Source organism: Musca domestica, unplaced genomic scaffold, assembly GCF_030504385.1.
Source record: "Musca domestica strain aabys unplaced genomic scaffold, Musca_domestica.polishedcontigs.V.1.1 33, whole genome shotgun sequence".
Lineage (NCBI taxonomy): Eukaryota > Metazoa > Arthropoda > Insecta > Diptera > Muscidae > Musca > Musca domestica.
This window is the reverse complement of record NW_026712312.1, coordinates 4,929,875-5,469,112: the sequence shown is the minus strand read 5'-3', so window position 1 is coordinate 5,469,112 and position 539,238 is coordinate 4,929,875. Positions and strand designations below refer to the sequence as shown.

General features: G+C 34.0%; 9 protein-coding genes across 43 annotated transcripts; 3 read left to right on the top strand and 6 right to left on the bottom strand.

Moving 5' to 3' along the window:
• Positions 1 to 27,962: 27,962 nt before the first annotated feature.
• On the bottom strand, positions 27,963 to 29,515 carry LOC101898364 (uncharacterized). Its single transcript, XM_005182069.4, has one exon. It carries the CDS (start codon positions 28,966 to 28,968, stop codon positions 28,726 to 28,728), a length of 243 nt encoding a protein of 80 aa, XP_005182126.1. The 5' UTR covers positions 28,969 to 29,515; the 3' UTR covers positions 27,963 to 28,725.
• A 35,049-nt stretch (positions 29,516 to 64,564) lies between these two features.
• LOC101898191 (allatostatin-A) lies at positions 64,565 to 106,070 on the top strand. The gene is made up of 3 exons (XM_005182068.4): positions 64,565 to 64,911; positions 104,162 to 104,633; positions 104,703 to 106,070. Exons 2-3 carry the CDS (start codon positions 104,210 to 104,212, stop codon positions 104,801 to 104,803), a joined length of 525 nt encoding a protein of 174 aa, XP_005182125.1. The 5' UTR covers positions 64,565 to 64,911; positions 104,162 to 104,209; the 3' UTR covers positions 104,804 to 106,070.
• Positions 106,071 to 110,868: 4,798 nt separating this feature from the next.
• On the bottom strand, positions 110,869 to 125,206 carry LOC101898017 (dorsal-ventral patterning protein tolloid). The gene is made up of 12 exons (XM_005182067.4): positions 124,698 to 125,206; positions 124,278 to 124,624; positions 120,976 to 121,134; positions 118,602 to 118,874; positions 117,897 to 118,539; positions 115,879 to 116,080; positions 113,078 to 113,339; positions 112,800 to 113,005; positions 112,364 to 112,726; positions 111,816 to 112,283; positions 111,496 to 111,749; positions 110,869 to 111,434 (listed from the first exon to the last, which is right to left on the bottom strand). The coding sequence occupies exons 1-12, from the start codon at positions 124,878 to 124,880 to the stop codon at positions 111,150 to 111,152; spliced, it is 3,645 nt and encodes a 1,214-aa protein (XP_005182124.2). The 5' UTR covers positions 124,881 to 125,206; the 3' UTR covers positions 110,869 to 111,149.
• A 12,170-nt stretch (positions 125,207 to 137,376) lies between these two features.
• Positions 137,377 to 289,836, bottom strand: LOC101897629 (protein tolkin). Of its 2 annotated transcripts, none has more exons than XM_005182064.4 (14): positions 288,498 to 289,836; positions 252,733 to 252,778; positions 218,037 to 219,846; positions 154,428 to 154,708; positions 153,840 to 154,363; positions 153,375 to 153,716; positions 151,529 to 151,765; positions 150,737 to 151,295; positions 150,167 to 150,365; positions 146,907 to 147,171; positions 145,997 to 146,846; positions 145,742 to 145,922; positions 145,401 to 145,654; positions 137,377 to 142,488 (listed from the first exon to the last, which is right to left on the bottom strand). In XM_005182064.4, exons 3-14 carry the CDS (start codon positions 219,250 to 219,252, stop codon positions 142,183 to 142,185), a joined length of 5,214 nt encoding a protein of 1,737 aa, XP_005182121.2. In that variant the 5' UTR covers positions 219,253 to 219,846; positions 252,733 to 252,778; positions 288,498 to 289,836; the 3' UTR covers positions 137,377 to 142,182. The 2 variants fall into 2 exon arrangements, with proteins under 2 accessions (XP_005182121.2, XP_005182122.2); XM_005182065.4 differs by having other exon boundaries at positions 289,221 to 289,836.
• Positions 289,837 to 295,202: 5,366 nt separating this feature from the next.
• Positions 295,203 to 297,005, top strand: LOC131803770 (methionine aminopeptidase 1-like). The gene is made up of 3 exons (XM_059125451.1): positions 295,203 to 295,524; positions 295,582 to 296,328; positions 296,704 to 297,005. The coding sequence occupies exons 1-3, from the start codon at positions 295,371 to 295,373 to the stop codon at positions 296,934 to 296,936; spliced, it is 1,134 nt and encodes a 377-aa protein (XP_058981434.1). The 5' UTR covers positions 295,203 to 295,370; the 3' UTR covers positions 296,937 to 297,005.
• Positions 297,006 to 297,009: 4 nt separating this feature from the next.
• LOC131803771 (DNA-directed RNA polymerases I, II, and III subunit RPABC5) lies at positions 297,010 to 297,474 on the bottom strand. The gene is made up of 2 exons (XM_059125452.1): positions 297,266 to 297,474; positions 297,010 to 297,208 (listed from the first exon to the last, which is right to left on the bottom strand). Exons 1-2 carry the CDS (start codon positions 297,358 to 297,360, stop codon positions 297,100 to 297,102), a joined length of 204 nt encoding a protein of 67 aa, XP_058981435.1. The 5' UTR covers positions 297,361 to 297,474; the 3' UTR covers positions 297,010 to 297,099.
• A 593-nt stretch (positions 297,475 to 298,067) lies between these two features.
• Positions 298,068 to 307,165, bottom strand: LOC131803780 (PAX-interacting protein 1-like). Its single transcript, XM_059125472.1, has 4 exons — positions 307,145 to 307,165; positions 299,699 to 300,223; positions 298,445 to 299,635; positions 298,068 to 298,369 (listed from the first exon to the last, which is right to left on the bottom strand). The coding sequence occupies exons 1-4, from the start codon at positions 307,148 to 307,150 to the stop codon at positions 298,148 to 298,150; spliced, it is 1,944 nt and encodes a 647-aa protein (XP_058981455.1). The 5' UTR covers positions 307,151 to 307,165; the 3' UTR covers positions 298,068 to 298,147.
• On the top strand, positions 300,914 to 301,884 carry LOC131803781 (uncharacterized). The gene is made up of 4 exons (XM_059125473.1): positions 300,914 to 301,105; positions 301,164 to 301,211; positions 301,295 to 301,449; positions 301,514 to 301,884. The coding sequence occupies exons 1-4, from the start codon at positions 301,024 to 301,026 to the stop codon at positions 301,673 to 301,675; spliced, it is 447 nt and encodes a 148-aa protein (XP_058981456.1). The 5' UTR covers positions 300,914 to 301,023; the 3' UTR covers positions 301,676 to 301,884.
• A 30,806-nt stretch (positions 307,166 to 337,971) lies between the features above and the next one.
• On the bottom strand, positions 337,972 to 538,405 carry LOC101896394 (calcium-activated potassium channel slowpoke). 34 transcript variants are annotated; one of them, XM_020036250.2, is made up of 26 exons: positions 537,572 to 538,405; positions 490,319 to 490,657; positions 474,686 to 474,844; positions 474,025 to 474,136; positions 473,258 to 473,409; positions 467,723 to 467,890; positions 462,082 to 462,173; positions 426,304 to 426,414; positions 419,902 to 420,007; positions 408,996 to 409,148; positions 408,089 to 408,244; positions 398,414 to 398,526; positions 394,428 to 394,586; positions 390,482 to 390,558; positions 389,800 to 389,835; positions 379,663 to 379,734; positions 364,870 to 364,944; positions 361,816 to 361,848; positions 358,688 to 358,856; positions 352,501 to 352,566; positions 346,933 to 347,110; positions 346,348 to 346,855; positions 343,882 to 344,018; positions 343,625 to 343,767; positions 339,205 to 339,424; positions 337,972 to 339,138 (listed from the first exon to the last, which is right to left on the bottom strand). In XM_020036250.2, exons 2-26 carry the CDS (start codon positions 490,652 to 490,654, stop codon positions 339,001 to 339,003), a joined length of 3,669 nt encoding a protein of 1,222 aa, XP_019891809.1. In that variant the 5' UTR covers positions 490,655 to 490,657; positions 537,572 to 538,405; the 3' UTR covers positions 337,972 to 339,000. The 34 variants fall into 34 exon arrangements, with proteins under 34 accessions (XP_019891809.1, XP_058981385.1, XP_019891807.1 ...); XM_059125402.1 differs by lacking the exons at positions 419,902 to 420,007; positions 537,572 to 538,405 and adding exons at positions 422,988 to 423,093; positions 496,889 to 497,339; XM_020036248.2 differs by lacking the exons at positions 398,414 to 398,526; positions 537,572 to 538,405 and adding exons at positions 407,602 to 407,714; positions 496,889 to 497,339.
• Positions 538,406 to 539,238: the final 833 nt, after the last annotated feature.

The following is a 539,238-nucleotide window of genomic DNA, read 5'->3' as shown; positions in this document are numbered from 1 at the left end:
TATGCAGTTCATCAAAAGGAACTATGGGTCTATCTCGTTTCCTTTTGCCTGTTTCAAACGATTGCACAAAGACATAATACCCTGATTACCTTGTGGTGTAGGGTACAAATATTACAATATTGCTATATTCTCAATATATCAAAATGGATATACACTTAGGTAGAGCATGGCAGGCAAACCTTGGTTTTTTATTCATTTTTAGAAATATTCACTGGCTACTAAAAAACCTATTAAAATCCGACGGTAAATTTAAGAGAAAAGAAGCTAAAATTGGGGCTAATGGTGGTCTCTGTAAAAATTTTGTACTACAGAAATTTTGAGGAGGTATCATTATTGCCAGCTTTTGACTGGTTGATTTTAATTTTGAAGATTTGTCATCTCGTTTGTGAAGTTTGGTAAAAATCGGTCCACAACTATTGTGAAGGATATTGTCCGAATTTTATCTAAGTCTGACTATGTGAAAATTGTGTGCCAAATAAAATAGTTCATTTGAGCGGTGTGCACGATTCCAACGAGGCAAATAGAAAAATGTCCATATATTGTTCACAAGCCCAACAGATTCACTAGAAGGCCCGTCTTATTTTTTGTACCAGATTTAAAGTAACAGAGTTGTATATTTCTTGGTTTTCACAACCAATGCTTGAACGATTTTTAATATCATTGTTTGTTTTTTTAGTACCAAATTTAAATAATTCAAATATTTTCATATTCCAAAGGTTCTGTTGGCACGAAGTAAAATATCACACACATATAAAATAATAAATTTTCAAAAACATCACACTGCGATGAGATACCCGGAATGCAATGTAATTTCACTTCTTTTTAACCGGATTAGTAATTCATTCGTTGCAAATGAAGCAAGGAACTCGTTTTAATCACCTGTCTCTGCTGATGGGCTGTATGATAACTTTGTTGCTTTTATTCTTTATCAAATTTATTATTTTTGTTGTTTTTTTTTCACACGCGGAATCCGATACACATGCGCACAACTACACTCGGGGTTGACCTCAAAATTTTCATATAAAGTCCTTTCGGACCGTGTTATTTTTCTACCACAAACTTTTTTTTTTTGGGTTGCAAGGTTATCGAATGGACGAGGCCACGAATTTTGCGTTTGTTTCATAGATCGCCGTAATGTAGACTGAATTGATTCTCGCTTCGTGATTTTCATTAGAAGTCACTGCGAAGATTTGTAGAAAGAATGTCCGTCTGTTTTTTTTCTGCCGGTCTATCCGTATGGCCGAGAGTGTAAGAGCAGCAGCACCATTACCATCTCGATCACCATAATCTCCATCATCATCATTATCACCACCAGCGTCAGCACCATCAGCGCCATCGCCATAGCCATAGCCATCACCAACAGCAAACAGCCACTTAAAAGCAACTCAACTGGGTTCGCTGGTAAAAGACTTTTTCTTGAAGTTCGTTTTCATTATTTAACATTTCTTCTTGCAGATCCATGCACAGTGGTGACAGAGTGGTAATATTCATAAATATGTATAAGAATATGTTTGCATTATGAATAAATTAATTAATTACTGAGGTGGAAGACAAATAAAAATGAATAATGGCAACAAATATGGAAAACATTGTTTGAGGTCATAAATAAATGTTATTTGTAGTCAAAGACTATGAAGAAATATTGAACAGCAGTATAATAACTTTTACAAATATTTCGAAAAAAATTATGAGAGTGTGGAACTGGTAGTGAACACTTGCTATGCAATTTTTATATGTCCCAATACCAAGCTTCGGAATTCCGGCTCCATACATTCATGCAATGCCAAGTTAAGTAATAGTTAGTACTTTTCTTGAGATGAAAAAACTGTAACCAATTTCAGACTGCTGTCATTTCCTAGCCACTCGCCCGACAGCTGTTAATAAGAAAGCAAGGTTGGCACTAAAAAATGCCAAAGTGTCGATCACCTCAAGCAAGCGGTTCGCCAGGAATGGACCAATATAACGCAGAGCAACATTCGGGCAGAGTGTGACGGTTTGATTGGCCGTTTGACCAAACTTATTCTAAAATTTGAGGCTATTTCCGACATTTTTGCTTTCATTCAAAAAAATTTGAAAAAAAAGTAAAAATTGTGGCGTTTGACTTTGTTGCAGTTTTTTATCTCACCCTCTATAGGACGAATTTTCCAAGCCACTTCTATGCCTTTACCATAGACACATACAATGGCATATAAATTAAATTTCAGGACTTCAGCTCTATGTCTTCACAAAATACCAAATTTGGTCCTTTTTAGAACTTTTCGTACGATTTGTAGTACACATTACCAACACCTCCATATCTCAATTCCAGATATAAACAGAGACCCCAAAATCAAATTTGAGGATTCCAGCCCTATCCCTTCACCCAGTACCAAATATAGTACCATTTAGTACTTTTCGAACAATTATAGTACAAATTTGCAAAACCACTATCAGATCTCAACACCAGATACCAACGGAGACCTCAGTACCGAATTTCGAGATTCCAGCTCTATATACATATTCACTCAGTACTAAATTTAGTACCATTTAGTACTTTTCGTATAAATTTAGGACTTTTTTTTCAAAATAACGTCAAATCTCAAAAAAAAGTATATATATATACAATTATATTACATTTTTCCAAAACCACCTCAATATCTCCATTCCAGATACCAAGAGTGACCACAATATCAAATTCGAGGACTGCAGCCCTATCACTTCACCCTAAATTTGGTACCTTTCGTACGAATATAGAACTTATTTCCAAAACCAACTCCATATACGAATTACAGTGACCACAATATCAAATTCGAAGACTCCAGCACTATCCCTTTCACCAAATACCAAATTTGGTACCATTTAGTACTTTTGAGGTACTTGTCGTAAATATTTTCAAAACCACGTTTTTATCACAAAACTACCACCAATAGGGACCCCAATACCAAAAATTTCAAATTACCTGATTTTTCCATTCACATTTAGTACTATTTAGTACAATTCTTACACTTTACATACAAAACCACCTCCTATTTTCAACTCCATTTCGAAGAATTGATAATTCAATTTTCAAGATTTTATCACATTTTTATTCACATAATTCCAAATGGTACCAAATTTAGTGCACTATAGTACTTTTGGAATAAATATTTGTTAGAATTTCGAAAAATCCTTAAGTTTGTCTACCATGCACCACAGCAGAGACTCTCATTCCAAATTTTAGGTTTCCAGCTTGATTTCTTCTCCAAACACCCAAAATTAATATTATTTAGTACCTTTCCTACGTTTTAGTACGTATTTATAAATCCCCGACCATGTAGCAACCAAGCCGGACAAAAGGCGATCTTAATGTCAAATTTTGGACTTCCTACTCTATCCCTTACTGAAATATCAAATTTAGTACCATTTAGTACTTTCTGGTAAGTATTTCCAAAACCACCTCCAAATCTCAACCCTACACACTAACAGCAGCCAAATTTCAGATTTCAAGCTATATCCGTTCACACAATAGCAAATTTAATACCATTTAGTACTCTTGCTCAAAGCATTTTTACACCCAACTCTTTATCTTAACTCTACCCAGCAGCAGAAACCCAATGCCAACATTTTAAATTTCCAGATCAATCCGTTTAACCAAAATCTAATTGTACCGAATTTAGTACCATTTGTTACCACTGTAAATATTTCCAAAAACACCTTCCAGATCATCACTTCTTTCCGAACTTAATTTTTATACCAAATCCCAAAATTTTATCTCTATCCGTTCACAAAATACCAAAATGTACGAAATTGTGTATGTTTTAGTACTTTTAGAAATAGGATATGTCTAGAAATCGGATAGTCCAAATTTCCAAAAATCCAACCTTACCCCCAAGCAACATTGACAGACAAGCGCAATTTACAGATTCTAGATTTAGCAGTTTCATCTGGGCCTTGAAATTGTACCAAATTAGTACCATGTAGTACACATGTGTACAAATTTCCAAAATTACCATCATATCACAAACCTACACTCCGACAATATTCTTGTTCCCATATTTTAGGACTCCAACCACATCGGTTCACCCAAACCTTAAATTGTACCAAATTTAGTGGAAATTTGTACTTATGTGTACTAACATAAGTACAAATTTCCAAAACTCCTTTTAAATTCCAATCCTACACTCCAAAAGTAATGTTAATTCCAAATTTCAGTATACAAGATCGATTGGTCACTTTGTACACTTAAGTACAAATTTTCATAACTATCTTCATCATACAGTCCAATAGAAGCCTTATTTCCTAATTTCAGGATTCCAGCTTTATACAAATTCAAATTGTACCAAATTTAGCACCATTTAATACAAATAAGTACGAATTTCCAAAACTATTCCAATTTTTTCCACGAAGTTCCCCCAAAAGTTTAAATTGTATAAAATTTAGTGCCATTTTGTACACTTAAGTACAAATTTCAAAAAATTCCCACATACCCCAACCCTAAAATGCAATAGCAATCTTAATTCCTAATGTAGGGATTCCAATTCTATCGGATCTCCCAAAATTTAAATGGTACCAAATTAAGTACTATTTTGTACAAATGTTCATAACTACCTACATCTCACACTCCAATAAAAATCTTATTTCCAAGTTTTCGGATTCCAACTTTACCGATTCTCCCATAATTTAAATTGTACCAAATTCAGTACCATTTTGTACACATAAGTACTAATTTCCAAAAATTCTTTCATACCTTCTACAATGAAATAGTAATTTTATTTTCCAATTTCAGGTTCCGCCAAAATTTGAATTGTACCAAATTAAGTACCACTTAGTACACATAAGTACGGTTTTCAAAAACTTCATTCATGCCCCAATCATATAATGCAATAGTAATCTACTTTTTGTAATTTTAGCGTTCTAGCTTGTTCTAGGTTCACCCAAATCGAAATTGTACCAAATTTAGTACCATTTAGTACTTTTCGTCCACATAAGTACAATTCTCAAAAACTACCTCCACAACCCAATCCTATTTTCTGTCAGTAATGTTAATTTCAGCTACATCCGTTCATCCTAATTCAATGTGTACTAAATTTCGTACCGTTTAGTACTTTTCGTACACACGTCCAAAACTAACTCCTTACATCCTTACACCAACCCTCTCCTCAACATTGATACTCCAAGTTTCACATGATACGAAATGGTACTAAATGTAGTACATTTTAGTACTTTTCGTACATTTTTAGTACGAATGTCTAAGAACAACTTGGTACATCCATCATACACTCCATCAGTGACCCTCTTTCCAAATTTAAGAGTTCCAGCGCTACTGGTTTCGACCGTTCTAGTTCGAATTTACAAAAACCCAGCCTTATCTGACACCTTCGGACAAAGAATGTGTCTCTCCCAAAATTTCGTTAGTCAGTCCGTTATTGAATTTCAAATTTTCCCCCTCCCAAACCACTGTGCCGTGTTAAGCCAACACAACTTGGTATTATTTATTAAGTATTTAAATTTCTGTGTGTGTTTTCTTCTTGATCGATGACCGTAGTGTCGGAGTGTTTTTATCTCTTGTTTTTTTTTTTTTTTTTTGTTTTTGGTATTTTGGCTACTATGTCCAAACCGCAGATGGGAGTTAGAAGAAGGATGGCACACTGGGAGATACCAGGGGTGAAGTTGTTAGTTAAAAGCTAATAAAGCATCACCACGTCGTCGTCGTCAACAACGATTTACTTTGTGTGCGGCAGCATTACCCCACCACCACCAGCAACAGCAGCCGGTCATAGCATTCCCAGAATCCAGTTCTGTTTTGCTTTCATTTAAATTTTCTTTTTCATTTCACTTTTTTGAAGAGGCTATTTCTTTGATTCTGGTTTTGTTGCTGCAAACATTCAATTGTGTGATTGGGAGTGTATGAGTGTGTGTGTGCGTATGTGTGTTGGCCACTTCACTTTTGTTTGATTTATTTGGGGGGATATCTGTAACAGAATGACCGGCTGACTGACTGACCGACAAACATACGGTTCGTACCAAAAACTAATTAATCTTTTTTTTTTTGATTACTGCCTTTGTATTCAAATGACATGCTCTCACTCACTCACTGACGCTCTCTCTCTCCTTCCCCCCCTCCCCCTATTCTCTGCCTGCGAATGTATCACACATATCTCATATTAAGTGACATAAAATCACCGGAGGCATTCAAAAGTTCCCATTACCGAGAAAGGCCAAAGGGAATAACAACCACAACAAACATCATTTGTTTGAAACAACAACAACAGCAACGAATCTGAAAACATAGTTGATTGTTTGGTAAACAACTCCTCCGCCATCCAGTACGATCTGTTTCAAGTTTGAATGGCTGCCTGACTGCACATAATGATGTTTGTGTTCCGGAGCTATTTGATCGACGACACAAGTCCGCCACAAACCACCACATTCATTTATTCAGCCATTTGCTTTGGAGTGGAGAAAGTTCTTTTGGAGTTTTCTCCTTCCTTTCTTCGTCTACTACACCTTCCCTCCCCTCCCCCACCTTTTCCTACTTCTGCAGTGTTATTTATTTCTAATTATGTGGCTGTGACTGTCTTCTATTGTGGGAATTTTTACATTAGACACGGCCTGAGATGCCGCCGATGAGGATGAGATCATGTTTCCGTTTTCGCGGTATTTGAGGTCTCACAAATTATCGCAATGATCATGCCTGTCGGTGGGTGGGTGAATGTCGGAGCGAATCAACGCAGAATGAATTATTTCTTAATTAAAGCGAAATTGAGTCAAACATGCTTACTCACGCGGGTTTTGATTGCTATTTTAGGGCCAGTCACTGTTGCAGAAAGTGAAATATTTCAGCTGGAAATAACATTTGGCAAAAATTCACGAAAATACTTTCAATTTTATATTTGTTTATCTTAGGGAGCATTGTGGCTATTAAAAAAAGTAATAAAACAAGACGCAAATGCTCTGGGAAATACCCATGCAAAATGAAGTCATCGTCGCATGTCTGCATAGGTTTCACTTTCGCAAAGGTCTCGGAATGACTTATCATTTTGTTTCATTTATATAATTAAACTTTATATATTATGTTAAATAATAATGTAATCCACTGATAAAAATTTAATTTTAGATAGGCTACTCGGATTATTACCCACTGGATTGTTATTATTATTTTCATACTCTCTATTAAGTAAACAGTAGTATTTCCGAGTTCTATTAGACATTTAGTACCAAATATCATTGTACTGATACCAAATTTTATGTACTTGCTTCTAGACTGAATTCGGTCGGATGTGCCGAAATTCAGGTAATTTGGACTGATATGGGCCATTTGGTGACAATTTGCATGAAATCGGTTGAAGATGTATATGGGAGCTACATCCAAATCTGAATCGATCTTGATAAAATTTGGCAGAGGTATTTCCGGGCTGTATCTGATATCTAATAGCAAACATTATTCTTGTGGGGTGAATATGAGGGACATAAGCTTCACCTGAACCGACTTTCACCAAGTTTGATGTACTTGCTTCTAAATTGAATTCGGTCTGATGAGAAATTTCATCTCAATCGGATGATAATCGTTACATTTCCAAAAGATATATTTTTGACTGGATTCTGTTGACTATTTGAAATAACCACGCCCACTTCTTTAAATCTATATATTGAACCAGTAAAGAAAATCCTAAAGTCGGGCGGGGCCTACTTTATGATACCCTATACCACTTTCTTAATTTAGTAGAGCTCCGCATAACAATTAAAAGTTTTTTATGGGAGAATTCAATCATACACGCTATGATTATAATTATAATTTAAAGGCCAAAGGACTAAATATGCCGAAGTACTTGTATCTTTTATATTGGGACTTGTATTGCCCATTTGGTGCACAATTAATTTGAAATCGGATAAAAATATATATGGGAGTTATATCCAAATCGGAACCAATCTCGATAAAATTTGGCAAAGATATTTCTGAGCTGTATTTCATATATTTCCCTGAATATCGTTGTTACGGAGTGCATATTACGGCTGTTGGTAACAAATACAACAAATCGGATGAACAATATATATGGGAGCTATAGCTATATCTTAACCGATCTTCACCAAATTTGGCATACTACCTCAATTCGGTCGCATGTGCCAAATTCCATCCCATTTGGATAAATATTAGACGTTTGGTGTACAAAGTTTGGACAAAGTTATATATGGGAGCTATATCCAAATTTAAACCGATCTCGATAAAATTTAGCAAAGGTATTTCTAAGCTGCATTTGATATATTTCCCCAAATATTGTTGTTACAGAGTGCATATTACGGCTGCGGAGGACAAAAATAACAAATCGGATGAACAATATATATGGGTGCTATAGCTATATCTGAACCGATACTTTTTGGCGACACTGATTTGGCATACTTATTTTCAGGCCTAATTTGGTCGTATGTGCAAAATTCCATACTATTCGGGCACAATAAAATGCAAATCGGACGAAAATATATATGGGAGCTATATGTAATTTTTTACCGATTATCTCCAATTTCAATAGGGTTCGTCCTTGAGCCAAACAAATGTTGTTTGGAAAAGTTCATCTCAATCGGATAATAAATGCGACCTGCATTTTGTTCACAAGAATACATGGACAGACGGACGGACGGACAGACGGACTGACATGCATAAATCAACTCAGAAAGTGATTCTACAGAGATCCTCAAAAGTAACTATGAGTCTATCTCGCTTCCTTCTCCATGTTACAAACAAATGCACAAAGACATAATACCCTTACCACTATGTGGTGTAGGGTATATTTAAGTCGACCAGGAAGCCGAAATCACCAAAGACCAAAAGTATGAACTTCCAGGCTATTATATTCTAAGGATGCTTAAAAGCATAAGACTGAGTACTACCATTACATAGAATATACTACCATTATATGGAAATGCGTACTAAGTGTAACAACTGTACTAAATGGTACTAATTTCAGTACAATTTGGTTTTTGTTGAACGGATTGATCTTGGAATTTAAAATATGGGTATTTGGGTCTCTGCTGCTGGGTAGGGTTAGGATACGGAGTTGGGTTCGGAAATGTGTTCAGAAAGCGCACAAAAGGTACTAAATAATACTAAACGTAATATAGCGTCAATTGATTAGCCTTGAAATCTAAAATTTTGCACTATTTTTATGTAGAGTTGAGAACCTGTAGTGGTTTTGGAAATACCTACTGAAAAGTATTAAATCGTACTAAATTTTGTATTTGGGTAAGGGATTGAGTTGGAAGTCTAAAATTTATCATTAGGATCACCTTTTGAGCGGTTCGGTTATACATGGCGGTAGATTTGGAAATACTTACTAAAAACTACAAAAACTACTAAATAGTACTAACTTTGGTATTTGGAGAAGGAATAGAGCTGGAAATCTAAAAATTTGAGCGGGAGTCTTTGATGTTGTGTACGATAGAAAAATTAAAGAGTTTTTTCGAAATTCTAACAATACGTGCGCCAGAAGTACTGAAATTCACTTAATGTGGTACCATTTGGAATTATGTGAACGAGCAGAGGTAGAATCTTGGAATTTGAAATTTTATGAGAATCAATTCTTGGAAATCAGGTTGATGTAATGATGTGGTTTCGGAAATGTGTACTAAGTGTAAAAACTGTACTAAATGGTACTAAGAAACCTACCGTGACCTCTTTACTAATTTTTAAAATTCCATCTCCATTCCAAGACAAAAAGACACACTTTTTGTCATTTTGCACTTTTCGTACTCATATAAAACGCAATTCCAAGACCACCTCCTTCTCAAATTTTAGGATTTCAGCTCTATCCCTTCGATCAATATCAAATTTAATAGTTTAGTTCTTTTTCAGTTATTTTCTTACAGTTAAGTACGAATTAACAAAATGTTCTCCATATGTCAGCCTAAGATACCAACAGTGACCTTAATATCAAATTTGAGGATTTCAGATCTGTAATTTCGCCATTGCCAAATTGTATACCATTTAGTACGACTATTGTACATAATAGTAAAAATATAGTACATACAAATCACCTCCACATCTCAACACCAGATACCAAGAGAGATACCCCAATAAAACATTTTGGGATTCAAGCTCTATAGATTTACTCAGTAGCAAATATAGCACCATTCACTACTTTTCGTACAATTATGGTACACATTTTTAAAACAATTGCTATATCTCAATTCCAGATACCAACAGAGGCCTCAATATCAAATTTTAGGATTCCAGCCCTATCCTTTCAAACAATACTAAATTTATTACAATTTAGTACTATTCATACAAATATAGGACGCCAACAGAGATCTTAATATCAAACTCCAGCTTCATCCGTTCCCCCCAAACCAAACTGTTCCCAATTAAGTACCATTTTGCGCAGTTCACAAACTAAGTAAATATTCCCAAAACCACCTAACCAACTAACTTTCCAACCTTGATTATCATGCTAAATTTAAAGTTTTTAGCGTTATCCTTTCAGATAATACCAAATGGTACCATTTACAAGTTTAGTCACTTTTTAGAACATTTCCTAAATTTGAATTTCGAATTTCCAATAACCCTTCTGTGTATCTATTCTGTACTCTCATTCAAAATTTAAGAATTCCAGCTCCATTGGCTCATCGCAATTCCAATTTATACAAAATGTAGTACCATTTTGTACACATAAGTACGAATTTTCAAAAACCTCCTACATTCCTTAGTCGAAGAATGCAATAGTTGTTTTATTTATATATTTCAAAAGTGCAGTTCTATCGGTTTACCCAAAACGAAATTGTACAAAAATTAGTACCATGCACATAAATTCGTGCACATAAGTGAAAATTTCGAAAACTTTCTCCATATCCCAATCCGGCAATCTATTTCGAAAACTTCTTCCATATACTAATCTTACACACTGTCAGTAATGCTAATTTTAAATTCCAGGATTCCAGCTCCATCTGTTCCTCCAAATTTCAAATTGTACTTAATTTAGTACCTTTTAGTACTTTCATATACATAAGTAAACACTTCCAAAACTACCTCTTTACTCGGCTCTACTTCTCAACCTTGATTTCTATTTCAAATTTCAAGTTTTTGGCTCTAACCGTTCACATAATACGAAATGGTACCAAATGTGGAACATTTTAATACTTTTCGTACACTTGTAGTGCAAATTTCCAAAAACCCTTTGGAACATCTGTTATATATTCCATCAATGAGCACCATTCCAAATTTAAGAGTTTAGGCCTTAAATACAAAGGATACCATATTTAGTACCTTTTCATATTTTTCGTACCGTTCTTGTACGAATTTCCAAAAACCCAGCCTTATTCGATACCTTCGGGCCAAGAGTGATCCTCATTCAAAATTTCAAGATTCCAGCTTCAGCCGTTTCATCTGGCGTTGTAAGTCAACTACTTTATTACTTATTAATATAAATATATTTCCATCCTTTTTATTAATCATAGCTCCTTATAATATCCCAAATTTTATAATTTTTATGTTTTAAATTCTTAAACTAAATAATAATGACGTCAATTTCCATCCTAATCCAAATTGAGTAGTTTTATGCATATATTGGATGCTTGTTTGTTTGACAAGCAGACACCATAAATTAGTCAACCCAACTAATTGTCGTCCAATATTCAAGCGACATTAGTCATTCCAATCGACTCGATGGCTACCAAGTTTGAGAAAAAAATGCTTGGAATGTGTCAAGTCATGTGTGATATGAATCGTAACCAAGGAATACGAGATTTTCTATGGATTTAAGTCAGCTTCTACATTAAATGGTTCGTTCTACCATATCGGGTCTGTGCATAATTAATGGAACCCAGCCATAAAAGGTAATGGCGCAAAAAAAAAAAAAAAAATAAATAAATAAATAAATATATAAAACGGCTTGCTAAAGACTTCTCACAGTCATACTGGAGACTGAACTGGTTCGAATAGTTTTTGGTGTGATATTGTAATGAAGAAAACCTACCATTATAAATATAAACGTAAGGTCATAATACAAATATTTAGGAACAATCCAAGTTTACCTATAACTCTCGAATTGTTTTGAAATTTGTTCTACAGATAGATTAGGTCTCCTAATTACGAAAAATGCATGCAATCACACCTGGCGGTCATAACCGGTTATTGGGTTTCTTATTGGGTTTCTTTTAGCCGAAAGTTCGAACCGAAAACCGAAATATAACCGATTTTTTTCTTAGAACCAATTTGGGGTATCAATTGAAATCGCCAATCCAAATATGTAGCATTTTACATTTTTATACCCTCAACCATATTATGTATGGAGGGTATATAAGGTTCGTCATTCCGTTTGTAACTCATCGAAATGATAATTTTAGACCTAACAAACTATATATATTCTTGATCAGCGTAAAATTCAAAGACGATTTAGCCCTGTCCGCCCGTCCATCTGTTGTAATCACGCGACAGTCAAAACGAATTAAGATAGGGAGCTAACATTTTGCACAGATCTGTCTTTTGCTGCTGGCCGATATCGTATAGTTCCCATATAACGGTACCTCCCGATATTCGGTATTTTGATGATTTTAGCCAGAATTTTCAACGGAATTGTCTGAAATTCTACACAAGAAGAAGGTCCACGATATCGTATAGCCCCCATTTGGTCACATTTTTAAATGGAATTGTCTAAAATTCCACACAAGGAGTTCCTTGTGAGTACTTTACCCCCTGAAAGAGAATTGTCTACATAGGTCAACGATATCGTATAACCTCATATAACGGTGTCCCGTACCATCGCTCGTTACCGTGATACTGGTAGCGTAGCCCGACGTCAAGGAAGTGGACGGAAGAAAACTGCAACATCAGCAGAAATGGTTCGAAAAGTAAAGAAGCGATTTGATCGAAACCCGCGTCGCAGTGGCCGGAAAATGGCTCGTGAGCTAAACATATCAAAATGTTCCATTCGGCAAATATTGAAAAATGAGCTCGGGGTAAAGCCATTGAAATTCCAAAAAGTGCAAGAACTTATACCGCAACAGAAAGAAAATAGACTCAAAGTAACTAAAGAGGTGTTTCGCTTGGCGGAAAGTGGTGAACTGCCGAGTTTTGTTTTTGGGTTGGGACGCCATAATAGCCGATTTTCACTCTCCGCTCGTATCAATCGACCGTGGCATCAGAATAAATGCCGAATATTATCACGACAATAATCTGGAGGGTGTCTTAAAGCCTTGGGCACGCACAGATTATGGCCGCAGATCTTGGACATTCCAACAGGACTCAGCACCATCGCACTCAGCACTCGCCACCCAAGAAAGGTTACAAAATAAGTTTCCTCGCTTTAATGGCCTCCGAAATCTCCGGGTACCAATCCGTTGGACTATTGTGTCTGGAGTATTTTAGAAAGCAAGGTTGGCACTAAAAAATACCAAAGTGTCGATCACCTCAAGCAGGCGCTTCGCCGTGAATGGGCCAAAATACCGCAGAGCAACATTTGGGGTAGCGTGTGACGGTTTCATTGGCCGTTTGAAGGGCATAATTCGTGCCAAAGATGACCAATTCGAAAAAATCTAAATTTATTCTAAAATTTTATGATATTTCCGAAATTTTTTGGTTTCATTCAATAAAACTTAAAAACAAAAATTTAAAAATTATGGCGTTTGACTTTGTTGTAGTTTTTTATATCACCCTGTATATCACATATCTCATATAAAGTGACTGAAGAAACCAATAAAGTCCAAACCTGGCACGTCGCAATATTTATATCATATTTATTTAGGTCTGATACGAAATGGACATTATTGGCCCATTCTTTTGGAACCTACTCCATAGAGGGTCAACAGTTTGAATAATCATAACAGAAATCAAAATATATTTTGAATAATCGAATATCCACTGAGGGTATACACCTATCGGCACCTGATACTCTTTAACATGTTAATTGACAAAACTGGTTGGTACGCAGCCGATTTGTTCTTAAAACTAAAATTTTCCATAAACAAACCTAGTTGCTGGCTTTGGGCCGCGATTTACACTTGTCCGATGAACGGGTGCAAATTTCCGAAACATTGACAAAATATTCTTAGCCATTTTTTAAGGTTTATGGTAACAACCGAAATCTTTATGCCAAATATATAGTAAAAATCTGTTTTCTGGATTAAACCACTACCTGTTTCAGAAGACATACCCTTGAAAAATAATGGGTCAGTAGTTTGATACGTAAGTAGTTATGAATCTCAAAAATATGAATTTACCTCAGAATAGGCAACCTGTATACTGATAAAAATGGCCTTTAATCTTTTCAAGAACCACGTTCGAATAAAACTTATCTGTGTAAACCATATTTGTAATATTTTCTCCTAATTGGCCACCTCCTGCTATACCCTCCTGCTACACCCATTTACGTATTCTTCTTATCTAAGTGACGATGATTATCTGTGTCAACAGTAACGAAATATTCTATTCTTGAGGGTGTTGTGCCTCAACCAATTGGCTTCAATTGAATATTTCAAGGCAATGTCACGATCACTCGCACGCACACACACCCACATTCAATTGTAGCAGAGCTACAGCTACAGCTCACAATAGTACACAAATGATCGATAAATGTAATTTAAATTAGACAAGACTGTCAAGAAGTAACTAGCCACCGTTGAACTAGCTCTGTTTATGGAATTTGGTGCATAGACCTGACGATATCAGAATTCAATTATTTTTTGTGGCTTTGGCCTATTTCTGTGTCTAAATGAAAAAAAAAAAAAAACAATTTCAATTTAATTGACCCAATTGACCGCTACATAAGTGTTATGAGAATTCTTATCGATTTATTTTCACTGAAGGTCTCATACACATTCTGGTCATATTTTCGGTTTGGTAATCTGCATTTAAATGGAATTTTTAGAATTCAATGCAATGTGATTTCTAAATTTGAATATTTGTTATGGATCTGAAAGTTATTCTAGGGGTAAATGCTAAGGATTTTGTAACCTGTTGGAAATTCTTATTTGCTAGCAATCACAGTAGGTGACATTCGGATATAATATTCGAATATACATTCCGGTCGCTAAAACGTAGTCTTCTAAAATTGTAGTTAAAAGTACCTTGAACCGCATATGACCTGGTCGAAAAATGTATATCCTTATCCATGAGGAAAAAAATAAAAACTAAACCACCTTGTTTTAGAAATGAGTTAGTATCCTTGTAGACATTCCTTCTTCTGATATTTTATTGGCCAACTATATGGGAGGTATCTTCAGCTCGTACAAATCAGTAGTATTTTTCTCATTTTTTTAAACCACACAGAAGGCTGAAGAAAATGGTTGGTGGATAACCTTCCTCTTTTGGACATGAAAATTCATCTCTAAACATGCATTAAAGCCTAGGTCGTAAACTTTGTCACCAACAATCCGAATATTTACCGGTTTGTTACTTGAGAGTGTGTTCGTCAGGATACATAACAGCTATGTATTCTTGGCTCACACCCGTCACTATCGTCCTTTAATGAATTTAATGTTGCTATCAGCAGTTGCTACGTTGGGCGCCACTAAAACAATTTCGTACAAATCAAGTAAAGAGACGTTAAGTCTGGCCGGAGGAACTATTAATACTCTAAAGAATGCCTTTTAAAATAAAAGTATCAGGAATCATATTTAAATCAGCTATATTTTAAATTGACAATGCCGGAGAAACCTGAAGAAATTGTCTGATCTCTACCATCTTTATAACAGATCTTGTGTTAATGGAAATATTGAGATGTACCAAGTCTGAATGGAATCGGATGTTAATTTCGCGTTTTATGAGATTCATGGATATTCAAAATGTTGACCCTTTGTAGGGGAGCTACCAGAAGACCTGGAAGATGGAAGATGAAAAACCGAGACGATTATAAAATCCCAAATAAACTCCCGGTTCTCTTTATATTTATTTTATTTCTACAAACACTACATCTGATGCGAAGATCATCTTCGCATCAGATGTAGTGTTTGTAGAAATAAAATAAATATAAAGAGAACCGGGAGTTTATATGGGATTTTATAATCGTTTTGGTTTTTCATAACTTTTACTCTATGTGTGGGAGGTATCAGAAGGAAAAGTCCGATTTCTACCATCTTTATAACAGATCTTGAATTAACAGAAATATTGGGATGTGCCACGTCCGAATGGAATCGGATAATAGTTTGGTGTTTTATGAGCTTCGTGGGTATTCAAAATTTTGACCCTTTATGGAGGAGGTACAAGACGGAGTGGACCGATACTGTCCATTTTAGCACCAGACCTAGTACTACAAATATAAGGATTTGCAAAGTTGCAGAATCGGATTACCTTTTCTCTTCCTGTGCAGAAAATATATAAATATATATTATTTTTGAAAATTTTGACCTATTGCGGAGGGAGGTACCTCCTTCTGGTACCGATATATTCCATATTCACACCAGATTTTGGGTTAATAAAACTATTGTGATGTGTGAAATTTCACGACATTCGAACTCTTACATCACATTTTATGAGAGTTGTAATTTTTCAAAATTTTAACCATTTGTTGGGGGAGGTACTTGATGGAGTGGACCGATATTGTTCATTTTCACACCTGACCTAGTACTGACGGAAATATTAGGATTTGTAAAGTTGCAGCAAAATCGGAATATCCCTTCTCTTTCTGTGGGAAAAAATATATTTTTTGCAAATTTCGACCTTTTGTGGGGGAGGTACCAGAAGGAGTTGACTGATATTGTCCATCTTAACACCAGACTTTGGGTTAACAAAAATATTTGAAAAGATTCGGAAATTTGAAGAGATTCGGACTCTTACATTGGATTTTATGAGAATTGTAATTATTGAAAATTTTGACCATTTGTGGGGGAGGTACTTGATGTAGTGGACCTATATTGCCCATTTCACACCTGACCTAGCACTGACGGAAATATTATTATTTGCAGAATTGGAGCAAAATCGGATTATCCTATCGCTTTCTGTGGAAAAAAAATATTTTTTGAAAATTTCGACCTTTTGTGGGAGATACCAGAAGGAGTGGACCGATATTGCCCATCTACGAACTTGATCTAAGTTTGACAAAAATATTACGATATACCCAGATTGGACCAAATTACATACTTCCTTCGAGAGTTATCGTGCGCACCAGCCAGCCAGATAGAAAGGCAGACGGATCGCTAGATCGACTCTAAATGTCCTGAAACGGATTTGGTCCAAACAGACCTAGGGTCTAAAACCGTTTTTTCGATTAGGCACGTTTTTACCGTATCAAATGATATATACCCTCTGTAGCCATATGGTTGAGGGTATAAAAAATATAACAAGTTAAAAGGCAGTAAGTTCGGCCGGGCCGAACTTTGAATACCCTCCACCATTTGGAACGAATTTGGAAATAAAATCCTGAAAAAACTTTGTTAAAATTTTAAAAATACCGAATATTGCCGTTATATTGGTGCCTATACGACGTGGACCCACACAGGCATTATAAACGGTGAATAATGTAGCTAAAATCATCAAAATATAGAATATAGGGAGGTATCGTTATATCGTAGCTGTGCGAAGACCTGAACCTGCGTAGACAATTATTTGTCATAGGCTGTAGCATCCATTACGAACTTCAAATACGACATTTCAAACAATTTCGGTGAGTATTGTACCTAAACTCGTCAAAATACCGAACATAGGGAGGTACTGTTATATGGGGCCTATACGAAGACCTGGACCTGCATAGACAATTTTCTGTCACAGACTGGAGTTTCCATTACGAATTCTAAATGCGTAATTTGAAAAAATTTTGGTGAATGAAGACGCCAAAATCACCAAAATACCGAATATTGGGAGGTACCGTTATATGGGGGCTATACGAAGACGTGGACCTTCACAGACAATTTTCTGTCTTAGGCTGTAGTATCCATCGTGAACTTCAAATACCAAATTTGAAACAATTCCGGTGAATAATGTCGCTAAAATCATCAAAATTCCGAATATCGGGAGGTACCGTTATATGGGGGCTATATGAAAACGTGGACCTACATGGTCCATTTACGAACTTAACCTGCCTACTGTAAAAATAAACATGTGTGCAAAATTTTAGCCTTATATCTCAATTCGTTCGAAAGATAGCGTGATTACAACAGACAGACAGACGGACGGACAGACAGAGGGACATCGCTAAATCGACTTAGAATTTTACGCTGATCAAGAATATATGTACTTTGTTGGGTCTGACATGAGTATGTCGAGGAGTTACAAACGGAATGACAAAGTTAATATACCCTCCATAGTATGGTGGAGGGTATAAAAATTATGGCGTTTGAATTTGTTGCAGTTTTTTTATCTCACCCTGTCATCATCCATATCATAATAGGATTTCTATGAATGTTTTCAATTCATTCAGAACCAATCTTAAAATCTTAAAATCGGGCCCATAGGTACCAAATTTAGGAGATGTTTTCTAGTTGCAGATAACCTAATAAGTTTTCTCCTTCATATTTATTTTTTATAATGCTATTTTTACAATCACAGCTGTTTTGACTCATTGACATGATATTCCTAAAGATTCTCATTGTTTATACGCACACTCACACACACACACACCCAAATATACCCATATAAATTGTACCGCGTAAATAGAATTTCTGCCTATCTGTGACGTAGACATTAATAAACTTTTACAATGGCGTGCGACGAAGCAATCGAATCGGTCATCAGAAGTCATCGAAGCAAGCTGATTCTCACAAGCTTGTAGAATAATAAATAAACTGAATATGTATGTATATGTGAGTATGAGAATTCACTCAGTGCTGCATTGTGTATGCATCTCGTATCCATAAGAACGCAATTATTGCCAAAGAAAGAATACCCAACACACACACACACTCATAAACGAGGAGGATGGTAAAGAACGAACGAACGTCTTCTCGCCGAACCAAACGACCTGCCGACAATATGTATTGATCATCTGGCCGAGCGAGCGAAAGAGCAAAGCAAAACACCAACAACAAAAAAAAAAAGAAGGCAGAAAATGAAAACGAGAGACTGGGTCACTGTTACTCGCTGCCGACGTCAACGTCGTCATTATCGCCGACATCATTTACATTAGCCAACGCGGGGGCTGTTAGAAGTGTTCAAGCTTTGCAACAATGTTATGGGCGGCAATGTGCGTGCTTGTGTTTGTGTGTGTTCGTGAGTATTCATTCTCTGTGTGTGTGTGTGAGTGGGGGGACTTGGTCTTGTGTAGAACGTAGCAGCCGACAAGCAACCGCTTAAATTTGTTTTATTTGTTTTCGTTTCACTCATCGTTTTGTCGCTACCCACCACCTTTTGCCCCTCCCTCCCTTCTTCCTCCTGGTGATCTCGTGCCACTTTGAAAGCTATCGTTTCGTGGAGGAGCTCCAAGTGTGATTAGTAAAAAATTCTTTTCTTTTTTTCTAAGTTCGCTTTTTTTTGTCAATCACACTGCAGCCGGGTGGAGTACAAACTCCAACGTGACGCACACCAAGACACACACTTACGCTTTTGTAGCGCAACATTCTTCGTTGTTTGTTGATCGCTTCGCGTCTACCAACCAACCATCCAACCATTGTCTGTGTTCAACTCTTTCGTTTGGACTTAAGGTTCTTTCTTTGATTTCAAGCCTTCTTCTGCATGACTTGAATCATCTCTTCGGGCGATTTGTGTGTGTGTGTGTGTACATTGTGGGCCTTGTTGTTGTAAATTGTGAAAGCAAAAGCGTTCTGATTTTTTCTCGCTGTTGTTGTTTGTCTTGTAGACTTCTTGTTTTTGTGGTTATATGCGCGGTTGTTGTCGTTGTTGTTTGTTTTTTTTTCTCTTTTTTTTTGGAATTTTTTCTTCTTGGATTCTTTTAACTTTCACACCGGAGCTTTGTTGCTTGTTTGGCTGCTTAAATTGTTTGTTGTTGTTTTATTTGTCTTCGGCGCGTAAGTGTTTCATACGGAAGTGTATTGTATTGGCATATGGGTGTTTCCATACTCGAATAATTTTGAAAATGATCAAATACTGGAAATAGGGATTTTTTAACAAATGCTTTGAACTTCATATTTGTTTCACATCTCTAGAAATATATTCCCCCTGAAAGCTTATTTTGCCAAAATTTTACACAAATTATTTGTATGATTCAATGACAAGTCGTACTGGACAAACCTGATATTTTTTGGTCCACTGAATGTGTAATATTAGCCCAAGTAAGATGGAATTCTGCACATGCAACCAAATTTAGCTTGGAAGCACATATGTCGAATTTTTGGAAAATCGGATAAGCTAGTTATAGCTCCGATTTAATGTTGAAGTCACTCATATTTGTAATAAGCACTCTATGAAAGTTATTTTTGGTACCAGATACCAGTTCAGAAATACCTCTAGCAAATTTTATCAAGATCGGTTTAGATTTGGATCTTTATCCGATTTCACGGTTATTGTGCACCAAATTGGATAGATTTTTGCACATTCAAACGAATTTGTTCTGATATATTTTTATACTCTACACCATAGTACGGAGGGTATATTAGTTTGGTCATTTCGTTTGTAACTCCCAGAAATACACATTTTAGAACCCACAAAGTTATTTGATCCGCATAACATTCCATGTCGATTTTACGATGACCGTCCGTCTCTCTTTATGACCGTACAGTACCTTCCTATATTCGGTATTTTGATGATTTTAGAAAAACATTTCACCGGAATTTCGTATTTGAAGTTCCTAATGAGTACTTCAATCTATGACAGAAAAATTGTCTTTGCAGGTCCAAGTCTTCGTATAGCTCCTAAATATCGGTACCTCCCGATATTCGGTAGGTTGATGATGTTAGCTACATTATTGATAATGGGTACTAAAGCTTGTGACTGAAAATTGCCTATGGAGACCCACATCTTCGTATGGACCCCAAATATTCGGTATTTTCAATTTTCATTCAAAAAAGTTCCCTATTTGGTATTCACATAAATTCTGAATATAAACGTTTATTTATTACAGATGAATCTCTCAATAAGCATTTTGGGGTAGAATATCTTCTATAGCTACAGCTCTTTAATAGCTAGAAGACCTTTAACAGATGATCAATAGCTAGAATACCTTTAACAGCTTTTCCATAGCTGGAATACCTTTAACAGTTCTTCTATAGCTAGAATACCTTTAACAGCTTTTCCATAGCTAGAATACCTTTAACAGTTGTTCTATAGCTAGAAGACCTTTGACTGCTTTCCTGTAGCTAGAAGACCTTTGACAGCTTTCCTGTAGCTAGAAGACCTCTAACAGCTCTCCTGGAGCTACAAGACCTTCAACAGCTCTTCTATAACTAAAAGAGACCTTCAACAGCTCGTTTATAGTGAGAAGGCGTTTCATCGGTCTCTTGCAGGTAAATTTTTTTTCAAAGCTTATCTATAGCCAGTCGGACGCGCCCGACTTGTGACCTTTCCTTATTGGTTTGTTGTGTACTTTTGGTGGGATGTTCCAATAAATTTGACTGATATTCCAGATCTTATCTAATATCTTATTTTGACAGAAATATCAATTTGAACTGGATGGTACTAAATTATTTGTCATAAAATTTTACTGTAGGCCCAGAATACCTCATAAGTCTAAATCTTTCCCAAATGCCTCCAATATATTGCATATTAAAAAAATAGTGTCATTTAGTACTTTCCGTACACATTATAGTATGAATTAATCCTCTTATCTACAGGCTTTACACTCACAGTGATCCTAACACCAATATTCATAATTCTAGTTCTATTTTAAGTTTTTCTATCAACCCTACTTCCTAAAATTGATTCTCATACCAAATTCTAATCTAACGATTGATCTATTAACTATTCAGTACTTTTGGAATTTTCAATTTCCAAAAACCCCTTTGGTTCGTCAATCCTACAAATCATCAAAGACAATCATTCAAATTTCGGATATCCAGCTCTGTCCCTACCCCAAAAAATCAAGTTTAATATAATTTAGTACTTTTCGTACCTTTTGGTACGTATTTCCAAATCTTATACCAACGCCGCCTATTACTAAATTTAAATTTCAACTCTATTCCACTCCCTCTCCTTAAATACAAAATTTAATATTGCAAAGTACTTTTTCTACTGTTTTAGTACTTATATGGTGAGATAAAAAAAAAAAACTGCAACAAAGCTAAATGCCATAATTCTTACATTTTTTTTAATTCTATTGAATGAAAGCAAAAAATGTCGGAAATAGCATCAAATTTTAGAATAAGTTTAGATTTGTTCGGATTGGTTACCTATGGGTCTATTTCTTTCTGTTGCGGTGTAAGTTCTTGCAATTTTTGGAATTTCAATGGCTTTACCCCGAGATCATTTTTCAATATTTGCCGAATGGAATATTGCGATATTCCCCCAATATCAACATTTTAACTTTCCCGCTCCATCCATTCAGCCAAGGCTAAATTGTACCACATTTAGTACCATTTTGTACAGTTCTTGGCACACAATTCCAAATAGACTTCATTATATCAACCAAACTTCACCACTTTAATACGTGTATAATACCAAAATAATACTTTTATTCAGAGCTCGTTTTCACTGCATACGAGCGGGATTGCTCGAAGAGTGGAGTTGAATCGCTCGGAATGGAGTGAGAGTTTGCTCTATGAGTGAAATCGGGTAGAGATAAAGCAAAGCATTCTTGCCCCTATTCGAGAGAAACCGAAAAATATGGTTTACTCTTTTTTTCCTATTCCCATGTGCTCCCGTTCGACTTTGAACGATATCACTCTTTACTCGATTTTGAATGAGTTTTTCGGAAGGTATGATTTTGTTCGAATTTCCAAAAAAACCTTCCCTATATCTAGCATAAAACCCATTGGCGACTTATTCCAAAGTTCAGAATTCTAACTCTACCCATTTGAAATGCAAAATTTCAAGACTATAGCTTCAGCCGTTTCGCCAGGGAGTTGATTAGAATATTTGTTTTTAAAGTGATATTCCTTAAATATGCTTACCTGAGATCTTCTTCAGAATTAACAGACCATAAATTAATCTCAAAAAAATATATTTTTTTTAAGTTTATATATTGTTTTATTTATTTATGTTATATTATCTTATTTACTATATTTTTTTGTAAAGACACTTAAATCTAACAAAAAATTACATTTAGGAGAAATTATACATTTTACTTCCTATAACTAAATAAAATCACATAAAACATGGAAAGTTGGTCTAGCGTTGTTGTTGCTGTTGTTGGCTCACAATTAGTTGGTTGCTTACAACAACAATATACATAGTTTTCGATTTGCAACGTTAAGTTAAATAGAGATAACAAGCCACAGGTTGCAAGACAGCAAAAAATGCAATGAAATGAAGAAAAATAGAAGGAAAAGTAATGCAGAAAAAAAAAAAACGAAAATGAAACTTTGAATTCAATCAATTGAATTCGATTAAAGAAAATCGACAGCAAGAAATTACATAAGAGTGTAGTAAGAAAAAATAGCAGAAACAAAAAATAAATAATTTTAAGCTATAAATTACATGAAGTCAATGAAATGTGGCGAAAATGTAGGAGAAGATAAGAATAAGGGAAGAAAACATGAGAAATAAATAGAAAAAATATATATTATTTATATCAGCAAAAATGTAGTTATCGAGTATTCTCGGTAAGACCTATTGTTATTTAACTAAAAATAATTAGAAATGAACATTTTTTTATAATAAGGGTATATGTATGTATGTGTGTAATTTTTCTTTTTTTAAAGGCATTTTCTTTCATCAGTCCAGTTTGAATTTATGGGAATATAATAAAATTGATTTTTATTTGCCAGAAGTTTTATTTTTTTTTTTCAAAATGTGTCTTATAATGCATTCGTAAAGGTTTGTATATATGTACATACATTTAAATAAATATATGAATAATTTTTATTATTATTTGTTGTAATTATTGAATTTGTGTTTTCTGTTTCTTTTAATCCAATATTGATAGACATAAATTGTTGTTGCTGTTGTTATTCTCTTCAAATTCTTTCTTTGCTCTGTGATAACAGGATGATGTAATCTTTGTTTCAATTTCAGTTTGTTAGCTTAGAAACGAAAACAATAAAAACAACAACATTAACAATTGTATCAAATGACATTGTTTACAATAACAACACAAAATGTAAGCAATTTGTATTTTTTTTTTTTTTGAATTGAGAAGAAGATTAGAGTGAAGATTTTTTTCTAAAAGATTTTTCATCTAAAAATAATTTGATAGGTATTAGACTTTAAAGAATTTTTAATTTTTCTAATAATAAAATATTATTATTATTTTTTTTTTTTGAATTTATAGTCATATAATATTGCACTTTACTAGAGAAAAAGTAATTGCTTAAATATTCTTTTTTAACTTAGAAATAAAACTTATAATAATTTTTATTTTTTTATTCGAAATTAAACTCAGAAATATATTGGAGTTTTGAAATGTGAAGATTGTTTCTGGTCTCAAGAACGGAATGTGATATGAAAATATTTTTTTTCAATAATTTTTTTTCAAAATGTAGATAAGTTTTTGTATATATATATTTTAAATTTTAAAATTTCCCTCAAAAAATTGTCTTATTTTTACTAAAATCGATATGCCTTAAGATATCAAATGTTACGACATTCGCAAGACGCTTGAAAAAATAAATAAAAAATCCACTAAGGGACCAAAGGCGTGTTTTTGAGACAAAAAAAAAATTACAGGGACGAGGTAGACCTTCCAAACTTCGCTTTTAGATGCTGGCTATGATGAGGTTCAATGATTTAAAAAAATCATTTTACTAAACATGTGTAGAATTTGAATATCAAAACTTCATAATTTTATCGAAGTTATAAAACTATAAAACTATAGGACACAAAATAAAAACTCAGGAGATATTGAATGGATATTTTTTTGCCGTTTCTGTTGGAAAGCCTGGCTAAAAGTCTGAAGTCTGGGCTTAACTTGAAGTGAAACTTAAGGTGACATTCCATTGTGTTCTCGTCTTAAAATGTGGTTGGTTCCTATGGAATACCAACAATTTTAAAGTGGGCATAATTCAAAGATGTTTGGACGCGGTCTCTGAAATCGGTTTTTTAATCGCTGCGATTTTTAGAAGAATTTTGGATTTTCTAAATTTTTAAAAAATAATTAGAAATCTCGAAAAAGAAAGGCCAACAAGAAAGGCCAAAGTCCGTAAAAATACATAAACTCGGATAACAAAGTTGTCGGTACAAAAGCTGTATTCACGCGGAATTCGAAAAAAGTTTCCAATCGGCAAATTTAAAAAAAAAAAATAATAAATGGACGCGGTCTAAATCGATTAGATTTCACAAAGTCAATACCGTTATATTTCAAAAACTCTGCTGTTTAAGGTATCTTAAATGAATTTTTCAAGGTGTAGCAACTGAATGAGAATATTAGGGGAAGGAAGGTAAAAAATATCTAAATAAAGGATATTTCCATTCCCATTTACCCGGATCTGATTAAGTTCCAGATCTCCACTCCCAGGATATAGCTCTTTACCAAACGTTTTTGTAATATAAAAAACCAATTCGAGAAATGATCTAGAGGTCTCGAACTAGGGCCACTTTGCAAGACGGCGGCATATGTCATACAGTCAGAGAAAAAATGCCTCAGTCATTTTCCAATTGTGTTATTTCGCGTTGTGGAAGCCAGAATTGGACGCCTAAATCGTGCAATTTAACACCTTTAGATATATATATTTTTTTGCTCATACAGGGCAACGTCTTCGTATAGCGCCCATAACGGTGTCTCCATATATTCTGTATTTTAATGGCTTTAGCGACATTATATTTCGAAATTGTTTTAAATTTGTTATTGTAAGTTCGTATTGGGCACTTTAGCCCATGACAGAAAATTGCATATGCAGGCCTAGGTCTTCGAATAGACTCCAATATAATGGTTACTCTATTAGATTTTAGCAATATTTTGCAACGGAATTACTTCCAAATGGTGGACAGAATTCGGCCGGACCGAACTTACTGCATAGTTTAAAATTCCATATTTAGAGTTAATAATATGTTCTACCTCTCCGGTGGCAGAACATTCCCCATTTAAGTCCCCGTTTTCCTATAGCGGCCATAAAATTGTACTTTTCCGTATTCGGTATTTTCACGATTTTAGCCACATTTTCTATATTATATCCCCTCGATATTCGGTATTTTGATAACATAAGTCAACTTTTTTACTGAATTGTTTGAAAATTTAGATTGAATGTTCCTAATGACAGAATACGTGAATTTCGGAATTTAAAGACCTATTTTTGCATTTTACTTGTTTGAATTCTATTATATATTTCTATTATTATTTTTGTATCCACTATACAAAGAAGGATGTATTAAATTTGTCACTCCGTTTGCAACACCCCGAAATATTCCTCGGAGGTCACAAAAAGAATATATATTCCTGATTAGAATAAAATTATACGGCGATTTAGCGATGTTCGTTTGTCTGTTGAAATCACGATAGAGTCCACATTAGTTAATCTAGAGCCTTGAGAATTTGACACAAAGATTTACATTTTATGCACGTTTAGTTATAGCCCCCATATAACTGAACTTCCCGATTTTCGGCATTTTAAAATTACAAACAGCATTGGCTGAAACTTAACATTTGGGGTTCCTGGTAGGTCTGCTCTCTCTCGCTGCAAAAAATATTCGCTACAGGTCCACTAATTGGCATAGCCCCCATATTACGGTACACCCTGATTTTCGGTATTTTGAAGGTTTCTGCCATGATTGCTAAAAATCAGGTGAAACTTGACAATTTGGATTCTCGGTACGTCTGTCCTCTCCTTGAATAAAAATATTCGCTAATGATCCACAAATTGGTGAGGCCCTCATATAAAAGTATCCTACGAGTTTCTGTATTTTTGAAGGTTTTTGCCACAAATTCCAATCAAATTCCTGAATCATGACCAATGGGGGTCTTGAAATATCTGTTTTCGGTAGGTGTTCTCGGTAGGTACGTTCTCTCCTTGCAAAAAAATATTCTCACAGGTCCACTAGTTGGTAGGGCCAATAGTTGATTTTCCGTTTCGGCCACAATTATCAACCAAATTAAATGCAACTTGACATTAGGAGTTCTTGGTAGATCTGTTCTCTTCATGCAAAATATATTCGCTACAGGCCCACTAATTGGTATGGCCTCCATATAACGATACATCTCCGTCTTTTTTTTTTTGTTCTTTTTAAGGTTTCTGTTATAATTTATAACCAAACTAAATACAAAAAATATGCGATTCAGAGCCATTAATTGTATGGCCACGGTAACTCCCTATTTTCGATATTTTTAAGGTTTCTGCCACAAATTTCAACCAAATTAGATAAAACATGACAACTGTGGTTCTTGGTAGGTCTCTTTTCTCTCCTAGGTTTACTAAACTTCAAATCAGCTAAAACTTGACGTTTGGGGGCTAAAGGTCTTCTAATTCATATTACCCCTATATAGCGGTGTCTCCCGATTTTTTGGGGTTTCTATCATAATTTTTTCTGCCACTATTTAGGTAATGTTTGATCTTATTTAAAACGGATTGATAATTTAGGTTATCATATTACACGACTTTCATTATTTCATTTTATTTTAATAAATATATAATGGTGCAGGGCATGAATTTTTATGAATAAAAAAAATGGCCGAAACTAAGCCCACAATATATTCGAATAGGCCTCTTATAATAAAATAAAATTGGTACCGATAAACATAGTTCTCAGGATTTGGTTATTTGAAACTGAAATTTTTTCAGTCTTTTAAATTTATTTTATTGTTCACTGTTTATTTCCCATATTTATGACTAAGAAATTAATTATTGTTTTTTCAACATAAATATAATTTTTTTGAAAATCACATTCTATTGTGTCATGGGTTCTATATGCATTTTACATTATATACTTCTTTATATTATGCTCTTTTTGCTTTAAATTAGTTGAATTTAATTTTTCAAATGTTCAGAGTAAAAATAAAAAAATAAAATTGGATATTGAAGATTTATATTTCTTTGCATTTAAATATTTTCATATCACTTTACATACCGACCAGCAACAATCTCTCAAATTTGAAATATTCTTAAATTAATTTTTTTCTTTACATTCTACTAAAGTTTTACTACCCACATACCAATTTTGATTTAATAGCTTCTTTAACGTTTACAAGAGGAAACGGAAGCCAAAAAATTCTTGTAAGCCCAAAACGAAATTAAAGGAAATTTCCAAAATAAGTTAAAATGTAAATTAAAAATTAAAAAGAGAAATGCAATTAAAACATAAAAATATACACAACAAAATAAATTACAAAATAACTTAACAAAGCAGGAAACTACATAAACGTATCTATAGGGAAAAGATTAAGGGGAAAACAAAAGAAATTCGTTTAATTAAACTAAAAAAAAAATATATGCATTTTTTTCAAATCCTCCGGCCAGACCTTTTTACAAAAAGCCCAGCGAAAGCCAAGAATTTGAAACAAAATGATAAAACGGTACTAAATAGACTCTCGTTTTTTGTTGTTGTTGGTTTGTTTGTTAGACTTAGCTTACAAAATTAACAAAAAAAAATATTTAACTCTAAATAACTAAAAAAAATATTACAAAAGAAATAATTTCCTTTTTTGTTGGGGGGAAAATTCTTTTTTTTCTCTAGATTTTCTCTAATCACAAATTTTCCGCTCGCAACTAAACAAAAGAACCCACCCAAGAATCTAATTTCTAAGCTCTACACACAGCATGACCGCCCACCATCATCCTCCTCACTTTTCAATACCTCATTACAATTTCTTTTTCCGGATTTGAATGGAGTCTCGCGTTCTCTCCTTCTGCTGCTGTTCGTTTTTTGTTTTTCTTCTAATTTCGACGATCGGCTGCACGTGCCATGGAATGACGTGATTTCTCTTTTTCTCGCAGCTCCTTGATGGCGCCCACTGTGCCAACCAAGAGTTTGGCAGTGAACTGGGTTTGGGCTCCCGACGATGATTTGGTGCTGGAATTTGCATCCCGATCCAGGCCAGTGTTGGCGTTGGCATAGGCACTGGTATAGCCCACATAGTTGTTGTTAAGATCGCGACCGCAACTGCATTGATGGGACATGATGATGCTGCTTTTGAGTTGGTTTGCCTTGTGGGTGATAGATAGGCGCAACAACAAATTGTGTTACAAATGCGGTTGAGGAAAAATTTCCGGCTTAAAAATGGAATCGCAAGATTTTTCAATTGTTTTCTCTTCTCAACGTTTGTTTTTTTTTTTGTTGTTTTTGTATTTTGCTCCAATTGTTTTTGTTGTTAATTTTAATTTCAAAGTTTATTGATTATTTATAGTTTATTTTGGAATTTCGTTGCGTGTTTTTGGCTATTTCTTCTTTTTCTTTGCGTTTCACAAAATAACACCAAACTAACAAAAATTCCACAGCAATTGAAAATTTATTGGAGATACGTTCCTCGAACAAAAATAAAATGAACAGCAAAAGAAACTGAGAGAAAAAAAAAACACAAACTGTCGTTTTTTATTTATTTATTTTTATTCTTCCACAAATATCTTCTGTCGATCCGTTGTCTTGACGAAAGCAAACCGTTTCAGTGAAATTTTTACGTAAAACTGATCGTCAAACCATCGCCAACCAAATGAACAACAAACCAGCGAACCCAAAATACAGCCACACAAACAAACGCTAGCTGGCTGGTTGGTGGTGTGCAGGCAGGCCCACAACAAACCCCCTTTGCATTCATACAGCCACTCACTCGCTCGTCATGGAATCCACGACGTGGTTACTGGTGTGTGTGGGTATGACCAATTGAATTGATCGCCAAGCAAATGCACTTACACACACACAAACCCCAAGAGAGAATATTTCACGCTCTCTCGCCAAAGCTTTTTTTGTTTACAAACATATTGGAAATAAGCACTTGTTTGCGGGGGAAAAACTTTCACATATTTACTCTCTCTCACTATCTCCCTCCCTCTCTCTCTCGGTCTGACTGACGAAAAGATCATCATAATGATGATTTAGAGAAAATTTGAAAAAAAAAGTTCTAATAAATATTTTGTTGTATTGCAGTTACAGTGTTACGATTCCGAACAAAAAACTATGAAATGTGTACCAAATGATCCAAACTCTAAAACTTGAAGATAACTGAGTAATAATTTTGCATTTTATGTAAGTTATTTGTTATATATATGAAAAATCTGAGGGTGCCTAACTGAGATGCGTGAAGTATAAAGAAAATCTGCATTGATTTCACATTTTACATGAGTTATTATTTTTCAAAATTGTAACTCTTTAGGGGAAGGAGGAAAACTTATGCGCTAATATTTTCCATGTTCGTGAGTTTGATATAAATATTGCAACAGACCATATTTGGATTATATCGGGTACCCGATTCGTTTTTTTATGGGAAAGTAAGTGCCCCTACCTCGTCATCGCAGGGTACATTAAGTTTGTCATTCCAGTTGTAACTCCTCGAAGTACTCATGTTAGACCCAAAAAAATTTATATACATATATCCTTGGTCAGCGTACGTCCGTCTGTTTGGCTGTCTGTTGTAATCACGCTATCTTTGGAACGAATTGAGATATAAGGCTAAAATATTGCATTTATATTCATAAAAGGGTCATATCCACGTTTACGTATAGTCCCCATATAATGATGCCTCCCTATATTCGGAAATGTTTCAAATTAAGAATTTGAAGTTTCTAATGGGTACTATATCCTACGACAAAAAATGCTCAAACAGGTTAACGTTTTCACATAGCCACCATATAACAGTACCTCCCTATATTCTGCATTTTGATGATTTTAGCTATTTGAATATACAGGTCCACGTCTTCAAATAAATTCCAAAAAAATTGTAACTTCCTATATTCCGGTATTTTTGGGATTTGGAATTTTTTGAAAATTTACAAATTCCATCTAAATGTTTAAGGGTATTTAAAAGTTCGGGTTTGCCGAGCTTATTGCTTTTTAACTTGTTACTACTCAAAATGCACAATTTGTTCAGTTTGACAAAATTGTTTAATCGTAACTTCATCCATTGCACTAAATTTTCCGACTTTTAAAGTTTTATATATCATTCAAGTTTTTCCTTTTTTCGGAGAGAATTATCGAAAAATAATTACTTCTTCCACCAACGTGTGATCCAAGTTTCGTACTATTTCGTATTTTTCGTACAATTATAGAACACATTTCCAAAACCACCTCCATATTTCAATTCCAGATGCTAACAAAGGCCTCAGTATCAAATTTCGGTATTCCAGCTCTATACATTTAATCAGTACCAAATTTAGTACCATTTAGTACTTTTCGCACAAACATAGGACACATTTCCAAACCACCGCCAAATCTTAAATACATCTAATCTAAATAGCAACTTTCAGAATTTTATTCCAATTCCTTTCACCTAATGGCAAATTTAGTACCATTTAGTACTTTTCGTAAATTTACTGCACGAATTTCCGAGACCACCATCATATGTCCAGGCTACATATAAATAGCGACCATAAATCCAAATTTCAGATTTCAAGCACTATTTTCACTCAATACCAAATTGTATCATATATGACACCAGCAGGGACCCCAATAAAAAGTTTTAAATTTCCAGCTTCAAATTTAGTACCAATTGTAGTACACATTTCCAAAATCGCCTTTATATATCAAACTTACTTCCCAGCCTTGATTTTCATACAATTTTAAGCTCTATCCGTTCACATAATTCCAAATGGTACCAATTTAGTACATTTTGGAACTTTTGGTACACATATTCTTTGAATTTCGAAATCTCCTTTATTTTACCTACCCTGCACAACATCAAAGGCCCTCATTCCAAATTTAAGATTTCCAGAAATTTTAAAGAAATTAATTAATTAATTAATAAAAAATTAATAGAAATTTATATACCTTCAGCCATATGGCTGGTGAGGGTATATACCATTTGATACGTGCTTCATCGAAATAACGGGTTTAGACTCTAGGTCTCTTTGGATCGAATCCGCTTTCGGACATTTGGAGTCGATCTAGCGATGTCCGTACCTCTGTTTGGATGGCTGGTGCGCACGATAACTCTCGAGGGGAGTATCCGACTTGGTCCAAACTTGGTATATCGTAATATTGTTATCAAACTTAGATCGAGTACGGAGATGGGTAATGTCGGTCCCCTCCTTCTGGTATCTCCCCCACAAAAGTTCGAAATTTTCAAGGAAAATATTTTATTGCACAGAAAAAGAAAGGATAATCCGATATTGCTCTAGCTTTGCAAATCCTAATATTTACATCAGTGCTAGGTCAGGTGTGAAAATGGACAATATCAGTCCACCCCATCAAGCACCTCCCACACAAATGGTCATAATTTTGAATAATAACAACTCTCATAAAATGTGATGTTAGAGTCCGATTGTCTTCAAATTTCACTCATCTCAATATTAATTAACCCATTATTAACCCAAGTTCTGGTGTTATGATGGAATATATCGGTCCACTACTTCTGGTGCCTCCGCCACAAATTGTCGGAATTTTCAAAAATATATATATTTTACACAGAAAGAGAAACGATAATCCGATGTTGCTCCAACTGTGCAAATCCTAACATTTGCGTCAGTGCTAGGTTTGGTGCGGAAATGGACAATATCGGTGCACTCTATCAAGTACTTCCTCCACAATGGGGCAACATTTTGAATAATTACAACTCTCATAAAGTGAAATGTAAGAGTTCCAATAAATTTATTTGCTCAAGGCCTGGTGTTTTAGATGTCAAAAAATCAAAATAATTTTGCTCTGATTTTGTAAATCCTAATTTTTGCTTCAGTTCTAGGTCAGGTGTCAAAATGGATAATATCGGTCCACTCCATCAAATGCCTCTCCCACAAAGGATCAACATTTTGAATAATTATAACTCTTAAAAAATATTTTTTAGGTCCGAAAATAGTGGCCCTATTTAAAATATTGACCGATTCTTTCAAAACCCACTCCATAGAGGGTCAAGAGTTTGAAAATTCATAACAGAAGTCAAAATATTTTAAAATAATGGCTGAGGGTGTACATCTGTCGGCAAGACCGACCGATACATTTTTACTTGTTTTGGTTAGATTTTGAAAAACAAATATGTGTGGGTCAAAATAAATTTTGTGGTGTACGACCAGAAAGTCGCACGACAATTTTCATTCTGCTCAATTTATAAGTTGGGCAATTGACTATAAGTCAGTTGCTTTCATAATCAAAAACGAAGGTTATAACAGTGCTTAAAGTAATACGACATCAAATGCATTTGAAATATCAATCCCTGAGCAAAAACAACAAACAGAATACTTTCGAGCCGATACCAATTACCTCCGTTTATTAGTTTATTTGGAGGCTAAATCTGTTCTTAAGTTGATTCAGGGAGAGACGAAGCACACCTTCACTCTGAACAAAAGTACCATAATAATATGTTTATAATTAAATTATTGATTCTAATATGTTTTCTTCAATGGTCTACAATTTTTTTAAAACCTCCACGGCCAATTTTCCCTGAGATATGGCACTATCTTTCCGCTTAAGCTTAATGCAAGAGCATTTGGTTTTTGCTACAAAAGCTTTGATGTAAATTGTATTACAACGAAATGGTTCTCCCATCCTAAACTCTCTCTCTCTTTCTCATTACTGTGTAGTCGTTTGTTTGTATTGGTTTAAACGTTGGCGTCATCACACTCAAGCTCCAACGGATTGGATTCCCTCATCTAACTGTAGATTCATTAAAATCATATCAAGCATTAATTTTTATATTTTTATTTTTAATTTCTAATGCTGCTGTCGCTGCTGCAGAAGCCAGCACATAAAAACAAATCGTTTGTTTGTGATGCTAAGAGAGAGAGAGCTAAGAGAGAGAGAGAGAGCAAGAGGGTTATCTCTGCATGTAACTTGGTGGGTAGTAGTGGTGGTATGTAAAATGATCATCATCATCAATGATGATGACAATGTTAATAATAATTATTACAATTTTAACTTTATCTATGAAAATGAAATTTTGTTTTTGTTTATGTTTCTCCGACTGTATGTCTGTCTGTCTGTCTGTCGTTCGATCCATGTTTTGTTGTTTTTTCTAAAATGTTTGTTTTGGTTTTTGTATATCGCTGGTGGATGGACGGACAGACATTTCATCTTAATTTCGTCTTAAAATAAAAATGAAATTTTTGTTTGGTTGAAGAGCTGGCTGCTTGGAAGAGAGCACTTGTTGCAATGCTTGTTTTTGAACGTGTCAGTTAAAACTTTTCCATTGTAGGTATTTATTTTTTTCTTTCAAATTTTCTTTGAAAAACGTTATGGCTAATGTATGCACAACAGGTATGTAAACTGGTAACGGTAAATTTTGGGATTTCCCCATGGAGTTAAATGACAATTATCTCAAAAATAGCAAGGAGAGGAGACTTTACCGCTACAAACGATGTGGTTAACAAACACTTAATTTTAGTTACAGCGATATTTTCTATTCTTAGAAGGAAAGCTGTATTTTAGAAAAAAAGCTTGTTTTTTAGAAAATAAAAAACTTGTGAACATATACAAAATTTGGTGACCTATATGTTCTTTGGAAATCTATGGAGGGTATATTAACTTTGTCATTCCGTTTGTAACTCCTCGAAATACTAATTTCAGAACCAACAAAGTATAAATATTCTTGATCAGCGTAAAATTCCAAGTCGATTTAGCGATGTCCATCTGTTGTAATCACCCTATCTTTAGAACGAATTGGGATAGAAGGCTACAATTTTCACCCATGTGTATATTGTCAGTAGGCAGGATGAATTCGTAAATGGGCCATGTCCGTCCAAATTTTCGTATAGCCCCCATATAACGATACCTCCCGATATTTTTGATGATGTTAGCGACATTTTTCACCGGAATTGTTTTAAGTTTCGTATTTGAAGACGGAAAATTGTCTATGCAGGTCCACGATTTCGTATAGCCAACATATAACGGTACCTCCCAAAATTCAGTATTTTTAGCGGCATTATTTACCGGAATTATTTAAAATTTCGTAGTAGAAGGTGTTAACGGGTACTTTAGCCTAAGACAAAAAAATACTTAATCAAGCCCACGTCTTCATATAGCCCCCATATAACGGTACTTCCCAATATTCGGTATATTCATGATTTTAGAAACATTATAGGCCGGAATTTTTTCAAATTGTCCATTTAAAGTTAGATATGGGTTCTAAAGCCCATGACAAAACAATTGCCTATGCAGGTCCATTACTTCGTATAGCGACATTATTCACCGGAATTTGTTTAAATTTCGCATTTGAAGTTTGGAACCGGTACTACAGGCTATGATAAAAAAAAAAATTACTTATACAAGCTCACGTCTTCGTATAGCCCCCATATAACAATACCTCCCAATATTTGGTATTTTTATGATTTTAGAGACACTATACGCCGCTATTGTTTCAAATTTTGTATTTAAAGTTCGAAATGGGTTATTAAGCCTATGAAAGAAAATTGCCTATGCAGGTCCATGACTTCGTATAGCTCACATATAACGATATCTCCCTTCTTTCGGTATTTTGATGGTATTAGCGACATTATTCGTCGGATTTTTTTTATTTTCGTATTTGAAGTTCGGAATCGGTACTACAACCAATGACAAAAAATTACTTATGCAGGTCTTCGTCTTCCAATATCTACCATATAACGGGTGTCATTCAGGCGGTATTTTTCTTTTTTTCATTTTTAATGTTCCTTCCAAATGGTGGAGGTTGTTAAAAGTTTGGCCCGGCCGAACTTAGGCGTTTTTTTAATTGTTCATACTAATTTCGGCAAATATTGACAATTTGAGATCTCCGCAACAAAAAATCCTTTAAAAAAATTATCGATATAGACCTACTTTTGGTATAACCTTAAAATTAAGTTATACCCTGATTTCAGCTATTTTCGGGCAATTTTTCAATTGGCATCTTGATTTCATAGGAGTAAAAACCCTTGTTGCATATAGGTCACTGTTACGGAGTCTCTCATATAAAGGTACCACCTGATTTTAACTATTACCAACAGTGCCCTCCATATCAAATTTCCGAATTCCATTTCTATCCATTGTGCGCTGGATATGAAGCTAGGAACCTCATTTTGTAAACATGCTGAGTCATGTTGGAATTTCCAAAGTGCGGCCAAAGTGTTTGCGTGCCGAAGGCTTTAATACACCCTCCAGAATATTTTCGCGATAATATTCGGCATTTAGCTCGGGGTAAAGCCATTGAAATTCCAAAAAGAGCAAGAACTTACACCCCAACAGAAATAAAATAGACTCAAAAGAGCTAAAGCGTCGAAAGTGGTGAACTGCCGAATTTGGTTTTCTCCGTCTCCGATGAGAAAACATTCGTTGTCCAGCAGTTTGTTAACAAACAAAATGATCGTGCTTACTTGCCAAAGAGGTCAGCTGAAATGTGCACCTTCGGTTGGCCACCAGAACACAAGCGCCGGCCATGGTGATGGTGTGGGCCACCATAACAGCCGATGGTCGCTCTCCGCTCGTATTAATCGACCGTGGAATCAGAATAAATGCCGAATATTATCGCGAAAATATTCTGGAGGTTGTATTAAAGTCTTGGGCACGCAAATATTTTGGCCGCAGACCTTGGACATTCCAACAGGACTCAGCACCATTCCAACAGGACTCAGCACGCGCCACCCAAAAATGGTTACAAAATGAGGTTCCTCGCTTCATTTCCAGCGCACAATGGCCACCAAAATCTCCGGATACCAATCCGTTGGACTATTGTGTCTGGAGTATTTTGGAAAGCAAGGTTGGCACTAAAAAATACCAAAGTGTCGATCACTTCAAGCAAACGCTTAGCCAGGAATGGGCCAAAATACCCCAGAGCAACATTCGGGCAGAGACGGTTTCATTGGTTGTTTGAAGGGCATAATTCGTGCCAAAAGTTACCATTTCAAACAAATCTAAACTTATTCTAGAATTTGATGCTATTTCCAAAATTGTTTGCTTTCATTGAATAAAATTAAAAAATGTAAAAAATAATGCGTTTGACTTTGTTGCAGTGTTTTTATCTCACGCTGTATATATTGGTAAAAAAAGACAATCTAAAAATGCGTTTACAAAAAATTTAGTGCGTTAATATTTTAGACAATCCTATTTTTTTTTTTTGATAAATTATTTTAATTTTTTATTATTTTTTTTTTTACGGAAAACTATCTTCAAGTTGTCAGTGAAAAATTAATCGTTACTCCACTCCGGCTAAAGAGAGTTAACTATTATTAATGACACTCGATTTAAATGATCTTAAGTGATTTTTTTTTTATATTTTCGCATTGGAAATTTTCCATTGTTTCCATTTCCATTGTTTTCCTAATTATAAGACCTTGATATTCTCAGATATTCACCTGCATGAAGCTAGAATTATTTTAGATACCTCTCTACATTAATTAAAACCCATGTATATAAGAGCATTCCATGAAACCCGAATTAAATTTTTCAAAATTAGGTCACAATTTCGTCCAAATGACCTCTGAAATGACGTAGATCTCTTTTAGTTTTGTCATTCTCAAGAAATTCAAACGTGAAGATTTTATCACCTTTCGTTGGGTGTTCTATCCATCGGTGTATGTATGTATGTATATCTGTGCATACGACTGTTTTGAATTTTCATTTTCAAAAAGAAAGCGAAATCCAAAGATTACATACATACATACACACATAGAACCCATAAAACCTCTCGGTGTGTGTGTGAGTAAGAGTGTGGCTAATTCTGAAACGAGTTTAACCGTTAGCAGTTGGTTGGTGATCGTCAAAAGCTCTGATGTCTTTGCCATAAATGTTCAAGTTTATTTTTTTGTTTTTGGTTTTTATTTTTATTATTTGAAAATGAAAAACCGTTCTGATTCTGATTCTTGTTCTTTTGTACAAGTGTCCGTCTCGCAGTCTGTCTGGTGGCTGGTTTGTTCTTCCATGGCTAAGATTTTACGATGTCCATACATATGAATTGTCATCACAGTGTTGCGAGAGGGCCTCAAATTCTCTTTTCAGAGAACTTAGTGAGGAGACCATTGAAGCCCAGACAATCGTTGAAAGTTCTCAAACACTGTTTATGTTTATTTAACAGATTTTTATGACGTTTGTTGTGCTCTTGCCTTTCGTAATGTTCTTCACTTTCTGTCTTAATGTGTTCTTTGTCCAAGAACCCAACAGAAACAGCAACAGCAAGTGGTGCCCACATTTCAAGAACTTCTGTTAGCACTGAGAGAGCAATAAAAAAAACAACAAGTCTTTGCCACAGCATGAAGTTCAATTTACATATTCAAATCGAAATGAATAAAGTTCGTTACACTGCGGCTGATTTATTTAGGTTCGGTTAATAGCATTATCAAAAAAAAAAAAAAAAAATAAATAAATAAATAAATATATATGTATACGAACGTATAAACTATACATATATAAACGTATAAACTATATATATATATATATATATATATATATATATATATATATATATATATATATATATATATATACATATATATATATAAATATATATATATATATATATATATATATATATATATATATATATATATATATATATATATATATATATATATATATATATATATATATATATATATATATATATATATATATATAGTTTATACGTTCGTCTGTCTGGCAGGTTGGAGCAAACGATAACCCTTGAATGAACAAGTAAAAAAGCAAAAGCAGCTAAGTTCAGCCGGCCCGAACTATTCATACCCTCCACCATTTTGAAGGAACTTAAAAAATAAAAAAAAAAACGTCGAAATATACTGTTCAATGAGAAAACCTTTACATGGGGCTATACGAAGACGTGGTCCCGCATAAGAAATTTTTGTGTCTCAGGCTGTAGTAACAATTCCGAACTTCTAATACGAAAATTTGAAAAAATCCTGTTACGTGTGTCGCTGAAATCATAAAAATACAGAGTATCTGGAGGTACCGCTATATATGGGTGCTATACTAAAAAGTTGACCTATGTAGACAATTCTCTTCCAGGGGGTAAAATATTCGGAAGAATTTTTTTGTGGATTTTCAGACAATTCCATTGAAAAATTTGGCTAGAATTATCTAAAATACTGAAGTGCTTGAAGTGATCGACACTTTGGTATTTTTTAGTGACAACCTTGCTTTCCAAAATACTCCAGGCACAATAGTCTATCGGTTTGGTATCCGGCGATTTTGGTTGCCTTTTTTGCGCTGGAAACGAAGCGAGGAGCCTCATTTTGTAACCATTCTTGGGTGGCGCGTGCTGAGTCCTGTTGGAATTTCCAAGGTCTGCGGCCAAAATGTTTGTGTGTCTAAGGCTATAGTACAACCTCCACAATATATTCGCTACTATTCGGCATTTATTCTGATGCCACGGTAGATTAATACAAGCGTGGAGCGGGCTGTTATGGCGGCTTGAGTTCTGGTGTCCAACCACGATCACTTTGTTTGCTTACAAACTGCTGGACAACGAATGTTTTCTCATCGGAGAAAACCAACTTCGGCAGTTCACCATTTTCGACCAAGCGAAGCAGCTCTTTAGCTCTTTTGAGTCTATTTTCTTTCTGTTGCTGTGTAAGTTCTTGAACGTTTTGGAATTTCAATGGCTTTACCCCGAGCTCATTTTTCAATATTGGCCGAATGGAATATTGCGATAAGTTCAGCTCACGAGCCATTTTTCGGCCACTGCGACGGGGGTTTCGATCAAGTCGCTTCTTTACTTTTCGAACCATTTCTGCTGATGTTGCTGTTTTCTTCCGCTCACTGCCTTGACGTCGTGGCTTAGAAATGACAGCAGTCTGAAGTTGGTTGTAGTTTTTTTATCTCACCCTGTAAGTCGAATTTCCGAAACTACATTCATATCTCAGTCCTAGAATGCAATAGTAATCTTATTTCTAAATTTCAGCATTGCAGCTCTATCGGTTTACCCCAAAACGGAATTGTATCAAATTTAGTACCATTTAGTACTTTCCGTGCATTAAGGTACAAATTTCGATAACTACCTTCATATCCCACTCCGCCAGTAATTTAGTTTTCAATTTTCAGGATTCCAGTTCCACACGTTCGTCCATGTTCAAATTGTGCGAAAGTTAGTACCGTTTAGTACATTTAAAATACATGAGTACACTAAACTACCTCCTTACATCGACTCTACTCCTCAACTTTGATTCTCATTCCAAATTTAAAGTTTTTTTCTCTAGCCGTTTACGTGATATGAAATGGTACGAACCCTATTGAAATTGGAGATAATCGGTCAAAATTTAGATATAGCTCCCATATATATCTTCGTCCGATTTTCCTTTTATTGTGCACCAAACGTGTAATATCAGCCCGCATAGTATGGCATGTTGCACATAAAACCAAATTAGGCCTGAAAATAAGTATGCCAAATTTGATCGAAATCGGTTCAGATATAGTTATAGCTCCAATATATATTGTTCATCCGATGTCTTATTTTTTCCTCTGCAGCCGTAATATGCACTCTGCAACAACAATATTTGGGGGAAGATATCAAATACAGCTCAGAAATATCTTTGCGAAATTTTATCGAGATCGGTTAAGATTTTACCTCTCATATATAACTTTTACCTTTTATTGTGCACCAAACGTCTAATATTTGTCTAAATAGGATGGAATTTGGCACTTACGACCGAATTAAGTCTAGAAGCTAGTGTGTCAGATTTGGTGAAGATCGGTTCAAATATAGCTATAGCTTCCATATATATTGATCATCCGATTTGTTATATTTGTTACCCACAACCGTAATATGCACTCCGTAACAACGATATTCAAGGATATATATTAAATACAGCTCAGAAATATCACATGTCCGAATTTGAAAGATACAAATGCTTCGGCATATTTAGTCCTTTGATCTTTAATTTATAATTATAATCATAACTTGTATGATTGAATTCTCCCATAAAAACTCTTAATTGTTATATGGAGCTCTACTAAATTAGCAAAGTGGTGTAGGGCCCGCCCGACTTTAAGACTTTCTTTACTGGTTTAATTAATACCACATAGGCATCTACTGTTTGTATCCGATTACAACACAATTTTCCATTTTAAAATGGATCTAATAGTCTCCGAAAATTGTCAAACTCTCTCAGCGAAACTGCGAGCATCTCAAATCGATGTATGCCGTTCGTTAAAAAAATGCGTCGCGTACCTATACAACTTTTTCTCACTATTTAAGAACTATATACAACATGTACACACATACATATCTATAATAAACAAGTAAAAAAACATTAAGTTCGGCCGGGCCAAACTTTTAATACCCTCCACCTTAGGGTAAAAGAAACATTAGAAGAAATGTGGCAAAAACCATTAAAATGCCGAATATTGGGAGGTACCGTTATATGGGGGCTACACCAAAACGTGAACCTATAATTACAATGTTTCGCCACACGAACTAGGACCCATTATAATCCACAAATACAAATTTTTAGACAAATCAGTGAAAAAATGTGGCAAAAACCATCAAAATACCGTATATCGGGAGGTACCGAAATATGGGGGCTATATCAAATCATGGGCCCATGCATGCAATGTTTCGCCACCGGAGCTGGAACCCATTATGACCAACAAATACCAATTTTCAGACAAATCCGTGAAAAAATGTGGCATTAATCATCAAATTACCGAATATCGGGAGGTACCGTTATATGGGGGCTATACCAAAACGTGGACCCATACATGCAATGTTTCGCCACCGGAGGTGGAATCCAATATGTCCCACAAATACCAATTTTTAGACAAATCCGTGAAAAAATGTGGCATTAATCATCAAATTACCGAATATCGAGAGGTACCTTTATATGGGGGCTATACCAAAACGTGGACCTATACATGCAATGTTTTGCCACACGCACAGGGACCCGTTATGACCTACAAATACCAATTTTCAAACAAATCCGTGAAAAAATGTGGCATAAATCATCAAAATACCGAATATCGGGAGGTACCGTTATATGGGGACTATACCAGAACGTGGACCGATATATCTCATTTTCAATACCAACCATCCTAGACACAATGCGAATTGCTCTGCATTTGGCGCTCTACGTCAAATACTGTGGGCTGTATCGTGATTTCAACAGACAGACGGACAGACAGACAGACAGACAGACGGACGGACAGACAGACAGACATCGTTAAATCGACTTAGAATTTGATGCTGATTATGAATATATATACTTTATGGGGTCTACGACGAATATTTAAGGATGTTACAAACGGAATGACAAAGTTAATATACCCTCCTTACCAAGGTGGAGGGTATAAAAATATTTTCATAATCAAGTCTACAAACAAACGAATAAAACATATAAACATACCTACTTGGGTAAATATTCTTTTTTTATTATTATTTTTGTATAGATATTTGCCTTGCTACTACCAAAAGTATGTCAGTGTGTCTGTCTGTCAGTCGAACAACATGACTTAGAATCACTTGAGGGCATCGTCGAAGCACATGGCTGGGTGGCTGGTCTTTTCGGCCAAGTCTGCATTGCAGTGAACCACTGATCGGTGATCATGTCCATATGTATGTGTGTGTGTGTGTGTGAGTGTGTATTCTCTATGCTTGCATTGCAGACGCTTCTTACTTGTTGTTGCTTGGACTAAACTCACAGCTGATATGCAACTTGTTTTCTGTGTTGCTGGTGTTTACCGGTTGTTGTAGTTTTTTTTTTAATTTTTTTTGGGGGGGATATTTTGTCGTGACTTCTGAAATCGAAAAAAATGCCGTTTAATTCTTTTTGTCGTTCAAGTTCTGGGCTTAAATAAAATTTTGGCCAAACCTTGGTTCTCTCCATGGCGGGTATGGTATATAAGTGTGTAGGTATGTGTGTGACTCCATGGTTCTGTAGACATCATACCGGCATTAGTTTACATCTTCTAACTGCCGACAACTGCAGCATTTGATCGATGCTGTGGAGTCATGGGCCATCGTAAAACACTTGTTGCGATCATAGCTCAACTTTGGCCGATCGTGTGAAGTTTTGGTTTTTTATTATTTTTATATTTTTTTGTATTTGATTGTTATTGGCAATTGTTTTGGTGCTGTAAACTATGGTCGATTTTAATTAAATTTTTTTTCCTCAATTTTTTTTTAAACAATTGATTTATGGACTGAAATGTGTTTTGTTTTAAAAATGCTGAAATAATGTAAGAAAATTGAAGAAAAAAATTACAATAATTGTTTTAATATCAAATTTGTGGTTAAAAATTAATTTATGAGAATACCGGGAACCAGATATCTGCAGATATTTGTGGCTTAGTTTTTGAATGTGGCACAGAAAGTTCCAAAATGTACTAAATCTTTATGTCTGTATTAATAAGAGAGTAAAATAGTTGACTGACTGATTTAACGATTCATCGACAGCTGAAGCTAGAATCTTGAAATTTTGGGTGAGGGTCACTCTTGGTCCGAAGGGATCACATAAGGCTGGGTTTTGGGAAATACGTTCTAGAACGGTATGAAAAGTATTAAAAACTACTAAATATGGTACCCTTTGCATTTAAGGAAGCAGTAGAGCTAAATCTCCTAAATTGGAACGAGGGTCGCTCATGGAGTGTATGATAGATGAACCAGAGGGCTTTAGAAAATTCGCGCTATAGGTGTACGAAAAGTACTAAAATGTACTACATTTGGTACCATTTCGTATCATGTGAACGGTTAAAGCAAAAAAAATGAAATTTTGTAATGAGAATCAAAGTTGAAAATTAGTGTCGATGTATGGAGGTAGTTTTGGAAGTGTGCACTCATATTTTTTAAATGTACTAAACGGCACTAAATTCAGTACAATTTCAATTTGGAGGAACGTGTGGAGCTAGAATCCTGAAATTTGAAATTAACATTAAGTTTTTGAAATATGTACTTTTGTGCACGAAAAGTACTAATTGGTACTAAATTTAGTATAATTTGAATATGGAGGAACGGATGTTGCTGAAATCCTGAGTATTGAAATTAACATTGCATTAACATTGATTGGTATATGGAAGAAGTTTTGGAAACTTGTACTTATGTGCTCGAATGGTACTAAATGGTACTAAATTTAATACAATTTCGATTTAGGTTAACCGATAGAGCTAGAATTCTGAAATTAAAAAATAAGATTACCATTGCATTCTATGACTGAGGAATGTAGGTAGTTTTGCAAATTCGTGCTTATGTGTACTATATCGTACTATATTTGGTACAACTTAAATTTTGGGTTCGAACCCTGAAATTTGGAAATATGATTTTTATTGCATTTTAGGACTGAGGAATGTAGGTGGTTTTGGAAATTGGAAATTCTTGAAATTTGAAAATATTGAAATATTAAATATTCTATTGAACTGTATGATGTACGTAGTTATGAAAATTTTGTACTTATGGTACTAAATTTGGTACAATTTTAATTTGGGAATAAGGGAATATGATTACTGTCAAAGTGTATGATTGTAAGCAGTTTTAGAAATTTCTATTTATATTTGGCCGAACCAACAGGGGTGGAGTCTGAAAATTTGAAATTGGGACTACGGTGGGAGTGAAGAGTTGGGGTATGTAGGAACCTTTGGAAATACGTACTTATATGCACTACATGGTACTAAATTTGGTACAAATGTGAATTGTGTAGAATCGATGGACCTGGAATTCTAAAATTTAGAATGAGAGTGACTGATAGATTGCAGGATAGATGCACCAAAGGGTTATTGGGGATTCGAACTTAAATGTAGAAAATGTTCCAAAATATTATTAACTTCTAAAATGATACCATTTTGTACATATGTTGAACGGAGAGAGCTAAATACTTGAAATTTGGTAAGAGAATCAAGGTTGGGAAGCAAGTTTGATGTGTTTTTTTTTTTTTTTTTGAAAATGTACGAATTGTTCGGATTGTACTAAATAGTAGTGAATTTAAAACAGCTTGATATAGGGTGACCGGTTAAAGCTGGAATTTTTAAAATGGTATTGGTTGTAGGTTCGGAATTAAGAGGTGGTATTAGAAATGTGTAATACAAGTGCACGAAAAGTACTAAATAGTACAATCTAGAATTGGGTGAACAAGTAGTACTTGAAATCGGAAATTTAATGATAGATGTCAGATGTATGGCCTGGACATATGGAAAAATTATAAAAAATTACTAAATGGTACTAAATTTGGTATTGGGTGAATGGATAGAGAGAAAAATTTGATGTCTGTGTTTGAGATTTGGCAGTGCCTTGGTAATGAGTCCTATGTTTTTACGAAAAGTTCTAAATAGTACTAAAATTGTACTAAAATCTCAAGTTTGACATTGAGGTCTGTCTTGGTGTCTTCAATTGAGATATTTAGGTGCTTTTGGAGAAATGTGTACTACAGTAGTACAAAAAGTTCTAAGTAATACCAAATCCTGATATTTGATATGGATATTACTGTTGGTGTCTGTGGTAAAAAAATTGAGGTATTTTTGGAAATGTGTACTATAATTGTTCGAAAAGTACTAAGTGGTACTAAATTAAGTATTTGGTAAAGAGATAACGCTGGAATCCTCAAGTTTGATACTTAAGTCTTTGTTGGCATCTGAAATTGGGATATGGAATTACTTTTAGAAATGTGTACTTTAATTGTTCAAAAAGTACCAATAGGTATTGGGTGAAGGAATACGGATGAAATCCTCAAATTTTATATTGAGGTCTCTATTGGGATATGGGAACCTTACTGGTATTAAATTAAGCATTTGGGTAATGGGATAAGGCCTCAATTATGATATTGAGGTGTCTGTTGGTATCTGGAATTGAGATATGGAGGTAGTTTTGGAAATATGTACTAAAATTGTACGAAAAATTGGCGTCTGTGGTTAAAGTATGAAGACGTGTACTGTTATAGCACGAAAAGTACTAAATGTTGTATTTGGTGAAGGGACAGGTGTGGAATCCTCACATTGGAAATTGAATTCTCTGTTGGTATCTGGGATTGAAATATGGAGGTGAATTTGGAAATGTGTCTTATAAGTGTTAGAAAAGCACTAAGTGGTGCTAAATGGGATATTGGATGGAGGGGTATCAAATTTGATATTGAGGTAATTTTTGGTATTTTCAATTGAGATAAGGGGTGGGTTTGGAAATATACAGTTTCATTGTACAAAAAGTGTGAAATTGTACTAAATTTTGGTATTTAGTGAAAGAGTATGACTGAAATCCTGAAATTTTATTGAATGGCACTGTCGGTGTGTGTGTGTGGTTAAGGTATGGTGGTGGTTTTGCAAATGTGTACAATAATTGTTACAAACGTATTAAGTGGTACTAAATTGGGTATTGGATGAAGGGAGTGAACTGGAATCCTCAAATTTGATATTGTGGTCTCTCTTGGTATCTGCAATTAAAATATGGAGGTGCTTTTGGAAATGTTTACTATACATTTTCGAAAAATACTAAGTGGTACTTAATTTGGTATTGGGTAAAGGGACAGACTGGAATCCTTAAATTTGATATTGAGGTTGATGTCTGGACATAGGAAAGTGGTTTTGGAAATGCGTACTATAATTCTACAAAAAGTACTAAATAGTACTAAATTTGGTATTGGGTGAAAGGATTTGATATAGAAAAGAAATAAATGGTTCTAATTTTGGATCACTGTTTATTTCTAGGCTTTACATATGAAAATGCTGAAATAGTTTTGGACAGAATTATTGAAAGTGGGTCCATTGTGCAATGGTTTTATTAATATCCTCCTCGGTAAACTTCAAAATTAAAGATTTTAAAGACTTTTGGTGTAAAGACGAACAGTTTCCTATTATCCTTTCCAAAAACAGGAAAAACTTGAAAAATATTTAAAACCTTGAAGACCTGAAAATTTAGTACGATGTATGAGGTCTCGATTAAAAAATGTTTGTCAAACTGAACTGAGTATTTTCGGCACTAAAAAGGCCTAACACGAACTTTTGGCGTGAATAAAACATTTTAATGGAGAACTTTTCGCTGTCGAAGTAGCTGTCGTCCGCTTGTACAATATTGCAATGTTTCCTATACTTTCTGTGAGATATATGAAAATTTGGGTTTTTACGTGAAATTTTAGGATACGGTGTGGACAACATATCAGTTCGTTTATGAAATAAATTAATAAGTTCGGTTATAAAATATATTTTTATCTTTGCACAATGCCCGCACAAATTTTCGACGCTTAGGGAGGAGAAAAAATGAACCAATTTTTGTAAATTTTTTGCAACTGTCCAAAGTATGATACAAATATAGCGATGCCCGAATTTTCAACCAAATCGGATATTCCCTTAATTTTCTGTATTAAATAAATGCCTTTTTCCCTTGGAAAAATTTTGCATTTTGTGTGGGAGGTACCGGGACCGGTCGATATTTCCTATCTTCCTGCTGGTTCTTAGTTAAATTTTCTAGAGATAATTTTATCCAAAAGACATGGGATTGAAACCCATTATTTCGAGAAGCTACATTTTGTCCGTATTGAGTGATATATAGGCTAGGTATCCATATCACTAAGGACATGCAAATTATGATTTGTAAAAAAATAAATAAATAAATTTATGATTTTCAAATCAGCCCATGTCGTACGGATATTATTAATATGTCAAATAATGTCCCCAACATTTTATTATATGCCATATAGTGTTATCACACACTTCATAACGATGACACGGCATTCGTACAATTCATATCATTTCGTTTTCTGGAGGATTATAAATGCGAAAAAAAAAAATGACAAAGTAACCGACTTACAAGCCATGTCGCAACACATCCCCCGTTATTACCCATCGTAAATGTGTCGGAGTTGATGAGATTTATGATCGATTAGGTGGAAATGCGCCACCAATGTGGCCCACACATACATACTTACATACATATTTTCATTTGCCGCTTCAAGGTGATCAGGATGAATGAAAATGGTATGAATGAGTAGACAGATGGCAAATAAACACATGCATACAAACATACATATTCGTATATATATGTAACTCTATTTGCCTTGCCTTGCGTTTCTGCTCATCGTATATCTAATTTTATCTATGAGATATCAAAATATGAAATAAAAGAACAGAGTAAAATTACTTGTTATTTAGTTGGAGAGGGGGTTGGGGGTGGCCAGTGTCGGCAGGAAGGAAAAAAACACATCATTAATTTGAATCGACAAGGAGACCTGTTGCGTTTTTATGACTCGAACTAATATTTTATGGCAGCGCGTTTCACAATCTGCATACAGAAGGTCGAACCAAGTCATTTTTAGTGAGAAATGAAATTCTGGATTTGACGTCATCTACAATAGCTGCCGCCTCGGCGCAATTGTCATTTATCGGCCATATAATTGCGAGTGAGAGTGGGTGTCCACTGGTGAACATGCGATAAGTGTCATTTGTAAATCAGCCATAAAGAGCCAATAATCGTTAAAATATCCTATTGAATTGAATTCATAAATTAGTTGAACAATGCCAATTGTGTTCTAAAAATATGTAAAACATATTTCGAATATGTGCATATATATTTATGTGGCGTATGCCAATTTTTTTTATGAAATTAAATAATATGCTTGAATACTGCCCTTTACAGTACCATCAGGGCGGTGGTATTTCCAAATGATTTATTTTTTTTCTCTTTAAGGAGGTAATCAACATCAGCTATTTCGGTGAGATAAATTTGCCGATAATGGCTTACCTTTATAGGTTATCCTTTGGAAAATATAAAGTAAACCAGTAAAAAGCTGTAAGTTCGGCCGTGCCGAAATTTTAATACCCTCCACCATTTGGTACGAATTTGACCATTTTCAAAAAAAAAAAAAAAAAAAAAAATAATAATAATAATAATAATAATAATAATAAATAAAATCCGTTAAAAATTCTGTTAAAATCTTAAATATGCATTGGCAACTTTTGTCACAAGCTATTAGAAAAAAAATCTGTTTATGATGTAGCTAAAATCATCAAAATAACGAATATAGGGAGGTACCATGTAGGTTATAAAATGTTCCCTGCACAGACAATTTTCTGGCATAGGCTGTAGTATCCATTACGAACTTCAAATACAAAATTTGAAATAATTTCGGTAAATAATGTCCCAAAAATCAAAAAATACCGAATATCGGGGGGTGCCGTTATATGGGGGCTATACAAAGACGTGGACCCGCACAGACAATTTTTTGCCATAGACCTGCACAGACAATTTTCTGTCATAGGCTGTAGTATTCATTACGAACTTCAAATACTAAATTTGAAATAGTTTCGGTAAATAATGTCGCTAAAATCATCAAAATACCGAATATCGGGGGGCACCGTTATATGGGGGCTATATGAAGACCTGAACCTGCACATACAATCTCCTTTCTTAGGCTGTAGTATCCATTACGAACTTCAAATACCAAATTTGAAATAGTTCCGGTAAATAATGTCGCTAAAATCATCAAAATACCGAATATCGTGGGGGTACCGTTATATGGGGGCTATACGAAGACGTGGACCTGCACATACAATCTCCTGTTTTAGGCTGTAGTATCCTTTACGAACTTCAAATACCAAATTTGAAACATTTCCGTTGAATTATGTCGCTAAAATCGTCAAAATACCCAATATCGGGAGGTACCGTTATATGGGGGCTATACGAAGACGTGGACCTACATGGCCCATTTTCAATACCAAAAGTCCTGCAGACATAATACACATTTGAGTAAAATTAACCTACTTCATTTCGTTCGGAAGCTAGAGTGATTTGCAAAGACGGATAGACGGACAGACGAACGGACATTGCTAAATCGACATAGAATTTTATGCTGATCAAGAATCTTTATACTTTGGGGGGTCTAAAATGTGTATTTCGAGGTGTTACAAACGGAATGACAAACTTAATATACCCTCCATACTATGGTGGAGGATATAAAAAACTCAGTCAAAATTTGTTTTGTGGGCAATATTAAAACGCTGGATCTAAGTTTGATAATACTATTACGATGTAAGTTTGGATTAAGACCAAGTTTGGACCAAATCGGATACTCCCATCGAGAGTTATCGAACGCACCATCCAGCAAATGGACAGATGGACCGACATCACTAAATCGAATCCAAGTGTGCCTAAAAGGATTTGGTCCAAAGAGACCTAGAGTCTAAAATCGTTATTTCCATGAGGCACGTTTTGGCTGTACCAAATGATATATACCCTCTCTAGCCATATGACCGAGAATATAACAACATTTTGGTTTTAACGTGTTAGACTCCATTTCTACTTTTTCCTAAGTTCAAACCCAAAATGCTCAAATATTGTGAAAAATTGATCCAGTTTCCAATTAGTACGTTCAGGCGTTGCAGACTACTCTAATGATATTGGTTAATATTTTCAAGTCATTAACATCTCAACAATGAAAACAGAACTGGTTCTTACATATAATTAAGAGATTTACCTGAAATTTTGCATAACAATGGATTTTTTTTAGAGAGACATTATGAGGTAAACTATTTCAAAGTGACAAGTTCTATTTTTGTTTATTTAGCTGAAACGCAGTCTTACGAATAGTCGTTAATATTGTTGTGTGTTATTTTAATTGAAACTAAATTAATACCTGGGTTTAATATCCAATTATCAAGTGAAGGTCCATATGAGGTGATTCTTGGAATGAAAACAAAATTTTATACAAAATTTAAATAATTTCAAATTCAGACTTTGACAAGTAAGTTACCGGAACATTGAGAAATTAAAAAAAAAACATTAAGTTGCGCCATGTCGAAATCGGTTTGAGAATGTTGTCATCCACTGTTGAACAACTTTAAAATATTTCAATAATTAGAATTATGAAAGAAGAGCAAAAAAAAAAAAAAAAAAAAATTAAGACACGTGTATCGGTGTTTTGAAAATATACATATGAATTCCCGGCATTTAGGTAAGATTCAGACCCTTGACGTCCCTTATGACATATAGTAGAAGATTTTTTATCAAATATGTTTTGGAGGATATTTTGACGTGCTACAATTCCGTTTAAATTGTGTTTTCAGCCATATTTCAAAAATAGGACCAAAAAGACTCATTTGTTGACATGCGTGAGGGTTAAAATTTGCGAACAACATATTCTTATTATTTTTTCTACAATATTGCTAAAGACACTATAATACAAAATTGCATGGATTTCGCAAAGATTTCAAAAAGAGTATAAGATGTGGGGAACTTCCTCACTCTATTTTGGTTAATTTTTGATGTAAACTTTCAAAACTTCCATACAGATGTTTTTTTTTTTATACCCTCAGCCATATGGTCTCTTTGGACCAAATCCGTTTCAGAAAATTTGAAGTAGATCTAGCGATGTCCGTCCGTCCGTCTGTCTGCCTGGTTGGTACGCACGATAACTTTCGAAGGAAGTATCCGATTTGATCCAAACTGGGTACATCGTAATATTTTTGTCAAACTTAGATTGAGTTCGGAGATGGGTAATATCGGTCCACTCCTTTTGGTACCTACCCCACAAATGGTCGAAATTTTCAAAATATATATTTTTGGCACAGAAAGAGAAAGGATAATCCGATTTTGCTCCAACTTTGCAAATCCTAATATTTGCGTCAAAAGGCATATGTGGACAATATCAGTCCACTCCATCAAGTACCTCCCCCACAAAGGGTCAAAATTTTGAATGATTACAACTCTTAAAAAATGTTATGTGAGAGTCCGATTGTCTTCAAATTTCACACATCCCAATATCTATGTTAACCCAAGGTCTGATGTTAAGATGACGGTCCACTGCTTCTGGTACCTCCACCACAAATGGTCGAAATTTGGAAAACCAAAAAAAAAAAATTTTTCTGCACAGAAAGGGAAGCAATAATCTAATTTTGCAAATCCTAATATTTGTGTCAGTTCTAGGTCTCGTGCCAAAATGGATAATATTGGTCCACTCCGTCAAGTGCCTCTCGCACAAAGGGTCAAGATTTTAAATAATTATTACTCTTATAAGAGTAATATTCTCTTGAAATTTCACATATCCTACTATTTTCATGATCCCAAAATCTGGTAGTAAAACGGAATATATCGGTCCACTCCTTTTGGTACCTCCCACCACAAACGCTAAAAATTTTGAATATCCATGAAGTTCATAAAAAGCGAAATCAATACCCGATACCATTCCAGTCATAGTACATCCCAATATTTCCATCAAGACAAGATCTGTTATAAAGATGATAGAGATCGGACATAGGGTTCAAAATTTTGAAAAACGTAACGCTCAAAGAATGCGAAATAAGCATGCACCTAAATTCAAATTTCACACATCCAAAATTTTTTGCTAACAACAGTTTTGTTGTGAAGATGATACATATCTGCCAACCCCTTCTGGTACCTCACCCGTAAAGGGTAAATATTTCCTTATATTTTATATCTGCTTTAACATTCGAAACAAATCGGTGATTCTTTACAATTTGATATATCTAAATATTTCTCTTAACAGGAAGTCTGACATAAATATGTAATTTATCGAGATTTATGTTTTCGCATAAAATTGGATATAAATGTTCGATTTACTTCAAATTTAGAATATAACAATATTTTGATCTGTATTAGATGAAATATGAAAATGGAATACTTCGGCCGATTATATTTGGAACCTCAGGCATAATTTAACATTTTTCCAAAAATTATCACATATCTCATATAAAGTGAAGGAAATAACCAACATAGTCCAAATCTGGCTCGTCGCAATATTTATATTATATGTATTGAGGTCCGATGCGAAATGGACAATATTGACCCATTCCTTTGGAACCCACTACATAGGAACAACTGTTTGAATTATTGCAACAGAAGTCAAAATATATTTAAATACTCGAACATTGGCCGAGGGTATACATCTGTCGGTCAAACAGACTGATAATTTTTAACTTGTTAAACAAAATCTTTTTGGTTTCTCGATTTTAAATATTTAGAAGATTTCGGTCGCGCTTGGTAAATATAACTTCATACGTCAGATACTTTTTGGAAAATTCCACATCTAAGAAGACAAAAATCATTTTTCTGTTAATAGTTCTGATTTCTGGTTGTCCAATAATTGCTGTGTACAGCTTTTAGCAAAAATATATGTGCTTACAGCCACATACATTTATGTATATGTTGGTGTATCTGCTGGCCATAGCTTTGCCACCCCTCGATTGATTGTGTTACAACATGTTATAGTTTATTTCTATTAATTTCCATTTAATTGCAATAATTGCCTCATAATAAAGTCACTTAGCAGTGCCAATGATGGGTCCATAAACACATTTAATGATGATTTGTTTTGTGGTTGGAATGACGTTGTGTAAGGAAGTTAGTTGGCATCATTCGGAATGTTTCCCAACAGTTTGAATACCAGTGCCACTGAAATCGAATTAGACGTTATGGTATGATAGATTCAATCCAATAGAAGTTTATGGCATAATCATTGAATATATGTCATTTATTAAAGTGTGGCAATAAATGAAGTCGTAAATGGCTCGTTGGAGGAAGAGAGAGAGAGAGAGAGCGCGCGAGAGAAAGAGAGATTTAATAAATCAATGGAGAATTAATGTCTTCGGAAATCCATAATAATAAATAAAGAAATAACTACGATTTCTTGCAGAGGCTTATATATTCTCATACTTCATCTAATACAGAGAAAACCATCTAATCCAAAAAAAAGTCCTAAAGTCGGTCGAGGCCTACTTTATGATACCCTACACCACTTTGCTAATTTAGTAAAGCTCCGCATAACAATTAAAAGTTTTTATAGGAAAATTTTTTTAATTTAATTTCGGACTTGTATTGCCTATTTGGTGCGTAATTAATTTAAAATCTTATAAAGATATATATGGGAGCTATATCCAAATCAGAACCGATCTCGATAAAATTTGGCAAAGATATTTCTGAGCTGTATTTGATATATTTCCCTGAATATCGTTGTTACGGAGTGCATATTGCGGCTGTTCAGGACATATTCAACAAATCGGATGAACAATATATATATGAGAGCTATAGCTATATCTGAACCGATCTTCACCAAATTTGACATATTAGCCTTCAGACTCAATTCGGTCGTAAGTGCCAAATTCTATCCCATTTGGACAAATATTAGACATTTGGTGTAAAGTGAAATGTAAATCGGACGAAGTTATATATGGGAGCTATATCCAAATCCTAACCGATCTTGATAAAATTCAGCAAATGTATTTCTGAGCTGTATTTCCCCAAATATTGTTGTTACAGGGTGCATATTACGGCTGCGGAGGATATGTGATATATGGGAGCTATAGCTATATCTGAACCTATCAAATTTGGCATACTTATTGTCAGGCCTAATTTGGTTGTATGTGCAAAATTCAATACTATTCTGGCTGATATTAAACGTTTGGTGCACAATAAAAGGCAAATCGGACGGAGATATATATGGGAGCTATATCTAAATTTTGACCGATTATGTCCAATTTCAATAGGGTTCGTCCTTGGGCCAAACAAATGTTGTTTGGATAATTTCATCTCAATCTCGCTTCCTTTTCCAAGTAACAAACAAATGCACAAAGACATAATACCCTTACCACTATGTGGTGTAGGGTATAAATATTGGTATAGACACAAAATCGAATATTTATATTCAACTTTATGCGAAATCATAAATTCCGATAAATTTCATTTTCATTTAATTTGATATTCAAATTTCTGGTTGAGAAAAATATTTAGATATAACAATTTGTAGAGAATCTCTGAATTGTTTCACAAGTTATAACAGACAAACTTATTTAAAATTGTGACCCTTTGTGGCTGAGGTACCAGAAGCGGTACGCAGATATCTATCGTTTTCACAAAATATCATGCGTTGGCAAAAATGTTTGGATTTGTGAAATTGGAAGAGAGTTGGATGCTTTTTTCGATTTTTAAAGCGTTTTTTCTTCTCAAAATTGTGAGCCCCTTTTGGGGAAGGTACCAGAAGGAGTTCGCCGATATATCCCATCTTCATATCTAGACATAATGGAATGAGTGAAATTTGCAGAGAATCGGATGCTTATTTCGGATCTTATGAACGTTTTGATTATTCTAAACTTTGACCCTTTGTGGGGGAGGTACCAGAAGGAATGGTCCGATCTCTAATATCTTAATATCGGATCTTGTGTTGATGGAAATATTGAGATGTACCAAGTCAGAATGGAATCGGATGTTAATTTCGTGATATATGGGCTTCATGAATATTCAAAATGTTAACCCTTTGTGGGTGAGGTACCAGAAGTAGTGAACCGATACATTGTATCTTCATACCTGACCTTAGGTTAATACAAATATTGAGATGTGTGTAATTTGAAGACAATCGGACACTTATATCACATTTTATAAGAGTTATATAATTCCAAATGTTGACCCTTTGTGAGGGAGGTACTTGATGGAGTGGATCGATATCGTCCATTTTCGCCCTAACTCTGATGCAAATATTACGATTAGCATAGTTGAATCAAAATCTGAATATCCTTTCGTTTCCCGTGCAGTAACTTATTTTCTTTGAAAATATTTAAATTTTGTGTGGGAAGTACCGGAAAGAGTGTACCGATATTGTCCATCTCCGCACTCGATCTATGTTTGACAATAATATTACGATGTAACTAGTTTGGACCAAATCGGATACTCCTTTCGAGAGTTATCGAGCACACCAACCAGCCAGACGGACGAACACCCCTAGATGGACTCCAAATGTCCTGAAACGGATTTGGTCCAAATAGACTTAGGGTCTAAAACCCTTATTTCGATGAGACACGATTTGTCCGTATCAAATGATATGTACCCTCTCTAGCCATATTTCTGAGGGTATGAAAAACACCATTCTTCGACGATAGATGCACGCATATTCCTCAGACTAAAATTTTTCATTGACTTGTCATCAACTTGAATGCATCTTCATATCTTACATGACATTGCATATTATCTCTCCCTCTCTCTCCTTCACAACAAATTGCCAAACATTTATTTGTAAATATGGTCGAGTCATATGTCCTCCGTAACGATCTCCTTCTCATCCAGTGTTACAATTAGTATTTGTCTTGTTGACAAAACTGGGGGGAAATTCATTTGCCCTTTGCTCACACCTACAAAAAGACAGTGAGCATTCAAATGTCGACCGGAAGTATGTTGGCGGAAGAAAAAAAAACACCTTAGATTGATAAGTACGAATGTGAAGGAGAAAAACTCCCACGCCATAACCCATTTAAATACGAAGCATTCTCTTGACAAAGTTAGATTTATACTGCGACTACATATATTCGAATGGAAAAAATATACCATTTGATTCGAAGAAATGAAAAACTATCGAGGCTATATTCTCAGAGTTTGTCTTTTGTGTCTGGAATGTGTTGAGCACATCCTTAGGGTGACGTTTTTGATAAATTATAAGGAATATCTTTGAAAGTTAACACTTTAATATGTGCGGAAATAGCAGAGAGGTAACAGTGGGTTTAGTATCAGAAAACTTGTTGTATTTCAAATTTACTTTTATGTAAGAGGGTGAAAATTAAACTTTGTTATGCAAATAACACATTGTAAAGCATTCCTTCTGGTACCTCCCCACAAATGATCAAGGTTGAAGGTAATAGGTTAAATAACCAAAACGATCATAAAATCAGAAATAAGCATTCGATTCTCTTCAAATTACACACATCACAATATTTTTATTAACGCAGTTTCAGATGTGAAGATAGAATATATCGGTCACCTCCTTCTGGTACACCCTCCCAGAGGGTGAAAATGTTGAATATTCATGAAGCTCATAAAACGCGAAATGAACGTCCGATTCCATGCATACTTGGAACATCTCAATATTTCTATCAACACAAACTCTGTTGCAAAGATGTTAGAGATCGAGCCATTTCTTCTACCTCCCCCGTATAGGGTATGACAAAAAAAAAAAAAAAAACGCTCATAAAAATCGAAATATGCATCCAACTTTCTTCAAATTTCACACACACAAACATTTTTGCTAACACGAGATCTGTTGTGAAGATGACACATATCTGCCAACCCCTTCTGGTACCTCACCCACAAAGGGTCACTATTTCCAAAACGTATATCTGTCATAATGAATGTGATATGAATGTGTAATTTATATATTTATAATTTATGTTTACTTCGGTCCGATATATCCACATTTAACAAAAATTTGTGTACAGGGTGAGGTAAAAAAAAACTGCAACAAAGTCAAACGCCATAATTTTTACATTTTTTTAAATTTTATTGAATGAAAGCAAAAAATGTCGGAAATAGCATCAAATTTTAGAATAAGTTCAGATTTGTTCGAATTGGTCACCTATGGCATTCAAACTTCCAATGAAAGAGACTTTGCCCGAATGTTGCTCATCGACAAAGCACTTGCTTGAAGCGATCGACACTTTGGTATTTTTTAGTGCCAACCTGCTTGCTTTCCAAAATACTCCAGACACAATAGTCCAACGGATTGGTATCCGGAGATTTTGGTGGCCATTGTGCGCTGGAAATGAAGCGAAGAACCTCATTTTTAACCATTCTTGGGTGGCGCGTGCTGAATGCAATGTTTGCGTACCCAAGGCTTTAATACAGATTATTTTCGCGATAATATTCGGCATTTATTATGATGCCACAGTCGATTAATACGAGCGGAGAGCGACTATCGGCTGTTATGGCTTCCAACACCATCACCATGGCCGGCGCTTGAGTTCTGGTGGCCAACCGAAAGTGCACATTTTCAGCTGACCTCTTTGGCAAGTAAACACGATGGTTTTCTCATCGGAGAAAACCCAATTCGGCAGTTCACTATTTTCGGCCAAGCGAAGCTCTTTAGAGTCTAGTTTCTTTCTGTTGCCTGTTGAACCGATTTTCAACCAAATTTGAAGCACTTAAATCGGCGGGTATACCAAAATGCTTTCCATTTATACTGATATTAGGCATTTGGTGCACAAAAAACCTGAAATCGGAAAAAGATATATGTGTGGGAACTATATCCTATTCTGAACCGATCATATCATATATAATGTAAAGTAATCGACTGACGTAACAATAAAGCTAGAATCTCGAAATTTTGGGTGAGGGTTACTATCGGTATTGGGGGAATATATAGTGCTTGAAATCTGAAATTTGGTTTTAGTTGCTGTTTGGAGTGTTGGAGTCTGGACTTAGGAGTAGGTTTCGGAAATGTTCACTATAATTGTATAAAAAGTACTTAATATTATTGGGTGGAGGGATGGAGCTGAAATCCTGAAATTTGAATGTCGCTGTTGGTGTCTGTGGTTAAGATATGGAGGAGAAATTGAAAATGCGTGACAAAATTGTACGGCAAGTACTAAATAGGGTGAAGGGAAAGAGCTGGAATCTCGAAATTCCATATTGAGGTCTCTGTTGGTATCTGGAAATAAGATAGGGAGGTGGTTTTGGAAATGTAATTGTACGAAAAGTACTAAATTTGTTATTGGGTGGAGGGTAAAGAATAGAGCTGGAGTTTCGAAGTTTTGGTATTGGAATTCCGGTTGGTGATGGGTGTGTGAATTAAACATGGTTTTGGAAAGGTGTACGAAAATGTCTAAATGATATTAAATTTGGTGCAATTTGATATTGAATGAACATATAGTGCTAAAAATCGTTGTTGATGTGTAGCCTGGACATATGAAGGTGGTTTCAGAAATGTGTTCTATAATTGTACGAAAAGTACTGAATGGCATTATATTTAGTATTGGGTAACGGAATCGGGCTGGAATCCTAAAATTTTTATATTGGGGTTTGTGTTGGTATCTGGACTTGAGATATTGAGGTGATTTACTATAGTTGTATGAAAAGTACTAAATGTAATATTGAATGAAGGAATAGGGCCAAAATCCAAAAATTTTATGTAGATGTTGGTATCTAGGTTTGATATATAGAACGGTTTTGCAATACTTAATTTGGAATTGGGTAAAGGGATAAGGCTTAAATTTTTTGGTGTATAAGAGAATAGTTTTCCTATTATTCTTTCCGAACTATTAACCAGTAAAGAAAGTCCTAAATTTGGGCGGGACCGATTTTATGATACCCTACATCACTATGCTAATTTAGTTGAGCTCCACTTAATAATTAAAAGTTTTTATGGGAGAATTCAATCATACATGCTATGATTATAATTATAATTTAAAGTTCAAAGGACTAAATATGCCGAAGCATTTGTATCTTTTAAATTCGGACTTGTATTGCCCATTTGGTGCGAAATTAATTTGAAATCGGATAAAAATATATATGGGAACTATATCCAAATCTGAACCGATCTCGATAAAATTTGGCAAAGATATTTCTGAGCTGTATTTTATATATTTCCCTGAATATCGTTGTTACGGAGTGCATATTACGGCTGTAGGTAACAAATACAATAAATCGGATGAACAATATATATGGGAGCTATAACTATATCTGAACCGATCTTCACCAAATTGGGCATACTACCTTCTAGACTAAATTTGGTCGTATGTGCCAAATTCCATCCCATTTGGACAAATATTAGACGTTTGGTGCACAATAAAAGGCAAATCGGACGAAGTTATATATGGGAGCTATATCCCAATCTGAACCGATCTCAATAAAATTTTGCAAAGGTATTTCTGAGCTGCATTTGATATATTTCCCCAAATATTGTTGTTACAGAGTGCATATTACGGCTGCGGAGGACAAGCTATATCTAAACCGATTTCGATAAAATTTGGCATACTTATTTTCAGGCCTAATTTGGTTGTACGTGCAAAATTCCATACTATTCGGGCTGATATTACACGTTTGGTGCCCAATAAAAGGCAACTCGGACGAAGATATATATGGGAGCTATATTTAAATTTTTACCGATTATCTCCAATTTCAATAGGGTTCGTCCTTGGGCCAAACAAATGTTGTTTGCAAAATTTCATCTAAATCGGATAATAAATGCGACCTGCATTTTGTTCACAAGAATACATGGAAAGACGGACGGACGGACGGACAGACGGACTGACATGCATAAATCAACTCAGAAAGTGATTCTATGCAGATCATCAAAAGGAAGTATGGGTCTATCTCGTTTCCTTTTGCCTGTTACAAACAAATGCACAAAGACATAATACACTGACCACCTTGTGGTGTAGGGTATAAAAACGTAAAAAATATATGAAACCTTGAAAATCTGAAAACGGTATGGGACGGTGTATAAGGTTTTAATAAAAAAAATTCTGTCAAACTGGACAAATTGATAAAAACTGGGCCTAACACGAACTGTTGGAATGTATCTAAAATGTTAATGTGGACTTTTCGCTGAAGAAGTAGCGGACACTTGCTTATTCTTTATATTTGTCATAAGTTTTGAAAAGCTGAATTTATAGCACATGTCACATAATGCAACCACTGTGCCAATCTACGTAAATACTGAAGAAAATCCGTTATCCTGTGGGCGGAATATAACGACAACATATCTTTGACTTTGAGAAATTCCTTGTGAATAAATTGTTGCAATTGAATGTCACATTCAAATGATCCTGGCAAGGTGGCCAGATTGCGACAGGCAAAATGAACGAGTTTTGAGTTGGGTACATATGTGTGTTGGTAACATTCTTTATGTTTGTAAAATATTTAACAATATTTTTTTTTTCATATGAAGAACACCTTACGCCTACATGGCCTGACTCTCTGCTAGAGACACCCACCCCTTGATAGCAATCATTAGTTCATTTCCCCTATTTAGTTCTTTACGCACGAATAGCAGTGACCCGTTTGTGAGTGTGTGAGTGAGCATTTGAAGCACACGAGTGACATATTCTATGCAAATTGGAATAGAGTTAAGAAAGAACGATTGTGACTGGAATAGGAGATGCATCTGGTTGTTGCGTGTTGCAATTTTGCAACTGAAGTTTCTAAACTTACATTAGGATATGCTAAAGAAATTAGCAAAATAGGGGTCAACAATTTGGGGGGTTGGGAAATTCCTGTTGGGGATGAAAACTTTTTGAGAGAATATAGGGAAACCAAAAGAACCGACTTGCCTAGAGTAGAAATTTAGATTAATCCTTTATATTTCCTTGCAGGGATTAATTTCATCATTTCTGAAAGGAGAGGGAGGGTATACAAATTAGGCCCGGTCGAACTTAATGTCGATTTTAGGAAACACTAAATATTTTTTTCATCCTATTTCCAAAATTCCATGTCGCGAGGATGTTATGATTAAATTTTCAAATTATTCCAAATATAATAATCTCCTTTGCTTATTTCATTTCATGAGATGTTACACTGAAGAGTTCGTGTATTTTATCTTAGCATTTCATTTAAACACTTTCCCCAACATATGTTTCCATTTGTTCATTTCCTTTGGTTAAATAGAAAATTTTAATGATTTTTATATTTCTGATTTTGTGGTTTTATTAGAGCTGATAATGAGTTTCGATAGGAAGGCGTAGGCAACTGCAACCACAACTGCTAGGAACTTTTCCTTCAACAAATAAATATGCTTTTGTCCAATTGACTCACCCCCCACTCTCCGGGGAAAAAAGTTAATAATGTCGATGAAGTATGCATTCGCATCGGCGTCGAGAATGTCAAGCATATTTTTGTTGGAAAATATATTTCCAATTCATGAATAAACGTGATGTGTGGGCGTTTTTCGAGTAGTTAACAAAGAAATGTTCTTCCTTTGGCATTTACAGTGACTGAATATACATGTGACATCCAGACTCACACAAGCAGCGAAATGCATAAATTAGCTGCATGGAATTTTATTTTAAGAAAAGCTTTAAATTTTATTGTTTTATCTATGAAAAGATCTATTTATAACTTCTAGATTTGGTTGGGAAAGTGTAAAAGGAGACGGGAGGGATGCACATATTCTTCTGATGACCCTTACCGAATCACATTCCAAGTAGTTTTTTGTATAACTTTTCGTCAATCTTTAGCCCAGACTTTCTAGAAATACTATGCCATAAAATTCAATTTTTTTTCATAATTACAGAAAAAAATCATTCCATTATGATAATAAAGTCAAAAATCGAAATTGAATTGTTTAGCGGCGATTTGAAAATTTACACCACACAGTAACCCAACTAGATGGGAAATTCCACAATTTTTTAATCTTACGAATTAAGATTCTTGGGAGTCTCTCCATTTGTGTTACACAAAGCCTTCACCAATATTACTGATACAATAAAAAATAAGAGGATAATTATGGTCAAATATTTTAACCCTCAAATGTCCCTAATGGGGTCTTTTTTCAAACTATGGTTAAAACTCCATTTAAACGAAATTATAGGAAGTTAAATTATTCTACAAAGTTATTTGTCATAAAATGCTATTACAGGTCCTGGCATTCATCAAACGCCAGGAAGTCATAAATGCACAGTTTAGGGTCAAAGCTGTACTTCATTTGAAGTTGAAAATAAAATATTCTACATGGTAATATTCATTATTCAGTGTTGTCAAAAAATTCCTAATTTTTCTTTTTGATAATTTTAAATTAACTTTTTCGAGGCTTTTTATTATATTTTTCTCAAAAAAAAAAAAAAAAAAAAAAAAAAAAAAAAAAAAAAAAAAAAATAATAAATAAATAAATAAAAAATATTTTTGAAAATATGATTAGAAATCCTTCTTGTGTACTGTTACGTTAAAACTGTTTTTAGTGTCAAAAAAATGTTGCTGTAAATATTATTAAAATATTAGTTACAGAAATGGCGCCCAACGAAAAATTAGGGTTCACAAATTTAACTTTCTTTCAACTAGTGCCTATTTTATGATTGTTATCATTTAACTCATACCTGATTCGCTCTCAGCTCGTATTAATCGACCGTGGCATCAGAATATATGCCGAATATTATTGCGAAAATATTCTGGAGGGTGTATTAAAGCCTTGGGCACGCAAACATCTTGGCCGCAGACCTTGGACATTCCAATAGGACTCAGCACAATCGCACTCAGCACGCGTCACCCAAGAATGATTACAAAATGAGGTTCCTCGCTTTATTCCAGCGCAAAATCTCCAGATACCAATCCGTTGGACTATAGTGTCTGGAGTACTTTGGAGAGCAAGTTTGGCACTAAAAAATACCAAATTGTCGATCACCTCAAGCAAGCGGTTCGCCAGGAATGGGCCAGAATACCGCAGAGCAACATTCGGGCAGCGTGTGACGGTTTCATTGGTCGTTTGAAGGCTATAGGTGCCAAAGGTGACCAATTCGAACAAATCTAAACTTATTCTAAAATTTTAATGAAATTTAAAAAAAAAATGAAAAAATTATGGCGTTTGACTTTGTTGCAGTTTTTTATTTTACCCTGTACTATAATCCTTCAAAAAGTACCAAGTGGTACTAGATTTGGTATTGGATGAAGGGATAGGTTTAAAACTTAAAAAATTTGTTATTGCCATAACTTTGGGTGTCGAGGATTGAGATATGAAGCGAATTTCCAAATGAGTTGCAAAATTATACGAAAAGTACAAAATGTCAAACTTGGTATTAGGTGTATGTAAAGGGGTTAATTTCTGATATTTGATATTAAGTTCATTGTTGGAATCTGGTTTTGGGATCTGGTGGAGGTTTTGCAAATGTGTCCTATAATTGTTCAAAAAGCAAATGGTACTAACTTAGAAGTCCATGGACTTTATCTTAAAATGGCAATGATATTCTTTTAATATATTGATTACACACATAGATGACCTCTGTAGAGGCTCAAGGGGTCTTATAGATGACCAATATATCATTCCTATACGCCTTCTCGAAGAAGGCAGCAAGTGATCAATAGGTTTTCTCATAGAAAACCAATACGTACCTTCAAATTCAAATCCGATATGTCTTCTTATAGAAGACCAAAAGCACTCCCAAATGGCCAAAAGACCTTCTCACAGAATATCAAACTTTATTCAACCTTTTCTGGAAATCTTAATTTTTATTTATTTATTTTTTTTTTTGAAAACAGAAAAATGTCTGACAAATTGTCAAACGTTAAAGTATATTCCAATATTATTTTCCTTATGGCTCTGTATTTTCAAATTGGCGCCATTTCAATCCCACCACTCGCTATTGCATATTCCCCAATCTGTTCCCATTCACTCATAAAATGAGGAAACTCAACTCTGTTTCCTGTTGTGTGGTGATATACAAACAGGCACACACTCAAAAGCAAACAATGCCATGAATCACTCACACACACACATATCTGCAAACACTTCAAATGTGTGGTGGAAAAGTGTGTGGGTGCCAAACGTGTGGTAGTGGTGATTGTGGAACTTTGCCACATCAAACAACAAGTAGTTGTAGGAATAGACTGTTCCCAGCACTTGTTGCTAAAGGAACCTCATGACGATGAGAGATAATTACGTTGTTAGTATTGGTGGTGGTGGTGGCGGTGGTAGTGATAAGAAAAAATACGGATGATGGAGGGCACAGTGAAAGCTAGATAAAGTAAAGCTATGCGTAATGATATCTATGATGCGGTGGTAGTGGTGCTGATGGTCGTCGTCGTGTGTGGTGGATGCTATTACCAAAGAACACTTCTTGGCGTAGTTGTTGTTTCTGTTGCAAATGAGGGTGGTTGTTTATATTGTTGTAGTGTAGTTAGCGTAAAAAAGCAACAGTGTTACAAGCAATGACAATCGCACGCATACACACACGTATACTGCCATACTTCACCATTAGACGAAGTCGGTGTGGCCACTGTTCGTTTAGAACAACACCAAACAGAACGGCAAATGACACAGCATCGCATCGCTTCGCACCGTCCCCATATAAGAGCCATGGATGTCAGCAAATATTCTGCAAAAGTTAACCGACATTTGACCTGTGAACAACACGACACAACAAAACACAAAAAATCCTCTAAACTCCTTCAATTGATAGCTTAACTGTGAAGTGGCAAGAAATATTCTGTCATTGGCAAGTGAAGAAAAAAATATAAAAAAAAACAAAAATTCGAGAAGGCGAATTTGAACTGGTTGCAGTTGCTCGCCCGAAATTGGTTTCAATTCAAACGAAAAGTGTTTTTGGAATCGCAGTTTTTTGCAAAGTTTACAAGTTAAATAAAAATAAAAATTTATAGTAAATTTTTGAAAAGTTAACAAACAATTTGAAGAATTAAACTCGGGTTTCAAAATTAAATAAAAGTAAGTGATTTTCTATTTTTTTTAGAATTGTTAAAATAAGGACCAGTACAAATTTCTTTTGTGAATAAAAAAATAAGAAAACTTTTATAAAATTATTGTAAAATTAGAAAATACTTAATAACATTTAAAATGTTACGAATATATTTTACAAGTGTTTCAAAATCTACGAGAAGATTTGTTATAAAAAATAAAAAAAATAATAATTAGCCCAAATATATTTGAATTTTCAACAATATTTCTTAATTTCGACATTTTAATTATTAGTAACAATTCTTTAACAAATATTGAATTTTATAATCTACCACATCCAGAAATATTGAAAGTTGGCAATTACAAAATACAATTTGGCAATAATTAAAAAAAAACTTCACCCATATTAAGAAAATATTTAAATCCCAATTTCTAGAAGTGATTGGCATCCAAACCCGTATCCAAAAACTATATTTGTAGAAGACTCCATAAATGATATATTTATTATCGGAACACAATTCTAAGTCGATAAACGGATGTCTGTCCGTCTGTTGAAATCGAGATAGAGGCCAAAACTAAAATAAATAATATTTGGCGAAAACGATAGGTTTCATATTTAAAATTGGCTATATCGATTCATAGAACTATATATGAATCGTATAGCCGAAATATAATGGTACCAAAATATACAATATTTCGGAGCTAAATATCTCCAAATTGTTTTCCAATGGTGGAGAGTATAAAAGGGCAAAATAAAAAAAAGAAACTTCGATATATATAATTGAAAAATATAAAATATATGAAAAAATATTTCCAATCGTCTACACATTTTATATGAAATTTATATATAAAATTTGCCAAATTTGAAGGGAATCGAACACTCACATCCAATTTTATGCAAAAACATAAATTCCGATAAATTACATATTCATATCAGATTTCTGGTTAAGAGAAATATTTAGATATAGCAAGTAATAAAGAATCGCCGACTTGTTTCGCAAGTTATGACAGATATAAGTATTGGAAATTGTGACCCTTTCATCTTCAGAACAGATCTTGCATTAGCGAAAATATTTGGATGTGCGAAATTAGAAGAGAGTTGGATGCTTATTTCGCTTACTTAAAAAAAGTACTGCAACAAAGTCAAACGACATAATTTTTACATTTTATTATTTAACATTTTTATTGATTTAAATATTATTTATTTTAAAGCAAAAAAATGTCGAAAATATCATCAAATTTTAGAATAAGTTTAGATTTGTTCGAATTGGTCACCTTTGGCACGAATTATGGCCTTCAAACGGCCAATGAAATCGTCACACGCTGCCCGAAAGTTGCTCTGGGGTATTTTAGCCCATTCCCGGAGAAGCGCTAGCTTGAGGTGATCGACAGTTTGGTATTTTTTAGTACCAACCTTGCTTTCCAAAATAGCCGAGACACAATAGTCCAAGCGATTGTTATCAGAGATTTTGGTGGCCATTGTGCGCTGGAAATAAATCGAGGAACCTCATTTTGTAAGCATTCTTAGGTGGCGCGTGCTGAGTGCGATGTTGCTGAGTCCTGTTGGATTGTTCAAGGTCTGCGGCCAAAATGTTTGCGTGCTCAAGGCTTTAATATACTCTCCAAAATATTTTCGCGATAATATTCGTAATTTATTCTGATGCCATAGGTCGATTAATACGACCATTGGCTGTTATGGCGGCCCACACCATCACCATGTCCCGCGCTTGAGTTCTGCTGGCCAACCGAAGGTGCACTTTTTCAGCTGACCTCTTTGGCAATTAAACACGATCATTTTATTTGTTTACAAACTGCTGGACAACGAATGTTTTCTCATCGGAAAAAAAAAACAAATTCGGCAGTTCACCACTTTCGGCCAAGCGAAACAACTCTTTAGCTCTTTTGAGTCTATTTTCTTTCCGTTGCGGTGTAAGTTCTCCGAGCTCATTTTCAATATTTGCCGAATGGAATATTGCGACAGCAACTCTTAGCTCTTTTGAGTCTATTTTCTTTCTGTTCTACGGTGTATGTTCTTGCACTTTTTGGAATTTCAATGACTTTACATCGAGCTCATTTTTTAATATTTGCCGAATGGAATATTGCAATGTGTTCACCTCACGAGCCATTTTTCGGTCACTTCGACACGGGTTTCGATCAAGTCGCTTCCTTACTTCTCGAACCGTTTCTGCTGAGGTTGTTGTTTTCTTGCGTCCTCTTCCTTCCGTCCACATTGGGCTATCCTACCAGTATCACGGTAACGAGCGATAATACAAGACACAAAAAATGTGTTCTCATTGAAATGCTGGAGTGCTCTAACGATAGCCACTTGTGGTTTTCAAGCCAAATATAAAGAAATCACACTATCACGCTTAAATTCCATCACGAATAACTTTTTTTCTGGAAAATTTGCACCAAAATGTTTTTGTACACTTGTAAACAATATAATGAGATGTCACTGGAAAAATTTTAACAGCTGTCGGACGAGTGGCTTAGAAATGACAGCAGTCTAAAGTTGCTTGCAGTTTTTTTTGATCTCACTCTGTAATTCGGAATATTAATCTGGGAAAGATTACTCCATACATCATCTGATTTTTATATTCTACAACAAGATTTTGAATTTTAACATAGGATTTCTTCCCATCTGTCGTTATAGAACTCATAATTGTTTTCAATGAACGCGAATATTTTGGCCGAAAGCTTGGCTTAAGAAATAAACCTTATTTTGAAAAACAGTCCATCTCAGTAGTAATTAGGACATTATTCATAATTTATTGTTTCGTTGACTGGTTTTATATTCGGTCAGTTTTTTTTTCTCAGTACTACTATGGTGGGGTAAAGCTACTAGATGATTTCAATATTTTTTCTAAGTGTGCCCGACTTCTGCCAATTTTGTGTACGTATTTGTAAATAAAAACAAAATATTTTCAAAATCAGTGATTGGAAGAAACTTAAATTGTGGGACGCGCATTAATGATATGCACCAGATTTGCCACGGAATTGAAAGGTGGAACACTTAGGATCATATTTTTTAAAGGGAACATCCAGGTATTTTATTCATCTTTCGCGCTATTTTATTCATTTTAGAAAGGAACAAAAAAAAAAATCAAATAAATGAAAACAACTTGTTGCCTATAATTTTAAATAATCCTGATAGGAAGCGGGCATAGCCTCTGGACTGTATTTCCGTAGTTTTATGAAGCTGTTCTACCTCCTTATTGTACCATGAGTACTACCTTTGTTATGAAAATGCGTTTTTGATTGGAATTTTTGTCACTAAAATATGTAAATATTTTCCTTATTTTATACAGGTATACAGGTATTAATTCATACTTTGAATACCGTAGATATTGAATAAAAACCAATAAATAACCATAATTCATGAGACTTTTTAGGCACTATCCCGCCACTCTAAAAATATATATTTTTCTACCAAAATTTCCTAAAAAAATATTTTCCAGATTGTACATTATCATTAAAGTAATCGTTTATAATTAAGTAATAACTTTACATAAAATAAATTATCGTGTCTGTAACGTGACATTCCATACAGGTTGTATTTACGCATATTTTTATATTGAAAAGATTTTGCATACATGCCATGAAAGTCCTCTCAAAATGCCCAAAATCCTTTGGGACCGCCAACACATTGATAATTCAAAAGATATTTGCCAGACAATATTCGAACACACACTTGCTATTCAAAACATATCAGTGAGGTGGGAATACGCTTCAAGCGGCTATCTTTTCCAATACAGCATGCCACACATACATAGGTTTGTATTCTTCTATTTTATTTTGTTTTTATGTTGGCGTTTACTTTACCTTGATTGTTTTCGCCATGGAATGTAATTGCCCAAAAACATATGCTTTGCAAAACAAACCTTGAAGTTTTTTTTTTCTATAAAAATCTCAAAGTCTTATTACGTGTATTGAGAGAGGCAGGATTTATTTTCCTATTTTTTTTTTAGTTAAAATACTGGCAAATTGCGTCATAGTTTGTGTTGAAATAAAATGAATGCAAAATCACAAAATCACTAGTGTGTGGGAAGTCGCCAATACTATTCATTTCGATGAAAGAAATTTTGCAAATATCGAAACTAATGATGGATTGCAAAATAGCGTAGGTCTTTTATGCGTATACGTAGTTTAAACTCACTATTAAGTATACGCAGGAGGGCATTTTTTAAGAATGATAAAAAAGAAGTAAATCGTATGCAGCCAATTTCGTTCAAAATTATACAGGGTGGGAAAATATGAGGTAGGCACATGAATATAATATTTCAGATGCAAAATTCCTTTTGGGAACCTTTAAAGTGGCATTTTCTGAAAATTTCATGGAAATTCGTATAACTTAATACAAAGGGAACTTTAGGTGTTATAACGGACTTACATAGGGTAAATAGGATTGAAATTTCTATATAGACGCACAAACAAAGTTTTCTCATTATTATACCGTTAGTGTATAAATCATTTGATACGGCCAAAACGAGCCTTATTGAAATAAGGGTTTTAGATCTTAGGTCTCTTTGGACCAAATTCGTTTCAGGGCATTTGGAGTCGATCTAGTGATGTCCATTCATTCGTCCATCTGGTTCGTGCGTACGATAACTCTCAAAAGGAGTTTCCCGTTCACTCCAAGCTTGGTACACCGTAATATTATTATCAAACTTAGCTCGCCCTTCTGGTACATCCTCCACAAAAGGTCGAAATTTTCAAAAAAAAAAAAAAAAAAAAAAAATATTTTGCTGCACAGAGAGAGAAACGATAATCCGTTTTTTTTTTTGCTCCAACAAAGGGTTAAAATTTTGAATAATTATAACTCTTATAAAATGTGATGTAAAAGTCCGATTGTCTTCAAATTACGGACATCAAAGTATATATATTTTTTTTTAACCCAAAGTCTGGTGTGAATATGATATATATCGGTCCACTCCTTCTGGTACCACCCCCAAAAGAGGTCAACATTTTGAATATCCAATAAGTTAATAAAACACGAAATTAACATCCGATTACATTCAGACAATATTTCCATCAACATAACATATGTTATAAAGATGGTAGAGACCAGACCATTTCTTCTTGAACCTCCCTCACATAGAATTCAAGATTTTGAAAAACAGAACGCCCAAAGAAAGAGAAATATGCATCCGGTTCTCTCCATGTTTCACACATACAAACATTTTTTTCTAATACAAGATCTGTTCTGAATATTATATATACATATCTCATATAAATTGAAGGAAGTAGTCGATATCTAGCACGTCGCATTTATATCGTATTTATTTAGGTCCAATACGAAAGGGACAATACTGGCTCATTCCTTCGGAACCAACTCCATAGAGGGTAAACAATTTGAATTATCATAACAGAAGTCAAAATATATTTTAAAATAATCGAACATTGGCTGAGGGGGTACATCTGTCGACAAAATCGACTGATACTCTTTAACTAGTAATCTCAATATTAAATTTCAGAATCTCCCTTCACCGAACATACAATTTAGTACCACATAGTACTATTTGAACAATTATAGTACACATTTCCCACACCACCTTGATATCTTAACCACAGACACCATTAGAGACCTCAATTTGAAATTTGAAAATTCCAGCCCTTTGCCTTCACCCAATACCGAATTTAATACCATTTAGTACTTTTCAAAAAATTATAGTACACATATCCAAAACCACTTCAAAATCTCAATTGTAGATACCAACAGTGACATATATATCTAATTTCAGGATATCAGCTCTATTTTATTTCATTAAGTATTAATTTAGTATCATTAAGTATTTTTCGTACAATTCTAGTACATATTTCCGAAACCACCTCCATATGTTCAAGCTACACATAAACAGCGATACCCGAATTTCAAGCACTCTCGGTCCAGCCAATACCAATTATAGTACTATTTAGTACTTTTCGTACACTAATAGCACACATTTCCCGGTTACACATGAACAGCGACCGTAATACCAAATTTCAGATTTCAATCCCTATCTGTTCACCCAATACCAAATTCTACCAAACATACTACTACTTAGTACTTTTTGTGCACTTGTATTCCAAAATCACCTCCTTATCACAAATCTACCACCAACCGGGTCCTCAATACAAATGTTCAAAATTCCAGCTTTATCAGTTCCTCCTAACCCACTCAGTACACCCAGTACACATTTCCAAAACCACCTTCATATATCAAATATATTTTCCAAGCTTGATCCCCATGCTAAGTTTTTAGCTCTACCCGTTCACATAATACCAAAAGGTACTATTCTAATACATAATGTTAATGGTACTATTTCGTACCATTTTAGAACTTTTCGTAGCCTTAAGGTTCGAATATCGAAAAACCTTTTGTACCTCTAACCTGCACTCCATGGCAGACAATACCAAACTGTACCAAATATAATATAATTTAGTACTTTTCGTGCACTTTTAGTACACATTTCCACAACCACCTCTTTATTGCAACCTAGCACCAACAGAGACCCCAACACAAAATTTCAAAATATCAGCTGCATTTGTTCATCCTAATCCAAATTGTTCCAAATTTGGTACCATTTAGTACAGCTCACACACTTAGTGGCCCATTTCCAAAACCACCTTCATATATCAAATGCATTTTCCAACCTTTACATTTTAGATATTTAGTACCAAATTTATGTAACCTTAAATTTCGAATTTCCAAAAAACACTTTGGTACATCTATTCTGCACTCGCTTAGTGCCCCTCTTTCCAAATCAGAATTATAGCTCATTCCGTTTGTCAAATACAAAGATTCAAATTGTAGTACATTTTGGTACTTTTCGTATTTTTTTAGTACGAATTTCCAAAAAACCCAACCTTATCAAATGCCTACGTATCCTTAATTTTTTAATTTCCATAAATCCTTTGGTATGCACTCCCTTAGTGCCCCTCTTTCCAAATCAGAATTCTAGCTCATTCCGTTTGTCCAATGCCAAGTATTCGATATGTAGCACATTTTAGTATTTTTCGTATTCTTTTAGTACGAATTGCCGAAAATCCAGCCGTATGACATACGTACGCACCAAGACTGACCCTCTTGCCAAATTCCAGCTTCAGCCGTTTTGTCTGGTCGTTGAGTCTCAAAAAAGGTACTAGATGGAGTGGGCGACTTTGCCCATTTCAAAGCGAACTTGACCTATGTTCGATGGAAATATTAGGATGTATCAAATTTAAAGGATATCGTATAATTTCTACTAGAGTTATTGTGCGTACAGACAGGCAGGTGGACGAATATGTCCTGATCGACTTCAAATGTCCTGAAAAGGATATAGTTCAAGGAGACCTGGGCCTAAATACGGTTTTCTGATGAAACAAAATTTGACCGTATCGCATGGTATGCCCATGGTAAAATTAAGCAAAATTTCAAATAAGCATTCCCATCTCTGCATTTTCTGTAATTTACCTTATCAAATTACACTGCATAGAAAACAGGTTCCCATCTCTGATGGATGGATTTAAATAAATATTTTGACAATGAGATATTGTCAAGTGAATAATTTTGAAAAAAAAAAAAAAAAAAAAAATGGTAAACATATGATTGCATGACTTTCCCTTCTACCATGGGTGTGTCTTATTCTACCATGGGTATGTCCCTGTTCCTAATTTTATTATCTCAACTTTTGAAGAATTTTTTTCTTGATATACCAAACAGTTCCCCATATCTTAACTCTTTTTTCGAAATAGGGTTTATATGTGGATAAAACTTTTTCCATTTTGAGGTAATTAAATGAAAACAGAACTTCGTTTCGTCATTGCCTAGGAAGTTATTTTTTCTGACTCAGTAGTTTTTCAACACCAATAAAATGTTTTCATTTTATTATTTTCCAATCAAAAATGCCGCCAACAGTTGTAGTTTTGGGCAATATTTTTGGATGAACCTTCCCTGCCTCACTAACAAATCAATTTAAACCCTTCCTCATCCTATATAACATTCATGAGAATGATACTAAAGAATATATATTTCACAAAGAAAAATCCTCACACAAAATGCGGACAAGCAAAGAAAAAAAAAAAAAGAAACAATCAAAAGCTATCCTGTCATTTTCCAAAAGAAAATAATAAACAACCGTTAATATGGAAAAATTAAAAAATAACAACATCCTCTCCCAGTGACCCCAAAACAATTCACTGTCACACATAAAGGATTTTAATAGAATTCCTTGACAATAATTGATTTCAAGTGTCCTTAAGCAATGGCAAGCAGTTTGTTTCAACCTCTCGACTTGACTCGACTCGGCGGCAGCAGCAGGAGCAAGCAAAGGAAACGTCATAACGCTAGATGATGTCCCAGCAAAAAAAAAAAGAGAAAAAACTTTAAGGTTGAGGCAAAAAAAAAAGCCAAAGAGACTACAATGAAGACTAAGAAGCTGGCAAGCAAATGAATGGGCGCTAGAATAGAAGCAAAGAAAAAAAAAAAGAAATGATTATGAAAATGAGAAAATATGCGAAAACGCGCAACATATGAAAATGCCCTCAAGTTATAAACAAAATAGAACAATAACAAAAGGGGACAACCACACCACACACTCTGTAGTGGCAGAGTACGTGTTTGTGCCGGGCATTCTGCAGAAGTGGTAATAGGGAAATGACCGGGCCAGCAGTGGTCAAATGTAATAAAAACACCAATACCACTACCATCACCACCACCACCACCGCCGTCGTCATCGTTGTATTTATATGTGTTGTAGGCAAGCCAAACAAAACCTATCACATCTTTAATAATTCCAAATTGCATGTTAGCATTTTGTGAATATCGAAATAACACCCACACAAGGAGTGGGCTATGTCATAGATCGAACATTAATAACGATGTTGAAGTGTTACTGAGATTTGAGTTTGACAAATAAAAAAAAAGTAATTTATTTCTTTTAAGGATGGTAGATTTGTTATGGAAAATAATGAAATACTCATGGTACTCGGAGCAGACAATCTTATGACTCATATCTTAGAAATATCCGAAATTTCTAAAATTCTGCCTATGAATTCAAAGGGTATATTCCTGTGCCTCGTGAAAATAAAGTGTTATTTCCCTGTGGACAAAATTCACGCCATCCCATATAGAGTCATTCTAAAAATTTTAAACTATCTTTTGAAGGATATATCCGATTATGTCCTACCTAGGAACATTAAAATAAAAGGGTGTACCAAAAAAAACTCAATTTTTAAATTTGGCCACATTCGAAGTCTAATTTTTTGGCATTTGATTAATTTTTAGTGTTTGCTTGTGGAAGGTACGAGATTATTAAAAATAGAGCACCACACAAATGAACAACACACTCCCATTGTGAAATTGTTTTATCAAAATGGCCATAAACTTCGAACTGAAGGCAGTTGAACATAGACAGCGAAGGGAGTTCGTTAATTGGGTTTGGGGAGATAATATGAAAATCCTCGAGCGATTCAAGAGAAACAAATACTTAGCATGTGGCATAGATTTTGGAATGGAGGAATCATTGAATTTTTTTTATGAAAACAAGTAAAAAAGTATCGTCGGTTTTACCGACAGATCTAGACCCTCAACCAATTTTCGATTATTTTAAAATATTTTGACTTCTGTTATGATTATTCCAAAGTTTGACCCACTATAGAGTATGTTCGAAGGAAAATGGAATGTGCCAATATTGTCCATTTCGTAGCGGACCTACATATAGAGGGTGAGATAAAAAAAACTGCAACAAAAGTCAAACGCCATAATTTTTAATTTTTTTTTCATTTTATTGAATGAAAGCAAAAAATTTCGGAAATATCATCTAAAATAAGTTTAGATTTGTTCGAATTGGTCACCTTTGGCACGAATTATGGCCTTTAAACGGCCAATGAAACCGTCACGCGCCGCCTGAATGTTGATCTGCGGTATTTTGGCACCTTCCCGGAGAAGCACTTGCTTGAGGTGATCGACACTGTGGTATTTTTTGTGCCAACCTTGCTTTCCACAATACTCCAGACACAATAGTCCAACGGATTGGTGTCCGGAGATTTTGGTGGCCATTGTGCGCTGGAAATGAAGCGAGGAACCAAATTTTGTAACCATTCTTGAGCGGCGCGTGCTAAGTGCGATGGTGCTGAATCCTTTTGGAGAGTCCAAGGTCTGCGGTCAAAATGTTTGCGTACCCAAGGCTTTAATACACTCTCCAGAATATTTTCGCGATAATATTCGGCATTTATTCCGATGCCACGGTCGATTAATAGGAGCGGAGAGCGACCATCGACTGTTATGGTGGTCCACACCATGGCCGGCGCTTGAGTTCTGGTGGCCAACCGAAGGTGCAGATTTTCAGCTGACCTCTTTGGCAAGTCATTATTTGATCATTTTGTTTGCTTACAAACTGCTGGACAACGAATGTTTTCTCATCGGAGAAAGATCGGCAGTTCACCTTTTTCGGGCAAGCGAAGCAAATCTTTAGCTCTTTTGAGTCTCTTTTCTTTCTGTTGGGGTGTAAGTTCTTGCATTTTTTGGAATTTCAATGGCTGTACCCCGATCTCATTTTTCAATATTTGCCGAATGGAATATTGCGATTTGTACAGCTCACGAGTCATTTTTCGGCCACTTCGACGCGGGTTTCCATCAAGTAGGTTCTTTGCTTTCCGAACAATTTCTCCTGATGTTGCTGGTATCTTCCGTCCACGTCCTTGACGTCGGGCTACGCTACCAGCATCACAGTAACGAGTTTTATAATAATTTAGGTTATTCAAAACTTTTACCGTTTGTAGGGGAGTTACCAGCATTAATGGTTCGATCTCTATTATCTTTACTACAGATCTTGTGTTGATGGAAATATTGAGATGTGCCATATCTGAATGGAATCGAATGTTAATTTCGCGTTTTATGAGCTTCATGAATAATTAAAATTTAGGCCCTTTGTGAGGCAGGTACCAGAAGGAGTGGACCGATATAAGATAAGACGTTGGGTTAATAAAAATATTGTGATGTGGGTAATTTGAAGACAATCGGACTCTTACATTACATTTATATAAGAGTTAAAATTATTCAAAATGTTAACCCTTTATGGAGGAAGTACTTGATGGGGTGGATAAATATTGTTCATGTTCGCACCTAACCTAGCACTGATGCAAATGTTAGGATGTGCAAAGTAGGAGCAAAATCAGAACATACTTTCTCATTCTGTGAAGCAAAATATATATTTTTTTTGAAAATTTCGACCTTTTGTGTGGGAGGTACCAGAATAAGTTGACCGATAATGTCCATCTCCGAACCGATAATAATATTCCGATGTAGTTTGCACCAAATCGGATACTCCCTTCAACAGTTGTCGTGCGCACCAGCCAGACAGACAGATGAACGGACATCGCTAGATCGACTCCAAATGTCCTGAAAACGAATTTGGTCCAAAGAGACCTAGGGTCTTAAACTGTTATAACGATATGGTACGTTTCGGATTTATCAAGTGATATATACCCTCTGTAGCCATATAGCTGAGTTTATTCTAATTTTTTGACCACTAACACAGCTCAAAGAGAGGTTCATCATAGTATGGTGTGCAATACCTCGAAATATACATTTTATATATTCTTCGTCAGCATAAAATCCTATGTCGATTTAGTGACGTCCGTCCGTCTGTCTATAGGTTCGTCTATGCAAATCAATCTAGCTTCCGAATAAAATGGAGTAGTTAGATAAATTATTATTCAGATGCGTTTGAGGCCTGCAGGACTTTTGGTATTGAAAAATGAGATATATAGTTCCTCCTTGTGGCATAGGCCCCATATAACTGTACCGATATTTAGAATTTATGAGGAAACCGCTAAATGTAAACAGCTCTCGAAAGCATTATGAATACCGAAATCAGGAGGCAATGTGGCATGGGGATTCAAGTTAGTTATTTTTTAGTTCAGTACACCCATTCTTTAACGTATGAGTGATTTCATAAATGTTATGTATTTCATATCACTCATACGCAGTTTTCATGCAAAGGGAAACCACGGATCTAGATATGGAACTTTTTCGTTCGATCAAATAGGTTGGCACAACTCTAATAGCCTGTTCACAGAACTTTTGTGTAAGGCAGACAAACAATTGCTACCCAGACAATAAAGTTTTTATTTTAGTTCATTTACTTTTTTCGTCTGGGAAAAAAGCTCTTTTTACTTATTGCCCTTCTGTCAAAAATTTGTTTATGTTTCCAAAAAGAAAATTTGTTTATATTTTTTAAAAATGATTGCCTCCGTTGGTTTTGGACTTTCCATTTTAAATAAAAGTATGAATAGGGGTGACGGAAATATCAGTCTTTTTTTTTCTTTGATAGGGGTTGATGTCGCTTGTGCTGTATTTGAATATTGGTCTGAAGTTGTGGGAGTAACAACAGCAACGATAGTTGAAGGTCTGGGTGGCGTAAGTTCCAAAACAAGAGGCTCTTTCCTATTTGTACCGAAGGTTATTCCATCAGGTGATGCCGCTTTTGATAGCTGGCATATCCTATCGATATCCCTTTCGATATCTGTCAACGAATTTTGATAGGAAGGTCCTCCGCCTGTGCCTTTCATTTGCTTTATATTTTCAGTTATTTTGGCCTTCGTTCTACATTTCATATCTGCCCATATCTAAAACCTAAGCGTTTTAAATACTGTTGTAAAACAAATGGCTGTTAGTGTACCCTTTTCCAATCAGATCCACTTCGCATTGGAGGTCCAACCGAATTTATTTTTTGTGCCACAACATCCCATTTGGATTCAATTTCGACTTTCGACTTCCCAAATATCGGGCTTGAAGTTGCTAGCGCTGGGAATTCGTCAATAGATTCCACCAAGATCCGAAACTGACCAGGAGTTGTTTTTTTAATTCTAAAAGATTGAAATTTCCTTATAAATTAATGTTTATAATGTAATAACTTGGAAATACTTACATTTTTTTAGTATAAATATCCATTTTACACCCAATATCTTCAATTTTTAAAACTTTTGTAAATAGGCGATTGGTATTTTTTGATTGCCTACTTTGACATTTCGTTTTGTTTGTGTTGGAGTTTAGTGAACCAAAAATTGCCTATTGAAAAAAGCTCTTTTTGTTTACTTACATACAAAAATTCTAATCGTCTGCCATTTGCCGAGCAATTGGAAGAAAAATAAGTTTGCTGAACAGGCTATAAGTGGTAAGAGTATTAGGTCTTTGTGCATTTGTTTGTAACATGGTGAAGAAAACGAGATAGACCCATAGTTCCTTTTGAAATCGGTGAAAATCGGTCCAAATTTAGATATAGCTCCCCTACATCCGACCGAATTCAGCCCACAAGCATGTGCTTCAAATTTGGTGAAAATCGGTTGAGATATAGCTATAGCCCCCATATATATCTTCATCGTATTTTAGGTTTCTTCTGCACCAAATGGCTAATATAAGTCCAAATGGTGTGAATTTTACTACATCTGACCGAATTCAGCCTACAAGCATGTGCTTTAAATTTGGTGAAAATCGGTTCAGATTTAGCTATAGCTCCCATATATATGTTTCATCCGATTTGGTGTTTAAGTCCCTCACATTCGTAATATGCACTCCATGAGACTGATATTTTGCACCAGCTATCAGATACAGCCAGGCAATTTATGATTCAAATTTTATCAAGATCTGTTCCGATTTGGATATAGCTCCCATATATATCTTGATCCGATTTTAGGTGTTTTTGTGCACCAAATGTCTAATATCAGTCCAAATGGTGTGAATTTTCTTCAAATTTGGTGCACGATACAAGAATAATATTAGGTACCAGATATCAGAAGCGGCCCAGAAATGGCTGTTTTCAATTTTATGAAGATCGGATAGCCTCCATATATATCATTATTCGATTTCAGGTTTATTGTGCACCAAGTGCAGCTAATATTAGCCCAAATGGAGTGAATTTTCGAAATTCAACCGAGTTTAGCATAGAAGGAAGAATTTCAAATTTGCTCCCATATATATGTTTCATCCGATTTGGTTTTTAAATCTCCAACTTTCGGAATATGCACTCTACCATAATGATATCTTGTACCAGATATGTCATAGAGCTCAGAAATTGCAATATAAACCTTTCTTTTACGAGAGTTCTGCTAAATATACATAGTGGTGTAGGGTATCATATAGTCGGCCCCGAACGACTTTTGAGCCTTCCTTACTGGTTAATACTAATCATCGAAGACAAAACAAATTGCTGAGTCGAATTTCAAAGCTGGGTTTTTAATCATTAATGTCAGACTTTCATGAAAGTCTCCTAATCGGAGGCAGATGCTAATATTGGATTATTATGATTTTGAAGGATTTCAGGATTTTTCATCTCAACTGATGGATGTTAATCACTTCCACGAGAATATTAAGTTTACAATAGTTTCTACATTTTCCTGATCTCCAAAGCTCGAAATTTAAATTCTAGGGTGGCTTTGACAGACTTGAAAATCATCTATCTTCTAATTCCAACCAATTTTTTTTAATAATAATAATACTTAATAATTTTTTTAATTATGGAACTTATCTTGGCTTCAGACAGTCTGAAATGAATATCCTTCAAACTTACAAAAAATAATTTTTTTATTTCACCTTGCCACTTAGACCTGAAAAGCGTTTTTCCCCTCATCGTCCAGAGTGTTAACATTGTGAAAATTGAAACAAAGTGGCCCACAAGAACTTAAAGTACTTTCCCATAGTTTTTACTCCACTTCTCTTCTTTCTTTCTTTTTTAAGTTTCAAACCACAACCATCAGTTTGTGTCTTTGTCCCCTCTCCTCCCCACACATTTTAATTGGTTGAAATGCCACGCTTCCTGGTCATTGTTGGCCATGTTAACACGACGAGAGGATAATTTTGTTTGTTCTTCGTCCAGAGATAGTGAAACAATTTTCTTTGCTTTACTTTACTTCCTTTTTACGCTTTGTTTTCTGTTTTTGTGTTTCCTTTCATTGGTGGTGGTTATTCTCTTGCTTCGCCTCAATTCACCTAATTTGCAACACATTTAAAATGTTTGTGGGTCTATTGAGGTTTTCCACGTTGTGCTATTCAGATTTTTTTCTATTATTATTAATTCTGGGGATTTTAGTTAAAACGAAATAGTTGGTGTAAACTACCTGGTAAGAGTAATTAAACGATTTGAAACAAATTAAAGGATAATAAAACAATGAAGAAATTTGAGGAAAAAATATCGGAAATATGTAAAAAAATAAAATTTGGTAAAATTATTTTTATACCCTACACCATACATGGTATGTAGGGTATATAAAGTTCATCATTCCGTTTGTAACTCATCGAAATAATAATTTTAGACCTTACAATGTATATATATTCTTGATCAGTCTAAAATTCTTCGACGATTTTGCCCTGTCCGTCCGTCCGTCTGTTGTAATCACGCTAGAACCAAAACGAATTTAGATAGGAAGCTAAAATTTTGTGTATATCAGTCTTTCGTCTGCAGACAGGTCAAGTTCGAAGATGGACTATTTCGGTGCTGGATATCGTACAGCCCCCATATAACAGTACTCCCGATATTCGGTATGTTGATGATGGTAGCCAAATTTTTCAATGGAAGTGTCTGAAAATTCACGCAATTAGTTTCTTCTGAGTACCTTACCCCCTGGAAGAGTATTGTGTAAATAGGTCCTCGAAATCGTATATTCCCCATATAACGGTACCTTCCTTTATTCGGTATTTTGATGATTTTAGCTACATTTTTCAATCAACATTATTAACCGGAATTGTTTCAAACGTCGTATTTAGAATTCGTAATGGGTACTACAGCCTATGACAAGAAATTGCATATGCAGTCACAAGTCTTCGTATAGCCCCCATATAACGGTACCTGCCTATATTCGGTATTTTGATGATTTTAGCGACATTATTCACGGGAATTGTTTTAAATTTCGTATTTTAAGTTCCTAGTGGATACTACAGGCTATGCAAGAAAATTGTCTATGCAGGTCCAGGTCTTCATATCGTATATCGGTACCTCCCTAAATTCGGTATTTTGACGATTTTAGAAACAATATGCACCAACATTGTTTGAAATTTCGTATTTGAAGTTTCTGATAGGTACTACAGCCTGTGACTTGCAATTGTCTATGCAGGTACATGTCTATAGCCCCCACGCCCATCGGTACCCTTTATTCAGTATCTCCAAATAAAAGTCGAAATTTTCAAAAAAAAAAAAAAAAAAAAAAAAAAAAAAACGATTTTGCTCAAACTTTGCAAATCCTAATATTTTCATCAGTGCTAGGTCAGGTGCGATCATGGACAATATCGGTTCACTACAACAAGTACCTCCCCCAAAAATGGTTAAGATTTTGAATAATTTCCTTCAAATTACACACATCACAATATTTGTACTAACCCAAGGTCTGAGGTGAAATTGGTATATGTCGGTCCACTACTTCTGGTATCTCCCCCACAAAGGGTAAAAATTCAGAATATTCATGAAGCTCATAAAACACAAAATTATTATCCGATTCCATCCAAACTTAGCACATCTCAATATTTTCATAAATAAATCTGTTATAAAGATTTTAGAGATCGGACCATTTCTTCTGGTACCTCCCCCCCCAATGGGTCAACATTTTGAATGACAAAAACGAACATAAAATCATCCGATTCTCTTCAAATTTCACACATCACAATATTTTCATTAACTCAAGGCCTGGTGTAAAGATGGGATATATCGGTCCACTTCTACTGGCACCTCAGGGTCAAATTTTTTAATAACCAAAACGTTTATAAAAACCGAAATAAGCATCAGGTTCTCTTTATATTTCACATATCCCATCATTTCCACTAACAAAAGATTGTGAAGATGGGATATATCGGTCCTCTGCTTCTGGTACCACCTCAACAAAGGCTCAAAATTTTGAATGTCCATGAAGCTAATAAAAAGCGAAATTGACATCCGATTCTATTCAAGACTTGGTACATCCCAAAAATTTCCATTAACACAACACAGTCTAAAGCTAGCAAGTCGCAATATTTATATCATATTTATTAAGGTCCGATACGAAATGGCCAATATTTGTCCATGCCTTTAGAACATACGGCATAAGGGTTTAAACATATGAATAATCATAACAGAAGTCAAAATATTTTTAAATAATCGAACATCTGTCGGAAAAACCGAACGATGCTTTTTCACTTGTTTTCTTTCTTTTTTAATAATTATAAAAAAATATTGCTCCCATTTCATTGTTAGCGGATCTTTGTCCCAATGAACTTTGTGCCATACTCTGACACGTTCTGGCAGGAGCATATTTCGCTTCATTGTTGTATCTATAAATCCTAGGCATAAAATAGCTCATAAACATAATTACGTACGAATTGGCGGCAAACGAAAGGATTGAAATACAATACAATTAGCACACACACACATATACATCCAAGAAGCAGACACACACACACACACATATACACCTAAAAGAAACCGGAACAACAGCTTCATAGACTCAACAATGACAGTAACTTAAATACCTAGAAAATACATGCTGCAGCCATTCTGCCTCCCAAGAAATTTCACACGAATACTCGACAGCACAAACAATGGGAAAATCATCGATGACGACCACGACCCGATGATGATGATGACGACGATGCTGCTGTTATTTAGTTAGTGTTTAGTTCCTGTTATAACTCGTTTTTGTTACAAAATGTCCATGCCTGGCCATTGAAGCCGCTAAGAACTACTCCCACTTAGCACCGCTTCTAAATAGTCTCAACTTGGAAGCCGTGGCAAAAAATGCTAATTTCTTGTTAGAGATTTTCTCATATCCGCTCTAACAATGACTTTCTCATTTTCTATGTTTATCTTGGCTTTGTAATGTTGTTGTTGTTGCTGCGTTGTGGTACATTAATGTCCTTTAAGATATTGATGGACTAAATTAGAATCAGGCAATTGGAGGAAAAAATTTAAAATATTCGTTTTTTCAAAATATTATAAATAGCTACTTGAGAGAGTCATGCATTGCATAAATTAAAATAGCTTGAGTAATCTGCTAATAACAATAAAATATGATTTGTTATTGTAAAGGTTTCCAATTGAAATAGGTTTGCGTTTGTGGACCCTCTAACGAAAGTTAATTATTTTGATATATGATCTGTTCCAGAACTGCAAGAATGCAAAACTTTTTACTACGATAATAGATTTTCCTTTATAATATCGTGAAAAATTACATAACTAGTAGATTCTCGCAGGTTCTGGAACCGAGCGATATTTAGTAATTCCGTTGAGCAATGTGGCTAAAATCACAAAAATATCGAATATCAAGAGATATCGTTATTTGAGGTTTATACCAAAACTTCGATTAATACCTAAAGTTCTACGCATTTTTTTCTGCATTCTGGTCACAAGGTGCCAATTTACGGCAAAGTCCGTGGAAAAGTTTGACAAAAAGTCCAAAAAACCAGAAGCAAGGCGGAACTGTTTTATGAGGGCTATCCCAAAACGTGGACCTATATGACAAAATTTCTGCGGTTTTATAAATACAAGGTGAGGTAAAAAAACTTCAACAAAGTTAAACGAAAGCAAAAAATGTCGGAAATACCAACACATTTTAGAATAAGTTTAGTTTTGTTCGAATTTGCCACCTTTGGCACGAATTATGGCCTTCAAACGGCCAATGAAACCGTCACACGCTGTCCGAATGTTGCTCTACGGTTTTCTTAGCCCATTTCCGGTGAAGCGCTTGCTTGAGGTAACCGACACTTTGGTATTTTTTAGTGCCAACCTTACTTTCCAAAATTCTCCAGACACAATAGTCCAACGGATTAGTATCCGTAGATCTTGTAACCATTTTTGGGTGGCGCGTGCTAAGTGCGATAGTGCTGAGGTGCTGTTGGAATGTCCAAGGACTGCGGCAAAAATGTTTGCGTTCCCAAGGCTTTAATACACCCTCCAGAGTATTTTCGCGATAATATTCGGCATTTATTCTGATGTCACGGTCGACTAATACGAGCGGAGAGCGATCATCGACTGTTATGGCCGCCCACACCATCACCATTTGTAATCATTTTTGGGTTTATTTATTCTGAGGCCACGGTCGATTAAAACGAGCGGAAAGGGACATCGGCTGTTATGGCAGCCCAGACCATCACCATGGCCGGCGCTTGAGTTCTGGTGGCCAACCGAAGAGGTGCACATTTTGAGCTGACCTCTTTGGCAAGTAAACACCATCATTTTTTATTTGTTTACAAACTGCTGGACAAGGGTTTCGATCAAGTCGCTTCTTTACTTTTCGAGTCATTTCTGCTGATATTGCTGTTTCCGTCCACTTCCTTGACGTCGGGCTACACTACCAGTATCACGGTAACGAGCGATGGTACGAGACACAAAATATTTATTCACATTTAAATGCTGGAGTGCTCTAACGATAGCCACTTTTGGCTTTCCAGCCATATATAAAGAAATCACATTATCACGCTTGAATTCCATCACGAATAACTTGTTTTCTGGAAAATTCTCACCAAAATGCTTTGGTACGCTTTTAAATATAATGTATCTAGAATAATTGTAACAGCTGTCGAACAAGTGGTTTAGAAATGTCAGCAGTCTGAAGTTAGTTGCAGTTTGTTTTTATCTCACCCTGTATATCAGCGAACCCGTTCTGATACCTCATCCACTATTTTCAATACTTTTATCTGTCATAACGTGTGAAACAAGTCAGCGATTCTTTAAATCTTTCTATATGTAATTATTTCTCTCAACCAGAAACTGGAGATGAATATGGAATTTACAACTCGCACATTTCAGCATTTTCTAAAAATTATCACATATCTCATATTAAGTCAAAGAAACAGTCGATGTAGTCTGAACCTTGTACGTCGCAATATTTGTATCATATTTATTTATCTTTGATAAGAAATGGACAATATAGGTCCATTACTTCGGATCCTACTCCATAGACGGTCAGCAATTTGAATAATAATAACGGAAGTCAAAATATATTTAAATATTCGAACAATCGAACATCTGTCAGCAAAACCGAATGATACTTTTTAACTAATTTTTTTGTCCCAATTTTTCTCAAAAGGTACAGAATAGAAACACTCAGAAAAATCTCAATAAGTATTTGCTGGAACACACAAGTGAATACATTTTGTATATTTTATTGGCACATGACAATTAAAATTATCTCCAGGCTTCATACAAATATGAAATTCAGTCTCAATTCATGTTTAACTCACACTCAAACCATTTGACCCGTTTTTTCACCAATCAAAGAGAAAAAATCATTTAAATGAATCTTTAACCGTAAGACATGCATTCAAATTGCTGGGCAAGTAAACACTTTTCTCCACCCCACCACCCCCACTTGCCAATGACTAGCAAAAACACCAACATTCACTGCTTCCTCTTCTTTTGTTCAGTCGGCTGGTCGTTCGTTCATTCATTCGAATCTCATGGCAAAAGAGTTATAAAATCCAGTCATGCAACAGGTCACAAATCATACAACCCCAAAGATAATGCTTTTGCTATTCGTATGACTTGCCATGTTGGCTGCTAGTTTGTTGGAGTGTTGTTCCATGGCTATCATCATAACTATCATCGGGAGAAAAAAAAACGGCAGGTGGTTGTTGGAAAATCTACTATGGGAAAATGATCACTTGCACTATGGGCAGGGAGTGACAAAAATATTATTATTTGGAAATCCGAAAAAGTAAAAAGAGAGATTGATATAGAATTACAGTAGTCTCTATTTTTTAATGGAGACCAGAGAAAAGCAACGCAATTGAAATAACACAACTCTGTGCTTTGCTAAGCTGCCAATTTCTCTTGTTTTGTTCTCTTATTTATGTCTATGCGTTATTCATTTAATTCTTTAAAAAATACTTTTTTATAAAACATTTAGACAGCATTCGTGCTTAAAATAAATTGTAAAATATAACGTAAAATAACCTTAATTTAATTTCCTCTTAAACAATCCCTTTTTGTTGTTTGACTCAGCTATGCTCTAGTGTCTCAAATCAATGAACTAAAGAGCGAGCAGTTGCTCTTGCATTCTCAATTATTTTCGTGGAAAGAGAATCAAAGAGAAGTACAATAGATCCCCTTCTTTTGTTGTTAATGGGGGAACACAGACACGCGACAGAAATCAAATCACTTATTTTATATATGAAAACACTGGCATTTTATCTTTTAGGAAAAATATTAAAAAAGCAAAAAAATCTATTTTTTGTAATTAAAAAAAATTACCCAATCAAAACGACCCCAGTTGGGACGACGGGACTCAAGTGTACTATACAAATAAATTAAACAACAGGGAGTTATTTTTGCCTTTTTTATGATTTTCTGGGGAAGTATACATATTTGACATATGTGGGTATCGAACTAAGAAGTAATTGTGTATACGAAATCAATTTCTCAAAATATTTACCGAAAATTTTAAATATTGCCCATTTCGCATCGGACCTAAATAAATATGATATAAATATTGTGAAGGGCCAGGTTTGGACTATATCAACTCTTCCTTCACTTTATATGTGGTAAATTTCAGAAAATATTAAAATGTGCGCGAGGTACCACATACAGTCGACTGAAGGATTCCATTTTCAACCTTCGTTTAAAACAGATAAAATCTTAAATTTCGATAAATTTCATCTTCAAACTTTAGATTTCAGATTTCAGAAGTTTTAAAGAGCCACTTACTTTTTTCAAGTTTTGAAAAAAATTGATAGTTAAAATTGAGACCCTTTCTGGGTGAGGTACCAGAAGGCGTTAGTGGATATCTATAATTTTCACACCATCACTTGGGTTAGCAAAAATATTGGGATATGTGAAACTTTCCAGAGAGATATAATTAGTCAACATTTTGACCATTTGTGGTGGAGGTATCAAAGGAGTGGGCCGATCTGTACCATCTTTATAATATATCTTGAGTTTGGCAAAATTTTTGGTATGTCAGAAATTTGAAGATATTTGGATGTTTATTTCACCTTTATGAGCGTTTTGTTTTTCAAAATGTTGAACCCTTTGTGGGGAGGTACCAGAAAGAATGGTCCCATATATCCCATCTTTATAAAAGACCTTTTCTTGATGGAAATATTGAGGTGTGCCAAGTCTGAATGGAATCGGATATTAATTTCCCGTGTTGTGAGCTTCAGGGATACTCAAAATTTTGACTCTTTGTGGGTGAGTTACCAGAAGGAGCGCGCCGATATATCCCATCTTCACAGCAGATCTTGTTTTTGTAGAAATAATGGGATGTGTGAATTTTAAAGAGAACCGGACGCTTATTTCGGATTTCATAATCGTTTTGGTTATTTAAATTGTTTGCCCTCTTTGGAGGAGGAGCCGGAAGAAATGGTCCGAAATATTGAGATGTCCCAAGTTTGAATAGAATCGGATGTTAATTTCGCGTTTATGAACTTCATGTTTATTCAAAATTTTGAACCCTTGGTTGGGAGGTATCAGAAAAAGTGCACCGATATATCTCATCTACACAACAGATCTTGATTTTAGGATGTGTTAAATATGAAGAGAATCGGATGCTTATTTCGGATTTTATAATCGGTTTGGTTATTCAAAACTTTGACCCTTAGTGGGGAGGTACCAGAAGCAGCGGTCCGATATTTGCCACCCTTTATAACAGACCTTGTTTAGATAGAAGTATTGAGGTGTGCCAAGTTTGAATGGAATCTGATTTTGATTTCGTGTTTAAAAAGCTTCGTTTTTATACGTGATATTGACCCTCTGTGGGAGAGGTACAAGAAGAAGTGGACCTATATTTCCCAGCATCACACCAAATCTTGCGTTGGTAAAAATATTGGGATTTATGAAGTTTGAAGAGAGTGGGATGCTTATTTCGCATTTTATAAGAGATATAATTATTCAAAATTTTTACCCATTAGGGGGAGGTAACAGAAGGGGTGTATCGATATATTCCTTCTTTACACCAGATCTTGGGTCAATAAAAATAGTGTGATGTGTGAAATTTTCCGAGAATCAAGTACTTATTTCGGATTTTATAATCATTTTGGTTGTGAGGGAGTTAGATGATGGAGTGGGCCGATATTGCCCACCTTCTTTCCTGACATATCACTAATACAAATATTGTGATTAGCAAAGTTTGCACAAAATATCTTTTTTTTTATAAATATTTTCTTATATTTTTTTTGACCTTTTGTGGGGGAGGTACCAGGCGGAGTTGACCGATGTTGCCAATCTCCGAACTCGATCCAAATTTGACAAAAATATTACCAATTTAGGACCAAATTGGATACTTCGAGAGTTATCGCGCGCACAAGCCAGACAGACTGACGAGCAACCCTAGATCGTCTCCAAATGTCCTGAAACTGATTTGGTCCAAAGAGACCTGGGTCTAAAGCCTTTATTTCGAAAAGGCACGTTATGGCCGTATCAAATGATATATACCCTCTGTAGTCATATAACTAAAGGTATAATTTGTCTTCCCTCATCGAGAGGTGTCGGGTAGAGTTTTTTTGCATAACTTATTTCTAATTTCTAATATCATTGCTCTATGTAACCTTTATTCCCATTTTGTTACTGTCTTCATCCCATTGTGCAGCACAATACATAAAGAGCAAAACAACGAACCCAATGAAAACCTTCCTGGCATACATTACCCACAGAGTCCTAATAGGAAACAAGGCAACAACGGCAGCCAGGTAACAGGTATTAAAAGCGAAACTACAAAGCTTCTTCTTCTCCTTCTCATGTGAGCTTCCAAAGTGAACCACATGTGAGCGAGTGAGTGTGTATCGGTGTGTGTGTGTCTGTGCACCCACTTGACATTATAAAATTTATTGTCGGCGACAGTTTATGCTCAACTGAAGTTTATGACTTGTAAACATTAGATAGAAATCCGCTGGCTGACAGGCATACACAAACACACACGAACACATTCATACATACACACAGATGGTGATGGGCATTGCAAATGTCAAAAATTCAGGTGCAACAGTTCACTCGGTTTTTCCCAACTTTAATTGTCATTAATAATATGCGGAAAATCGTTTTGAACAATTGCTGATAAAAATGAATATTGAAAAAATATTATTCTTTTTATTGTGACAAGTTCAAAGCATTCGTTACATGTGGTAGGTTGGTAGATAGGTAGATGTTTGTCCAGACGCCCATTGTAAATCATTTGTTGGGTATTGTGGCTGCCGTTAGGTGTGTCAGTTACACGTGACATAATTGAGTCGGAATTGTGCATGCAGATTTAGACATTTGGTATTTAATTTGCCAGGGATTTGAGTGGGCGCCCGGCAGCAAGCTGTCATTAGGTGCTTAAATATGCATAGCCAGTAAAAATGAGATTATGCTGGATGTCAGAAATTTGTCTCAAGGGTATTTTCTGTCCAGCCGAGGCAGAAATTTTTGGCTCAGTATAAAAAAGTGGAGAAGAAGAAAGAATGAAACAAAAAATGTAAAATGAAATATATATTAATTTGGAAAAAAATGAGAAGTGATGGTAATAAGGAGATTTTCCTACAAAAATAAAAAAATATCCGCCTCATTAAAGCTTGCAAATCGCAGCTCACAGTTAGCATCATAACGTCCCAGCTGTTGTCCAAGAGCTAACATCCAAATGTGGTAAAATCAGGCATATCGCACGGAATGTTGACAGGTTTGCTCAGAAGTTCAATAGGACATCTCAAATATAGCACTACGTCATCTGATATAAAATTTGAAAAAATAAAAGACCCAAAAGAGGAAAATTATTTTTCCAAAAAAAGAAAAATAGTCTTCTCAAAGAGTAATAAGTCAATATAAGTCTGCTAAGAAGACAAATAACCTGTTTTCTACAAGAAAAATATCTCCCAAAGAAGAGAACACGTCTTCTCAAAGAAAACTAATGTGTCTGCTCATAGAAGAACAATGGGTCATCTCTTGAAAGACCAACAAGTTTTCTAATAGAAGACTAATAGATCTACGCAGAAAGCGAACATGTCTACTCACGGAAGATCAAAGGACCACTTCACAAAGGGCCAATGGTCTATCCGTAGCAGACAATAAGTCTTCCGATAGAAGACCAAGGGTTTTTATAATGGAAGACCAATAAGTCTTCTCATAGAGGACCAATAGATCCTGAATTTGACTATCTGCATAGAAGACTCTCTTCCAAAAGATCAAAAAGTTATCGATAACGACATTTTCTATAGAAAAAAACTGTTGAATACATTTTTATACCCTCCACCATACTATGGAGGGTATATTAATATAACAATATTTTCTATAGAAAACATTGTTGATAACAATATTTTCTATAGAAAACATTGTCGATAACAATATTTTCTATAGAAAACATTGTCGATAACAATATTTTCTATAGAAAACATTGTCGATAACAATATTTTCTATAGAAAACATTGTCGATAACAATATTTTCTATAGAAAACATTGTCGATAACAATATTTTCTATAGAAAACATTGTCGATAACAATATTTTCTATAGAAAACATTGTCGATAACAATATTTTCTATAGAAAACATTGTCGATAACAATATTTTCTATAGAAAACATTGTCGATAACAATATTTTCTATAGAAAACATTGTCGATAACAATATTTTCTATAGAAAGCACTGTCAATTACAATATTTTCCATAGAAAACATTGTCGATAACAATATTTTCTATAGAAAACACTGTCGATGACAATATTTTCTATAGAAAACATCGACGATAACAAAATTTTGTATAGAAAACATTGTTGATAACAATATTTCCTATAGAAAACAATGTCGATAGCAATATTTTCTATAGAAAACATTCTCGATAACATTGTCGATAACAATATTTCCTATAGAAAACATTGTCGATAACAATATTTCTATAGAAAACATTGTCGATAACAATATTTTCCATAGAAAACATTGTCGATAACAATATTTTCTATAGAAAACATTGTCGATTACAATATTTTCTAAAGAAAACCTTGTCGATTACAATATTTTCTATAGAAGACCTTGTCGATAACAATATTTTCTATAAAAAAAAACATTGACGATAAGAATATTTTTTTTAAAAACATTGTCGATAACAACGCGTTTTTCAGGAAACATTGTCGATAACAAGAAAAAAGGATTATTCGATAGCCACATTTGCAGAATTGATGCCGATAAATACATTTTCTGAACAATTAATGTCGATAACAATATTTTACAATATAGACAAATAACGATAACAACATTGTCTGTAGGAAGCGTTGCATTTTGAAATAAAAAAGTGGTCGATCGAAGGAGTAATCGATAATAATATTTCCTATGGAAACATTTGTCAATAGAACATTTTTTAAAGAAAGCGTTGACTAGAACAACATATTCTCTAAAACAAGTTGTCAATAACAACATTTTGTGTAGAAAATTAATTCGATAACAACATACAACAATTTTTCCTGCAGGAAACATTGTCGATAACACCATTTCCTAAAGAGAAATGTATTGATAGCAACATTTTCCACAGAGTACCTTGTCAACAAAAACAATTAAAAAATGGCTATTCTCACAACAGGTTATCGATTACAACATTTTGTATAGAAAAAGTTATCGATAACAAAATTTTTCAACACAAAAATTAAGGATAAAATTTTTCATAGACAGAGTTACCCTTAGCAATATTCCATAACAACTTTGTCGTTACCGGTGACAGATCTGGAAATGATATTATTTGTAAGAAAATTACCGATGACAACATTTCCCATATATACTATCATCGATGGGCTAATTTTGTTCCAGGATATATAAAATTGGCAAAATAAGTTTCCTATAGAAAATACAGCTAATAAGAAAAGAACTTATGATGTATCTAAGGCCTTTGGAAGGGCTGGCGTCCCCATGGATCAATTTTTTTAGTACCACAAACACCTGCCAAAGTATAACATCTAAATCACATGCCGTGTCTAAATATTAAATCAGTTTCAAAACACAACACAAAAATCTAATAAACCAACTAACTAAGATACCCCCAACGCTGAGAACTAGAAATGCCGATGCAAGCACTTCTTAACCACAACATCGTAAACTTAATGAGCCGAGATGGTTATAAAACTTTTCCAACCAAATCAGCAAGTCTTTAATGTCAGCAGTGGTGGTGAAGAAGCCGCAGCAGCATCATGTCTTTGTCAACCTGAAACTAATTTCGTTGTTATGGTAAATAGTGAAGTGGAATCTCTCTACCTGTGCACAGATTAGCTTTAATTTAATGGCAGCTCCCATGTCTTAAATTAAAATGAAAATTCGTTGCCTGCATGTTTGGTGTTGGTTGCATTGCTTCATATGCGGGAAGTTATGGTGCATTTTTTCCTGTCAGAGACATTTTTGGCACCTGTGCCCTGGTGGAAGACTTTGCAAGTAAGGAATAACTTGTGGTAATTACCTTAGAAGAGGCTTTAACAGCTTTTGTGTATTAAAATGTTGAAATGCAGGGAAGAAAAAGAACAGAGATTCGTTTCGAACTTGGTTACATCATACAATATTAGAAAAAATTTAAATAATTCCAATAGTGCTAAAAATATATGTTATACCATTTTCGCAAAATGATTCAAAAGATATCAAACTCTTAATTTATTTTGGGATACTCCCATTATCACCTTTTTCTCATTCAAATTAATTGTAGTATTCTCTCTCTTTCTCTCTCTCTCTCTTTCTCCTTTAACAAATAGACGTATGAGTACCATTCCCCATACACATCACTCATACGCCACCTAGACTTCCACAAATTGTTATCCCAATTAAATTAACCTTTAACAATTTAATAATTAACAATTACAACATTAAATCGACCTCATTACGAGTTCATGTTTATGCTTAACTCACTCTCACACAACAACACACCCAAACACACAGCGAGTAAAACGCTACAAATTTATTGCTCTCTAACAATAACAATCAACATTGATTTGAACGTGACATTGTTTTAATCGCACAGAGGCCATTCCCTGTGATGGAGGGATAAATTCCATTGCTAATTAATTGAATGAAGACCCATTTCCGTTACCCCCTATCGTCGAGTAGAGCAATGCTTTATTTACATGGCAATGATGCGAAGATATCTTGTTTTCCTTTGTTCGTTGTCAGGAACTGATTTAAATATCATTGACCTTCAATTTAGTCCAGTTGCGAGAGGAAACAAAAATAAGAAACGAAAATAAACAAACAACAACAACAAGTAGTAAAATAAACATTAAGGTGACACTCGGTAACAACAATCAGATCCTTCTTACATATCACAATGTCTTATATTTCAATTAAGCCATGACGCGAAGCTAATTGGTGTTTATAGAGCAGTTAGTGGAAGTTAAGTTGCCTGGCCATATGGCTGTGAAAATATGGAAATAATATTTAAGGAGAAACAGATTTTATTAAAGTTGCAGAAATTTGTTTTTGTTACAAATGAAATGAAAACAGCAAAAGAATAATAGATATACTAGATATGGATATGGGAGAGTGTCAGGTAGTACATTATTTTTTTATGAATCACATTATAAACCATGCTGAAGGATACTCGGATAATAAGGATAAGGAAGTGAATTTTTATTATTACTAGTATTATTATTAATATTCCTACTTCTGTTATTATTTTTACATCATAATGAAAAAAATCCAGCAGATTTTAAAAGTAGAGCTAAATATGGAAAACTCTTGTATCAGCATTTTCAAAAGTTTACTTCGCAAATAACCGAACCAGGGGGAAAAATTCCCCCCATCAAAAATATTTTTTTTTGAAAATTTCGGATAAAGATTTCTTTGCAAACCATGCATTTTAGGTATATAATGTCTTCGGCAATTTGACTGCTATCAATACGAAAATTATTTTGGAGAACATTTTAACCCACAAAGGAGTCTTTTTATACATATATTCCACAAAAATATTTGTCATAAGATTCTACTATATGTTCCAGAAGACATCAAAAATCTTAGTCTTACCTAACCTCCAGGAATTCATATATATAAAAAACACATTTGAGGGTTAAAGCCGTACTTTGTGTGAGTATTTGCAAAAATCACCAATAAAGCATCAATTTAGGAGGATAATCTCCATCTTCTATATCTATAGAAGGTCAAATGTTTGTACGCTTGTTTGTTGATTTGTAATTTTTAGGCTCCAAAAACTAATGAAAAAATCCTGAAAATTTTCCAAATATACTACAGCATCGCCTAAAAGTAACATAGGCCATATAAATTTTTGAAATTCCATTTGGAACTGGAGACATAGCATCAAAATCGGAGGTACCCCAAAAATTTAGATTTTGTATGCACATATATATTGATCGGTTGCAGATACAGTCTTCAAATTTGAAATGTGAAAAGGAATTTGGTACAAAAATGTACTTGCCAAATTATATTGAAATCGTTTTAGATTTGGATATAGCTCCAATATATATTTTCGGTCGACTTCGTGTATTTGATGCACCAAACACGAGATGTACAGGGTGAGATAAAAAAACTGCAACAAAGTCAAACGTCATAATTTTTACTTTTTTTTTGAAAATTTTATTGAATGAAAGCAAAAAATGTCGGAAATATCATAAAATTTTAGAAAAAGTTTAGATTTGTTCGAATACGTCACCTTTGGCACGAATAATGGCCTTCAAATGACCAATGAAACCGTCACACGCTGCCCGAATGTTGGCCGGCGGTATTTTGGCCCATTCCCGGCGAAGCACTTGTTTGAGGTGATCGACACTTTGGTATTAGTGCCAACCCTGCGTTCCAAAATACTCCAGACACAATAGTCCAACGGATTGGTATCCGGAGATTTTGGTGGCCATTGTGCACTGGAAATGAAGCGAGGAACATGATTTTGTAACCCTTCTTGGGTGCTGAGTGCGATGGTACTGGGTCCTGTTGGAATGTCCAATGTTTGCGTGCCGAAGGCTTTAATACACCCTCCAGAGTATTTTCGCGATAATATTCAGCAATTATTCTGTTGCCACGGTCGATTAAAACGAGCGGCTGTTATGGCGGTCTACACCATCACCATGGCCGGCGCTTGAGTTCTGGTGACCAACCGAAGGTGCACATTTTTAGCTGACCTCTTTGTCAAGTAAACACGATCAGTTTGTTTGTTTACAAACTGCTGGATAACGAATGTTTTCTCATCGGAGAAAACCAAATTCGGCAGTTCACCACTTTCGGCCAAGTGAAACAACTCTTTAGCTCTTGAGTCTTTAGTCTATTTTATTTCTGTTGCGGGGTAAGTTCTTGCACTTTTTGGAATTTCAACGACTTTACCCCGAGCTCATTTTTCAATATTTGCCGAATGGAATATTGCGATATGTTCAGCTCACGAGCCATTTTTCGGCCACTGCGATGCGGGCCATATAACGGCACCTCCCGATATTCGGTATTTTCCTGATTTTTGCCGCATTTTTTCATGGATTTGTCTAAAAATTCGATTTAGTTGGTCATAATAGGTTCTAGATCCGTTGGCGAAACATTGTATGTATAGGTCCTCGTTTTTGTATAACCCTATATAGCGGTACCTCCCGATATTCGGTATTTTGATTATTTTTGCCACTTTTTCCCACGAATATGCCTAAACATTGGTATTTGTGGGTCATAATTGGTTCTAATGTTTCCATTACCCTAAGGTGGAGGGTATTAAAAGTTCGGCCGGGCCGAACTTAATGTTTTTTTACTTGTTTAGCATGAAGACATTATATATACTCAGAACCCTCAATATCAAGTTACACATGATTTGTATTCACAATGTGGTCAAAATATTCAAAATACGGAAAATCTGGAAGTAACTCTTTATGGGGGCCACACCTGAAAAGTTGGCCTAAATGTCCCTTTTTTAATGTCAAACATACTAGGGGTAATATAAATATCTGAGCAAAATTTCAAAGCAATAGAATGCTTCCCTGAATTAATCTCCGGGTTTGAGGATCTTACCCCACTGTGCGACATCAAAATCTCAAATAATTTCCAGCCATTTGCGTTTAAAATCCAATTAAGGTCGAAATTAGGCGGATAATTCTTGTGATATTTCTAAGGCTCAAATTTGAATATAAGCTTCAAGTTGGAAGAAAATAAATATGATTTATGAGCATTGCCAATAACCCCGGTTAAGAACTTCAAATCCTTTGTAATACCAAAAGTCATCCCCGCTAATCCTCCCCATTACATATTTTGTCATTGATAGGATAATGTTATTGGAAGTTAAAAAAAATACCAAAGATAAGTGAATTTATTAGTGTCAGTTTGACTTTGAATATTGTAAAGTTATTAGATTTCACGACCCTTACACCCCTCGCCACCCCACCTCCATCCTTTCTGCAATGTCAACGCTGTATGTCAAGTGGCCGGGATATTTGCAATAAAACCGTGGCGCAAAAAATGTATGCAATTCCGACATGTTTCAACTGGTGGCACGTAAATTAGACAAGATTAAAGGCAACATTCTCCCCCCAAAGACAAAGAAGATGGATGGAGGGTGGTAAAATATGCGAAGTTTTTTTTTGCCTTTTTGTGGATAGGATTGTTCCCTCTAATGTTTCGTTTGTTTGTTTTTTAATATATGCGGTGGAAATAACACAAATTCCAAAGTGCTTACAAATACTTTAACTTGTCAGAATGTCAGTTTAGAGAGCATTATAGCCTTTAACAATGTTGGGAGAGAGAGAGAGAGAGAGAGAGAAATGAAAAAACAACAATAGCTACAAACAAAGGCTATTTCAAAGGGAGAAAGGGTAGTTTGAAGCAACAAGATGTGATATAGGGACATTGTCGTTGTGGATAGATTGCAAAGATGCAGGATATGCTCTGTGTGTGTGGATAACCAAATATCAATGGTTGGAAATGTCACTCACACACACACACACACACTCACCCACGCAAAATAACTGTGGAGCTAAAGATATAAGCGGGCGAGACAAGCATGCCAAGAAATTTGTTATTAGTGACACTTTTTGTTACGCCAGCGTATCTGCTTTGCCACATTAAAATATGTCGCAGCTTTTCTAAGCTTCTCAGAATTCCGTTTTTCCATTTCACTTTACTTTTTCTGGAGTCTCCCCACAATTTTTTTCTCCTCAGCTTGGTAATATTAATATCCACCAATGGATATCACATCGCAACCAACAATGCGGAGTGTTGACAGCACAAAGACTAAACAAACTTAGAGATAAAATGGATAAAAAAAAAATACTTAAATAGCTAATATAGCCTTAAGCCGGGCAGGTGCACCGCATGGCTCCCCACAAAAAGAAATGTGATTTTTTCCTTTTTTTTTTTTTTGTTTTGAAAATTGGAAGCAAATTACTTCCTTCCTGTAACGAACTAAAGAACCGTAACATTTGAGAACGGTTATTTTCACAAAGCGATCAAAGGTCAGGACAGATAACATAGGTAGAGAAATTAGTTGGAAAAAACAAATAAATAAATTTTGTTATTAAATTAAAGACTTGTGCTGAAGGACTTTCCTTGAAAAAAAAGGAAATTTATATTGACTTGGTTTTCTGTTGTAAAACTTTTGGATGAATTCAATAAATTACTTAACTACAAATTAGTCAAACAATTTTTTTTTTGCTAAAGCTGTTGGATTATTAGAATTGTTATTGATAATTATTTAAAAGTTATTGTTAGCAGCTTCTTCTGAAAATCCTTCAGCTTCATAATTATCCCTGTCTACTCCACCAACAAATTCAAGCCCCTTAAGGGATTTGCTGATATTACCCAATACGATCAATCCCCAGACAATATGGGTTGGTAATGTAGACCTGTGAGGTACCGTTATATGGGAACTATACTTATATATAACTGTGTCAACGTTTTCCTGTAAGAAGATTCCTCTACCCCTAAAGTTGCCTAAATTCAAATTTTTAGCCATATCGTTAACAAAATATGGCCAAGACCCTCAAATAGGTAACATCAGGAGGTAAATTTATATGGCTGCAAAAAAAAGGTAACAAAAAATATAAATATAGGTTATTTTGGTACAGCCCTTATAAAAAGAAATCCCTTGATTTTAGGGTGAGATGAAAAAAATGCAACCAAATTCAGACTGCTATCATTTCTAAGCCACTCATCCGACAGCTCTTAAAATTATTCCAGTGACAGCTCATTATATTGTTTACAAGCGAACAAAAGCATTTTGGTGAGAATTTTCCAGAAAAAAAGTTATTCGTGATGGAATAGTGTGTTTTCTTTATATTTGACTGGAAAACCACAAGTGGCTATCGTTATAGCACTACAGCATATAAATGTGAATTTTGTATCTGGTACCATCGCTCGTTACCGTGATACTGGTAGCGTAGCTCGACGTCAAGGAAGTGAACGAAAGAAAACAGCAACATCAGCAGAAATGGTTCGAAAACTAAAGAAGCGGCTTGATCGAAACCCGAGTCGCAGTGGCCGAAAAATGGCTCGTGAGCTGAACTTATCGCAATATTCCATTCGACAAATATTGAAAAATGAGCTCGGGGTAAAGCCAAAGAAATTTCAAAAAGTGCAGCAACTTACATCGCAACAGAAAGAAAATAGACTCAAAAGAGCTAAAGAGTTGCTTCGCTTGGCCGAAAGTGAGCTGTCGAATTTGGTTTCCTCCGATGAGAAAACGTTCATTGTTCAGCAATTTATAAACAAACAAAATTATCGAGTAGCCAAAGAGGTCAGACGAAAATGTGCAGCTTCGGTTGGCCACCCAAACTCAAGCGCCTGTCATGGTGATGGTGTGGCCCGCCATAATAGCCGATGGTCGCTCTCCGCTCGTATTAATCTACCGTGGCATCAGAATAAATGCCGAATATTATCGAGAAAATATTCTGGATGGTGTATTAAAGCCTTGGGCACGCAAACATTTTGGCCGCAGACCTTGGACATTCCGACAGGACTTAGCATCATCGCACTCAGCACGGGCCACCCAAGAATGGTCTCAAAATGAGATTCCTCGCTTCATTTCTAGAGCACAATGGCCACCAAAATCTCTGGAAATCTCTGGCCACCAAAATCTCAATCCATTGGACTATTGTGCCTGGAGCAAGGTTGGTACTAAAATATACCAAAGTGTCGATCACCTTAAGCAAGCGCTTCGCCGAGAATGGGCCAAAATATCGCAGAGCAATAATTCGTGCCAAAGGTGACCAATTTGAACAAATCTAAACTTATCTAAAATGTAAAAATTATGGCGTTTGACTTCGCCGCGGTTTTTTTATTTCACCCTGTATATCATTTGATACGGTCAAAACGTGCCTAGTGAAAATAACAGTTTTAAACCCTGGGTCAATTTGGACCAAATCCGTTTCAGATCATTTTGAGTCGATCTAGTGATGTCCGTCCGTCTATCTGGATGGCAGGTGCGCACGATAACTCTCGAAGGGAGTATCCGATTTGGTCCAAACTTGGTACTAAACATGGTTTACTAACCCATTTTCTGGTGTCAAAATAGAATAAATCGGTCCACTCCTTATGGTAACTTATGGTAACATTTGGAATAACCATGAAGCTCATAAAACTCGAATTTAAAATCCAATTCCATACAGACATGGTACATCTAAATATTTCAAAAAAAAACACAAGATTTGTTATAAAGACGTTGGAGATCGGACCATTTCTTCTTGTAACTCTCCCATAAAGGGTCGAATTTTTGAATAAACCAAACGATCATAAAATCCGAAATCAGCATTCGGTTATCTTCAAATTACACACTTTAAATTTTTTTAATAACCCAAGGTCTGGTGAGAAAATTGGAAACATCGGTCCACTCTTTCTGGTACCTCCTCCGCAAAGAGTTCAAGATTTTTGAAAAACAAAACGCTAAAGAAAGCGAAATATGTATCCAACTCTCCTAAAAATTTCACACATCCAAATATTATTGTTTATGCAAGATCTGTTGTGAAGATGATATATATCTGTTAACCCCTTCTACCTACAGGGTGAGATAAAAAACTGCAACAAAGTCAAACGCCATAATCTTTGCTTTCTTTAAATTTTATTGAATGAAAGCAAAAAATGTCGGAAATAACATCAAATTTTAGAATAAGTTCAGATTTGTTAGAATTGGTCACCTTGGGCACGAAGTATGGCTTTCAAACGGCCAATGAAACCGTCACACGCTGCCCGAATGTTGCTCTGCGGTATTTTGACCCATTCCCGGCGAAGCGCTTGATTGAGGTGAACGACACTTTGGTATTTTTTGGTGCCAACCTTGCTTTCCAAAACACTCTAGAAACAATAGTCCAACGGATTGGTATCCGGAGATTTTGTGTGGTCATTGTGCGCTGGAAATGAAGCGAGGAATCTCATTTTGTAACCATTCTTGAGAGGCGCGTTCAGAGTGCGATGGCACTGAGATCCTGTTGGAAGGTACAAGGTCTGCATGCCCAAGGCTTTAATACATCCTCCAGAATATTTTCGGGATAATATTCGGCATTTATTCTAATGCCACGATCGATTAATACGAGCGGAGAGCGAACATCGGCTGTTATGGCGGTTCATGCCATCACCATGGCCGGCTCTTGAGTTCTGGTGGCCAACCGAAGGTGCATATTTTCAGCTGACCTCTTTGGCAAGTAAACACGACCATTTGGTTTGTTTACAAACTGCTGGACAACGAATGTTTTCTTGTCGGAGAAAACCAAATTCGGCAGTTCACCACTTTCGGCCAAGCGAAGCAACTCTTTAGCTCTTTTGAGTCTATTTTCTTTCTGTTGCGGTGTAAGTTCTTGCACTTTTTCGAATTTCCATGGCTTTACCCCGAGCCCATTTTTCAATTGTCGAATGGAATATTTGGATATGTTCAGCTCACGAGCCATTTTGCGGCCAATGCGACACGGGTTTCGATCAAGTCGCTTCTTTCTTTTTCGAATCATTTCTGCTGACGTTGCTGTTTTTTTCCGTCCACTTCCTTGACATCAGGCTACGCTACCAGTATCACGGTAACGAGCGATGGTACGAGACACAAAATATTTATTCACATTTAAATGCTGGAGTGCTCTAACAATAGCCACTTGTTGTTTTCCAGCCAAATATAAAGAAATCACACTATCACGCTTGAATTTCATCACGAATAAGTTTTTTTCTGGAAAATTCTCACCAAAATGCTTTTGTACGCTTGTAAACAATATAGTGAGCTGTCACTGGAATAATTTCAACACCTGTCGAACGAGAGGATTAGAAATGACAGCAGTCTGAAATTGGTTGCAGCTTTTTCATCTCACCCTGTATATCTGTTATCATACCTATATCTGTCATAACTTGCGAAAATATTTCTCCTACCCAGAAATCTGACATGAATATAATTTATCTAAATTTATGATTTGCCATAAAATTAGATATATTTGTTCGATTTTCATCAAATTTTGCACGTACCAATATTTTTATCTGTATTAGATGATGTATGTAAATATAAAGCTTCGGTCCGCTATATCTGTTAAACCACGCATGTTTCCACATTTTCCAAAAATTTGTATATTGTATAAGGTGAAGGAAGTAGTCGATATAGTCCAAATCTGGCACGTTGTAATATGTTTATCAGTCTTAGGTCCGATACGAATTGGTCAATATTGTCCATTCGCTTCGAAACCTACCCCATAAAGGGTCAACAGTTTGAATAATCATAACTCAAGGTGTACATCTTCCGGCAAACCCGACTGACTTGTTTTTATTAGTTGTTGAATTTTTTTATTTGAATTAAATTCGAAATTTTGCGAATCTTTCGTCCCACTCAAACGGTTCCTAACTCTTAATCTTATTTCTCAAAACTCTGATTTATGGCATCCCCAATGAGCTCGTAATCCACTTATTCTATGGCGTCTGGTCATTGCCAAAAACTGGGATTTTATTTGATTTTCATTTCGTGCTTTAAATTGTCAATTTATTTGTAATGAAACAAAAACAAATGACTGCTAAATGCCAAAACATAACAACTAAAGATGTAATCTATCAGCCAAAGGCCATTACAAACAAGATTACGAAGTTATTGATTGGAATTCGGACAAAGTGGATTGTGTGACCGCCTTTGAAACAAAAATATTTTGTTAAATTTTTGTGGACATGGGGAAGATAAGATGAGGGGCTGTGTTTAAGGGATCAAAACATTGATCGTTGTTGGTAAATCAATGATGGTTTATGTAATATTTGGCAATAAGTACATTATTAATTTGGCAGATTTCACAAACTAAATTGTATGTACTTAACAGTTGTAAATAAGTAGAACAGTTGTAAGTTCGGCCGGACCGAACTTTGAATACTATCCACCATTTGGAACGAATTTGGCAATTTTCAAAAACAATAAAATCCTTTAAAAATTCTGTTAAAAATTTAAAAATATCGAATGTAGCCGTATATTAGGGTCTATACGATGGCATGGATCTGCATAGGCAACTTTTGTCATAAGCCTTTACAATATTCAAGTGCGAAACTTAAAAAAAAAACCGTGAATAATGTCCCCAAATTAATTATTATACCGAATATCGGGATATACCGTTATATGGGGTCTATACGAAGACGTGGACCTTCACAGACAATTTTCTCTTTTAGGCTATAGTATCCACTTCGAACTTCGAATACCAAACTTGAAACAATTCCGGTGAACAATGCCGCTAAAATCAACAAAATACCGAATATCGGGAGGTACTGTACAGGGTTGCCCTCCATATATATATGGAGCTATAGCTATATCTGAACCGATTTCCACCAAATTTTAAGTACTTATTTTTATATTAAATTTGGCCGGGAGGGCCAAAATTCACACCATTTGAAATATATTAGCCATTTGGTGCACAAGAAACCTAAAATCGGATGAAGATAAATATGGGAGCTATATCTAAATTTGGACCGAACTTGATAAAATTTGATCTATGAATTGCTAGGCTGTATCTGATATCTGCTGCTAAATTTCAGTATTGTGGAGTGCATATAAAGAATGTAAGGGACTTAAACACCAAAACCGGATGAAACATATATATAGCTATATCTGAACCGATTTTCACAAAATTTGAAGCACAAAATTCAGTGCTGCAATGACAATGAAATTTTCTCTTTTACATTAATTGCAAATCATTGCTGAAATACGTCCTCAAAGCTTGAAAAGGTGATCAATGATCATATGTCCGGAATGACCATATGTCCGAAATTATATTTAAATGTTTAATGACAAATTGACTCATAATTCGTATGGAATGTGTGATAATCAGGCAGCTATGAGCACCCTCGAACGAAAAAGTATAAACAAAGCACACGTATACTCTCTCGATTTTCATTTGCCATTGATATGGCAGGGCGAGAGAGTCTCATACCACTACTAATGGTATGAGACTCTGTCACAATGTTACAATGGCTGTTATCTTGGCATTGATTTGTTCGTTCGTTCGAAGTGTTATCTTCTCTCTTTTATTATGTATGATAATATATAAAAATTGAAGAAGAATCCGAAACGCTCGAAATAGAGTGAGGGTTTGCTTTAAGTGTGAAATCGAGCGGGTGTGTGTAAGAGCAAACCAGTTTTAATGTTACTGTGAACTGTGCTGTGCTCGTGAAAATACACATTGAATGTATGACAAAGAGCTCTCGGAAGTTTGTTCCCACTCTAAGACGAAGAAAGCAGGCTCTCCCTTATTCAAGCGAAACCGAAGAATAGAGTTTGCTCGTTTTATTTTACTATCCTAGGGAGTGCTCCCACTTCGAGAGATTTATACACTTTATTTGAATTCGAGCGAGTTTTTTGGTGTTTTGGCAATTTTCAATGGTCTCTAAGATAATCGAAATTAATTGAAGAGACTTCTATATGTTAAGTCCTTCTTGAAACTCCCACAAATGATTAACATTTTGAAATATATTGAATCCCACCAAATGTAATGGTTTTTATCAAACTTATGTCAAGGTCTATATATAAGGGGTTTCATTTAATATAAATTTTTCTACGGATTTTTTTTTAATGTTCAAGTACCTTCAAATTGTTGGAGGATTCTTATTTTGTTTCCGCCGGGACAAATTTAAACGTATTTTTTTTTTTAATTTGTTATCTTTTAAATATTGAATTGCAACAAAATTTCTTGTTCTGCAATTACCAAACCTCAAAATGTTAATAACGTTTTCAATTTATCACATGGAATTTAATAAAACTAATGACTTGGCTATGTAATTCAGAGAAAACGAGGCAACATGCAAACACACCCTCTGCCCTTGAGACATCCCTGGAATTGGAGATTTTCCGTACGGTCATATGGTCATTTCATGTTATATCAATATTGGATATTGACAAATCCATTGTCAAATCAATGGTCATTTAGTTTTAAGTGATCGTCAAGCATCATTTAGTACAAACCCCTCCATCCCCCTGCTCGAAGATAAAGAAAACGCTTTACTAAATACCTTAAAAATTTTGTTTACTTCTAGCTACCCAGTCCAGTTTCGCTCCCAAAAAGACACACACACACTACCACAATGAAGAAGTGTTTTGTCAGTCTCTTGATGTTGGCCTGCTGTTTGAGTGTGGCCTTTGGTGAACACAACAACTACAATGAAGATGCGGGCGATAATGGCCAGGTGGCAGCCTCAGACGGTGTCAATTCTTTGTTCAACACAAATGTGGATGCCAGTAGTGCCGACTCGGATGTGGCCAAGGACAATTTGGACAAGAGAGTGGAACGTTATGCCTTCGGCCTGGGCAGACGTGCATACACCTATACAAATGGCGGTAATGGCATCAAACGTCTGCCGGTCTATAACTTTGGATTGGGCAAGAGGGCCCGCCCCTATTCCTTTGGTTTGGGCAAACGTTTCGACTATGATGATTATGAGCAAATGGCAGAAAATGCCAATCTGATGGCAGCCAGAGGTATGTTGGCAGGATTCGGAACTATGAATGGTATGTGTAGAAATGAGTAAAGCCGTAGAAATATTTTCAAATTACTTTTAATTTTGTTTTTCTGTACAGATGACAAACGCAATCGTCCCTACAGCTTTGGTTTGGGCAAACGCTCCGATGGTGGCCAAAGTTATTCCCGGCCCTATGGTTTTGGTCTGGGACGTCGTTAAGTGCCAGTGAGCAGTGTCTAGACTTCCAAGGGCTAGTTGAAGAATAGTTCAAAGGAAATTCCCCCGAATGATTTTTTTTTTTTTTTTTTTTTGATTTTCTTTTGTTTCCAGCCAAAATTTCCTTTGAAATGTGACTTCAAACGCCAAGTCATATCAAGCAACCAACCAATTAACCTGCAACACCCTCTACCATAAAAGCATAACCAAAGCAACAATTCGGGAATATTCTAATGGAGATAGTTTCATTTGAAGGGATAACAAACAACAAAAATAAAAACTGATGAATTCTAAGGCAGCCAAAAATATTAATTATTTATAATAAAAAATAAATTAATGTTAATATAAAAAAAATACTAAAGAAAATAAAAATTCCAAGAATTTATTTTTTCTTGTTTCATGAAAAAAAAATTATTAAAAGAAATATTTTTAGGTGTAGCCTCCTTATTTTTAGTTGTAAAAGATTGAGTGTCATTTGCAAAACATTATCAATAATAAACTGCATCAAATAAAATTTACAAAAAAAATCCTTAAAAAAATCGATGTCAATGTTTCAAAACAATTATTTAACAAACACACTTATGTATTTATATATATAAAATCAACAGAAAATATGTAACCACACAATTTAGAAAAATTAAATCTAAGTTCAGTTAAATTAAAAAAAAAAACACAAAAAATATTAATTTTAGCCAGTAAAAATAAAATAAAAAAACTAAATGTGTTATCGGTGTCATTCGAGCAAAACAAAAATATAAAGAAACAATAAAAAATAAATAAATTATAAAATTACTAAGTCGTTTCCGGAGGAAATCCCAAAGCAAGTAGACGAAGAATCAGAAACTGTCCTCAACGCTTGTGCATTCGCGGTTTATTGTCAACAGAGCCAACAAAAAACAAGAAAAATATAATTTAATAAAAAAAATTTCCTTCACCCCCTTTGAACCTGGAAGACAAACTAGTCGCCAACTTCCTATCATTGAAAGCCGCCCCAAAACTCCACATCCTACTTTTTTCCGCCTTTCTAAATAAAAAAAATATATCTTTAACCTTATTTGCTGTCTCTTCTAAGAAAACTGACTAACATGTCAACGAAAATCAACAACAACAACAAATAAATAAATGAGTTTTGTAAATAAAATGTCTAACATTCATGTACTATACAACAAGAAAAATATCAACAACAACAAATAAATATATACCATAAAAGAATAAAAAATGTAAACAAAAATAATATATTGAAATATCAATAAAATATATATTATCTCAATGTTGAATAAATTTATTTGAAACTGAATGGTGTTGATTGGAATGAAAGGATAAAGTTTGGAAAAAAAATAGTAAAAAAGCAGTAAGTTCGGCCGGGCCGAAATTTGAATGCCCTTCAGTATTTGGAAAAAATTAGGAAACTTTCAAAAAAAAAAAAAAAAAAAACAAGTAAAAAAGCTATAAGTTTGGCCGGACCGAACTTTGAATACCCTCCACCATTTGGTACAAATTTAATAATTTTCAAAAAAATAAAATCCTTTAAAAATTCTGTTAAAATTAAAAATACCGAATATAGCCGTTATATTTGGGTCTATACGACGACGTGGACCTGCATATAGGGAGGTACCATGGGGGTTATAAAACGTGGACCTGCACAGATAATTTTCTGGCGTAGGCTGTAGTATCCATTACGAACTTCAAATACCAAATTTGAAACAATTTCGGTGAATAATGTAGCAAAAATATCATATATATCATATCAATTAAAGGAGGTAACTTTAATTGGGGCTATACGAAGAAGTGGACCTGCACAGACAATTTTCTGCTTTAGGCTGTAGTATCCATTACGAACTTCAAATACCAAATTTGAAAGAATTTCCGGTGAATAATGTCGCTAAAATCATTCGAATACCGAATATCGAGAGGATCTTTTATGTGGGGGCTATACGAAACCTTGGACCTGCACAGACAATTTTCTGTCGTAGGCTGTAGTATTCATTACGAGCTTCAAATACCAAATTTGAAACACTTCCGGTGAATAATGCCGCCAAAATCATCAAAACACCGAATATCGGGAGGTACCGATATATGGGTTGTATACGAAGATCTGGACCTGGACCTGTCTTAGGCTATAGTATCCATTACGAACTTCAAATACCAAATTTGAAACAATTCCGATGAATAATGTCCCTAAAATCATCAAAATACCGAATATCGGCTGGTACTGTTATATGGGGGCTATACGAAGACGTGGACCTGCACAGACAATTTTTATGTCTTAGGCTGTAGTATCCATTTCGAACTTACAACGGTAAATTTGAAACAATTCCGGTGAATAATGTCGCTAAAATCATCAAAATTCCGAATATCGGGAGGAAACGTTATATGGGGGCTATACCAAAACGTGGATCTACATGGCCCATTTTCAATACCAAAACTGAAGACATAATATACATTTGAGTAAAATTTTGTTTATCTACTTCAATTCGTTCGGAAGCTAGAGTAATTTCCGCAGACGGACAAACGGACGGACACCGCTAAATTGACATAGAATTTTATGCTGATCAAGAATACATATACTTTGTGGAGTCTAAAATGAATATTTCGAGGTGTAACGACAAACTTAAGCTGTAATGACAAACTTAATATACATGGGGGAGGGTATAAAAGTAATGCATTTGTTTTTTTAGGGAGAGAGACCGAAATCTCAATTTATAGTTGATTTCTCCTTTTCCCCAGCATTCCAATTATTCGCATTACTTGACCTCTCTTTAAGGCAGGAACAATTTCAGATAGAAATAAAATAAGTAAAAGGAGATATCCTTTTCTTTTGAAAAACCCGAAATGTGAAATTATCAACGGTCGGAGATTGGGGTCAAAACCAAAAGTCCAGAAACTATAAAAAATGGTTGGCCTACATTGAAAATTATTGGGTGACCTGGTTTGTCTCTCATTTAGGAAACACATTTGCATTGTGGAGGAGAGTTTACGCTCTCTTCTGCACTTTCTCTTTAAACGCATATTCGCTCAGGCTAAATTAAAAGCCGAGTGGTGGAGGATATAAAAATCAAAGTTCGACCCTGTCCAACCTATGCCATATTACAAGTTAAAAAGGATCAGTCGCTTTTCCCAACAGATGTATACCCTCAGCCAATGTTCTATTATTTAAATATATTTTGCCTCCTGTTATGATTATCCACATTATTGATCCTCTATGGAGTAGTTTGCGAAGGAATGGACCAATATTGTCTATTTCGTGTCGGACCTAAATATATACAAGTTAAAAAATATCAGTCGGTTTTGCCGACAGATGTATACCCTCAGACTATGCCAGTTCATTAAAATAAGTTAAGACTTACAATATGATAATTAAAAATGTTGACGGTATATAGGAGATACCACGAGAGGTCAAAAATTTAACGCTTTGTGGGGGAGGTACTGGAAGGAGTGGACCGATTTATCCCATCTTCACACCAGACCTTGGGTTAAACATTTAACCCTTTGTGGGGGAGGTACCCGAACGAATGGTCCGATCTCTACCATATTTATAACAGATATTGTGTTGATGGAAATATTGAGATGTGCCAAGTTTGAATGAAATCGGATGTTAGTTTCGGGTTATTATTCAAAATTTTGACCCCTTATGGGGAAAGTACCAGAAGGAGTGAACCGATATATTCCATCTTAATACTAGACCTTTAGTTAATAAAATTATTGGGATGTGTGAAATTTGAAGACAATCGGACTCCTACATCACACTTTTATAAGAGTTGTAATTATTCAAAATTTTGTTCCTTTGTGTGGACCGATATTGTCCATTTTTGACCTAACCTAGCACTGACGCATATTAGGGTTTGCAAAGTTGGAGCAAATTCGAACTATCATTTCTCTTTGTGTGCAGAAAATATATTTTTTTTTATGAAAATTTCGACCTTTTGTGTGGGAGGTAACTGAAGGAGTGGATCGATATACTCCATCTTAACGCCAGACCTTAATTTAATAATATTTTCAAGATGAGTGAAATTTAAAGACAATGAAACTCTTATATAACATTTTATAAGAGTTGTAATTATTCAAAATTTTGTTCCTTTGTGTGGGATGTACTTGATAGATTGGACCGATATTGTCCATTTTCTCCCCTGACCTAGCATTGACGCATATATTTGGATTTGCAAAGTTGGAGCAAAATCGGACTATCGTTTCTCTTTCTGTGCAGAATATGTATATTTTTTGAAAATTTCGACCTTTGTGTGGGAGGTACCAGAAGGTGTGGACCGATATTGTCCATCTCCGAACTCGATCTAAGTTAGACAAAAATATTACGATGTACCAAATATGGACAAAAATGGAAACTCCCTTCGAGAATTATCATGCGCACCAATCTGCCAGACAGATATACAGACGGACGGACATCGCTAGATCTTCTTCAATTTTTCTTGAAACGGATTTGGTTCAAAGAGACCTAGGGTCTAAAACCGTTATTTCGATGGGCGCGTCTTGGCCGCATCAAATGATATATACCCTCTTCAGCCATATGGCTGAGGGTATAATTACTTTCATTTCATATTTTCATAAAACAAAACAGAAAAAAGATTTAAAATTTTACCATAATTACCTATAGAGTAATGCTTAAATAATTATATATAAACTATTTGGTAATATTTCCGATTATCGTTGTAGGTGACATCTAGTGGCGAATAGTTTTATTCATATATTTGTCACAATAAAGGTCATGGCGAGAGTCAATCACAATAACTAACCAAATAAGTTTGTCAAACTGTAAACAATTAGTTAAATATAGATGGCGGTAAGGTAGCTCAAGAGACGATGTCAAGACCTTTAAACGGTACAAAGGTAATCACGTAGACGGAGATGATAAACAAGCCAAAAAAGTGAACTAAATAATATAAAGATTACACGATTAATGAGAAATGTAACTCACCTTATAAACAATAATTGCGACAATATTCATAAAATATTTGTAATCTTCTGATATTCTTTCATTGATGTAACATTTGTGTGTCTTTTTCACTCTCGTCTCTCGATTTCGTTTAATTTCACTCCAAGCTTTTGTTCATCTCTTTCATTGAGGCATTGTTTCAATCAAATGGCGTAGTTGACCGATGTTTTTTAAAGCTTTTTTTTAACATTCAGACGTTTATGTATTCAAATTTTTTTAATAGAATTTTCAATAAAATTCGGCGTCAGAATTATATATGATTAAAAACAATAGTTTGAAGTCTTTGTTGAAAATTTATTGGAAATTTTTCATTTTTTTGTTTCAATTGCTAGTTTTAGTTTTTTCGTTTTTTTTTTTTTTTGATTGTCAATTATAAACGGAGATTTTTTTGAATTTATATTTAATATAAATTGTGAAAAAGCGAGAAGAAGTAGAAATGAGGTTTATTGTGAAAATTCAGTTCATAAGGATAAATGTGTATTAATGCTCCTTCTCATTAATTGTTTTCATTGCTCTTCGAATGTTCTTTAGTGACAGATGATGAATGCACAATCAAAATGGTAAGTTTTCAACATTTTCCGATTGATTACACGGTTTTTATACCCTCCGCCAAGGCCTACATAAACGGATTTGTGAATTGAATTGTCATAACCTCCTACGGCCAAAGCGTTTTTTATCGAAAAAAACGGTTTTAGACCCTAGGTCTCTTTGGACCAAATCACTTTCAGGACATTAGGATCTAGCGTCCGTCTGTCTGGCTACTGCACACGATAATTCTAGAGTGATTTGGCCAAAATCTACCTGGGATTTGGTGATGCATCTACCTGTATTCTTCTACCATGGAAGGATAACATTAAAACGTGCACATACTAAACTATTTCATTTAACTTCTAACTCTGTGACTGTTAGCGCCATCTATACATGAAATGTATGTATGCTCTCTCACCCCATCACTTAGTGCCTGTAAAACTGTAAAACCGTTAATATGCATTTCAAACCTCTTGGGGAAACTCGCCTCATTACTGTGTTTCGAAATAAAAATTGCCAAAATATTTAATATTTTACTTTTAAACTTAATTTTAATTAATTTTATATCAACATTTAGTTAGTACACAAAAAGGAAAACATAAAAATTAATTTATGAATCTGTGGACTTTATACAATTGTGTGGGTGGTTGGGTGGGTGTGTGAGTGTGTTATCTCTTAGATATCTTAGAGGGCAAATATTTACAAAGGCTTTTAATGTACAATACAATAATAATAAACAACAACTAATTTAGTAATTAAAATTAATGTGTTTTTTTTTTGTGATTAGAACAAAAACAATAGAGGAACCAACATTTTATGATTTTTATTTCACAACTGATTTTATTTTTGTTGTAAAATCGGTGAGAAATTAATTCAATTGAGACGTAGTCGTTGGCCCATTGACCGATGGGGTTTGTAGTTTCGTATACCCCGATAATCGTCTTGATCGTAATCATTACCGAAATTGGTGTCGGTGCCATAGTAGACAGACTTCATGTAGCCCGGGAATGGGGTCACAGACATATAATCATCGGACACATCATCATCTGGTGGCTCAACGGCCACAAAGGAGAGAGCAAATCCTCGCAGCGATGTGGATTCATCGGTTTGGAAGCGTATTAGTATGGTGTCGGAATAGGACACAATGACGGGGGGTTTCTGAAAATGAAAAATGTTATTAGTTTTATATATTTTTCAAAAAATGTAAGTCAAAACTTACCCTATTGCCACAATATTTGCCATGGAAGGTGTTCCTCTGAAAACTTTGCTCCTCGGAGATTTCCACCGAGTCATAATCACATCTATCCGAATATTCAATTTCAAAATGGAGGAATTTTATTTTGACACTGCTATCGGGATCGGCTTGTATGCGCCAATTGCAGTACATGTTGCGTTTGTAGTTTCGTGAACCAAACCTTGGATGAGAATAAAATATTTGACTGCGATTTGTGGCCCTTAAATAGCCACCACATTCTGTAAGGGAGAGAGCGGACAAAATTAGTAACCTATTTATTTTTAACTGAATATATTTTCACTTACCCGTTGAATAGGTTGCCATAAACCCCTTACGCTGCAACCCTGCATCCGTTTTCAAAACCATAAACATATCATTGGAGGAGGCCACCACGGCATAGGGCTCCCTGCCACCACAATATATACCCAAAATGGAACTATTCTCCGATTTGCCATCGTGGATACCCACATAGTCATAGATGCACTCCTGATGATTTTCCAATTGAAAATCATGGAATGTCAGCTGGATGCGATGACCCAAAACCGTGTGGAAATGCCAGTAGCAATAAATGTTGCGCGGATATTCCTCAGGATAATGGGGACTGGAGATGACACCATATGGATTGGTGATTTCAAATTTACAACTGGTCTCGGTACAGTTGTGGTGATTGTCATCCAGAGTAAAACCATTGCGACAACTACAAACATAGGAACCAAAGGTGTTGCGACAGAAATGCTGGCAGCCGCCATTGTTGATGCTGCACTCATCGGTATCTGCAATACAAGAGAGAAACGCACATTACAATTTCAGATTTTTACTCTCTCTCTCTCTCTCTCTCTCTTCTCTTACTTACCCGTCTCAAACTTGGCCGAAAATCCCAAATGTTGCACCGACTTATCCGAGTAGAATTCCAAACGTAATATATTCTGCTCCGAATTGATTGTGGGTGGCAGCTCATGGCCACAATAGACCCCGATTTTCTTCAAACGATTATCTCTCAACTTGGAATAGATTACCAAATAATCATAATTACATTCGGTATATTGCATTTTTGTGCCCTCCAAATCGAAATGGGTAAAATTCAGGAAGACGGCATGATGGGGTGGGGCAACTATTTCCCACACACACTCCTTGGAGATGGGATAAACATCTGGCCAACCGGGAGAATTTACCGTACCATTACCCACACTGGCATCAATGATGCCGCCACAAGCATCTAAAAAAAAAAAATAAAAAACAGAAGTCCCGTGTTATTAAATCCCATTCACGATTCCGATTTGATTGCTTACCTTCACAGCTTCGGCCATCCGCCTGCAATTCATAGCCAGCAAAACAACCACACTGATAACTGCCCAGGGTATTGATGCATTCATGTTGACAGCCATGATTGTTGAACTGGCACTCATCGACTTCCTGCATGAACTCGGCCGAAAAGCCAACTTTTTGCACCGAACCGTCGGAGACGAACTTCACATACATTTGATTGCCATTTGTTCTGCAAAAGAAAATAGAAATTTTCAATATTAGAAATCCTCAAAAATAAAAAGAAATATTTTTTTTAACTTACTTGATATTGGGCGGCAATTTATAGCCACAAAATATTCCAATTAAATCCGCATCGGAACTATTTCCATCCCTTATCTCGACATAATCGTAAATGCAGTTATCATGATTCTCCAATTCAAAGGATTGAAATTTCAATGCCACCTGATGATTATCCGGCACCGTTATACGCCAAATGCATTCCTTGTCGGGGAAATACTCCAAGGGATAGTTGGGTGAGTCAATGCGCCGATCACCGGTTAGAAAAATATCGCCACCACATACAACTGAAAAGAGAAAGTTTTTAATATTTTAATATTTTTTTTTTATAATATTTTATTAAATATTTAAACTTAATTCTAGATTATGACCAGTAAAGAAATGCCAATTTATGTGAAGCAGATCATACCAACTTTGGTTGTTATTTATGGCTTTGGAGGACTTATAATTTGAAATCGAATGAAATTAATATATGGGATGTATATTCTACTCCGAATCGATTTCTAATAAATTTGAAGGAGGCACTTATGTTAGAACTGATTTTCATCAAAAATTCATCCTATTTGCGCCGATATTACTGATATTGAACCGATATCTTGAAAGTTTAGCAGAGGTATTTCTATGACACATCGGATGCAATTTACGGGTGTAAGAGACTTAAATATAAAATCGGGTGAAACATATATATGGGACCCATAGTTATTTCTGAACTGATTTTTAAATTTGGCCCAATTTTTCCTAGGCAGAATTCGGTTATATGTACCAAATGCCATCCAATTTGGGCTTGCATTAAGCATTAAAATTCAAATCGGATAAAGGATATATATGCCAGCTATATTCAAATCTGAACCAATTTCGATAAAATTTACGGGTGTAAGGGACTTGAATACAAAATCGGGTCATTGGGACCTATAGCTATATCTATATAACATCCATTCGATTTGGGCTTACATTAAGCATTGGATAACATTTTGCAAAGGTATTTCTGAGCTCTATATTATATATTTCCTCAAATATCGCTGGTATGGAGTGCATATTATGGTTGTGGGAAACAAATTTGATAATTATATCTCTGTTCCAAATTCTGCAAGAATCTACTATTTTTGCAATTTTTCTCGATACCATAAAGGAAAAATCGGCTATCGTAGTTAAAAAATTTACATTTTTTCAGTTCTTGAACAGGCCAAATATCTGAAACGAATTTTACGATTTTGACATACAAAATTTTTGCCATACATGGCTCTAGGCTCAATTTGATCGCATCCTATTTGAACGAATATTAGACATTTGGTGCACCATAAAAGTCAATATTGGACGAAAATGCACGTGGGAGGTATATCTAAAAATTGGCCTAGAATCTCCATTTTCAATGGGGTTCGTTCTTGGGCCAAACTAAATGATTTGTGCAAAATTTCATTTCGATATATAAAAAATACATATATAGACAAATGGACGGACAGACTGTGATTCTATGCAAATCATGAAATGAAATTCTTTGTCCATCTCGTTTCCATTTCCATATTACAAACAAATAACCTGTAACAGTAAGGAGGAATGCTTTTTTTTGATTTAGCAAAATCGGCTTTTCCTAAGTCATTTTAAAATTTACGTGACCCGAAAAGCATGCAACAATCTATTTGATTTTAGATACGATTTTCTACTATCTCAATAATACCTGACAAAAAATCAGAAAGTCGATTTCAACATCCGTTGGTTAAATAAGAATATAGAACAGCTTCGTAAATACTACAGAAATACAGCCCCGAGAATATGGCAACTTCCTCTCAGAATTTTTCAAAATATAACAACAGTTCAGTTCCACGGCAAAACTGGTTAACAACTTTAATGCGCGCCTGCAATTTAATTTCTACCAAAAATTCGGAAATTCGTGTTGGAGAACGAAAATCGATCGATAAAAAGTCTAAAAATCGTCGTTTGCTCTTTACTACGTAAAAAGAAAATAAATGAAAGTAGCAATGGATTTAGCATTACTCTCTATTTCCATATCTCTCTCACTCTCCTTAGAAGTAGTCAACGACATCTACTAGACTTTATAAAATATATTTATTTATCGCAAGCTACTTTTCAACTCCTAAGGTAAAAAAAAACAAAAATTTGGACTTACCCTAAATAATAGAAAATTTGGATAAGTAGATCGCCTAATTAGAATTATATGAAAAATAGAAGGGAATTTGAGATTGGAGCGAGAGAGAGAAAATCGTTCACCGTTTCCGTTTTCTCAACACTGAAATAAAGGAGAATAATATATTTGTAAGTCCTCTTCAGTAAATTTGTGGAAATATAATTTTCAAAACTATCTGATATTTTTTTGATTTTTTAAATATTAATTCCCAAAAAAAACTTGAATTTTCCATTTTTTTCTTGAGTATTATTTCCGGATTATTACTTCCGGAGAAAATTTTCACACTTCTAAGCTCACAAAACTATTATTCATTTTTTTTTTGTCCAAACTCTGCTACTTCAATATATTTCTGAAAAATATTGTATGGATTTTAAAACTGTCATCTACTATCGGTATTTTTCGGGGAGATTGCAGTAACATATTTTAAACAAGTGACAATTTACTGCCAATTTGGCTTAAAACCATAAATCAGATAATTATGTGGGGGGTCATATGAAGATGGAAAATATCAGTCCACTCCTTCTGGTACCTACCTCACAAGGGGTCTCCTGAGTATAAATAATTGTGAAAAAAATTTTACGGAATTTTTACATCGGAAATTGTAAATTTATCTGAATGTGTTAAGAAATTCCCTAACTCAAGTTATATTCATTTTTTTTTCTTATTAAATAATTTTGACTTACCTTCAAAGTCTGCTATGAATCCGCGGTAACCTTTACTACCACCGTGACGATTTACGTAACTTATAAGCATACGACTGGAATCGCTTTTTATGGTAACAGATGTATGATTTCCACAGAGTCGTTGAATAACCGGCGATTTATGCCAATAGCCATCACGGATTTCGATATAATCCTTGGAGCAATCAGGTGATGACAATAAATTCTAAAGCAAAAAGGGAGAAATTTAGAGAAAGATAGAAAAATGTTTGATTATTTCAATTTAGTAAAAAATGGTTTATATTTTCAAAGAAATTATGAAAAATATTTAAATGAAATTTAATGAGCATCCTTTTTTTGAAAGAGAGTATTTTTAGGAAAGAAAAACTGTTGAAGATATACGATTTTATGCAACGGGGGTGTTTACTACTTCGCTTTTAAGTAAACCAATGATGTAATTTATATCACTTAAAAAAAAAAAAACACAATTAGCCCAATTAAGTAAGATTTTACCTTTTTTAAAAATTTATTTTTTCAGTCGTGGATTTTTTACAAAAAAAATTTTAGTTGTGTTTTTATTTGTAATATTTTTCGGAGAGACAATATTATTTTTCTTGGACTACAAATAGTCGGCAATTTAAAAAAATCCGAAAGACAATATTTCGTGGATATTTTTTTTTATTCTGATTTTTTTTTCTCTGATTTTATTCTCTGATTTTTTTTTTTAAATATTTTTTTGGATAAAACATTTAAATTATAATTTAATAATGTAAAAAATATCTTTCCGAGGGACTATTAGTCGTGGGTTAAGAAAATTGCATAACAACTTGGTATCGATTTTTTAAAAATTATTTTTCTGAAAGACAATTTGTCGTGGATTTTAAAACAAAATATTCTCCAAAAAGACAATTAGTTGAGGATTTTTAAAAAAGTGTTTCACCAAAAGACTATTAGTCGTGGATTTAAAAAAATACGTCACCAAAAGACAACTAGTTGTAGATTTAAAAAAAAAAATCTTTTTTCCGAAAAACTATTAGTCGTGGATTTAAAGAAAAATATTTTTTTTAAAGACCATTAGTCGTCATTTTTTAAAAGATATTTTTCCGAAATACAATTATTTGTATTATTAAAAAAATAGATTTTTAGCCAAAGACAAAAAGTGGTGGATTTAAAAAAAATATTTTGTGAAAGACAATTAGTTTTGATTCAAAAATATGTTTGCGGAAGACAATTAATTAAAAAAATCCCAAAGACAATTAGACGTGGATTTTTAAAAATATTTTTCTTGGACAACAATTAATCGTAATTTTTTTTTCCAAAAACATTTAGTTGTGGATTTTTAAAAATTATTTTTTCCGAAAGATAATTAGTTGTGGATTTTTTAAAAATTATGTTACCGAAAAAAAAAAAAAAAAATTATGTTCAGAAAAACTATTAGTCGTGGATTTTTTAAAAATTATTTTTCCGAAAGACAATCAGTCGTGGATTTTTTAAAAATTATTTTTCCGAAAGACAATCTGTCGTGGATTTTTTAAAAATTATTTTTCCGAAAGACAATCAGACGTGGATTTTTTAAAAATTATTTTTCCGAAAGACAATCAGTTGGGATTTTTTAAAAATTATTTTTCCGAAAGACAATCAGTCGTGGATTTTTTAAAAATTATTTTTCCGAAAGACAATCAGTCGTGGATTTTTTAAAAATAAGTTTTCCGAAAGACAATCAGACGTGGATTTTTTAAAAATTATTTTTCCGAAAGACAATCAGTTGGGATTTTTTAAAAATTATTTTTCCGAAAGACAATCAGTCGTGGATTTTTTAAAAATTATTTTTCCGAAAGGCAATTATTCATGGATTTTTTAACAATTATTTTTCCGAAAAACAATTATTCGTGGATTTTTTAAAAATTATTTTTTCAAAAGACAATCAGTCGTGGATTTTTTAATAATAATTTTTCCGAAAGACAATGGATGCTACCAATTTCGTTATTCCTATCCTATATCATTAAAGCAAATTATACGAATTTTCTATTGTTTCTACTTACCACTTGATGCAATTGCAGTATAATCCTTTCACCATTAGTTGCCGTTATTCTCCATTCACACGACTCCAAGGACTTATCAAAATCCGTTGACGTCTCATCGCCATCTTCATCATACACTCCACTACCGCTACCCTCAACATCCAAATCATTCTCACGATCCCGTACACTCGATCGATAATTATAATGAGGGGCAATAATTTGTCCTGCATTCTGTTGAAAAGTTCTTCCACATGTGGCACACTTATACAAGAGATTAGCCTGGGCAATATCACCACGACTAAGCCGAACTCTCTGGCCAATTTCTATTTTTTCATGTTCTCTCACACCGATCGGTTGTATTGTATCGAGATAGACACTTTTCGAAAAGGTGTTGCGGGCGTAATGCATAATTGAGTTGTAGTCATACGGTAGGCCCAAAGAATCAACATCCTCCGGAGAAAGGACATCAAAGTTGTACTCTTGACCCTTCATAATGTTCGCCTTATTGATGATAATGTGATTGTCACGATCCACTCGGGTGTGTTCATGCCAAAATCCAACAACGTGACCCAATTCATGGACAACAATGCCGAATTTTTCACAGTTGCGTCCAATCGATATGGCCTGACGTCCATTGCCACGTTTGCCCACAAATGAACAGCATCTAAGGAGAATAGTTTTGGGTTAATTTGAGATATGGGAGTTAGGGTTATGTGCATTACTTACCCGCAATTCTTGATGGTGAAATAAATATAGTTGGGATGCACATTCGGATCTCTCTCCACAAATTTAATGCATGTAAAATTCTCCCAGTGCCGCATGGCCTGTTTGAACAGCGCCTTGTGGGCCCCACTGAAAATGTGATCAATTTCATAGGGTATCACCCCATAGTCCCAGATACGTTCTTTCTTCGCCGTCACAGCTCTCCGGCTGCGATGAACATCATTTTGTTGTTGATAATGGGTCAAGAGATGTTTTTGAGCTCTAGGCAATTTAGGACTAAGAGAAAGGAAAACAAATGGGTTTTTTTATTTTTCAAAATTATAACAAGGTTTTTATTTTTATTTTTCTTTCTTAAATATCTACATTATAATATATAACTAATTGTTTTTTAAATAACATTTTCTAATAAAATATGAAATTTAATTCTAATCTTTTTTCAGTTTTGCATGTCTGAGATCATTCCTTTGTGAAGTTTTACAGCCTTTCGAATATTTATGAGTTTTTTCTTTTATTCCCTGAAAGAGAAGGGTATAGGCCAAATTTAGTACAGTTTTCTTAATGAGAAAAATATTTAAAAATTAAATTTAATTTTTTTTATGAAAAAAAAAAACTGAATAAAATTTTGGCTATAATGGCTTCTCTATGGCATTGTAAAAATGTGTTTATGTATCTAAAAATATCTACTGAAAATATTATTTCGGATTTCTTTTAGACTAGAAATGGAAATATGAAAACTTTCTAAAAGCTCAACACCCTAAATATTAGAAAAAGTGCATCTAAGCAGGTTTTGAAGGAAGAATTGACTCAGAAATTAGTCAATTAAATACTGAGAATTGGCTCGGAAATTATTCTATAAAATACACCACATATAGAAGACCCGTAGAGGTGGATAGTAAACTTTACATGGCTTCAGTTGATAGAATATCTGTAAGGGTAGGAAATTTTGTAGAGGTTTTTTAAGGATATGTAATCAATATGTGGCATAGTTCCTCTATGACTAGAAAACCGTATATAAGTTGTATGAGATTTGATCCTTTGATGTAGGACTTAAAAGTCCTCCTTCTTTCATTCATAGAAGAACTCATATAGATATTTTATGATCAAAATATCTTAGAGGCCTTTCATGGATATTTTAAGACAAAAGTCGGGTCTTCTATGGCAACGTCTTTCAAGGGTGGAACTCAGCTCTACGTGGAAGAAACACCCTAAAAAGGGATCTTCCATTAATAAAAGTCCTTCCATCTATGATGTACTTGAGGCTGTTATCAAGGCTTCAATAAAAAAAGAATCCTCTGAGAGGATTGCATGGATTGAAGCCTGCATATATTAGAATTGCAAGATAGATTTTATGAATAAAATGAAAAAAATCTCACAGAATATGAATCTAGTATGCAGAAAGTGTACTGGTTTTTGTGAGAGAAAAGAGGGAAAGAGAGCGAAACACAATTTTTGGTAGAGTGCGGTTTTTGATGACATTCTATGAACTTTCTTCATAAAACTAAAAACACTGTCTTATTGTGAGAGAAAAAAGAGAATAAGCAAAAAAAATGTTGGTAGTGAGGGCGGTTTTTGAAGACATTATTAAATTCTCTTAAATATTTTCTTTTGCGGACTGATGTGCCAAGCAATCCACAAAAACTAAAGCAGGAGAGTGTGTGAAGAGTGGTAAACTTGGGGATTTTAAGAATATAATTTTGGAATGTATTAAAAGCTTGCATATTTCCGACAAATGGTGGCTGTAATATGATATTAGGGGCTTTTAAATATTTTCTAGGAGAATATGAAAACATATTTTTTAAGGAAGTTGCTTTTCATATAGAGGACCTTAATATTTTCATTAAAAAACTCTAAACAAATGAAGCACTTTATAAAAAAAATTGCGAGATTTTATGATTAAAAATTGGGAGGTTTCAGAAGTGAAGATATGCGCTCTTCAGAAGTTTTCAAAGATGGAGTATTTATAAGAGGGTATAAGATATAAAGAACTTTATATAAGAATTTCCTGTATTTTAAATTTATCTTATGTAGTTAAGGGGCTTTGTGAGAGAAAGAGAGTATGTTCTGCAAACAGAATATTTCTCAAAATAATTGAACTTGAATGGCAGTTTAGGGATTTTATAAGAAAAGGGTTTTCAGATCATAAAAATCTCCGAAAGTCATCGAAATCTCATATAACATATCAAATACATTTCACATATATATAAAAAATCTAAAATGTTCCCATTTTTGGAATTTTGAGATCCAGCCCATTATTAATTTTTTAATGTACCAGCTCCTTATTCTTTGCTATATATCTTCATAAATATCCGAAAAATTATAAAAATCACAAACACCCCCATTCCCAACTAAATTTTATAAAATTTATATTTTAATTTACCTGATCATTTCCTTTTTCCGTTTTGTCGATTCGTCCATTTTGTGATGTGTTTGGTGTTTTTGATTGTGACGTTTTTTGTGTTTCTTAAAACGACCACCCTCTATGGCACCGCCACCACCCACTCTCACTTTTTTACCCTTCAACTGTTTAAAGAGACGCCTGAAAATAAAAGAAGAAGAAGAAAGAATTAAAAACATGCCATAAATACAACATAATATGATCTTGATATCATTTAAATAGCCAACCAACTAGCAGGTAACAAGTAAATCAATCCATCCTTCCCTCTCGTTTACAACAGCGATCATGTCGCGCAGGTAAAAGCAAATAAGAAAAACATGCTTAATTGAAAACCTCCTGGGATTTTCCAGGGAAATTTCACACAGCCATATAGTACCTACAATGACAATTCATAAGGAGCCGTAGAAATTCCTGGGTAAAACCCATAACGAATTGAATTGAAAAGACGACAGCAGGATAACATAAGTGGCCGAGGTGATGGTATTTAAGGTAAAAAGGGATCAAGGATGTTGCAAAAATATTATCATTGTTCGGTTGTTAACTAAAGTGGGTGCTTAACAAGAGCTATCATAAAACACTTGAAACCAGGTAGCAGCTCGACGATCAGAGAGACCGTGAAAAGACATGGATACTTGAGATTTGATATCTGAGTCAAATGGTATAACAATAGCACGAGTTATTTGTTGGTTTCGGAAAGAGAAAGGGAAGAGAGAGAGCGCGAGAGAATGACAAGAAGTAACGGGGAACTAATGAAGAGCAATGTGATTGTTGTTTTTTTCAATGTAAGAGAGTTAAAGAGAATAATTAAAGAATTAAAAGAGAATAATTTATTCCATTGAATGTTTTTATGTTGTGGTAGTGAGGCAAAAGGGAGCAAAATGGAAAAAGGGTGATTTTAAAAGGTGAATAAAATATAAAATTAGATATTTTGAATTATAATTATTATTATTATTATTATTATTATTATTATTATTATTATTATTATTATTATTATTATTATTATTATTATTATTATTATTATTATTACTATTATTATAATAGTTTGAGAGACAGGTATGACTGGAATTTATTCGAAAGTGAATCTCATCTGCCATTTTTGTTTTTATGACAGAGCTGTGAAATGGAAATGGAGTATAATTTTTTCGAATACAAAAATGGGGGATTGGTTCAATAAATTTTGGAGGGTTAGGCCGAAATGTAGTTCTATATGAAATTTTCGTGTCAGACTGTATTTTAAAAATTGAGAGTCCAAAAAGTGAACTTGCTTTCACTTTCATTTGAAAATCCCAAAATCATGAATTATTTCAGATCGGATCTTTGGTAAGTGAGAGTCCTTATAGTAGACATATATCTTTATCAGATGTTATTAAAGAGAAAATATCGATTTCAGATCTACATACGGTAAAATACCCTATAGGGGCTTCTGGAGAGAAAGAAAGTGAGAGAGAATGATATAGAGAAGTCTTCCATGCATAAAAGTCTTTGTAGAAATTGTCCAAAGACAGATGATTTGTAGAAGAGTTTGGTGGAAGATCCCGTAGACTAAAAATCTAATGGGGAACGTATAATTTAGTAATTTCACTTGAGGTGAGGCCTTTTGCTCATTTAGATCCCGAAATGGCATGAAACTCTCATTTCGGTCTTAAATTGTGGCCATGACCTTAAGATTCCAAAAATCAGTCTTCGAACTTTAGATAACATGAAATGGTAAGTTACAGTCATTCTGAGGTAGAAATGGAACCAGGACTTTCAAAATTCTTAAACTTTGAGGTTATATGGAGGGTATATCACAACCTGAACTTATACTGTACTTTTTCAAGAGGTTTCGTCTGACTTTTTAAACCTGAAATAATAAACTACAGTGCGAAATGCCGTACTATAGCCAACTCGTTTTGAAGTTCAAACTTGAAAAAAAATATATTTAACATCGAATGTTATCTTTATATGAGGGCTATTCCCTAACGTTCTCAATACTAGATAACCCTAGAATGTTCCGTGTAAAACTTCTGAACTTTGGCTTTAACGGATATTAATAAGAAAGGCAGAAAACCACAGTTTTATCGACTCAGAACAAGAATTATTTACATTATGGTACTGACGTAGCCAGGGGGGTACGAAGAGATCCGAGCTCATAAATGCATGGGAGAATCCCTTAGGATAAAAAATTTATGAAACAATGATAACAACATTTATAGAGAATTCCTCTTTTAAAGTCACATGTGAATATTTCCGATTTTTTTTATCAGAAACGCGGAAGATTGCAGGTTCGATGTCCGTAAAAATTCTAAGGAAATTTGCTCTTTAGGAATCGACGATAAAAATCTGGTCCCATATCCTATGTCTGTACTCCTGAATTGAGGGGTGTTTCCTGTGTCCGCAATTTTTGCGGGAATAAGTTTTTTGCTTAACACTTGCTCAGAAGGTCGCGAGTTTAATATCGCGACCAGACAAAATAGTTATTAATTTGTTTTCAAATATTTCAACTATCAAATACTTATCTATAATTTGAGTCATAATATGATCGGCTCGACCTGAAAAAGATCTTTCATTTAACTAAAAATATTATCAGGCGATATTAAAAATATGGGCCAGTTTCCCTTGCATCTCTTGGAATATTTTTCACGATTTTATTATAAATTCTAAACATTGGATTCCATATTTCACTTTTTTTCCATTTATACCTCTGTGTAGCATATGAATCCTAGGCAATATTTCTATTTTACCGCCTAAATATTATTCGATGACCATTCAAATTGGTAGGTTTCCGCCCAGCCCTAAACTCTAATCCCATACTAAGTTCCACTTCGATTGGTCTATAATTGCGACCTGTAGAGCAACTGCAAAATCATGATTTTTTTTTGGTCTCCTTTTAATTCCCCTTTGGAATTTGTCTTAAATGACAATAGAATTTTGTTCTGTTAAATAAAGCCCCACTATTTATTGTTACCAACCTTCTAAAGACCTTTATTTATCTCTAAATCTAACTCAAATAAATTATTTTTCTGGTTCAAAATTCTCCGGGTGATTTTGAAATATATCATTCCCTCCAAAAAAAAGACACCTGCTGTTTTGAAATAAATTTCCAATTTTTTAAACCCATGCTGAGATTTGATGTTGTTTAACAAACCATTTGAAGGCTATTCAAAATCCTTTTGTTTGATTCTTATTTTTTTCAAGTGGTTTCTGGAAACACCTGCTTTTCGTATTGTTCTTCGTTTTTGTTTTTTGGCAATTTCGATATTCAGTTGTTGGTGTTTTTTGTTTTAGATTTCTGGTTGCCTTACCTTTTTAGGGTCATTTGTCTCAGTTGCTCCTTGGGTATGCCCGAAGAATCATCACCCTTGTCTTTCTTCTCGTTTATCAGTTTCTCTGGCGGAACACTGGGCTGGCTAATGATGTTGCGCTCATAAAAGAAATTGTGGTGTATATCGTGTTCAATATTTTTGGCATTCGATTGTATTTTGCTGGCCTCGCCATTGTAGAGGAAGGCAGGCATGTGATTTTGTGGCTTTTTGCGTCCTTTTTTCGATGACATCATAGATTCGCGATCGGCTTCGGCCGCAGCCAGTTCCAGTAAATGCTGGACATGGGCGGGTGATTTACCGGCCGTGTTACCTTTGGTATTGGGAGCCTGTAGTTAATTTGAAATGATATTCAATTTTAATTTTCATTTTCCACAACAACAAAAACCAAACATGACTTACAATCTGTTTATCAATCGTTATAAATTGTTCGGGTCTTTCGATAATATCGAAGCGACCCTCCGGATCGATTTGTAACTGCTGTTTTGCCATCAAACTCTTTGAGGTGTAACCGAAATTTAATCCCCAAATTTGGGGTATTAAAATCAAGACCCACACATAACTTGTCGTTGACATTTTCTTCATGATGTTGTTATTTTTGTTGTTATTTCTTTGGAAATTTTCCAATTTTCTGTTATTTATTTATCACTTCACTTTGAATTTCTTGGTAATTAAATTTTTATCACCAACCACAGCATTATCTGCTTAAATTAAATTCTTGGAATCTTTTCTTTTTTTTGGTGTTATTTCGAAACAATTTCAAATACTTTTTCTCCTTGGCTTGAGATTGTTTTACTTTTTCATTCACTTGTAGCCGATTTCGTTTTCAAAACCTAGTTTTTTCTTCTTCTGTTTTTGGTGATATTGAACTTCACTCTGTGAAAACAAATCTCAAACTGATGGCATAACACACGCAGCGGCCTTAATATATTTGTATTCTGACTTCAAGAACAGCGGCGGCGGATTGAGCATGAGATGGTGATGATGATGATGTAGACGAGGACGGAAGGTACGAAGGTAGAAAAAAAGTAATGTGTGGCGTCGGCGGTGTTGGTGGCGGCTGCGCACATACATGCCACCAGCACTACCACCAACAACAAAACATCAATACACAAATAAGGCTGATCGTATTCACTAAGGCATCCATCCCATGGCTGCTACAAACGGATCAAAGGCACATTAACACACAAGCAATGAGATAGACACAAAACTCACACACACTCACTCTCGTAGTGAGCTCATAAAACTTCAACTCAATGCTGGGATAAACTGTGATGTATGTGCGCCAACAAAAACAATAACAACAACACCAACAACTGCATTAGCCTTTACCGATATGCTCTAAGGGTATCTTGTTAATATAATCTGCTCCAAAAGATCGCAAGCTCATCACCAACTACAACAACTTTAAGTATTCTCCAATACTTTGTTGTTGGGGGAGAGTTGTTCTGTATGTGTGTGGAATATTTCTTGAAAACCACACACCCTTTGTTGTTGCGTTTTTGGAGTTTAATCTTTTTGTTGCCCTCATCTGCATACCACAAAGAATTGAAGTTATTGCAACATAACCAAAATTCAATGTTTTCTTGTTCCCCTCAACATCCTTGTGGTTGGAGTTCTATTCAACATTGTTGGACATTTTTTCCAAAAAAAATAAAAAAAAAACTTAACAAAATTGTATCGAAAGTAAATTTTGTTTGGCACAGTTCACAGTGTTTGCAGAATATTGTATGTCAATTTTTGACAATATCATATTGGATCCAAAGCATTTCCACTGAAAACTTTTTGATTTTCGGGGAAATGGTCCAGCCTTTAAAATATATATTTAGAGATCTAGTTTTTGAGTGAGTTCCATTCGAAAATGTAGAAACCAGTAAAATCTATCATAAAGGCTTTAAAATACCAAATATTATTGGGGTATACCGAGGAGGTCCCATTTAAAAATAAATAATGCCAAATTACGAATTACGTATCAGATCAAAAATTGGACCTTTGAACCCACCCTCTGCCAAATGCTGATTATAGAGAAATCTATTGATAAATAGCACTACGACACCTAAAATGTTTAAAATCAAGTGCTAATATGATGTAAGTGCTAAAAAAACAATTAAAAAGTTTCCGTCGGTATGCCGACTGATGTGTACCCCTTAAGAACCAAACTTGATATTTAGAATAATCGTATAAGTATTCCAATTATGTATCCCCATACCTTGAGGTATTCTAGTCCAGAGAACATCAGATCTACAGAAACATTACCGTAAGTTATAGTGTTGAAGATTATCCCCGATCGGACCCCAATGTGTCTTTTGCTAACATGTTTTTATATCCTCCACCATAGTGTGGGGTTTAGACCCCACAGAGTATATATATTCTGGACCGACCGTCTGTCCGTTTATCCGCCTGTGGAAATCACTCTAGCTTCCGAACGAAATTAAGTAGGTTGATAAAATTTAACTCAAATGTATATTATGTCTGCAGGATTTCGGTATTGAAAATGGGCCGTGTAGGTCCACGTGATGGTATAGCCCCCATATAATGGTACCTCCCTTTTTTGGGTATTTTAGCGACTCACTGGAAATGTTTCAAATTTGGTATTTGAATTTCGTAATAAATTCTACAGCCTAAGACAGAAAATTCTCTGTGCAGGTCCACTATTTGGTATAGCCCCTATGTAATGGTAACTTCCTATATTCGGTATTTGATGATTTTAGCTATATTATTCACCGATTTTTTCATAATTCGCATTTGTATATTGTAATGGCTCATGACAAAAGATGCCTGTGCAGGTCCACGTTGTCGTATAGACCCTGATATAACGGCTACATTCGGTATTCTTGAGATTTTAACAGAATTTTTAACGGATTTTTTATACCCTTTTTTTTATACCTTTGCTAAATTTTATCGAGATCGGTTCGGATTTGGATATATCTCCCACATACAACTTCGTCCGATTTACCTTTTATTGTGCATAAAACGTCTAATATTTGCCCAAATGGGATGGAATTTGGCACATACGACCGAATTGAGTCTAGAAGGTAGTATGCCAAATTTGGGGAAGATCGGTTCAGATATAGCTATAGCTCCAATATATATTGTTCATCCGATTTGTTGTATTTGTTACCCACAGCCGTAATATGCACTTCGTAACAACGATATTCAGGGAAAAATATAAAATACAGCTCAGAAATATCTTTACCAAATTTTATCGAGATCAGTTCAGATTTGGATATAGCTCCCATATATATCTTTATCTGAATTCAAATTAATTTTGCACCAAATGGGCAATACAAGTCCGAATTTAAAAGATACAAATGCTTCGGAATATTTAGTCCTCTGAACTTTAAATTTTAATTAAAATCATAGGGTGTATGATTGAATTCTCCCATAAAAACTTTTAATTGCTATGTGGAGCTCTACTAAATTAGCAAAGTGGTGTAGGGTATCAAAAAGTCGGCCCGCCCTACTTTAGGACTTTCTTTACTGGTTAAGTTTTAATTATATACCAACAATGCTACAAATACATTCTTTGAGTTATTACCCTATCTGAATATATTTCGAATATGTATTTTTTGTACCACTGTCCTTCTCGACGATCAATTTTTTTTGCTTTAGTTAGCAGAATAAAATTTAGGGTGAAGATGCACAACAACGTGTCTCCTGTGTTTTTTTGTATCGCTTTGCTGACCATCGGTATCTCCGATAGTCGCCACAGTTAGAGGTTTTCGCTGTCTGGCCGAAGGAGTGACATAAGCTAAAATATATTCATGAATGCAGCCAGACAGACAGACAGACGGACAGCGAGACAGACAGACAGTCAGGCAGGCGCGTTGTTTGTTGTCTTCCTTTGAAAGTGGAATATTTACAACACGTAAGAAATCGTAAACAAACCGATAATAATTGTTTTCACCTTTTCCATTGTTGTTCGGTTCGGTTCGGTTCCGTTGGTCGCCATTCTATGACGGCAATGCGGCATCACTTGTCTGCTGTTTGCTATTCCATTTGCAAATACGCGCCAAATTATTCAAGGGAATTTGGGGGAGAGGAGGAGAGAGAGAGAGGTTTGGTTGGAGGATTTAAGCGCCACACAGTTTTTTCTTAGAAGAAAAAAAAGAGAAGAAGAGGAAGGTTCATTGTTAAATTTTTATTCGGGAATTCAGATGCAGTGACTCTGCAGCACTGGAAGAAAAGAGTGTACTGTTTGATCAGTTATTAAACTTGAACCCAAGACAAAAAGTTCCAATATTTAAATAATATTTAAATTAGAAATATATTTACAATAGAATATTGAAATTCAATGGAGAATTTTGAATTATTTATTTATTTTATTTATTTTTGGAAAAAATTGCTATTATTAATCATTCATATCGGTCCCAAATTTGCCCATATTTTAAATTGAGTAAGTTTCAGCAAATTTTCTAATTGATTTGGCATTTTATCATGATCAGGCGCGAAACTGGACAATACTGTCCCACTCCTTCGGTACCCCCTAATAAAGAGTTAACATTTTGAATAACCTGGCTGACTTAGCGATTCACGCCCAGACGAAACGGCTGTAGTTGGAATCTTGAAATTTTTGGTGAGATCACCCTTGGTTCAAAGGTGTTACATAAGACTGGGTTTTTAGAAATTCGTACTAGAATAGTACGAAATGAACTAAAAGGTACTAAATATGGTACCCTTTGTATTTGAGTAATAGCTTTACTAGAACTCTAAAATTTGGAATGTGGGTCACTGATGGAGTGTATGGTTGATGTACCAAAGGGTTTTTGGAAATTCGCTTAAAAGTGTACGAAAAGTACTAAAATGTACTACATTTGGTACCACTTCGTATCATGTGAACGGTTATATCAAAAAAAATTGAAATTTGGAAAGGGAATCAAGGTTAAGGAGTAGAGTCGATGTAGGTTGGTAGTTTGGAAGTATGTAATTATGTACACGAATAGTACTAAATATGGTACAATTTGAATTTGAAGGAACGGCTGGAGCTGGAATCCTGAAATTTTAAATTAACATTACTGGCGGAGAGTAAGATTGGGATATGGAGGGGGTTTTCGAAATATATAGTAAATGTTACTACATTTGGTACAATTTCGATTTGGGTGCAACGAGAGAGCTGGAATGGTGAACCATGGAAATGGAATGTCATTGTCAGCATGGGAAATTTTCTAAATTCGTACCTATGCGTACTAAATAGTACTAAATTTGTTACAATTTAAATTTTGGGTGAACCTGTAGAATTGGAATCCTAAAATTTCAAAATAAGATTTCTATTGGATTGTATTATGTAGGTGATTGTGCAAATTTGTACTTATGTGTACTAAGTGGTACTAAATTTTGGTAAAATTTAGATTTTGGTGACCAAAAGAGCTGTTATCCTAAAATATGGAAATAATATTAAACTCGAAGTGTAGAATTGAGATATAGATGTAATTTTTGAAATTTGTACTAAATTTGGTACAATTTGGAGCTAGAATCGTAAAAGTGGAAATTTGGTATTACTGTGGGTGTGTAGGATTGGGGAAAGTTGGAAGCTTAGGAAATTCGTACTTATGTGTTCTACATGGTACTATATTTGGTGTAATTTCTGTTTGGTTGTTCTCATGGTGCTGGAATGCTGACATTTGGAAATATATACTATTGCTTCATAGGATTGGGATGTGTAGGAAGTTTTGAAAATTCGTACTTATATGTACTAAATAGTACTAAATTTGTTACAATTTCAATTTTTCGAGAAACGGTAGAGTTGAAATCTTGAAACTTGGAAATAAGGTTTCTATTGGATTGTGTGATATAGTAAATTAAGGAAATTTGTACTAAATTTGGTACAATTTGGATTTGGGCTGGTATCCTGAATATTGAAATTAAGATTTCTGTTGGAGTGTAGGATCTGGATATGTAGGAAATGAAACTTGTACCTATATGTCTTAAAATGTACTAAATTTGGTACAATTTGGATTTGGGTAGACCAATAGAGCTAGGTTCCTATAGGTTGAAATTGGGATTACTGTGGAAGGGTAGGATTGTGGAAAGTAGGAAGTTTTGAAAATTCGCACTTATTTGTACTACATGGTACTAAATTTGGTACCAATTTGTATATGGAGAGATTCTTAAATTTGGAATTGGGATTACTTTCAGAGTGTAGGATTCGACTATGTTGGAAGCTTTGGTAATGCGTACATATGAGTACTAAATGGTAATTAATTTAATACAATTTGTATATGGGCGAACCGATAGGGGTGAAATTCTGAAATGTGGAATTGCCATTACTGTATTCTGTATTAGATATTCGTACTTATGAGTACTAGATGTCGTATAATTTGGATTTGGGTGAACCGATACGGCTGAAATCCAGAAATTGGGAAAAACGATTTTTTTATTGAATTGTATGACGTAGCTTGTTATGGACATTTGTACATGTGTTTGTACTAAATGGTACTAAATTTTGCATAAATTGGAATTTTGGTGAGCCAATAGAACTGGGATTCTAAAATTGAATATGAGAGTCACTGATGGCGTGCAGGATGGATGTACAAAAGGGTTTTTGGAAATTCAAACTTTAAGGTTGCGAAAAGTTCTTAAAGTGTACGATTTGGTTTGAATAGTAAATAGTAAAAGGGATAGAGGTAAAAATTTCAAACTTTGTGTACGAATCAAGGTTGGAAAGGTAGTTTTATACATGAAGGTGGAAATGTGTACTACAAGTGCACGAAAAGTACTAAACAGTACTATATTTGGTACAATTTGGAATTAGGTGAACAGGCAGTGCTTGGAATCTGAATTTTGGTATTAGCCTGTGCATGTGTAGCCTGGGTTTATGTGTACTAAAATTGTACAAAAAGTACTAAATGGTACTATATTTAGTATTTGATGAAGAAATAGATTTACAACTCTGAAATTTGATATTTAGATGACCAATGGTATCAGTGTTTGAGATTTGGCCATGATTTAGAAATGCGTCCTATATTTGTACGAAAAGTACTAAATGCTACTAAATTTGGTATTGAGTGAAGGAAAAGAGCTGAAATACTGAAATATGATATCGATGTCACTGTTAGTGTCTGTATTTTAGATACAGAGGTGGTTTTGCAAATGAGTACTACTTATGCACGAAAAGAACTAAATAGTACAATATTTGGTACAATTTGGAGTTGGGTTTACAGACAGTGCTTCAAATCGGAATTTTGTTATTAAGGTCGTTGTTTATGCGTAGCCTGGACATATGGAGGTGTTTTCGGAAATCTGTACTATAATTGTACGAAAAGTTCTAAATGGTACTATATTTGAAATGGTGGAGGGATAGAGATAAAATTCTTAAATTTGATGTTTAGATGACTGATGGTATCAGTGCCAGTATCAGTGTTTGAGATTTGGGGGTAGTTTGAAAATACGTCCTTTATATGTAGGAATAGTTCTAAATGGTACTAAATTGTAGTCAATATCAAGGGTGAAGGGTTACGGCTAGAATCCTCAAATTTGATATTGAGATCTGGAATTGAGATATGGTAGTGGTTTTGGAAATGTGTTCTATAATTGTACTAAAAGTACTAAATAGTACTAAATTAGGTATTGGGTTAAGGCCTAGAGCTGAAATCTTGAAATATGTTATAAATGTTGGTGTATGAGCTTATGATATGGAGGTGATTTTGCATATATATACCACAAGTGAAGGGTTAGTGCTGGAATCCTCATATTTATTATTGAGGTCTCCGTTGATATCTGCAATTGAGATATGGAAGTGGTTTAGGAAATATTTCTATAATTGTACTCAAACTACTAAATAGTACTAAATTTTGTATTTAGTGAAGTGATAGAGTTGAAATCCTGAAATATAATATAGATGTCACTGCTGGTGTCTGTGGTTAAGATATGGAGGTTTGTTTTTGTATATGTGTACTACAAGTGCACGAAAAGTACTAGAAAGTACTATATTTGGTACAAATTGACATTGGATAAATATGTAGAGCTTGAAATCTGAAATGTGGCATTATAGTTGCTGTTCATGTGTAGCTTGGAGAAATTAAAGTGCTTTCGGAAATGTGTACTATAATTGTACGAAAGTACTAGGTTGTACTAAATTTGATATTGGTTGAAGGAATATGGTCAAATTTAATATTGAATCTCTGTTAGTATTTCGAAATTAAGTGTTTTGAAGACTTTTTCGTGTAAACGCTAAGCATTTTTCTAATATTCGTTCCGAAAAAGAAAAGAATGTATTATAAATGAAACCTTAACAGCCTAAAAATTTAGTACGATGTCTGAAATTTTGACTAAAAACGTTTGTCAAATTGAACATATTTTTATACCCTCCACCATAGTATGGAGGGTATATTAAGTTTGTCATTCCGTTTGTAACACCTCGAAATATACATTTTAGACCCCACAAAGTATATATATTTTTGATCAGCATAAAATTCTATGTCGATTTAGCGATGTCCGTCCTTCTATCCGTCTGTCCGTCTGTGGAAATCACTCTAGCTTCCGAACGAATTGAATTTTAAGATTTTTACAGAAGTTTTAACGGATTTTATTGTTTTCGAGAATTATCAAATTCTTCCCAAATGGTGGAGGGTATTCAAAGTTCGGCCCGGCCGAATTTAGAGCTTTTTTACTTGTTCATTTTGAGTACTAACAAGAACTGTCAGATCGAATATAAAATTTTAAAGTTTTCTTTTCGGGGACGAAGTAGCGGGCACTTGCTAGGCTGAGAGAATACATATTTCGACAAAATCACCTCTCTTTGACTAAGATTCTATAAGTAAGGGCCATAACAATAATTGTCCTGATAACGTAATAATATTTTCCTAGGTTTCTCTACTAACCCAATACTATCACCTTTCCTTGAATCCTTCCAATGTAATATTTATATCCAACCCCCTTAGAAGTTTAAAAAAAACCTCCAATAGATCCTTCTCAGTGTACCACAATAACTCTGGAGGATATGTTGTTGTCTTTCAATGCGATCATAAGTTATTACGTTCGTTATTTTGTTTTTTCTCTTCTTTACCTCAACATACATATCCTATCTTGGAGCAATCGAACTAACACGTGCCTTCAGTCAGGGTAGGGTATGGCATGGCACCACCATGGAGGAGCAAACATTCGCCAATAACAACAACAGCTAAACCACAACTCCAAAAAAAGAGGCTCGTTCAAAGAAATACACATTAACAAACGAACGAAAACATCCCATCTCTTAGAATGATCAAAACACAGACTACTCGTAGTTCTGTTTGGCTGTATGGTGATTTGTTCCGCAGACACAAATGTGTGGGAGAAGTTCTGTTTGTGGCGACGGCGCCGTCGCCGTTGCATGCCACGATCAGAGCTAAGCCAGACGCCCAAACGCAGCATCCGCAACAACAGGTAGCCAAAAGAGCCAAGAACAACAGGTAGATGATAAGAGAATGAGAGAGTGTGAGGGTCGCCGCCAGCCAGACTTGTGGATGGATGGTGCGTGGCTGGCTGGCTGACTGCCCATCAGCATCATCGTCCCGTATCGCTTCGTATCTTATAGGCTCGTTAACCATAATTCTTTGGCTAATTAGGGCTTTAGAGGCACTTTAAACGACGTCCACAGGCAAGTGGTTCGGATTGATGGCTGTTGGGTGTCGCTAAGTGAGTGCCGTCGAGAGAGAGAGGGTTCGTGATGATCACATTCGGATTGAGGTGATTCTCAACTCGCCGTCATTGGTGGTGGCAATAAAATATAATTAATTTACCATTTAACAGGATGTTGTAATGTTATGACTTGTCCTCCCTCCAACGCTGTCACCGTCGTTAAGTGACACCTTCAATAAAAAATCTAATTGGAATGGACAAATGACACTTGTTAAGAATCGTTGGTGTTGGTGTGTGTGCGTGTGTGGTTTTAATGAGTGTTACGGTTAATTGAAAATAGAGTGGGTTAATAATAACGCCAGTGATTGACTTTTAATGAGTGCAGGACTATAGCTCAGCAATTTGTTGTATGGCCTCATTAAGGAGAAAAAGAGAACAGTGAGATTTTGTTTTAAATGTTTCTTAATTGGAGGAGCGGTAAGATATTAGTTTAATGACCTAAAATCTATTGCGTATTTTAATTTGAGGCTGTGCCATTGGTGAAAAAGACATTTTTGTAACGGTGATTAAAGAAAAACTCTTCCCAAGATGAAATAACAAAATAAGCAAGAGAGATTATTCAGAGTGAAATGTATATAATTTTTATGAGCAAATTATTAACCTGGAAAAATATGGCATTGGTTCGAAATTTCCTTTGGAGATGATGGGGAATTATCCATAGCCGTTACGGGTCCAAACGGTACCGCTATCAGTCATATTTATTTTCATTGAAGGAATTAGCAGACCCTAATTGATGGCCTTGAAATGTTTAAAAAAACGGCAACTCAGCAAATAGAATAAGGGTCCTGAGGGACAGATTGTGTAGGCTATTTTTTACATCAATTATTTCTATATTATATATTTATTTCTATATTATAACGAAAGATAATTCATTTCTTGAATAGAAGAATATGAATCAAAATGTTCTTCAAAATGTTTGCTCTTATGGTTCTCCCTTTCCGATAACTTTGAGATTCTTCTCATAAAAAATAAACAACAAATACAAAGTGAAATCGTTTTCGGATATGGATTGTTGGTATATATTAAAAGATTACCAACACAAATGTCAAATGTCATAATTTTTAAATTTTTTTTTCAATTTTATTGAATGAAAGTAAAAATGTCGGAAATAGCATAAAATATTAGAACGAGTTTGGATTTCTTCGAATTGGTCACCTTTGGCACGAATTATGGCCTTCAAACGGCCAATGAAACCATCACACGCTGCCCGAATGTTGCTCTGCGGTATTTTGGCCAATTCCCGGCGAAGCGCTTGCTTGAGGTGATCGACATTTTGGTATTTCTTAGTGCCAACCTTACTTTCCAAAATACTCCAGACACAATAGTCCAACGGATTGGTATCCGGAGATTTTGGTGGCCATTTTGCGCTGGAAATGAAGCGAGGAACCTCATTTTGTAACCATTCTTGGGTGGCGCATGTTGAGTGCGATGGTACTGAGTCCTGTTGGAATGTCCAAGGTCTGCGGCCAAAATGTTTGCATACCCAAGGCTTTAATACACCCTCCAGAATATTTTTGCGATAATATTCGGCATTTATTCTGATGCCACGGTCGATTAATACGAGAGGAGAGCGACCATCGGCTGTTATGGCGGCCCACACCATCACCATATCTGGCGCTTGAGTTCTGGTGGCCAACCGAAGGTGCACATTTTCAGCTGTCTTCTTTGGAAAGTAAATACGATCATTTTCTTTTTTTACAAACTGCTGCTTTAACAGCCGTCGGACGAGTGGCTTATAAATGACAGCAGTCTGAAGTTGGTTACAGTTTTTTTCATCTCTCCCTGTAATTCCGACAGGAAGAGGATATAGCTTCAGGGCTGTGTTTCAGTATTTTTACGAAGCTCTTCTAGCTCCTTAGTGTACTGTGGAATATATCACAGGGAATGGATATTGGTAATTTGACGTAAATAATACAATCTCCATATCTATAGAGATACCTTATGCAATCAATTTAGCCAAAAACAAGTTAAAAAACAGTAAGTTCGGACGGGCCGAACTTTGAATACCCTCCACCATTTGGAACGAATTTGGATATAAAATCCCTAACAAATTCTGTTAAAATTTTAAAAATGCCGAATATATCCGTTATATTGGTGTCTATACGACGTGGACCTACATAGGCATTGTTTGGCATAAGTCATTATCAAATTCAAATTCGGAATTTGAAATAAACGGTGAATAATGTAGCAAAAATCATCAAAATATCATATATAGGGAGGTACCGTTATATCGGAGGCGAAGGCCTGGACCAGCATATACAATTTTCGGTCACAGACTGTGGTTTCCATTACGAACTGTAAATGCGTAATTTGAAACAATTTCGTTGAATAATGACGCTAAAATCACTAAAATATCGAATATAGGGACGTACCGTTGTATGGGGGCTATACGAAGACGTGGACCTACATGGCTCATTTTCTGTCTTAGGCTGTAGTATCTATTTCGAACTTTAAATACTAAATTTGAAACCATTCTGGTGTATAATGTCGCTAAAGTCATCAAAATACCGAATATCGGGAGGTGCCGTTATATGGGGGCTATACGAAGACGTAGACCTACATGGCCCATTTCCAATACCAAAAGTCCTGCAGACAAAATATACATTTGAGTAAAATTTTATCAATCTACTTCAATTCGTTCGGAAGCTAGTTTGATTTCCACAGACGGACAGACGGTCGGATATTGTTAAATCGACATAGAATTTTATGCTGATCAAGAATATATACTTTGTCGGGTCTAAAATGTATATTTCGAGGTGTTACAAACGGAATGACAAACTTAATATACCCTCCATACTATGGTGGAGGGTATAAAAAAGGAAAAAATCCTAAATAATATAGAAAACCATGAAAGTCTGAAAATTTACTACGATGAAAAATTTTTTTTGAGTACTAAAAAGGTCCGACACGAACTCTTGAAACTAATTTGAATTTTAATGTGGACTTTTCGCTGACGAAGTGGAGGATACTTGCTAGTATGATTTATACATATTTGATGTAAATAGTACGATCTACATATCTAAAGAGACATCTTAAACCCATTTGTACTTACCGCTTTGCATGCCAGAATCATAAAAAAATAATAAAATATTTCGGATAGAGTTTCTTTAGATGTAGTGGAATTTTTTTTATTGTTTTCTTCTTTTTCTTAAATTGGAAAAATTGTTTCTAATTTCAATAGGAGTTCTATGGCTGATAATAGTATTATTCATCATCAGTTTATATTTATTTTTATTTAGGTCAAAACTAATATTTTTTTACCGTTGATCACCTAAAAAAAAGTGGATAAAAGTGGTATAAATATTTCGATTACTTTTTTGTCTCGTTTCGGCTATTTGAAAGTTTTGATCTAATTTCATTTTTTTTGTTTTTAGTATTTATTACATAACATTTCATTATTAAGAGATTTGATTGGAATTTCATACATTTATTTAATTGTTCTAAATGCAAAATCGTTTTCTTCGTTTTTCTTCCCCTCTTCCTCTTTCGTTTCAATTAGTTTTGTTACTTCAAAAGGGAGAAAAATAAATTCTAATTTGAAGTATTCGAAATAAAGTTATATTTTTCTTTAAATATATGTTTGTCTAATAATAAATTGCATTGAGTATATTCGAATGTATTATGTACGTATGTATTTCTTAGAATCTAATTATTGTTTTCCATTGCAATGTATGTGATGTGTATGTATACGTTTCTATGTATGTTTGTATGTTTTATTTGAAGTTGATCCATGATATATGTATGTATTTAGGTATATTTATTTTTGTCGGTTTTGTTATTGAACTCTTCGATTTAGATATAAATATGAATTTGTCTTTTTGAATATGATTTTATTTCATCTAAACTTTTTGAACTATAATAACAAATTGGTTATTTAAATATTTTATTAATGAAATTTAAGGGAAAAAAACTATTTAATATAACAAATTGCGATTATACCAAATTGAACTTGGGTTGAGTGGGCATATGAAAAAAAAAGATCTGAGAGAATAGTATCGGAAATATTCGAGAATTGCATGGTATCGGCCCTAATTTGTTTTTATTTCAAATCCATTGATAACCTAAACATCGAGGAGTACAGGAGTTAAGGTAATAATATTGATCGAATATCATAATCCTCCAGCGAGTCACCAAAGAACTATGTTTGGTCCTTTTTTATGTTTTTGTTAAAATACATTTTAAACGAAATGCTTTAAACTTTATGTCATAAAATTCTGCTATAGTTCTCAGAATATGTTAAAACTTTAAATCTTATCAAAACGCCACGAATTGCGATTGTTTTTCATTACAAATAGAAATTATTTTCAGAGAAGAATTTTTGTTTGTCATAGCGAATAAAATGTAAAAAAGCTATGTTCGGCCGGATCGAACTTTTAATACCCTCAGGAGGAATTTTCAAAAAAATCAGTCGAAAAATACGGCTCAAATGAAACCCGTTCTATTCCGGCTATAAGTAATTTTTTGTCCTAGGCAGTAGTAGCTATTCCGAATTCACATACAAAATAAGAAACAATTCCAGTGAATAATGTCGCTAATAATATAAAAATACCGAATGGCTGGCGGCATCGTTATATGGTGGCTATACGAAAAAGTGAACCGACATGGGTCCTTGACGAACCTACCTACTGGCAAAATACACATTCCGCAAATAGAGTGATTAAAACAGACGGACATCGCTAAATCGACTTTGATTTTATTTTTTGTTGGATCGAACATTAGTGTTTCGAGGAGTTATAAAATTTCCCAGCAACAATTTGCTAACTCTCAGCAACTCAAGTGTCAAAATTGTTCTCTTCACTCGCTCTCACTCTCACTGGAATTTGGGGTTACCAAAAAAACCTTTTTTTTTGTGGAAATAAAATTAACGGGCATAGGAGGAATACCTTTTTATACCTGGAACCTCCTCACTTGATTCCCAAAGTATCGGATATATAATTCGAACATCACACGTAGTAATAATTAAATTAAACATAGTTCCGGCAAAACTTGTAGTAACGGCCGACTACCTTTATATTTTGGATATCTGTAGTCGATCTTGCCATGCCAGTCCGTCTGTCTGTTTGTGGGCACAATAAATATCAAGAGGAGTATATGATTTGGTCACGATTTTAATATCGGATTGAAAATATCGCTCCATTCCTTTTTATACCGACAGCCATATGGTTATAGAGGGTAAATATCATTTGATACGTCCAAGAAAATGCCTTATCGAAATAACGGTTGTAGACCCTACGTATCTTTGGACCAAATCCATCATATTGAGTCGATCAAGGGGTGTGATTACGTCTGTACATCCGCCCGTTTGTTTGTCTGTCTGGCTGGCTGGTGCGAACAATAACTCTCGAAGGGAGTATCCGATTTGGTCCAAACTTGGTACTTGGATATTATTGTCAAAATCACATCGAGTCCAGAGATGGGCAACATAGACAGAGAAAAATTTACGATTGTTTGTAAACTTTGCAATTTTTAATATTTATGTCAGTGCTAGGTCCACTTCTTCTGCTACCTCCCCAAAACGGGTCAAAGTTGCGAATAGATAAAGCTCTCGTAAAATGGGAAATAAACATCATATTCTTTTGAAATTTCACATATCCCAATATTTCTATGACCACAAAACCAGGTAGGAAGATGGAATATGTCAGACGACTCCTTCGGGTACCTCTCCCAAAATTGGTCGAAATTTTGAATAATTATACCTCTCATAAAATGCGAAATAAGCATTCATATCTCTTCAAATTTTATGTATCGCAATATTTTTACTAACGCAAGTTCCGGTGTGAAAAGATCAATTAATTTCGATACCCTAGTAAATAAAGTACAGGTCGTATTTATTGTCCGAATGTTTGGCCCAAGGACGAACCCTATTGAAATTGGAGATAATCGGTCGAAATTTGAATATAGCTCAAATATATATCTTCGTCCAATTTGCCCTTTATTTTGCACCCAATGTGTAATAATTGACCAAATCGGATGGAATTTAGCACATACCACCCAATTGAGCCTAGAAGCAAGTATGTACAATTTAGTGAAAATCGGTCCAGGTATAGCTATAGCTCCCATATATATTGTTCATCCGATTTGTTATTTTTGTCCTTCACAGCCGTAATATGCACTCCGTAACAATGATATTCGGGGAAATGTATCAAATATAGCTCAGAAATACCTTTGTCAAATTTTATCGACTTCGAGTCATATTTGGATATAGCTACCATATGTATCTTTACTCGATTTCAAGTTTATTGCAAATATATGTCCGAATTGAATGGATTTTGTCACGGACGAACGAATTCAGCCTGGAAGAAAATGTATCAAATTTGATACAAATCGGTTCAGATGTAGCCAAAGGTCCCGTGAATATGCTTTATCCGATTTTGTACTAAAGTCCCTCATACCTGTAAAATCATTTCCACAAATACCTCAATGTAATGCTAATTGTAATAGAGATCGGTTCAGATTTGGATATAGCTCCCATATATGTCCGTATTCGATTTCAAGTTTATTGCAGACCAGATTGTTAATATACGTCGGAATTGAATGTATTTTGTCACGGACGAACGAATTTAGCCTGGACGAATGATAAAATTTGGTAAACATCGGTTTAGATGTAGCTACAGCTCCCAAATATATGTTTCATCCGATTTTGTACTAAAGTAACTCACACCTGTAAAATTCTTTCCACAACAACGATCTTTGGCCCCAGCTATCAGATAGATTCAACATAGAAATACCTCTGCTATTTTTATAGAGATCGCTTCAGATTTGGATATAGCTTCCATAATATCTTCATCTAATTTTACGCTTATTGTGTCTACAAATTGTAATATCAGCTCACATAAGGAAGATTTTCATGTATATGGGTTTAGTCCGTCATATTTTGTGGAAATCGGTTAAGAGCAGGATATTCTACCATATAATAGTTCTTTCGGCTCTAAATTATATTTATGGGTTGTTATGGGTAGCTCTACTAAATCTACAAATTGATGTAGGGTATCATAAAGTCAGCCCCGCCTGACTTTGGGCCTTTCCTTACTGTTTTTTTAAGAATTGGCTGACAATTTTCAATAGGGAACGAATTTTTTAATACCCTTCAACCAATTTATAACTAAAATATCCGAATTCAATATATATTTTTTTTTTCAAACTGCAAATTCCAGTAATTCGGTTGAAGAACGCAGTAAACGTCTTCAAAATTACATAACGTGGGCGGTACCGTGCTTTTATGGTTTTTCTACGAGTACTTCGAAGATTTCCAAAAATGAAGGGTACAGTAATGGTTTTAACAGAAAGATGCATATATTTGAATAACATTGTAGGAATAATACATTCTGGCCTAGACTCTGACAACAGGAAATTTCCCTCTTGAATATATCTTTTTATCCATAAACTTCGTTTTTTTTGTCTGATTAACTAGAAAAAGAATGTATAACACAAAAAAATAATGAAAGCGCTTTATTAAAAAAAAAAAATAGTCAAATCAGAATAAAATTTTGTAAATAAAGAAATTTATTTGTTTTTTGGTTTTAAGTAAATCGTATTATAATTATAAACTAAAAAATATTAAAAATCTTATTGTATAGTTTGTTTTTATTCATAATGTCTCTTTCAGGGTATATGTATGTATTATTTAGTGTATATGTAAATGTACGTACACATGTATAAGAAACAGATCGCTTTTAAACTTTTATTGTTTATCAGTTCAAAGTTTTTGTTTTCCATTCTCTCTTAATGTCTAATAACATTTAGCCCAAAAAACGAACTCTAAGGTCGAAAAGTTGTGTCGGTCTGTAGTGGTCATCGGTCCAGGGTTTCCTCTTCTACTAAGATGATATGCTTAATGTTAAAATATGTATGTACTTTATATGTAAGAGTATGTAAATTAATATGTTTAAATTGTCTCTTTTTTGTTTTGTTGTTGTTTTTTTTCTTTTTTCATTTATGATCTAAATTAGTTTTTGGTATTCGTTAAAAAATGCATGATAAACAATCTCAATGAAAGTCATTTATATATTGTCAAAGTGTGTGTTTTTGTTTTGTTTTTTTTAATTTTTTAAAAATATGCTCTGCTCCAGAACTGTAACGATGTAATTTTTTCTTCCTACGATAACCAATTTTTACTTTCTTATATCGAAAATATTGCAAAATCGTATCCAATATTCTTGCAGTTTCTGGAACAGAGCAATATTTTTTCTTACTTAAAATTACATTTACGATGTTATATGGCTAAGGTTGTATCCTCCATTGGATACGAATCATGTTTTGTTTTTGCTTTTTAATATCTATTTTGATATCGATTGCGTCCGTAGTATTGATTATTGATGAGCAGTTGATTTTCATTGAATTCATTGTAGTCGTCTGTCTCCTTGCTGATGTCCTCTTTGTAGATGGGTCTCAGCGCACCCGGAAAGGCGGTGGCGATTTCGGCACTGTATGAGTTGCCTTCTTCCTCGTCTTCCTCGCTATTGTCGAAGGGATTTACAGCCACATAGGAGGCGGAGAAACCTTTGTAATCAACACTGCTGTCGGTTTTGAAACGTACCAACAGAGAATCGGTTAGCGATATAATGTCTTGAGGTATCTGGAAATGGAAGGGAACAAAGAAATTTATTAATGATAAATATTCTTAAAAAAATATTGTAGATATTTTGTATTCAAAACATCTTCCACTTTTAATTTGGTCGGAAAGGGTAATATTTACCCGTTCTCTAAATGTTTAAATGTTACATAAAAATTCTTCAAAATCTTTCATTTCGAAGTTTGTCGAGTAAAACCAATATACAATGTATCCACCTTCAATTTTCCGGTCCGAAACTATTTCAACGTCTACACATGTAAATTCTAGAACCAAAAATGACCCCAACATTAAATTTCAGAATTTCAGCTCTATCCCTTTACCCAGTACCAAATTTAGTAACATTTAGTACGCATATCCAAACCAATCTAAATATCTCCATCCCAGACACATCCGAACAGTGTACAAAAATGTACCTTTCAGTACTTTTCGTACATTTACAGTACACATTTCCAAAACCGCCTCCATACCAACAGAGACCTCAATATCAAATTTGAGGATTCCAGCCCTATCCCTTTCTTCCAATATCAAATTTAGTACCATTTAGTACTTTTCCATCAATTATAGTACATGTTTCCAAAATCACCTCCATATCATTCCAGATACCTACAGAGACTGTAATATCATATTTCAGGATTTCAGCTGCATATCTGCACCCAATAGGAAATTTAGTACTATTTAGTACATTCCGTACAATTGCAGTAAATATTTCCAAACCCACCTCTAAATCGCAACACCAGACACTAACAGAGACCTCAACATCAAATTTCTGGGCTCCTGCTCTATTTCTTCACCAATACCAAAATTTAGTACCATTTGGTACTTTTCGTACAATAATAGTACTCACCTCCATACCTCAATTCCAGATACTAATGTGTCTGAAATCCTCAAAGTTGATATTGTTTTCTTTCTTTTACCCCATACTAAATTTGGTACTATTGAGTACTTTTCGTAAAATTATGGTACACATTTAAAAAATCTCCATATTTCAATTCCAGATACCAAAAGATACCTTAATATCAAATTTGTGGATTCCAGCCCTATCCTTTCATCCAATACCAAACTTAGTACTTTTCGTACAATTATAGTACACATTTGCAGAACCCATCTTCAAACATCAGTCCCAGATACCAACAGAGACTTCAATATGTAATTTTAGGATTTTAGCTCTATTCTTTCACCCAATACCAAATTTAGTACCACTTAGTACTTTTCGTACAATGATAGTACACTATCCCAAAACCACCTCCATATTTTAATTCCAGACACCAACAGAGAGACCTAAATATCAAATTTAGAGATTCCAACTCTTTTCCTTCATCTAATACCGAATTTAGTACCATTTAGTACTTTTCGTACAAATATGGGACATATTTTCAAGCCACCGCTGTATTTCAGAAACAGATACTATCAGTAATCTAAATATTAAATTTCAGAAATTTATCTCTCTATTCCTCACCCCTCATAAAATTTAGTACCATATAATACTTTTCGTACAATTATAGTACACATTTTCAAAAAATTCACCATACGACCAGGCTACACACAAACAGCGATCCTAATATTAAATTGCAGATTTCAAGCACTATCTGTTTTGCCAATACCAAATTGTACCAAATATGGTACTTTTTAGTACATGTATTACTATTTAGTAACCCTTTCAAAACCATCTCCATATCTCAATTCCTGATATCAACAGAGACCTCAATAAAAAAATTGAGGATACCAGCCTTGTCCCTTCACCCAATACAAATTCAGTACCATTCGAACAATTTTATTACACATTTCCAAACCACTGCCAAATCTCAGACACAGATACCATCAGTTATCTAAATATCAAAATTCAGAATTTTACCTCTATCCATTTACTCAATACCACATTTAGTACCATTTTGTACTTTTTGTACAATTGTGGTACTCATTTCCGAAACTACCTCTATTTATCCAGGCTTCATTTGAACAACGACCCAAATGCCAAATTTCACATTTAAAGCACAAACGGTTCAGCCAGTACCGAATTGTACCAAATTTAATACCGTCTAGCACTTTTCGTACAATTGTAGTACACATTTCCAAACTCACCTCCAAATCTCAACATCACACACCAACAGCGAAATCTATATAAAATTTTTGGATTTTGGCTCTATTCGTTTACCCAATACCCGATTTTCTACTATTTAGTACTTTTTAGTACAATTACAGTACACATTTTCAAAAAAATCACTATATGACCACACTACATATAAACAGCGATCGTAATATTAAATTTCAGATTTCAAGCACTATCTGTTTTCCCAATACCAAATTGTACCAAATATGGTACTATTTAGTAATTTTCGTACAATTATAGTACACATTTCCAAAACCATCTCCATATCTTAATGTTAGATACCAACAGATCTCAATACCAAATTTGAGGATTCTAGGCCTATCCCTTCACTCAATACCAAGTTTAGTACCATTTTGTACTTTTCATACAACTGTAGTACACATTCACACAATATCTGTTCACTCGAAATGTAATTGTACAAAATATGGTACTATTTATTATAGTATCGTTCAATTATAGCACACATCCCCAGAACCAACTCTTTATAAATAATCTATAACCCCGAGACAGATTTTCAAAATTCCAAATGTTGATACCAAATTTCAAGTTTTTAGCTCCATCCGTTCACATAATACCAAATGGTACAATTTTAGAAGTTTCGTACCATTTTCGAACCTTTCGTAACCTTAAAGTTAGATTTTCCAAAATCCTTTTGGTACAAGTATACTACACTCCATCAGTGACTCCCATTCCAAATTCCAGAATTCTAACCCATTCCCTTTGCCCAATACAAATTACGCAATTTTTTCGTACATTTTAGTACTTTTCGTACCCTTTTTGGTATATTAAATGATATAACCAAACTTACCGTATTGCCACAATATTGTCCATACATTGGTCCGCTGGTATCTTCCATGCCCGAAAACACCTGGACATAGTCATAGGTACAATTCTCGCTGCTCTCCAGATCGAATGTCAAAAATATCAAATTAACATAGCTATTGGGCGGTGCCTGGATTGTCCATTCGCAGTCCATGTTGGTCTCGTAGTTCAAATTGCCAAATCTCGAATGGGAGTAGAATTGTTGGATTTGATTTGTGGCACGTAAATAACCGCCACAAGCTAAGCAAAGGTAAAACAAACAATAATATATTATTATCATCCCTCACTCTCTCCCACCTCTCTCTCTCTCCTCTCGCAAATACTCACATGTTGAATGGACCGCCGTGAAACCACTATGCTGTTTATTCTTATCCGTTTTAAGTACCATATATAGCTGATTTGTGGACGAGGAAATGGGGTAGGGTATTTTCTCGCCACAGAAACGACCCAGCAGGGAACTGCTCTCCGAATCGCCATCATAAATTGCCACATTGTCATAGGCACATTCCTATAATTTGGTTCGAATATTCATTCATTATTGTCAGCTTCGAAAATCAACATCTCCCCCCTCCCCCCACTTACCTGATGCGATTCCACTTTGAATTCATTGAATATCAATTTAATGCGATGCCCTGGCGTTGTCGAAAAATGCCACACACAATCGGCATTGGGTGGATACAAATCCGGATAGTTGGGACTGTAGATTGTGCCAAATGGTGCCGAAATCTCATGTTTACATTCGCCCTCCTTGCAGTCATGACCATTCTCGTGCAGCGAATAGCCATTGTGACACGAACACACATACGAACCGATGGTGTTGCGACACTCGTGCTGACACCCGCCATTGTTAATCGAACACTCATCGATGTCGGTGAAGAAGACCGCCGCAAATCCCGACTTTTGTATTGATTTGTCCGAATGGAATTCGACACGCAACGCATTACCCTCCGAGGTGGCCGTGGGCGGTATTGAGCTGCCACAATAGGTGCCAATCTTTTTCAATTTATTCTCACTGAGTTTAGAATAAATGGTCACCTTGTCATAGCCACACTCGGACTGATGATGGGTGGCTCCCTCCAAATCGAAATGGGTGAAATTCAAAGAGATTTTATGTTTGGGTGGTGCAATAATCTCCCAGATGCAATCCTTCAAGAAGGGATATTTGTCGGGAAATGAGGGTGAGGTGATGGTGCCGTTCGGGTATTCAATGACACCACCACATGCATCTTCGCAATGCTTCTTGTCGCTGTGCAGCTCATAGCCAATGTGACAGGCACACTCATAGCCACCGAGCGTGTTAATGCATTCATGCTCGCAGCCATGATTTTGTGTCTCACACTCGTCCACCTCTTTCATGAAGGTGGCCGAGAAACCGGGCTTCTGGACCGAGGTGTCGGAAACGAATTTCACAAACATGGTGTCGCCGGTGGATCTGAAAAGAAGTGTGTATTAATAAAATATGAAGGTTGAAAAAAGTGTGCAATGGACCTACTTCATATTTGGTGGTGGTTTATAGCCACAGAACACCCCAATTAGAGGAGATTCCTGTGTCGGTCCATCCCTTACTTCAACAAAGTCATAGACACAGCTGTCATGATTTTCCACTTCGAATGATTGGAATTTCAAGGCCACTTGATAGCCTTTGGGTACCGTAATTTTCCAAATGCATTCCTTGTTGGGTAAATATTCCAGGGGGTAGTTGGGCGACTCCAAACGTCCTTCATTGTCATCGATGTTCAGCTCACCGCCACAGACGACTGAGGGGAATAAAAAATATTTTTTTTAAGAAATTGAAATTAACGAAAGATTTGTCAACGAGACTTAGAAAATAAGTCTTTATCAGATGACAAAATGGGCTTAGATAAAAAAAATCGGTGAAATTATGGCGATTAACATAAGTGTTATCCAACCTTGGAGTCAAATCGGTGACTCCTAGCGGTTTACATGAGATATTGAATCGATCTTGGTATTCCAAATATATATATATACGATCTTCAATTTTTGTAAAATTTATAATTTTTGGACGGAAGCGACATTTTTCAACCTGATAAATCTTTAGTAAAACTAGTGTGATATAAAAAAATGGTTTAGACCTAATTTTGAACTTACTTTGTTTGGAATATTTTACAAAGTTGGAAATAATTTCTGTTAATATTTGAATTGGCCACAGCAATATTTAAACAATTTTTAGAGAAGGGGTTGAATAATGAATTCCTTTTTCGAACTTTATCTACGTTTGCCAGAATTAATAGGATTAGGAAAGTTTTTGCCCAAACAAGGTAGTTTTTCTCTTGCAAATTTAGTTTATTTTTTCACCTTGGAAGTGCATCAATATAGGTCTTTCAAAAAAATGTCTTACTAAAGTTTTTCATCTCCACTTCAAAAAACACTGTCTTGCCTACATCCTACAGATCCACATAAGCCCGCATATCAAAACTCATAATTCAGCCTCTATTCCTACACTCCATATAAAACTTAGTACCATTTAGTACTTTCGTACGCGTACAAATACATCTCCTTCTCTAAACTCCGGCTGCTCACTGTTATTCTAATACCAAAATGCGAAATTACAGCCTTTTTCCGGCACTCTATGTCAAATTTACGTCTCTACATCCGAATATTTTTCAAAACGTGGACCCATTTTTGGATATTTGTATAAAAAATATTTCCAAATATTTTCCCAAAAAAAATTCCAAATATGTTTTTTAAATGTGGATCTATGGATAATATTTTTAAAATGTCCACAAAAATGTTATCTATTCCTTCGATTATTTCAAAAATTCGAAAAAAAAAATCAGAATATCAGTGTCTTATATTTTATTCAAGCATTTCCTCATGCGGAAAGAATAATCGGAAAATATTTACCTTTTACACCAAAAAGTTTAACGAGGAGGCTATTAATAACACTATTGAACAGTGGAACCACATCCAATTTTTTTCCGAAACTATTTTAACGTCTCCATATCGAAACCCTGGAAACCAACAGAGACCTCAATATCAAATTTATATCTCTATCCCATCACTCAATACCAATGTAGTAACATTTAGTACGCGTATCCATCCTGGACACCAACAGTTATTTAAAATTAATACCATATTCAAACTTCTTATATCATCCGTGACCTTAAAATCAAATTTAGTGATTCTATCTCTAATCCATTACCCAAACCAAATTTAACACTATTTAGTACTATTCTAAGACCTCAACATCAATTTTCTGAATTCCAGATCTATCCCTTCACCCAGTATCTAATTTGGTACCAATTAGTACAATTATAGTACAAAATTTCAAATCCACCTCCATAACTTAGCCATCGACACCAATAGTGACATCTATAAAAAATGTCAGGATTTCAGTTCCCTTCCTTCGCCATGTTCCAAATTTAGTATTATTTAATACTATTCAAATATAGGATGTAATTCCAAACAACCGTCAAAAATAAATTTCAGATACCAACAGAGACCTCAATATTAAATTTGAGTATCATTTAGTACTTTTCGTACAAATATAGAACGGATTTTCAAACCACCTACAAATATCAAACACGGAAACACCAGCAATCTAAATATGAAATTTCAGAATAATACAATTTAGTACTTTTTTACAATTATAGTACACATTTCGGGAACCACCTTCATAAGTCTAGGCAACCCTAATACCAAATTTCAGATTTCAGGCACTATCTATTCACCCAGTACCTAATTGTGCCCAATATAGTACTTTTCGTGCCCTTGTACTACACATTTCCAAACCACCTCTATAAACTTACTTTCCAACCTTGCTACCCATACCAAGTTTTTACTTCTATCCGTTCACAAAATACAAAATGGTACTATTTTAGAACCTATTTTAGAACCTTTTCTTAACCTTCAAGTTCGAATTTTCAAAACCCCTTTTGTATATCTATTCTGTACTCCTTCTGTGGTGATCAATTCAAATTTTAGAATTGAAGCTCATTCCGTTTGTCTAATATAAAGTATTAAATTATTAAACACTTTACGTAATTTTCTAATACGAATTTCTGAAAATCGGTTGGGGGTTTAACTCGCAATGTATGATATCCATCCCTTTTCCAAATATGAAAGACGTACAACAGGAGAGCACCGAAAAAAAGAAATCCTTATCTGCATATAATGGAAATATTTGTATGTATAAAATATGGAGCAATAAGGATACTTCTCCCTCTTAACATAAGACCCATGTTTTTTTCATACCTAGGTCTAAGTTTTCACAATGGCCACATTTCTTAAAAATTTAAAGAATTAGCAACCCTTGAAATGAAATCGAATGTGACCTAGACATGCTGCCTACAAACTAGCAGACTACTAGATCGGCTCCAAATGTTCGACGATTTTCTTAAAGCTTGCATAAGGTCTAAAAACGTTGAGCTGGGTAAATCTATTTTTTGAAGGAATTTGAACTGCATTCAGATTTAAATTTTCCCATCATCAGATTTCTATGTTTCCCTATATCATTATACTGTCAAGCAGAATTTAATACAAAATTCGTACATTCTCGTTTTCTCATATTCCACGATAAAGGCATAAAAATTACATAAAAAGTGAAGCCATATATATTCATCGATTTTCAACTAAACAATATAAAATACCATTAGTTTTGAATTTTATTTACAAAATCACCTCCTTTGTATTCTAATTACCTACAAATTCCCGCCATGTAATGCAAATTGCCAAACCGACATTCACACACAGACACACACCCGCCAAAACTAATTTAACTTTACCACTTACCATCAAATTCGGCCTTAAATCCGCGATAGCCCTCGGCTCGATGCGTGTTGACATAGGTCAGCAACATGCGGCTGGAAACCGTTTTTAATATTTCACTACTGACTTTGCCACAAAAACGAGCTATTAAAGGTGATTGATGCCAGTAACCATCTCGAATTTCCAAATAATCCGATTGGCAATTTTCCGATTTGAAAATATTCTATGGGTGCCAGGAAAAATACAACAACAAAAAAATACAATCAGAAGTTTTTACACACAGACAACACACGGCATTAATACTAATACGATTTTGCATCAAATGTTACAGTCATTGAGCTCTAATCCAAAGGACACTGGAGCACACACACACACACACTCTCGCTGGCTCGCTCACACTTGAATTCACACAAGCGGAAATGCATTTCACATTAACGCACTTCGACAGTGTTGTGCTTCAAATAACTGCAATGCAATTGAGTCGAAGTGAGTGAATGAATGCATGCATGTGGCTGCCTATGTGTGTGTGTGTGTCCTTACGAGCATAATATACTGCCAAAAACTACTCTCTAAAATGAAAACCAAAACACATACCAAATTCTCCAATTTCAAAACCACTCGCTCGCCATGTGTGGCCGTTATGCGCCACTCACAATGTTCCGTCTCGTTGGTCAGCGCCCCGGCCGTATGATACGAGGGACTGGCAAAGATGCCAGTGTTATCTTGAAATGTCCGACCGCATTTCGGACATTTATACAGCAAATTGGCCTGGGCAATGTCGCCCACACTCAGACGCAAACGCTGACCAATTTCCGGCCGCTTGCGTCCCTTCACCTCTATGGGCAAAATGGTGTCCAAATACGTCCCCTTGGAGAAGGTATTGCGGGCGTAGTGCATAATCGAGTCGTAGTCATAGGCCATGCCCAAGGAGTCCACTTCGTCCGGTGTTAATTTATTGAAATTGTAGTCCTGACCCTTCATGATGTTGTTGTGTTCGATGATAACATGTTTCTCGCGATCCGGTCGGGTGTGTTCATGCCAAAAGCCCACAACATGGCCGAGTTCGTGGACAACAATGCCAAATTTATCACAGTTGCGGCCAATGGAAATGGCCTGTGGTCCATTGCCACGTTTGCCAACAAAGGAGCAGCAGCTAAGGCAGGGAGAGGGGGAGGGAGAGAGAGAGTGCGAAGTGTTAAGCGAAGAAATAAATTTGAAAATAATAATGATTATTGAATGGCTGCCCATTTAAATGGAGCGTAAACTTGATAACAATAACAGTGGCCGGCGCAGCAACACCACTTTGACTTGCCCCGCTGCCAATGTTGTCAATGATTTTGTAACCTCAACAGCAACAACAATAACCACAACAGCAACAACACTTACCCACATCCTCGTATGGTAAAAACAATATAGTTTGGATGCAATTCCGGCTCCCGTTCCACAAACTTAATGCATGTCGAGTTCTCCCAGTGACGCATGGCCTGCTTGAACAGAGCCTTGTGCAGACCACTAAAGTTGCCATCGATTTCATAGGGTATCACACCATAGTCCCAGACACGTTCCTTTTTGGCTGTAACGGCGCGTGGCAGGCGACGATGTTCACGCACAAAACTAAATTCGCTGGAAGTGAAGAGAGAGAGGGAAAAAGACATTAAGATTTTGATGAAAAAGTAGATAGGGGGAAATTGCGGAGGATCTTCTATGGAGGTAGTATCAGAAAAAAAAATTATTTATGAAATTGATGAAAGAAAAAGTAAAAAATATTGTACTTATGGGAATTGAAAATTGGTATTTTTGTTTTTGAGGTACATTGGTGCGTATAACTGTTGACAATACGTATACGCACCCTATCAACATATGAAAACAAGAATAAAAAACACTAGAGGCTAGTATATATAATGCCACATGCAAAGCAATTTTTTCTACATTTATGTTAAGCTTTTTTATCGCATATTTTAAGGCGCTTCACATAATTTGTTATCTGGAAGAAAATGCTTTATAGGCGCGTTAAAAAGTCTGCTACAAAAGCGTTCATATTAAAATGTTAAAAAAATCACTTTACATTACTCTAACAGGGTTTCACACACCGGCCTTAAGTTCTGCAAGGTCGAAATTTTAAAACCCTCCATAAAAGAAAAGTAGTAGGGTAAAGAAAACATTTTTATAAAAAAGTAACTAGAATCTGAAACATGTCCCACTTTAAACCACAAATACCAATAAGACCATTGGGATAATGCAGTTAAACTTATCAAAAAACCATAAAGTGGGTTAGGCTATTATACGGGGGTCATATCAAAACGGGAACCTATATAGACAATTTTATACTACAAGGGTTGCTATCTATTGCGAGTTTCAAATACCAAGTTCGAGAGTATTTCTCGGATTATCGAAATACCGAATATCGTTTTGTACCGTTATATGTGCGCTATAGGAAAACGTGGGCCTAGATAAAAATGTGGGAAAAGTCAATCGCTATACCTCATAATACCTTCAGCAATATGACCACAGACGATATATATCATTTAATACGGCCAACGAAATAACAGTTATAGACGTTACATCCCTTTAACCAAATACGTATCGGCACATTTGGAGTCTGTCGTACGATGCGCACGATAACTCTCGAAAGGAGTATCCGATTTGGTTTATGGTCAAAATTAGGTCGATAGGTCCTTCTGGTAGCCCCCCCCCCCCCCCCCCCCCCACACTCACAAAAGGTCTAAATTTGTAAGTGCTAGATCAGGTGCGAAAATGGGTCAAAATTCGGAATACTTGTAATTCGCATAAAATATGAAATAAAAATTCGATTGTCCCTAAATTTCACATATTCAAATATTTTTATTAACACAAGGTCTGGTGTAAATAAGGGATATATCGATCCACTACTTCTGGTACCTCCCCCCATAACGGGTCAAAATTTCGGATAACCAAAACAATTATAAAATCCGAATAAGCATCCGGTTCTCTTCATATTTCACACATGCCATTATTTCTACAAACACAAGATTTGCTGTGAAAATGGAATATATATCGGTGTACTCTTCGTCGCACTTCCCCCACAAAGGGTTAAAAATTTTGAAAAACAAAAAGATCAAATAAAGCGAAATAAGCATCTAACTCAATTTTCAGATTATTAGCCTCATCTCGAAGGAGATATAAATACATAAATCATAAACATATGGTGTTCCCTTTAACAAAGCAAACCTCTAAAAACATATTTTCAACTTACTCCTCTTCCTCAGCCTCATAAGCGGGTACAATATTTGGCTTGTGCTTTCGTTCCGGTTCAGAATCCATATCCAAAAATATATCGCTCAACTTCGAATATCTCATTTCCTCGTTAAGGGATTCATTGTCGGTAAAATTATTCGATATTTTCTCAGAGTATTTTTTAATGGAATCGTGTTCTTGGCGATGATGTTTCTGTTCCGGTTTTGTGACGAGATGATGTTGATGACTGTGATGTTGGCGATGATGGGGTTTCTTCTCCTCGCCCACCGGGCGAGTTAGTTCCTCTCTCAGCTGTTGCATGCGAAGGTTGTAATCGGATCTGCTGTTGGTATTGCTGCGTCTAAAAAAATGGAATTTTTAACGTATTATATTTTCTAGTTTTTTTCCAAAATTCATTCAAACTTCGGTCCGGCCGAACATAGTGCTTTTTAATTTGTTTTTTTTTTTCTTTTTTTGTACTCACCTATTTTTCCTCCCCCTCCTATTTCTACGCTTAATAATGGTACTGCTACCCTTCAACTCTTGTATATCATCCAATTTCATGCCATTGCCGCCAGCATTGCTATAGACATTGGGCAACGTGGAACGTTGGGCCGGCACAGCTGTTGGCAAAATGACAACCTTACGTTCCGAAACGAAATTATTGCCAGTATCCAATTCGATGTCTTTGGTATTCGATTGGATTTTACGTTGATCCACATTACGATTGCCTAAACCCACCGACGATTTGTTGTATTTCTCCTCTTCGATTTGTGACTTTTCATTACCGTTGGTTAGAATATTTTCCAGTTTCTCCAGGGAAGTGTTGAAGGTTTTATCTGGTTTCTCCGTCAGCAGGTCATCTTTTCCCATTGCACTAAATTTGCTGGGTATGTTTATGGAATATTTTCGGGGCTCATGGTCCTCCGAGCTGATGACATCATTTTTGTAGTTTATATTTTCATAGCTGGGATGCGTTTTGGGTTTCAATAATTCATTGGCAAAGGACTAAAGAAAAAATCATTTTGAAATAATTAATTATTTATAAATTTTTCAATTATTCAAATACTACCTCTGAATTATCATTATTCAAATCCGGTTTATTGCTCGGCAACTTGGTTTTCCGCCGTATAATATCGGTGAGACCCTCCTCTTCCACCTGCAAACCCTCGTTGTAGACCTCTTGTTTTAATATTTCCATTTCCTTTTGGAATGTTTCGTTGTATTTACTGGGTGCATCATTGATGGGAGCATCCGCTTGCATGGGCTCCTCCCACATTTGGGTATAGGCCACCAAAGGATATCCATCATCATACTCCATGTCGGGCAAAGCAATGTCTCCCATAAAGCCACCTAAAAAATACAAATGGAATGGAGTACAAATTAAATTATTATCAAAATAAAATTAAAAAACCTAAAGCGATCTCCTGGTGGCACTTCTGTTATTAGTTAACAACAAACAATGGTCAACAATTTCCAATTAAATATTGAATTTATTGGAAAATGAAATTGTTTCAAATATGAATGGAATTTACACATGTGATACGGTTTAAAAGGGTATTGCATTTTAGGATGACAGGAAGCGGAAAGAGCAACTGTTCCACTCATTGTATGAAGAATTGAGGTTCAATATTTGTCCACGTTTATGGTTCCTGGAGAGAATCTTCTTAAAAAATCCACGTTTATGGTCCTTAGAAAAAATTTTTTATCTTCTTTAAAAATCCACGTTTATAAACCCTGGAGAGAATCTACTTTAAAAATCCACGTTTATAAACCCTGGAGAGAATCTACTTTAAAAATCCACGTTTATAAACCCTGGAGAGAATCTACTTTAAAAATCCACGTTTATGGTCCCTGGAGAGAGTCTTCTTTAAAAATCCACGTTTATGGTTAGAGAAAATTCTTCTTTAAAAATCCATGTCTATGGCTTTGATGGTTCTAGGAGATTTTTTTCTTTAAATATCCATGTCTATGGCTTTGATGGTTCTAGGAGATTTTTTTCTTTAAAAATCCATGTCTATAGCCTTGATGGTTCTAGGAGATTTTTTTCTTTAAAAATTCACATTTATGCCATTGAGGGTCCTTGAAAAAATCTTTTTTAAAAATTCACATTTATGCCTTGGAGCGTCCTTTAAACAAATATTTAAAAATCAACGTCTATGCCTTGGAGGTTCCTTGAAAAAATTATCTTTAAAAATCCACGTTTATGCCTTGGAGGTTCCTTGAAAAAATTTTCTTTAAAAATCCACGTTTATGCCTTGGAGGTTCCTTGAAAAAATTATCTTTGAAAATCCACGTTTATGCCTTGGAGGTTCCTTGAAAAAATTTTCTTTAAAAATCCACGTTTATGCCTTGGAGGTTCCTTGAAAAAATTTTCTTTAAAAATCCACGTTTATGCCTTGGAGGTTCCTTGAAAAAATTATCTTTGAAAATCCACGTTTATGCCTTGGAGGTTCCTTGAAAAAATTTTCTTTAAAAATCCACGTTTATGCCTTGGAGGTTCCTTGAAAAAATTATCTTTAAAAATCCACGTTTATGCCTTGGAGGTTCCTTGAAAAAATTTTCTTTAAAAATCCACGTTTATGCCTTGGAGGTTCCTTGAAAAAATTTTCTTTAAAAATCCACGTTTATGCCTTGGAGGTTCCTTGAAAAAATTTTCTTTAAAAATCCACGTTTATGCCTTGGAGGTTCCTTGAAAAAAATTTCTTTAAAAATCCACGTTTATGCCTTGGAGGTTCCTTGAAAAATTTTTCTTTAAAAATCCACGTTTATGCCTTGGAGGTTCCTTGAAAAAATTTTCTTTAAAAATCCACGTTTATGCCTTGGCGGTTCCTTGAAAAAATTTTCTTTAAAAATCCACGTTTATGCCTTGGAGGTTCCTTGAAAAAATTTTCTTTAAAAATCCACGTTTATGCCTTGGAGGTTCCTTGAAAAAATTTTCTTTAAAAATCCACGTTTATGCCTTGGAGGTTCCTTGAAAAAATTTTCTTTAAAAATCCACGTTTATGCCTTGGAGGTTCCTTGAAAAAATTTTCTTTAAAAATCCACGTTTATGCCTTGGAGGTTCCTTGAAAAAATTTTCTTTAAAAATCCACGTTTATGCCTTGGAGGTTCCTTGAAAAAATTTTCTTTAAAAATCCACGTTTATGCCTTGGAGGTTCCTTGAAAAAATTTTCTTTAAAAATCCACGTTTATGCCTTGGCGGTTCCTTGAAAAAATTTTCTTTAAAAATCCGCGTTTATGCCTTGGAGGTTCCTTGAAAAAATTTTCTTTAAAAATCCGCGTTTATGCCTTGGAGGTTCCTTGAAAAAATTTTCTTTAAAAATCCACGTTTATGCCTTGGAGGGTCCTTGAAAAATTTTCTTTAAAAATCCACGTTTATGCCTTGGCGGTTCCTTGAAAAAATTTTCTTTAAAAATCCACGTTTATGCCTTGGAGGTTCCTTGAAAAAATTTTCTTTAAAAATCCACGTTTATGCCTTGGAGGTTCCTTGAAAAAATTTTCTTTAAAAATCCACGTTTATGCCTTGGCGGTTCCTTGAAAAAATTTTCTTTAAAAATCCACGTTTATGCCTTGGAGGTTCCTTGAAAAAATTTTCTTTAAAAATCCACGTTTATGCCTTGGAGGTTCCTTGAAAAAATTTTCTTTAAAAATCCACGTTTATGCCTTGGCGGTTCCTTGAAAAAATTTTCTTTAAAAATCCACGTTTATGCCTTGGAGGTTCCTTGAAAAAATTTTCTTTAAAAATCCACGTTTATGCCTTGGAGGGTCCTTTAAAAAAATCTTCTTTAAAATTCACGTTAATGCCTTGGAGCGCCTTTGAAAAAAATCTTTAAAAATCTACGTTTATGCCCTGGAGGGTCCTTGAAACAGAACTTCTTTGAAAATCCACGGGTATGGTATGAATGGTCCTTGAAACAACAGAAAGAAATAAAATAGACTCGACAGAGCTAAAGAGTTGCTTCGCTTGGCCGAAAGTGGTGAGCTGCCAAATTGATTTTCTCCGATGAGAAAACATTCGTTGTCCAGCAGTTTAAAAACTAGCAAAATCATCGGGATTACTTGCCAAAGAGGTCAGCTGAAAATATGCACCTTCGGTTGGCCACTAGAACTCAAGCGCCGGCCATGGTGATGGTGTGGCCCGCCATAACAGCCGATGGTCGATATCTGCCCGTATTAATCAGATTAAATGCTGAATATTATCGCGAAAATATTCTGGAAGGTATATTAAAGCCTTGGGCACGCAAAAATTTTGGCCGCAGCCCGTGGACATTCCAACAGGACTCAGCACCATCGCACTCAGCAAGCGCCATGAACCACCAAAATATCCGGATACCAATCGGTTGGACTATTGTGTCTGGAATATTTTGGAATGTAAGGTTGGCACTAAAAAATACCAAAGTGTCGATCACCTCAAGCAAGTGCTTCGCCGGGAATGGGCCAAAATACCGCAGAGCAACATTCGGCCAGCGTGTGACGATTTCATTGGCCATTGAAGACCATAATTCGTGCCAAAGGTGACCAATTCGAACAAATCTAAACCTATTCTAAAATTTGATGCTATTTCCGACATTTTTTGCTTTCATTCAATAAAATTAAAAAAAAAAAAATAAAAATTATGGCATTTGACTTTGTTGCAGTTTATTTATCTCAACCTGTATACCTAAAAACAACGGATTCCAAGGAATCTTTATGCAAAATTTTCAAAAAATGTTTTGAGATATCATACCTCTCTTGGTCCTTCAATCAGGATTTGATACAATCATATTTTACCGTTTTAATTAACCAGGTTATTGTAAACTATTATCAACTGTGGCAAATTACGAATTCTTTCCCAGGCCCTTTAACAAATGTTTCTCTTAATTTCTTATAAATGATAACATTTATTTAATTTTGACCATTCTCTTAATGACAGGACAATGACAGGCAAATCATTGATTAATTCCCTTGGAATGAGTGAATTAATTTTTAGTATTACTAAGCACTTCATAAGATGTTTTGCTAAGAACTTATATTTAATTCAATTAGTAAGGGTCTTAAGCATGTTGTGGAAGCAAATGAATGATGTGTTTGACATACACACATACATACACATATCTTGAAGTCCTCAAAATGAATAGCACACATCACTTAGTAGCACCCTATCTTAGGAGCTGATAGTAAATTGTGAAAGAGAAAAAAAAACAGTTCCATCAAAGCCCTTATTGTTACATAAAATTAACTGATAATTATATTTATTTAACAATATAAATAAGCAAAACATGTCTGGCTGATGTACGAGGGATGTTATGACAATGAAGCCAAATTGAGAAGCTAATAAATGTTTTTTTCCTGAATTCGTAAAAATTCAAAAATTTATCTTTCCTACACCTTTTTCAGTTGCAATTCGAATAATTAATTATAGCCTTAAACTTATGACTATGGCGAAAAGGTGCCTCATCGAAATAACGGTTTTAGACCCTAGGCCTTTTTGAGCCAAATCCGTTTCAGGACATTTGGAGTCGATCTAGTGTATCTCTGTCTGTTTGGCTGGTGCGCACGACAACTCTCGATGAGAGTATCCGATTTGGTCCAAACTTGGTACACCGTAATATTATTATCGAACTTAGATTGAGATCGGAGATGGCAATATCGGCCGGTTCTCCCCCACATAAGGTCGAAATTAAAAAAAAAATTTAAAAAAAAAACCATACAAACAAAAAAAAATATATATATATTTTACTGCACAAAAATATACAGGATAATCCGATTTTGCTCCAACTTTGCAAATCCTAATATTTCCATCCTAATATTACGTCAGGTGCGAAAATGGTCAGTATAGACCACTCCATCAGATACCTCGCACCCAAAGGGTCAACATTTTTTATTTATACAATTTATAACTCATATAGAATGTGATGCAAGTGCTCGATTGCCTTCAAATTGCATATTTTACAATATTTTTATTAACCCAAGATCTGGTGCGGAAATGGAATATCGGGCAACTGATTCTGATACCTCTCCCACAAAAGGGGAAAATTAAAAAAAAATATTCCACTGCACCGAGATAATCCGATTTTGCAACCAACTTTACGAATCCTAATATTTACATCAGTGCTAGGTTAGGTGCGAAAATGGACACCAATCGTCCACTCTATCAAGTACCTCCCCCACAAAGGGTCAATATTTTGCATAATTTTATCTCTTCTAAAATGTGCTGTAAAATTTCGATTGCCTTCAAATTACGCACATCACAATATTTTTACTAAACCGAGATCTAGTGTGAAGATGGAATATATCGGTCCACACCTTCTGGTACCTCATTCCCATTATTTCTACTAACTCAATATATGCTGTGAAGATAGGATGTATCGGTCCACTCCATATGGTACCTCCCCCACAAAGGCTCAAAATTTTGAATACCCATGAAGCTCATAAAAAGGGAAATTAATATCACATTTCATTCAGACTTGGCACATCTCAATACGTCCATCAACAGAAGATCGGTTATAAATATGATAGAGATCGGGAAATTTCTTCTGGTACCTCCCCCACAAAGGGTCAAAATTTAGAATATCCCGGAAGCTTATAAAACGCGAAATTAATATCCGATTCCATTCAGAATTGGTACATCTCAATATTTCCGTTAACAGAAGATCTGTTATAAATATGGTGGAGATCGGACCATTCTTTCCGGTACCTCCCCCCAAAAAGGGCCAAAGTTTCAAAAAACCAAAACGAATATAAAATCCGAAATAAACTTCCGGTTCTTTTCATATTTCACGCATCCCATTATTTCTACTAACACAAGACCAGTTTTGAAGTCGGAATATATCGGTCAACTGCTTCTGGTACCTCCAAACGCGAAATTAATATCCGATTCCATCCATACTTGGTACTTCTCAATATTTCCGTTAACAGAAGATCTGTTATAAATATGGTGGAGATCGGACAATTTTTTCTGGTACCTCCCACATATAGGGTTCAGGATTTTTAAAAACGAAACGTTCAAAAGAATCGGAATAAGCATCCAAATCTCTTAAAACTTCACACACACAAACATTTTTGCTAACACAAGATCTGTTGTAACGATGAGATATATCGGTCCTCCCGTTCTGGTACCTCACCCACAAAGGGTCACAATTTTCAATACTTTTTTCGGTCATAAGTTGCGAAACAAGTCAGTGGTTATTTACATCCTGCTATATTTAAATATTCTCTTGTAAATTTACCAATATTTTTATCTGTATTAGATGGAGCATGGGATTGGAATACTTCTGTCGTCTATATCTGGTACCTCACGCATATTTTAGGATTTTCTGAAAATTGTCACATATCTCATATATATAGTCGACATCTGGCCTATTTATATCAGCCCTAGGTCAGATACGAAATGATGAATTTTGGCCAACTTCTTCGAAACCTCCCCCAAAAAGGTTCAACAGTTTCAATAATCATAACTTAAGGCTGGGATTATACATCTGTCGGCAAACCTGACTGATACTATTTTACTTGTTCTGACGTCGCTATTTATTTCAATTTAAATTATATCAATTAAATGTCTCTTATTTTTGAAAAAAAAAAAAACATAAATACAATATTTTTGTTTCAGATTCATAAAAAAGCCAAAAATAACTTCCTCACCTCCCCCTCGTCACTAATGAATTTTCGCACAAAAGTTGTTGATTGTTTGTTTGCTTTGCAGACATTCGGTTCGTTCACATGTGTGTCCTAGTAATCCATAAATTAATTGTTACCAGGCAATGTAGAAGGAAAATTCAATTAAAATACACACACACAAACAAACAAATGAACATTCACAGACAAATGAACACACACACACACTCTCACGTGCACACACACTCCAACACAATAACAATAAATCATTAATGAAAATAATATTAACCATCCACAGCCACCACAAATGTGTGGTTCGTTACGGTGGCAGCCACATCTGATCTGGCCAGCTGACCATCAAACTCGCTAAATAGAAAATGAAATGTCTGATGACATTTTATTGCTCAACTCATTGAAACATGATTTCGAAATATCAATTTCATTGTTTAATTGTGTTTTTGTTTTTTTTTTTTTTTCGAAACAGATCTATCAATGAAGTGGCTCCGATGCCGTAATAGATAACATGAACGTGCAATTAATTCTAGGTTTCAATTAAAAATTTGCTATTAATTTGCCAACAAATGAATGTTAAACAAGGAATTTATTAAAATTAATTATTGAATGTTAAACATAATCAAAATCTGAAAATATTTTTCTTTTTTTTTAAACAAAATAAAAATCGAAAATAGATACTTGTAGCATACCCTGGGGCGCAGAAAATACGAAATTTTGCTGCAGTATATTTGAACAACAATTTAGATTGATAAAATATTCAAAAAATGTATACATATCCCGACTTTCATTTAATTGTCTTTTAGTTTTGAAATGTCTAGAAGCTGAAGGCTAGTGTTCTTGGAATCACAAATATTTTGCGACTTCTCCATTTTCTAAGAGCTAAGTAAAAATATTAATCAGTTTTTAAGTTTATTAATTTTATTCCTCTTATATGTGCTACAATACATATACAACTTAAAAATACTAAAAATATTTAATAGTTTTACTTGGCTCTTAGAAAAATGAAAAAAAAAGGTTTTAAAAGTTCTTACAACTGGAGTTTCAAGCGGGCAGCTAAGGCGGTTGAAAATAGTGACAGGAAATGTGTTTCTACATTCAGGTGGCTCAATTATTGGGAGAACTTAACATTTTTGATATCCCCTAGGCACTCCTAATAACCTATACTTCTCATTGACATATAATTTAAAAATAATAAAATATATCACCGAATTTATAACAGTCGATCAACATTCCTTTTAAAATTATTAGTCCAATCCTACACATGCCAATATATCGATTGATCGGGCTAGGTCCCCGAAGGATATACTTGATTTTTATACCCTCAGCCATATGGCTACAGAGGGTATATACAATTTGATACGGTCAAAAGGTGCCTAGTCGAAATAACGGTTTTAGACCCTCTCTCTCTCTTTCTCTCTCTTTGGACCAAATCCGTTTCAGAACATTTGGAGTCGATCTAGCGATGTCCGTCCGTCCGTTTGTCTGTCTGGCTGGTGCGCGCGATAACTCTCGAAGGGAGTATCCGATTTGGTCCAAACTGGGTACATCGTAATATTTTTGTCAAACTTAGATCGAGTTCGGAGACGGGAAATATCGGTTCACTCCTTCTGGTACCTCCCCCACAAAAGGTCTAAATTCTCAAAAAATATATGTTTTGCACAGAAAGAGAAAGAATAATCCGATTTTGCTCTAACTTTGCAAATCCTAATATATGCGTCAGTGCTAGGTCAGGTGTGACAATGGATAATATCGGTCCACTCCATCAAGTACCTCCAACAAAAATGGTCAAAATTTAGAATAATTACAAATCTCATAAAATGTGATGTAAGAGTCCGATTGTCTTCAAATTTCACACATCCCAATGTTTATATAAACTCAAGGTCTGGTGTTGAGATGGACAATATCGGTCCACTCCTTTTGATACCTCCCCCACAAAAGGTCGAAATTTGCAAAAAAAAATATTTTCTGCACAGAAAGAGAAAGGATAATCCGGTTTTGCTCAAACTTTGCATATCCTAATATTTGCGTCAGTCAGCAAAATCGGTCCACTCCTTCTGGTACCTCACCCACAAATGGTCGAAATTTGCAAAAAAAATATTTTCTGCACAGAATGGGAAGCAATAATTTAATTTTGCTCTAATTTTTCAAATCCTAATATTTGCGTGAGTTCTAGGATAGTATTGGTCCACTCCTTGCCTTTTAATAAAACTATAATCCAGGCCATGGACTCCTGCCATACGAAAACCAGCAAGAAGAGTATATCAGCCTGAACATCACCATGTCGTGTGGTAGCATCCAAACCACTATAATCCAACGAGCAAACCAATATAATAGAAATATCTTCAAACCTGTTTCAACTTCCCAAATATCACGGTCTAGGTTCTACAGATCGAATAACTTTAAGTCAAGTACATTCGAGTAAATATTTTTCGGCCGACTTTACCTATAACTACTGCAACTCTAACAGTCTTTTACAAACAATTACACCGACCAACCATTATACCGACTACATCGATGGGTGCATCATCGAGTAAACCTCATCAGACTAAGCATTATTAAGTCGACTAGTTCTACTCGAGCTGCATTGAGAATATAATCAGTCTGAGTAATATGGAGCCGACTACATCGGTCGTGCAGTACACAAAAAAAAAAAAAAAAAAAAAATGGCGTTTAAAATTCCATTACAGGCCGAGCAGCTATATAGCAGATTCAATCTCTTCAAACCGATTCTAACAAGTCAAATACCATTGAGTCGACTTATACACTAATTGAATATCATTACCACTGCTCATTTCACCTAAATGTCATTCGAACGAATAGTGATAGAAGGCTAGAATCTTGCACACATGTATATTTCGTAAGTATGCAAATTTAGTTCGTAAATGGACATATCGATCTAAGTTTTCGTATAACCTCCATATAACGGTACCTCCAGATATTCGATATTTTTATCGACATAATAAACCGAAATGTATTCAAATTTCATATTTAAAGTTCGTAATGGTTCTAAAAATTATGACAAAAGAAGTGCGTATGCAGGTCCAGGTCTTCGTATATCTCCCATAAAACATTACCTCCCGATATTCGGTGTTTTTATGATTTTAGCGACATTATCAACCGGAATTGTTTCAAATTTCGAATTTGAAGTTCGTAATGGGTCCACGTCTTCGTATAGACCACAAAGAATGGTGTCTCCCTTTAATCGGCATTATTCAACGAAATTATTTAAAATTTCGTATTTTAAGTTCGGAATCGGGAGTCCCCAGTTTTCATTTAAGCCCTATTTTTCGCGCGATTTTTTTTTTTATAATTTTTCAATTTCCATACAAATGGTGAAGGGTATTAAAAGCCGAATATGGCTCCTTTTTAACGTGTTAGTATCCGGTTTTTTGGTCATAACCCTAAAATAGTTTTGGATTCTCAGGTCAAACTTTTTTTGTGCTCTTTATATAACAATAAATTAACCCAAGTTGACACTTAGTAAACCCAATATTTTGAACTACCTTTTGTTCAGATTAAAGAAAATTTCCTAGAGAGTTATGGATTATTTTAAGAATCTTTGGCTTATAAAGCAAATCATTTCAGTCAATTTTTAAGGGTTAATCAATATATGTATATAGCATTTTATAAAATGTGAGCTTTTTCGATGGTCTTGGCCATATTTCCGATCGAAAATATGAATATTTTTGCAGACCACCTCTCTAAAAAAGTTACTGAATATAAGCTTTTATTTCTGTATAGCCACCAAATATTAATGAGTTCCAAGTCCGCCTTCCCAACAGAAATGATGTGAATTGTGACAAATTCTAAGTGGAGATGTTAGTATTAGGTGAGAAATGCAAAATTCCAAAAGGGTTTTGAATTCCGAGAAAAAATTTCATTCTTTACATGTCTCTACCTTTTTGGTTAATTTGCTATGCAAAATTTCAAAACGCCGGAGAAGGTTTCTCTTATTTTTGGTTGTATGCAACACCAAAAAAAAAAAAATAATAAAAACATTCAGGGTAGATCTACAGATTTTTCCATTAAAATTTTTTTTTACGACTACATATTCCCTACACTGCAACAACCCGAGTACCATTGAAACTAATATCACTCGAACCCCACGGACCTGGTTACAAAATCTCTAGTAATACAATCTAGCATATGGCCGCCTCATTAAGCATACGATAGTCACCCAAGGAATCTAAGATCCGAACTATATTTATAAACATGATATCAGCCCAAAGGCCTATAATACTGAAATGTAATTTAAATTATCATTTTTTCTTATAAAACAAATCTTAAATTGTCGTCAAATTCAATTTTATATCACGTCTACAATATAACCGTGACTCTATTACATTTAAAAACCTCTCAGTCGCAGATTCCAACAAGTCGTTGAACAATTGTCTTCATTCAACCATTTTAATAATGTAAAACATGACACCATTATCCATTATTTTATTCACGATTTAAATCCCATTTCCACGCCACATTCAATATTCACATGAATCCCAAATTGAATTCATTATATTGGGTTTCCCACCCCCCGTTTTTCAACCCCATAATCCTTAATTCAGATTCATATTTTCACACCCACCACTGGAGATGTGAGACGGATGTTGGTAGTTCTGTCTCCTCCTTTTCGTACATTTCATTATAATAATATGTGTAGCAGATAACAATAACAACAATAAGGAGCAAAAATTGTCTTGCTGATAAGAAAAAATGCAAGGACAAGAAACGGGGAGTAGCGAAGGAAAAATTACAACAGCAATAATAATAACAACAAGAACGCCTTTATTGACTACCAACCAAATTTCGCCATCAAACATTCATTTTTAGTTGAGCCAAGTCAGTTAGTCAGTCAATCGATATTGTCAGGCGGTGGGTTAGTCGTCATCCATTGAATGGCTTCGACCAAAAATGAGATACACGTACCCAGCCAGCTATACAAGATGTGATACGTTTACATACGCATCATTTGGTTCGAGGGGGTTCGTTGGTTTTTTTTTTTTCCGTTTTCCTCTTTTTTTTGCTGATGTTAGCTTTCTTTGGCACGCAACTGAGTGAATTGTGCACGGTGAAATGAAATGAAATGTGACAGGAAACGGAAATATGTTGATGTTGGTGTGTTCTCTCATATGAATGTGCTATATTTCATTGCAGCGAGAGAGAGTGAGAGAGAGAGAGAGTAAAGGTAATGGTAATTTATGTTAAACTCGTTTGAAATGATTTTTTCAATATGAAAACTAAATAAACAGATTAAGGCAAAGTAATTTAAAAAAGGTTGAAAAGTATCAGTCGGTTTCACCGACAGATGTATACCTACAGCCAATGTTCGATTACTTAAATATATTTTGACTTGTGTTATGATTATTCAAATTGTTGACCCACTATGGAGTAGGTTCTAAAGGAATGGACCAATATTGTCCATTTTGTATCAGACCTAAATAAATGTGAAATAAATATTGCCACGTGCCAGTGTGGACAATATTGATAACATCCTTCAATTTATATGAGATATGAGATTAATTGGAATTTGGTAAAATGTGGTTGAGATACCGGATATAGTCGACCGAATTATTCTATAAACTGCATATCCATCTCAGGTTTCCGATTGAGAGAAATATTTGGATATAGCAACTTGTAAAGAATCGCGGACTTGTTTCGAAAGTTATGTCAGGTAAAAGTATTGAGATATACCAAGTCTGATTGGGGAAGGTACCAAAAGGAATGGACCGATATATCCCGTCTTCACAGCATATTTTGTGTTAAAAGAAATAGTAGGATGTGTGAAATATGAAGAGAACCGGATGCTTATTTTGGTTTTTAAAATAGTTTTGGTCATTCAAAACTTTGACCCCTTGTAGGGGAGGTACCAGAAGAAATGGTCTGATCTCTACTATCTTTATATCAAATCTTGTGTTGAAGGACATATTGAGACGTACCAAGTCTGAATGAAATCAGATCGCGTTTTTGAGCTTCATAGATTTTTAAAATTTTTACCCTTTTTGGGGGAGGTACTAGAAGGAATGTGCGATATATTCCGATATGAAGAAGACTCTTTATAGAGAAGACCTTCTCACGGTCTCCTATGAGAAGAACTTTTATGAGAGGACCTTCTACGAGAAGTTCTTCCCAAGGTCTTCAATGAGAAGACCTTTCCAAGGTCTTCTATGAGAAGACGTTCCCAAGGTCTTCTTAAGATCTTCTATGGAGAAGACTCTCTAAAGGTCTTCTTTGGAGAAGACCTTCCAAATATCTTTTATGAAGAAGACTTTCCCAAGGTCTTCTATGAAGAAGACCTTCCTCAGGTCTTCTATGAAGAACATCTTCAAAAAGTCTTCTATACTCAAGACCTTCGCATGGTCCTCTAAGGGGAAGACTCCTTTTAAGGAGAAGACCTTCGCAAGGTTTTCTATGGTGAATACTTTCTCAAGGTCTTTTATGGAGAAGACCTTCAAAAAGTCGTATATGGAGAAAATCTTGACAACTTCTTCTTTTGAGAAGATATGCCCAAGTTCTTCTATTAAGAAAACCTTCCTAAGATCTTCTATGGAGAAGACCTTTCAATGATCTTCAATGGCGAAGACCTTCTTAAAGTCTTCTATGGACAAGACCTCCCCAATGTCTTTTATTGACAAGACCTACTAAAGGTCTTCTATGGAGAAAACCTTCCACAGGTCTTCTATGGGGAAGACTTCCAAAGGTCTTCTATAAAGATGATCTTCCCAGGATTTCCTATGGAGATTATTCCAAGATCTTCTATGGAGAAAGCCTCCCAAAGGCCTTCTATAGAGAAGATATTCCCAACATTTTTTATGGAGAAACCTTCCCAAGGTCTTTTATGGAGAAAACCCTCCCAAGGTCTTCAATGGTGAAGTACTTTTGAAGGCCTTCTATGAAGAAGACCTTCTAAAGGTTTCTGATGAAAAAGACTTTTTAAAGGCTTTCTATGAAGATTTCAGCTCATTTACCAAATTTAGTACCATTTATTATAATTATAGTACCAGCTCCTTTTCTCAACCACAGGTACCAACGGTCGCATGTATAGCAAATTTCAGGATTTCACCTCAATTTCTTCATCCAATTCCAAATTTAGTACTTTTTGTACAATTATAGTACACGTTTTCCCACCCTCACATCTCAATTCCAGATATCAACAGAGATCTCAATATCAAATTTGAGGATTTCACCCTATCCCTTCGTCCAATATCAAATTTAGTATCATTTGGTACTTTTCGTACAAATATAGAACACATTTCCAAACTACCTCCAAATCTCAAACACCATTGTTCATTCCATCCACTCCAACCACTGTTCCGTCCAAAATATTGCGTATCCTTTTCATTCCGATTTCTGTTTGTGGAAAGTTGTGAGACCATTATGCGTGTCGTTTTGTTCGTCGCACTCTTTCTCCCGTTTTCTTTTTTTTTACTTTTTATGTTTGTCACCGACATTAACTTAACTGTGTGACAAAAAAATGGTTCGTTATTCCTGTTGTTGTTGTTGGTGGTTCCCTCTGTTATGCATCTCCAACAATTTTATTCACTTGAGTTCAGTCCGTTATGTTCGAACTGGTGTTGTTGTCGTTGTTGTAGTTTTGGCTTCGGCTGCTGCCATTATTATTATTGGAACGTTTACAAGGAAATTGAAGGCCATTATCTGTTAAATGGGGGAAAAATCTTAATGATCTCTCTCGGTCTCGTGTGGGTGTAATTGTGTGTGTGTGTGCGTGTTTTTCACTTATAATATTGGGAAAAAAGGCTGAATGTTATTTGGATGTTTTTTCTTCTTCTTCCTTTGGTCCTCATTATTATTCCTCTTATTATTACTGTTATTTTTTTTTTACTTTTTTTTTGCATAACGATGTGCGAAAATTAAAATTTTATCATATTTTCTTCGGAAAAGTTTTTGCATTGTGCTTGGTGTTGTTGCTGAGTTTTTGTACAATTTGGTTAATTAAAAAAGAATTTTCGTTTCTTTTTTGTGCAAAATTTAATAATTGCAAATGGGAACAAATGATAAGTTGGAAAAAGTTGGACTGCAAGAATGGTGATTGTGTAATAATGAGAGCTCTTTACATTGGAGATTGTACCACACTTCTTTAAATTGCTACGTTTCTTGAAAAAAAATAATTTTTATACCCTCAGCCAGACGGTACATATCATTTGATACGGCCAAAACGTGCCTCATCGAAATAAGGATTTTAGACCCTATGTCTCTTTGGACCAAATTAGTATCAGGACTTTTGGAGTCGATCTAGCGATGTCCGTCCATCCGTCAGTCTCTCTGTTTGGTGCGCACGATAACTTTCGAAGGGAGTATCCGATTTGGTCCAAACTTGGCACATCGTAATATTATTATCAAAATTAGATTGAGTTCGGAGATGGGCAATATTCACCACAAAAGGTCGAAATTTTCAAAAAAAAAATAAATAAAAAAATATTTTTCTGCATAGAGAAATGATTATTCCATTTTGGTCCAACTTCGAAAATTCTAATAGTCAGTGTGGGAAAATAGAAAGTATCGGTCAACTCATACCCCCAAAAGGTTAAAATTTTTGAATGATTATAACTCTTACAAAATGCAATATAAGAATCCGATAGTCTTCAAATTACACGCATCCGAATATTTTTATTAACCAAAGATCTGGTGTAAAAATGGACAATATCGGGCCGCTCCTTCAGGTGCCTCCCCAAAATAGAGTCAAAATTATGAATACTCATGAAGCTCATAAAACGCAAAATTACCATCCAATTCCATTCAGACTGGGCACATATCAATATTTCCTTCAACACAAGATCTATTATAAAGATGGTAGAGATCGGTCCACTCCTTCTTGTACCTCTCCCACAAAGGGTCAACATTTTGAATATCAATGAAGCTCACACAACGCGAAATTAACATCCGATTCAATTCAGGCTTTACACAGCTTAATATTTATATCAACACAAGATCTGTTATGAAGATGGTATAGATAGGACCATTTCTTCTGGTACCTCCCCCACAAAGGGTCAATGTTTTGAATAATTTAATACTATAATAAAATCCGAAATAAGCATCCGGATATCTTCATATTTTACACATCTTATTATTTCTACCAACACAAGGCCTGGTGTGAAAATGGGATATATCGGTCAACTCCTTCTGGTACCTCCCCCAAAAAGCGTCAATATTTTGAATTTCATGAAGTTGACAAAACGCGAAATTAACATCCAAATCAATTCAGACTTGGCACATCTCAATATTTTCATCAGCAAAAGATCTGTTAAAAATGGTAGAGATAGGATTATTCCTGCTGATACCTCCCCACAAAGGGTCAACGTTTTGAATGAGCAAAACGATTATAAAATCTGAAATAAAATCTCTTTAAATTTTTCACATCCCATTATTTGTGCTGTGAAGATGGAGTATATAGGTCCACTCCTTCCGGTACCTCCTCCAAAAAGGGTCAAAATTTCGAATATCCATGAAGCTCATTAAACGCGATCCGATTCCATTCAGACTGGGTACATCTCAATATTACCATCAACACAAGATATATTATAAAGATAATAGAGATCGGACCATTCCTTCTGGTTCCTCCCCCACCAAGGGTTCAAGATTTTGAAAACAAAATGATCAAAGAAAGCCGAATAAGCATTCAACTCTCTTTAAATTTCACACACACAAACATTTTTGCTAACACTAGATCTGTTGTGAAGATTTTACATATCTACGGAACCCTTCTGGTACCTCACCCACAAAGGGTCAAAGTTTTGAATAAGGAAAACCATCATAAAATCGGAAATAAGCATCCAGTTCTCTTCATATTTCACACATCCCATTATTTCCTCTAACACAAAATCTGATGGAATATATCGGTCCAATCCTTCTGGTACCTCCCCAACAAAGGGTCAAAATTTTGAATATCCATGAAGCTCATAAAATTCGAAATAAACATTCGATTCCATTCAAACTGGGTACATCTCAATATTACCATCAACACATGATATGTCGCAAAGATGGTAGAGATCGGACCATTTCTTGTGGTACCTCCCCCACAAAGAGTCAGAGTTGTAAATAACAAAAACTATTATAAAACCCAAAATCATCCGGCTCACTTCATATTTTAAAGATCCCAATATTTCTACTAACATATTGTGATCTACTGTGAAGATGGGATATATCGATCCACTCCTTCTGGTACCTCCCCCAAAGGGTCACAATTTTCAATACCTTTATCTGTCATAAACTGCGAAACAACTCAGCGATTTTTTACAGCATGCTTTATCTAAATATATGTCTCTCATCCAGAATCCTGAGATGAATATGGAATTTATGATTTCCGCATAAAATTGGATATAAATGTTTGATTTTCTGGCAATTTTGCCCATACCAATATTTTTATCTGTCTTAGATGACGTATAAAAATTGAACACTTCGGTCCACCTGGCACACCGCAATATTTATATCATATTTATTTTGGTCCGATACGAAATGGACAATATTGGCCCTTTTCTTCGGAACTTACTCCATAATGGGTCAACAATTTGAATAATCATAACAGAAATCAAAATAAATTTAAATAATCGAACATTGGCTGAGAATAAGCAACTGTCGGCAAAACGACTTATACTTTTGAACTTGTTTTTTGTAAATTATATAACAATTTTGGAGTCCTACAAAAATAACGAAAAAATTATATCCTTTAAAGTTAGAAATATTTGTATCCTGGAACATAAAGAACATTTTTTATATTCCCCTTTAACGCATCCAATCCCTTAAAAATATTAAACCATTCCATTAAAGTCACCTGCAAGGCAAAAATGTCAAAAAATAACAAAGATTTGTTTTTCATTTCCACCATAAACATGTACTTGTTAAATATGATAATTTCAAATATTTTAATACACTAAATAATTGCTTATGATGTGAAAACACTCTCTCTCTCTCTCTCTCTCTCTCTCCCGCTCTCGTTGTCACTAAATGCCAATAAATAATTGTTTGCCTTTGTATGGGCCATTTTGTAAAGTCAACAAAATATGCAAATAAATTTTCATAAATTGCATTTACAGTACTCCGAAATTATTTATAGCATTTTAAGTAGTTTGCACATTAAAATTCATATGTTGTCATTATAATTCTATGTTAAATGTGCACACACGCACATACACTCATATATATGTACATACGACAATCATGCATGCATGAAGTTATGTGTGTGCCAAGTAAGTCTATAACTATGTGCCGGACATACTTATGAGCACCATTATAATTAATACAAATATTTTTTCAATTCTCTGTGTGTGTTTTTTTTTTTCAATATTAATATTAATTAATCTTTAATATTGACTTTATGTTCAAAATCCACTTTAAAGAGCACACAGACAGAGACACACACATACACGGAGTCTCATGCATATAAATCAATGTAATTTATATATTTAACATAGTTAACTACATATAGTTATCGTGTGTCCATATGTGTGTGAGAATGTGTTGAATGGCTTATTATATAGACTAAGGATATGGCTTTTGATCATCAACTCGCATGTGGCTTTATTTGTATGGGAGTACGTGTGTGTGTGTGTGTGTTTGATGAACACACATTATTTAATCTTGTTCAAATTTAAATTCACATCGTCATAATCTGGATTTACAATTAATACGTAATAGTCGGTGGATCAAATGATGTATTACTCGGCACCATGCAACGGGGCACAGTGGCTCAAAGTGACCAGTTACCAGAAAAATAACCATTCTGTATTTTTGGTCAACAAGTAAAAAAGTATCTGTCGGTTTTACCGACAGATGTATACGCTCAGCCAATGTTGGATTATTTAAAAATATCTTGACTTATGTTATGAGTATTTAAACATTTCAACATTTCGCATCTGACCTAAATAAATATGGGAAATCATAAATTCTATATTCATTGCAGGATTTTGGATAAGAGACATATATTTAGCTTTTTATAAACTTCATGGATATTCAAAATTTTGAGCGTTTGTGGGGGAGGTACCCGAAGGAGTGGACCGATTTTGCCCATCTTAACACCAGACCTAGGGTTAATATAAATATTGGGATTTGTGAAATATGAAGACAATCGGACTCTTACATCACATCTTATGAGAGTTGAAATCATTCAAAATTTTGACCATTTGTGGAGGAGGTACTTCATGGAGTGGACCTATATTGTCCATTGTCACACCTGACCTAGCATTGACGCAAATATTTGGATTTTCAAAGTTGGAGCAAAATCGGATTATCCGTTCTCTTTCTGTGCAAAATATATATTTTTTGAAAATTTCGACCGTGGGGAGGTACCAGAAGGAGTGGACCGATATTGCCCATCTCAGAACTCGATCTAAATTTGACAAAAATATTACGATGTACCCAGTTTGAACCAAATCGGATACTCCCTTCGGGAGTTATCGTGCTCACCAAGCAGCCAGATGGACGGACGGACGGACATCGTTAGATCGACTCAAAATGTTCTGAAACAGATTTGGTCCAAAGAGACCTAGGGTCTAAAACCTAGGTCTAAACCCGTTTTTTGACTAGGCACGTTTTGACCGTATCATATTGTATATAGCCTCTGTGGCCATATGGCTGAGGGTATAAAAATCAACAACCTTTGAAATAGTAAGAGGTATTAGCAATCCATTCAGTGGTCATTAGGGCATTTAAGGCCAATCAAATACATAAAAGGGTACTGATATAAATAATTGACTGATTGATCTAAATTCATCGCCATGACAAAATCGGCTGAAGCAAAAATCTTGAATTTTTGCACGAGGGCCAGTCTTGGTGTGTAGACGTGTGACAAGGCTGAGTATTTGGAAGGGCCTGAATAGTACTAAAATGTACTCAAAATTCCGTTATAAGAGTTATAATTTAATTCAATAATTTTGAGCCGTTGTGGGGATTTGCCAGAAGGAGTGAATCGATATATTACCTTTCAAACCAGATGCGATACTATGTTAATAGAAATATTGAGATGTGCCGAGTATGAGAGTAACCGAATAATTATATCATATTTTATGAGAAATACATTTTTTTTTTCAAATTTTCGCATCATTTGTGGGCAGAGATGCCAGAAGGAGTGGTTGGATAGAAGAAAGAACTTTTTGTAACTGATTTCAACAACACACATCAAAAGGGAAGCTCATATCTTAAGTCTAACTGATTGACTGACTCAAAGTCCAGGCAAAACGGTTGAAGCAAGAATCTTGAAATTTGCCCGAGGGTCAGTCCTGATGAGTAGACGTGTGATAAGGCTGGATTTTTTGGAAATTCAGACTTAAATGGTACGAATGGTACTAAAATGTACTAAAAACAAATTAAAAAGTATCATTCGGTTTTGCCGGCAGATGTATACCCTCAGGCAATCTTCGATGATTTAAATATATTTTGATTTTTGTTATGATTATTCAAATTGTTGACCCCTTTATGAAGTAGGTTCCGAATGAAGGGGCCAATATTGTCCACTTCATATTGGATCTTAATAAATATGGTATAAATATTGGGAGGTGACAGGTTTGGACTATGTTGGTTACTTCCTTAACTTTATATGAGATACGTGATATTTTTAGAAATGTTAAAATGTGCCTGAGGTACCAGATATAGTCGACCGAAGTATTCCTTTTTTACACTTCATCCCATCATACAGATAATAATATTGGCATAGGAAAAATTACAAGAAAATCGAAAATTTCCAAATTTATTCAAAATCACAAAATCCAAATTCATCTCAAGTTGTAAAAAATCGTCGATTTGTTTCGCAAGTTATGGCAGATAGAAGTATTGAAAATTGTGACCTTTTGTAGGTAAGGTACCAGAAGTGGTTCGCAGATATACAGCCTCTTCACAACATGTCTGAAATGTCTGAAATTTGAAATTTTGTTTTTCAAAAACTTGACCGGTGCCAGAAGGAATTGTTAGATCTCTACCATCTTTATAACAGACCTTGTGTTGATAGATTTATTAAAATTTACCAAGTCTGAATGACATCAGATGTTAATTTCGCGTTTTATTCCAAATTTTGGCCCTTTGTGGGGGAGGTTCCAGGAGGTTGCGCAGATGTATCCCATCTTCACAGCACATCTTGTGTTAGTAGAAATAATGGGATGTGTGAAAAATGAAGAGAACTGGATTATTGTTTCGGATTTTATAATCGTTTTGGTTATTCAAAACACTGACTCTTTGCCGGAGAGGTGTCAGAAGGAATTGTTCGACCTCTACCATATTTATTACAGATTTTCTGCTTATAGAAATATTAAGATGTACCAAGTCTGAATGGAATTGGATGGTAATTTCGTTTTTGTTTTATGAACTTCATTTTTTAGGGGGAGGTACCAGAAGGAGTAGAACGATATGTTCCATCTTCACACCAAACCTTGTGTTAGCAAAAATGTGGGAAATTTGAAGATAATCGGATGCCTTTTTCGCATTTTATGATACATATAAGTATTCAAAATTTTGATCCGTTGTGTTGAAGTTACCCGAAGGAGCAGACTGAAATACTCCATCTGCACCCCAGATCTTAGATTTATAAAAATATTGTGATGTGTGTAATTTAAAGACAATCGAACGCTTACATCACACTTTTTATAAGGGTTATTATATATTCAAAATGTTGACCCTTTATGGGGGAGGTACTTGATGGAGTGGGTCGATATTTAACATCTTCCCATCAGATCTCTTTAATTAGTAATATTGAAATGTATGAAGTTTTAAAAGAATCGGATGCCTTTTTCGCATTTTATGCTTATTCTGGTTTTTCAAAATTTAGAAGCCTTTTTGTGGGAGGTACCAGAAGGAGTGGACCGATATACCTTCACATCATATCTTGGGTTACAAAAAATATTGGGATGCGTTAGATTTGAAGAAAATCGGACTATTATTACATATTTTATAAGAGTTATAATTATTTAAATTGTTTACCGTTTGTGGGGGAGGTATTTGATGGAGTGGGCCGATATTTTCCATTTGCGAACCTGATGCAAGTATTAGGATGTGCAAGGTTGAAGCAAAATCGAATTATCCTTTCTCTTACTACGAGGGAAATGATTTTATTTTATAACGTCTTCATTTTGTGCGGGAGGTACCCGAGTTTCTTAATAATACTACGATGTACCAAGGTTGGACCAAATCGGAAACTGCCTTCGAGAGTAATCGTGTGCACCAGCCAGACAGCTGTCCGTCCACCTCTACGTTGACTCCAAATGTCCTCAAATGGATTTTGTCCTAAGAGACCTAGGGTCTAAGACTGTTGTTTTAGTGAAACACGTTTTAACATGTCAAATGGTATATACCATTTTTAGCCTTATGGCTGAGTGTATAAGAAGAGGATCCATCCTGGCTCAACTTGCTGCAATCTAGGAATCTTCTTCTCCAAAAAATAGCCAATTAAAATTCTCCTTCGCTTTTATTAAATTACCTTTTGTGTACTTGCTAGATTATCCAATGAAATTCGAGATAACTAAATGTACAACTTCATTTCATTAATTTCATTCAAAATTTACTTCGAATTCCAAATCATAGACTCAGCTGGGATATGAATAAACCATTAATTTGGGTTATACGAGTAGTGAAACTTGGCTTGCATTCACATAGCCATACGGCTATGTGCTATGTAATTGTAGTGGTATTTGCACTGCTATTAATGCTAGGTGGGTGGTGTACTACAGACAACTCAATACAAATACTACATCATCCATCTCTTGCTCGGGCACTGCTCTGCTATTTTCACCGGAGAACGTACGCACGCACGCACAATGCAACGCTATTAAGGTTGAGTTTTTCAATAACAACTTTTACCTACAAAGTTATAGTAGCATTAGCCACAGCAACAACAGCAACACATGGTTTTTTCTAACAATTACAACAACGCAAAAAAATCTAAGCCAAACAACAATAACAACAGCAGCAGGCAAGCAACAGCAATCAGATGTAGTGGCTCGGTGGCAGTGGTAGCAGCATCGTTTTATAACAGCATCATGAACAACATCAACGACACTTTGAATGTAAGTGCAGGAATGTGTGTCTGTATGCATGCATGTGTGTGAGAAGCATGTACATGTGAATGGTATTAATGTGTGCTTTTCCTGTACTGATTGTTGCTGCAATTGCTGCTGTTGCCAGCTACATACCTACACTCATTTACACGCATTAACTCATCGCACACATACACACGCACGCACACACACATCCCTGTACAAGCTCTTTTAACTAGACTTTATATTTCGAAACTGAATGGCATTGCTGTAACCAAACGCTGATGCCAAGACGGAAGTGGGCCACATTTTACGCAACCCAACGGATATGGACCGAAGCTTAAGTCAGGATATTGCGGCAGAACATTCCTTTACAACTTTTGCCAAGCAATACAAAAACGGAAAAAAATAACAACAACATACATGTGGGACGTTCCAAAATGGAAGACACAAACAAAATGTTAAATGTTTGAAACGAACTCGAGGCAATACAAACTCGTGGACCTTTTTATACCCACAGCCACACGGCTAGAGAGGGTATATTTAAATTGTTACGGCCAAAATGTGGCTCATCGAAATTACGATTTCGGACCCTAGGTCTCTTTGGACAAAAGCCGTTTCAGGACATTTAAAATCGATCTAGCGACGTCCGTCTGTCAGTTTGGCTGTCTGGCTGTAATATTATTATCAAACTTAGATCGAGTTTGGAGATGGGCAATATTGGTCCATTCCTTCTGGTACCCCTTTAAAAAAGTCGAAGTTTTTAAAGAAAATATTTTTCTGAACAGAAAAAGGAAATATAATCCGCTTAATTATACCCTCAGCCATATGGCTACAGAGGATATATATAATTTGATACGGCCAAAACGTGCCTAATCGAAATAACAGTTTTAGACCCTAGGTATCTTTGGACAAAAGCCGTTTAAGGGCATTTAGAGTCGATCTAGTGATGTCCGTCCCTCCGTCCATCCGTCTGTCTCTCTGGCTGGCTGGTGCTCACGATTATTCTCGAAGGGAGTATTCGATTTGGTCCAAACTTGGTACATTGTAATATTATTATCAAACTTAGATCGAGTTCGGAGATGTGCTATATCGGTCCACTCCTTCTGGACCTCCCCCAAAAAGTGTCAATATTTTCAAAGAAAATATATTTTACTGCACAGAAAGAGAAACGATAATCCGATTTTGGCCCAACTTTGCAAATACTAATATTTGCGTCAGTGCCAGGTCAGGTGCGAAAATTGACAAAATCAATCCACTCTATCATGTACCTCCCCCACCGAGGGTCAACATTTTTAGTACTTACAACTCTTATAAAATGTGATGTAAGAATACGATTGTTTTCAAATTTCCCACATCCCAATCATTTTATTAACCCAAGGTCTGGTGGGAAGATGGAATTTTTTGGTCCACTCCTTCTGGTATCTTCCCCACAAAGGCTCAAAATCTTGAATATTCATGAAGTTCATAAAACGTGAAATTAACATCCGATTCTATTTAGACATGACACATCTCAATATTTGCATCAATACATGATCTGTTATAAGGCTGGTAGAGATCGGACAATTCCTTCTAGTACCTCCTCCACAGAGGGTCAACGTTTTGAATAACCAAAACGATCATAAAATCCGAAATAAACATTCGAGTCTCTTCATATTTTACACATCCCATTTTTTCTACTAACACAAGATATGCTGTGAAGATGGGATATATCGGGCCACACCTTCCGGTACCTCTCCCACAAAGGATCAAAATTTAGAATATCCGTGAACTTCATAAATCGTGAAATTAACAACCGATTCCATTTAGACAGTATTTCTCAATATTTCCATCAACACAAGATCTGTTATAAAAATGGTAGAGATCGGACAATTCCTTCTAGTACTTCCCCCACAGAGGGTCAACGTTTTGAATAACCAAAACGATCATAAAATCCGAAATAAACGTTCGAGTATCTTTATATTTCACACATACCATTATTTCTACTAACACAAGATCTGCTGTGAAGATGGGATATATTGGGCAACTACTTCTGGTACCTCCCCCACAAAGGATCAACATTTTGAAGTACGGAAATGGAATTTTACGGTAGACTATATCTAGTATCACACTTTTATTTTAACATTTTCTAGAAATTATCACATATCTCAAATAAAGTGAAGGAAGTAGTCGATATAATCCAAGTCTGGCACGTCGCACTATTTATATATCATATTTATTGAGGTCCGATACGAAATGGGCAATATTGGTCCATTCCATCGAAATCTATTTCGAAGCAGGTCAAAAATTTGAATAATCATAGCAGATGTCTAAATATATTTAAATAATCGAATATTGGCTGAGGGTATACATCTTTTGGGAAAAAAATGACTGATACTTTTTTATCTTGTTCGAATATTCTTAAGCAGCTCTTCTAAATTTTATGAATTTTACACTGAAGTATTCTAATGTGTGACACAAACCAATGATGTACACCCTTCTATAGAGACTATCTAGAGTGCGTGAATTCCAAATGGTGATATCATAATTTATGCAATGAAGACTGTTGCGGGGTGTCCATACAATACGAATGTACAGTTACTTTTGTTTTTCAAAAAGGTCTTCCACAATAATAATACTTTATCAGCATTTGTCCATATTTTTTATTGCATCGTGGCTCATCAATTTTCGATCACCACTCAAAAATATCAATATCAGGTTTAAATTTGCCTTTAATTAAATAATGACATATTTTCGATATGGAGCACCCCATATCTACCCTATAAACACTGACATAAATTCCAACTCTCTCACTCACACACACACACACAAACAGACTCACTGACATACTCACACACACACACTCACTTCCACTTGTGATAAAAATCATACAAAAATTGCAAAACACTTCACTTGAGTGTTGCACATGTGACTGAACACAGACATGCTGGTGCACAACAACAACAAAACTACGAACAACAACAACAGCGGCAACTTGAAAACGACAACTCCAACTCCAACAACAACCAAATCCCTGTATGTGCTCTTATTATCAAGCTGAGAATGGTGTATAAATTAATACCAAATTAGTTATTTGCGAAATAAATTCATTTAAGTGAATGTAAATTGGCATTTTCATAACAACAACAACAACAACTCGAAAAGCAACAATAACAACACCTGCTGGATATTTGAAATCCTAGAAAATGTATGGGTGTCAACCTTTGGCTCCACATTGTAAACTTTTTCAAGAGGTTAACTTTGAAGCAGAGAAAAGGCAATTATGACACTTGACAACCGGAAAGGTGCATAGAAAAAGACAAATGTTTAAATAAAAGGTTGAAAGAATAACTAGAGGTCTTCTCATAGAAGTCGTGGAGGTCTTCTCATAGAAGACCAGAAGGTATTCTCATAGAAGACCAGAAGGTCTTCTCATAGAAGACCAGAGTGTCTTCTTATAGAAGACCAGAAGATCTTCTCAAAAAAGACCAGAAAAAGACCTGGAGTTCTTCTCATAGAAGACCTGGAGGTCTTCTCATAGAAGACCTGGAGGTCTTCTCTATAGAAGACCTGGAGATCTTCTCTATAGAAGACCTGGAGGTCTTCTCATAGAAGACCTGGAGGTCTTCTTTATAGAAGACCTCATAGAAGACCTTCTCATAGAAGACCAGAAGGTCTTCTCGTAGAAGACCAGAAGGTCTTCTCGTAGTAGACCTATAGGTCTTCTTGTAGTAGACCTGGAGGTCTTCTCGTAGTAGACCTGGAGGTCTTGTCTTAGACCTGGAGGTCTTCTCATAGAAGATCTTGTGGTCTTCTCATAGAAGATCTTGTGGTCTTCTCATAGAAGACCCGGAGGTCTTCTCATGGAAGACCTGGAGGTCTTTTCATAGAAGACTAGAAGGTCTTCTCATAGAAGACCTGGAGGTCTTCTCATATAAGACCAGAAGGTCTTCTCATAGAAGACCTGGAGGTCTTCTCTATAGAAGACCTGGAGATCTTCTCCATAGAAGACCTGGAGGTCTTCTCATAGAAGACCAGGAGGTCTTCTCATAGAAGACCTAGAGGTCTTCTCATAGAAGATATTGAAGACCTAGAGGTCTTCTCATAGAAGATCTGGAGGTCTTCTCAGAGAAGATCTGGAGGTCTTCTCATAGAAGATCTGGAGGTCTTCTCATAGAAGATCTGGAGGTCTTCTCATAGAAGATCTGGAGGTCTTCCCATAGAAGATCTGGAGGTCTTCTCATAGAAGATCTGGGGGTCTTCCCATAGAAGACCTGGATGTCTTCTCATAGGAAAACCAGAAGCCTTGTCATACAAGACCAGAAGCTCTTTCCATAGAATAGCTTTTTTCTCTCCTTTAATCTCCTTACATCTTAGCAATAATATGCCCGATTTCTTCGTAACCCATTGAACGGATAGTAATGGATATATTGTTACAACAGTTCCCATCGCTGTGTGTGCACCTTAAGTTTGCGTTCCATGATAAAAAAGGCTATAAATAAAATTTAACGACCTAAAACTATGCAAGTGTGTGTGTGTGTGTGTGCACGCAGGAAAAACTTGCATTGCAAAAACATGCCAAATGAAAACTAACAGGCACGCATGTTTACGACGATATGCACATTCATCATCACATACACACACATGGGCACACACACACACTCAATTCAAATGAATAGAATGTTTCGTAAAAAAATACAACGAAATTCCTGTGTTTGGCTCCATAGTTATATTGAGATCAAGAGAACATTTAAAGATTCAAATACAACCACAGCAACAGACGTCCGTAATGCCCGACACCACCACTACCAATGGATACAGCTCTATATAACCCTTGAGTAGACTCGAGTCACACAAATGAACGGATGGACGGATGAACGAATGAATATGTATGAGCATGCGAGTGTGTGAGTGTACGAAGGTAAATAGAAATGCAGAATGCAAATATAGGTGAGAACAGTGGAGCTGAGGTAAATAAATCATCATCGTCATCATCATTGGCCAATTCCCACAATTGAATATTTGACTTTACTTCGGGGAATTTTTTCTTATTCGCATATTGATGAAAAAGTAATACAACGAACCGAGGCACCATGGGCAAAGTGGGTATGTAATTTTTTCACAGTGTTTTAAAATCTTGGGCATATCCTTTCTTCATAGTCCCAGTTTTCCCTAAAATATCATTGCCAGCTATCTCTGTCCCTATTAATTTTGTCCATAGCCTAATTTATGGACCAACTGACTGATATAATTTGATTTATTGTTAACGCTTGCTGTTCAAATGCTATCCATCCGAAACCCGACCTCCTTCCCCTCTCTCTCTCTCTCTCTCTCTCTCTCCATGAAATTCATTTACACCACTTGCTTACATTGCCCATAAAGTATTGAGCCACTGCATGCATGTTTTCTGCATCCATTAGGTTTTTGTTCCATCTGCAGATACATTTGTGTTTCATGTTTTTTTAATGGCTGGAATATTCACCCACATTGTGTTTGTTGTCGTTGCAGTTTGTTTGTTAATCTATCTGCACACACACACACATAGACACGGGAACACAACAACAGCTGTAATGATTGACACAGTGCCAGGTTGTTTATTCTGCACAGTATTTGGCTTTCGATGCGGAAATGCAACTGGGAGAGTGGTTATTTTAATTTGGGGAATAAAGTCGAAGGGTTTATTAGAAATTTAACAACTCCATAGTACACGTTCTGCATGCGGAAGCACATGTACCTTAATGGCAGCGTGAGTGTGATAGTTGGAAGTATCATATTGTTGAGATCTCTTCTCGATATCTTAAAAATCAGAAAATGTTGGCAGTATTAGTCGCTGTTCCGAGAAATACAGGGTGAGATAAAAAAACTGCAACAAAGTCAAAACGCCATAGTGTCTACATTTTTTCTTTTAATTTTTTGAATGAAAGCAAAAAATGTCGGAAATAGCGTAAAATTTTAGTAGGTAGAACTAGAAAGAGTAGACTGATATATCCAATATTTCATTCGATACGAAATTTAGAGAAAATCGCTAACCCATTTCGAATGTGATGAGGCATATAAGTATTAAAAATGTTGACCCTTGTAGCAAAGGTATCAGAAGGAGTAGGCCAATAAATCTCACATTAACAGCAGATATTGTTTTAGTAAAAATATTGTGCCAAGTATGAAAAGGATTTTGCATTTTATGCGGGTGATTGGTATTCAAATGTTTGACCCGTTGCGTGGGAGGTACCAGCAGGAGTTGTTTGGTCTATTCCATTTTCATACAAGACCTATAATTGGGATATGCGAAATTTAAAGACAATCGAATTCTTATTTCCTTTATTCAAAATTTTGACCTTTTTTGGGGGAGTTACCAGATGGAGTGGTCCGATCTATCCCATCTTCATACCTGACCTAGGCTCATTACATATTTTTGGATATACGAAATTTGAAGACAATTTGGCGCGAAAGGTACTAAAATCTACTAAAAATTGAATACTTTGCTTTGAACACAGATCTTTTGCTAAGAATTTGGAATGAGAGTCACTGATGCAGTGCAGGATAGATGTACCGAAATCTATCGCCAAGAGATCTCGTAATAAAGAATTTCACAGATTCAACTTGGCTGGAAAACTACAAGTGGCTATCGCTAGAGCACTCCAGCATTTAAATGTGAATAAATCTTTTGTGTCTCGTACAATCTCTCGTAACCGCGATACTGGTAGCGTAGCCCGACGTTTAGGAAGTGGACGGAAGAAATGGTTCGAAAAGTAAATAAGCGACTTGATCGAAAACCGCGCAGAGCAACATTCGGGCAGTGTGTGACGGTTTGGGTGGCCGTTTGAAGGCCATAATTCGTGGCAAAGATATTTCTGAGCTGTATTTGATATATTTCCCTGAATATCGTTGTTATGGAGTGCATATTACGGCTGTGGGTAATAACTATAACAAATCGGACGAACAATATATATAGGAGCTATAGCTATATCTGAACCGATCTTCACCAAATTTGACATACTAGCTTCTATATATGGGAGATATATCCAAATCCAAACCGATTTCCAATTTCAATAGGATTCGTCCTTGGGCCAAACAAAAATTTCATCTGGATTGGGTAATAAATGCGAACTGTAATTTGTTCACAAAAATACATGGACAGACGGACGGACGGACATGCATAAATCGACTCAGAATGTGATTCTATGCAGATCATCAAAAGGACCTATGAGTCTCACTCGTTTCCTTTTGCCTGTTACAAACAAATGCACAGACATAATACCCTGACCACCTTGTGGCGTAGAGTATAAAAAATGTAAAAATTATGGCGTTTGACTTTGTTGCAGTTTTTTTTTATCTCACCCCGCATATGTGCATAGGCAACTTTTATCATAATATTCAACTGCGAAAATCAAAAAAGATCAGTGAATAATGTAGCTAAAATCCTCAAAATACTGGATATAGGGAGGTACCGATATATGGACAATTTTCTGTCACAGGCTGTAGTATCCATTACGAACTTCAAATACCAAATTTGAAACAATTCCGTTGAATAATGTCGTTAAAATCATCAAAATACCGAATATCGGAAGGTACCGTTATATGGCGATTATACCAAAACCTAGACCGATGTATCTAATTTCCAATACCAAACATTCTAGACATAATACAAATCGTTCTGTCAAATTTTAAAGCTCTATGTCAAATAATGTGGGCTGTATCGGTATAAAAATGTCAAAATTTTTAAAAATCGCATGTTAACCTCTTTCTCCGGTTTCCTCTGAAAATGATTAAATTGTGGTGTCGGATTACGGATTTTCCTTTTCGTGCCATAATTTCGTATTTAACCAATTTTTTATATTTGGTTGCACTATTTCCACACAATTCCTCGTACTGTGCTCTCCACACATATATTTTTATGCAAATGGTGAAAATTGTATATGTTTATGCATGGGCATTTGTGTATGGGTGTGTGTGTGTGGGGAGTTTATCCGGGGTGCTTTGTTATGATGTATTATTGTGGTATTGGTTCAGGATCAACAAATTCGGTCAGTTGGAATAAAAGAACTTAATATCAGTTACCCATAAATATTTAGATACTCAGACATGCAACCGCCTCCCCCTCTCCAACTTCTACTTTTTCTGGCTCATTCATCTTCTATTTTTATTTTGATTTCACCTGTTTTTTTGTTTATTCTCTGCTGGTGGTAAACTGAATTTCAATTGGAATGCCATAGGATTTGCTTTTTTGTTGTTGTTATTTGGTTCTCTTGTTTTTATGTTATTATTTGTACATTGTTTATTTATGGGGGAGAGCGGGCAATGAGGAAGGAGGGGGGGGGGGAGGAGCTGGAAGTTGTTGCCGAGCCAAAAACATGTTGGTATCATTTTAAGCATTTACCCACAAGAGTTATGCAAAAATTGACATTTAAGATTTGGATTTGGACCAGTAACCAAGGAAGAAGCAAAGGGGAAAGAGGAGGGGGAAGAGAAGGGGAAGATGTCCTTTAATGGCATTTCAAGGCTTCATTTTTTTGTTGGGATGGAGAAGATATCAATTCATGTCTGCTTTAATATTTAAATACATTCAGAAATTTTAAAATCACTTGAAATGGGATTTTAGAAAGCACTTAAGGACAAACAACATCAAAGGGACCCGAAAAACAGTTACAGTTGCCAAATGTTTGCTTTATTTAATGGTTGAGTGGTCAATTCTGAGTAGTCACCAAAAAGAAGGGAAAGATAACTTCAATTATTTTTGAAATATGTTGGCATTTATTTTAAATAAAAAAAAACAGAACAGAGGTCATTTAGCCCTTTTCCACTCATCCCCCCCACCGCCTGCCCTCTGGGAGCAATAAACCTCACGCAATATGTCTAGCTTGGCTGACAATATTAGCACATTCTTTTTCCATTTGGCCTGCCATCAAAATTATCTTAATTACCAGATTTGACCGAAGCCTTATTTATGTGGGGATTTTGTGGTAAAAAAAATCCCTGTTAACGACTCATGGAATAAAATATACGAGTGTATGTGTGACATGTCTATGTTATATGTATTTTAATCTTTTTCTGTGAATGTGTGAGTGTGTGCGAATGTCTGTTTTTTTTTTATCAAAAACCGCAATTCTTGTTCGTTTCATTCCATTTTTTGCTGGCAACTTTACTTTTGTCTAGGACCAGCGACACTGGCCCCATGGGAACATTTTAATGGCCTAAAAAGCTATGCGTTCTGGGAGGGGATTAAAGCGACATTGTATCTTTTTACACAATAGGCTGGCAGTCAGGATGGCTAGCAGTCACCATCATCACTGGCACCGAGTGTATAAACTAAAAATAACAAATTCCATTTAATTCCTCACCAGGAACATTTAGGGGAAAAAAAACAAAACAATTAAAATAAGGCGATACCCTACAAATCCAACATCATCCTAGTGATACACTTCTCATCAGGAGGAAAGATTTGATGAGTTTAATTGAAAAACAATTTGAATTAAAATCGTAATTTTTCTGGGATCGTTTTCAACTTCTCGATTTTCTAAGCTTTATTTCATCAGTCGAATTGTGGTGTTGTCCTCTATGGTAGTCCTCAGTTTTAAAAGCAAGATTAAATCACAGAGGCTCAGGTCCAGGTTATTCGATGCCTGCGGTACGACGCATATACAGGGTGAGATGACAAAACTGCAACCAACATCAGACTGCTATCACTTCACTGCTATCGGTTACATTGGCCGTTTGAAGGCCATAATTCGTGCCAAAGGCGACCAATTCGAACAAATCTAAACTTATTCTAAAATGTGATGCTATTTCCGACATTCTTGCTTTCATTCAATAAAATTAAAAAAAAAAAATTGTAAAAACTATGTCGTTTGACTTTGCAATTTTTTTTATCTCACCCTGTATGTTAACACTAGCAAGTGTCCGAAACTTTGTCTGCGAAAAGTCAGCCTTAAAATATTAGATTCGTTCCATGCACAATTGTATATGGAGGGTATTTTAACATAGTCATTCCATTTGTAACTCCTAAAAATACTTATGTCAGAACCTAAAAAATATATAAATTCTGGATCACCATAAAATTCTGCTGTAATGTCTGTCTGTTGCAATCAAGCTATCTTCCGCACTAATTGAGATAGACGCACGTGTGTATTTTGCCAGTAGGCTGGTTAAGTTCGTAAATTGACCATGTCGGTCCAAATTTTCGTATAGCCTCCATATAACGGCAGCTCCCGATATTTGGTATTTTAACAATTTCAAAGACATTATAAACCGTAATCGTTTCCGATTTCGCATTTGAAGTTCGTAATGCGTACTACAGCCGATGACAAAAAAATCCCAAATGCAGGTCTACATCCACATATAGCCCTGCATATAACGGTACTACCCTTTCTTCGGTATTTTGATGATATTAAAGACATTATATGCCGGAATCGATTCACATTTCTTAATTGAAGCTCGTAATGGGTACCACAACCTATAACAGAAAATTGTCTATGCCGGTCCACGTCTTCGTAAAGCCCCCATGTAACGGTACTCTATTTAATCGGAATTTTTATGATATTAGCGATATTATTCATCAGAATTGTTTCAAACTTCATACTTCAAGTTGGGAATCGGTACTCTAGCCTACGAAAAAAAATACTTATGCAGGTATAGCCCCTACATAACAGTTTTCATTTGAGCGGAATTTTCAAGTTTCTTTCAAATTTGAAAACTTGAAAAATTAGAAACAAAAAATACCGCTGTAATGAAAAACGTCACATGGGGATATAAGAAGACGTGAACCTGAATAAGTATTTTTTCGTACGCTGTAGTACCGATTCCCAACTTCAAGTATGAAATTTGAAACAATTCTGAGTTGCCTTTGTTAGTTGTTGTTAATACTCAAAAAGCACAATTTGTGAAACTCTAAAAACCAACAGTTACCTCAATATCAAATTTCAGGATTCCAGCCCTATGTCTTTTCGTACAATTCCAAAATCACCTCTAGATACCCACAGAGACCTCAAAATCAAATTTCGAGATTCTTATTCCTTCACCCAATACCAAATTTAGTAACATTTAGTACTTTTTGCACAACTATAGTACACACATTTCGGAATTACAATCCAAGATACCAACAGAGACCTCAACATCATAAAGCAGAATTTTATTTCTATCCCTACACTCAATATCAAATTTAGTACTATTTAGTACTTTTCCTACAATTATAGTACACATTTACAAAACACCTCCCAGATACCAACAGAGACCTCAATATCAAATTTGAGAACTCCAGCCCTATTCCTTTACTCACAACCAAATTCAGTACCATTTAGTACTTTTCGTACAATTAGTACTTAGTACTATTTAGGACTTTTCGTGCAATTATAGCACACATTTCCAAAATCACCTCCATATTCCACACATTTCCGAAGGCATCGCCATATTTCAATTTCAGATACCAACAGTGACATCCACATCCAATTTCAGGTTTTTCAGTTCTATCCCTTCACTTTATATCAAATTTATCACCATTTTGTACTTTTCATACAATTATAGTACACACTTCCCAAAACCAATTGCATATGTCCACGCTAAACATAAAAAGCGACCCCAATACCAAATTTCAGATTTCCAGAGCTACATATTTAGTCAATATCAAATTGTACCAAATTTGGTACTATTTAGGACTTTTCGTACAATTATGGTACATAGTTCGAAAACCATCTCCATATCTCAGTCCCAGATACCAATCGGCCTCGGGACCTCAATAATAAATTTACGGATTCAAGCCAGATTTTTTCCCCAATACCAAATTTAGTACTATATAGTACTTTTCACACAGTTATAGTACACATTACCAAAACCAACTCCAAATCTCAATCCAAGGTACCAACCAAGATACCTTAATATTAAATTTGGGAATTCCAGCTCCTTCCATTCACCGAATAGCCAATTTAGTACTATTTAGTACTTTTTGTACAATTATGGTAAACATTTCCAAAAACCACCTCCATATTTTTAAATTCCAGATACCAAGAGAAGCCACAGTATCAAATTTCAAGATTTCAGCTCTATCCCTTCACTCAACACCCAATTCAGTACCTCGTAGTACTTTTCGTACTTTCGTTCAATTATAGTACAGATTTCTGAAATCACCTTCACATGTCCAGGCTACACATGAACAGCAACCCTAATACCACACTTCAGATTTGAAGCACTATTTGTTCACCCAATACCAAATTGTACCATATATAGTACTATTTAGTACTTTTCGTGCACTGGTAATACACATTTCCAAAAAAAGTCATCTTCATCACAAACCTATCAGCAGCAGGGGTTCCAATGCAAACTTTCAAAATTCCAGCTTCTTCCGTTTACCATAAACCAAAATGTTCCAAATTTAGTACCATTTAGTACAGTTCGTACACTTAGTACACAAAAGTACCTTCGTATACCGAACTTACCTTCCAAGCTTAATTATCATAAAAAATTTCAAGTTGTTAGCTGTATCCGTGCAAATAACACTAAATGGTACCTGTTTAGGAGTTTAGTACAATTTTCGAACTTAAAGTTGTAATTTTCAAAAACCCTTTGGTGTATGAATCCCTCATTCCACAGTGACCCTCAATCCAAATTTCAGAATTCTAGCTTATTCTAGTTGTCGAATACAAAGTATTGTATTTTAAGTACATTTTAGTACTTTTCGTACCCTTTTGGCACGAATTTCCAAACCCCTTATCACAAGCCAAAAAAAGCCCTACCACATGCCTACACACCAAGACTGGCCCTCGTGCAAACTTTCAAGATTCTAGCTTTAGCCGTTTCGTCTGGGCGTTAATTCTCAATCAGTCAGATTGTTTTTTCACTATTATCCTTTCCATAGCCCTCATTGTCGCATATGTCGACCTTAAGAAAATCCCAGCACATTCGACTTATTACTCCCCAAATCCTGATGTAGGGCATCAAAATAATTAAGACTAGCAAAAAACAGAACTCTTTACTTTCTCGTTATGAATAGGCCTGCTCGCTAGCTAAGTTCCCTTTAATCCCCCCCTTTACCCCTCCAGCTGGTGGCTGGATTTGTTGTCGCGAAAACATTTTACTTTTTAATTGTCACAGCCGAAACCATACTCAGCACTAATAGCATCAAAGTACAGATATTTCCCCGGAAACCCCAAAAAAAAACCAAAAAAACGAAGAGTTCATTTTATTTTGAGATTATTTGGTTCCTTTCACATGTATGTGTGTGTGTGCGGTTTTTTTAAAAAATATGCTCACACACACACATAGATGACTTTTTAGACGGAAATCCCCAAAAGTCATGTCAAAGAGTCATACCCCAACAACAACAAAAAACAAGAACATCAACCATGCCGAACATACGTAAAGTTGCAGGGAGAAAAGAATCCAACAACACCATCAGGTTTTAACGAGGTTGATGAACACATCCCGATAAACTTATTTTCTTAATAAGAAAAGCTGTGATATACCCCAACCAGAAAAAAAGTACAAAATCCAAAGGAAGAGAAGATTTTTTTCTGACAACAAAAGGCTTGTCTTGGGTTGTTGCTGGGGAGTCTAAGGGGATTTAGCTGGTTGCTGGGATTTAAGGGAGGATGAGTTGTTTTAAAAATACTTTAAAAATTATCTTTGCAGAATTTCTTGCTATTTGTGGTAAGGGACATATACAGGGTGAGATGAAAAAACTGCAACCAAATTCAGACTGCTGTCATTTCTAAGTCACTTGTCCGACAGCTGTTAAAATTATTCCAGTGATAACTCATTATATTGTTTACAAGCCTACAAAAGTATTTTGGTGAGAATTTTCCAGAAAAAAGTTATTCGTGATGGAATTGAAGTGTGATAGTGTGATTTCTTTATATTTGGCTGGAAAACCACAAATGGCTATCGTTAGAGCACTCCAGCATTTAAATGGGAATAAATCTTTTGCGTCTCGTACCATCGCTCGTTACCGTGACACTGGCAGCGTAGCCCGACGTCAAAGAAGTGGACAGAAGAAAACAGCAACATCAGCAGAAACGGTTCGAAAAGAAAAGAAGCGATTTGATCGAAATCCGCGAGGCAGTGGCCAAAAAATGGATCATGAGCTGAACATATCGCAAATATTTATAATTCGTCAAATATTGAAAAATGAGCTCGGGGTAAGCCATTGAAATTTCAAAAAGTACAAGAACTTACATCGCAACAAAAAGAAATAGACTCAAATGAGCTAAAGAGTTGCTACGCTTGGCCGAAAGTGGTGAACTGCCGAACTTGGTTTTCTCCGATGAGAAAAAATTCGTCGTTGTCCAGCAGTTTGTAAAAAAACAAAAAAATGTGCACCTTCGGTTGACCACCAAAACTCAAGCGGCGGCGATGGTGATGGTTTGGTCTGGCATAACAACCGATGATTACTCTCCACTCTTATTAATCGAGCGTGGTATCAGAATAAATGCCGAATATTATAGCGAAAATATTCTGGAGGGTGTATTAAAGCCTTGGGCACGCAAACATTTTGGCCGCAGACCTTAGACATTCTAACAGGACTTCAGCACCACCGCACTCAGCATGCGTCACCCAAGAATGGTTACAAAATGAGGTTCCTCGCTTCATTTCCAGCGCACAATGGCCACCAAAATCTCCGGATACCAATCCGTTGGACTATTGTGTCTGGAGTTTTGTGGAAAGCAAGGTTGGCACTAAAAAATAACAAAGTTTCGATCACCTCAAGCAAGCGCTTCGCCGGGAATAGGCCAAAATACCGCAGAGCAACATTGACGGAGCTACGTGTGACGATTTCATTGGCCGTTTGAAGGCCATAATTCGTGCCAAAGATGACCAATTCGAACAAATCTAAATTTATTCTAAAATTTGAAGCTATTTCCGACATTTTTTGCTTTCATTTAATAAAATTAAAAAAAAAAAATGTAAAAATTATGGCGTTTGACTTTGGTGCAGTTTTTTTTATCTCACCCAGTAAGTACTAAATTTGGTACAATTTGGGTGAACGGAAGTAGCTGGTAATTTTTTATGATTAAGAGTTGTTTGGAAATTCGTCCAGCAAGCGTACGAAACGTGCTAAGTGATACAAATATTGTTTGAAATCTGAAATTTGGCATTACGGCAAATAGAATTTAGATATTTAGATACGAAGGTGGTTTTGGATATACGTACTAAATGGTACTAAATTTGGTATATGAGGTTGATGTCAGTCAAAATTGAAAGGTATTATATGGCCACTAAGTCTAAAAATATATTTTTTGTCGTTTTTTTTTTTTTTTTTGAAAGAAAAACAATTTTTTATTTAATCCGCTGCTGGTACTGAACTCCCAATCATCTGAAAATGTTTATTGCAGTTTATTGCAGCGGCACAGTGGGAGTTCAATACTAGCAGCAGAATAAATAAAATGAAATACAAAAATCCTTTTTTATAACCTCATCCATATGACTACAGAGGGTATATAACATTTGATACGGTCAAGACGTGCCTAGTCGAAATAATAGTTTTAGACTCTAGGTCTCTTTGAACTAAATCCGTTTCAGAACATTTGGAGTCGATCTAGTGATGTCCGTCCGTCTATCTGGCTGGCTGGTGCACGATAACTCTCGATGGGAGTATCCGATTTGGTCCAAACTGAGTACATCGTAATATTTTTGTCAAACTTAGATCGAGTTTGGAGATGGGCAATATCGCTACACTCCTTCTGGTACCTCCCCCACAAAAAGGTCGAAATTTTCAAAAAACCATATTTTTAGCATGAAAAGAGAAAGAATAATCTGATTTTGCTCCAACTTTGCAAATCCTAATATTTACGTCAGTGTGAAAATGGACAATATCGGTCCACTCCATTAAGTACCTCCCCCACAAATGGTCAAAATTTTGAATAATTACAACTCTCATAAAATGTGATGTAAGAATCCGATTGTCTTCAAATTTCACACATCCCAATATATATTAACCAAAGGTCTGGGGATAAGATGGAATATATCGGTCCACTCCTTCTGGTACCTCCCCCACAAATGGTCGAGATTTTCAAAAAAAAAACATAATTTTTGCACAGAAAGAGAAAGGATATTCCGATTTTGCTTCAACTTTGCAAACCCTAATAGTTTCATCTGTGCTAGGGCAGGTGCGAAAATGGACAATATCGTTCCACTCCATCAGGTACCTCCCCCACAAAGGGTCAACATTTTGAATAATTACAACTCTTATAAAATTTGATATAACAGTCCGATTGTCCTGAAATTTCACACATCCTAATATTTTTATCAACTCAAGGTCTGGTGTGAAAATAGAATGTATCGTTCCACTCCCTATGGTACCTTCCACACAAAATGTCGAAAATTTCAAAAAATATATTTTCTGCAGAAGAAGTGAAAATACAATCCGATTATGCTCCAACTTTGCAAATCCTAATAGTTTCATCAGTGCTACGTTAGGTGCGAAAATGGTCAATATCGGTCCACTCCATCAAGTACCCCCCACTCCAAAAGATCCGTTGTGAAGATGGAATGGGATGGTCCTCTCCATCCCCCACAAAGGCTATTTGTTCTAAAAAAATAAAATGAAAAAAAACCCTTTTTCGAACAAAAAAATCTTTTCTTAAAAAAAAAACCTTTTTTTAGACATTTAGTGACCATATTATTAGCATTAGCGACAATCCATTTCACAAAAACTGAGCTTGTATTTAAGCTGCCAATTGTTCTCTTCAACTTTATTTCAAGAATTTTCAAAAATATTGTCATGTCCTAAATTCTGGACCTGTATAATCCGATTCTGAGAACGTTTTTATAACCTACACCACAAGGTGGTCAGGGTATTATGTCTTTGTGCATTTGTTTGTAGCATGTAGAAGGAAGCGAGATAGTTCCCACAGTTCCTTTTGATGCATAGAATCACCTTCTGAGTTGATTTATGCATGTCAGTCCGTCCGTCTGTCTGTCCATGTATTCTTGTGAACAAAATGCAGGTCGCATTTATTATCCGATTGAGATGAAATTTTGCACAAATCATTTGTTTGACCCAAGGACGAACCCTACTGAAATTGGAGCTAATCGGCCAAAATTTAGATATAGCTCCCATATATATCTTCGTCCGATTTGCTTTTTATTGTGCACCAAACGTCTAATATTTGTCCATATGGGATGGAATTTGGCACTTACGATCGAATTGAGTCTAGAAGCTAGTATGTCAAATTTGGTGAAGATCGGTTCTGATATAGCTATAGCTTCCATATATTATTCATCCGATTTGTTATATTTGTTACCCACAACCGTAATATGCACTCCGTAACAACGATATTCAGGGAAATATATCAAATGCAGCTCAGAAATATTTTTGCCAAATTTTATCGAGATCGGTTCCGATTTGGATATAGCTCCCATATATATCTTTATCCGATTTCAAATTAATTGTGCACCAAATGGGCAATACAATTCCGAATTTAAAAGATACAAATGCTTCGGCATATTTAGTCCTTTGAACTTTAAATTATAATTATAATCATAGCGTGTATGATTGAATTCTCCCATAAAAACTTTTAATTGTTATGTGGAGCTCTACTAGATTAGCAAAGTGGTGTAGGGTATCATACTGGTTTTCTGCAACATTAAAAACAGCATTTCCACCAAATAGCTCAAATCATGTAGCACTTCCAATGAGCATTAATAACAAAGATACCCAAAACATATTTATCCATAAAAAACAACAACATTGCAAACAAATTTCTCGGAACTTCTGCAAATGCTGAGACCGACAACAAAACGATCAATCTAATGGGGAGCACCACTGAATTTCCATGCTGCGGTTAACTAGTGCAGGCCATGTGAACACGGGGCGATAGGTGAGAGCCGATAAGATGTGGCTGCTTGTAAGCATACCTGTGTGGGTGTCGGTGTCTGTATATACACATGTATATATGGCAAGATAAAATGAAATATCATCCTTATATACAGACGTACGTACATATATATTTCCCACTTTTCACACAAAGTGAGTGAATGATGTTCACTGAACTGAACTGAGGCGAACTCGAACAAATAACCAACTCAGACATTTCCACGTACCCAGAGAGAGACACACAAACACACATGCATACATATATATTATAACCATAAAATACAGACTAGACGACTTGGACCTGGTTCGCGAGAGTTGTTGGAAAAGCGCGTAGAATAATGACAACAACAAGAAAAAAAGCCAGAATATTTTTGAAATGATTTCTGTTGGGAAATAAGACGTCTGTCTGGGCTGCCAGCTTACTTTGAGCAATGCAATTGCATTGCGATGTCATTGCATTTGTGTTAGTGTGTGTGTGCCATTGTGCACTTTGTTGTTGTATATTACGCTTCCGTGAATTTTTCTGCGTATATTTTTCGCTGAAACAAGATGATAGCTGAGCGTTGCTGATGATGACGATGTCTTCAGCTCGCAGAGGACATACACCTTGCATTTTATATTTTTCTTTAGAATTTCCCGCTGAAGAAAAATCAAAATCATCTCTCAACGTTGGAGGAGGTTCAATAAACTTTTTTTGGATGCAAAACAAAAAAAAAACGGCAAAATGAAAAACAAACGTCAACGTCATCTCTGCCCTGTGCATGATATGATGGCTAGCTATAGCTGCAAAAGAGGAAAGTGACTGAGTGAGTCAGTCAGTCAGTCAGCCACACAGGCAGTAAGTAAAATAGTCATCACATTGCGTATGTTTGTCAGGGGGTGTGTGTATGCGCTATAGCATATACAAAGTGTTTGGCCTCGGGGGCAACATCACCGATGCTCTGTGGGCATTATTCTGGCAGCTGACAGTCAATGTTCGGTCGGACACACACACACGCAGAGAGATATGTCGGATGCATGTTCAGATTGCGATTATAAGTTTAATGTTTTGTCTATTTTTTTGTGGGGCCCTTGTCTTGTTCGGATTTCAATTTTGTCAGATAAAAGTGCGCCTATGGCCTAAAATAGTATTACCCAGGAGGGGGTGGGGAGGAAATACAGCGGATGTAGAAAGTAAGTATGGGAATAGAAATTGAATTCGAACATTCGAGTTTGGAACGAAACAGATAAGTCCAGGAGAATATCCACAGTTCTTCCAGGAGAAAATCAGCAGATCTTATAGACCTCTACAAGATCTCTAGAAGATCACAGATTTTCTGTGAGAGAATCCACATATGTTCTAGGAGAAAGATATTGAGAATATCTTTAGATCTTCTAGTAGAATATCTCTAGATCATCTTAGAGAAGAGCCCAAGGTCTTGTTTGAGAAAATATCCAGATCTCATTTTAGAAGAACTTCCTGAGAAGATCTTCTTGAGAAAATATGCAGATCTTCTTGGGAAGATCTCTAGATTTTCTAAGAAAACATCTTCTATCATAAGATCACCAGATCTTTTATGGGAAGATCTCTAGATATTGTAGGAGATCTACAGATCTTCTTAAGGATATCTGGAGATTTTCTTTGAGAAAATATCCAGATCTTCTTGAGAAGATTACAACATCTTCTATTTTCTATCATAAGATCACCAGATCTTTTATGGGAAGATCTCTAGATGTTGTAGGAAAAGATCTATAGATCTTCTTGAGAAAGATCAAGGCAAAATCTACAGATCTTCTTTGAGAAGACCTCTAGATCTTCTAGTGAAGACCTCAAGATTTTATTGAGAAGATCTCCAGATTATCTAGAGAATGTCGCCAGATCTTCTTGAGAATATCGCCGGATCTTTTAGAGAAGATCTCCAGATCTTCTTGCGAAGATATGAAGATGTTCTTGAGAAAATCTCCAGATCTTCCTGAGAAGATCTCTAGTTCTACTTAGAGAAGATCCCCAGATATTCTTTGAGAAGATCACCTGTTCTTTTATGAAATCATCTACTGCTCTTTTATGAGAAGATCTCCAGATTTTCTTTGAGAAGATCATCAGAATTTCTTACAGAAGATCTGCAGAACTTCTTTGACAAAATCACCAGAATTTCCTTCTGAAGATTTCCCGATCTTTTTTGAGATGATCCCCAAATCTTCTTGAGAAAATCTCCAGATTTTCTATGGGACGATCTCCAGACCCTCTAGAGGAGATCACTAGATCTTTTAGAGGAGATCTCTAGATCTTCTGGAGGAGATTTTTAGATCTTCTAGAGGAGATTTCTAGATCTTTTAGAAAAGATCTCTAGACCTTCTAGAGAAGATCTCCAGACTTTACAGAGAAGATCTCTAGACCTTCTTAGAGAAAATCTCCAGATCATCTTAGGAAAAAATATCAAGTTCTTCTTGGGAAGATCTTCTTAGAAAAGATTGCCAGACCTTCTGGGAGAATGTCTACATATATTCTAGGAGTAGATCCACATAGATCCTAGGAGAAATTCCCAGATCTTGGGGAGAAAGTCTTAGATCTCCATATTTTCTTTGAGAAGATCACCAACTCTTCTTGAGAAGTTCCTTGCCTGAAACTTGCTTAAGTGATCTTCCTGAGAATATCTCAAGATTTTCTATGGGAAGATCTCCAGATATATTTGAGAAGATTTATAGAAAATATCCAGATCTTCTTTTAGAAGATCTTCAGAATTTCCTGAGAAAATTTAAAGAAGATCTACAGATTGTCAATGAGAAAATATACAGCTTTTCTAGGAGAAGATCTTTTTGAGAAAATCGGCAGACCTTCTTGAGAAGATCTCCATACCTTCTTGAGAAGATCTCCAGATCTTCTTGAGCTTCCTGATTTTCTAAGAGAAGATATCCCGATTTTCTATGAGATGATCCCTAGATATTCTATGAAAAGGTCCCAAAACCTTCTATGAGAAGAATTTTTAGATCTTCCATTAGAAGATCTGCAGATGTTCTACAAGGTAATTTTTATGTCTTAATTTTCACGATCTACATATCAAAATTATAAAACGTTACATATATAGAAGCATCTTCACTTCGTTCCCCATCCTAAATCTCTCCTAAAAATAAAAATTTAATTTAAAATAAACGGAGGGTCTTCATTGTGGCACCACACTTTTTGTGGTTTCCCAACATGTGGAGGACAATGCAAAAAAACTCACAAAAAAATTCAACATAAAAAGAGATATCGCAACATCATTGCATCCGTCACACAATGCCGCTTCTAAACAGTTTGACAGAAGTTGTGTTTCGTTTTTTTCTTCTTCTTTTTTTGCCAAAGTCTATTTATAAAATTCATGACATCTTTTTAACAATACACTCAGCAGCACTCCACTCAACAACGACAGACCACAGCTCAACACACACAGACCCACACATATCGACCAACAGTCCCAGTTGCTGCAGCTGAGTGGTTGGTTGGTTGTTTGGTTCGATGGTTGGTTGGCTGACAGGCAACAACTAACACTCAATATCTCGATTCATCATCTTGATGTTTTTTTTTGCGGCATTGAGGCACTTCTTTAGTTGAGTTGAACATGTCAGTCAGTACAGCCACTATCACACGCACGCACACATACTCTCTCTCTATCTCCCTCTTCAAATCCGAAAAGATATAACCATTACCCGACAAATGCAAATAATGTAGGGTCATGGATTTTCAAATTATGGTGTTTTCGAAATACCCCTCGGCAGACAAAAGAAATGGCGACAATGTCTAAATCATGGAATCTGAAGCTGTTTCTAAAAAAATGCAAAAGCTCCATTCATTCAATGGTTGACATCTCCGGAACATGTCTTCGAATCAATTTTTGAGTGACAAGACAACAGCAGCAAATATCATCTGGCCCGGTCTTTATGCGTTTCAATGTTCCGCATCCCATCATCAGTTTTTGGCAGCAAAAGCCCAATTAAAACAAAACGAAAACAATGAGCGGTTGAAACAATTGTTGGGGTTTTTTGGTTTATTTTGAGGGGTATAATGGCAAGGCAAGGGGGCTAATGAAATATTATCATCATCATTATAGGATGTAATGAGGATGCTGCAAAGACGTTGACCCAAGAAATGGAAAGTTTGTGTAGAACAATGGAAAAAATATGATTCTTACATTCAGTGATTGAAACTTTGGAAATTTTGCCTCTATGTCCTGCCCCATAATATGGAGGGTATATAAGGTTTGCCATTCTGTTTTGAAATTTTCTAGAATAAACATTTTAGATCCTAGGACATGTCTGACTGTCCATCTTTAAAAATCACTAAAGTTTCCGAACAAAGGGAAGTTGGTCCAATAAAAATTACTCAAAAGTATTGTCAGGTCAGAAAAAAATTATGCATCGAAAATGGACCATAAGCTCCAGGAATGGATATAGCCCCATATATAAAGGCAACATTGGATTCAGGTTCTCTTTTGAGTTCTAGTCAAGTTATTCAAACAAATTTGAAGTTAAACGGCTGTTTATGTTTCCAAAGGACGCCCATAGAAAAAATCTGTTCCAAAAAGTCTAATTTGTGGGACAGACCCCATACACCTGTACCATCCGATATTCGGTATTAAAAAATATTTGGGAACATTTATGAAGAGAATTTTTTCTGAGTCGGTATTTTAAATTTGCTGGGGATACCGTCTTTTTCGGCAGAAATTTGCCTATGCAGTGCCATTTTTTTATACCCTCCACCTTGGAAGGGAGGATATATTAACTTTGTCATGCCGTTTGCAACATCCCTAAATAGTCGTCGTAGACCCATTAATATATATTCATAATCAGCATGAAATTCTAAGTCGATTTAACGATGTCCGTCTGTCTGTGCGTCTGTCTGTCTGTCCGTCTGTCTGTCTGTCCGTCTGTCTGTCTGTCCGTCTGTTTAAATCACGATACAGCCCACATTATTTGACGTAGAGCGTCAAAATTTAGTAGAACAATTCGTATTGTGTCTAGGATGGTTGGTATTGAAAATGAGATGTATCGGTCCACGTTTTTGTATAGTCCCCCTATAATGGTACCTCCCGATATTCGGTATTTTGATGATTTTTGCAACATTTTTCACGGATTTGTCTGAAAATTGGTATTTGTAGGTCAAAATGGGTCCTAATTCGTGTGGCGAAATATTGTATGCTCCACGCTTGGTATAGCCCCCACATAACGGTATCTTCCGATTTTTGGTATTTTGATGAATTTTGTCACATTTTTTTCAATGATTTGTCTGAAAATTGGTATTTGTAGGCCATAATAGGTCCTAGTTCGTGTGACGAAGTATTGTATCCTCGGTTCATCCTTTGGTATAGCCCTATAATGGTACCTCTCGATATTCGGTGTTTTGATGATTTTTGCCACATTTTTTCACGGATTTGTCTAAAAATTGGTATTTGTTAGTCATAATGGGTCATAGTTCGAGTGGCAAAATATTATATGTATTAGTCCACGCTTTGGTATAGACCCCATATAAAGGTACCTCCAGATTTTTGGTATTTTGATGGTTTTTGCGACATTTTTCAAATGATTTGTCTAAAAATTGGTATTTGTTAATCGTAATGGGTTCTAGCTCCGGTGGCGAAACATGGCATGTATCGGTCCACGTTTTGGTATAGCTACCATATAACGGTACCTCCAGATATTCGGTATTTAGACGATTTTTGGTACATTTCATTTCGGATTTGTTTAAAAATTGGTATTTGGTGGTCGTAATGGGTTCTAGCTCCGGTGGCGAAACATTGTATGTATAGGTCCAAGTTTTGATATAGCTCTCATATAACGATACCTCCAGATATTCGGTATTTTGACGATTTTTGCCGCATTTCTTTTCGGATTCGTCAAAAAAATGGATTTTGTGTGTTCTTATGGGTTCTAGCTCCGCTATATCCCATCTTCACAGTAGATCTTGTGTTAGTAAAAATAATGGGATGTGTGAAATAAGATAAGAAGAACCGGATGCTTATTTCAGAATTTATAATCGTTTTGGTTTTTCAAAATTTTGACCCTTTGTGGGGGAGATAGCAGAAGGAATGGTCCGATCTCTACCATCTCTATAACAGATCTTGTCTTGATAACAATATTCAGATGTTCCAAGTCTGAATGGAATCGAATGTTAACTTCGCGTTTTATGATCTTCGAGGATATTCAAATTTTTCACCCTTTGTGGGGGAAGGTACTAGATGGAGTGAACCGATGTTGTCCATTTTCGCACCTGACCTAGCAATGATGAAAATATTAGGATTTGCTTCGGATTATTATTCCTTTTCTATATTTTGGTCACAAACCTCGACCTTTTGTGGAGAGAGGTACCACATGGAGTGGACCAGTATTGCCCATCTCCGAACTCGATCTAAGTTTGACAATAATATTACAATGTACCAAATCGGATACTTCCTTCGAGAGTTATCGTGTACACCAGCTAGACAGAAAGACGGACGGACGGACATCGCTAAATCGACTCCAAATGTCCTGAAACGGTTTTGGTCCAAGGAGACAAAGGATGAGGCCCGTTTTGCCCATATCAGATGATATATACCCCCTCTAGCCATATGGTGGGGGTATAAAAATGGGGCATGCTCTCGCTGCAAAGTAATTTAATCTTAAGTTTACCAAACGTACCGACATACCCCTCCACTGAACAAAAATGACTGATCACCAATAGTCAAATATTCTCTCAATCTCTGCAAATATTCCGCCATTTATTTGCCTCCACATCCATCATTCATGGCCATCGAACGCACCCTTTGTTATTTATTTATTTTTTTTTTTTCTTCTAACGTTAAAATCCAATGGGATTTGCAGTAAGTTTACCTCTCCTGCGACAATACAAAAGAGAGGAGCTCCACACATAATGCCTATTTGTTCGTTCGTTTGTTTGCCAGCAACAGCAATAGCGGCAGTCATCCAGTCAATCAGTTTTACTTGCGTTCTGCCGTCAAGGGAACACACACACTGTCGAAGATAAGCAGATATCGGTTTCCTAGCCGGGCATATGAACAACGCTGGCAAGCAAGCATTCATATCAGAGATCCCCCATATTCAACGGTGTGTATGAGTGTGTGTGTGTGTGTGTGTGTGCGAGCACACCTCAATATTGAGAGGAACTCTTCTTGTTCCCCTGTTACTTTGATGGCATACCAAACAATCTATCAATGCAGATGTATCGGTATCGGTATGACAGCATCAAACAACCACATGCACCTAAGGCAGCAAGGATCCCCCAGACACACCCCCATTCGAATATCGACATATGTAGGTTGGTGTGTGTGTGTGTCTTCTCGTATGTACCCAACAAATCACATTAGTTTGTCCTCCCCCCCTCTCTCTCTCACATATCTATCATCATTATTCATTCACCTGTATACGCGAACACTCAGACATGGGTGATGCTGATGTTGTTGCTGCCTCCATTGTTGTTTTTGTTGTGGGTTCTGTATTGTTGTCGTTGAACATCTATTATTTGTTCGATTGTTTGTGCGTTGCTCGCTCTTTCGTTCGTTCGTACGTTTGGTCGTGTGTCTGCCTTTGATGTTCGGTTGATGGTTTACTTTGCATTTGCAGTTGGTGTTGGTGTTGGCTTTGCCATTCATAGCCAGCAACCAAACATTCACTGGTCGAATCATTCATTCATCCATTCATGGCTCTGCTGTGGAAAATGAAAATTAATTTCACAAAAATGAAAAAAAAAATAGCAACAACATCAGCAAGAGCCCGGGATTGTTCAAAGAGATGTGCAGGTGGGTGGTTGGGCGGCGGAGTGAGTGATGGTGGCGGTTATCGACATTTTGTGTGTGTGCATTTAATATGCAATTCAATAAATCTTTCAATTTGTTTAACAAATACTTAACACGTTCTCAATGATATTTAAGGCAAACAGACACACACACACACACATGTACACAGATGGGTGGGAGATACACATGCAGATTTCCACGGCAGTTTATACACAAGCGCACATAAGCTTCAAACACAACAGACATATTTTATAATGTTCTACCATCCAAATGCATGCAGATGCGGAGCCTTAAACTAGCAGGCGAACTAGGGATGTCGATTGGGTTTTTGGTTAAAAAAAATCCGAAAATTCACAAAAATTATAATAAAAGTAGGAAAAATCGGAAATTTCGCAAACAAAATTTTAAAGAAATACCAAGGCAAGAAACTTTGGTATATCTTAAAAACAGCAGGGACCTGTTTATGGGCGCTACTCCAAAACATTAGCCAATTCTGAATATTTAGTGCGAAGAGTTTTTCTACGCCTTGAGAAAATTCGCCAAGACTGCCCATATATATAATCTTAAAAAAAAACAAGAAAAACAGCTGTAAGTTCGGCCAGGCCAAACTTTTAATACCCTCCACCATTTGGTACAAATTTGGCAATTTCCAAAAAAAAAAATAATAATAATAATAGTAATAAAATCCCTTGAAAATTCTGTTAAAATCTTAAAAATACCGAATGCCTATACCACGACCTATACCTGCATAGGCATCTTTTGTCATAAGTTATTACAATATTTAAATGCGAAACTTGAAGAAAAATCTGTTTATAATGTAGCTAAAATCATCAAAATACCGAATATAGGGGGTACCGTTATATGGGGGCTATAAGAAGACGTGGACCTACATGGCCCATTTTCTGTATTATGCTGCAGTATCTATTACGAACTTTAAATACCAAATTTGGAACGATTCCGTTAAATAATGTCGCTAAAATCATCAAAATACCCAATGTCGGAGGGTACGGTATATGGGGGCTATACGAAGACGTGGACCTACATGGCCCATTTTCTGTATTATGCTGCAGTATCTATTACGAACTTCAAAGACCAAATTTGGAACGATTCCGTTAAATAATGTCGCTAAAATCACCAAAATACCGAATATCGGGGGTACAGTTATATGGGGGCTATATGAAGACGTGGACCTACATGGCTCATTTTTTGACTTAGGATGTAGTATCCATTACGAACTTCAAATACTAAATTTGAAACGATTCCGGTAAATAATGTCGCTAAATCATCAAAATACCGAATATCGGGGGGTACCGTTATGTGGGGGCTATACGAAGACGTGGACCTGCACAGATAATTTTCTGTCTTAGGCTGTATCTATCTATTTCGAACTTCAAATGCCAAATTTGAAACAATTCCGTTGAATAATGTCACTAAAATCATCAAAATACCGAATATCGGGAGGTAGCGTTATATGGGGGCTATATGATAACTTGGACCTACATGGCCCATTTACGAACTTAACCTGCCTACTTGCAAAATATACATGTGTGCAAAATTTTAGCTTTCTATCTCAATTTTTTTCGAAAGATAGCGTGATTACAACAGACAGACAGACGGACATGGCTAAATCGTCTTAGAATTTTACGCTGATCAAGCGTCTGACATGAGTATTTTGAGGAGTTACAAACGGAATGACAAAATTAATGTACCCTCCATAGTATGGTGGAGGGTATAAAAATAAATAAATATGTAGTTCACCACTTCAAATTCAATAATTTTGAAGGAGGAGAAGGATATTATAAGATCCATTCCACAGTAGGCCCATATCCAATGTTTCTGTCCAAAAATATTGTAACAGTGAGCTCAATATCAAATTTCAGAACATCAGCTCTAATAGCTCCAATAGGAAACTTACCAATATTTAGTACGTATATCCAAAACAATTTACATCTCTCCAAAGGTGATCCAAAATTAGTAACATTTAGTACTTTTCGTTCAACATTTCCAAAATCACCTCCATATCACAATCCCAAATATCAGCAGAGACCTAAATAATAAAATTTCAAAAAAACACCACCAGATCTCAACACAAGATACCAAGAGAGACCTTAATAACAAATTTCGGGATTCCAGTTCGATGCATTTACTCAATACCAAATGTATTAATATCTAGTACTTTTCGTACAATTTTAGAATTGACCTCCAGACCTCAATCCTAGACAACAACCTCAATAACCAAATACCTCAATCCTAGACACCAAAAGTTAGCGAATTTAAAATTTATTAATATTTAGTGCTTTTCGTACAATTTTAGAATAGACCTCCAGAACTCAATCCTAGACAACAACCTCAATATACCAAATACCTCAATACTAGACATCAACACTTAGCGAGTTTAAAATTTCACGGTTTCAGCTCTATCCCTTCACCCAATATCCCTCTAGTACTCTTCGAACAAACATAGTACACTTTTCCAAAATCACCTACATGTCTCAATCCCAGATACCAACAGAGACCTTAATATCAAATTTAGGTATTCCAGATTTATTCCTTCGCTCAATATCAAATTTAGTAACATTTAGTACTTTTAATACAATTAAAGTACACATTTCCACATCCCAGATATCAACAGGCACATCAACATTAAATTTCCAAAACCACCTCCATATTTCAATACCAGATACCAACATAGCCTAAATTTCAAATTTGAGGATTATATCCCTATTCCTTCACCCAGTACCAAATTAAGTACTTTTCGTACAATTATAGTACATATTAACAAAACTATCTTCATATGTCAATTGCAGACACCAACAGAGACCTCAATATAAGTTTTGAGGATTTCAGCTCTACCCCTTCACCCAGTACCAAATTTGGTAGCACTTACTACTTTTCGTAGAACTTTAGAACTCATTCGCTAAGCCCTTCCATATTTTAACTAGACACTAACAGTTACCGCAACATAACATTTTACGGTTTCAGCTCTACCCCTTCAATCAATAACAAATTTAGTACTTTTCGTACAATCATACTAAAACCACGTCCATATCTCAATTCCAGAAACCAACAAGGACCTCACTATCCAAATTGAGGATTCCAGGCCCATCACTTCACCCAATAGAAAATTAAGTACTATTTAGTACTTTAGTACAATTATAGTACACATTTCAAAAAAGACCAAGCTACACATGGACAGCGATCCTAATACTAATTTTCAAACTTCAAGCACTATATGTTCACTCAATACCAAATTGTACCAAATATAGTACTATTTAGTACTTTTCAGGCACCTGTAGTACATATCTTAACCACAGACCCCAGTAGTGAAATCCATATCAAATTTCAGGATTTTACTCCTATTCCTTCATTCAAAATTTCAAAATTTTGTGCTATTTAGTACTTTTCTTACAACTACCGATACCACCTCCATATATCCAGGCTACACATATATAGCGACCCTAATGGTAAATTTCAAACTTCAAGCACTATGTGTTTACTCAATGCCAAATTGTATCAAATATAGTACTATTGAGTACTATTCGCACATCTGTAATACAAGTTGCTAAAACCACTTTCATACGTCTAACTTACTTTTCAGCCTTGACTGAAATTCCAAATGCTCTATCCCATTTTTATAGCGTACACCACAAGGTGGTCAGGGTGCATTTGTTTGTAACAGGCAAAGGAAACGAGATAAACCCATAGTTTCTTTTGATGATCTGCATAGAATCACATTCTGAGTCGATTTATGCATGTCCGTCTGTCCATGTATTTTTGTAAACAAAGTACAGTTCGCATTTATTGCCCTATCCAGATGAAATTTTGCACAAATCATTTGTTTGGCCCAAGGACGAACCCTATTGAAATTGGAGATAATCGATCAAAATTTAGATATAGCTCCCATATATATCTTCGTCCGATTTGCATTTTATTGTGCACCAAACGTGTAATATCAGTCCGAATAGTATGGAATTTTGCACGTACGATCAGATTGGACCTAAAAATAAGTATGCCAAATTTTATCGAGATCGGTTCAGATTTGGATATATATAACTCATATATAACTTCGTCCGATTTACCTTTTATTGTGCACCAAACATCTAATATTTGTCCAAATGGGGTAGAATTTGGCACTTACTACCAAATAGAAGCTAGTATGTCAAATTTGTTGAAGATCGGTTAAGATATAGCTATAGCTCCCATATATATTGTTCATCCGATTTGTTGTATTTGTTACCCACAGCCGTAACAACGACATTCAGGGAAATATATCAAATACAGCTCAGAAATATCTTTGCCAAATTTTATCGAGATCGGTTCAGATTTGGATATAGCTCCAATATATATCTATATCTGATTTCAAATTATTTTTGCACCAAATGGGCAATATAAGTCCGAATTTAAAAGATACAAATGCTTCGGCATATTTAGTCCTTTGAACTTTAAAATAGAATTATAATCATAGCGTGTATGATTGAATTCTCCCATAAAAACTTTTAATTGTTATGCGCAGCTCTACTAAATTAGCAAAGTGGTCTAGGGTATAATAAAGTCGGCCCCGCCCGACATTAAGACTTTCTTTACTGGTTTTTTGCTCTTTTTGAATTTACCGTAACCTTAAAGTTCAAATTTCCAAAAATCCTTTAGTAAATATATCCTGCACTCAAAAGTGACGCTGATTCCAAATTTCAAACTGATTCCGTTTAGTACTTTTCGTACCCTTTTAGTACGAATTTCCAAAAACTATGCCTTATCACATGGCTACCTACGAAGACTGACTAGTGCAAAATTTCAAGATTCTAGCCATTTCGTCTGGGCGATGATTCTAGGTCAGATTCCGGAGTTTTCTTTGAAAAACAGTTATTAATTTCCAAAGTTTATAAGGCAGGATTTTTTCAATGATTTTTCAAAATGCAACACCTATTTTTTGAATTTCCCAAATTGACACTTCATAATATGAACACACACACGTGTGTGTGTGCTCACATGATAATAGGCTCTTTTATGTTTTGCAACAATTAACAGTTATTTAAATATTCTTAAGCTTTATGTCACAAAACTCAAACACGCAAACACACAGCCATATGAATGTATGTATGTGTGCAGCCTCCCGCACTTTGTCATACAAATTGTGTACATTATCATTTCCATTGATCCATCTGTATTATTTGTAGACCTTTTTAATATTCTGAATTGTTATTTTCAGTGCAAATGTATATTTTTGTATGTTTTGTGCTTTTGGATAACTGTTCGTACCGCAAGAATCAACTTTAAAGTCTGTGTGCATCCTTAACAGTGGATAGAAACAAGTGAATGTGTGTGTGCTTGTGTGTACGTGTGTCGTCTTCTCATTAAGCAAATGAGCTTTGTTGCAATGAGAATTGTTCAGATAGAGAGAGAGAGAGAGGAAGATATAGAGAGACATACAATAAATGGAGACAATGCAAATAAATATTTTTTATGGGAAAATATGAAATTCTTTAGAAATAAAATTCTTAGTTTATGAATAATTTAAATTCGGTATAAAAATTTGGAATTGTGACGCAGATTATACATATATGACTATGAATGTAAATGTGTGCAAATCTCTATAGTTTTTAAGAGATTGCAAATATTGTTATTTTAGAAGAAACTACAAGTTAACAAGTAAAAAAGTTGTAAGTTCGGCCGGGCCGAACTTTGAATACCCTCCACCATATGGTACAAATTTGGTAATTTTCAAAAAAATAAAATCCATTAAAAATTCTGTTAAATTTTTAATACCGAATGTAGCCGTGTATTAGGTTCTATACGACGACGTGGACCTGCATAGGCAACTTTTGTCATAAGCTATTATAATATTCAAATGCTAAGCTTGAAAAAAATCTGTTTATAATGTAGCTAAAATAAATAAAATACCGAATATAGGGAGGTACCATACGTGGACCTGCACAGATTTTCTGTCTATCGCTGTAGCAGCCATTACGAACTTCAAATACAAAATTTGAAATAATTCAGGTAAATAATGTCGCTAAAATCATCCAAATGCCGAATATCGGGGGTACCGTTATATGAGGGCTATACGAAGACGTGGACCTACATAGCTCATTCTCAATACCAAAAGTCCTGCAGACATAATACACATTTGAGTAAATTTTTATCAACTTACTTCATTTCATTCGGAAGCTAGAGTGATTTCCACAGACGGGGTCTAAAATGTATACGAGGTGTTACAAACGGAATGACAAACTTAATATACCCTCCATACTATGGTGGAAGGTATAAAAAGTATCAGTCGGTTTTGCCGACAGATGTTTACCCTCAGCCAATGCTTCATTATTTAAATAAAATTTGACTTTTGTATGATTTTTTTTGAATTTGTTGACTCTTTATGGTGTTAGTTCCGAAGGAGTGGGCCTATAGTGTCCATTTCGTATCGGACCTAAATATATATGATATAAATATTGCGACGTGTCAGGTTTGGACAATGTTGATTGATCATTTTTAGAATATGGTAAAATGTGCATGAGGTACCAGATATAGTGAACCGCAGTATTCCTTTTTCACACCTAATTTAATACAGATAAAAATATTTTTATGGGCAAAATTAAAAGAAAATCCGAACATTTATATCCAATTTTATGCGACATCATAAATTTCATATTCATATTAGGTTTCGGGTTGGGAGAAATATGACAGATACAAGTATTGATAATTGTGACCCTTGCTGGGTAAGGTACCAAAAGGGGTCGGCATGTATCTGTCATCTTCACAAAAGATCTTGCGGTGGCAAAAATGTTTGTATGTGTGAAATTTGAAGAGAGTTGGATGCTTATTTCGCTTTCTTTGAGCGTTTTGTTTTTCAGAATCTTGAGCTCTATGTGGGGAAGGTACAAGTAGAAATGGTTTGATCTCTACCATTTTTATAACAGATCTTGTGTTGGTGCCAATATTAGAACGTACCAAGTCTGAATAGCTTCGCCTTTGATGAGCTTTATAAATATTCAAAATTTTGACCATTTGTGGGGAAGGTACAAGAAGGAGTGGAGCGATATATTCCATCTTCACAGCAGATCTTGTGTTAGTAGAAATAATGGGATGTGTTTAATATGAAGAGTAAAATAAGAGGGACTATTTGTGGGGGAGGTACCAGAAGGAATGATCCGATCTCTACCACTTTTATAACAGATCTTGTGTTGATGGATAAATTGAAATGTGCCAAGTCTGAATGGAATCGGATGTTACTTTCGCATCTTAGGAGCTCCATAAATATTCAAAATATTGACCCTTCGTATTGGAGGTACCAGAAGGAGTGAACCGATATATTCCATCTTCTCACCAGACCTTAAGTTAATAAAAATATTGTGAAAAATATTCATAATCGTCTTGGTTATTCAAAACTGTGGGGGAGCTACCAAAAGGAGTAAATGGAAGGAGTAGACCGATATATTCCATCTTCACAGTAGATCTTGTGTTAGTAAAAATAATGGGATGTGTGAAATAAGATAAGAACCGTACGCTTTCTTCGGATTTTATAATCGTTTTTGGTTATTCAAATTTTGAACCTTTGTGGGAGAGGAACCAGAAGGAGTAAATCGATCTTAACCATTTTTATAACAGATCTTGTGTTGATGGGGAAATTAAGATATGTCAAGTCTGAATGGAATCGGAAGTTAATTTGGCGTTTTATGAGCTTCATGGATATTCAAAATGTTGACCCTTTGTGGGGAGGTACCAGAAGGAATGGACCGATATATCCCTTCTTCATAACAGTTCTTGTGTTAGTCGAAATCATGGAATGTGTGAAGTATAAAGAGAACCTGATGCTTCTTTCAGATTTTATAAACGTTTTGCTTATTCAAAACTTTAACCCTTTGAGGGAGAGGTACCAGAAGAAATGGTTCGATCTCTACCATCTTTATAATACATGTTGTGTTGATAGAAATATTGAGATGCGCCAAGTTTTTATTAAAAAAAAAAATATACATATCCCATCTTCTTGTGAAATTTCAAGACAATCGGACTCTTACATCACATTTTATAAGAGTTGTAATTATTCAAAATTTTGACCCTTTGTGGGTGAGGTATTTGATAGAGTAGACCGATACTGTCCATTTTCGCACCTGACCTAGAACTGACGCAAATTTTCGGATTTGCAAAGTTGGAGCAACATCGGCTGATCCTTTCTCTTTCTATACAGCAAAATATTTTCTTTGAAAATTTCGACCTTTTGTGGGGGTGATACTAGAAGGTGTGGACAAATATATTTCATCTTCATACCAGACCTGTAGTTAAAGAAAATATTGTGATGTGTGAAATTAAAAGACAATCGGACTTTTATATCACATTTTATAAGTGGTATAATTATTTTAAATTTCAATCCTTTGTGGTGGAGGTACTTGATGGAGTGGACCGATATTGTCCATCTTCGAAGTCGATCTAAGCTTGATAAAAATATTACGATGTACCAAGTTTGGATCGAATCAAATATTCCCTTTGAGAGTTATCGTGCCCGGCAGCCAGGCAGACGTACGGACGGACACCTCTAGATCGACTCTAAAGGTTCTGAAACGGATTTGGTCCAAAGAGGCCTAGGGCCTAAAGCCGTTATTTTCATGAAGCACATTTTGGCCATATCAAATGATATATACCCTCTGTAGGCATATGGCTGAGGGTATGACTAGTATCAATTTTCAACTCCTTGAAATTGGATATTAAGATAAGCATCACACGTAATTATTTTTGAAAATCCTTCCTAAGACCACCTTCCCTTACTTCGCCTTTGTATCCTTGTTTCCGGTATAATTTTAACTAAATTTTTAAAAATTCCAAAATATTTGCCAAAGAAAGATTTTTCTTAACAAAAGAAGAATCCCAACCATTATTAACAAAAAATCTCTCCTACTCTCCTTCTCCGTTCCATCTTATTTCCATTCAAACCCATCGTCATCATCTGGATAAATTTGACAACAGCAACAACAAAGAAACACCAACAACTTTCTTTCGCTTTCTTAAACTCCCATTTAAATGTTTCAATGGGTAATTGTTGCAGCAAAAGTTTGGGAAAAGTTTTTTTTTTTGCTTTTTTCCCCCGAAACGTTAGACTCTTGATAGAACGGAAGCATTGGTTCAGTGCAAACATCACTTCCGGCCGTTAGAATGACGAATACTCCATTCGTTAGTTCGTTCGTTCGTTCTCTCGTTTGTTCCTCGCATCCGTTAATACATATTTGATCATCCGAGTCTGGGCATAGTTTATGCAAAAGTTATGTAATAATTATAATAACTTTTGTGTCAGTCGGTTAGTCAGTCAGTCAGTGATTCGGACGGACGGACGGACGGACGGGCAGTTATTACATGGCATGCATGCGGACGGGCAGTTATTCATTTGCTGCAGAACGAGCAGCAAATGAATAACTGCCCGTCCGCATGCATGCCATGTAATTGTATTTCATTTGCAAAGCAAACACAAAGCAAGGACTCTATCATTGCCATAGCCTTCATCCTCCCTCGCCTCCTTACCCTTCATTTTATCACTACTTGGAGTTTGATTGTTCCAAAATGATAAATATTAATTAACAAAAATGTTAGAAAGAATAGAAAAAAAACAACAACTACAACAACATAATTGTCCTCATGCCAAAGTCCTCGCAGAGTGGTGAGATGTGGTGGAGGTCTGTAACGAAATACACAAAGGAATTTGTCAGGCTCGGAGTTTGCTGCCTGGCGTTGCCATAGTCATTACTGGCATTCACATTTTTCCACGCCCCCCCCCCCCCCCTTCCTTCCTCTCTCCTCCCCTTTCCCAGCAAAGTAAAAATATATTTTGTTTTATCAAAGAGTAGAGGTTTTTGTGGTCTTCCCCCCAAATCCTTTCGTAGTTCATTGTTTCTTGTTGCCATCTTCTTCTTAGTTATGTGAAACACTTGTTGTTTCGCCGACCTCCCTCCTCTCTCCTCCCACCCGCATTACACATTTATTTCATCTACAGAATCAAATTGACCTAAATATTTTGCCAAAGTTTAAATCCAATCTGTTCCATGGCCAAAAAAAACGGAAAAACAAACAATGCAAAGCAAAGCAAAAAATCATTAACAATATGACCACACATTTGAGGATATCAGAATTAAAAGATTGTCATGGCAATACTTCAAATGGGGATTTCATCGCTTGGCACATAGGCCATGTTTTTCCAATGTTGCCTGTCCATCACTCCGTATGTCTGCCTGTGTCCATGTATTTCCTAGGGACCCATGAATTTTAATTACCACTTAGGTTTATTTTCTCTAGCCTAGCCACACAAATCAAAAAATAAAACCAAGAACTGTTTTGTGGTTCCAAGAAAATTTATTTGTTTGCATGGTAGCCATAGCCATACTTGGAGGGCCAACTAAAATTTGTTTATCTGTATTCAAAAAGTCATTTACTGCAATGTTTGGATCATAAATAATAATAAAGTTGTGTTTTTTTTTCAGATTTGTCTATAATTGTAATTATCAGGAAGACAATATTCTTGAGGAGGGGCAGAAAAGGAGAAGGAGGAGCATGGTAAAGGAGGATAGACTGATAAGTTGGAACTACAAACGTTTCGGATCATTTGATGAAACTTGCAAGTACGAAACATATATACGAACGCAAGGAGCAAAACCTTACCTGGACCAAACCTACAGCCAATTGAGTTCGTAGCTTTTTCAAAAGACATAACCTCAATCTTTAACCATTATACAGGGTTGCCCATATTCGACGGACCCATCTGGCAACGCCATAACTTTTGACAGAAATGTCACATCGCTTAATGACATACCGCGTTTGAAGCGTCAGTCCAAGCAGATTTTTACCATGAACCATTACACGCCACGCGAGCGCTCTGAAATAGTTAAAATTTACATTCAACAGAAGAAGTCATTGGTCCGTTTTCTTCCAAAACGAAAATTGCCATGCTGTTACCATCAATCAGGAGTGTTATCACGACAAGATGACCAATTTTGTGATGCCAATTATTCGTCGAAAGCGTATCAGGCAGTTCTGGTTTCAACAAGACGGCGCTCCACCGCACACAAGTCGCATAACAAAACATGGGTCCGTCAAATATAGGGAAACCCTGTATTTGACATTAGTTTAGGAGTCACTAACAACCACTTTACAGACCTACTTGGAACTTTGTTCAAATTTAATAAAAAAAAATCCGCCATTTTTTGTTATACCCTCCGCCATAGTATGGAGGATATATTAAGTTTGTCATTGCGTTTGTAACACCTCGAAATATACATTTTAGGCCCCACAAAGTATATATATTCTTGATCAGCATAAAATTCTATGTCGATTTAGCGATGTTCGTCCGTCTGTCAGTCTGTGGAAATCACTCTAGCTTCCGAACGAAATGAAGTAGGTTAATACAATTTTACTCAAATGTATATTATGTCTGCAGGACTTGTGATATTAAAAATGGGCCATGTAGGTCCACGTTTTGGTATAGCACCCATATAACGGAACCTCTCAATATTCGGTTTTTTTTTGATAATTTTTCATCGGAATTTTTTTAAATTCGGTATTTGAAGATCGCAATGTATACTACAGCCTATGACAAAAAATTGTCTGTGCAGGTCCAAGTCTTCGTTTAGCCCCCATATAACGGTTCCCCCAGACATTCGGTATTTTGATGATTTTAGCGAAATTATTCACCGTACTTGTTTCAAATTTGGTATTTAAAGTTCGTAATGGATACTAAAGTCGATGAAAATTGTATGTGCAAGTCCACGTCTTCGTATAGTTCCCATACAATGGTACCTCCCCTTTTTCGGTATTTTGGTGATTGAAGCGACATTATTCACCCGAATTGTTTCAAATTTGGCGTTTGAAGTTCGTAATGGATACTAAAGCCGATGACAGAAAATTGTCTGTGCAAGTCCACGTCTTCGTATAGTTCCCATATGAGGACACCTCCTTATTTTCGGTATTTTGGTTATTTAAGCGACATAATTCACCGGAAAATTGTCTATGCAGGTCCACGTCTTCGTATAGCCCTCATATAACGGTACCTCCCGATATTCGGTATTTTGATGATTTTAACTATATTTGAATATTGTGATAGATTATGACAAAATTTACCAATGCAGGTCCAAGTCGTCATATAGACCCTAATATAACAGCTACATTCGGTATTTTTAAGATTTTAACAGAATTTGTAACTGATTTTATTGTTGTTGAGAATTGCCAAATTCGTCCCAAATGGTGGAGGGTATTCAAAGCTCGGCCCGGCCGAACTTTTTGCCTTTTTATTTTTTTTTTTTAGTTTCGCATTAGAATATAATAATGGCTTGTGACAAAAATTGCCCATGCAGGTCCACATCGTAGTATAGACCCTAATATAACGGCTACATTCCGTCTTTTTAATATTTTAACAGAATTTTTAACGGATTCTTTTTATACCCTACACCACATAGTGGTAAGGGTATTATGTCTTTGTGCATTTGTTTGTAACATGGAAAAGGAAGCGAGATAGACCCATAGTTACTTTTGAGGATCTCCATAGAATCACTTTCTGAGTTGATTTATGCATGTCAGTCCGTCTGTCCGTCTGTCCGTCCGTCCGTCTGTCCATGTATTCTTGTGAACAAAATCCGATTTTTTATCCGATTGATATGAAATTTTTCACAAATCATTTGTTTGGCCCAAGGACGAACCCTATTGAAATTGGAGATAATCGGTCAAAATTTAGATATAGCTCCCATATATATCTTCGTCCGATTTGCCTTTTATTGTTCACCAAACGTGTAATATCAGCCCGAATAGTATGGAATTTTGCACATACAACCAAATCAGGCCTGAAAATATGTATGACAAATTTGATCGAAATCGGTTCAGATATAGCTATAGCTCCCATATATATGTTTCATCCGATTTGTTATTTTTGTCCTCCGCAGCCGTAATATGCACTCTGTAACAACGATATTTCAGGAAATATATCATATACAGCTCAGAAATATATTTGCAAAATTTTTTCGAGATCGGTTCAGATTTGGATATAGCTCCCATATATATCTTTATCTGATTTTAAATTAATTTTGCACCAAATGGGCAATACAAGTCCGAATTTAAAAGATACAAATGCTTCGGCATATTTGGTCCTTTGAACTTTAAATTATAATTATAATCATAGCGTGTATGATTGAATCCTCCCATAAAAACTTTTAAATGTTACGTGGAGCTCTACTAAATTAGCAAAGTGGTGTAGGGTATCATAAAGTCGGCCCCGCCCGACATTAGGACTTTCTTTACTGGTTTTTCTTTTTTTTTTTTTTTTTGAAAATTGCCAAATTCGTTCCAAATGGGTATTCAAAAGTTCGGCCGGCCGAACTTATAGCTTTTTTACTTGCTCTTATGCTCTTTCTACCTCCCCTAATCCGGTCTCAATAAAATTTGACATAGGAACCAAATATCATACTTGTGGGGTGTATATTACGCATGCAAAGGAATTGAAACCCCGAATCGGATGAAACATATATATGGGAGCTTTAGCTATATCCGAACCGATTTTTACCAAATTTAAAGTACTTGTTAACATTTGGTGCACAATTAACCCGAAATCGGTTAAAAAATTATATGGTAGTAATATCTAAATTTGAACCGATTCCCACCAATTGCAATAGGCTTCGTCCTTGGGCCAAACAAATATTGGTTGGAAAATGTTATCTCAATCGGCTAATAAATGCGACCTGCATTTTGTTCACAAAAATACATAAATAGACGGATGGAGGGACGGACTGACATGCATAAATCGGCTTAGAACGTGATTTTGTGAAGATCCTCAAAAGTAATTAACCTTACCACTTTGTGTGTGTAGGGTATAAAGAGTAGTAAAATAACTGACTGACTGAGAAACGGTTAGTCTTGGAGTGTAAGCATAGGATGGGTTTTTGTAAATCCGTACTAAAATAGTACGTAAATCACATAAATGTACTAAAAATTAAATACTGTGTTTTGGATAAACGGAATGAGCTAGAATTCTGAATTTCTGAATGAGCTAGAATTAGAATTTTTGGAAAATCGAAATTTAAGGTTACGAAAGGTTCTAAAATGGTACTAAACTTCTAAAATGGTAACATTTGGTATTATGCGAAAGGATGATACTAAAACTTGAAAGTTCGTATGAAAATAAAGACTGGAAAGTATGTTTGATATAAGAAAGTGGTTTTGAAATTTTCTACTACAAGTGCCTCAAAAGTACTGAATGGTACTAAATTTGAAATGGTTTAGTTTAGGTTGAATGGATGAAGCTAAAATTTTTAAATTTTGCATTGGTGTCTTGTGCGCCGAAATTTCTAAATGGTACTATATTTGGTACAATTTACAGATAGTGCTTGGATTCTAAAATTTGGTATTAAGGTCGCTGTTCATGTGTAGCCTGGACATATGGATGTACGTCTTTCTGTCTGTGGAAATCACGACACAGTCCATATTATTTGACGTAGAGGTTTAAAATTTGACACAGAAGTTTGTATTGAGTTGGTATTGAAATTGAGATATATCGTTTCACGTTTTGGGATATCCGATATGCGGTATTTTAATTGTTTTAGCTACATTGTTCCACCAATTTTTTAAAAATTGTTTTTTTTTTAACTTTGTTATGTGTGGCTCCTTTGGCGAAAGATTATATATATATAGGTCAACGTTTTCATATAGCCCCTATATAACGGTACCTCCCAATATTCGGTATTTCGATGGTTTTAGCCACATTTTTCCACCAATTTGTCCAAAAATTGGTATTTTTGTTCGTTATGGGTATTAGCTCCAGTAGCGGATCATTGTATATATAGGTCCAGGTTTTCTTGATAGTTTTACCCAATATTCTCCACGGGTTTGTATAAAAAATGGAATTTGTAGTTCATAATGGGTTCTAGCTCCGGTGGCAGAACATTGAATCTAGGTACATGGAAGTTGAGCTAAAAATAGAACACAGACGTATCGTCGCTTTGAATCCTAATACAGCAAAGTAACCTAAATAGAGTTTCCCTTCTTTTATATTTTTTGAGATGTTCGGATTAAAATCCCCTGGAATCCTTGCATTTCAGGTATATAGTGTTTTCGGAAAAGAGGAAAAAATTTCAAAATCTAAATCCATCATCTAAATGGCTTAAAAGACCCCTTTAATGATCCCATCGAGGATATTCTTGGGATTTTTGCCAGCAATACTTTCGAACAAATTATAGCCCAGACAAGCACGCCATCTTAACTTGAATGTTTTTCAAAAATTTAAAAAATAATGGTGCCCCATATTAGTTACCACCCGATATTTTGTAAAAAAACAAAAATTACTTGCCCAAGTTACCAAGAACATATCCATCAAATCCGTCATCCCAAATTTCTATGCAGCCCGAACCTTTAATTTTTTTTAAATTAGTTATTAATTAATTTTTATTTTTTTTTTAATTTTAATTCTTAATTTTCCCCCAAATTCTGCATCTGAACGCACTGTGCAGCACATAATAAACGTGCATGCGTCGGTGTGAGGGTTCCCCTCTTATTCATTGTTCATCATTATCAAATGAATGGGAATTTCGAAATGCAATTTGTGTTGCGAACGAAGGCAGACGACTTACCCGCTTTGCAAGGATCCATGTAGATGTCATTCGATATCTTCTTCTCGAATTTGGTGTGCAACAAATCCTCAATGGAAAAGCGGCTGCGGTAAGAATGGCCATTCCATGGAGCTTGATTAGAATTTCTGTCATTGCCACCAATATTCTGGGCCTCCTGATGAGGGTAATGCGGGTGGTGGTTGCGTTCCGTAATGATGGGAATTTCATCCTGTGCCAATGGCTGATTATTATGGTCAACAACACCTTCCTCTGAGAGCAGTGACGATTGTTGTTGTTGTTGCTGTTCCACAAATTCCTGTTGAGACTGATAATGGTGGTGCTGGTGCTGGTGATGATGATGATGAGGAGGCTGCTGCTGATGTAGGTTATGTTTATGTTCGGGGCTTTCATTATGATACTTCAGCTGTTCAGCTTGTGGCGGCTCTTCATGGTGATGTTGAGGACGTGGCCGACGTTGATGCTGGTGTTGATGTTGATGGTGTTTGTGGCGATACTGATGACCGGAATGTGGATGACTTTGGTGGTGGTGTTGTTGTTGTTGCCGCTGGCCTTCCTTTATGGAACTTTGAATATTTTGTAATGAAAAGTACTCATCTTCCTCTTTCCGCTGCTGCTGCTCTTCTTCCTCGGCCTCCTCTTCGTCGAGAGTTTTATCTTGTTTAGGTGTGAGCCGTAATGTGTTGGCATCATCTTCTATGGCGGCAGTATTTAAGGCATTTCGTGTGGCTGTTGCAGTGTCAAGCAATGGCAAATGCTGTGGCTGACTTTGGTACGCAGGCTGCTGCTGATGTGGATGCTGTTGCCCAGGCGATTCCTGTAATTCCAGGATTGTTAATGGTATTTGCTCTAATTCTGACAAGGACAAGGATGATGAGGACGCCGATGAGGATGATGATGGCAACGACGAGCTGGAATTTGCTGCAGGTGGTGGTGGCGGTATTGATGTTGGCATTGAGTATGTGGCCGAGTCGTCCCCATCTCTTATGGACGACGATGGCAGGTTGGGCGCCACTCCCCCCGTTGCCGACTGCAACGACAGTGTGTTGACATTTAGGTGTGCACTTTTCACACAGGCCGTAATGACAACAAATATCGTTGCAATTATGAACGCTGCATAATTCTTTAGGTTAATGTGGCGTACGAGGCGTCGTTGTGTGTGAGCTGCTCGAGTTGTGGCCCTTCGTAGGTGATATTTATGCGTTTTTAATTTTTCCATGGTATTCTAGCAACTGCCCTTTGTTCGTATGCTGTGAAAGATCCGTAGAGTGCCGTTTTGGTCTGGGGTGTTCTGCAAAGGGCTTTTGTTTTTCCGAAACTCGTTCTGGAAGGTCGGAAAAGATGTAGCAATATTTTCAAATCATTTGCTTTTGAACATTTCCGCTGGAATTGGTTTTGCCCCTTCTCTCTCTCTCTTTCTCTCCCTCTCTTTTCTGAGGGATGTTTTTATATTTCCTCTCCAACGAAAAATATTTCCCTGTGTTGGGATGTTTCTTTATGGCTTCTTTCGGGAAAACGTATGGCTGCCTGGCTGTCTTAACTTTTGCAAAATTTCAAAACAAATATTTGCTTAACTTTGCGATCCACATGAGTTTTAATTAAAAACTCAAATTGTGCAACAACAGCTGAATGTTTTCACAGTAAATTTGATTTGGCATTAATTGCGGCTAAATGGCCCTGATGGCTGACTGGCGGGCTGGCTGCCTTTTTGTGGCTCCACTAGAGCATGGAGATTATCTTCTGGGCTGTGCGTTTTGGAATTCCTTTTCTTTTTTTGGAGTGGATGAGAGGCCTTAAATGTAATCAAGACAATCTGAAAAAATAAGGAAAATAAATAAAAATTTGAAAATTACAATTTTGATTTTTGAAAAGAAGAACGGGCAGCCTAGTCTAGGCGGCAATTAAATCGAATTAAAAAAATGAAATCGAAAAATTGAAACTATTTTCCCTAAAAATCATTTCAAAGTTATTTCGAAAGCAAAAACTCTTTAATGAGAGTGTTTGTGTGTGTGTAAATGTGTGTGGTTACTGCTGCTGATGTGTTTGTGGTTTCCACAATACCACAATTATATTGAAATAATATTTATATGGCATGGCTTTTGCCAAGATGAAAATTTTTTATTGAAAATATTTTAAGAATTTTTTAAACGGTTGAAAGTTTTTAAATATTTAAATTTTTAATAAAAATAAATTAAAAATTAAAGTTTTGGATTTTTACTAGGGGTTGTTCCTCTTAAGTTAAGTTCAGAAAAAATCTTGTTTTGAAATTGTTTTTTCTAAATTACGCTCCTAACTCAAAATTAATTTCTTCAAATACAACGTTAAGTTCAGGAAAAATCTTTTTTTTTAATTTTTTTTACTTCTAAAGTTTTTTTTTCTAAATTACGATCATAATTCAAAATTCAATATTTTTTTTAAAAAAACAACGTTTAGTTCAAAAAAATCTTATTTTGAATTCTTTCTAGATTACGATTCTCATTCGAAATTCAATTTTTATAGCCCACACCACATAGGGGTAAGGGTATTATGTCTTTGTGCATTTGTTTGCAACACGTAGAAAGGATCGAGATAGACCCATAGTTACCTTTGGGGATCTCATAGAATCACTTTATGAGTTGATTTATGCATGTCAGGCCGTCTGCCAATGTATTCTTTGAACAAAATGCAGGTCGCATTTATTATCCGATTGAGATGAAATTTTCCAATCAATTTTTTTTTTACCCAAGGACGAACCTAATTGAAATTTGTAAGAATCGGTTCAAATTTAAATGTTCCATATGTATTTCGACCGATTTCGGGTTAATTGTGCACTGAATGGTCAATATGACCCAATGAGCTGATTTTTGGCACATCCGACCGAATTCAGTCTAGAAACAACTACATTAGATTTGGTGAATATCGGTTCATATATAGCTATAGCTCCCATATACAGGGTAAGATGAAAAAACTGCAACCAACTTCAGACCGCTGTCATTTCTAAACCACTCGTCCGACAGCTGTTAAAATTATTCCAGTGACAGCTCATTATATTTTCTACAAGCGTACAAAAGCATTTTGGTAAGAATTTTCCACAAAAAAAATTATTCGTATTATATTTGGTTGGAAAACCACAAGTGGCTATCGTTAGAGCACTCCAGCATTAAAATGTGAGTAAATCTTGCGTCTCGTTCCATCGCTCGTTATCGTGATACTGGTAGCGTAGCCCAACGTCATGAAAGTGGACGGAAGAAAACAGCAACATCAGCAGAAATGGTTCAAAAAGTAAAGAAGCGACTTCATCTAAACCTGCGTCGCAGTGGCCGAAAAATAGCTCGAGAACTGAACATATAGCAATATTCCATTCGGCCATTGAAATTCCAAAAAAGAGCAAGAACTTACACCGCAACAGAAAGAAAAAAGACTCAAAAGAGCTAAAGACTTGCTTCGCTTGGCAGAAAGTGCTGAACTGCCGAATTTGGTTTTCTCCGTTGAGAAAACATTCGATGTCCAGCAGTTTGTAAACAAACAAAATGATCGTGTTTACTTGCCAAAAAGGTCAGCTGAAATGTGCTTCTTTGGTTGGCCACCAGAACTTAAGAGCCGATGGTCGCTCTCCGCTCGTCTTAATCGACCGTGGCATCAGAATAAATGCCGAATATTATTGCAAAAATATTCTGGAGGGTGTATTAAAGCCTTGGGTACGCAAAAATTTTGTACGCAGACCTTGGACATTCCAATAGGATAGGAATGAGGTTTCTTGCTTCATTTCCAGCGCACAACGGCCACCAAAATCTTCGGATACCAATCCGTTGAACTATTGTGTCTTGAGAATTTTGAAAAGCAAGATTGGTACTAAAAAATACCAAAGCGTCGATCACCTCAAGCAAGCGCTTCGCCGGGAATGGGCCAAAATACCGCAGAGCAACATTCGGGCAGCGTGTGACGGTTTCATTGGCCGTAATTTGTGCCAGAGGTGACCAATTCGAACAAATCTAAACTTATTCGAAAATTTGATGATATTTCCGACATTATTGTTTTCATTCAATAAAGTTTAAAAAAAAATGTAAAAATCATGGCGTTTGTCTTTGTTTCAATTTTTATACCCTACAACACTTTGTGTTGGGGGTATTATAAGTTTGATTGGGCCAACAATTATGTAACACCTCCAAATATTGATTTCCCACATAGGAGAGAATATATGGATCTTCCTATCTCGTCGAGCTGAGTCGATCTAGCTATATATGTCCGTCCGTCCGTCTGTCCATGTTAATTTGTAATCAATCTACAAGTCGCAATTATGGCCCGATCTTCACGAAATTTAGAATGGAGGTCAGAATAGAACCCTATTTCTTTTGGAGATGATCGCACAATATATAGGGGTCGAAATGGACCAAAAACTGAAAAAAAATCCTTATTTTGCAGTTGCTCTACAGGTCGCAATTATGGACCAATCGACGCGGAAATTAGCATGGGGCTAAAGCTTCGGGCTGGGCAGAAGCCTTCCGATTTTGATGGTCATCGAGTAATATTTAGTTGATGAAAAAGACTATAATATTTGTGATAAATAAAAGTCAAATTTCCATTTTACCGCGAATATTTTTAGTCCCGGCGAAATCATAAATGGACGAACAGGTAAATTCTGACCGTTACGTAGATGTCGATAGTAAATATATCGGATATATATCCGATATCCAAACTGTTGTAGGGTATCACATGGTCGGTCCCGCACGACTATAGCCTTTGCTTACTTGTTTTTATCTCACACTGTATACTCCATTCCAGCTTATAAATTTATGTCGATTTTCAAAACCCCCAAAAAATTGCAACAAGAAAGACATGAATTTAAAGCCTTAAATGTATATGGCCTTTGGATATCCTTTTTATATTTCAATGCACTTGGATGTCTTATCATTGTTTTTTTTTTTTCTATTTGAATGCGTGGTAGTGGCCCATGAAACAATGAGCCCAGAAACACACACGCACACAATTGCCAAACAACAACAGCTCATATATACATAGGCGAAACAAAATAATAACTATGTCTAACCAACACATGTGAAAATCCTCGTCCATAGATACGATTTACAATGCATTCAATTCTCTACATCTCTATAACAAAGGCGAAAACATACATATAAACGTTCATCACAGACGGACTCGCTCACACACACACTCGGACAACTACCAAGAGTTATGTAAATTTGTTGCAGTTTTGCATTCGATTTCGAATTATCTCGGTTAAGACTGACAAAAAGGTCTGGGTCATTTTTGAACGAATGAAAAAAATATGAATTGTTTTTTTTTTCTGCATCTTTGTTGTTGTTATTATTGTTTTGGTTTTTCTGTTGTGTGTGTTTTTTTAAATACTGCTATTGTTTTTCTTTTTATTTTATTGATTGTGAAAGTGTATTTGTGTCATAAGAAACAATAAATCGAAGCCGAGATGAGAACGAAACAATAAAAAAACTCGATCAAAGGCAGAGAATACAGGGAAGGCAAAAAAATAAAATAATAAAATACCACATCTGTGAAATAGCAAAAAACCACAACAAAAACCAAATAAATAAATGGAATTTAATCTATTGTTTTTTTTTTTTTTTAAGGAAGTTAAAATTTATTTTTAGATTGAAACCCAAAAACCCTGACAGCAGTGGTCTTAGTTTAAATGCTTTATTTGAAAAAGTGTTTTTTTTTCTAATTATTGATCAAGGTATCAATCTAATCAGGATGACAGTCACGTGTCCGTATCAAAACAAACCAGTAAGGAAAGTTCAAAAGTCGGGCGGGGCCGACTATATGATACCCTACACCACTATGCATATTTAGAAGAGCTCTCGTAAAAAGGTTTATACAGGGCATTTCAGAGCTCTATGAGATATTTGGTACAAAATCAAAATCTATCTAATTCTATCGTGCATTTTACGAACTATAGCTATCTCTGAACCGGGTTTCTCCAAATTTTCTCCGTATTAGCTTCTAGACTGGTGATTTGGGCTGATATTGACCATTTAGTGCACATTTAACCCGAAGTCGGATGAAGATATATATGAGAGCTATATCCAAATCTGAACCGATTTCGATAAAATTTAAAACAGCTATTCCTGTGCTCCATCTAATACCTGGTACCAAATATCACGGTTGTAGAGTGAATATTACGAATGTATGGGACTAAAACTCTAAATCGGATGAAACATATATATGGTTGCTATATCTATATCTGAACCGATTTTCACTAAATTTGATATACTTGCTTCTAGGCTGAATTTGGTCCGATGTACTAAAATTCAGTCCATTTGGACTTATATTGGCCATTTGGTGCACAATTAACCCGAAATCGGATGAAGATATATATGGGAGCTATATCCAAATCTGAACCGATTTCGATAAAATTACAAACAGCTATTTCTGGGCTGTATCTTATATCTGGTACCAAATATCATTCTTGTGGAGTGCATATTACGAATGTGAGAGGCTTAAACACCAAATCGGATGAAAGATATATATGGGAGCTATAGCTATATCTGAACCGATTTTCACTAAATTTGATATACTTGCTTCTAGGCCGAACTCGGTTGGGTGTGCCAAAATTCAGATAATTTGGACTGATAGTGGACATTTGGTGCACATTTAACCCGAAATCGGATGAAGATATATATGGGAGCTATATCTAAATTTGATCCGATTCTCACCAATTTCAATAGGGTTCGTCCTTGGGCCAAAAATATATTGTTTGGAAAATTTCATCTCAATCGGGTAATAAATGCGACCTGCATTTTGTTCACAAGAATACATGGACAGACGGACGGACGGACGGACAGACGGACTGACATGCATAAATCGACTCAGAAAGTGATTCTATGAAGGTTCTCAAAAGTAACTATGGGTCTATCTCGTTTCCTTCTCCATGTTACAAACAAATGCACAAAGACATAATACCCTTACCACTATGTGGTGTAGGGTATAAAAATACTTTAGTTAACTGATAACAAACAGATAGGAAATTGTAGTTCCCGTAGCTGAAAATCGATTGGCTTTTATACCCTACAGCTCTATGTGTTGGGGTATTATAAGTTTGACTGGACCAAAAATTATGTAACACCTAGAAATATAGATTCCCGACATAGGAAAGTATACAGAGTGAGATTAAAAAAAACTGCAACAAAGCCAAATCCCATAATTTTTAAATTTTTTTAGTTTTATTGAATGAAAGCTAAAAAAATCGGAAATAGCATCAAATTTTAGAATATGTTTAGATTTGTTCGAATTTGTCACCTTTGGCACGAATTATGGCCTTTAAACGGCCAATGACACCGTCACACGCTGCTCGAATGTTGCTCTGCGGTATTTCGGCCCATTCTCGGCGAAGCGCTTGCTTGAGGTGATCGACACTTTTCTTGCTTTCCAAAATACTACCGATACAATAGTCCAACGGATTGGTATCCGGAGATTTTGCTGTCCATTGTGCGCTGGAAATTAAGCGAGGAACCTCATTTTGTAACCATTTTTGGGTGGCGCATGCTGAGTGCGATAATGTTGGAATTTCCAAGGTCTGCGGCCAAAATGTTTGCGTGTTCAAGGCTTTAATACACCCTCCACAATATTTTTGCGATAATATTCGGTATTTATTCTGATGCCACGGTCGATTAATACGAGCTTCCTTACTTTTCGAACCATTTCTGCTGATGTTGCTGTTTTCTTCCGTCCACTTCCATGACGTCGGGCTACGCTACCAGTATCACGATAACGAGCGATCACGTTTGAATTACATCAGGAATAACTTTTTTTTCTGAAAAATTCCCAACAAAATGCTTTTGTACGCTTGTAAACAATATAATGAGCTGCAACTGGAATAATTTTTGCAGCTGTCGGACGAGTGCCTTAGTGATGACAGCAGTCTGAAATTGGTTTCAGTTTTTTTTTTTTTATCTCACCCGCCGAGCTGAGTCGATCCGTCCGTCTATTTGTCTGTCCATGTTAATTTGTAATCACGCTTCAGGTCGCAATTAGAGGCCGATCCTCACGAAATTGAAAATGGATTAAGGGTTGGGGTCGAAATAGAAGCCTATTGTTCGCAAACTTTTAGGTGTTGAAATAGACCAAAAAAACATAACATTTTCCTGATTTTACTGCTGCCTACAGATCACAATTGTAATGCAATCGACTCGGAATTTTGCATGAATTTAGAGTTTAGGGCTGGACAGAAGTCTTCGAATTTGTACGGTCATCGGAAAATATTTAGCGGATAAAACAAACCATAACTTTTATGTCAAAAAATACGAAAACTTCCACAAAACCGCGAATATATTTCGACCCGACAAAATCACAAATACATTAAAGGGTCACTTCTGACCTCATCACTGTAATGCTGATAGCCTAGATATGGTACAATATATACATGGTGGGATGAAAAAACTACAACCAATTTCAGACTGCTGTCATTTCTAAGCCACTCGTTTGACAGCTCTTAAAATTATTCCAGTGACAGCTGTTTGCAAGCGTTTGAAAGCATTTTGGTGAGAATTTTCCAGAAAAAAGTTATTCGTGATGGAATTCAAGCGTGATATTCTGATTTCTTTATATTTGGCTGGAAAGCCACAAGTGGCTATAGTTACAGCACTCCCGCATTTTAATGAAAATAAATCTTTTGTGTCTCTTACCATCGCGCTTTACAGTGATACTGGTAACGTAGACCGACGTCAGGGTAGTGGATGGAAGAAAACAGCAACATTAGCAGAAATGGTTCGAGAAGAAGATAAGCGACTTGATCGAAACCCACGTCGCAGTGGCATCAGAATAAATGCCGAATATTATCGCGAATATCTTCTGGAGGGTGTATTAAAGCCTTGGATACGCAAACATTTTGGCCGCAGACCTTGGACATTCCAACAGGACTCAGTGCCATCGCACTCAGCACGCGCCACCCAAAAATGGTTACAAAATGAGGTTCCTCGCTTCATTTGCAGAGCACAGTGGCCACCAAAATCTTCAGATAGCAATCCGTTGGACTATTGTGTTTGAAGTATTTTGGAAAGCAAGGCTGGCACTAAAAAATACCAAAGTGCCGATTACCTCAATCAAGCGCTTCGCCGTGAAGAGCCCAAAATACCGCAGAGCAACATTCGAGCAGCATGTGATGATTTGATTGGTCTTTTGAAGGTCATAATTCATGCCAGAGGTGACCAATTCAAACAAATCTAAACATATTCTAAAATTTGAAGCTGTTTCCGACATTTTTTTCTTTCATTCAATAAAATTAAAAAAAAAGTAAAAATTATGGCTTTTAACTTTGTTGCAGTTTTTTTTTTTTTTTATCTCACCCTGTATATGTTTTTTCCTAATTATTGATCAAGGTATCATCTAATCAATACAACAGTCACGTGTCACTATCAAAACAAAAAAATCAGTTTAGTGAACTGATAACGAACAGATACGACCATGTGATAATGTAAGCAAGGTTCGAATTTCCATTTCCCTTCGCAAACAAAATAGACAGTATCATTCAGAAGCACTTGCTAAAGAGTATTGGATTTTTTATTTATAGCAACAACACAAATTTAAAGAAGATAATTTTGGAGACAATTTCAAAGATATCTGAAGCCATTTCCGTTTGAAAATATTTTTCGATATCAAAAATAAGTTATTTTTCCCTCAATGGGAAACTTGTTATATGATCTGTTCCCGAACTGCAAGAATCTAAGACGTTTTACTACGATTACCGGTTTTACCTTCACGATATCGGAAAATTGCAAAACTTGTAGATTCTGGAATAGAGTATATGGAGTAATTATTAAATAACTTACTTAATAAATCTAATAAATTTAATATTTTAAAATACGGACTTCTTGTTTTCACTACCCGTAAACGTTGCGATCACTGCGAAATACAAAATGTAACTGATTTCAATCTCAATTCTGACTTAAAGGCCTGCTGACCTACCTAGGTATTATTGATACAATTCAGGTAGTAGAATATCTAATTGGGAAAATCCTTTACCTAACACAGGTGCCGGTTTCCAATTGTCGTAAAAAATAATCATTTCGAGAGCATTCCTTAATCCATTTTTATTGCAAATAAAATCCCATATTTTCCAATTAGATTTTTTTTAAATTCTTCTTCTAAGAGGTTCTGCAAACGCTGTCTGACGCCACTCATTACTTGGTAGTGAGGAAAATAAGATGTTTTGGTTTCAGCCCATTTTTATAACTTGTTGGAAATTCAGAAGGTACTTTGTACGCCTTACCTTGCAGCTTCCTAATATGTGCTAAGCCGTAATGATAACTACATACCCTCTGAATTACCAGTAGCAGAAAAATAATGAAATAACAGCTACCCACCACAAGCTAAAAAGTAATGACTCACCTAATAATGAAGAAAAGTGTACATGTCCGACCACAAAACCTAATATCACTGGTTCAAAACTCCGCATCAATATACAAATAAATAATAACAAGTAAAAAAGCTGTAAGTTTGGCCGGGCCGAACTTTGTATACCCTCCACCATTTGGTACAGATTTGGCAATTTTCAAAAAACAAAATCCCTTAAAAATCCCTTAAAAATCCTGTTAAAATCGTAATAATACCAAATGGACCTAATAATACCAAGTGGACCTGCATAGGCAGCTTTTGTCATAAGCTATTGCAATATTCAAATGCGAAACTTAAAAAAATCTGTTTATAATGTAGCTAAACTCATCAGAATACCGAATATACGGAGGAGGGGGTTATAAAAAGTGGACCTGCCTAGACAATTTTCTGGCATAGGCTGTAGTATCCATTATGGACTTCAAATACAAAATTTGAAATAATTCCGGTAAATAATGTCACTAAAATTATCAAAATACCGAATATCGGGGGCTATACGAAGGCGTGGACCTGCATACACAATTTTCTGTCATAGGCTGTATTATCCATGTCATAGGCTGTACGAACCTCAAATGCGAAATTTGAAACACTTCCGGTAAATAATGTCGCTAAAATCATCCAAATTCCAAATATCGGGAGGTACCGTTATATGGGGGCTATACGAAGACGTGGACCTGCACAGACAATTTTCTGTCGTAGTAGCTATTTCGAACTTCAAATACCAAATTTGGTGAAAAATATCGCTAAAATCATCAAAATTCCGAATATCGGGGGTACCGTTATATGGGGGGAATTGGAAGACGTGGATCTACATGGCTCATTTCTGTCTTAGGCTGTAGTATCCATTACGAACTTCAAATACCAAATTTGAAACAATTCCGGTAAATAATGTCTCTAAAATCATCAAAATACCGAATATTGGGAGGTACCTTAATGGGGGGTAGGCAATAGGAAGACATGGACCTACATGGCCCATTTTCAATACCAAAAGTCCTGCAGACATTATACACATTTGAGTAAATTTTTATCAACTTTCTTCATTTCGTTCAGAAGTTAGAGTGATTTCCACAGACGGATAGACAGACGGACATATAATTTTATGCTGATAAAGATTATATAAACTCTGTGGGGTCTAAAATGAATATTTCGAGGTGTTACAAACGGAAACTTAATATACCCTCCATACTATGGTGGAGGGTATAAAAATGGAATAATTCGGTCGACTATATCTGGTATCACACGAGCATTTTAACATTTTCTAAAAGATTATCAGTGAAGGAAGAAACCAATATAGTCCAAACCTGGCACGTCGCAATATTTATATCATATTTATTTAGGTCCGATATGAGATGGATAATATTGGCCATTTCCATCGAAACCAACTCCATAGATCGTCAACAAGCTGAATAATCATAACAGAGATCAAAATATATTTAAATAATCGAACATTGGCTGAGGGTATACATCTGTCGGCAAAACCGACTGATACTTTTTAATTTGTTTTTTTTTCATGCTAAAATTTAACTTCCTTCCATTGTCTAATAAAATATTAAAGAACCGACATTCTTTCATACCTCCCCCTAACAATAAATTGTTAACTTTTTGTCTTCATATTTATATTTGAATAATTCAATAAGCTCCATTTAAATACAATATTTAATTTGATGAAAAACAATTCCAAATTCTAATGAGATAAAAATAAATAGAAAAGCAGACGCACACAGACAAACACTCTCACGCACGTACACATCTACAAACACACACAATAAAAACTTCTTGTGCATTTGAAAGTGGTTTTCAGTTCGTTTTGTTTGCCATGAAATGAAATAATTCGAGTTAGAAATTCATTCATTTTCGCAAAACAATAGCATAAATCACATTATTTATTTAATGCCATTTGAATTCAAATTGAATACAAAAAAAAAATACGAGAATGCATAACAATTATTTATTTCGAAATAACTCTAATTGTTTCATTAAAATTGAAACAATGCAAAGGCACATCAACTCACGCACACACAGACACACACGCAGAGAGAGTCGCTCACAAAGAGAGCAGCAAACTGGCAGAGATAATAACAAAAACAAGGCAAATGGATGAATGGATGGATGGTTGGCTGACTGGATAAAAGGCAGGCAGGCAGATGGATAACCCCTGGTATATATTTATGTATGACTGGCTGGATGAATGTGGGAGAAGGAAAAGAGTTACAACATTTGCTAAACTTAAACGTAACGAATTCAAAACTACATCAAACAAAACTCCGCAACCCCCACCCAGCAACTACAACAACAACGGCAACATTAACAGCCACAACTAGCAAAAGAGCTAAACGGAAAGAGGACGAAACCATTACCAGAATAATTTGAATACATTTTGCATTATACATTCAACGGACCAGTTCATGTGTCCCTACCCCCCTCCCCCCTCTTTTTTCCTCCTTTCATCCGTTTGTTTCGCCCATCCATTCACATATTCAAAGATGCAGGCAAACAGTCATTCACTCAGTCAGTCAGTCCTTCATTCATTCATGCTAATTCATTCACTATCCTGATTTTAAATGGTATCAAGCGACCGAAATGGCACAGCCACCAGCAACATCAACACAGCATCAGCAGCAGCAGCAACAACAGCCACATAAGCCAGTAGCAGCAACAGCTTCTGGAACACAAAACCAGCATATTTTACGGATTTTAAGCGAAATGATGTCTAGCTAGATGGTTGGCTGGCTGGCTCACTGACAGCCAGTCAGGATGAGAGCATAGCGACCATTATTATACCCTCCACCATAGTATGGAGGGTATATTAAGTTTTTCATTCCTTTTCTAATACCCCGAAACCCCACAAAGTATATATCTTCTTGATCAGCATAAAATTCAATGTCGATTTAGCGATGTCCGTCCGGCTATCCGTCTGTGGAAATCACTCTAGCTTCCGAACGAAATGAAGTAAGTTGATAAAAATTTACTCAAATGTGTACTATGTCTGCAGGACTTTTGGTATTGAAAATGGGCCATGTAGGTCCACGTCTTCGTATAGCCCCCATACAACGGTACCTCCCGATATTCGGTATTTTGATGATTTTAGCGACATTATTTAACGGAATTGTTTCAAATTTGGTATTTGAAGTTCGTAATAGATACTACAGCCTATGCCAGAAAATTGTCTATGGAGGTCCACGCCTTTGTATAACCCCCATTTAACGGTACTCCCCCCACTCCGATACTAGATATTTTGATGATTTTAGCGACATTATTTACCGGAATTGTTTCAAATTTGGTATTTGAAGTTCGAAATGGATACTAAAGCATAAGACAGAAATTGGGCCTTGTAGGTTCACGTCTTCGTATAGCCCCCATATAACGGTACCTTCCGATATTCAATATTTTGAAGATTTTAGCGACATTATTTACAGGAATTATTTCACATTTTGTATTTGAAGTTCGTAATGGATACTACAGCCTATGCCAGAAAATTGTTTGTGCAGGTCCACGTTTTATAACCCCCATGGTACCTCCCGATATTCGATATTTTGATGATCTTAGCTACATTATAAACAGATTTTTTTGTACCAAATGGTGGAGGGTATTCACAGTTCAGCCCGGCCGAACTTACAACTTTTTTACTTGTTTTACAATTCCAATCGTCTCTCTCCTAGTAGATGAGCTCCAGCAGCAGTAACACCAGTAAAGTCAGCGTAGCCCAACAAGCTAGCTGGCAAACTCGAAACATTCGCAAAACAAAGCTGAACAATGTTAAATGAAATTAAACCAGGCCCATATACCACCTGTGGCCAACAAAACGAAATAAACGCAAAAAAAGTGGCAACAGGCAAAGGAAAGCAAAAAAAACATTTAAAACTAAATGAGGTTTAACTTCAATTCCTTTTTCCCCGGATGATATGGATGATGGTGACGACGATAATGGGGGTTATTTTATGGATTTGAGAAAAAATTTGAAAGGGATTGAAAATACTTTGATTTTATGTTAAATAGAGTGATAGGACTTAATTTTATTGTAGAAATAAAAAATGCGATTGAATATTTTTTTAAGTGATTATGAGAAGGGCGATAATTCCAGAGTAATAATAGAGCTATTATATCTTCAGCCGTAGGGTTACAGAGGGTTAATATAATCATACCCTCATTTATATGGCTACAGAGGGTCTAAACTTGGAAAATCACAATTATAAAACTTATATCGAGTTCGGAGATGGACCATATAGATCCACTCCTTCTGGCAGCTCCCGTACAAAAGGTTGAAATTTTCAAAAAAAAAATATTTTACTCCACAAATAAAGAAAGGATAATCCGATTTTGCTCCAACTTTGCAAATCCTAAAATTTGCATACGTGCTAGCTCAGGTGAGAAAATGGACAATATCGGTCCACTACATCCAGTACCTCCCCCACAGATGGTCAACATTTTTAAGAATTATAACAGAACAGTGTTGGCTTGATTGTTTGGGATACCATAGTATTTTGTTGTTGCAAAATTGTCAGTTTTAATCCCTTTATTGTTGTTTTTACAAAAACAACGTTTGTTTATTAGTGGAGAACGATGGTAATGTTTACCAGGGGGGTAAGGCAGGGAATACCTAGGTTACGGAAAGAGCCACTAATCTTCATTAGTTCCCTTGTTTTTTATCTGGGATATTCTCCCCACTAGATATTTAAAAAATAATTCTATGACAAAAAACTTTTTTTACCCAAGTGTCGAGATCGCAAGCTCAATAGAAGAGGAACCAAATAATTAAATAAAACTAAAATTCTTTTGGAAAATCTTCAAACTTATATCGAGTTCGGAGATGGACAATATCGGTTCACTTCTTCTGGCATCTCACCCACAAAAGGTACATATTTTCAAAAAAAAAAAAAAAAAATACTGCACAGAAAAAAAATATTTGATCCGATTTCTAACTTTGCTAATAGCAATATTTGCGAAAATGGACAATATCGGTCCACTGCATCAAGTATCTTCCCCACAAAGTGACAACATTTTGAATAATGTCGAAAATAACATCAAATTTTAGAATAAGTTTAGATTTGTTCGAATTGGTCACCTTTGCACGAATTATGACCTTCAAAAAATGGCCAATAAAACCGTCACACGCTGTCCGAAGCGCTTGCTTGAGGTGATCGACACTTTGGTATTTTTTAGTGCCAACCTTGCATTCCACAATACTCCAGGCACAATAGTCTAACGGATTGGTATTCGGAGAACCTCATTTTGTAACCATTCTTGGGTGGCGCATGCTGAGTGCGATGGTGCTGAGTCCTGTTGGATTGTCCAAGGTCTGCAGCCAAAATGTTTGCGTGCCCAAGGATTTAATACACCATCCAGAATATTTTAGCGATAACATTCCGCATTTATTCTGATGCCACGGTGGATTAATACGAGCGGAGAGCGACTATCGGCTGTTATGGTGGCCCACACCATCACCATGGCCGGCGCTTGAGTTCTGGTGACCAACAAAAGGTGTACATTTTCAGCTGACCTCTTTGGTTTTCTCATCGGAGAAAACCAAATTTGGCAGTTAAGTCTATTTTTATTCTGTTGCGATTCTTTACAATTTCCTATATCTAAATATATGTCTCTCATCCAGAATCCTGAGATGAATATGGAATTTATGATTTCCCATAAATTAGATATAAATGTTCGATTTTCTTATATATATAATAATATTTATGTCATATTTATTTAGGTCACATACGAAATGGACCATATTGACCCATTCTTTCCAAACCCACTCCATAGAGGGACAAGAGTTTGAAAATTCATAACAGAAATTAAAATATTTTAAAATAATCGAATATTGGCTGAGGGTATACATCTGGTAAACCCGACCGATATTGTTTTACTTGTTATGTATTTTACCGACATGTTCTATCGAAAATTGAATGAAGTGACCTCAATTTCATTGCATTCCTACATATAATATATATAAAAAATTCAAATTCCTCAACTTTTTCATCCAATACCCCTATTACATTGTTAATCTTGTCGTTTTGGCAGCGATGCTGCTGATATGTCAGTTTGTTTTGTTACTTTTTTTAATCAAAAAACAACTAAAACTCGCAGCACACCACAAGCAACAAACCAGTCAGCCAGCCAACCAACCAGGCAGTCCACCATGCACACATTCACACTCTCATTCATTTATTCACACTCGCCGACACACTCACCCGACACACACACACACACACACATGTGCACGCAATTATGTGAATTGTAATTTTGAACTCTGGAATAAATGCAATACTTTGTCCGTAGGACTGTTGTTCGTTCGCTTGCTCGCCCTTTTGTTTGTAATGTAATGTGGGACAAAAGAGAGGGAGAGAGAGGAAAGAGTGGCAGCACAGGGCAAAGGACGAAGACAATGTAGTTAGCAATGGAAACAACTACCGAAACCACTATGGCCTCAAGATTGAGACCCCGTCGAGCTGGTGTTAAATACAACGATTTAACGAAACAAAAACCAAAATTAAATCTTGTACAATTTATAACAACAACAACAACGACAGCAACAACAATAACAACTGTAGTTTTTGAACAACTACAACGATGCATGAACAACTGTTAACACACAACAGCAACAACAACGAATTGGTAGTTGTAATTTGTGTTGAGTAATAAAAAAAGAGAGAGGTGGAAAAAATGGTGGTGGAGAGAAAAAAAAACGGGAGAGTAGGCCACACCAGGAGTCATTAGCAGAGCAAAAGTGTATCTCTTTTGAGAAAGTCATGATAATAATTATGAATGTATTGTTTTATTGCGGGTTTGTATGTGTAGGCATGTGTGAATATCAAAAAAACATACATATATTTGAACATTAGAGATGAAAGGAGCAACGTAATATATATTCATATGTACATGTGTATTAAGGTATAACTTTCTCTTCTCACTCTCTCGGTGTGTGTGAGTGTGGCAAATATTTATTGTTTATGCCAACATTTGTGTTTTACCGCTTTCATTTTTATTATTAAAAGCAAGCATACGCTCCATGGTACGCTCATATGTTTCGCGCCTTGTTTGGTAGAAAGGAAGGAAGCTTAACATCCAACCAAGCAGTCAGACAGCCCGCAAGCAGCCAGCTACCCAGCCTGCCTATTAGAGAACGAGCATACATACTTATGAAGGCTACAAATTTCGACACAGGTGGCAACATAACGATCGTTTTGGGGGGTTGAACAATTATTTAAATGGAGACGATTCCAGGTTGTAATTAAAATTAAAGTAAATTTACCTGTGAATTATTTCATTAAGGCTACGGAGAAGTCTAATGTGTATAATAATTGTCATTATGTATACGCCGGGATGGTGTGAAAATATGATAATAGCATTAAAGTGAGCTTGTTTTTGAAAAAAATGAAAAAATCATAAAATTTTTTAGCTCAAAATTATTAGAAAAATGGGTTTAAAAAAATTGAAATAGAATAACACAAATTTTTATAAAAAAATAGAAGATATTTGTTTTATGCCCTCCACCATACATAATATGGAGGGTATATTAAGTTCGTCATTCCGTTTGTAACACATCGAAATAATAATTTTAGACCCAACAAAGTATATATATTCTTGATCAGCGTAAAATTCTAAGACGATTTAGCCCTGTCCGTCCGTCCGATTTAGTTCTGTCCGTCCGTCAGTCAAAACGAATAAAGATATGAAGCTAAAATTTCTTGTGAGTACTATATTCCCTAGAAGAGAATTGTCTAAATAGGTCCACGATATATTATATCCCCCTTATAAGTGTACCCCCATTATTCGGTATTTTGACGATTTTATCCACATTTTTCAATGGAATTGTCTGAAATACTGATTTTTGTCTAAAATGTGATTTTTGTGAGTACTTTATCCCCTGAAAGAGAATTGTGTATATGGGTCCACGATATCGTATGTCCCCCATATAACGGTAACCCCCGATATTCGCTGTTTTGATGATTTCAGGCAAAATTTTCAATTAAAAAGTGTCTTAAAACCCTCGAGAAGGTTCCTTCTGAGTACTTCATCCCCTAGAAGAGATATGTCTATATAGATCCACATTTTAGTATAGCTCTCATATAACGGTACCCCCAGATATTCGATATTTTCACAATTTTTTTGCGACATTATTCACCGGAATTGTTTCATATTTCGTATTTAAAGTTCGGAACAGTTACTACAGCCTATGACAAAAATTACTTATGCACGACCACGCCTTCGTATAGTCCCCATATAACGGTTTTCATTTGAGCGATATTTTTTGACTGAATTTTTTTTTTTAATTCTTTCAAGTTTCTTCCAAATGGTGGAGGGTATAAAATAAAGTTCGGCTTGGCGGAACATAACTGCTTTTTTACTTGTTATTTTTTCCTTCGGAAAAATTGATATAAACATATTGATTTGAGTGATATACAGTGTAAGTACAGATTTTATTTCTATGGCGACTAATAATCAAAGTCATCCCCCTAGAATATTGTTTTATGGAATAACTCAGATGGGGTGCTACGTGTTTATTCCCTACACCACATAGTGGTAAGGCTATTATGTCTTTGTGCATTTGTTTGTAACATGCAGAAGGAAGCGAGATAGACCAATAGCTACTTTTGAGGATCTTCATAGAATCACTTTCTGAGCCGATTTATGCATGTCAGTCCATCCGACTGTCCATGTATTCTTGGGAACAAAATGCAGGTCGCATTTATTATCCGATTCAGATAAGATTTTCCAAAAAATATGTGTTTGGCCCAAGGACGAACCCTATTGAAATTAGTGATATTCGGATCAGATTTAGATGTAGCTATATCTTCAACCGATTTCGGGTTAATTGTGCACCAAATGACCAATATCAGTCCAAATAGCCTGAATTTTGGTACATCCGACCGAATTAGGTCTAGTAACAATTACATCAATATTGGTGATAATCGGTTCAGATATAGCTATAGCTCCCATATATTGTTTCATCCGATTTGGTGTTTAAGTCCCTCATAGCCGTAATATGCATTCGACAACTATAATATTTGATACCAGATTTCTGATGCAGCCCAGAAATACTTGTGTCAAATTTTTTTAAGATCGGTCCAGATTTGGATATAGCTCCCATATATATCTTCAACCGATTTCGGGTTAATTGTCCACCAAATGGCCAATGTCATTTCAGTCCCTAATTTTGTTACATCGGACCGAATTCATTCTAGAAGCAAGAAGCTCCCATCCGATTTAGTATTTAAGTCCCCCGCATTCGTAAGATATCAGATACAGCCCGGAAATACCTCTACCAAATTGTATAAAAATCTGTTCAGATTTGGATATAGCTCCCATATATATCTACAACCGATTTCGGGTTAATTCTGCACCAAATGGCCAATATCTGTCCATCCTACCGAATTCAGTCTAGAAGCAATTACATCGATTTTGGTGAAAACTGTTCAGATATAGCTATAGCTCCCACATATATGTTTCATCCGATATGTTGTTTAAGTTCCTCACATTCGTATTTGGTACCAGATATCAGAGAAAGCTCAGAAATAAGTGTAACAAATTTCGTCAAAATCGGTTCAGATTTCATATGGCTCCCATACATATATATTTATGTGATATCAGGTTTATTGTCCACCAAACGGTTAATATCAGCCCAAATGGACTAAATTTGGACACTTCCGATGGAATTCAGTCCAAAGGCAAGAACTTCAAATTTTGTTGAAAATCGTTTCAGATATTGTTATAGCTCCCATATATACGTTTCATCCGATTTAATGTTAAAGTCCCTCAAATGTGTAAATATACTCTCCTCAACAATGGTATTTAATTCCGGACATCAGATACAGCTCAAAAATACCTCATCAATATTCAAATACGAAACTTGAAAAAAAAATCCGGTAAATTATGTAGCTAAAATCATCAAAATACCGAATATAGTGAGGAACTGATATATGGGGCTTTTACGAGGACCTGAATCGGAAAAGACAATTTTCTGTCATAGACTAGTACCCATTATCAAATCTAAATACAGCAATGTTTTTTGTTCCTTGGGGGGGGGAGGGGGCAAAAGCTTCCGCCAAATTTGTTTAAATCGATTCAGAGTTGGATATAGTTCCCCAAAAAAAGCTATGAAAATTATGGAACAAGTCGGAAATTCTTTTCTAGAGTTACTGAGCCGAACATACGGATATGGCTAGATCGACCCCAAACGCGTCTTCCAAAGAGACTTGAGGCCTATATCCATATGAAGCACATTTTGGCCATAATAAAAATATATACCCAACCATAAGCCTGAAACTACCTCTCTGTAGGGGTGAATTTTTCAGATGTAATATTCTCCACATTTTTTGTCATTGTTTCACCATTAATTAAACTTTTTTTAAAAATTAATATTTCTCATTAAATAAATACACGAATAACATTTTAAATTACGGAACATTTTCAAGAAAAAGGGAGTCCATTTCATCAAAAACTAATCCCAAGCAAGGACATGTTTTTCTTGACATTCCTTTTAATTCACCACCACAAAAAAAAACTCCTTTTTCGTTTACAATTTCCCCGAAAGACAGCCCTTGTCATTCAGGAACAATTTTGAAGCAATCCAATTAAAGGGAAATTCTAATTATTTTTAAGTAACACATTTATCCTAATTAGCGGATCCGGTTTCAATCGCTAATGAAATTTGTGTGTCTTTTTTTTTTCTTCTTCAAACCTAAAACAATTTCCTTTTATTTCTAGGAAAAACGACCAGAAAAGGTTCCATCTTATTTAATGAGGATAATGATGGCGAAGATGATGATGAAAAAGAAAAATCTGCTATGTTTTGTTTTTTAAATACTTTGACATTTTGAAATAGAAAAATGTTGGAAACCCAAAAATGATACCCAAAAAGATTTCAAAAGAAGTAAAAAGGCAGTAAGTTCAGCCGGGCCGAACTTTGAATGCCCTCCACCATTTGGAACGAATTTGGAATTTTTCAAAAAAAAAAAATAAGACCTGTTAAAACCGAATGTAGCCATTACAATATTCAAACTCGAAACTTGGAAGCTTAGCTAAAATCATAAAAATACCGAATATAAGGAGGTGCCGTTATTTCGGGACCTTTACGAGGACAATTTTCTGTCAAAGGCTGTAGTACCTTTTAGGAATTTCAAACACGAAATGTCAAACAATTTCGGTGATTATTGTACCAAAAATCGTCAAATTACCGAATATAGGGACCTACATAGACAATTTTCTGTCACAGGCTGTAGTTCCCATTACGAACTCTAAATACGACATTTGAAACAACTCCGTTGAATAATGTCCCTAAATTCATTAAAATAACGAATATAGGAAGGTACTGATATATGGGACCTATACGAAGACGTTGGACCAGCATAGACAATTTTCTGTCACAGGCTGTAGTTCCAATTACGAACTCTAAATACGAAATTTGAAACAACTCCGGTGAATAATGTTTAGGGACATTCGTTAAAATACCGAATATAGGGAGGTACTGATATATGGGACCTATACGAAGACCTAGACCAGCATAGACAATTTTCTGGCACAGGCGGTACTACAGCGTAACAGGAACTTCAAATACGAAATTTCAAACAATTTCGGTGAATATTGTACCTAAAATCGTCAAAATACCGAATATAGGGAGGTACTGATATATGGGGCCTTTACGTGGACCTGCATGCGCAATTTTTTGTCGTAGGCTGTATTACCCATTGCGAATTCCTAATAAGAAATTTGAAAAAATTCTGGTGAATAATGTTGCGAAATCATCAAAATACCGATTATTCGGAGGTACTGTTATGTGGAGGCTATACGAAGATGTGGGTTTGCGAACGCAATTTTTTGTCATAGGGTCTAGCACCCATTACGAATTCTAAATAGGAAAGTTGAAACAAATCAAGTGATTTATGTCCCTAAATTCGTCAAAATATCGAATATCGGGAGGTACCCCTATATGGAGGCTATATGAAGACGTGGGTCTGTATACGCAATTTTTCTTCATAGGCTGTAGTACCCATAAGGATAGGAAATACGAAATTTCAAACAATTTAAGTGAATATTGTACCTAAAATCGTCAAAATACCAAACAGTCGGAGGTACCGTTGTATGGAGCTATACGAAGACGTTGACCTGCATACGCAATTTTTTGTCATAGGCTGTATTACCCATTACGAATTCTTAATACGAAGTTTGAAACATATCCGGTAAATAATATTGCTGAAATCATCAAAATACCGATTATTCGGAGGTACCGTTATATGGAGGCAATACGAAGACGTGGACCTGCATACGGAATTTTATGTCGTAGGCTGTATTACCCATTACGAATTCTTTATACGAAATTTGAAAAAATTCTGGTGAATAATGTTGCGAAATCATCAAAATACCGATTATTCGGAGGTACTGTTATATGGAGGCTATACGAAGATGTGGGTCTGCATACGCAATTTTAGGTCGTAGGTTGTATTACCCATTACGAATTCTTAATACGAAATTTGAAAAAATTCTGGTGAATAATGTTTCTGAGATCATCAAAATACCGATTATTCGGAGGTACTGTTATATGGAGGCTATAAGAAGATGTGGGTCTGCATACGCAATTTTTTATCATAGGCTCTAGTACCCATTACGAATTCTAAATAGGAATTTTGAAACAAATCCAGGGATTTATGTCCCTAAATTGGAAATTCGATTAAAATATTGGAAATGGGGGGGGGAGGGTACCGTTGTATGTGGGCTATACGATATCGTGGACCTATATAGACAATAGTCTTCCAGGGGGTAAAGTAATTAGAAGGAACTCCTTGTGTGGATTTTCAGACAAATTCATTGACAAATGTGGCTACAATCATTAAAAAGATCGAAAATGGGGGGTGGGGGTACTGATATATGGGGGCTATACGATAGCGTGGACCGATATAGCCCATCTTCTAACTTTACCTGCCTGCAGACAAAAAACTGATCTGTGCAAAATTTTTGGCTTCCTATCTTTATTCGTCTTGATTCCAGCGTGACAGACGGACAGACGGACAGGTCTCGATCGTCTTAGAATTTTACGCTGATCAAGTATATATATATATTTCGATGAGTTACAAACGGAATAACGAACTTAATGCACCCTCCATACTATGTATGGTGGAGGGCATAAAAAACATGCTTCCCATTGATTCTGATTATTCCTCCCTTAATCTGTTTATTGGCCATTGGTGGTAATGGCATGACCGATGAAATTGTGGCCGAAGGCGTTTATCACACGATAAGCGCAATATTCTCTCATTTATTTCATCACGCCTTGACAGACAGACAGACAGCCAGCCACACTAGAAAATATGTCCGAAGGCGGATTTCTTTAATTATTAGCTTCCCCGTGCGTTTTTCATTTGGCTTAAGTAGGCCTCAAGTGTTTGTTTTGTGTCGTTGCCTTTTTTTTGGGGCTGGAGATTTTTAATCTGGTTTTTCATTTTATTTTTCCTTTTTCCCCAATAATCCTGTGACCAACTACAATGAGTTTTCCCTTTCCCTGGACTTTTTTTGTTTGGTGGACCCAAGGCAAATTGTCTAATTAGACCTTTTTTCCAAACCTCATCACTCTAAGCTCCCCACAAGAAGATTTGGAATTTCCACAACAACAACAACAAAATAAATGTGAACATAACACAAAACAACTGTGATTTTATAGCTCTTAGCCTCCCTCCTCTCCCATACTTTTTCCTGATTCCATACAAAACAAATAAACAAAAAGGCACAGCTTCCCCCTCCCCCTCCACTCCACCCCTCCACCATCATGACATGGTGGGAAAATTAAAATATGTCTGCTTGCTGTTATTTCGAGAAGCTGTGCTGTGCGTGAATGAGTTGTCGTCTTGTGATGAGCAAATGAGGGACTCTTTATTCACATGTGTGCTGTGGGTGTGCAAATGTGTGTGTGTGTGTGAGTGCGTATGTGTGTGGGGGAATTTCTCCTTAATGTGTTGTGATTAGTTTGACTTTTACGACACATATGCACAAGGATTATTATTGCTTGTTATTGTTGTAGTTGGTGTTACTTTTGTTGTTTTTTCTTTGTAAAGTTGAATGAATAAATAAAAAAATGAATGGTTGGTTGGATGGATGGTTATGTTGCATTGGGTTGCCCACCCACCATTGTCGTAACCATTATTATTATGAAAGTGAAAAAAAGGACGAAGGCAAAAAAGAAACAAAAATATCAGACATCAGCCTGGCTTCAAGTAGACAACAGAGCAACACCAACAACAACAGCAACAACAGCAACAAAAGTAACAGTTTATTGTTGAAAATTGAAGTGTTCTTCGCCTTCTTTTTAAAGTGAAAAAAAGAAAATAAAACACTTTTATTGCACAGTGTTAAGGTGGTTGATACTAAATATTACCCTCAGTTCTGGAGCCGAAAATCGTAGGTGTGTAGACATGCCAACAAATGAGGATTTTTTAAAAAGAAAAACAAGTAGAAAAAATACCCTCCAGCTTAGGGTAATGGAAACATTAGAACCAATTATGACCCACAAATACCAATTTATAGACATATTCGTGGGAAAATGTGGCAAAAATCATCAAAATACCGAATATCGGGAGGTATCGTTATATGGGGGTTATACCAAAGCATGGACCTATACATACAATGTTTCGCCACACGAACTAGGACCCATTATGACCTACAAATACTAATTCCTAGACAAATCCGTGAATGTGACAAAAACCATCAAAATACCGAATATCGGGAGATACCATTATATGGAGCTATACCAAAGCGTGTACCTATACATACAATGTTTCGCCACACGAATCAGGACCCATTATGATCCACAAATACCAATTTTTAGACAAATCCGAGAAAAGTGTGGAAAAAATCATCAAATTACCGAAAATCGGGAGGTACCGTTATATGGGGACTATACCAAAGCATGGACTTGTACATGCAATGTTTCGCCACATGAACTAGGACCCATTATGACGTACAAATACCAATTTTCAGACAAATCCGTGAAAAAGTGTTGGAAAAAATCATAAAAATACCGAATATCGGGAGGTACCGTTATATGGGGACTATACCAAAATGTGGACCGATATATACCATTTTCAATACCAACCATCCTAGACACAATACAAATTATTCTACTAAATTTTGACGCTCTACGTTAAATAATGTGGCCTGTATCGTGATATCAACAGATAGACAGACAGACAGACGGGCATCGTTAAATCGACTTAGAATTTAATGCTGATTATGAATATATATATACATTATGGGGTCTACGACGAACATTTAGGGATTTTACAAACCGAATGACAAAGTTAATATATCCTCCTTTCCAAGGTGAAGGGTATAAAATTATAAATATCTTTTTGGTTAAAGAGTCAAATTTCGGTTGAGTTGAAGGACATGGTTTTCAAATTTTAAAACATTGCTGGTGTACTAAAATATGGTTCTCTCAGCAGTGATTCCTAAGAGCAAAGATTCAGTCAATTAATTCGGCTCTCCAAATAAATAGAATCGCGAAGACTTAGTAATAGAGGTTAAAATTGAAAACGGGCATTGTTTACAGAGAGGTTTGTTACAGGCTAAAACCTCAAGGTTTAGCTATATGTGTACGAAAATGGCACTAAAAATAATCCAAGTCCTAAGTAACATAATATTTGACTGGTATAAATTTTGGAAAGGTGAGATAAAAAAACTGCAACAAAGTCAAAGGCCTTAATTTTTACATTTTTTTTTTTTTTAATTTTATTGAAAAAATTTCGGTAATAGCATCAAATTTTTGAATAAGTTAAGATTTGTTCGAATTGTTCACCATTGGCATGAATTATGGCCTTCAAATGGCCAATGGAACGATCACACGAATATTGCCGAATATTGCTCTGCGTTATTTTGGAACATTCCCGGCGGAGCACTTGCTTTAGGTGATCGGCACTTTGGTATTTTTTAGTGCCAACCTTGCTTTCCAAAATACTCCAGACACAATAGTCCAACGGATTGGTATCTGGAGATTTTGGTGGCCATTGTGCGCTGGAAATGAAGCGAGAAACCTCATTTTGTAACCATTCTTGGGTGGCACGTGCTGAGTGTGATGCTGCTGAGTCCTGTTGGAATGTCCAAGGTCTGCGGCCAAAATGTTTTACGTGCCCAAGGCTTTAATACACCCTCCGGAATATTTTCGCGATAATATTCGGCATTTATTCTAATGCCATGGCCAACAGAAGGTGCACATTTTCAGCTGACCTCTTTGGCAATTAAACACGATATCAGGACAACGAGTGTTTTCTCATCGGAGAAAAGCAAATTCAGTAGTTCACCACTTTCTGCCCAGGTAAGCAACTCTTTAGCTCTTTGGAGTCTATTTTATTTCTGTTGAGGTGTTAGTTCTTGCACTTTTTGGAATTTTAATAGCTTTACCCCGAGCTCACTTTTCCATATTTGCCGAATGGAATATTGCGATATGTTAAGCTCACGAGCCATTTTTCGGCCTTTGCGACGCGGATTTCAATCAAGTCGCTTCTTTACTTTTCTCACCATTTCTGCTGATGTTGTTGTTTTCTTCCATCCACTTCCTTGAATTCGGGCTACGCTTCCAGTATCACGGTAACAAGCGATGGTACGAGACACAAAAGATGTATTCACATTTAAATGCTGGAGTTCTCTAACGATAGCCACTTGTGGTTCTCCAGCCGAATATAAAGAAATCACACTATCACGCTTGAATTCCATCACGAATAACTTTTTTCTGGAAAATGCTCAACAAAATGCTTTTGTACGCCTGTAAACAATATAATGAGCTGCTACTGGAATAATTTTAACAGCTGTCGGTCGAGTGGCCTAGAAATGACACCAGTCTGAAGTTGGTTGCAGTTTATTCATCACACCCTGTATATTTATTTAAACCCTCAGCCATATGGCTGCAGAGGGTATATATCATTTGATACGGCCACAGCGTGCCTCAGCGAAATAACAATTTTGGACCATAGCTCCATAGTCCGTCGGTCTGGCTGGTTGATGCGCACGATACCTTTTAAAATGAGCATCCATCCAGCAAAACATGGTATATCGTAATATTATTATCATGCTTAGATTGAATTCGGAGATGGGCAATATCGGTCCACTCCTACTGGTACATCCCCGCAAAAGGTCAAAATTTTCGAATTAAAAATATCTTTCTTCGTAGAAAGAAAAATAATCATTCGATTTTGCTCCAACTTTGCAAATTCTAATATTTTCATTGATTGTAGAACTGATGCGAAAATCGACAATATTGGCCTGCCCAATGAAGTACCTCCCCTGAAGTCCAGATGGGCTATATTGGTCCACTCTTTCTGGTACCTTCCCCACAAAGAGTCAACATTTTGTATATGTATAGTTCTAATAAAATTTTAAATAATCTTCCGATTATTTTCAAATTTGACACATCCTAATATTTTTATTAACAAAAGCGCAGTTGTGAGTATGGTAAATATCGGACCACTCCTTCCGGTACCTCCCCCACAAAGGTCTAAATTTTGAATAATTATAACTCTTATAAAATGTGAAATGAGACTTCGGTTATCTTCAAACTTCGCACATTTCAATGTTTCCATAACCACACGATTTGGTATGAATAACGGATGGAACGAACTACTCCTTCTAGATCCTCCCCCAAAACGGGTCAAAATAGTTGATGATGTTATAAAAAACTCCAAATGATGATCCAATTACCTTCAAATTTCCCACTTCTCAATTCAAAGTAAATTCAACTTAGAGCTGATTTAAAAACCATTAGTGTAATTTATAAAAGATGGACCTAAAAAATAAAACAAAAAATAAAGAACGCTCAAATATATGGCGGGTCGACCTATTTTTGAACGTTCTTTGTATTTTTTATTTTTTTATTTTTTAGGTCCATTTTTTATAAATTACACTAATGGCTTTTAAATCAACCCTAAGTTGCATTTAATTTAAAATATTTAAATAATACTAAAAATTGTTTGTAAATCCTTTACCTAACCTTTAAAGTTGTCGAGATGAAATATTTTTAAAGTGTTTTCATGACACAACACATGTCTTTATCTATTCAATAAAAAAAAAAAAACATAAAACATTTTATAAACTATTACTTTTGCGGAAACAACCTCCTTTGCGCAAAAGGTCACATTGTATCCTTGAAAAAATAGAAGGCTTTCTTGGTAGCATTGAAAACCTTTACGTCCATTATATTTCCATTCCATTCTGGCAACAGTTTTCCATTCAATCTTCTCGGTACACAAAACAGAACATAAAACACTGTAAACTGTCTTACGACAATTTCCACCGCTCACCCGTCAATTATCCCCTCCTCCTCCTCCCCACCTAACAAGTAACTCATCATTGTAAACCAAAATTGAAAATAAAAAAAAAACGGAAAATATTCTGAGGACTAAGACGACGACGAGGAGGTATTAGACCGAGAGAAAGAAAATACGACGAGCCAGTATAAAACAATTTTCATTCATTCATACAAGTGTCTGTCTATAAGCGTCAAGTTACACTTCTTCAAATACAGAGAGAGAGAGAGAGAGAGAGAGAGAAACATCAGCATCATCAGATTTCACATTTCCAAGAGTTTTCATTTTTTTGTTGTTGCTTCATTCATTTGTTTTTTTTTTCTTCTTTTTTGGAAATGTGTCTGTCGCACACAGACCAATGTTGTCGTGGGAGGTGTTCGTGAGTACGTGCGTGCGTACGTGTGTGTGTATATGTTGTGTGGCGTCTATGTATTCTGTTTTGGTTTTGTCGATTTCTCTTTAAGCTGCTTTTGTTGTTGCCTTAACTGTTTACTTTCCCATATCGTTAACCCACTAAGAATATTTAGGCATGGAATTAAATTTAAATTTGTTACGAAGAGTATCCCCACACCTCTCACTCTCTTTCTGTCCCCCTCTCTCAGTAAAAAAAGATGAATGAGTTCTTAACGAGCTGTGGGTTGTGTTACGAATTTTCATTCAAGTATTTGAATTATAATGAACCACAATTGGCAGTCATTATATTGAAGTTGTTGTTGTTATTGTTGTTAAAGGAAAAGAAAACCTGATGTCTTGTGTCATTAGACATATGGTATATTAAATGGAATTAATATTTTGCACGAAAGAATACGAAAGTAAATATTTCAATTTCTAAAAAATATGGGTTTACTAAAATGTTTAAGGGTGTCTGTCCGTCCGTCCGTCTGTCTGCCTGGCTGGTGGTCACGATAACTTTTGAAGGAAGTATCCGATTTTGCATAAACTTGGTAAATCTATATATTTTTATCAAACTTAGATTGAGCGTGGAGATGAGCGACATTGGTCCACTACTTCTGGTACCTCCCCCACAAAATGTCAAAATTTTCACAAAAAATAATTTACTTTTTAGAACAAGAAAGGATAATCCGATTTAGTGCCAACTTTACAAATCCTAAAATATTCATCAGTCCTAGGTCATGGGCAATAATGGGCAACACTAGTCCATTCCATCAAGTACCTCCCCCACAAAGAGCCGAAATTTTGAATAAATTTAACTCTTATAAAATGTGAACTATGATTCCGATTGTCTTAAAATTTGGCAAATCCTAATATTTCTATCAACAGAATATCTGTTATGAATGTGGAATATATCGGACCACTACTTCTGGTACCTCCCCCACAAAGGGATCAACATTTTTAAAAACAAAACGCCCTATAAAATGCGAAATGACTATCCGAATATTTTCAAACTTGGTACATCCATATATTTCTATCAACACAAGATAAGGTGTAAAGATGGAATATGTCGGACCACTTCTTTTAGTACCTCTACCACAATATTTGGAATAATTATAACTATAATAAAATGTGAGATAAGTATCAGATTCTCTTCAAATTTCACACATCCCAATATTTTTGATAACATGGAGGTGGAGCATATAGGTCTACTCTTTCTGGCACCTTCCCCACAAGGGGGTGAAAAGTTTGAATAACAAAACGTTTATAAAATTGCGAAATATCCAACTGATTCTCTTCAAATTTTTCCACATCCCAATATTTTTGATAACACAAAATCTGGTGTGAAAATGGAGCATATTGGTCCACTCCTGGTACCTTCGCACGCTCAAAAACTGCGAATCGGGCATCCGATTCTCTTCAAATTTCATACATCTCAATCTTTCTTTTAACACTAGAAGATGATATATATCAGTCTATCCATTGTGGTACCTCCCCCTCACAGGATCGCAATTTTCAGTACTTATATCTCCCAAAACTTGCGAAACAATTTAGAGATTATTTTTAAACTTGGCACCTGTACAGTACACCTGTACGTATGATTGATTTCATAAATTCAATATTACTCATACTCAGAGTTTTCACAAAAACGACTGGGGCAAGCGATAGTAGATAAGGAACTAGTTTGTTCGATCGATTGGCAAAACTGTATTCATGGACCCATCAACAAAAGCAGTACAGCATTTTTTACTGAGTTTCCTCCTCTCTCTCTCTCTCCCTCTCTATCTCTCTCACTTCTATCTCACACATACCGTGTGTCAGCGGTGCCATAGACAAATGAAAATATAGACAACGAAATGCTCTCACCGTTCATCTTCGAAAAAAATCGGGTCAGCAGATGTCGTATATGTCGTTTCAGGGGTTTGAGTGGGAATTTTGAAGTCACTCAATTGTAAAATGTTAAAAATAACAAAAACTGTAGGATATTTGTCAGTTGATAATTGTCTCATAATAAAAGAAATGTAAAAAGTACGTGATGACATCGAAAAATTCAGGAATAATCAAGTAAAATGCTTGAAAACCGATAAAATGTGTTTTCGAAGTCGAGTGACTTGAACGCGTAAATAAGCATGTTGACTATGCAAAACATGATGAGCGCCATCTGGATAAAATGACAAAACTAACTTTTCGTTGTCTATATCTTCATTTGTCTATGGCGGTGCTCAAGAAAAAATATCTCTTTACAGTCAAATTTCTCTTTGCTTTTTTAAATCAAGAAGAATACAGTGGTAAGTCATTATTTAAACAAATATTTTTTATCCATTTGCTTTATAAATAATTTCGGCAAACATTTATGTTTAAAAACAATTAAATGGAATCGTAAAATATAAAGAAAAACAGAAATTTAATTTTCTCTTAAATTATCTCTTTTTTCGACTCATGTTCTAGAACACGGTTTTGAGCAGTGCTGCTGTATGTGAACAAAATGAAAGAAGGGATTAACGCCTTGTCCGATCACTGTTCGAAAATAAAATGTTGCTAAAATACCGGTAATGTTTATACCCTCCACCATACATACAGAGTGAGATAAAAAAACTGCAACCAACTCCAGACTGCTGTCATTTCTAAGCCACTCGTCTGACAGCTGTTAAAATTATTCCAGTGACAGCTCATTATATTGTTTACAGGCGTACAAAAGCATTTTGGTGAGAATTTTCCAGAAAAGAAGTTATTCGTGATGGAATTGAAGCGTGATAGTGTGATTTCTTTATATTTGGCTGGAAAACCACAAATGGCTATCGTTAGAGCACTCCAGCATTTAAAGTTGAATAAATGTGTTGTGTCTCGTACCATCGCTCGTTAGCGTAGCCCGACTGTAAAGGTGGACGGAGGAAAACAGCAATATCAGCAGAAATGGTTCGAAAAGTATAGAATCGACTTGATCGAAATCCGCGTCGCAGTGGCCGAAAATGGTTCGTGAGCTGAACATATCGCAATATTCCATTCGTCAATTATTGAACAATGAGCTCGGGGTAAGGCCATTGAAATTCCAAAAAAAAATGCAAGAATTTACACCACAACAGAAAGAAAATAGACTCAAAAGAGCTCAAGAGTTGCTTCACATGGCCGAAAGTGGTGAATTGTCGAATTTGGTTTTCTCCGATGAGAAAACATTCGTTGTCCAGCAGTTTGTAAACAAACAAAGTGATCGTGTTTTCTTGCCAAAGAGGTCAGCTGAAAATCTGCACCTTCGGTTGGCCACCAGAACTCAAGCGGCGGCCATGGTGATGGTGTGGGCCGCCATCACAGCCGATGGTCGTTCTCCGTTCGTATTAATCGACCGTGCGAATAAATGCCGAATATTATTACGAAAATATTCTGGAGGGTGTATTAAAGCCTTGGGCACTCAAACATTTTGTGCCCAAACATTTTGGACATTCCAACAGGACTCGGCACTCGGCAGGACTATCACACTCAGCACGCACCACCCAAGAATGGTTACAAAATGAGGTTCCTCGTTTCATTTCCAATGCACAATGGCCACCAAAATCCCCGGATACCAATCCGTTGGACTATTGTGTCTGCAGTATTTTGACGAATGCAAGGATGGCACTAAAAAATACCAAAGTGTCGATCACCCCAAGTAAGCGCTTCGAAGTTAGTTCGAAGATGGGCTATATCGGTCCACGATATCTTATATCCCCCATATAACGGTACCTCCCTATATTCATATTTTTATGATTTTAACTACATCTTTCAATGAAATTGTTTAAAAATCCATACGAGGTTCGATCTAAGCACTTAACCCCCTGGAAGAGAAATGTCTATATAGGTCGACGATGTCTATACACCCTCGACGATGTCTATACACCCTCGACGATATCGTATAGCCCACACTTAATGGTATATGCATGAAATTGTCTATGCATGTTAACGTCTTCGTATAGCCTCCATATAACGATACCTCCCTATTTTCGTTATTTTGAAGATTTTAGCGGCATTATTCACCGGAATTGTTTCAAATTTGGTATTTGTAGTTCTTAATGGATACTACAACCTATGCCAAAAAATTATCTATGTAGGTTCATATAGCCTCCATATGAGGATACCTCCCTATATTCGTTATCTTGATGATTTTATCGACGTTATCACCATAATTGTTTCAAATTTCGTATTTGAAGTTCGGAATCGGTACCACAACCTATGACAGAAAATGATTTTAGGTACAATATTCACCGAAATTGTTCTAAATTTCGTATTTGTAGTTTCTAATAGGTATTACAGCTTGTGACAGAAAATTATCTATGCTGGTCTTCCCTATATTCGGTATTTTGATGCTTTTGCCTAGATTATTCTTATTGAATATTATAATGGATTTTTAACAAAAGATGCCTATGGAGGTCCACATCTTCGTATAGACCCCAATATAACGGCTATATTCGGTATTTTTTAGATTTTAACAGTATTTTTAACAGATTTTTTTTTTTTTGAAAATTTACAAATTCGTTCCAAATGGAGGAGCGTTTTCAATTCTGCTTTTGATACCCTACACCACAGGTCAGATATTATGTCTTTTTTTTGCATTTGTTTGTAACAACCAAAAGGAAACGATATAGACCCATAGTTCCTTTTGATGATCTGCAAAGAATCACATTCTGAGTCGATTTATGCATGTTCGTCCGTCCGTCCGTCCGTCCTCCTGTCCTTGTATTATTGTAAACCAAGTACAGATCGCATTTATTGCCCCATCCAGATGAAATTTTGCACAAGTTATTTGTTTGACCCAAGGACGAAACCTATTGAAATTGGAGATAATCGATCAAAATTTAGATATAGCTCACATATATATGTTCTTCCGATTTATATGTTCTTCCGACCGAATTAAGCCTAGAATTAAGCATGCCAAATTTGATCGAAATCGTTTCAGATATAGCTTTATCTCCCATATATGTATTGTTCATCCGATTTGATATTTTTGTCGAAAGCAGCCGTAATATGCACTCTGTAACAACAATATTTGAGGAAATATATCAAATAAAACTCAGAAATACCTTTGTCAAATATTATCGAGATCGGTTTAGATTTGGAAATAGCTCTATTTATGGGAGCTATTTCCAAATCATCCGATTTCGAGTTAATTGTCCACCAAATGGGTAATATTAGCCCAAATTGGATGGAATTTGGTTAAAATCGATTCAGATATAGCTATAGCTCCCATATATATTGTTGATCCGATTTGTTATATTGGCTCTCCACAGCCGTAAAATGCACCCCGTAGCAACGATATTCGGGGAAATATATCAAATACAGCTCAGAAATATCTTTGCCAAATTTGACGGGATTGGTTTAGATTTGGATATAACACCCTTATATATATATTTATCCGATTTCAAGTCAATTGTCCACCATATGGGTAAGCCCGAATTAAAAAGGAACAAGTGTATCGGCAAATTTAGCAGAAATCGATTCAGGGGAGGATATTCCTCTCATATATTAGTTCTTTTGGACTTCAAATTTTAACTATAATCATACGTCGTATGATTTCATTCTCAAAAATTCCCCATAACAACTTTTATTTGTTATGTGAAGCTCTGCTTAATATGTCAAGGTGTGTAGGGTATCATGAAATCGGCCCACCCGACTTTAAGACTTTCATAACTGGTTGAAATATATTTTCGTGTACTTACATTTGAAAACAATTTAAAGCAGGATTTGTCCAAATAAAGGTGTTGTCTAAAAAATAAAAAACGTTTATATATTAATTTTGTTGAAAGATTTCAGTATAGTTTGAAATTAAATTAAGAAAACTTGAGATTCAAATACAGAAGACCTTTTTTTTTAAATTTTTTGTTAATCTCCGGTAACTGTAATTCATTTTACCGTGTTGTTTTACTTTTTATGCTCATTTTTACTTTTAATAAATTATGTCTTCGAACATTAAAATACATTGAAATTCTATCAATAATTTAGTAGCCCTCTTTGGTACAACAGCGAGTTAAAAGACTCATCAATAGCTCTTAAAAGTAAAAACGTTCGTACGCAAAATAAATACCACCAGCATCATCATCACGTCCTTCATAATCAGGCAGCGAAAGAGAGAGCTTAAAGAAAACAACTAAAAAAGCTGTATGTTCGGCCGGGCCGAACTTTGAATACCATCCACAATTTGGTACAAATTTGGCAATTTTCAAAAAAATAAAATCCGTTAAAAATTCTGTTAAAATTTTAAAAATACCGAATATAGCCTCTATATTGGGATCTATACGACGTGAACCTACATTGGCTTCGTTTGTCATAAGCCATTACCATATTCAAATTCGAAGCGTGAATAAACGTGAAGCGTGAAATGTAGCTAAAATCATCAAAATACCGAATATTAGGAGGTACCGTTATATCGGAGCTATACGAAGACCTGGACCTGCATAGACAATTTTCTCTCACAGCCTGTAGCATCCATTACGAAATTCAAATAAGACATCTCAAACAATTTCGTTGAGTATTGTACCTAAAATCGTCAATATACCGAATATAGGGAGGTACTGATATATGGGGCCTATACGAAGACCTGGACCTGCACAGACAATTTTCTGTCTTCGTCTGAAATATCCATTACGAGCTTCAAACACCAAATTTGAAACAATTCCGGTGAATAATGTCGCTAAAATAATCAAAATACCGAATATCGGGAGGTACCGCTATATGGGAGCTATACGAAGACGTGGACCTGCGCAGACAATTTTCTGTCTTAGGCTGTAGTATCCATTACGAACTTCAAATACCAAATTTGAAACAATTCTGGTGAAAAATGTCCCTAAAATCATTGAAATACCGAATATCGGATATTATATTGGGGCTCTACGAAGACATGGACCTGCACAGACAATTTTCTGTCTTAGGCTGTAGTATCCATTACGAACTTCAAACACCAAATTTGAAACAATTCCGGTGAATAAATTCGCTGAACTCATCAAAATACCGAATATCGGGAGGTATCGTTATATGGGGGCTATATCAAAACGTGGACCTACATGGTCCATTTTCAATACCAAAAGGCCTGCAGACATAACATACATTTGAGTAAAATTTGATCAATTTACTTCAATTCGTTCGGAAGCTAGAGTGATTTCCACAGACGGTCAGACGGATAGATGGACGCACATCGCTAAATCGACATAGACTTTTATGCTGATCAAGAATATATATACTTTGTGGAGTCTAAAATGCATATTTCGAGTTGTTACAAACGGAATGACAATGTTAATATACCCTCTATACTATGGTGGAGGATATAAAAATGGAACGACTCATTGTGAGGAACTTTGTTGGGAAATACCATCAACATTTCGCTGGCAATTCGTGGAACAAATGATGTTGTCCGCATGTCTGTCAGTCGGTCAGTCGCCCACCCACGAACATGCCAAGCAATGTTACATGCCAAGAATATTGTCATAAGAAAACAGCACTTTCTTTCTTTCTTTACGCCTGTAACAGCTGGCTTAGCCGAAGTGGTGATGGTGGTGGATGGCAAACCATCTGATACGTTGTTTTTTTTTTTCTCTCACTCCTGCTGAGAGATCTTAATTCGCTGCATTTGTTGTTTCATTTAAGTGTGCAAGGTTTCATCAGTCGTTTTTTTTTCACTTCGCATCTTGAAGTTTAGTGCAGCAAAGGATTTACTTCTTCATTTTTTGTAGGAGTGTTTTTGTTGTAATTCTGCAGCGAGAAAAGATTTTTGTGTTACACTTTTTCATTGAAAAAAAAAAAATCTCCTTTTCAAGAAAATAATTCCTTTAAAGCCTGCAGTTGAAGGATAATAGAAATAAGTTTTCAATTCACTTAAGAAGCTCTACAACTGTAGCTAACGATGCTTAACTTAAGCTCGCATTATTGTTTGTCAATAATGAATGAATGGATGTGATTTTTTTAGGCGAAGGGGAGCGCCAACTTGGATCATTGGAAGGTGATAAAATGCTCAGAAATAATGCAAATAATCAAATCCGAATTGAAAATAGGCCATGGAAAGTAAAAGTATTCTTTGTTTGAAATGAAAAGAATTCGATTTAGAAAGGAAACGAAGTCACATTTGTCTATTGAAGTGACAAATCAGGTCGAAATAATTTCAAGTTCGGGATTTGTTGCAAATAGGATACATAGTATGGAGGGTATATCAAGTTCGTCATTCCGTTTGTAACTCATCGAAATAATAAAGTTAGACCTAACAAAGCATATATATTCTTGATCAGCGTAGAATTCTAAGGCGATTTACCCCTATCCGTCCGTCTGTCCGCCCGTCTGTTGTAATCTAGCTAGAGTCAAAACGAATTAAGCTAGGAAGCTAAAATTTTGCAGAGATCAATCGTTTGTGTGCAGGCAGGTCAAATCGAAGATGGGCTATATCGGTTCACTATATCGTATAGCTCCCATTAAACGGTACCCTCCGATATTCATAATTTGGATGATTTTAGCAACATTTTTCAATGGAATTGTCTGAAATTCTACACGAGTGGTCTTTTGTGGGTACTTTATCGCCTGAAAGAGAATTGTGTATATATTCTTTAAGACATAAAGGCCATACCGATATTCGTTATTTTGATAATTGTAGCTACATTTTTCAATGGAATTGTCTCAAAATCCACAAAAGAAGTTCCTTCTGAGTACCCTATCCCCTGGAAGAGAATTGTCTATATAGTATATCTCCCATATGACGGTACCTCTCGATATTTGATATTTTGATGATTTTAACTACATTTTTCAATGGAATTGTCTCAAAATCTACAAAAGAAGTATTTTACGATCTGGAATTGAATTGTCTAGATCCACGATTTCATATACACCCATATAACGTTACCAACCCATGTTCAATATTTTGATGATTGTAGCCAAATTGTTAAGGATTTCTTTCTGAGTTCTTTAACCCCTGAAAGAGAATTGTCTTTATGGGTCCAGGATATCGTAAATCCCCCATATAACCGTACCTCCCGATATTCGTTATTTTGATGATTTTAACTACATTTTTCAATGGAATCGTCTCAAAATCCACAAAAGAAGTTTCTTCTGAGTATTTTACCCTCTGGAAGATAATTGTCCAGGTCCACGATATCATATAGCCCCCATTAAAAGGTACCAAAGGGAGAGAATTGCCTGCATAGGTCCACAATTTTGTATTGCCCCCATAAAACGGTATCCCAAGTTTTTTTTTTATTTTAGCGACATTTTTGACCGGAATTGTTTCAAATTTCGTATTTAAAGTTTAAAGCCCGAATGACGAAAAACTGTCTATGCAGGTCCATCTGCCTGTCGGTCGGTCAGTCTTTGTATAGCCCACATGAAACGGTACCTCCCTTTATTCCATATTTGGATGATATTAGCAACATTATTCACCGGAATTGTGTCATATTTCGTATCTGAAGTTCGAAATCGGTACTAGAGTCAATGACAAAAATTACATATGCAGGCCTACGTCTTCGTATAGCCCCCATTTAATGGTTTCCATTTAAGTGATATTTTTCGACGGATTTTTTTTTTAAATTTTCAAGATGGAGGGTATTAAAAGTTCGGCCCGACCGAACTTAGCTACTTTTTTACTTTCTTTTATTTATTTATTTTTCTTATACCCTAAAACATATGGCTACAAAGGGTATATCATTTGATACGGCCAAAACGTGTCTCATCGAAATAACGGTTTTTTACCCTAGGTTTCTCTGGACCAAATCCATTTAAGGACATTTCGAGTCTATCTAGCTATGTCCGTCCGCCCGTCTGTCTGTCTGTCTGTCTGTCTGACTGGTGCACACGATAACTCTCGAAAGGAGTATCCGATTTGGTCCAAACTAGGTAGATTGTAATATTATTATCGAACTTTGATCGAGTTCGGAGATGGGCAATATCGGTCCACTCCGTCTGGTACCTCTCCACAAAATGTTAACATTTTCTAAGCAAATAATTTACTACACAGAAAGAGAAAGGATAACCCAATTTAACTTTACAAATTCTAATATTTGCATAAGTTCTACGTCAGGTGCGAATATTGACAATATCGGTACCTCCCCCACAAAGGGTTAAAAAATAATTGAGTTCGATTGTCTTCAAATTATTGTTATTAACCTAATCTTCATCACAATATTGTTATTAACCCTAGGTCTGGTGCGAAGATGGAATATATCGGTCCACCATCGGACCATTCCTTCTGGTACCTCCTCCTCAAAGGGTTAACATTATGAATAACCAAGAGGATTATAAAATCCGGAATAAGCATTCGATTATCTTCTTATTTCGCACATCCCATTATTTCTACTAACACAAAATCTGCTATGAAGATGGACTATATGGGTCCACTTTTTAAAGTACCTCCCCCCCAAAGGGTCAACATTTTGAGTACCCATAAAAGCTCATAAAACGCGAAATTAACATCCGATTCCATTCAGATTTGGCACATCTCAATATTTATATCAACACAAGGTCTGTTATAAAGATATTTAAGATCGGACCTTTTCTTCTGGTACCTACCCCACAGAGGGTCAAAGTTTTGAATCATCAAACCGATCATAAAACCCGAAATAAGCATCCGGTTCTCTTTATATTTCACACATCCCATTATTTCAACTAACACAAAATTTGCAGTGAATATGAAATATATCGGTTCATTCCTTCTGGTACCTCCCCCCACGAAGGGTCAAAATTTTGAATATTCATGCAACCCATAAAACACGAAATTAACATCCGATTCCATTCAAACTTGGCACAACCCAATATTTTCACCAACACAAGATCTGTTCTAAAGATGGTTGAGATCGGTCCATTCTTTCTGGTACCTCTCCCACAAAGAATCAACATTTTGAATACCCATGAAGCTCATAAAACGCGAAATTCACTTCCGATTCCATGCAGACTTGGCATATCTCAATATTTCCATCAACAGAAGATTTGTTATAAAGATGGTACAGATTGGAGCATTCCTTCTGGTAACTCCCCCACAAAGTGTCAATGTTTTGAATATCCAAAACGATAAAAAAAAGTCCGAAATAAGCATCCAATTCTTTTCATATTGCGCACTCCATCTCGTACCTCTCCCACAAAGGGTCAAAATTTTCAATTTTCATAAAACGCGAAATTAACATCCGATTCCAATCAGACTTGGCACATCTCAACATTTCTATCAACACAAAATATGTTATGAAAATGGTTGATATCGGACCATTCCTTCTAGTACCTCTCCACAAAGGGTTTAAGTTTCGAATAACCAAAGCTATTTTAAAATCCGAAAAAAGCATCTGGTTCCCTTCATATTTCACACATCCCATTATTTCAACTAACACAAAATCTGCACTGAAGATGAAATATATCGGTTCATTCCTTCTGGTACCTCCCCCACAAAGGCTCAAAATTTTGAATATCCATGAAGCTCCTAAAACGCGAAATTAACATCCGATTCCATTTCAGACTAGGTACATCTCAATATTTCTATCAACACAATATCTGTTGTAAAGATGGTAGAGATCGGATAATTTCTTCCGAGACCTCCCCCACGTAGGCTTCAAGATTTTGAAAAACAAAACGCTCATAAAGCGCGAAATAAACATTCAGCTCTTTTCAAATTTCACACACACAAACATATCTGCGAACCCCATTCTGGTACCTCACCCACAACAAGGGTCACAATTTTCATTACTTTTATCTGTCATATCTTGCGAAATAAGTCAGCGATTCTTTACAACTTGCTAAATATTTCTCCTAACCAGAAACCTGACATGGATATGGAATTAATGATTTCCACATAAAATTGCATATAATTGTTCGATTTTCTTGTAATTTTCCCCATATCAATATTTTCATCTGCATTAGATGAAGTATGAAAATGGAAGATCTCGATCCGCTATGTCTGGTACCTCAAGCACATTTTAATATTTTCTAAAAATTATCACATATATCATATAAAGTGAAGAAAGCAGTCGATATGGTCCAAATCTGGCATGTCCCAATATGTATATCATATTTATTTACGCTTGATACGAAATGCAGAATATTGGCCCATTCCTTTGGAAGCTATTCCATAGAAGGTCAACAATTTGAATAATCATAGAAGAAGTCAAAATATATTTAAATAAACGAACATTGGCTGAGAGTATACATCTGTCGGCAAAATCGACTAATACTTTTTAAAATTTTTTGACCCAATTCGAGTGGGGACCCCCAATATCCCCCAGCCCAATCTCAAATTTAACTTCAACTAATGAAAGGTGTAACAAAGCCTCTTAAATTTGACAAAGCGATCTCCCACGCCCATCAAATTGCAATTACAATTTTTCACTTTTCTTCTCTCGCACATATTTGAGTGCAAAAAGAAAAAACCATTTAGAAAATGAAAAATCTGACAACAATAACAAGCCAACCCCTCCAACAATAAAAACAAAACTAATTCATGCCATACATCTTAGGCACCTACATTTGGCAGACAAACAGACGTCTGCGGATTCCTTTGCTGTGCATTCCAATACTCACTCAGCCACACAGACAGACATGCATTCAACATTTTTTAACATACATAAATAATTCATTCCCACACACATATACACAGAGAGAGAGAGAGGGAGAGAGCGACATGTACGCATCCTAAGTGTCCTGATGATTCATTTTAAGTACGTGGGTCGTTTATGCAGGTCCCCCGCCCCTTTGGCGCATTTTCTTGAATACCGCAATTAAAAACAATTCAACAACAAAAATGCTTCAAACAGTAGCAGCAACAACAACAATGACGGACGCAATGACTGAATAAAAACCAAGAAAATATTTCTCTTGAAATGTTAAAAAGGGAAATGTCATGAAATAAAAATACGAATGGAGCAAAGAAACGAAATGAACACGAAAATGCCATGAGAAAAGAAATCAAGGACTCTTGACTAAAAACGGCTGCACAAATTACAATAACAGACAAGTAGGTGGACCGTCGACGGAGAACAATCCGAGTAAATTGTCCATCCAACAATGTAGCGACCGACCGACCCCCTTAAGGTTTTTGTGCTCTCGAGCACCAAACACAAAAAAGGAGACCCATTTAAGGAATGGACTTTTTGGGGCTGGTATTGTGCGATAAGAGGTAAAGGCGAAAATTGTGGGAGCTACTAAGGGAAAATTTCGGTACATGGAGATATGTTTCATAGTTTCCAGAATTACATCCTAAGCTTTATGTCTCTCCAAATTTGCTCTTCAAAATATTTATATATTGTCCCTGATGTTACCTCATGATTTTTAGTATTTTGAAGATCTCAGCCTTGATGTCAAATCTACAACCCACTCGGTTTCTGCCGAACCAGTAGAGCTAGAGCTCTTTAATTTGGAATGAGGGTCCCTGATGAAGTTTACGAGTAATGTTAAAAAGGATTTTTTGAAATTCGCACTAAAAGTGTACGAAAAATACCTAAATGTACCATTTCGTATCATGTGAACGTGTTTACCTAAAAACTTAAAATTTGGAATGTGAATCGAGGTTGAGAAGTCGAGTCGATATAAGGAGGTACTCTTAGAAGTGTGTACATATGTTCACGAAAAGTACCAAACGGTACTAAATTTAGTACAATTTGAATTTGGAGGAACGGATGGAGCTGATATCCTGAAATTTGAAACTCAAATTACTGACGGAGTGTAGAATTGGGATATGGAGAAGGTATTCGAAATGTGTACCTATGTGCATGAGAAGTACTAAATGGTACTAAAATTGGTACATTTTCGATTTGGTAGAACTGATAGAGCTGGAATTCTGAAATTTGGAAATACGATTATTATTGCAAGTAGTAGTATTAAGTAGTTTTGAAAATTTGTACTTATGTGTATTAAATGGTACTAAATTAGGTACAATTTCTATTTTGGGTGAACCGATAGAGCTGGAACTCTGAAATTTAGAAATAAGATTGCAGAACTGAGGAATATAAGTAGTTTTGGAAATTCGTGCTCTTGTGTACTAAATGGTACTAAATTTGGTAGAGCTTCGATTTGGGTGAATCGATAGAGCTGGAATTCTGAAATTTGCAAATAAGATTACTATTGCATTCTAGACTGAGGAATGTAAGTGGTTTTCGAAATTCGTACTTATGTGTACTAAATGGTACTAAATTTGGTATTGAGTGAATATATATATAACTGAAATCTGAAATTTTGATATTGGGTTTTCTGCCGGTGGGTGGGGTTAAGATAAAGAGTTGGTTTCGAAAATGTGTTCAGCAAGCGTACAAAAAAGAATGAAAAGTGCACTATAATATTGACTTTCATATTTGAGGAAAAAATAGAGCTAACAAGTAAAAAATCATTAAGATCGACTGGGCCGAACTTTAAATACCCTCCACCTTAGGCAATGGATATATCAGAACCAATTATGACCCACAAATACCAATTTTTAGACATAGTCGTGGGAAAATGTGGCAAAAATCATCAAAATATCGAATATCGGGAGGTACCGCTATATAGGGCTATACAAAAACGTGGACCTATACATACAATGTTTCGCCAACGGAGCTAGAACCTATTATGACCAACAAATTCCAATTTTTAGACAAATCCGTGAAAAAAATGTGGCAAAAATCATCAAAATATCGAATATCGGGAGGTACCGCTATATAGAGGCTATACCAAAGCGTGGACCTATACATACAATCTTTCGCCACACGAACTAGGACCCATTATGACATACAAATACCAATTTTCAGACAAATCCGTGAAAAAGTGTGAAAAAAATCATCAAAATACCGAAAATCGGGAGGTACCGTTATATGGGGACTATACCAAAACCTGAACCTAAACATGCAATATTTCGCCACCGGAGCTAGAACCCATTATGAACTACAAATAACAATTTGTATACAAATCCATGAAAAAATGTGGCAAAAATCAACAAAATACCGAATATCGGGGGTACCATTATATGGGGGCTATACCAAAGCGTGGACCTATACATACAATTTTTCGTCATATGAATTAGGACCTATTGTGACCTACAAATAACAATTTTTATACAAATCCATGAAAAAATGTGGCAAAAATTCACAAAATACCGAATATCGGGGGGTACCATTATATGGGGACTATACCAAAACGTGGACCGACACATCTCATTTTCAATACCAACCATCCTAGACACAATACAAATTATTGTACTAAATTTTGAAGCTCTATGTCAAATAATGTGGCCTGTATTGTGCTTTCAACAGACAGACAGACAGACGGACATCGTTAAATCGACTTAGAATTTAATGCTGATTATGAATATATATATACATTATGGGGTCTACGACGAACATTTAGGGATGTTACAAACGGAATGACAAAGTTAATATACCCTCCTTTCCAAGGTGGAGGGTATAAAAATGTGAAATTTGGAGTGAGAGTCTTTGATGTTGGGTAAGATATAAGAGGGGATAAGGCTGGAATCCTCAAATTTGATATTGAGGTCTTTGTTGGTATTTGAAATTGTGGTATGGAGGTGGTTTTGGAAATGTGCACTATAATTGTACAAAAAGTACTAAGTGGTACTAATTTGGGTATTGGGTGAAAAAATAGAGCTGGAATCCCAAAAAGTTGATATCGAGGTCTCTGTTGGTGTCTATGGTTAAAATATGGAGGTGGTTTTGAAAATGTGTACCATAATTGTACGAAAAGTACTGAATGGTACTACGTTTGGCATTAGGTGCTGGAATCCTCTTGGTAAGAAATCTAGTTTTGGTTTTGTAAATGCGTACTATGAATCATTGAAAAGTACTAAGTTGGACTAAATTTGGTCGTGGACGAAGGGATGGTGCTGGATTCCTTAAATATGACATTGAGGTGTCTGTGGGAATGGAGGTGGCTCTTGGAAATGTGTACTATATTTGAACAAAAAGTACTAAATGGTACTACATTTGGTCTTGGTTGAAGGTATTGAGAAATTTTATATTTGGATTGCTGATGGTATCTGTTTTTGAGATTTAGCGATGGTTTGGAGCTGCGGTCTATATTTGAACGGAATGGTACTAAATTTAGTATTGGGCGAAGAAATTAGGTATTAAGGTCTCTGTTGGTATCTGGAATTGAGATATTGAGGTGCAACCGCAAAATTAAATATTAAGGTATCTGTTGGTGGCTGGGATTAAGACAAGAGGGTGGTTTTGGAAACTAAATTGGTACTAAATTTGGTACTGGGTGAAAGGATAGGCCTGGTATACTGAAATTAGATATTGACATCACTGCTGGTATCTAGGGTTTACATGTGGAGACAAAAATTCGGCCAAAATGTTTGCGTGGCCAAGGCTTTTCATACACTCTCCAGAATATTTTCGCGATAATATTCGGCATTTATTCTGATGCCACGGTTGATTAATACTAGCGGAGAGCGACTATCGGCGGTCCACACCATCACCATGTTCGGCGCTTGAGTTCTGGTGGCCAACCGAAGGTGCACATTTTCAGCTGACCTCTTTGGCAAGAAAAACCCGATCATTTTGTTTGTTTACAAACTGCTGGAAAACGAATGTTTTCTCATCGGAGACGGAGAAAACCAAATTCGGCAATTCACTACTTTCGGCCAAGCGAAACAACTTTTTAGCTCTTTTGAGTCTATTTACTCTTTTTTGCGGTGTAAGTTGTTTGGCTTTTTTGGATTTTCAATGGCTTTACCCGTGCTCTTTTTTTTTTAATATTTGCCGAATGGAATATTGCGATATGTTGTCATCTCACGAGTCATTTTTCGGTTACTGCGAAGCGGGTTTCGATTAAGTCGCTTCTTTACTTTTCGAACCATTTCTGCTGATGTTGCTGTTTTCTTTCGTCCACTTCCCTGACGTCGGGCTAAGCTACCAGTATCACGGTAACAAGCGATGGCACGAGACACAAAAAATTTATTCACATTTAAATGCTGGAGTGCTCTAACGATAGCCACTTGTGGTTTTCCAGCCAAATATAAAGCTTGAATGCTTGAATTCCATCACGAATAACTTTTTTCTGGAAACTTCTCACCAAAATGCTTTTGTACGCTTGCAAACAATATAATGAGCTGTCACTGGAACGATTTTAACAGCTGTCGGACGAGTGCCTTAGAAACGACAGCAGTCTGAAGTTGATTGCAGTTTTTTCATTTCACCCTGTACATCATTAAGGAAATTACGTGAAAATTTGGACCTACCACAAATTTTTTGAGGTATCACCAACTGAAAAAAAAATTTTCTAATGTTGAAAGGAGGATATTTTTTATCGGAGGCCCAGAAATCCAAACTTTGTTAGAATACCATAAAATATGGAACATTTTTCAATCAAATAACAATTAGTTAAACCTCATGATTCCAGCGTCTAATATTAATTGTCATTGTTATGGAATCTCCAACCACGATTTGTGGACCACAAAATTTTAATTTGCTTCATTCATGTCAATCTAATATTTCCTTCCACGCTCTCCCAAAACTGTCACACATTCTGTGAGCGCCACAAAACATACCACATTCAACGCTGTAGTGACTGACATAATGAGATTGTGACTGTTGCTTCTTCCTTTTCTTCTCCTTCCTCTTGTGGCCACAGCAGCACTACGAGCAACACCGCCCAACCCCCCTCACCACTCCCTCTGTTATCCCTCCAAAAAAAGGATATTCCTTCATTGCTGCTCTTCTTTTAGCAACGTTCGTCCTTAGTAATTGTTAGTGGCGGTCATAGAATAGCTAGCTGCAACTGCAACTGGAAGCGTGATGAATGTGGTCACTAGTTGTGGTTGGCCAAATATGCGTTTAACGTTTTTATTGCCATAAAAGTAGCTGAAGCGTCAAGCAGCGGCAAACCCAAATCGACCACAATGAAATTGCCCCAAAAGAGAATAGAAGAAAAGAAAAGTGGGAAACAACAAAGAAAATGCATAAGGAAATCCCTTTGAAAGGGGAATAAATATTGCATAATTGTGCAAATTTAAACAAATGACTGTCCGCTTAAATAGCAATATCTCGTAAATTTGTTACGAAAGGCGTAATGGCGAACGTTTGTCGCTGTGGAAAGGGGGAGCATTTGTCGTTTTTGGTGCACAATGAAATGTAATGAAATAGGGTCAGTCAATGTCAAATAATGAAAAGTTCACATCGAAATGAAAAAGAATGCGAAAAAGGATTGGCTTGGTTGTCATTCTTGTTTGACGAGGACAATTTTCTTTATTTCAAAGGAGGTTTGAGGGATACATGAAATGTGTATTTTTCTCAGTTGTAGAAATACACGGCACCACTTACTGTTATTAGCGGACGAAGGAGTCTTTTCATAGTAGACCAAAAGATATTTCCATACAAGACAAAAGGTTCTCTTCATAGAAGCCAAAGGTTATTCTTATGGAAGCCTAAAGGGTCTTCTCCTAGGAGACCAAAGGGTATTCTTATAGAAGCCTGAAGGGTCTTCTCAAAGAAGACCAAAGGGTTTTCTCAAAGAAGACCAAAGGGTCCTTTCAAAGAAGACCAAAGGGTCTTCTTATAGGTAACCAAAGGCTGTTCTCATGGAAGACCAAAGGATATTCTTATAGAAAACCAAGGGTCTTTAAATAGAAGACCAAAGGATCTTTTCTCATCAGACCAAAGGGTTTTCTCAAACCCAATGGGTCTTTGTATAGATTACCAAAGGGTCCTCTCACCAAAAGGTGTTATCATAGAAGACCGGAAGGTCTTCTCACAAAAGAGATCTTCTAAAAAAGGCCAAAGGGTCTTCTCATAGAAGACAGTAGCGTCTTCTCATAGAAGACAGTAGGGTCTTCTCATAGAAGACCAAAGGGTATTCTTAAAGAAGACAAAAGGGTATTTTCCCAGAAGACCAAAGGGTATTTTCTCAGCAGACCCAAAGGCATTCTCATAGAAAACCAAATGGTCTTCTTATAGATGACCAAAGGGTCTTTTCTTAGCAGACCAAAGAGTTTTCTCAAAGAAGGCCGAAATGTCCTTTCATAAAATACCAAAGGGTCTTCGCAACGATTACCAAAGGATCCTCTCACAGAAGCCCAAAAGTTTTATCATAGAAGTCCAAAAGGTCTTCTCACAAAAGAGATCTTCTAAAACAAACCAAAGGGTCCCCTCATGAAAAATTGAAGGGCTTTCGCAAGGAAGACCAAAGGGTCGTCTCAGAGAAGAGCAAAGGGTCTTCCCATAGAAGACCAAAGGGTCTTCCCATAGAAGACCAAAGGGTCTTCCCATTGAAGACCAAAGGGTCTTCTCATAAAAGACCATAGGATCTTCTCATAGAAGACCATAGGGTCTTTTCATAGAACACCATAGGGTCTTCTCATAGATGACCATAGGGTCTTCTCATAGAAGACCCAAAGGTATTTTTATAGAATACCAAGAAGACCCAATGGTTTTCTCAAAGGGTCTTCTGACATAAGACCAATGGATCTTCTTTTGGAAGACCAAAGGGTCCTCTCTTGGAAGACAAAAGGGTCTGCTTATAGATGAAGACAAAGAGGTCTTCTCATAGAAGACCATAGGGTCTTCTCATAGAAGACCATAGGGTATTCTCGTAGAAGACCATTGGGTATTCTCTTAGAAGACCATAGGGTCTTCTCATAGAAGACCAAAAGATATGTTCATAGAAGACCGAAGGGCCTTCTTAAAGAAGACCTAAGGGTATTCTCAAAGGGTCTTCTGATATAAGACCAATGGGTCTTCTCTTGGAAGACCAAAGGGTCCTCTCTTGGATAACCAAATTGTCCTCTCTTGGAAGTCCAACGGCTCTTCTCTTAGAAGACCAAAGGATCTTCTCTTGGAAGACAAAAGGGTCTGCTCATAGATGAAGACAAAGAGGTCTTCTCATAGAATACCAAAGGGAAAGACCTACAGGTCTTCTCTTGGAAGTCCAAAGGGTATTTTCAAGGAATACCAAAGGGTCTTTTCACGAAAGACCTAAAGGTCTTATCTTAGAAGTCCAAAGAGTCTTTTTAAGGAATACCAAAGGGTCTTCTTCTCCCTTCAATTTGGTGTATTTAAGGAATACCTAAACCGCAAACCACCTTCCCCGTACTTTAAATAATCTCCCTACAATTGCTAACGTGCCATATCCTGCAACTACAACAACTCACCCCCACTGCCACCCCCACATCATTCATTCGCTAATCCTGCCATATAACAATACCCACAGAAAATCCCTCATTCCATTGTCGGGTAAACCACTACTCAATTTCCGCTATCATTTTCAAAGTCTTCAATGGCAGTAACAACAACACCAACAACAAACCGCCGACGACTTCACATTCACGATATAATCTCCTATCATTGCTAATTCAATTTCCAATTTATCAGTCGAATCTAAATTTATTGTTTCATGGGAACAGCATCTACTTGGGACAAATTTAAGGACGACCACAATCAGCCCCCTAAGCGCACCCTCCCCCTCACGGAGACTTCTGTAACAAGTGCCCATCATTAAAATAAACCACCATCTGGCAATGGATGGAGCGAAAACAGAATCTACAACCATTCGTCTTTGCCCTGTCTCCCCTCTGTTCCGCAGAGCACCCCGCAATAAATTTAAGATTTCAGTTTATCTTGATTTTGTTTCATTGATTATTAAATGCATCGAACAAACAATGATGTCCATTAGGGACTTCATCACGTACCAACTTCATCACAACAACTGAAACAACAATAAAAAAATCAAAAGCGACGACAACATCAGGGACAATTGAAGCATAGGGCAACAGGAGGATGAGGAGAGGCAAGAAATGGATAAAAACATTAAAAAAATACCAGAGAAATACAAACATACATCTCCCCCAAGATATGAACGACCCCAGTAGAACAGACGAACAGACAGACAGCGCACAATTTCTTCGAAGATCGAAATCCCTGGAATACAAACCAGTCAACACAAATCATTAAATATCCCATAAAAAAAATATTCTGCCCCTGCAGCCAGACGACAGACACACGCCACAAGCCAACTGAAATAAATATTTTCCAATGGAGGACAGCAAGAACAACAACAACAACAGTAATAATTGCCCGGTTCACCATATTTGATGTCAGTTTACACAATCGAAACAAACCAAATATATCAGCCAAACCCATCGACCGACCAACCAACAATTCGACCAAAGAAACCGACCAAGGGGCATAACTTTTAACCATTTATTTGTGGCCTGAAGCCATCATCATAGTTGTCGCGTGGTCTTTCTTCTGCATCCGTCAGCATCATCGTTGGCATCCTCGTCATCATTATTATCACCACACAGCCACAGTTGTCCTCCTCCTCCTACCCCTCCTCCACCATGTCATCTGTTGTGCCTTTGAGCTGTTTTCATTCAGATAAGCCAAAAGAGAAACTGGCAACACCTTCAACTTGGCTACCGTCTCAATGAATGCAACACTATTTCCCAAATTATGGAAAATCATAAAAAGTCCAAAAAGTACGCCAGGTGATTAGGGGGTATTCCTGAAGAATACCAAGACGAAAAAAAAACAAAAAAGGTATTCTCATGGAAGACCGAAGAATCTTCTCATAGGACCAAAGGGATTTCTCATAAAAGACTAAAGGATCATCTCATAAAAAACCAAAGGGTCTTCTCATAAAAGACTTAAGGGTGTTCTCGAAGAAAACTAAAGGGTCTTCTCATAAAAGACCTAAGGACTTTCTTGTAAAAGGTCAAAGAGTCTTCTAAGACAAATCAAAGGGTATTCTCATAGAAGACCAATGGGTCTTCTCATAGAAGACTAAAGTGTCTACTTATAGAAGGACTAAAGGGTCATCTAAGGATTTTCTCGTAGAAGAGCAGATATCCTTCTCGCAGACAGCCAAAAGAGTCTTTTGTCTGGAAGACCTAAGGATATTCCATGAGAAGTCTTCCCATAGAAGGCCAAAGACTAAACGGCCCTCTTGTGGAAGACCAAAGGGTCTCCTAATAGAACTCCAAAGGGTCTTCTTATAGAAGACCAATGGGCTTTCTCATAGAAAACAAAAGGGTCTTGCCATAGAAAACCAAAAGGTCTCTTTATGGAAGACGGTAAGGGTCTTCTCAGAAAATACTAAAGGCTCATCTTCAGAGAAAGCTAAAGGGTCTTCTCAGAAAAGGCTCAGGGGTCTTCTCAGAGAAGGCTAAAAGGTTTTCTCAGAAGGTCTCTTTATGGAAGACCGTAAGGGTCTTCTCAGAAAATACTAAAGGGTCTTCTTCAGAAAAGACTAAAGGGTCTTCTCAGAGAAGGCTAAATGATCTTCTCAGAGAAGGTTAAAGGGTCTTCTCAGAAAAGCCTAAAGGGTCTTCTCAGAAAAGCCTAAAGGGTCTTCTTGAGAGAAGACTAAAGGATCATCTCAGAGAAGGCTAAAGGGTCTTCTCAGAGAAGACTAAAGGGGCTTCTCAGAAAAGGCTAAAGAGTCTTCTCAGAAAAGGCTAAGTGGTCTTCTCATGGAAGTTCAAAGGGTCTTCTCAGAGAAGGCTAAAGGATCTTCTCAGAAAATCCTAAAGGGTCTTCTCAGAAAAGGCTAAATGGTCTTCTCAGAGAAGGCTAAAGGGTCTTTTTCAGAGAAGACTAAAGGATCTTCTCAGAGAAGGCTAAAGGTTCTTCTCAGAAAAGGGTAAAGGGTCTTCTTCAGAGAAGATTAAAGGATCTTCTCAGAGAAGATTAAAGGGTCTTCTTGAGAGAAGACTAAAGGATCGTCTCAGAGAAGGCTAAAGGGTCTTCTCAGAGAAGACTAAAGGGGCTTCTAAGAAAAGGCTAAAGGGTCTTCTCAGAAAAGCCTTAAGGGTCTTCTTGAGAGAAGACTAAGAGATCGTCTCAGAGAAGGCTAAAGGGTCTTCTCAGAGAAGACTAAAAGGGCTTCTCACAAAAGGCTAAAGGGTCATCTCAGAGAAGGCTAAAGGGGCTTCTCAGAGAAGGCTAAAGGGGCTTCTCAGAGAAGGCTTAAGGGTCTTCTCAGAGAAGGCTTAAGGGTCTTCTCAGGCTAAAGAGTCTTCTCAAAGAAGGGTAAAGGGTCTTCTCAGAGAAGGCCATAGAGTCTTCTCAAGAAGGGATGGGGGTTTCTCATAGAAGACCAAAGGACCATCCTATAAAAGAATAAGGGTCTTCTCATGAAGGGGTCATCTGAGAGAAGACTAAAGGCTCTTCTCAGAGAAGATAAAAGTGTCTTCTCAGAGAATATAAAAGTGTCTTTACAGAGAATATATATATATAAGGGTCTTCTCAGAGAAGACGAAAAGAGTAGATAAAAGGATCTTCTCAGAGTTGATGAAAGGTCTTCTCAGAGTAGATGAAAGGATCTTCTCAGAATAGACAAAAGGATCTTCTTAGATAAGACGAAAGGGTCTTCTCGAAGAAAAGAATAAAATCCCTGCTCATAGAAGAGACCAAAGAAGGCTTAAGAGTCTTCCCAGAGAAGACTTAAGGGTCTTCCCAGGGAGGACTTAAGGTTCTTCTGAGAGAGAAGACACTAGAAGACTAAAGGGTCTTCTCAGAAAAGGCCAAAGCGCTTTTTCGTAAAAGACTAAAGGGTCTTCTCACAAAAGACCAAAGGACCGTTTCATGGAAGAAAAAAAATTAATTTCACGGAAGACCAAAGGCTCTTCTCATAGAAGACCAAAGACCCTTCTCATAGTTGACTTAATTGTCTTCTCATAGAAGACCAAAGGTTCTTCTAAAGCTTGAGAGAATACTAAAGTGCCGTTTCATAGAGGGCCAAAGGTTGTTCTCACAGAAGACCAAATGATTTTCTCATAGAAGTGAGCAGCTCTCTGAAGAGAAATGCATCTTCTCTCTGAAGAGCGAGTGATATAAGTATTGGAGACTTAATCAATAAGATCTCTCTCTCTCTCTCTGATTATTTTGCAATGGCAACAGTGTTTTAAGAATCCACAACAAGAACAACAACAACAACAACAATGTCATTGGCAATGGCAATATCAACAATTTGTGGCATGCAATAAATAATGAGTTTACATTGAAATTCAATTCCAATTGATTTTTCACGACAGTAGCGCAGCCCCAGCATTGGTTGTGGCAGCAACAACAACAAAAGCAACATACCGAGTAGCAATGGCAGCAGCAACATTATCATCGTTGCAGCAGAGCAATCAGGAAATAATGGGATCCCTCTTACCTGTGATGACTTTGATGCCACGGGTATTGGATTGTTGAATTGAATTGGTTTGAATGGAATTGGAAAAAAGCATGGCTCTGATAAAACGGAACGCTAAGCCAAAAGCAGAAAAAAAAAACAACAACAAAATCAGTAAACCAAAGAACCTGATTGAATGCGCGATGCAGCAATCAACTTGAGTTTTTATTACACCGAAAGATGATGAGCTGTTACGGTTGATGTTTTTCGTGGTTAGAACAATTTGTTTAACTGGTAATTTTTCTTGGCTGCTGGCCTTGGCTCCTGCCTCTGACATAATGCCTCGGTGTTGCATCTAAGTGTCATCAGGAAACGTGTGATTAAAATGATATTTACGATTATTTGTAATCCAATGAAGTTGACAGTTCAACAACCCCAAACCCCTGGCCAATGGGGGTAAGAACAACCCACCCTCTCTCTCTCTATCTCTTGGCAGGATAATAATTTTCTAAACGGGACAGCAGCAGCAGCAGCAGAGCATTAAACGTGCCTTATCGACTTTTTAAAACGAACAGCAAAACAAATGTCACGCACTTTTTTATTTATTTTTTCCCCCAGATTTATTTGTTTTTGTGTCTACTCCCATTGCTTAGTTGGGGCTTTTACGAAGGGGGATTATAAACGACATCTCCGAGGTTTGTTAGTAGTCTCGGTGTATGTGTATGCTGTGGTGGGAGAGGGGAAGCTAGGGTGGTAGTTGTATTTATGAAATATTGAGATTTGTTGCTGAAATTTGTTCTAAGAGTTTTTAAAGCTCTTATAAATCTCTGGGAGTAGGGTTGCGGTGGTGTAATTGTTAAGCCGCTTCTGTTTGACTAGGATGGAATTAAATTCAATTTTTCCAAGAATTGAATGAAGTTCGTTAAATGACTTAAGATTGGAATTTTTGTTGGGGGGTATTTAAAAGAGAATAGACGAAAGGGTCTTCTCAGAGAAAAGAACAAAACGTCTGCTCATAGAAGAGACCAAAGAAGACTTAAGAGTCTTCCCAGAAAAGACTTCAGGGTCTTCCCAGAAAAGACTTAAGGTTCTTCAAAGATAGGACTAAAGTTCAGAGAATTCGAATAAATTGTAAAGTGTGTTTTCAGGGGTGTGATGGTCATCCGACCATGGCATTTTTGCTGACCGAAGCGATGAAGTTCGAAGATGGGCTGAAGTTGGAAGCATGAAATTGTGGATGAGGATCACTCTTGGAGAGGATGTGCGAGATAAGGTTTGGTTTTCAAAATTTCTTACTAGAAAGGTGCAAAAAGTACTAAAAGGTACTAAACATGGTATGAACGAATAGAGCTGGAATTCTGAAATTTTAAATGAGGTGTCAGGATTGGTACACAGGCTTTCGATGGGGTTGGGTTTTTGGAAATTCGTACTAAAATGGTACAAAAGGTTCCAAAATTTACTAAAAACTAAATACTTTGTTTTAGACAAACGGAATGAGCTAGAATTCTTAAATTTGGATTGACGGTCACTAATGGAGTTCAGGATAGTTGTACCAAAGGGTTTTTTGAAATTCGAACTTAAATGTTACGAAAAGTTCTAAAATGGTACCATTTGGAACGGAAAGGACTAAAAACTAAAAAATTTGGAATGGAAATCAAGGTTAAGGAGTAGATTTGATGTTAGAAGGTCGTTAGGAAGGGTGTAATCATGTATACGAAAAGTACCAAACGGTACTAAATTAAGTACAATTTGAATTTTGAGGAACGGATGGAGCTGGAATCCTGAAATTTGAAGTTAACATTACTAGCGGAGTACTGGATTGGGATATGGAGCAAGTTTTAAAAATTTACACTTATGTGCACGAAAAGTACCAAATCGTACTAAATTTGGTGCAATTTCGATTTGGGTGAACCGATAGAGCTGGAATTCTGAAATTTCGAAATAACTTCAAAAGTACAAATGGTACTAAATTTGGTACAATTTTCATTTGGGTGAACCGAAAGAGCTGGAATTTTGAAATTTCGAAATCGAAATGCCTTCTAGAACTGAGAAATTAAGGTAGTATTTGAAATTTGTATGTACGTGTACTAAATATGGTACAATTTTAATCTTGGGCGAACCGTTGGAGATCTAGAATTCTATTGGACTCCATGATACAGGTAGTTATGAAAATTTGTACTTAAGTGTACTAAATGGTACTAAATTTGATAGAATTTGGATTTGGATGACTCAACAGAGCTGGTATCCTGAAATGTAGAATTAAGATTACTATTACATTCTAGGGCTGTGAAATGTAGGTAGTTTTTGAAGTTCGAACTAATGTGTACTAAATGGTACTAAATTTGGTGCAATTTAAATTTTTGGGTGGACCGGTAGAGTTGGAATCTTGAAATTTGAAAATAAAGTTTCTATTGGGCGATATGAGAAGTTGTAGTTGAGTTGTAGAAATTTGTACTTATGTGTACTAAATGGTACTAAATTTCGTACAATTTCAATTTGGGTGAACCGATAGAGCTGGAATTCTGAAATTTAGAAACAAGTAGAGTTGGAATCTTGAAATTTAATAATAAGACTTTTATTGATCGGTATGATATAGGTAGTTTTAGAAATTCGTACATATGTGTACTAAACGGTACTAAATTTGGTACAATTTACATTTTTGGGTGAACCAGTGGAGTTGGAGTTCTGAAATTTGAAAATAAGATTTCTATTGGGCTGTATGATATCGGTAGATATGGAAAATTATAATTATGTACTAAATGGTGCTAAATTTGGTACATGTTGGAATTGTGCTTAACCAATAGAGCTAGAACTGTGAAATAGCAAATGAGATTTCTATAGAGCTGTACGTCTGAGATATTTAGGTAGTTTTGGAAATTTTAAGTGTAGGATTGGGGTATATCCGAAGTTTTGGAAATTCGTACTTATCTGTACTAAATATGGTACAATTGGGATATGTGTGAACGGATAGAGCTGGAATTCCAAAATTTAATATTAAGGCCACCATTGCTATCTGCGGTTAACATATGGCAATGGTTTTGGAAATGCGTCCTATATTTGTACAAAAAATACTAAATGGTACAATATTTGGTATTGGGTGAAGGGGTAAGGCTGCAGTCAACAAATTTGATATTAAGGACAACAGTGTCCTGTCTATGGAAATGAGGTGGTTTTAGAAATAGTACACATTGTATGAAAAGTACAAAATAGTACTAATTTGATATTTGGTGAAGAGATAGAGCAGAAGACCTGAAATTTGATATGGATGTCACTGTTGGTGTCTGTGATTGAGAGAAGGAGGAAATTTGGTATCGAGGTCACTTTTGGTGCCTAGGGTGGAGAGAAGGAGGTGCTTTTGGACATATGTAGTATAACTGTATGAAGGGTAATGAATTTGGGATTGGGTCTTAGGATAGAGCGGAATTCCGATATTTTATATTGAATGCACTGTTGTTATATTGTATTGAGAGAGGTAGGTGAATGTGGGAATGGGTACTATGATTGTTCGAAGTACTAAATTGTACTAAATTTGCCGTTGAGTGAATGGATAGATCTTGAATCCTGAAGTTCGATATTAAGGTCGCTGTTGGTTTCTAGGATTTAGGTATGGTAGTGGAAAATTTTTTTATGAGAGAACGTTGAAATGGTTCTGGCCACAGGGGTGAAGGAGGTGCTTTTGGACATATGTAGTATAACTGTTTGAATAGTAGGGTAATGTATTTAGGATTGGGTCTTAGGATAGAGCTGGAATCCTGATATTTTATATCGAGTCGACTATTGGTATATTGTTTTGAGAGAAGCAGGTATCACACTAGTGCAGCTGAAAAGTTAGTGTGATGTGTAATGTTTTGTTTGGAATTTTTGTCCAAGAAATAATGAATTTGTTCGAGAATTTGGTGGAACCACTCTAAAATTTTAAGGTGGAATTTTCGCTAACGAAGTAGCGGACAATTGCTAGAACACAAGGTGAAATAAAAGGAAAAAATGTCGGAAATAGCATCAAATTTTAGAATAAGTTTAGATTTGTTCGAATTGGTCACCTTTGGCACAAATTATGGCCTTCAAACAGCCAATGAAACCGCCACACGCTGCCTAAATGTTGTTCTGCGGTATTTAGGCCCATTCCCGGAGAAGCGCTTGCTTGAGGTGATCGACACTTTGGTATTTTTTAGTGCCAGCCTTGCTTTCCAAAATACTCCAGATACAATAGTCCAACGAATTGGTATCCGGAGATTTAGGTGTCCATTGTGCGCTGAAAATGAAGCGAGGAACCTCATTCTGTAACCATTCTTGGGTGGCGCGTGCTGAGTGCGATGGTGCTGAGTCCTGTTGCAATGACCAAGGTCTGCGGCCAAAATGTTTGCTTACCCAATTCTTTAATACATCCTCCAGAATATTTTCGCGATAATATTCGGCAGTTATTCTGATGCCACGGTCGATTAATACAAGCAGCACCATGTCGGCGTTTGAGTTCTGGTGGCCAACCGAAGGTGCACATTTTCAGATGACCTCTTTGGCAAGTAAACACGATCATTTTATTTGTTTACAAACTGCTGGACAACGAATGTTTTCTCATCGAAGAAAACCAAATTCGGCAGTTCACCACTTTCGGCCAAGCGAAGCAACTCTTTAGCTCTTTTGAGTCTATTTTTTTCTGTTGCGGTGTAAGTTCTTGCACTTTTTGGAATTTCAATGGCTTTACCCCGATCTCATTTTTCAAAATTGCCGAATGGAATATTGCGATATGGTCAGCTCACGAGCCATTTTTCGACTTAGAAATGACCGCGGTCTGAAATTAGTGGCAGTTTTTCTCACCCTGTATATATATTTTTATATTACAAGCAGAACCCAGGCAGATACTGGTCCTTTTCGTACTGGTTTCTAAATAGTTATGACGTCCAAATGGGACTCCCATTAAGGGGTCAATGTAATTCACGCAGTGTCTAAGACACGTGCGGAAAACGTAATTGAAAATGACCCAATTCTTCGAATTCTATTTGACAACCCGCTGTCAAAAACATCTATCTCTAGGAGATATGCAAATTTGACATGACTTCCTACTCCTCCTCCTCCCTTCCTTTACTTCTTTTCAAATTTCCACGGCAAATACCTACCATAGAGCTACAAACGCAGCGTCCAAGTAACACAAACCGGCGGATGTCACTGTCGGTTAAATTAAATTGTTCTATAATTAATATTCCAGAATGTCAAAAACACTAAAGAGACCACATACATTTCCATTAAAAATAATAAATTCTTAGATGGGAAAATGTTGATTTCGATTCCGTTTCGTTTTACACACAGAGTGACGATACAGAGACGACGATAAACAGATGAAGTCGTCTGCCAGCATCACAAAAAAAGAACACAACAAAGAATGCAAAAAAAAGAACAAATACAAAAGGAGAAGATACGTAGAAGACGACTACGACGACGACGACGACACATCATCAAGTAATGTCGTCTTTGATTATTACGTTTGTTGTTGTCGTGGCCGACAACAATGGCAGAGATAGTGTGTGGGTCCCTCAGTCCGTCCATTCGTTTACTTCTTTCAGATCGCCTACAATTTATTCCTATTATGATACATTTTGATTAAGCTGATGATGAAGTGTGTGCGTGTGTGTGTCCGCATTCAAAATATGCATGGAATTTAAAACTGTGTGTGCGGGGATACTCAATCATCCACTTCCCACAAACCAAAAGAAAGAAGCGTGAGCGAGCAAAAAAGTAGACTACGTCGTTGTCAATTTACTTCTGGCTAGATATTGCCGAGAATTCTCTGCGCATTGTTTTGATCGAAACGAACAATGAACCAACGATTCGATTCTCGGTTCTCTTCTTATCGGTGGGAACACTGTTGTCACTAGCCATACAATGCACTGTGAAAGTAATGAAATCCCACTGGACATAAGCACAAACACACACACTGGCATGCACTTTTTTCATATTGAGTGCAGCAGCATAGCAAAATTATTGAATCGCATAAAAGACGCAATACCCAGTGGGAAAGATGGATGGTATGGGGAATTGTGATCTGAAAGAAAGAAATTGGTGTACTACAAAATTTGATAACAATTTGGTCACTGGAGCTCTTGGATTCACTTTTCCGGTATTGGTCAGACAGGTCTGAAGAACATCTGTAAAATTCCGAATTGTAATAAAATTTCCGATTTTATATTAAATTCTGCCGGGTAGTGCTTCTAATTCCTAAAAGAAAATTAACAAAAAAAAATAATAACAAAAAGGAAAGAACCAATATTAAATTTCGGGATTTCATCTATCCAAATCTATCCAAAAACAAATTTAGTACCCTTTAGTACTTTTTGAACCATTATCATAAAAATTTCTAAAACCCTCATACCTCAATCCCAGATAACATCAGAGACCTCAATATCAAATTTGAGGATTACAACCCCATTCCATCACCCAGTATCGATTTTAGTACCACCTAGTGACATCTTTATCAAATTTCAGGATTTCAGCCATATCTATTCAACCAGTACCAAATCAAGTACCACTTCGTACTATTTGTACAATTATACTACACATTTTTAAAACCACCTCCATATCTCAATCCTATACAGCACCATAGAGCTCAATAGCAAATTTTAGAATTTCAGCTTATTACTTCACCTAATACCAAATTTAGTACCATTTAGTACTATTTGTACACATTTCTAAAACCACCTTAATATCTTAAACACAGATACCAACAGATGTCAATATCCCTTCACCAAGTACCAAATTCATTACAACTTAGTACTTTTCGTACAATTATAGAATATTTTCCAAAATCACCTCCAGACACCAAAATTCAGTATTTCAGCTCTTTATTTCACCCAGTACCAAAATTAGTGCCACTTAGAACTTTTTCTACCATTATAGTACACATTTCCAAAACTTACTCCATATCGCAATTCCGGATACCAACAGAGACCTCAATATCAAAGTTGGGGATTCCAGCCCTATCCATTCACCCACTGCGACATTTAGTACAACTTAGTACGTTTTGTACAATTATAGTACACATTCCTAAAAACACCTTAGGCACCAGCAGTGACTAGATATCAAATTTCTCGATTATTGCTATATTCCTTCGCCCTATACCAAATTTAGTACTTTTCGTACATTTATAGTACACATTTCCAAAATCAACTCCATACCTTAACCACAGACACCACCTCCTTATATCTATCCCAGATATCAGCAAAGGCTTCATATCAATTTTGGGGGTTTCATCCCCATTCATTCGCCCAGTACCAAATTTAGTACCATTTAGTACACATAAGTACGAACTTCCAAAAATACCCACATACCTCTGTCTTACAATGCAATAGTAATTTTATTTCTAAATTTCCGTATTCCAACTCTACCAATTCACCCAACATTTAAATTGTACCAAATTTAGTACCATTTAGTACACTTATGTGTACTAAGTACGAATTTCCAAAACTGCCTACATACCTCAGTCTTACAATGCAATAGTAATCTTATTTCTAAATTTTGGAATGAAATCTCCATCGGTTCACCCGGATCGAAATTGCACCAAATTTAGTACCATTTCGTACTTTTCGTGCACATAAGTACACATTTCGAAAACGCACTCCATATCCCAATCCTAAACTCCGCCAGTAATGTTAATTTTAAATTTCAGGATTCCAGGTTCATCCGTTCCTCCAAATTCAAATTGTACTATATTTAGTACCGATTAGTACTTTTCGTGTGTATGAACACACTTCCAAATCTAACTCCTTACTCTATTCCTCAACCTTGATTCTCATTCCAAATTTCAAGTTTTTGGCTCTAACCATTGTCATGATACGGTAGTACACTTTAGTACTATTCGTACACTTATAGCGCGATACCTCCATCACACACTCCATCAGTGACCCTCATTTCAAATTTAATAGTTCTGCCTCTACTGCTTCCTCAAAAACAAAAGGTACCATATTTGGAACCATTTTATACTTTTCGTGCCGTTGTAGTACGATTTTCCAAAAAAAACCCAGCCTTATCTGACCCCATTTGGACCCTCACCCAAAATTTCAAGATTCTAGCTTCAGTCGTTTTGTCTGGGCGTTGATGAATCCTTAAGTCAGTTAGTCTATCAGTCAGTCATGTCTATGCCGGAAAATTAGAATCCTTGACCCATTTTTGTTTAATTTTGGAAGAAACCCCAAACTTTTAACTATTCTAGCCTATGTCCTGCAGGAAAATCCAGTCTTGACTAATGTAATGTACCAAATTTTCGAAACTTCGAGATGTTCTGGTTTATTTTCTTCAGGTAGACATTTTCTGGTATCCTTTTTAGAGGTCAGTTGACTTTTTGTCAGCCATGAGTATGCCGGAAAAATAGGATCCTTGACCCATTTCCGTTTAATTTTTGAAGAAAACCCAAACTTTTAACTATTCTAGCCTATGTCCTGCAGGAAAATCCAAACTTGATTAATGTACTGTACGAAATTTCCAAAACTTCGAGGTATTCTGGCTTATTTTCTTCAGAAAAAATCGTAAGATAGACATTTTTTCGGCCATCCTTCTTAGAGGACAGTTGACTTTTCGACTTATCCTCTTCAGGAATATTGCCTATTAATTTTTGTTTTTTTCCTCCAGGAAAATCCAAACATGGACCAATTTTGAATTTTTTTTTCACAGGAAAATTGTTGACCTAATCCACTTAGTTTCAAATAAATCAATCCAAAATTTACCCACAGGGCAATAAGCACTACAATATCAGAGTAAAAAACGCATTCAATTGCGCTATGACCATGTGTGCGTGATGGATGCAACCGGCAAAACGATGCTGACAACAACAACAATAACAACTATGGCAACGACAAAACAAAGAACGACAACAAGAAATCGTCAAGAAAAACGTGTCGTTCGTTATTTATAGATGCACGTCGGTCGGTATGGCAAAGATGAATGCATGGCATCAGAAAATCGTTGAAGCTTCGGATGCTGTTGAAAGCTTCCACCGATGATTTTAGTTTGTATTTCTCATTGTTGTTGCTTGCTGCAAGTGGAATGGAATAGAATCACTCACAAGCACACACACACTCTCGCTGACAACGATGCTGCAAAAAACAAACAATTTTGGTCTGAAATCAAACCATTACTTAAAGACATGACAGCATGACTGACAATCGAACAGAACCAACCAAATCGATCGACAACCATTTGACAACATTGATAAACGTCAGAGTGGTTGTTAGTTGGTTAGCATTGGTGAGATGAGATGAAATGTGCGCAGCCTGGGAGAGGGGATGGGGAAACCACAGAACAAACCAAAGAGATAAGATAATCTCTAAAGAGGGCAACCTAATAAATAAATAAATAACTAAGTAAATAAATACCTAGTATTACGAGAAATAGCCGCTGGCAACAAATGAGTGGCGATAAATGGGATTTTGCAGCATTACAAGAAAATTACAAGGATGCTTAAGATGGGAAGAAGAAAAATAACATTAGTATCGGAACCCAAAAAAAAAAAATTATTGAGTCGAATATGAAGTTGTATGACCTGTTAAAAGTTAATATAAACAAACTATCTTCTGCATTACCAATAGGTTAAAAATATTGGATTGATGCTTAAAAATTTGCAACCAAACGACAAAACTGAAGGTTATGAGTTCGACGTCAACAAATAAAGAACAAGTAAAAAAGTTGTAAATTCGGCTGGGACGAATTTTGAATACCCTCCACCCTTTGGATCGAATTTGGCAATTTTCAAAAAAAAAAAAAATAAAATAAAATCCGTTAAATCCGTTAAAAATACCGCATGTAGCCGTTATATTAGAGTCTATACGACGACGTGGTCCTGCATAGGCAACCTTTGTCATAAGCCAGTACCATATTCAAATGCGAAACTTGAAAAAAAAAAACAAAATCGGTGAATTATGTAGCTAAAATCATAAATTACAATATATAGGGAGGTACCATTGGGGCTATACCAAAACGAGGACCTGCACAGACACTTTTCTGCTATAGACTGCAGTATCCATTACGAACTTCAAATACCAAATAAATATCAAAATACCGAATATCGGGGTTTCCGTTATATGGGGGCTATACGAAGACGTGGACCTGCATAGATAATTTTCTGTCATAGGCTGTAGTATTCATTACGAACTTCAAATACAAAATTTGAAATAGTTCCGATTAATAATGTCTCTAAAATCATCTGAATACCCAATATCGGGAGGTACCGTTATATGGGGGCTATACGAAGACGTGGACCTGCACAGACAGGTTTCTGTCTTAGGCTGTAGTATCCATTTCGAACTTCAAATACCAAATTTGAAACAAATCCGGTTAATAATGTCGCTATAATCCTCAAAATACCGAATATCGGGAGGTACCGTTATATGGGGGCTATACGAAGATCTGGACCTACATACAACAAAATCGATCAAGTCGCTTCTTTACTTGTCGAACCATTTCTGATGGTGTTGCTGTTTTCTTCTGTCCACTTCCTTGACGTCGGGCTGCACTACCAGTATCACGGAAACGAGCGAGGGTACGGGACACAAAAGATTTATTCACAGTTAAATGCTGGAGTGGAGGTCGTCTAGCTAAAGGAGGCATTGAAGGTGGGAAAGTATAAAGTACATATAAGTGTATGTATGGAAGAACTTCAGAAGTTTTTATACCCCTAGTCGTATGGCTACAGAGCGTATATGTCATTTTAAGAAGCTCTAGGGGTGTCCGGCTGTCTGGCTGGCTGACTGGTGCGTACGAAAACCCTTGTAAGGAGCATCCGATTTGGTCCAAACTTGGTTCATTGTATATTATTGTGAAGCTTAAATCGAATTCGGAGATGGGCAATATCGGTTCACTCACATTTTCAAAGAAATTACCTCACCAAGTGAGCAAGGATCATTCGATTTTCCACAAACCTTGCAAATCCGAAAATATTTGTCAGTGCTGGGTCAGGTGTGAAAATTAAAACAATATCGGTCCACTACATCATGTACCTCTCTCATTCGTATATAGGTTTGTTCTTGGTCGTATAATATGAATATACCACAGAAAATCCCAATAGAATAAATTACAAAGTCTTATTCAAGGCTTTAATCATTTTCCTAAAAAACAAGTAAAAAACATTAAGTTCGGTCGGGCCAAACTTTTAATACCCTCCACCTTAGAGTAAAGAAACATTAGTACCCATTATGACCCACAAATAAAAATTTTTAGACATATTCATGGGAAAATGTGCCAAAAATCATCGAAATGCGGAATATCGGGAAATACGGCTATACAAAAACGTGGACCTATACATACAATGTTTCGTCAAGGGAGCTAGAACCCATTAGGACCCACAAATACCAATTTTTAGACAAATCCGCGAAGAAATATGTCAAAAACCATCAAAATGCCGAATATCGGGAGGTACCGTTATATGGGGGCTATACCAAATCGGACCTATACATACAATGTTTCGCCAAAGGAGCTAGAACCCATTAGAACTCACAAATACCAATTTTCAAACAAATTCGTGAAAAAAATCTGGCAAAATCATCAAAATACCGAATATTGGGAGGTACCGTTATATCGTATCTATACATGCAATATTTCGCCACCGAAGCTAGAACCTATTATGATCTACAAATACCGATTTTCGGACAAATCCCTGAAAAAATGTAGCAAAAATCATCAAAATACCGAATATCGGGAGGTACCGTTGTATGGGGACTATACTAAAACGTGGATCGATATATCTCATTTTCAATATCAACCATCCTAGACACAATACAAATTGTTCTGCTAAATTTTGGCGCTCCACATCAAATAATGTGGCCTGTATCGCCATTTCAACAGACAGACGGCCATCGTTATATCGACTTAGAATTTTATGCTGAATATGAATATATATACGGCGTATATTTTAAGACGTTACAAACGGAATGACAAAGTTAATACACCCTCCTTTCCAAGGTGGAGGATATAAATATCACATATCACCCAAATTGAATTACTCTTCGGCATCAAGCGTTATCGATTAAAAATAGTTTTGAATAATCAAACAAATCAATCTGCACTGTTTGAATTAAAAAAAAAAAAACTAACCTTCTTCATTGTAAACTAGTAAATTTATTCCGACACTACTGCCGAACTGTAAATGAATAAAGCATTCGAACGTCCACTGCAAACGATGCTCTTTCTTTGTCCGCATGACAGACTATAAAACATTTTGTATTGTCAACAAATTTATTGATGAAATATAAGCAGAGACTTACTTTGGTTCTACGTCCATCCTACCGTTCGTCTTTGTCGTTTCGTCTCCTCTCAGTACTTTTTTTGTAATTTTCAAACAAAAAACACAGAAATTATACATTTCTACCGAGATAGCCAGTGATGATGAAGATGATGATAGCACGTTGAGGAGGACGTTGAGGAGGACGTTGATGACCACAATCTATTGCTATCGCTTATGTGTAAGTGAGTGTGTGTGCGTGTGTGTGTGTGGCATATTTGCCTTTATGGGAAAGTACACAAACAAAAAAAATATAATAACATAGATAGTAGTACTACAGTATGGATGGTCACATACTGGCCGAACTGATAAGAACCCAGAATCCCAACGAAACGAACAAAAAATGATACAAAACAATAATAATAACAACAACAAAAACAGCATTGGCAGCATCAAATAACAACAGCAACAGCAGTCGCATCAATGGCAATAGCAACCAATAAATATTCTATCATCACAATATTTTACTCTCGCTCGCTCTCTCTCTCTCTCTCTTTATCCCCATTTAATATCACTCAGACATGCCATACAGTCATGTTGAATTAAATAGCAGCGTTGTAAGGAGGATTAGTCGCTGAAATGAAACGTGATACAAAATGACCTTGGCACAAACACCACCCTGTGAATGGGACCTTATCACTCGCCATGCATTAATTGCGGGCATTAAAAAATTCTGCCGCTGCAGCGTTTTGTTTTGTCACAAATGTATTTTACGTTACTGGGTACAACAGGGGTCACAGAAATTTTAATTTATTTTTTTTACGAAGATGGTTCTTTGGATTTTTTGCGCTCTATATTTTCAATTAAAAGAGGGGGCATGTTCATCGGCAATTAGTCCATAAAGAAAACACTTATTTCTTTTATTATGCCGCTAATTACTTATGTCTTGCGATGCAATTAGCCAAAAGTATAATAAGTTTGAGGGTACTTTTGGATTCTCAAAATATCGAAGCAGATCTCATAAAGTATATCGACATATTCTTAATAGTTCCTATCACCAAAAAGTTGCCTATGCAGGTCCATGTCGTTTTATAGACCCTAATATACGGCTACATTCGATATTTTTAAGATTTTAACATAATTTTTAATGGATTTTGTTTCTTTTGAAAATTTCCAAATTCGTTCCAAATGGTATTTAAAGTTCAGCCCGGCCGAACTTATAGGGTTTTTATTATTTATTTTTGCCCATCTGGATATAACTCCAAGTTATAAACTTCGGATATTTTAGCGACGTTGTAACCAAAGTTCTTCTGGAGTGAGTGGGATGGGTTTGGCAGGGTATTTAAATGGGTCAATCGTATTGTGCGGGCCTGTACCATATGCAGGACAAACGTTTCGCACATCTTCGTCAATTCGTGTCCAATACGTATTGAGAATACTGCACCATCCTGAACGAAATTGTAAAGAATAGGGGGTGGACTCCAAGAACGGCATTCCTACTGTAATTGTCCATGGTATCTTTATCTGCAGGAGTATAAATGCCACTCTGGCCACCATATGATGGTTTAGATAGCTTGCACGATAATACCCAAAAAGGTTATAAAATAATCTTCGCTTCCTCATATGAATTTTCCCCTGGTGTTACGAGGAGGCGCACTGTCGCCATTCTCATGCCAGCATTCTGACAGGTCTTGATGTTGTTCCACTGTGTAGCACAGGTATTCGCAAACCTCTTTGGGGACGTATAGCTGACCACATCGTGACCTTGTCCGAATCCTAAGTGCTGTCGGCTAGCGCCTTGAGGACTTTTTCCTGTGGCTTGAGCGAAAGATTTGAACATACTGTCGAATGGGACATCTAGTTCGAAGTTCGTGGTGGAAATTATATTTCGCTCGACCTGCATATTCAGCAGCGGGTTCTACGATACCGGATTGACCAGAAAAATAACATCTCAGTTGCGGCCAGCGACTGCCACCTCGATGCATTCTACTCTTTTTTTTTCATCAATATGAAATTAAAAGTTCTTCTTGAAAAGTTATCGAAAATCTCAACATTTTAGGACATAGATGGATGGACATGGACACATATGTTAAAATTTAAATTAATCCAGCTAAAAATGTCGTTAGGCACTTTAAAATATGCTTACTTGGTGGGCTACTGATAAATTTCCAAATTCCAAATGTTCGGAAAACACTGGACATTTTTGTGACGACATTTTTTCTCTTCTCTACATTTTCAAAATTTTTACATTTAACACTTTTCGAAATTATAACTAATTTTGAATGTATTATAACACATTAGGTGTATTTTTGGTCAACATCTTACTACATTTGGCCGGAACTTCTATTTTAGCAGGAATTTATTATCCCACTCTTTGTCATATAAATATTTGTAATATTTGCAAGCCTTTGGTTCATTCTTTGCTATCGAAACACTACTATAATAGCCGATTATTCAGTTATTTCATTTATGAAATCGGAAAAAATCTAGTAAATTCTTGGAGGTTCTAGAACACAGCATATGCTACACATTTATACTCGCATATAAATAAAAAAAATAAAGTTTGAAATTGGAAATCCCCAATTGGTCGCAATCCTTCTGATACAATTTAAGGTATTTCGATGGTGTCAGCCACAATTGATGTACCAACATCAGTTCTCTTTAGAAACAAAAAATTCCTCAAAATATTTTCAATATAAGTCCACATTGTAAGATAAAATCGACCGATTTGAAGTGTCCTAGTTTGGATATGTTTACAATGGGTATATTTACTTATTTTTATTATTTCAATACTACTTCAAAAATAACCTGTTACAACACCTATCTCCATATAAAGGTTTTGAAATTGGTAGCCGAATATTCCAACAAAATGAACTGTAATTTTATACTATCGATCATCTAGTAAAAACTTCAAACCTTAGGGTTTTTGGGACCTACATCACATTATTCATCCGATTGCTTATGATTACGACGGGTTTAACGTTGTTATTACTTGTTTTTATAGGAATTTGTTGTCTTTTGTATTTATGTAGGCACATAATTGAGTACAAACCCCATATGAAGTGATAACAACATCCGCACATCTGTGGGTATTTCACCCAAAATAAGTAATTAGTTTCTATGATGTTATAAAATTTTCCAGACATTTCGTTTTCGGCCTTATGTACAGATGAACATAGGGTCAGATATGAAAGTGGACACGATGTTGATTAATGCTGTGAAATGAAATGTTTTGTTTTAGAGATTGTAAACAAATTGTGAGGATCAGTGTGGAATTTTCCTTTGGCAAATAGCAATTTAGTCCAAAAATATAGCAATTTAGTGGGGAATATTTGTATGGTGAGAAGATCATGGGTAGATTTGTAATTTACCTTGGTTTTTAAATTTAAAAAAAATTTAAATATATGTTTACACGAGCTTTCCTTAATTAAAAAATACATAAATAATAGATATAATCTAATTGAAAAACTTAACAAATAGGAGAAATTTTCTTTTTTTAACTTGGATGTGATTTATTTGGTAGTCTTGATTTGAGAAATACTGTCGCACAAAGCAGAATACAATGGTGGGGATGGCGAGTATTTTTTTTTACTGTACGTCGGATATTAGGTAGACCAGCAAATTGTTTTTATACAATCACAAATAAAATGTTGAACAATTCCGAAGATATTAGTCGATACACCCTCTATCTATGACGAGCACTGTATTTTATTTAAATACAGTGTTTTTTTTTTTTAATTTTCTAAGTGTTCGTAAACTAAGAAAATTTTGACCATGCATTCAGAGTGGTCCCACTTGAAATGAACGAAATACGCCAACTTTTTTAAAATGTTTTGATTAAAAATTTTGAGTAAAATGGAAGACTCGCTTTAAAAAAGTTCTAAAAACGATTTCGTCCAAATAAGTTTTAGGTAAAAATCCTTTATTTCTATAAAACACTTTTTTGACCTATAAGCCCATTTAACCATAATCCTGAGGGCATTAGTACTTAGGACAGTGTACACAGTGGAAAATATAAAACGTCTCGGAAATTCCCCAACAACTGACACTGTGGGCCACTTTAGGGGCAGAGGGAATCCCTTAGGGTTTTAAATTCGCGTGCCAATTTTTTATTTTAGGGTATAGTCCCAGATCTCCCTATTCTATTCTGATATAATACTTACATCTGATATTATCACCCACAATTGGAATTTTCCACCAACCAGAGTATATTGGTTGGGAACGTGCACTAAGGGGGTACTGTTATCTTGGACTATACCATAAAATGAAAATTTGGCATGAGAATTCAAAACCCCTTTAAGGAATTTGTTTTAGTAAGATGGTTCTCTATCCTTAAAGCAACCTAAATTTAAGATCTGGTGTGAAGATAGGATATATTGACCCACTGTTTCTGGCTTAAAAAATATCCATGAAGCTCATAAAAAGCGAAGATAACAACTGATTCCATTCAATACACTCAATATTTCCATTAACACAAGATCTGTAAAAAAGACGGTACAGATCGGACCATTCCTTCTGGTAGCTCCCCCACAAAGGGTCAAAGTTTTGAATAACCAAAATGATCATAAAATCCGAAATAAACATGCCTTTCTCTTCATATTTCACATATCTCAATTGTTTTACACAAGATCTGGAATGAAAATGAGACATATGAGTCCACTACTTCTGGTAACTCCCCCACAAGGGTCAAATTTGCGAATAGCCATGAAACTCCCAAAACACGGAAAGGACATTCGAATTATTTCGAACTCGGCACATATCAATATTTCCATCAACACATGATTCTTTGTGAAGATGGCAGATATCGGACCACTCCTTCTTCCACCACCTCTTCCACAAAGGGTCAAAATTTTGAATAATCAAAACGATCACAAAGTACGAATTGGTCGTCGAATTCTCTTAAATTTTTACATATCTCAATATTTCTACTAAAGCAAGATCTGGTGTGAATATATGAATATATAGGACCATTCCTTCTGGCACCTCCCCCACATGGGGTCAAAATTTTGAATAATTTTTTTTTTTTTTTTTTTTTGATAGCTAGAAAAATCGATTGAAACGAATTTTACTTCATGTTTAAAAGTTATTTCCTAGTAACAGACCTAAAATATCTACTTTCCCCAACACAACTGTTGCATTTTTTAAATAGTTCTTTCGTTTTTTCGCATTATTTCGAACATAGCTACATACGTACGTATCAACAAAAGAAAATAATTTAAATGATTTTACACTACTTACCTCTATTTGCAAGGCGATATAAAAAGCAGACCGGCAGATTTCAACACGACGATGCAGAAAAAAAACCTAAACAAATGCAGCGCTATTTACTATAATTTAATTTCGATGTAGGTATGTTTGGATGTTTCCGTGCGAGCAGGCAAATCAAACACTGAAGCAAGCAAGCAGTTTGCGCCTTTTGTTTGAGAATCTCCCAAAAACAAAATTGTGAGCCCTCAGATTCGTTACCAAAGAATTTCCGCGTAAAAAGAAGCAAAAATTGCAAATTGCGTTAACCCTTTGTTCCGAGCTGTTTACATGAAAATTCGTTTCACTGTTAATAAATCAAATAACGGTTATGATATTCGCAGAAAGCAAAAGAAGAAAGGAAACACAGGCACACACACGAGAAAAAAATCAAATATCGGTGAAATTGCAACTCGACAACAATAACAACAGCGTACCAACTTAACTACCAACAACACCAACACACAGTCGAAAAATTGCAATGAAGCAAAATTGATAGCTGGCGAAGAAGCACTTCCGTTTTCCGTTTGGTATTGCGTTGCAATGCTAGAATGTTTTAACCGTCAAAACACACACTCACAGACACACACATTTGCTCACTAATACATTTCCATGGATTCACTTGGTTGCGAACGAACGAACAAACTTGCAATGCAACAACAACGGGGCTATAAGAATAACAGTGATTTGTTGCTGTTGTTGTTATTAAATAGTTACCGTTATTCCACCTGAAGCATCTTCGAACAAATAATTTCGCATCAAATATTTATTTACTCCTGTTTGAGTCGTAGATTCCGATATCTCTGCGATTGTTTTCGTCGTTATCACTACTCTTCTTATTTGTTTTTCTGACTTTCTTTTTTGGGGGGCAAATTCGCGCGCGTCTTTGCTTATCTCTTGTCGAACATGGAATCGAATCGAACATCAAGAACCCACCAAATGCCTATAGGTTTCAGTGTATTTGCAGTGAAAATAAATTATTCAAGTCCCATTTGATTTACTTCTGTCGTTGTATTCAATATCAATTTTCCTGCCTTACTTCAATACGGGCTCATCATCAACATCATTATCATATAATTCTAGGTAATATTTCTTTTTTTCTTGGTTTCTTTATGTCACACAGTTTTCTTTGTTTTTATTTTCTCAGCTTTTAGTTTTTTCTTTTTCGTTTTCCGTAACCGTTACCGCAGCGTTGCTCGTCTCGTACTCAACTAAACTGGCGTTCGTAAAAGTTTACTTTCAAATGTTTGCCGACGACACAATAACAATCCAGACAAGTGTATCCCGAACGGACGACCACATCACACATCAGTCAGACATCCAACCGAATGTGGTATCAACGACAACAGCAACAACATTACAACTAAGCATCCCCCCAACATTCGCATCGAACAAAACAAAACAGCATGGATGCGACTTCAGCTACTTGTTGTTGAAATTCCCGTTAGGGATGCTCGTTGAGAATTGAGGGAGAACGTTTAAAAAAATGTGCAACACAAAAAATAATTTCGGCGTTTTGAAAATTTAAATGGAAAACTAACCAAAATAGAGGGGGCAAGTGGAAGAAACCACTTCCACAATTTTGGAAATGCTTGAGTTAATATTCCTTGGAATCTAAGCATTTTAGGTTTATAGAGCCTTTGGCAATATTGTAGATAAAAATACAAGGAATATTTTTGTTAAAGATTTTAACCCTCGAGCGAGACAAAAAAGGGGTCATTTCGGCCCTTTTTGAAAAATATGGCTAAAAACTCCCCTTAAAGGGGAGTCTTTTGGAAATTTAAGATTCCTTGGTATCCGTGCATTTTAGGTTTACAGTGTCTTTGGCAATATTGTAGATAAAAGCCCGAAGAATTTTTGGTGGGGTTTTTTAACCCTCGGGCGAACCAAAAAAGTGGTCTTTTTGGTCCATTTTTAAAATTATTATTAAAAACTCCCCCTAAACCTGATCTAGCAAGTCAAAATATTCCACAAAATTATTTGTCATAAAAATCTACTATAGGCCTCAGAAGACATCAAAACCCCTAAATCTTATTTATATATAAAGAAAACACGCTTGAGGGTTAATGCCTCACTTTATGTGAGTCTTTTGGAAATTTTCGAATTAAGAATCCTTAGAATCCATTTTAGCTATATATAGTGTCTTCGGCAATATTGCAGATAAAAGCACAAGGATTATTCTGGTAGAATTTTTTAAACCTCAAGCGAACCAAAAAAGTGGTCTTTTTGGTCCATTTTTAAAAATGTTATTAAAAACTGCCCCTAAACGGGATCCTAGCAAGTCAAAATATTCCACAAAATTATTTGCCATAAAAATCTACTATAATCGCTAGAAATTTTATATATATTGATAACACACCTTAGGGTTAAAACCTCACTTTATGTGAAATGGCTTTTGGAAATTTTCGAATTAAGCTTCCTTGGAATCCGTGCATATTAGGTTTACAGTGTCTTTGGCAATATTGTAGATAAAATCATGAGGAATATTTTAGTAGTATTTTTTAACCCACGATTTAACCAAAAAATGGGTCTTTTTGGTCCATTTTTAAAAATATTATTAAAAACTCCCTCTAAACCTGATCCTAGTAAGTCAAAATATTCTACAAAATTATTTGTCATAAAAATCTACTATAGGCCCCAGAAGACATCAAAACTTTAAATCTTACCTAAACGCCAGAAATGCATATATACTGAAAACATACTTTGGGGTTAAAGCCTCACTTAATATGAGGCTTTTGGAAATTTTCGAATTAAGATTCCTCGGAATCCGTGTATTTTAGCTATATAGTGTCTTTGGAAATATTGCAGGTAAAAATACCAAGATTTTTTTGGTGAATTTTCTTAACCCTCGATTTAACCAAAAAAGGGTCTTTTTGGTCCATATTATTAAAAACTTCCCCTAAATGGGATCCTAGAAAGTCAAAATATTCCACAAAATTATTTGTCATAAAAATCTACTACGGGTCCAAGAAGACATCAAAAACCTAAATCTTACCTAAACGCCAGAAATGCATATATATTGAAAAGACACTTTAGGGTTAAAGCCTCACTTTATGTGAGGCTTTTGGAAATGTTCGAATTAAGATTCCTTGGAATCCGTGCATCTTAGGTTTACAGTGTCTTTGGCAATATTGTAGATAAAAACATGAGGAATATTTAGTAGAATTTCTTAACCCTCGATTTAACCAAAAAAGTGGTCTTGGTCTATTTTTAAAAATATTATTAAAAACTGATCCTAGCAAGTCAAAATATTCTACAAAATTATTTGTCATAAAATTCTAAATCTTAAAGTTATATTTACCAAAAACACACTTGAGGGTTAAAGCCTCACTTTATGTGAGATAATGCAAAAATCCCCTACAAAACATTATTCGAAAAGGACGATGTCAAAGCCAACAATGTTCTTCATCGAATTTCGCTATAAGTTACCAAAAAAATAAACCTTTTTAGCCGTCGAGCGAACCAAAAAATGTGTCTTTTTGGTCCATTTTGAAAAATATTATTAAAAACTCCCCCTGAACGGGATCCTAGCATTATCTCATAAAATTCTACTATAGGTCCTAGAAGACATCAAAAGTCTAAATTTTACCAAATTCCCAGGAAGTCATATTTATCAAAAGCACATTTTAGGGTTAAAACCTTAGTTTATGTGAGTTTATGCAAAAATCTCCAACAAAGCCTTATTTTAGAAGGATAATGTCAAAGACAAAAATATTCCTCATCGAATTTCACTATAAGTCTCAGAATATACCATATATATTAGTACAATGGCTTTCATGAAAATTATAATCGAAATTTATGTACTACAAGAGAAAAAAATGTGTTTGCTTGTTTACTGTTAATTTAACATACCTCATATGAATTTATGTGAAATTTTCCTACGAAGCACCATTTTACAAGGATGATGTCAAAGACAAAAATATTCTCCATCGAATTTCACTATGAGTTACCAAATAAAAGAAATCTTTATTTCCATTATATATCAAGAAAATCTTTGTTTTAATTTTGGAAAAAAAAAGTAAAAATATTTTCCTATTTTTTGATTCATTTTTCCTGGGACTTTTATGTTGACGCCTGAAAGTAACATAAAATCTCGTTTTAGGCGGAAGGTTTCAAAGAAGAAATATTCTACACAAAATTTCACCCCAAGTCTTAGCATAAACCATTTATCTAGGTACAATGGCTCTTAAGAAAATTACGTTCGAAATTTATGCTACTGAAAATTATGTATTTGCTTGGTTTACTTTTAATCTAACATACCTCAAATGAGGTGATGTAAAATTCTCCTACAAAATATTATTTTAGAAAGATGACCTCAAGGAAAAAAATATTCCTCATTAAATTTCACTATAAGTCACCAAAGAAAAGAAATTTCTATATCCACCGCATATCAAGAAAATATTTCTTTGAGTTTTGCCCAAAAAAAGCAAAAATATCTCCATATTTTTTAATCAATTTTCCTGGAACTTTTTCGAGTTTATGCCTTAAAGTAACATGAAATTTTGTTTTAGACGAAAGGTTCCGAAAGAAGAAATATTTTACACAAATTTTTTTTTAAGAAATTTACATTCGAAATTTATGTACTGTTTGCTTTTTTTAATGTTAATTTAACATACCTCATATGGGTTTATGTAAAATTCTCCTACAAAATTTTATTTTAGAAAGGTTGCGTCAAAGCCGGGAATATTCTTCATAAAATTTCACTAAAATTTACCAAACAAAAGAAATATGTATTTGCCCTGCATACCAAAAAAATCCATAAAAAGTCGAAAATATTCTCACTTTTTTTATAAATTTTTTTTGACAATATTGGTACAAATTTTTTCTTGATATATAATGGAAATAGAGATTTCTTTTCTTTGGCGACTTATAGTGAAATTTGATGAGGAATACTTTTTTCTTTGATGCCAACCTTCTGAAATGATGCTTTGTTGGAGATTTTTGCACAGACTCAGATAAAGTATGGATTTAACCCTAAAATGAGTTTTTAAAAAATATGGTGAATTTTAGAGTTTTTAGTTAAGATTTAAAGTTTTTTGTCTTCCGGGGCCTAAAGTAAAATTTCAGGTCAAATAAATTCGTAGAATATTTTGTCTTATTACAAAAGTAAATAATCCTTGTATTGTCATCTGCAATATTGCCAAGGCACTTTTAGGTATACAGTGCCTTCGGCAATATCAACAGATTGATAGGAATCTTAATTCGAAATTTTCAAAAAAAAAATGTGTAAGAGGGGGAAAATTCTCCCTCTATTTAAGTTACTTTGCGATATAAACTTTCAAAATGCGGATACACGTGTCTTCTTTTTTAGCTCTACTTTCATAATCTGCTGGTTTTCCCCATAATTATTGAAAAAATTTAAATTTGTCGTCCTGTACCAATATTTTGCCCGTCGAACTAAATAATATTTTCAAAATCATAGTCAGATCTTTCTGGTATGATGATTAGATATTTTAAATACCAATTTCCCAAAAAAGAAATAAGAAGGTTGTTCCGTTTTTAGAATGCCAACTAAATACCCAAATCGTACTTTCAACAGAATATGCCTTACTTTGGTATTCGGGGCTCTTAACCGCTTTTTGTATATTGCCCATGTGAAGGTAGACACCCATTTGTTATCCATTTCGAAAAACTTTTTCCGCCTGATTTGGATATTATTTAAGTTTTTCATATCGTAGAGGTTATCAAAGGTAATAGAATTCTATAATAAAAAAATGCATTTTCAAATGTCCATCTCTAAAGTCCCATCTCAAGAAAATCATTAAAGTTCGATGTTTGAATCAAACCTGCTGCATGCACAACAAATGGTTTGAACATCTTCATTTTTGGTTAAATGCTCAACAGGACATTTGTGTGTATGTATTGGTGTGAGAAATACAAAATATTTAGAAAAACAAAATATTTGGTTCTTCAAATTGTAAAAAAAAAGTAATTTCTTAATTTTCTTGATATTTTTTAATAATATTAAAATTATTGGTGGCATTTGCCGATTTAAAACAAAAAAATGCACAGTATACCTATACGATAATAACATAAAAATTAATTAATTGTTGCAATTGCCACTAAAAGTCGTCTGTTTAACAAACTGTAGTGATTGAAAATATAAATTTGGACATTTCTATTAATGGGAGTTTGAAAATTCTTACCAAACAAATATCTTTTTGGTAATTGTGGACATCCTTTGATTTACTAATTTTTATCCATTATCTCTTTGGCACTGATGAAATAATCATAAATTAGCCTTCTAATATTAAATTATATTGATTGATATTCTGAATTTTGTTGTTTTTTTTTTTTCATTGTGAAAAACAGCCCCATATATTTTTAAAAATCAGCGGAATAGGCTTAAGATTTAAATATGAGTGTATTCCATAAAATATTATAAGCTAATACTTTATTATGAATAAAACGACCACACTTGAAGATTGTTTTAATACGTTTTTCGCATGACTTATATTTAATGTTAAAGTTTTTAATAATAGCTTAATATTTTAAAAGAAAACTTGATTCCCCGCCAACAATTATGCCTTTCCATTCATTCAACTAATATTTTTCATATCTGGCAACATTTCACACACCGGCAGGCGTTGTGATATCAACTCAGTTGCATGCCAGAGAAACACAAAGAAGGAAGATGAAGCAAGCATCAATTCACTTTGAATTGAACACTGATAAAGAAGCAGCTGCACTATCGATTATTGTGTCATCGATTGGTCGGCAGCTCTAGTTAATTGGCGAATGCAGTGATAGGAACTATTTTTAGAATTTTCATCTCTTTTTTCTACTTTAGTGTCCAAATAAAGTGCACTTTTCTCTGATCCATATAGCGGGAGATAACCACCCCACGCCGGCAAATAATCTCTCGAAATGGTGCACAAATGTGAAACTCCCAATTGTGGCAAGGAGGCAACGTTGCAGTGTCCAACGTGCTTGAAAATGGGAATTCCTGGTTCCTATTTCTGCTCGCAGCCATGCTTTAAGGGTTTCTGGAAGGAGCACAAGCTAATTCATGCTTTGGCTGGTAAGAGATAATACATAAAATTATCCCCCAATCAATTATTACGTTATGTTATTGTAGAAGGCGCCGCCAAACCCAAAGCCAACGAAGACGATGGCGGCTATAACCCATGGCCTCATTACCGCTTCACCGGCAAATTACGTCCATCTGAAAAAACGCCAAAGAGGCCTGTACCTGAAAGTATAGAACGTCCAGACTATGCTGATCATCCTCAGGGTAGGGCTGCTTCCGAGGAAGCCATGCGTGGCAATACTTCCATTAAAGTCCTGGATGACGATGAAATTGAAGCCATGCGTTTGGTAGGTCGTTTGGCCCGCGAATGTTTAGATGCAGCCGCCCAAGCTGTTGATGTTGGTGTAACCACAGACGAGTTGGATCGTTTGGTACATGAAGCAGCCATTGAAAGAGACTGTTATCCATCACCTCTAAACTACTACAATTTCCCCAAGTCATGTTGTACCTCAGTCAATGAAGTAATTTGTCACGGCATACCTGATCTTAGGCCCTTAAAGGATGGCGATATTTGCAATATTGACGTAACCGTCTATCATCATGGATTCCACGGCGATTTAAATGAAACATTCTTTGTGGGCAATGTTTCGGAGAAACACAAGAAATTGGTGCGAGTCACCTACGAAGCATTGAGTAAGGCCATTGAATTGGTTAGGCCCGGTGTTAAGTATCGTGAAATCGGAAATGTTATACAAAAGTATGTTGCACCACATGGCTTCAGCGTAGTCAAGAGTTATTGTGGTCATGGCATACACAGACTATTTCACACTGCCCCGAATGTGCCTCATTATGCGAGTAAGTACAAAGTTGAAATTTGTGGTTGTAATATTCAAAAGCAATAACCGATTTGTAACATAGCAATCAAAAAAAAATGTGACTTGCCTTAATCATCCTCTTAGTGGCCCTAATAAGATGCAATAGATTTGTTGAATCATACAATAACTGATTGTTTTTAAATGTTTTATAAAACTTGTTGCATCTTAGGCGAAATTTGTATAAAACATAACGTCACTTCATACAGAAATTCTAATCTTCATGCGTTTTTTTATCGAGTGATACATTTTTGTGTGCTTTTGAAAATCATTGCATTTTAAATTAGAGCAAAAACCTCGCTTTTTCCATTCTTTTAAAATAGAGGTTAATCATTTCATTTTTTAATTTACCTTTTAGAAAATACGGCTGTTGGTGTCATGAAAGCCGGCCATACCTTTACAATAGAGCCCATGATTTCCGAAGGCGTTGCCAAGGCGGAACAATGGCCCGATGATTGGACTGCGGTCACAGCTGATGGCTTGTATTCAGCACAATTTGAGCAAACTCTGCTGGTAACAGATAATGGTTGCGAAATTCTGACAAGACGTCGTGAGAAAAACGGCCAGCCATGGTTTATGGACAAAATGTAGACCACAGACATACAAATTGTTTTTGTACATTTTACACATCAATTGTTTTGTAATTAACAAAGCGTTAATGCCGTTTTATTTTACATGAAAATTGTCAAATTGTTTTATTTATTTACATGCTAACCTTAAATTAAATTAGATCTAAAGGAAGGTATTCCACCATTTACTTCTCGAGAGGAGCATAATTCAGCAATTTTTCAATTAAATCCACATGACCCAACAACATACGACGACAGCAGTAGCGTTTCAGACCCAGGGCATCCAAAGCGTCACTAGAATAAAAATATTTCGTTATAAGATTTTCTAGAAATCTTTGTGGCTCGTCTTACCCCTCAGTGTATTCCGCTTGCAGTAAGCCCAGATACGACTCCCATTTATTGCCAATAACTTTGCCACAGGTGAAACAGCGAATGGGAATAATCATGTTGGTTGTTTAATATTTTTAGCTGTGTTTTTTCGAAAATAATAGTAAAAGTCCAAGCGTGCAAGTAAACGTGCGCTATTTTAACACAAAACAAATGGAGATGTAGGGATCTGTAAGTCGACATTTGATTTAAATATCAAAGTTGCCGTTTCAGTTTGTAATCGAAAAATCGATTACAATCTATTGGGTTAATGCGTAAAGTAGAGTACGCACTATCAATTTTGAATAATGGTTTTGCACAAAAGATCGATTGTTACCGTCCAGTTCCAGCCCGATGCAAACGGACATCATCCTGGATTTCAAATTGCCACTCAATTTACGAAATTAATTTGAAAAATATGAACTTTAACTATTGCAAAAGTAATAAGGATAATTAAACACTAGTAAATAATTGATATGTATATGTAACTGCAAGAATTTTGCAATTTTCTTCGATGTCATAAAGGAAAAATAGGTTAGTAGTAAAAACTAGCATTCTTGCAGTTCTGGAACAGACTAAATGTTGAAAATGTCGCTCAAAGATTGGCATATCAATTCTGAATCAGAGGAAATTTTGATAAATTTTGAATTTATACTTGAGTGTTTTTTTATCTATTAGAATTAAATTCGGCGAATTAACTTCGACATTCTCCTGAGTAAAAATGCTTGTTTTTAATAAATTAAATAAATAAATAATTTTTTCTTTTATTATAAATTAAAAAAATAAAAATTAAAAATTAAATTCGAAAATATCGTTAAAAATTTGGTTTATAAATTTGAAGTCTGTTCAGTTTTGAATCTCAGCTGTCTATTTTTGTTCTTCATTTGAACTTAGGTAATGTTGGGGTTCTTGTGCTTCCTGCTGCTGCTGTTCGTCCATTTGTTGTTGCAGTTGCTCTTCGGCCGACTCTGATGATGTTGAAACCTCGAAAAGTTCGTCATGGGATTGGGCCTCATCACTCGCTTCGGCATTGTCAACGTATTCAATGGAGCTCTTGCTGATGTCGTCGGAACGTTTTTGCAAACGGGCCTTTAAAAGAAAAAAAATTAGAGAGATGTTTTTAGCTGTGAACTTTTTTGTTGGAAAAATAATCTGAAGGCTTACCTCTTCATCGGGAACAAAGATGCGCAGTGGTGTATCGGCACCTAATTGTTGTTTAACCAAACGTTGATGCTCTTCGAAAGCTGAGGCGGCTGGATCTAATTGTTGCTGTTGCAAAGCTTGTGGGTGATTTTGTTGCACAAATTGTTGCTGTTGTAGTTGTTGGAAATGTTGTAACTGCTGTTGTTGCTGCAACTGTTGTTGTTGCAATTGCTGTTGTTGTTGTATCTGATGTTGCTGGAATTGTTGTTGTTGCTGTTGTAATTCCTCATACTGCTGTCTTTCAGCCTCAGCCTGCTCCTCCTCAGCATAGGCTTGCAGTAATTGACTGGAATCCTGATGAGCATTGCCGTAGTAGTTTGACACAACAAATCCAGCTTCAGTCGTCGATGTTATGGCCGATGGTGGTCCAGCAACATTTTGCAAATGGAAGGGTGCCGTTTCCAGTGATTGATGTTCTTGGTCGAGTGCTGGAGCTGCAATGAGAGCGGCAAAATGTGGTGCCACATCTAAGACAGCCTGATTACTGCTGTGCAAATCCTTGGCTGCCTGTAAAATCTGTCCATTGCTGGCCACCTCTTGGGTCAGATCGGCATTCACATAGCCTGCCTCCACAACGGGTGCTGCCTCGACGGGCTTAAACAATTGCTGTTGATGTTGGGTATAGAGATTATTCGATTGAGTAACCAAATAAGTGGGATTGTAAATCGGGATGGGAGCTGGTTGGACGGCAGCAACATTGGCGGCAACGAGGGGTTGAGTAAATTGTATGGGATAGATTTCGGGAACAATCTGTTTGGAAGCCTGGGCACCGACGATCTGCACCAAAGGTTGGGCAACTGGCAATTGATTACTTTGAATATCAGCCGGCAATGGTTTGCCATTGCTTGGTGTATTGAAAGGTTCAACGGCTGGACGGATTTGGGGAGCGGGCAATGATGGATCCGGATCGGGAGCATAGTATTTCTGCGAACCAGAGAAGTTATCCACAATAGTTTGGTCGTTGGTGTTCTCCTCTACAACTTGGTAGTTGTTTTGCTGTTGGTGATAAACTTGGGGTTTGGGCGATGATGAAGTGGGTGGCAAATAGCTTTCCTCGGGATGCAAATGATTGTCTTGCAGCGACAGATTTGGGGCGGGGATTGTGTGAATGGGATCAAAGTGATCGGCAATGAAGGTTGTGTGGTGTTCCAACTGAAAGGAGAGAAGTTTTTTTTTTAATTTGGTTTTCTTTTATAAAACATGAGGGAAACTTACCGGCAAATGCTGCACCTCTGAACTGGCAAAGGAAATGGGCTTCTCATACTTGAAGGGCACATCATAACTGGTAGCCGGTTTGTGAATATTCAATGGCTTGAGTTTAGCACCGTTCAATTTAAGCTTCAATGGTTTACGCATTAAATTGGGATTTTTCAAATAGATTGGTGAGGACAACTTGATGGGCCTGGGGTGGGCCCTGTGATGATGATGTGAACTGGCCGCAGCATTGATGTGATGATGAATGTGGGCGTGTGGTGCATGCGTATGGGCATGATGTTGGTGAATTTGATGGGCATGGGAGTGACCCAACTTTGGACGACCTTTCAAGACCAATTGACTAGGTTCATCGCTGCGTATCTGGACAACTAGGGTTTTCTGCTTCGAATTGGGTGATCGCAAAAATGACGTCTGCTTGCCGCTCTTCAAGGGTACATTATAGAAATAGGGAGATTTCTTACTCAGTGGTGGCTCGCCCAATGCAAAGGCCAGTAAGGCAAAGAACAGCAGGGTTAAGTAGAAGGGCTGAAATGAAAAAAAAAGAAATAAATAAATTTATTAGGGTTTTCAAATAGAATTAGTTAGTCCACGTTTTATTTCTAGATTTATGTCTACATTTTCATTAGTTAAGTTTACTTGCGGCAAGTCTCTGTTTGTAAGAGCAAGAGGCAGAGGTAATGAAAAAACAGAAAAGGCAAATGTGTGAAACCAAAATTGATGAAAACAAATTGCCTTGCATGTGATTTCCAAAGTAAAGACGAAAAGAAAAGGCTTAAAATAATTGCTTGATCAAATGTAAATCACTGGAAGGAGAAGAAGAAGAGTTGCAAGTGACTGCAAGAAGAAATTTGTCCAGCAAGAATTTGCAAACTCTCAGAGTAAGAACTGTCACAATCTCTCTCTCTCTCACCTATTAAAATACCCCTCATTGGTTGTAATATCCCAGTGGGAAAATGGAGAATGCATTACATTGATAATGAATAATTTCTTGCATTATATGATTTACATTACAGAATTTGTCTAAAATATTCGAGAAAAGAATGCAATTTGAGCAAAAAATGATTATAACATTATTGTTATGGAATGCATTATATTATTCATCCCAATAGAAGCGAAATGGTAATTTCATTTGACGAAATCTGCAAATTGATTACCGTCTATATTCCAGAATCTATACACGATGGAATGTGTAGTTTTATAGTTTTTTTCTTTTTTTTTTTTTTTTTTGTCCCGTTATTTTCGGGCGACTTCATGTCGCGTTATTGTTGAAATTCGTAAATTTGTTTAGTTTTGTTTCATTTGTGTGACAGTGAAGAAGTGAAGAAATGTCTATAATAAAAAAACAATTTGTGTCACCCCTTGCACCCCAGAACGCAATACTTCAAACTGACGAAAATAAAAAATCAGGTAAAATACTTAAATATATATATATTAATAAATAAATTACATATTTCTTATATTATAGAAATGGCCCGAATAGAAGATATTGAGAAAAACATTAAACTACTAAATGGTAAGTATTTTATTTCATAAACATTACATCATAAATAATTTTATATATATTAAAATCAACACTTTAGTTTCATACTTTTGCAGATAAATTTGATACATGTATAAATGTACTGACCAAAATTGAAATAAAACTAGATACTCTATTGACACAGGATTGGAAAAAAATATACTTTCCCATACAAAATGAGGCAGATCTCCACAAAGTTGAGAAAAAAATTGGGGAAGACTTCGCTTCGTTTGTAAGTATTGAATAATATTAAAAAATGCTAATATAATTATTAACGACAAATTCTTTTTTTCCAGATACCCATCATGGAAAGAATATTGTTTCCTTCTGGAGTTGTAAAAAACTTATGTAGAGTACTTTCCGAAGAATTGATTATGAACTATAACTTTGAAGGAATAAAAGGAAAAATGGCTTTTAAGTCCTTTGAAAATATAAATAAGTTAATGTATGGTAAGTAAAATTGTTGAAATTTTCTACATTAAATACTTTTAAAATATACATATTAATACATATATTATTTATTGCAGAGGTGTCAAGGAGGGAAGGATACGACGAGAAGGAATATAAGAAGGATGTCAAAAAGGCATTCCATTTGATAAAATTAAGGCAGTTTAAGAAAGCACAGCTCGCCAAAAAACGTAGCGAGAAATAAGAATTTATTTAAACATAATCCAAAAATGTATTATATTTTATGTTTTTGTATGTATTCACAATGAGTTTGTTTATGTTTTTGTATTCCAAGAATACGTACATATATTTATAAAATGCATATAAACTATGTTTATTATTAATAAATTATTATATTTCAAATTAAAAGAACATAATTTGTATTCTGGGGGAATGAATTATAAAACAAATGATAAAGTATTAATTATTTAATGCATTGAGATACATCAATTATATAATGTATACTTAAAAGATTGTCCAAAATGCATTATATAGATTGCATTATATTACGAATCGCTTAGGCAAACAAAAGGAATGCATTATTTTCCTAGGACATGGACCGTGTTAACAATAATGAATTCTGGAATGTATAAATCATAGTGTTTATGCATTACCTCTTCGTTTACCATACCTTCCATTTTCCCACTGGGATTTTGTTTGGACAACTCCCGATTTTTAGACCACTTGTTATCCATTTTTTAGGATTAAAAAAATAAATAAAAAAAGTTTATTAATATATTTTCTTTTTCCCCAACTTTACTACTTTGTCCAGTCAGCCTGCTTGTGATTTGTAACGATTATCTACTTTCTAAAACAATATGAAATACAACAAACAACATATTTTGGATGTTAGCAAAAACAACAAAAGCAACAAAGTGGTAATCCAACAGACGAATAACAACAAATAGTAACAAAAAGTACTGCTGCTCTGCAATTAAATCAATAAATTTCTTAATTATAAATAGCCACACTCGCTTAAGCCCAAAACGGCCGATAAAACGAAAGAAAAAAAATGCCAAATCAAAAGTGTGTCTGTGGCTTGTGCGCTTGGGCATTGGAGAGATATGGAAGCGATACCAGTGAATTGTGGCCATAGATGGATGAAACATAAAATCACGTAGCATTGATTGTTGACGTATTCCGTGGCAGGTAGTTAAATGGTTAGTTAGCTGCAGTGGTGGGGTTGGTCGATTGGTGGAGTTAAGGTCTTGAAGTGGCTACGTCTGTCTGTTCATTTGTCTATTTAATGTCTTTTATTCATTGTCAAGTGTACGCTGAGTTATAATGAAATTTCCAGACAACAACAGCAACAAAATTGAAACTAATATCGTTTATTTACTTGTATATTAACTGGGCCTGTTATTACTATGTGTGTGTCTTGTTGTTGCAAAATGCAAGAAACCCACTTGATTACCAACTGCCAATACCGTTTCTATGCCATGTATTTATTGGAAATTGAAAACGAAAGCTTTGACTTCCTTCGGAAACTGTGCTGTGCACATTTTTAGGGTTTGTTTGAGAACGTGACATTTGAATATTGTGTTTTTTTTTTGTGGTATGGAGTGCCCTTTTTCGAGGTATGACACAAGTGAAATTTTCACCACAATCCAAATAGGCATTAATACATATTTTGCATATTAAAAAAAGGTAGTCACTGTATTGCGTTACATACATAATTATCATAATTTATAGGCAATATTAACAAATCAATAGTTGTTATATAAAAAGAATGGAATGTGTGCATTCGGGTCATTGGCGATGGGGAAAGGTGTAGAGGGAAAATTAGAAAATAAGTTTTTTTTGATTGGAGAGTTCAAATAACCAGTAAAGAAGCCATCGTTAGATGGCCAACGTTAAATTTAGATCATTTAGGAGACAAAAATTCAAGTCTTTCTATGATTACAGGAAAAACCTAGTAAAGGAGAGCTTAAAATAGTTTTAAGACTTCATATCTAAAAGTAACCTTAATGGAAAAAACAACTTCCCTACTCTTCTTCTAACAATGTATTCGACGAAGGTCTCTCAAATTGAAAATTAAAATATTATACTTATTTTTTGCACATTTTTTAGGCCACTTTGTCCCAATACTATTCCTATTCTAAACTATGTTTGTTAATGTCTAAAACATGTACATTAATTAATTGACTTTTGTAATCTAAACTCACAGATGAAAATTGCGTGCAATTGTTGACAATTTTGATTCTTCGACACACACGAGTGCCAAAACTTGAGTGGCAACATTAACTGGTGCACAAAATAATACCGGGCTGGCATTAAAAACAAATAACGTTTAATTTAAACATAAAGGCATCAACAACAATTTTGATTATTGTATGCAGATAATGAAGATCTCTGCTGCTCTGCTGTGACTAAGTGTCGTCTTCAACAAGAAATGTTGAATGTTATTAATTTGACAATCGTTTTTGAGATCACTGGCAGAACGTGCATTTCGCTACAGCTTTGTGTAAACATGCTTATTTGGAAAGTGTTCCAATTAAAAATTAATACCATAATTGATAATCAGATTTCTTTTTGTCTGTGATAAATAAAATTTAGAATACCATGTTTAAGGTAAAAGTAGGAAGATATCAGAAAATGGTAGGCAAATTTAAGAAAGAATGGGAACGAATGATAATTTTTTTTATTAAATTTTTGAAAATTCGTTCAAGTAAAAAACTATTTCTGATTGGCGGATAATGTTAATTTTCAATATGTAAGACTTTAAACAACATATTGACTAAGCAATCATTTAAAGTACAATAAATAAATAAATAATATATGGTAAGTCGTGGAAAAATGTTTCTATAGAACTAATTGATCCGATTTCCTAGTGAAGGTTGGTCCACGTTTATTAATAGTAGATTTTCTATATGCAATTTTGACATTTTGGATTCTTAGTACAATATGTATTCCTTCTTGCAAAAAAATGTCAAAAAATTCCCACTGTTTGGTAGACATCCAATATAAAGGTGATGACACATAAGAAGCTTGGCATCATTGCCAGGTATATTAATGTCAAATTATTAGTGCGGCTTTAACATTCCTTTACGATATGTCACAAAATATGCCAGGCCGAGATTTCAAACTGCCTATGTACCCTCACCTTAAAGATACCTCGATATTTGACGTATTTTAAAAAATTTAAGTGATATGAAATTTTTTTTTTTTCGTGATTTATATATATTTTTTTTCAAAATCATGGAAAAAAGGTTTTACAATGGCCTGGGACGGCCAAAGAAGAACTCAACCCCTCTTAACAGAATATTTCAAAATGTTCTAAAGAAAAAGGAACTCTAAGAGATTTTTTTTTTGGGTAGCTGTGAATTTTGCGAATAACGTAACTGTTCTTCCAAGGGTGATGATTTTATATTCCCTCGAGAACAACTAAGAAGACTAAACTTGTAAGTTCCCCTTTGGGGTCTGAGACATCTCACTTCTATTTGATGGTGCACTGGAATTGAACACCATTCCAATGTCGGAAAAACGAGGTGGGCCGCCTCCGATTGCTGGTGGGACTGTATTTAATAAATTTCCGGGAGGAGGAGGAGTTTTGCCGAGTACAACTCCTGGTGAAGGCGTTGTAGAATGTCAAAAGTTTATCATCGGGGATGCTCTAATGGAAACTTTCCATTTTGGAGAGTTCCGAGTGAACCAGATGCCATATAGAGCAGTTTTCCGAAATGTTGACATGATATTTTGGACAAGTCTCAAAAATATATTTTTAAACCAGACCCCAGAACAACTTGCTCTCATGCGAGCAAAAGAGTGAAACTTTCTCGAATTCGAGCGAAGCACTTCTGGGAGTAGAAAAAATAAATCAAACATAGGGAGCCCACTCTAATTTTTCGAACAGGAGTGACTCGGAAGTGCTCTTAAAAAAAGAAGCTGGAATTTTGAAATTTTTTTATTGGAATCCCTGGTAGGTTTGTGTTGAAGGAGTAGTTTTGGAATTAGGTGTTACAAGTGCACGAAAAATACTAAATAGTACTATATTTGGTACAATTGGGTATTTGGTGAACATATAGTGCTTGAAATTTGGTATTAGGGTCACTGTTTATGTGCTGGTCATATGGAGGTGATTTCGGAAAGGTTTACTATAATTGTACGAAACGCAATAAATGCTACTAAATTTTGATAGGGCTGGAATTCTCAAATTTGATATTGAGGTCTTCGCTGGTATATGGGATTGAGATTTGGCGGTGGTTTAGAAATGCGTCCTATATTTGTACGAAAGGTACACATTCGTACTGAATTTGGTATTGGGTGAAGAAATAGAGCTTAATCCTGAAATTCGATGTAGATTCCACTGATGGTATCTGGAATTGAGGTATGGAGGTGATTTTGGAAATGTGTACTATAATTGTACGAAAAGTACTAAATAGAACTAAATTTGGTATTGGGTGAAGGAACACAACTGAAATCCTTAAATTTGATATTGAGGTCTATGTTGGTATCTGGAATTAAGATATGGAAGTGGTTTTGGAAATGTATACTTTAATTGTACGAAAAGTACTAAATGGTACAAAATTTGGTATTGGATAAAGGAATAGATAAGAAATCCTGAAATTTGGTATTGTGGTGTCTGTTGATATCTGGAATTGAGATATGGAGTTGATTTTAGAAAAGTGTACTATAATTATACGAAAGGTTTTAAATAGTACTGACTTTGGTATTGGGTCAAGTTATGGGGCTGGAATTGTGAAATTTGATATTGGGGTCTGTGTTGGTATCTGGAATTGTGATGTGGGGAAGGGTTTGGAAATATGTCCCATAATTGTACGAAAAGTACTAAATGTTTCTAAATTTGGTATTGGGACTGAAGTCCTCAAAGTTCGTAAATAGGCCACGTCAGTTCATGTCTTCGTATAGCTACCATATAACGTTTTTTTCCGGATGTTCGGTATTTTGATGATTTTAGCAACATTTCTTTACCGGAATTGTTTCAACTTTTGTATTTAAATTTCGTAATTGGTATTACAACAGTCTATGGCTGAAAATTGCGTACGCAGGTTCGGAATCGGTGCTACAGCCTATGACAAAAAAACCTTGTCTTCGAGGATACATAAGGGCGAGCCCATATAGGGGCTTTAATTTAGAGGTATTTTTCTACGGATTTTTCTACGAAAATTGTTCAAGTCCCTTCAAAATGATAGAAGGTATTAAAAGTTCGGCCCGGTCGAACTTAGCTGCTTTTTTACATTTTTTTTTCATTTTTCTATTAATTAATTAATTCAATCTAATCGGGTTTATTATCTCAACACCCCCCTCCCCCCTTCATGGATTTTCAAATGCCGCCAAATATGTAGAATTCAAAAGAAACTTGTCTCTATCGTCATTCAAATGTCTCGTTGGTTAGTGAAATCTTGGCAATGTTTATTGTCACCCCAATCTATTTTTTCAATTCAAAATAAGACAATTTTCAATATTTCTGTATTTTCTCTTTGCTTTCTTTGTAGAGTCTCCTCCACAGCCTTACTTACCTTCATTGTGATGCAGTTGTGATCAAAAACAAAGAATCCTTTTTTGTGATGTTTTTTTTTTTGATCAAAAATACAAATATTTGATCAAATGGAAATCAGATGAAAGTTGCAGTTGTAGAAAAAAGTGAAGTTGTTTTGTTTTCAATTTAGACAAACGAAAGAAGGATATCTTCAAGTGAAAATGAAGAAAATTAGAAAAAAAGTAGTAGCCAAGCGGTGTTGCTGTTGACGCTGTTGACGGGACGGAACGACGAACAACAATCTAATTCAACAACACATAAATGAAGATTAAAATTGCTATCAAATAAATAATCACATCAATCAACTTCATGACACCCGATGTGAAATGACTTCCAACACTTTTGAATGAAATTAAATATTTTTTTGTTCGTTTTTTTTTTTTATTATTATTTGGATTTTAATCCGTAAATCCCGCAATTTTTGTAACGGTTACTTTTTCGCAATTGTAAGATTTGTTTTTTTTTCCCGCTACACCGTCACCGTCGTCAGTTCAATTAGAAATTTCAAAGCCAACTGACTGAAGTGTGGACACCAGAATGTAACCAAAGCTCGAATGCGAAACTCGGCTGCAAACCGGCTCCTCTAGCAGCAGAAAAAAACCAACATTGCATGGAAACTCTTTGGCCATGGTGGTACAATCACACGCACGCACTCACTCTCTCACTCACTTTGGGAAACACTGCGCATGTGCGCCGTCTTTGGCGGACCATGTGCTGTTTTGTTTTTTGGGAAAGGAAGGGGCACGAGACGCTCGTACACCATACGTGGTGGTGGTGTACTGCAAATGAAAGTGCTGGTCAAGCATGGATTTTCAAATGACTCGGTTCGCTTCTTTTTGTGGCATGTAAACGTGCCTCATGCACACAACAACAACAGCCAGCAACGATAACAATGCTGCTGATGATGTGATGATGATGGCTTTTAGTTGGAATAGAAGCCGTCAGGTTGGCATGGCTTGGCCTAACAATGGCAAACAAATATTTGAAGAAAACAGACAAAAACAAATGTTGTTTTGATTTCGATTTCAATTAAACTTGGACAACCCCTTTTAGCTTTGTTTGGCTTTCGGTCCGAAACAAGAAAATTGCAAATTGTTTATGTGATAGTGGCCTATAATTGGGAAAAGAAACAAAAGAAAAAAATGAAAATGTGGACAATTACATTTGTGTTTGCTAACTCCTCTAGCATTGGCTTTGTCCGACCGGCACCTAGTTTATTTTTATTATTATTTTTTTTTTTTTGGTAACACAGATTACCCAACACTGACGGCAAATAACATAATTCATCAAATTAAACTAGATTGCCCTGGAATAATTTGGAAAATGTGTAAAATTGTTTTATAGATGTCTAAGGTCATTTTTTTGACCACCTTGAAAAAAATTATTTCACTTTTTTACATTTTTCAATAATTGTTGCTGTGTTTTATTCGTGATTTGGAAACAAGTTGATTTTTAATTCGGACCCAAAATTGGGTTCAAAATTAAAACTAATAATGAAATGTATTTTTATACCCTCATCCATATGGCTAGAGAGGGTATATATAATTTGATATGACCAAAACGTGCATCATCAAAATAACGGTCTTACACCTTAGGCCTCTTTGGACAAAATCCGTTTCAGGACATTTGGAGTTGATCTAGGGAAGTCCATCCGTCCGATCTGTCTGTCTGTCTGGCTGGTGCGCACGATAACTCTCGAAGGAAGTATCCGACTGGATCCAACCTTGGTAGATCGTCATATTATTGCCAAATTTAGATTGAGTTCGGAGATGGGCAATATCGGTCCACTACTTCTGGTAACTCCCCCACAAAATGTCAACATTTTCAAAGAAAATAATTTACTGCACAGAAAGAGAAATGATAATCCGATTTTGCTCCATCTTTGAGAATCCTAATATTTCTATCAGTGCTCGGTCAGGTGCAAAAATGGACAATATCGGTCCACTCCATCAAGTACCTCCCCCACAAAGAGTCAACATTTTGAATAATTGCAACTCTTATAAAATGTGATATATGACACATTCCAATAATTTTATTAACACAAGGTCTGTTGTTATGGTGGAGTGTATCGGTCCACTCTTTCTGGTACCTCCCCCACAAAAGGTCGAATTTTTTTAAAAAAATATATATTTTCTACACAGAAAGAGAAATGAGAATCCGAATCCAAACTTCGTAAATCCAAATATTTGCGTCAGTTCTAGGTCAGGTGCGAAAATGGATAATATCGGTCCACTCCATCAAGTATATCCTCCACAAGGGGACAAAATTCGGAACAATTATAACTCTTAAAAATGTGAAATAAGACCCCGGTTATCTTCAAATCACACACTTCACAATATTTTTATTAACCCAAGGTCTGGTGTGAAGAAGAAATATATCGGCCCACTCCTTCTAGTACCTCCCCCACAAAGGGTCAAAATTTTGAATAATCATGAAGCTCATAAAACGCGAAATTGACATCCGATTCCTGTCCGGCACATCTCAAAATTTCTATCAACACAAGATTTTTAATAAATATGGTAAAGATTGGACCATTCCATCTGGAACCTCCCCCACCAAGGATCAAAGTTTGGAATAACCAAACCGATTATAAAATCCGAAATAAGCATCCGGTTCTTATCATATTTCACACATCCCTTTATTTCTACTAACACAAGATCTGCTGTGAAGATGGAATATATCGATCCACTTCTTCTGGTACCTCCCCCACAAAGGGTCAAAATTTGAAATTTCTACGAAGCTCATAAAATGCGAAATTGACATCCGATTCCATTCAGACTTGGCACATCTGAATATTTTTATCAAGATAATATCTCTTATAAAGATGGTAGAGATCGGACCATTTCTTCTAATACCTCCCCCACATAGGGTTCAAGATTTTGAAAAACAAAACACTCAAAGAAGAGGCGAATTAAGCATCCAACTCTCTTCAAATTTAACACATAAAAATATTTTTGCTAACGCAAGATCTCTTGGGGATCTGCGAAACCCTTCTGGGTGACAATTTTCAATACTTGTATCTGTCACAATCTGCGAAACAAATCAGCGACCTTCAAATACGAAATTTAAAACTATTCTGTTGAACAATGCTCGTAACATCCTTAAAATCCGAAGTAGCGAGGTATAGTTATATATGTTATATAGGTATAGTTATACAGGGTTAGATAAAAAACTGCTACAAAGTCAAACGCCATCATTTTTACATTTTGTTTTAAATGTTATTGAATTAAAGCAAAAAAATGTCGGAAATAGCATCAAATTTCAGAATAAGTTTAGATTTGTTCGAATTGGTCCCCTTTGGCACAAATTTTGGCCTTCAAACGGCCAATGAAACCGTCACACACTGCCCGAATGTTGCTCTGCGGCATTTTGGCCAACTCCCTACGAAACGCTTGATTGAGGTGATCGACACTTTGGTATTTTTTAGAGCCAACCTTGCTTTCCAAAATACTCCAGACACAATGGTCCAACGGATTGGTATCCGGAGATTTTGGTGGCCATTGTGCGCTGGAAATGAAGAGAGGAACCTCATTTTGTAACCTTTCTTGGGTGGCGCGTGCTGAGTCCTGTTGGATTGTCTCAGGTCTGCGGCCAAAATGTTATCGTCTCCAAGACTTTAATACACCCTCCAGAATATTTTCGCCATAATATTCGGCATTTATTCTGATGCCACGGTCGATTAATACGAGCGGGGAGCGACCATCGGCTGTTATGGCGGCCCATACCATCACCATTGCCAGCGCTTGAGTTCTGGTGGCCAGCCGAAGGTGCACATTTTCAGCTGACCTCTTTGGCATGTAAACACGATCTCAAGCAAACTGCTGGACAACCAAATTTTTCTCATCGGAGAAAACCAAATTCGACTTTTCACCACTTTCGGCTAGGCGAAGCAACTCTTTAGCTCTTTTGAGTCTATTTTCTTTCTGTTGCGAAGTAGGTTCTTGCACTTTTGGGAATTTCAATAACTTTAATTTTTTTAATTTTTCAATAGTTGCCGAATGGAATATTGTGATATGTTCAGCTCACGAACCATTTTTTGGCCACTGCGATGCGGGTTTCTAAAAAATCGCTTCCTTACTTTTCAAACTATTTCTGCTGATGTTGCTGTTTTCTTCCGTCCACTTCCTTGACGTCGGCCTACGCTACCAGTATAACGTTAACGAGCGATGGTACGAGACACAAAAGATTTATTCACATTCAAATGCTGGAGTGATCTAACGATAGCCACTTGTGGCTTTCCAGCCAAATATAAAAAAATCACGCTTGAATTCCATCACGAATAACTTTTTTTCTGTAAAATTCTCACCAAAATGCTTTTGTACGCTTATAAATAATATAATGAGCTGTCACTGGAATAATTTTAACTGCTGTCGGACGAGTGGCTTAGAAATGACAGCAGTCTGAAGTTGGTTGCAGTTTTTTCATCTCACCCTGTATATAAGAAGACGTAGCTAAATCGTCTTAGAATTTTGATCTCATTATATCTGATTAGGAATATATATACTTTGTTAGGTCTGGCATAAGTATTTCGAGGAGTCACAAAAAAATATATGTCCTCCATAGCAATGTGGAGGGTATAAAAAGTAGTCTCTAGAGAAACAACCCTACCTATTATTATAAGTACTCACACATCTTCAAAGCGTGACAACCACCTGGAAAACTTTAATTTCTTGTCTTTGTGGCTTTGAAAATTGAGTTACTATCCCTCAATTTTACTGAATTCCAATAAAATCATGTTCCAATCTCTTACCCTATCAAAATAACTGGCAGTGTACAAAAATACTTGCACTCATTATTTCTCCTTTTTTGCTTTAATTCCCTGTGTTTTTTTCTTTCTTCTTACCCTGATTTATGGTTCAGCAATTGCTGCAGAGGAAGAAGCATTTCGTTTGGCAAACAAATGAGTTGGTATCAAAAAAACGACGAAATCAAAACAAAAGACTTAAGACACAAACTTGGTATGCTGGTCACTAGAGCAATTGAGCGAGCACCTGTTCGCTGACCATCCTTCCATAATATTCGTGATTCATTTGTAGTGATTTTTACCATATAAAGTCATTTGTACCAGGCGAACATGTTCCAGGCAACAGATGTTGACCATAGCCGGTTGCGGAGCATAGGAACGTGGCGCATGTATTTTCATGTTTGGGTTTTTTTTGCTGGTGGCGCCTGGAATATGCTGCCGCACAGGAATTCTATCTATACTGCTTGCCGGGCTATTTGAACATTCTTGTCACTTCGTACAGCCAATCCCCTCACCTCACCTTGCCTTAGTATTAAATACTTTACAACTACCAGGCGAATGATGGAGTGGTAAAGAGAGAATAAACATATTTTGATACAAGTAAAAGGGGAAATGGAGAGAGGGAGAGAGGGAGGGATGGAGGCCTAACACATATACACGTGACAGCCATGTTAATAGACATATTTGAATTCTCCTGCAGCAGATTATCCCATAGCGATCATTGCGAAGAAAATATTTTGAGTTTAGGCCAATGAAATCCATGTTTTTTTTTGTAAGTCTTTATTGGCTTCTCTTTCGCCAACGAATTGGTGGTTAAGCACAGAATTGTTATGAACTGTTTACATGACATTTGTAACACTTACCCTGTATGTAGGCCTAGGTATATGTGTGTATTCAATGGAATTTTTCAATAAAATTTAGTCAAGCTGTTGTTGGAACTTATTGGTCGCAGTGAATCTATGGCATTTGTTATTACACAATATTAGGCTGTTGTCAGCCCATAATGTTGTGGCTGTGGTGGCATGCCTATATCCATCTATCGATTTGAACATTTATGAAATATCAATTTCGATTTCGAATTGAATTTGCATACGCTGGGTGGTCATATTTGGTCTCTATGTTGTTGTTGTTTTATTGCAAACCAATTTATGGGCATTTACTGTTGTATAATTAAACGTGTTTGTTGTCATAGCCGCACTTATCCATCATAATTTTATTTTCACTTGTCAACTATTTTGGGTTTTGTTGCTAAATTTATTTTTTTTTAATAATGTACTAAGGAATTTGCAAATGTTACGTTACATTAATTTGCCAATGCAAGAGGGTGCGGTTTTTTGGAAAAAGATGAGAATTTATGTTGGCGGCATTATTTGTAAATATATTGGAATATGGACATACAGAGCTAACCATATTTTCTATATATATAAAAGAGTATAAAAGAGAATGACTGAGAATCAATGCCCAGATGAAACCGCTGAAGCTAGAATCTTGAAATTTTGCACAACGGTTAATAATTGTGCGTAGGCATGAGATGTGGCTGGGGTTTTTAAAAATTTGAACTAAAAGGGCACGAAAAATACTAAAATTTATTAAAAATTTAATGCTGTGTTTTAGACAAATTGTATTGGACAAACGGAGCTGAGAATTCTGAAATTTGTAATGAGAGTAACTGCATAAATGTACCAAAGGGTTTTTTTGGAAATTTGAAATCTAAGGTTACGAAAATCTTTAAACTAAACTACTAAAATTGTACCATTTGATATTATGTGAACTCATAGATGTGTAGTAAGTGTGTGAATTGTACTAAATTAAAAAAAGGTTGATTTAGAGTGAACGGATGTGACTGCAATTTTGAAATGTTGTATTGGGATCACTATGTTTGGTACAATTTTGTATTGGGTGAACAGATAGTGCTTGAAATCTGAAATTTGATATAAGGGTAGCCTGGACATATGGAGGTGGTTTCGGAAATGTGTACTATAATTTTAAGAAAAGCACTGAACGAATAAAGTTCTGTATTTTTTTTAGATTTCACTGTTGGTGGCCCTGGTTAAGATATGGCGGTGGTTGGTACTAAATTGGGTATTGAGTGAATCCATAAATTGTATATAGATGTCACTGTTGGTGTTTGTGGATAAGATATGGAGGTGGGTTTGGAAATGCGTTGTCTAATTGCACGAAAATGATTAAATAGTTCTAAATTTGGCAATGGGTGAAGTAATAGAGATGAAATCCTGAAATTTGATATGGATGTTACTGTTTGTATCTGTGGCAATATGCGTACTATAATTGTACTTAATTTGGAAACGGTCGAAATTAAAAAGCCTGAGGTCACTGCTGGTCTCAGAGGATGAAATATAGGTATTTTTTTTAAAAAAGCCTACTAAAAATTGTTCGAAATGTACAATATGATACTAATTTTGGAATTTAGTGAATGTATATAGGGTGAGATGAAAAAACTGCAACCAACTTCAGACTGCTGTAATTTCTAAGCCACTTGTCCGACAGCTGTTAAAATTATTCCAGTGACAGTTCATTATATTGTTTACAAGCGTACAAAAGCATTTTAGTGAGAATTTTCCACAAAAAAAGTTATTCGTGATGGAATTTAAGCGTGATAGTGTGATTTCTTTATATTTGGCTGGAAGACCACAAATGGCTATCGTTAGAGCACTCCAGCATTTAAATGTGAATAAATATTTTGGTAGCATAGCGTTGATACTGGTGGCGTAGCCCGACCTCAAGGAAGTGGACGGAAGAAAACAGCAACATCAGCAGAAATAGTTCGAAAGGTAAAAAACTTGATCGAAACCCGCATCGCAATGGTCGAAAAATGGCTCGTGAACTGAACATATCGCAATATTCCATTCGGCAAATATTGAAAAATGAGCTCGGGCTAAAGCCATTGATATTCCAGAAAGTGCAAGAACTTACACCGCAACAGAAGAAAATAGACTCAAAAGAGCTTAATAATTGCTTCGCTCGGCCGAAAGTGGTGAACTGCCAAATTTGGTTTTCTCCGATGGGAAAACATTTGTTGTCCAGCAGTTTGTAAACAAAAAATGATCGTGTTTACTTGCCAAAGAGGTCAGCAAGAGATGTACATTCTTCGGTTGGCCACCAGAACTCAAGCGCCGGCCATGGTGATGGTGTGGGCCACCATAACAGCCGATAGTCGCTCTCTACTCGTATTATTCGTCCGTGGCATCAGAATAAATGCCGAATATTATTGCGAATATATACTGAAGGGTTTATTAAAGCCTTGGGCACGTAAGCATTTTGGCCGCAGTCCTTGGACATTCCAACAGGACTCAGCACCATCGCACTCAGCACGTGCCAGCCAAGAATGGTTACAAAAAATGAGGTTCCCCGCTTCATTTCCATTTCCATGGCCACCAAAATCTCCGGATACCAATCCGTTGGACTATTGTGTCTGGAGTATTTTGGAAAGCAAGGTTGGAACTAAAAAATATCTAAGTGAAGCAAGCGCTTCATCGGGAATGGGCCGAAATACCGCAGTGCAACATTCGGGCAGCGTGTGGCGGTTTGATTGGCCGCTTGAAGGCCATAATTCGTGCCAAAGTTGACCAATTCGAACAAATCTAAATTTATTCTAAAATTTGTTGCTATTTCCGACATTTTTTCATTTAATAAAATTAAGAAAAAGAATGTGAAAATTATGGCCTTTGACTTTGTTGCAGCCAGACAGGCGGACGGACGGTCATCGCTGACTCCAAATGTCCTGAATCGGATTTGGGTCTAAAACCGTTATTTCGATGAGACACATTTTGGCCATATCAAATGATACATACCCTCTCTATCCATATGGCTGAGGGTATAATTAGGAAATATTTTCGGTTTCGTTCGTTGGGAACTTTGATGCAAATATTTTTGTGATATACAGTAGAAATAGAGATCTTTTTCTTTGATGACTTAAAGTAAAATTTGATGAAGAATACTTTTGTCTTTGACGTCATCTTTCTAAAATAATTCTTTGAAGGAGATATTTTCATAAAGTCACATATAGTAAGGCTTTAACTTTTTTTGTTGTTGCAAAATGGTCTGGCTTTATCCCTTTATTGTTGTTTTTATAAAAACAACGTTTGTTTATTAGGGGAGAACGATGGTAATGTTTACCAGGGGGTAAGGCAGGGAATACCTAGGTTTCGGAAAGAGCCACCAATCCTCATCAGTTCCCTTGTTTTTGTCTGGGATATTCTCCCCAGAAGTTATTTTAAAAATAACTTCAATGACAAAAAACATTTTTTACCCAAGTGACGAGATCGTAAGGTCAATAGAAGAGGAACCAAAGAATTAAATAAAACTAAAATTCTTTTGGAAAATCTTGTAAATCTTACAACCGCACTTATAAACATTTACATCTTTCTCCACTTGTTATGCTTTCGTTCAGCCTGAACGAAGTAGCATAACCATGTAAGTTGGTTTTGTCTGTTACAACAAAAACCCCTTCGTCGACCGTGCCTTGTCTATTAATAGAACAGTGTGGCTTGTTTATTCGGGATACCGTAGTATTTTGTTGTTGCAAAATGGTCTGGCTTTATCCCTTTATTGTTGTTTTTATAAAAACAACGTTTGTTTATTACCATCGTTCTCCACTAATAAACAAACGTTGTTTTTATAAAAACAACAATAAAGGGATAAAGCCAAACCATTTTGCAACAACAAAATACTACGGTATCCCGAACAAACAAGCCACACTGTTCTGTAAGGCTTTAACTATAAAATGGGGTCTTAATAAAAAATGACTTCCTAGCGTTTAGATAATATTAAGACTCTTGACGTCTCCTAGGACATGTAGGAGAATTTTATGACAAACAATTTTGTAGAATATTTTGACTTGAACGATCCCGTTTAAAGGGAATTTTTAACCTTTTTTTTAAAGGACCAAAAATACCCCTTTTTTGACTCACTTGAGAGTTAAAGTATACAACCAAAATATTCCTCGTATTTTTATCTGCAATGTCCGTATTTTTATCTGCAATACCTAAAATGCACGAATTTCGAGGAATCTTAATCCGAAAATTTCAGAAAGAGTGGAAGAGGGGAACTTACCCCCTTTGCGATATAAAATTTCAAAATGCCGATTTTTAGCTTCACTTTTATAACTTTTTTTGTGTTGCACATTTTTATATTTCTATCCATACCTCGTTACCTCCTCCATCCACCCCGAAAATCAAAAACCATTTCCATTATTTTTTCTCGTTTGTTTTTTTTGCGTACTTTTATTTGAAATGTTACTTTTTAACAAATTTTTAAACATTAACAATTATTTTTCATTTCTTTTTTATGTTTATTAAATATCAGCATTCGTATGTTAAGTTTTTGTTTTGTGTTTTTCTTTTATTATTTTAATTTTTTGGTTTTTCTTCTTCTTTTGTTGTAGTATTAGACAAATTTTGAAATACTATTTTATTATTCTTACAATATTTTTTTTTTTTTTTTTATTATTTATTTTGTTAAATGTTAATTAATTTTTGGTTTTAGTTTTTTGTATTTCGTATATTTTAATAAAAATTTCATTAATATTAACATTAAACTACTTTATGTTGTGTGTGTGGGTGTAAGTGTAAGAGTGTTTGACGGTTTTGTTATGTACCATGTTGAAGTGGGGGGAGTAGGGTGTTGTTATTCTTTTACTTGAATTTGAATCTTTCTTTTACTTAATTGATAATTTCTTTTATGGCTACATACAAATTGTTGTTACTTCTTTCAGGGGGTTGGATTGGGTTTTGTGTCAAATTGTGATGAGGGTGTTAACAAAAATTTAGTTTCGAACAAGTTGTAAGTTTTTTTTTTCGTTCTGTGTATTATGTATTAAGTGTGTTGGTGTTTGTGTGTGTCTGGGATTACTAGTGTTTAAGTGCTGCAAAAAAATGATAACATGTAGTAATAAAAAAGCCTTGTTGTTGTTGTGGGTTGTTATCAAGATTTATCGACATCTTAATCTTACGAATACAAAAAGTTTCATCTATCTATCTAACAGTTAAAACGCTTTGCCTAAAGATTTTTGTTTTTCTTTTTTTTTTTTTGGTTTTGTATAATTAATTAGTTTCAGACTACGTTCTGAACGACTTAAGGTTTTCGTTTTGTTTGCCTTGTGAGTGAGTGAGTGTATGTGTGTGTGTTTGAGAACGAAAGTTTAATTGTTGCCTTCTATGATTTTTTTTTGTATGAATAAAAATGTTTTGAGTATTTTTTTTTTGCTTTAAATATCATACAAGTAAACATGATTTCATCAAAGTTCACAACATCCAGAGTTCTTTTTTTCGGTTTTTAATTTTTTAAGATTTTTGAAAATGCTAAAAATTAATTTTTATGCTTTTTGTATTTTATGTGTGTTATTTAAAAAAAAATGTTATTATTTGATTTATTTTATGAGTTTTACGTATTCTCTTAATTTTTGGGATCTACTTGCTTTTCTCATTTTTTTATATTTTGACAAAATTTTACTCTTTTTGAAACATTTAAATGGGAACTATCTAGAAATGCATTAAATTTTTTACATTTATGCAATTTATTTTATAAATATGCAATTGTATATAAATGACGCCCAACGTACGTATTATCCATTCTTTTGGGATATTTTAACAAAATTTTACTATTTTAAAATATTTAAAAGGGGAGTATCTAGATATTTGAAAGAATTTTATTCTCCTAATTTTTTCATAACACAAATTACTCTTTTAAAATATAAAATATAGAAATTGGAAAAAAGTTTTAATATGAAATTGCAAAACCGTTAATATTTCAAAAATACAAATACCGCCCACCATATATAATCTCCAATTTCTGAGATTTTTTTATTTCAACAAATATTTACTCTTTAAAAATATTTCAATGCATGGAAGTGTCAAGAAGTTTCAAATAATTTTTAATAGGAAATTGCAATCCATATCTAAAGCTGTGGGAAATAGTTTGCATGGTTTAAACATTTAAACATATACAAATGGCGCCCAACGTACGTATTCTCTTATTATTGGGATTTTTATTTGGTAAGAAACTAGATGCTTGAAAAAATTGTTATAGGAAATTGCAACCGTGGGGAATAGTTTGATTTTAATATATAAAACTAGCTGGCCCGGTCCGCGTTGCCGGCCCGTAGTTTTTGTCTATTATGCATATTTGTCAAAGCATAATTATTCAAAGATATGAATGATATAAGTGTTCGCGTACTGGTCGATTAAAAGGCTTTTTAAATACCTGTACCCATATATAAGCCGTGGGCTTCAATATTTAAACCGTGGACTTCAAAGGTGTGGATGTGCTATACAAATCTATTAAAATGTATATATCAATCTTATCCCCATGTAAGGGATCAAATTAATTTTTAGTATGGTAAAAATCGTAGCATAATTTTCCATTCAAATGAGCAGTAATTTGGAATTTACTGTATTTTGTACACCTCAAATGAATGAATTAAGAATAGCCAAAGTAAATTACTTTTTTAAAGTCATTAGCACCTCAGATTGTCCATTAGAGTTCTTATAAGTCCCTCTAACCATGTCGGTCTGTTTGTCCGCCAAAAAGTGGACTTGAGGGGGTACTATTATATGGAAAAAAAATCCTAAAATTTGTAGATATGTTCAAATTTTTGTGTAAGATTTTCACCCCCAAATACACATTTTTAGCCAAATCCTTTGAAATATGGTAAAATCAGGAGGTACTTTTATATGGGCACTACTCCGAGACATCGACCTATATTGAAAACATTCTTCTAGCCCTTATAATCCAATATGAAAAATAGAGACCAAATCAAAAATATAGCAGAACAACAACAACTGAAAAAAATTTCGCGTGATTTAAATGAGTAAAAATAGTTTTATCCACCATATTTTTCATCATAGTATAATTCAATGACGATTCAACAAATATTCGGTCCCGTGCTAATTTCATATATTTGTAATTTGTTCATGTTTCCACAATTTATTTCATATAGATGTATATCCCAAATATACGTTTCCAACCAATATTGTCTTGGGGGTTACAAATCCAATAGAATACAAAATTTTATTTTCTGACCACACATTATATGTGAAAGTGGACTTGGGTATACTCCAATGTGGGGACTTTACTTAAATAAATTCCTATGTGGCAATTATCTGTATGATGGTTCCCTAACCCCTTAGAGACAATGATGCCAAATATGGGCCAAGCAATGAAAAAAGTGGCCAAGACCCCAAAAATAGCTTAAATCATATGATGGTTATATAAATATGAAATCGGGATGTACCCTTATCGTGAGTTATGATCGATATCATGACCTGCAAAAGTGGTTTAAGGTATCTTGAATGTTTGTGAAGAATTTCTGGAAGGATAGAAATCCTTTTCTTACTAAGAGTCTCATTCGCTCTACTATTTTCCACCCTTTATATTTGGTATTTTACTGATTGTACTCCCAAAGAATTTTGCAATAGACGGATTATTGTCACATGAGAGAAGTAGGTCCACGCTTTGAAATGAGCCTCATAAGGCCTTTTCGGTCACTTTTGTTTGTTTAAATGTGTTCGCATCTTCCATCTGAACCACGATGTCGGCCCTGTAATCGAAAATTAGATGTCAGTTAACATCGTATTTCGCACTTATTTCATTTTTTTTTTTTTTGGTGGAAAATTGTATATAGTGAAAAATTATTCTTTATTTTGTTCATAAAAAATCCATTGAATTGAATATGATAATACAAATTGAAAAAAAAATGACAAAAGAAGAATAACAAATTGAAAAAATCTTCAACCTGTTCGCTGATTTATTACAGCAAATGTTTAAAGACCCTTACTATCATTTTAAAATTCGATTCCACTGAAAATTTTTTCGATTTTTTCCCGATTTGAGAATTTTTGCAATGAGATCTCTTTTCCGTGATTTTTTTAGCGATTTTGACAAAGTAATTATTTTTTAATTAATAATTATCTTTCTTTTGGTGTGACCGCGTTAAATTATTTCGATATCATCTATTCCGTTTCGCCACCATATAATTCGGTACTACGCTTCCATGTAACCCGCCATCAAATAAAATATAAAAAACACTACAAATGTACTTTAGAAAAAAGTAAGTCAAAATGGAAAAAAATCATACAAAATAAAACATTACTATTGTACATTTGAAAAGTCAAAATGAAAATGTTAATATATCACATTTTTACGCGATTTTTCTGGATATTATCCTTTTCGGAGAGGAGACAACTCCGAATTTGTGTGAATCGTTAAAATCAGTCCAGCTGTTCTTAAGTTATAAGCGTAGTAACTAACACAACTTACATTTATATATATAGATATACCAATGGCGGGCAACATTTATATACTCTTCATTTTTGGACTACTTGTTCTTCATGTTTTGTATGAAATTTTTGAAACATTTTTTTTTTGTTTTGAAAAGTGTAACAATACAATTTTTTAGGAATTTTTAATTGGAAAAGGGATATTTAAAAAGCTATATTAAAAAATTTACAAATGGCGCCCAACGTGGGTTTTTTTCAACCCAACGAAAACTCATATAAGGTCTTTCGTAAATCACGGACTCACACACTTCAAATCTTTCATTTGATAGGCTTTTCATGTCGTCCCTGCACGCCACAGTTATTTTCAAATAGAAGTAGGAACATGGTTCTCATGTCGTCCCTGCACATCCCAGCTATTTCGAATAAAAGTAGGAATAAAGTTCTCAAAATAGACCGGTCTGTGAAAAACTATGCGGACGGCAACGTTAGTGCTATATAGGGGGAAAATATTCAATTCTGTCAGAACGCATCAGGGTGCTTCCTCAGAAATCGAAGGTCTTATCGGCGAGTCAGTATAATAAAATGCTGTCAATGCAATACCTTCTTGGGTGTTATAAACAGAGTCATCCCAATGACCACCTAGTAAAAGACCTCCATAATCTAGAGAAAGAAGTACAAAGATGTGAGAGAGAGAGTCTATATCAACACCGATCAAGCAGGACTGAATGGTATTTACTCTGACGGGGTCTCAGAAGTCATGGAGGAATATAGGGGGAACAACGTACTCGGAGCTGAATAATGAGAACTTCCCTGACAAACCGAGTAGTTTAGGTACAATTAAGATCTGGATCCTGTAGACCATCAACATGAAGAGGAGGAGGTCATAGACAGAGTAATTCCAATCACAATCTGTTGTATAGGGAAATAGTGAGAGACGTACAGAGGTATAAGAAAGAGCCCCTAGACCAAAAGGCCTATCAAGCAGGACTGAATGGTATTCAGTCTGACACGGCTTCAGAAGTCATGGAGAAATATTGAGAGAATACCGTACTCGGAGAACATACCTCTGATGATAAACTCGAGCGGTTTCGATACAATTCAGATCCGCAAAAGTCATGGAGAAGTAGAGAGTAAATACCGTACTCGCAGAACATACCTCTCCCACCGCAGCTGACTAACGAGAACTGCTATGATAAACTCGAGCGGTTTCGATACAATTCAGATCCGCAAAAATTCTTATTCGACCCGAATTGACAGCAATGTGCAGAACACCTGCCCAGCCAAACCTATTCAAGTAGGTTGCATTCGTGATGAGGCTGGACTTAAAAGTCGAACCAGATTGAGATGAATCAGAATTGGCAATGAAGTAAGAGCTGATACAACAACAACACTTCAAATCGTGACCGGACATAACAGCCAGTCTATATATAAAGTGGCGCCCAATAAATTAAGTATTTTTAGTCAACTGAATTAACAAAAATTAAAGAGTCAAATAGCTCATTACAAGCCACGTAAGCAGAGACCTTCATAATAGCAATCTCAGAAGTCATGGATAAATAAAGAGTAAATGGCGTTCTTGGCGTAGTGGATAGGCAACCTCCGCCCAGGCACAAAAAGCTAGTCTTTATGATATAGAGAGAAATTTACAGAGACATAAGAGATAACCTCTAGATCGAGATGCCTATCAAGCGGGGTTAAATGGTATTCACTCTGACGTGGTGGTATATAGGACGATTACCGTACTGGGTGACAATCTTCCTCTCATCGCCGCTGAAGAACGAGAGATGTCCCAAAAACACGAGTAGTTTTGGCACAATTAACATATAGGTGGTGCAAACGCCTCAATTCGTATTGGGCCCAGATTGAAAGCCATGTGCAGAACACCTGCCCAGCTTGTAGTAGAGGCCCATATGACATGATGCACCTGCCCAGCCACACCTACTCAACTAACTGCAGTATTGTTGTTGACCCAACCTATGAAGAATGCATTCGTGTTAAAGCTTGACTTAAAAGCAGAACCAGATTGAGATTGAGAAGGAGCTTCTACAACTATAACAATAATACTTCAAATCGTGACTAGACATTGTAAAAAACGTTTCATACGAAAGTGGCGCCCAATAATTTTAATGTTTTAAATCAACTGAGGTTTATACACCAGCAGCTGTATTTTTTATTACCCAAAAATTAAGGACTTAAATGAGGCGAATAACTCATTACCAGGTAATGGGATGAAATTACATGTTTTCACATTTTGAGCACATCTAAAAACAATAGATATATTTTTTAGAAATTATGAGGCAATATTGCTTGTCTATTTATAAAGGAGAGGACTGAAGTTCGATATGCAACATCGGCAAACAGGAAAGCAGAATACATGAGCTGTTAGTGTTAACCAATATTTTAATCACTTTCTTTCAAAATTTTGTCGAAAAAAGAAAAACGAAAAAGCAAGTAAATTTTCATTGATTTTATAATTTGTGAAAATTGTTTTCCTGTTAACATTAATTTCATTCCCGAATGTGAATTATATTCACAATTTCTTTGCGGTGTAATATGTGACTGATTGAATGTGGTTTGAATAATAATTAGCACGATTTTCAAATATTTTTCAAATAAAAATTGATGAATATGCTGTTGAGTATAAAATTATAAATTAATTGTGGATGAAATTATTCTATTTTTATTTTCTCTTTTGTCTATTTTGTGAATTAATTTGTTTTTCTCTTTCAGTTTTTTTTTGTTTTTTGGTTATCTAATAAAAAGCTCGAATTTATTACCGTTACCGTTTGTTTGTTTTTCTATTTTTTTTTTTTTTTGGTTGTACTTTTTACAATTTTAATGAAAGGATATTAATTCATATGAAGTAGATGAAATATAAATACAATAGTTGAGTAATGAAGAATAAAACCAGGAAAAGTGTGTGTGTGGCCTATTTGTGAGTGTGTGTTTGTGATCATTATGTTGTCTTTTGTTCTTTAAAGAGAGAAAAAATGTGTTCTTATACGAGAATATTGCTTTTGAATGAATATTCCTGCATTTGGGTTTTCCTTGCGTCTTTCTTTTTAATGGTGGTTGGTAATTTCGTTTTTGGTATTTTTTTATTTCTTTTGTTTTTTTTTTCGTTTGTTTCTAATAAAATTGGTGTTTTACAAGCATATTTACTCTTGTTGCTTACAGCAGACATACACACACAGGTCTATGTACTCTACTCTTCCTTTTTTGTTTTTTGCTTTTTTTTCAATTTGCATCTATCTTTTAGCTACTTTGTTCTATCGACTTGTATTTTTTTGAAAACTAACTGCAAAATATTTGTAGAGGGGAACAAAGAGAGCAGTAATTTATGTTCAGAAAATTAAAATAAAACAAGTTAAGGAGTATCAGTCGTTTGGGTGAAGGGTTACAGCCGAGATTTTGGAATTTCATATTGGGGTCACTAGTTAAAGAGTATCAGTCGATTTTGTCGACAGATGTTCGTTTTTTTCAATATGTTTGGACTTCTGTTATGATTATTCAAATTTTGTGGCCCTCTATGGGGTAGGTTTCGATAAGCCAATATTGTCCAATTCGTATCGGACCTAAATACATATGATAAAAAATATTGCGACGTGGCATGTTTGGACAATGTCGAATACTCCCTTCATTTTATATGAGTTATGTGATAATTTTTAGAAAATGTTAAATAGGCGTGAGGTTCCAGGTGCCATTTTCATATCTCATCTAATATACATAAAAATATTGGTGTGGTTGGAATTACAAGAAAATCGAACATTTATGTCCAATTTTATGCGAAATAATGAATTTCATATTCATCTCAGGTTTCAGGTTGAGAGAAATATTTAGATAAAACAGTTAGTTATGGCAGAAAAAAGTGTTGAAAATTGTAACCTTTGTTGCTGAGTTTACAGAAGGGGTTATCATCTTCATAACAGATCTTGTGTTATTTGTATGTGTGAAATTTGATGCTAATTTCGCTCTTTATTGAGCACTTTGTTTTTCAACATTTTGAACCCTATGTGTGGGAGAGGTACCAGAAGTAATGGTCCGATCTCTACCATTTTTATAACAAATGTTGTGTTGATGGAAATATTGAGATGGACCAACTTTGAATGGAATCGAATGTTAATTTCGGGCTTTATGAGCTTCATGGATATTCAAACTTTTGTGGGGGAGGTACCAGAACGAGTGGACCAATATATCCCATCTTCACAGCAGATCTTGTGTTAGTAGAAATAATGCGATGTGTGCAATATGAAGAGAACCGGATGCTTATTTTCTCGTTTTACGAGCTTCATGGCTATTTCAAATTCTGACCCTTTGTGGTGGATGTACCAGATTGAGTGAACCAATATATTCCATCTTTACAGCAGATCTTGTATTAGTAGAAATAAATGGATATGCGAAATTTTAAGAGAATCGGATGCTTATTTCTCGTTTTACTAGCTTCATGGCTATTTAAAATTCTGACCCTTTGTGGGGGAGGCACCAGAGGGAGTGGACCGACATATCCCATCGCTATAGCAGATTTTGCTTTAGTAGAAATAAATAGATATGTGAAATATTAAGAGAACCGGATGCTTATTTCGGATTTTATAATCGTTTTTGTTATTCAAATTGTTGACCCTTTGTGGGGGGAGGTACCAGAGGGAGTGGACTGATATATTCCATCTTCACACCGGACCTTGGGTTAATAAAAATATTGTGGTGTGTGTAATTTAAAAACAGTCGGACCCTTACATCTTATCTTATTAGAGTTGAAATTATTCAAAATTTTGAACCCATTGTGGGGGAGGTACTTGATGGAGAGGACCGATATTGTCCATTTTCACACCTGACGTAGCACTGATGCAAATATTAGGATTTGCAAAGTTGGAGCAAAATCGGATTATCCTTTCTTTTACTCTGCAGCAAAATATTTTATTTGAAAATTTCGATCTTTTGTGGGGAAGGTACCAGAAGGAGTGGACCCATGTTGCCCATCTCCGAACTCGATCTAAGTTTGATAATAATATTACGATGTACCAAGTTTGGATCAAATCGGATACTCCCTTCGAGAATTATCTTGCGCACCAGCCAGACAGACGGCCGGACGAATGGACTCACAGCGCTAGATCGACTCCAAATGTCCTGTCAATGGAAGACGATTTGATTATATATTTATGAATTAAGAGCATTTTATTAGCATTAAATATTCACCCTATTAACTAAACTCAGACATCATTATATCATTATTTTCCGAGAAGAATCTGCCATTGGAGGTCCACAGAACGTTTTTGTCGACACCCACAAAAAATCAAGAATTTAAATTTCTTTTGGGAGTGAATAAGTCATTTCCAGCGTCACCTACACTTCAATATTGTTGTAGTTGCAATCGGTCACAGAAGCTTCGTAGAATGTTTTATGTCGACACATCGAGGACTTACAGGGCAAAATTCGAGAATTTAATTTCCTTCTGTTCTCTACAGCGCCATCTACCCTTCAATATTGCTGCAGTTTCAACAATAACGAAGCTAATTATATTTCTCTCTTCCGGCACCACCTACCCTTCAATATTGTTTCAGTTGCAATCCGTCGCAGAAGATTCGCAGAATGTTTTATGTCCACACACCGAGGACTTACAGGCAAAAATTCTAGAATTTAGTTGACTTCAGTTCTTTGAGAGTGGATGGGTCCTCCCAAGCGACATCTACCCTTTGATATTGCTGCAGTTTTAACAATAACGAAGCAAATTCTCTTTTTCAATAATTTTTAATAATTATCACGAAATTGACACCCACTCTTTTTTTCTAAAACGAGAATGCTTACGAGCGCTCCCACATAAAACAAAAGGGTGAAGAGTAAACTTCTTGTAAAACTCGTATTCTTCGAATACTCTCTTTAACGAGTAGTATTTACATGATCTATCAATATCAAGATGGCGCTCTTCTCAGAATGTTTACCTATAGAGCTACAACAGAGAATTATTTTCTTACAAATTCTTTAAGAAAACAGAACATTTTAAAATTTAAAAATATTGCTCTCTTTGTTCCCTTCAAATATTGATTTACAGTTTGTTTCAGTTTCCTTTTTTTTTGTATATTCAATTGAGATTATTTTACTTGTTTACTATTACACGTAAGGAGTACTGTAATGGGTGGTAGGTTGCTATGTTTTGTAAATTGTTCTATGACTTACTGATGATGAGATTAAAAATTCTGATGATTTCAAATGTTATTATGTTAAAAATTCGGAAAGAAAAATTGTACATATTTGGCTATGTATGTGACTATGTGTATAGGTTTATTGCAGGTCTATTCCGATGTGATATTAATGTAAAAATTTATCGTATGAATTTAATTTATATTTTTGCTGTCGTTTATGGCATTTACTATTTTGCATCATTACTAGATGGTAAGTATGTATATAAATATTGTTTTAAATTTACGTTTAAAAAGTTTTGTTTTTTTTTCAATATTTTTTTGTTTTAATTTTCTTTTTTTAATTATTTTCTTTTGTTCGTGATTTCTATACGCGTTGGCAGTGTTTTCATTGAACAAATATCCAAAAACATAGAAGCTTTATTTGGTTTTAATGGTTTAGTTTTGGGGATTAATGGCATTTCTAGTTGTTGTTTTTATTTTTGAGACTATTGTGTATTGACAGGTTTTTTGTTTCTTTTTCGTTTTAGGAAAATTAAAAAAAATCAATGCATTAGGGCCAGGGCAATCAATGTACATACATGTTCTTTTTTTGTAAGAGAGAGAGAGTGGGAGAGAGATTTATTTTATTATGATGTGGCTGTGTGTTTTTTTTTTTGGATGGCGTGAAATAATTATTAGAGTAATAATTAATAGTAGTTGTAGTAGTAGTAGCATTAATAGTACAATTGTAATAGTAGTAGTTGTTGTAGTTATATCATTTAGAAATTTTATGGCATACAAATTAATTTATTTTATTTTCTTTCTTACTTAATAGATTACGTTATAATTTTTTTTGTGTTTTGTTTTTCGCTCTAAATTTAGGTTTTTATTTACAAACTATTTACATGAACATTATTTTTTGTTTTAAATCCATTGGGGAAATTTGAGTGAGAATTTCCGTGGTAAAGGTGTATGGGCATGGTTTTAGTGTGGGAATCATTTTTATGTTGAATTATTAAATTTATTTATAACTTCTTGTATTTATAAGTTTGGCAGTTAATTATTTTTATCATTATTATTGATTCTGTTATTATTATTTTTATTATTATTGTTCAAATGCATTTTGATATATTTCGGAAAGTTAAAAATTTTGGTGTAAATAAAAAATGAGCTTAAAGAACAAGCATAAAAATGCCTAATTTTCATTGTTTCATTTTTAAGATTTTTCAACTTCAATCGTTATTTTTTCTATTTCGTAAAATGGAATTTTTCTAATTAGATCAATTGCCGACTTTATTTTAGGAGCAGTTTTCGATTTATTATTCCTCATTGAATATTCTTTAGTTTTTTGATTTCCAGCTAAATCGTTTTCAGTTCTATAATTTAAAGCATTTATGCAGCATAGAACATGAAATGCTTTGAGATAAGTTTTACCCCGAATTTCAACAAGTAAATCTATTTCGGATCTTCTAATTCCTATAGTCACGTTTTACTTATTTTTTTAAATAGATTTTCTATATTTTAGCCGCCTTAAAGTATGCTAAACATCGTTTTAAGGTACAAATGATGCTCTCTGCATTTTTGTAAGTTCCACAGAAAAATTTTCCCTTCCTTTAATTCCAGTAGCCAAATTTAATTTTTTTATTCTATCTTTTCTGATATATCTATATTTTTGATGCCTAAAAGTATGTCAAATAACGCATTTGTCTTCTATACATTTTCGCACAAAATGAACAACTAGGTGACGCACGTCAAAATGTACCAAAATCATTTTCGCATATTCCACAGAAATGTTTTTCCGACCCCCCAAATTGTAGTATTGACATTTTTTTGTTAAATTATTTGTTCGAAATATCTGCTTTTCAGCTGCCTAAAAGTATGATAAATATCATATATGCTTCAGATTAATGTACATATCGTCAAATATCAATATTTAGATGGCGTTCGTTATAATGTACCAATGACTTTTTCACTATATTCACATATTCCATTGAAATCTATTTCCGGCACCCTAATTTCAATGGCCAAACCTAATTTTATTTGCTCTAGATTTGTTTGGTATATCTGGCTTTTAGCCGGATACACTAATTTGTCAATTATCGATATATAGATGGCGTTCTGTACATTTCACCATTATCATATTTTTCAAAAGCATTCCTTATAGTTAGGAGCGCCTTATTGAATGTGTTGGAGTTATTTTTCTAAATCGTTTTCAGTTCTGCACATAAAAGAACAAATCGAGCCTCGAGCACATAATGCTTAAATATAAGTTATTACTCTAATTTATCTTAAAGTCAAAAATTTATTGGATTTGCTACCAGCTTTCTTTGAAACTTTGATAAATAACATAAATGCTCCAGACAAATATTCGTCAATATCAATATCTAGATGGCGCCCCTTAATAATGTACCATGAACGTTTTTAATATTTCCACATATGTCATAGGTTATCCAACAAGACACATTGACTATTGGGAGGCGGTCCCATCATTACCTACAAGTTTGTCAAAAATTTTCCATGGTAGATCAAACCTCTATAAACCCTTCCTTTCTTCGACTTTGTGATCATAAGAATTAAAAGATGAAATGGCTTCTGCACAATTGGAATATAGGTGGCGCCCAATGTTTTTTTTTTTTTTTTGAAATATCTCAACAATGTGTAACATTAGTCTATCAATATTCTGTAGGTATTCAAATCGTGCAAATTTATTAAATTATTTATTTAGTAATGGTTCAGTTCGAGAAGTTCACCGCAAGCTCTGTCCATTTTATGGTCGACATAATCGTCCATCAGAGCAATTAATTCGGTTTACCATGGATCGTGTGATTTGACACCATTGGATTATTTTCTTTGGGTATATGTGAAGTCGTTCGTCTACGCCAACAAACCAAAAACGTTAGGGGACTTGGAAGCCAACATTTGTGGCGTTATTGCTAACATACGGCCCCATATGCTCGAAAAATTGGACCTGTAGAATTGGCTTTATTCGAGTCAGCCGCGGCGGCCACATGGCAGATATCATATTTAATCATTAAAGGCATAAAATTATTGGAAGGATAAAAGCCAAATAGATGGACATCACAACGATTTTCTTGAGTTTTATTTCAATTTGAAGTTCTCTACCTCAATAAAAAAACACCTAAGCATATATGTCCCATAATAATATACATATTCACCAATTATCCATATCTAGATGGCGCTGGTTAGAAATCTTTCAAGAAATTTTTCAACTTGTACACATATTCCACATAAATCCGACACTTCTGTTCCAGTAGCCAAATTTTCTTCAAGCTGTGTTTTATATATTTGACATTTAGCCGACTAAAACTAGCTTACATATTCGTTGGACATATACCTATACGATATATAGGTGGCGTTCGTTATGTTTCATTATGATGTTTCCGTCAGATTATTCTTACGGCATAGGACTAATATTTTATTCTAACCTTACCATTTTATTCTTCTCATTTTAGCACCTAATTAAAAACTTGTTAATATATCAAAATTCTCAAATCCACAACTTAGACTTTAATTTATTATTTATCTTCTTTTCAAAAATCATATTGGGGCAAAAATATGATCAAAAGTGTAATTTTTACAGGATTTCATGTTTCAATACTCCATAGCTCCAATATAATATTTGATCGTAGACACTTGCTAAACTTTTTTTTTTGTCTTCACGTATTTTGGCATTAAAGCATGAAATGACTCCTTCAAAATTAAAGTGTAGGTGGCGCCCAATGTGCAACATTAGTCTATGATTTATTTTCAGTATTTCGGAACACATTATTAATTTTCTTCCCAAATCTTCTACCCAAAGATTTTATTCTGCTTGTATTGAGAAGTATAATTTTTGGAAAATATCAACATCCTTTATCATTTCATGAATATTGGCACTTGGCCAAACTTAAAAGTGTAATTTGCAAGTTTTCGTCTTCATATTCACAGATGAAATGTCTATTTAACAATTTTTTTTAAATTATGTTCATTAAATTATGGGTATCCAAATTCGATTTTCAAAAAATCTCATATTTCAAAATTTCATAACTATAATTTGTTTGGCTTTTTATTTCCTTATTGTGATTATAAGAATTAAAGGATGAAATGTCTTCTTCACAATTGGAATATAGGTGGCGCCCGATGTTTTTTTCTTCTTTTTTTTAATATCGCGATAATTTGCAATATTAGTCTATGAACACATTATCAATCTACTCACTAATGCAAGTCTTTAGACATTTCGAAAGATACCATATCTCTACTTCAATAACCCTTTTACCATGGTTGTTATTTTTTGTCTTCATATTCATAGATGAAATGTCTGTTGAGATGTCGGTGGCGCCCAATTATATTTTTTAAAATTAGAATTTCCCAAGATATTTGATCATGATTTGATTATCAAAAAATATTATATTTCAAAATATTATAACTCCATTTTATGATCTGAAGAAGAAGGGCTCTTGACCAATCTCTAAAGTTTAAGTTTTAGCTTTTTTGTCTTCGTTTAATATAAGCACTATTTTTGTAGTGTGAAATGTCGTTTTCACAATTGAGGTGTAGGCGGCGCCCTCTAATATTTCAAATATTTAAAGTTTAAGTTTTTACCTTTTCGCCTTCAAATTCACAGATAAAATGTCTACTTTACAATTGAGGTATAGGTGGAGCCCGATAATATTTCCGAAAATTAGAAGTTTTCGAGATATTGGATTGTTTTTTTTTTTTAAATATCATATCTCGAAATTCCACAACTACATTTTATGATCTCAAGAATAAGGACTCTTAACCAATCTAAAATTTAAGTTTTAGCTTTTTCGCCTATTTTTTAGTGTGAAATGTCGTTTTCACAATTGAGATGTATGTGGCGCTCTCTAATATTTCAAATATTTAAAGTTTATGTTTTTACTCTTTCCCCTTCTTTCCCCTTCGGGAATAAAAGCACTATCTTTGTAGTGTGAAATGTTGTTTTCACAATTGAGGTATAGGTGGCGCCCTCTAATATTTCAAATTAAAAATTTTCAAGATATTAGATTATTTTTTAAAACTTTTGCAAAGGTAATCACTCCTAGCTTTTCAAAATATTTGGTATTTTGGTTCAGCGGCTTTACATCTATATACCTTCGATATAAAAACAAGTATATGAATGCGTATGGCTCTCAGTAATGACTTAACCTAGTAATATGTGTAAATCTTATGGCTTTGAATAATAAATTTAAATCTGCCGAAATGGCGCCCAATTGTGAAAATTTTCATTCTAATGCAATTTATTTACCTAAAAACGTATACAGACCCTAATATTTCTGCCCAACGATATATTCTAGCTTAGTTCTTTAATGTTTAGCATTGAATTTGTTATTTCTGCAATGAATTTTGGGTTTACGATCATCATAATTTGAAAATAATTTTGAATATGCACTTTTTTGTGATAATACAAAGTTATATATTTTTATATTTTTCAAAACCACACCCATACACCTGTAGCTATAAAATCTCAAAAATCCCCTTTGATTTCACCTTTTTTTTTTCTAAATTTGAATTCATACATTACACATATGCAATGAATTGATGTTGGACGAAGAAAAAAAATAATTACTTAAAAATTGTGAACTTGTGTTTTGCATGTGTGTGTGTGTGTGTTTAAGTGGAATTTGTTGCATATATGTAAGTATGTGTGCTTTGTAGCCGTTTTTTACATCACGTTTAAAGTTTGCGATTTACGTTTTTCTCTTTTGTGTTTTAGCGTTTTTTCTTGTCTGCAAGAGCTTGGTTTTTTTCCTTTTTTTTTTGGTTTGTTAAGAATTGTACGAGTATGTAAATAAATAAATCAATTAGAAAAAAAAGGTTTCACATGCATTAATGCAAAAATTTTAGAATTTATGTTAATCATTTTAAGTTCAGTAAAGCTGATTTTGATGCTCAGTTTTATTTTTTTCTGCTTTCCTTTTTATTTCTTTTGAAACATTCTTAGAATTTTTCCTTTTATCCTTCATTCGTCTGGACACTGTATTCATTCTACTAGCTATTGAATGGCTCTGGTTTACATATATATATTTTGTTTAAAAAAAGCTGGCTTAGTTTTTCGTTTTTCTTCATTTTAGAGAGAAGCTATTTGTTGTTGTTGTTGTGTTAAATGTTAGAGGCTTACAAAGTTATGCTTTATATTTGTATGCATGTAAATTAGATAGTTTGGTTTGGTTTGTTTTGGTTATGTTTCCATTTTTGGGTTTGTTTTTGGATTTTATTTATTTTTGGTATTTGTTTTTAGAAAAAGCTAGTCTTTGTTTCTTGTCCTTGCCATTTTTTGACGTTAGAAGTTGTTTTGGTATTTGGTTTTAATAAATGCTTCATTTTGTTATGTTAAGTTGTTTGTTTGCTTGAGTTTTGGTTTGGTATTCGTATTCGTCGTGTTCGTCTTAAATTAGTTACAAGAAGATAATTTTTTTCTAAACCCCTCACATTGGGGGAGTTTGAAATTGCGAACATCATCTTAGCTTTTTATTCATTCACATTTCGCTTTACTTTTTTATATTTAATAATTTGTTTTTTTGTTTTGTTTTAAGCTTTGTTTATTGTGTAGCTTACCTCACTAATGGTTCCCAATTGCTTATGTCACACCATCTTTTTTTTTGGTTGTTGTTGTTATTTTTTAAAAAAAGGAAGTCATTTTTCATCGTATAGTTGTATTTAGTTCCATGATTTTTAACACAACATTTAGAATAATTTTTCAAAAAGAAGTATTAAAAAAGAAAATCCAATAAAATAAAAATTAAACTCATATAAATATTCAGCACCTACCTTCTCGAGGGGTCCACACTGGTGCAAAAAAAGGGAAAAATTAAATAAAAAAAAAAAAACAGAAATAACAAATAAAATAAATTAATGGTTTTTGTCAGAATTTTAAAGAATTCATTTATTTTGATATCACCACATTGGAACAACGCAGAGGAATTGGACACTGATGTGTAGCTGGCCAGTTTACAGATGAATTTGAATTGTTTACAATTTCGAATGACAGATGAGTGACGTTCGTAACACAGTGAAAATGATGTTTTACTCATTGAGAATACAATTTTTGCTCAATTTAAAGGAAAAAAAACGATGGTTAGTCACGCATGGCGCCCAACGTAAACCAGTAAATGAACGGTAAGGAGATGGACCATAAATATTTTGAGAAACAATGTACCTTCAATGTATGTGGCGCCCAACGTGGAGACCTAATAACAGAAGCAGTTTTCAATACCAAACATGTAAAAGAAAGTTGGCTTTACTTCAGGTAAATTGGCGCCCAACGTAAAGCAACATATGGAAATGTATTTAATTTACATTTAATTTAGAAGGCATAGAGAAGTAACAAAATTGTTTTGACAAAAAGGTTCCTTCAATGAAAGTGGCGCCCAACGTAAGATTGTTTATGGAAATATATTTCATTTTAATTTTAGTTAGAACTTTTAGAGAAAGAAAACATAAATATTTTGAAAAAGAAGGCTAATTCAATGTAAGTGGCGCCCAAAGCGGAAATTTTAATATAAAAAGGAGCTATCAATATCCAAAATATTAAGAAAATTTTTATACCCTTTATCGTTCCGCTTGTTACTCCTAGAAAGTATATATATTCCCGATCAGCGTAAAATTCGATAGCGATATCCGCCTGTCTGTTATAATTTTTCGAACGAATTGAAATAGAAGGCTAAAATTTTGCATACATGTGTATTTTGCCAGTAGGAAAGTTAAGTTCGTAAATGGGACATGTCAGACCATGTTTTCATATAGACCGCATATAAGGGTACCTCCCGATATTCGGTATTTTGATGATTTTAACGACATTATTCACCCGAATTGTTTCAAATTTCGTATTCGAAGTTTGTAGTGGGTACTACAGTCAATGCCCAAAAATTTCGTTATCAGGTTCACGTCTTCGTATAACCCCCATATAAAGGTACCTCCCGATATTCGGTATTTGGTTGATTTTAGTGATCTAATTCACCAGCTGAATGAAAGTGGCGCCCAACGCCACTTGAATGAAAGGTATAACGGTATTAAAAGTTCGATCGGTCGAACTTAGCTGCTTTTTTACTTTTTTTAATCAGTTGGCGCCCAATGTGAAGGAGAAAATGGAAATTATATTTTATTTTGATTTAATTTAGAAGGTATTAAAAACTGGTTTCTTGAATGAAAGTGGCGCCCAACGAGACCCCCATAATGGGTTTATATTCCTTACCACCAACGTTAGTGACAAAACAAATTCACTTTACCCTAACTGTTCATGGAGTCCAGTTAGGGTAGTTTTCAATATGAAGAAAATACAATTTTTTTCATCAAATTAAGTGGCGTCCAACGCAGTACAATGAGCTGCTTTCAATATAAACTTTTTTCATATGTGGCTTTTCTTCAAAACAATTTGGATGTAAATTGGAAATATGTTACATTTCAATTAAATTTGAAGTTATAAAGAAGTAGCATAAGTATCGTCAATCTAAGTGGCGCCCAACGTGGAAATTGTAATAAACAGTAAAGAGAACAATATAGACATAATATTTTAACTCTCAATTAAACTCTCCCAGAATTTGAATTCAGAGAGTATGGAGAACATATTACAGGGGTGCTCAAGAAGAAATATCTGTTTTCAGTCAAATTTCACTTTGCTTATTTAAATCAAGAACAAAACAGTGTTAAGTCATTATTTATACAAATATTTTTTATCCATTTGCTTTATAAACTATTTTGGCAAACATTCGTGTTTAAAAACAATTAAATAGAACAGTAAAATATAAAGAAAAACAGAATTTTAATTTTCTCTTAAATTATCTCTTTTTCTCTTCATGTTCTAGAACACGGTTTTGAGCACCCCTGATATTATAAAACAGTTTTTTTCAATAGAGAGAGAAAGAGAGAGATAGAGGAAATTTAACGTAATTATTTTCTCAGCAATACTCTCACTGATTTCTTACAAAGAGCAAGGTGAGTGGATAGCTTTTCATAGCAGATATAAAAAAACATAGCCAAAAAATGAAAAATGGGTCGAGTCAACCAAAATCAAGACAATGCCTAATAAAAAACATTTGAAGAATGCCTTTCTAAAATGGAAGTAGAATTGACATAACATTTTAACTCTCAACATAATTTTTTAACTCTCAATGAAACTCTCCCAGAATCTGAATTAAGAGAGAGTATGGAGAACATATTATAAAAGAGTTTTTACATTCAAGAGAAAGAGGACATTAAACGTTATTATTTTCTCAGCAATACTCTCACTGATTTATTTTAAAGAGCAAGGCGAGTGGATAGCTTTTCATAGCAGATAGAAAACATAGCCGAAAAATGAAAAAGGGTCGAGCCAACCAAAATAAAGACAATGCCGAATAAAAAATATGAAGAATGCCTTTCTGAAAAGAAAGTAGAAATGAACAACCATGATATTAAACTTATGGTCAGTATTTGTGCCTTCTGAACATTTGAACATATTTTTTAACTCTCAATGAAACTCTCCCAGATTTTCAAATAAGAGACTTGGAGAACATATTATAAAATAAGAGAGAGAGAGAGAGAGGACATTAAACGTTATTATTTTCTCAGCAATACTCTGACTGATTTCTTTTAAAGAGCAAGGCGAGAGGATAGCTTTTCATAGCAAATAAAATGGGTCGAGTATTCCAAAATAAAGACAATGCCGAATAAAAATATTTGAAGAATGCCTTTAAGACACCATCATCAAAGACATAAAATGGTAAAGACTGGACAAAATGCATTATAAAAAAATGCGATTTGCCGACATTTTAACTCCGACTTGTCGTATCTTTATACTCTTATGTCTTTGTCACAATATCAGTATAGGGGTATTCTGAAAATTTCGTTTGTAGAAAATTTGAAATGAGTGCAGAAGATAATTTCCTTTAATATTTTGAAAAAGATTGAGATAATTCAAATTAGCGATTGATATAGTGAAGATCAATAAAAAGATGTTGCGACATATATTTTCTAAAAGAAAGTTTTCGAATTGCAATCAAAATTCTCCAGACTAAAGCAATCATCGAAATCACAATATTCACTGAGGTAATACATTATTATATGGGTCTTAAAATAGTCATTACAAGTGACTTAACAATGGGGCAACAATGGACAAAAACGTCGTCTTACATCGGTAATGAATTTGAGCAAACATAAGTGGCGCCCAACGTTGTTACGTTCATTGAGCTCATATTACAAAAGAAACAATAAAAGGATGTTAAGGGCTTAAAATTTTTTTCTACATTTGAAAAGTTTTTGAAAAGGTTTGAGCTATTTTATTCGAATCCCACAAAAGTGGCGCCCAAAGTGGGGTTGTGCGTTATTTAGCTTAGATATGGCAATAAATGCAAATTGTTGTGCTTAAGTGGTCGGTACCTTGTATTTAAGTAATTTTAACATATTATTCATTATTCGAAATATTTTGGCGCCCAATGTGAGTCTTACAAAAATCTCTTAAATTGGTCATGATAAGTTACAACACTGAAATTCTGCACCACCCTAAACGTTATATGATGAAATATCATGTGATTGACAAAAAGAAACTGGTTATTAATTATTCGAAATATATTGGCGCCCAATGTGAGTCACAACAAACATTTTCTTGTGATGGCTATGAAAAATAAAACACTGAAATTCTGCGACACCCTAAACGCCATGTGTTGAAATATCATGAGACTGACAAAAATAAATGAAAAATAAAACCAAAATGAAATTAAATAATAATTTTATTTATAAACTAAAATAGAAACAATATTTCAACAATTCCAAAAAATAAATAAAATCGAAACAAGCATACCAAACATAATGTCTTTATATAGCTATACAGTTTGATTCTTAAATTTAAAAAATTAAAATATTTGAAAAGGGAAAAACAAAAAATTCTTGACACTAAATGGATCCAGGATCCTTAATAACTAAATATATGACTAAATAGGGCTTTTAGCCTTCAACAAAAATCAAAAAAAGGTTTTCAATAAAAATCAGAGTATTTTGAATTCAACAAAACTTAACTACATTAAAACGTTTTTTTTTTTTCTAGGAAATTAAATTAAAATGTCTATGGGTCTAGGTCAGGAAGAAGGTAGGGTAGGGTTAGGGGATTTTGGATTTCGAGAATTGTGAAAATGTTACTGGTACTGTAAGTACAATGTTTGCATGTATATGTGTGTTGTTGTATACAGAAAAAATGTCATGTTAGTTAGTCAAGGTTCTAAATAGGGCTAACGGAATGGTGTGGGAAGCAATAATTTTAACAATTGAACGTTGGTTGTTGGTGTTTTTTGAAAGAGATTTGTTTTTCTTTTGGATTTATATTCATTTAAACATGTTGGACTGATATTTTGCCAGGTCAGAAATGTCATGTAAACCTCAGGCTTACAGACATTTCTGCCATTATTGTTGGGATCCCCGGTGAAAAGTGTTAGTGGTTTGGGACCGAACATGTTTAAATGTATATAAAAATGCACAAACAGACACATTTTTGACCCAGGCTTTGGCTTAGTTTCATTTCATTTCTATCCACAGTTGTTGTTGTTAATTTTTCTATTTTTTTTTGTTGTGGTTTCTAGTTACTTTGCTATAAAATTTAGTTCTGCTTTATGTAACGCAGTATTAGCCTAATTTTCTGTAGTATGGTGTAGAAAGCTTGGCGCCAAAATTGTGTCAATTTGTGCATGCGGGAAATCTCCATCGTTCAAATGTACGAGTAAGGACCATCAGTTAAGGCGCTACACAGTAACAATCAAGAGTTATCATCCTTATTGGAACCGCCCCCACCGACCCCGGAGCCTTGGGTATTGGCATTGCGGCCGCCGGTAGGCGCTCGTACCGCTGGTGGCTTGTATTCCAGGCCCGGATCGAACTGCATTAAAACGAATACCTGCAAAGGAACATAACAAAGGTAATCAGATATATATTGTTTGTCTGAGTAAGTGCCATAACCTACCTGATCTGTTGGCAGTAGTGAAAAGTCATCGGGTGGGTTTGTTATGACATAACGTTTGCTACTCGCATCACAGCTGGAGCTGGTATCCCGAAATCTGTACAGACCTATGCATAGCATGCCATAGGATTTTAATGCTGCCACAAATAGGTCACCATATTTGCCACATTCGCCAAACTGAGCTAATGGACCATCGTACAATGATATTTGACCCACTCGGCATCTGTAAATAAAAATTAGATATTTTGTTAAAAATCTGAAAAGAATTCAAAATAATCCATCTATAGACATGTGTAAATTTTTCTTCTAATCATGAAGAGCCTTCTATTCAAAAAAAAAAAAAAAAAATGCGAATTAAACCCTGTGGAACATCTCAGTAATGGGATTCTCTATCTATTTTTTAAGTTACCGACAAATGTCGAATTAATGAATAAAAATTCCAAATAAAAGTTGGCAACACTCTTAATGTCGGTTGGACTTAGCGACTACCTTGTTTGGGTCGCTAAATTTGATTATAGGAATTACAAGAATTGTAATTTTACCGACTTTTGTTTGTAACTCAACAATGAGTTAGATAATCCCACTACAGGTCTGTTATATTTAGTAGACCTGAGGAGGGTCGTCTTTTATTGAAGAAGGTCTTCTATAGAAGAAATATCTGTGGAAAGTCTTTTCTTCATAGATGACCTCTGGCACATATAAGCTCTTCTATCCATAAAAAGGGGAAGTTCTTGTAGTACTAGAAGATCTCGTAAGGCCTTTCACCCCTATGGCGCCCAAAATGTTTTAAAAATCTTCTACATCAAATTAATTGAAAAAAAACAAAGATTGTACTCTAAACGCGGTTTCCAATTACTTGCCAATTTCCAACGTAATAGAAAAAATATAAATATATTTCATTTCAAGTTGAATTTGAAGGTAAATGTAAATGTAAATGGCGCCCAAGGTAGAAACCAATATAATAATTAATTACAAACTTGATTTTACTTTAAATCAATTGGCGCCCAACGTAAGACAGTGAATTAAAATATATTTCATATTGATTTCAATTAGAAGAAGAAACTTGTAATTTGATATAGATTTCATTTTATTTATTTATATTAACATTTCTCAATGCAACTGGCGCCCAACGTTGACACCATAATTAATAACAAAGTTGATAAAGATCGTTTGTTCAATGAGAGTGGCGCCCAACTGGACACTAGAGGAAATAAAAATGTTAATACAACAATTTTCTCAATGTGATTGGCGCCCAACGTGGACACCATGCTAAATAACAATTTCGATAAAGAAGGTTGCTTCAATGGAAGTGGCGCCCAACTGGACATCATATAATAAAAATTTTGTTACCACAATGTAATTGGCGCCCAACGTGGACCCCATGATTAATAACAAATCTGAATTTTAGAATAGAGAATGGTGAAGACATAGTACATTTCTTCAATGTAAGTGGCGTCCATAGAAAAGTAATTTTCAGTATCAAAATACAATCCAGGCTTTCCTTCAAATCAGCTGGCGGCCAACGTAAGGCAGTAAATAGACAAATATTTCATATTAAATTCAATTAGATGATATGGATAACAAAATTTGTATTTTTTTATAAAGAAGGTTTCCTTCATGTAAGTGGCGCCCGAGGTGGAAAATATAATAAATAATAATTCACTGTATGTTTAGTAGAGAGAAGAGGCTTAATTAAATTCTCCAAGAATCCTGAAAGTATGAACAGCCACTTTATTAAACCTCAGTATTGAAATATTGAAAATGTCAACAATTAAAAAGGCAATTTCCTTTAATATTTTCATAAATTAAGACGTATGGTAAGTTTTAATTTAATTTTTTTCAAATCAATTGGCGCCCAACGGAAAGAAGTAAATGGAAATATATGTAATTTTAATTTAAATTTGAAGGTATAGGGAAAAAACATAATTATCTTGGAAAAAAGGTTTCTTTAACGTTAATGGCGCCCAACGTGGATGCTATAATGAATGTCAATTCACTGAATATTTAGTGAAGGAGTAAAGACATACCTTTTTAACTCTCAATGAAATTCTAGCCAATAAAATGAAATAGGAAATGGAATTGAACAGTCAAGGTAATAAACTTTTGGTAAAATTGGGATATTCTGAAAATCTCAACATTTTATAAAACTTTGAATGAAAATAAAATATAATTTCCTATAATATTTCCCAAAATGAAGATCTGTGGATAGTTTTTTTATTTATAAAAAGACCGTGGAAGATCTTATGTTAATATAAAATGTATAACAAACTTGACTTTTATCCAACTCAATTGGCGCCCAAGGAAGTGAATGGAAATATATTTAATTTTAACTTCTAAAAGGAGGTACAAATTTTGGTAAAGGAGAGTTATTTAATGTAAATGGCGCCCAACGCGGGCAACCAAATGAATAACAATTTATAAAGAAGGCTTCTTCAATGAAAGTGGGGCCCAACGTGAAGACCCTAATAAATAACAATTTTGATAAAGAAAGTGTCCCAATGTAAATGGCGCCCAACGTGGATACTGTAATAAATAAAAATTCACTGAATATTTAGTGAAGGAGTAAAGAGAAGAGTGTAGACATACCTTTTTAACTTTAAATAAAATTATACCCAACAAAATGTAAAAAAGATTTGAAAAATACATTTTTGAACTAGGAAATGGAATTGAGCAGGCAAGGTAATAAACTTTTGTCAAAAATTAGGATTTTCTGCAAATGTCAACATTTGATAAAATTTAGAATGAAAATAGACAAAAATTTTTTTTTTGTATTTCCAAAAATGAAAACCTGTGGTAGTAAGATCGTGGAAGATCTTATGTTAATATAAAAAATGTATAAAAAGAAGAAATATAAGTATTTTGGTAAAGGAGGGTTATTTAATGTAAATGACGCCCAACGCCATAATAAATAACAATTTTTATAAAGAACAACGTGGCGCATAACGTGAAAACCTTAATAAATAAATATTTTGATATAGAAAATATCAAAACGTAAATGGCGCCCAACGTGGATACATACTGTAATATATTGAAAATGTGAAATAGTAAAAAGAAGAGCTTTTATATATTTCTATAGGAGACCAATGTTTGGGAATGAATGAAATTGTATTTAATTTTAATTTATAGAAGGAGGTACAGAGAAAAATTTCGGTATTTCGGTATAGAAGGTATATTCAATGTAAATGGCGCCCAACGTGAAAACCTGAGCAAATAACAATTTTGATAAAGAAAGTTTCCCTAAAGTAAATGGCGCCCAACGATCACATCATAATAACTAACAATATACGGTGTGTTAAGTAAAAGAGCAAAGGGAAGGGTATAAACTTGATATTTAACCTTTCAAATATATTCTCCAAGAATTAAGAGAGCATGGAGAACGTCATGGGATAAGATAGTAAAAGTGAAATGAATTTTGACATTGCTTTCCCTGCGTTGAATTTTATTAATTTAATATTTTTTTTTTTAAAAATATAAAAAAATGGTAAAAAATATTTTATAAAAACAAACGTATAAAAAAGTCGTATATGTCTGTTTGTTGATGTTTTACCCATGACAAGAGAATAAGAGACAGCAACGTTAGCGTGCTTTTTAAGAGAGAGAACATGAATTTAGTTAATAATGCTTTTCTCCGTGATGCCCTCTCTTACATATTTAAAGACAATATTTAGTGTACAGTATTTCTCGATAAAAAGTTAGAAAATTAGAAAAATTAAATAGTGACCTGTGGTTCGAATTAACAAACATAAATGGAATGTCGAATAAGTGCGTTAAGGAATGCCCTTCTGAAACAGGAAACCGACGGTCAATATTTCTACATTCTGAAAATGTGAACAATTAAATGAATATAGAAGGTAATAATATCCTTAAGTGGTTCCAAAAAATTAAAGGCTGAGATAAGTTTTCCGCAAAAAAAAAAAAAAAAAAAAAAAAAAATGTAGAATGTCGAATGTTCATGATCTGTAGTAAGGGTTGTACATATAGACGTGCTGTAGAAGGTAGGGTCTTTGAAGGCCTTCTACATAAAGAGAACACCTGTATGAGGTCTTCTTCCAAAGAAAAATATTTAAGAAAAATCTTCTACTTGAGGAAAATTTCCTATCTATAAAAGACCTCTAATAAGACTTCCAACTATGGAAGCCTTGTGGATGGTCTTCTATCCATTGGCGACTGTATCTTCAAAGGACAGAATATCTTCAATACCTCTTCAAATCATAGAAAACCTTCCCCATGTCTCCCAGGAGTATAAAATCTTCCACAGGACTTTTTATAAATATGGAAGTTGTACAGACCAGTAGAAATTTATTCTTTATGAAAACCCAACTTTCTGTCGCTCATCTGTTCAAGTTTTTCTTCCAACACAAGGCCTGCTTTTTATACCAAAATCCTGGTGAAAAAATGTTCTTAAAAATACAAAATTACTTACCTATCTCGATTACTTAAACTTTCCGGCGTACTATAGCCTCCACGCAGACCGGCACCTTCGGCTAATATCAATTCTAGTTCCGGTGTGGCACCTCCCGTAATTAATGATCGGATTAATGTCAAGGCATTTTGATTGAAATAGGTCTACAAACAGAAACAACAACAAAAAAAAAAAAAAAAAAAAGAAAACAACAAAAATTACATAAATCAAGTTTCAGTTATAAAATCACAATTTAATTCAATTGGAGGTGAAATTACCGTTGACATCAACGAATCTAAGACACTGACGGCAAACGCTGTGCCGCATGCAAATGGCTGTGTTAAATATAGTTCGGTATCTGGGTCATCGTCGTCGTCTTGATCGAGAAACTGCACATTACTATCGTTGACAAGTTCTTTAAGCAACAACCAAAACATTTTCGATGATGAGGATATAAAACTTACATTTTGAAAATTTCATTTTTTGCACGCAAAGCTAAATGTCCTTTGCCCTTGAGCGAAAACAGGGCAAAGCACATTCAAGCCGAGTGGGGGGAAAGTTAGTTAGGTTAGCGGTGGAGCCACAGGTAATACGAGTTCGATGTTGGCTTAACTTGGATTTGTTATAACTTCCATATGATCTCGGGGTACATGGGAGTCATAGCAAATTAAAGTTGCCAACAGTTTGGGGAAGCATACTTAATCATCTCTGGCTGTGATGATTGAATATGCTTTCTCTATGGAAGGTTTCTTTGGGAAAACAAGCAACGCTACAAGGTTGCCCATCTTCTAAGAACCAATTGTTTGTATTACCCATGACTCCCTATTGACTGGGTTGGCTGTTGTTTTCTCTCTTCGATTTTATAGAAGAAAAAAATATCAAACGGAATAAATTCGAAAATAAACTTTAAATTACAAAATTAGATACTTTTTACTTTTTTTTTAATGGAGAACAAAAAAGTGAAAAAATTTATTTCAATAAAAAATCAATTTTTTTTTGAAATTTTGAAAAACTTTTAAATAAAAATTTCCCTTTTTTTGAAATTTTAAAAATTTTCTAACAAAAATTTCTATTGAATTATCAAATGGAAATAAAAAGCAAAATTTTCATATTCAATTTCCAAAATTCTAAAAAAATAAATATAATGTTTAAAAATTGAAAAAAAAATAATTCTTTAAAAAATATTGAAAAAAGAGACTATCTCCGATGGGCATATATTACGAAATAACAAATAAATTTTGAAAACAGCTAAATGTTTATTTTACAAATAATATTTACAAATAAATTTTGAAATAGCTAAATCTTTATTTTTAATTTTCAATATTCTTAAAATTAAAAAAATATTTAAAAATCAAATTCTTTAAAAAATATTCAAAAAAAAAAGTCCATCCCGGAGGGATATATTTTGCGAAATTCAAATCTTTACAAATAAATTTAAAAATAACAAAATTTCCATTTTTAATTTCCAAAATTCTTGAAAATAATAAATATTTGAAAATTTGAAAAAATTAAATTCTTAAAAAAAAAATTAAAAACAAACGTCAATCTCGGAGGAATATTTTTTGCGAAATTGAAATCTTTACAAACAAATTTAAGAATAACAAAATTTCCATTTTGAATTTTCAATATTTTTAAAATTAAAAAAATGTTTAAAAACTAAAAACAAAACAATTCTTTAAAAATATTGAAAAAATAACGTCCATTTTGGAGGGATATTTTTTGCGAAATTCAAATCTTTAATAATTTTTAATATTTGAAAACTAAAAAAGAATTAAAAATATTGGAAAAAAGAGTCCATCTCAGGGGTATATATATTTCGAAATTCAAATCTTTACAAATACATTTGAAAATAGCAAAAATTCCATTTTCAGTTTCCAAAATTCTACAAAATAATAGATTTAACAACACAAAAAAAAAAATTTTAAAAAATTTTGAAAAAACAGTACATCTCAGGGGGATATATATTTTTAATTCAAATCATTACAAATTAATTTGAAAATGGCTTAAACGTCCATTTTCAATTTCCAAAATTCTTAAAAGTATTAAATATTTAAAAAACCAAAAAAAAAAAAAAAAAACTAAATAAAGTCTTTAAAAATATTGAAAAAAAGACTCCATGTCAAAGGGATAAAAATTGCGAAAATAAATTTGAAAATAGCTAAATTTCCATTTTGAAATTCCAAAATTTTAAAATAATAATAAATATTTGAAAACTAAAAAAAATCTTTAAAAATATTGAAAAAAGAGTCCGTCTTGGAAATTCAAATCTTTACAAATAAATTTGAAAATAGCAAAATGTCCATTTTGAATTTTTTCAAAATTCTTAAAACTAAGTAAAAAAAACTAAAAAATATATATAAAAACTAAAAAAATATAAAAAAATAAATTCTTTAAAAAAATATAAAAAAAAGAGTCCACCTCAGAGGGGTATACATTGCGAAATTCAATTTTTTACAAATACATTTTGAAAGTAGCAAAATTTAGATTTTCAAAATTCTTAAGAAAGTAAATTCCGAAATTCAAATCTTTACAAATAAATTTGAAAATGACAATAATTCCATTTCCAAAATTCTTAAAAATAAAAAATATTTTAAAAATTAAATTCTTAAAAAAATATTGAAAAAAAACCTTCAATTCAGAGGGAAAATAACACCAACAGTCAATTCGGTATTTTTTTATTTTTGTTGTTGTAAGCTTTGGTCGCTGGCTGGCAAACATAGCCAAGTTAGTGCAATGCAGTTTACCTGTTATCATCGGCACATTGGCGCCATAGACGGAACCGCGACGCTGCAGTACAATGGGACTGCCCGCCGCCGCCGATAGATTGTCGAATTCTGGACCCCGTTGACTCAACACTCCAATGGTATCGTCGAAAGTCATGGCTTTAATATTCAATGATGCCAAAATAGCCTCTTTGTCGGCCAATGTAGGATCATCATTGCTAGGAACTTTAGCCGATAATATGCAACACATGTCGCACAAATTAACATTGACGGCCCTTAAATCGGCTCTACTTAACGGAGAACCATTTAGCACCGAGATTTTCGGCAGATTTTGTAACATCTTCCATTCCCGCCTTATGTAATCAACTGATCCCACAATGACCACATGCTTCAATTCGTGATAGTGAAAATTTGAAGCACGCAGAGGCATGACTAAATTACGTAAACCAATTAGAGGTGAGTCTGGATCGGCGAAAAGGCAGACAACCACGTGACCATTGAGGACAGTCATGGCCGCTTGATTACGATCCTGCATAAAATTTATTTGGGACAACAAGAATCATTATTACATAACACTCCGCAACCCATTACATTGTAATACATTACCAGTATACAGTCTTCTAGACTCTTGGCGGGACTCCAATGGAACATACCCGTAGAATCATATTTCATTTCGGTTTTCTCGAAATCAAAGTCTTTCGATTGATCATCGGCAATGCCAGCCGGCAATGAGACGCTGCCATTAGGATTTTGTGAGCCGGTGCCGGTGCTACGGCTTGTTGGCCTGCATCGATGCCATTCAAAATAAATGAGAAAAAGGAGAAAAACAAATTATTTCAAAATTGTTTAAAATATTAAAGCGCTAGCATTCTGCTTTTTCTCTTCAAAAAAAAAACCAAAGTTATACAGAGACAGACACAGCGAAATTGTACAAATGATGAATAGAACAGATGTTGTAATTCGTTAGTTAATTTAGCTAAATATTGTTAATCCAAAAATGAATGCTAAAACATCAAAATGCAAAAAAGAATGGCATGGTTATGTTCTTTCTTTCGTTCGTTTCATTGAACTTTTGGTAGCCAAAACAAAACATGAACGAGAAACAACGATGATGAATGAGAAATGCGCTAACGTTTGTGTTAGTATTAATAAAAGTTTTCAAAAAAATGGTTAAAATATTAGACTACATTTAAGTTATTGGTCCGTCGCCCAAAAAAATGCTTTGTTTTCAGACAAGTAATAATTTTTTAGCCAAAGAGTCGAGTTGATGTGAAAAAATGTTCAAAACTAAGGCTATGTATGCGAGTATGTATTTTATGTCAAATGATTGAAAATCTTTTATGCTGAGAATGAAATTCAATGATTTGTTGATACCTTTACTGAAATATTGATTATACCAATGTATATCTCTTGAAAAAAGCCAAATTATTTTAATATAATTTCTAAAATGGTTAAGCAATTTTACAAATTTTCCTATTATTTGAAATACATTTCAGAGGGTAAACATGACATCTTAAATACTTGTGTTTTTGGCACCTGAAATTTATTGAAAATTGCCTAGGGAAATTAAATATCTTACCCAATTTAGTTTTCGAATATTTCGGAAAACAAGTTCAGTTTTTAATTTAATAAATTGAATTGTTAACGAAAATTCAGATTACGTGGAATCTGAGGAAAACTAAATGCAATTAATCTATGCATTTTGAATATTTCCCTTGGTTTTGTTTAGAAGGTCAAGGACTATAAATTATGCATAGATCTAAAAGTACGCATTCTAGCGTTGCTGTCTCTTATTCTCTATCATGTTTTACTCATGACACAAACACACATATACGAATACTTTTCTACAAATTGTTTTTATAAAATAATTTTTTGGCTTATTTTGATTATATTTATTTTGATTTATTTAAGTTAAAATTCAACGCAGGGAAAATTATTTCAAAATTCTCTTAAGCATGTCTCTTTTTTATTATTTTGCTCTTCTATGAAATTATGTCGTAATTTTCTCTTTATACCAGCGCTCTCCCAAAATACTAGGTTATGAAGAGAAAAGGGAAGAAGAAACCGTTCCAAATACGTTTTTGGAAGTGGAGAAGAGAAAATGAAAAAAAATTCAATAAAAGAGAAAATTATTCAATAGTGTGACGTATAATATCGATTAAAATAATTTCACTTTAGCTTAATGAATATTTAATGAAACCAGTAAAGAAAGTCTTAAAATTGGGCGGGGCCGACTTTATGATATCCTACACAAGTTTGGTAATTTAGTAGAGCTCCTCATAACAATTTTAAGTTTTTATGGGGGACTTCAATCATACACGCTATGATTATAGTTATAATTTAAAGTTCAAAGGACTAAATATGCCGAAGCATTAGTATATTTTAAATTCGGACTTGCATTGCCCATTTGGTGCACAATTAATTTGAAATCGGATAAAAATATATATGGGAGCTATATCCAAATCGGAACCGATCTCTATAAAATTTGGCAAAGATATTTCTCAGCTGTATTTGATATATTTCGCTGAATATCGTTGTTACGGAGTGCATATTACGGCTGTGGGTAACAAATATGACAAATCGGATGAACAATATATATGGGAGCTATAGCAATATCTGAACCGATCTTCATCAAATTTGACATACTAGCGTCTAGACTCAATTCGTTCGTAATTTGGCCAAGTATTAGACGTTTGGTGCACAATCAAAGGTAAATTGGAAGAAGTTATATATGGGAGTTATATCCAAATCTGAACCGATCTCGATAAAATTTTTATTAAAGGCAAATCGGACGAAGATTTATATGGGAGCTATATCTGAATTTTGACCGATTATCAATAGGGTTCGTCCTTGGGCCAAACAAATGATTTGTGCAAAATTTCATCTGGATAGGGTAATAAATGCGAACTGTACTTTGTTTACAAAAATACATGGACAGACGTACAGACGGACGGACATGCATAAATCGACCCAGAATGTGATTCTATGCAGATCATCAAAAGGAACTATGGGTCTATCTCGTTTCCTTTTGCCTGTTACAAAGAAATGCACAAAGACATAATACCCTGACCACCTTGTGGTTTGTTTGTGTTCTATCCAAACAAAGCAGAAAATAGAGCTTGGGTCCATAATACCCAAAAACGTTCGGAACGAAAACAATATTGTTTTTAACACAAAATGTCATACAACAGGCAATGGAACAGATGGGATATTAACATTTCGCAATATGAGGCTTAGACAAAAGTATATCTATCTTGGTATTTTCCCGCAAAAATAAGCATTTTTAAATAAAAAAAACTTTAATCCAAAACACCAGATTGTATTCGTGAGGGAAAAATACGGACGAAGAGTACGTTTTTTAGTGAAGTTTGATCTCCAATCTATTATTTTATGGGAGAGCTATCGAGAGTATTTTCGTTTGAAAAGAAAGAGTAGGAGGCAAACAGATCGTAATAGAGTAACAGTTCATTGTAGGGGTAAAATCGGGGGCCGAACTTTTAATGCCATCGATTAAATCCGGTGGTAAACTTAATAAATCTAAGGTACCCAAATAATACGACTAAAAATTGTTGGTGATTTTAGATTTTTTCTTTTTTGGTATTTTAAACTTTTAAAGACCAAAGAATATGCTGAGAGTGTACTCTTTGGGGTAAATATTATATAGGGTCCGCATTTTAATGTTATTTTTTCAACTAGTGCTTATTTCATGAATGGTAGGGAATTCGCACACATTCATTGAAAAACTTATGAATCCAAACCGGGTAACTCTTTGGTACGGATTTTTAGCCCTAGCCATATTACGGCCTTTTTCCTTCGGAAATGAGCAAAGAGTCGCCATTATGTTATCGGGCCAAATTTAAACGATTTTTGTTCACAAAAATTGAAGAGGATGATTATTTTATTGAAACTGCTGACACTTCATAGGAGAGGCTCTGAAGGTCCATTTTGTATATGACCTAAGTCTGATATAAATATTAAAACGTATCAAATTTGGACTATATCGAAGTGAAAGAAGTCACTTTATGAGTGGTTACCCTTTGTGGGAGAGGTACTAGATGGAGTGAACCGATATCAAACATCTTCACACCAGATCATGTACTATTCCTTAATTCGCATTTTATGAGCGTTTTGTTATGCTAAATTTTGACCCCATTGTGGGGGAGGTACCAGAAGGTACCATTTTGTGAAAATGGGATATTGGTCGAAATCTTGTGTTATTAGAAATATTACGAAGTGCCGAGTTTGAAAGTAATCCGATGCTCAATTCGCGTTTTATGAGCTTAATGGTTATTCCAAATTTTGACCCGTTATGGGGGAGGTGCTGCAAGAAGTGGTCCGTGTCCGTCTTGGAATGATAAAAATATTTGAATATGCTGAGATTAAAAGAAAGAAGTTGCTTATTTCGCGTTTTATGAGCTTCCTGACTATTCCAAATTTTGACCCGCTGTAGGGGGATGTAACAGAAGGAGTGGACCGATATAGTTCATCTTAGCACCAGACCTTGTGCTGGTATAAATTTTAGAATCTGTGTAATTGGGAGACAATCGGACTCTTAGGAGTTATAGTTATTCGAAATGTTGACCCTTTGTGGGGGGAGTGGTCCGATATTGTTCATTTTCACACCTGATCTAGAACTGTTGAAAATATATTAGAATTTGAAAAGTTAGAACAAAATCGGATGATCTTTCGCTTTCCAAAAAAGCAAGATGTTTTATATTAAAATTTCAACATATTGTGGGGGAGGAACCAGATAGAGTGGACCGATATTGCCCATCTCCGAACTCGATCTAAGTTTGATAAAAATTTAAAAATTTTGAAAAATTATGGTATTCAAATTGGTATCGCATTCAAATTTGGGGGAGGAATCAGATAGAGTGGACCGATATTGCCCATGTCCGAACTCGATTTAAATTTTATAAAAATGTAAAAATTTTAAAAAATTATGGTATTCAAATTGCTATCGTATTCAAATTGGTATAAAACAGTAGAAAATGATTGAAAATTTCTGAAACAAGTTTTTTTAATATTTTTTTTTTATCAAAAATTGTTATCACCTTAAATGTTTGATATTTTCAATAAAATATTAAAATATAAATGTTCGAATGTAATATTCTTCTTATCCTCCAAATTATGAATACGAAATATGAAAACATGAATTATTTTTATGAAATATGGAGATATGGCGATTGATCACTTGAACAACAAATAATACTTTCGATCATTGATAAAGAATGATTTATTTAAAAAAACAAACACACAAAATGAGCAATGAAATTTATGATGACATTTATAATTTCGTATAGCTTCTTAAAAAATGACAGCTTATAGATAGATATGTTGATAGAGAAGTTAAACTAATTCAAAACAATTTATGACACAGAAGACAGACGGATAGATAGTTAGAGAGAGAGATAGAGAGAAGATAGTAGGAAAAGTAACGAATAGGAATAAAAAGTAGTGCAAAAACCAAAATGACACCAAACTAGAAGTAGAGTACAAAATTGTTGTTGTTGTTGTTGGTTGGTTGTTTTTGTGTGTTAACGACTATTGGTATGTAGGGAACACAGTGTGCGTGTTTGATTTATTTCGAAACATTACAATTATACACAATGTTGTAATGAAAATTAATATACAAATGCACAGACATTGACACAGAGACACACACAGATATAAATAATGGCATTTAAAAAACAGACATATAAACAGAGTTGTATTTTTTGGCTTTTCTTTTGGAATTTAAGACAAGACAAGGCGCAAAATTATATCAGAGAAAAAAATTAAGAAAACATTCACAAAATAATGTAAAAATTATAAAAAAAAAATTAAAACAGAAATGTATTGGAGGCGAACAAACGCTGTTGTGTTAAGTTACGACACGTTCTGTACGTTACGAGTATTACGTTATGTTTACGTTTAACTTTAGATTACAATTTAGAAGAAAAAATAATTAAAAACAAAATATTTATATGGCAACTCTGTTTTTTATGTTGTTTGTTTAAAAATTGTTGTTAGTATTTTGTTGTTTAATTTTAGAACGAGTCACAAAAATCAACAAAAATAGTAGTAGTAGTAGTACGATACGATAGTAATGTATGATTAGAATAAGTAGTAGTAGTAGTAGTAGTTATTGAGGAAAATTAGTAGTAGTAGTAGTAATTAGTAATGGACGCATACATGAGCTTTTTAACTTCGTAAGCAAGTTGATAGCCCGCATAAGGATTAGCTTCGTTTTCGGGAGGCCTGTAACAAAACCGTTAAAAATTAAAAAAAAAAGAAAAAAGAACGTTTTTTAAGCATTTCCTGCAATGTTTTGTTTGGATTTTTCAATTTTGTTTAGAAAAAATTTTGTAGTTGTTCTGGTTATTTTTTTATTATTATTGTCATTGATTATTGTTTGTAATTTAGTAATAACTAGTTATTTGTTTTTATTAATTTCGTTTTGTATGAATTTAAAGAATTGTATGAACAAGATGTAAAAAATGCATATATCACAGATGAATGGAACCATATGAATAATGGAGATAATTTTTGACGTAGGCAAATATTTGTCGTATTGAAAAATTCAATTCTTTAAAAAAAATATAGAGTAGTAAGATAAAAAATCATAGAACTCAAATTTGAAAATTTACCAAAATTATATCTCTATAAAGATGTAATTGCCATAAAAAGATGTTATGCCACTTTTTTAATGTTGGAGCGCATTTTTAATAAAGTGTCAGAATTCGATGTAATTCGAAACATTTTAATTGTATAATTCTGTTTGTAATTCAATTTTTATTCGAAAATTCCAATTCGAATAAAAACGACGGAGGCACACATTTTTTTTACCTTTGGTATAATTATTCAAGCCCTATAACGATTCTTTCTTTTTTTTTCTCGTTTGACACGTTGGGCGCCAATCTTGAGTGGAACTTCAGTAAATGCCATATGTATGTTAGAATAATTCGAATCCCTCGGTTGGATGTTTATGATGAAAGATGTTCTATGGTGAGCCATTTACAATCCCATCGAATCCACAGAATTAGAGGCGCAGGATATTTTTTTTTCTTTAAACACTTATCTAGGCTAATATGAACGCTTTCAAGGTTTGATCATTTTGTAACTTAGCTATTTAAATCTTTAAAATGAACCGAGTCTATAAGGTCACTAGTTATTTAAGATACAAAGTGTGACGCATACATAAGTCAGAACGTACAACCGCACCCATTCTTCAAGCGACGCCTAATGGACTATCCTGTTTTCAGCAATATGTCGTTTACCGTATAAGGCAAATAATTCTCATTCACTTGGTAATGGCGGTCACATAGTGTTTGGTTTGGATAACGAAGAGACGGGCGTGCTACTACAAGGGATTTGCCCAAGAGTAGTTTGTGAGTTTCTGAATAATTTTCTCTTCTTCCGACTAATGGGATCAACGGGAAATACTTTTGTAACTGGCTCTCATTAAATTGAGTTGCCGGTTTCCGCAGGAGTTTGTTGTTCCACGAGAGCTTCGGCTCGCTGTTCTGCGAGAGTTGCGGCTCGCTGATCCGCGGGAGTATTGGTTCTCCGGTCCGCAAAAGCTACGGATTGCTGTTCCGTAGGAGCTTCGGTTCGCTGTACCACACGAGCTTGAACTCGCTCTTCCGTAGGAGCTGAAACCGAAAATACCCACATTGAACTGCCAAACCCGAACAAGTTCTTATCAATCTGTGAAGGCCTAGATATCGACTGCCGAACATACCCATAGCGAGTTGTCGAAATGGAATGAACTCCGATCCATTTTAGAAGATCTGGACAGCAGTTTCCGAATAAACCACCGGTGAGCTTCGGAACCCGAACGACCTAAGACGAATTAGACATGTTCTCCCGGGTATCCTTACAGTGAACTGCTGTCCCCTAACGTTTATACCACGAGTTCCCAACCCGTGTTCGAAGATCTTGACATCAATATCCCAAACAATGAAATTCCCAATTACCTCGAACACACCACCTGTGAGCTACGGAACCCGAACAACCTAAGACGAATTGGACATGTTCTCCCGAGTATCCTTATAGTGAACTGCCAGGCTCTAACTATTATTAACCCATCTTCGAAGATCTTGACATTAATATTCCAACCAATGAAGTTCCCGTACCGTCAATATCGCAGACGCCGACGTCAGCGAAAATAAACATCTTAATTCCTGGTTAAAATTAACCAAACTACCATAAGTATCACCTTCATATTTTCAACATCCCGAACATAAGCACCCCAATTCCTGATCTCCCGCACCAATCAACATTTGGCGACCATCCACAAGTTCCCGATTACCTTCAAATCGTCACCCATACCAAATGGCAGTGTCACCCGAACACAAACATCGTAAGTCCTGGTCTTGCTCACATTTCAATTTATGACGTTGACCCACGACGGTTACCTACGAATCGTAGGCTTATTATACTCCATACCAACCATCTGCATACCAATCGAGAACAACCCGACATCATAGTTCCCAATTTTCCACGAGTCGTTCGTCCTACAGGGTGAGATGAAAAAACTGCAACCAACTTCAGACTGCTGTCATCTCAAAGTCACTCGTCCGACAGCTGTTTAAAATTATTTCAGTGACAGCTTATTATATTGTTTACAAGCGTGCAAAAGCATTTTGGTGAGAATCTTCCAGAAAAAAGTTATTCGTGACGGAATTCAAGCGTGATAGTGTGATTTTTGGCTGGAAAACCAAAAGTGGCTATCGTTAGAGCACTCCAGCATTTACATGTGAATAAATCATTTGTGTCTCGAACCATCGCTCGGTAGCGTAGCCCGACGTCAAGGAAGTGACGGAAGAAAACAGCAACATCGGCATCGCTTAATTTCCAGCGCACAATGGCCACCAAAATCTCCGGTTACCAATTCGTTGGACTATTGTGTCTGGAGTATTTTGGAAAGCAAGGTTGGCATTAAAAATACCAATGTGTCGATCACCTCAAGCAAGCCATTCGCCGGGAATGGGCCAAAATACCGTAGAGCAACATTCGGGCAGCGTGTGACGGTTTCATTGGCCGTTTGAAGGCCATAATTCGTGCCAAAGGTGACCAATTCTCACAAATCTAAATTTATTCTAAACGTTGATACTGTTTCCGACATTTTTTGCTTTCATTCAATAAAATTTAAAATTATGATGTTTGGCTTTCTTGCAGTTTTTTTTTATCTCACCCTGTATATACTTTATGGGGTCTACGACGAATATTTAGGGATACTACAAATGGATTGGCAAAGTTAATATACCCTCCGTTTCAAGGTGGATGATATAAAAATGTAACCAGCTGGTAGCTCTGCTATACCTTTTTATTGTACCATGGATAAATGTATATTTCACAACACTTCACCGTTTATTCTTCTAAATATATTCTGGGTCTTTTATTTTTAAGTAACCTGACCTTGTATTCTTTATACGGCCATAATACTTAACTGGCTCAAGGGATTAGCCCTGATAATTGATTGCTCGAAAATAATAATTGATTGCTTGTTTCATGTTGTCATTTCAGTGTGATTGGTCGTGATAATTGACCAATCACACCGAAATGACTACGTGAAACAAACATTACATTTATTTTCGAGCGATCAATTATCAGGGCTAATCCCTTGAGCCAGTCATGTATTATGGCCGTATAAAGAATACAAGGTCAGGTTACTTAAAACATATATAAACAATTTTCATTTTATAAATAATCCGGATTTGGATTATAATTGTCATATCTATTATCTATACTTCAAATAACTCATTTTAAAGTTGGTTATCCCTACAAAACATAAAACATTAAAACATTCTAACATAAACATGGCATTACTTTCTGCAATGCTTATTGAGCTTTGACATATATCCGTTCTTTCATATGGTTCCATTCAATGATAAAATGTTACAAAAACATAATTATAAAAACAAAATAACGATACAAATAAAATCGATAACTAAAAAGTATTTTACAATAAAAAATAAATTTAAATTTCTCATCTCAGTGGGTGGAAATTTAAGTTGTAAAGGGTTGGGGGTGGGGGGTGTAAGAAAAAAACAATTCTCTATTAGAAGTCAATCGAGAAAAAAACATTCGCTCTTTCTAAATTGGGCTTGTTTGTGTTCTTTTTGGTTGAGTATTAGTTTTGCTTTGTATTTTTTTTCATTGGTTTGTTTTGTTGTTAGAGAGAGAGAGAGACTGATGACATTATTTATAAGAATGTGAGACGTGTACAGTGGTGATGAAAGGATTGCCACCAATTTAATTGGACTTTTTTATTTACTTATTATTTTTTTTTTTTTTGTAAATTTGTTACGTTTTTTTGTTGGTTGGTTGGTTGGTTTTTGTTTGAACAGAGGACTGACTAACAAATCACATTGTTCATATAGAGAATAACAAATAATAGAGAGAAAAAAAGGAAAATAACATTTAAGCGTTTTTGTTTTTTGGTTGGTTTTTTTTCTTTTGGTTTTTTTATACATTTTTTGGTGCTATTATTTCGTTTTTTGGTTTATTTTACATTGGCAAATTATTTTTGATTTAATTTCTTGCTTTGTGTTTTTGTTATTTGACCTTTATATGTATTTTTTTTTAATTAAAAACAGAGTGTTTCTCTAGACATTTTTTGTTAAAGAACAGGAAATAACAGACATACACTGGTGGCCAAAACTAAAGCAACTTAAATCGCAAAGACAATAAATGTCCTGTAACTTTTACAAAAATAAACAAATCGTAATTATTTTTTCACTTTTAAATGAGGGGTTTAATTCACTTTTAAGAAACTAAAAATAAAAATACAAAAATAATTTTGAACGAAAAATAATATGTGGAAAACTAAAATGACCCAATTTTTGCTTGGTCAAAACTAAAGCAACTTTTGATTTTTTATTTTAAAATAATTAAATTTTGGCTAGTAGTCGATAGCATAACCATTATTTTCGATAGCAGCTGCACACCTACGAGGCATTGAACCTATAACACGCTCAATTTGATCCTTGGGTGTGCTTTCCCAGGCACCCCGAATTCTTTAGAAAATGTTGTGCTTATTTATTTCCGAATCTCTCTTGATCTTCCTATCTACGATACTCCAAAGGTTTTCTAAGGAGTTTAGGTCAGGTAATTGTGCCGGCCATAACAAAACATGAATTTTTGATTCCCGCAATCAATATTTGACAAGTTTTGATACAAGTTTGGGATCATTGTCATGCTGAAACACCCAAATCAGCCGAATATTTTACTCAGCGTAAGGGAACAACGTGATGTCCAACACATCTTTGTAAACAAACGGATCCACAACTTCCTTTATTTTATGGATAGGACCAAGTCCATAGAAAGAAAAACAGCGCCACGCCATTTTTGACCCTCCCTCATGCTTTACTGTACCTTTGCAACACTGCGGCTTGAGTCCTTCATTTTTTGGTCTTCTCACCGTAAAATTTTTCACCTCTGAGCCTTTAATATTAAACGTAGACTCATCCCAGAAATAATGGTTTTTCCATTGAGCTTGATTCCACTTAATATTATCGTTTCCGAAAGCCTTTTTGATTTTTTCAGATATAAATGGTTTTTTGATGTCTTACGGGCATGCAGACCAGCTGCCACTACTCGTCTACGCACTGATCTGGAGCTTATATCCAATGATTGCTCTCTCACCAATCCAGTTGAACTCTTAAATAGTTGTTTTTTATTTGTCTCACAATTTGTGGATCAGTACGGGCTGAAGTTTTTCACGGCCTTCATCCGTTATAGACTGTTACTACTGATCCAGTTTCAAAAAACCGACTTTGTATACAGAAATAATTATGAAATCACATAAATATTTATGAAATATTTCTCGGAAATCATTTTCTGTAATATGTTGTTTTGATAGTCACTGATAATTTGCTGTTTTATTCAGGTACTGTATTTGCTTTTAGCCACTTTTAAATTTTTTTTGGGCAGTACTTAAAAAACGAAAAGAAAACCACATACTGTTGTAAAAAACTTCTCAAAAAGGATTTATGACAAGCGAAATTATAGAAGGAAGCAAAAAGCGATAAATATAACAGTAAAAACAACTGAAATTGCAGCGGTTATATGAATGTACAACAGAGTTGCTTTTGTTTTGTCCAAGCCAAAATCGGGTTAATTGACTTTACCAAACATTATTTTTTATATAAAAATGAATTTTGGTTTTATGTTTTAGGTTTTTAAAAAGTGAATAAAGTACCTAATTTATAACAAGAAAAACTTTATCATTTTCTTAATATTTGAAAAAGTTACAGGGCATTCATTCTCCTTGTAATTGCAGTTGCTTTAGTTTTGGCCACCAGTGTACATATTTTGAATAATCATAAAAGTGATGACCTTGATTGGTTCTTTTTGGGTTTCTTCCCATACTCACCGATTATATTGTGAGGGTGACATAACCTGACCCTCTAATTGTTGTCTATTTACAGTTGGTTTAACTTTATTCACTTGTTTCACCGTCCCCGATGGATGCAGGCCCGTTGTGCCGTTGCCGGGTGCCAGGCTGGTTGAACCGTTCGGCCGTCGATTGTGACGATTTAAAACTAAGGAAAAGAGGAAGAATTTATTATTAGATTCAAGAAAAGTTAATTCTTCAGATACATATGGAGAAAGCAGTTTGATGCTCGCTGGGTTGAGACGAATGCATATTCTAACTCTACACATATTCTTCAAAGAGCTGTTTAATTTGAGGAAACCCCAATCAATTTGAAATAAACTAAAATTATTTGCTTTAAACACAAACAACTTGTGTTTTGACTCTCTCGGTCACTTTATACATTTCTGGGGCGGATCCTAGACCCCGCGAGTATACTTCAGCAAAAGAAAGGGAATTTAGGTCGTTACCGGGTATGTAAAACAATTTAAGCTATATATAAATCTAGAAAAGAGAACAGCTGGAATCTATTGTCATAATTTATTTCTGGATATGATTTTTAAAAGCAATTCCCAAATTTGAAACGCCATTAATTTTGGCCTTATTTTTTTTAATATTTATTTGAAATCTTTTAATTTGACTATAATTCGGTCATGTTTTATTATATTTTTACTGATGAGCTACCTTGACCCATCCCGTGCTCTCGGGACCTATGAGAATCAATAGTCGAATATACCCCAAATAAATTCTCCACACCACCACCAGATGTTATAATTAATATAGCGGCGAATATTAAAGCACTTTTTAAATTGCCAATTGATTATAGCACACAAATATTGTTAAAAATATTTTAATTATAAAAATAGTACATCAAGTTGTTAAAGCGTTAGTGAAAAAAATCGAAAACATTTAAATGATATTGGATTTGCAATAAAGTATATGTCGGCAGTTTTGTTAGGGTTAAAACTGTACAATATTAATTTTTTCAAGTTTTTTTTTTATATCTGGATTTTTAAAGAATTTTATTCCAGACGAGGAGTTTTTAAAGATTTTTTTGTCCAGACATGGATTTTTTAAAGAATTTTTTGTCTAAACTTGTTTTTTTTTAAAGAATTTTGTTTGTCCAGACGTGGATTTTTTAAAGAATTTTTTGCCCACACGTGGATTTTTAAAGAATTTTTTGTCCAAACGTGGATTTTTAAAAAAGATTTTTAGACGTGGATTTTTTAAAGAATTTTTCTAGACTCCACCAAGGCGTGGATTTTTTAAAGATTTTCTTTCTAAACTTCAGCAAGGTGTGGATTTTTTTTCTAAACTTCACCAAGGCGTGGATTTTTTTTCTAAACTTCACCAAGGCGTGGATTTTTTAAAGATTTTTTTTCCAAACTTCACCAAGGCGTGGATTTTTTTTTAAAGATTTTTTTTCCAAACTTCACCAAGGCGTGGATTTTTAAAGATTTTTTTTTACAAACTTCACCAAGGCATGGATTTTTTTAAAGATTTTTTTTCCAAACTTCACCAAGGCGTGGATTTTTTTTAAAGATTTTTTTTTCCAAACTTCACCAAGGCGTGGATTTTTAAAGATTTTTTTTTACAAACTTCACCAAGGCATGGATTTTTTTAAAGATTTTTTTCTAGACTTCACCAAGGCGTCGATTTTTTTCAAGATTTCACCAAGGCGTCGTATTTTTTCAAGATTTCACCAAGGCGTCGTTTTTTTCAAGATTTCACCAAGGCGTGGATTTTTTAAAGATTTTTTTCTAGACTTCACGAAGGCGTCGATTTTTTTAAAGATTTTTTTCTAGACTTCACCAAGGCGTCGATTTTTTTAAAGATTTTTTTCAAGATTTCACCAAGGCAAGACATTCTAGAAAATTCTAGGCTTCTCCAAGGCCAGGATTTCTTAAAAAACATTCTAGAGTTCTCCAATGCCTGGATTTCTTAAAAAAACATTCTAGACTTCTCCAAAGCCTGGATTTCTTAAAAAAACATTCTAGACTTCTCCAATGCCTGGATTTCTTAAAAAAAATCTAGACCTATCCAAGGCCTGGATTTCTTTAAAAAATCCAGGATTCTCCATGCCCTGGAAAAAAATTAAGCTATCTAAGGCCTGGATTTGTAAAAAAAAATTGTAACCTATCCAAGCCTGGATTTGTTAAAACAATTTCTACAATTCTCCAAGGCCAGGATTAAAAAACAAATCTTCACTTCTCCATGGACTTTAAATAAACATTCCAGACTTCTCCAAGGCCTTTAAAAAACATTACAGACTTCTCCAAGGCCTATTTTTTAAATTCTAGACGTCTCCAAGGACTGGATTTAAAAAAAAATTCTAAAACTTTTCAAGGCTTGGTTTAAAAAAAATTCAAGACTTCACAAAGGCCTTAAAAAAATCCAGACTTCTCCAAAGCCTGGATTTTTTTAATGAAAATTTCTAAACTTCTCCAAGGATTTTTTTTTGAAATTTTGGATTTCTCCATGGCCTGGATTTTTATAAACTATTTTTAAACTCATCCAAGGGCCAAAGACGTTGATGTTTTAAGATTTTTTTTCTAGATTTCTCCAAGACCCAAAGCCGTGTATTTAAATTCACCAAGGCCTGAATTTAAAAAAAAATTCTAGAATTCTCCAAGTCCTGATTTTTTTTTAAAAAAAAAACTAGAATTCTCCAATTCCTGATTTTTTTAAAAAAAAATTAGAATTCTCCAAGGCCTGGTACCTTTTTTAAAAAATTCTATAATTCTCCAAGTCTTTTCCAAGACCTAGGCAGAGAGTCGCACATTTATGTTCTCCCAATTTTGTTACTCTCTGATTACAACGTTTTTAAGTGGCCTGAGCATGGATGCCTGGCAATGATGTCAACATAATTTGAACGTCTTCAAAAGTATTAATGTATCGCAACCTGATAAAACAGCTTACCAAAGCATTTTTGCATAATTTGCTGAACAAGTTTATCTATAAAAGCCTTTTATGAATTCGAAAAATTTCCTTGCGGCATTTTGTTTTTTCTTGTTTTTTTGAATTTCGTTTCTCTTTTTATTTTGGAATGGTGAATTCACTCTCTCCTTTCTCATGACCAACATCAAACTGCTCTCACAAGGTATATAAAATTTTGAATTTATACTTACGATTCATATCTTCACGATCTCTTGTTATATCACCTTTACGCCAAATAGTTGAGCGAGAGAGAGAGAGAAAGACATTTTTGTACAAAAGAGAATTTGTTAATAAAAAATAGCCAAAAAATATTCGAATTTTAAGAATAATATTAATAAACTAATGTTTAAGACAAAGGAATATAGGATAAGCTGTTGAAAGGTAGTTTATTTTTTTTAAACATTTTCTTGTCTTGTGTTAGAGGCGTTGGATTCTCAGAGTTAAGAGTTTATAGGAAATAGCAGGGATGGTTGGCAGGTAATTAGCTTTGACTGACAGTAGCAGAGTATGAGAGTTCAGAGAGCACAACCATCACCACCACTACTATAAATTGGAGAATAACTATTAGTTGAGTCAAGTGTTAGAATTAGAGTTTTTTCTTTCATTTTCTTTTTCGTTCTTAAATAGGACTGTTAATATTTTTTTCGGGTTAGAATTAGAATATAAGAGGATAGCTTTGAATTTTGTAACAACTAAAGGAAAAATACAAATAATAATATTAATTAAATTAATAATAACCATAATTTTGAAAGTAACGTAAAACACAAGCCATATAAATGCAAATAATTTTCAAAATACATAAAAACTGATTTTAATTTCGTTCGTTTTTTTTTTGCTGGGGGTATTTTTTTTTAAATTTGATTCGTATTTGTAAATAACAACTCTTTACATAGAATTAGCAAAATATTGTATAAAACATTGGGAGTGGAAAATGGAATTAACTAAAAAAACATATGAACACATTATTGGGTATTTTTGCAAGCCAGAAAAGTGAGAAAAAAAATTCTTTAGAGAATTAGGAATGTTATACAATATTATAAAATAATTATGTAATACTGTACAGGGTGAGGTGAAAAAACTGCAACCAACTTCAGACTGCTGTCATTTCTAAGCCAGCTATTAAAATTATTCCAGTGACAGCTCATTATATTTTTTACAAGCGCACAAAAGCATTTTGGTGAGAATTTTCCAGAAAAAAAATTTATTCGAGGTGGAATTCAGGCGTGATAGTGTGATTTCTTTATATTTGGCTGGGAAACTACAGGTGGCTATCGTTAGGGCACTCCAGCATTTAAATGTGAATAAATCTTTTGTGTCTCGTAAGGAAGTGGAAAGAAGAAAACAGCAACATCAGCAGAAATTGTTCGAAAATAAAGAAGCGACTTGATCGAAACCCACGTCGCAGTGCCGAAAAAAGGCTCCTGAGCTGAACATATCGCAATATTCCATTCGGCAAATATTAAAAAAATTAGCTCCGGGTAAAGCCCTTGAAATTCCAAAAAGTGCAAGAACTTACACCGCAACTTCAGCAGAAATGCTTCGAAAAGTAAAGAAGCGACTTGATCGAAACCCACGTCGCAGTGGCCGAAAAAAGGCTCGTGAGCTGAACATATCGCAATATTCCATTCGGCAAATATTGAACAAATGAGCTCGGGATAGAGCCGTTGAAATTCCAAAAAGAGCAAGAACTTACACCGCAACAGAAAGAAAATAGACTCAAAAGAGCTAAAGAGTTACTTAGCTAGGACGAAAGTGGTGAACTGCCGAATTTGGGTTTCACCGAGGAGGAAACTTTCGTTGTCCAGCAGTTTGTAAACAAACAAAATGATCGTGTTTACTTGCCAAAGAGATCAGCTGAAAATGTGCACCTTCGGTTGGTCACCAGAACTCAAGCGCTGGCCATGGTGATGATGTGGGCCGCCATAACAGCCGATGGCCGCTCTCCGCTCGTATTAATCGACCGTGGCATCAGAATAAATGCCGAATATTAATGCGAAAATATTCCGGAGGGTGTATTAAAACCTTGGTCACGCAAACATTTTGGCCGCAGACCTTGGACATTCCAACAGGACTCAGCACCATCGCACTCAGCACGCGCCACCCAAGAATAGTTATAAAATTAAGGTTCCTCGTTTCATTTCCAGAGCACAATGGCCACGAAAATCTCCGGATACCAATCCGTTGGCCTATTGTGTCTGGAGTATTTTGGAAAGCAAGGTTAGCGATAAAAAATACCAAAGTGTCGTCGATGACCTCAAGCAAGCGCTTCGCCGGGAATGAATTAAAATACCGAGCAACAGAGCAACATTCGGGCAGCGTGTGTCGCTTTAATTGGCCGTTTGAAGGCCATAATTCGTGCCAAAGCTGACCAATTCGAACAAATCTAAACTTATTCCGAGAATTTGATGCTATTTCCGACAGCTTTTGCTTTCATTCAATAAAATTAAAAAAAAAAAAAAAATGTAAAAATTATGGCGTTTGACTTTGTTGCAGTTTTTTTATTTCACCCTGTATAATAATTACATAATATTTCTGAAACTTATTTTTTAATTTATTTATTTATTTAAATATTTATTTATTATTATTATTATATTTTTTTTTATTAAATTTTTCATTTCAATATTTTTTTTGTTTTTATTTTACTAATTTAACTATGTTTCTTTTATGGCTCACAATAACTTTATTTCAAAGAGTATGGGTATGTATTTTTTATTTTTTTTTTTCAAATAAAATTTCACATCATGCTCTCCAAAAAATACACATGTAGAAATTCTGATACATTGGAAGAAAGTATTTATATATTTATAAAATACATATATATAGAGAGAGAGTATAGTATTTATAGATTTATTTTCATTAGATACAGGATTTTGGTTTTTTAAATTTTATTTCAAAATAAAAATTATGAAAAGCGGAATTGGTATGGAACTTATAACTTAAATTTGACTACAACCTAAAACATTTTTTTTTAAGAAAAATAATCCATAAAAAGCCAACCTAAAAAGAAAATTTGAAACCAAACACGAAAAAAGTTTTGAGAGAAATTTCAAAAAAATTCAAAATTCACATAAAAATATTTTAAACCTAATTCTTATTATTTTTTTTCTGTCATTTTATGCAAGAATTAAGAAAAAAATGCATTGTTGTTGTTGTTGCTTTTTTTTGGAAATGTCTAAAAAAACAATGTCTTTTTAAATTAAAAAAAAAAAACACAAGAGAAAAATTTTATTTTATTGTTTTTTTACCCGATATTGATCGACGCACATGCACCCTTTTCGGTAGTTCCGGTGGTGTAAATGTGGGTGCAGGATGGTGATCATCTGTTGTCATTATTTCACGTTTCCACAATAAACGGGTCATATTTAATTCGTTGTTTTTTTTTCATTATTTTGTTTTTGTTTCGTTACAATTTTTTTTGTTCATTTGGAAGAGTTCGTAAAGAAAAAAATGTAGATTTAATTTTAGTTGTAAACTTTTTATAGATATTTTGTTTTTAAGTAATGGGAATTAGTTAGAAAAAACGGAAAAATTGAAAACAAAATTGGAGGTTTTTCGTTGAGAAAATATTGAAATAAAAATAAATAAAATCAAGAAATTACGAAAAGAGAAGTAGAAGGGGTAGACAATTGACAGTGTTATTTTTTTTTTTTTTTTTTTTTTTGTTTTCTTATGGTTATGGAAGTTTAATTCATTTAATTTACGGCCAATATTAATACCCTGATAAGGGAATTTAATGATACGAAAAGTAGACACTCTCTTTTTATTATTTTTATTACAGCCGATCAGGTGATAACCTGTTAAAATGCATTATTATGAAGATTTCATATGTTTTCTTATACTACGTCATTCGGAGGTATTATAATTCGCGTTATTCAACAATTTTTACAAATTTAAATAATTTTTCATTCAACATTTTCAATTCCAAAATTGGTTTGACAGTTCATTGTCCCAGCAGCTGTGTCGACGCGTCTACCTATATTCATCTACCATGCGAAATCCACCCGATCTCAGTGAAAACATACTATTACAGCACATTGAGATTACAGAATCCACTCGTTTTAAAATGTCAATTCCGTAGCGTATACGTGAAATAATATCCACGATTTACGTGACGTATACGCTATGGCATTGCCATTTTAAAACGAGTGGATTCAGTAATCTCAATGTGCTGTAATAGTATGTTTACATTGCAAATTTGTAGCAGAAGTTAAGCACATAGGATAATTTTGTCCTCCACTGTATTCGAATAAATTATCAATTACTTCCTTTGGCATAATTTAATTATTAATTACTTTAAATTGTGTATTTCTAATAATATTGCTTTATTGATTGTAATACTCGCATTATTTGTCATCTCATCTCTTCCAAAGTAAGTAGATATTTTGTTGTAAGAATTTAAATCGATTTCTATTAGCTTAGCTTGTTCTAATTTGGAGTTCAAATTGATAAATTAAATTTTGGAAAATTAATTTACATTGATCTTGAGAAAGTATATGTGTTTCATTTATTACAAAACTCGGGCGAACCTACTTTCTAGAGATTTCTGTAAAATACAGTGTCATTCAAAACTTATGAACCCTCTGAGCATCTTTTAAAATTATATATTTTTTGTTCTTTTATTTATTTAAATATTTATTGTTGAAAATTTCAAATTCAAGGAATTAAATTAAAAAATATAAAAATTCCCTAAAATATTTTGAGTCGCAAATTTAATTCGTTGTTTATCCTTTATTCCGAATGACACATGCATATCTTTGAGGTATAGAGGAGAATATTAAATTATTAATTATTTCAGACGGTATTTTGTCTGTTCCAGAGCAGCAAGACTGTAAAAATGTCGAAAACAATTACAAAAGCTTCAAATATTTTTTCATACCCTTCACCATAGTATGGAGGTTGTATTAAGTGTGTCATTTCGTTTGTAAATCCTCAAAATATAAATTTAACCTTTTATTACTTGTTTTTCTTTTTTCTTGTTTACAGATCTTTTTTAAATTCGTAGTTATATATTAATAAAAACTCCTCATTATCTTTCCTTTTCTGGTTTCTCTTTTCAGCATAGTTTTAAATATTTTCCATAGATTTTTTAACAAAATTAAAACATAAAAACTGCTGTTTCAATTTCTTGAGGATGTAAAACCGGCTAAAATTCTTTCATCAGTTAAGGTCATGTTTCACTGCTTCTCGCGATGGAATCTTTTCAGGCTCAGTTTCGAGTTTCAAGGGTAGAATTTGACTCTCTCAGAGGACTTTCAGTCAAAGTGACAATTACCATATGCGAAAAAAACATATGATCATTACAGGACGATTAAGATTGTAACTTGCTGGTGTGATTTGATATTCAATAGTTCGCGCTGATAGGTAAATTTTAATGTACTGGACAATTTAGATATGTCCGTCCGCCTGTCTGGAAATCACTCTAGCCTCCGAACGATATGAATAAGGTTGATAAAATTTTACTCAGATGTGTGTTAGGACTAAAGATCCAAGTTTTCGTATAACTCCATTATAACTGTATTGATTTGTTGGGGTGTTTTATTCACAACTATAACCCGAATTTGATGCAAGATCGCAACGTGTGTTCCCATTGTGTAAGAAATATCCAAGAAATATAGAAAGATCCAAGATTTGGTATAGTCCCCATATCTCCAGATATTCGGTTCTTTGATGATTTCTGTCACACTTTTCACGGGAAATATTTAAAATATGGAACTTGAAGTTCTTAATATAAACTAAATCCTATGACAAAAAAAAAAAAAATACTTATGCAGGTCCACGTCTTCGTATAGCCCCTTTATAACGGTACCTCCCAATATTCAGTATTTTTATGCTATTAGATATATTATAGACCGGAATTTCGTATTTGAAGTTACTAATGGGTAACTATGACAGAAAATTGTCTATGAAGGTCCTGGTCTTCGTATAGTCCACATATAACGGTACATCCCAATATTCAGTTTTTTGATGATTTTAGCGACATTATTCACCGGAATCATTCGAAATTTCGTATTTGAAATTCGTGGGGAGTACTACAACCTGAAAATTGTCTCTGCAGGTCCACGTCTTCGTAAAGCCCACATATAACGTAACTTCCTTTATTTGGTATTTTCATCATATCAGTGATATTATTTATCGGAATTGTCTCAAATTTCGTATTTGTAGTTCATAATGGATACTACAGCCTGTGACAAAAAATGACCGTGCAGGTCCACGTCTTTGTATAGCCTCCATATAACGAAACCTCCCTATATTCGGTATTTTGATGATTTTTAGCGACATTATACACCGGAATTGTTAAAATGATATGATAAAATTGCAGGTCCACGTCTTCGTATAGACCCCATAATAACAGTAACTCCCTATTTACGGCATTTTTAAGATTTTAACAAAATTTATAACGAATTCTATTATTATTTTGTTATTTTTTTGAAAATTTACAAATTCTTTCCTAATGTTAGAGGATATTCAAAGAGTATTCGGCCGGGCCGAACTTACTGCTTTTTCACTTGTTATTTTTGAATTTACGCAACATATTGTTATCGAAACTCAAAACGCAGCATATTACCATCGACACCTGACAGAGAAAAAGAGATCGTGCAATATGTAAACAACTCAGTGCAATATTGAAGTTTAGGTTTTACTTGACTAGGTTATTTTTTTCTCTGTTTTCTGTATTTTGTTTTTTTTTTATGTTATAAATAGCACAAATATTATTTTCTTTTAGAATTCCCTGAAAGTGCAAATTATGCATTTGCAAAATATTGGTAATAAGTGAAGATTTACCTCTGAACTGTTTTGATAAAAACAAAACATATATTTTTTAAAAAAGAAAAGAGAGTCAGTTAAGCCTTATTCACACCAAAAATGATTTTTGTAAAATGAGTTATTTAGATTGTCATTTTCTTTGATTTAATGTAAATTTAGCGATTTAACCTTTGACATTTAGCCATTTTTATTTTCCTTGAATGTTTGAATAAATTTTTGTAACATTTTTTATTTTAAACATCTGAAAACATTTTTTGTTTTATTAAAAATTTTAATAATCCGAGTAGATAATAAGGTTTTCACAAAAAAAAAAAAAAAAAAAAAAAAAAAAAAACTAACATTGTCAATTGTCATTCATAAAATACCAAGGAAAAAGAAAATAAACTCAAAAAATAACCCATAAAACAATTTAACATTGTGGGGATATTGGGAATTGTGGGATATATATGTCAGGGATTAAATGTCAGGGGTATAGAATTGTAATTAGGAAAAAAGAGAGCAATATCATTTACATATACAAAACAAGATAGATGCTACAAAGATATGAACATGCATTTGTTTTTACATTCCATTGTCATTCACACTAATACAGAAAAAAAGGAGTTATTAACAAAACCACTTTATAAACAATTTACAAATACAGACAGACTGACATAGAGAATACTAAGAGTAAGATAGAAGGGAAAACAGAGAGAGAGAGAGAAAATAGAGCAAGCACAGTGCGTCTACAACAGCTAACAACATCAATACGTTTCGTTCCTTACGTTACACAATGCACACTACACGTACGATACGTCAAGTAATAATTGACGTTGATTAGGTATTGTTTTTTTTTTCTTCTTTTGATTAACAAGTGTTGTCAACTGCATTGTTTTTTGTGTTTGGCGGTTTTTAACGCTTTTTTCTTTTTTTATGGAAATTGTTGTTTTTTTCGGTTTGTGAGTAAATTGTTTTAATGAAAAAAAAAAAAAAACTCCTATGATTTCTATTTTGTTTCGTGTAAACTGTGTGTGTGTGTTTCAGAGTCAGAAAAGGTGTAAATTCAGCTACGGAAAAAATATAATTTCATTACTTTTCTCTAATTTATTTCTAACCATTTAGCTAACATTTATCGGTAAATTTAATAAAAATAGAACAGCACAAAGAATACCACAAATTCCATGGCAATATTAACCGGATGTTTAGTTTTTTTTCTTTTTTTTACTATTTCTTCATAAATCTTTAATTAAGATTTGCTCTATGTAAACAGTTGATATAATTTATTTCGTTTTTTGACCTTTTTTTCTAAAACCTCTTGGACATTTGATAATCAAATTCATTTCATTTTGCATTCGTTTTGCAGATAAAATTAGCATTTCACATTAAAAAAAAACACATTTATTTTACTGTTTAAGCCAAACTTGACACCATAGTTAAAAATTTAATGAGAATTCATATTTTATATAACCACTTAATTTTTTAATTTTTATTATTATTTAAAAAAAAATTTAAAAAAAAATCATTTTTTATACTCTATGGAAAATGACATGAATTATTACGGAAAACGAAAAACTGAAATCTTCTTCTAGAAACTAAAATTAATGTCGTGGGTTGGGGGTTTAGAAACAGAAAACTCAAAGGGAAAATGAAAAACAAAAAAAAAACATAGGAAAAGATCATGAGTATCAGAAGAGTTATTATCCTGGAACTTACTTGTCTGGTAGTAATCTTCTTCTTCTATTTAGGGGTTTTTATTAATTATTTATTTTTGTTTGTTACGAACAAAATTACGTGAGATAGAGGTAGTAGTAGTAGTAACAACAACATCGGGTTGGAGAAAATTTTATGTTGAGTTTTGATTTTTTTTTTTTTTTTTTTTGTATTTACATATGAAGATGAATTTGGTTGTTGAGGAGATTTCAGGACAAGTTTTATATTTTTTTACATTTAAAAAAAATAGAATACAATTTAAGAAAATATAAAATATACATTATTTTTTTGTTTCAACTTTTGGGTTTTTTTTATAATAAAAGTTTTATGTGTTAGTCAAGGGGACTAGTGTTTGTGTGAGAGTGAGATGTGTAAGTGTGTGTGTGAAAACTGTTTGATAAACTATGCTGCAAAGTAATAAAACAAAGAATGAACTATAAGGGTACTATAGTGACGGCCGTATTCACTTTTTGGACTTCGACCAATTTTCAAAATATATTAAATCGTTGCTGCGGCAATTAAATACTGTAATGTAGAAAAGGCTCTGGATTAAAGAAGTTTTTAAGTTTAAAAGGAAGTAAAAAAATTCTGTTTATGTCAATTATGAAGTCCTTGATAAACGCCATAAGTTAAAACTAAAGGTGAGAATACATACAGGATATTTTTTCTGCCATAAGTAACCGGCTGGCTTCGTAACCAAGTAATTAGGGTGAACAAGTTTGAAAATGAACTAAAACTCAACGTCTTCTTTTTAGGGCATTAAAAGCTCAACTCGAAAGAGAATATTATGAAATAAGCATCAAAAAATTACCTTCACCTTAATAAGGCAAAAATCTCAGAAACATTTTTTTTCTTTTTTGAAAATGTAATCCTATGACTTATGCCAGATGAAAAATCCTCTCATGTATCTCTTTACCCTAAGAAAAGGAGGAGAGTAAGACGTCTGAGAAAGAGTTTCCAAACACCTTGAACCAAGGTAGAAAGGAGTTCCTTACTCATATTACAAATAAGTCTATAGGATGAGGTCCATGTACGACGAATCATAGGTATGCTGTGTGTAATGACATTTAAGATCTTACAGCCAGGGGGAAATACAGGCATAAAGTTCCTTCTCTACGACGTGGAAAATTGTGCCAGATCAATTAAGTTCGTATTTGGGTGCTATGTTCAACGAATTAATTCAAAAAATCTACTCTGTGAATCGGAACTACACCCAGCCCTTTCGTTCATCTAGTTCCACTAGTTCACATGACACATTTAGTTCATCTATAGAATGAGGACATGACGATCGATCGGCATGTAATCTGTAAATCCAATCCATTTACAACCTTACAGCCAGTGTAAAGTATCGGCATTTCGTACCTGCTCTACGACAAGGAAAGTTGTGTCAGATCAATTCAGTTCGTATTTGGGTTGTATGATAGAGAAGAGTTGTGTTACTAGTTCAAAGGAACTATTCCGTGAATGCAACAATCGGAACTACATCTTTCGTTCATCTACTTCAACTAGTTCATTTAGTTCATCTAGTTCCTTTAGTTGATCTCGTTCTTTTCGTTTCATTGATTCTACTTCCTTTTGTCATTCTTTCAAAAAGTTTGAAGGTAAAAGAGTAAATATTTTTGTTTCTATTTTTATTAGCATAAAACTAATTAAAATTGTTTTTCAATGTAAAAATCAAGCTGAAAAGAGCAAATGAATTAAAAGGAAGCGAGGAACTAGTTGTTTTTAAATAATAGATCTAGCTTTTATTTATTTTGCTCTACTTTTAACAATATTTCCTTGTGTCTTTCTTTCCAAATGTTTGGAGTAAAGAGTAAGCATGCTTTTCAATTAAAAATGACGCCAAATGAACCAATTGAACCAGAAGGAACTAGTTCCTTTTAATAAAAGGGGACGCTCAGTAAGCTTGATTGTCTAACTATATTATCGAGGTACTTAGGCCTTGTATTGTGGTATTTCACAAATCACCTGAACTAGAATGAATGAACCAAGTCTCAAACACGTCCACGTCCAAATTTCAAAGAGAATATCAAGAATGCGTAACGGAATTTTAGACTTTAATCTGCAGGAAAAGATGTCTAATGTAGTTGTGACCATGGTAGAAGAATATAGGTAGACGCGTCGACACAGCTGCTAAGACAATGAACTGTCAAACCAATTTTGGAATTGAAAATGTTGAATGAAAAACTATTAAAATTTGTAAAAATTGTTGAAAAACGCGAATTATAATTGCCTCCGAATGACGTAGTATAAGAAAACATATAAAAATCTATTTATATTTGAAAAAACATTAAAATTTTTTTGACATATCAATGCTCCTAAGCGTTGATGCATCTACCTGTATTCTTTTGCCATGGTTGTGATTGAGTGAGCGTTAGGGAAACGTAAGTCGACTTTTAAATAATATATAAAACGATGTTGAAAAGACTAAAGTCGAAGACGACTTTTAATGTAAAGTCGACTTTTTTAATCGATTTTCGATCTTGAGATCATAAACTTTTGGTAGTCTCCATTATTAAACGGGCCAAATATCAGACACTGATTAGAGGGCCCTTAGTTTAGATATTTTTTTTTTTTTTTTTTTCAAAAATGCCCCTTTAAAAATCATACAATCGATTTAATCATTTGTTTGGCAGAACTACACATCAAAATGTCTCTTTATCCGACTTTGGTTTGAAAAATATAAATCGGAAATCGATTTCGATAATATAATGATCGAAAAATCAATTTTTTTGTTTGACACCAAATCGAAATTTCTAGATCTCAACTTTTTTGACTATGTATCCCCAGTGGGCATTGAGGTGGCTCTTTCGATGAACCTTTTAGTGATACGGTGTTCGAATTTGATTTTAAAATTCGAATTTAAAATAAAATAATACGAAATTAGAATGGAATGTTACGAATTACAAATGAAGTGTTACAAAATGCAATTAAAGCCTAAAACCAGATAAGATATGCTGATCTATGATTTGAATCATGTACTGATTACAAAATTTTGAAGGCAAAGTTGGATTCCTTTTTGGATTCCTCCTATTCAGGTTATCTACTGGCTTTTTACTGAAGATCGTGGGCTTTTCAATTCACATTTGCATAAGAAAGTTCTTGCCCAGATTTATGTGAACGCAGGATGGCCAAGGACTAAAAGCATATGCTGACGGAATGCCAGTTACTACAATTGATTTATAGAGTATGGATATATCGCATGGAGAGCCGGTTCCGATTTTAGTGTGGTACATAAAGATACCGGGAAATTTACTTCTTTTAAGTAAACTTTCGCGTGAAGTTATTAGTAGAAGGCACAAAAGCGTCTCTAAGGCTGGGACCTGACCGACCATTAACCATATTTTATTATTTTCTCCCAAGAGCAGGTCCTATCTTGGTATTGCAATCTTAAGATAGGAATGTGTAGAACGAGTTGTTTATGAACTTAAGTCAAAGGTAGGCTTTTTAGTGAAAGAAGAAAAGAGTTTTAGGTTGACTTAGTTCGATTTCGGTCATATTTGCTCACTAGAGTATCCGATTCGATTAATCGAAGAATTTTTCGATTAAGAAAAATTAGTAAATTTCGAATAATGAATAATCGATCAATTTAAACCGATTAATCGATATATTAAATAAATTCTTATTGTTATATATAGATGTCATTTCGGATGTACCTAATTATTTTTATTAAACATTATTTTATGTTTCAATGTAATTTTGATGTTTTTTTTGTAAAAATGTTCCACGACAACATTAAACTTGTTTTTTTTCACGTAAGGTAAACAGAAATTATTCGAGTGGTTCGACTTATTCGATAAATCGAATTATTCGAGCAATTCAAGACTCTTAATCGATTAATCGAACAAATTAAAAACCCCAAAATCGATTAATGTTTTAATCGAACAGAACCTAATCCCGATTGATTGCTCTATTGCTCACCCTATGCTCCTTGGTTCTCTAACGAAGAAGCCAGCTGATGACTAAATTTTAACTAATTTAATCACCGTTGGTTAAGAGGCTCATCAGGCATATTTGATGTGGATGATGGCTTACAAGGGCCGTTCTCTGGAAAGTAGTATATATTTCGAACTTATTGCAAATTAGCATATGCGAATTATACACTAGGAACTCTCCAGGTTCATTGGGAGGGAAATGCTTCCGATTTTCTTATGTATTTATAGCGGCATAATTTTTAACAATGAAGAATACTAACATAAGTTTGATTTTGGTTTGAAAATTTAAATCTCATTTATCTGTGGGCGCATTAGATGTCTTCGGATGAAAAAGTGAAATTACATGAATTCGAAACTGATATGATTTTAGATAAATGTAAAAATAATATGTACATATATACATACATATGTACACATAAAAAAGATTAGACAAATTGTATTTTAAATCTCGTTACGATCGATTGAAAGTGTTTTTTTTTTTTTTTAATTTACTTAAATGTAATAAAAATGTTGTGTATATTATAATTATTATTTATATTTTTTAATTATTATCAAATCTACATATTGTATGTATGTAAACATACATACTTTATCTATTGAAGAAAATATTGGAACAACAACACTTTGTGTATTTATTTATAGGAAAAAAATATAACATAAATATTAAAAGTTATCAAGAAAAAAATTGGAAAATATTTTGTCCTTTTACTATATTTTATACTATATTTAAAAAAAACAGAAACTTCAACACTGAACATATCCTTTGATTTTCAATACAATTTACCAAAAATATTTATATTAAAAACAAATATATAGACAATTATTATTTATGTATTTTTTATATTAAGAACGAGATTTATTTTTATAACAAACAACATTTTCAAAATCATTTCCATTATGTATAGATATGTATATATGTATGTATAATTGAAAACACATAGAATAATTAATTATATATATTTTTTTTTATTTATGTATTTTTTTATCTGGGGGAGTAAAATACGAACGAAGTTAAGTTTAGACTACTACAGTACAGTACAACAGTACACATCAAATAATAGAATTAAAAAAAATATTAAAAAATTAAAAACGAATTCACATACGAATGGTTTTACAAAAACGAAAATTTTGAAAATTAACAATTTCTTTTTTTTTTATTTTTGGATTATAGGAAATGTATACATGATTTCGAAACAATGATCAAGGAGACTAGATACTCGACAGATTGATACAGAGAGATAGACAGAGAGAGAGAGAGAGAGAGAAAAATACGTAATGTGGAAAAGAGTCTCAAGGAAAATGTCAAATCTTAGACAAAAAATTTCTAATTCAATGAATCATATGTTTGTATGTATGTATGTACGCTTTGTGTATGGACTAAGGACAGAATAGACAGTTTTAAAAGATAGACATATTTAGGTGTTGTTTGGGGTGTTAGTATTTGGTTTATATTGATTTTTTTATAAGTGTGTTTTAAAGAAAATGTTTTGTTATATTTTTTTTGCAATAATTCATAAATAACTAATATTTGGAATTTATACGTACTTGCACGTCCTACCATCTGTACGGCTCGGACGCCTTTCCTGAACGTGGCCACTGGGGTTGATATTTTGTTTGTTTTTTGATTTTTTTTATTTTGCAGTACGAGAGTAGTAGTAAGGTTGAGTTGAGAGGTAGGTAGGTGGTGGTGGTGGTGGTGGTGGTAGGGTCATTAAATAAAATAAATGAATTACAGAGGATTGAGGTGAAATTCGAGTTTAAATGAGTCATTATTAGAATGAATGACGAAAATTTTTTTTTATTATATTTACAAATATGATTTGAAGTTGAAACAAAAATTAAATGAACAAAATAAGAGAACAACAAATCGAAAGAAATAATAACTGACAAATCATAAGAAAATGATTTAAACCTAAATATTGAGTATAATTTGTTTTTATTTATTGTGTGTGTGAGAGGATTCAGAGAATTGTTAACCTATTTCGTACCGAGATTTAATTTTTATTTTTGGAAAAGATTTATTTTTTCAGGGTAATTTGAGCCCATTGATGTCAAAAATTTACTAAGAAAAATTTTCGATTCATTTCATTTTTTTTCCAGAAACCAGTGTTCGAAATTTCGAACAGTAAAGGCCTGGGCATCGGCTACCGTGAGCTGCCGAATGCGAACCATCTAAGACGAACTGGACGACCCCCAACCGTTTTTACCACGAGTGCCCAAGCCGTCTCAGAGGAGCTGGAAGTAAATTATCACTCGTCAGACCGATGACCATTCACAGAAGCTCCCGTTTACCTCCAATCGTCAGCATCCCGAACGCTGACGTCACTAATAGCACCAACCTCATTATTCCTGATAACTTTTAACCCATCTCTTATGGTACCCACCTTATAATCGGTGAAAACATTAAAATATAATAAGTTCTATATAAATAGTGAAGGTAAAATGGAAAATTTTAAACAAATTTAAATATCCCAATATTCGGTTCCACTCCGTTTGGTGCATCCGGTCAAAATGTTGAACATTTTTTAATTATATTTACAGCGTATCGAATATTCAATTTAATCCGATCTTTGTAATTGTTATCAAACTTGCATAAAGTTTGAAAAAGTCCGACGTCAAGAAAGTGGACGGAAGAAAACAGCAACATCAGCAGAAATGGTTGGAAAAGTAAAGAAGCGACCGCATCGCAGTGGCCGAAAAATGGCTCGTGAGCTGAACATATCGCAATATTCCATTCGGGGAATATTGAAAAATGAGCTCGGGGTAAAGCCATTGAAATTCCAAAAAGTGCCAGAACTTACACCGCAGCAGAAAGAAAATAGACTCAAAAGAGCTAAAAAGTTGTTTCGCTTGGCCGAAAGTGCTGCCGAAAATGTGCACCTTCGGATGGCCACCTGAACTCAAGCGCCGGCCATGGTGATGGTGTGGGCCGCTGTAACAGCCGACTGTCGCTCTCCGCTCGTATTAATCGACCGTGGCATCAGAATAAATGCCGAATATTATAGCGAAAATATTCTGGAGGGTGTATTAATGTCTTGGGCATGCAAACATTTTGGCCGCAGACCTTGAACATTCCAAGAGGACTCAGCACCATCGCACTCAACAAGCGCCCCCCAAGAATGGTTACAAAATGAGGTTCCTCACTTCATTTCCAGCGCACAATGGCCACCAAAAGCGTTGGACTATTGTGTCTGGAGTATTTTGGAAAGCAAAGTTGGCACTAAAAAATACCAATGCATCGATCACCCCAAGCAAGCGCTTCGCCGGGAATGGGCCAAAATACCGCAGAGCAACATTCGGGTAGCGTGACGGCGGTTCCATTGGCCGTTTGAAGGCCATAATTGGTGCTAAAGGTGACCAATTCGAACAAATCTAAACTTATCTAAAAATCTAAACTTATTCTAAAATTTGATGCTATTTCCGACATTTTTTGAAAGTCTAAAAGTAAAAGTCGACTTTTGCCTGTAGTAAAAATCACAAAGGTCTACATTTTGTAGTCGATTTTTAATTTTTAGATCATAGATTTTTGCAGTTTTATCATTTTCATACGAGCCGAATAATATACACCGATCAATGCGCTTTTAGTTTTGATTTGGTATTTTTACAATCGGTCCTGTAATCTGTTTGACAGAACAACACATTGACACGTCTAAAATTAAAATCGATTTTAGTCGACTTTGGCTTAAAAAGTCAAAATCGATAGTCGATTTCTAATTTATTGCCCAAAATCGAAAGATCGATCGAAAGTCGACTCTTGTAGTAATGGCGAAAATCGAAAGTCGATTTTTGTTTACGACCACGACTAGCCCATATCTCTAGCTACATTTTTCACGAAGGGTCAATATTTTAAAATGTATCAAAGTTGGCATCAAAATTAAATCGAATGTAAAGAAATTATGTGAAGTACATTTTTTTGGTACCGTAAACCACCTAGTCGATTTGGCCCAAACTTTGCATACCATGAAGTTAGTGGTCTACGTAGATCCGCTGAGAAGGTGCATTCTCGTTGCAATCTGATTATTTATGGTATAAGACCACGTTTTCCCATAGCTTCCTATGACGGTACCTCCTCCCTATATTCAATATTTTGATGAGTTTAGTGAGATTTTGAAATAAAATTCTCCGAGAATTTGAATTCATAATCTCTTAGTCCCGTAGCTATTTTTCCTTCAAAATTTGGTATGCTGATAACTTTAACCATTCTTTCTCGTTGATTTTTTTTTTCATTTAAATTCGACATTATTGGCATTGTCCATTTTTGTATATAGCGTCATTCGATATTGTGTTGATATCATCGTAGAAGAATATAGGTAGACGCATCGACACAGCTGCTGAGGTAATGAACTGTCAAACCAATTTTGGAAGTGAAAATGTTGAATGAAAAATTATTTAAATTTGTAAAAATTGTTGAAAAACGCGAATTATAATAACCTCCGAATAACGCCTTATAAGAAAACATTTAAAAATCTACTTATATTGGAAAAAATATTTAAATTATTTTGACAAATCAATGGTCCCAAGCGTTGATGCATCTACCTGTATTTTTCTGCCATGGTTGATATCGAAAAAAAAAAAAACTTACTTATAGAGTTCTGTGGAGTTTATTACTGAAATTTGTAATAACTTCTACTCCCTCTGTTTAAAAATTGCCTTCTTTCCCTAGACCCCCATATGAGAATTGAATGATGATTTCACCTTCACTTTTTCCATGGATTTTTTATAGCCCCATATAATTATACCTTGCTCTAATCGGTATTTTGACAATTTCAGTTAAATTTTCCCATTGAATTCTGTGAATTTTTTATTTGCAGTTTTTATTAATTTCCAATATCAATCCCAGAAATTTTTCTTCTTTTCATATACCTCCATATGACTGTACTTGACAATCAATCCTCTAAAACTCACTCACACACACATAAATAAAAATATTGTTATTTGTATAAAAATTTTGTTCGTTTGGTGTTGGTTGGCTGGCGGCAAATTATTTTGTTATTCTTATTTAAGATATTTGTTTTAGATACATATAAATTAAACTATTTCCTTTGTATTTATAGAAAAAAATACTATCATTATTATGTTGTTTAATATCACTTTTAATATAATTATTATCATAGCCTAGCGGAGAGAGAATACCAAGAGGCATATCTATTTATGTATGTCATAGAGTATTAGCTTGCATTTTTACTCGCAATTAATTAATTATAATAAAATTTATTGGAACGATGGGCTTAGTTACAGTTACTTATAATTATAAATTGGTTTTGATTTAATAATAAATTAATAGATTTTATTATTTTTAATTACGAAGTAATAATAGCGGAAAGTAGAAGGCAGCAAAAATATAAATTATTTTTGGTTTTTTGTTTTCTTTTGAGCAGCATACAAAATGTTAGCAATTTAGAATTTTTTTTTTTTTCAAATTTGGAACGCATAATTTGAAATAGGGCGGGCAGCAGGGGGGCATTATGAAAAGGAAGACTAGTTGGAATTTAATTTGTTAAAAACAAATTTAGCAGTTATTAATTAATTTTTATTAATTCGTTTTTTAAATTTTATTGTCAACTTGATTAGCTTTTGGCTATAAACGCTTAGAAATGTTTTTAAGTAGCTAATTCAAACAAATGTGCGTGTGTTTTATTAAAATCCTACCCTCCATTTGATTAATGGCTGAGGTAATGCCTTGATTCACCATTCCAGTCTGCATCATTATCATGCCAACATCTGTAAAATTATTCATTAACAATTTCAACAGGTGCTCATATCATCAACAACATCATATTCATGGTGTTTTTTTTATTAAAATATGGTTTTAATTTAGTTTTCTAATTTTTTTTTTATTTTAATCTAATTATTTAATTTAGAATTTTCTGTGGGGTTATTTAACTTAAGCTAGGAAAAACACATACTTGCACTGCAATAATACACAATATTACAGATAAACATACATATAGTCATTTATATTTATACAGTGGCTCATAGAAGAAGAGAGAGAGAGAATAACTTTTACTTAAGAGAGAAATTTTTTATGGGAAATTCGGGAATGACATGACTCTAGATCTAATAAAAAAAGTTTATTGCGGATGTGGGGCCACTTGGGCTAAGTCAGGACAGCATTTTTGCTAATTTCTGGGAGGCTCCCTTGACAGATGGGGAAGAGGGCATAGATACAGTTATCCATGCATCGACCTCTAGTCAAAGATTGACCCTACGGATATATCAATATATCGTTTGTTAGTACCGATAAGTCCTTACTCTCTAGGCAAGATGCGCTTTGAGGATTAAAGCAGAACAGACCGGCATTGTCATTGAGGCAAGTTTCAACCTCCTTCCACACTTTTTGGGAATTTTCATATTAAGATTCTTTGAAATCTGTGCATTTTAGGGATATTTTGGCTTTGGCAACATTGCAGATAAACAGGCGAGGATTATTTCGGTATTTTAACCCCCAAACGAGCCAACAGAGAAATCTTTTTGACTATTTTTTTAAAAAAATATGTTTAAAACATCAGACATCGTAACAAGTCAAAATATCCTACAATATTATTTGTCATAAAATTCTACTACAGATCCTAGACGACATCAAAAGTCGAAATCATAACCGAACGCCAGGAACTCATATATATTAAAAACAAATTTTAGGCTTAAAGCCGTAATGTGTTTGAGTATGTGCAAAAATCTCCTATAAAGCATAATTTTAGAAGGATAACTTCAAAGACAAATGTATTCTTCATCAAATTCTACCATAAGTCACCAAAGAAAAGAAATCTGTATTTCCATTGAATATCATAAATAAATTTGATGCAAAATAATCGAAAATATTCCCAAATTTTTCGATTCATTTTTCCTGGGACTTTTTTCGATGTAACGCCTGATGTCGCATAAGATTTCGTTTTAGGCGAAATGTGTAAATGGAAAAAATATTCTACACAGAATTTTACCATAAATCTCAGAATAAACTATATATGTAGATATAATAAATTTTAAGAAAATTACATACGAAATTTATATGCTGGCAGGGAAAATTATGTGTTGCTTGTTTTCGTTCATTTAACATACCTCATATGTGTTTATGTAAAATTCTCCCTTAAAATATCATTTTAGAAAGATGACGTCAAAGACAAGAATATTCCTCATCAAATTTCACTATAGGTCACCATAGAAAAGAAAACTCCTCTGCATACCCCCAAATCTCCTCTGCATACCCCCAAAATTTTATCATCAATGATTCCAAAGAAATCGAAAATATTACCCCATTGTTTTTATCAATTTTTCCGCCTTTTTCGATTTGACGCCTGAAAGTAGGATAAAATTTCATTTTAAACGGTAGGTGTCAAAAGAAGAAATATTCTACACAAAATTTCACCATAAATCTCAGAATAAACCCCATATGTAGGTACAATAGATTTTAAGAAAATTACATTCGAAATTTATAATCTGGCAGGGAAAATTATGTGTTTGGTCTGTTTTTTTGTTCATTTTACATACCTCATATGACTTTATGTAAAATTCTCCCTCAAAATATTATTTTAGAAAGATAATATTAAAGACAAAAATATTCCTTATCACCATAGGTCACCATAGAAAAGAAAATTCTATCTCCTCTGCTTATCATAAAAATATTTACATCCAATGTCCCAAAAGAAACCGAAAATATTGCCTCAATTTTATTACCAATCTTTCCATGTCCTTTTTCGAGCTGACGCCTGAAAGTAGCATCAAATTTCAGAAGGTCTAAGAAGAAGAAATATTCTACACAAAATTTCGCTATAAATCTCAGAATAAACTATATATCTAGGTACAACAGTTTTTAAGAAAATCACATCCAAACTTTATGTACTAAAAGTGAAAATGATGTGTTTTTACTACGATTTTTACTGGATTGCATTTAAAAGAACTCTTCTAAGGGTTAAAATATTGGCCAAAATATTTCTCGTAATTTTATGTGCACTTTTGCCGAAGACATTATATACCTTAAAGGAATCATGACGCGAAAATTGCAGAAATTTTTAAAAGACCGATACACCGATAATTAATACTTTGTCATTTCGTTTGTAACTCCCCAAATATTCATATTAGATCCTACACAGTATATATAATCTGGATCAGCGTAAAATTCTACGTCGAGTTGCAATGTCCATTTGTCTGCTTTAATCACGAACGAATTAAGATAGAAGGCTAAAATTTTTCACACACGTGTATTTTGCCAGTAGGCAGCTTAAGTTCGTAAATCCACATCCACATTTTCATATAGCCCCCATATAACAGTACCTCCCAATATTCAGTATTTTGAAGATTTAACCGACATTATTTACCGGAATTGTTTCAAATTTCGCATTTGAAGGTCACAACCCATGACAAAAAATTGTCGATGCAGGCCCACGTCTTCGTATAGCTCCTATATAACGGTACCTCCCAATATTCGGTATTTTTAGGAATTCATCGACATTAATCACCGGAATTGTTTCAAATTTTGTATTTGAAGGTCGTAATGGATACTACAACCCATGACGAAAAATTACTTATGCAGGACCATCTCATTGTACCTATATAACCCTCTCAATATTCGGTATTTTGATGATTTTAGCGACATTATTTGCAGGAATTGTTTCAAATTTCTTCTGCACAGGAAATTGTCTGTGCAAGTCCACGTTTTTGTATAGCTGCCATATAACGCTATCTCCCGATATTCGGGATTTTCTTGACCTTAGCGACATTAATCACCGGCATTGTTTCAAAATTCGTATTTGAAGGTCGTAATAGGCGCTACAACCCATGACAGAAAATTGTCAATGCAGGTCCATTGTTACAAATTTCGTGTTTGAAGATCTTAATGGGTGCTACAACCCATGATAGAGAATTGTCTATGCAGGTCCACGTCTTTGTATAGGCTCCATATAACGCTACCTCCCCGTAATCGGTATTTTAATGATTTTAGCGACATTATTTGCCGGAATTGTTTTAAATTTCGTATTTTGAGGTCATAATGGGTAACACAACCCACGATAGAAAATTGTCGATGCAGGTCTATAGGCCCCTTACAACGGTAGCTCACTTTATTCGGTATTTTGATGATATTTTGTTTTTTGATGACATTCGGTAAGTTGATATTACCGCCATTATTCACCAGAATTGTTACAAATTTCGTACTTGAAGTTCCGAATTGGTTCTATAGCATAAGGCAAAAAATTACTTATGCAGGTCCAGGTCTTCGTAAACGGTTTATTTCGGTTTTTTTTTTTCTTTTAAATTTTCAAGTTTCTTCCAAATGGAAAAGGATATTAAAAGTTTGACCCGTCAGAACTAAGATGGTCTTTTACTTGTTTTAGCTCTACTTTCATAATCCGCTAGATTTTCTCCATAATTATTGGAAAAATTGAATTTTGAATAACACATTCTTAACCATAGACCGGTAGGGCTTAACGTGTGTCTGATTGGTTCTGTTTAAATTAATTTAAAATTTCAAATTATTCTACTATTTTTTTTTTCTAAAAATAATGTCCTCTCTTTTTTTACCACTGTATAAAATTCATTATTTTTAATAATTTATATTTGTTAATATTATACATATTTATATAAGTTAGTGAGTTTGAAGCCATTGCGTGATACAATAATATCATCATCTCAATAAATTTATTGCATATTCGTCATAACTTAATATTAATCCGGATTTGATTTAGTAAACCTTTTTTTATTGCAAACTACACTAGATTTCAATATTAATAACTTTATTTATTTATTTTTTTTTTTACAAAACTACACAAACATTGTTATTGTACAAATTATTTAAAATGTTTATGTACAAGATAGTTTAGTTATTGGAGCTGCTGGTGGGGGTAGGTGGTGGTAGGTAGGTAGATCGATTGATCTGTGTGGGGGGATATAATGTGAGAGATCTTGACGGGGGATAGGTTGTTGTGGAAAATTTATTTACAAAGATTTGGATGAATGCAGTGCACCTCTATTAATAAAAAATTGGGTGCATAACTGAAGACTCAGTAGGGTGTTGGGTTGAAATGTTGGGATATATATGTGTATATCAATGGACTCCTGAAGGGGTTTCAATAGGCGACCTTCACAATAGAACTTTTCTCTGCCACTACAATAACAAAACACATAGTTTTTTACTTAAAATAACAACTCAACGCTTGTCTAAGAATATATTCGCATTAAATTCTATTTAGTTGTGATTCGGCGAAGAAACATTATGTACACAAGTTATATGCAACGATGGAGGAGAGGGGATAAACATTTAGATATCCGACTCGAATAATTGTTAAATATTCCTACCAAAACAACAGAACTTTTTTTTTGGAATTTGTAAAATAACTTAAGTACGTATGTGTAATAATTTACGTAATGTGTGTAATAATTTAATACTTTATTTAATAACGTGTCTCCAATAGTCTAAATAGGGGAGTAGTTTTGGAAAATAAATCATCTTCTTTGCTTGATTTATTTGATACAGGTGGGTGGGATGATTGGTGGTGGTGGTACTTCATTACGTTAACATCCATTCACGGGTTTTCTTTTATATATATGACCATATTTATACACATATGAATTCGTTGGTATAATTATATATATACGTGTATGTGTGTAGTATATATGTATTGGTGGTGGGTTATATAATTTGCTTTATAATTAATTTTTTTGGATTTAAATATTGGTGCCAGTCAAAATTGATTCCATGCACTCGTAAAATACACCGTTCTTCAAATATGAAACGTTTCAATTTCCAAAGACATTGACTGAGAGGAAAACAGAGAGTTACAGAGCAAGAGAGCGAGAGAGAGAGTATGTATTGGGTGTGTATTTAAGATATAAACTTTATAAAAAAAAACGTACGCATAAAAACAAATTAAAAAAAAAAAAAAAAAAAAAAAAAAAATAAACTGGATATTTTTTCCAGTCTTATTTTTTGTTGTTGGGTTTGTAATAGGTGCATTATATTAAATCCTTGCAATCTCAATTTGGAATTTAGAAACAATTTTGATCTGCGTTGTGTGTGTTTGCTAAATTTTTAAAATCAAATAAATACTTTTCGTTTTTTTTCTTGGCAAAGCAAAGTGTATCATTTGCGAATTGGTTGTCCATATGGATAAATATAAATTTGAAAAATAAATAATGAAAAATATTTTACAAAAAAATAATTCAGGCTCCATTACAAATTTTGCAAAAGAAAAGTTATATTGAAGAGAAATAAAACAAAAATTAAAAAAAAAAAACAATTTTCGTCAATGTGGTGGAATTAAAACAGAAGAAGAAGAGTTTATGATAGATTGGTACAAAAAGTCTTACAATTTGTAAGTTTTTTTTTAATTAGCAAAAAAACGTCGACGTATTCAGGGTGAGATTAAAAAACTGCAGCCAACGTCAGACTGCTGTCAATTCTAAGCCACTCGTCCGACAGCGTACAAAAGCATTTTGCTGAGAATTTTCCAGAAAAAAAGGTTTTCGTGATGGAATTCAAGCGTGATAGTGTGATTTCTCTATATTTGGCTAGACAACCACAAGTGGCTATCGTTAGAGCACTCCAGCATTTAAATGTGAATAAATCGTTTGTGTCTCGTACCATCGCTCGTTACCGTGATACTGATAGCGTAGCTCGGCGTCAAGGAAGTGGACGGAAGAAAACAGCAACATCAGCAGAAATGGTTCGAAAAGTAAAGAAGCGACTTCTATCGAAACCCGCGTCGCAGGTGGCCGAAAAATGGAAATTGAGTCTATTTTCTTTCCGTTGCGGTGTAAGTTCTTGCACTTTTTGGAATTTCAATGGCTTTAACCCGAACTCTTGGTTTTCTCCGATGAGAAATTATTCGTTGTCCAGCAGTTTGTCAACAAACAAAATGATCGTGTTTACTTGCCAAAGAGGTCAGCTGAAAATGTGCACCTTCGGTTGGCCACCACAATTCAAGCGCCGGCCATGGTGATGGTGTGGGCCGCCATAACAGCCGATGGTTGCTCTCCGCTCGTATTAGTCGTCCGTGGCATCAGAATAAATGCCGAATATTATCGCGAAAATATTCTGGAGGGTATATTAAAGCCTTGGGCACGCAAACATTTTGGCCGCAGAACTTGGACATTCCAACAGGACTCAGCGTAATCGAACTCATCACGCGCCACCCAAGAATGGTTACAACATGAGGTTCCTCGCTTCATTTCCAGCGCACAATGACCACCAAATCCGTTGGTCTGAAGCATTTTGGAAGGAAAAAGGTTGGCACTAAAAATACCAAAGTGTTGATCATCTCAAACAAGCGCTTCGCCGGGAATGGGTTAAAATACCGCAGAGCAACATTCGGGCAGCGCGTGAACGTTTCATTGACAGTTGGAAGGCCCTAATTCGTGCCAAGGGTGACCAATTCGAACAAATCTAAAATTATTCTAAAATTTAATTATATTTTCGACATTTTTGGTTTCATTCAATAAAATTTGAAAAAAAATGTAAAAATTATGGCGTTTGACTTTGTTACAGTTTTTTTTATCTCACCCTGTATACTCCTGATCAGCGTAAAATTCTAAGTCGATTTAGAGATGCCCATCTGTCTGTCCGTCTATCTGTTGTAATCATCTATCTTTCCAACGAATTGAGATAGAAGGCTAAAATTTTGCACACATGTGTATTTTGTCAGTAGGCAGGTTATGTTCATAAAAGGACAATGTAGGTCGACGTTTTTATATAGCCCCCATATAACGGTACCTCCCAATATTCGGTATTTTGATGATTTTAACGATATTTTCGACCAGAATTGTTTTACATTTTGTATTTAAAGTTCGTAACGGGCACTACAGCTTATAACAAAAAAATTGTGTATGCAGGTCAACGTTTTCGTATAAGCCCCATATAACGTTACCTCCTGATATTCGGTAATTTGATGGTTTTAGCGACATTATTAACCGAAAGTGTTTCAAATTTCGTATTGGAAGATCTTAATGGGTACTACAGCCTATGACAAAAAATCACGTATGCTGGTCCCACGCCTTCGTGTAGCCCCCTATAACGATACCTCCCTATATTCGGTATTTTGATGATGTTTGCGGTATTATTCACCAGAATTGTTTCAAATTATAATTTGTAATGGGTACTACAATCTATGACAAAATATTGCGGGTCCACATCTTCATATAGCCCCCATATAATGGTACCTCCCTATATTCGGTACTTTGATAATTTCAGCGACTTTATTTACCGGAATTGTTTCAAATTTCGTATTTAAAGTACGTAATCCGTACGACAACCTATGACACATTCCTTTAAAGGACGACATCTTCGTATAGCCCCTTCGTATAGAGGTTTCATTTGAAAGATATTTTTCTACAGATTTTCTTTGAAATTTTGTCAAGTTCTTTCAAAATGGTGGACGATATCAAATGTTCGGCCCTGTCGAACTTAGCTGCTTTCTCACTTGTTATTTTAAATGAATTTGGAGTCTGTGGGATATTTTGATCTGATACGATCGCATCCTAATGGGGGGTTTTTAATGTTTTTAAAGAAAACCTATGAGACCCTTTTAATGACTCGACTGAGGGTTATTTGTTTTACAAAAATATTCGCCCATTTTTTTCCGAGTAGTATTGTAGACTTATCCAATAAAGAAACACCCTTGGGTTTTGGTTCTCGATATATGCAAATTATCCTACACTTTTTTTCAATTTCATCGGCATTTCAAACCCATAAAGTGGTTCCAGGGCCACAGGTTGTAAAGATTCTGTAATTTCTTATTTTTAAATCTTAAATTCTGAAATTTAAAATTCATCAGAATAAGTTCGTTACGGTGAGAGAGATATCTTGGAATGTTTTACAGGTCTTGGCATACCCCATGCACAGCTCTTAATTTACTCTCTAAAAAAAAATGCTCGAGAGAGATAAATACTCGTGAGTGGTAATACTCGAAGATTAGGACATTTACAGAAAGTTTACTCTCCACTCTTTTGTTTAATGTAGAAGCTCTCGCGAGTTCTCCGGTCTGAAAAATGAGAGTTAAAGTTAATATATTCTAAATAGAGAAAAAGCGAGTGAAAAATTATATTCTTTTTCCTGATTTGTGTGGGGTGTCGCTTATAAAAGCATAGGATTTATAGATTCCGAGTCTCAATTTTTAGATTTTACTCGCGAGAGTACAAGTTTAACACTTTTTCGTATTTTTGAGTGGGAGCGTTCACGAGCATTTTTGTTTGAAAAATAATAGGTGGCAGTGCAAATATTCGAAATAGAGTAAAAGTTCGAAGTAAAAGGTCATCAAATATTAGTAAATAAGAACTGAAAAGAAAATAGGAATTGCAAACCTAAAAGTTTTCCGGTTATGCCTCTCTTTCACTAAATGAGCGATATATTTTGTCTTTAACGTATAGTTTTAATATTTGTTTTTGTTTCATTTGGAGCTGTGGGTTGAGAAAATGGCCAAACTTTGATATGAAAGGACGGCATGACATAAACTAAAAGAGTACTCGGCAGGAGAAGAATCCGCTCGATTTTGAAACATTAATAAACAGACATAAGCGGATAATATTCAAAAATTATTTTAAGAAATGAGAATTTACACGGAAGAATGTTATTTTTAAATTTCCTCTAGAATATCGATTTCAATATTTTGTCCATCTATGATTGTACTCCCAAGAGCAAAGGAAGCTAATTCTTATTCGAGTGGCATGGAAAAATAGAGTATGCTCAATTATTTTCTCTCTTAGAGTATTAGAGTATGCTCAATTATTTTCTCTATTGGTAGGATTACTCCCGTTCGAGCGTGTTTTACTATCTACTCGAATTCGAGTGAGTTTTACTGTCTAAATGAATTTGAGTGAACATTTGATTTGATGTAACGATTCAAAATCACTGACTTAGGCTGTAATTGTAGTTTTCCTATTTGGCTCGGAATTTGAGCCGTTTTATAATTCACCCCATTTCATGAAGAGAATAGACAAAAATAATAAAGGCTTTATATAAATATTTCATCTTTATGCATATTTTAATAGTTCATCTTAAATATTTTTTTGTACCATTCCTCCATAAATGTCATCGAATCTTTAATTTAAAATATTTATCTAAATTAAAAAATACTAAAGACTTTTAAACATATTTACAGACTTTCAAACGTTTGCTCTATATATGTTTATATTACAGTGAATTGTTTGAAAGTCAAGATTTTGAAAACTTTTTTTACAAAAAAAAAAAAAATAAAAAATATGAAAAATTTTAACGAATAATTTACAAAACTAATCACCACAAGAGGAAAACCAAAGGAATCAAGAGAAAAAGGAATACAAAAATATTCAAAACAAGAAAGCAATTATTTTATTTTTTCCAAACAATGACCAAAGAAAATTCTTTAAAAAAAATCTTAAATATTTAAAACACATACACACAACCAAAATTATACAAGTATTATTAAAAGCACAGGAGTGCATTAGTAGTAGTGGTAGTAGTAGAGTAGATTAGATTAGAGTAGTAGTAGTAACAGAAATTGAATATTTTATTAATGGGTTTATTGATTTAACTGTTTGTCAGAACTTTTGGGGGGGAGGAGATTTGTTGTTTTGTTTTCGGTTGTTTGTTGTTTGTTGTTGTTGTTTGGTTTTTGGTGATGGTGTAGGTTATTTGATTGGTTGTGAGGGGGGTGGTTTCCATTTTAGTTTGGTAAAAATAGGTTGGTTGGTTGGTTACAAAAACTAAACATTGAATTGAGTTAAAAAGAGGAGGTTAGTCATTTCAAACAAAACACAGACATTTTTTTTTTGGTAATTAAAACTTGAGCTTATTTGAAATTTATGACAAAGAGAGTGATTTACCTAAATCATCAAACTTGTTCCTGGGCTGTACTGCCACTGTTTGGTTATGGGTTTTGGTATGTGATTTTTTTGGAAATATTTTTAATCGTTTTGTTTTATTGAAAATATAGAATTCAATTAGATTTTATATATTTTTGGTGGTGATTTTTAAAGGTGTTATATTTTTTTTTTTTTGGATTTTGTAACATTTGTAGATCGTTAATATAGACGGTACGTAGAAGTTGTATTTTTTTTGTTTTTGGTTTATTCGTTCATTTAATTGATTTTGATGTTAGGAGTTAAGGCCACGCCAACATGTTACGAGTAGAGTAGTAGTAGTAGTAGAAGTGGTAGTTATATAATAATAAGACAATATAAAAATTTGTAAAAAAAAGGTATTTAAAATATCATCATTTTTGTTTATCTTAAAATTAAAAAGAAAATCCTAAAATTATTTCGTTTTTTTTTCATTTCTTGATAATAGTTGGTATATAAAAAATAAGTTTCTTAGTCTTAATTCACAATATAAGTATAGTTGTTTTTTTTTTTTTTTTTTCATAAAAAAATCAAACACAAACCAGTGTGTATTCAATAAAAAATCAAAATAAAATCGCACATGAAATATTACTCTAAAAACTGATTAGATTCGAAATTTTCGAAAAATAACGAAAATATGCAAAACAAAAGAAACATTTATACTTACAGTTTTTACATTTGCATTTTTTGATCAAGGTTTCATCTTTGATATCCTCATGGCAAGCCTTGCAATAGAACCATGCTCTGGAAGAGAAAATAAGATTATTTTTCAAAATTTCAGAATATTTTCTATAAGGTGACTTCAAAATTCTTCAAAATAATTACGGGGAAAAATTCAGCAAATTATGAAATTAGAGCTAAGAAAGGAAGACACGTGTATCGGCCTTTTGAAAATTTACATCGCCAAGTAAGCAAAGTAGGAGGGGCAAGTTCCCCCTTTTCCACACTTTTGGAAATTTTTAGATTAAGATTCATCGGAATCAGTGCATTTTATGCATATAGTGTCTTGGGCAATATTGCAAATAGAAATACAAGGAATATTTTGGGCGGAAATTTTAACCCTCAAGCGAGTCAACAAAGGTGTCCTTTTGGTCCTTTTTGAAAATATGGCTAAAAACTTCTTTTAAATGTAATCGTAGCAAGTCAAAATATTCTACAAAGTTATTTGTCATAAAATTCTACTATAGGTCCTAGAAGACGTCAAGTGCCAAAACTTTACCTGAACGCCAAAAATTCGTATTTATTGAAAACATATATTAGGGTTAAAACCGTATTTTGTGTGGGTTTTGTACAAAAAACTCCAATAAAGCATCATTTTAAAAGGATGACGTCAACGACAAAAATATTCGTCATCAAATTTTACCAGAAGTCACCAAAGAAAAGAAATCTCTAAATCCACTGTATATCAAAAAATAATAGATTTTATGTTCCGAAAAAAGAACCCGAAAATATTCTATAATTTTTTGTGACAAAATTTTCCTCTGACTTTTTTCGAGTTGAGGCCTGAAAGTAACATAAAATTTCGTTTTAGACGAATGTTGTTAAAAGAACAAATATTCTACACAAAATTTCACTATGAATCTCAGAATAAACCTTACATCTAGGTACAATAGTTCTTATAAAAATGACAGTGGAAATTTATGCACTTTGAATGAAAATTATGTTTTTGCTTTTTTTTACTGTCAATTTAATATAACTCATATGAGTTCAGGCAAAATTCATCTACAAAGCATAATTTAAGAATGATAACGTAAAGGACAAAAATATTCTTCATCAAATTTTATTATAAGTTACAAGAGAAAAAAATGTATATTTCCATTGTATATTAAAAAAAATATTCGCATCAATGTTTCAAAAAAAAAAAAAAAAACCGAAAATAAATCCTAATTTTTAGTGATAAAATGTTAAAATACAAATATTTTTATGATATACAGTGGAGATAGAGTTATCTTCTCTTTGGTAACTTATAGTAAAATTCGATGAAGAATATTTTTGCCTTTGATGTCATTTTTCTGCAATTATATTTTGTAGGAGAATTGTACATCAACTCATGTGAGGTACAATAAATTGACAGTAAAAAAACAAACAAATAAATTTCACCTGCTTGTCATAAATTTCGAATGTAATTTTCTTAAAAACTATTGTATTTAGAGGTATGGTTTATTCTGATATTTATAGTGAAATTTTGTTTAGAATATTTTTCCTTTTGACACTTTCTGCATAGAACCAAAATATATGCTACTTATAGGCGTCAAATCGAAAAATGGCCGAGAAAAACATGATAAAAATATTTTTGGTTTCTTTTGGCAACATTGAAGCAAATATTTTTTGAAATGCAATGGAGATATTGTTTCATTTTCTTTGGTGACCTATTGTAAAATTTGATGATGAATATTCTTGTCTTTGACGTCTTCCCTCTAAAATGTTGTTTTGTTGGAGATTTTCGCAGTAACTACTAAAAGGTACGGCTACGTACTTTTACAGGGTTGCCCATATTCGACGGACCTTTGTGCCCTTTGGGTCCATTCCAATCGACAAGGCTTGTCCGCAGGCAACATATTTGGAAGCCATATCCAAATCTTAGCCTATCTGTATAAAAATTGGCTAAGGTATTTCCGAGCTCTATAAGGCACCTGGTACCAACTATCATTGTGAATGGTTGTCGAATGGATATTACGAATGTGAGGGACTTAAACCCCGAATCGGATGAAATATGTATATGGGAACTATAGCTATATCTGAACCGATTTTCTCCAAATTTGATGTAAATGCTTCTAAACTGAATTCGGTCGGATGTACCAAAATTCATTACTTTTGGGCAGATGTTCCCCATTTGGTTCTCAATTAATCCGAAATCGGTTAAAGATAATATATGTTTCCAATATATATAAATTCCTGACGTTTAGGTTAGATGTGGACTTTCGATATATTCTAGGACCTATATTAGAATTTGTTGACAAATAATTTGGTAGAATATTTTGACTTGGGAGTTTAAAGGGAGTTTTTAGCCATATTTTTAAAAGAGGACCGAAATGATTAATTTTTTTTGATTTGCTTGGGGTATAAATTCTAATCCTCGCATTTTTATCTGCAATATTGTCAAATACATGGATTTCGAGGAATCGTAATCCGAAAATGTCCAAAAAAAGTAAAGGATTTCTATTTAGGTTGCTTTACGATTTGAAAACGCCAATACACGTGTCTTCTATTCTTAAGTGTAATTAACATAATCTCGATTTTTTTCGTATTTTTCGTTTTGGTACCTCCCCCTCAAAAGGTCGAAATTTTCAAAATGTATATTTTCTGCACAGAAAAGGAAATGATAATGACAACACCGGATTTTTTTACAATAAACATAACAAGAGAAAGAGAGTGTTTATGTGGGGTACGTTCAGTCAATGCTACAGTGATGCTGCTGTAGCGTTTTTTACATAAATAGACATCGATAGACTTGTTTTCTATTCTTAGCTCTACTTTCTAATCTGCTTGATTTTCTCCTTAATTAATTATTTCACTTAATTAATTCCACTTTTTATACCCTCCACCATACATAGTATGGAGGGTATATTAAGTTCTCGTAAAATTCTAAGACGATTTAGCCCTGTCCGTCCGTCCGTCTGATGTAACCAGTCTAGAATCAAAACGAATAAAGATAGAAAGGTAAAGACAAAATTTTGCACAGATCCGTCTTTTGTGTGCATTCAGGTCTAGTTCGAAGATAGACTATATAATTCCACGATTTAGTATAGCCCCCATATAATGGTACCCCCCCGATATTCGGTATTTTAATAATTTTAAGGACATTATTCGCCGGAATTGTTTCAAATTTCGTATTTGAAATTCCTAATGGGTACTATAGCCTGTGACAGAAAATTGTCTATGGAGGTCCAATCTTCGCATAGGCCACATATATCGGTATCTCGTAATATTCGATATTTTTACGATTTTAGGTACATTATTTACCGGAATTATATCAAATTTCGTATTTGAAGTCCCTAATAGGTACCTGTGACAGAAAAGTGTCTATGCCGGTCCAGGTCTTCATATAGCCCCATACATCTATATATCCTCTCTATATGCAGTATTTCGATAACATTAGCTACATTATTTAACGGATTTTTTTTTTCAAGTTTCGTATTTGAATATTGTAATGACAAAAGTTGCCTATGCAGGTACACGTCTTCGTATAGACCCCAATATAAGGGGCAATATTCGGTATTTTTATCATTTAAACAGAATTTAAATGGATTTTTATTGAAAAATGTGGTCTCCAAAAAATCCCAAAAATTATTCGTTAACGTTATAGGCATGGTAGAATCAAGGAGGTTAAGTCAGGCAATCATATGTTTACATTTTTTTCAAAAATTATTCATTTGACAACATCTCTATCTCAAAATTTGTATTATAAATCTATTGTACATATACAAATCAGAGATGGGAACCCAGCTTTATGTAGTGAAATGTGACAAGGTAAATTACAGAAAATGCAGAGATGGGTATGCTTATTTGAATTGACTTTACCTTCTTAATTTTACCATGGTTATAGGGGACTTACTTCAAAAAGTAAGGCACCAATTATTTTCGAAAATTATTATATTTTTAAAATACCGTACCTTTTGACTTCATCAGCACTTTGTGCTATGAAAAATCCTTGGGTATTGGCCTGGATTTTCGCATTTCTGGGATTAATGGAGATTTTACTATCGGCACCATCCTCATTGCCTTTGATTTCAATGGCCAGCAGCAGCAGTTTCAGCTTCGAGAAACACAATCTAGAGTTTGAAAACATCGCAAGGACACACACAAAAAACAGACAGACAAAGAAATAATTCTCGTTAATAAAATGCATTTGGAGAATAAAATAAAAATTAGATTTAAGCTCTTAAATATACTATCATAAGATTTATATAATTCTCTTTTGATAAATATTTTATATAAAAAAGAGGGGTAGTATCCAAGTGTATTATAAATATTATGTACATATGTATATATATATTTACAATGAGGTACAAAAGAAAACATGCAATAACTACAAATACGCATTACAGTGCATTTTATTCCAAAAAAGAAAATAAATAAATAAAAAATAATAATAAAAAAGCCAACAAAAAAGTAAATAAAAAAATCAAGCTTTTTTCGTAATTAGACAATCTAGAAATGCTACATACAAAAGTTGACTAGTTTGACATTACAGTACATATCCTTTGACAAGACAAAGTAACCCAAAACACAGAGAAAAATGTGAAGAGAGAGAGAGAGAGGGAACACACAAGTCATACAAAATGGAGTAGGAGAAGTGGTGTTGTGTGGATGGAGTGTTGTTGTTATTAAATATTACTACTTGTTGCTGTTGTTGGAAATACATGTTCTAGAGGATCATTCGATGAAAAAAGAGACAACATGCTTTGCAGGTGGGTGGGTTGTTTTTGGTTGGGTGGAACAACTTCAAAGGTGTTAAGTTGGTTGCAGTTTTTTTGGTTTTTATTTCAAATCACTAAGAAAACGTTACGAAGTTTGTTTTTTATAAAAAATTAAAAAAAAAAGATAAGAAGAAGTTATTATCGGTGTTAAATATTTGAAGAGTTTAGTTAAAAAAAATTAATTGGCATTCCAGTTTTATTTCGTTTGTAACTTGCTAAAGAACTAAAGTTTTAAAGAAAACAATTCGATTTATTCTTTGTTTTAAAAAATTTTAGATGTTTTTTTATTGTTGTTGTGGGTGTTCGATGCTCATGTAAATGATGTTTGAAATGTTTTATTACGACAATTGTTGTTTTTTTTTCTCGGTTCGTAATAAAATATGAAAAATGAGTTTGCAGTGTGACAACTATTTACACCAATATGTATGTATGAATGTACGTAGATGTTTTATTAAATGATTTGAAATATGTTGAAGACATTATTCACACAGTGTCATTGTTTGAAGATATCCCTTATTGTATTAAAAAACAAGTTAAAAAGTATCAGTCGGATTTGTCGACAGATGTATACCCTCAGCCAATGTTCGATTATTTAAATATATTTTGACCCTTCATGCAGAGGTTTCGATGGAATGTGCCAATATTGTCCATTTCGTATCGGATATAATATAAATATCGCGAAAGAGAGTTGGATGCTTATTTTGCTTTCTTTGAGCTTTTTGTTTTTCAAAATCTTAAACCCTATGAGTAGGAGGTACCAGAAGAAATGGTCCGATCTCAACCATCTTTATAACAGGTATTGTGTTGATGAAAATATTGAGATGTACCAAGTCTGAATGGAATCGGATGTTAATTTCGAGTTTAATGAGCTTCAGGGGTATTCAAAATTTTCACCCTTTGTGGAGGAGGTACCAGGAGGGGGAGACCGATATATTCCATCTTCACACCTTGGCTTTATAAAAATATTGTGATGTGTGAAATATGAAGTGAACCGAATGGTTAGTTGGATTTTATAAAAGTTTTGGGTATTCAAACCTTTGATCCTTTGTGGTGGAGGTACCAGAAGAAGTGGTAGAAGTGTAATTCGAAGACAATCGGACTCTTCGATAAAATTTTATAAGTGTTATAATTATTTAAAATGTTAACCCTTTGTGGGGGAGTTACTTGATGGAGTGGACTGATGTTATCCATTTTCGCACCTGACCTAGTACTGACGCAAATATAAGATTTGCAAAGTTAAGTCAAAATCTGATCATCCTTTCTCTTTCTGAGCAGTAAAATATTTTTTGAAAATGTCTAAATTTTGTGGCGGAGGGAGGAGTGGACCTATATTTCCCATCTCCGAACTCGATCTAATACACCCTTTTCAAACTCGGCACAGTCCAATATTTTTGTGTACGTTAGGTAAGATCTGGTGTGAATATGGAATATATCGTTTCAACATTTCTGGTACCTCCGTCCCAATTGAAAAATGAAAAATTATAACTGTCATAAAATGCGAAAAAAAGAGTCCGATTGTCCTCTAATTTCCAATCAATATTTCTATCAAAACAAGCTTTTATATATATAAAGGATTTATTAGTCTATGAATATAGCATTTATCTGGTACCTCCCCCATAAAGAGATCAAAATGTTGAATAAAATTTTCATAAAATGCGAAATAAGCATCTGATTCTCTTCAAATTTCACACAGCCCAAATATTAGGTGTGAAGTTAAAATATGTAAAATAGGTACCTTCTGGTACCTCTCCCACAAAGGGGTCAAAATTGTGAATAATCACAACGCTCATAAAATCCGAAATAAGCATCGAATTGTTTTCAAACTCGATACAGTCCAATATTTTTATTAACACAAGATCTGATGTGAAGCTGGAATATGTGGGCCCCATCCTTCTGAATTTTGAATAATTATAGCTCTCCTAAAATTCAGAATAAGCATCCGATTCTCTGGAAATTTCACAAATCTGAATATGTTTATTAACACAAGATCTGCTGTGAAGATGGAATATATCAGCCTATTCCCGAACTGGCATATGCTGAGAATATAAATTTGACGACAAAACCGCCTGATACCAGTCTACTTCTTCTGGTACATCCCCGGCAATTTATGACATCTCATATAAATGACATCTCAATATAGTCCAATTTTTATATGAGAATTTGGTCAGATGCGAAGTGGACAATTTTGATTCACTCCTTCGGTATCTCCTACATAAAGGGTCAACATTTTGTACAAAACCGCCTGATACTCTTTTTTTACAAAAAATTATCAAAATGGCGCCCAAGTGAATCTTAACCCATTGCAAAAAAATTTCAGGTGCAGCACCATTTGAGTTGAATAATTTCGATCAAGCTATAAAATTTGGTACGACAACAATGTGAATTATAACGCATGAATTATTCGTATTGAAAATGGTCCTTATTGGTTCATGTTTAGATATAGCTATCATATAATGGGACCACTTAATTCTCGATTTGTAACGTTTTAGACACAATATCCATCCAATATTTCCTTTATGAAGATACTAAAATATTGGTCCATTATTGCTGAAGCACCTGTGTAGAGGTACCTTCTAATTTAAAGTATTTTAAGGTTTCATATGTGTTTCGAGGATTTTTCAGTCCCAATTTTGGTGGTCAAGCCCAAACCCAAATTTATAATTTATTAAACCGTTCTTTTCAGAGTTCCTATAATTTATATAAACAACAGGATAGCTTTCTACCTCCATTTCTTTTTAATATTGGCATCTGTGAATCCCTCATTAAGTCCTTAGTGATTTTATTGCAAGTCATCAAATTAGGTTCTAAAACTTTTTCAATATTTCTCCTTTAATTTAAAACAAGACACTGTGTAAAAAATATTTTTTTTGTGTTTTTTTTTTTTTTTTTGGTTTTTAAACTATGAAATGCCATTTTGATTTAATGATTTTTTTTCCTTTTCCATTTTTTTTTTTTGCAGGGATGGATATGTTGTATGTGTGGTTTTGGAAGTATGTTGGTATGTATGTATGCATGTGATTTGTATGATTATATGCTCATATATAGGTTAAGGTAAGTAAGGTTTTCTTTTTTTGTTTTTTGTTGGTAAGTAGGTAAGTAAGTAGGTAAGTAATACGTTTATATAGTAGAGAAAAAGAGAGAAATAATATGGTATGAACAAATCATCTCTAGGGTCTTACTCGCTGGCTTGTGGGAATGTCATGCCGGTAAATGAAGGTGATAGGGTTTCGGTATACATCTCACACCCTGTACCTTGAAGATAATCATTTTGCCAGGCCTGAGTATCTGGAGACTGAAAGTTAAATACACAACAAAGTTTTGTATGATTATGAATTTTGTTTTTAGGTTTTCAAGGTGGTAGTTTGATTGGTTGTTTGGTGGTTGGATTGGGTGGTTTGATTGGATTTTTGAGAAAAAAAAAAAAAACTTTCTTTCGAATGGGACAAAATGAATTTTGAATTTTGGGGTTCCATGAATTTTATAAATTTTTATTTTCGAATGATGATAATAATGAGATTGTGTGACATCAGGTCAATACATCTTACATGGGCCAGGTCACAGGAGCACACAATATAGCGAGAGAAAAAAACAAGTTAAGAAATATGAAGCTATAGAGAGAGAGAGAGAGTGTTGTCAAACATTAGTCGCCTTTGGTTACGTTGCTGATTCTCTTCAAATTAAAAAACACACAACCTTTTGGTTTTGCTTTCTGAGAGAGTTTTGGGGTTAGAGTGGAATTTCAAAATGTGTGCAGCACATCATCATGATCATCCTCTGTGGTTGTATGGTTATGGTTATGGATTGTTTGGTGGCTTGGAAACCATGCTTAACCAGACTACTATCACACAGTTTTTTGGTTTGGATTCGCATTTTTTTTCGTTTTGTTTTGGGTCGATAGAAAGGATAGATAGATGGTTGCTTGGTCGGTTGTTTTGGCAACGAAAATTCTGTACACTTGCAATAATAACTTAACAAAAACAAATTGGCATATTGAAAAGCTTTGAGCTTAATTAATTTCTTGTTATCTTTTTGTTTCTATTTTTGTATTTTTTTCTTTTTGTTTTTGCTGCAGCCTTAAATTAACTATAGCACTAACCCTAGGTGTGTTGCTTTGTATGTTCTTAAATAGTTATTTTTTTTATAAAAAAATATGAAATTGATTTTTTTTTAGTCTTTTTGATGAAAAAAAAAATTGTTTCGATGATTTGAACATGAGAGAGAAAATCTAAGGTGTGCCTTCAGTTGTTGGATGTTATAGTAATGAAATAAGGGGAAATAATTTGAAATTTAGTATGATAGATACCCTACACCACTTTGCTAATTTAACAGATATGCCGAAGCATTTGTATCTTTTAAATTACTTGTATTGCTCATTTGATATATATGGGAGCTATATCGAAATCCGAACCGATCGAATTTAGCAAAGGCATTTCTATATTTCCCCAAAATATTGTTGTTACAGAGTGCATATTACAGCTGCGGAGGACAAAAATAACAAATCGGATAAACTATATATATGGGAGCTATAGCTATATCTGAACCGATTTCGATCAAATTTGGCATACTTATTTTCAGGCTTAATTTGATTGTATGTGCAAAATTCCATACTATTCGGGCTGATTTTATACGTTTGGTGCACAATAAAAGGCAAATCGGACGAAGATATATATGGGAGCTATATCGAAATGTTTACCGATTATCTCCAATTTCATTAGGGTTCGTCCTTGGGCCAAACAAATGATTTGTGGAAAATTTCATCTGGATCGGGTAATAAATGCGAACTGTACTTTGTTCACAAAAATACATGGACAGACGGACGGTCGGTCATGCATAAATCGACGGTATATTAAGTTTGTCATTCCGTTTGTAACACCTCGAAATATACATTTTAGATCCCACAAATTATACTTCTATGTCTTTGTATATATTCTTGATCAGCATAAAATTCTATGTCGATTTAGCGAAGTCCGTCCGTCTATCCGTCTGAGGAAATCACTCTAGCTTCCGAACGAAAAGAAGTAGGTTGATAAAATTTTACTCAAATGTATATAATATCTTCAGGACTTTTGAAGATAGACTTTTGGTATTTAAAATGGCCCATGTAGGTCCACGTTTTGGTATAGCCCCCATATAGCGGTACCTCCCGATATTCGGTATTTTGATGATTTTAGCGACATTATTAACCGAAATTGTTTCAAATTCGGTATTTGAAGTTCGTAATGGATACTGCAGCCTATGACAGAAAATTGTTCTGCAGGTCCACGTCATCGTTTAGCCCCCATATAACGGTACCTCCCGATATTTGGTATTTTGATGATTTTAGCGACATAATTCACCAGAATTGCTTCAAATTTGGTATTTGAAGTTGGTAATGGATGCTACAGCCTATGACAGAAAATTGTGTGTGCAGGTCCACGTTTTGGTATAATATAGTAGATATATAACAGCTACATTTGGTATTTTTAAGATGTTAACAGAATTTTTAACAGATTTTGTTTTTGAGAATTGCCAACTTCGTTGCAAGTGGTGAAGGGTATTCAAAGTCCGAACCGGCCGAACTTATGGATTTTTACTTCTTTTTTTATTTAATGCGATTTTTACTCCCTCTCTAAAACGAGCTAGGCATAGTCACCCTTATTGGATTGGTATTGGAAAGGAGAAGGGGAACAACCGAGAGTATTTTGGAGCTCTGACTCTCACCTTTCTTTTTTTTTTTAAATTAGCCAAAAAGTATGCAATGAAACATGTTTTATTTTTAAGAGTTCCATATGGAGAGTTTTTTAAAGTTTTCTAGACCGGGTTAAAACTTATTTCCAATTCTGGCGTCCTTTGCTCTGTAGTACTATCATAGATAAATGAAGATATAGACAACGAAAAGCTCTCACCGTTTATCTTCGAAAAAAAAAAATCGGATCAGGTATTAGTATCAGGGAGAGAGAGAGAGAGAGAAGGAAAGAAAGCGAAGGCCGAACCACTTTCTTCCTTCACTTTATTCTCCCTTTTCTATTCCACAAACTTTCGCCATCCGATTACGGATATTCTATGCAAATCTTAAGCTTGGGTAATAAAATTGTCTAATAATTCATATGAGCCAAAAAGTATGCACCAATTTTTGATTTTATTTTCTTTACAAGTTCTCTCACAATTTGTTCAATATCATGAAGGGAAAATCGCTTACATTCTTGCAGTTCTGGAACAGAGCAATCATTTATTGAAAACTTTATATTTTAATGGCTGAAAAATCAAAATCGGTATTAATCGACTTCGAGACCTTGACATGGAGGCCAAAATTGGAAATTCTTTTTTGTAAAAAATAGGTATTAAGAAGTAAGGCAAATTCTGAGGATTAAGATTTATTTTATGTCGAAATCCATTTAGAAATAATTGAGTGAAACAAACTGAATAGTCGAGTTAAAGGAGAAAAATCGAAACGTCTTTTTTTTGATATTAATAAGGGAAAACCCGTCATCGTCGTAAAGTTTTTTTTACATTTTTGCAGTTCCAGAACCATATTCTAACCAGAAAAATATTATTCTAAAATTATAATTGTCTGAAAGAAAAATGATCCTTTAACGTTAATATTTTCATTACTATAGCATCCAACATTTAGGCACATAAACATTATTTAGTCAAAGAGGTTTGTGATAAATTCAGAGGATTTTTCCAAAGTTGAATAAAAAAAGTTTTTTTAATTCACAAATAAAATAAAATATTTTCATAATAGAAAATATAAAAAAATATATAAAAATAATGACAAATATTTCCCCAAATTTATCACAACACCCTCGAAAAGAAAAACAAGCATTTCATTAAAAAAAAAATATATATATGTATACATTAATGTAGAACATGTAGATAATAAGTATGTATGTAGTAAATTATGAAAGGTGTCATAGTTGTAGTTGTTGGTTTCGGTAGTATTAGTAGACTAGAGAGTAGATGATAAAAAAAGTAGAACACAATGTTTACAAAACAATAAATCAAATGAAATCCTCTCAATAACAATAATCGTAATAACAATAATAATGACAATAACAGTAATAATCATAATAACAATAATAAATATAAGAACAATAACAATAAGAGAACTAAATACATGAAGAGAACGTTTTCTTATTTATATTTCATTTTTTTTTTGTTTTGTTGGTACTTAATTTATTATAGTTTTGTTTTTTTTTTTTTTATATGGAGCAGTACAATTATATAATAAAAAGCTGTTTCACAACATCGAAGGCAATCAATTTTCTTGTTTTTTTTTTCAACACATTTATGAAGAAACATAAATAATATTTATATGTATATATTTGAAATAGACAGCAATGATTGGTTGTTTTTTAAAAATATATAATTTGTTTTTGATAATAATTATTTGACAATAATACAATTAATTTTAGTTTGATGTTGTTGATTTTTTTGGTTTGGTTGTGTTTTATTTTTTTTTTTTTTTTAATTAAAGAATGTACAAAACACAATTTCCGTTTGGGGGGAGATAAAAAGTTTGTACAAGAAAAAAAAATATTTCAAAATAAAAATGAAATTTTAATGCCATGTTTTTGAGGTCTCGTCCGGAAATGTATATTTATGAATATCAGGCTATATTTTAAATTGAAATACCTAGCAAATTACTGAATGATAAATTTTATGAATTCAAAAAAATTTATAATGTGTTTTATATTTTTTTAAAGCGTTTTAGAGAAAACTGGCGCTTTTTAAAATGAATTTAAAACAAAATATGAAAAGTAATCCTGAAAAGCACTAATGCTGTAAGTTTTATGGATAAAGATGACTAATGCACTGTAAAGTAAACAATTTCATAGCCTTCTGAGAAACAAACATTTAAACAATGGAAAACCTGGCCCGATTGGAATATGCCTACAGAAACGTAGTTTACAGAATTTTTGCATTTTGGATGAGAAATAGAATATACAGTTAAATTGAACTCCACTCTAAATCTGACTTTTCTATCTTAAGAATAGCTATATATAAATTAACTTTAGATGGCATTCGACAAGTTAAAAACCTTGTATCGTCTGCATGACTTTGAGAGTGATTCGAATCGGTTTACGAGTTTTAAAATATCCTAAATAAGCTAAAAAATGGGTAAGAAAAAACGATTGAGGTTTCCATATTATTTTTTTCCTCTACAGTAGAGCTTTTAAAGGCCTTCTCTGAAATGGATTTATAAAAGAAGAGCTTTCAAAAGACTAGGGAAGAGCTTTCGAAAAACCTCTCCCTAAAGATGAGCTTTAAAAGGTCTTCAGTCTTTAGAATAACCTGTACGACTTTCTTTTATGTCGCATAGCTTTGATAGATCTTCTCTACAGAAGGGGTTTAAACAGCTATTCCCTCTATAGTAAAACTTTATAGTAAAACTTTTTTAAGTGTCACATGTCTCTCGGAGAGCTTTAACAAGTTTTATGTCCATAAAAGCTTTTTAAATGGTATTCCATCTTTAGGAGAGCTTTTAAGTCATTTTAAGCTTTAAATTGTAAAGGACAGCCTATCTATCGGAAAACCGTAAGTGGTGTTCTTAGGAGAGCTTTTAAAAGTATTATATTTACAAAAAAAACTTTAAAACACATTATGTAGGGTAAGTGTACCAGTAGTCGGCACTTTTAGGATTTTCGCGTTTTTAATCGCTCACCATTCTGAGTGGAACATCTCAATTATTACAAATTTAATTTATTCAGATTCGAAATTTTGTATAATTTTTGCAATAATAAATAAAGTTTTAATAATTTTTTATTAAATTTCTTAAATTTGTAGTTTTATTAAAACAATGCTTTTTTGCCAGTAGTCGGCACCACTTGTCAATTGTCGGTATGACATTTTCCAACAGTCGGCATACCAATTTTTTTGTAAGAATAATTAATAATAATAATTAATTGATTCATTTTGTTTAGTTAAACTAATTCGACGTCTTTATTGTACTTTTCTTAAGAATATGAATTGTTGAGGACCTTCACAGACAAAAATTTAATTTTTATTAGAATAATTCATCTTTTCTTAGCAAAATTGTGCACAAAGATAGCTGACAATATATTTGAAGTAAACAAAATACATTTAGTTATAATAGTTTCATTTATTTGGGCTTAAAAATAAAAAGTGCCGACTACTGGGACATGCCGAACTTAGGCACACTTACCCTATGTAAAAGGTTTTCAAATAGCATTTCTCCAAAGAAAAGCTTCTAAGAGTATGCCATCTATAGAAAAACTTTTTAAAATTTTCTATTCATAAAACATTTTAAAAGGAGTTCCATTCAATAGAAGTTACATCTATAGAACATCTTTAAAAGTGCTTTCATCTATCAAAGTGTTCTTAAACGGAATACCATCTACTGAAGAGCTTTTAAAGATTTAGTCAAAAATCTGACGAATGGAAAACTTTAAAAAAAATTCAATCAATCGAAGAACTTTTGAAGGTATTGCATCTATAGAAAAAGCTTTGAAAGTCCTTTTATATATTAAAGTGTTTTTAAATGACATTCCATACAAAAAATAACTTTTAAAAATAGTTCAACTATAGAAGAGCTGTTAAAGGTAGGTCTTTTTTTAAAAGTCTTCTAATGGAAGTACCTTTTTAAACCTTCTTATTTTAAGTTCTTCTAGATGAAGCCTTTGCTATCTTAAGCACGTTTTCCTCCAGTAATAGAAATTACATATATCTATAGAAGTCCTTTCGAATATGATCTTTGTATAGAAGTGTTTTTAAATGTACTCTGTTTTGGAATAACTTTAGGAAAATAGGCCACATATAAAAGAGCTTTTAAAGTCCATCTATAAAATGAATATAAAAATTTATATTGTTACCGAAGAGCTTTCAGAAGTCGTCTATCAACAGAAGATCTTCTAGCAACAGAAATACGCATTAAAGGCTTTCTATTTATAGAAGAGCTTTTGAATATCTTCTATTTATAAAAGTTATTTTAAAGTTCTTCTATTCTTTTCTATTCTATTATATTCTATTCTATTAAAGTCCTTTCAAATATAATATTTGAATAAAAGAGCTTTTGAATGTATTGTATTAAAAATAGAACAACGTGGATTTATATATTTTTACCGAAGAGCTTTTAAAAGTCTGTTTCATAAAAGTCAGACTTTTCGAATATATTTGTTATATAAAAAGCTTTTGAAGGTTGTTTGCTTATAGAAGAACAATAAAAATTCATCAATTCATATAAGAGCACTAGGAATTACTTTATACATAGAGAATATATAAATAAGCTTTTTATGGTAATTTCTTTTAAGAACAGCTTTTGAAGGACATATATTTAGGAATGAACTGTTGAAGGTTAATAATAAGTTTTTGTAGGGCATATACAACTTACAATAAGCTTTTGAAAGCTTCCTATTTATATTTCCCATTTTGTGAGCAGCAATTTATAATTAGAGAGTATTCCATCAGTGATAGAGCTTTTTATGGGCTGCTGGTGATCGAAAAGCTTTTGAATGAATGTTTTAGACTTAGGCAATAGCTTTTGAGTGAATGGCTTATGTTTATAGATGAACATTTAAAAGCTCTACTAACTATAGGAGACATTTTAAAGCTATGCTGCAGATTGAATAATTTTAAACGCTCATATATTAATAGAAAACATTTTACCCAATTTTTTTTTTTATAATTATGAATATTTTCTATTTTTTTTTGTAGGTAACTTCTTTACAGCACAGCTTGTGAAGGACATATATTTAGCAATAAGCTCGTAAAGGCTTCTTACTTATATTTCCCATTTTGAGAGCAGCAAAGTATGATTAGAAAGTATTCCATCAATAAAGAGCTTTCGATGGTATTCTAGTTATCAGGTCCTTTGGAAAAAGATTTATAGTTATAAAAAAGCTTTCGAGTGAAATTCTTATATTAATATATGTGCCTTTGAAGCTCTGCTAACTAAAGGAAATATTTTATAGCTATGCAATAGATAGAGGTATCCTAAATGCTCATAGGAATTTTACTAAAAAGCTTTCCTATATGTATGAAATGTCTTCTATTAATTGAAGAGCTTTTAAAAGTTTCAAATTTAAAGCATGGTAGTTAAATTGCCCCCTATATTCAACAGAGCTTTTAATTGTATTTTTGAGCTTTTTGATATCATTACCAATGAAAAAACTTTTAAGAACTTTTGGGTGCTTTTGGTCGAATGTCTTTTATTGTTATTAATGTAATTATTCTTATTTTTATAATTATAATTATTATTATTATAATTATTATTTTTATAATTATTATTATTATTATTATTATTATTATTATTATTATTATTATTATTATTATTATTATTATTATTATTATTATTATTATTATTATTATTATTATTATTATTATTATTATTATTATTATTATTATTATTATTTAGCAATTAATAGGCCCTTAAAAGCCTGTATATTATAAAATACAGCTTTTCTATAACCTTATAACTTTGAATGTCGTCTGTTAACAGAAGAGCTTTAAAAAGTCTCCAATGTACAGCATAGCTTTTAAATGCCTCCTATATTAGACAGAGGTTTTGAATGTAATCTTAACTAACGAAAAACTCATACATCGAAAACCTTTAAAATTCTGTATATAAATAAAAGAGGCCTTCCTATATCCATATAATCTTAAATGTTGTCTTTTAACAGAAAAGCTCTCCAATGTACAGCATAGCTTTTAAATGTCTCCTATATTAAGCAGAGCTTTTTAAATGTATTCTTGAGCTTTTAAACGTACCTCCTGTCAAGAGCAGAGTTTTTGGAGTTGTTGCATATATTGAGTAAATTTTTATTAGGTTCTTAGTACGGCAGAGCTTTTGTAGGTCTCCCATAGATAGATGAACATTTAAAGGATAAAGTCTTATAGGGCTAAATAATGTACTATAAAAAGCACTCCTACACAATCTTATATTTGAAAAAGCTTCTAGAAGCTTGTCTTACTTTTTTCTTTGTTTATTTTGAGTCATTTTCTCACTTTTTATTAGTTTTTACTTTTTTACTCAGAAACATGGCACATTTGGTCAAATAGGAATTAAAAATACGTTTTTTATACAAACTCAAATCAAATATAAGCTCAAATATTTTCAAATAAAAAATTATATAAAAAATAATTAAAACTAAATTGCATTTTTAGACAAACGATTCCAACTTAAATCCAAATCAAACAAAAGAAGAATGACGCTCAAACAAAGTGTAGTTTCAGAGACAGGGGTTGGGAGATAGGTGTGTGTGTGTATGTATAAAATGTTCCATAGACATACGAGTAGGTGTAGTAGTTTTAATACGATTCTTATAACATCTTATTTTTAAAAACATAGGCGTATTTCATAATTATTTTTTTAATTTATTTGTATCTGACAAAAAAACAAATGCCTGTGCATTTTTTTGTGTTAACTTACTCAGTGGCCTGAGCAAAGGGTATCCCGATAAATGTCGGACTCAAGGTTTCTGTGTACATTTCCATGCCTGTGCCACGTAGATAATCATTTGTCCAAGACTGCATGTCTGGCGACTGTAGCGAATCAATTAAATCAGTAGATGGTTTTTTATAGATATATTGGAGGTTTTATTTGGTAAATTGTTGAATGAAAAAAGAAAATTGTTCGGTTTTTTCTTGGCTAGCTTAAAAAAGAGAGATAGATAGATGTGGCTAAGGAGAACTGCAGCAGCAAAGTCGTTGCCATGATTCTTTCGATTCTTTCTGCTCATGTTTGTGATAATGTGTGTGTGTGGGTGTGGTATTTACTTAGATAAGTTCTGGCTGTAGTCTTGTTGTTAGTTGCCCACCTTGCTCTGTACCGCCAGAGGGCGGAAAGCAGAGGTAGATGTGATTCAGATGTTGTTCAGTTAACTATGAAATGGATGTGGATAGCTCTTGAAACTTACCGTTTTAAAGGAACGCATGGCAAACAGATTGGCCATCATGGTTGAGAATCCGGGCGCCAAACAACTTTGTGCGATAAAACCCAGCTTCAGCTCCGCCAGACAGATGACGTCATCACCCTGTTTCCAATCCCACGAGGGAATATTAAGTAAATAGGCCTACAAATGGATGTCACAAAATTACAAATAAAATAATAAAATCGAACAGAATTGTTTTAGCATTTCGTTACGAAATTTACGAATTGAACATTAACAACATCAAAAGCCGGTTACGGAACAACTCGACAACGTTCCGGAGAAGTTGTCACTTTTCTACTGGAAGGATCAATGGCGCATTGTAACAACGAGTATTTAGATGGATATGTGGTATTGAGTTTCGTTTCGATTCGAGATCGCGTTTTGCAAAATAACTTTATAAAGGGGTTGGGAGGGAGGGTTTTTCTTGGTGGTAAATGGAGGTGGTGGGGGGGGGGTCACAAATAAACACACACAAAGTCTCAATGTGCTGAGGGGTTGAGGGGGAGGGGGTGTAAATGATCCCGGGGACCATTAAGGGTTTATGAACAACGGATCAAACGGACAGTGTTAGGGGGTAGTGTTTTTGGGGGGTTAAAAGGGGGAAGGTGGTGAGACAACAACACATACATAGCATACGAGTTAGAACAACATTTTAGACAGAATGTAATACGGGTCACATATTTCGAACGCATATGGAGGACCCACTCAATATCCACTTCCGGTATACATGCATACGTTTTTTAAGAGAGTGCGTGTGTTAGTTGATTAGGTTTGAATTTTTAGCTTAGAATTACGTTTCTTTTTTCGGTTTTCTTTTTTTTTTTCTTATTTTTTGTGGTTAGTCTAGCAAATATTAGTTGGAATGTTGAATTTAAAAACCAATATTTATTACCTTATTGTGATATTGCATTAATTGTATAATAACTCTTATATCATCACTATAATTTTTGATAGAAATGACGCGCATTATATTGGCAGCATCTTCAGCATCTGGATCCTGACAATATTTATTTGCCAGCACTAAACAGGCATCAGCTTCATGGACCTTAATAATAGTATTATAGAAGAATATAATAAAGTTATTATACATTTAAAGGTGTTTTGTTGTTGGTGTTTTGATGTTTAGTTTTTTTTTTTTTTTTTCAGTAGAATTTTTTATTTATTAATTTGTAGTTGTTGTTATTTTTTTTCTGAATAGAATTAAATGAATTGTTTGTATGATTTTCCTTTCCATAGATTTAGATGTAGATGGGTGTGTGTATGTGTATAGGTGTGTGTGGGTGTTGGGTTAAATATTTATATGGGGTGAGGAGGGGGGTAGTATTGGACAAGTGGTTTTTTACTGATCATTGTTTTTTTTTTTTTTTGTTTGTTAATAATATTTTTTGTTCATTTTCAAATTGACATGACATGTACAAGTACACATATGTATGTATGAGTATTGTTTCGTATTGTATGTATGGGTGACACAGAGTCAACAATTGAAAGCCCATTTATGAGTTAAAATGACTTGAAGTAAGCATTTATTTATATGCAAAACAAACAAATAAAATGATTGACTGAAGAAACAAAAAATTCAAAATGAAATGAAAAATAAAAAAAAAAATAAAACGAAATATTTTTATTTAAATGAAATAAATATTACAATAGTTTTGTTCTGTTATAATATTTTTAGATATTAAAATTTTCAATATTTTCCATTAACTGATATTTAAGATTAATAGGTTTTAATTAGGATTTTTGTTTTTATGTTAAAAAAAATTATTTAAAATAATTTTTTAAAAGAAAATTATTATTTCAAGAAAATTATTAATTTTATAATTGAATAGTTTTTTATTAACCATTTTTGATTTTTAAGTAAAAAAAAAAAATAAAAAATTTATTTAAAAATATAAATAATTATTTAAAAAATAAAGTAACTTAATAGTTTTTAATTAGTTTTGGTTTTTAAGATAAAAAATAAATTCTTTATTAAAACATTTCAATAAATATTTTAAAAAATTATATTTTTTTTCGGGAAAATTAATATTTTCATAATTTAATAGTTTTTAATTAAGAATCAATCAATTTTAAAAAACATAATTTTTTTAAGAAAATTATTTTTCTATTTTGGAAAAAAAATATTTTTTAAAAATTAATTTTAATTTTGTCATAAAAAAATAATATTTTTAATTATATAAATATTAATTATAAAAAATATTAATCTTTTTAACTTAAAAACAAATTCTCAAATTAAAAACTATTCAATTATTAAAAATAATAATTTTCTTGAAAAAAATTATGTTTAAACATTAATTAAAAAATTTTTTTGGTTCTTAAGTTTAAAAAGAAATAATATTTTTATTAAAACATTTAAATTACTTTTTTTTTTAAGAATTTTTGTTTTAAGTTAAAAAAAATATTTGTTTTTATTAAAAAATTTAAATTAAATATTAAAAACATCATTATATAAAATTATAATTATATATTTTGTTAAATTAATTTAATTTTTTTTAATAAAAAAAAATTATTTTTTTAAACTTAAAAACAAAAATTCTTAATTAAATTAATTGTAATTATATTAATTATTAATTAAAAAAAAAAATTATTTTTTTTAACTTAAAAACAAATATAGAACTATTAAAAAAAATATTAATTTTCTTGAAAAAAATTATGTTTTTTAAAATTATTTAAATTTTTTAATAAAAGAAATTATTTTATTTTGTTAACAAATTTAGATTAATTTTAAAATAATCATATTTTTATAATTCCATAGTTTTTAATTAAGAATTTTAGTTTTTAAGTAAAAAAAATATTTTTTTATTAAAGCATTTAAATTAAGATTTATATTAAATACATTTCTTCTCAAGAAAATTATAATTTAATAGTTTTAAATTAAGAATTTTTGGTTTTAAGTTAAAAAAATATTTTTTTATTATTATTTATATTAATTTAAAAATAATAATAATTTTTTTTTCAAGAAAATTAATATTTTTTATTTAAAATTTTTGTTTTATTAAAACATTTAAAGAAAAATTTAAGAAAATTAATATTACAATTTAATAGTTTTTAATACAGAATTTTTGAAAAGAATTTTTTCACGAGTATTTGTATTTTTATAACTTTAATTAATAAATTTTGCTTTTAAGTTAATAAAAATAATTAAAAAAATTTAAATTATTTTTTAAAAATTGATTTTTTTAGGAATATTAGTATATTTTATAACTTAGTAGTTTTTAATTAAGAATTTTTGTTTTTAACTCAAAAATAAATTTTTTATTTAAATGTATCAATTAATTAAAAAAAAAAAAATATTCCCTGCCTTACCCCCTGGTAAACATTACCATCGTTCGCCACTAATAGACAAACGTTGTTTTTATAAAAACAACAATAAAGGGATAAAGCCTGACCATTTTGCAACAACAAAATATATTTTTCAAGAAAATTATTTTTTTATAATAAACTTTTTATTAAAAAATTTAAACTAATATTTAAAAAATAATTTTTCAAGAAAATGATAATATTTTTCAATTAAGAATAGTTGTTTTTAAGTCTAGAAAAAAAAAAATTGTTTTATTAAAATATTTTGATTAATTTTTAATAAATCATTTTTTCAAGAAAATTAATATTTTTTTAGTTTTTATTTAAGAATTTTTGTTTTTAAGTATGTTTTGTTTTGTTTTTAAGTTTTATTTAAAAAAATATGTTTTTTCTATTTTTTAAATAAAACTTAAAAAAAATCTCGTGAAAAAAATTTAATTAATTTTTTAAAAATCATAATTTTTATAATCTTTATTAATAAATTAAAAACATTATTAAAACATATCAATATTTTTTTTTGTAATTTAATAGTTTTTTAATAAGGAATTTCGGTTTTTAAGTTAAAAAAATCAACTTTTTATTAAAAAAATTGAAATTAATTAAAAAAAATAAAAATTAATATTTTTTGTTAATCAATAATTTTTAATTAAAAATTTTTATGTTTACGTTAAAAAATAAAGTTTTTATTAAAACAATTAAATTAATTCTTAAAAAATCGTATTTATCGTTATTATTATTATTATTATTATTATTATTATTATTATTATTATTATTATTATTATTATTATTATTATTATTATTATTATTATTATTATTATTATTATTATTATTATTATTATTATTATTATTATTATTATTATTATTATTATTATTATTATTATTATTATTATTACCATTATTTTATTAAATATATTAATTTTATTACCAGAACAAAACTATTGTTTTGAAAAATTGATAACTTTGACAATAATAATTAATAAATTTGTATGTGCTTTTGGTTACAGATACTTTAACAAATATATGGCAACAACAAACATTAACGTGACATTTTTAACATGCATAGAACAATTACAATAGATAATGCTTGATAGTATGAAAAGAAATATTGTGAAATATATTTTTTAAAAATAATTTCTAAGAAAAATTTTGTGTAACTGTGGTTGAAATAAAAGCCTTTTTCTGTGAATGGTGCTGCATCAGGTCAAATGTGAGGTTAAAAAAATTGCATTTGGAATATTTATATACATTGCAAATATAATCATATTTTTTTACATTTTTGTATTTAAAAGGTCTAATCCTAGAATTCTAACCTAGTTTGCCATAATGTTTCAGAGAATTGAGAATTTAATAACATTCATATGTACGACGGAGTTTATAATAACCACATGCGGCTGGTCGAAGTGGTGGATTTCTGACTTACGGTGTGCTATGAAACTGGATATTTTCAAATATCATCCAACACAACAAAAACGATTTAAAACAACACGCATCCTGCCTAATACTTCTAAATAAATTGCTTAACTCTAGTTTAGTAAAAACTCTCGATTTTTTCCTCAGGTAGGTATTTATACCCTGGTTCCGGGAAAGTATTTTTGGGGACCAACCCGGATATCCGGATATTTGACCCGAAATTTCGGATCCAAGACCTGGGTTAGACCAGCATCGGACGTACGTATGGACGTCCTGAGAGGAGAAAGTCTCAAGCTCCGGCCGATCCCCAATAACCTAAAACGGCATCAAATTAAAAAAAAAAATCTTCAGTCGCTTAGATGGTGTTGGACATAACCAGAGGAGAAAGTCTGCATCCCTGGCCGAATGTCGACTACCCAAAACAACGTAAAATTTAGAAAAAAAAAGAACCAAATCGAAGCCATGGTAAAATTCTTGAAAATCAGTTTTCTATCAATTAAGGAACAGGTATGACACAGTTTAAATAAGAATCAGATCTTTATTCCGCGTATTATGAGCTTCATGGATATTCAAAATTTTGACCCTTAGTGGGGGAGGTACCAGAAGGAGTGAACCGATAATTTGAAGACAATCGGACACTTACATCATATTTTATAAAAGTTATAATTATTCAAAATGTTGACCATTTGTGTGGAAGGTACTTGATGGAGTGGGCCGATATTGTCCATTTTCGTACCTGGCCTAGCACAGATGCAAATATTAGAATTCGCAAAATTGTAGCAAAATCGGATCATCACTTCTCTTTCTGTGTAGTAAATTATTTTCTTGCAAAAGATTGACATTTTGTGTGGGAGGTACCAGAAGGAGTGGATCGATATTGCTCATCTCCGATCTCGATCTAAGTTTGACAAAAATATTACGATGTACCAGTTATCGTGCGCATCAGCCAACCTGGCAGACGGACGTACAGAAATCGCTAGATGGACTCCAAATGTCCGGAAACGAATTTTGTCCAAAGACACCCAGGATCTAAAACCGTTATTTCGGTGAGGAGCATTTTAACCATATCAAATGATCTAGCCATATGGCTGAGGCTATAAAAAAGTTTTTGGGCGAAGCCTTTATATGTTTGGTTTATAATAGTGGAGGGTGTAAACAGGTAGACAGACATAGAGACTTCGACAGATCTCACAATCAAAACCAATGACAAAACAATGTAATCATAGAGCAACGAAATTGGAAGAATATAAAAGCGTGACTCTCTTTCCGGCCTTGGTCGAATATACAAACTCTCTCTCTCGAGAGAGAGAGATAGCTGATAAAGCCGCTGATAATATTTCTTTGAAATCTTTGTACGGATCACCAGCCAAAAAGGAGTCAAGTCAGTTCTCTTTTAACTTTTCCTATAAGATTCGGAAGAACGGTTCTTCTCTTCCGTACGAAAATAGAGAACAAAGTAAAAATACAATATTTTATAAAACTCTAGAAGAGTCCAGTTAAGAATATAAAAATTCTTACACTTTTCGCTTTCTCTTGCTGGGCTTTTCCAAAAAAGACAACATCAAGAAAAAATGTGTTGTAGCAATAAGTACAAAATTTCGAGTTTTACGTATGAGTGATGTCATAAATTTCATATATTCATATCACTCATACGCAGAGTCTCATTTCAAACGACCAGAGTCGACGGAACTATTTCGTTCGATCGAGCTAGATTGCCACAAATCTAGTGGGCAGCAGCCCCACGAAAAAGAAAAAAGCAAAAGACAACCCAATCCTAATTCAAAGGAAGTTGCCTTGATTGGGAATATGTTCAGCAGGTAAACATTAAAAGTTGAAAAAAAAAAACTTTGCCGAATCGAGGAAATTAATTTGAAGATATATTTTATTCAAATTCAAATGCTGAATCACAATTACAATGTCGATTTAATGATTAAAGGATGATTTTCTCAACAGTCCGACCCTTTATATAAAAGTGGATAACAACGATCAACGGTAAGGTATTAAGACAAAGAAGGAAAAAGGTTATCACGCTAAAATATCATGATATTTGAGGACAAAAATAATAGACATCAAACCTCAAAGACCCTTTAACGTATATGGCATAATGTAGTTTTAATACAGACAGAATGTGTCTTCGTAGTGCTTGGGTAGTTATGGTAATATCGAAATATCTGACAGAATTATCTTCCTAAAGTTTCCTAAATTAAAAAAAATAGGTTGATAAAATTCTCTCAATAATTACTTGCAAAATTTGAAAATTTTCTACAATAAATTATGTATTTACACATGCTCTATTTCAAGTAAAAAAAGCTGCATTCGCTAAAAATATAAATTTAAATTTTGAAAAAACAAAAATTTTTTCACAAATTAGCAAAAAATTAAAAACAAATCTTTAAAATCTATTGACTAATACATAGAACACGGGGGCAATTGTTATAAGGGTAATGATGATCGAATATTTTTTTCTTTTTCCAATCTGTATTTAATCCCTGATAGAGGTTTCTCCTCCAACTCACAGGTCTTGCTAGCTTCTCCGCATTTCCCTTACAAACAATTGCACCATTTTGCAACACATTTACAATTAAATTTACAACTCAGTATTCTTTACAATTATCCTAAACTATTTGCTATAGAGTTCTCTTCAACTTGAGTCACACAAGGTTTTCAGCAAAAAGTAACTTTAGTTCTTAATTTTTTTCTCTAAATACATTTTTTGATTATTTTGCAATGGATATTCTATTTTTTCAATTTTAACTTTTCAAAATTTAATTGTGAAGTAATATTTTTTTTTTAAATATTTGGACACCAAAACTCTCAGTTTTTTCCCACTTAAAATTGTATATTAATTTTTATGGAACAATAGAGAGAAAAATATGGTGTCGATTTGCAATAGGTTTTAATAACAAACTTAATGGGTAAGTATCTAAATATTTAATTTTCTCTTAAAAGTAATATTTATTTACTTTTTTTTTACTTCAAATAATCCTTGTTCTTATAAACTTGGATTTTTTTTTTAAATTTGATTAAATATTTTTTTTTATAAATGTTTATATAACAATATCTAATTTATAAATTTATATTTTAAACATTTAACATATTTGACCTGAATCCGAAACATAGTACACTGTTGTTGTTGTGGTGGTGTAGGGTGTTTTTTTAATGTTTTTTGTTGTTATTGTTATTTTGTTGAAGATATAGCGATAGAAATGAAGTCACATTTAAAGCTATAGAGTATAGAGTTATATATAGAGGTGTTTTGGCATTGTTTTTTTGTTGTAATGTAATATTTATGTTTTTTTTTTTTTTTTGGTGAAACCACTATAAACAAAATTTAAGTGCATTATAGGGAATTTCTCTAATAGTTGTATGATTAATTTAATGTGTAAATATATTCTATTAAATATATATTTTAGAGTGTAAAATTTTCTCATTGATTTTTGTTGATCCAAAATGGTAGAAAAAAAGCAGTCACATGATATTTTTAGTGTTTTCAGGTCATTCAGTTCCGCTGGACTTCTTTGGACTGCCAGTGCAAAATTTCACTACGTTATTAAGAGTCTTTTTGATTTACATTGTTTTTTGACGATATTTAAATATATTCGCTTAATTTCCAATGTTGTTTGGTTAACTCAAAAATAATTTTAAAACACTGGAAATATTAATCTTGTAAAATTGACATTTATCTATTATAGTATATTTCGATTAGAGCTTTCTGCCAGGTTAACCTCCTTTATGAGGATTTATTTGAAGTATATGCAATGTAATTGGCAAATTAAATCCACCATCAATTTATAATTAATTATATAAACTGTAAACGTACTATAGACTTCAATCATAAGGTATGCCACGTTTACACACCTGGGGTAATCCCTTTTTTATTTTATATATTTTTTAATTTTTTTTTATTTTATATATGCAGCTATGGCATCAAAAACACTTCAAAAATATATTTATATATCGAGTTTCATTATAATTTTATGAGCTAATACAAAAAAGGACAATGTAGAAAACACCTTGATCTCAGTAGCGTAAACGAAACTTCCATTTTCATTTTTCATAATATTAAAGATATTTAAAAAATGTTAATATTTTGTGTAGTATAATTATTCTACTTTTTAATCACACAACTATGTTTTGCATATTTACATTTACTAATAATTAAATCTCCCTTATTTACATTTGTACTTAAATATTGTTTATAATAATTTCACTTTTCTTAGACTTCTAGAGTTAATATAATTGCGGTGTAAGGTAGATAAGGGATAGAGGAAATGTACATGAGATATTCAGACTGCAATATTGATTTAATTATTAAAATTCAATGCATGTAAATTATTGAAGGACAACATTTTTTTTTTGCAATATGAATATCCTTCATAGATGGCGTTGTCCCTTCACACAATTTTTTGTCAACAAACAAAGCTGTTTGAATGGTTTCCCTCATTTGGAATTAGATCTTCCAAAATATTATTCTTCATAATATTAATAAGAATAGTACTTTTTCGTAAATACTATAAAAATACAACCCTGATGTCGCTTTCTGACGGAATTATTTAAAGTGACATGCAACAGGTGCTTTAAATAAAATAAATTCAAGAAACTAGTTCTTTTGGACATCTGTTTTACATAGCCGACTTTTGGTTCTAAGCAAGTGCGAATATATCAGTCAGTTTTGCCGACAGCCTATGTTTGATAATTTAAATTTATCTTGACTTGTGTTGCCGAAGGAGGTGGGTCGAGTCGATTTATGCATGTCCGTCCGTCCGTGAGCCTGTCCATGTATTTTTGTAAACAAAGTACAGTTCGCATTTATTGCCCTATCCGGATGAAAGTTTTCACAGATCATTTGTTTGGCCCAAGGACGAACCCTATTTAAATTGGAGATAATCGGTCAAAATTTAGACATAGCTACCATATATATCTTCGTCCGATTTGCCTTTTATTGTGCACCAAACGTGTAATATCAGCCCGAATAGTATGGAATTTTGCACATACAACCAAATTAGGCCTTAAAATACATATGCCAAATTTGATCGAAATCGGTTCAGATATAGCTATAGCTTCCATATATATTGTTCATCCGATTTGTTATTTTTGTCCTCCGCAGCCGTAATATGCACTCTGTAACAACAATATTTGGGGAAATATATCAAATACAGCTCAAAAATACATTTGCTAAATTTTATCGAGATCGGTTCAGATTTGGATATAGCTCCCATATATAACTTCGTCCGATTGACATTTTATTGTGCACCAAACGTCTAATATTTGTCCAAATGGGATGAAATGTCGCGCTTATGAACGAATTGAGTCTAGAAGCTAGTATGTTAAATTTGGTGAAGATCGGTTCAGATATAGCTATAGCTCCCATATATAATGTTCATCCGATTTGTTATATTTGTTACTCACAGCCGGAGTGCATCGTAACAACGATATTCAGGGAAACATTTATCGAGATCGGTTCCGATTTGGAAGCTCCCATATATATTATTATCCTATTTCAAATTAATTGTGCACCAAATGGGCAATACAAGTCCGAATGCTTCGGCATGAATATTTCTTTGAACTTTAAATTATAATCATAGCGTGTATGATTGAATTCTCCCATAAAAAATTTTAATTGTTATGCGGAGCTCTACTAAATTAGCAAAGTGGTGTAGGGTATCATAAAGTCGGCCCCGCCCGACTTTAAGACTTTCTATACTGGTTTTATATCTTTATTAATTGATGTATGAAATGGATTCTTTCGGTCCGCTATATCTATTAACTCAGGGATATTTCCAAGTATAGGAAGTAGTCGATATAGTCTAAATCTGGCACGTTGTAATATTTATGATGTTTAATATCAGTCTTAGGTCAGGTACGAATTGGTCAATATTGTCAAATTGCTTCGGAAGGGTCGACGGTGCAAATAAGTCTCTAAATACAAGGACAAAAGATTATTTTGTTTCCTAAGCTGTTAGGGAAATTCAATAATTTCAAGATAAGTTTTGTTTTATAACTTTTCCTATTTTGTCTGAAAAAATAATGGGAAAAATGACAACAAAAATTGATATATCGCCAAACAGCTTTACTTGTCGATCAATCACATGTGCATAGGGACGGTGTACAGAAAATGGTACAAAAAACAAGAGAGAGGCTGGAAAATGCAAAAGTCATCGTGGAATAGTTTTAGGGCAGCTCAAGAGCAAGAGCTCGCTCAGTAGTTCAATTTAACTAAACTTAAAAATCAGTGTTTGTTAAAAATTGAAAAAATTAATATTTTAAAATTATTATATATAAAATTATTTATTTTTTATTATTTACTTCATTAATAATTTTTAAAAACATGTTTGAAAATATGTAACAAAAATGGTAAAATTATATGAAAACTTTTGTATTCTGGAGCGCTGCTTAATTATAATGGAACTTCTCTTCTGAATTTACCCTCTTTTGTAAATGTTCAGTTCATTTTATTTTAATTCTCTTTGTGATCTCTGTTATAAGGGAATTAAGAACTTCCTTCGATATTGGAACATTGTTGTAGTTTTTCTCACAACATTAAATATCAAGAAATCCAAGTTGATTTTTATTTATGTATTTTTATACAAATTTAAGAATTTTTTTTATTAAAAATTGATATTCAATTAAAAATAATTAAATGGCATATTTCTCTTTTTCAATGTGAGAGGTTTTTCGATAACCTAAGACTTTTGCATTACTCTCTTGCCATCTTGTTTGTTCCACCATTAGTTTGAGAGTAGAGTAAGTAAGTTATTGAGAGAGTATAGTATGTATAGTTTAGAGAGAGAGAGAGATATATGGTGAGTGAAAATGTTTATAGTTACACATTATTGACATTTAAACAACATTTATGGTTTCTTAACAATATTAATATGCATTTTCAGTAAATAGGTTTTTTTTTGTCTTTTTCTTCTTATTTTGTTTCTTTGTTTTAGTAGTAGAAGTAGTACTTGTACACAGGTGAAGAACACACAGAGAGTAATGTTATCGATGAATGAATGAGTAATTGAACGAAAAGAAAAGGATGAGAGAAAAATAAAACCAAAATGTCATGTGGACAAAATGCAAAACGGAAATTGTATTACCTTAACCCTTTGTAGATCGATGGGATTCATAATGGTGCCTTGGAAAAATTCCACTGTGGTAAAATGGCGTTTGAATAAACCTTCTAGTTCCAAATCGGGTGGTTTTCTTTGGAATTTTTTTATTTTTGGTTTTGTTTCGATTTACCAATGGTTGTATTTGTGGATGTGGTCCAATTTAAAAATAAAGATTTTTTTTCGGTTTCGGAATTTTTGTTTGTTGATTGGTTGGTTGTGATGATGGCAGGGAATTTAGACGAGTTTTTTTGATTTTTGAGGTGGTTATTGAAAAGAGTTTGTAGAAAATAAATTTTTTTTGCTCAATTCAATGGCTTTGAAACAAAGTTAAGATGGAGGGCCAATAGAAGAACCATGGATGGTAGCAAAAATGTTGAAATTAACCAGTGATAGGTTTAATCAAATATCAGAGTAATTTTTAGTACTGCCTTCCACGGGCTTGCTATTGACCCTCCAGCTTAATTATTTTTTAAGGTCTGTTTTAGTTTCGAATAGACTTATAAATTAGGAGTTTAGTATTATCTAAGAGAAGTAGGTTTCTCATACAAATTTGAAGTGATCTACTTAGAAAATAAATAAACAAACTTAATTTACCATATATACAAAGTTTCGAAATAGCATTAAAAATAAATTTTCAAAATTCCATAAAAAATATGTTTTTCGAAATACATAAATATTTGTGCTTCTTTTTTTTTACATAAGGTATATTAATTAATATTGGAAAAATTTTACAATTTTAATTTTTTTCAAAACCTAAATTATTAAAGAAGTAGTTTTTTTATAAAAAAAAAAATATAAATTTTCTACTTAGAATTGAAATAAATTGAATATAAAATTGAAAATAAATTGTTTTTTTTTTTTGGTTTTAAAGCAGTTGCCTATGTATAGAAATTACGAAAAAGTAGATAGAGTAGTGATTTCAATCTAATATATAATGTCTAAGTAAAAGTTTTCAAAAAATATATATATGTATATTACTAATAAATGTCATTCCATTGAAGCATTGATAACTTGATCCAAAGCACATAGTTTCCATTTGATGATGAAAACAAAACAAAAAAAAAAAAAGGAACGAAAAATAACAAAAAAGGTACTAAAAAGAGAAATCAACTGAAAATTAAACATCCTAAAATAAAATGAAAATTAACTTTTTTGGCAAAAAATATTTCAAAATTTGCCCAAAAATGAAAAATCAACAATCCAGCAGAACTTGGGGTGGATGGGCAATTCAGTCATTTTGGGTCAATATTCATAAATTTCTGGATCTTAGGCAGGGATATGCAATTTTTTTATTCATCACTTTATAGAAAAATTATTAATTATTATTGTTATTATTATTATTATTATTGTTATTAATATTATAATATAATAATAATAATTATTATTATTATTATTATTATTATTATTATATTATTATTAGTATTATTATTATTATTATTATATTATTATTATTATTATTATTATTATTATTATTATTATTATTATTATTATTATTATTATTATTATTATTATTATTATTATTATTATTATATTATTATTATTATTATTAATTATTATTATTATTATATTAATTTAATTATTATTATTATTATATTATTATTATTATTATTATTATTACTATTATTATTATTATTATTATTATTATTATTATTATTATTATTATTATTATTATTATTATTATTATTATTATTATTATTATTATATTATTATTATTATTATTATTATTATTATTATTATTATTATTATTATTATTATTAGTATTATATTATTATTATTATTATTATTATTATTATTATTATTATTATTATTATATTATTATTATTATTATTATTATTATTATTATTATTATTATTATTATTATTATTATATTATTATTATTATTATTATTATTATTATTATTATTATTATTATATTATTATTATTATTATTATTATTATTATTATTATTATTAATTAATTATTATTATTATTATTATTATTATTATTATTATTATTATTATTATTATTATTATTATTATTAGTATTATTATTATTATTATTATTATTATTATTATTATTATTATTATTATTATTATTATTATTATTATTATTATTATTATTAATATTATTATTATTTACTATAATTATAATTATATTTTTAATTTTATTTCATTTACATTTTATTTTGCTTTTTTTCAAAATTTTAATTTTTTTTTACTTTATTTATTTTTTTTTTCTTTCTAATTTCAATATTTTTAATTTTCAATATTTCGACAATTTCAATAACTCCTGACCTGGCCCTCCACCCAAAGCCCGCATAACAAGGACATACTTGGAGAGATATAAAACATTTCCTAACAATGTTGTTTGCATTGGGCGCCAAGACCGAAACGCATAAACTAATGACTTGATGGGGAGAAAAAAAGCCAGTATTGGAATAAAATAAAGAAAACTAAAAAGATTTGCACGGCAGTGATAAATTTGTCTTCCAGCTTTCATTTCTGTTTTTGTTTTAGAACAGCTTGCTCAAGCCTTTTCATCAGCGAAATGGATTGTGGGAGTGCAATTTCAAATGCCAGGCAAAGTTTCATTCATTTACATTTGGGTTTTGCTGAATTTTGCAAGAAAAGAAAATAGCTATTTTTCCGGTGAAACTTTTTCCAACTGAAAAACCAAATCAAGGAACAGATGCAAAGAAAATGATTTTCGTTACGCCTGACTGCTAAAAATTTGAGTTGATGTGAAAGGTTGCATTTTTTTGTCTAATCTTTAATTGAGTTTCATTGCAAATTTCGGTAGAAGAAAACAAAAAGGAGAGGGGGCTTTGATTGATGGTCTCTTTTGGGGTCTTTTTAGAGAAAACAATATTTTCTTTTTCTTTTAAGGAATAATCATACATTCACGTAATTTTTGTTTCTTTTTTGGATCTATGTTCTGTGGTGGTATTTTTGGGTGGTTTTGGTATTGTGGTGATAAAGTGGTCAAAAATTATGTTTTTTCCTTTCTTTTTGTTTTTTTCAAGTTTATCTTTTTTTGCATTTGAGTCTGATTTGTTTTTTTTTTTTTTTTTTGCTGATTGGTGGTGTTGTGTACCTTGACTCGTTCCAAATCGACGGCATTCATCATGGTTCCCTGAAAAAACGCCACGGTTGTATAATGGCGCTTCAATAATCCTTCTAGTTCCAGATCAGGCTCCTTGCTATTTGATTCAGTAATTGTTTCAAGTTTTGAGTTTTCAAAATAAATTAAACACATATTATGACATTTTCCATTTTCCATAGAATTTAAAAAAATAAAATACAGATTTTGTAACACAAAATTCCAGAAATTATTTGAGAAAATTAAATGGCATTAAGTTGGGGTTTCTTGGCTTAAAAGCTAAACTTAATTGTAGTTTTAGAACAAAAATAAATTATAACATTAGTTTAAAAAAAGATTTACACATTTTTGGAAAATAAATACTTAAAACTATTTTCATTTATTCTTACATTTATTTTTTTTTTTAATATTACAATTTTCAAATAAATATTTGTGTAATAAAAATTTTATTTTTTAACATTAAGTATATATAATTGTTAATATTAAAAATTATGTTTTACAAAAGAGGTTTCAAATTAAGTGGAACAAATTGCTTGGAATGAGAGAAATTTCAGGGGAAGATAGTTAATATTTGCAGCTGATTTTTATATACTGGATGTGAGAATTTTATATTTTATTTTTATTTTTTTTTGCTTTTTAATAATTTTTTTATTTTATTTATTTATTTATTTTTTTAATTTCAATATTTCAATATTAATAATTTAAAATTAATTTTAATAATTTAATATATATATATATATATATATATATATATATATATATATATATATATATATATATATATATATATATATATATATATATATATATATATATATATATATATATATATATAAATAAATATATATTTATATATATATAACATCTATAGCAAGAACTTTAATAAAATATCCCCACTGACACTGAAATGCAAAATTGAGATGGAGTTTTTAAAAATTTACGTTGAAAGTTTCCAATACATTTAAATGCGCCACGAATGTACATATCATGGTAGAATTAATAAGGTAACCTCCAATAACCTCCAATAATGCATTTGACAACATGTCATTTTCAAAAGGTATATTCATAAATTTATTGTGAGACAGACAGAGATGGAAAACTGTTTTGTTTGCCGTTAAATATGACAAGTTAAATTAGAGAAAATGCAGTGCTGGATATGTCATTTCAAAATGAGGTTACCTTCTTAATTCTACCATCACAATTATTACAATTTTTTGGAATCGAATCATATATTTGTTAGCATACCTCAAGGCGTTGAAATTTAAATGAAATAAAATCTGCTGCAGAATCTACTAAACCTTTCTTAAATGTAATTCAAATCATTTGGGTTGTAATTCGAAACATTTCATTTGCAACTCTGAAAAATTCCCTATTTGACATGGAGATTGTAGAAAATTCAGAGCTGGATATGCTTTATTGAAATGAAGCTACATTCATGGTAGAATGCATGACAATTATTTTACAATTGGAATCAAATCATAATTCCAATAGCATACCATTAGGCGTTGATATTAGAACGATTTAAGCTCTCTTGCAGAATTTACTTAAACTTTCTCAAATTTAATTCGAAATATTTTAGGTCCACCCTTCCTTTTCCTTTCAAATTTTGTAAAAATTTTGAAAAAAAAAAAAAACTGACTAACAGAGAATCAAAGCCCAGACGAAAGAGCTTCAGCTAGAATCTTAAACGTTTTGCACGAAGACCAGTCTTGGTGCGTAGGAGAGTGATAAGGTTGGGTTTTTGGAAATTCGTACAAGAATTCGTAAAAGAATACGAAAAGTAACGAAATGAGCTAGAATTAATTTTTTTTTTAATTCTAGAATTTGAAATTTTGAATGAGTTACTGTTGGAGGGCAGTATGGATGAAATGTTTTTTTTTTCTTTTTTTTTGGAAAGGTTACGAAAAGTTCTAAAATGGTACTAAATTTCGAAAATGGTACCATTTGCTGTTTCGTGAACGGATGGAGCTACAACTTTAAGTTCCGTGTGAAAATCAAGGTTGGAAAGCTAGTTTGATATGTGAAGGTGGTTTTGAAAATGTGTATTAAGTTTGCCAACTGTACTAAATAGTACCAAATTTAGTTTAGGATGTACGGATGGAGCTGATATTTCGAAGTTTTGGTATTGGAATCCCTGTTGGCGGCAGATTTGAGAATTAAAACGAAATGGTTTTCAAAATGTGTACCAAAACTGCACAAAAAGTACGAAATGGTACAATTCGGATTGGGTGAACAAATAGAGCTTGAAGTCTGAAATTTGGTATTAGGGTCGCTTGTCATGCGCAGTCAGGACATTTGGAGGTGGTTTCAGAAATTGTACGATCGGTACCGAATGGTACTTTTATATTTGATATTAGGTAAAGGGATAAAGATAACATTTTGAAATTTGGCATTTAGATTACCCATGGTGTCCGTGTTTGGGATTTGGCAGTGGTTTAGAAATTAATCTTATATTTATATGAAAAGTACTTAATGGTACTAAATTTGATATTGAGTGAAGGGATAGGGCCGGAATCCTCACAAGGAGGAAGTATCGGAAATGTGTACTATATTTGCACAAAAACACTAAATAGTACGAAATTTGGTCGTGGTTGAAGGAATAGAGATAAAATTCTGAAATTTGATATTTAGATTACTGATGGTGTCTGTATTTGAGATTTGGTAGTAGTTTGGAAATGCGCCCTCTATCTGTACGAAAAGTACTCAATAGTATTATATTTAATGCAATGTGGTATTGTGTGAAGAAATAGTACTTGAAATCTAAAATTTGGTATTGGGATCGCTGTTCCTGTGCAGTCTGGACACATAGTTTCGGTTTCGAAAATATGTACTCTAAATGTATGAAAAGTACTGAATTGTACTATATTAGGTACAATTCTGAAATTTGATTGTTATATTACTGATGGTGCATGTGTTTGAGATTTTGAAGTAGTTTGAAAATTCGTCCCATATTTGTACGAAAAGTACTAATTAGTACTAAATTTTAGATTACCCACAAGCACTTTAATTTGCGGCAGTTTTTAAATATTAATTATTTTTAATGATTTAATAACTGCACCGGCTTCCAGGAAAATTAAAAAAAAAAAAAATAAAGAATTTTTTCTTCCATTAGTACATTTTTTCCTTAGATTTAAAATAAAATTAAAGCAATTCATGAAAAAAATATTCTCCAAAGCTACCTTTTTTCCATTCCTTACAATTTGTTCCACTTATATACATATTCAAGTTAACAATAAATATTTTTATAATTAGATCTTAAATTAAAAATTAAACAAAAAATCGGAATCAAAATAAATGTATGCATACTTACCGATGTAAAAATACTACTTCCACATCGACATCTTCTCGATCTTCGTGGAGAAAATCCTTTAGAAAATGTGACACCGATTCGTATGTTATGTGGCCGCACACCACAATGTGTCTGAGGATGGCCATATTTCGAATTCGTTCCATTGGTGATTTTCCAGCATTTATTTTATTTTTTTTTTTTAATCAACACAATATGGTATTTGTGTTGAAGAAATTTGGAAAATTGGGAAAAAGAAAAAACAGTATATTAGTTTCTTGCAATGATATGCTGTTCATTTAGAAATGTTTTGAAAAATCAAAACCACATAACTTAACTCTAAATGGGATGGTTAAAAAAATGTAAAAGAAAAAAGGAACATATTTTATTTTTATTGATTTTTTTGGAAAGCGACAAAAATGAGCATAAAATGATTCGAAGCGTTTGTTTAAATATTATTTTAAATTAATTTTTGTATTTGTGGCTTGGTTGGATAGTTATGTGTCGATGTTGCTTGGCAGGTGACATTTTTATGTTCAAAATGAAAATAAATACAAAATGTTTACATTCAATGATATTCATTACACTTCAAAATCTTCGAAATGCATTTAAATGTTTGCAATAATGTACTCACAAATGGAGTTCAGTACACCAGTTTCCAAAACGTATGAGTGATTTCATAAATGTTATATATTATATAACACTCATACGCAGGGGTTTCATTTCAAGTTTTGGGTCATCATTGATTAATAATACGTAATATAGATCTTAGTTTTGATACCGAGTGAATTTCTGAGGCCCTAGGACCCTTACCCTTCGTAGGTTTCGGATACAATTATTTTGATTCAAATATTTTAACGATCACCAAAAATCCACATTTCGTAGACATAAATAGCGCTCAACATAACTTCTAAAAGTGTAGTGAAATGACTGACTGACCGAGAATCAACGTCCAGACGAAACGGCTAAAGCTAGAATCTTGAAATTTTGAACGAGGGTCAATCTTAGAGCGTAGTCGTGTGATAAGGTTAGGTTTTTGGAAATTCGTTCTAAAAGGGTACTAAAATGTACTAAAAATTTAATACCCTGTATTGGACAAATGGAATGAGCTGGAATTCAAAAATTTGGTATGAGAGTCACTGATGGAGTTCAGGACAGATGTACCAAAGGGTTTATGGTTCGTTCGTACTTTAAGCTTGCGAAAAGTTCCAAAATGGTACTAAATTTGTAAAATGGCACCATTTGCTATTATGTAAACGGATAGAGCTAAAAACTTGACATTTGGTATGGGAATCAAAGTTGGAAAGTAAGTTTTATATATGGAGTTTATATATGTACGAAATGGTACTAAATTTGAAACAGTTTGGTTTAGGAATTTTGCAAACTTGTATTAGGGTCCCTGTTGCTGATAGTCACTGCTCAGGTGTAGCCTGAACATATGGAGATGGTTTTGGAAAAATGTATCATAATTGTACGAACTGTACTAAATGGTACTAAATTTCGAACAGTTTGGTTTAAGAAGAACCGATGGAGCTGAAATTTTGAAAACTTGTATTAGGGTAATTTTGGAAATGTGTACCACAATATCACGAAATGTACTAAATAGTACTATATTTGGAACAATTTGTTTTAGGGTGAACGGATGAAACTGGAATTTTTCAAATTTTGTGTTGAGGTCCCTGTTGGTGGTAGGTTTGTGATAAAGAGGTGGTTTTGGAAATCTGTACCACAAGTGCGCGAAAAGTACTAGAGAGTACTAAAATTGGTACAATTGGGTATTGGATGAACAGATAGTGCTTGAAATCTGAAATGTGATTTTAGGGTCGCTGTTCCGGTGTAGCCTGGACATATGGAAGTGGTTTAGGAAATATATACCATAATTGTACCAAAAGTACTAAATGGTACTAAATTTAGAACAGTTTGGTCTAGGGTGAACGGATTTTTCAAATTTTGTATTGGGGTTCCTGTTGGTAGTAGGTTTGTGATAAAGAGGTGATTTTGGAAATGTGTACCACAAATACCCGAAAAGTACTAAATGGTACTATATTTCGTACAATTAGGTATTGGGTGAACATATAGTGCTTGAAATGTGGTATTAGAGCCGCTGTTCGGATGTAGTCTGGACATATGAAGGTGGTTTCGGAAATTAGTACTATAATTGTACGAAAAGTACGGAATATACTATACTATATTTGGTATTGGATGAGGGGATAGAAATAAAGTTCTGAAATTTGATATTTAGATTACTGATGGTTTCTGTTTTTTTTTTTTAATTTGGCGGTGATTTGAAAATGCGTCCTATACTTGTACGAAAAGTACTAAATGGTACTAAATTCTTTATTGGTTGGATGGAATGGGCCGAAATCCTCATATTTGATATTGAGGTCTCCGTTGTTACCTGGAATTGAGATATGGAGGTGGTATTGAAAATGTGTACCATAATGGTACGAAAAGTACTATATGGTACTAACTTTGGTATTGGGTGAAGGGATAAAGTTGGAATCCCGAATTTTTATATGGATGTCCCTGTTAGTGTTTGTGGTTGAGATATGGAAATGGGTTTGGAAAGGTATACTATAATTGTACGAAAAGTACTAAGAGGTACTAAATTGGGCATTGGGTGAAGAAATAGGGCTGGAATCCTCAAATTTTATGTTGAGATCACTGTTGGTATCTGGAATAGATATATTGTATAAAAAGTACTAAGTGGTACTAAATTTGGCATTGAATGAAAGTATAGTGCGGGAATCCTCAAATTTGATATTGAGGTCAGTGTTGGCTTCTTGGGTTTACATATTGAAACGATGAAATAGTTCTGGAGAGAAAAATTGGATTTGAGTCCATTCTGCAATGGTTTTACGAATTTATTCCTCTGTAAACTTCAAAATTAAAGATTTTGCAGAATTTTTGATAAAAAAGGTAAACATTTTCTATTATTCAAAAAAGGAAAAAAGTTGAATATTATATAAAACTTTGAAAGTCTGTAAATTTCACTACGATGTATAAAGTTTTAATAAAAAAAAATAAACAAATTCTGAGTTTTAAGTACCAAAAAAGTCTAACACGAGCTGTTGGAATGAATCTAAAATTTTAAGTTGGACTTTTCGTTGACGAAGTAGCAGGTACTTGCTGTTAAACATTAATTTTCGTTTAATAATAAATTTAATACAAATTTATATATTTTTAAAATAACATCCTTCTAGGACAATTTGAAGGATTTGCAGATGTTCGAAAAAATGTAATAAATATCATTGAATATAAGTTAATGTGTGTTTGACATGTGTATGTAAGTTAAAGGCGAATTAGTTAATAATAAAAGCATTTTAGATTTGCGCACGTGTGGGTGTATGTTGTGAATGTATTGGTGTGGAGTTCAGCATAAAAAATAGAATTTGGTTTGAGTGTTGCTTGGGAGTGGTTTTGTTGTGGTGGTAGAGAGTTTTTTCCTTTGAAATTTAAAAAAAGTGGCAAAATTAAAATTTGTTGTTTGTTTGAAAATAATGTGTAATTAAAAAAAAAACATTTAAATATGTATAGGACACTTTGGCACACATGTACTTTGTATTTTTATTTGTTTTGATATATAGAAATAACAAAAAAAAATATAGAAAATTTAAATAATAAAGAAAAAATAAGAAAAAAAATAACAAATGCAAAATATAGCATATTTAAAAAGAATGAAAATAAATAGGTGGAAAAATAACTAAGAAGTAATGCAAAAATGTTGAAAAAATTAAAGAAGAAAACTTATTAAAGAGAAAATAGTCAAACACTGAAAAGCATAGAAAAAAGCAGCAAATTTGGTTTTTTTTTTCAAGAGAAGAACAATTTTTAGTAGCTATTACATAAAATGCAAAAACACAGAAATAGCTTTTGAAAGCTTTACAACATGCAATGGAAATAAATAATATATTTAAAATTAATGTGTTGTTTTTTATAAATTGTATTTGTTTTGTTGTATTTTTTATATTAACAAATAAATTATTTACGAAACTTTTAGTCTGCTACCCCATAAAGAAACATTCATTCCATTCATCATTTGTGATTTAATTATTATTAATTTTCATTCTTATTTTTATAAATATTATCACATTTTTGTTTGATTAATATCATTTGCTTTGCAATTTTAAGTTGCCTTGCTTTGTTTGTTTTGTTTTCATTCTTTGTTTTGCTGTTTTGTTTTGTATTAGCACATCAAATGAAACAACAATAACACATGTTTAACATTAACACTCACATTTATGGGTAATTAGCATTTATTTCTCTACTAACAGAGAAAGTGTAGTTTAATTATTTTTAAAATTATTTTAAAAACAGAAGAAAAAAATTCACAACAAATTTGTTTTTTGATTAATAAATTTGGCTATTTATAAATATATAAATTCAAATATAACAACAAAATGTATAACACTGTGCGTCATTGTAATTTTATGACTAAGAAGAGTTATTTATGCAAGAAAACGCTACATTGCAACACTTGCAAATGCATTGTCCACTCCCCAATAATTACGGCGGTGGATTGTGCCGACTTTGTTTTGTTGTTTCTGACTCTCCCTCTCTCTCTCTCTGTCTCTTTGTTAAGAAAATGTTCTAGGCATAGACTGCACACAGCCGCATTGGCACATTCATTGTAAAAACAACAACACCATAAAGAGAGAGAGGACAATTATTTTGTTTTGTTGACCCACAGAATCGAATTGGTGTTTCCCAATTTTTTTGTGAATCTTTTTTAAATAATAAAATGATTAAATTGAAAATAAACTGAAATTTGTGTCAACATATTACTGGGCAAAAGTGGTTCGAGCTCTGTGGACAACACGTTTCACATTTCGGCTGCATCAAAACGCGAAAGCCAAGGAGAACAAAACATCTGATGACCCCAGAAGAGACGAGTGTGGGCAGATCGAGCTGACCAGGGAAGTGTCTTCCGTGTCTGTAAGAAAAAGTACTCTTAATAATGACGAACATAGGCGGTCCACTCCCTAGCAGAAGGAAAATGCTGATGGCATTTATAAATAGTATTCTTCTGTATGGTTCAGAGGTCTAGGCATCAACGCTGGAGACGCGAAATCGAGCAAGAAAACTGCTCGCGGTGCAACGAACAGACGCATTTCGGGTGACATCAGCATAGCGTACAGTATTCATCTATGCAATTTTGGTTATAGCCAGAATAGTCCGTATAGATTTGCAGGCTTTTGAGCGAAAAAAAAGGCCTTCAACGCGAGACAGCAGGGTCCAATCCAACCGGAGGTGGAATCTGCAATAAAATTAGAGACAACTGAGTTTCGGCAACGCAGGTGTACGAACAGCACCAAAGGCAGATGGACGCACTGATTCCCGACGCTCAGATATGGTACAAACGGAAAGTAGGGGAAGTAAATTACTACCTGACGCAAATGCTGTCTGGAGACGCATATTTTCGTTAATAATTCCGTAAAATGGGAAAATGCGTCGCACCATATTGTATAAACGAGGATACGGAAGTTTTTATGTCCATGCCCCATTATCGTGCGAAAATTTCACTGAAAAAGTGATATATAGTGAGAGAATCTGGGAAATGGTAAGAGTTTTTTTTCGAAGGTGTATTAAAATCAAAAAAAAAAAAAGAGAAAAAAGAAAAGACGCAACTGTCTAAGACACAATAGACACAAGAGCATGGACGTAGGCGTAAAATGATGAAAAGAGTGAGCTACACTAAAAAGGGAACCACCTCGAAGTAACGCGAAAGCGGTGCCCAGGTGGCGTACTTCCCGGGTTGGCAGGAGGTGCCTTTTTTTTTGTGTAAAGCATTTTACCATCCCAACCCGCAAAAAATTATTAATAATATTAATATTATTATTATTACTATTATTATTATTATTATTATTATTATTATTATTATTATTATTATTATTATTATTATTATTATTATTATTATTATTATTATTATTATTATTATTATTATTATTATTATTACTATTATTATTATTATTACTATTATTATTATTATTATTATTATTATTATTATTATTATTATTATTATTATTATTATTATTATTATTATATTATCATTATTATTATTGTTATTATTATTATTATTATTATTATTATTATTATTATTATTATTATTATTATTATTATTATTATTATTATTATTATTATTATTATTATTATTATTATTATTATTATTATTATTATTATTATCATTATTTTATTTATTTTTTTATTTATTTTTTATTTATTTATTTATTATTATTATTTTTTTTTTTAAGTGTTATATTCAATTTTTATATATACCCATAATGTAAAAAATTTATTTTTGTTGTGAATTTTTTATCCTCATACAATTTAACAGAGAAATGCCAACGGTGCTTCGTATATGTTTTATCTCACTACTAAATTATTGAGTACAGAATTAAATTATCTCTAGAAACTTTAAAATGTAAATATATAATAAAGGCATTCGTCATGCACATAACCTGGCTTCATACATTCTCTAGACGTCATGCAAAATAACAAAAAAAAAAAACGGAAACCAAAATGGATAAATGATAAAACAAAATATATGTTTGTAATAATAAAACTTCAAGCTCACTACTACTTAAATAGGTGAGAGTAAATGAGAGTTGAAATGGAAAGAGGGGGGGAGAGAGTTTTTCTCTTTAATGTTTATTTTTTTTTTCTCTGAGAAATTTATGAGAGGTGAAGGGGGAAAAATGAGACTAGACTTTAAAATGGTTTATGGGTGGATGGATAAATGGCCTGTTATTGATGGAGTGAGAATGACTGTTGAAAATGGAGCTAATATTCTCTTTTTTTGTTTTTGCTTTTAGTGGGTTGGTGAACATTTTGTTTTATCATACACGAGTAGTTTTGGGTGTTTTCATAGATTTTTTTGATTGCATCAAATAAAAAAAACTTACTGTTAGCTGAATTATTTTTAAGATTTTTTTTTTGTTAAGTTATTTGCAGAATGCCTTTAAAAGATGAGCTATGAACATAACTACAAGGAACAAATTATGTTTTTATTTGATTTTTTTTTTGCTTTTTTTTTGAGTGTAGTTGCAAAAGAAAATAGATAATTATTTGTACGATATTTCAAAATAGGATTCATTGATTTGAATTGAAAGCAGATTGTAACATTATTTTGCAAATTACAAAAAAACATTGTACAATATGCCTGGCCACGCATTTAATTTGTTAAGTAATTCTAATTTATTGTTAACTTCTTAATATGTTACTCTATTGGAAAATTGACAAAACAAAGGAAGAAGGAATAAAGGAAAGTAAGAACGAACAAAGGAACGAAAAGACAAACGAGATGAGCAAAACTTAAATGTAATGGAGACAATCGAACTAGATGTAGGTAAATACGTTTCGTAGACAAATCTATACAGATGCGTTCAAATCAAATGGAACTGAAATCCTATACAAGAGGTCCTATTTTAATTAAATTTTTTTTTTTTATAAATTGTTATTTTTACTTCATATTGACTTCATAGAAAAATTATCAACAAAAGAGAGAGAGAAAAAATCGAAAATTTTAAATTACGACTTTAAAAGTGCTTTGTACATAATAACTGGAACACTTTGGTGCTTCGTCCTTAAATAGTACCACCTACAGGTAATATTATTATTAATATTAAAATATATTGTTTAAAATATTATTGTGTGTGATCGGTTTTTTTTTTTTTTTCAAATAAAAAAATATCAACTCTTAATTTCCATTTTTTTTACAAACGACAAATTTGGGATACCTATTCCGGGGGAAGACTGTACCGCGTTTATACATTGGCTGTTTGATGGTTGGTTGTTTGGTTGCAGTTCGACTCATGTTCTTTATTTTCACTTTTCCTCTTTGTTTTTTTTTTTTTTTTTTGTCTTTCTTGGGTGGAGGATTTTGGTAGTAGTTTGCTTATGTTCATTTCTTTACTTAAATCTTAAGAAAAACCAAAATCGAAATAATTTGAAAATGAAATTTTTTCTCAATACCAATCAAATCAATACTTAAGTGACTAGATAAAATCAACCAAACATTCAAAGAAATATGAAGAAACAATGAAACTATAAAAATTAAAACTAATTTAAAAATAATCTCTTTAAATTAAATTGTTTTATTATTATCACAGATTTACACAAACTAGTTTTTCACAAAAAAATATAAACAAAATTGAACAAATTTTCATAAATATATATTTAAATAATTATCATATACCAATATCTACAACACAGTCACAAAGGTAATATAGAGAAGAATTTATTTATTATTATTTTTTTAATTATAGATTTTTTAAGAGAAATGGTTATTATAGAGAATCATTGTTGTAGTAGTTGTTGTTTTTTTATTCAAGTTAATAGTTGTATAGACACTTAGTTAAACAATTAGTTAGGTTAAGAGAGAGTAAGTCGTGTAAAAGTTATTCAAGGAACGAACACAAGAAGTAGAAGAAGAGAAAAGAATGTGGAAATCAAAAAAAAAAATATCAATAATTTAAAGAAGCCATTTTATTTCTTTTTTTTTTTGGAATTTAAAAGAAAGAGATTTACTTCAATCAATTGTAGGAAGAGACCAATGTATTTTTTATTATTTTGCCGAAAATTATATCTTTTAACATTGTTTAATTAATAGTTTTTTTATTTAGTTTCTTTATCTGTTTACAAATATAAATGCAATCAAAAGAAAATAACGTTCCAATGTATACGCCTGAAAGTAGGCAGCAGTTTTATGTGCTGTCACTTCATTGGCCATTAAAGGAAAGGCGTTGTTACACATTTCTAGAGCCATACAACACAACCTCGGCCAACTGACTAAATTAAAACGGTATTTATTTAACAGACTATTTTAGATAGGAGATTTAATTAGAAACGAAGGTATTGTTTAGTTATTTTAATAGTAACATTTATATAACATTTATATACAAACAAATCAGAGATGGGAAACATGTTTTCAGTAAAGTTAAATTTGACAAGGCCAATTTGGCAGCAAATGCAGAGCTGGATATTATTATTTCAAATTAAGTTGCCTTGATATCTAGCTAACGACAAAGACATAAAACTATAAAGATTGCACAAAAGGCATATGGACCTTATAATTTTTCTATTAGGCAATAGATGGCAGACGACATGACAAAAATGTATTAGAAATATTACAGAAATATGTTATATCGAAATCACCAAAATCAGAAATCCGCGAAGAAAAGCATCAGAGGTGATTGATATGGACTCAAAAAATTACAGGGTGAGATAAATGAAGTAGAAGGAGTGGACCGATGTACCTCATCTTCACACCAGACCTTGGAGTAACAAATTTATTGTGATGTGTGCAGTTAGAAGAGAACCGAATGCTTATTTCCGATTTCATGATCGTTTTGGTTATTCGAAAAGTTGACCCTTTGTGTGGGAGATATCAAAAAAATGGTCCGATCTATACCATCTTTTGAAAAATCTTGTGTTGATGGAAATATTGAGATGTGCCAAATCTGAATGCAATCTGACGCTTATTTCGCGTTTTATGAGGTTCATTACCTCTTGTAGGGGAGGTACCAGAGGTAGTGGACCGATATATTCCATCTTCATAGTAGATCTTGTGTTTGTAGAAATATTGGGATGTGCAAAATATGAAGAGAACGAGATACTTATTTCGGACTTTATGATCGTTTTGGTTTTTCAAAATTTTGACCCTTTGTGGGGGAGGTAGATCATGACTTAATAAAAAAATGTGATCTGAGTAATTTGATGAAAATCGGACACTTACATCACATTTTATAAGAGTTAAAATTATTCAAAATTTCGACCCTTTGTGGGGAGGTACTGGATGGGGTGGTACATTTTCGCAGCTGACCTAGCACTGATGCAAATATTAGGATTTGCAAAGTTGGGGAAAAATTATTTTCTTTGCAAATTTTGAAATTTTTTGGGGGAGGGGCGAGAAGGAGTGACCCGTTTTTGCCCATCTCCGAACTAGCTGTAAGCTTGCCAGATATACCAAGCTTGGACAAAATCGGATTCGAGAGTTATCGTGGACAATCCTTACAGCGACGGACGGACGGACAACCCTTAGAGCGACTCCAAATGTCCTGAAACAGATGTGGTCCAAAGAGACCTAGGATCTAAAACCGCTATTTCGATGAGGCACGTTTTAGTCTCATCAAATGATATATACCCTCTGTAGCCATATGGCTGAGGGAACAACAAGAATGACACATGTCAAAATTATTTTTATACGCAAAATTCATTTTTTTTTTCTTTTTTTGTGGAGGTTCGAACTCTTAGACAAGAAGTATACCTCAAATGGGAAAATGTATGTAAATCGTCCAATCCATAATGTTTCTGAATTGCATACCATGTGAACATGATATTAGCTTAAATAGTGAAAAAACCCTAAAGCTCTGGGTAAAAAATCGGGAAATTATTATTTTTAGAAAACAAAATTTAGAAAAACTGATAATTTTTCCTTTTTCGTTTCTTTTCCTTGTCTATTATTTAATTAAAAAAAAAAGTGTTCTGTTTATTTGATGGCAAATTGCTTTGTTTTGACAAATCAGCTGATTGACATCTCTTTACTTTTCAGAGACTTCCTGCAAAACAGGAAAAAATTGTCTTCCTCTCTCATAGAGAAGTTGCTGGGCCATTTATGCTAGAAAAATAATCAGATAAATTTTGAATGGATTTCTTTATTGCAGAATCCTAAATGTAGTTGGCAACTCTATTTACTAGTTATTAACGTACGTTTACATAAACGTCTTTATCCCCGTTAACCATGATAATTGATCAATCACAATGAATGTGAGATAGGATACAATTATTGTGATTGGGCAATTGATTTTTTTTTTCAATGTAAACACGCCCTTACTTTTTATACTAAGAGAAATTCTACTTCATCTGGACCTTTAAATTTCAATATTATTGCTTAGATATAATTTTCGGCAAATTTATTTAAAATCGACAGATTTTCTTATGCAAATCAAAGGAAAATTGAAAAACAAATCAATAATTCGCAATATTTTAAAATGTAACACAGTTTTCTAAATAAGAAAGAAAAGTTTACATTACGACTGGTTTTCTTACTCAAATTCAAAAAACACAATAAACACCAAACGTCAATTGATTATGGTCAATAGGTTGTGTCTTTTTTCAAATATTTTTTGGAAAATTAATGGATTCTTTTGGTGTGGGAGAGAATGTTTGGAATGATAAATAAAAATATTACACACATAAATACAAATAAACACCAAATTGGTGATTATTTATATTTATGGGATACATTTGTAATGTATTTGTAAATGCCAATTTGTAGCAAAATGAGAATTTAATTAATTTTTGGATTCCAATTACAATTGTATTCACTAATAGCATTAGATAATTTAATTTAAAAAAAAAATAGATATATAATTCGATTTTCTCTGATTTCTTCAATTCTTACTCAAACAAATACAAAAACACAAAGCGTGCAACATGAGACATTAGTTTTAATGGAAATACAGTTTTTGTTTTTTTTAAATATTGGTTATCAATTTTTTGTTGTTGTTATTGGATAGTGAGAAGAAGGAGGGTCTAGGAGAACTATATCAAATTATTATTGTTTTTTTTTTTAAATATATTTTTAGACACTAAAAGGAAATATACTGAGAGATGTTAGTTTAGTTTCAGATTTAGAAAACAAGAACAGATTTGAAAAAAGGATAGACTTAAGGAAAGAATGGAAGAATAGAAAGAAACCAAAGAGAAAAATATACAATGAAAATAATTCAGATAAACAAAGACTTGATAATAATTATTTTGTCTAGCAGGAAATACAAGGAAATTCCAGTGTTGCCACAAAACAATGGAAGAACGTGGGCGCCACAATTTCCCTGCATTTCACCCCAGCATCATAATTTCAACTACAAATGATTTTTTCTTTGCTTTTGTTAAATGAAAGTGTTTTTTTGTTGTTGCTGTTGGGAAAACGGAAACGGAAAAGAGGAAAAAAATAGGAAACTAAGATGTTAGAAACTAGGGTCATGTTGTTGGCTTGTATGTTTTTCTTTTCTATTTTTTTTTTTTTTTTGTTTTTGCGGTTAGTTTTTGGTTTTCTTGGGTGGGGCGGGGCTCCATGCGTGTCAGTATCTCAAATTATAAAATGTTCCTCACAAACAAAACCGATGATTAGTTGCTGAATGATGTTTTTTGGGGTTTTCGGTGTTAGATTTTTTGGCGAACGGGCGGGGCTTATGTCGTTTAATGTAAAATGTAATTGTTTAAAATGTGTTTAATTTTTTCAACTAAAAACAAAAAACTTAAATCTAAAATCAAAATAAAATTTCGTTTTTATTCTTAAGTTTTTTTTTATCTATTTTAACAATAACAGGCTGTTTCCCAATGTTGAGCGGACTTATTTAAACCGAAAAGTTTTTTTTTTGTTAAGTTAAGAGTCCTTGCAAAACGCGTAATTAAGGTGTCGGTGTAAATGCGGCTTAAGGTCTTCCACAAAAAAACATAGCTGTCTTTCTAAGTTCAATTTGACGATTCATTCAGAGGAACCCATGAACTAGTCTATAGATGTTATTTCATGCACACCACGGTGTAAGCCGGTGTAAATACGACTTAAGGTCGTTCATACATAACGAAAGCTGTCTTTGTTAGTTCAATTGAACGATTCATTGAGAAGAACGCATGAACTAGTTTATAAATGTGATTTCATACACATCATGGTGGAAAAATAAAGGTAGGTGCCTCAACACTTGGGAATATTGATATGTCAAATTTTGAACTTGTATTAATAGTAAAAGTTTTAAATGGGAGATATATTTTTATACCCAAGTCTAGGGGTAGTTCCGAAATGAACTAGTTCGAATAAAATATTCCGCGACATAGAAACATCTAAAACTAGATCCATCCCTTTACTGCAACTAGTTCCATTTGTCTTTCTCGTTCCTTTTATTTTATTATCGATCTTTTCTTTTATCTTCAGATGCCGCATTGTAAAATAAATAAATTTATGCCAACACATTGAATACTATTTTTCCATAACTCGAGTATTTGTTGTAAATGTTGTTACTGTAAACGGAAAATAAATTTTAAAAACTACGATGTAAAAGTTTTCTCTTGAAGTTAAGAAGTATCAGTCGGTTTTGCACAAATAGACAGATGTATTCCCCTAGGCCAATGTTCAATTATTTAAATATATATTTGACTTCTGTTATGGTTATTCAAAATGTTGACCCTCTATGGAGTGGGTTCCGAAGGAATGGCCCAATATGGTATATTTCGTATTGGACATAAATTCCATATTCATCTCAGGGTATTGGTTGAAAGAAATATTTAGAATATAATTTTGAAAAGAACCGCTTACTTGTTTCGCAAGTTATGACAGATAAAAGTATTGAAAATTGTGATCCTTTGTGGGTAAGGTACCAGAAGGGGTTCGCAGGTATATATCATCTTCAGAACAGATCTTGTGTTAGAAAAAATGTTTGGATGCGTGAATTTCGAAGAGAGTTGGATTCTTATTTCGCTATTTTTGAGTGTTTTGTTTTTCAAAATTTTGGACCCTATGTGGGGGAGGTACCATAAGAAATGGCTCGATCTCTACTACCTTTATAACATATCTTGTATTGATAGAAATATTGAGATGTACCAAGTCTGAATGGAATCGGAAGTTAATTTTGTGTTTTATGAGCTTCATGGATATTTAAAATATGGGGGAGGTACCAGAAGGAGTGGGCCGATATTTCCCATTTTCGCATCAGACCTCGCGTTAATAAAAATATTGTTATGTGTGAAATATGAAAAGAACCTGATGCTTATTTCGGATTTTATAATCGTTTTAGTTATTCAAAAATTTTACCCTTTGCGTGGGATGTACCAGAAGAAATTGACCGATCTCTATCATCTTTATAACATATCTTGTATTGATAGAAATATTGGCTTTGCACTGATGAAAATATTAGGATCGATGAAATATTAGGAGCAAAATCGAATTATCCTTTTTCTTTCTGTGCAGTAAATTATTTTCTTTGATAATGTTGACAATTTGTGGGGGAGGTAACTGAAGTATTGGACCGATATTGTTCATCTTCGAACTCGATCTAGGTTTGATAATAATATTACGATGTAACCAGCCAGACAGACGGACGGACGGACATCGTCCGTCCAAAGAGATCCAGGTTCTAAAACCGTTATTTCGATGAGGCACGTCAAGTGATATGTGCCCCCTCTAGCCATATGGCTGAGGCTATAAAAACTGCGATGAAGAGAACATTAACGATGAAAGAGAAAGATTCTAATGAACTATTCTGATTCTGAAACTATCGGAACCATTCCTAGCCCTGTTATTTATTGGGTTCATTATTTTGTAATAATGGAATATCCAGCTCTGAATTTGCTGACCTTATCAAAGACTATTGATTCTCATCTATTTAAATTTGATTAACATAAAAAATGAAAAAAGTCAAATTTATAGTTCTGAAACACATTTTAGTAATGATTGTAAAAAGTTTACAACATTTTTAAAATCAAACGAAATGTCTCAATAAGTTTTCTTTTTGTTTTTATTTTTTTATTATGAACGGAACTAGTTCTCCCTAATCTGTGTATCAATGAAGTATTTATTTTTCATAGTGTTTTTCTAATCATATAGTTTGTTTCGACAGTTAATCTAATGATCAGCTGTCATAAATCGAACACCTATTTGTCGTGTCATGTTCAAAAACAGTGAACCATTGAATAATGGAACTAGTTCCAATTATGAACCAAACTAGTTTACCAAAATCTATGTACTATTTATTTTTCATATCGTGTTTAATGACCAGATGTGATAAAAAATAGTGGAGCATAACCCAAAGGAACTAGTTCCAATTATGGATGGATTGAGAAAGATCGATTCACTTAACCAATAACTATGCCTAACTCTACGCAACAAAGAGGTATCTTCTTTCAGGAGTCTGACCATTAAAATTCATTCTCTCTCTCTAAATTAAAACGTTTTATGAGAGTTAATTTTTATCAAGGAACTTCAATGAGAAAAAAAGAGTTTATCCGTAAAAGAAAAAAGTTTATCATAAAACTCTGATTAGAGAAACCCAAATAGAGTGAATTTGACTTTTGACTTTTTCTTCCTTTTTTAATTGTCTAGTTTTTAGTTCCCATACTTTCTGGGCAAATCAATTCTCTCGGAGTGAATAAAATAATTCTCTATTTTACTGGTTTTTCTTATTAAATTGGACAAGAACACAGAAATAATTCTTTTTAATATTTTTTATGAACATACTACAAAATAAAAGCAAGAAGTTTGTCCAGGTTGGAAGCAGGACTCATTTTTTAATAAAAAGTGAAAAAATATGCAGGTATTAAAACTTTATAAATGATTTCTTTAAAGTTAAGTCCACGTTCCATGAGGTGAATAATGAACCATTACTCTGATCAGTATTTTCCATTTTTGTTCCCGTTTTGCATGAGACAGCCAAAAGCTTTTTACCGAAACAATTTTTGTAGACATAATTGTGATTTGACATAATTGTTTTTAATATCAAAATAAGAAGTACTTGATATTAATGTGCTTTCTTCGTCATTTTGTTCTTTATATTATTAGACAGCCACTAATTATAAATATTCGTAGTTCGATAAATTTAACAAAAAAAAATACTTTTCGACATTGGGAAACATGCCTTAATAACTCAACAAATTTCGATTAATTAAAAATATAATTTATTTATTTATTTATATAGAGTGAGTTGAGTATGAGTTGGCAAAATAAAAAATATAATTTTTTTCAAATAAAACCTAATTTTTGTTTAGAATTTAGTAAAAAATATGTTTTTTTTTTGTATTTTAAATTAGAAATTTCATTTTGATTTGGTGTTTATTTTTAATTTTTCACTATTCGCTTTTTGGATAAACTAAAAAGAAAATCATAAAAAAAAACTCAACAAAAATAAAGAGAAAAACAAACGCCTTCGTTGTATTGAAATAAAAATTAAAATTAACTAATATTATGGTTATAAAGCAATATTTTCTTGTAAAATTTTGCTTTATTCAAAGTATTTTTTGTATGAAATTTTTTTTATGATTTTTTTCTGTTTAACTATTTAATTGTTGTATACGTTTTTGTATCTTGTTTCTTTAAACTTTGTTTTTTTTTTTTGTGGTTTATTTTCGTTAGTATGTTTTGTGGTTTAACTACATAAAGATTCTCACCTTCGACCCTTTTCATTTTTTAATGTGCCCCCATATTTGGCTCTTGTTCCAATCAAGTCTATAATCTCTGGTATACAACTTGCAAATATCGCCTGTTTTCAAATTATACGAATTAGCAAATTAAATATTTTTTAAAATCAAATTTCAGTTCATAAGAATTTTTTTTTATAGCCAAACATTTTTTTAGTTTTTGGTAAGAAGAAATTTTAACGATTTATATAAAACATTTCGGTTTGTTTGTAAAGGGGAAGAAGGAAAGCTGCTTTAAATGCCCTACAGAAAAAGATTTCTATTTTAAAATTATGTTTTTTTTCTTATAATAATAGAGGCCAATTGCGTTGATAGACGGGTGTTTGGTTGAAATCCATGGAGCAAAAGAGTAAATACCTTTGTCGTTGTTGCGGCGTTATATTTGTAGTTATTTTTATAAATACGTCGTAGTTTTATTTATTTATTTATTTTATGAATAGTTTTGTAAAATATTTTTTTCTTTTTTAATAAAGAAAAAATATTGAAACAATTTTAAATGAAATAAAAATTAAAAAAAAAGAGAAATAATAAGAATGTATTTGTCTATAGATAATGCTTGTGTGAGGGAGAGAGAGAAATTTTTCTTCTCGATTATTTGTAAAAATGATTACAAAATTTGGTTCCATAACCCAAAATTCCTGTTAATGGTGAGAGCGAGAGGAGAGAGTCCTTTTGACAGTTGAGTTAATAAGCTGAGTTACCAATACCTACTGGCACCTCAGGCAAAGACCTAAAATGGTAAAGACTAGACAAAATGCATTTTGAGCAAATGGTTTGTGTCTACAATACATAGAGTAACAGCTCATGGCAGAGACATGTTAATATAAAAACCACTATTACAGGAACGGATATCAAATAAAAATTTGAAAAATCCAAAATTTTGGTTTCAAAATTCTATTCCATGGACCTTTCCGAAAATTTGCACATTGCTTTGGCGGTTTAAATCAGTTAACATTTGTAATTATGTTGTTATGATATCGTAACAACAGAGGTATTTTCACAGGGTTACCATATCTTGACTCTGTCTTGTCCTATCTTTACACTTCTATGTCTTTGCCTCAGGTGAGTGAAAATCAGCTGTTTAATTATTTATCATATTATAAGATAAAATGCGAAACAGCTGTTTTCTTGTTAGATTTAAGAACAAGCCTGGAAAAACCTCACTCGAACAAAGAGTGAAACTCACTCGAAATAGAGCGGTGGCAATCCTAGGAGTAAAAAATTAAGCAAAACTATATTTTCGGTTTTGATTGAATAAGCGTGCGAATGCTTTGCTCGTTTTTTGTTCGAAAATGCCGAGCACTCTTTTTATATGGAGGGTATTAAGTTTGTTTAGACCCAACAAAGTATATACACGGTGAAATGAAAAAACTGCAGCCAACTTCAGACTGCTGTCATTTCTAAGCCACTCGTCCGACAGATTTAAATGTGAATAAATCTTTAGTGTCTCATACCATCGCTCGTTACCTTGATACTGGTAGCGTAATCCGGCGTCAAAGAAGTGAACGAAAGAAAACAGCAACATCACCAGAAAAGATATGGTTCGAAAAGTAAAGAAGCTACTTGATCGAAACCTGCGTCGCAGTGGCCGAAAAAAGGCTTGTGAGCTGAACATATCGCAATATTCCATTCGGCAAATATTGAAAAATGAGCTCGGGGTAAAGCCATTGAAATTCAAAAAAGTGCAAGAACTTACATCGCAACGGAAAGAAAATAGACTCAAAAGAGCTGCTGCTTCGCTTGGCCGTTGTCCAGCAGTTTGTAAATAAACAAAATGATCATGTTTACTTGCCAAAGAGGTCACCTGAAAATGTGCAAACTTCGGTTGGCCACCAGAACTCGGCCATAACAGCCGATGGTCGCTCTCCGCTCACGTTAATCGACCGTGGCATCAAAATAAATGACGAATATTATCGGGAACATAATCTGGAGGGTGAATCAAAGCCTTGGGCAAGCAAACATTTTGGCCGCAGACCTAGGACATTCCAACAGGACTCAGCAACATCGCTCTCAGCACGCGACACCCAAGAATGGTTACAAAATGAGGTTCATCGCTCATTTCCAGCGCACAATGGCTACCAAAATCTCCGGATACCAATCCGTTGGACTATTGTGTCTGCAGTATTTTGAAAAGCAAGGTTGCCACCAAGAAATACCAAAGTATCGATCACCTCAAGCAAGCGCTTCGCCGGGAATGAGCCAAAATATCGCAGAGCAACATTGGGGCAGCGTGTGACGGTTTCATTGGCCGTTTGAAGGCCATAATTCGTGACAAAGGTGACCAATTCGAACAAATCTAAACATATTCTAAAATTTGATGCTATATCCGACATTTTGTGCTTTCATTTAATAAGATTTAAAAAAAAGGTAAAAATTATGGCTTTTGACTTTGTTGCAGTTTTTTATGTCACCCTGTATTCTCTTTTAATGTTCCCTGAACACCCAGATATAGTCTTATAAAAGGGTATTTACATAGAAGTTCATAAAGTCATCCTAAAAAAGGCCAAAAGGCTTTCTAATATAAGTTTTCATCTTAGAGGACAAAAGCTCGTCTTGTAAAATCCGGGAGGACCTTCTTGTTGATGACCAAAATCCAATGTTTTTTTATCGAAGACCAATGGGCTTTAGCATAGAAAATCATATGTTCTTCTCCATTGAAAATAATAGGTCTTCTTATGATGGTAATACCGCTCTCATGTGGAAAATTAAAACGTTTTCTCAAGGTGCGTAAAGAAAAAACGATTCGAGGTAATTGAGGATTTTCATTGTGTCAGAATGTGTCATATACTTTTTAGGGTTAATAAAACCCAATGTAGATAGAGAAAGAAACATTTGCACCTCCTTCTTTCTCATAAAACTTTGTATTTCTCCATTAGGTGGTTTAATTTATTCGACCACCTGTGTAAACTCCAAAAGTAAAGAGTATATTTCGAATTGTGAATTACACTTTTCACCTCTCGTTTATTGTGAATTGTACTCTTTGCCTATTACTACTCATACACTTTTCTTATTTTCGTGTTTTATATATAATTTTATTCCAATCCTTTTAGCTATTCGTACCAAAGACATGTGACGCCTAAAAGTATGCTCAACATAATATAGTTTTGTCATACTATGATGTTCACACGATGAGGGAAAGGAAAGTGGAGTTAAACTAGATAAATGAAACATTTTCTTTGGCTTTCTTTTCCAAATACACAGTTTTCTTTTTGGAAAATGTTCTTTATATAGAATATATTTATAATTCCAAGAATATTTATTAGTTTCCTCAATTTTACAGTTAATTGTATATGATTTTTATTTATTAATTTAAAAAAACTCATAACAATCATTATCTATAGACAACTTTTTCCATTGAATTTCGTTAAAAAAATCTTAATATATAATTAACTAAAGGCTAATATTATTTTTTTATTTATTTATTTATTATTAATAATAGTATTATTATTATGTTTATTATTTTATTTATTATTCTTATTATTTTATTATTGTTATCATTATTATTATTATTATTATTATTATTATTATTATTATTATTATTATTATTATTATTATTATTATTATTATTATTATTATTATTATTATTATTATTATTATTATTATTATTATTATTATTATTATTATTTTTCATTTTTTCTGTTCGAATAAAGGCTGCGATTTCTTGGGGACAAGTGTATGGAACTAAAACAAAAGGCAGATCTAAACGATTGTGTGTGTTTTTTGTTAAAAATAATTGTTACCTTAAAAAAAAAACTTGGTAACATTTTGTTTTAAAATAAACAATATTCAATATTTTTTTATTATTATGTCAATATGATTTTGGTTACGGAAAAAAGTGTTTTCTTAGTTTTAAATATCATTTAAATGGAAAAACTGGTATTGATCTAAAACGAAATAGCTAAAAAAACGCAACTACTTAGTTAATATTAATATTATTGTTGTTGTTACAAAAAAATCGATACTGATGATATTTGAGATTATGATGGGCGAGAGAAAGAGAGAGAAAAAATAATACAACCTATATTTGTATATATTTACATATTTTTGGTAGGCTTGGTAGATAAATTTTTTATTCTATTTTTTCATTTTTTTTGGAAAAATATGCGTGGCTGCGGCATACAGTCTGTGCAAGCAAACAAAACTTGAAAAAGTGGCATTAATTTTGGAAATATATTTTTTTTTTTAATTAAAAAAAAATATTTATTTGGATTACTTTGAAAAAAAAACAGTTTGGTGATTGCTTAATTTATTATTTAAAAAAAAAAAAAAGTTGCCAAGAATTTATTGTTTATAAAAATGTAAATAAAAAGGAATAAACTAAAATTATGAAATATCAGAGAGATAGAGAGAGAGAGGGGGGTAAACGAAACTAATGAAATTATGGGGAAACTAAAACAAACATTTAAGCTAGAATTTAATAACTTGAACTTGTTGTTGATGTTGTTAATCAAACAAAACAAACAATCGAACAAACGATTTTTTTTGCTTTAAATAGTTTTTATTAAAATTGTAACGCAACTACGGCATAAATATATTTTATTTGCAGTTTTAAGAAACAATAAGAAACGATGATAAATAAAAAACACAAAAGCAACAAACAGAAAATGAAAAAAATATTTAATAATTAAAAATTACAACAAAAGCTAGAAAGAAAATTAGAAACTAAATAATGCAATTAAAATAAAAGTAAACGAAAAAGAAAAATAATTGCATAAAGTCAAACAATTGATTTTTCATTTTTTGGTATTTTTTTGCAAATAATTGCAAATGGCTGGAAAAAATCATTGTTGGGCAATGTTTCATTCCAGCCATTCCGTTTTTTTTTTTTTTTTTTTTTTGAAAAATCGTTGTCAATTCCAAGTTGAGATGAAGCAAAATTATTTTTGCTTTTTTGATAAAAAATGCTTGCTAGAAAAAAACACAGTTTCCTTTAGTTTTTAAACATTTAAAAATACAAAGTCATGTTTCAGTTCTATTTAAAACGTTTCAAACTATAGACCAAAGGTGGTTGGTATTTTCTTCGTTTTTTTTTTTTTTTTTTTTTTTTTTTTTGGTGGATCAAAATAAAGAGAGCAATTGATTAGCAATGCTAAAGGGGGGTTGTCTTCGTGGGGACCAAAAGCAACTTTAGTTACGGTGTCTTGCAATCAAAATGTTTTTTTTTTTCAAATATTTTTTTATTACAAAACGTTTAATCTGGATTGTCTACAATTCAGATTAAATTCCTTGCTTTATAATTTTTATTTATTTATATTCATTTTTTTTTTTTTTGCAAAATCGATTCATCGATTTCTGTGGTAACATGTTTGTTTTGTTTCAGTTTTTTCTACTAACCGAAAAAATTACTTATTTTTAAAATGGAATTTTGTGTAAGAAACAAAAAATAGAAAAAAATAAATAAATGCTTCTGTAAATTACTTAGAATGAATGCCGGTTTTCTTTTTTCATTTTTGTCGGGACATAAAATTGAAAAAAAATAAAAATAAAAAAAAAAGAAAAACCAAAAAAACTACAAAATATTATGCCAAACTTGAAAATATGTAAGTATTTACATGCATCATCATGAAGGAAATTCCAAAAAAATTGGAAGGGGGATCAATGTTATTGCAAAACAAAAAAAAAATAGCAAAAACAGTTAAAAAAAATAGTTTTATGCTGTGCTAATGGACCAAAAAAAATCTTGCACAGCAACCTAAATATGATCCTAATTGGAGGAGATATCTGTCATATTTTGCAGAAAAAAGCAGTGGCCAAAAAAACAATAAATTCTTATTTAACCAGTAACTCTGCTTCAAGGTTTATCTATTTGAGCTAAACTTCGAATCGTACAAATTTTTAATATTTAAAAAAATAATTAAATCAAAAAGCATAAAAAAAATATATGGGCTTTAATCCTCAAAATAAGTTGATTCTAATTGTGGCGCCCAACGCAGGGCAAAGCCTATATCCATTTCAATTATCTCGGAAAACAAGCGAAAATATGGGGATTGGGGTATTTCTATTTGAGCTAAACTTCGAATCGGAAAAATTTTTAATATTAAAAAAAATCAAATCAAAAATTGTCTAAGAAGCCTAACACTTATATATTTGGGCCTTAAAACTCCAAAAAATTTGATTTTATTTGTGGCGCCCAACGCAGGGCAAAGCCTATTTCCATTTCAATCAGCTCGGAAAACAAGCGAAAGGTATTTACCCACAATACAATATCCTTTCACAAATATTTCTTCCGAAATTTTTAAGACTTTGACCAAAATTATTAGCGTTTTTGGATTATTGAAAAAAATTAAAATTTGTTTTATTTGGAAAATTATTTTAGTAACATACTTAGTAGTAACATACTTTTAATGAAACATAATTATTTTCAATTACATTTTCTCTCCTGATAACTTGTTTAGATTACACCGCAAATGTGTATTAAGTCTGATTAAGTGGCGCCCAACGTGGGTCTAAAAACAAATTATGAATAAAAGGAGTTTCTTGCCAATTATTGCCCTTCTGCTGTCACTGAACATTTTGAAAATGTGAAAAATAATTAATTTGGTCACAACCTTACTTTCTGAAAATGTGACATTTACGGCGCCCAACGCGGAGCTCCGAAAACTTGTAGTTTCCTAATATATGTTCTCTCTTTCAAAACCAACCGATACCATGTGTTATTTTCATAGTAACTGTGACCCTAGCCTGCTCAAGTAACGTCCAACGTAGGTTTAAAACAAAAAATAAAAAAAGATTCTTTTCAACTATTTTCCACTTTTTGTCTCAAAAATGCACAGAAGAAGTTCTATGAGCGATATATGTATATATCTTTAATAGAAATAGTAATCTAGGACGCAACCTTACTATCTTATAATGAATCATTTGCCTCGTCACTGTGCGGCGCCCAACGTGGGGTCGCAAAAAGAACATTTATATTTCCTTAACCATTTTCGTTTTGCAAAGTTAGCTAATAGCTTATTAAAATTTCATCTTAAATGTGACTTTATACTGTGGCCTTAAAAAGTAGGCCCCAACGTAAGTCTAGAAACAAAAAAAAACAAAGAAGGTTCTTGTCTATGATTTTCCTCTTATTGTACAGAAAAAGTTCTATGAGTGATATACAGTAAAAAATGAACTATTTTTGGCCACTAGTCTAATCACTAAGCGGCGCCAAACGTGGGACTTCAAAAAAGAAACAATTTATATTTCCTAATCAATTTTCATTTTGCAAATCTGACCTATAGGTTGTTCTAATTTAATCTTAACTGTGACTTCAGTCTGATGCTGTGGCGCCCAACGTATGTCTAAAAGCGTTGAGTAATAAAATAGGTTGCTTGTCTTTTATTTTTCTTCCATCTTCTCATAACTTCCCAGAAAAAAAATCGTAACTGTAACCTGAAATTCGTAACTGTAGCCCGATTAAGTGGCGCCCAACGTGGGTCTGGAGACAAAACAAAAATTAACAAAAAAGGTACTTGTCAATAATTATTCTCATATTACACAGAAAAAGTTTTATGAGTGATATAAGTAATGCTCCCAAAAAGAAACAATTTATATTTCCCAATCTATTTGTATTTTGCAAACCTCTCCTACAACTTGTTCAAATTTCATCATACCTCTGATATTATCTTAAGTGGCGCCCAACGTAAGTCTAAAAACAAGAGTTAAAAAATGAAGGGTTTTTTTCCATTATTTGCTTTTCATTTGTTTGATTTTATTCAAATGTCATCATCATGTCTGATGAAGTGGCGCCCAACGTAGGTCTAAAAACAAAACAAAGGTTTTCGACTATTACTCCTATTTGTTTAACTTGTTCATATTCCATTGGAACTGTAACTTTACTCTTCAGAAATGGCGCCCAACGTAGGCCATTAAACAATAAAAATTTTGCCTTGTATTTTTTTTTTTTCAAATTAAGATTCTTTGAAAATATTAACAATTTTGGCCACTACAACTCGAATATTATTCCCCTTTGTTTAACTTCTTCAGATTCCATTGTAACTTTACCCTGATGAAATGGCGCCCAATGTAGGTCTTTAAATATTAAACAATAAAAGAAGTTTCTTGTATTTTAATTATTTTTTTTCAATGAAGATTCTTTGGAAATATTATATATTTTGGCCACTACCTTCTTTGAGAAAATTATAAATATTTAGGACAGCAAAAAAATGATTTTTGATTTTCGATTCTGAAGCACCCCGGAAAAAATAAACAAAAAAATAATAATAATATTAAAGCCAAGTTGTGAAGGATGATGAATGAAAAGTGATTTACAGAAGAAGTAGTAGAAGGAAAATGTATAACCACCAGCAAAATAAGCAATATAATTCCGATTTGATTGCACAATTATAGATATGGGGGAAAAAACACCACTTAAAATGAAAACAATAAAACAGATTTAATTATTTATTTATATTTTTCTTTTTTTTTTCAAAGTTACTGACAAATTTCTAATAACCCTATTTTTAAAATATTAAATGTTTATTGTTTGGTTTTTATTATTTTTGTCTTGTATAAATATTATTTTTATTTTTTTTTAAACAGAAATTATAAATAACACAACACACATGCCGCCAAGAAATCAATGCCTTTTTCGATTTTATAGCCAGGTAAATGATGATATTTGGAAAGACCAATTTCACAAACCTAGGTTTTGGTTTGTTTTTTTTTTTATATTTTTAGCCTTTAATTAAATTTTTGAATATCTAACTGGATTTTTGGTTCATTTTTTCCATTTCTTATCATTTCATAATTAACAAAACATTTTGATTCAAAAACTATATTTAAACGAAATAAAAGAAAAAGAAGAAGAATTTATAACAAACAACAGGTAGTACAAACAAACAAATGAATATCAAATGTTTGAATATGCAATTGTTTTCAATATTTTTTTTTTTTTTGTAAAATAAAAATTAAAACTTTTAACAAAAAAAAAAACAGAAGGTAATCAACATTGCTGAGAAAAGTGATTTCACTGAAATCACTTCGAATCACAATGCAGCATTTGAAACTCAAAACGAAAAAAATATGGAACTTAAAAAATTAAAAAAAATATATAAATATGTATATTGGTTTGTGTATATAGTATTGTAAACTAGACGAGATTATGTGAATAGCTTTATTGATTAGAATTGTTTTTTTATTTAATTTATCTATTGTTATTCAGAGAAAAAGGCGGTACAGCTGCTTGTTTTTTTTTTTTTTTTTTTTTTTTTTGGTATTTTTTTTTTTTTTTTTTGTTATTAATTTTTTTGGTGGTGGTTGTGGTGGTGGATTTTTTTGATATTTTGTTGTTGTTGATTTATTTTTTGTTTGGTGTGTACCTTTTTCTAGGATCCTTGCTATATGTTCCACCATATTTGCTTCTTTGGGCAGCCAGTTCTGTGATTTCTGGTATCCAACTAGCGAACACAGCCTATATATCGATTGATGTATACACACATATATATATTTATTTATATTGTAGTTATATATAATGTTGTTGTTGTTGTTATTGTTGTAGTTAATGGTAACAATATTGATTTCAGTTTATATTCTTTGCTTCGTAATACGAAAAAAAATATTCTAATTCTAATAATATTTATGGACTGACAAACTGACTTCATTGTCATTCTCATGGGTATTGAACAATACAATTATGGAAATTATAGTCTAACCCTATTAAAACGCACACATACTTGTTCCAATCGCATTCACTCACACACACACGCACACCTACTCATTTGTATTTGTACAATTACAGCAGTCCATAAATGGATTTTCTCAAGGACCCCAACTATAACCCCTTTTCGTTAGACACACATCGCCGCCATAAACTTAGTTATAACCAATTATAGATAATTTTATTGTCACATTGAAAGCTTTTTTCCATATCATTTTTTTTACTTTGCCTTATTTTTAAATTAATATATATATATATATATACAAAACACTGCCTTTTTTATACAATTTAGTTTTGAGAAAATAGCACACACACACACACAGATACACACACATAAATAAAATGACTGATTTTTGAGACGAAATAAAAAAACTTTCACACTCACACTTCCATTTAAAAATAATAGTTTTTTATACATAGTAAAGGAAAGTAATTAGAAAAAATTCTGAAATCTTAAATTATTTTACAACCTTATTTTGTAGGGAAAATATTTCAAATATCAACAAAGAAAATCTACAAAATCATTTTGGAGTTAATCTAAAACGGAATAATTTAAAATATAATGAAATAAAAATAAAAAAATAATAGAAAAATAAAAGAAAATATTGCTCGAATGCATTTTCTCTCAATAATTTCTAATTTTTTTTATAAACAATTCTAAATTATTTAGGATATTGAACAACTGCAAGTCGATAACTTCATTCGGATAAGGCCAAAACATTTATTGCATTTTGCATTCTACTTTCACGCCTAAAAGTATGCTCAAGTATTTATGTTTCTTAGACAACCATACATTCACCAAAAATGGATAGCTTACTTTGAATCACTTCAATGTTAATAATATCAACAAATTTAGGAAAGCGTTCCAGTGTCAATTCAAAAGCGTTCCATAATAAAATATAAGTGTATACGTGACGACATCGAAAAATACGCCAACAAATTAGAAAATAATATTCAGTGTAGTGTTGTCGCCAAATGTATACCCTCAGCCGATGTTCGATTATTTAAATATATTTTGACTTATGTTATGAATATTCAATTTGTTGACCCTCTTTGGAGTAGGTTCCCAAGGAATGGGCCAATATTGTTCACTTCGTATCGGACCTAAATAAATATGATATAAATATTCCGACTTGTCAGTTTTCGACTATATTGGTTGATCCAATCAATTTAAAGAGGATATGTGATAACTTTTAGAAAATATTAAAAGTTTACGCGAGGTACCACATACAGGATGAGATGAAAAAATTGCAACCAACTTCAGACTGCTGTCATTTCTATGCCACTCGTTCGACAGCTGTAAAAATTATTCCCTTGACAGCTCATTATATTGTTTACAAGCATACAAAATCGTTTTGGTGAGAATTTTCCAGAAAAAAAGTTATTCGTGATGGAATTCAGGCGTGATAGTGTGATTACTTCATAAAACCACAAGTGGCTATCGTTAGAGCATTTAAATGTGAATAAATCTTTTGTGTCTCGCACCATCACTCGTTACCGTGATACTGGTAGCATAGCCCGACGTCATGGAAGTGGACGGAAGAAAACAGCAACATCAGCAGAAATGGTTCGAAAAGTAAAGAAGCGACTCGATAGAAACCCTTGTCACAGTGGCCGAAAAATGGCTCGTGAGCTGAACATATCGCTATATTCCATTCGGCAAATATTGAAAAATGAGCTCGGGGTAAAGCCATTGAAATTACAAAAAGTGCAAGAACTTACACCGCAACAGAAAGAAAATAGACTCAAAAGAAATAAAGAGTTGCTTCGCTTGGCCGAAAGTGGTGAACTGAAGAATTTGGTTTTCTCCGCAGCAGTTTGTAAACAAACAAAATGATCGTGCTTACTTGCCAAAGAGGTCAGCTTAAAATGTGTACCTTCGGTTAGCCACCAGAACTCAAGCGCCGGCCATGGTGATAGTGTGGGCCGCCATAACAGTCGATGGTCGCTCTCCGCTCGTATTAATTGAACGTGGCATCAGAATAAATCCAGAATATTATCGCGAAAATATTCTGGAGGGTGTATTAAAGCCTTGAGCACGCAAACATTTTGGCCGCAGAACTTGGTCATTCCAACAGGACTCAGCACCATTGCACTCAGCACGCGTCACCCAAGAATGGTTACAAAATGAGCGCACAATGGCCACCAAGATCACCGTATACCAATCCGTTGGACTATTGAACTTCTTAGATATTTAAAATTTTGACCCTTGTGAGGGAGATACCAGAAGGAGTGGACCGATATATTCCTTCTTCATACCAGACCTTGCATTTATAGAAATATTGAGCTGTGTCAAGTCTGAATGAAATTGGATGTTCGCTTTTTATGAGCTTCATGGATACGAAACCCTTTGAACCCTTTGTGGGGGAAGTACCAGAAACGGTGCGCCGATATATCCCTATTTCACAATAGACCTTAGGCTATTGGATATCGTCCGTTTTCACACCTGACCTAGCACTGATGCAAATACTACGATTTGCAAACTATTTTTTTTTTTTTTTTTTTTTTGGAAATGTTGACCTTTTGTGGGTGAGGACCCAGAAGGAATGGACCGATGTTGGCCATTTCCAAACTCGATCTAAGTTTGATAATAACATGTATATCAAATCGGATATTCCCTTCGAGAGTTAATGTGCGCATCAGCCAGACAGACGGGCGGACCGACGACATTGCTAGACCGACTCCAAATGTGCTGAAACGGAATTGGTCCGAAGATACCTAAGGCTTAACACCGTTATTTTGATAAGGCGTGATGATGACCTATCAAATGATATATACCCTCTCTAGCCATATGGCTAAGGGTATAAAAAACAAACTGTTCAATAAATTTAGGCTATGATAGAAAATTGTCTTCGTTTGTTTTGCAACTAAACAGTTTCTACTACTTTTGTAATTTTTTTATATTTTGCTAAAACTCCGTTCTGGTACACCAAAAAGTTGCAAAACGTTAATTTCTCTTTAAACAAAAAAGGGCGTTCTTTTATACTGTTGCATATTCTCTTTGGAGATTTGGCTAGGTTTCCGTTCTGTACTTTCGTTCCGACTATTTGGGCAACACAGTTCTCTTCGAGCAAATTTAATGTTTTTCTTCTTTACTATATAATATTGCAAAAGGGCGGGAACACAACCTATGTCCAACCAATCCTCCTGAAAACCATTTTTCTTACATTCCACCTTCTCTTTTTTTCAAACGTATGACCCATTCTTTATATTTTTTTTGTCAGCATTTGAGCAATATTTTCTTAAATATAAATTGAACATAAACTTTAAAAAACAAATCAAACATAAAATTAAACAATAATTCAAACTTAAGCTAAATAAATCATTAGAGGGGGGAGGAGAAAGGAAAAACAATTAACTAAATGACATATTCGACATTGGTGATTGATTTATAGATAAATACCAAAAAAATACACCCTACTATTTAGACACTCGCTAACAGTGATCAATGGCTGGTAGATAACCTTCGACAGTAAAAGAAGAGAAAAAAATTAAATAATATTCGTAATGCGTGACCTTTTCTATTTCGTATTCTCCCCTTTATCACACAGTTTGCTGTTCGTACGAAGATTTTGTGTTTTTTTAGATAATTGCAAATAAAATAGTTTTCTTGTTTCAGTTTTAATTTTAGACTCTAAAAAACGTTTCATACTCTCTACACTGAGTGGAATAGTTGGGGGGATATGTACGAGGAGTTATGACAGAGAATACAAAAAAAAAAAACAAATGGTGAGAATTAATTAAATGAGAAAGAAAACAAGGATGGATTAGGGAGTAACACAATCAGCAGTGGCGCAATAAAAGACTTTGAGATATGTGAATGTGAGAGAGGGAGAGATACATGGCGTGAGAGATGGATGGTTAGACAAAAGAAGTCATGAGAAAAATCAATGGGGAAAACGTAAACACAACAAATTCTAGTTTAGATGGGTTTCTTTTAAAGAATTCAGATCAAATTGTCAAATCACAACACTGAGAATGAAATTCCAAAAAAAAAAGTTTAACAAAAACTTAGTAATGGGCACAAACTCTCATTGAATCGAAAAAGATTTGTTTTAAACCTCAAAGGGAAATAAATTTTGAATTTAGTTCGGTGTTGTAGATTTGCTGTTAATATTATTGTTAAATATATTTTATAGCTTAAGAAAAGCTTTTAATAGGCTTGTAATTGGTTATATTTAGTTATACAAAATTAATATGTTTTAAACTGTTAAAGCTCTTTTTATAAATCAAGCTTTGTTACAATCTTGTGTTATATATAGTAACTATTGTAAAGCTATTTTATTTATTGGGATTTTTATAAATAGCAGATTTATGTTTGGTATATATATTTTTTATGGAGTTTTCAAATAATTTATAATAATAATTTTCTGCAAAGCACAAGCCTTTCTTAGAAAGCTTCCACATTACTTTCCGTGGAATATTAGCTACAACTTTTTAGATTTTTTCAGATTTTGCATCACTGTTAGTTTAAAGCAAACACTTTCCATTAATAACCTCTACAAATTCGAAAAATATAGGCAGATTACAAAATAGTAAAATTGATCCTCATTTGATTTCTGGGGCCTTTACCCAATACCCAAAGTATTGACTTTAATCTTCTATTCCCATACCTAATAGGCTTTCAAAATATAAGAAACAAAATAAACTAGAAAGCTTGCGTGATTTCAAAATTATTGGAAAGGGAACTAATTTAAGGTTTTTATTGAGTTTATCCTTTAGTCCGAGAACTTCCATCACATTGTGGTCAATCTAAAGGAGTTACGATTAAAGCTGGAAAACTATAGATATTCACACTTTTAGATAGTTTCAATAGTTATATTTGAAAATATCGATAACTGACGATACTAACGACTATTTAAAGAATCTGGTTTACCTATGGCTTAGAGAATATAACAAAAATTTCTGTGAACTGGTAAAAAAATTGGAGATAATCGGTCAAAATTTTAATATAACTCCCACCAAATTGAGCATGTTAAAATTATTCCAGTCTCAGCTCCTTATATGGCTTACATGCGTACAAAAGCATTTTGGTGAGAATTTTCCAGAAACAAAAATTTATTCGTGATGGAATTCAATCGTGATTGTGTGATTTCTTTATATTTGACTGGAAAACCACAGGTGGCTATCGTTATAGCACTCCAGCATTTGAATATTGATGAATTAGCTCGGGGTAAAGTCATTGAAATTCAAAAAACTGCAAGAACTTACACCGCAAAAGAAAGAAAACTCAAAAGACTGACGATACTAAAGAGTTGCTTCGCTTGGCCGAAAGTGGTAAACTACTGAATTGAATTTGTTTTCTCCGTCTCCGATGAGAAAACATTCGTTATCCAGCAGTTTTTAAAAAAAAACAAAATGATCGTATTTATTTGCCAAAGAGGTCAGCTGAAAATGTGCACCTTCGGTTGGCCACCAGAACTCAAGCACCGGCCATGGTGATGGTGTGGGCCGCCATATTAGCCGATGGTAGCTCTACGCTCGTAATAATCGTCCGTGGCATCAGAATAAATGCCGAATATTTTCGCGAAAATATTCTGGAGGGTGTATCAAAGCCTTGGGCAAGCAAAGATTTTGGCCGCAGAGCTTGGACATTCCAACAGGTCTCGCACTAAGTACGCTCCACCCAATAATGGTTACACAATGAGGTTCCTCGCTTCATTTCCAGCGCACAATGGCCACCAAAATCTCCGGATACCAAGGTTGGCACTAAAAAATACCAAAGTGTCGATCACCTCAAGCAAGCGCTTCGCCGGAAACGAGCAGCGTGTGACGGTTTCATTCGCCGTATGAAGGCCGTAATTCGTGCCAAAGGTGACCAATTTTCTAAAATTTGATGCTATTTCCGACATTTTAAAATAAGTCCACAATGGGTCTTCTATTGAATGATTACCATCTATGGATTCTCTATAAATAGAAGACGTTCTATCATGTCTGAGAGATGGAGGACGCTCCACAAATCCTTCTTATAACCAACCATAAATATAATTCATTTTATTGGTAGAATACCTTTTTCTTTTCTATATAAAGGAGACATTTAATTATTTCCAAAAGAAAGATCTATAGATCTTTGAAAAATAATAAGTAGACACATATTTTATAATCATGTATTTAATTGGTAACTAAAACTTTGCTTACTAACGTTATGTCTACTTTTACACATATAAGGCCTACAACTCAGATCAGATCTCTCTAATTTAGGAGAACAAATATTTATAATTTACAAAGAAAAGTTTTTGCTTTAAACTAACAACTTTAAGATATTTTAATTTTCAAGTTATGTCCATTTAAAACTTTCTTGTTACTTCAAAGGATTATAAAAGCTTTAATACTTTTAAATATATTCTAAAAAATTAAAAAAAATCCAATATCTTCTTCGATTCAAATAAATATATTTTAATTTGTTTTTTATTTTCAAATGAGAACTACGGTGTCTTATATAGAGAGATAGAGTTGTGATGGAGTGTCTTGAATTCAAATATTTTGAAAAAAAAAATATTCGAAATAAAACAAAAAATGTCATTACGATGTAGTTAGAATAATAACAAGAAACAACACTCATTTGATTTATCAACGAAATAACGAATTAGTTTTATTATTATTCTTTATTTTGTTGTATTTTGTTTTTGATATTTTTATTATTATTTTCAGTTTTATAGTTTTTTTCAACAGGCTCTCAAACGCACTAAAAAATCTAAACTACCTGGTGGTGGTGTTGACGTGGTAATGATGGTTGTGGTCAAAGTGATGGTGAAGTAACGTCTTAAAAAAAATATAAAGTAATGTTCCATGTGGGCAAATTAAATGGTTGATCCCTGTCCTCAACACAAGTTGAGCTTGTCGAAATAAGATGACAAAAATGCACATGCGTTTGGAAATTTCTTGGAATTTTATTTGATAGCGAAATAGGAAATTATTTCTATAATAAAAAAATATATAAAATTTTTAATTATATAAAATCATTGATGTGTGGGTTCATTCCATGTCAAATCAAAGGGAAACTATCTGAAAAAAATTATGTGGAGCGCTTTTTATTCCAGGTGGAGCTTTCATTGGACAAAATATGTTATGTCAAAAGTGCAGTTAATGAGAGCAAAATGAGAGGGAGAGAGATATTTAGACAGTTGTAAACTAAATATTACAACAAAAAATATGAACAAAACTTTACTACTCTTCTGAAATAATTTACTTGAAAAATCTTACACCTAACAAAGAAAAAGATTGGCAACTCCATTTCGCTTTTTATAGCCTTCACCTTGCAAAGGAGGGTATATTAACTTTGTCAATCAGTTTGTAACATCCCTAAATAAATAAAGTATAAATAATCATCATAAAATTCTAAGTCGATTTAACGAGGTTCGTCTGCCTGCCAGCCCGTCTGTCTGTCTGTTGAAATCACAATACAGCTCACATTATTTGACGTAGAACTTAAAAAATTGGCAGAACAATTTGTATTGTGCCTAGGATGGTTGGTATTGAAAATGAGTCAATTTGGTGTCTGTGGTTAAGATATGGAGAAGGTTTTGGGAATTCCTCCTATATTTGTGGAAAACGTTTTGGAATATCAGCCCTATAACGGTACGGTATATTCGGTATTTTGATGATTTTCACCACATTTTTCCACATATTTGTCAAAAAATTGGTATTTGTTGGTCATAATGGGTCCTAGGTCCGGTGGCGAAACATGGTATGTGTAGGTCCACGTTTTTGTATAGTCCCCACATAATGGTACCTTCCGATATTCGGTATTTTGATGAGTTTCACCACATTTTTCCACAGATTTGTCAAAAAATTCGTATTTCTTGGTCATGATGTGTTCTAGATCCATTGGCAAAATATGGTATGTATAGGTCCACGTTTTTGTATAGCCCCCATTCAACAACACCACCCGATAGTCAGTGTTTTGATGATTTTTGCCACATTTTTTTATGGATTTGTCCAAAAATTGGTATGTGTAGGTCGTAATAGGTTCTACCAGCTGTGGCGCAACATAGTATAGGTTCACGTTTTCGTATAGCCTCCACATAATGGTACATCCTGATATTCAGCATTTTGATGATTTTTGCCACATTTTTCCCCGGACTTGTCTAAAAATTGGTATTTGTAGTTCATAATGGGTTCTAGCTCCGGTGGCGGAACATTGAAAATATAGGTCAACGTTTTCCTTTAGCGCAAATATAACGATGCCCGCCGATACTCGATATTTTGATAATCCTAGTGACGTTTACCCACGAAATTTGATAGATGACAATCCTTAAAGTATAAAATTGGCTGTGAAGGTTCACGTTTTGGTATGGCCTCCATACAAAGGCCTCACCCACTTTATGGTTTTTTGAAAAGTTTGACAGCATTATCTAAATGGTCTTACTGGTATTTGTAGTTTAAAGTGGGACACGTTTGAATTCATATACTTTTATACAAATATGTTTTCTTTACCGAATGGTAGAGTGTATTAAAAGTTCGACCCGGCTGGTCTTGTTGCACCAATGGAATGACAAATTAACAAGTTCTAAGAAAACAGTGTTATTTCTTCCACTGATGCTTCTTCTTATTACAGTACAGTAATTGTTCTTTGAGCAACAACTCTTTTCCCACTCTCCTTGTGTGATTGTTGCTATTCTTGTCATATTTGTATTTATGCTAGTGAACACTGAAGATACCCCACACAAACACTGTTCCTTTTTTACTCTCTTTCGATTATCGATTAGCAATACGATATCGGTTTTCTACAATAAGCAAACCAGAGAAAGAGAGTAACACAGACGAAAGAATATCAATGAACAGTGTTCGTGTGGGGTATGTTCAGTGAAATGAACAGTGAATGATGCTGTACCGTTTCTCACATAAAACGGAAAACAATTTATTGTGTTTATTTCAATTAATACAAAAACATTCGGCCCGTCCCAACTTAACACTGTTCTAACCTATTGCAGAAGCTTTAGCCGGTCTTCATTATTTCTTAATTTATCATACTCTAAAGAGTGTTTTTGACATGGAATATCCCACATAGCTTAAAAATGTAAACACAAAAAGATTTTAAATAAAAGTGCATGATTTCAATCTTCAATTGTTCTACTGTCACGTTTTATACGAAAATTAAAAATAAAAATCCACAATGGGAGTAGAAAATAAAAAATTGTTAACGAAGTTTGTTTGAAATGAAATCGGGTTGGATGGAATTTGAAATGGATCGTTGTTGTAATATTTTGGTGAAATATACGTGGAATATAAGAAGAGTTATGATGGATAGTGTCGAAGTTATATTTCGATGATGTTATCGGTGAGTATAGTTAGATAGATATCTTAACTGACTGGTTTGTTGGTTGTTTTTTATTTTTTTTTAATGCTCTACATTACAAAGAACCAAACAAAATTAAGGGTAACAGACTAATGTCGAAAGAAATTTTTACTTTAAGTCCATAAAACAAAATCAACAATCGAAAAAAGTAAAAAAAAAATTAAGAATTGGTGCTAAAACACAATAAGAAAAATAATTAATGTATTAAAGAGAGAAAGGAATGGAGGGTGGTGGTTGGGGAAGGATGGCTAAATCATAAACCATAATAAGCATTAATTTAAAAGGAAGTTTATTACAAAATTTTTGAAAATTATTTCGAAAATAAATAATAAAAATAATGTTAAATATGAATTTTTAAGAAATGGGATATACAAACGAGGACAAAAATAGGGAAACAAAACCAATGAACTCCGTGAGTAATAAAGAGAAAATATAACAAAGTGATGAATGAGAGTTGTTGGTTGTTTTTTTTTTTTACAAATGGGTTTTTTAAGAGAAATATGCAAAAGAATACTTAGGATTGAATTGAAATTTAATATTAAGTATGAATCATGTTAGTAATGATTTTGAAATGATTGTATATTGTTTTGGGTTTTATTTTCAGTTCAATTTTTTTAGTTTTTGTTTTTTTTTTAATTTTATTTATTTTTTTCTTAATTAAGTTTTGTTTATTTTAGACTACCTCTTTCCGTGTTCTCTTTTTAGTTCGCCGCCATATTTATTGCCACTACCAACAAGTTCAATAATTTCCGGTATACTGCTGGCAAACATTGCCTAGAATATTCGATTTGATTTCATTCGTTTTGTGATATATTTATTAATTATTTAATTATCAATATTATTATTTTTTAAAATATAAAATGCATTTGTCAAAAAAAAATTATTGTAAAAAAATTGTTATTGTATAAGAGCGTAAGAAAAAAAAACATAATACACACAAAAGGGATGATTTGTTGTTAGTAAAATATCTCAAATATTTTCCTTTGCAGGGGGTTGATTAAAGTTTAAACTTTCAGTAATTAAAAATATATAAAAATAAATAGAATATGATAAGATCGATTGAAACCGACTATAACTTTGCAATCCAACACCATTCAAATAAAAAAAAAATTAAAAATTGTTTTATTTAAATAAAAGGACTTAGGCCTTCTAAAGCCAAGATATCGGAAAATGGACAGAATATCTTCATCAGGTCATTATATATAGAAAATATTCAACATTAATAAAAATATATATTTTTTTTATTTAAAGAAGGGATAAGAAAACTTTTGAAAAGTCTTTTATGGTAGAAGGTCTTCAGTTGGTCTTCTGTAGCATAAATGAATTTTGACGCATTTGTGGGGGAGGTACTAGAAAGGGTGGTCCGATTTATTCCATATTCACATCAGATCTCGTATTAGTAGAAATAATGAAATGTGTAAGGTTTGATGAGAATCCGGAGCTTATTAAAAGCTTTTAAAGCGTGTTTTGTTTTTCGAAAATTTTACCCCTTTTGTGGGGAAGGAACCAGAAGGATTGGTCCGCTATATCCCATCCTCACACCAGATCTTGTGTCGGTAGAAATATTGAGATGTGTAAAGTTTGATGAGGATGGAATTCTCATTTTAAATTAAAAGAGGGTTTTTTGTTTTTTAACAATTTTGACCCATTTAGGGGGGAGGTACCAGACGGGGTAGTCCGTTATATCCCATCTTCACACCAGATCTTGTGTTTCTAGAAATATTGGCATGTGTGAAGTTTGATGCGAATCGGAGGTTTATTTCTCGATTTAAAGGCGTTTTGGTTTTTTAAAACTTTTACCCCTTTGAGGGGGAGGTACCAGAAGGGGTAATCCGTTATATCCCATCTTCACACCAGATCTTGTATTGATCGAAATATTGGGATGTGTGAAATTTGATGAGAATCGGGAACTTAGTACGCATTTTAAGAGAGTTTTGGTTGTTCAGAAATTTGACACCTTTACGGGGGAGGTACCAGAAGGGATTGTCCGATTTATTCCATTTTCTTACCAGATCGTGTGTTGGTAGAAATATTGGAATGTGTGAAGTTTGATGAGAATCGGATTCTTATTTCCGATTTTAAGGGGTCAAAAATTTGACCCCTTTGTGGGGGAGGTACCAGAAGGGGTGGTCCGTTATATTCCATCTTCACACCGGATCTTGTGTTGGTAGACATATTGCCATGTGTGAAGTTTGATGAAAATCGGATTCTTATTTCCGATTTTAAGAGCGTTTTGATTATTCAAAATTTTGACCCCTTTGTGGGGGAGGTACCAGAAGGAGTAGTCCACTATATTCCATCTTCACACCCGATCTTGTGCTGCTAGACATATTGGCATGTGTGAAGTTTGATGAGAATAGGGTATTTATTTCGTATTTTGTGAGAGTTATAATTATTCCAAAATTTTACCCCTTTGTGGAGGAGGTACCAGAAGGGGTTATCCGATATATTCCATTTTCTTACCAGATCTTGTGTTGATTGAAAGATTGGCATATGTGAAGTTTGATGATAACCGAATGCTTATTTCGCAAATTAATAGCGTTTTGGTTATTCCAAATGTTGACCTCTTTGTGGGGGAAGTACCAGAAGGAGAGGTCGGATATGTCTCATCTTCACACCAGGTCTTGTGTTAGTAAAAATATTGCCATATATGAAATTTGGTGAGAATATAAGAGAAAATGAGCATTTTGTGAGAGTTATAATTATTCACAATTTTAACACCTATGTGGGCAGGTACCAGAAGGAGCGGTCCGGTATATTCCATCTTCACACCGGATCTTGTGTTGGTAGACATATTGGCATGTGTGAAGTTTGATGAGAATCGGATGTTTATTTTTCGTTTTTAGAAGGTTGTGGTTATTCAAAATTGTTACCCTGTACAAAATACTTTGTACATACTTTTGAGTGCGGTTGAGGCGCTGGGAAAAACTAGCAATAAACAATAAATATTCAAAAATTACATATTTCCCAGCCGCCATAAAATACCACATGTGAACAACTCGTTGATCTTGTGCGCTGACGCATACGATAATGTGTCAGATAATAAAGGTTATGACCCACACGCACAGATATCGATGCGCTCAGCAGATGCACAAGATCACTTGAATGAAATGTAAAACAGCCCTGCAATGTTCTCCATTCAATATTAGAATAGATAAGAACAATTGTGTGGCTGCGACTAGGTTAAGTTAGATTAGTTTCAGTAGTACGTAAGAAAAATATTTTCATAATAAAAACAGAATTGAATCAACAGCCAAACCGTTCGGTTGGTTTTCTCTTCTCATTCATACCCCTTTGAGGGAGAGGTACCAGAAGGGGTGGTCCGATTTATTCCATTTTCTCACCAGATCGTGTGTTGGTAGAAATATTGAGATGTGTCAAGTTTCATGAGAATCGGATGTTTATTTTTCGTTTTAAGAAAGTTTTGGTTATTCCAAATTGTTACCCCTTTGTGGGGTAGGTACCGAAAGGGGTGATCCGCTATATCCCTTCTTCACACCAGACCTTTTGTCTGTAAAATATGGAAAAGTGTAAAGTTTGATGAGGATCGGGTGTCTAATACGCATTTTTAGAGCGTTTTTTTTTTTTGTTATTCCAGAATATGAGAGAAAATGAGCATTTTGTAAGAGTAATAATTATTCAAAATTTTGACCCCTATGTGGGGCAGGTACCAGAAGGAACCGTCCGATTTATTCCATCTTCACACCAGATATTGTGTTGGTAGAAATATTGGTATGTATGAAGTTTGATGAGATTTGCATTTTTATTTTCGATTTTACGAGCGTTTTGGTTATTCAATTTCGAGCCCTTCCGCGTGTCTTCTTTAAATAGAAGCCCTTCAATAGGCCATCTATGGCTATGAGACCTTTAATATATTTACTTTTTCCAGGACCTCTACCCAGAATCTGTGGATCAAATGAAGAGTTCGGACTTTTTAAATCAAATTAATTGAATTTTTGGTTGGGCTTTATTGCCATATTCAAATTTGATATAACTTCAGACCTTTTATACATAAAAGAGGATATTGAATTTTAACTTTTAGGGAATGGTGTGGAATATTTAATACTTAGTTGAAAACTAGATCTGTATGTTAACAATAGATCTAAAAAAAAAAATTATATATATGTACAGTGGCTCACATAGTTTTGGGTGAGGTCATAATTTTCAACAAAACCCAAAAAACAAAAAAAAAATTGAATTTCAAAATATAATACCATAAGAAAATGAGGCCTCTACATACAACCAAGGAGCCCAAGATTTGTAAAAAATCCCTAAAAATTATCTATATATACAGTGGCTCACATAGTTTTGGGTGAGGTCATAATTTTTAAAGAAACCCAAAATAGGATATAAATCTAAAAAATAAAAATTAAATTTTCAAAATATAATACCATAAGAATATAGGGCCTCAACATACAACCATGGAGCCACAAGAGATCCAAAAGAAATCCCTAAAAATTATCTATATGTGCAGTGGCTCAAATAGTTTTGGATCAGGTCATAATTTTCAACAAAACCCAAAAAAAAACTTAAAAAAATATTAATTTCAAAATATAATACCATAAGAAAATAGAGCCTCAACATACAACCATGGAGCCACAATAAATCTAAAAATACCTACAAATTAGCTATATATACAGTGGCTCACATAATTTTGGGTCAGATGATAATTTTCAACAAAAAACAAAAAAAAAACTTAAAAAAATAAAAAAAATAATTTCAAAATATAATACCATAAGAAAATAGAGCCTCTACACATAACCTTGGAGCCACTGTACATACATTTATCTTTCTTAATCAGGGACGTACACAGAAAGGCAATCTGTAAACTATTACGGCAGGGGACCCAAAAAACCCAAAAAAAAAAAATTATTTTGCTGCGTAAATTTCAAATAAAATGTCAATAAAATAGCTTTATTGAAGGGGATAGATCTCCCTCTTTGAGTACATCCCTGTCCCTACCTAAGCTAATGATTTTTAATACATTTGTTAACACATTTTAATTGTTTCAATTGTTAATTGGCATATTTTTGCTCTCAACAAGAAAAAACAACTTAATGGGAACGCTTCATTTTTTATTTTTTGTTGTTGTTGTTATCTTATGTTAAGCTATTAAACACATATGCAGCCGCCAGCATTTCATGCAAATTAAAAGGAACAAAAAGTTAAAAAAAAAATTAATAACATGTTTAGTTTTGTTTCCTCGTAACACATGAAAATGGTATTCTATTCTGGCAATTTTGAGTTATCAAAATTGAAAAAAAAATGCTGGACCTGGTATACACTGAGAGGCGGAAACGGGGATTTTTTTCGAAATTGGAAATTTTTCGAATATTTCAAAAAAAGAAAAAAATTAGGTCAACGCAATATTTCATAAAATAAGACATGACTGTATGTGGAAACATGCAAAAAAATTTGAAAAGTCAAAACAGGGGTTTGGGGGTTCAGGGGGTTGGTCTATACTGGCAGAGTGATAACAACAATGTGGATGAGTAATATTTTGATTTTTTTTCTTAAATTTAAATGAATTTTCTCTCTAAAAGATAATGGCAGAAGAGTGTAACAAAAAAATTATTAAAAAAAATCAAAACGTAATGAAAAAAATTTTTGAAGAAAATGGGTGCAAAACAATTTCCGTTAATGTTTTTCAAATCTATGGCAGTTCAAAGTGAAAGAAGAAGAAGAAGTTGAAATTGTGATGGAAAATCAAAACTTGAAATTTTTTTTTTTTTTTTTTTTTTTTGCAAATGACTTTAACTGGTATTTTGGTGGAGACCCTATTTTGGGAAATAAAAAATAAATCAGAACTGTAATCATCAACAACTAAACGTATTGGTCAGCAAAACTAAAATCTAAGAAAAGTTTATTAATTATTGTTATTTTTTTTTTTGTATTTTGATTTAAATATATTAAAATAGTTCTACTTTCATTCACACAATCGAATAAATAAGTTATGGTACAAATTTTTTATTTTATTTTTTGTTTTGTGAATATTCAATTCACATAACCTCAAAGACGAAATACACGAACAGCAGTTGATTGATGTGGGTTAGTTTTAAACTTTTTCTTTTTTTCTCACAAAATATTTCAATTATTATTATTAACTTTCATCCTAACCTCAAACTTTGGGCTAAAAATAACTTATTATAGATATTTAACCTAATTTTTGGCAGCAGCTTTGTTCTTTTTTTTTTTTTCTCACAGAACCCTTTTGTGTCTTCTACACAAACATAACTTCTTACATAATAAATATTATTTATTTTTTCAATATAAAATATTTAAATTTATAAATCTTCAAAAAAGAAAAGGAAAGGCCAACTTACCAAACCAACGAGCAGAAAGAACACCAGGAATGTTCTTCCCAAGACAGTCTCACAGTATACATCACCATACCCTACTGTTGACATGGTAACAATTAGAAAATAGACACAGGTCCAATAGGATAAACGGTGTGCATTATTAAAATCCAGCGGATCGCCAGAATTTTCCAGCTAAATTTTAAGTAAATGCAAGAATTGTTTTTTTGTTGTTGTATTCGATTTTGTTTTTCCATTCAATTCAAATTACATAACATTTCTATGAAACACATAAAAGGAAGACACATACATACACACGTGTATGTATGTAGGTCTTCCGAATATTTTGTTTTTCTTATCTTATTGGACTTTTATTGGTTATGGGGAAGCCATGGGACATTTTGAATTTTGTGGCATTAAAAAAGTGAGGCACAATCGAGTTCTGGCTTGGCCAAGCAAAATTGAAAATGTTCCGCTTCGAAGTAATAATAATAAAAAAAGATATAATAATAATTAATATAATAATAAAAATATTAATAATATTAATAATAATAATAATAATAATAATAATAATAATAATAATAATAATAATAATAATAATAATAATAATAATAATAATAATAATAAATATAATAACAATAATAATAAAATTATGTCCGATAGTAACAAAAACTGGAAACATTAACCGGTAATCTCAAAAACCACAAGTTTTGTAAAATAGAAACAATCCTTTCCCTAGGAGCCATACCCTATACCACTACAGCGATCAATTTCCAACAAACTCAAAAATTTAAATTAATACTCCGTTACTTTATAGGTCTATCCCACATATTCTAGAGATGTATGAATTCATTTTTTGTATTTTTTATTTTAACCGCAGCCTTAAAGGGCCAATTTTCTTCTCATCGATGTCTTTTTGAACTAGATACGATTCAGGACATTTCGCGTCAATCTAGTTTTCTAATGGGCGTTTTAACCCCCAAAAGAGTCTCTAATTTTACCCAAACTTGGCATATCGTAATATTTTGGTCAAATTTAAGTGAAGTTTGAAGGAGGTCTACGTCTGAAAAATCAGTAAGTTCGACCGGGTCGAACTTTGAATACCCTTCACCATTTGGAACGAATTTGGAAATTTTCAAAAAATAAAATCCTTAAAAAATTCCGTTTAAATTTTAAAAATACCTAATATAGCCGTTATATTGGGGTCTATTCGACGTGGACCTACATAGGCACTGTTTGTCATAAGCCATTACCATATTCAAATTCGAAACTCGAAATGTAGCTAAAATCTTAAAAATATCGAATATAGAGAGATACCGTTATACCGGAGCTGTGCGAAGACCTGGACGAACATAGACAATTTTTTGTCACACTATAGCATCAATTACGAACGTCAAATACGACATCTAAAAAAATTTCGGTGGATATTGTACCTACCGAATATAGGGAGATACTGATAGATGGGGCATAGACGAAGACCTGTACCTGCATAGACAATTTTCTGTCACAGACTGTAGTTTCCATTACGAACTCTAAATACGGAATTTGAAACAATTCCGGTGAATAATGTCGCTAAAATCATCAAAATACCGAATATAGGGAGGTACCGTTGTATGGGGAATATACGAAGACGTGGACCTGCACAGACAATTTTTTGTCATAGGCTGTAGTATCCATTACGAACTCTAAATACGGAATTTGAAACAATTCCGGTGAATAATGTCGCTAAAATCATCAAAATGCCGAATATAGGGAGGTACCGTTATATGGGGCCTATACGAAGACGTGAACCTGCACAGATAATTTTCTGTCTTAGGCTGTAGTATCCATTTTGAACTTCAAATACCAAATTTGAAACAATTCCGGTAAATAAAGTCGCTAAAATCATCAAAATGCCGTATATCGGGAGGTACCGTTATACGGGGGCTATATGAAAACGTGGACCTACATGCCCATTTACGAACATAACCTGCCTACTGGAAAAATAAACATGTTTGCAAAATGTTAGCCTTCTATCTCAATTCGTTCGAAAGATGGCGTGATTACAACAGAGAGACGGACAGAAAGACAGACGGACCTAGCTAAATCGACTTAGAATTTTACGCTGATCAGGAATATATATATATATATATATATATATATATATATATATATATATATATATATATATATATATATATATATATATATATATATATATATATATATACTTTGTTGGGTAATTCGAGGAGTTACAAACGGAATGACAAAGTTAATATATCCTTCACAGTATGGTGGAGGGTATAAAAATATGCCGTCAGATATATATTCTCAGCATACCGTTTGAACCATGGAACAACCAAAAAGGTAGCTAAACTTCGAAGGAAATAGAAAAAATGCAACTTTGACAATTCGACTTTTAAACCGAGCTCAGATTTGCTCATTTTCACTCGGGAGCGCAACCTGCTTGCGAGCAGTATTTCTCAAAGAGTGGGAGTTTTTTACGGAGTCTACTCTTTACTCTTTTGGTTTGTGTGGGAGCCCTCGTGAGTCACTCTTGTTTGAAACATTGGAAGTGGGAACAGAATTACTCAAAGTTTGCTTTAAGATTCAAAACGAGTAGTTTTTTTGTGCTCAATTTTTTTTTCGGCTCCCAAGAGTTCACTCGCTCGAATTCGAGTGGTTTTCACTCTTTCAGCAAAATCAAGTGAGCTTTTCGGAGGTCTGCTTTTAAAGCAAGCAACCGAAGTATTCCATTTTCATACTTCATCTGGGGGAGGTACCAGAAAAAATGGTCCGATCTGTACGATCATTATAACAGATATTGTGTTGATAGAAATATTAAGATCTACCAAGTCTAAATGGAATCGAATGTAAATTTCGCATTTTATGATCTTCAGAAGGAGTGGACAAATATATCCCACCTTCACAGCAAATCTTGTGTTAGTAGAAATAATGGGATGTGTGAAATAGTAAGGTAACCGGATGCTTATTTCGTATTTTATAATCGTTTCGGTTATTCAAAACTTCGACCCTATGTGGGTGAGGTACAACAGATTTTGTGCTGATAGAAATATTGAGATGTGCCACGTCTGAATAGAATCGGATGTCAATTTCGTATTTTATAAACTTCATGGATATTCAAAATTTTGACCCTTTGAGGAGAGATACCAGAAGGAAACATTTTGATGTGTGTAATTTGAATACAATTGGACACTTACATCACATTTTTTTGACCCTTTGTGGGGGAGGTACTTGATGGAGTGGACCGATGTTGTCAATTTTCGCACCTGATCTAGCACTGATCCAAATATTAGGATTTGCAAAGTTTGCAAAAAATTGAATGATCCTTTCTCTTTCTGGACAGTAAAATATTTTTTAGAAAATTTCGGCTTTTTGTGGGGGAGGTACTAGAAGGAGTGGACATTGCATTATTATTGCCCATCTCCGAACTCTTCCTAAGTTTGACAGACAATAATCCCTTCGAGAGTTATCGCGCACGCCAGCCAACAGATAGACAGACAGACGGACGGACATCGTTAGATATACTTCAATTGACCTGAAACGGATTTGGTCCAAAGCGACCAAAACCGTTATTTCGATGAGGCACGTTTTGGCCGTATCAAATTCGATACCGAAAATTCCGCGATCCTCCACAAAATTTCATCAATCTACTTAATTTCGTTCCGAATCGATATTCCACAGACGGACATGGTTATGTCATCTTTGAATCTAACGCTGATATATATTCTCTATGGCTCCGAGAAGTTACAAAGGGAATGACAAACTTTATATGGTGGAGGGTATATTATGGGATTTACATTGAATAGTTTCTAGTGGGGGGTTAAGTCCCCATTGATAGCCAGAAATGACAAATTACGTCAGGTTTGATTGGAATGTGGACCGAAACTTTCAAAATATAGAAAAATTTACACTTATATGGAGGCTATAACAAAAAGGAGACCTGCATTGAATTCTTTGGGGAGGAGTTAAACTATCCACGAAAATTCAAATACCGAAAGGGGTCCAAACGGACAATTTGTTTTGTATTTAGCTAGGAGTAAATTCACGCAGAGAAATTTTTTCAGCTGATTTGGTTAACATTTGGGGTGTAGCCTTTAAAATATCCAAGTTACCGTTATATACAAAAATGTGGATCAACCTTAAGAAGTTAGCGCTTTCCGAGGGCTCTACTTTGAATAATTTTTTTTGGAGTGTTAAACTACCCCCTGAGAACCCGAAATATAAATTTTCAGTATGTTTGGTTGTAAATCTTGAGCCAAAGTATTGAAATCTGAAGGTAAAGTTATATGTGAAGTACACCTGAACTTGGAATCATATATTCCACTTACAATTTCAAATAACTTATTTTTAATATATTTTTAAAATATTTTTAACTTAAGCCTTCCCGAAGTTATATCATGCGCTCTATAGCAATGTTTTTTGGGAACAACTCTAGTTTAGGATACTTTGAAATTTTTTTCCTGAGTTAGGTATTTTTGCCCTGATTCCGGGAAAATAGTTTTTTCTTAGGGTACGAATCCGGATACCCGGATATTTGACCCAAAAATTCCGGGTCCGAGACCCGGGTTAGAACCGGACTTACTAAACCGATATCCACAAAACCCAGAAAAGAAAAAATCAATCCCCGGCCGTAGGCCAACTACTTAATGAACAGAATGTACTGTTATGTACCATATCTCTGGATCCAAGGAAGACATAATAATGGACTCTTTAATTGGGGCCTTTTTTGACTTTTGAGAATTTTTTTTAAACCGGATGCAAAAAAATCTGTAATTTTGATACAACTCCGAAAACGTTTTGAAAAACTTCGACAATAGACCAATTGATGGATAGGTATTTTCATTAGTTTTCAAGTGATAGTGGTTTAGTAGGTCCGAATCTAACCCGGATCTTGGACCCGAACCAAATATACCGGTATCTGGGTCCGTCCCCCACGAAAAAATACTTTCCCGAAATCAAGGTGCAAATACCTACCTCTGGAAAACATTTCAAAAAATGCGCAAGTCTTTACTAATCTAGAGTTAAGCCGTTATTTGGTACGAGAGGTACAAATGCCTCCGTCAATTTTCGTGTAAATCCTCCCAAACCTCCCATGTATTAGTTCCCTCCGATTCTAAGTGATAAGTGTTCTGAAGCCATAATAGGCATTCGAACAATGTTCTTAGTTGGTATGATCTACTTCACAAAAATTCGAAATAGAAACGGTTATTTTATATGGTTGGCTCTACTAACTATGCATAGGGGTTTAGGATATCATCTAGTCGACTTTTGACCTTTCTTTGCTGGTTCTAGTTTTAGTTGTTAGAAACTATAATTGGACCTGATGTTATATGGCAATTTTGCTTTTGAGGGATTGTCGAAGTAGTGGTATAGGATAAATCTTTTTTTTTTTATTTAAATATTTTTTTTAATTATTTAAGTATTTTTTTTTAATTCAAAATTTTTAGATTTTCCGTTAACATCATGTTCCCAGTTTTATATGAACAACATAAAAAATAAAAAAAGTATAATTATTCAAAATTAAATTTATTATTTATATTTATTTAATTTCATACATACCAGATGAATAATACCGGCTGCTGTCAACCATACCGATATGAAAATCGACACCAACTGGGCCAAGCGGATTGAGCTGGATGTTTTTAAAACATTCAAATATTGCAATATATCCGGTACAGTCATAAGACGCAATGCTCGAAGAAATCGAAGACCTGCATGTGGTGTTCAGTATATTTTTGTTTCATTGTCGCGTAGTTGTATCAAGAGGGGGGGGGGGGGGGGGATGGGATTGGGATAGGGTAGGATTTGGGGTGTGGCATTTTAGTGGTGGTGGGTGGACAGTGAGTTAGTGTAAGTGTGTGTTGGGGTGTTGGGTTTTGAGTCGTATTTACGTTGACGTCGCAGTTTCGAGTGTTATGTCGTTTAATTGTGAAAAGCATTATCATTACAATCATGCATTTCGATCAAGCAGACAAATTCGTAAATTCGTTTCGTTTGTTTTTTCATTGCGTTTTGGTGGTTGGGATCATGGAAATCAGAAAAAAAAGAAGAGATAATATAATAAAAGAAATAAAAGAAACAAAATAAAAGATTTAAAAAAAAACAGACATTTTTGTGTTAATAGTTTCCGGATTCAGCGAAGTAGTAGAAGAAGAAATATTTTAAAGTCGTTAAAGAGAGGACAGAGAAAAAATCGTGACAGGACAGACGTACAAAAAACACACTGGCACACAGACACATAGTTAATATCATTTTCACACTCTCTCTCACACACACACACAAACAGAAAGGAAACTAACGGAAAAAAGAAAATTTTGAAATCTTACCGATCCATGTTCGATCTAAATATATTGATACAAAGGACGGGGGTATTGTAAAATAATCTACAAAACTGTACATTTCTAACATAAACCAAAGTTTATCGGACGCCGCTATGAACTGAAAGATATGAAGAAAAAAAGAAAGAAAAAACAACAGATTTTCAAAATTAAATAAAAAGTAAAATTCAGTTAAAATTCGTTACGGCGACATTCATCATCTCGACCATTTCAGTTGTTTGGTTAAATTCATACAAATTGTTTAATAATAACAATAATAATAAAAATATTAATAATATTAAAGAATAACAATAATTAAAAATAAGAACTTTAAATTAAATATAAGTAGCATTGTGTTTTGTAAATGATTGATTCCATTGAGACATTTCTTATAGGGAAATTATATGAAGCGCCTGGAAGTATGCTATAAAAATGGTCAACATTGTTAATGGTTTCTACTTGTTATTACACAACAACAATACTCCCCCAGCCACAATTTTTGCCGGGCTCTCAAATTTCCCTTTAAAAAATATCTCAACAAACTTGATAATTTAATATAAAAATAAATTAGTAAAAATAATTAAAAAATAAATATAATAAAAAAATTGTGATACCAAAAAAAAACAAATAATTATCCAATGTGTGTTTAAACCAATTGTCAGCAACTTACTCGTATAAAAAAGTAAACCATGAAAAATATATTGAATGCAAGATCGATTTGTTGAGTAATGTTAGTACTCCATGGCTGACATCTTTCGACTTCTTCGTTAGATGCATCAACAAAGTATATAATGAGCGAAGCAATACTAAGTATAAATACAAGAACGACCTGGAAAGAAAAATTGGAGAGAAAAACATTAAAAATATGATTATTATTTCAAATATTTCAAATAAAATAAGGCAAACAATAAATTCGCGAATCCAATATCAAATAAAAACTTAGAGACTGATAATTGTGTGCGAATAGTTCTCTCCTTCTATACCCCACGCCGCACTTTGGTACAGGATATTATATATTTTGGGCATTTATTTGTAACATAAAGAAGGAGGCGAGATAGACCCATAGTTACTTTTGAGGATCCAAAGTTAATAGAAGACATATTTTGGTAGAAAGTTTCAACCCTCAAGCGATTTAACAAAGGAGTATTTCTAGTCCTTTTTTTTAAATCTGCCTAAAAACTCCCTTTAAAATTTTCCACGAAATTATTTGTCATAAAATTCTGCTGTAGGTCCTAAAGGACATTAAGAGTCTAAATCTTACCTGAACGGCAGGAAGTTCTATTTTTTAAAAACATATTTTAGGGTTAAAGCCGTACTTTATGTGAGGTTATGCAAAAATCTCCAACAAAGCATAATTTTAGAAAGATAATGTCAAAGACAAAAATTTTCCTCATCGTATTTCACTATAAGTCATCAAAGAAAGAAACTCTTTATTTCCATTATGCAGGGTGAGATGAAAAAAACTGTAACCAACTTCAGACTGCTGTTATTTCTAAGCCACTAGTCCGACAGCTTTTAAAATTATTCCAGTGACAGCTCATTATATTGTTTTTGCATTTTGATGAGAATTTTGTAGAAAAAATGTTATTCGCGATGGAATTCAAGCGTGATAGTGTGATTTCTATATATTTGGCTGGAAAACCACGAGAGGCTATCGTGGTTATCGTGATACTGGTAGCGTAGCTCCACGTGAAGGAAGTGGACGGAAGAAACCAGCAACATCAGCAGAAATGGTTCGAAAGTAAAGAAGCTCGTGAGCTGAACATATCGCAATATTTCATTCGGCAAATATTGAAAAATGAGCTCGGGGTAAAGCCATTGAAATTTCAAAAAAGGCCAAGAACTTACACCGCGACAGAAAGAAAAAAGACTCAAAAGAGCTAAAGAGTTGCTTCGCTTGGCCGAAAGTGGTGGACTGCCGAATTTGGTTTTTTCCCTCTCCAATGAAAAAACATTCGTTGTCCAGCAGTTTGTAAATGAACAAAATGAACCCCTCGTGTTTACTTGCCAAAGAGGTCAGCTGAAAATGTACACCTTTGGTTGGCCACCAGAACTCAAGCGCATGGTGATGATGTGGGCTGCCAAAACAACCGATGGTAGCTCTTCGCTCATATTAATTTACCGTGTCATCAGAATAAATGCCGAATATTATAGCGAAAATATACTGGAGGGTGTATTAAAGCCTTAGGTACGCAAACATTTTGTCCGCAGACCTCGGACATTCCAACAGGACTCAGCACCATCGAACTCAGCACGCGCCACCCAAGAATGGCTACAATATGAGGTTCCTCCCTTCATTTCCAGCGCATAATGGCCACCAAAATCTCCGGATACCAATCCGTGGGACTATTATGTGTGGAGTATTTTGGAAAGCAAGGTTGACACTAAAAAATACCAAAGTGTCGATCACCTCAAGCAAGCGCTTCGCCGGGAATGGGCAAAAATACCGCAGAGCAACATTCGGATTGCGTGTGAGGGTTTCATTGGCCGTTTGAAGGTCATAATTCATGCCAAAGGTCACCAATTCGAACAAATCTAAACTTATTCTAAAATTTGATGCTATGTCCGACATTTTTTGCTTTCATTCAATAACATTTGAAAATAAGTAAAAAGGGTGAAAATTTTGAGTATCCATGAAGCTCATAAAATGGGAAATTAACATCCGATTCTATTTAGAATTGGTGCCTCTCAAGATTATAACAAGATCTGTTATAAATTTGGTAGAGATTGGACCATTTCTTCTGGTACCTCCCACACTTAGGATTAAGTTAAAAAAAAACGCTCAAAGAAAGCAAAATAAGCATCCAACTCTCTTCAAAATTTCACACATCCAAATATTTTTGCTAACACTAGATCTGCAAAACCCTTATGGTACCTCACTCACAAAGGATCACAATTTCCAATATTTATATTTGTCATAACTTGCGAAACAAGTCGGCGATTCTTTATAACCTGCTCTATCTAAATATTTTTCTTAACCAGAAATCTAATATGAATATGTAATTTATCGGAATTTGTGATTTTGCATAAAATTGTATATATTTCAATTTCCCTCAAAAATTTAATGTGTATTAGATGAAGCATGACAATTGAATACTTCGGTCCGTTATATCTTTTACCTCACGCATATTTCCACATTTTCCACAAATTTGCACATATCTCATATAAGGTATGGGAAGTAGTCGCTATAGTCCAAATCTGACACGTTGTATTATTTTTATCAGTCTTAGGTCAAATACGAATTGGTCAATACTGTCCAACTGCTTCGGAACCTCTCCTATAAAGGGTAACAGTTTAAATAATCATAACTTAAGACTGGAGGTATATATCTGTCGGAAAAACAGACTGATACGATTTTACTTGTTCAAAATATATTTAAAAATTTAATGGCTTTCTTCATTCCAACTTAAATTTTACAACTCCCTTTTGCAAACAGCGTGATATTGTAAATCGTTTTTCCATTACTCGCAATTTACAGAAAAAAATACTATCAGTGAAAGCAGAACTTTTTCTCTCTCTACCATTAAATGACAAGCAACGACAACAACAATGACGACAAAAAAACCAAAAGCAATAGGTATTTGAAAAGGGCGCAAATAACGTCATTATGTTTTGTAGCAATTTATCCATATGTCTTTGTTGCCACATTCTGTTCTGCAGCACACCACCATCATCAACTGTTACTACGGCTACTGTAATTTATCGATTGACTGAAAAAGACTCAGCCAGACAAGCCGAGAAAGTTCTAGCTCCACCATCATCAGCAGCTCTTCTGTTAACCCCCCAACAACCTCCAACCTACATCGAATTTTCTTCCGAATCTAAACTACCAACCAAGCGGCAAACAAACTGCCATCGTAAACAAGGACCCATAACCGTATAACACAGACAATAAAATGCGCTCCAATCTCAGCAGTAGCCAGGCATTTTTTCGATGTCGTCGTACAATCATATTAACTTGGCTGGATGGAGAGCTGGAGCGAATGAACGAACGAACAAACGATAGATGAATGGATGACCTATAAAAACGAGCAGCAGCAGAAAAAAATCAAAGTAACCAACGACAGTGTTTAGACATTGAAAGGTGAGACAGCAGAGGATGACAAGTTGCAAGCGGTTGAACATGGAAAGGGGCGACATTGTCCAATGGTGACAAATAATTGAGGGAGAAGGGGTGCAGAAAAAAATCAATAGATTCTTGAAGTAACGATAAATTGCCAGATACAACTGTATTAAGTGTAGCAACAACAACAACAACAACAACTACAACTTGTAGCACTTGTATCCAACTAATTTTGTCTAATCTGATTCATGTTCGAAAACATGCGGAAAAAAGGGGATAGGGGAACTATGTATTTACATGAGGATTACAAATGAATTGATTGAATGGAAGTTGTTAGTGAGGAATTTTGAATTGAGAAGTAGTTCCTAAATGGCATTTTAAGTTGAAATTAGTTGAATAACAGATTCAAATTCAGTTATGAAACGGAGTTTTTTGTAACTTCCAAATATTTTGGTTTGCTTTGAAATATTTTTTACCGAAATCAATTTTCCAATAATTACGGGGACAATTCAGCAGAATATGCAATTAGAGCTAAATAAGTAAAATAGTATCAGTCGGTTTTGCCGACAGATATATACCACCAGCCTTAAGTTATGGTTATTCAAATTGTTGATCCTTTATGGAGGAGGTTCCGAAGCAGTTGGACAATATTGACCAATTCGTATCTGACCTAATACTGATAAAAATACATATAAAGTGCCAGATTCGGACTATATTGACTACTTCCTGTACTTTATATGAAATATGTGAAAATTTTTGGAAAATGTGGAAATATGCGTGAGGTACCAGATATAGCGGACCGAAGTATTCCATTTTCTTACTTCATCAAATGCAGATAAAAATATTGCTATATACAAAGTTTGAAGGAAATCGAACATTTATATCCAATTTAATGCGAACTCATAAATTCCGATAAATTACATATTCATATCAGATTTCAAGTTAAGAGAAATATTCATATATAGCAATTTGTAAAGAATCGCCAACTTGTTTCCAAAGCTATGGCAGATATAAGTATTGTAAATTGTGACCCTTTGTTGTGATGAGTTACCAGAAGAGGTTCGCAGATATATATCATCTTTACAACAGATTTTGCATTGGCAAAAATGTTTGGATGTGTGAAATTCGAAGAGAGTTAGAGGCTTGATTCGCGATTTATGGGCGTTTTGTTTTTCAAAAATTTTAATTCTTTGTGCGGGAGGTACCAGAGGGAGTGGACCAATATATCCCATCTCCACAGCCGATCTTGTGTTAGTGGAAATAATGGGATGTGTGAAATATGAAGATAATCTGATGCTTATTTGGGATTTTATGATAGTTTTGGTTATTAAAAATGTTGACCCTTTGTGGGGGAGGTTCTAGAAGGAATGGTCCGATCTCTACCATCTTTATAAAATATAAAAGTGTGTTACTGGAAATATTGAGATGTGCCAAGTCTTAATGGAATCGGATGTTAATTTCGTATTTTATGAGCTTCATGAATATTCAGGTACCAGAAGGAGTGGACCGATATATTCCATATTCAGACCAAACCTTAGATTAATAAAATAATATTAATAAAATTGTGATATGTGTAATTTGAAGAGAACTGGATGCTTATTTCCGATTTTATGATTGTTTCGGTTATTCAAAACTTTAACCCTTTGTGGGGGAGATACCAAAAGAAGTGGTCCGTTCTTTATGTTCATTGTAAAGGATCTTGCGTTGTTGGAAATATTGATACGTGCCAAGTCTGAATGGAATCGGCTGTTAATTTCGTGTTTTATGAGCTTCATGAATATTCAAAATTTTGACACTGAGGGAGGTACCAGAAGGAGTGGACCGATATATTCCATCTTCACAGCAAATCTTTTGTTAGTAGAAATAATAGGATGTGCGAAATATGAAGAGAATCGAACGCTTTGTCGGATTTTATAATAGTTTTGATTATTCGAAACTTTTACCCTTTGTGGGGGAGGTACCAGAAGGATAGATCCGATATTTTCCAACTTCACACCAGATCTTGCGTTGCTAGTGATATTGATATGTGCCGAGTTTGAAAATAATCGGATACTCATTTCGCGTTTTACGAGCTTCATATTAAAAACTTTGATGCTTTGTGGGGGTGGTACCAAAAGGTATGGACCAATTTATTCCATTATCACACTAGATCTTGGGTTAATAAAAATATTGTGATGTGTGTAATTTGAAGACGATCGGGCACTTACTTCACATTTTATAAGAGTTATAATTATTTAAAATTTTGACCCTTTATGGGGGAGGTACCAGAAGGAGTGGATCGATATATTCCATCTTAACTCCAGACATTTGGTTAATCAAAATATTGTGATGTGTGTAATTTGAAGGCAATCGGACTCTTATATCACATTTTATAAGATTTATAATTATTCAAAATTTGGAACCTTTGTGAGGGAGGTACTTCATGGAGTGGACCGATATTTACCATTTTCGCACATATTGACACAAATATTGGAAGCAAAATCGGAATATCGTTTCTCTTTTTGTGTGGAAAATATATTTTTTGAAAATTTCGACCTCTTGTGGGGAAGTTGCCAGAAGGTGTGGACCGATATATTCCATTATCACACCAGACCTTGGGTTAATAAAAATATTGGGATGTGTGAAATTTGAAGATAATCGCACTTTTATATAACATTTTATAAGAGTTGTAATTATTCAAAATTTTGTGGGGGAGGTACTTGATGGAGAATATCGGTACATTCTCCATTTTCGCACCTGACCTTGCACTGATGCAAATATTAGGATTTGCAAAGTTGGAGCAATCTCGGATTATCGTATCTATTTCTGTGCAGAAAATATATTTTTTGAAAATTTCGACCTTTTTTGAGGGGGAGCTACCACAAGAAGTGGACCGTTATATTCCATCTTAACAACAGATCTTGGGTTCATGAAAATATTAGGATGTGTGAAATTTGACGGCAATCGGACTCTTACATCACATCTTATAAGAGTTATAATTATTCCAACCCCTTTGTGGAGGAGGTACTTGATGGGGATCACCGGCATTTTCCAACCTGACCTAGATTTAACGAAAATTCTAGGATTTGCAAAATTGAAGCAAAATAGGCTTATTTCTTTCTGTGCAGAAAATATTTTCTTTGAAAATATCGATATTTTGAGGGGGAGGTACCAGAAGGAGTGGACCGATATTACTCATCTCTGAAATCGATCTAAGTTTGACAAAAATATTACGATGTTCCAAGTTTGGATCAAATCGGATATTCCCTTCGAGAGTTATCGTGCGCACCAGCCAGCCAGACAGACGGACGGACGGGCATCGCCAAATCGACTTCAAATGTTCTGAAACGGAATTGGTCCAAAGAGGCCTAGGATCTAAAACTATTATTTCGACTAGGCACGTTTTGACCGTATCTTGCCATGTGGCTGAGGCTATAAAAATGTTTGATTTTAATTTACGACTGCTGCCCTGTCCTGAGCTTTTAAAGAATGATTTTTAAAAAAATATATAAATGTAGTCCGGAAATTTTAAAAAGTTAAGATTTTGGTCCTGTATATCCTTTAAAAAATATTTGATAAAAAAAAATCCACTTGCCACTTAAAAACCTGTTAAAAATATTCATGAATTCTATCAAGGATTTTTGTCCTGAGAGTCTCATAAAAACTTATCAAGAGAATCTAGATTTTAAGCAAGGGAGTCTTCGAAAAATATTTCTTAAAATCTTAGAATTTTAGTATTAATGCACAAAATAATTGGGGTTAATCGGAAGGTATAATACGAAATTAATGAATTTCGAAAAAAAAACTTGGCCTTCTATAGGAAGGTAACCGAAGACAAATGAATATTTTTACAATTGTAAAAAGCCTGACTAACATTTCAGGAAAATTCCATATTTAGACCCCTTACATTGGATTTAAGATTCTGATTTTTTTTTAAGATTGGCCATTTGTGTGGGATTATCAAAAACTGTGATTTTCGATTTTCACACTTGATAAAACTTTGGCAAAAATGTTGGTATGTCCGATGTTTGAAAAAAATCGGAGAGAGATATTTTGAGCTTCGTTTCCAACTATGGTTCATAGATGGCGCGAATATTATGATATTTTCCATAGTCTGATTTTCAGGTTCATCAGGTGATTTTCAGAAGCTGCTATTTTTTGTGTGACCAAATTTGTCCGGTATAAATTTTCCAAAGAGAGCATTGCGGCCTTCTCTCTTAAATTGAAGATTTTTATATAGCTCGCTTTTAAATTTCCCGATTTTAATTAAATTTTACGCCTCTTTAGTTCAGGCCTCTTAAATCGACTTCCTTTAAAATTTCCGCATTTTAATTAAATCCCAACCTGTATTGAACGGTCTATGACCATGTAATGTATGTAAATGCGACATAGACTGTCAATTGGCGTTTCCAATAAATATACATTGTCTCTGGTCATTACTGTGTAACTAATTAACATGCTATTTTTGTGGAGAGGGGAGAGGATGAGAGAGGAAAGAGAAAACGAAGGGTAGTAGTTTACATTCTTACTGAGCCAGTAATTATTTGCAGGTAAATAGATGGCGGCACAACGATGGCATTTAATTAAATGTCATGGAGTTGATGACTAATGCCAATTTAATAAAAAAAAATCAGTAATGCGGTAATTGTGAACAGGACATGGGCCTTCGAATTGAATTTTCAATAATTTTCGATAAGGGGAGAAATGTTTTGTATAAAATTTAATTTAAATTCGATTTAAATGTAATTTTTGCAAAAATATTACCCTTCAACTGAAAGTATTTAAATAGCGGAGGATGATGTTGAAATATACAAAAAAAACTAGTTAAAAGGTATCAGTCGGTTTTGCCAACAGATGTATACCCTCAGCCAATGTTCGATAATTTAAATATATTTTGACTTATGTTATGATTATTCAAATTGTTAACCCTTTATGGAATAGGTTCCGAAGCAATGGGCCAATATTGCCAATTTCATATGGGACCTAAATAAATATGATATAAATAATGCGAAGTGCCAATTTTTGGACTATATCGACTACTTCCTTCACTTTGTATGAAAGTTTTAATAATTTTTAAAAAATATTAAAATATGCGTGAGGTATCAGATATAGTCGACCGAAGTATTACATTTCCATAAAATATTGGTATAGGCAAAATTACAAGAAAATCGAACATTTATATTCATTTTTATGCGAAATATTAAATTCCATATTTATCTGTGGTTTCTGGTTGAGAGAAATATTTTATGGGGGAGGTACCAGAATGATTGGACTGATACATCACATCTTCACAGCAGATGTAGTGTTAGTAAATATAATGAGATCTATGAAATATAAAGAGAGCCGGATTCTTATTTCGGATTTTATAATCGTTTTACTTATTAAAGACTTTGACCCTTCGTGAGGAAACTACCACAAGTAATCATTCGATCTCTTCCATCTTTATAACATATATTGTGTTGATGGTAATATTGAGATGTACCAAGCCTGAATGGAGTCGGATGCTAATTTCGCAGTTCATCAGCTTCATGGATACTCATAATGCTGACCCTTTGTGGTGGAGTAGACCGATATATCCCATCTTCACAGCAGATCTTGTGCCAGTAGAAGCAATGGAATGTGTTAAATATGAAAAGAACCGGATTCAAAATTTCGACACCACTGTGGAGGAGGTGCCAGAAGTTTTGCACCGATATTTCCCATGTTCACACCAGATTATGTATTGACGGAAATATTGAGATATGTGAAATTTGAAGAGAATCGAATGCTTATTTTACAGATTATAAGAGATATAATTATTCGAAATGTTGACCACCCATAGTGGAGGAGGTACCAGAAGGAGTGGACGGATAAATCCCATCTTCACTCCTGATTATGTGTTAATAGAAATAATGGGATGTGGGTAATTTGGTTATTCAAAACTTTGACTCTTTGTGGGGGAGGTACCAGAAGGAATGGTCGCATCTCTACTATATTCAAAACAGAATTTGTGTTGATGGAAATATTGAGATGCGCCAAGACTTAGTGGAATCGGAAATTAAGTTCGTATTTTATGTTCTTCATGGGTATTCAAAATGTTAACCCCTTTGTGGGGGAGGTACTAGAAGGAGTGCACCGATATATACCATACTCCCAGCAAGTCTTGTGTTAAAAAAAATATTGCGATGTGAAAATATTGCGATGTGATGAAATATGAAGATCTGATTTTATAATCGTTTTGGTTATTCAATATTTTCACCCCTTATGGGGGAGGTACCTGAAGGCATCGGCGGAAAAATCCCATTACCACACCTGATTTTGTTTTAAAAGAAATATTGGTATTTCGCAAATTATAAGAGATATAATTATTCAAAATTTTGAGCCTTTTGTGGGGGAGGAACCAGAAGGAGTGCACCAATATACCCCATGTCCACAGCAGGTCTTGTGTTTGTAGAAATGTTGGGATGTGCCAAGTTTGAAAATAATCGGATGCTCATTACGCATTTTATGAGCTTCGTAGTTATTCAAAATGTTGAACCCCTTGTGGAGAAGTTAACAGAAGAAATGATCCGATCGGTACCATCTTTATAACATATCTTATGTTGCGGGAATATTGTACCATGTACCAAGATCTGAATGGAATCGGATGTTAATTTCCCGTTTTATGAGCTTTATGGATATTCAAAATTTTGACCCTTTGGGCGAGAGGTACTAGAAGGAGTGGGCAGATATTTTCCATGTTTAAAACAGATCTTGTGATGATGGAAATATTGAGATGGGGGAAGTCTCAGTCTCAGAAGTCAGATGTAGATTTTGCGATTTATATGGATATTCAAAATTTGATAGATTGGAATAGAATATAGATCGGATAGAAATCAGATTATCATTTCCTCTTTTTGTGCAGTAATTTTTTTTTTTGGGAAACTTCGACCTTTTGTGGGGGAAGGTACCAGAAGTAGTGGACCGATATTACCCATCTCTGAACTCGATCTAAGTTTGATAAAAATATTACAATGTACCAAGTTTGGATCAAATCGGATACTGCCTTCGAGAGCTATCGTGCTCACCAGCCAGACAGACGGACATCGCTAGATCGGCACCAAACAACCTGAAACGGATTTGCTTCAAAGAGACCTAGGATTTAAAACCGTTATTTCCATTAGCACGTTTGGGTATCAAATGATATATACCCTCTCTAGCCATATGGCTGAGGGTATAAAAATTAGGAGACATTAAAAAATGCCCTAATAAAAGAAACCTTTTTTCTGACAAAGTATTAAACAAATTTCGGATTCTATTTTCGAATAGCAGGATATATTAAAAAAGTCCCCAATAATAAAAAACATTTTCACACAATACCAAAAAAATTCGGAATTAATTTTTTGATGGAGATGACTTTGCATTAGTAGCACGTGATAGCCACTAGTCAACAATCAAATATTTGGTCAGGCGCCATGTCACAAGGAATGACAAAAAATACCTTTCCTCCGTTCAAATCATATGGCCCACACTTTTCACATCATAAATTTTATTTTAAATACCACAACAATGTTCAGAGCAAACTTTAGTCACACTGACTGACTGACTGACTATTGTACAGGCGATATACGATATGCCGACGACGCACGGCTAACATTACCTACGGAAGACCACAAACATACCTACTCGTATATCAATGAGTTTTTATCTTCCCGGTTTTTGATAGACAACTTGTACTGACTTTATTGAATGATTCTGGTATTTGACGGCTGAAGAAACTGTCATTATTATCGCGAATATTCTTTGGGTGGTTGCCTGGCGGGGGTATTTTCTTGTCAATCACAGACAGCTGACACTTTTTCGTCTCTTCAATGTCAGTTTGGGATTTGCGAAGACATTTTTGTGAGTCCCCTCCGTCATGGCATGGGCAGTAGTAAGTAGTAGTTCAGGTGGTGATGATGATGAGTTAGTAAAATATTTTGTGAAATAATTTGGAGGTAATATATTGCCCCGGCATTTATCTGGCGGCTTATGAGGCCAACGGGTGGTGTACATTTTTTTTATCGATATTTATTTTCCATCAAATTCTAATTTGTTTCAATCGGGAATTTTGAATGTCATGCCGTTGCAAATTAAATTACAAGAAATTACTGAATTGGAGATCGATGAAAGATGGTGTGATAAAAAAAATAGGTTTTTTGATTTTTCGGTATTATATTTTGGGTGGAATTTATGATACTCTATAAAGTGTTGGAATATTAAAAAAATGACAGAGAGCATATCGTATATATGTAAAAAAAATGGTTGTCATTTATGTAATAATTAATGAGGTATACGATAGGGTTCAAGAAACGTAGATAGGGACGATTTTTGTCATTAATGAAATACGAGAAATTTGGCAATATTTTAGACAACTCAAATTTTTTTAATACCCTCAACCAGAGGGTTGAAAGGGTATATATGATTTGATACGGCAATAATGTGCCTCAATGAAAAAACGGTTTCAGAACCAAGGTCTCTTTGAACCAAATCTATTTCAGGATTCTTACGATAACTCTTGAAGGGAGTGTCGATTTTATCAAAACTTCGTACATCTTAATATTATTATCAAACTTAAATAAGGAGATGAGCTATATGGGTCCACTTCTTCAAAACATTCTGATAACTCCCACACAAAAGGTTGAAGTTTTCAATAAAATATTTTACTGCACAAGAAGAGAAATGATAATCCAATTATGCTCCTACTTTGCAAATCCTAATATTTGTACTATTTTCAGGTGCGAAAATGGACAGTATTGGTCTTCATCAAGTACCTCGCTCACAAAGGGTCAAAATTTTGAATAATTATATCTCTTATAATTTGCGAAGTAAGCATCCGATAATTTTCAAATTTCACACATTCTAATATTTCTATCAAAACAAAATCAGGCGTGAAGATGGGGTTTATCGGCCCACTCCTTCTGGTACCTCCCCCCCCCCTCCCAAGGGGGTCGAAATTTTCAATAACTACGAAAATCATAAAACGCGAAATGAGCATCCGGTTATTTTTAAACTTGGCGCATCCGAATATTTCTACCGACACAAGACCTGGAGAGAAGATGGAATATATCGGTCCACTCCTTCTGGTACATCCAAAGGAGTCAAAATGGTTCAATAATTATATATTCTATATAATCAGGTGTGAAGTTGGCATATATCGGTGTACTCCTTCTGGTACCTCCCCCACAAGTGCGTCGAAATTTTCAATAACTACGAAGCTCATAAAACGCGAAATGAGTATCCGATTATTTTAAAAACTTGGCACATACCAATATTTCTACTGACACAAGATCTGGTGAGAAGATCGAATATATCGGTCCTGGTACCTCTTCCACAAAGGGTTAACATTTTGAATAATTATATCTCTTATAATTTGCGAAATAAGCATCCAATACTTTCTCAAATTTCACACATTCCAATATTTCTATCAACACATAATCAGGTGTGGAGATGGAATATATCGGTCCACTCCTTCTGGTACCTCCCCCACAAAGGGTAAACGTTTTGAATAACCAAAACTATAATACAGGGTGAGATGAAAAAACTGCAACCAATATCAGGCTGTTGTCATTTCTAAGCCACTCGTCCGACAGCTGTAAAAATTATTCCAGTGACAGCTTATTACATTGTTTATAAGGGTACAAAAGCATTTTGGTGAGAATTTTTCAGAAAAAAAGTTATTTGTGAGGGAATTCAAGCGGGATAGTGTGACTTCTTTATATTTGGCTGGAAAACCACAAGTGGTCATCGTTAGAGCCCTCCAGCATTTAAATGTGAATAAATCGTTTGTCTCTTACCATCGCTAGTTAATGTGATACTGGTACTGACAAGGAAGTGGACGGAAGAAAACAGCAACATCAGCAGAAATGGTTCGAAATGTAAAGAAGCGACTTCTATCGAAACCCGCGTCGCAGTGGTCGAAAAATGCTAAAGCAATATTCCATTCGGCAAATATTGAAAAATGAGCACGGGGTAAAGCCATTGAATTTCCAAAAAGTGCAAGAACTTACAGCGCCACAGAAAGAAAATAGACTCAAGGGAGCTAAAGAGTTGCTTTGCTTGGCCGAAAGTGTTGAACTGCCGAAATTGGTTTTCTTTGTTTGCAAAGAAACAAAATTATCGTGTCTACTTGCCAAATAGGTCAGCTGAAAATGTGCACCTTCGGTTGGCCACCAGAACTCAAGCGCCGGCCATAGTGATGGTGTGGGCTGCCATAACAACCGATGGTCGCTCTCCGCTCGTATTAATCGACTGTGGCATCAGAATAAATGCCGAATATTATCGCGAAAATATTCTGGAGGGTGTAAAAAGAGCCTTGGGCACGCAAACATTTTGGCCGCAGACCTTGGACATTCCAACAGGACTCAGCACCATCGCACTCAGTATACGACACCCAAGAATGGTTACAAAATGATGTACCTCGCTTCATTTCAAACGCTCAATGGCCACCAAAATCTCAGGATACCAAGCCGTTGGATAATTGTGTCTGGAGTATTTTGAAAAGCAAGGTTGGCACTAAAAAATAGCAAAATGTCGATCACCTCAAGCAAGCGCTTCGCCGGGAATGGGCCAAAATACCGCAGAGCAACATTGTGGCAGCGTGTGACGGTTTCATTGGCCGTTTAAAGGCCATAATTTGGGCCAAAGGTGACCAAACCGAACAAATCTAAACTTATTCTAAAATTTAATGCTATTTCCGATATTTTTGCATTCATTCAATAAAATTTAAAAAAATAAATAAAAATTATGGCATTTGACTTTGTTGCAGCTTTTTTATCTCACCCTGTATATATCTGCGAATCAATCCCACAAAGGGTCACAATTTTCAATACTTTGATCTGTCATAGCTTGCGAAACAAGTCAGAGATTCTTGGCAACTTGTTAGAGATAAATGTTTCCCTCATCCAGAAACTTGAGATGATCATCTGATCGTCTGATCGTTTGTTTGTAATTGATAGACTCAAAAACTGCTGAACAGATTTTCCTGAAAATGTCCACATAAACTACAGCAACGCCTGAAAGTAACAATTGCTACATAAATTTTTGAAATTCCACTTGGAACTGGAAATATAGCATCAGAATCGGAGGTACCTCTAAAAAATTTAGTTTTTGTGTGGACATGAACTAAATGAATGAAATTTGGAATGTGGGGCCGAATTTGGTCTAAAAATTAATTTTGTAAATTTTTATTGTAGAAATATTGAATTTTTGTTTTCACCCTCTCCTCTCTTTTTCGGTCAGCAACGCCAATGGAGGCTCGGGTATACGACTGCCCTAGACAATGTTTAGATGTGTTGTCCAATATGTAGAAGATTACGATTGGTACTTTTCATTGTAGACACACTAGCTTCCCTCTCTCTCTCTCTCTCTCTCTCTCTCTCTTCCCTCTTCTCCCCTCAAATTTAATCCCGCATTCCCTAAGCGACATCTCTTTAAATCCCTTCCGGGTTTCTTTAAAGTGACAAAATTAGTTTGTAATCACCGCAATTAGAAAACGAGAGAGAGAAAAATACTTAAAACAAATCCAAAAACTACTCTGCCACCACTCCATCCACCAATAACCTGCGACTAAACTGATGTGGTACCCTCAAGTGATTGCCATATCAAATTACCATTGAAAACAAAGAGCCATTGCAGTGCAAAGTAGTACTTGAGTGGAACCACTTGTCCCATGGAGAAAGAAACTTCTTCTTTTTTCAATGAAACTCTTAGTTCGAGGTAACTGCAGGCCCGGCACACTACAACCTGAAGTACGTTAATAATTCAAAAGTGCCTATTAACCCACATTTAAATAAATACATAGCCGGGTAGCCGCCCATGGCGTAATGCTAAGGTAATGTTGAAACACACATACATGACGAGGAGGACGGCCAAACCACTCTTTGGCCCGAACACACATGTGAAAAACAGATGTCACTCGCCTCCAGATGGTATCCCAGCGCCATGACATAATTCTCGAACAAACCAAACTGCTGTGCACGGAAGCCATTGAGACTGCCTCCTGCCCGGCCATTCATTCATGGCAACTAACTCAATGGCATGCAATGCTAGCTATGGCCAATGAGCACAAATAACTAATTGTTCAAATGGCCGCAGGGCACGAGACACGCCACGCCACGCCATAGACGAGAAAAAGAGGACAATTAACATTTTGTTTGCCAACCCATTTCAAAGCTTACGTTGGGTTGCTCACACACAACAAGAGGTTATAAAGTTGTTAATTTGAGTAGATGATGATGTTGTTGTTGTTATTCTTTTACTTACCAATATACGACCGGTTGTGGTTTGACCCGATATAAGCTCTCCAGCCCAGTCTTTGGCTTCTGTCATAAACGTGCCCTCGAACTCCTGTTTGTTTCTGGATGCCTTCTGCTCCTTCTGCTTGGGATCGTTCGGTCCCAGCTCGGGTTCCTTGCGACAGCATATAAATGCAAATGCCCGCCATAGTAGGACGATGAGAAATCCGGCAAGAAATGTGAAAATGCTCGAGAGCAGAAAGCAGTAGTATTTTCGAACTTTGAGACAATCATCGACCTCGAATGGTGAACCTGTTGGATCTTCAGCCAATGATTCGACAGTGCTTTGATCACACCCCGACATCCCCTTAAAAAAGTGAGAGAAAGAGAACAAAAAAATTATTATAAATTTATAAAAAATATTTTTTTTGTAAAAATGAGCAACGAAATAATGTTTTAGTAGCCTATAACGACATGGGTGAGAACTACCCAGACACATACAAACATATATTTATGATTTTCGTTAGACACACACACAATAAAATTTATAAATTTTTATTATTTTTATTTTTTTTTTTTTCATTCCTAATATTCATAGCCATGACTATCTAAGTGTTTGCATGATCTGATGATTTAATGTAATTTTAAATATCTTTCATATCTAGGTTTGATGATTAATATGATTAGCAGAGTACATACATATGTATGTATGTAGGTACATATATATATGTATTTTTAATGTAAAACCTACAGTTTTATGGATTTGCAGGAAATTAGAAAAAACTGCTAATTTTCTTAATAAATATGATTTTTTTATTAACAAAAGTTATTGGTATTTTTCATGGTAAATATTCAATATACAAATTTCTTTTATTCAGAGACTCACAATAAAATTCGGTCTAGAATAATTCTTCCTTTGACACTTTGCTCAAAACTTGAAGTATAGACAGAGATTTTGACCTGGATTGGAAACGTGTGCAATTAACAGTAAAAAAGCACACATATAATTTTCCTGTACACATATTACGAAGCTAATTTTCTTAAAACCTATTTTACCTAGATGTATGGTATATTCTGAGATATATGGTAAAATTTTGTGGAGAATATTTCTTCCCTTAACACTTTCCCCAAAAATGAAGAATAAAGGGAGATTTTGACTCGAAATGAAAACGTATATAATTAACAGTAAAAAAACACACATATAATTTTCACTTCCAGTACATACATTTCGAAGGTAATTTTCTTAAAAACTATGCTTCCTAGATATATGATTTAGTCTGAGCTTTATAGTAAAATTTTGTGGAGAATATTTCTGCCTATAACTCTTTCCCCAAAAAATGAAGAATAAAGGAAGATTTTGACTCGAAATGAAAACGTGTATAACCAAGAGTAAGAAACACACACAAAACTTTTACTTGCAGTACATATATTTCGAAGGTGATTTTTTTTAAAAAACTATGCCTCCTAGATATATGATTTATTCTGAAATATATAGTAAAATTTTGTGGAGAATATTTCTACCTTTAACACCTTCCCCAAAAAATTAAGAATAACGGGTGATTTTGACTCGAAATGAAAACGTGTATAATTAACAGTAAGAAAACAAACACAAACTATTTACTTGTAGTACATTAAATTCGAAGGTAATTTTTTTAAAAACTATGCTCCCTAGATATATGATTTAGTCTGAGATAAAGAGTAAAATTTTGTGAAGAATATTTCTTCCCTTAACACTTTCCCCAAAAAATGAAGAATAAAGGGAGATTTTGACTCGAAATGAAAACGTGTATAATTAACAGTAAGAAAACAAACACAACAATTTTACTTGTAGTACATAAATTTCGAAGCTAATTTTCTTAAAAACTATATTACCTAGATGTATGGTTTATTCTGAAATATATAGTAAAATTTTGTGGAGAATATTTCTTCCTTTAACACTTTCCCCAAAAAACAGGAATAAAGTGAGATTTTGACTCGAAATGAATACGTGTATAATTAACAGTAAGAAAACAAACACAAACTATTTACTTGCAGTACATTAAATTCGAAGGTAATTTTTATAAAAAACTATGCTTCCTAGATATATAATTTAGTCTGAGATTTATAGGGAAATGTTGTGTAGAATATTTCTTCTTGTGACACCTTCGGCCTAAAACGGAATTTTATATTACTTTCAAGCGGCAAATCGAAAAAAGCCCCTATAAAAAGGTAAATCTCCAGTTTTGCTATCAATTGATGAGACTTTCTTTTTTAAAATAGATTTTTGTTACAAATATCTTTAACAATGAATTTATATCGTTGCAGCATTTAAGTGTTTTTTTTTATTCTTGACCCATGTGGTTTTAATATATGTATATATTAATGAAAACAACAATTTTTTAAATGAAAATGGCCAATTAATATCTGGTAGTAATTCCAACAAAAAGAAAACGCTTAATATTTTATTGAGATAAACAATCATAAAAAAACACAAAACAAATTAGACCTCCTAAAGCTGAAAGTCAGCTTTTTTATGAGAATAATTGGCAATTTATTAAGACAAGTTAATCATAAAAAAATAAGTCAATAAAATTTTTTTTTCTTTGCTTTTTTGGAAATAAGTTACAATTGTTTAGCTGAGATGTCTATAATGTGTCATAAAATATAAAATGTTTTTGAAAAAAAAAACATAAAATAACAAATGGTGCCGATGTAGTCATCAAAAATTATCATTTATTAGTTTTTTAATGATCTGTAGTAGCAAAATAAAGCCCTTTTTAATTTCAGGACGAAATTTTGTTTCTGAATGGGAAAATTTAATCCCAACGTCAGTACAGGGATTAGCCATCTAGTCCAACATTTTAAGTACGGTAAAATAGATACATTTCAATGTAAACACGTTTTAAAAAGTATCAGTCCGACTTGTCGAGAAATATATACCCTCAGCTTACGTGTGATAATAAAAAATATTTTCCCTTTATTATTTAAAACGTTTACCCTTTATTGGGATAGTACCGAAGGAATAGGCCAACATTTTCAATTTCGAATATGGCCTAAGATTGATATAAATATTGTAATGTGCCAGGTTTGGACTATATCGACTACTTCCTACACTTTTTTTAAAATAGTTGTACATATTTTTCTGAAAATGTTGAACTTTTATGGATGAGGTAGGATAAAGAGTGGACATCGAATAATTTTTTTTTTTACCTGATTGAAATGTTGTCCCCTTGTGGCGGAGGTATCAAACGGACAGGGTCGAAAAAGTCCATCAGATCTCGAGTTCAGTCAAACATAAAATTATACTTTGTTATAACAGAATCGCTGACTTGTTTCGCATGTTATAAGGATTATAAGTAGCTAAAATATTAACCCTTTGTGGGGGAGGTACCAGAAGGAGGTCTCCAATATTCCATATTTACACATTTTAAAAGAGTTGTAATAACATATTTATTTATTTATTTCACACTTTATAAGAATTAAATACTTATTTCGCATTTTATGAGGGTTATAATTATTTACAATTTTGATCCATTATGTGGGAGGTACCAAAAGAAATGGTCTAATATATAATATCTTCACACCAAATTCTGTGTTAGTTGAAATGTTAGGATTGGCGAAATTTGAAGATAATCGAACTAATGTTTTACATTTTATAAGAATTATTATTATTCAAAATGTTGAGCCTACTTTATTAGGCTCATTATATTAGACAAAGGCTTATTATATTAGACAAATGTTTGCATCAATGTTCCCAAAATATTCCCTCATTTTTTTGATTAGTTTTTCCTCGGCCTTTTTTCGATTTGACGTCTGAAAGTAACATAATATTTCGTTTTAGGCAGTAGGTGTCAAAAGAAGAAATATTCTACACATAATTTCACTATAAATCTCAGAATAAACCATATATCTGCGTATAATAGTTTGTAAGAAAATTACGTTCGAAATGTATGTACTGCAAGTGAAGACTATGTGTACGATTTGTTAATGTTAATTAAACACGTTTCCATTCCGAGTCAAAATCTCCCTTTATATTTTATTTTTTGGAGAAAGTTTCAAAGGAAGAAATATTCTAAATCAAATTTCATTGTGAGTCCCTGAAAAAAAAGAAATTTGTATATTCAATATATACCATGAAAAAAGTATCATCAATTTGTATTACTTGCATAAGTGTTGTGTCTTTACTTTTTTTGCTGTTAATTCAACATACCTCATATGAATTTATGTAAAATTCTCTCACAAAATATCATTTTTGATAGATGAAGTCAAAGACAAAAGTATTCTTCACCAAATTCTACTATAAGTTATCATAGAAAAGAAATGTCCATTTCCACTTCATATCAAAAAAATCAATGTTCAAAGTTCCCAAAAGAAACTGTAAATATTTCCCAATTTTTCTTTTATAAATTTTTCCTTGCATTTTTTTCGAATTTACACCTGAAAGTAACATAAAATTTCATTTTGGGCAGAAAGTGTTAAATATTCTAAAGAAAATTTCACTATAAATCTCAGAATAGACCATACATCTAGCGGAAATAGTTTTTAAGAAAATTAACTTCGAAATCTATGTACTACTAGCAAAAATAATGTGTAAGCTTTTTTATTGTTAATTGTACACGTTTCCAATCCGAGTCTAAATCTTCAATTTTACTTCATTTTTTTGGGATAGTGTCAAAGGAAGAATTATTCTAAATCAAATTAAATTGTGAGTCTCTGAACAAAATAAATGTGTATATTCTGGTACATGTCTTGAAAAATGCGATACATTTTTGTTATTAAACAAGTAAAAAACCTGTAAGTTCAGCCGGGCCGAACTTTGAATACCCTCCACCATTTGGCACAAATTTGACAATTTAAAAAAAAAAGGAAATCCGTTAAAAGTTCTGTTAAAATCTTAAAAATATCGAATGTAGGGTCTATACGACGACGTGGACCTGCATAGGCAATTTTTGTCACAAGCTTTTACAATATTCAAATGCGAGACTTGAAAAAATCTGTTTATAATGTAGCTAAAATCATAAAAATACCGAATATAAGGTGGTACCATGGGGGTTATACCTGACCTGCACAGACAATTTTCTGGCATAGGCTGTAGCATCCATTATGAACTTTAAATTCGAAATTTGAAACAATTCCGGTAAATAATGTCGCTAAAATCATCAAAATACCGAATATCTGTAGGTACCGTTATATTGGGGCTATACGAAGACGTAGACCTACATGGCTCATTTTCTGTCTTGGGATGTAGTATCCATTACGAACTTCAAATTCCAAATTTGAAACAATTCCGGTAAATAATGTCGCTAAAATCATAAAAATACCGCATATCGGGAGGTACCGTTATATGGGGGCTATACGAAGACGTGGATCTACATGTCTCATTTTCAATACCAAAAGTCCTGCAGACATAATACACATTTGAGTAAAATTGTATCAACCTACTTCATTTCGTTCGGAAGCTAGACTGATTTCCACAGACGGACAGAGTCAGTCAGGGGTCTAAAATGTATATTTCGAGGTGTTATTCCGGAATGACAAACTTAAACATACCTTCCATACTATGGTGGAGGGTATAAAAAAGTTGTTTATTTTTGAAACAATTAACACTTTTTGCCAATGCAATCCATTTTTTTATAATTCCACTATACGATAGCTGGATAATATTCAGAATCGTTGTTACAAAAATGACCAATTTTTGATCCACAACATTACATCATGCCTCGTCACAAAATATTTTCCTTGTGCCCATCGTTTGACCTCCGCAATTTTTCAGCAGAATCATTGTTACAAAAATGACCCATTTTCAATCCACAACATTGCATCATGCCTCATCACAAAATATTTTCCTTGTGTCCATCGTTTAACCTCTGCAATTTTTCATTCCCATCTTCAATTTTGTTGCACTCGATTATTAACCCATTTGAACCCATTAATTGTTTCACATTTTTCATAAATTTCCCACTTCATAGCGCCACATTTTTTTAAATTAACACCTTTTTATCTATATTCAGATCTAGCGCACATTTTTTCCCAGACTCTATTCTTACATCAATGCATTCCAGCTGCCAATCTGTTTTATGGCAAAAAATAATAAAAATAAATTTCAATTTATTTTCCAAGAGTTATTGAAATTTATGATCCTATTTCTCCCACTTTAATTAATATTGGCAATAACAACAACAACATTGGCAATCATTATTGTTATTGTTATTATTACAAAAAAAAAAGAAAAAAATGAAGGAATTATTAATAGACCCATAAATGATCTTGAACCAATAAACAGTTATAGATATTCGACGAAGTGCATGGCTGCATTGGGTGGCTGTCAGCCTCTGCCTGCCTTTGGGCCTGCACAAATTTCAGATGACAAATTCTTGGTTTTACATCATCGTGGGCATCATCACCATCAGCGGCATCATCAGCATATCTCGCCGTTTCTTTGGCGCGTTTTGGTGCAGGCAGATAGCCAGCCATGGCATGGCTTTGCCACAATAAACACACTTTGTAAGAATGGGGAAGAAAAATGCTTGTAAGGCAACGAAAAGATGGGACCCGGGGAGGGGGAAACTGGACATAAGGACAAACACAACAAATACGACTGCTAATGCCAAAGACTTACATCAAATGCTTGGTCAAGGTCTGTCAAGTTCGCCATGTCTCACAGCAAAAAAAAAATGAAGAAGAGGAAGAAGAAACGATGGCGTTTGAAGTGCAAAGGAATACGAATCAATAATTTGTTGTTGCTGCTACTGTTGCTGTTGCTGCAACGGCGGCGGCTGCTGCAATTTCACGTTCGGTGTTGTTGTAGTTGCCGTCGAATTGTTGAGGAATTTGTTGTTGGTTTTGTTTTGCATGCATATTTACAAATTTTATTTAATTGTTGGTTTTGTTGTTGTTGCTTTCTTATTTTGTTATTGTATTTGGGTTCAATACGCCAATCGTTGCAATCAAAATGATCAAATTTGGTTGTTACAACAAATTTACATTTTTTCAAATGATGTCATTGTGATTTTATTTTTTTTATTAATAATTTTATTTTTTCAGATTTTCAATTTTTGATAAGCACTATAAATACACATTTTTTGCGTTACATTTTTTTTTTCAAAATATATATTTTTTTCAAATCACTTGTGAGTACTCGGTGGCGTATGATAATTGTGGGGAAACGTGTTCTGTTGACAAAAAATTTTCTTTTTTTTATTTTTCTGAAGTTTTACAAAATTTCAAAAGAAAGACATTCATTCAAAATTGAATCAAGTATTTGATATTGATTATTAGGCAAACCAAAGCCTAGCGTATAAAATTTGGTTCCGCCAATAAATTTTTATTTAAAACAAGTTAAAAAGCAGTAAGTTTGGCCAAGCCGAACTTTGAATATCCTCCACCATTTGGAACGAATTTGGAAATTTAAAAAAAAATGAAATCCATTAAAAATTCTGTTATATTGGGGTCTATACGACGGGGACCTACATAGGCTTTGTTTGTCATAAGCCATTACCATATTCAAATTCGAAACTAGAAATAAACGGTGAATAATGTAGCTAAAAATCATCGTTATATCGGAGCTATACGAAGACGTAGACCTGTATAGGCAATTTTCTGTCACAGACTGTAACATCCATTACGAACTTCAAATACCAAATTTGAAACAATTTCGGTGAGTAATGTACCCCAAAATCGTCAAAATACCGAAAATAGGGAGGTATTGATATATGGGGCCTATACGAAGACGTGGACCTGCATAGATAATTTTTTTAAACCATACATACAATATTTCGCCACACGAACTAGGACTCATTATGACCTACAAATACCAATTTTCAGACAAATCCGTTAAAAAGTTTGGCAAAAATCATCAAAATACAGAATATCGGGAGGTTATATGGGGACTATACCAAAACGTGGACCGATATATCTCAATTCCAATACCAACCATCCTAGACACAATACAAATTGTTCTGATAAATTTTTTGTCACAGACTAGTTCCCATTTCGAACTCTAAATATGTAATTTGAAACTACTCCGGTGAATAATGACACTAAAATCATCAAAATACCGAATTTTGGGAATTACCGTTATATTGGAGCTATACGAAGACCAGAAAATTGTCTATGCAGGTAGACAATTTTCCGTCAAAGGCTGTAGCATCCATTACGAACTTCGAATACGACATCTCAAACAATTTCGGTGAGTATTGTACCTAAAATCGTCAAAATACCGAATATTGGGAGGTACTGATATATGGGGCCTATACGAAGATGTGGACCTGCACAGACAATTTTCTGTCATAGGCTGTAGTATCCATTACGAACTTCAAATACCAAATTTGTAATAATCGACGGAAGTATTTCAGATAAAAGTATTAAAATTTGTGACCCTTCGTGCGTGGAGTACCAGAAAGGGTTAGAAGATACATATATCAACAACAGATCTTGTGTTAGCAAAAATGTTTGTATGTGTGAAATTTGAAGAGATTTCGCTTTCTTTAAGCGTTTTTTTTTAAGCTTGAATCCAATGCGGGGGATGTACAACAAGAATTGCTCCGATCTTTATCATCTTCATAACAGATCTTGTGTTGATGAAAATATTGGAAACGGATGTTAATTTCGCGTTTTATGAGCTTCATGGATATTCCAAAATTTTGGCAGACTTTGGGTTAATAAAAATATTGCCATGTGTATAATTTGAAGAGAGCCGGATGCTTAATTCGGATTTTATGATAGTTTTAATTATTCAAAACTTTGACGCTTTGTGGGGGAGGTACCAGAAGAAATAGTCCGATCTCTACCAACTTTATAACAAATCTCCTATTAATGGAAATATTGCGATGTACCAAGTCTGAATGGGATCGGATGTTAAAATGTTGACCCTTTGTGGGGGAGGTACCAGAAGAAGTGGACTGATATATTCCATCTTCACACCAGACCATGGGTCAATAAAAATATTGTCATGTGTTTAATGTCAAGAGAACCGGATGCATATTTGGATTTTATGATCGTTTTGGTTATTCAAAACTTTGACCCTTTGTGGGTGAGGTCCAGAAGAAATGGTCCGACCTCTTTCCACCAGATCTTGTGTTGATAGAAATATTGAGCCTAGTCTGAATGGAATCGGATGCTAATTTCACGTTTTATGAGGATCATGGATAATCAACATTTTGAACCTTTGTGGGAAGGCACCACAAGGAGTGGGCCGATATGTTCCATCTTCACACCAGACCCTGGGTTAATAAAAATATTGTGATGTGTGTAATTTTAAGATAATCGGACACTTATATCACATATTATAAGAGTTATAATTAGTCAAAATTTAGACCCTTTGCAGGGGAGGTACTTGAGGGAGTGAACCTATGAGGCACGTTGTGGCCGTATCCTCTGTAGCCATATGACTGAGGGTATAAAAATTGAAACTTAAAATGTGTACATAAAGTTTTTTCTAGGAATATATTGTGTCTCCTCAAACCTGCTCACATCGAAAATTCAGTCAAAAAACGAGGCTATACCACTCTTTGAATAAATCGAATATCGGCCAGGTTACACACAATCTCACTACCAAATGTCTAAAATGTGTGTCTAAAATCTGACCTTTTATGATTATTCCAGTAACGTTTGGAAGTTTTTTATTGGACGAGAATAGGAATTAGAAATAAGATTTCCGAGCTCATACCGATATGGTTACGTATCGAATTTATAATAAAATTAATATGAACTTTTGTTCAGTTTATTTAATTGGCCTGACAACAAATCCTATTAAAATTGGCAAAAAAAACCCCTTGGATGTAGTTTGATTTTGCCGAAATAAAAAAGGGCTCAGGTCAAATTCATCCAAATATCCTAATCCTGACATTAATAGACACCAAATTTCAAGATTTCAGCTCCATTCCTTCAATCATTACCAAATTTAGTACGACTTTGTACATTTGTAAATTTCCAAAAATTATAGTACACATTTGAAAAACTACTTCCAGACACCAACAGCGACATCTATATAAATTTCAGGATTTCATCTCTATTCCTTCTCCCGATACCAAATTTAGCACCACTTAATACTTTTTGTAGAAATATAAAACACACATTTATAAAAATCACCTCTGCATCTCTTTACCAAATACCAACAGAGATCTCAATGGCAAATTTCAGGATTCTAGCCCTTTCCCTTTACTAAGTTCCAAATTTAGTACCAATTAGTACTTTTTGTACAATCCTAGTACACATTTTCAGAACCACCTCCATATCTTAACCACAGAACACCAACAGTGACATCTTTATTTAATTTAAGGATTTCAGCTCTATGCCTACTACTTTTCGAATATTTCCGAATCTACCTCAATATCTAAATTCTGGTTACCAACAGACACCTCAATATCAAATTTGAGAATTCCAGCTCTATCCCTTCACCGAATTTTAGAATTTAGAAATTTAGAACTACTTAATACTTTTCGAATTTCAGCTCTAACCCTTCGCCCAATACCAATTATGGTACCATTTAGTACTTTTCGTTCAAATGTAGGACGCATTTCCAAACCACCAAATCTCAATACCAAGAGAGATCCAATATCAAATTTCGGAATTCCAGCTCCATTTTATTCTCTAATGCTGCAAGAAAAGTTTGACCTCGCATTTCAATTTTAAAAATGACATCTCATACTCATATCGAATTTTCATTACACATCTCCCGCACATTCGGTTTCCAGTTTTTTTTTTTTTTTTGCCAGCTGTTTATGTTTATTTTAATAATTCTGATGTGAATTGCTTCGTTCCATTCATTCATTCATTCATTAAACTGGACAGAAACTAATATTTATTTATTTACATCCTCTTTTTATGATTTTCGTCTCGATAGGTTTTGTATATTTTTCCACACAATTTTCTTTTGTTTGTTTTTTCTTCGGCAGATTATTTGTTTGTTTGTTCTGCTCAAAGAGGAAATGAAGATGGGTGAATATCATAGCATTATGATGGAGTTTGGGGCAGGGGAATTTTAGCATGAAAAAATTGGATTGGAAATTGCAACTAGTGAAAAAAGTTTTCAGCAATTTGTAGATTTTTCGAAGGAAATTTTAGAGGAAAATTTTTTTTTTATTTCTTCAATTCAGACTACATTCCACAAAAAATCGTATTTGTAATTCAATTTTTTTTTTAAATTACAGGGAAAATCCAGCAAAATATAGAAGTAGAGCTAAAAGGAAGACACGTTTATCGGCATTTTAAACGTTGGCATCGAAAAGTAACCAAAATAGAGGGGGCAAATTTCGCCCCTCTTCTACACTTTTGGATATTTTCGGAATAAAATTCCACAGAATCCATGCCTTTTTGGCACATAATGTCTTCGGCAATATGGTAGATAAAAATGCGGGAAATATTTCGGTTGGAATTTTTAACCCTCAAGCGAGCCAAGAAACGGGTCTTTTTGGTCATTCATTTAGAAAATTGTTAAAAACTTAGTTTAAACGAGATCGCATCAAGTCAAAATATTCCACAAAATTATTTGTCATAAAATTCTACTATAGATCCTACAAGTCGTCAAAAGTCCGAATCTTATATAAACGCCAGAAATTCACATACAGAGTGAGATAAAAAACTTCAACCAACTTCGGACTGCTGTCATTTCTAAGCCACTCGTCCGAAAACTGTTAAAATTATTCCAGTGAGAGCTCGTTATATTGTTTATAAGCGCACAAAAGCATTTTGGAGAGAATTTTCCAGAATATAAGTTATTCGAGATGGAATTCAAGCGTGATAGTGTGATTTCTTTATATATTTGTCTGGAAAACCACAAGTGGCTATCGTTAGAGCACTGACGAATTTGGTTTTCTCCGAGAACACATTCGTTGTCCAGCAGTTTGTAAACAAACAAACTGATCGGGTCTACTTGCCAAAGAGGTTGATCACCAGAACTCAAGCGCCGGCCATGGTGATGGTGTGGGCAGCCATAACAGCCCATGGTCGCTCTCCGCGCTTATTAATCGACCGTGACATCAGAATAAATGCCGAATATTATCGCAAAATCTCCGGATACCAATCCTTTGGACTTTTGTGTCTGGATTTGTTTTGTAAAGCAAGGGTGGCACTAAAAAATACCAAAGCAAGCGCTTCGCCGGGAATGGGCCAAACATTCAGGCAGCAGAGCAACATTCGGTTAACGTGTGACGGTTTCATTGGCTTTTAGAAGGCCATAATTCGTCCCAAAGGTGACCAATTCGAACAAATCTAAACATATTCTAAACTTTGATGCTATTTCCGACATTTTTTGCTTTCATTCAATAAAATATAAAAAAAGCATTAAGTTCGGCCAGGCCGAACTTTTAATACCCTCCACCTTAGGGTAAAGGAAACATTAGAACCCATTGTGACCCATAAATATTGAATATCGGGAGGTACCGCTATATTGGGCTATACAAAAGCGTGAACCCATACATACAATGTTTCGGCACCGGAGCTAGAACCCATTATGACCAACAAATACCAATTTTTATACAAATCCGTGAAAAAAATGTGACAAAAACCTTCAAAATACCATTATATGGGGAGATACCATTAGGCTACACCGAAGCGTGTACTTATACATACAATGTTTTGCCTCTGGAGGAAGAACACATTATGATCAACAAATACCAATTTTTAGACAAATCCGTGAAAAAATGTGGAACAAATCGTCAAAATATCGAATATTGGGAGGTTATATGGGGACTATACCAAAACGTGGACCGATATATCTCATTTTCAATACCAACCATCATAGACGCAATACAAATTGTTCTGCTAAATTTTGACGCTCTACGTTAAATAATGTGGGCTGTATCGTGATTTCAACAGACAGACAGACGGATATCGTTAAATCGACTAAGAATGCTGATTATGAATATATATATACATTATGGGGTCTACGACGAATATTTAGGGATGTTACAAAAATTAAAAATTATGGCGTTTGACTTTGTTGCAGTTTTTTATCTCACCCTGTGTACACATTTCCTGGCAATTAGGTAAGGTTTAGACCTTTGACGTCTTCTGGGACCCTTAGTAGAATTTTATGACAAATAGTTTTGTAGAATATTTTGATTAGCTACGATCCTGTTAAAAGGTAGTTTTTAATGATTTTTCAAAAGAAGTACCAAAAAGACCTCTTTCTTGGCTCGCTTGAGGGTTAAAATGTTTGAACAAAATATTTCCCAAAATTTGATATTTACCAGCAGATATCAGATACAGCCTAGCAATTCATAGACCAAATTTTATCAAGAGATTAGATCTTATTTCAGATTTGAGATCAGATCTTATTTCAGCTACCATATATATCTTCATCCGATTTTAGGTTTCTTGTGCACCAAATGGCTAATATCAGTCCAAAAGGTGTAAATTTTGCTACATCCGACCGAATTCAGCCAACAAACATGTGCTTTAAATTTTGTGGAAATCAGTTCAGATATAGCTATAGCTTCCATATATATGTTTATCCGATTTTGATGTTTAAGTCCCCTTACTTTCGTAATATACAGCCCCATAAAAATGATATTTGGTACCAGATATTAGATTCAGCCTAGCAATACATGATTTAAATTTTTTTCAAGATCGGATCAGATTTGGATATAGCTTCCCTATATTCTTCTTCGGCCGATTTTAGGTTTCTTATACACCAAATGGCTAATTTCAGCCCAAAGTGAGTGAAGAGTTGCACTTCCGAACGAATTCATTCTGGAAGTTAACATTTAAAACTTGGTGAAAATCGGTTCAGATATAGCTCTGGCTCCTTATATAGGTTTCATCCGATTTGGTGTTTAAATCTCCAACTTTCGGAATATGCACTCTACCATAATCATATGTTTTGCCAGATATTTCATAGAGCTCAGAAATGCCCAATATAACCCTCTCTTTTCCGAGAGCTCTACTAAATATGCATAGAGGTGCAGGGTATCATATAGTCGGCCCCGCCCGTCTTATGAGTTTTCCTTACTGGTTAAGCTATAATTTCATATTCCGCTGGATTTTCGCCTGTAATTATTTGTTGGTGTAGCCCAGTCTTGTAGACCCAACTGAAGGTGTTTGACAGTGAAGCAAAACACGCAACGTGCGGGAGCTGTTAAAGCCAGTGTTGCCAAAAAGAAAAATAATAACAAAAAAAATTACCCTCTATAAATTGTGGGATCCTTGTGGATTCAGAAAATTCCCACCCTGCCTGGTTTAAAGTTCAAATAAAACGTGTGACGTCACATAGATTTTTCTTTTATAAAAAAAAAAAAATATCAACAAGACCCAAGCGAAATAACGCCGCTCATCCGAACATAATTGTGTAGGCATTTTAATCGTTAATGATGTGTCGTTTGCGCGTTTGTTTTTCGATACAAAAATAGCAACAAACAAAAATTCGTTATTTATATGCGACAACAAAACGCTCACATGCGGGACAAAAGGGCAAAAAAAAAAATACCAACAGCAATGGCCAGAGTTTGGGAAGGAAAACAACAACCAAAAAAATATTGGCGGGCAACGAACGGAGTAGAGAGTCGTTCAAACCACCACAAAAGAAAAAAAAAAAAAAAAAAAAAACTATGAGTGAAAATAATTTTCACAATGATAGCAACAACAAAACAAACAAGAAAAGTCTTCGGCGACATAAAAAAAAACAAAAACAAAATAACAGAACGCTTTGCGTAGAAGGCACTGCTGGGTTGGGTGACTGACTGACTGCCTGCCTGCCTCGCTTGCCATACGACAATATAACAGTGACGTCGTTGTGGTCGTTTTCTGTTAGGCGGCTGCTTCTGCTGGTTGTTGGTGTTGTTGCTGTTGTTTTTGGGGGTCTTAACAGAAAGTGACAAGTGCAGAGCAGGTTGACACACTCACTCACAGATTATTTACGCCATCCGCGTACCACACACACACACGCACACACAATGTCACACACAGATGGTCGCGAGGCAACACACTATTTCAGAATTTTTAATTTTTTCAATATTTTTTTAATTTGAAATATTTTCTTAAAATTTTTAAAAAAAATAAGGGGCTAGAATTTTGAAAATTTCCTCATCTTCGTCGTTTGTCACTGATGCGTTCCGCTTTTGTTATCCAACAGAAAAATTCAAAATTCGATTTCAAGAACCACCAACTCGACCCGACGATTGCTCTGGCCAAACTGAACAGAATTTTCAGTGTTTTTTTCGACAAAAAAAAATTTCCCTTTTTTGCCGTTTGTTGTTGCTGAGACGCTGACGATGTACGCCAACAGCTTGCTTGCTTGCTTGCCTGCGTTCGCCGTCGTCTGCTCGCATCGAAAAGCTACGAAAACTTTACACGAATGTGGTCTCCTCCTCATGGCTTGGCCAATTCGTCTCTCCTTAATGTATGCAAAAAACAAAAAATTATTAGCAACAAAAACAAAAAAAAAACACAATTCCTTCCATAAAGACACCCAAATGACCGGAACGGCCTCAATCCAGGGAGGGAGGTGGTATGCAGGCCTGGCATTTTATTATCCTCTCATGAAATGACAAACTCAAATTAAAAATGTTTAAATGACAAGATTCTGACAAAAAAAAAAAAAAAAAAACAAAACTAAAATGTTAGTCCCGCACAAAAACAATAACAATAACCTAACTTATATTAATAATCACTTAAACACGTAAGACTTGGAACGGAATATTAGACGGAAAAAAGGTCAGCACAGGACAGAGTGCGCGCGCCTTTTTTAATATTTTTTTTTATTTTTGGCTTAACTTGGCTACCACCAAACTACAGGGTGAGATGGAAAAAATTCTGCAACAAAACCAAACGCCATGAATTTTTAATTTTTTTTATGTAATTTTTTTGAAAGAAAGCAAAAAATGTCGGAAATAGCCTCAAATTTTAGAAAAAGTTTAGATTTGTTCGAATTGGTCAGCTTTGGCACGAATTATGGCCTCCAGATGGCTAATGAAACCGTCACACGCTGCCCGAATGTTGCTTTGCGGTATTTTGACCCATTCCCGGCGAAGCGCTTGCTTGAGGTGATCGAGACTTTGGTATTTTTTAGTGCCGCCCTAGCTTTGAAAAAAAATCCAGTCAATATAGTCCAACGGATTGGTATCCGGAGGTTTTGGTTGAGGTGGAAATGAAGCGAGGGACCTCATTTTGTAAACATTCTTGGGTGGCGCGTGCTGAGTACGATAGTGCTGAGTCCTGTTGGAATGTCCAAGGTCTGCGGCCAAAATGTTTGCGTGCCTCTGGAGGATTTAATACACCCTCCAGAATATTTTCGCGATAATATCGGTATTTATTCTGATGCCATGGTCGATTAATATGAGCGGAGAACGAACTTTGGCTGTTATGAAGGCCCACATATCACGATTGCCGGCGCTTGAGTTCTGGTGGCCAACCGAAGGGGTGCACATTTTCAGCTGACCTCTTTGGCAAGTAAACCCGAGCGGATCATTTTGTTTGTTTACAAACTACTGGACAACGAACGTTTTCTCATCGGAGACGTAAAAAACCAAATTCGACAGTTCACAACTTTCGGCCAAGCGAAGCAACTCTTCAGCCTTTTTGAGTCTATTTTCTTTCTGTTGCGATGTAAGTTCTTGCACTTTTTGGAATTTCAATGGCTTTACCCCGAGCTCATTTGTCAATATTTGCCGAATGGAATATTGCCATATGTTCAGCTCACGAGCCATTTTTCGGCCACTGTGCTTCTTAATTTTTCGAACCATTTCTGCCGATGTTGCTATTTTCTTCCCTCACACTTCCTTGACGTCGGGCTACGCTACAAGTATCACGGTAACAAGCGATGGAAGGAGACGCAAAAGATTAGTTCACACTTAAATGCTGGAGTGCTCTAACGATAGCCACTTGCGGTTTTCTAGACAAATATAAAGAAATCACCCAATCACGTTTGAATTCCATCACGAATAACTTTTTTTCTGGAAAATTCTCACCAAAATTCTCTTGTAAAAAATTTAATAAGTTGTCACTGGAATAATTTTAACAGCTGTCGTACAAGTGGCTTAGAAATGCCAGCAGTCTGAAGATGGTTGCAGTTTTTTCATCTCACCCTACATTTTGCCTGGAAACCAAGAGGATCTTGTAAAATAATAATAAAAAATGGCAAATATTCCGAAATTCCTTCACACCCCAAGTCCAAAGACAAGGGAGATTCATGCCAACACAAAATAAACGTGCTAAAAAAAAAATCCAAAAGATAATAACAAGACAAAATGTCACAGTATCATGCGAACGAGCAGGCGAACAACCCAATGAATGAACCCCACAAAAAAAGTTTCCAACAAATACGCATTTTATTTATTTCCTTGTTTGTGTATGTGTGTGAGTTGTAAAATTATTCTAGGATATTACCATTGGCCCCATTACGTTCACTTCTCTCCTCCTCCCTCTCCCTCTCTCTCCCCCACCTGCTTTGCAAATACCCAGCTAGCTAATGACAATAGTTCAATTAACCCATTACCCGTGTTTATTTATGTGTCTTGTAATATTTATTCGCTATTTTACATTCAAACGTTAAACGCAATATTTGCCTTGACCTCTATGCGCAACCTATTTGCAGATAATAGGTCTGTTCGTATATGTATGTGAATTATAAATTACAAATTCATTATAAATTTCAAATGCTTTTTTGAAAGAAAACGAGGATGCCGCTTTCTTAAGAGAAATATAGAGATAGAGAGAGAAAGAGAGAGAGTAAAGGCGTCATTAAGTTCCATCTGGTTGAAATGTTTATATCCTGCACCATGTGAACACTTGATTTATGGCCAAAGTCCCTGAAATTTTAGAGTTCCCATATATGGAGGCTATGTCTACCTTCAATTTTTTTTTTTTTTTTGGAAAATAAATTAAATCTATTCAGAGAATCGGAAATTTCAATTCCAAAATACCGAAAATCGTGGACCACAATTTGAGGACTACCAAAGAGACAGCCACATATCAAATACCAGTTCTATTGAGACAACATCGAAATATAATTTTTTTGTCTTCGTATAGCCCCCATATAACGGTACCTACGATTATTTTAATGAATTTAGCGACATTAGCGACTGGGACTGTTTCAAATTTTGTATTTAAAGCTCGTAATGGCAACTACAGCCTATAACAAACAAGTTAAAAAGCAGTAAGTTCGGCCAGGCCGAACTTTGAATACCCTCCACCATTTGGAACGAATTTGACAATTAAATCCTCAAAAAATTCTGTTAAAATTTTAAAAATACCGAATATAGCCGTTATATTGGTGTCTATACGACGTGGCACCCACAGGCATTGTTTGTCATAAGTCATTACCAAATTCAAATTCGGAACTTGAAATAAACGGTAAATAATGTAACTAAAATCATCAAAATATCGTATATAGGGAGGTACCGTTATATCAGAGCTGTGCGAAGACCTGGACCAGCATAGACAATTTTCTGTCATAGGCTGTAGCATCCATTACGAACTTCAAATACCACATTTCAAACAATTTCGGTGAGTATTGTACCTAAACTCGTCAAAATACCGAATATAGGGAGGTACTGGTATATGGGGGCTCTATACGAAGACCTGGACCTGCATAGACAATTTTCTGTCACAGACTGCAGTTTCTATTACGAACTCTAAATGCGTAATTAAAAAAAAAATCCGGTGAATAATGACGCTAAAATCATCAAAATACCGAATATCGGGAGGTACCGTTATATGAGGGTTATACGAAGACGAGGACATGCACAGAAATTTTTCTGTCTTAGGCTGTAGTATCCATTTCGAACTTTAAATACCAAATTTGAAACAATTCCGGTAAATAATGTCGCTAAAATCATAAAAATTCCGAATATCGGGAGGTACCGTTATATGGGGGCTATATGAAAACGTGGACCTACATGGCCCATTTACGAACCTAACCTACCTACTGGCAAAATAAACATGTGTGCAAAATTTTAGCCTTCTATCTCAATTCGTTCGAAAGATAGACAGACAGACAGACAGTCGGACATGGCTAAATCGTCTTAGAATTTTACGCTGATCAAGAATATATATACTTTGTTGGGTCTGACATGAGTATTTCGATGAGTTACAAACGGAATGACAAAATGAATATACCCTCCATAGTATTGTGGAGGGTATAAACATTACATATGCAAACCCACGTATAGGCCTCATATATCGGTACCTCCCATAATTCGATATTTGCATGATTTTAGCGACATTATTTACCGGAATAGTTTCAATTTTTCATATTTGAAGTTCACTATGGATACTACAACCTATGATAAAAAAATTGTCTATGTAGGATCTCGCCTTCGCATGGGCCCACATATAACGGTACCTCCCCTTATTCGGTATTTTAATGATGTAAGCGACATTATTAATCGGAATTGTTTCAAATTTCGTATTTGAAATTCGGAATCACTACTACAGCCAATGACAAAAAAGTCGCACAATAGACCTATGAAATAATTTTATTTACATTTTTAAAATTAATCGCTTGCATATTCTGAAATATTCCCCCGAGGCCCTCAAAAAATTCTTCCCAAAACCAAGATTTTCAGACCTGAATTATCAGTATTTTTTTAAATCCATAATTTTTGGGCATTAAATTTGGTTAACAAACTCAGAATGTCCTTGAAAAAAAGAATAGTTTTTAACCGGAAATCTTAAAAACATAAAAAAATGATAACAACAACAAGAAATGTTGAACAATACTTTTAAATGGAGACAAAAATACATCCAAGATTCTAAAACTGGAACTGTTTGAAATTCTTAAAATCCACGATTCGTGAGCAGGAAGTTTCGATCTTGGTCAAAAATAGTTGAAATATATTTTACTTTTAAATCCACGATTCATGGACGATAAGTTCTAAAAACACATTTTTAAAAAATTTACGATTCTTCAAAATAATGTGTTTGACAATTTATTTACAATAAAAAAACCAATATTCTTGGTCTCTTTGGCCCAAATTCGTTTCAGGATTTTCATTTGAAGACGATCTAGGGGTGTGTGTACGTCCAGCAATCTGACTGATTGGTGCGCATGATAACTTTCGAAGGAAGTATCCGATTTAGTCCAAACCTGGTACATCGTAATATTATTGTCAAACTTAGATCGAATTCGGAGATGGGCAATATCGGTCCACTTCTTCCGGTATCTCCTACACAAAATGTCAATATTTTCAAAGAAAAAAATTTAATGCACAGAAAGAGAAAGAATAATCAGATTTTGCTCCAATTTTGCGAATAATAATATTTTCATCAGTGCAAGGTCGGGCGCAAAAATGGAAAACGGTCCACACCATAAGGTACCTCTTCCACAAAGAGTCAAAATTTTCAATAATTATAACTCATATAATATTTTCAATAGTTATAACTCATATAATATATGATGTAAGTGTCCGATTATCGTGAAGTTACACACATCTCAATATTTTTATTAACACAAGGTCTAATGTGAAAATGGTATATATTTGTCCACTCCTTCTGGTATCTCCCCACAACCGGTAAAAAATGTTGAATACCCATGGAGCTTATAAAATGCGAAATTAACATCCGATTCCATTCAGACTTGGCACATCTCAATATTTTCATCAATACAATATTTGTTACAAAGATGGTAGAGTTCGGACCATTCCTTCTGGTACCTCTCCCACAAAGAGTCAAAGTTTTTAATAATCAAAACGAACATAAAATCCGAAATAAGCATCCGGTCCTCTTCATATTTCACACATCCCATTATTTCTACTAACACAAGATCTGCCGTGAAGATGGAATATATCGATCCACTTCTTCAGGCAAACTCGGATTATTGCATCTCTTTCTGTACAGTTTTTTTTTTTTTTTTTTGAAAATTTCGACCTTTTGTGAGGGAGGTATCAGAAGAAGTGGACCGATATATTCCATCTTAACACCAGACCTTGGATTGATAAAAATATTGTGAAGTGCTCAATTTCAAGACAATCGGACTCTTACATCACATTTTATAATAGTTGTAATTGTTCAAAATTTTGACCCTTTGTGTGGGAGGTACTTGATAGAGTTTGCCGATATTGTCCATTTTCGCACCTGACGAAACACTGACGCAAATATTAGGATTTGCAAAGTTGGAGCAAAATCGGATTATCCTTTCTCATTCTGTGCAAAATATATAATTTTTTAAAATTGAGACCTTTTGTGGGGGAGGAACCAGAAGGAGTGAACCGATATTGGCTATCTCCGAACTCGATCTAATTTGACAATAATATTACGATGAACCAAGTTTGGATCAAATCGAATACTCCCTTTGAGAGTTATTGTGCGCATCAGTCAGCCAGACAGACAGACGGACGGAGATCGACTCCAAATGTCCTGAAATGGATTTGGTCCCAAAAGACCTAGGGTCTAAAACATTAATTTTGTCTAGGCACGCTTTGAACCTATCAAATGATATATACCCTCTCTAGCCATATGGCTGATGGTATAATTATATTAGACCTTAATTACAAGAAGCCATAACACCATAATCAGACCAATGGAGGTCTGAAGGTAGGAAAAGTTTTATGGGGGATAGTGGCAACTGAATGAATCCCATGTTTTTGTTTTAGTTTTCAGATACACTGCATTTTTCCTAAGCAATTAATATGCAAATAACGGATGAATATCATTTGCATTATCCCTCAAGTAAGATAATTGCCGGAATTTTAAAAAGCTTCATACCCCAACTTCTTGTTTTGGCAATCATTAATCCCACGCCTGATTCTCAAAGGACATTCAATGATTACTCGTATCTCCCTGGAAATGTCATTAGAATATTTTTCTGTTCTAGAAATATGACACCATTAATGAAGGCAAAAAAAAAGGCTTGTCCAAATAATAAAAAATACACACACAAACACACAGGCAGAGGAGAAAGCCTAAAGGGACATATTAATAATATTCTCCTGATAGATACCATTCTCCAAAGAATATCAATGAATGATACCCCTACGTATATACATACATGTAGGTATGTTGGGTATGTGTCAAGGTCTATGGTCCAACAATGCCCACACCTAAAATGCGCACACTTGGTACAAACTGGACTGCCTGCCTGGCAGTATGTTAGCAAATTATGTCGTTATTTGGCCAACACGAATGTGGCCATATTTACACTCACACAAACACACATTTCCTTAGATATTAACCAACTATGGCCATAGATCATTGATTTGTGGGTATTTGCTAACAAAAACACACCCTCAAAAAAATGTTTTGAAATGTTTTCATTTGTCACTTTTGGCATTTCAAAGAATATGTATTAATTATTTGTAATATATTTTTTTGTTGTCATGTTGTTTTTGTTTAACCTTGAAAGTCTCCTTTAATCACAATGACAACAATAAGACATTTTCTCTGGGTTTCCCTTTTCATTTCCGTTTCCTTTGAGGAGACATGCAAACATTTTGGAAATATTTGCATAGGCATTTATCCACTTGCGGTAATTAGAAGGCTAGTTGAATTTCAATAGTTAATCTTATTTATTAAGTAATTACTTCCGTTGGGTTAAGTAAGGTTATTTTTTCATAATTTATTTTATGACATGAGTACATATTTTTGTTTTTTATTTTTTTTTTTTTTTTTGGAGGCTCATTACAAAAAGGTGTAATTTAATTATTATGAACTTATTATTGTATAAATAAAAAAAGAATTGGCCAAATTAATCCCTTACATGTTTAATAAATCACAAGCACACCTTAGGATTGTGTTTTTATAACACCTTCTAAACATTCCGCAATCATTGTTGGGCAATACTGAAGTTTGGGGAAAAATTACACTGGGCGACATAATTCCATTTCTTCAATTGTTACGGGAAAAAATCCAATAGATTATAAGAGTAGAGCTAAAAAATAAGACAGGTGTATTGGCGTTTTGAAAGTTTAGCTTAGCCTGAATCGAGGCGACAAATTTCCTTCTCTACCACTCTTTTGGAAATTTTTGGATTTAGATTCCTTGGAATCCATGCATTTTAGATATATAGTATCTTCGGCAATATTCCAGCTAGAAATACAGCGAATATTTTGGTCAAACATTTTAAATCACAAGCGAGTCAACAAAGGGGTGTTTTGGGTCCTTTTTTTAATTGAGGTTAAAAACTCCCCTTTAACGGGATCTTAGCAAGTCAAAATACTCTACGAAATTATTTCTCATAAGATTCTACTATGGCTCCTAGAAGACGTCAAGAGACTAAATCTTATGTAAACGCCAGGAATACATAAATAGTAACCAGTAAAGAAAGTCCTAAAGTCGGGCGGGGCCGACTTTATAATACTCTACACCACTTTGCTAATTTAGTAGAGCTCCACATAACAATTAAAAGTTTTTATGGGAGAATTCACGCTATACACGCTATGATTATAATTATAATTTAAAGTTCAAAGGACTAAATATGCCGAAGCATTTGTATCTTTTAAATTCGGACTTGTATTGCCCATTTGATATATATGGGAGCTATATCCAAATCTGAACCGATCTTGATAAAATTTGGCAAAGATATTTCTGAGCTGTATTTGATATATTTCCCTGAACATCGTTGTTACGGAGTGCATATTACGGCTGTAGGTAACAAATATAACAAATCGGATGAACATTATATATGGGAGCTATAGCTATATCTGAACCGATCTTCACCAAATTTGGCATACTAGCTTCTAGACTAAATTCGGTCGTAAGTGCCAAATTCCATCCCATTTGGGCAAATATTAGACGTTTGGTGCACAACAAAAGGTAAATCGGACGAAGTTATATATGGGAGCTATATTCAAATATGAAACGATCTCCATAAAATTTCGCAAAGGTATTTCTGTGCTGCATTTAATATATTTCCCCAAATATTGTTGTTACAGAGTGCATATTACGGCTGCGGAGGACTAAAATAACAAATCAGATGAACAATATATATGGGAGCTATAGCTATATCTGAACCGATCTTCACCAAATTTGACATACTAGCTTCTAGACTCAATTCGGTCGCATGCCCCAAATTCCATCCCATTTGGACAAATATTAGACGTTTAGTGCACAATAAAAGGTAAATCGGACGAAGTTATATATGGGAGCTATATCCAAATCTGAACCGATCTCGATAAAATTTAGCAAATGTATTTCTAAGCTGCATTTGATATATTTCCCCAAATATTGTTGTTACAGAGTGCATATTACGGCTGCGGAGGACAAAAATAACAAATCGGATGAATAATATATATGGGAGCTATAGCTATATCTGAACCGATTTCGATCAAATTTGGCATACAAGCTTCTAGACCCAATTCGGTCGTATGTGCCAAATTCCATCCCAGTTGGGCAAATATTAGACGTTTGGTACACAATAAAAGGCAAATCGGACGAAGTTATATATGGAAGCTATACCCAAATCTGAACCGATCTCGATAAAATTTAGAAAAGGTATTTCTGAGCTGTATTTGATATATTGTTATTACAGAGTGCATATTACGGCTGCGGAGCACAAAAATAACAAATCGGATGAAGAATATATATGGGAGCTATAGCTATATCTGAACCGATTTCGATCAAATTTAGCATACTTATTTTCAGGTTGTATGTGCAAAATTCCATACAATTCGGGCTGATATTACACGTTTGGTGCACAATAAAAGGCAAATCGGACGAAGATATCAATGGGAGCTATATCTACATTTTTACCGATTATCTCCAATTTCAATAGAGTTCGTCCTTGGGCCAAGCAAATGATCTGTGCAAAATTTCATCTGGATCGGGCAATAAATGCGAACTGTACTTTGTTTACAAAAATACATGGACAGACGGACGAACAGACGGACATGCATAAATCGACTCAGAATGTGATTCTATGCAGATCATCAAAAGGTACTATGGGTCTATCTCATTTCCTTTTGCCTGCTACAATTTCGTATCGGACCTTGGTTTCTGAATTCACTTTATATGAGATATGTGATATTTTTTTAGAAAATGTAAAAATGTGCGTGATGTACCAGATATAGTCGACAGATAAAAATACTGGTATGGGCAAAATTACAAGAAAATCGAACATTTATATCCAATTTTATGCGAAATCATAAATTTCGAAAAATTCTATATTAATCTCAGGTTTCTGGTTGTGGGAAATATTTAGACATAGAGAGTTTAAGAAATCGCTGACTTGCTTCGATTAAAGTATTGCAAATTGTAGTTCTTTGTGGGTGAGGTACCAGAAGGGGTTCGCAGATATATATCATCCTAAAAACAGATGTTGTGTTAGCAAAAATGTTTGCATGTGTGAAATTTGAAGAGATTTATTTGCTTCTTTCGCCTTCTTTGAGCGTTTTTTTCAAAATCTTGGACCTAAAATGGTCCGATCTATACAACCTTTTCAAATGATATTCAAAATTTTGGCCTTTTTTGGGGAAGGTATCGGAAGGAGTAGACTGATTTTATGTTAGTAGAAATAATGGGATGTGTGAAATATGAAAAAAAACGGATGCATACTTCGGATTTTATAATCGGGGGAGGTACGGGATGGAATAGGAATTTATTTTGGATTTTATAAAAATGGTTACTCAAAACTTTGACCCTTTATAACAGATCTTGTGTTTATGAAAATATTGAGATGTGCCAAGTCTAAATGAAATCGGAAGTTCATTTCTCGTTTTATGAGCTTCTTGGATGTTCAAAATTTTGACACTTTGTGGGGGAGGTACCAGTATGAGCAGACCGATGTATCCCTTCTTCACAGCAGATTTTGTGTTAGTAGAAATAATGAGATGTACGATATATGAAGAGAACCGGATGCTTGTTTAGGATTTTATGATCGCTTTGGTTATTTAAAAGTTCGACCCTTTGTGGGGGAGGTACCAAAAGCAATGGTCCAACCTCTACCACGTTTATAAAAAGTCTTGTTTTGATGGAAATATTGAGATGTACCAAGGCTGAATGAGATCGGATGTAAATTTCTCGATTTATGAGTTTCGTGGATATTCAAAATTTTGACCCTTTGTGGGGGAGGTACCAAAAGGAGTGGACCGATATATCCCTTCTTCACAGCAGATTGTGTTAGTAGAAACAATGAGATGTATGAAAAATGAAGAGAACGGGATGCTTATTTCGGATTTTATGATCGCTATGGTTGTTCAAAAGTACGACCCTTTGTGGGGGAGGTACCAAAAGCAAGAGTCCGACCTCTACCACATTTATAAACAATTTTGTGTTGATGGAAATATTGAGATGTACCAAGGCTGAATGAAATCGGATCTTAATTTCTCGATTTATGAGTTTCGTGGATATTCAAAATTTTGACCCTTTGTGGGGGAGGTACCAGAAGGAGTGGACCGATATATCCCAATTTCACACCAGAGAGGGTTCATAAAAATATTGAGATGTTTGTAATTTGAAGACAATCGGACTTTTACGTCACATTTTATAATAGTTATAATTAATTGGGGGTGGTACCTGATGGAGTGGATCGACATTGTCCATTTTCTCAACTGACCTAGCACTGATGCAATAATAGGATTTGCAAAGTTGGAGCAAAATCGGATTATCCTTTCTCTTTCTGTGAATTTTTCTTTTTTTTTTTGTGGGAGGTACCAGAAGAAGTGGACCGATATTGCCCATCTCCAAATTCAATCATTTATTTCACTTCTCGAGTCCTAAGGGAAATTTTGTATACTTTCAAACCTTATAGCCCATGTTTCTGTTACTAAAACAAATTATTAATTCTAAACTGTCGTACCATTTAAAATGCAATCCTTAAATTCTATCTAAAAAATGTAAAAATTCTTCATCAATTCCTAATTCATTATCCTTAGTGTTTTTTTTTTATTCTATCCCCCCATCATAAATGTCTAGTCCTTTGCTCGAGTATTTAACAACATCACAGCCATCACAAATACTATAATTCAATATTGTTTGGGATTGTTTGTTTGTGTGGATGCGGGTGTGTGTGTGTGTGTGGCTGTGTGTTTCTGCGTAGATGTCTGTCGTTACACCGGAGAAATAGATGAGATGATAATTAGCTGAAAGAGAATAAGGCATAGCGAAATTGCCATGTTGGCAACAGTTACACCACGGCGGACGATGACGACGTTTATGATGATGGCGAATATGGTTGCTTTGATCTTTGCTTTGCTTTGTGTCTTCTCCGATTCGAATCAAATTGGCACATCGTCTTTGTTACAAATAAACCCAAACGAACGAAAAAACCTAAACGATACAGTTATCATTGTCTGTGTAGGAATGAAATATGACCTTTAAATTTTACCAAAAGTAGTTTAAAAATTTAGATAGGAATTGTTATCCAAAGGAGATGGAGAAAATTGGTCAACACGTTTTTTATGAACCGGGAGACGACTTTGAAAGCCTTCAATCTGTGGAATTTGAAGGTTTTCTATTCGTAGGTTTTCTACCTGTGGGAGATATGTGGAGTCAGTCTATAAAAGATCTAAACAGTGATAGCTCATTATTTCCTAGAGCATATATCAAAAAATCTTCCATATACAGAATACCAGAGATCTTCCTCCTTCCATTTCTATCTGAAAAACAGTACCTGATGAGCCGCTTAACCAAACGCGAAACGACTCACGTAGTGGGGAGTGTGTGAAAGTGTTTCTCTGGCTTTCCTTTTCACTGCAAATTTCAGATCAATAAGCTCGTCTCGAATGAGAAATGAACTTTGAATTTATCCAAAATTTTCAAAAATAATGCTCTCTTTCTTTCAAATTTATTTCGTATAGCAGTCATTTTGCGCTATATAATTGGTATACAGCTATAAGACATTTTCTAAAACATTTCTTAATAAATTTGAAATGATTTAATAGAAATTTTTTTCAGTATAACAGTTTATCAAAACTGTTATACTGTATAACAATTTATCAAAACTGGTTGACTAAAACATTTTTAATGAATTTGAATTGATTTTATGGAAAATTTGTTCAGTATAACAGTTTACCAAAACTGTTATACTAACAGTTTACCAAAAGCTGTTATACTGCTATAAAAATTCCTTAAAAGTAAAAAAAAATCCCCCGAATTATTCATAATTTTCTTTAGAATATTTTTCATATTTTCATACAATCTACCATCTCCCAATGATCTCCCATCAACATGTGAAATGCACTTCTATCAGAAGAACAATACCAATTATAATGTTCTACTTTGCAATGTAGGGTACAGTTATTAACATTTTGCCCATTTCTTATCTGTGTAACTCAATTTTTCAAAAAAGTGATCTCTTTCTCTAAAATTTATTTCGTATAACAGTTATTTTACTTTATTTAATTATTATATAACCATAAGAAATATTCGAAAACATTTTTTTTATAAATTTAAATTGATTTTATGGAAATTTTGTTGAGTATAACAGTTTACCAAAACTGTTATACTGTATAACAGTTAATCAAAACTGGTAGCCTCAAAATTTATAAATAAATTTGAATAGATTTTATAGAAAATTTGTTCAGTATAACAGTTTATCAAAACATTTATACGGTATACCAGTTTCCAAAAGTGTTATGCTGCTATAAAAATACTTTAAAATTAATAACATTCCCCCCGAATTATTCATATTTTTTTGGAATATTTTTTTAGGATACCTTTATAAACATTTTGCTCATTTCGTCACTGTTTAACCCAATTTTCTAAAAAGTATTTATTTATAACAGTTATTTTACGCCATTTAATTATTATACTACCATAAGAAATATTCGAAAATATTTTTTTTATAAACTGGAATTGATTTTATGGAAAATTTGTTCAGTATAACAGTTAACCAAAACTGTTATACAGTATAACAGTTTATCAAAACTATTATAGTCTAATATTTTTCAATGAATTTGAATCGATTTTATAGAAAATTTGTTCAGTATAACAGTTTATCAAAACATTTATACGGTATACCAGTTTCCAAAAGTGTTATACTGCTATAAAAATTATTTAAAATTAATAACATTCCCCTCGAATTATTTATAATTTTTTTGGAAATTTTTTTAGAATACATTTATAAACATTTTGCTCATTTCGTATCTGTCGAACCCAATTTTCCAAAAACAGTGCTCTCTTTCCTTCAAATGTATCTATTTATAACAGTTATTTTGCGCCATTTGTTTCACAGCTACTAGAAATTGTCTAAAACATTTTTTTTATAAATTTAAATTGATTTTATAGAAAATTTGTTCAGTATAACAGTTTACCAAAACAGTTAAACTAAACATTTTTCAGTAAATTTGTTCAGTATAACAGTTTACACAAACAGTTAAATTAAAGATTTTTCAATAAATTTTAAGTGATTTTATAGTAAATTTGTTCAGTATAGTTTACAAAAAACTGTTATACTGTATAACAGTTTACAAAAAAGTGTTATATTGCTATAATTATACCACGAAAGTTATAAAAATTCCCCCAGAATTATTCAGATTATCTTAAGAATATTTTTGTTTTTATTAGAATATTTTTGTTCAGTATAACAGTTTACAAAAACCTGTTATAATGTATAATAGTTTCCTCAAACAGTTCAACTAAACATTTTTCAATAAATTGTAAGTGATTTTATAGAAAATTTATTCAGTATAACAGTTTAACAAAACTGTTATACTGTATAACAGTTTACCCAGACAGTTAAACTAAACATTTTTCAATAAATTATAAGTGATTTAATAAAAAATTTATTCAGTATAACAGTTTACCGAAACTGTTATATAACAGTTAAAAAAAAACTGTTAGTTTTCAAAAAAACTGTTATACTACTATTATTATCCCAGAATTATTCATAATTTTCTTTAAAATATTTTTCATCTTTCAATTCATTCCGTTTTGAAAACCTCCATATGGCATGTTTGTATACAATTCTAATTGCACAATAAAATGTTAATTATATAAACAATATTTTTGATTATATAGTTCATAATGTGTAAATAAATTCAAGGAATATTCAGATGAATGTATTTTATATGCAAGAGAGTGAGAGAGAGAGAGAGATCTTTGATCTTTCGTCAACGTAAGCTGTTAAGAATGGATGAAGTCTTCTGTTCTCCCACAGGAAAGTAGTAAGTAGTCAATATAAGTTTATTTCTTGATATTTATTTCATATTTTATGCTTTCGTTATATGTGTTATAGCCAATAGCATTTTTTAAGGGAATCCCTCTTAAATTTATAAATAATAGCTAAGGAGACATGTGTGAGCATAAATATTTTCATACTCATTAATTTACTTTTGTAATGGCTGCAACTTCCGTTTTCTCCAATAAAAGAGAAAAAAAAAACATTTCCCCCTTTGTATTCCAGTCAAAAACATTTACTCCCACTCTCTTAACATTTGCATGATTAACGTTCATCGAAGTAAAGTAAATGGAAAAACTGTCACAAACGTATCAGCACCCTCCCTCTCTCCCCCTCTTATATGTATATATAAAAATAACTCACTATGGCAATAGAATCGATTATTTCCAATTTTCATTACTACCACTATTCAATTGTTGTACGTTTTTTTTTTTGTTGTAGTGTTTTTCCTTTCAGGAATTTTGTGTGCAATAGACGTGTGTGTGTTTGTTTTCTTTTCGTTTGAGCAATTTTTATATTTATCAAACAGATGTTTTCAATCAAAACCACTTCATAATGAATGAGCTAATTAATAAAAATAATAGAAAATGGGAATGGGAAAATGTGAAATCTTTAATTTATACTCTCACCTACTTTAATGTTAGAAAGTGTTAGGGTATTATATGATTTCAAGTAAATTATTTTCATACTTGGAAAGAATGTGAGAGTTTATGAAATTTTTGCAATATCCGCTTTTTAAAAAAAGAAATCTGCTCCGACGAAATAAATTTTAACTTTAGAAATTGTTAGAAATGAGTAGTCTTTGACCATCTAACTACATACAGGGTGAAGTGAAAAAAACTGAAACCAACTTCAGACTGCTGTCATTTCTAAGTCACTCGTCCGACAGCTGTTAAAATTATTCCAGTGACAGCTCATTATATTGTTGAAAAGCGTACAAAAGCATTTTGATGAGAGTTTTCCAGAAAAAAAAATATTTGTGATGGAATTCAAGCGTGATTGTGTGATTCCTTTATATTTGGCTAGAAACCGACAAGTGGCTATCGTTAGAGCACTCCAGCTTTTAAATGTGAATAAATCTTTTGTGTCTCGTACCGTCGCTCGTTACCGTCCGATACTGGTAGCGTAGCTCGACGTCAAAGAAGTGGATGGAAAAAACAGCAACATCAGCGGAAATTATTCGAAAAGTAAAAAACGCGGCTTGATCGAAATCCGCGTCGCAGTGGCCGAAAAATGGCTCGTGAGCTGAACATATGGCAATATTCCATTTGGCAAATATTGAAAAATGAGTTCGATATAATGCCATTGAAAGTCCAAAAAGTACAAGAACTAACACCGCAACAGAAAGAAAATAGACTCAAAAGAGTTAAAAAGTTGCTTCGCTTGGCCGAAAGTGGTGAACTGCCGAATTTGGTTTTCTCCGACTCCGATGAGAAAACATTCCTTGTCCAGCTGTCTGTAAACAACCAAAATGATCGTGTTTACTTGTCAAAGAGGTCAGCTGAAAATGTGCACCCCTTCGGTTGGCCACTAGAACTCAAGTGCCGGCCATAACACCTGATGGTCTCCGCTCCATTAATCGGTCATGGCATCAGAATAAATGCCTGAATATTATCGCGAAAATATTCTGGAGGTTGTATTAAAGCCTTGGGCACGCAAAAATTTTGGCCCCCGACCTTGGACATTTCAACATCACTCAGCACCATCGCACTCAGCACGCGCCAACCAAGAATGGTTACAAAATGAGGTTCCTCGCTTCATTTCCAGCGCACAATGGCCACCAAAATCTCCGGATACCAATCCGTTGGACTATTGTGTTTGGAGAATTATGGAAAGCAAGATTGGCACTAAAATATACCAAAACCAAAGTGTCGATCACCTCAAGCAAATGCTTCGCCGGGAATGGGCCAAAATACCGCAGAGCAACATTCGGACAGCATGTGACGGTTTCATTGGCCGTTTTAAGACCATAATTCGTACCAAAGGTGACCAATTCGAACAAATCTAAACTTATTCTAAAATGTGATGCTATTTCCGACAATATTTTGCTTTCATTCAATAAAATTTAGAAAAAAACAAGTAAAAAAGCTATAAGTTCGGCCGGGCCGAACTTTGAATACCCTCCACCATTTGGAATTCAATTCTCAAAAACAATAAAATCCGTTAAAACTTCTGTTAAAATCTTAAAAATACCGAATGTAACTATCATATTAGGGTCTATACGACGACATGAACCTGCGAAACTTTAAAAAAATCGGTTATAATGTCGATAAAATCGAAATACCGAATATCGGGAGGTACCGTTATATGGGGGCTATACGAAGACGTGGACCTGCACAGGCAATTTTCTGTCGTAGGCTGTAGTATCCATTACGAACTTCAAATATCAAATTTGAAACAATTCTGGTGAAAAAATCATTAAAATACCGAATATCGGGAGGTGCCATTATATGGGGACTTTACGAAGAAGTGGACCTGCACATACAATTTTCTATCTTAGGCTGTAGTATCCATTACGAACTTTAAATACAAAATTTGAAACAATTCCGGTGAATAAATTCGCTAAAATCATCAGAATACCGAATATCGGGAGGTACCGTTATATGGGGGCTATACCAAAACGTGGACTTACATGGCCCATTTTCAATACCAAAAATCTTGCAGACATAACATACATTTGAGCAAAATGTTATCAATCTACTTCAATTCGTTCGGAAGCTAGAGTGATTTCCAAAAAAGGACAGACATCGCTAAATCGGCATAAAATTTTATGCTATACTTTGTGGGGTCTAAAATAAGTATTTCGAGGTATTACAAACGGAATGACTAACTTATGCTATGGTGGAGGGTATAAAAATGTAAAAATTATGGCGTTTGACTTTGTTGCCAGTTTTTTTTATCTCACTCTGTTATACCGTAAATCGGATACTGCTTTTGTACATAGCGGCCGGAAAGATGGACGGACATGGCCAAATTGACTCAAAAAATTGTGAAACGGGTATTGAGGGTTACGGTGGATATAAATATCATATATCTTACATCAAGCAGAAGTAGTGCCCAATAAAGTACTAACCTGGCTCCACTTCCATAAAGGGAATCTCGTATGAGATAAATGGTCCAAACTTAGCACAAATTCATTTTATTGCCCCCTTAAAGTTTTGAGGCAAAAATGGACTATATCGATGCGCTCTGCCAGAAAACTCCATTCAAATTCAATAACCTCAAACTCATGATTATATATGGTCTACTTATTCGTGTACTTTCTGATCATTTTTAAGACTATTCCCAATTTGCTCCATATAGTCAAGTTTTATTATGGAATTAATCGGTCGATGCTTTCTGGTAGTGTAAATCGAAAAAAAATCACAAAGGTCATTAAAATCGAAGGAAGTGTCTGAATCTAAATTTTGATATGTTCTAATCAACTGCCAGGTTCTATAAAAATTAGTATTTGTGGGACAACATGGCTTCTAATGTTTCCTTTACCCTAAGGTGGAGGGTATTAAAAGTTTGGACCGGCCGAACTTAATTTTTTTAATTGTTTTAGATTTATATTAAAGTCATTCCGTCGAAATTTTCGCTTATTTCAAATATTCTTCAATGCAGAAGCAGATAGCTGGCTAGTCCGGCTCCAAGGTAAACAGTATCATTTTTCTCCACCAATATAAAAAAATTACAAACATAATTTTCTTCCCATCACACCCTATTATATCGTCTGAACTACATTTTTCTTCAACATCAACACAAACAGATACTGAACATATTTCCGTTGCTAGAGAAACGAAAAAGTTTATGTTCATAAATTATTAAAATTTAATTTCGAAACAAAATGATTGAGTTTACATGTGTGTCTGTCGGTCGGCCTGTCTGTGGTTGATTCACCTCACAAATCGAAACATTTTATTGGAAAATCAATAAACAGTGAAACCATGAACATGTGTTCTTTTTCCTGGAAAAGGAAATACGGTCAAGGAGGAGTGAAATTTTAGAATTTATGGGTTTCAGGAGAATTATTTCCAAATAAAAAATCCTTTTTTTTTGAGATGTACAATTTGTCCCTAGAAAAGGTTATATAATTTCGAAAACTAATTATTTTATGCACCATTCATTTAGATTAGAAAATCATGGTAATACGCCAAAACTAATCTCCAGCCAAAAAAACAAACAAAACAAAATCAAATATTTTTAAAATAAATTAACTTTTTTTCTACCCTTATTTCGATTTGCCAAATGGGAAATTTTCACTGAAGCATTCACATAATCTGCATTGATACAATAGTCCTTACTTTCAAGAGCAATTTGTAGGCATTTGTTATTTGGCAACTCGTTTTATTGTCTGAGATTAGAAACAATAACAACAACAACAACTTCAGGTTTATATTTTTGGAAAGTTTTTATCAAAAGGTCAAAATGGCTATTGTGGCTGGCTAACACCAAAAACAGAACATTTGGAACCCCATGGTGGGTTAAGCTTAGCCAAGTGAAAGTGAGTGGAGAAAAGGGTGTTCTCCATTGGTTTCAGGCAATTGAAAAAAATATAATTTTTTCAAGTGAGGCATAATATTGAAGGAGTTAAAAATTGACATTTTAAGTGAAGAAAATTCTTTTTTATTTGGTATATATATAAAAAAATAATATTTCCAGGAAATACCCATAATTGTAAAACTGATTTGAGAAACTGTTATACTGTCCATCAGGCATACACAAAAGTAATTAGAATACTCCTCGGAGATTTTTGGTTTGGCAAAATGGTAATGTAGGGTCCGATTTCGGAATTTTGAAGTTCTTGTTCACATTTTTATTTAGTAAACAAGGTGAGATGAACAAACTGCAACCAACTTCAGAATGCTGTCATTTCTAAGCCACTTTTCCGACAGCTGTTAAAATTATTCCAGTGGCAGCTCATTATATTATTTACAGGCGTACAAAAGCATTTTGGTGAGAATTTTTATAAGTTTACTAAGGTATAACAGTTTTGAATATTTGTTATAATATTTTAAATTATTGGATATGTTCGTATGCAACAGAATATCACAATTTTGTAACATTTGAACCATTATTAAACTGTATAACAGTTATTAATTAACTGTTATACTAGCTTAAATTATACAAAGAGAGTCAACGGTTATAGAAAAAAACATTTTACAGCAATCCACATAGAACATTATACAGTATAACAGTTTTAAAAACTGTTATACAACTTAGAATATAGGAAATTTCGTCAAAAACTGTAAAATTTAAATAAATTAAGTACATATTTATGCCAGCAAAATTTTTTTAATTTTTGTACAACTTTAAATTTTTCAAAAATTCCAAAAAAAACTGCAACATTTTCATATTTATCCCCAATATAACAGTTTCACAAAACTATTATGCAACTTTAAAATTTAGTTGATGTGCAAATATGATGAAATTTTATAGATTTTTAGAAAGTTTCCATATTTTTTTGCAGTATAACAGTTATTTACAAACTGTTATACTTTCAAAAATTATCCAAATTGTCCTAATGAAAATTGTTATTGTATTTAAAACCAATACATAAAGCAATTGCCACTGTATAACAGTTTTTAAAACTGTTATATTCGGTATAAATATGAAAATGTTGTAGTTTTTGGGGTTTTTGAAAAATTTAAAATTGTGCATAGAATGAAGACTTTAAAATATGTATTTAATTTATTTAAATTCTGCCGTTTTTGACGAAATATCCATATTTTTTCGCAGTATAACAGTTATTTACTAACTGTTATACTGTTATAAATTATCCAAATTGTGTAAATGTATTGTGGTATTGTATTTTAAACCAATACATGAAGCAATTGGCATTGTATAACAGTTTCAAAAACTGTTATACAACTCAAAATGTATGAAAATTCATCAAACACCGCAGAACATAAAACGAAAAATATTATTTTCCAACAGAAAAGTGTTTTTTGTTCACTTTTTAATTCAAACCTTAAAACCCTTTACTTAAACACAAACGGAATTTCTCGATCCATTATCTTTTTTATTAAATTATATTTAAATACTAACCAAAAGCACTAACACCATTGACAAAATTAACATTCATGCTATCATTTCATTATATTCCATCCTTTTTTTTTTGGCGTGTCCAAATCATTTATTATGCAATTGAAACTATTATCAAATGCAAATGTTCTTTTTGTTCTCTCTCTCTCTTTTTTTTTTTTTTTGAATCGTGTCTCCCAACAATGTTAACTAAGTTAGGGGTTCCACAAGATTGGCAGCCATGGCCAACAGAAATATCATGGACAAATCATGGCAAACAGATATGAAGGTGTACAGCTTAAGGCATTACATTCTTACCAAACCGCTGTCGCTCTCCTATCTCTCTCTCCCTCCCTCGCTGGCTAGCAACTATTTATCCTTTTTTTTTTGAATTTGCACCATGACCACAGCCATCGTTGGCATTTGTTTAGAATAAAAAAAAGATAACAACATAAAAAAGAAATAACAACAATAACAACATTCACATTGGCCCACTAAACTACATATGGCGCTAAACCAAAATGCCCTGATGGACATTAAACAAATTCAAAGTCAAGTATTTCTCCTCGTTGTTGTTGTTTGTTTGTTTGTCATAAAACCATAAAACAACATACAATGATGAGTGGCAGCTATTACGAATTTCGTTTGCAAATGCAATTTCTACAAGGAAATATGTGTGTAGGTATGTAAGCTTCGAAATGGAAAATAGTGCAGATTTTCTTGCCAAATTACTATGTTGGCATTACAAATTGTGATTTTTTCCACCATACAATTCTTCGTTGAGGTATTATTATTTGTTTTCAATATGTTTTTGTCGATATTCAAAACTGTAGCACTTTTTGAAAATATATTCGATAACTAGATATGTTTGTTGTGTGTGCGCGTGTGTGTGTGAGTACACATGTACTTATTTATGTGTAATTATAAAAATATGACGCCCGCCGACTTATTAATAATGATTTGTGACATTGAACATTTTTCTTTTTGACAAATTTGCATAAGAAAAGGGAAAAAAACCGAAACACAGTGTTGCACAAAACAATAGCAGAATTTTTTGATTTTTTTTTTTTTTTTTTTTGAAAGTTTATTTATAGGCATTTACATTTAATAGCCTCTCCGAAAAAAAAAACAAGTAAAATAGTATCAGTCAGTTTTGCCGACAGATGGGGTATACATCTTTGGCCTTGAGTTATTATTATTCAAAATTCTGACCGTTTATTGGAGAGGCTCCGAAGCACTTGGCCAATATTGACCATTTCGTATCGGAACTAAAAGTTATATAAATATTACAAAGTGCCAGATTTTGACTATATCGTATACTTTATATGTGCAAATTTTTGGATAATGTGGAAATATGCGTGAGGTAACAGATACAGCGATACCTTTTCTAATACAGATAAAAATATTGGTATTTGCAAAATTTGAAGGAAATCGAACATTTATATCCAGTTTTATGCGAAATCATAGCTTCCGGTCAATCACATATTCATATCAGAATTCTGGTTAAGAGAAATATTTAGATTTAGCAATTTGTAACGAATCGCTGACTTGTTATGCAAGTTATGACAGATATAAGTATTGGAAATTGTGACCATTTGTGGGGGAGGTACCAGAAGGGGTTCGCAGATATATATCATAATCACAACAGATCTTGTGTTAGGAAAAATGTTTTTATGTGTGAAATTTAAAGCGAGAGTTGGAGCTTATTTCGCTTTCTTTGAGCGTTTTGTGTTTAAAAATCTTGAACCCTATGTGGGGAAGGTACCAGAAGAAATGATCCGATCTCCACCATCCCTATAACAAATCTTGTGTTGATGGAAATATTGAGATGTACCAAGTCTGAACGGAATTGGATGTTGATTTCGCGTTTTATGAGCTTCATGGATATTCAAAATTTTGACCCTTTGTGGGGGAGGTGCCAGATCGAGTGGACCAAATCTTGGGTTAATAGAAATACATGTGTTGTGTGTAATTTGGAACAGAACCAGATGCTTATTTCGGATATTATGATCGTTTAGGTTATTCAAAACATTCACCTTTTGTGGGGGGAAGTACCAGAAGGAATGGTCCGAGGAGTGGAGCGATATATCTGCATATTACACCAAACCTTGGGTTAATAGAAATATTGTGATTTGTGAAATATGAAGAGAATCGGATGCTTATTTCAGTTTTTATAAACGTTTTGTTTCAAAACTTTGACCATTTGTGGGGTAGGTACCAGAAGGAATGGTTCGATCTCTACCATGTTTATAAAAAAATCAAGTGTTGGTAGTAATATTAAGATTTGCCAAGCCTGAATGGAAGCGGATGTTAATTTCGCGTTTTATGAGCTTAAAGGATACTCAAAATGTTGACCCCTTGTGGGGGAGGTACCAAAAGGAGTGGAACGATAGATTCCATTGGTCTTGGTTTAATAAAAATATTGTGATGTGTGTAGTTTGAAGATAATCGGACTCTCACATCACATTTTAGAAGGGTTATAAATATTCAAAATTTTGACCCTTTTTGGGGAGGTACTTGATGGAATTGACCGATATTTTTTATTTTCGCACCTGACCTAGCACTAACGGAAATATTAATTCTTGCAAAGTTGGAGCAAAATAGGATTAACGTTTATTTTTCTGTGCATAAAAAATTTGTTTGAAAATTTCGACCTTTTGTGGGAGAGGTACAAGAGTGAACCGATATATTTCATCTTCCCACCAGACCTTGGGTTACTAAAAATATTGTGATGTGTGTAATTTTATGACAATTGAACTCTTACTTACTTAGAAGATTTTTAATTATTCAAAATGTTGACCCTTTGTGGGGGAGGATAGAATGGACCAATATTTCCATATTCACACCTGACCTAGCACTAACGCAAATATTATAATAAGTTGGAGCAAAATCGGATTCTCTTTTCCTTTCTCTTTCTTTGCAGTAAATTATTTTCTTTGAAAATGTCGACCTTTTGTGTGGGAGGCAACAGGAGGAGTGGACCGATATAGCCCATCTCCGAACTCGATCTATGTTTGACAATAATATTACGATGTACTAAGTTTGGAGGAAATCGGATACTACCTTCGAGGTTATCGTGCTCACCAACCAGGCAGGCGGACGAACGGACTGACATCGCTAGATCGACTCCAAATGTCCTGAAACTGATTTGGTCCAAAGAGACCCAGTTTCTACAATCGTTATTTCGATGAGGCACGTTTTGGCTCTTGCCATATTGCTGAGGGTATAAGAAGTATACGTTGTTTGACGTTTTTGTTAGTTCCCTACGTTTTTATACCCTCCACCATACATAATATGGAGGGTATATTAATTTCGTCATTCAGTTATTATCATTATATTCTTGATCAGCGTAAGATTCTAAGACGATTAACCCTGTCCGTCCGTCCGTCTGTCGGTCTATTGTAATCAAGCTACAATCAAAACGAATTAAGATAGGAATTTTGCACATATCTGTCTTTTGTCTGCAGGCAGGTGAAGTTCGAAGATGGGCTATATCGGTCGACGATATCATATAGCCCCCATATAACGGTACCCCCCGATATTTGGTATTTTTATAATTTGAGCCAAGTTTTTCAATGGAATTGTCTTAAAATTCACACAAGGGGTTCCTTCTGAGTACTTTACCGCTTAGAAGAGAATTGTCTAAATAGGTCCACGTTTTAGTATGGCGCCCATATAACGCTACTCCCCGATATTCGGTTCGGATTCTTGCGACATTATTCACCGAAACTATTTCAAATTTCGTATATAAAGTTCGGAACCGCTACTACAGCCTATGACACAAATTACTTATGCAGGACCACGTGTTCGTATAGGACCCATATAGCGGGTTTCATTCGAGCGGCACTTTTCAACAGAATTTTTTGGAAATTTTTCAAGTTTCTTCCAAATGGTGGAGGGTATAAAAAGTTCGTTATGATAAAACAGTTAAATGAGAGAGAGAGAGAGAAAATTGTTAAAATCGCTCTGAGAAAACAGAAAGTACGTAGGAACGGAAACCCAGTAAATGTGTCAAAAATAGATGGCAAACTCTTAAAATCATCATATTAGTTTCAAATTAGTTTTAAAATCCGCATATCAGAAGCTGACAATCAACCTTTAATCCGGCAATTGATAAAAAGTGAGAACACCATATTTGTCTATTCTCTTAATATTGTCGGGAAGGTAAGAGAACGGTGATTAAATAAAAAAAATTAAGATAATACAATAATGCAGATTCTGGAACACAACTTATATGTAAGAAATTTTGAACTGTATGTATTTATGGAATCATATAATGTGATCAAGGGAATATTGAATGAAAATTGTCAAGTTTCTGGTTTAGTTACAAACTATCTACGTGTTTGACTCGGGTGAATGTTAATGGTAACATATGCGGTTTCCTATGACATATGCTAATGTATTTCGTAAATAATGTGTACATAGCACACACATATATCTGTACATATGTTTGTATGGATATCTAAACATGTACATGCGTGTATTTTAATTATTTAAAGGTTACTGCTCAAAAACAACGACAAATGACCGTCATATGTTATGATTTCGGTTTTTCTCTGTTTTTCAATTATTTATGGGCTATGGGCTTTTTTCCCCTTGGCGGAGGGGAGGGGGTTTGTTATTTTACCTGGGCGGACGACGATGGCGGTAACACGGTAATGTCATGACAATTTGGACACCAATAGACCATTGTCAATGATGGATAAATAGATAATGCGACGTCAATGTGTATTCATACAATACTCATTCATACAAACACACACACACACACAAATGTGTAAAGTGTCAATGCGTCGTCGTTGTTGTGTTGTCGTCGTCGTTATTCTTCTTTTAAGGGTTTGTGGGGATGTGTTCAAATTGTGTGTGGTTTCTTGTGTAGGCGTTCAGCAACAACAATGTGGCCAATGTTTCTTTGTTCAAAATTTGTTTTCAATATTTCCAATTGAGAATTTGTTGTTAGTTTTCTGTTTCTTGTATTCAATAATATTTATTAGAATTTTGAGGTCTCCTTTTTCGTCTTCTTCCAATTGCCTTTGAATTCCAATTGCTTTTAGTTGTTGTTGCATTGGCTTTTGTAGGATTCTAATTGACACTTGTCCACCGTTATTATATTCTCTTGTTAAACACAATTTTTGTTCTCATATATTAAATCGAATACATGTATGTGTAGTGAGTATATACTATATATCCTTTATGTGTGAGTGTATAATTGTTTTAGGCTTTGGTAGTCATCCACACACATACATAGTTTATTTATTTATTTTTTTTTTTTTTTATAAAATAATTGCCGCATTAAAATTTTGTTTAGAAGGAACTGTAATTACATGGTTCATATTTTTTTGTCGTTGTATATGTATGTGGACTACTGGTTATTGTTGTTGTTGTTATGTGTTATAGTAATGTTAGTTAGTGTAATATTGATGTCGCCCTTGTTTTGCCTGTTGAAATTTAGTATTTTATTGAAAATAAAAAAATAAGGGAAAATTATTTAAAATAAATTTTGAATTTATATTATCTACAATATGGATGAACCTACATTAGCTCGATTCGAATTAAATTGTCCAAAAAATTATCGAAACAAATAAATAAATTAAAAGGACAAAGTCAAAAATATCAATTTTTTTTTAAATTGTGATTTTAATCCAGTTTTAAAATATTTAATGTAACCTCAAAATAAAATTTTATTTTTTTCTTGACTTTGTATCCAGTTTGGGTATATCTTTGCTGTTGGTCGCAACGATGTGACAGAATAATTATTTGATGGATACATTTTCTGGTCACGATTTCAAAGAGTCATATATATGCTGTTGGAAAAAGAAAATCATAAAAATTGTACAAAATCGTCCTTTATCAAAAACGTATCTCTAAGACTCCTGAAAACCCAATTCCATGAATAGAAAAGCTTTTTTAAATACAAATACCCCTACCAAGAAATTTCCATGTAAAATTGTTCAAATATCATGTAAAATTTATTTTCTTCTTAAAACACAACAAGTAAAAAGTATCGGTCGGTTTTGCCGACCCTATATATATATATACCCTATGCAAATATTCGATTATTTAAAAATATTTTGACTTATGTTTTGATTATTCAAATGCAGTAGGTTCCAAAGCCCATTAATATTGGTCATTTCGTATCGGACCTAAATAAATATGATATAAATATTGCGACGTGCTAGATTTAGACTGTGTTGTGGTGATGGAAATATTGGGATGTACCAAGTCTTGAATGGAATCGGATGTCAATTTCGCTTTTTATGAGCTTCAAGAATATTCAAAAGCCTTTGTGGGGGAGGTACCAGAAGGAGTGGACCGATATATCCCATCTTCACAACGGATCTTTTGTTAGTGAAAATAATTGGATGTGTGAAATAAAAGGAGAACCTAATGCATATTTTGGATTTTATAAACGTTTTGGTTATTCAAAACTTTGACCCTTTGTGGGGTAGTACCAGAAGGAATGGTCCGATCTCTACCGTTTTTTTCTAACAGATACTGTGTTAATAGAAATATTAAGATGTGCCAATTCTAAATGGAATCCGATGTTAATTTGACATTTTATAAGCCGAATGGATATTCAAAATTTCGACCTTTTGTGGGAGAGGCACCAGAAGGAGTGGACCGATATATTCCATATTAGCACCAGATCTTGGATTTATAAAAATATTGGGATGTGTGAAATTTTAAGACAATCGGATTCTTACATCACATTTTATAAGACTTATAATTATTCAAAAATTTTACCCTTTGTGGGGGAGGTACCAGAAGGAGTGGTCCCTAGATCCACTTATTCCATCTTAACACCAGATCTTGGGTTTATAAAAATATTGGGATGTGTGAAATTTTAAGACAATCGGATTCTTACATCACATTTTATAAATCTTATAATTATTCAAAAATTTTACCCTTTGTGGGGGAGGTAGCAGAAGGAGTGAACCGAATTATTCCTTCTAAACACCAGACCTTGGATTAATACAAATATTAGGATGTGTGAAATTTGAAGACAATCGGACTCTAACATCACATTTTATGAGAGTGGTAATTATTCAAAATTTTGAACATTTGTGGGAGAGTTACTTGATGGAGTGGACCGATATTATCCATTTCTACACCTGACCTAGCAGTGACGTAAATATTAGGCTTTGCAAAGTTGGAGCAAAATCGGATTATCGGTTCTCTATCTGTGCAAAAAATATTTTTTTGTTTTTGAAAAGTTCGATCTTTTGTGGGGGAGGTACCAGAAGGAGTGAATCGATATTGCCCATCTCCGAACTCGATGAAAGTTTGACAAAAATATTACGATGTAGCAATTTTGGACCAAATCGGATACTCCCTTCAAGGTATCGTGCACACCAGCCAGACAGACAGACAGACGGACGGACGTCGCTAGATCGACTCCAAATGTTCTGAAACTGATTTGGTCCAAAGAGACCTAGGGTCTAAAACCGTTATTTCGACTAGGCACGTTTTGACCGTATAAAAATCAGTACCCTCTATAGCCATATGGCTGAGGGCATAAAAATATATAAAATTAGAAGCTTACAGCTCAGATAATGGGGAAAGCTATTCGGTAAATAGAGGGAAAATATAAGTAATTGTTTCAGAAAACATGGAGATCTTTTGCATTTCAAAAACACAAAAGTGTGTCGTTGGAAAAGTCGTCCTATTTTGGAACCATAAAATAACTTGTCCATTTACAATCATTTCTGAAAAACATTTTGTTTTCATGCGACATATTAAACTCCAAATACCAAAAGGTGATCGGTTAATTGTTGAAAAGTTCATTTTATTGCAAACTACCGATTTAGTAAGCCTCCTAGATGTAAACTCCCATTTTCATCGAATATACCTGGAGCAAATCCTCATAATAAATGTGAGGACGGCAAAAAGCTGCAATGTGAACCATGTACGTGAACCAATAATATTTCCACATGTCGCAATGTATTCTTTTTGAAAAAAAAAAATTAAAGAATCTTGTATTAAAACCCATTTCGTTCCGAGATTTAATTTTTATTTTTGAAAATATATTACTTTTTTATGGTAAAAATTGACTTAGAAAAATTTTCCGATTTGTCGCTTTTCCAGAAACCAGTGTTCAAAATTTCGAACAGTCAAGCTTACACAATAATTCTTCATCATTACTTTTTCCAGTTGTAATTTTTGTATTTTTTTTTTAAATATCCAAAAAAATTTGGATTTAGTATTCATAAATATGGATTTATCGAGGGGAGGGGGAGGTTATTTTTTTAATTGCTGACAAATGACTCTTACTACCCTACAAAAATTTGTTTAAAATCTTACTCCTTCATACATAAATATTTTTTAATAAAAAGGGTGTTTTCACTGTTCGCAAAATTGAGATGGGACAATAAAGTGTAAAAACAATCCTGGACAAATAACTACAAGTATCGTGGTTGAGGATGCATTAAATATTTGCATATATTAAAACTGGATTAAAACAAAATATCATAATATTTTGCATTGATTTGGTATGGGTGACAAATATATTTATTTTAATTCCAGAAATTTAGAAATTTAATTTATTTTAGTTCAAATTAGAGCAAAGAAATCCAAAATGGAAATCCCTTGGTAAATATCAATTGCATAGAAATTATTTAGAATCACCGTGCGGTATATGTACATATTTAAAAATAAATTCAAATATAACTCAGTATGGTTATACATCTTTTTTTCAGTTACTTATTGCAATTTAAAAGTAATCTAAAATGTCATAAAAGCTCTATGAAAATCTTACGAATGTGTATTTATGTGCATATATTAATAAAAATTCACATCAAAAACTTCCATTGATTATGCGATCACATTCCTGCTTAATTCCGAACGCTAGGGCGTATAATTATTTGTATTAAATGAAATATCACTCATACGGCATAAAGTACCAAAAACTAAACTGTTATATTTGCTTGTTTAATTTTATTGTGAACGTTTTCTGTAGGGAATTATGTTCTGAAAAATTGAATGTCTTATTTATGTTAGCTTCCAGAAATATCATTCCATGCATTACAAATAAAAAAGACTCCACAACTTGTAAAATACATGCTTACTGTGGAAAATAATTGCAAAAAGTTAGGATAATAAACCAGTAAAGAAAGTCCTAAAGTCGGGCTGGCCGACTTTATGATACCCTACACCACTTTACTAATTAAGTAGAGCTCCACATAACAATTAAAAGTTTTTATGGGAGAATTCAATCATACACGATGTGATTATAATTATAATTTAAAGTTCAAAGGACTAAATATGCCGAAGCATTTGCATCTTTTAAATTCGGACTTGTATTGCCCATTTGGTGCACAATAAATTTGAATAATTTTGGGAGCTATATCCAAATCGGAAACGATCTCGATAAAATTTGGCAAAGATATTTCTGAGCTGCATTTGATATATTTCCCTGAATATCGTTGTTACGGAGTGCATATTACGGATGTAGGTAACAAATATAACAAATCGGATGAACAGTATATATGGGAGCTATAGCTATATCTGAACCGATCTTCACCAAATTTGACATACTAGCTTCTAGACTCGATTCGGTCGTAAGTGCCAAATTTCATCCCATTTGGGCAAATATTAGACGCTTGGTGCGCAATAAAAGGTAAATCGGACGAAGTTATATATGGGAGCTATATCCAAATCTGAACCGATCTCGATAAAATTTGGCAAAGATATTTCTGAATTGTATTTGATATATTTCCCCAAATATTGTTGTTAAAGAGTGCATATTACGGCTGCGGAGGACAAAAATAACAAATCGGATGAACAATATATATGGGAGCTATAGCTATATTTGAACCGATTTCGATCAAATTTGTCATACTTATTTTCAGGCCTAATTTGGTTGTATGTGCAAAATTTCATACTATTCGGGCTGACATTACACGTTTGGTGCACAATAAAAGGCAAATCGGACGAAGGTATATATGGGAGCTAAATCTAAATTTTTACCGATTATCTCCAATTTCAATAGGGTTCGTCCTTGGGTCAAACAAATGTTGTTTGGAAAAATTCATCTCAATCGGATAATAAATGCGACCTGCATTTTGTTCGCAAGAATACATGGACAGACGGACGGACGGACGGACGGACTGACATGCATAAATCAACTAAGAAAGTGATTCTATGGAGATTCTCAAAAGTAACTGTGGATATATCTCGCTTCCTTCTCCATGTTACAAACAAATGCACAAAGACATAATACCCTTACAACTATGTGTTGTAGGGTATAAAAAAATTGAAGTGCTTCTCGGACAGAACTCATTTTCTGTCAGCATTTAAAATCCAAAATATTTTCTTCATATTTTCATTTCACATCTTTTTTTATTCATATAAGATTTTAAACCCTCATACTTATGGTTATAAATATGGCCTAGTTGAAAAAACGGTTTTGGACACTAGGTCCACTTAATATTGTCTATTGAAAATCTGATTAGCACACCTTTTGAGACAAAAAAACTACATTTTACATTATATGATTTATTTCATTTAAATTATGGACAACAGAGATCACTAATTCTGTTTGAAGAAGTTCAAAAAAAAAAAAATACTAAAAAAAGTGACGCGTAGGTACATTTCACCTCAAGGCAACAACTTTAACTTTTCGATTTAATCCAATAACAACATTATATTAGGCATGAGAAGAAAAGGACTTTGAGAAAAGTTATCAACATTGGACAACATTTTGTCAGAGCCTCCAACGCTACGGCTCTGACAAAGTGTTGTCCTGTAAACATACATTCGGATATAAATCATATGTTTTATGCAGACATTATTAATAAGTTCGGTGACCAACAAATTATTATCGTGGGTTTCATCTTTTTTTCTTTGTAAGCATTTGCAATCAAACCTTTATTGCATTAACAAATTTCTGAATAAAATAAATGAATTTTATACTCTATAAATCATTTAAAATATCAACATTGTTTTCTGAACTAGGAACTAAAGAGATCATTATTGTGACTCCAGCAAAATTGTTCAACTCCGAAGCCCTGCTTCTAACAATTACTTAAACGACAAATATTTTCCACTTCAATTAGCTATTCAGATAAAAAAACATGATATACCTTAAGCTATCAACTCCGACACGTAAGGATTTTATAAATAAAGATTAGACTAATACTTTATAAATTAAAAATTGTACTCTTGCCGTATGAGTAATATGGTTGAGGAAATATAACATTCGCCATACGCACATTAATATCGTAATGTCTATCGAATTTGTGTTTTATTCAGATTTACTTATTGTTCTCATAACAAAGTTGTAATTCGAAATTTATTTTATGTTAGACTTACCTATTACAGGCTAAACCAACGTCCCACTCCACTGTTGCCAACATTCACACTAAGGACTTGAACATTTAGTTTTTTTGTTTGTTTGTGGTTAGCGTTGTTGTTGCTGTTGGTTTTTTGTTTTAATAATGAATGGCCTGCAATGCTATTCTCCGCTATTTTCAATTTATTTCTTTAAGTTTGGAATATTTTTGTTTACAGTTTTGATGCCATTCTTTGCAAAACAAATGAGATTTTTGCAGAATTTTTTTTTAACAATCGTTGTTGTTGCTGGCGTTGTTGACGATTGCGATGAGTGGTGGTGTTATGTTTTTTTTTTATGTTTTCTTTGGTATCAAAATTAAATTTCAATAAAATTAATTTAAGCCACAAGGATTTTTTTGTTTTACGTTTTGCAATGATGTGATTACAAAAAAACGTTGTAATATTTCGAGTATTTTTTTATTATTTTTTTTAATTATTTCAAAACAATGGCACTTTATTAAGGGTTTATAATTTAATTTAACACAATCGGTATGTGGTTGTTGTTTTGTTTTTTTATTTTTCTTCCTTTACATTAACGTTGTTATGATTTCTGAAACACACACAAAAAGAAAGAAACACTATTAGTTAAACATCCTCCAGGAAAAAAACAACCGTGAATTTCCGTTACACCAACACGGAGAGCACGCGGTTCTCGCCAACACACGTTGACAATTAACGAAGCGGTGGAATGTTTAGCTTTGTTTATGTTTTGTTGTTATCGGCACTTCCTTGCTTGTTTCCAGCAGAAGGACAGACACACTCGCACACACACAAACAGGACACAACACAAAAAAGCTTTTACTTAACGAAACTCTAAGCAAGTGTATACACACACATAAACAGATTTGTTGTGGGGGAATTTTCTTTTTGCTGAATCTTCTGAATAATTTTTTATTTATTTATTTTTCTTTAAAAAATTCATTTTTCTATTATTTTAGTTATTATCTTTTATATTTTAATTCCCTTTTTGTATTTTTTCACTTCAGTTTATCACAATTTATAAGCCATTACCCATCCGTCACGTTGAACGACAAAACAATCAATGACTGTTATTTAAGCTCCACCAATATTATGCCGTATACTTGTTCTCTCTCTCTCCCTTTGGGGCAGAGATAAACTGTTCAATTCAGAGAGAGAGTGAGCAAGAGAAAGTTCATGTCGATGAGAGCTGGTAACTTAACCAACATTTTTTCTGGAGAACAACAACAACGACGACGAAGAAGAAGCAGCAGCACAACAGAGCCAGCTGAATACAACGAAAACACACTGCCCTAGTTTTGTTTTGTTTTCTCAAGAACATGTACTTTCATTGTTTACACACACTCGCACACACGCATACACACCACTTACTCTCTGCCACAGAATTTCATGTAGTTTCTTTCCTTATATCCTTTTAGAAGAAATTAACTAAAATTGTTTTAGGATGTCAATGTGAAAATGGAATTATATTCACATTTTTTTTTTTTTTGGTATTATCGCCTCTTTCCCCCTTCACATGGTTGGATTGGAATTGGGTGCATGTGTATGTATAATATTGTTTTTTTTTTTCTTTGTTAGAAATTTCAAGTCCTCAGCCTTTTAGTTACAGATTTTAAATATCATTAGTTACGGTCGACAATTTTTAGAGGAAACCCATTACAGGACAT

Excerpts from the sequence above, each read along its gene's own strand:
- LOC131803780 (XM_059125472.1), bottom strand. Across the intron at positions 299,636-299,698 it reads CAGAGGTGCAGCATTTGCCG|TTGGAACACCACACAACCTT; the intron begins GTAAGTTTCCCT and ends CTCTCCTTTCAG. Across the intron at positions 298,370-298,444 it reads TCTTTGTTCCCGATGAAGAG|GCCCGTTTGCAAAAACGTTC; the intron begins GTAAGCCTTCAG and ends TTTCTTTTAAAG.
- LOC131803781 (XM_059125473.1), top strand. The coding sequence starts at position 301,024 with ATGTCTATAATAAAAAAACAATTTGTGTCACCCCTTGCACCCCAGAAC. Across the intron at positions 301,106-301,163 it reads TGACGAAAATAAAAAATCAG|AAATGGCCCGAATAGAAGAT; the intron begins GTAAAATACTTA and ends CTTATATTATAG. Across the intron at positions 301,212-301,294 it reads AAACATTAAACTACTAAATG|ATAAATTTGATACATGTATA; the intron begins GTAAGTATTTTA and ends ATACTTTTGCAG.
- LOC101898017 (XM_005182067.4), bottom strand. The coding sequence starts at position 124,880 with ATGAAGAAAATGTCAACGACAAGTTATGTGTGGGTCTTGATTTTAATA. Across the intron at positions 124,625-124,697 it reads TAACGATTGATAAACAGATT|GCTCCCAATACCAAAGGTAA; the intron begins GTAAGTCATGTT and ends AATTAACTACAG. Across the intron at positions 112,727-112,799 it reads GGATGGCCGAAGCTGTGAAG|ATGCTTGTGGCGGCATCATT; the intron begins GTAAGCAATCAA and ends TTTTTTTTTTAG.
- LOC101898364 (XM_005182069.4), bottom strand. The coding sequence starts at position 28,968 with ATGTCCCATCAATGCAGTTGCGGTCGCGATCTTAACAACAACTATGTG.
- LOC101896394 (XM_059125402.1), bottom strand. The coding sequence starts at position 496,924 with ATGGCGAACTTGACAGACCTTGACCAAGCATTTGAT. Across the intron at positions 389,836-390,481 it reads AAAATGCAAATGTAAAAACT|TGGCAGTACAGCCCAGGAAC; the intron begins GTAAGTATAAAT and ends ATAACCAAACAG. Across the intron at positions 343,768-343,881 it reads TAGATTCGTTGATGTCAACG|ACCTATTTCAATCAAAATGC; the intron begins GTAATTTCACCT and ends TTCTGTTTGTAG.
- LOC101898191 (XM_005182068.4), top strand. The coding sequence starts at position 104,210 with ATGAAGAAGTGTTTTGTCAGTCTCTTGATGTTGGCCTGCTGTTTGAGT. Across the intron at positions 104,634-104,702 it reads AGGATTCGGAACTATGAATG|ATGACAAACGCAATCGTCCC; the intron begins GTATGTGTAGAA and ends TTTTCTGTACAG.
- LOC101897629 (XM_005182064.4), bottom strand. The coding sequence starts at position 219,252 with ATGGAAAAATTAAAAACGCATAAATATCACCTACGAAGGGCCACAACT. Across the intron at positions 151,296-151,528 it reads TTTACCATACGAGGATGTGG|CTGCTGCTCCTTTGTTGGCA; the intron begins GTAAGTGTTGTT and ends TCCCTGCCTTAG. Across the intron at positions 145,923-145,996 it reads TCAAAGTGGAATCGCATCAG|GAATGTGCCTATGACAATGT; the intron begins GTAAGTGGGGGG and ends ACCAAATTATAG.
- LOC131803770 (XM_059125451.1), top strand. The coding sequence starts at position 295,371 with ATGGTGCACAAATGTGAAACTCCCAATTGTGGCAAGGAGGCAACGTTG. Across the intron at positions 295,525-295,581 it reads GCTAATTCATGCTTTGGCTG|AAGGCGCCGCCAAACCCAAA; the intron begins GTAAGAGATAAT and ends ATGTTATTGTAG. Across the intron at positions 296,329-296,703 it reads GAATGTGCCTCATTATGCGA|AAAATACGGCTGTTGGTGTC; the intron begins GTAAGTACAAAG and ends TTTACCTTTTAG.
- LOC131803771 (XM_059125452.1), bottom strand. The coding sequence starts at position 297,360 with ATGATTATTCCCATTCGCTGTTTCACCTGTGGCAAAGTTATTGGCAAT. Across the intron at positions 297,209-297,265 it reads CAAGCGGAATACACTGAGGG|TGACGCTTTGGATGCCCTGG; the intron begins GTAAGACGAGCC and ends TTTTTATTCTAG.